The sequence below is a fragment of the Phyllobates terribilis genome, unplaced genomic scaffold (assembly GCF_046119375.1).
Source record: "Phyllobates terribilis strain yellow unplaced genomic scaffold, ASM4611937v1 Scaffold_1__5_contigs__length_1240528914, whole genome shotgun sequence".
Lineage (NCBI taxonomy): Eukaryota > Metazoa > Chordata > Amphibia > Anura > Dendrobatidae > Phyllobates > Phyllobates terribilis.
The window spans coordinates 23,064,657-23,641,372 of record NW_027362761.1 but is presented as its reverse complement, the minus strand read 5'-3'; the positions used below and the strand labels follow the sequence as shown (position 1 = coordinate 23,641,372).

The 576,716-nt window shown below is 45.4% G+C and overlaps 4 protein-coding genes across 8 annotated transcripts; 1 reads left to right on the top strand and 3 right to left on the bottom strand.

The window, feature by feature from the left end:
- The first annotated feature begins 4,516 nt into the window (after positions 1-4,516).
- NR2F6 (nuclear receptor subfamily 2 group F member 6) lies at positions 4,517-67,413 on the top strand. 2 transcript variants are annotated; one of them, XM_073659613.1, is made up of 4 exons: positions 4,517-5,422; positions 44,693-44,787; positions 59,725-60,252; positions 64,320-67,413. In XM_073659613.1, the coding sequence occupies exons 1-4, from the start codon at positions 5,151-5,153 to the stop codon at positions 64,592-64,594; spliced, it is 1,170 nt and encodes a 389-aa protein (XP_073515714.1). In that variant the 5' UTR covers positions 4,517-5,150; the 3' UTR covers positions 64,595-67,413. The 2 variants fall into 2 exon arrangements, with proteins under 2 accessions (XP_073515714.1, XP_073515713.1); XM_073659612.1 differs by having other exon boundaries at positions 44,693-44,814.
- A 26,665-nt stretch (positions 67,414-94,078) lies between these two features.
- LOC141174651 (occludin-like) lies at positions 94,079-127,309 on the bottom strand. Its single transcript, XM_073659605.1, has 8 exons — positions 127,075-127,309; positions 121,249-121,962; positions 121,004-121,165; positions 105,555-105,709; positions 97,814-97,984; positions 97,022-97,193; positions 96,888-96,929; positions 94,079-96,577 (listed from the first exon to the last, which is right to left on the bottom strand). Exons 2-8 carry the CDS (start codon positions 121,945-121,947, stop codon positions 96,476-96,478), a joined length of 1,503 nt encoding a protein of 500 aa, XP_073515706.1. The 5' UTR covers positions 121,948-121,962; positions 127,075-127,309; the 3' UTR covers positions 94,079-96,475.
- A 71,510-nt stretch (positions 127,310-198,819) lies between these two features.
- On the bottom strand, positions 198,820-246,358 carry OCEL1 (occludin/ELL domain containing 1). Of its 3 annotated transcripts, none has more exons than XM_073659394.1 (6): positions 246,183-246,334; positions 241,085-242,272; positions 229,534-229,712; positions 217,045-217,216; positions 216,018-216,068; positions 198,820-200,110 (listed from the first exon to the last, which is right to left on the bottom strand). In XM_073659394.1, exons 2-6 carry the CDS (start codon positions 242,123-242,125, stop codon positions 199,997-199,999), a joined length of 1,557 nt encoding a protein of 518 aa, XP_073515495.1. In that variant the 5' UTR covers positions 242,126-242,272; positions 246,183-246,334; the 3' UTR covers positions 198,820-199,996. The 3 variants fall into 3 exon arrangements, with proteins under 3 accessions (XP_073515495.1, XP_073515621.1, XP_073515556.1); XM_073659455.1 differs by having other exon boundaries at positions 198,825-200,110; positions 241,670-242,272; XM_073659520.1 differs by lacking the exon at positions 241,085-242,272 and having other exon boundaries at positions 198,821-200,110; positions 246,183-246,358.
- A 45,843-nt stretch (positions 246,359-292,201) lies between these two features.
- KCNN1 (potassium calcium-activated channel subfamily N member 1) lies at positions 292,202-526,853 on the bottom strand. Of its 2 annotated transcripts, XM_073659206.1 has the most exons (9): positions 526,414-526,853; positions 512,678-513,130; positions 422,990-423,085; positions 413,497-413,915; positions 343,547-343,688; positions 343,259-343,369; positions 334,379-334,506; positions 323,374-323,443; positions 292,202-293,024 (listed from the first exon to the last, which is right to left on the bottom strand). In XM_073659206.1, exons 1-9 carry the CDS (start codon positions 526,441-526,443, stop codon positions 292,740-292,742), a joined length of 1,734 nt encoding a protein of 577 aa, XP_073515307.1. In that variant the 5' UTR covers positions 526,444-526,853; the 3' UTR covers positions 292,202-292,739. The 2 variants fall into 2 exon arrangements, with proteins under 2 accessions (XP_073515307.1, XP_073515382.1); XM_073659281.1 differs by lacking the exons at positions 292,202-293,024; positions 323,374-323,443 and adding an exon at positions 333,259-333,792.
- Between the last annotated feature and the right edge of the window lie 49,863 nt (positions 526,854-576,716).

Below are 576,716 nucleotides of genomic sequence, written 5' to 3'. Positions count from 1 at the left end.
TTCCAGTTCCTCAGGACCACCTGTTGTAGATTTCTTGAATGTGCTTAAGCCCAACAAACACTTGGTATACAGGATGTCATAAGTCCTAGAATCCTCATGGCATACATCACGGATACTGCCCCTTCCTCCTGGAACAAACAAATCCTTCTCCGGATATCTTCCATCTTGTCTATAGGAAGAGAGGATCTTCTTTGCTGTCAATCTAGAAGAACTCCTAAGAACACCTTTCGCATTTTTGGATGTAGACTGGACTTTTTTCCAATTTATACCCCAACCGAGGTCTTCTAAAAGCTGAATGATCCGGGATAGATGTAGATTGAGGAGGGGTACTGAATCCGCTATCAAAAGTAGATCGTCTAGATATGATATTATATTTACGCCTTCTTTCCTTAGGGCTGCTGCTACATCCGTCATTAACTTCGTGAAGATCTGGGGTGCTGCAGATGGGCCGAAAGGCAGGCAGTGGAACTGAAAGTGGTGAATCTTCCCTTGGTATCTTAATGTGAACCTCAGGAAGGCATGGCAGGCTGGATGAATAGGTACATGGTAGTATGCATCTGTTAAATCTAACGTACACATTACAGAGTTCTGTTTTATTAATGGTAATTAACGATAGTTCTTATAGTTTCCATCTTGAATCTTTTGTAAACTATACACTGATTCAGGGGTTTCAGGTTTATGATCGTCCGGAACTTCCCTGAGGGTTTCCTTAGGGAAAAAAGAGTAGAGTGGTGACCTGTCCTATTTCCAAGGGTGGAACTGGCCAGACTACCCCTGTCTGTAAAAGATCCCTCACGTCTTTCCAGAGTCTTTCTGAAGCGGCTGGAGTCTGGGAAACGGTAAGTCGGTATTTGTGAGGTGGGAGGTGTATAAATATTATTTTGTAACCAGTTTTTATTGTTCATAATATCCATGAGTTTTTGGTTGTTTGTCAACCCGTGGAAAAGAACCAGAGTCTCCCCCTTACTGGTATGGCGTCAGGGCCTTTTTGATGACTCTGAAGCGAATCGGGTTGATCTACCTTTACCTCCCTTGGAATAACTCCACCTTTCCAGTTTTACCTTTCCCCTTGTAATCCTGGTTCTGGGATACTCGGGATTTACAAAAGGAGTGATACTTTTTGATTGTTTCCTCCAGAAATCCTTTTTTTTTCATCTGAGGATCTTTCCAAGATTTTATCTAGGACCGAACCAAACATATTGCCCCCTGAGAATGGGATTGCACAAAGTTTATTCTTAGAATGGGAGTCTCCTGACCAGGATTTTAGCCATATAACGTGTCTTGCCAAATTGGATAACACACTACTTCTAGATGAGAATCTGACAGATTCTGCAGATGCGTCCGCCATAAACAGGGTGGCTGATTTTAATATGGGAAGAGTATCTAGGATGACCTCCCGAGAAGTATTCGTTTTAATTAGTGATGACAGCTCATCTATCCAAAGGGACATAGATCTTGCTACCGAGGTTGCAGATATATTGGTCTTAATAACTGCTGCTGAGGCATGTCAATTTTAGGGACTTCATCCCAAGCTTTCACTTCCTCTTGGCTGCAGGGTAGGCGAGCCCTGAACTCTCTTGGAATGGTGTGATGTTTTTCCGCATCTTCCCACTCTTCCAAGATCATAGATTTCAAATGTTCATTGATTAGGAACACTCTTTTACTCTGGATTCTTAGACCCCCAAACACCTCATCTTGTATGGTGTGTGGGATCTGAGCATCCTCAATCCCCATAGTACTCCTTACAGCCCTAACCAATTCATCTGTGTTTTCAGATGAAAAGAGATATCTCTTCCGATCTTCAGGAGGGGCCTGTGGGGACATTTCTCCTGTCTGTAAACCTTGATCAGAGTCATAAGAAAAATCTTCTGCGTCAGAAGATTCCTCCATCTCCCATTTAGCCCTTTTGCGACGGGATGGTTCCTGTGCTGACTGAGGTGGCATAAGCGTAGAGATTGAACTCTGAACTTCCTCACGGATCATAGATCGCATGTCTTCCATAAGGGTGGATTGTTCCTCCTTTCGGACCTTCGCTATACACTCTGCACAAAGTTGTTTCTTGTGAGCTTCCGGTAAGAAGCTATTGCATGTAGGGCATCTCTTTGTTTTTTTACGGGCTGTTGTGCCTAATTCCAGTGTGCCCCTCTCCTGTGAATATTTTAAAAAGAATAGGAGAGTTTTTAGTGTAAAATCCCCGGATATGACATTAGGGAATAGGTCCATGTACTTACACTTTCCAGAGACTCTGATTGTGCCTCTGCTCATGGATTAGAATCCATTGTTTGAAGGAAAAGGTGGGACACAGCACACAGAGGAATAAGCACCCTTTATAGGGTCTTACCTTTCCCTGGATGTCGCAATAAGCTTCCCCTGTGTTCCACATTGGAACACACGCCGCGCTGTCCTGAGCCGCATGTCTCGCCGGAACCGGAAATGCGTTCCAGGCTGGAACGCATCCACGTCATCGCTGGCCGCCAACACGGAAGTGCACCCTCCAATGAAGAGCATGCCGCTGGACAGCTGCAGGGAATGTAGCGTGGCACTGAGAGCCCTCCTGAGAGGGAGGCGGCGGCGTCAGGAGCTACGTCCCGCTCTACTGACAGGCTGAGGGACCTCTTTAGTGAGGTTTCGGCCAGGAGCTTCTTGACAGCAGGAAGGGGAGAGTTGATTCCCCCCTGATCCCACTGGGCTCTCAGGTATGAATCTTTGCGCCGATGCGCTCCTCTCTGCGTCTGTCCTACTAGGGACAGGAAAAACACTGAGGGTGTGATGGAGGGGGGGCCTTTTAACCTCTCATGTGTTTCCTGTCCCTAGAGGATGAGAAGGACAACCTCCCGTCGTGCTGTCATGAGGGACGTCCTGGGAAAATATGGTAACGTGAAACTAGCCTCTCTGTGTGTTTATCTGTCCGAGGTTTCTGCATGAAACGCCGAAGAAATTTTTGCATGCCTGTGTAAAACTACCCTTTGAATAGGGTTTTTGTGATTACGTTAATTTTTATGGCAAATACTGACTGGAATTTTTTGCAATTCATCTGATCACTCTTCATAACAATCTAGAGTTAATGCAAATTGGCACTATAAAAAGTGGTAGGTATTAACTCCTGCAAACCAGGAACACTACAAAAACCCATTTTTGGAGATGTTCTAATCCCGTTGACTAGCCATGACAGGTTTCTCTGATCCTTACGATAGCCCATTTCTTCTACTTCACACACATTAAAGGGGCTATCCAGGACTTTGTGAAAAACAAAAAATGTGCCTAAGCGCTAACAGGAAAGTAGTTTCTACTTACCTGCCTGTTCTGCCCGATGTCGTTCTTCGCCAGCACAGAGCGGCCACAGACCCGCTCCTGCCGGGGATTCAGCTGCCTCTGCTGATGTCACGTCGACAGATCGGCAGCTTCTTTTCCACCCTGATCTGTTGACGGGACGTGGCTTCCAATGTCATTCTGATTGACAGTCGGCTCCCCCAGTTTGGCAGCGGAAATCCGGCTGTCAATCAGAGAAGAAGTCCCCCCCCTATCAACAAAGCGGAGCGGAAAAGAAGCTATCACTCTGTCAACGTGATGTCAGCAAAGGTAGCTGAATCCCCAGCAGGAGTGGTCACTGTGCCAGTGACGAACGGCACCGAGCACAACAGGCTGGTAAGTAGAGCCTACCTTCCTGTTAGTGCTTAGGCACATTTTGTGTTTTTCACAATGTCCTGGATAGCCCCTTTAACTTCAAGTTACGACTTTTCATTTGCTGCCCGCTATATGCTACCCTTGTATGGGCAGCATGGTGGCTCAGTGGTTAGCACTGATGCTTTGCACTGCTGGTTCCCTCCCAGACTCCAAAAATTTACTGATAGGAAATGTATATTGTGAGCCCCAATGGGGACAGTGATGATGATGATGTCTGTAATACTGAGGAATATGATGGTGCTATTCAGTGTCCACTTCACCTGTCACCGGTTTTCTGCATGTTGCAGTCTTTTTTCGCTATCACAGTCATACCCCATAGTATTTGCAGCGTTTTTTCACGTGATTGCGGTGTTGTTACGGATGATCGGCGTATATAAACTTATCGCGGAATTATCCTTTTAGATAACTTTACACTGAGATTTTTAGCATATTTTGTGTACAGGACATTTATATTAGACGTCTACAAAAACACTATTGCTTTTTCTTCAGAAAGAGTAATGTGACTGGCACTTCTTGTGGAATCCCTGGCTCCGGCATAAGGTGTGGTCCCAGCCTTCCTCCCTGTGGCAAGTTCTTCTGACTGAAAATGGAGCAAGGTTTGCCTGTGCCCCCTCCATAGCTGCACCCCTCATGTCCTGTGTGAGCCGCTCTGGGAGAAGGAGCATGCATTAGTTTGCAGTCAGCAGCTGGTTTCGGCCATTTTCGTCCATCTTGCCCTGGTCTGAGGTGACGCGCCCCGTGCACACAAGCACCTGTATAGCTGTGAGGTAATTCCTCCGCATAGCCGACAGTGCCCCCACCTCCGGACGTCCAATCCCTCCTCTGCCCAGGACCCTCCTCTCCGGTGTCACATGGTAGGAGGTGCCCCTACTGCCCGCCCTCCCTGCTCCCATCGGCCGCACTCCGGACCGGCCACCGGGCATGGGGCGAACAGAGAGGGGCTTCACCGGGTAACTGCTCCCCGCGGGGGGCCTCACATGCTCCTGGATCTGGTCAGTGCCTCCTCAGAGACCTTCCTAGCTCAGGGCGCGGTAGAATCCCTGAACTACAGTGTACCAAGCACATTGTACACGGCACATCCGGGGTACACGGCTCCTACCGAGTGCTTCCCTGCTGGGCACCCTCCGCCACACTGCCAACTTCTGCACAGTGACTGCCCCGTCACCTGGCTCCATAGCTCTGCTCTGTCACAGCCGTAACATCCCTCAGGGCAGCTGGATTTCACTCCATCCTGTTAGGTCCCACTAACCGGTCTGTCCTGTTTCTGTAGCCCAGGCAGTCCAAACAAGAAGGGCAGACACCAAAGCCTGACCTCTAGCACCCTCAGCCCACTATTCCGCCCTCTGCCCAGCTACCAGCCTGGCATTTTATGGTTGGCCATCCTATAATGCCCAGAACTGGTTAGAGATATCACTCTGGTTTGTATTCCGCTCGTTTCCTAACTTTTGTTGATTTTTGGTGCTGTTATGGCCATGGTGTCTGGGGGCTGGGGAGACCCCAATGGAGACACTAATGGGATGGGGAAAGGTTACCCCAGAAACTCCGAGGAGGACGAGGCCTCACCACCTGGAGGGATGAGTGACCCCGAGCAGGGCGATGAAGAGCGACCTGGCATCCAGGTGGATTGTGTGGTATGCGGTGACAAATCCAGCGGCAAGCATTATGGGGTCTTCACCTGCGAGGGATGCAAGAGCTTCTTTAAAAGAAGTATTCGTAGAAATCTTAGCTATACCTGCAGGTGAGTACAGAGTTGTCTCTTTCCATTTACATGGGTTACGTATTTAGAAAATCCTTTTCTATTGAAAGTGTTTGTCCAGAGTCCTTTCCAGAAGGGACAATGTAGTATGATGATTGATAATCTGGTATTCATAATTTTTGAGAGCATGGTGTCGACATATAGTGAGAATCGATATCACAAATTAACCATTGCTAGATCTACTATACCCTACAGCATACGAAGCAGTGTCCCAGGTGAATAGAATGTATCAGGTCTAGATGGTTGTTCAGAGTCGGAAACTGACAGGTGACAGTAGGTCTTAAATAAGAAGGTGCACTTGTGTGAGAACCAATATGTTGACTCGTGTCCGACTGTAGAGTAATGTGCAAGTTTCTAAAATACTATTGCTTAAAGGTATTGTCTAGTATGCCTTTATTTCCATACTGGTACGGAGCCTAGAACAATATTGGTATGAAAGTACCTGCAAAGAATGTGTCTGATGGAAAGTCAACACCTTCTTTTAGCTACAAGGTCCGAAGTGGCAGTAGCAGACACCCTTTATATAGTTCATATTTTGGAAAGGATCATGGATCATTGTTGATTTATTGACAATTATGTAATTTGAGTTGCTGGCTGCTATAAAGTTATGATGAGTATATGACTGTTGTCTATGGTATAGTATGTTATCATTTAGGCTGGCTTCTTACTTTTTTTTTTTTTTTAAACAATGTGTTTATTGAATTTTGCACAAAAATCAGAACATACAATCTATAGGGCCAGCAGATGCCCAAAACTGTGCTCCAACCTCTGGGCTTACAAAATGGGCTTCTCACTTCTAACATTCATGGTCTGAGACTTCAGGACTGGGTCGGCTGACCCGAACGTGACAATAACTCAACAGCCTCATAGACACACACATGAGTAAAACTTGAAAGCCTCATAGACTTACGTCTAGACTTATGAGGCTCTCAAGTTTTACTCATGAGACCCATGTGTGTTTATGAGGCTGTCGAGTTCTGGTTAAAGGGATCCTGCCACCAGTTTTGTCATATACCCACTACAATTATGACCTTATTCTTAGCCTGTGCTGCACTTCATAAATGCTTGTATAACCCCCAAAAACATTAAGTTCTCCTGCGCTATATGGTAATCCGGTTGGTTTTGTCCAATGGGCGTGGTTTCGGGCCTCTCGCCGTCCTCCTTCTTTAATTGTCGTGGATGACGCCACGCATCATCCACGTTGCAAAAGCGAAATCTTGCGCCTGCACACAGAAATTGTGGCTTGCACCTGTACACTGTGCTTTGCCCTACTGCAGGCACAGCCAAAAACAAGTGCGCATGCACCCGCAGTAGGGCAAAGCATAATCTGCAGGTGTGAGCCACGATTTGTGTGCGCAGGCGCAAGTCAGTTCATGGTCACATTCTTTACTCTGACCATGATACAGTCATCTGAATATGGTCTAATTCCACACACACCTTTTTTCTTTAGTTTTCATTACATATTTGCACATAAACATGAATACCATTATGGCTTGTGTGTTGTAGAATACCATGTAGACTGCTATAAAAATGCAATACCCTGCCTTAAAATTTAGTCTTTGAAGCTAAGACCTGGAACACTGGCCATGTATTTATTTAGATATTGTTCACATCATAGTCTTTAACTAAGTGTATCCTGAGCATGTTAATAGCCTTTATTGGGCTTGTTGGGCTTGACTTATGCCAGGAGAGTTTCCATTGAGCAAATGATCAATCCGTGAGTGTTGGTATTTAGCTCTTCAGTACAAAGATTCTGCAAAAAATGGTTGCATGCGTTGGTGCTGGGTCCCTGGAGTCAGTAGGCCAAACTACAGACTCCATCTATCCTGTTTTTTCATGCTCCGTCTCCAGATTTCATAAATGTTGAGGTAATAATAATCTTAATTTTTTTTATCGCGACTAGAACAGTTTAGTTATTACTGTTTTTGCTAAAAAGGGCTTTAGACATATGTTTGATTGAAGTTTCTCAACTCTTTCCTGATTTCCTCTGAAAGTAAATATGCTTTTTATAAATTATACCACGTTAACTTTTCTTTTTTTTTTAAAACCGGAGCAATACATTGTCTGTGACTATACAGCCCTGATTGTGAGGGGGGCTATGCACTTGTTATGCACCTGGGAAAATTGACCTTTTCTTTATGTTCTATGTGCGTGGTGTGGGAGTGAACAGAGCCTTACTTATTTGCATCTGCATAGAAAACTATATAGCACTGACTGACAGCCTGGATAGGTATTAACTCACAAATTGTCATAGATCTAATAGCTGGGGACCTAAGTCCCCTGTACTGACGATTGGTGTGAGTCCCTGCTATTAGGGCTGTGGAGTCGTAGTCGGAGCCCATTTTGGTGGAGTCGGAGTCAGTATAAAATGGACCGACTTCGACTCCTAAAATTGGGTACAGTAATTCAATGCAGTTTGTGGGGAATATTCTTTCATAAGAATTTGGGAAAGTTATGAAATGTCCTATAAATGTCTGTCCTATTCCTGATCTAAGGGTCTAGACTTTTAGCTGAGATGAATCTGAGCTACAGTAAATTTATCACTTACACATGAGCCATGTATGAGGGAGTCGTGGAGTCGGTGTCATGGAAATTGAGGAGTCGGAGGTTTGGCTTACCGACTCCACAGCCCTGCCTGCTATGGGATCTATACTTATCTAATAGTTACCAACTATCCGGTTGATAGGTGATATCTTGCTTACACTGGAATACTCGTTTAAGCTGGCCATAAACTCAAGATATTTATTTCCATACCCTTGGCAGATACAGAAAATTATGGCCATAGACTGGAAAAGCCAAAATAGCAAATTTAAACCATTTTCTGCAATCTGATGATGTGAACAAGCATGACAGATGCTTAAGCTGGCCATACACATTAGATGGCTTTTAGTCGAGAGATGCTTTGGCCGATCTTTCGGCCGTCTTACCCATGCACAGGAGTGCTTTTCGGCTAAGCTCTCCTGTGTCCTTCTTGAGAAAGCCATGATAGACATCTCTGCTGGTGGCTTATCCCGGGGAGAGCAATGCAGTTGTCAGTCTGAAATCGGACACGCCCAATCGACATCCCTTCCCGTCAGTTGGCTGGCGCCCCCATTAATGTTAGTGTTGGCCAAAGCCTTTGAGATCTGCAGGCTCAGGCAACATTAGTCTGATGTGTATGGGGCCTTTATTGATGGCAGATATCAGCCTAAACTTTGATCTGCTGTGTTATATATATTTATTGAACGTTATAGTTGCCAGTCATTGTTGTGGGCAACAGATCATGGCAGGGTGTGAGCTGTTGTTGTTGCAGTGTCATCAAAGACAACTTTGGTGACTTTTAAGGCCCCGTCTCACATAGCGAGATCGCTAGCGAGATCGCTGCTGAGTCACGGTTTTGGTGACGCAACAGCGACCTCACCAGCGATGTCGCTATGTGTGAAACTTTGCAGCGATCAGGCCCCTGCTGTGAGGTCGCTGATCGCTGCAAAATGTCCTGGACCATTTTTTGGTCTTTGCCCTCCTGCTGGTCAGCACACATCGCTGTGTGGGACCAGCGATCAGGCTGGTAACCATGATAAACAGCGGGTTACTAGGGGCACACGCGCACTTAGTAACCCGCTGTTTATCATGGTTACCACTCTGCTACGTGAGCGGTAACCTCCTGCTCACCGTAGCAGAGTGGTATCCATGATAAACAGCCGGTTACTAAGTGCGCGTATGCCCCTAGTAACCCGCTGTTTATCATGGTTACCAGCCTGCTACGGTGATCGGTAACCTCCTGCTCACCGTAGCAGAGTGGTATCCATGATAAACAGCCGGTTACTAAGTGCGCGTATGCCCCTAGTAACCCGCTGTTTATCATGGTTACCAGCCTGCTACGGTGATCGGTAACCTCCTGCTCACCGTAGCAGAGTGGTATCCATGATAAACAGCCGGTTACTAAGTGCGCGTATGCCCCTAGTAACCCGCTGTTTATCATGGTTACCAGCCTGCTACGGTGATCGGTAACCTCCTGCTCACCGTAGCAGAGTGGTATCCATGATAAACAGCCGGTTACTAAGTGCGCGTGTGCCCCTAGTAACCCGCTGTTTATCATGGTTACCAGTCTGCTCCTGATTCAGCAGGCTGGTAACCAGGAGCAGGACATCGTGGAAAGATTCTTTCCACGATGTCGCTGCTCCCCTGATCGTTGGAGAGCCTGCCTGTTTGACAGCTCACCAGCGATCACATAGCGACGCAGCAACGATCCCTGACAGGTCGTATCGTTGTTGGGATCGCTGTAGCGTCGCTAAGTGTGACGGGGCCTTTACAGACCAGCACATAAGATAGTTGTCAAACATCCATCCAGTTTGAATGGATTAACCCATGAAGACATACTATATGTATGTATGGTAGGCAATCAACATTTGATTAGTGGAAGTCTTGCTTCCACTAGTTTGGCTGCTAAAGGGACTGCAGTGAACTTGAATGTGACAAGTTGTAGTACAATTTTTAATGTTAATTTCCTTAAATGACATTTTATTGTATTTATGCCAGAAAACTGATGTACATCCATATTTAGCCTATTGCTTGCAGTGGGGGTGAGAAATATAAGTTACCACTATAAAGGACCGTTTACATGTACATATATACATTATGATTTATTCTAAGTAATCGTAGCAAACGCAAAACAACGAGATCAAAAGTATACCTTCAATGACACAATTTATTTGGGACTATAGGACGCAGCTCCACTTGTTAAATTTTTGCATGTGTCATTTTATGTAGCTGCAACTTTGAAATGCCTTTACTTATCAAAATTATTCTGTGATTTTGTTTTTTTTGTGGCTCTTTGTACTCTAATATTAAATTTAGGTCAACATGTTTAGAAATTTAGAATAAGTTTTGAAACATAGTAAATCACTGTTCAACAAATGTTCATGAATTCTTTGTAAATGCATTCAAATGAGATTATTTACATTTCTGTGACAATAAGGGAACAGAATATTACCATATCGCTAAATCATTAGCTTTAGTATTTAAAATAGTAGATGTGGGGCAATGAAATACACAATTCATTTTTACAAGGTGAAATTTGCAAAAACCTTCCACACTTTTTTACTGGGAATTTTTATGACCAACTATCATTACATGGGCCAAAGAACATAATAAATAACTACCGCATTTTTTGGATTATAGGACTCGCTTTGTTTTCCCCCAAATTTGGGAGGAAAATGGGGGTGCGTCTTATATTCTGAATGTAGCTGCGGTGGAGCGGTGTCACAGGAGGCCGGGTCACTGCTGCAGGAGGCCAGTGGCAGGAGTGGGGGGTGATGCTGCATGCCCTGTGCAGGGAGGAGAGGGTGTCCAGGCGGTGCGAGGCTGCTATCCTTTCATAAAATATCGACGGTGAGCGGAGTCCCCTTCCCATTGACTTCCCTGTGGTAGGCTTTGAGAAAATGGCAGCTGGAGGCCGCGCATGCACAGATTGAGATATGGAGAGCTGAGCTCTCAGGAGACGAGATCTCTGCTCCCGAGATCTCAATCTGTGCATGCGCCATTTTCCCGAAGCCCACCAGAGGGAAATAAATGGGAAGGGGATATTTTGTGAAAGCCCAGGGCCCGAAACCTTGCACCGCTGGGACACCCCCTCCTTCCAGCATGGGGCCCACATCATCGCTCCACTCCTGCCGCCGGCCTCCTGCAGCAGCGACCTTGCTCCACCGCAGCTGCCCCCCCCCTCTCCCGTAAGCTACCGAAAAATCGGACTAAAAGACACACCACCATTTTATTTAAAAACATTTTTTCCTATCTTCCTCCTCAAAATTTAGGGTCCAACTTATGGTCCGCAAAATACAGTACATTTATTGCATTTTCAAGTTGGGCGCTTTCGCTTGGCTTTCCCTTTGTAGTGTAGCTCTGGAGCTTCTCTCTTGATTGTCCAGCAGTAGTCTCCTAACATTTACGGACTCCATTTCACTTCATACCTCTTCTCAATGGTAGCCTGTCCTCATGGAATCTGTCACCGTGTTCATCACTGACTGCTGCACCTTTCTCTGGGAAGAAGTCGAGGTGGGAATGGAAAAATGAATCTTCAGAGACATGTTTACCCCTAGCTTGTGGTAGCACATGAGCATCTCATCCACAAGCTCTTTGTAATTGGACGCACATTTGTTTCCCAAAAATCCTGAACAAACACTTTTAGGTTGTTAACATGTTGCGTTTTTGATGCGTTTTTTTTCTCGCAGGCAAAACCTGCTCTCTTGGCAGTAAAGAAGCTGCTTCAAAAAAGGAGGTTTTGCTGAGTTTTTGCCTCTTCTTTTTTTTTTTTTTTTTCTGTTTTTTTTGTCAGTGTACGTTTGTCTCTTGTTCATCCTGATTAAAAATAACCTGATTAAACTTCATTAGGTTTTGGCACCAAAAATGGGTGAAAAAATGCTGAAAGTGACGTGCTGCATTTTGCAAAAACGCAGCTCTTTGGCAAAAAAAACAAGCTGTTTGCTTTGCTGGTACTGTAAAATGCAGCTGAAAATTTGCATAAGAAAAAGCTGCAAAAAAACGCAACGTGATCATAGCCTTAAAATTATTCCACGCTACCTTCTTGGCAGCCTGAAGTACTAGTGCTTCTCACTAAATTAGAATATCGTCAAAAAGTTAATTTCAGTTCTTCAATACAAAAAGTGAAACTCATATATTATATAGAGTCATTACAAACAGAGTGATCTATTTCAAGTGGTTATTTCTGTTAATGTTGATGATTATGGCTTACAGCCAATGAAAACACAAGTCATTATCTCAGTAAATTAAAATAATTAACAAAAAACACCTGCAAAGGCTTCCGATGCTTTTAAAAAGGTCCCTTGGTCTGTTTCCGTAGACTCCACAATCATGGGGAAGACTGCTGACTTGACAGATGTCCAGAAGGTAGTCATTGACACTCCACAAGGAGGGTAAGCCACAAAAGATCATTGCTAAAGAAGCTGGCTGTTCACAGAGTGCTGTATCCAAGCATATTAATGGAAAGTTCAGTGGAAAGAAAAAGTGTGGCAAGAAAAGGTGCACTAGCAACCGGGATAACCGCAGCCTTGAAAGACTGTAAAGAAAAGGCCATTCAAAAATTTGTGGGAGATTCACAAGGAGTGGCCTGCTGCTGGAGTCATTGTTTCAAGAGCCACCACACACAGATGTATCCAAGACATGGGCTAAAGTGTCGCATTCCTTGTGTCAAGCCACTCATGACCAATAGACAACACCAGAAGCGTCTTACCTGGGCCGAGGCGAAAAAGACCTGGACTGTTGCTCAGTGGTCCAAGGTGGTGTTTTCAGATGAAAGTAAATTTTGCATTTTATTTGGAAATCAAGGTCCCAGAGTCTTGAGGAAGAGTGGAGAGGCACACAATCCAAGCTGCTTGAGGTCTAGTGTGAAGTTTCCACAATCAGTGATGATTTGGGGAGCCATGTCATCTGCTGGTGTAGGTCCACTGTGTTTTATCAAGACCAAAGTCAGCGCAGCCGTCTACCAGGGAATTTTAGAGCACTTCATGCTTCCCTCTGCCGACAAGCTTTTTGGAGATGGAAATGTCCTTCTCCAGCAGGACTTGGCACCTGTCCACACTGGCAAAAGTACCAATACCTGGTTGAAAACAACAGTTTCACTGTGCTTGATTGGCCAGAAAACTCGCCTGACCTTAACCCCATAGAGAATCCATGGGGTATTGTCAAGAGGAAGATGAGAGACACCAGACCCAACAATACAGAAGAGCTGAAGGGTGCTATCAAAGCAACCTGGGCTTCCATAACACCTCAGCAGTGCCACAGGCTGATCGCCTCCATGCCACGCTGCATTGATGCAGTAATTGATGCAAAAGGAGCCCCGGCCAAGTACTGAGTGCATTTACTGAACATATATTTCGGATTTTAAAAACATTTTTCAAGCTGATGTTATGAATTATTCTAATTTACTGAGATAATGACTGGGGTGTTTTCATTGGCTGTAAGCCATAATCATCAACATTATCAGAAATAAACACATGAAATAGATCACTCTGTAATGACTCTATATAATATGAGTGTCACTTTTTGTATTGAAGAACTGAAATAAATTAATGTTTTGATAATATTCTAATTTAGTGAGAAGCACTTTTTTTATTTTATTTTACTCACTTATATAGCGCCATTAATTCCACAGCGCTTTACCGACATTATCATTACTGTCCTCATTGGGGCTCAATCTAAGTTCCCCATCAGTATGTCTTTGGAGTGTGGGAGGAAACCGCAAACACGGGGAGAACATACAAACTCCTTGCAGATGTTGTCCTTGATGGGATTTGAACCCAAGACCTCAGCGCTTCAAGGCTGCAGTGCTAACCACTGAGCCACCGTGCTGCCCACTTGTAAGTCATTGAACTGAATGTCTTTGTAAAGCTCCCTAATCTGTGGCCCAACAAAGATACTGAATTTCAATTGCTAACCTAATATGAAAAAATGTCTTTGCTTCCATACATTTATACTGCATTACAATTCTCCACGATCGACACTTGTAAAATAAAAACTAGAGCTAATTACCAATTTTATCTGTCATTTTCAGCAGCATCAAAATTATACAAATCGGCTACTTTTGTTCAATTTACAATTTTGTTGTTGAACAGTATAACATTTACCGTATGTCTACTTTATCCAAGCATTGTTTAAAGAGGACCTTTCACCAGTGTGAACATGTTAAACAAGCACTCCCATCAAAGTTATTATCCTCTTATAAGAATACTGCAATATATTCTTATATAGCACTGTGTACTTGCAACTGCCCATTTTGCCTTTCTATCTAGCTATTTCTTTGTTTCTCTGCTTTATGTAGAAACAGGAAGTCTCTCTTCCCTGCATTTATCATTCCCCTCTTCAACTCCTGTCCAAGCTGCTGCCTCTCTCCTATCCCCACCCCCCTCCCCAGGGAATTTTGCAGTGACCTATGACTCATACAGGGAAAATTGACCTCCTGTTTCTGCATAGAGCTTAGAAGGATTCCGCTAGTCTGTTTTTAATCATGTGATGTCATAGACCCAATGGAAAAGAAGAAGAATTAGCTAAGTAGAAGAGAGAAATGATAAATTGTAAGTACACAGTGCCATATAATATGATTGCAATATATTAAGAGGATAAAAATTTTGATGGAAGGAGTGCTTCTTTAAGGGTATGTGCACACGATGCAGAAATGCTCAGGATTTTTTCCTGAGCGTTTCTGCATCTCTCTGGCAGGAAAAAACGCATGCGGATTGTACATGCGGTTTCCTGCCAGGGACATGCGGAAATGAAGCGGTCTTCACTTTCATTTCCGCATGCGGGTTGACAAGCGCTTCCCAAGCGATTTTAGCATCACTTGGAAAGTGCTTGTCAACTTCACACTATATAAATCCATGCAGCCGGCATGGATTTATATAGTGTGTGATGTCAAAAAATAAAAAATAAATCTATACTTTACCCTCTGATGGCCCCCGGTGTCCTGCTTCATCGGTCCCGGCTGCCGGCAGTGAAGACTTTAGGACCTTCCGACGTCAGCGTCACGTGACCCGTCACATGACTCTGACGTCAGCGAAGGTCCTTCATTCAACCACGAAGTGCGCGGGAAGCCAGCAGGACGCAGCGCGGGCCGTCAGAAGGTGAGAATATGTCTTTTTTATTTTATTCTTTTTTTTTTTAATGGTACCTGGGTCTGGATGCGAGTCCTCTCATCCACACCCGGGTACCATCCGCACATTAGACCGCATGAAAAGCGCATCAACATATACAGTGATGCGGATTCCATGCGGTCTAATGCAAGTCAATGGCGGCAAAAGAGCAGCGTTTCCGCAAAATTAATTGACATGCTGCGGATTTTTGACCGCAGCGTTTACGCTGCGGAAAAATCCGCATCATGGGCACAGTACATGCGGATTTCAATTGGGGAACATTGCTGCCCTTCTACCATGCGTTTTTCATGGTTTTCCGCAACTGCAAAAACGCAGCGGAAACGCACGAAAAACTCATCGTGTGAACTCAGCCTAAACGTTTAAAGAGGACCTTTCACCAGTTTGAGCATGGTAAACAAGCATTCCCATCAAAGTTATTATCCTCTTAATATATTAGTCTTCTTATCATATTATATGGCACTGTGTATTTACAATTGCTCTTTTTGCCTTTCTATCTAGCTAATTCTTCGTTTCTTCTCTATGTAGAAACAGGAAGTCTCTCTTCCTTGCATTTATCATTTAACGTGCCTTGTCATATGACTTAGGATATCCTAAGGCTTGGTGATGGGCCGATATTGACTTTTAGGATTGCTACTTCCAATAGGTGACACTAGAGTTCAAGTCCTCCACCTCTCTGAAGAAGCAATTTGCATATTTAATTTCCCAGAGGAGCATACATGGCCTATACGTCTGCTCACTCTGACATACCAGGCCTGGCTTGTCACTATGCTCCACAAGGAGAAACATTAGCCACTTAGACCTGATCATATCCCAGTGATTTCGAGATTTTTTGTTTTTTGTGACACATCGTACTTTATGATAACTATAAATGTAGGGTTTTTTGTTTTGCGTTTATTTATAAAAATATCAGAAATTTGACAAATCTGAAAATTTGCAATTTTCAAAATTTGAATAATTACTGCATTAATCCAGATAATCGTACCATACACAAAAGTTAATAAATAACATTTGCCTCATATCTGCTTTACATCAGCACCATCTATAAAATTTTCTTTTATTTTGTTAAGATGTTTGAAGGTTTAAAATTATAGTGGTAATTTTTCATTTAGCAATGAATTGCCCATGGCAACCATCAGCACCATACAATCATGATTTCAAGGTGCTGATTGGGTTAAAGAGGGAGCCCCATCACTGTTAACCTTCTAGATGCTATAGTCACTATTGACAGCAGCATCTATGGGGTTAAACGGCCATGGTCGGTGCCAACACCAATTGTGACTGATGCAGCAAGGTGTCAGCTATAGTGTACAGCTGCCAACTGCTGCATTTTCATCTGTCGGGTGATGCTATTCACTTATATCTCATGTCAGATTTAGGTCGCATTGGTGGTCACTAAGGGGTTAAGCTTTGTTCTCACTGCAGTCAGTTTGGGAGGAGGTTGGCAGTACAGCTGAGCTGAGATTTATTTCATTACAAACACTTCTGGCAACTTTCCTCTCACAGTGCTATCAACTCTGCTGTATTGCTGTCACGCACAGTGTAGGAAAGACAAAGTGCGACACGAAGGGATGAGGGGAAGGGAGCCCAGAAACTAGGGAAAGGGGGAAGTGGAGACCTAGGCTGATCTGCAATCACCCTGTCTACCCCTACCGTCCCTATATTGGTTCCTCACCAATCGCCGCACAGGAACTTATCTCTGTATTTCCTTAGTGCTTGGCCCTAGATAGGGAAGTGGGGATGAGCGCTAGTCGATCCCCACTGACCACTAAAGACGGCAAGGGGAGACAGACACGGGGGAAGTAGCTTAGCTTGAGTCGACTTCAGAAAGATGGCGCACACGTCCTCTTAGCACCAGAGAGGAATTAAGAACAGCACTTGCTCCAAGCCTTCACAAAGGGTCATGTGAATATCAGGGCTGTGGAGTCGGTAAGCCAAACCTGCGACTCTGACTCCTCAATTTCCCTTACAACGACTCCGACTCAGACTCCCACATATATTGCTTATATTTAAGTGAAAAATCTATTGTAGTACAATGTGAACATCAGACATTTAATCATTTTTATGATACAATAATCAAGATATTTAGATAGAACATAATATATATTTATTGGAATACAACTTTAGAACACAAAAAACTGTAATAAATTGTAAATATGTAATACACTATGTAATATCGAATATACATATATATATACTATATACACTATGTAATAAACTATGTAAGTGGCAAAAAACAGTTTTCAACATAAACATACTAAATAACATTTGTGCAGTCTATGAATTTGTTCTAAGAAATAGAATTGCCTCCATCAGATCCTCCTTCATAGATGACCTCAAATCTGACCTAATAATTTCAAGGCTAGAGAACAACCTCTCTACACTAACTTGGGTTGGAGGCAAAGCCGTAACCACATGGGCAACATCTCTAACAATTTCCGGGTATAAAGGAATTGCCTCATGCAGTCAGTTTTGATGAACGGTTGAATTTTTCTATTTCTTTGAGAGCAAGTGAGACATTTTGCTGAAATATGGTCAATCTGCTTGCTATAGGAGACGGAGTGAAATCTTTTTCCTTGCGGCAACGCTTTGCCTGCTCCATGTCATCCAAATACTTGTCAAAGTCAAACTCCTCATCTGATGAGGATGAAGATATGGCAGCAGTAGCACTGTCAGGACCCAAGTCCTCTTGCGCCTGGCAGTCCTCCTGTAGGACACTCATCCTAACTGCTACCTCGGTCAGAGCTTCTTTTCCTTTAGTAAGCTGTTGATCATCAAGCAGTATACGATGACTTGGGTCCACATAAACGGCTGCCAGAAAAATTTTATTTTCCAATAGCTGTGTCTCTCTCCGTTTCATTGAAGCAGAAATGCCATCTGCGATTAAACCTCCTCTTTGGGACAGGCAAAATAGCAAGTTCTTCCACTCCCTTATGAAAATGCCAGGAGTTAAATTCTCAGCTTGTAATTTTTTAGTCACGGTAAATGGGTGATTAAGCAATTCCTTCAATTCAGCCACCTGTGTCCATTGACCTTCATTTAGGGTTACCTGAGGGTTCGCCGTATCTATAAGAAACGGTTTTAGTTCAAGTAATCGCTCAATCATTAAATAAGTGCTGCCCCACCGAGTGGCTTGATCGACAATTGCCCCTTTCCCAGCACGTCTCTTAAAGATGGAACAGGTGCGTGCCCCTGCATGAGCATGTCAGTTTGTGCGGCGTTTTTCTAATCTGCTTTTGCTATTGAAAACATTATCTATGAGCTCAAAAACCTTTCAGGTGATGAGGTTTTGTAAAAAGCTGATCTGCTTTTGCAGCTGAAAAACGTATCCTCAAAAAACGCAGCAAAAACGCTGTGTGTGAATGTAGCCTTAGATCAGGAATAGAACAGCCATTTATAGGACATTTCATAACTTTCCCAAATTCCTATGAAAAAATATTCAGCACATTCTGCATTGAACTACTGTACCCAATTTATTATATATTTTAGGAGTCTGAGTCGGTCCATTTTATTCAGACTCCGACTCCACCAAAATGAGCACCGACTCCACAGCCCTGGTGAATATCACCGACGCCTCCCAATTGCAAAGTGAAAGTATTTATACACCCAGGCCAGGGTGTTAATTAGCAAGAGGAAGGTAGCCGCTGGGTCCTAGAGTGAGCCAGATCTAAGAAGGTGTCTGTAATGCCAAATGAAGAGATCTTCCGCAACCAACTGCAGGGCGACAGTCTGTCACACCCGTGACAATTGCCTTGTATTTGTCTTTTGGGATATTAGACCTTTAAATTTTAGCGATTTTTCACATTTTCAAGAAAGTGTCCTTAACTATGATGCCCTACTAATCCACCTCTCTCCATGCTACTCCTCCGCTTCTCGCTTCTGCAAATTCATTTCCCCAACGTATCCAGTTCAACTACTAGAAGCATTGATTTACATAGCCGTACATAATCTGTCTCCTCCATATAGTTCCTAACTAATCTTCCAATATATTCCCACATGTTATCTCCAGTCCTCCCAAGACCGCCCACTCTCCTCCACACTCATATGTTTTTTACCCAATCGCCTCAGACTTCTGCTGAGTATCCCCTAACCTTTGGAATTCTGTGTCCCAACACGTCCGATTATCCACCACATTCTGAACTTTGAGACAGAACTTGAAAGCTTCAAGAAAGCATACAGCCTTCAATTTCTCTTTTGCCACTTCACAACCACTGGAGCAGCCGCAACCACCAACCTACTGTCTTTCCCCGTTATCCTGTCCACCAGGGGTGGGCGAATCATTTTCCCGAGTGGCCACATAAGAGACAGTGACTGTTGTGGATAGCCGAACCAATAATGGGCAGCCCATTTGATTTAAAATTACGCGTGTCATTAATAGGCTGTAAGCCAGACACTGTGCATCACACATCTGTGTGACTGGCGTCCTATGCAAGCCCCATCTGTGTGCATTTGTAATACTACTGTTGCATCAGTATTTTGCACCTGTGCGGCCCCCGCCTTTAGCATGGGGGGTCGTCTGCATCCTACTAGTGCATTGGTAATCTGACCTGATGTTGGTAAGGCTGATTTCTTTTCTGTGATATTTTTTGATTTTATGTCCTTTTATGTGAATAGCTGAACTAATAGACGGAAATTAATTCTTTTCAATATTAATATTAACATATTAATTATATCACTTAATATTTAGCAGAATTAAGTATGCTGACGTCCCCCTATTTACCGTATGAGCCCATATAGAGCCCCTATATATCGCAAGAGCCCCCACATAGCCCCTATATACATTATGATCCCCCACGTAGCCTCCTATATACATACAAATATCCCATACGCAAGAAAAAAAGACAACACCGCATACTCTCCTCTTTCCCGTTCCCCCGGCGCTCTGCTCTGGTCTCCTGTGAACTGAGTCTCAGCAGCGCGATGAAATGACGTCATCGCGACTGCTGGCTTACTCGCTGATTGGTGGATGATCATAGAATGTTAGAGTTGGAGGGGACCTCCAGGGTCATCTGGTCAACCCCCTGCTCAATGCAGGATTCACTAAACCATCTCAGACAGACAGATGTCTGTCCAGTCTCTGTTTTGAAGACTTCCATTGAAGGAGAACTCACCACCTCTTGTGGCAGCCTGTTCCACTCGTTTATCACCCTCACTGTCAAAAAGTTTTTTCTAGTATCTAATCTGTATCTTCCATTTAGTTTAATCCCATTGCTTCTAGTCTCTCTTTGTGCATTTGAGAATAAAGCTGATCCCTCTTCACTGTGACAGCCCTTGAGATATTTGTAGACGGCTATTAAGTCTCCCCTCAGTCTTCTCTTTTGCAAGCTAAACATTCCCAAATCCTCTAACCGTTCCTCATAGGACATTGTTTGCCAGCCGGTCACCATTTTGGTCGCTCTTCTCTGAACTTACTCCAGTTTCTTCATGTTTTTTTTTTTTTTTTTAAGATGTGATGCCCAGAACTGGACACAGTATTCCAGATGAGGTCTGACCAAAGAGGACTAGAGGGGGGATAATTACTTCACGTGATCTAGACTGTATGCTTCTGTTAATGCAACCCAGAATTGTTTGCCTTTTTTGCTGCTGCATCACACTGTTGACCCATGTTCAGTCTGTGATCTATTAGTATACCCAAGTCTTTTTCACATGTGCTATTGCTTAGCTCTATTCCTCCCATTCTGTATATGCTTTTTTAATTTTTCTTGCCCAGATGTAGGAATTTACATTTCTCCCTGTTAAAAAACATTCTGTTAGTTGCTGCCCACTTCTCCAGTTTATTTAGGTCTTTTTGAAGCCTCTCTCTCTCTTCTCTAGTATTAGCTATCTCTCCTAGCTTTGTGTCATCAGCAAATTTAATCATTTTACCCTCAATTCCTTCATCTAAATCGTTGATAAAGAAGTTGAATAACACAGGGCCCAGGACAGAGCCTTGTGGTACCCCTCTTGAGAAATTCTTCCAACTGCATCTGCAACCATCTATGACTAAGCCAGTTATGAATCCACCTAACAGTTGCCTTGTCCATTCCATAGTTGGTCATTGTTTCAATAAGAATGGTATGAGATACTTAATACATCTTGACTTCAGCAAAGCATTTCACAATCTACTTTGTTTCCCTGATCCACCCAGTCAGTGATTCTGTCATAGAAGGAAATTAAGTTAGTCTGACATGACTTATTAGTTACAAACCCATGCTGGCTCTGGTTAATGACTTCATTCTTATAAAGGTACTTGCATACATACATGTTGTTTAACCCCTTTACAACCCAAGGTGGTTTGCACTTTAATGACCAGGCCAATTTTTACAATTCTGACCACTGTCACTTTATGAGGTAATTACTCTGGAACGCTTCAACGGATCCCCCTGATTCTGAGATTGTTTTTTCGTGACATATTGTACTTCATGATTGTGGTAAAATTTCTTCGATATCATTTGCGTTTGTGAAAAAAACGGAAAATTTTGAAAATTTTGCAATTTTCAAAATTTTAATTTTTATGCCCTTAAATCCGAGAGATATGTCACACAAAATACCGTATATTCCGGCATATAAGACGACTTTTGAAGACTGAAAAATCTTCTGTCTAGTCTGGGGTCGTCTTATACGCCGGTAATGTTTTTGAACTTTCAGAAATTGACATGCGGGGATACTCTGGGGGTGTTAATAAGCTGCCGTGGCCGTATCCCTGCCATGTGGGAGTTAATATAAGGTGGAGGGAGTTAAAATACGGCGGGGGTAGGTCCAGACAGTCAGCGCTTCTGTGCTGAAACTGACACATCGCTGCGCTGTGTCTTCTCAGGCCTGGGACACAGCGCAGCGTATTCCCAGCAGCGGAGACAGACAGAACCTAGCGAACTTTTCTGACACATCGCAGTGTCTTCCCAGCTCCGGACACAGCGCAGGGCTTCTGTGCCGACAGCTTTCACTTGTCACAGAAGCGCTGCGCTGTGTCCGGAGCTGGGAAGTTCGCATCGCTTCTGTGACAAGTAGTGTTGAGCATTCCGATACTGTAATATCGGGTATCGGCCGATATTCGCGGTATCGGAATTCCGATACTTAATTCCGATACTTTTACAATATCGAATACCGGAATCGGAAGTTCCCATAATGCCTGCGCTCTGCAGTGTCTCTGAAGGATGATAAGCTGGATGGCAGAGCTCAGCTGAGATCCAGCCTGTCATCAGAATGCCATCCCAGCGTGGGAGAATTCTCCTGATTGTTTAAAAGCCAGCGGGCGGTAAAAAGCCGCCGCCTTTTAAACAATCACACAGCCCCATACTGCTTCCCCGCAGCCTCCCACCCCGATCCTCCGCTCCCCTCGCCACCTCCCATCCCGATCGTAAGTTAGGACCGGGCGGGGAGTGCAGCACAAAGGAGCGGGGAGCGAAGGACCCGGGCGGGGAAGCCGGCAGTGAAAAGACTTCACCGCCAGCTTTCCAGTTCTGTGCTGCGCTTTCCCGCCGGTTATTTCAAATGAACAGCTGAGGTATCAGGTGATGCCGATCAGCTGTTCATTTGAAGTCGCCGCGGTGCCCTCAGAGGGTTCATGTGAGTTCATGCTTGACTGCATTGCATGAACTCACATGAACTTTCCCACGGTCTCACAGGTCAGCCTCACCTCCCAGACCCGTCATGATTGGTCTGTGCGGGTGTCTGTGCGTGTGTCTGCGAGTGTGTGTGCGGTGTCTGTGAGGTGTGTGCGGGTGTGCGCGGTGTCTGTGCGATGTGTCTGTGCAGGCAGACATAGGCCGATGTGACACTACTACTCCCATCGGCCTATGTCTGTCCCCCGTCCACTCCTGCCAGCAGGATCAGCTCGATGGGAGCAGTAGTTCCCATCAGCCTGATCCTGCTATATAAATTGCCCTACTGTGTCCCCAATAAATGTTAAATACATGTCATTGGTGGCCAGTGGTTACCTACAATAAATTAGTTCATACATTACCTGTCCCCGCCGATCGCCACCTAAAATAAAGTAAAAAATAAAAAACTACATCTATACTCACCTAGACACCTAATTCCCCGAAGCCATCGATCTCCTGTAATAAAATATAAAATAATAAACCACAACCTTATCCTTACCCCTCCGTAGTAGTCCACGAGTGTCCCACGAAGATCTCCAGTTCAGAGCAGCCACATAGAATGTGACCGCTCTGAACCGCCGCCGCCGCTAGAATGACGGGGCCGTAAAGCAGCCCCGTCATTGCATAAGCGGGTTCGCCGGAGTTCAGGCAGCGCTGCTCCGGTTAGCTGCTTTACGGCCCTGCTGTATCGTGAGAAATTCCCACGGTACAGCAGTGCCGTAAAGGAGGTCTCCGGAGCTGCGCTGCCTGAATGCACTCCGGTGACCTCAGTCAGTGGCTCCCGCTGCCGGGAGCGGACGTGTTCCCGGCAGTGTGAGCTTACAGCAGCCATGCACAGCTGTCACCATCTCCAGATGTAACAGCTGTGCATGGGAGATCAGCGCAGGAACGTGGACAGGTAACTATTTTTTTTTTTAGTAAACTAAGAATTAAATAAAATGGTGTGGTTTATTTCAAATTATTTTTTTCTTGGTGTAGTGTGTGTTTTTTCTTTTTAACACTTTGTAGGTTAGTAATGGGGGTGTCTTATAGACGCCCATCATTACTAACCTGGGCTTCATGGCAGCTGGCGCTGACATGAACCCCAGCCCTATTACCCCCTGCCACCGCACCAGGGCAGCGTGGAAGAGCGAGGCTAAGTGCCAGAATTGGCGCATCCTATGGATGCGCCATTTCTGGGGCGGCTGACGGCTGGTGTTTCTAGCCTGGGAGGGGGCCAATATTCATGGCACCCTTCCTGAGCTATTAATATCAGCCCCCAGCTGTCTGCCTAGCCTTTGCTAGCTATTAAAATAGGGGGGACCCCACGTCATTTTTTGGGGGGGGGTCCCCCATTTTAATAGCTAGTAAAGGCTAGGTATTCAGCTGGGGGCTGATATTAGTAGTCTGGGAAGCTCCGTGGGTATTACCCCCTTCCCAGGCTTCAAACATCTGCCCCAGCTGTCTGCTTAACCTCCGCTAGAGACTAAAATTAAGGGGAACCCCACGCCAATTTTTTTTTAAATAAATCCTTTATTTTAACACTAAATGACAAGTACAGTAATCAACACTGTCACTGTACTTCATATATATGTGACTGACATGTTTCTATCTATCTAATCTATGTATGATTCTCTATTCCTTCTATTCTAAATTGTCGGGTACAGATGCTGAATTGCCGGCCGGCTTTTTTAAAGAGACGGTGCATGAAAACACTATTATTTTTTTAAATAAATCCTTTACACTAAATGACAAGTACAGTAAGCAACAATGTCACTGTACTTCATATATATGTGACTGACATATTTCTATCTATCTAATCTATGTGTGAAGCTCTATTCTTTCTGTTGTAAATTGTCGGGTACCGGTGTATGCCGCTGATGAAAATGGATGATAGTAATGTTGTTGTATGCCTTATGTTTATGCGTGACAGTTTTCCTGCTATATACCTGCATGTCATAAGAATTTAAATTAAAAAGGACCATGTTAAATTCAAATCTGTTTTTTTTTTATTTTTACCGGTGTTTGGTATGCGTTGGAAAAGGGGTAGTCTTATACGGTGAATATATCCTAAACTCTACATTTTAACAGGAAAGTAGGGGGGTCGTCTTATACACCAGGTCGTCTTATACGCCGGAATATACGGTAGTTAATAAATAACATTTCCCACATGTTTACTTTACATCAGCACAATTTTGTAACCAAAATTTTTTTTTGTTATGGAGCTATAAGGGTTAAAAGTTGACCAGCGATTTCTCATTTTTCCAACAAAATTTACAAAACCATTTTTCTAGGGACCACATCACATTTGAAGTCACTTTGAGAGGTCTTTATGACAGAAAATACCCAAAAGTGACACCATTCTAAAAACTGCACCCCTCAAGGTGCTCAAAACCACATTCAAGAACTTTAACCCTTCAGGTGCTTCACAGGAATTTTTGGAATGTGGAAGAAAAAAATGACCATTTAACTTTTTTCACAAAAATGTTACTTTAGACCCAATTTCTTTTATTTTCGCAGGGGTAACAGGAAAAAATGGACCCCAAAATTTGTTGTGCAATTTCCCCTGGGCACGCAGATACCCCATATGTGGGGAAAAAACACTGTTTTGGTGCAGGGCTCGGAAGGGATGGAGCGCCATTTGAATTTTCGATTGTAAAATTAGCTTGAATAATTAGTGGACGCCATGTTGCATTTTGGAGAGCCCCTGATGTGCCTAAACAGTGGAAACCCCCCACAAGTGACCCCATTTTGGAAACTAGACCCCCCTGGGAACTTATCTAGATGGGTGGTGAGCATTTTGAACCCCCAGGTGCTTCACAAATTAATCCGTAAAAATGAAAAAGTATTTTTTTCCCACTTTTTCATTTTTACGAATCAATTTGTGAAGCACCTGGGGGTTCCAAGTGCTCACTATGCATCTAGATAGGTGCCTTTGGGGGTCTAGTTTCCAAAATGGGGTCACTTGTGGGGGAGCTCCAATGTTTAGGCACACAGGGGCTCTCCAAACGCAACATGGTGTCCGCTAACAATTTGAGCCGATTTTCCATTCAATTTGTTAGCGGACACCATGTCGCATTTGGAGAGCCCCTGTGTGCCTAAACAGTGGAAACCCCCCACAAGTGACCCCATTTTGGAAACTAGACCCCCTCAAGGATTTTATCAAGGGGTATAATGAACATTTTGAACCCAGAGGTACGACACAGAATTTGATAACATTAGGTCATCATATTGAATAAGTTGTCATTAGTCTTGAGCGCAAGTGCTCGCTACTTGAGTTTGCATCGGGTACTCAGGTATGCACCATGTACTGCATGTGCTCGAGTGACATGCTCGAGTCCCTGCCCCGCATGTTTCACGGTTATTAGACACCCAAAAAAAAACATGCGGGGATCGCTCGTGCATGGCAGGCAATCCCCGCAAAGTTTTTTTGGCCGCGAGGCATATGGGGCGGAGACTCGAGCATGTCACTCAAATACCCACTATACTCAATGCATACCAGAGCACCCGATGCAAACTCAAGTAGCGAGCACTTGCGCTCAACACTAGTCGCCATATCGTCATCTTTTTTTCTTTTGAAAAAAATCCTAACCCCAGCCCTATCCCTATCCCTATCCCTAGCCCTATCCCTAGCCCTATCCCTATCCCTAGCCCAGCCCTATCCCTAGCCCAGCCCTATCCCTAGCCCAGCCCTATCCCTAGCCCAGCCCTATCCCTAGCCCAGCCCTATCCCTAGCCCAGCCCTAACCCTAGCACAACCCTAACCCGAGAGTTTATTTTTTACGCCGTTCCTCGTGCGGTATAAGTGATTAGACGACTTTATTCTTCAGGTCAGTGCGATTACAGCGATACAAGAATCATATGGGGTTTTTATGATTGACAGCTGTCATACACTAAAAGACACATTTTTTTTGTAAAATCTAGTTTTTGCATCGCCATATTTTGAGAGCTATAATTTTTCCATATTTTGGCAGACAGTCATGTGATGGCTTGTTTTTTGCGGGATGAGTTGACGTTTTTATTGGTGCCATTTTCAGGCACGTGACATTTTTTGATCGCTTTCTATTCCGATTTTTGGGAGGCAGAATAAACAAAAACCAACAATTCAGGAATTGTTTTTTTTTTTTTTTTTTTTAAATTCTGTTCTGCGTGTGGTAAAATTGATAAGGCAGCTTTATTCTTTGGGTCAGTACGTTTACAGCGGTACCACATTTATATCGTTTTTCTGTGTTTTGGCGCTTTTACACAATAAAAGCTATTTTATAGAAAAAAAATATTTTTTTGCATCGTTTTATTCTGAGAGCTATAACTTTTTGATTTTTCGGATGATGGAGCTGTATGGCGGCTTGTTTTTTGCGGGACAAGATGACATTTTCAGCTGTACCATTTTTATTTATATTAGTCTTTTTGATTGCGTGTTATTCCATTTTTTGTTTGGCAGTATGATGATAAAGCATTGTATTTTGCTTAGTTTTTTATTTTTATTTTTTACCGTGTTCACTGAAGGGGTTAACTAATGGGACAGTTTTATAGGTCAGGTCGTTCCGGACGTTGCGATACCAAATATGTGTACTTTTATTGTTTGTTTGCTTTTTTTCATAATAATATTTATTGATGGGTACATTATATTTTTATTTTTGGTGGATTATTTAAAAAAATATATTTTTACAATTTTTTTTTTTTTCTCTTCACTTTCTGACAGTTTTTACACTTTTTTACTTTGTCCCACTCTGGGACTTTCACTTTTTTTATTCTGATCGCCTGCATAGCATAGGGATGGAGCACCATCCCTGTGCCATGCAGGCAGTCAGCGCTGCACAGTGAGAAGATTGTTTGGTTGTGCACTGCGCATGACCAAACAATGTTCCTGCTGCCTGGTGACCCGGATGTTGTCATGACAACATCGGGTCGTCATGGCAACACCCGGGAAGCCGAGGCAGAAGAGGAGGTGAGTATTGCGATCACCTCCCCTTGCCACCGCAATGCTGCGATCGACTTAGATCGCAGCATTGCGGGGGTTAATGTGCCGGGAGCGGTGCTGGACCGCTCCCTGCACATAGTACCGGGTGTCAGCTGTGACAATCAGCTGACACCCGGCAGCGATCGCGCCCGCACAGCCTGTGTGCGCGCGCGATTGCGATGACGTACTAATACGGGTCAGGCTCTTAAGTCCCAGGGCACAGATGTGTATTAATACGTCATGGGCTGTAAAGGGGTTAATCATTTGTTCAAAGATCTTTCCTGGTATAGAAGTAAGGCTCACAGGCCTATAGTTCCCTGGGTCCACCTTCTTCTCCTTTTATGAAGATGGGAACAACATTTGCTTTTCTCCAGTCTTTTGGGACTTCTCCTGTTCTCCAAGAATTTTCAAAGATTATGGAGAGTGGTTCAATAATTTCCTCTGCTATCTCCTTCAGTACCCTAGGATGTAAGTCATCTGGACCGGAGACTTGAATTCATTTATGTTAGCTAAGTATTCCCTCACGATCTCTTTGTTTATAGATGGTGTGGATTCTTCTATTCCTTCAATAGTAAAATGAAGATCAGTTGATGTTACATTTACTTTCTTTAGAGAACATAGAAGCAAAATAGGAATTTAAAAGTTCGGTCAAACTTCTCGGCATTATTTTTTTACCACTTTACCATTTTCATCCTGTAAAAATCCTATAGCATCTTTGACTTTTCTTTTACTTTTGACATACCTCCAAAATCCTTTCTTATTGCTTTTGACATCTCTTGCCAGCCTTAATTCATTATCAGCTGTAGCTAATCTGATGTATGCCCTGCTGGTTCTGCAGACAGCATTATATTTTTTAGATATGCCTCCCTCTTTCCATTTGATAAACATTTCTTTCTTCCTTTTTATCTTGTGTTTGAGATCTGTGTTCATCCATCCTGGTTTCCTTAAATGCTTCCTATTCTTCCCTCTTTTAGGGATTGTTAACTATTGTGCTTTCAGAATCTCATTTTTCAAAATTTTCCATCCTTCCTGGACATTTCTGTCCTCAAGGATATCCAGCCATTGGATCCCTCCTATGCTCTTTCTGAGTCCCTTAAAATCTACTTTTCTGAAATCTAACCTTAAAGTCTGACTCTTCACAGGTCTTCGTCCTCTAGTTATCCAAAATTCTATGATAGCATGATCGCTGCCTCCTAGGGTCACAGCCACCCTTACCTCCTCAACCATTTCCTCCCAGTTCATGAGGATTAGATCCAAGGTAGCAGATCCCCATCCTTCACCAATGTATTCACCGCAGTCTGCATCCTGAGGATGCAGATATTAGTGACGGGGAGGGACACTGTTTCAGCTGTTCAGCTGTCTCGGTCGACTGGCCGGACTGGAACTGCCAGAGCGCTGGATGTGGCCCACGGGCCGTAGTTTGCCCAGGTTTGCTGTAGACTGTAATTCCGCAAGGCCAGTGCCCTCTCCCTTCTGTACCAGTCTGTCATTGTTAGTTAATTGTAATCTATATTTGTATTTTGTATGTAACTCCTTTTCACATGTAAAGCACCATGGAATCATTTGTGTTCTAAAAAGAAATAATAACGTTCTCTAAAAATAAATAATAATAATGTTCAAACACTTATCATCCAGTATTGACCAGCTGCCAGGCCTAGGTATAACCTTTACTTCCACTAATGAACAGTCACTTTCACAATGGAGGTAGGTGTTAAAATGTGAACTTGATTGGTCAGTGCTCAGCAGTGAAATTTCCACTGCAGAATAGTGATCAACCCAGCTTCAAGTAACTGACCACCTCTCAGCACCATATATACAGGAAACTGCTTACCACAACCTGTTTGCCAGGTTAATGGTGCTGATGTGGAGCCTGCATAGGCTTCTTTGAAACTTCAAATTTCATTGGATTGACCGAGATTAAGGAGCTTCATTACTGGTTGCACACTAGGAGTGTAGAAGTAATGCAAGTCATAATACCCACAGGCGATCTCCTATTATCTCCACTCCTATAAACCACCCCCCCATATATGATATATTATGCCCCTATATCCTCTGTTTATTTTATCATTCTCTACCTGTATGCACACACACATTTTCTCCCCTCCCCTGTATTCTCTGGTGTATTATCACCCCAACTCTATATTCTTAATCTCCAGTGTATTATAGAATCTCCCTCTATATTTTAAGTACTGCATTCTCCATTATTCGACCTCTCACGCTTACCCTAAATTTGTAGAATCAGCCTAATTTTCGCCTATACTTCCTAATGGATTAAATCATCGGAATTAAAAAGGTTGTCCACTACTCTTACATTGATGACCTATCCTTAGGATAGGTCATCAATGTCTGATCGGCCGGGGTCTGACACCCGGCACCCTGCCGATCAGCTGTTATCAGTGTAGGTGGCGAGCACCAGCCGGAAGTGCTCACTTGTCAAGCTGCTCTGTCTTCTGATAGTGGCCGCCGCAGGTTACTACACATCTGCCTCCTACTGATTTGAATATGTGCAGTACCAAGCCTCGGGAACTACCAGAAGACGGAGCAGTTCGGCAAGTGAGTACTTGAGGCCGCCACAGATTGCAGCTGATTGGCGGGGGTGTCTGACCCTGGCCGATCAGATATTGATGACCTATCCTAAGGGTAGGTCCCCAATGTATGCTATATTACAGGTCATCAATGTAAAAGTAGTGGACAACCACACTGCTTACACTGAATGCGCGCCTTCTCTCCATCTCCAAGGAAACTGTTATGGACCCCCCCCCCCTACAAGTTGCATAGATCAAGCACTGCAAGATATACACATACAAATTTAAGACCTATTAATGATTAAGCAAATGATGAAAAAATAGAAACGCCATTTTTAAAACATTTCGATTTATTCAGTATCAAGGAGCGCCAGAGATAAATGCGCTTGCTTACCTTGGCTGCTATCAGTGAGCTGTTTGATGGTTGTCTCGCGAATGTTCTGCGACGCTGAATGCACTTGGGCGCACAAATCATCAAGATTAGCATATGACATAGTTGCTGCAGAGCAAAACTTTTTTTTTTAATATTTTTTTTATTTCACCTTGCTGTTGCAGAGCCTTATAAGTACATTTTAGTTATCAGATAATTTTTCACTTGGGGCGCCTATTACTCCCCCCTATATAACGTTGACCTATCATAAGCAGGCAGCAACACTCAGGAGAAATATATACTATGCCACCACCATAGCTTACAATAGACTGCTCTTGTGTGAGATGTAATCACAGCCTGCTCTGCTTTCACTGCAGGTATTACAAGTTGCTGTGAGCAGACCTGAGTATCATTACTGACACCTTTTAAGCTTTCATCTACTGGTCTGTGTGGGGGAAGTGGCAGTATAGCTGAGTTTAGCTGCATCCCATTACAAACCTTTCTATCAACTATCCACTACCAAAAAAAAAAAACAACACTTGACTCTTCAAATTATTTTCAGTTTACAGTGTTTACCGATCAGGTTAACTTTTATATTTTTATATTTATTAACTTTATGGAAGTGGTGATATCATGTGTATTTTTTTAATATCTTTATTTTTAATGGGGGGAAAATAGGGGTGATTAAAACTTATGGGTTTTTTATTCGGTCTCCCATGACAGCACCACGTGAGAGAGAGGATCCGCCCATCAAGGACAGGAAACCTACAGGTTAAAAAGGGCGGCCCTCTCTTCCCGCCTCAGTTTAGGTTTCCTGTCCATGATGGGAGACCTTGCAGGCTTACCTGCAGAAGATGGACTCCTGTCCCAGAGAGGGCCACAGCAGGTGGTTGGAGCCGGTCCGTCCCGGTCCTCTGGAGACGCCACGGTAGGGCTCAGTGGGGCGCCTCTGTGAGCGTTGTGGCGGGCGCGACATCGCCTCACGGGGAGGTAGATGTCCACCAGGTGTGGGGCCGCTAGCGGGCTTCCTCCCCCCGCTACAATTTGCAGGAGATCCAGGTCGCGCCGGCGGGGCACGTGACAGGCGCGACCTACTGACGTGACTTCCGGTGCGCCGGGCAGGAAGTCCCTGTGACGTCACCGGAAGGGGCGGAGCTCGTTTTAATTTTGCGCGCGAGCAGCTGAACGCCGGGGGATTAAGGTCCTGGCGGCGAGGAGCCCACCTGGAACCCACCTGGCCACTTGGGGAGGAAGACCAAGGAGCAGGTAACGCCCTCCTGGGTAAAAAAAAAAAAAAAAGAGCACACACCCACACATGGTACCGGTATGGCCAGTATATAAAGGGTCTGGTAACATACAGAGGTGCTTCCCAGCCCATTCTTACACTGTAAGTTATGGAAGTTTCACAAGAGCTGTCACCTAGGCAACAACATCTGCTGCAGGAGCAGCCCTCTGGGGAGCCCTCATAACTAGTGGCGCAGCGCCATTCCCGGCTAGGGTCTGGTCGTTCAGCTAGAAGAGCTGTCACTAAGAGCAGGAAGGACGGTCCGGTGCGGCGTGATTCCTCGCCATGCATGTTGGATTCCTCTGCTTCTACAGTACCGAAGGCTCTGTGGGGTGAGTGGAATCTTCATGAAAGTTCTACTAATGTTTCCTCCTTCTCTCTATCTATAACTTTCTTTTAGAGCAAGAAATGTTCCTCAAAATCCAAGCACAGAGAATGTGCCTTATGCAGCTGTCCACTCCCTGATTCATATAGCAAGAGGTTATGCCAGCTTTGTATTAGCAAAATGATGTCGGAGGAAACCCCAGATTTTTCCCTAGGCCTAAGAACTTTAATAAGGGAAGAAATAGGCAAAGCATTGCAGGGTTCAGAGTCTGGGCATATTCCTCAAGAAACCCAGCCGGGTTCAGACTCTGAACTGTCGGTCGCCTCCTCCTCCGCCTTCTCTTCCTCTGACAGTGAGCCAGATAGACAGTGCTTTCCCCTGAAGGAGGTCGATGCCCTAGTAAAAGCCGTCCGATCTACAATGGGGATAGTGTACACGAGGGCAGAGAAATCAGCTGAGGATGTTATGTTTGGTGGTCTGGGGCTAAAGAAAAGAAGGGTCTTTCCGGTAAATTCAAAGGTGAAAGACCTCATTGATAAGGAGTGGAGGAAACCTGACAAGAAGGGTAGTGTTCCTCCATCCTTTAAAAGGAAATATCCATTTGAGGAAGCTATGTGTTCCTCCTGGTTAAAAGCACCCAAGCTGGATGTTGCTGTTACCAAAGCAGCGAAAAGAACTTCCCTCCCGTTCGATGATATGGGTGCATTGAGAGACCCCCTAGACAGACGGGCTGATACTTTCTTGAAAGGGGCATGGGAGACAGCTGCGGGAGCACTGAGACCAACAGTAGCAGCTACCTGCACGTCCAGAGCCCTGATGGCGTGGCTTGAACAGCTAGACAGTCAGTTGAAGGATGGGACTTCTAGGAAAGACATTATTTCTTCCCTTCCACTGGTTCAGGGGGCGGCAGCTTTTCTTGCGGATGCATCTGTGGACTCAGTAAGGTTGGCAGCAAAATCAGCAGCACTGTCAAATGCGGCTCGGCGAGCCTTGTGGATTAAATGCTGGCCAGGGGATTTACAGACTAAATCCAGACTGTGCACAATCCCGTGCGAAGGAGAATACCTCTTTGGTCAGACCATGGATGACTTATTGGAGAAAGCTGGGGACCCTAAGAGGAGGTTTCCATCAGTACCTCTACCCTCCTTTAAGAGGAAATTTTTAGATTCCAGGAAACAGCTATGTTGTCTTCCAGAAGAAAAAATTGATAGAATCCAGGGGTTGGTAGCACAATGTATACGTAAACCTTCTATGCCACTCCGTAAGGCCATGTCACTATTGGGAACCTTCACCTCCACTTTTCCTGCAGTTCGTTGGTCACAATTACATTCAAGAGCTTTTCAGTGGGATGTGTTGTACAATAACGCAGCTTTAGAGGGGCATCTAGACCGTGAGTTTACGCTAGGTCCTCGTGCCATAAGGTCCCTTCGTTGGTGGTTGCGACAAGACAATCTTGCTAAAGGGGTTCCCTGGGAATGTAGTCCAACTGCAGTCTTGTCCACTGATGCAAGTGCTACAGGTTGGGGAGCTCACTTTGAAGGGAGATTAGTGCAGGGAACCTGGTCAAGCAGTGAGCGACAGTTGTCATCAAATGTTAAGGAGCTTCTGGCGGTGCAGCATGCGTTCAACGAGTTCCTTATATATTTACAGGGCCAGCATGTCCGTATACTCTCGGACAATCAAGTCACGCTAGCTTACATAAACCACCAAGGGGGAACCCGCTCAAGAAACTTGATGAGGGTAGCGAACGCACTTCTGCTGAAAGCCGAAGATCATTGTCCCTCTCTTTCGGCTACTCATCTAAAAGGGAAGGAAAACATCACAGCGGATTTCCTCAGCCGTACTTCCGTAAAAGAGGGAGAGTGGTCCCTAAATACGCGAATATTCTCCAGAATCGTAGAAATGTGGGGCCTTCCGACTGTGGACTTATTCGCAACAAGAGCCAATCGGAAAGTGGAAAATTTTTGTTCCTTAGACCCCAGAGAAGAACCCCTGGCAGTGGACGCCTTCATGGTTCCCTGGAGATTTCCTCTGGCATATGCCTTCCCTCCCATGATCCTGCTCCTAGCGGTGATGAGAAAGATCAGGGCAGACCGGGCCAGAGTGATACTCATATGCCCCTTTTGGCCCAAAAGACCGTGGTTCCCTTGTCTCCGGAAGATGTCCATATCAGATCCCTGGGTTCTTCCGGAGATTCCGGACCTCCTCACTCAGGGGCCACTTTCCCATCCTCCAACCCCGAGTCTACATTTGATGGCGTGGAATTTGAGAGGGTGTTATTGACCAACAAAGGATTCCCCGCAAATGTAGTGAATACTCTCCTGGCTAGCAGAAAACCTGTTACCACCCGTATTTATGCCAGGACCTGGAGGAAGTTTCTGTCCTTTGCAGAAGTTAAGGTGGAGGAGGGGCCCCCTATTGGGAAAATTCTGGAATTTCTGCAGCGGGGCTTAGAATTGGGTCTCTCTACCAGTACCTTGAAAGTACAGGTGTCGGCGTTGGGGGCTTTATTTTCTTCCAATATTGCAGATAACTATTGGATAGCCCGTTTTATAAAAGCTTCCTTTAGGTGTAGACCCATTACCAAAGTAAAGATGTCTCCCTGGGATTTGAATTTTGTATTAGATGCCTTGACCAGTCCTCCTTTTGAGCCACTAGATTTAGTCTCCCCCAAAATTATTTTCCTAAAGACGGTCCTGTTAGTAGCCCTAACTTCAGCCAGGAGAGTCAGTGACCTACAGGCCCTTTAAATTGGCCTTCAATTTACGTTAATTCTGGACGATAGGATTATATTAAAACCTGATCCGGCCTTTCTTCCTAAAGTGGCCACTCGATTCCATAGAACCCAGGAGATAGTTCTCCCGACTTTTTGCTTCCCGCCCAAAAATCAAAAAGAGGAGAGGCTTCACACTTTAGACGTTAGGAGGTGCGTACTAAAGTACTTAGAAGTATCACGTGGATTTAGAAAGGATAAGTCCCTATTTATTTGCTATCAGGGGGCTAGAAAGGGTTGTAAGGCCTCAAAGGCTACAATTGCTAGATGGATCAAGGAGGCCATTTCCCTCGCATACTCCTCAGGGGATAAAGAGATACCGGAGGGATTGAGGGCGCATTCTACCAGAGCGGTATCAACCTCCTGGGCGGAGAAGACAGGGCTTTCCATTGAGGAAATTTGTAAGGCTGCCACTTGGTCTTCTCCCTCTACGTTCTATAGGCACTATAGATTGGATCTGGGTGGCTCTGCAGATCTCACTTTCGGGAGAAGGGTGCTTCAAGCTGTGGTCCCTCCCTAATTTCCTTCGTCTCTGTAATTCTCTCACGTGGTGCTGTCATGGGAGACCGAATAAAGCCTTAGTTACTTACCGGTAACGGGATTTTTCGGAGCCCATGACAGCACCCGTATATTCTCTCCCTTCACTGGTGGTGTGCACTCCCGTAGAGTTGATTTCTTTTTGTGCACCCTTGCGGGAAATTGATGAAAAGTAATGTACTTAATGTGATTATGTTTTGTTATAACTAACCTTGGCGGTACTCTCATGCTCTGTTAACTAAACTGAGGCGGGAAGAGAGGGCCGCCCTTTTTAACCTGTCCTTGATGGGCGGATCCTCTCTCTCACGTGGTGCTGTCATGGGCTCCGAAAAATCCCGTTACCGGTAAGTAACTAAGGCTTTTCCATATTTTTTTTAAACTTTATTTTACTTAGTTGGGGGACTTGAACTAGTGATTGCAGTATAAGTAGAAGCAATCAGGCAATCACACAGTGTTGCTGTATATAGTAAAAATCAAGGTCTCCTCCTTTTTCAGCCACACATGCTGGGATTTAATGGAGCTCCATAATGACAGGCATGGAGGTATTCAACAGACCCTTTGTTGACGCAGCAACCCATTGGTGCCCCGTGATCACGTTGTGGGTCAGCCTATGGGTGCATTGAATGATGCGCCTCCATGCCAGTGCGCTGTTATTACTGCCGTTAATTAAATGGCACCGTAAATCTTTAACAGTTGTGGGCAGAACGCCACTCCACCTGTGGCTGTTGGAGACAGATCCTGGCTCTGAGTCACAGCCTTTATCTGCGGGATATGTGAGAGCTCACCCCGTGAGCCCGCTCCATACAGTAGCTTCCAAATTTCTCCATACATGTTTAGCGGATGTCTGGAAGGGACTAAATATGGAAAAATTTGGTACCAGGTCCTCTTTAACCCCTTTCTGACGTGGGGCGTAATAGTACGCCCCATGTCAAATCCCCCTGTTTGGAGCGGGCTCCGGTGCTGAGCCCGCACCTTTCCGGTCACATGTCAGCTGTATAGATCAACTAACCTGTGCCCGCAAGAGCCGCGGGTGGAATCGCGATCCACCCGCCGCTGTTAACTAGTTAAATGCCACTGTCAATCTCTGACACCGGCATTTAACTTGCGTTTCTGGGAAGTGCGTCATTGGCCCCTCCCCATCGGCGACCCCGTCACAGGATTGCGGGTCACCGATGGATTGGCATGACAACTCGGGGTCTGCAGAATACCCCTGTGGTTGTCATTGCCAGATTGCTATGAGCATGCAAAAAGTGTAAAAAAAAAAAAAAAAAAAAAGTTTTTACAAATATAAAAAAACTATAAAAGTTTAAATCGCCCCCCTTTTCTCCATATTCAAAATGAAACCGTACAAAAAAAACCCACATACACATATTTGATATCGCCGCATTCAGAATCGCCCGATCTATCAATATAAAAAAATAATTAATCCAATCGGAAAACGCCGTAACGAGAAAAAAATTCCAAACGCCAGAATTACGTTTTTTTGATCGCCGCAACATTGCAATAACGGGCGATCAAAACATTGTATCTACCCCAAAATGGTATCAATAAAAACATCAGCTTGGTGGGCAAAAAACAAGCCCTCACCCGGCCCCAGATCCCGAGAAATGGAGACGCGATGGGTCTCGGAAAATACCTCCATTTTTTTTTAAGCACACTTTGGATTTTTTTTTCACCTCTTAAATAAAAAAAACCTATACATGTTTGGTGTCTACGAACTCCTAATGGCCTGGAGAATCATGATGGCAGGTCAGTTTTAGCATTTAGTTAATGTGGTAAAACAAAAAATAACTGTGGAATTTTCACTTTTTTTTTTTTTGCAATTTCACCGCACTTGGAATTTTTTTTCCCGTTTTCCAGCACACGATATGATAAAACCAGCGATGTTGTTCAATAGTGCAACTTGTCCCACAAAAAATAAGCCCTCACATGGACATATTGACCGAAAAATAAAATAGTTATGGCTCTGGGAAGAAGGAGCAAAAAATGAAAACGCAAAAACGAAAAGTGCTCCGGTCATGAAGGGGTCAGTAGCACAAGTAACATGCAACCTGGCGTTGTAGTGTTAAAAAAGGCTCCTGGGATATTTTGGACAAATGGCCGTACCACTAGTTTAACGCACATTAGTGTAACGCCGAGTTGCTCGTATACCTAGAATGAAGACTAGAGGGCTCGGCTACCGTAATATGCAACCCTAAACCTATCCAAAACCTAAGGTGTCAAACAGTGTCTGCACAAATAATCAGAAGGCTTTTGCACGACATTGGGCTATGAGCCAGCTGTACAGCTGCGGTCCCATTGTCCTCACGCCACTGCTCATTATCAAGGACTATCATTGTGCAGTGGAAGACAGCAATTAAGGCTGGAATGGAGATCTTTACTCTTATTTGAGGAGGCCCAGATTTTTATTGGACGCAATGATACCCGTAGATTGATCTCGCGACCATGTGGTCAACGCCTTGAAGAGGCCTTCACAAGGGAATGTGAAAGTGTCCCAGGAGCCATTTTTCAACAGGGCAAGTCGTGCTACTGTGAGCAGCCTACGGGTACTAATCATGTTACCATGGCCTGCACATTACTGGACGTGTTTCCCATCAAGCACTTTTAGGACTTCCTTGGCTATTTGTTGCAAAGGGAGCTGTCTGAGCAGATCTTGATGATTTTCATGCCCAAGTGCAGTTACCATGGCAGAACATTCCTCAGACAGCCATTAACCCTTTAAGGACGCAGCCAGTTTTCATTTTTGCATTTAAATTTTTTCCTCTCCTTTTTCAAATAGCCATATATTTTTTAAAATTTTTGCTTAGACAGTCATATGAGGACTTCATTTTGAAGGAAGAGTTATAGTTTTGAATGAAAAAAGATAATTGGCTCATATCACCTGATACTCACAGGTATCCCAGGCTCACGGATTAGTGTCCAGCATACACTTGCAAGGATATATAATGAAGGTAAAATCCGGTGCCACATGCGATAAATCCTTTTATTGTGATTTTTAATTTTGGAATAAAAGGATTTATCGCATGTGGCACCGGATTTTACCTTCTTTATATAGTTTTGAATGACACCATTTATTTTCCAAGTACGATGAAAATAAAACGCTATTCTGCCATGCGTTTTTGGGTTTTATTTTTACAGTGCTCATTGTGCAGTAAAAATTAACTGGAAGCATCAATCACTGATGGCACCATTTAACACGCTGCTGATGACCATTAGGGATCAGACTTCTGGGATCCACAGTGATCAACAGGATGGAGAACTTTTATCCCCGTTAAAATGTAGCAGCAGCGCTGCACTTGGCTTTTTCCGGAAGCCCCATAGAGAGTAAATGTAACGGTGATGGGGTGTCTGATCTGCCTCTTCATTTTGTAACTAGGATAAAAGTGCCCTGTCGGGCATAAAAATTCCCCACTTTGCACTGCAAAGTCCTCACAGCATGCAGTGTGCGTGCTGTGAAGATTCAAAACTCTGCAGTCACATAGTGACTGCCTGCAGACTTTAACCTCAAGCCTGGACAACCCCTTTAAGAAAAGACTGATGATATTACTAAATATAACTTAACAAAATTGTCCCTAATAATAGGCTAAAGGCACCAGTTTACAAGCAAAAGTCAGATCTGAACTTCCATGTTGTTATCCCGGGAAGCAGGGCAGGATCCCAACCCTCCATTGCACCATTAACTGTGAAAGTTTGCGATCTTGCTCTATCACAAGACCTCGAGCTATGAATGAAGTCGGCACTGCTGCATCATTTACTAAACCGTTACTGATCGATAACATTAGAACGGTTACCGATTGGTAACTACTTAGTAAATGATGTTACACCTTCACAGTGAGGGAGTCTTGGAGGGTCGTGGGATTTCACTCTGCATGCAGAGATCCCACAACCCAGAAGTTCAGATGCACCTTTTGCTAGAAAGTCAGACCCTTCAGCTGGGCATTTTTGGTAATAACAAATTTAGTAAGTTTATCTGTCTGTGGCTATTCATTGTTTTCTTAAATGTAAAGGCCGGCCACAGACAGATGGATTCTCTTCAAATCACTCGTCTCATTCTGGTTAAAAAAAAAAAAAAAAAGTTATTTCAATGCACACTGTATAAGGGTTTACCAGGAGTCATGAAGGTGATGTTATAGCCATAGAGAGTCATGATGTCCTGGCTCTTGGCATGCCCATTCTTCCTTGATTGACATTTGTCTGAGCATTTGACTTCAGTGTCAGTGCTAGTTGTGGAGAAATAGGAGTGCTAAGAGGCAGGGCACTGTGACCTTGCCCTTCTTTCATGCAGTTTGATTCAATGTGTCAAAGTGAGAAATCCTCAATGACCTCTCCTGTCATTGGAAGAAACCTCTCATGTCTGTTATGAGCATTAGGCCTGGACAAGTTGACCTCTGATGGAAATCCTTAGGTGACAGACCTCAAACCTTGAAAGCAATGGAGAATTATTGTTTGCAAAATTGTAATCTACTTTACCATTATATAGGTGCAGTATTCTACATTCTGTAATGCCACATAGCTGGTGCTGTAATATGGCACCCTGAGAAGTCTGTGGAGCCACACTGTAGTCTATACCTGTTTTGTTTTGATCTCATACAGAGGTATGCAGAGGTTTTTTTCCATCAGATGCTATGGGGCAAAGCGGTTTTCTTCCTGAATCAATGGTTCGAAGGTAGACTTTTGCTATAATACAGCACTTTTAGGCAGCACCATGCTACTGCAGGGAACTAGAGTGTCTGTAAAAATTAATTGCCCCGCTATGTTCTTTTTATCTGAACATACAGTGGGTACGGAAAGTATTCAGACCCCTTTAAATTTTTCACTCTTTGTTTCATTGCAGCCATTTGGTAAATTCTAAAAAGTTCATTTTTTTCTCATTAAAGTACACTCTGCACCCCATCTTGACTGAAAAAAACAGAAATGTAGAAATTTTTGCAAATTTATTAAAAAAGAAAAACTGAAATATCACATGGTCATAAGTATTCAGACCCTTTGCTCAGACACTCATATTTAAGTCACATGCTGTCCATTTCCTTGTGATCCTCCTTGAGATGGTTCTACTCCTTCATAGGAATCCAGCGGTGTTTAATTCAACTGATAGGACTTGATTTGGAAAGGCACACACCTGTCTATATAAGACCTCACAGCTCACAGTGTATGTCAGACCAAATGAGAATCATGAGCTCAAAGGAACTGCCCAAAGAGCTCAGAGACAGAATTGTGGCAAGGCACAGATCTGGCCAAGGCTACAAAGGAATTTCTGCATTACTCAAGGTTCCTAAGAGCACAGTGGCCTCCATAATCCTTATGGAAGAAGTTTGGGACCACCAGAAGCCTTCCTAGACCTGGCTGTCCAGCCAAACTGAGCAATTGTGGGAGAAGAGCCTTGGTGAGAGAGGTAAACAAGAACCCCAAGATCACTGTGGCTGAGCTCCAGAGATGCAGCAGGGAGATGGGAGAAAGTTCCACAACGTCCACTATCACTGCAGCCCTCCACCAGTCGGGCCTTTTATGGCAGAGTGGCCCGACGGAAGCCTCTCCTCAGTGCAAGACATATGAAAGCCCGCATAGAGTTTGGTCAAAAACACATGAGGGACTCCCAGACTATGAGAAATAAAATTCTCTGGTCTGATAAGATGAAGATAGAACTTTTTGGTGATAATTCTAAGCGGTCTGTGTGGAGAAAACCAGGCACTGCTCATCACCTGCCCAATACAATCCCAACAGTGAAACATGATGGTGGCGGCATCATGCTAGGTGTTTTTTAACTGCAGGGACAGGACGACTGGTTGCAATTGAAGGAAACATGAATGTGGCTAAGTACAGAGATATCCTGGATGAAAACCTCTTCCAGAGTGCTCTGGATCTCCGACTTGGCCGAAGGTTCACCTTCCAACAAGACAATGACCCTAAGCACACGGCTAAAATAATGAAGGAGTGGCTTCAGAACAACTCTGTGACCATTCTTGACTGGCCCAGCCAGAGCCCTGACCTAAACCCAATTGAGCATCTCTGGAGAGACCTGAAAATGGCTGTCCACCAACGTTCACCATCCAACCTGATGGAAATGGAGAGGATCTGCAAGGAAGAATGGCAGAGGATCCCCAAATTCAGGTGTGAAAAACTTGTTGCATCATTCCCAAGAAGACTCATGGCTGTACTAGCTAAAAAGGGTGCTTCTTCTCAATACTGAGCAAAGGGTCTGAATACTTATAACCATGTGATATTTCAGTTTTTCTTTTTTAGCAAATTTGCAAAAATTTCTACATTTCTGTTTTTTTCAGTCAAGATGGGGTGCAGAGTGTACTTTAATGAGAAAAAAATGAACTTTTTAGAATTTACCAAATGGCTGCAATGAAACAAAGCGTGAAAAATGTAAAGGGGTCTGAATACTTTCCGTACCCACTGTAGATGTTTCAGTCAATAAAAAGAGCATAACACGTCGATGCCCGCCAGTAAAAAAAAAAAAAAAAGGATTGTGTATTCTGAAATCTAACATGCCCTAGCCTTCTTCTGACGGAGTTGAATTATCTCAGGTCTCCCAACCAGTTTAACAGATGATGGTAATGATACATTATAGAGGTGTTTTGTTTACATGCGGTAATAATCAAGCTCACTGTGTAAGGATATTGATAAAATGCAATGGAGCAGTATTTTTCTCTCATAAAATACCCCTTTGTCCAGAGTTATCTGTGCAATCTCTTTGTAGGCCTGGCCTCCACTAAGAGCAGCATTATTACTCTTGACCTTTGCAGTGTTTATTTAAGATGTAACATGCACTTCTACTGTTCTATTTACCTTTACCCACATGGAAGAATGGATTAATCCCATCTTCCACATCATAGGCAATTCTGATGCTAAATATCAACATATTCAATGTGAGTAGTGAGACCGTAGAGGAGTTAGAATGTGTAATCACTATATTCTAATAAACCTTTCCTCTTCTTAAGCAGTATGTTAAATAGAAAGCGATTACTAATTGTATTTGTTTACTATACAAGAAATAAAAATGATTAAAACTGATCTATGATTAGATATTATGTTTTTATCACCAAGACCAGATAGCCGAATATGGCCAAAGAATACTGTTCATTTATTTATTTGTTTTTCTGTCTAATGGTATAGCCCAGTTCCTTTCGAAGATGCTCTGCTAGATTTAGTGTGACTGCACTAGCCTCTTAAGAAGGCTCATATTTACTATTTATTTCTTCTCCAGAGGTCATTTTTTTAATCCACTTGACAAGGGCACCACCGACCTTTATTTTATTCACTGAGTGGTTTCACAAACTTGTTAGACCACGGCCCCAGTATCAGTATTCAATCAGTATTTTTCCTCAGGAGTGGGAGCCAAAACCAGGAGTGGGTGATAAATGCAGAATTGGTGACTTGTTTCTATTAGACCTTTTCTCTGATTGTTCCTCACCTGGTTTTGGCTCCCACTCCTGAGAAACAATACTGACCAAATACTGATAGTGGGGCTTTGACCTTAGGGTGATGCTAATGGTTGCCATACGCTAGAGGTTTCAGGTGGCCACTGTCTGCATTCTGGTTGGTCTGCGAAACTTGTTATAGACAGCAGCTTCATAAACGAAAACAATAAATCTTTCACCATTTGGGAGGGTCTTCTTTGACTTGCTCTGTGGCCTAAAGTCTTCTTATAGGGGTCATATCTGTCTTTTTGCATAAATGACTTTCCAACGTTGCATGTATATGCAAACATTTGCATGTGATGTCCATTTAACTTAAATGAGCAATTAGAATTCAGATAAGGAATATGTATATTATACTTATTTTTAAAGGCCCATGTACACTGCAAGATTATTGTGAACAAGTAATCTTAGAAGTCTAAAAAGGCTGCCGATCACCCCACGGATGATCAAAACGCACGTTGATTGGGTGAAATTATCTTTTTGTTTGTACAAAAGATCATCATTCTCGGCAGCACCATTGTCCTGTGTAAACAGGACTTGTGCTGCCGAGAACATTGGCAGTCTAGGTGCACTATTACAGATCATTCAGTGCATATTTGAAATGCAGTCTGTCTCTGTAAACAGGCCATTAAATGACCGGCAATTGGTATATATTTACTGATTGGCAGTCATTTAACGTCTGTCGGCTGGTGTAAACGGAACTTTTCTCCATAGCATATTCTACTATACTACTGCATATTTATATACTACTCCACTACTGTTACTGTACATATCTAATAAATCAAGTGGCCTTGTTCTTAAGACATGATGTTATCTATCCCGATAGAGAAATGTGAAATTAGGTGGTTTTCTGTGTTAGAGTATCAGCTTGTTCAGCAAGCACTTGTGGAATTATACTTTGTAATGTATACTTTTTTGGTATCATGAAATAATATATACACTCTTACTCTTGAGGCTATGTCTATTGTTGTAGTAGACAGAACTCATGCTCTACCCCATTTTTATAAGGAACATGTTATTGTCTTGCATAGAGAACATAGCATTGTAAATCAATGTCTTTTGAAAAGTCTGGACAACTTTTTTTTCCCCCATAATAAAAATTTTGTTATCAGATTATTAGGTACAAATTTCTATTCTATGTCTCAAAATACTGTAAAGATTGACTGTAATCTGCGGTATTGCATATTACATTGAACACACTGCTAAAGTATAACTACGTAGATCTTGGGGTGATTTCACAAACTGAAAGTTGGTTTGATTCTTTTGGTGAGGACTCGGTGCACCTTTCTGCAGGCCACAATCAAACGAACAGGACAATTTTAGAAATGATTGCGGCATAGCTACTGCATGTGAATCCACCATTATTGAGACAAACGTTTGGAATCTCGTTTAAGTGTCCACATTACAACTAACATTTGGACACCTCCATGGGTCAACACCAGTACAATATGTGCATCTGAATGTGGCTTTTTAGTACAGTATGTTGTTTTAAGTGCTTCCATTAAGTACTTGGAATCGTATTACAAGAGGTTAAATAGTGACTCCTCTTGATTACGGAGTTTTGTGTGGGTGAGCTTATGTGCCAGGGATGTCTGACCCAGTGTAAAGTGGGAATATTTTTATGCAAGCATTACGGTATGAAATTTTAATAAGCCACAAAGTAATTTATTTATCACTCGACAGCTGTGAGAATTTGGCATGTTGAACATGCATGCGGGTGTTTTTCTCTCATGATTAGGCTTGTTGATTGTGCCGGAACTACATTGGTTTTGCACGTCAGTGGTCTATTATTTTAATTGCTTCCTATACTTTTTTTTTTTTTTTCTTTCAACCTGTTTTCTATTTGTCTATAGGTCAAATCGTGACTGTCAAATAGACCAACATCACCGCAACCAATGTCAGTACTGCCGGCTAAAGAAATGCTTCCGCGTGGGCATGAGGAAGGAAGGTACTGTATTTGCAGCCTTCACTCAAGGTTATTTATCCCACATTTTACTCTTACTAGATTTTTATTTTTGTACCAGTCACTTTAAATTAACTGTTCATACACTGTTCACAGTACAGCATATGTAATTTACTATCTAGTCATGACATTCCTTGTTGCATTGATTGATAATCAACAATGGTGGAGACCATATTCCTGAAATCTTTGCATTATGCAAATTTATATTACCTGGCTTCATTGAGTTTTTAAATTTTGATCTTGTATATAGACTGATCAGCTATAACATTTAACTTCACTGACAAATGAAGGGACTAACAATGGTATTCTTGCTAGAACAACACCTATCAAGAGGTTACATATATTAAAAGGATTGTCAAGATAACTTTTTTTATTTTTCCATAGACTTTCAGACAGAAAATAACAAGCCCACCAGTCGCTCTCCCCGTGTTAAGCATTGAGTCCTTGCTGCTGCTTCGCTCTTTGTTGATGGGCTACAACATTGATATATCTACAGAATGCATCACTACTGCAGCTAGTCACTCCACTCAGCAGCCCATGCTGTCTACATTGGCATCACAGCTGAGCCTAGTGATTGGCTGTGCAGTGACATGTGCGTAGTCTTGATGTTACTGCTGCAGCCTGTCAACAAAGACTGGAGCCGTGGTGGAGAGCCAGCTCTGAGGATTATTATTGATGTTTTTGTGATTTTCTATATGTCTATAAGACCAAGACCTTGAACGAATAAAAATCCCAGACAACCCCTTTAACCCATTCACGACCTTTGACGTACGTACTTGCGCTGGGCAATGTTGTGCCGAGAAACCTTGGGTCCCTGGCATTTATATTACTTTTTTGACACATACTACTTACCTAAACTTTGTTGCAGTTCAGGCACAACCCTTCATGTGAACTACACTACTTAAAAAAAATAAAGGGAACACTTAAACAACACAATGTAACTCCAAGTCAATAACACTTCTGTGAAATCTACCTATCCAGTTATGAAGCAACACTGATTGTGAATCGATTTCTCCTGCTGTTGTGCATTTTGCCATTGCTCTCACCCCTAGAGGTACAGTAGCATGAGGCGGTAACTACAGTACAAGCCACAGAAGTTGCTCAGGTAGTGCAGTTCATCCAGGATGGCACATCAGTGCGAGCTGTGGCAAGAAGGGTAGCTGTGTCTGTCAGCACAGTGTCCAGAGCATGGAGCAGATACCAGGAGATGTGGAGGGAGCCATAGGAGGGCAACAACCCAGCAGCAGGACCGTTACCTCCTCCTTTGTGCAAGGAGGAACAGGAGGAGAACTGCCAGAGCCCTGCAAAATGACCTCCAGCAGGCCACAAATGTGCATGTGTCTGCGCAAACCGTTAGAAACTGACTCCATGAGGGTGGTATAAGGGCCCGACGTCCACAGATGGGGGTTGTGCTCACAGCCCAACACCGTGCAGGATGCTTGGCATTTGCCACAGAACACCAGGATTGGAAAAGTCACCACGTGCGCCCTGTGCTCTTCACAGATGAAAGCAGGTTCACGCTGAGTACATGTGACAGACGTGACCAAGTCTGGAGACGCTGTGGAGAGCGATCTGCTGCCTGCAACATCCTTCAGCATGACCGGTTTGGCAGTGGGTCAGTAATGGTGTGGGGTGGCATTTCTTTGGAGGGCCGCACAGCCCTCCATGTGCTCGCCAGAGGTAGCCTGACTGCCATTAGGTACCGAGATGAGATCCTCAGACCTCTTGTGAGACCATATGCTGGTGCGGTTGGCCCTGGGTTCCTCCTAATGCAGGACAATGCCAGACCTCATGTGGCTGGAGTGTGTCAGCAGTTCCTGCAAGATGAAGGCATTGAAGCTATGGACTGGCCCGCCCGTTCCCCAGACCTGAATCCGATTGAGCACATCTGGGACATCATGTCTCGCTCCATCCACCAACATCACGTTGCACCACAGACTGTCCAGGAGTTGGCGGATGCTTTAGTCCAGGTCTGGGAGGAGATCCCACAGGAGACCATCCGCAACCTCATCAGGAGCATGCCCAGGCGTTGTAGGGAGGTCATACAGGCACGTGGAGGCCACACACAATACTGAGCCTCATTTTGACGTGTTTTAAGGACATTACATCAAAGTTGGATCAGCCTGTAGTGTGCTTTTCCACTTTAATTTTGGGGGTGACTCCAAATCCAGGCCTCCATTGGTTAATAAATTTGATTTCCATTGATGATTTTTGTGTGATTTTGTAGTCAGCACATTCAACTTTGTACAGAACAAAGTATTCAATGATAATATTTCATTCATTCAGCTCTAGGATGTGTTATTTGACTGTTCCCTTTATTTTTTTGAGCAGTGTATATACTGTAATGGATGTAGCTTCTTTGAGCACTACACTACAAAATTGTTCAAGAATAGTTTTAGGAATGTGACATAGTTTGAAAGTGTTGACTTTTTCATAAGGGGAGTACAGTGTTAGGCTGCGTTCACACATTGCGTATTTTCGCGCGCTTTTTAAAAATACGCAATGTGCTTTGTGTCTGCCAGCAAAGTGAATGGGAAATTCACTTTACCGTTCAGACACTGTGTAATTTTACGCAGCGGGAAAGCGCAGCTGCGTAAAGAATTGGCATGTCAATTCTTTACGCAGCTGCGTCCTGCGCTTTCTCTCTATTGTGCCCATTATAAGCGATGGAATTACGCAGCGGTGTTCACACACTGCGTAATTCCTTCGCTTTTTTACGGAGGCGCAGGATGGATACTCGCCTACCCGATGTCAGGGGAGAGGCGTCCGGTCCGGTCCGCTCCAATCCCGCGCTTCCAGCATCTGCCGGTGAGCCGATCATCTGTTAGCTAACCGGCTTGTAATCGGCCGGTCAGCTGATTACAAGCCGGTCAGCTGACAGTCAGCTGATAGCTTCACGGCAGATGCTGGAAGCGCGGGACGGAGCAGATGCGTCTCTCATCCATCGGGTAGGTGAGTATCCATAGTCTGTACATACACTGCTAGGGACACACACACGACACATAGACACAGACACAGACAGTACACACATGTCACACTGAAATGAAGTGTGACATTACACATGTCACCCTTCATTTTCACACTGCGTTTTTGCTGCGCTTCTTTACGCAGTGTGTGAATGGAGGTGCTTTTTTTACCTGCGTAAAAAAGCAGGAAAATACGTAGCGTAAAAAAACGCAGGGAAATACGCAATGTGTGAACGCAGCCTTAGGGTCATAAGCACCCAAAGCTTATTGATGCCTGTGGAAGTGAAGGCTAGCCCATCTGGTCTAATTCCATAGAAGAACTACAGAATTGCTTTATGAAATTTCCAAATAATGCTGTTTACAATACAAAGGTGTTGGCATACTGCTTTGCAGCTTGATTTGTATGGGGCTGTGTAGCTGCAGACCAGTCACAGTGGCCATACTGACCAGTGTCCATCTCTGAAAGTGAGGTAAAGTAATTTATTTACTACTCAACAAAGAAATCTGCATGTGTATTTGTGGTGTGAGTTATTTCCTAGTGCGTTCCATTTGATTTCAGAAACACAACCACTTGTACTTCAGTATGAGGGGACTAGTACACTAGCGAATACATTGGCATACACAATTCTACAGCGCTGTAACCTAGCATTGCCATTCAGCAGTGGCTTTGTGCTAGAGTGTGTAACTAGTGACAAGGACTAGACTGCTTGTAGAAAACAGGTTTGTGCTTGCAGCAGATGTTTCCGCTCCTTGCTCCACTATGCAAACTGCAGTGGCCATCAGCAAGCATGTAACACAATGCATATGTTTATGTATACTTCACTAAATAAGTTGAATATTCACTATTGCATATGTCTGGTGCATATCTTACTTTTCATTTCTCCATTGCAAAAAATGGGTTCATAGATATAGTTAGATATATAATATATGCACGCACACACACGCCAAAGGTATGTTATGTCTCTATGGGGAGCACCGATGCATTATCATGTTTCTTTACAAACATGCAATGTTTATGAGCAATAATGCCTTTCTCCTTGTTTTCCTTCTCATTCTTCCGTAATGGGTATACTTGTTTTTATGTCCACATTACTGGAGGATCTTTTGTTGGTGGTGTTAGATTTTGCTGTTACCAAGCAGTAGAGGAACTGGACAGGGCTGGGCGTGTTAAGGCAGGTGACAGCCCGGAGCAGCGCCTTATCATGTGACAGTATGACCTCCATACAGACATAGGTCATGGCAGTGAATCGCATGTGAAAGCTGTGTGTGTGACTGCAGTTATGTGGGCAGTGATGTAGGACAGTATAATTGAGTATTCTTCAGGGTTAGGGCCCCCCTGACCTGACACATGCTGAGGCTGTGTGCCCACTATGCGTTTTTTCAAGCGTTTTTGATGCAGATTTTCTGCAGCGTAAACGCTTGCAAAACGCTTGGTAATCTGTGCCCCATGTTCCCCAATGAAAATCCGCATGTTCTGTGCCCATGCTGTGGAAAAATCCGCAGCATGTCCATTATTTGTGCGTTTCTGCATGCGGATTTGAGGTCACAATGCATTTGAAAAACGCAAGTCAAATCCGCGTGTAAAATCCGCAAGCGTTTTTGACTGCCAAGATCATGCAGAAATGCTGCAGAAATTTTCTGCTTCATTTCTGCATCGTGGGCACATAGCCTAAGAGTGACCATATACTTTTTTGTATGTGGACTGTGCTATTAAATACAGAGTCATCCTGTAAATAGTGATTTTCAACACAGGGTGACATGGCGCTATATGCTTATATAGTGGCATGTAAAGCTTTCCACAGACGCATGTGTTTGTAAATGCTTTGACGTGATGTGAACGGTCTTGCCTTGTCTTTCCCTAGCCTTTGCCTCAGTCCTCATTCAGATTTTATTACCCCATTCTGACTTTCCAGTATTGCCCTGCACCAATCACTGTCTTCCAGCATTTCAGCTTTCTTTGCTTGCTACTCGTCAGCTTGTGCTCATTAACCCAAGTCTATGTCCCCTCAGTTTCTTTCATTGTGGCCTTCTTTTGATGAGCTTAAAGCCCCGGTGCCCTTTCCCTGCTTGAGTGAATCCTGAGCGCCCATTCAGGCATCAGAAAGTAAATAAAAGCTCTTTCTCCCCCCCCCCCCCCCCCCCCCCCTCACCTCCTGTTCCCTGCCACTTCCTCACTTCAGCACATTCCTTACAGGGCTCAGCAAACATGGAGTGAACCAAGTGCAGAGATGGGGGGAGACCCTGTTGACCTGAATGTGTAGAAAAGATTACAGCTGCCGAGATGAGGCTATGCTTGTATGTGTGTAGCTGGCACCATATGCATTTGCTCTTTCATAAACACAAGTAATGCAGTGTCGCAGACCGCTGTCATGTATTTTCAGGTTGTGGGCACTGAGCTGCCATATTATAGTAGCGATACTAATAGAAGGATCACTATGATCGATATGGTATATTTCTATATCCACTATTAATGCCTATGCTTGTGTAATCTATATACATTGTATGGGATGAAGAGCGTGGTACACATGCAGCAGTTTTGGGAGTTGATATGTGTATGGTCTCTGCAGGCAGCATGGTGGTTGCTACAGTGCAGGGAGAAAGATCAGGGCTGCTTTTATCAGCACAGAGAACTGTGGAAGGGGTCAGTGCTGTTTGTGTTCAGAGAGGAGGGGGAGCTCTGCCTCCGTGCAGCGGGGAGTGGTCAGCACTGCTTTGCCTTCACACTGTTTGCATGTGTTTATGGAAGAGGCCTCATTGTATCTATTCAGGGATGGCTTCCATAACGGTTTAGAAACTGTTAGCTTTTATACTGCACATAATATGGTGGGAAAGAACTACTTCTGTAACCATGGGAAGGGATGGGAGTTGTTTGCATCTGCCCAAAGACAAGGAGGTGGAAGGTCATTTCAGAGAATAGTAGATTAGAGGGGGTGAGGCCACAGCTGCTCTTATAATGGCTGTCGCCTGCCCTCTGGAAAGATATAGAAAGTACACATTGCTGTTCGAATACTTTTTCCCATTAGAAAGTGTCCAGTAAAGATGTTTCTATATTGTCCTAAATGAAGAATACCCACACAATTTGGTTCAGCTTAACAAATGTTCATTTTCTTGCTTTCAGAAATAGAAACAAACCAATAATCTTGCAGATATGATGCCTTTTAATGACTAACAAAAATAAAAGCAATGATGCAAAGCAGAGACAACTTGGGTCTCAATCAGCTGAAGAAAACAGATATATATGTTGAAGAACAGAGACATTGTGTAATAACAAATTGAAAACTTAATAAGCTTTAAGGTTTATGGTCTCAAAATTGATGCTCTAGCTATCTCTGGACCAACTGGCTAGCATGCTACCAAACCCTTCTTCCTTTTCACGACTTTAAAGGGGTTGTCCCACAAAAAAAAGTACACTTTAATCAATATATCTTGGAATAAAAATAAGTTTCGCTGTTAAATAAAATGTTCCTGTGCTGAGATAATCTTATAAATGTGCCCCTGCTATGTACTGTGTAATGGCTGTGTCTGATCATACAGGGAGATGGTCTGATCATACCACATCTCCTGGGCAGTGGAAAAAGAAAGAGTATACTTGCTTTACTCACAGAAAGAATCAGCTGTGATCCCCAGCTGTAATGTCTGTATATTCTTTTGCTTCCTCCCCTGCCCAGGAGATGTGGTATGATCAGACAGTGTTCCTACACAATCAGACACAGCCCATTATACAGGGAAACATTTATAAGATTATCTCGAGAAAAGTAGAGTTTCTTTTTAACACATCCAACCAATTATGGAACTAATTTTTATTCTAAGACCTATTAATTAAAATGTACTTTGTTCCTGGGGAAAATCCCTTTTAAGTAATTTTTATAATGGAATTGTATTGGTTTCAAATTAAGTAAAAAATGTACGCTTAATGTTTTCTGTGAAAAGATTTGTCAATAATTGTTTGTTTTCAAGGTCACTTAGATTACAGGAAACTCTTGCGGCTTGCCTACATAAAATAATCGGTAGAGCTATATTTAAGAGGGTTGTGCACTACTGTACATCCCCATATTAATCGGCCCATAGTTGCCTTTCCAGACCTCTGCTGCTCCTCCATACTAAAGCGATTGTGTCCTCTGCCAGTCTGCTGTGTGTTCAACACCTGGCAGGGGACACTGCAACCAGTCAGGGGCCATTCTTCAGCTGTAGCTTTCACATTTTGTCAGAGTGGAAGAAACACTTTTTCCTTCCTTGGCTTATTAACATGGGATCATGTAGCAGTGGACAAATCCTTTTAAAGAGAATTTGTAAGCATGATAATATACTATTTGTGCATGAAGCTCTTCGAAAGCAGTACCCTTACATGATCAGTCTGTTCCTCCGTTACTGAGAAATCAGAGTTTGAATTTATATGGAAATGAGGCTGAAGATCTATTTGTAGATCTGAAGCCTCTGTCACTCAAGCTCACGTCCTACTGCTTGACGGACAACTTTTTTGCCTGAAGTCACACAGCCTAGCGGCTGTCAGTCAAGCAGGAGGAGGTGGTGCGTAGAGCTAGAGTGATAGAGGCTTCTGATCAACAATAGCTCTTCAGCCTCATTTACATATCCGTTTAAACTCTTATTTCTCAATAACTGAGGAATGGACTGAGCATACAAAGGATTTGCTGGGTGTGAAATCCTGCTGATTAATTCCCTTTAAGCTATGTGCCCATGATGCAGAAATGCTCCGGATTTTTTCCTGAGCGTTTCTGCATCTCCCCGGCAGAAAAAAACGCATGCGGATTGTACATGCGGATTGTACATGCGTTTTTCCTGCGAGGGACAAGCGGAAATGAAGCGTTCTTCACATGCATTTCCGCAAGCGGATTGTCAAGCGCTTTCCAAGAGATTTTAGCATCACTTGGAAAGTGCTTGACAACTTGGTCACACTATATAAATCCATGCAAACAGCATGGATTTATATAGTGTGACCGTAAAGAATGGTAAAAAATAAAAAAATAAACGTATACTTACCTTCTCATGGCCCCCGCAGTCTTGCTTCACTCCATCATGGCTTGCCGGCAGCTCGCGGTACACTACACTGAAGGACCTGCCGTCACATCACTATGACGTCGGCGCAGGTCCTTCAGTCCACCGCGAGCTGCCGGCAAGCGAAGACAAGGAGACCGGGGGCCATCAGAAGGTAAGTATAATATTTTATTTTTTATTTTATTCTTTTTTTTACAGGTTCTATGGTACCCGGGTCCCGAGTCTCCTTTCCTCCACACCCGGGTACCATCTGCACATTGAAACGCATGGATTCCACATGTACAGATCCAGTGATGCAGATTGCATGCGTTCCAGTGCAAGTCAATGGTGGCGAAAACGCAGCGCTTCCGCAAAATAATTGGTAGTGCTGCGTTTTTTTCCGCAATGATAATCCGCAGCGGAAATTTCCGCAGCATGTGCACAGCACATGCGGATTATCATTGGAGAACATGGCAGGCCTTCTACCATGCGTTTTTTAAGCGTTTCTGCAGCGTTTTTGCCGCTGCGGAAACGCTTAAACGCATCGTGGGCACACAGCTTTAATCCACCTCGGAACTAGTTGAATTCACTTTAAGGCCATGTGCCCACGTACTGTTTTTGTAGCAGTTTTGCGGCGTTTTTACGGCTGCGAAAACGCTTGTAAAACCATCTGCCATGCAAAGCAATGTGAATTCGGATGTGCTGTGCACATGATTCGCTAATTAGCGCGTCCAATTCGCATTGCGTTGCAAAACGCAGCATGACCATTTCTACCGCGATTACGCTGCAAATTCGCAGCCATTGAGGAACATTGAAACGCAGCAAACCCGCAGGAATATGTGGATTTGCTGCGTTTCAATTAAATTCAATGGCCGCGAATTTGCAGCGTAATCGCGGTGCATGTGATACCCAGGATGAAGAGGAGACTACGACTCCTCTTCATCCCGGCTACCACGCGGTGAAAAAAAGAAATAAAAAAGTTAGAAAAAAACCAAAAAAACTGTATATTCACCTCTCCCGCGGCATCCTCTCTCCTTGGCGTCCCGCGGTGTACTTGCAGCTAATGGTCACGCGACCCCTGACGTCAGCGGTCAGGTGATGGTCGCGTGACCATCAGCTGACTAAATGACCTCACTGCAGGTCCTGGCAGTACACCGCAGGACGCCGAATAGAGAGGACGCTGCCGGGAGCAGACTGGGGGACGCCGGAGAGGTGAATATACAGGTTTTTTTTTTTTTTAACCTTTTTTAATTTTTTCTTTTTTTACTATAGATGCAGCATTTAAAGCATCTAAGTTGGTCACACAATATAAATCCATGCAAGTTGCATGGATTTATATTGTGTGACCAACTTGTCAAGCACTTTCCAAGTGATGCTCAAAATCGCTTGGAAAAGTGCTTGAAAAAAACGCTTCTCTCTGGCAGAAAAAATGCATGTAAATATGCATGTAAATCTGCATGTAAATCTGCATGTGTTTTTTTTCTGCCAAAGAAAGGCAAAAATGCTCTGCATCAAATCTGCTACGTTGGCACATAGCCTAATATGGTTAATGTTTACGAAACCGTTTAGGTTGCTGATTCATTGATACCCTTTAATAATACAATATTATATCGATCAGCAACCTAAACGGTTTTGTAAACATTAACCATATTAAAGTGAATTGCAACTAGTTCTGTGGTGGATTAAAGGGAATCTGTCAATATCAACCCTCCTAAGCCATCTATGTGGGGGCATGTAAGTCATAAAAAGCTGAATAAAATGATATATTGATATCTGAGATCCGATGTCAGAGAAATCAAGTTTTTTCTTGTATGTAAATGACCTCTTCCAGGCTCTGGGGAGGATGTTGCCTGGGTGATGACTCTGCCTCCAGAGCTTATTTTATACAAAAGGGGGAGTCACAAGTGTGTGACAAGTAACTAACACAAAACAGGAGAAATTAATTTGTCTTCTTGAAAACACATCTTTTGCAGCTCTCTGAGCTCTGCTGAATTACAACAGTATTACAACCCTGTCTGCCTGTGAGTTGGAGGCTGAAGCTGAGAGGAACCTGCAGATGTGTCAGGTATAATCACACACAGCTCTGCAGTGAGATCAGGAGAGCAGAGAGCGGCCATTACACATCACACTGGTAACTCACCCTTCATGTATAATAAGCTCTGGAGGCAGAGTTATCTTCCAGATGTCCACCTCAGAGCCTGGAAGAGGAAATTTATATAAAATGATGAAAGATGATTTATCAACTTGTACTGACAAGCAAGTGCGGCAATTAGAACGCAGCGAAAATACGTTGCTTCAAATGCTCTGCTATTCCTGATCATGGGGACGTAGCCTAATGGTTTAGATAGGTCAAATGTGGTGACAGATTGCCTTTAAGCAATTTTCTGTATTAAAAATAAAAATTAATAAAACAAAATATAAATATTAATAAAAAAATGTGCACATGTCCTTTCTTAACTTTGTGTGTGGCACAAGATTTTACACTGAATCCTTTTTTTTTTTTCTTTTCATATTTGATTACACACATGCACGTGTGTAATAAATATATATATATATATTTTTTTTTTTTTATTTACATTTTCCTTTACGACTGTGACAGATGCCTCTCATGGATGCAAATCACCCTTATGCTTCCATGTTTAAAATATATATTATAAAAAAGTTATTGCCGCTGCTGTTTCCCAGGAATAAGTGATCAAACATCTTAAAGTCCCCTCTGTCTCACAGCTGCTCCTGCTCTTGTGAATGTAGTACATCCAGATATTGCTTTGTTGCCCACTCATCTGATTTGGTGTATATAATGCTACACGTTCATGCATTCAGAAAATGGTGATATCCTGATTAGACAATTCCTTTATATTAAACCACTCAAATTCAAAACCATGGGGCCCGTACAAGTAGGCTAGAACTAGGTCTATTGTGGTTGTGTAAGGGTTAAATGTAATGACTTTACTGATGGCCTTGTATGAGAGGGGCTAGTGACCTCTACTTTGCCCCTCCTATTAGCTAGATCTGCTTTATTCTTTTTCCTAGTTTATTAGAATGGAAGAGCGATAAGGAAACCCAAGGAACTGGGTTATGTGCCGGTCTATATTCCAGCTCCTTATCTCCAACAAAATCTCTTTTGCCAAACGCACTATTACTATTCCATTTGCTTATTAAATTGAAGTCATTGATGCCGTATTATACTGCCTCACTTAACTATTCCAGCCTATAATTTGCTTGTACAAAAGTACTGCTCACAGATTTCATTGGGAGCCATTATAGTTGTTTGTTACCATAATCCTCTTACGTCCATCAAAATCCTTCTGCCAGTCTTATTCACTGGTAATAATCCGCTCACAATGCAAAGGTTTTTGCCTGTGGTCCACTAATAAGGGCCTGTATTTGGTGTCATTGATGTGTGGCATAACATTAATGGAAACATGAGCTTGTTCATTTAGATCAGGATCAGGTAAAAATGGACAGATGCAAACTAGGGTTTCTTTCTGCTTAGCAGAACAATTCAACAATGGATGTTTTACCCCTTTTAAATAATGATATTAACTCAAGAGAAAAACATTTTCATTCAAGTCGTCTTTCATGTGATGGCTGTCACACCTCCATGGCATGCTTTCCTTCATTATTTATCTTATAAATAGAGGTCTACTTTAAGGCTGTGTGCCCACGATGCTTTTTTTAAGCGTTTCCATAGCAGCAATTCCGCCACACAAACGCTTAAATACATGGTAGAAGGCCTGCCATGTTCCCCAATGATAATCCGCATGTGCTGTGCACATGCTGCGGAAATTTCCGCTGCGGAAAAAAACGCAGCACTACCAATTATTTTGCGGAAGCGCTGCGTTTTCGCCACCATTGACTTGCATTGGAACGCATGGAATCCGCATCACTGCATTTGTACATGCAGAATCCAAGCGTTTCAGTGTGCAGATGGTACCCGGGTCTGGAGAAGAGGAGACTCTCCTCCTGACCCGGGTACCATAGAACCTGTAAAAAAAGAATAAAATAAAAAATAAACATTATACTTTGTCTTGGCTTGCCGGCAGATCGCGGTGGACTCAAGGACCTGCCATGATGTCATTTAGTCATGTGACTGGTCACGCAACTGCTGACGTCAGCAGGTCCTTTAGTGTACCGCGGGCTGCCGGCAAGCCGAGACGCATCGAGTAAAGACACCGGGGGCCATCAGAAGGTAAGTATAATATTTATTTTTTATTTTTTGACATTCTTTACGGTCACACTATATAAATCCATGCCGGCTGCATGGATTTAGATAGTGTGACCAAGTTGTCAAGCACTTTCCAAGTGATGCTAAAATCGCTTGGAAAGAGCTCGTCAACCCGCATGTGGAAATGCATGTGAAGAACGCTTCACATCCACATGTCCCTGGCAGGAAAACGCATGTACAATCCGCATGTGCAATCCGCATGTACAATCCGCATGCGTTTTTTCTGCCAGGGAGATGCAGAAACGCTCAGGAAAAAATCCGGAGCATTTCTGTATCGTGGGCACATAGCCTGATGCCACTAAGGGGAATATTACAGCAAATAAAGTTTACTGTACTAAGAAAAGTGGTTGGATTTTATTTTACCTTTGTGCCATAACATGTCTGTTTTATTCAGTGAATTGTTTTATTTGCAGATTAGAGATTTTGAAAATTGAAATAAATACATTAGAAGCCTGCATAAATTAGCATTATACAAGCTTAATTTGTTGAAACTGGAAGCCATATATTAGGAAGAGACATCTACAGTTGAAACCAGAAGTCTACATACACTATATAAAAAGACACACATGCATGTTTTTCTCAATATTTGACATGAAATCAGAATAAACCTCTCGTTTTAGGTCAATTAGGATTACCATAATTTTTATCTTCAGTGGGTGAAATAAGTATTGAACACATCACCAGTCTTCTAAGTAAGTAAATATATTTCTAGAGGTGCTATGGACATGAAACTCTCACCAGATATTGATAATAAGTTATTATCAACCCATCCAATCCACACAGGCAAATAAATCATACCATAAATGTCTGTAAATTTAAGTTGTGTGTGATGATGAAAAATGACACACAGAAAAAGTATTGAATGTGCTTACTGAAATTAATTTAATACTTCGTACAAAATCCTTTATTGGTGATGACAGCTTAAAGACCCCTCCTGTATGGAGAAACTAGTTACATGCATTGCTCAGGTGTGATTTTTTTTCCCTATTCTTCCACACAAACACTCTTCAAACCCTGAAGGTTCCGTGGACTCCTTTCTATGAACACTGAGCTTTAGTTCATTCCATAAATTTTCTGTTGTATTCAGGTCAGGTGATTGGCTGGGCCATTCTAGTAGCTTTTTTTTTCTTTTTCTGAACCCAACTGAGTTTCCTTAACTGTGTGTTTGGGATCATGAAATATCCACCGTCATTTGATCTTCATCCTGGTAGATGGCATAAGGTTTTTGTCAAGAATGTCTCGGTACATTTGTCCATTCATCCTTCTTTCAATTATATGAAGTTTGCCCGTGCCATATGTTGAAAAACAGCCCCACACCATTATGTTCTTGCCTCCAAGCTTCATTGTTGGTATGGTGCTTTTGGGGTGATATGCAGTGCCTTTTGACCTCCAAACATGGTGTGTATTATGGCATTTAATTTTGGTCTCCTCTCACCAGACTATATTCTCCCAGTATTTCACAGACTTGTCTAAATGTTGTTGAGCAAACTTTAAATGTGCTTCAACATGCTTTTTTAGCTATGAAGTCTTGCGTGGTGAGCATGGATACTGGCCATGGAGGTTGAGTGCAATACTTATAGTTTTCTTTGAAATAATTGTACCTGCTGATTCCAGGTCTTCCTGCAGTTCTCCACAGATGGTCCTTGGCTCTTGGACAACTCTTCTGATAATTCTTTTCACTCCTCTGTCTGAAATCTTGAGGGGAGCACCTGCTCATGGCCAGTTTATGGTGAAATGATGTTCTTTCCACTTCTGGATTATGGCTCCAACAGAGCTCACTTTAACCTTCAGTAGTTTAGAAATTCTTCTGTAACCAATGGCATCAGTATGTTTTGCAACAATAAGGTTGTGAAGATCTTTAGACAGCTCACTGGTTTTATCAATTAGAAGATGTTTCTTGTGTGGCACCTTGGTAATGGGACATCTTTTATAGGCCATCAGTTGAACCAGCTGATATAATTTTTCACTAAGTGGCTGGATTGCTTTCTAATTACTGATAGATTTTACCTGCTGTCATGACCTTCCATGGCTTTTTGCACCTCTTGCTTCTTGTGTTCAGTACTTTTTCCCTGTGTCATTTCTCATTATTACACACAACTTAATTTATGGACATCTATGGTGATTTCTTAGCCTGTGTGGATTGGATGGGTTGTTACCGACATGTGGTGAGAATTTCATGTCGAGCACCTTTACAAATATAGTTACTTAGAAAATTGGTGATGTGTTCAATACTTATTTCACCCGCTGTATATACTAGACTAGAGAAAAGATGGTTTGAAAGACCCTTGCCTAGCATCCACTTAAGTAGTCAGTGGCTACCAGACATAGAGCCCGCAAAGTTGGTCCTTTCTGCCAGCATCTCTGGTGGCCCTTTTGATTAGTAGGCCACTATGATGACTTTGCAGAGGGCTTCCTAATCAGAAGAGGTGTGTCGTAAATGCAGTCTGGTAGGAGGATGTTTACAGAACTCTAGTACTGTGGCCTTGTGGACTACCTATGCGGCCCCTTGGTCCTGCAAATGTTTTTGTTGAATTCTTAATATCTGTTATCAAAGTTGAGCGTGACCTATATAGTGGTAGCTGCATGTGGCCAAAACAATTGAGGTAAGTTTGCAGTTGCAACCACAGGGAAATTTGGCTTCATATTAAGATTGCATTGCTAAGTAAGATTGATTAAGATTAATTTACCAATTTAATTGAATTTCTCAATTATATTCCTTTTTTTTTTAATATATAGCTGTTCAGCGGGGACGGATCCCTCCTGCTCACTCCAGTGCGAGCCCCACTACAGCACCTGGTGCTGCCGAATATTTTAATGGACAGCCTGTTTCTGAACTCATCTCTCAGCTTCTTCGAGCAGAGCCTTACCCAGCATCTCGTTATGGTTCACAGTATGCTCAGCAGGGCAGTGTTATGGGCATTGACAACATCTGTGAATTGGCTGCCAGGCTACTTTTTAGCACAGTGGAGTGGTCCCGGAACATTCCCTATTTTCCAGAGCTTGCCATGGCAGACCAAGTTTCCCTGTTGAGATTGAGTTGGAGTGAACTTTTTGTGCTAAATGCAGCACAGTCAGCCCTTCCACTACACATGGCACCTCTGTTGGCTGCTGCTGGATTTCATGCTTCCCCTATGTCTGCTGACAGGGTGGTCTCCTTTATGGACCAGATACGTGTTTTTCAGGACCAGGTGGAAAAGCTAAATCGTCTTCAAGTGGACTCTGCGGAGTATGCTTGTCTAAAAGCCATTGCACTCTTCACTTCTGGTAAGCCAGTTCCTATTCGAATTCACATCAGAACCTATGTTAGACCCATAATTGAGTGGGGGTACAAAAAATGCATCTAAACCCAAAACAAGGGAAGCAATTAAGCCCAAATAATAAAAATTAAGAAATCTTTATTGAGAAATACATAAAACGGTGAGAAGAAATATGGAAAAGGGCCATATGGGCAGAGAATCCTGTGCGATAGCAGTCACCACATATATGTATAAGGTATCAATAAACAGTATTAATAATTAGTTGCTTGAAGGGGACAGTCATAATCATAAAGTGCAAATGCAATGGTATGTTGGTGACCCCTAGTGGCCAGAATGAATGATGAAAGTCAAATACAGGCAAAGTACATAAAGAATCTGTCAGTAATATAGACCAATCAAGTGCAAATGCAGTCAGATGTGCTGAAGCATATTCATATAGGATAGAAAAAAAGGGGATGTCTTGTGTAAATGTAGACAGCCAAATGGGTATTGTGGGTGCTACATAAAGCATAAAAGAAGCATCATAAGGTGCAAATGCAGTGAAATGAAACCGGGTATAAATATATGCCACATGCCAGAAACTTCTAATGGATCCTGGGCTGTGACGTGCGGTGAAACGCCGCCCACAGCCCAGCCAATCAGTGGGGGTGAGTGTCACTAGGTCCCGCCTCTGGGTCTCCAGAACTTGACGTGACATCAGCAGATGTCCGAGACGGCTGCAGCTGGGATCACGTGATGCCCAGTGAGCGGTCAACGATAGCACCACTCACAGGCAAGAATGGCAACAAGCAGTACTTACAAAAATACTTCTTTCAATTGTTTAAATCGATGGGCATTTTTTATTGTAGTGGACAACCTCCTTATTTGCTTTCCTTCTTTTGGGTTTTTATGTTATGCATTGCCTTCCAACTATTTCTTGTTTCTGCTAACTTACCATATTTTTCTGATTATAAGACGCACCGGACCATAAGACGCACCTAGGTTTTAGAGGAGGAAAGTAGGGAAAAAAATGTAAGCAAAAAATGTGGCCATGATGCACTGTTAAGGGGGAGTGGGTCTGCTGCTGACACTGTTATAGGGATAATGTCCCCCAATTCTGTTAATATCCCCCCATCCTGGTATATATGGCCCCCCTCTTCCTATTATACGTGGCCCTCATCCCCAATCCTGGTGTGCATGGCACCCCTGATCCCCCAATCCTGGTGTGCATGGCACCCCTGATTCCCAATCTTGGTGTGCATGGCACCCCTGATCCCCAATCTTGGTGTGCATGGCACCCCTGATCCCCAATCTTGGTGTGCATGGCACCCCTGATCTCCAATCTTGGTGTGCATGGCACCCCCAATCTCCATCATGCTGCACACAAAAAAAAATAAACACTTCTACCCACCTTTCTTCCCTGTGTTCCAGTGCTGTGTCCTGCTCTGCTGCCAGCATTGGTCTCACCGTGTGAGCCGCGCATGACATCCCTGCCATGCGCCCTCATATGCGCCCCATGGAAGTGGAGAAGGGTGAATATTCATGCTCTTTAACCCCTTTACAGCCTGTGCCTTATTAGTATGGCTCTGGGAACAAGGGGAGCAAAAAACGAAAATGCAAAAACGGAAAATCCCAGGGTTGCGAAGGGGTTAATAGCGGGCACACGTGGTCACCCAGCTGCAGCAGGAGCTGCGCTGCGGCTACACTGTGTGCCCACTATTAGGGAGACTAAATATTCAGTGCTCCCCACGTCCATGCACTGAATATTCATTTTCTTTAGCAGCGGGCACAAGCAGGAGCTGTAACAGCCGGCTCCTGCTCCTGTGCTCCGCTCCTCCACCGCTACCACTCCCCCCCCACACTCCCCACCAGCCACAGAGTGTGTGTGTGTATAATATCTATAATATAACCGGCCAAGTGTCCCTCTGTCTGAAGCCTCTATAGACTGCGCATGCGTGACGGGCAGTCTGGCTCCAGACAGAAGAACCCTTGGAGCTGTTACAAGTAAGAGGAGTGTATGGCGCCGGAGATCGCGGTATGCGTAGATACAGAACGCATACCGCGATCTCCAACGCCATACTTGCATACTTACCTGACCGGGAGGAGCGTTGCCGCGGCGCCTCTCTTCTGGCCGGAGACCGGGGGCGGAGTGAAGGCGTCGGAATCGGCGCATGCGCATAGCGCTATCTGGCGCCATTTTACTGAAGACACATTTACAGTGTGTCTTCAGCAAAATTGAGCCGGACAGCGCGGTGCTCCGGCGCCGCACTCCTCCCCCGGCCTCCGGCAGAGCAGGACGCAGCAGCATGTTTGCATGTGTGCAGCGTGAAAGGGATGAGGGCTGCCATACGTACCAGGATTGGGGGGGATGAGGGGTACCATACATACCAGGATTGGGGGGGATGAGGGGTACCATACATACCAGGATTGGGGGGGATGAGGGGTACCATACATACCAGGATTGGGGGGGGGGTGAGGGGTACCATACATACCAGGATTGGGGGGGGGTGAGGGGTACCATACATACCAGGATTGGGGGGGGGTGAGGGGTACCATACATACCAGGATTGGGGGGGGGTGAGGGGTACCATACATACCAGGATTGGGGGGGGGTGAGGGGTACCATACATACCAGGATTGGGGGGGGTGAGGGGTACCATACATACCAGGATTGGGGGGGGGGTGAGGGGTACCATACATACCAGGATTGGGGGGGGGGTGAGGGGTACCATACATACCAGGATTGGGGGGGGGGTGAGGGGTACCATACATACCAGGATTGGGGGGGGTGAGGGGTACCATACATACCAGGATTGGGGGGGGGGTGAGGGGTACCATACATACCAGGATTGGGGGGGGGTGAGGGGTACCATACATACCAGGATTGGGGGGGGGTGAGGGGTACCATACATACCAGGATTGGGGGGGGGGGGTGAGGGGTACCATACATACCAGGATTGGGGGGGGGGGGGTGAGGGGTACCATACATACCAGGATTGGGGGGGGGGGTGAGGGGTACCATACATACCAGGATTGGGGGGGGGGGTGAGGGGTACCATACATACCAGGATTGGGGGGGGGTGAGGGGTACCATACATACCAGGATTGGGGGGGGGGTGAGGGGTACCATACATACCAGGATTGGGGGGGGGGGTGAGGGGTACCATACATACCAGGATTGGGGGGGGGGTGAGGGGTACCATACATACCAGGATTGGGGGGGGGGGTGAGGGGTACCATACATACCAGGATTGGGGGGGGGGTGAGGGGTACCATACATACCAGGATTGGGGGGGGGGTGAGGGGTACCATACATACCAGGATTGGGGGGGGGGGTGAGGGGTACCATACATACCAGGATTGGGGGGGGGGGTGAGGGGTACCATACATACCAGGATTGGGGGGGGGGGTGAGGGGTACCATACATACCAGGATTGGGGGGGGGGTGAGGGGTACCATACATACCAGGATTGGGGGGGGGGTGAGGGGTACCATACATACCAGGATTGGGGGGGGTGAGGGGTACCATACATACCAGGATTGGGGGGGGGGAATGAGGGGTACCATACATACCAGGATTGGGGGGGGGTAATGAGGGGTACCATACGTACCAGGATTGGGGGGGGGATGAGGGGTACCACACGTACCAGGATTGGGAGGGGGGAGATGAGGGGTACCATACATACCAGGATTGGTGGGGTTGAGGGGGGGGGAGGTTGAGGGGTACCACGCGTACCAGGATTGGGAGGGGGGAGATGAGGGGTACCACGCGTACCAGGATTGGGGGGGGGGGGGGATGAGGGCAGCACAAATACCAGGATGGGAGACCATATACCAATAAAAATGCTTGCCACCTGGGCGTAAAACGGGCTCAATAGCTAGTGTATGTATGTGATATATATATATATAATATTAATCACACACACCACATTCGGACTAGAAGATACACCCCCCACTTTCCTCCAAATTTTTGAAGGAAAAAAGTGTGTCTTCTAATCCAAAAAATACGGTAATTTCTTTATGATCATCTTTTTGCCTTCTGTTCAAATTTGTTTTTTTGTTTTTTTAAAAAATGTTTTTTTCATTTTACTTCAGATGCTTGTGGTCTTACTGATACAGCTCATGTGGAGAGCTTACAAGAAAAAGCCCAGGTGGCCCTCACAGAGTATGTCCGTGCACAGTACCCTTCTCAACCTCAACGTTTTGGAAGACTGCTTCTTCGCTTGCCTGCTCTCAGAGCTGTACCTGCATCCCTCATTTCCCAGCTGTTTTTCATGAGGCTGGTTGGCAAGACTCCCATAGAGACACTTATTCGGGACATGCTGCTTTCTGGAAGTAGTTTCAATTGGCCCTACACACCTGGGCAGTAGCAGCAGCTGGCCAGTGGATGGTTAAGTTGAATCCTCTACACTACATGGGGACAGCTTACTACACCTTGCTCTGTGAGCCTCTTCTGCAGATTACCAAGGCACTTCCAGAAATAATGGAGAAATGGTTTTACACTTTCCCCAGGAATATTTCTTATGAATAATATATATATATATATTATGAGCTGTTGGCTACTACCATGCCTGAGCAACCAGTTTGTAAGCCAATATGTCTAGGCTGATTGTTTTCGATAAAAGCACTAAATATGCCTCTAGAAATTGTACGTGGCACTCTAGTACATACTCACAGCTAACCAATGAAAACCTTAGGAGTTTTACTTAATGATAAGTATGTATAGATCAGTCTACATCCTCTCTACCTCCTGAATGTCTACATTTACTGTCCAAGAAGAAGGTGGCACCACGTATACAAAAAACATGCCACTTTTAAGTGTATATCAAAGGCAGCTCATTGCAATGCAACAGAGAGTACCAAGGACCCTGTCATTTTAAGGGCAGGACTCTGACAAAATGTGGCTGAAGATATGTATAATTTTCCCTTGACTGTATCACGTTGTTGCTGCATTTAAATATTTTTTATATCCTTTCATAATAATCTTTACTTCCTTATGTCATAGTATTTGATTAACAGCGCAAACAAAAACTGCAGGTAAATTAATACTTTTACAATGAGTGAATTACACCTTTATAATAGTACATTGTTTGTTGTACAAGATTGAAATTTTTTTTTTAATTTTTTTTTTTTTGCCTAATCCTTCTGTTCTTTATATGGTTTCTTTTCAGGTTCTGGACTGACTAAGAGCATAGTCTATGTAATAAGTTTTAAATGTTTTGTGTTTAGAAGAAATGGAGAGCGGTAGGGTAAAATTTTATATGTACAGTTTTGCTTCTGTTAACATCTGATACATTTTGTTAATTGCCACATTAACCCATGGGGCTTCCCACCTTACGCTATAGGATAACGATCATTGATCATGGAGGTCCCTCCTCAGGACCACTCGCTAATCACTTCAAAAAAGGGCAACAATGCTTAAACACACGGGTTTTCTGCAGGTTTCATTTAGATGAATAGGATAGTTATAGAAATTTCTACAACAAAATCTACTGCATGCAAATCCTTTTTTACATTGGATACTGCAGTTTGGTAAATTGGAGATAATTGGAGTGTATTTTGGTCTTCTGTTCATGTACTTTTTATTTTTGACTGAAGCACCTAACCTAGAGACTCACAAGAGGTGCCAAGGAAGTTGGCGCTGCCCTGGTCTGGCTGCCCACGAAGTGCAAAAGTAGACAACGGACCCGGGGTAGTGCAAATCTTTTTGTTCATCTGTAACAACCCATTTCTCTTTTGGGTTTCCTGAGCTGTCCTGTTTTAAATGTAATGTAAACACTTGAAATGCTTTCTAGACAGCTTCCAAAACACATTGAGGCAGATTTACTAAGATAAATGCACCAGTTTATGGCAAAACTGGTTTAGGTGTTAGGGCAGCACGGTGGCTCAGTGGTTAGCACTGCTGCTTTACAGTACTCGGGTCCTGATTTTAAATCCCACCAAGGACGTCTGCAAGGAGTTTGTATGTTCTCCCCGTGTTTGCCTGGATTTGCCCTGGGTATTTCGGTTTCCTCCCACACTCCATACTGATGGGGAATTTTAGATTGGAAGCCCCAATGAGGGCAGTGATGATCATATCTGTGAAGCGCTGTGGAATTAATGGCGCTTTATAAGTAAGTATAATAAATAGGTGGTGAAAAGATGTGGCTTAGCATTAAGGAATGACTTGGCATCTGGCAGAAATACCCCATAACATTGTAAAGTACACTAACCATATGGTAATTTAAAGATGCACAAAAGCGTTTAAATGTATAATCCTGCATGAGCCACCATGATAATTAAATGCATTTTCACACTGTCTACTCTGTGAAAACTATATGTTAGACAGGAATAGAAATTCTTCCATGTGCAGGACATCTGTGTACAACTTGAAAGCGCAAGGCTAGACTGAAATACAAGAAATTGGGCCCGATTCATCATTGCATTTCTGCAATTTTATTTGTGTAAATGCATCTCTATTAGTGATTCCTTAATTTGCAAGAAATTCATCAAACGATTTGTCTTTTGTTTAGTTTTCTGATTTTACGTCATTGCGGCTTGCCAGGTGTTTTAGAAATGCACCTTGCTAAATTTGACACAACTATTCCAATTCCTTCTGAAATAATTTTATGTATGCTGGTTATTATGTCACATTTTTATGACCTTTTGGGAAACTTGCTACACTTCCTACTAACAGACTACAAAAACTGTAAAAGACAGGAAAAAAAGACCATATTTGACTGTGCAAAATTTATGAATCGCATGCACCATTTTGAAGAATTTCACATCAGCGAAAACTGCAAGTCTAAAAACAAAAGCGACTTAAATTTTTTTTGCAAATGGTGAATTGAGCCCATTGAGTACATAGTACATTGCACACTGATACATGTGGCAAGTCAAGTACGTTTTGCTGCTACTAATGTGGCTCTATCTTACTAATTGCGTGCATTTAAAGCGTGCTAGATTTGCTTTCTTGATAGGACCCAATGTGTAGTTATGTATTTTATAGGAAACCTCACATTGTAAAAATGTGGTCACATCACTTTCCATGGTTATAGATGCTAAAAGAATTAAACAAGAAAAACATGCTGCTACCAAAACCAAAAATATGGTAAATGGACCCAAAAAACAACTTGTGGCTTTCTTTTTTTTTTTCATAACTTTTTGCCATATGCTTGTAGTGGTACTTTTCATCCTCTCTGTCCAAAATGACCACTATTCCTTGTTTTGATTGCTTTGAGACAGTTTCTTTTTTTTTTTTTTTATTATTCACTTACAATCATTTGCTTTGTATATTTTGAAAACTGTTCCATCTTGGGTATTCTTCTGCTGAACCATGGAGTTGGCCATTTGTCACCAAAGATCCAGATTTACAAATCAATAAATGTTTTTGTTCACTGCAGTTTTGATAAGCAAAAAGGTTATTGTGCTTGTGCAATGACTATGTTCAATGTGTGTTCCTATTCTTAGATTTGTGTGTATGAACATTCTGCTAATGCCAAAAATGGGTGGAAGAAAATTTTGCCAAAGAAGGAATGTCAGATTGAAAAGAATTAATAATAAAAAAAAGTACACAAAGTGTGAAAAGTATTTTTCCCCCTTCTTTATACATAATCACATAGCATCAATACTTTTCTTATTAAGGCTTGATTTTGCAGGGAGACTGTGCACAAAAGACATTGATAAAATTCAACCTGTCCATAAGACTATTCCTTTGAGAAGACCACCCATCTATTTTGACCAGATTTTGTATGATAGATTTTTAATTGTATCAGTACTTTGCATACAGTGAGTTGGGGTATAACCGCATTGGTGAGAGTCACTTTGACACCAGAGCGGTCATACTACCACTTACTGCGCTTTTTTTACTTATACATTCTGATCAGCTCCAGCAATCCGATGTTTGAGAAGGATCATATCTGACCGAAGATTGCACTCTATATCAAATTGCAAGGTACAGTTGTTTCTTTTTACCATGTATGCAAAGTAGTGACTCAGTCCTGTGAACGCTCCTGTGTTCTCTATGATAGAGCCGCTGCCGGACTCCTCTGGCTGCAGTTTATCTCTGTGAAACCAAAAGGATCCTTATTTTTCCTGGCAATCTTCTGTTGGGGACTCCATGCACTGTTAGACCATCTCACTGGTGGTTTGTACCAGATAGTCATTCTACTCTTGCTTAATTGGTTCAAACATGAATAGCAAATTCCTATCTGGTGGGCTTGTATTTGCATATTGTTATAGCTAGCAGCCTAAACCAAAGATGAGGCAGGTGGTGTGTCCCAGACTCCTTCTAGATAAAATGTCATCAAAGATCACCGCTCAACTCTTATGTATTGTAGGTGAGCTCCTGACTGGACAGTTGTGTACAGCATAAAAAATGAATTATGAAATTATGCAGATTTCACATACACTAGATATCAGAAGGACAAGTTACTCTAACATTTAGTGCAAAAAAAGACCATGTATAAACTGCACGGTTAGGACAGAATAAAAATGTTTTTTGTTTTAAAGGGGGCTGTCCGGTCCAAAATGATGTTTGCAGTCACTCTGTGTGACTGCAGACTTATGAAGCCCCCCAGCGCACGCACTGTGTGCTGTGAGGATTTGCCTGATTCTGAGCCAGGACCGTAGGGTATGTATGCGTTAAGCCACACTCACATGTTCAGTATTTGTAAGCCAAAACCAGGAGTGGAACAGTCAGAGGAAAAGTATAATAGAAACACGTCACCACTTCTGGATTTATCACCTGATTTTGGCTCGCATATACTGATGTAAAATACTGACCATGTGAGCATGGCCTTAGCCTCAAACATAGCTCAAACTCCAGTCCTGGCTCAGAAACAGGCAAATCCTCGCAGCATACACTGCGTGCATTGAGGGATTTATAAGTCTGTAGTCACACCAAGTTTAAGTGTTCCCTTTTATTTTTTTTGAGCAGTGTAGTTCTTCCAGGGTGAACTATTGGGCTCAGTACTTAAAGTATCTTTACCATTATTTAAAGAAGCACTCCCATGAATGTTTTATCCTCTTAATACACTGCTCAAAAAAATAAAGGGAACACTTAAAGAGCAGAATATAACTCCAAGTAAGTCAAACTTCTGTGAAATCAAACTGTCCACTTAGGAAGCAACACTGATTGACAATCAATTTCACATGCTGCTGTGCAAATGGAATGGACAATAGATGGAAATTATTGGCAATTATCAAGACCCCCTCAGTAAAGGAGTGTTTCTGCAGGTGGGGTCCACAGACCACATCTCAGTACCAATGCTTTCTGGCTGATGTTTTGGTCACTTTTGAATGTTGGTTGTGCTTTCACACTCGTGGTAGCATGAGACGGACTCTACAACCCACAGAAGTTGCTCAGGTAGTGCAGCTCATCCAGGATGGCACATCAATGCGAGCTGTGGCAAGAAGGTTTGCTGCGTCTCAGCATAGTGTACAGAGGCTGGAGGCGCTACCAGGAGACGTGGAGGAGGCCGTAAAAGGGCAACAACCCAGCAGCAGGACCGCTACCACCGCCTTTGTGCAAGGAGAAACAGGAGGAGCACTGCCAGAGCCCTGCAAAATGACCTCCAGCAAGCCACAAATGTACATGTGTCTGCACAAACGGTTAGAAACCGACTCCATGAGGGTGGTATGAGAGCCCGACGTCCACAGATGGGGGTTGTGCTCACAGCCCAACACCGTGCAGGACGCTTGGCATTTGCCACAACACCAGGATTGGCAAAGTCGCCACTGGCGCCCTGTGCTCTTCTCAGATGAATGCAAGTTCACACTGAGCAGATATGACAGACGTGACAGAGTCTGGAGACGCCGTGGAGAGTGATCTGCTTCCTGCAGCATCCTTAAGCATTGACCGGTTTGGCAGTGGGTCAGTAATGGTGTGGGGTGGCATTTCTTTGGAGGGCTGCACAGCCCTCCATGTGCTCGCCAGAGGTAGCCTGACTGCCATTAGGAACCGAGATGAGATCCTCAGACCCCTTGTGAGACCATATGGTGGTGCGGTTGGCCCTGGGTTCCTCCTAATGCAGGACAATGCCAAACCTCATGTGGCTGGAGTGTCAGCTGTTCCTGCAAGATGAAGGCATTGAAGCTATGGACTGGCCCGCCCGTTCCCCAGACCTGAATCCGATTGAGCACATCTGGGACATCATGTCTCGCTCCATCCACCAACGTCACATTGCACCACAGACTGTCCAGGAGTTGGCGGATGCCTTAGTCCAGGTCTGTGAGGAGATCCCACAGGAGACCATCCGCAACCTCATCAGGAGCATGCCCAGGCATTGTAGGGCGGTCATACAGGCACGTGGAGGCCACACACAATACTGAGCCTCATTTTGACTTGTTTTAAGGACATTACATCAAAGTTGGATCAGCCTGTAGTGTGTTTTTCCACTTTAATTTTGGGGGTGACTCCAAATCCCGGCCTCCATTGGTTAATAAATTTGATTTCCATTGATGATTTTTGTGTGATTTTGTAGTCAGCACATTCAACTTTGTACAGAACAAAGTATTCAATGAGAATATTTCATTCATTCAGATCTAGGATGTGTTATTTGAGTGTTCCCTTTATTTTTTTGAGCAGTGTATATTGCAATCATCAATCATTCCTTAAGCTACATTCAGTGGTGTTCAAAATAATAGCATTGTGTTCAAAAACATGAGTTAAGCACAAAATCTTTATACTAGTTATTATTTCCATGCATTGGGAACATTGCACACTGTTTTCTAATTCAAAACATGGCGAGAAATGTATATAATTTTAACTACTTATCAGAAAATAACAGAAAATGAACATTTGTCTGTTCTAAAAAATAGCAGTGTCTGGATTTGTCTTTACAAACTCACAATATGTACTCTTTTGAGAATTTAGCATTCCTGTGAATCATTAACCTAATATTTAGTTGTATACCCAGTTTTTTTTAGAACTGTTTCCATCTATGTTTCATAGAGTCAACCAACTTCTGTCCCACTACATCCCACAATTGTTTGGCATTTGTTGGCTTTGCTTCAGAAACGGCATTTTTGATAGAACACTTGTGGGGTGACATCAGATTAAGGTCCGGGGATTGGGCTGGCCACTCCATAACTTCAATTTTTTGGACTGGAACCTAGATTTTACTGGTGTGTTTAGGGTTGTTGTCTTGTTGAAACACCCATTTCAAGGGCATATCCTCTTCAGCGTAAGGCAACATGACCTCTTCAAGTATTTTAACCCCTTTCTAGCCATTGCCATATTGGTACACCCCAGGCCATTACCCCAGGCGATCCACCCGCAGCTGTTAACTAATTAAATGCCGCTGTCAATCTCTGGAAAAAAAAACAAACTGTTGCCATTTAACTCGCGCTTCCGGGAAGCGTGTCGTTAGCCCATCGGTGACCAAGTCACATGATCGCGGGTCACCGATAGGTTGGCATGACAACCCGGGCTCTGCAGCAGACCCCTGTGGTTGTCATGTCCTGATTGCTATGAGCGCCGCCCAGTGGTTGGCGCTCATAGCAAATGAGCATTTATACTGCATACAGGGGATCTGCTTGTCCCCTGTATGCAGCAGAGCCGATCAGGCAACTGCTGCTTCTAGTCTCACTTGGAGACTATAGAAGCATACAAAAAGTAAAAAAAATAAGTTTTTAAAAATATTAAAAAAATATATAAAAGTTTAAATCATCCACCTTTCAAAATAAAATAATAAAAAAAAAACAAATTCACATATTTGGTATCGTCGCGTTCAGAATCGCCCGATCTATCAAAATAAAAAAATAATTAATCCGATCGGTAAACAGCGTTACGAGAAAAAAATTCCAAACGGCAAAATTATGTTTTTTTTGGTTGCTGCATCATTGCAATAAAATGCGATAATGGGCGATCAAAACATCGTATCTACCCCAAAATGGTGTCAATAAAAACTTCAGCTCGGCGTGCACGGCATAGGTAACTAATGCATAATAGGTGAATACTCTTGCCTCATATTAGGGAAGAAGGACTGGACATGCTCATTTCGAACATACATGATCCTCCTCTTCTGAAGGACCCTGGCACTTGCTTAATCCTGCTAACACTTTGAAAACACAAGCTCTCTTTAGATTTATGCTGTACACTTATCCATGGTTTTCACAGAATACATCTTCAATATAGTCTATGGGGCTGCAAAAAAATCTTGGAAACTTGTCTGTTTGTTTTTTTTATCAGAATCATGGCTGAAAGTTACCCATGCAAGTCTATGGGGCCATGAAAAATACAGACCGCTCACAGATGACGTCAGCATGCGTTCTGTGTGCCTTCTGAAGATGGAAATGCCAAAATCGCCAATTATTAGTTGCCACACCTCTGACAGAAAAAAGCAATTGAAAAATTGTCAATACGTCCTTTGTACCTTTGCTTGCAAAAAACCAGACCTCGTGCAGCTCCATTCATAGAGAAATGAGGAAAAAGTTATGGGTCTGAAAAGGCAACACTAACCAATTTATTTTATTTCTGCAAAGTTCAGAATTTTTAGCCAATAAAATAGTAATATAATGAATTATATATAAGGCAAATTTTAAAAAGAATTTAAAAAAATAATTTAAGTAAACCAAAATTTAATTTTTTATTAAAAAATTGGACATTTTAATTTCATTTATGAAGGAAGCAAGAACTGCCAAAATTAGATGGAAGAGAGACTCTGATACACCCTGTATTAGATATAAATGAGGCCATTATGCACATTCTATTTAAATTGTCATGTAGTGGTAATCGAGGTTATGCACTAAGTGCAAAACCTGCCAAAAATTAAGAGCCGGATCATCCATCCATGAAGGCACCAACTGTAGTACCGCATTCAAATATTTTTTACCACAAATAAATATAGTTGTGGTACTCCTACACTCATAAAGGCTCTGCACAAAGTGCAAAGCCAGGAAAAAACTATGAGGGTCATCTAGTGATCCATAGACCCTTGAAGGCAACTGGAGGGACTCATTCAAATATTTGAAGATTAAAAACACTTTTATGTACTGCTTACATCTGGTGGTGTGGAAAAGTCAATGCTAATCCAGACTTTGTTTATTTTTATCAGGGTGAGCCTGTTAGAATTTTCTTGCCAAGCTTCACAGCCACCACCAGGTTACGGCGATTATCACACACAACCAAGCCTGGTTGTATGTTCAGCTGCGAAAGCCACAGATCTGTCTGGTCTGTTATTTCTTTCAATAACTCTGCCGCAGTGTGCGGTTTGTCTCCTAGACTAATTAGTTTCAGCAGATCCTGTTGCCACTTCACTGAGGCAGTGCTGCAGAGCTTGCGGCTGATGTGGACAACGTGCCCTGAGTTAGCAAATTGGAGATGGAGGGGGAGCAGGAGGTGGTGCAGGAACTAGTGTAGGAGGTAGAGGAAACTCTGATAGAAGTTGGGCCAGCAATCCTCAGCGTCGGTAGCACATGTGATGTGCCAGCGTGGGATTCAGCCCCAGCCTTCACAATGTTCACCCAGTGTACCGTCAGAGAAATGTAGCGTCCCTGGCCACAAGCGCTTGTCCGCATGGCGGTCATTAAGTGGACCTTCCCAGTAAGTGCATTGGTAAGGGCATGGGTGATGTTCCTGGACACGTGCTGGTACAAGGCGGGGACACCACACCGGAAGAAATAGTGGCGGCTGGGGACCGAGTACCGAGGGAAGGCTGCCGCCATGAGTCGACGGAAATCCTCTGTGTCCACAAGCCTAAATGGCAACATTTCCACAGCGAGCAGCCTGTAAATGTGCCCGTTTAGCATTTGGGCCTGTGGGTGGCTGGAAACTTTCTTTTAAGTTTCAAGGCCTGGGGTAGGGACAGCTGAATGCTGTGCTGGGACAAGAATTTAGAAGTGCCTGAAGATGGTGCCTCAGAATGTGCTAGGACAGGTGCAGGGTGGGAGGCATCTGCACCAGTGTTATGGACAGGGGATTGGCAAACACCAAGTACAGGGGAAGAGGCAGTGGCGTCATCTGCTGGCACCAATCGTGGACCCAGACGTACAGCCCTACAAGTCGGGTGCTTAGATAACGTGCCTGATCATGCTGGTGGTGGTTAGGCTCTTAGTGATCAGGCCCCAGATGATCTTGGCATGGCACAGGTTTCAAATGACCTTTTTTTTGTCTCAACTCTCTATAAAAAAGTCCCAGACTTTGATGCTTTGTTTGATGCTTTTTAGTCAGCCAATTAACATGCCATAGCCATTTTGGTAGTGGCATTACAGTGATTGGCTGGCCGCATAGCGTCATCGCGTCTAAATAAGACTCGCGAACCTATGCTCGTCACACTCTACACCGGAAACAGGCAGAGTAGGGAGAACAGTAGCTGAGCGAAGGGAGCAGGGATTCCACACCACTTTTATTTATTTCATCTAAACTAACAGCCCTCGTGAGGGCTCATTCTGATGAACATTAATACTGCTGTTAGCAGTACTTAGGAAAAGTTTATGGAGCGATAGTGTAGTTCAAGATAGGGTTCATCGCACGTTCTTTCTGCTGCTGGAGCTCATATCAATAGCCCTAGTTCTCAGGGAATATAATATTCTTTTTACTCTTAATCCTGGTAATTTTTGTGAAAAGCAATATAATACACCATTTATACTGGTCCATTTGTTTTGTTAACAGCATACAGCCAGACTTTGTTGATTTGAATAGCATTGCTATAAAGTGTAAGTAGTAAAACTTTTCCATCTGAGGTGGTCACATTTTACTATGGTAATAATCCGGTAATAATTTTTTTGAAGCTGTGAAATATTATACTCCATTTAAACTGAGCCAGTTGTGCATTGAAAACCTACATCCAGACTTGGCCGGTAACCAATAGCATCACTATACTGCTATTGCAGTGAAACTTGTCCATCTGAGATGATCAAATTTTACCACAGTAATAATCCTGAATTTTTTTTTTTTTTGAAGCTGCGAAATAGTATACTCCATTTAAAATGGGCAAGGCGCGTAGTAAGGAACAGGGAAGTGGACTTAATGCTGATGGTGCACGCATAGGCCAAGGCTGTGGACAAAATTAAACTGAGCCTGCTGCAGGAGCACAACAAACACCCACATCATGTCGACCTAGCCTCCTGTCCCACTTTGTAGGGGGGCTTGAAACACCACTCTTGAAGCCAGACCAGTGTGAAAAGGTTGTTGGTTGGATAGCAGATGCTTCGAGTCAGTTTGCCAGCACCACACTGTCTTCAACACGGTCCAGTCGCAGTAGCCATGAATCCGGACCACATAATCCTCACCCTGATCCTCCTTCCTCCCACCATGCTGAATGCCCGAAGACAAGTGATCCCACACTTGAACACTCCGCAGAGCTGTCCACGTTTCCATTTATAGATTCTAGCCTCTTGCCCTGCCCGCTTCAAGTGGGACATAAGGAGATCGCATGTAGCAATGCCCAAATATTTGAGCAGTCACGGTCACAAGAAGGCGACGGTGGGAAACTGCAATTACTGTCGCAGGAGGTGGATGATGATGAGACACAGTTGCCAGCAAGTCAGGAGGAGGACCAGGGTGCGGAAGTGGAAGACGTGGTGGACAACGATGAAGTCACTGACTCAACCTGGGAAGGTGACATGCAGAGTGAGGACAGCAGCGCAGAGAAGGAGGGATCCGTAGCACCACAACAGGCAGGAAGAGGCAGTGGGGTGACCACAGACACAAGACAGACAACTATTCCCCAGAACACCAAAACGAGGGAAGTTGTCAGTCCAAGGGTTAGGTTTTCCCGAGTTTGGCGCTTTTTTAAAGACTGTCCAGTTACCCCAAAAAAGGCCATTTGCAACATCTGCCATGTCCGCATCAGCAGGGGCAGCATAACTACCAGCCTGTCCACCACCAGCATGCTCAGGCAGATGACAGCAAAGCACCCAACTAGTTGGGCCGAACGCCAGGGTCCAGAAAGTGTCTGCGGGTGACACCACTACCTCTTCCCCTGTTGTACGTGCACTCCAATCCCTTGTCCATGATTCAGGCGAAGATGCCTCCCACCCTGCACCTGTCATTGCAGCCTTGCAACCACTGTCAGTAGCCCCATCCACGTCCCTACCCCAGTTCTTGGAACGCAAGCGGAAATACGCAGCCACCCACGCACAGGCCACAATACTAAACGGGCACATTTCCAGATTGCTTGCACTGGAAATGTTGCATTTAGGACTGTAGAGACTGAAGCTTTCTGCAACCTCATGGCAGCGGCCGGTCCACCACTATTTCTCCCAGTGTGCCGTTCCCAGCCTTACAAAAGCACATGTCCCATAACATTACCCATGCCCTCACCAATGCAGTTACTGGGAAGGTCCACTTAAACACGGACATGTGGACAAGTGCTTGTGGCCAGGGACGCTACACTGGATGAATATTGTGGAAGCCGGGACCCAGTCGGACCCTGGGATGGAACACGTTCTACTGACACCGAAGATTCTGGGCCCTAGTTCAATCAGGGTTACTCCCACCTTCTACAGCAGTTCCTGCACCTCAGCCTCCATATCTGAAATGTCAACAACTGCCTTGGCCAAGTGGCAACAGTCTCTGCTGAAGCTAATCTACCTAGGTGACAAACCTCACACCCCTGCAGAGTTGTTGAAAGCTATAACAGAGCAGACAGATCTGTAGCTCTTGCCCCTGAACCTACAACCAGGCATGGTCATGTGTGACAATGGCCATAACCTGGTGACGGCTCTGAAGCTTGGCAACTTTGCACACATACCATGCCTGGCCCACGTGCTCAACTTAGTGGTTCAGCTCTTTTCTCAAAATCTACCCTGATCTGCCTGAGCTGCTTATAAAAGTACTCCGCGTGTGTGCCCATTTCCGCAAGTCAGCTACAGCTTCCGCTGCCCTGGCAGTGCTTCAGCAGCGTTCACAACTTCCAGCTCACCGACTGGTGTGCGATGACACCACGCTTTGGAACTCAACGTTGCATATGTTGGCAAGGCTTTGTGAACAGCAGAGGGCAGTTTTTGAGCACCAGCTCCAACACGCCAGTCTGTATTCCAATCAGCCTCCACACATAAGAGCTGATGAGTGGGCATGGATGTCTGTCATCTGTGCGATTCTCCAAAACTTTGAGGACTCAACCAAGATAGTGAGCGGCGATGATGCCATAATCAGTGTCACCATCCCGCTTCTCAGTCTACTGAAACGCTCGCTGCTCACAATAAAAGAGGAGGCTTTGCAGGCGGAGCAAGTTGAGATGGAGAAAGAAACTATACAGGGTAATGCTACACAGCCCAGCCTCATCTCATCTCATCTTCTCAACATGGATTGGATGATAAAGAGGAGGAGGAACAGGAGCTGGTTGCCTGTGCTACAGACGGTACTACCTATACCGCCTTCATTCTGTCTGTTCAGCGTGGATGGACTGAAGAGGAGGAGAGGAGAGGGAGGATGAGGAGCAGATGATGGACAATTGTACTCTTTGTGGGGACAGGGAGGTCTTGGCTGTTGGCAGTCTGGCATACATGGCTGACTTTATGTTCTGCTGCCTTTCCCGTGACCCTCGCGTTGTATGCATTTTGGGCAAGAGTAATTATTGGTTGGTCATACTTCTAGACCCACGCTACATGGAGAACTTTCTATCTCTTCTTCCCGTGGTGGAGAGGTCTGATAAAATGTTACAGTACCAGAAGACCCTAGTTGAAGAATTATTAAAAAAATTCCCATCTGACAACACTGGCGGCAGAGGTCACAGTTCCTTAGACAACCAAGGAGTATAGGCGAGGGAGACACATACCAGATGCGGCAGAGGCAGGCGAACACTCTCAAAGGTCTGGGACAGTTTTCTCGGACCCTGCCAGCGCTCAGGCCCTGATGCTTGGGGTACTCTGTCAAGGAGGGAAACATTTTGGAAGATGCTGAAAGAGTACCTTGCCGACCGTACCAGCATCCTCCGTGATTCCTCTGTACCTTACAACTATTGGGTGTCCAAGCTGAACATGTGGCATAAACGGTCTCTACACCTTGGAGGTCCTGGCCTGCTCTGCCTCTAGCGTTTTGTTAGAGTGGGTTTTTAGTGCCGCTGGGGGTATTATTACTGATAGGAGCTGGATAAGGGCTGGATTGGCCCAGACTTCTTAACATCACTGGATGATAGCAGCGGAACATAAACTCAAATCCATTTTATTTTCTGGTCTATTCCCGTGCATCCCTTCACCCTCAGACATGGGTATACACTTCAGGATTTCATCTTTTTTTTAAGTTGTTCTCCTCATCCTCCACTACCATACCAACAGGTGATCATCATGCAACCCCCCACCCCTCCCATTCATTTTTTTAAGGATATTTATGATGTGAACAATTTTGAGAGGCTTACTTCTAACATTCTTTAAAATATATATGTATACCCCCCAGGAGTGAATGTTTTTCAGCCCATGCGTGGACATTACCAGTCTAGGAGACCCACTCCTTAATAATGGGAAACATTTTTTTTACTGAGGCCCTCATCTCTTCAAAGGGCTATTGGAGTGCCTCCTAATTTTTGCCATCCCTTGCACTTACTGCATACTCATTAATAATCTAGGAGACCCACTCCTTAATAATTTTTAATACATTTTTCTGAGACCCTTCTCTACGTATCTTCAAAGGGGTATTGGACAGCCTCCTAATTTTTGGCGCGTTTGGACTTAGTGCATATGCATTACCAGTCTAGGAGACCCACTCCCTAACCCCTTACCAACATGTGCCATACGTGTATGGCACATGTCGTGTCTCTCCCTTTGGCGCGGGCTCCGGCGATGAGCCCACACCTTTCCGGGGACATGACAGCTGATCTGATCAGCTGTCAAGTACCTCTAACAGCTGTGGGTGGAATCGCGATCCAGCCGCAGCTGTTAACATGTTAAATGCCGCTGTCAATCTCTGACAGCGGCATTTAACATGGGTACAGTGGAAGGACGTCACTAGTCCCGCCCATGAGCGCCCGTGTCACATGACTGCGGGTCGCTAATGGGTTGGCATGACAACATGGGGTCTGTAGGAGACCCCTGCGGTTGTCATTTCCAGAATGCTATGATAGCCGCCCAGTGGTCAGCGCTCATAGCAAGCGAGCATTGCTGCTACACACAGACGATCGTCGCCTGTGTGTAGCACAGGCGATCAGAACATCGCAGCTTCTAGTCCCCCAATTGTAGACTATTGAAGCATGTAAAAAAATAATGTTTTTAAAAATATTAGCAAAGATTTAAAAAATATAAAAGTTTAAATCATCCCCCTTTCACCCCATTCAAAATTTAAAAAAAATCAAATATACACATATTTGATATCGCTACATTCAGAATCACTCGATCTATCAATATAAAAAAAATAATTAATCCGATCGGTAAACGGCGTAATGAGAAAAAAAATCAAAACAGCCGAATTATGTTTTTTTTTCATTCTTTAAAATGCAATAACGGGTGATCAAGACATCGTATCTACCCAAAATCGTCTCGGCGCGCAAAAAATAAGCCCTCACTAGTGTTGAGCGATACCTTCCGATATCAGGAAATATCGTATCGGATTGGATCGGGCCGATACCCAAAAAGTATCGGATATCGCCGATTCCGATACCGGAAACCAATGCAAGTCAATGGGACACAAATATCGGAATGAAAATAAACCCTTTCTTTCCTTGTAGGTTAATTCTACATGAAGTAAAACAACTAAGAATAATGTAGAATGACATGAAAAGCCGGCAATTCATCAGCGCATACACCGGTACCCGACAATTTACAACAGAAAGAATAGAGCTTCACACATAGATTAGATAGATAGAAACATGTCAGTCACATATATATGAAGTACAGTGACAGTGTTGCTTACTGTACTTGTCATTTAGTGTAAAGGATTTATTTTAAAAAATATTAGTGTTTTCATGCACCGTCTCTTTAAAAAAGCCGGCCGGCAATTCAGCATCTGTACCCAACAATTTATAACAGACAGAATAGAGCTTCACACATAGATTAGATAGATAGAAACATGTCAGTCACATATCTATGAAGTACAGTGACAGTGTTGCTTACTGTATTTGTCATTTAGTGTAAAGGATTTATTTAAAAAAATATTAGTGTTTTCATGCACCGTCTCTTTAAAAAAGCCGGCCGGCAATTCAGCAGCGGTACCCGACAATTTATAACAGACAGAATAGAGCTTCACACATAGATTAGATAGATAGAAACATGTCAGTCACATATATATCAAGTACAGTGACAGTGTTGCTTACTGTACTTGTCATTTAGTGTAAAGGATTTATTTAAAAAAATATTAGTGTTTTCATGCACCGTCTCTTTAAAAAAGCCGGCCGGCAATTCAGCATCTGTACCCGACAATTTAGAATAGAAAGAATAGAGAATCATACATAGATTAGATAGATAGAAACATGTCAGTCACATATATATGAAGTACAGTGACAGTGTTGATTACTGTACTTGTCATTTAGTGTTAAAATAAAGGATTTATTTAAAAAAAAATTGGCGTGGGGTTCCCCTTAATTTTAGGCTCTAGCGGAGGTTAAGCAGACAGCTGGGGCAAATGTTTGAAGCCTGGGAAGGGGGTAATACCCACGGAGCTTCCCAGGCTACTAATATCAGCCCCCAGCTGAATACCTAGCCTTTACTAGCTATTAAAATGGGGGAACCCCCCCAAAAAAATAACGTGGGGTCGCCCCTAATTTAATAGCTAGCAAAGGCTAGGCAGACAGCTGGGGGCTGATTTTAATAGCCCAGGAAGGGTGCCATGAATATTGGCCCCCTCCCAGGCTAGAAACACCAGCCGTCAGCCGCCCCAGAAATGGCGCATCCATAGGATGCGCCAATTCTGGCACTTAGCCTCGCTCTTCCCACTGCCCTGTAGCGGTGGCAGTGGGGTAATAGGGTTGGGGTTGATGTCAGCTTATAATGCCAGCTGACATCAAGCCCAGGTTAGTAATGGAGAGGCGTCTATAAGACACCCCCATTACTAACCCCATAGTCAAAGTTAAAAAAAAAAACACAAACACCCAGAATAAAGTCCTTTAATTGAAATAAAGACACAATTCTTTATTGTTCTAAATTAAACCATACTTACCATCACGCCCATTCCAGCTGAAGCCAACGATCTCCTGCAATAAAAGAAAAATAATAAAGCAACCTCATCCTTACCTTTCCATGGTTCCCACGACAGCTTCAGCTCTGCTACATCGAGATGACAGGCTGGACCGCAGCAGAACGCTGCCATCCAGCCTGTCATCCCGCAGACACTGAGAAGCGCAGGCATGCTTGCGCTCCTCAGTGTCTCTCTGTGACGTCATCCAGATGAGCCGAGTTCATGTCCAATGAACTCAGCTCACCTCATGCACGTCACTGACAGCGTGGGAAAATTCTCACGCTGAAGTGCTGAGTGCAGGAGAATTTTCCCACGCTGTCAGTGACGTGCATGAGGTGAGCTGAGTTCATTGGACATGACCTCGGCTCATCTGGATGCCGTCACAGCGAGACACTGAGGAGCACAAGCATGCCTGCGCTTCTCAGTGTCTGCGGGATGACAGGCTGGATGGCAGCGTTCTCCTGCGGTCCAGCCTGTCATCTCGATGTAGCAGAGCTGAAGCTGTCGTGGGAGCCATGGAAAGGTAAGGATGAGGTTGCTTTATTATTTTACTTTTATTGCAGGAGATCGTTGGCTTCAGCTGGAATGGGCGTGATGGTAAGTATGGTTTAATTTAGAACAATAAAGAATTGTGTGTTTATTTCAATTAAAGGACTTTATTCTGGGTGTTTGTGTTTTTTTAAATACTTTAATAGAAATTCATGGTGGTCATGTCTAATATTGGCGTGACCCCATGAATTTCGGGCTTAGGGCCAGCTGATAATGCCAAGCTGGCCTTAACCCCTTTATTACCCAGTGAGCCACCGCACCAGGGCCCTGGATGAGTTGGGTACAGCGCCAGAAGATGGCGCTTCTATGAACGCGCCATTTTCTGGGGCGGCTGCGGACTGCAATTTGCAGCGGGGGTGGCCCAGAAAGCTTGTGTCTCCCTGCGCTGCGGATTCCAGCCCCCAGCTGCCTAGTTGTACCTGGCTGGACACAAAAATAGGGCGAAGCCCCCCGCATTTTTTTTTTTAATTATTTCATGAAATTCATGGAATAATTAAGAAAAAAAGGGCTTCCCTATATTGTTGTGTCCAACCAGGTACAAAGAGGCAGCTGGTGGTTGGGGGCAGCCCATTCCTGCCTGCTGTACCTGGCTGGACACAAATATAGTGCGAAGCCCCACGTCAATTTTTTTTTAATTATTTCATGAAATAATTTTTTTAAAAAAGGGCTTCCCTATATTGTTGTGTCCGGCCAGGTACAAATAGGCACCTGGTGGTTGGGGGCAGCCTGTTCCTGCCTGCTGTACCTGGCTGGACACAAATATAGGGCGAAGCCCCACATCAATTTTTTTTAAAATAAATCCTTTATTTTAACACTAAATGACATTTGAGGAGTTAATAAAGATGCAGTCCCTAAATTATTATTTATTTTTTAATTAATTTTTCCCAAAACTTTTGACGTGGGCTTCGCCATATTTTTGTATGCCAGCCAGGTACAGCATCCAGCTTCTATGAACGCGTCATTTTCCGGGGTGGCTGCGGACTGCAATTTTCAGCGGGGGGGGGGGGGGGGGCAGAAAGCTTGGGCCTCCCTGCGCTGCAGATTCCAGCCCCCAGCTGCCTAGTTGTACCTGGCTGGACACAAAAATAGAGAGAAGCTTCACGTATTTTTTTTTTTAAATTATTTCATGAAATTCATGAAATAATTAAGAAAAAAGGGCTTCCCTATATTGTTGTGTCCAACCAGGTACAAATAGGCAGCTGGTGGTTGGGGGCAGCCCGTTCCTGCCTGCTGTACCTGGCTGGACACAAATATAGGGCGAAGCCCCACGTCAATTTTTTTTAAATCATTTCAGGAAATTCATGAAATAATTAAAAAAAATTCATGTGGGGCTTCGCCCTATATTTGTGTCCAGTCAGGTACAGCAGGCAGGAACAGGCTGCCCCCAACCACCAGCTGCCTATTTGTACCTGGCCGGACACAACAATATAGGGAAGCCCTTTTTTAAAAAAATTATTTCATGAAATAATTAAAAAAAAATTGACGTGGGGCTTCGCTCTGTTTTTGTGTCCAGCCAGGTACAACTAGGCAGCTGGGGGCTGGAATCTGCAGCGCAGGGAGGCCCAAGCTTTCTGGGCCCCACCCGCTGCAAATTGCAGTCCACAGCCGCCCCGGAAAATGGCGCGTTCATAGAAGCGCCATCTTCTGGCGCTGTACCCAACTCATCCAGGGCCCTGGTGCGGTGGCTCACTGGGTAATAAAGGGGTTAAGGCCAGCTTGGCATTATCAGCTGGCCCTAAGCCCGAAATTCATGGGGTCACGCCAATATTAGACATGACCACCATGAATTTCTAGTAAAGTATTTAAAAAAAACACAAACACCCAGAAAAAAGTCCTTTAATTGAAATAAACACACAATTCTTTATTGTTCTAAATTAAACCATACTTACAGTCACGCCCATTCCAGCTGAAGCCAACGATCTCCTGCAATAAAAGTAAAATAATAAAGCAACCTCATCCTTACCTTTCCATGGCTCCCACGACGGCTCCAGCTCTGCTACATCGAGATGACTGGCTGGACCGCAGCAGAACGCTGCCATCCAGCCTATCATCCCGCAGACACTGATAAGCGCAGGCATGCTTGCGCTCCTCAGTGTCTGGCTGTGACGGCATCCAGATGAGCCGAGGTCATGTCCAATGAACTCGGCGCACCTCATGCACGTCACTGACAGCGTGGGAAAATTCTCACGCTGAAGCGCTGAGTGCAGGAGAATTTTCCCACGCTGTCAGTGACGTGCATGAGGTGAGGTGAGTTCATTGGACATGACCTCACCTCATGTATGTCACTGACAGCGTGGGAGAAGTCTCACGCTGAAGCGCTGAGTGCAGGAGAATTTTCCCACGCTGTCAGTGACGTGCATGAGATGAGCTGAGTTCATTGGACATGACCTCGGCTCATCTGGATACCGTCACAGCCAGACACTGAGGAGCGCAAACATGCCTGCGCTTCTCAGTGTCTGCGGGATGACAGGCTGGATGGCAGCGTTCTGCTACGGTCCAGCCTGTCATCTCGATGTAGCAGAGCTGAAGCTGTCGTGGGAACCATGGAAAGGTAAGGATGAGGTTGGTTTATTATTTTACTTTTATTGCAGGAGATCGTTGCCTTCAGCTGGAATGGGCGTGATGGTAAGTATGGTTTAATTTAGAACAATAAAGAATTGTGTGTTTATTTCAATTAAAGGACTTTTTTCTGGGTGTTTGTGTTTTTTTTAAATACTTTACTAGAAATTCATGGCGGTCATGTCTAATATTGGCGAGACCCAATGAATTTCGGGCTTAGGGCCAGCTGATAATGCCAAGCTGGCCTTAACCCCTTTATTACCCAGTGAGCCACCGCACCAGGGCCCTGGATGAGTTGGGTACAGCGCCAGAAGATGGCGCTTCTATGAACGCGCCATTTTCCGGGGCGGCTGCGGACTGCAATTTGCAGCGGGTGGGGCCCAAAAAGCTTGGGCCTCCCTGCGCTGCAGATTCCAGCCCCCAGCTGCCTAGTTGTACCTGGCTGGACACAAAAATATGGCGAAGCGCCACACATTTTTTTTTTTAATTATTTCATGAAATTCATGGAATAATTAAGAAAAAAAGGGCTTCCCTATATTGTTGTGTCCGGCTAGGTACAAATAGGCAGCTGGTGGTTGGGGGCAGCCCGTTCCTGCCTGCTGTACCTGGCTGGACACAAATATAGTGCGAAGCCCCACGTCAATTTTTTTTTAATTATTTCATGAAATAATTTAAAAAAAAAGGGCTTCCCTATATTGTTGTGTCCGGCCAGGTACAAATAGGCAGCTGGTGGTTGGGGGCAGCCCGTTCCTGCCTGCTGTACCTGACTGGACACAAATATAGGGCGAAGCCCCACATAATTTTTTTTTAATTATTTCATGAATTTCCTGAAATAATTAAAAAAAAATTGACGTGGGGCTTCACACTATATTTGTGTCCAGCCAGGTACAGCAGGCAGGAACGGGCTGCCCCCAACCACCAGCTGCCTATTTGTACCTGGCCAGACACAACAATATAGGGAAGCCCTTTTTTTTTAAATTATTTCATGAAATAATTAAAAAAAAATTGACGTGGGGCTTCGCACTATATTTGTGTCCAGCCAGGTACAACTAGGCAGCTGGGGGCTGGAATCTGCAGCGCAGGGAGGCCCAAGCTTTCTGCCCCCCCCCCCCCCCACTGAAAATTGCAGTCCGCGGCCGCCCCGGAAAATGGCGCGTTCATAGAAGCTGGATGCTGTACCTGGCTGGCATACAAAAATATGGCGAAGCCCACGTCAAAAGTTTTGGGAAAAATTAATTAAAAAATAAATAATAATTTAGGGACTGCATCTTTATTAACTCCTCAAATGTCATTTAGTGTTAAAATAAAGGATTTATTTTAAAAAAAAATGGCGTGGGATCCCCCATAATTTTAGTCTCTAGCGGAGGTTAAGCAGACGGCTGGGGCAGATGTTTGAAGCCTGGGAAGGGGGTAAAACCCACGGAGCTTCCCAGGCTACTAATATCAGCCCCCAGCTGAATACCTAGCCTTTACTAGCTATTAAAATAGGGGACCCCCCCCAAAAAAATGACGTGGGGTCCCCCCTATTTTAATAGCTAGCAAAGGCTAGGCAGACAGCTGGGGGCTGATATTAATAGCTCAGGAAGGGTGCCATGAATATTGGCCCCCTCCCAGGCTAGAAACACCAGCCGTCAGCCGCCCCAGAAATGGCGCATCCATAGGATGCGCCAATTCTGGCACTTAGCCTCGCTCTTCCACGCTGCCCTGGTGCGGTGGCAGGGGGTAATAGTGGTGGGGTTCATGTCAGCGCCAGCTGCCATGAAGCCCAGGTTAGTAATGATGGCCGTCTATATGACACCCCCATTACTAACCTACAAAGTGTTAAAAAGAAAAAACACACTACACCCAGAAAAAAATAATTTATTTGAAATAAAACACACCATTTTATTTAATTCTTAGTTTACTAAAAAAAAATAGTTACCTGTCCACGTTCCTGCGCTGATCTCCCATGCACAGCTGTCACATCTGGAGATGGTGACAGCTGTGCATGGCTGCTGTAAGCTCACGCTGCCGGGAACACGTCCGCTCCCGGCAGCAGGAGCCACTGACTGAGGTCACCGGAGTGCATTCAGGCAGCGCAGCTCCGGAGACCTCCTTTACGGCACTGCTGTACCGTGGGAATTTCTCACGATACAGCAGTGCCGTAAAGGAGCTAACCGGAGCAGCGCTGCCTGAACTCCGGTGAACCCTTACGGCCCCGTCATTCTAGCGGCGGCAGCGGTTCAGAGCGGTCACATTCTATGTGGCTGCTCTAAACTGGAGATCATCGTGGGACACTCGTGGACTACTACGGAGGGGTAAGGATAAGGTTGTGGTTTATTATTTTATATTTTATTACAGATCGATGGCTTCGGGGAATTAGGTGTCTAGGTGAGTATAGGTGTAGTTTTTTATTTTTTACTTTATTTTAGGTGGCGATCGGCGGGGACAGGTAATGTATGAACTAATTTCTTTTAGGTAACCACTGGCCACCAATGACATGTATCTAACATTTATTGGGGACACAGTAGGGCAATTTAAATAGCAGGATCAGGCTGATGGGAACTACTGCTCCCATCGAGCTGATCCTGCTGGCACGAGTGGACGGGGGACAGACATAGGCCGATGGGAGTAGTAGTGTCACATCGGCCTATGTCTGCCTGCACGCACAGACACATCGCACAGACACCCCGCACACACACACCCCGCACACACACACCCCGCACACACACACCCCGCACACACACTAATCATGACGGGTCCGGGAGGTGAGGCTGACCTGTGCGGCCGTGGGAAAGTTCATGTGAGTTCATGCAATGCAGTCAAGCATGAACTCACATGAACCCTCTGAGGGCACCGCGGCGACTTCAAATGAACAGCTGATCGGCATCACCTGATACCTCAGCTGTTCATTTGAAATAACCGGCGGGAAAGCGCAGCACAGAACGGGAAAGCCGGCGGTGAAGTCTTTTCACTGCCGGCTTCCCCGCCCGGGTCCTTCACTCCTTGGTGCTGCGCTCCCCGCCCGGTCCTAATTTACGATTGGGATTGGAGGTGGTGAGGGGAGCGGAGGATCGGGGTGGGAGGCTGCGGGGAAGCGAGTATGGGGCTGAGTGATTGTTTAAAAGCCGGCGGCTTTTTACCGCCCGCCGGCTTTTAAACAATCAGGAGAATTCTCCCACGCTGGGATGGCATTCTGATGACAGGCTGGATCTCAGCTGAGCGCTGCCACCCAGCTTGTCATCCTTCAGAGACACTGCAGAGCGCAGGCATTATGGGAACTTCCGATTCCGGTATTCGATATTATAAAAGTATCGGAATTAAGTATCGGAATTCCGATACAGTGAATATCGGCCGATACCCGATATTTCAGTATCGGAATGCTCAACACTAGCCCTCACCTGTCCCCAGATCCCGAATAACAGAGGCGCTACGGATCTCGGAAAATGGCGCTTTTTTTTTTTTTTTACGAACTTATTGTCAGTCCATAAAAGTGGCGTAATACTCTGACAATATTGTTCACAGCAGTAACCTGGGGTTCAGAGATGCTTCCAGGGGTCTTCCCCATGCTGTTCCCATGTCATTTCTGCGCTGTTTCCATTGATAACCCCTTCCAGTCCAGACCTCCGGGTGGGTGAGGGGGGGGGGGGGCAGGGGCGCTGGAAAAATGCTCCAGTTTCCCTTTGACTTCCAATATACCCGTTACTCGGGGCGAGCACCCATACATGACGATTTGCTCGATCCAAGTAATGAGTACCAGAGCATTTTAGTGCTCGCTCATCACTGCTTTTTAACCTTGGCTCCAAAATGCCACATCTAAATCCAGTAATCACAAGAACCAAAATCCCTTCTTTGTTTAATACAAACACAGAATAAGTAAAGACATACAAATTGTGCAAATTACTCGATTTATTAAAATAACTTTTAAAAAATAAAGTTACAAAGGGTCAGATTTAGGCATGTCATATGGTATCCAGGTACAGAAAGACACAAAAATTGTATACACATTTATCAGATCAGGCTTATACACAATAACCCAGCCATAGCATCTTAGAGTATCATTACTGATAATATATGGGAATACATGATCAACAAAAGTAACTAGATAGCATCTTATTAATATTTATAGTGTGATTTATAATGGAGAGGGAACTTAAAGGGGTTACCCTATATCATACTTTTATGGCATAACAAAGCTTATGTCTTAAATGTACGATAGATTCAGATCCCACCCCTGGAATCTGCACCTTGAGAACTGAACGCCATCATGCTCCACTGTCAGTGAAAACGTGGCAGGCAGCACATGTGCGGCTCTCCATTCATTCAAGGTTGCGGAGCCCTATTATGGAGATCATGTGCAACAAATTGTTAAAATTCATTTCCAAGCTCATGGAGCCTGATTCCATATTGTCTTACAGACAGTGATAGCTATATACTACAGTTACAAATTAATGGCATGGCTAAGATAATACAATTTAAATGTGCTAACAAGAACTATTGTATTGTTTTGCATATTTACAAAAAATATGTTAAAAATTAACTAGTGATTTATATATTTACAGTATAAGACGTCAACACATCAAAGCAACCCTTCTAATATGTTGTTCAAAATATAATTATTAGTTAGGGATCATATCCTCATGAATATTTTACATCCATATTTTTTCCAAAAATTGGAATTGCTCCCGGGAGAGTAAGGAAAGAAACCTAATGAATCATTTTTTTCTCCAATGCGGAGGAGGAAACCAAGCACAGAACAGTAGGTATAACAAAACTGTAGAGGTTAATAGTTAACCTGGAGTGTTTAAGTGCCACTTAAGTTTCTACAGCTAAAGGTATGTTCACACTTCCTCTTTTTCAGAGCAGAGCCGCTCCAAACAAGGCAGAAACTGTCCTCAGAGAATGCTCGATCTGACCTATTCATTTCTATGGAAAAACGACTTGCTGTTCATATGTTCAGGCTTTTGAGCGTCTTTTAAATGGTTAAGGCTTTCTGAGATGCCAATCGTTTGAAATAAGTGACATCTAGATTCTTCTGCCATTTTCCGCTAGGGAGAAACTCCATAATTTATAATACAGTTGTGCTCAAAAGTTTACATACCCCGGCAGAATTTTTGCTTTCTTGGCCTTGTTTCAGAGAATATGAATGATAACAAAAAAACCTTTTCCTCCTCTCATGGTTATTGGTTGAGTGAAGCCATTTATTGTCAAACTACTGTGTTTCTCTTTTTAATTCTTACTGACAACCAAAAACATCCAAATGACCCTGATCAAAAATTCACATACCTCCGTTCTTAATACCGTGTATTGCCCCCTCGAATATCAATGACAGCTTGAAGTCTTTTGTGATAGTTGTGGATGAGGTTCTTCAATTTCTCAGATTGTAAAGCTGCCCATTCTTCATGGCAAAACGCCTCCAGTTTCTGTTAATTCCTGGCCTGTCTAGCATGAACTGCGCGCTTGAGATCTCCCCAGAGTGGCTCAATGATATTGAGGTCAGGAGACTGAGATGGCCACTCCAGAACCTTCACTTTGTTCTGCTGTAGCCAATGACAGGTCGACTTGTCCTTGTGTTTTGGATCGTTGTCATGTTGGAACGTCCAAGTACGTCCCATGCGCAGCTTCCGAGCTGGTGAGTGCAAATTTGCCTCCAGTATTTGTTGATAACGTGCTGCATTCATCTTTCCTTCAAGTTTTTCCAAGTTTCCTGTGCTTTTGTAGCTCACACATCCCCAAAACATCAGCGATCCACCGCCGTGCTTTATTTTAGGAATGGTGTTCCTTTCATCATAGGCTTTGTTGACCTCTCTCCAAATGTAACGTTTATGGTTGTGGCCAAAAAGTTCAATTTTGGTCTCATCACTCCAAATTACCTTGTTCCAGAAGTTTTGAGGCTTGTCACTGTGCTGTTTAGCATATTGTAGGCGAGATACTTTGTGGCATTTGTGCAGTAATGGCTTTCTTCTGGCGACTTGACCAAGCAGCCCATTTTTCTTCAAGTGCCTCCTTATTGTGCATCTTGAAACAGCCACACCGCTAGTTTTCAGAGCGTCCTGAATTTCAGCTGATGTTATTTGTGGGTTTTTGTTTGCATCCCAAACAATTTTCCTGGCAGTTGTGGCTGAAATTTTTGTTCGTCTACCTGACCATGGTTTGGTTTTTACAGAGCCCCTGATTTTCCATTTGTTAATCACAGTTTGAATGCTGCTCACTGGCATTATCAATTCCTTGGATATCTTTTTGTATCCCTTTCCTGTGTTATACAGTTTAACTACCTTTTCCCGTAGATCAGTTGACAATTCTTTTGCTTTCCCCATGACTCACAATTTATAAATGTCAGTGGCTGAATGAAAGATGCAAGAGTCTGTCTGGATCCCAGAAACTCACTCAGCTTTTATGCACACACACTGATTACAAGCAAACAGTTCACAGGTGAGGATGTTACCTTTAGTAGCCATTCAAACCCATTTGTGTCAAATTCTGTGCTTGTTATCAGGCCAAAATCACCAGGGTATGTGAACTTTTGATCAGGGTCATTTGGATGTTTTTGGTTGTTTCTCAAAAAGAGAAAACACAGTAGTTTGACAATAAATGGCTTCACCCAACCAATAACCATGAGTGGAGAAAACGTTTTTATGTTATCATTCATATTCTCTGAAACAAGGCCAAGAAAGGAAAAATTCTGCCGAGGTATGTAAACTTTTTAGCACAACTGTAGACGCTAATGGGAAGTCTAAAAAGACTGGGCATCTTTTTGAGCATTCTGTAAGCCTTTTGCTTATAAAAACGCTTGCCTTGAATTAATTGCTTAAGGGATTCCATGAAGGACGCACGAAAAAAGTTACCAAAGTAGTTCTTGAAATGACAAAAAAAGCCTTCACTCTTCAGGATAACAAATGCCAAGAAAACGCTAGAGCAAAGCAGCCATGTCCTTAAAGGGATTGTTCAGTCCAAATCGATAAGTCTGCAGTCACTCTGTGTGGCTGTAGACTTATGAATCACCCCAACGCATGTACTGTGCGCTGCGGGGATTCGCCGGTTTCAGACCCGGGACAGGAGGGTAAGTATGCTTTATACATACTCCCGGCCAGTGTGTGGAGCGAGGCCACATCCTCTAGTCGGTCACGCCAACTGAACGGCCACGTGACTAGACAGGGCGTGGCCTCGCTCAATAGAAGTTTATTGAAGCAAAGCCACGCCCACTGTCCAGGAGTATGTATAATGCATACATACCCTCCATTCCCAGGTCAGAAACCGGTGAATTCCCGCAGCGTACAGTGTGTACGCTGGGGGAAATCATGAGTGTGCAGTCACACAGAGTGACTGCAGACTTGTCAATTTGGACCAGACAACCCTTTTAAGAGTCTCTCACTTTAAAAAAAAAAAAAAGGAAGTTTTTGACTGCCTGAAAAAAACGCAGTGTGAACATGCCCTAAATTTATTTTTGAAAAAATCTTTCATGGTACAAGTGCTGCTGGTTTTCCCTGTCTTCTGACAGCACAGAGCCATCCAACCTTGACCTGAAATACCATGGAACAAAGACTGGCTGCTTTGGACAAACCTTGTAGCGACAGTCTTTTTAATGAAGCTGCCAGGCAGCCAGTTCCTAGTAGCCAGTTTGTTTTAGAGCAGAAAAGAAGTAGAGGAAGCCAGGTAGGATTTAAACTGTGCTTTTTTTCTGTCTCTTACTATCATATCAACCATGTTTTGAAGAATCTTTTCAGCTAAATGTATTTTTTAAAGCAGTTGTTGCATCACTGACATTGGTGACATACATATGTGCCATTCCGCCATATGGTTCCAGAGATATGAGCCCTTTTATTTATGCTAGTTTTTATGGTCTTTCCATGGTGGCGTGTCTTTTGGTTGCTCTGCATTATTGGCCTATGAGCCACACTCCCTTTGTAAAGATCTTAAAGGGAATCTGTCAGTAGATTCAGTCCTCCTAAGCCGTCTATGTGGACGTGTACATCATAAGAAGCTGAATAAAATGATACCTTGAGGTCAGCTATCTGATTTCTTATTCAAGAGAAATCCACATTTTTTTAAGCAAACGAGCTGTTAAGATCTATTGGCCGGACATAGATCTCCCTGAGAATCTAACTCCAGAGCTTATTTTAACCCCTTTACCCACATGAATTGCACGTTAATGACTAGGCCAATTTTTACAATTCTGACCACTGTCACTTTATGAGGTAATTACTCTGGAACACTACAACGGATCCTCCTGATTCTGAGATTGTTTTTTCGTAACATATTGTACTTCATGATTGTGGTAAAATTTCTTCAATATCACTTGCGTTTATTTGTGAAAAAAACGGAAATTTGGCGAAAATTTTGAAAATTTCACAATTTTCAAACTTTGAATTTTCATGCCCTTAAATCAGAGAGATATGTCACACAAAACAGTTAATAGATAACATTTCCCACATGTCTACTTTACATCAGTACAATTTTGGAACCAATTTTTTTTTTGTTAGGGAGCTATAAGGGTTAAAACTTGACCAGCGATTTCTCATTTTTACAACAACATTTTCAAAACCATTTTTTTAGGGACCACATCACATTTGAAGTGACATTGAGGGGCCTTTATGACAGAAAATACCCAAAAGTGACACCATTCTAAAAACTGCACCCCTCAAGGAGCTCAAAACCACATTCAAGAACTTTATTAACCCTTCAGGTGCCTCAGGAATTTTTGGAACGTGGAAGAAAAAAATAAACATTTAACTTTTTTCACAAAAATGTTACTTTAGACCCCAATTTTTTTATTTTTGCAAGGGTAGCAGGAAAAAATGGACCCCAAAATTTATTGTGCAATTCCTCCTGAGCACGCTGATACCCAATATGTGGGGGAAAACCACTGTTTGGGTGCACAGCAGGGTTCGGAAAGGAAGGCGCGCCATTTGACTTTTTGAATGTAAAATTTGCTTGAATAATTAGCGGATGCCATTTTGCGTTTGGGGAGTCCCTGATGTGCCTAAACAGTGGAAAACCCCCATAAGTGACTCCATTTTAGAAACTACACCCCTCAAGGATTTTATCAAGGGGTGTAGTGAACATTTTGAACCCAGAGGTATGACAGAATTTGATAACATTAGGTCATCATATTGAATAAGTTGTCATTAGTCTTGAGTGCAAGTGCTCACTACTTGAGTTTGCATCGGGTACTCGGGTATGCACCATGTATCGCGGGTGCTTGAGTGACATGCTCGAGTCCCCCGCCCGCATGTTTCACGGTTGTTAGACACCCAAAAAAAAACATGCGGGGATCGCTCGTGCATGGCAGGCAATCTCCGCAAGGTTTTTTTGGCTGTATAACAGCTGCAAAACATATGGGGCGAAGACTCGAGCATGTCACTCGAGCACCCGCGATACTCGGTGCATACCCGAGCACCCGATGCAAACCCAAGTAGTGAACACTTGCGCTCAACACTAATCGCCATATTGTCATCATTTTTTTTCTTTACTTCTGAAATCATCCCTAATCCTAGCCCATACCGTAGCCCAACCCTAACCATAACCCTAACCCAATCCCAATCCTAGCCCTAACCTTGGCCCTAACCCTAGCCCTAGCACAACCCTAACCCTAGAGTTTATTTTTGACGCCGTTCCTCATGTGGTATAAGTGATTAGATGACTTTATTCTTCGGGTCGGTGCGATTACAGCAATACCAGATTGATATCGGGTTTTTATGATTGACAGCTGTCACACACTAACAAACCCTTTTTTTGCAAAGACTAGTTTTTGCATCCCCATATTTTGAGAGCTATAATTTTTCCATATTTCGGCAGACAGAGTCATGTGATGGCTTGTTTATTTGTGGGACAAGTTGACGGTTTTATTGGTACCATTTTCAGGCACGTGACATTTTTTGATCGCTTTCTATTCCAATTTTTGGGAGTCAGAATAAACAAAAACCAACAATTCAGGAGTTTTTTTTGGGGGGGGATGGTTATTCTTCGGGTCAGTACGTTTACAACGGTACCACATTTATATCATTTTTCTATGTTTTGGCACTTTTACACAATAAAAACTATTTTATAGAAAAAATAATTGTTTTTGCATCGCTTTATGCTGAGGGCTATAACTTTTTTATTTTTCAGCCGTTGGAGCTGTATGGCGGCTTGTTTTTTGCGGGACAAGATGTCGTTTTCAGCAGTACCATTTACTTTTCCATCGTCTTTTTGATCATGTTTTATTCCATTTTTTGTTTGGTGGTATGATGATAAAGCATAGTTTTTTATTTTTATTTTTTACCGTGTGAACGGGTTAACTAGTGGTACAGTTTTATAGGTCAGGTCGTTCCGGACACGTTGATACCAAATATGTGTACTTTTATTGGTTTATTTTCTTTTCAGAAGAATATTTATTTATGGGTATAGTATATTTTTATTTTTTGGAGATTATTTTTTTTTCATTTTTTTTTTATATTTTTACAATTTTTTTATTTTTTTCCACTTTTTGACACTTTTGGAACTTTTATACTTTGTCCCACTATGGGACTTTCACTTTTAACATTCTGATCGGCTGTATAGCATAGGAATGCAGCAGCATCCCTATGCTATATACAGCCTGTCAGCGCTGCACAGGGAGAAGTTACTTTGGTCGCGCACTGCGCATGACCAAAGTAGCTTCTTGCCTCCTGGTGACACCGGATGTTGTCATGACGACATCGGGTCACCATGACAACATCCAGGACCCGGCACAGACACCGCGGGACGCTGGAGAGGAGGTAAGTATCGGCCCTTACCTCCCCCCTTGCTCCTGCAATGCTGCGATCGAAATCGGGGGTTAATGTGCAGGGAGCGGTGCGGCATAGTACCGGGTGTCAGCCTCTGTGCGGGCGAAATCGCCAGGGCGTACGAATACGTATCTGGCCCATAAGGCCCAGGGCACAGATATGTATTAGTACGCCTTGAGCCGGAAAAGGGTTAAATTAAAGAGGGCATTGTAACGACTGACAGACTGGTCTCCTGATCTACATATTGTGTTAGCTCTTCTGGACTGTTAGTTCTGATCTCACTGCAGAGCTGTGTGTAATTATGACAGCAAAGTATCAGTCATTACACTTCATACTGATAATGACCCCTTTCATTTATAATAATCTCTGGAGGCAGATTCTCCTGCAGATCAGTTTCCGGCCCATAGATCTTAACAGCTCATTTACATATAACAAAAACATGGATTTGTCTGGATCGCAGAAATCAAGGTATCATTTTATTCAGCTTCCTATGACCTATATGTCCATATAGATTTATTAGGAGGGTTGATCCCACTGGCAGATTTCCTTTAAATATTTGAGCTTAATAAAAAGAACCATATCTCTGAAACCATATAATAGATTATAAAAACAAAAAAAATGAATATTCAGGGAAGCATCTGGAATAAAATAAGAGCAAAAACTGGCCATGTTTGACCTGGTGACAGTTCATTTTTATATCTGATAGCAAACTGATTTGGCTATTCTATATGTATAATCCTAAATGTATTCTTTATTAGCATTCAATGTACTTTTTTCAATAGAAAGTTCCAATTTTTTTTTTAAAGTAAAGTTTAGAGGTTACTAGTATATTTATACAAAATACATGTTTTGTAAGGCTCATCACAAACTTTCCAACATGCTAGAACCTAAGATGCTAGTAAAGTTTTGACGAGACATAGCTGTAAATATCACTGCATCTAAGCCACGTTTACATAAGAAAAAGAACCTGATTATTAAATCTTTACATGTTCATAATAATCCATCTATGTGTAAAACGTAGAAGTCAGGGACACTTCTGTAGGCACTTAAGGAATTTTAAGAAATAGGGCATAATATATTGGTTTATAAGGAGACAATTGATAGTTATGGTAGTACACTCCAAAACAAAGTACCATCGTCGGAGGAAGATATCTCTCGGACCTTCCAATAGGACGAAATTAAGGTAGTCTCCAACTATTCCAAATTTTTTTTCTTTAAAACTTACTAATTAAATTATCCTTACCAGCTGCAATCCTTAAAACTGCAAAAACATTTTTACATATAAGCATTTCCCAATACAATTCAGCGGCCTTTTAAATGTTGTTTTTATAATGCCAGTGTTGGACGCCGTCTAGTGGATATTTCTGACATTGCATCTTTGTTCGTGTTCATCAGCCCCTTCCTTTGTCATAATCATTCACCATCCTTTTGATATGAAACAGTTTGTTTCTCAGTTGTTTGGTTTCAATCTTCTTTGTTTGGTAATCGGGAGTCTTAAAAAAAAAAAAGCAAAAAAGAAATAAACTGCAGTCTAATTTCATGGGAAAACACACTGCATTTCCATGTCTTTTTTTTAAGTGTCCTAGTGATGCAAAGCTTTTAAAAACAAGTATGCAGTAGAGATAAGCCAATGTTTATCCATTTTCTGTATCTGTGATAGCTAAAATGTTACATGACCCTTTAATTTAAAATGTAATTTACAGGCAAAACACGTATAAGAAGATAGTGCAAGTCAAAGTAAACTTTTCAGAAAGTAAATTTAATGTAAACTGGTCAGTGTTGTAAGACGTTAAGAATACTTACTCTTTTAACGTCCTTTAGTCTGTTGTACTCCTCGGCCACTCCCTGGAATCACAAAAATGAGACGTGAAGTAAGTTGTTGTTTGGATGTTATTAGGAAGTCGAGGTTAGGGTTAATCATGAATACTGTACAGTACCTGGTACTGGGTGGTGCCCTCGGTCAGTCCATCTAGTTGCTTGTTAAGCTGCTGCAGCTGCGTGTTAATATTGTCCATTTCAGTGCACATTTTTTTGTATCGCTTCAGGTCAGAATCAAACTCTCGCTTATAATCCTGGCGTTGGTAGTCTGAAGTAATTGGTGGGTACAAGCTGAAGACGGAAGATACAATATCTGACTTATTTTGTAATTTTCACTAGAATATGTATTACTGAGAAGCTTTTCAGTGTTGTGTAAGTGCTAGAAACCTCACTGCCTGCCATTCTATTTTTACTCAAATTGCCATTGTACAGCTAATATTTATCTTTTCTGCAACTCAAAGATTAAAGGGCCAAACAAACCAGAGTGGGCACCCATACCAAAAATTACATATGGCCTCCCTTATGGAGCTGATTCTTGCCACCCAGCTGCCTTCCATTCAAAATAAGAGGGTGTGATACTTGTTTGCCCCTCTATATTCTCAACCCTCTTGTCCTAATTTCTAACTTTATAGGGTCTGTGGAGGTAATCTTGAGAAGGTACAGCAATATCATAAATTTCCTCTATAGTTAAAAGAGACCCCTGAATGGCTAGTAAGCATTTCTAGGTGCGTGCAGACATGCAGTGTTAGTCCATCCTACCATAATGCATGCTGTCGCCAATATCCCAACGTCCTCCAAAGAACTATATAGCCATATATGCCATTTCCAAGTCAAAGGCTGTAGACAGCTTCATCTGCTTTGGTTGTCTATTTTCATCAGTCAGCACATCTATGGTTTCCTCTTGTACTTACCTGTCCCATTCCTCTAGGTCTCTTTCATCTCCAGATTCAACTGCTGTTGTGTAATCTGTTTCATACTGGGATTCATCCAGTTCTGGATTTCTTCTCCATCTTCGTCCCCTACGGACTGAAGGCCTTCCCCTGATCTCCTCCTGGGTCTCTCTAACTGAAACAGGTGGGCTACTACAAAACACAATTACCGTACTTTCATACATTGGTGTATAACTAATTGTGCTACGTTTTTCAACATTGTCTATCACTAAATAATCTGCTTCCATCGGGAAAGTACTAAATCTCAATGTGCAATCAATTCCGAGGCTGTCATAATAATTATATCTATTCTAAACTAGATGAATGATTGGTTCTATTTAATTGTGCAAATGTCACATTAACTTATTTGTTTAGTCCCCATTAGACTAATGTCAGCCGAACACGCCGATATTAACGGGTTCGGACTGTCTAATGTGTATGGGGGCGCCAGTCAACTGATTGTCGAGGGTGATCAGGCATGTTCACTTTATTCTTCCAAAGATAAGCTGCTGCCAGAAATATTGACGATGGCTCAATATATAGATGGGAGAGCTGGCTAAGATGGCTGCCGGACAAATGATTAATCAAACCATCATTCTACCAACATCCATCTAATGTGTATGGGGGGCTTAACTGTCTCATAACTTTTTCAAGTTTTAAAAAGTCAGATTGACCATGCTTAACCCCTTTACTCCTGAGCCTGTTTTCACCTTCCTGACAAAGGCCCATTTTTTTCAATTCTGAACAATGTCCGTTTATGTGGTAATAACTCTGGAACGCTTTTACAAATCCCAGTGATTCTGAGAGTGTTTTTTCGTGGCATACTATACTTCATATTAGTGATACATTTAGGTCTAAATTATTTACATTGATTTGTGAAAATACCAGAATTTTGGTGAAAAGTTTGAAAATGTAGCAATTTTCAAGCTTTTAATTTTTATGCCCTTAAACCAGAGAATTATGTCGCAAAATAGTTAATAAATAACATTTACCACATGTCTACTTTACAACAGTATCATGTTTGAGATATAATCTTTTACCCCTTCTAACTTCCTAACAAAAACAATTATCAGCAATTTCTCAAATTTTCCAACAAATTTTACAAAACCAATGTTTTTAGGGACCACATCACATTTGAAGTGACTTTGAGGGGCCTAGTTGATAGAAAATACTCAAAAGTGACAACATTTTAAAACTGCACCCCTCAAAGTGCTCAAAACCACATTTAAGAAGTTTATTAACCTTTCAAGTGCTTCACAGGAATTAAAGCAATGTGGAAAGAAAAATTAAACATTTTTACTTTTTCCCCACAAAAATATTGTTTTAGCACCAAATTTTTTATTTTCACAAGGGTAACAGAAGAACACGGATGCCAAAATTTGTTGTTCAATTTCTACTGAGTATGCCGATACCCCATATGTGATGGAAAACTACTGTTTGGGCACACAACCGGTCTCTGAAGGGAAGGAGCACCATTTAACTTTTGGAACAACTAATTGGCTTGAATCAATAGCGGACACCATGTCGTGTTTGCAGAGCCCCTGATGTGCCTAAACTGTGGAAACCCCCCCCACAAGTGACCCCATTTTGTAAACTAGACCCCTCAAGCAATTTATGTTGAACCGCAATTAATGTTGAACCGTGAAAAGGAAAAAATGTGATTTTTCCCACAAAAATGTTGCTTTAGCCCCAAATGTTTTCATTTTCACAAGGATAGCAGAAGAAAATGGACCCCAAAATTTGTTATGCAATTCCTCCTTAGTACAACGATACCCCATATGTGGTGGAAATCTACTGTTTGGGCGAACGTTTTGGAAGGAGTGACGTTTTGTAGCGCAGACTTTGATGGAATTGTTTGCAGGTGCCATGACGCATTTGCTGAGCCCTTGAGGTTACAAAACAGTAGGACCCCCCCCAAAAGTGACCCTATATTGTAATTGATCTACTATTTTCCTGGCATGTGAATTTTATAATGTGGTGGCATATGTACACTTTACTAATCCATTGATGACTTGTACAGTTTGCACAGGCCAGGTTTGTCGAGACAGGTGTCACACTGAAAAATTATGTAATTTCGTATCCCCCTTCTGTAACACAGTTTGCACCTCTTTTGCGACCTTCCATTCTTTCCAGATTGGGGGACATCACCGGGGAAATGTTGCTCTGGTACTATATGGGCACCTTTAGTTCCAGAAGTACTGGGGCCTTCCCCTTCCTGACTTTCAAATATTAGGGCTTTGATCACTACCTCCTGAAACTGAAGGAATGTACTGGTCTGGCCTGCACGTAAGCTTTATACATTGCCATCTGTACGATGTGCACGGTCAGCTTGTTGTACCACACGTTAGTTTTACGCATGGCACTGTAGGGCTGGAGGACTTGATCAGAGAAATCAATCCCCCCCCATGATCTTATTGCACCACAAGACACAGTCTGGTTTGGGGACCTGTGTAGATGTACCCTGTACAGCAGTGGGGTTGCTGCCATTACCTTGTATTGTGGTCAAGAAATGGACATCCCTCTTGTCATTTTACTTGACCACCAGCATGTTGTCGCTACATTGGGCCCTGCTCTCACCCTTTCTGAGCAGCTGCCCAATTAGCGACCTAGGGAGGCCTCTGTTTTTTGCGGACAGTACCGCATGCAGTGGTAGCTCTGGCAGAGAGGGATTTGAAAAGTGGGAAGCTGGTGTAGAAGTTATCTACATAGAGGTGATAACCCTGATCCAGCAGTGGGTGCACCAATTCCCACACAATTTTCCCACTCACTCCCAAGACAGGGGAGAATTCAGGGGGTTGAATCCGAGTGTCCTTCTGACTCGCCCCCTGGGCCGTGGGGCACTCGGATCCGGGCAATAGGGAACGATGGGAGTAGTAGTGGCAACCCGGTTCCGTGGCTCAGGGTGGTCAGGCCAGTGGTAGTCTGTTATGTGCTATTGATTATATCCGACTACGCCACCCGTGGATTGCGGTTGTTAGGAACCGCCGCTGCAGGGCAGACCGCTGGGGCTGATGATGTATGCAGCTGGGATGATGTGACTCCCCACGGGAAGAGTGCGGCCCCAGGGCAGTGTAGTGGATGGTGGGAGTGATGGTGGTGAGAGTCCCAGTACCGGTAGTGCCGGAGGAGCGAAAAAGCACACAGACAACGTACTGCAGTCCAGGGTCTTTACTCACGGTTAATATCCAAGTCACTTCTGCAGGGAATGACTGCCCAAGCCGTGCTGCGTCCACCAGGTGAGGGGCTCGGTCAACTCCCAGGCAGTTCAGGAGCATGGCACAGGACCCCCTTTAATCCTTTCTCTGGCCTGCCTCACCAGTGACCCACTTTTGTCCAGCTGCCGCGGACTTGTGCGGGTAAACGTAGGCCCCGTCCTCCGCTGTCCTATATGGTGCCTTCCTAGCAGGTTTGATGAGGTGTCGCACCAATAAATGATCACGACGACCGGTCTTTGGCTGAGGGTAGTTTCTCCTCCACCAACTTGGGATCCGGTACCCTTAATCTGCCTGACCCTTCACCCTGGATTCTCGTGGGTTCTTAGGGTCCCTTCCACCTTCTTGTTCCTGAGCCCTTCTGTTTCTCTCTCTCTTCTCCTTCTTTCCTGTTCTGTCTTCTCCTCCTTCCCTTGGCCTCTTCTCCAGGCCCACTTCTCCTTCTCCTCTCAGGCTCTGGCCTCTTCTCTAGGCCTGCCTCTGGAGCAGCACTCAGCCTGAGCTGCTGCTCCCTGTCAGCTCTCCTCTCCTCACAGACTGAACACTGTTCTAAGATGGTGCCCACCTTTTATACCTCCCTCTGACCATGAGCCCAGGTGACCAGCAACCAATGAGCTCCTATCTACGCTCAGGAACCAACCCCTATCTGCCCCTACAGCACTGGGTGTTCCACCCCCCTCCCCACTCCAGGCAGGGACATAGTCGGTCGTGCCTGCACTTCTATCTAGTGGGAGCACCGTTGAGCTGTCCCTCGGAAATGGGGTGTGTGTGCTGTATGCAGCTAACTGAGCCCTGGCCCATACTCCATCCTTACCCGGGAGTGTAATATCACACCTCTGGACTGAGGTGCAATACCCCTGTAGCGGCCGAACCCTCGGGGCGCTACATTTCCATTCATAAACCCTAAATCTGTGGGTGAACCTGGAGGTACTCTTAGACAGCTTGTATATTTTAATTCCGTACCTAGCCCTCTTACTGGGCAGGTACTGCCGGGAATTCAGCCTCCCCTTGAAGTGTATTAGGAACTCATTTACGCAGATGTCCCTTTGTGGAATGCACTCCTCAGCAAATTTGTTGCTGAAGTGATCAATGACCGGCCTAACTTTGAAAAGTCGGGGTCATCTCGGGGTGGACATTGTGCATTATCGTTGTAATGCAAAAATTTGTGAATCACCTCATAGTGTGCCCGAGACATAGCCATGCGGAAAACTGGAGTGTTATATAAAACATCTAAGGGGTAACATTTCTACTTGTGGAGAGTGACAAGCCATGCCTGGCATGCCAGAGTGAGGAGACTTTTATATGTGCCATGCATGCTCCTCTGGAAAATTAAACATGCAAATTGCCTCTTCAGAGAGGAAGAGGACTAGAATTCTAGTGCTACCTATTGGAAGTAGCAATCCTAAAAGTCAATATAGACCCTCGTCAATTTTCATATAATAAAGCAGCACTCCATTATTGCCGCACTTCTGGCTTCTTCACTAACCTCATGTGAAGAACAAGGCCCCAAAACGTCATAATTTCTATGGCGTCTATGGGGATCCAGTTGGATGAAGTGGGATTTTGAAATAAAAAATTGTTGCGTGTATAAATTTGTCTGGACCACCATGATATTTATAAAATTGGCAGAGAACAAGACTTTGAAAAGTTGAACTCTGTGAGGCCGACAGTGTCAAATTCGATTCCCGATTGCACCACAAAATCAGGAATCTGTGGCTCATAATCTTCTGGTGTGAGGCCCATAGGTGGTCACTAAAAGTGGCCACTGGCTCATTGGCTGTTCTTGGGCATCTACTTGGGGGGTTCATTATCGCTGGAGAAGGAGGAAAAATAGAAAAAGGTGGCATCCTCTCCCTCAATATTAGTGTCGGAGGCAAGGAAGGTGTGTGTGTGTTTGCTAACCAAATGTTATTTTTATTTAGATGTGTGTTTGGTGTAAACTTTTTCATTAATTTATTACATTTAGAATAGAAAAAAAAGAATAGAAAGAATAGAAGAAAATAATCTTGAAATAAAAAGATAAAAATAAAAAGGAGAATATAAAAATTTGGTAAAATAAAAAAAAATTACTTAACAGCAAAAACAATTACTGAGCGCTTGCAACTATACTAACCTTAATTCTATGCAGCTGAAAAAACTGTAGTATAAAACTGTAGTATAATTGCTACAAGAATTTTCCACTAAAAGTCTGAAACTACTATTACTAAACGGATGTCAGTAAAAGAAAAATTACTGAACGCCTGAAACTGACGCAAATTTTGATACTATGTATTAGTAGGAAAAAAACTGTAGTATAAGCTGATTACTACAGCATATTTTTATTATGGTTAACATGGTCCCTAATCTAGCTCTATCAACTAATTTTACACTTTACTATCTGGTAAATTCTGATTATATTTTAGTAAAAGATACTGTAGTAGAAGCTGATTACTATAGTATATTTTAATTGTCCCTAATCTAGCCCTGTCAACTAATCTAAATTATTATTTTTATTCAATTCTTTTTTACACTTTTTGAAAGAAAAAAAACAAAAAAACAACTGAATGCCTTTCGGTATTCAACAACACTCCCCGTGCCGACGAGTCCCGCTGCCCCGTTGTCAGAAACAGCAGGCACTTTCATGCGATCATCGTGCCCTCGGACATAATGGCTGTATGAGCGCCATGACGTAACTGTATGTCCCTTCCTGACCATGACATATAGGTATGTCAAATGTCGTGTAGGGGTTAAAATAATGAGATAAGCCCATGCTTAAGATAATGGCAGATCATTTTGCATTACAGATCAGTCCATACACGTATTTAGTAAATTTCACAACCATTGGTGGAATGGTACAGTAATGAGGTATTTTCTGAAGAGCCAATAATAAAGTGGTCTTTGGCTAGCACCCCAATGCCATCTTAGTTAATAAACCTATACAAGGGTTCTCTGTTATGGGTATAGGCTGTTAAGTAAGCTACTGTTATGGTAACTGTGATTGTAAGGTAAACTCCTAAGTTTGACATATATGTTGCAATTTTTTATGAAGCCCATGGCACAATTTGTTTGGCACAGCCCACAAGGAATATAAAACAGGATTCTTTATGTAACCATTTGGTTGGAATACAACTTCTCCAATACTTTGAACTAAAAACAGCTTAATTTTTAATAACAGTTACACGTTTTACTACTCATCTTAAGGTGAAAGGGCTGAATTGGGTGTTAAAAAAAAAAAAAGAAAAGGTAAAAACATATACAGTGTTTGGTGATCGAGGTGTACTTGTTATGTTTGTTCCATTTTGTAGTACTTAAAACATAATTTTGCTCACTTCCTTACCTGTTACAGGAGATTTGGGACAGTTGATCATTGTGCAGTCGTTGTGCTAGGAGAGGTGATGCATAATAGGGAGCCAAGGACAGGAGGAAAAACACAAGACCATGTTTCAAATTCTAACTATTCTAATTTCAACTTCCTGAAGTTTGCTCAGTGAAACTTCCCTATAGCACAATAATAGTGTAGAAAATGACTGGTTTGCTATTTCTAAGTTCTGTACATCAGCAATCAACTGTTTTTGACCCAGTCTACCAGCCAACTCCTTTGCCTCATCCATGGTACTTCACATTGACTTTCTACGAGGATCTCTCAACCAAAGCTGTGCAACTATTCTATTGCGAAGGGTAACTTCTATAAAGCCATTTGTAGGAAAAAAAAAAATCTTACTTATGCCTAAGGCCAAGGGTCATGATAGATTTTTAAAGGCAAGGGAGTTTTTTTTTTTCAGGAAAAAGAACAATTCCAGTGGATTTTTCCTAATTATTGTTATGACTACACATATTGCATGCAAAATAAAAATGAAATTAGCTGCAGTTATTATTTTTGCGGCATTTCTTGCTCCTGTCTACCATTATTGTAATAACAATGATGAAAGCTATGTAGAAGAGCTTTGGAAATGTTCATCTCTGTCTACCACTGCCCCCTCCCCCCCCTTCTATTCTGCTCATTCTGCTAATGATCAGACTAACATCCTCCGTAGTCTGAACCTTTAAATCAAATCTCCAACACTTTTTTCGTGCTGCACTAGATCTTTAAAATGTACTACCCCAGACAATCGGGTTAATTCCACATTTTTTTTTAGCGTGTTCTTAAAACACGGTTTTTTTTTACAATTCACTAATGTAACTTTTCTCAGTTCTCCCTTCCCCTATTTTTCCTTAGAATCTGGTACTTTCTATCATGTATTTCCACGAGCACTTTGTATCTGGACATATACTGGCTGGTGTCCTGCTCGTGCAACTTTACATGAATACCCATATTTAGTATAATGATGGCTGGACCATACTCAACAAACACTTTTTTTAACTTTTGAGTTACCCCTATATCCTCATAGATTGTAAGCTTGTGAGCAGACCCCTCACTACTCTTCTAATTGTTTCATTATGTGTTATAATTATGTAATACTGAATATGTTGGCGCTATATAAATAAAATGATAATTATGCACAAAATCCATGCCCTATATGTTTGATACACACCTGCTGGTAAGGGGACTGTTAACTCTTTGTTCAAACTCTTCTCTGGGTGTTTTATAGATGCTGCTATTACTCAGCGCCTTCATGGGGCTCTGTGATTTCTCGGAGTAAATAATGGTAGCAGTTTCATCAGCAGGACCACCTGGAACACTTTTTACCTGTGGAGACATGGTGGAATCCGAAGAAAAAAAATTAGAAGGCATACCAACATTTACTAAAAAAAATGATTTGCTTTATGAATCCATGTATAATTGAATCCATAGTTTAAAGGAGGCCAGATTTATTAGATGAATCTTAGTGAAATTTTCAGCGGTATTCAGGATTGGCAAAAAAAAGTAAGTAAGAGTAGCCTGACTTGTCCATAACATTTTCAGAATTTGATTTTAATATCTATTTTCTATTCCCTTAACCCCTTTACGACCTTATCAGTAATAGTACGTAGCTGCACCCTGGGCCTATTGGGCCAGGTACGTACTATTACGCATGATACGATCGCGCTCGCATACAAGCAGTGCGGGGCGACTGTCACAGCTCACACCCGGTGCTATGTGCCAGGAGCTATCCTGCACCGCTGCTGGTATGTTAACCCCCGCAATGCTGCAATCGAAGTCGATCGCAACATTGTGGGGGCAAGGGGAGGTAAGCGCCGATACTTACCTCCTCTCCGGTGTCTGCGGCAGCTGCCGGATGTTGTCATGGTGACCCAATGTCGTCATGACAACATCCGGGTCACCAGACAGCAGGAATTTACTTTGGTCATGCACAATGTTGGCGGGGACTCGAGCATGTCACTTTAGCACCCACGATACATGGTGCATACCCGAGCACCCGATGCAAACTCAAGTAGCGAGCACTTGCGCTCAAGACTAATGACAACTTATTCAATATGATGACCTAATGTTATCAAATTCTGTGTCGTACCTCTGGGTTCAAAATATTCATTATACCCCTTGATAAAATCCTTGAGGGGTCTAGTTTCCAAAATGGAATCACTTGTGGGGGGTTTCCACTATTTAGGCACATCAGGAGCTCTCCAAACGCAACATGGTGTCCGCTAATTATTCAAGCAAATTTTACATTCAAAAAGTCAAATGGCGCTCCTTCCCTTCCGAACCCTGCCGTGCGCCAAAACAGTGGTTTTCCCCCACATATGGGGTATCTGCTTATTCTTTCTCCTGTTACCCTTATGAAAATGCAAAATTGGAGGCTGGAAAACATTTTTTGTTGGAAAAATTAGAAAATTTTATTTTTACAACTCAATGTTCTCTAAACTTCTGCGAAGAACCTGGGGGTTTAAGGTGCTCACCACACATCTAGATAAGTTCCCTGAGGGGTCTAGTTTCCAAAATGGTGTTACTTGTGGGGGGGGGTTGCATTATTTAGGTGCATAAGGGGCTCTCGAAACGCGACATGGCGTCCGCTCTCGATTCCAGCCAATTTTGCGTTCAAAAAGTCACACAGTGCTCCTTCTCTTCTGAACCCTGCCGTGCGCCCAAACAGTGTATTTTTCCTACATATGGGGTATCGGCGTACTCAGGAGAAATTGCACAAAAGTTTTTGGGGTCCATTTTCTCCTCTTACCTTTGTGAAAATTAAAAAATTGGGACTAAAACATCATTTTTGTGGAAAAAGTTTGATTTTTTTATTATCATGGCACCATGTTATAAACTTCTGTGAATGACCAGGGGGTTCGGGGTGCTCACAACACATCTAGATAAGTTCCCTGAGGGGTCTAGTTTTCAAAATGGTGTCACTTGTGGGGGGTTTCCACTGTTTAGGCACATGAGGGGCTCTCCAAACGCAACATGGCATCCGCTAATAGCAAACTTTACATTCAAAAAGTCAAATGGCGCTCCTTCCCTTCCGAACCCTGCTGTGCGCCCAAACAGTGGTTTTCTCCCACATATGGGGTATCGGCTTACTCAGAAGAAATTGCACAACAAATGGTATGATGCAATGTCTCCTGTTACCCTTATGAAAATGTAAAATTGGGGGCTGAAAAACATTTTTGTGTGAAAATTATTCAAGCAAATTTTACATTCAAAAAGTCAAATGGCGCTCCTTACCTTCTGAACTCTGCCATGCACCCAAACAGTGGTTTTCTCCCACATATGGGGTATCTGCATGCTCAGGAGGAATTGTACACCAAATTTTGGGGTCCATTTTTTAATGATACCCTTGCAAAAATAAAAAAAATGGGGTCTAAAGTAACATTTTTGTGAAAAAAAAATAAATGTTCATTTTTTTCTTCCACATTCCTAAAATTCCTGTGAAGCACCTGAAGGGTTAATAAACTTCTTGAATGTGGTTTTGAGCACCTTGAGGGGTGCAGTTTTTAGAATGGCGTCACTTTTGGGTATTTTCTGTCATAAACGCCCCTCAATGTCACTTCAAATGTGATGTGGTCCCTAAAAAAAATGGTTTTGTAAATTTTGTTGGAAAAATGAGAAATCGCTGGTCAACTTTTAACCCTTATAGCTCCCTAACAAAAAAAAAATTGGGGTTCCAAAATTGTGCTGATGTAAAGTAGACATGTGGGAAATGTTATTTATTAACTATTTTGTGTGACATATCTCTCTGATTTAAGGGCATGAAAATTCAAAGTTTGAAAATTGCAAAATTTTCAAAATTTTCGCCAAATTTCCATTTTTTTCACAAATAAACGCAAGTGATATTGAATAAATTTTACCACTATCATGAAGTACAATATGTCACGAAAAAACAATCTCAGAATCAGGGGGATCCGTTGAAGTGTTCCAGAGTAATTACCTCATAAATTGACAGTGGTCAGAATTGTAAAAATTGGCCCGGTCATTGACGTACAAGCCACCTTGGGGGGTAAAGGGGTTTTCCCACAAACAAAAGTTCATTTTAATCAATATATATTGGAATAATAATGAGTTCCACAATTGGATGTGGTTAAATAAAATGTTCCTGTGCTGAGATAATCTTATAAATGTGCCCCTGCTGTGTACTGTGTAATGGTTGTGTCTGACCGTACAGGGACATGGTCTGATAATACCACAGCTCCTGGGAAGGGGAGGAAGCAAAAGAGAGAATACAAATATTAGCATGGGATCACAAATAATTCTTTCTTTGAAGTAAAACATTGTTTAAAAACAGGCAGTGAAATGTTTTACCTAACAAAAAGAATCAGCTGTGATCCCCTGCTGTCCTGTCTGTATACTCTTTCTTCCTCCCCTGCCCAGGAGATGTGGTACGATCAGACCATGTTCCTTCACGGTCAGACACAACAATTACACAGTACACAGCAGGGGCACATTTATAAGATTATCTCGGCACAGGAACATTTGATTTTAACACATTCAACTGTTGAAGTTATTATTATTCCAAAATCTATTGATTAAAATTAACTTTTGTTTGTGGGAAAAACCTTTAACCCCTTAATAACATCTGACATACTAATACGCGTCTGTGCCCTGGGACTTAAGAGCCAGACCCGTATTAGTACGTCATCGCGATCGCGCGCGCACACAGGCTGTGCGGGCGCGATCGCCGCCGGGTGTCAGCTGATTGTCACAGCTGACACCTGGTACTATGTGCAGGGAGCGGTCCTGCACCGCTCCCAGCACATTAACCCCTGCGATGCTGCGATCGAAGTCGATCGCAGCCGATCGCAGCATTGCGGTGGCAAGGGGAGGTGATCGCAGATACTCACCTCCTCTTCCGGCTTCCAGCGCTGTCTGCAAAGGCTTCCCGGGTGTTGCCATGATGACCCGATGTCGTCATGACAACATCCGGGTCACCAGACAGCAGGAAGATTGTTTGGACATGCACAGTGCATCTCCAAACAATCTTCTCACTGTGCAGCGCTGATAGCCTGCATGGCACAGGGATGCTGCTGCATTCCTGTGCCATGCAGGCGATCAGAGAAAAAAAAGTGAAAGTAATAAAGTATAAAAACTGTCAGTAAGTGAAAAAAAAAAAAAAAAAAATTGCAAAAATATATAAAAAAATAAAATAAAATAATCCACCAAAAATAAAAATATAATGTACCCATCAATAAATATGATTATAAAAAAAAAATAAAAAAAAAATAAAAGTACACATATTTGGTATCGCCGCGTCCGGAACAACCTGACCTATAAAACTGTCCCACTAGTTAACCACTTCAGTGAACACGGTAAAAAAAATAAAAAAAAAAACGAAGCAAAAAACAATGCTTTATCACCATACCGCCAAATAAAAAATGGAATAACACGCGATCAAAAAGACGAATATAAATAAAAATGGTACCGCTGAAAACGTCATCTCGTCCCGCAAAAAACAAGCTGACCTACAGCTCCATCAGCTGAAAAATAAAAAAGTTATAGCTCTCAGAATAAAGCTATGCTAAAAAATATTTTTTTCTATAAAATTGCTTTTATTATGTAAAAGTGCAAAACATAGAAAAACGATATAAATGTGGTACCGCTGTAAACGTACTGACCCGAAGAATAAAGCTGCCTTATCACTTTTACCACACGCGGAACAGAATAAAAAAAAAAAAAAACAATTCCTGAATTGTTGGTTTTTGTTTATTCTGCCTCCCAAAAATCGGAATAGAAAGCGATCAAAAAATGTCACGTGCCTGAAAATGGCACCAATAACAACGTCAACTCATCCCGCAAAAAACGAGCTGTCACATGACTGTCTGCCAAAATCTGGAAAAATTATAGCTCTCAAAATATGGCGATGCAAAAACTAGATTTTACAAAAAATGCGTCTTTTTGTGTGTGACAACTGTCAGTCATAAAAACCCCATATGATTCTGGTATTGCTGTAATCACACCGACCCGAAGAATAAAGTCGTCTAATCACTTATACCGCACGAGGAACGGCGTCAAAAATAAACTCTTGGGTTAGGATTGGGTTAGGGCTGGGTTTGGGGTTAGGGTTGTGCTAGGGTTAGGGTTGTGCTAGGGTTAGGGTTGTGCTACGGTTAGGGTTGTGCTACGGTTAGGGTTGTGCTACGGTTAGGGCTGGGGTTGGGGTTAGGGTTGGGGTTAGGGTTGTGATGGGGTTGGGATTTTTTTCAATAGTAAGAAAAAAGATGACGATATGGCGACTAGTGTTAAGCGCAAGTGCTCGCTACTTGAGTTTGCATCGGGAGCTCTGGTATGCATTGAGTATCATGGGTATTTGAGTGACATGCTCGAGTCACTGCCCCATATGCTTCGCGGCCAAAAAAACATTACGGGGATTGCCTGCCATGCACGAGCGATCCCCGCATGGGTTTTTTTGGGTGTCTAATAACCGTGAAACATGCGGAGCAGGGACTCGAGCATGTCACTCGTGCACACGCTGTACATGGTGCATACCTGAGTACAAAATGCAAACTCAAGTAGCGAGCACTTGTGCTCAAGACTAATGACAACTTATTCAATATGATGACCTAATGTAAACAAATTCTGTGTCGTACCTCTGGGTTCAAAATGTTCACTATACACCTTAATAAAATCCTTGAGGGGTATAGTTTCCAACAATTTGAGCCGACAATTTGCTAGCGGATACCATGTTGCATTTGGAGAGTCCCTGTGTGCCCAAACATTGGAGCTCCCCCACAAGTGACCCCATTTTGGAAACTAGACCCCCCAAGGCACCTATCTAGATGCATAGTGAGCACTTGGAACCCCCAGGTGTTTCACAAATTGATTCATAAATATGAAAAAGTGTTTTTTTTTTCACTTTTTCATTTTTACGAATCAATTTGTGAAGCACCTGGGGGTTCCAAGTGCTCACTATGCATCTAGATAGGTGCCTTGGGGTGTCTAGTTTCCAAAATGGGGTCACTTGTGGGGGAGCTCCAATGTTTGGGCACACAGGGACTCTCCAAATGCAACATGGTATCCGCTAACAAATAGTCGGCTCAAATTGTTAGCGGACATCATGTTGCGTTTGGAGAGCCCCTGTGTGCCCAAACATTGGAGCTCCCCCACAAGTGACCACATTTTGGAAACTAGACCCCCCAAGGCACCTATCTAGATGCATAGTGAGCACTTGGAACCCCCAGGTGTTTCACAAATTGATTCATAAATATGAAAAAGTGTTTTTTTTTCACTTTTTCATTTTTACGAATCAATTTGTGAAGCACCTGGGGGTTCCAAGTGCTCACTATGCATCTAGATAGGTGCCTTTGGGGTCTAGTTTCCAAAATGGGGTCACTTGTGGGGGAGCTCCAAAGTTTGGGCACACAGGGGCTCTCCAAACGCAACTTGGTGTCCGCTAACAATTTGAGCCGATTTTCCTTTCAATTTGTTAGCGGATACCATGTTGCATTTGGAGAGTCCCTGTGTGCCCAAACATTGGAGCTCTCCCACAAGTGACCCCATTTTGGAAACTAGACACCCCAAGGCACCTATCTAGATGCATAGTGAGCACTTGGAACCCCCAGGTGCTTCACAAATTGATTCATAAAAATGAAAAAGTGTTTTTTTTTTCACTTTTTCATTTTTACGAATCAATTTGTGAAGCACCTGGGGGTTCCAAGTGCTTACTATGCATCTAGATAGGTGCCTTGGGGGGTCTAGTTTCCAAAATGGGGTCACTTGTGGGGGAGCTCCAATGTTTGGGCACACAGGGGCTCTCCAAACACAACATGGCGTCCGCTAATTATTCAAGCAAATTTTACAATCAAAAAGTCAAATGGCGCTCCTTCCCTTCCGAGCCCTGCCGTGCGCCCAAACAGTGTTTTTTCCCCACATATTGGGTATCTGCTTGCCCAGGGGAAATTGCACAACAAATTTTGGGGTCCATTTTTTCTTGTTACCTCTGTGAAAATAAAAAAAATTGGGTCTAAAGTAACATTTTTGTGAAAAAAGTTAAATGTTCATTTTTTTCTTCCACATTCAAAAAATTCCTGTGAAGCACCTGAAGGGTTAATAAACTTCTTGAATGTGGTTTTGAGCACCTTGAGGGGTGCAGTTTTTAGAATGGTGTCACTTTTGGGTATTTTCTGTCATAAAGACCTCTCAAAGTGACTTCAAATGTGATGTGGTCCCTAAAAAAATGGTTTTGTAAATTTTGTTGGAAAAATGAGAAATCGCTGGTCAACTTTTAACCCTTATAGCTCCCTAACAGAAAAAAATTTTGGTTCCAAAATTGTGCTGATGTAAAGTAGACATGTGGGAAATGTTATTTATTAACTCTTTTGTGTGACATGTCTCTCTGATTTAAGGGCATAAAAATTAAAATTTTGAAAATTGCAAAATTTTCAAAATTTTCGCCAAATTTCCATTTTTTTCACAAATAAATGCGAGGGATATTGAAGAAATTTTACCACAATCATGAAGTACAATATGTCACGAAAAAACAATCTCAGAATCAGGGGGATCCGTTGAAGCGTTCCAGAGTAATTACCTCATAAAGTGACAGTGGTCAGAAGTGTAAAAATTGGCCTGGTCATTAACGTGCAAACCACCCTCGGGGCTTAAGGGGTTAAAGGGAACCTGTCATTAAAGTCAAGCTGCTCAAACAAGTTGATTGACAGGTCTCTCCCTATCTCAGAGCGAAACATACCAAGCTGAAATCGTTCAGCCATATTCTGATTCATGCTGCCATCGTTTGTGCAGCATGAATCGTTCTTTTTAAGAATTACCCACTGGCATCTTCCAACTGAAATGGACTAGGTCAATTCAAGAGCGCTTGTTAATGGTGGGAGCCAAGAGATATAATGGTTGACTGAACAAGAATTCAGCTGACAGCTATCCCAAATGTATGGCCAACTTTAGCTCTATTTACATTTTAGATTAATTATTTTTTTAATTATTTGCCAAACTGGGGAGAAGCTGACTATAGTGTCCACCAAAGAGATTCATAGTGGAAAGTCTGGTTGTAGTGGGGTGTCATCATAGCACGTGACAGCTAGAAGATAGTACTGCAAGCATGAAGAAGACTGCTTCCTCCTTCACAAGCACTGTCTCTGGTGGGTGGGAATACATTATCAAAAGGGAAAGACGGGTATGATAGACCTTGTATTTCAAGTCGCACATTATACCTTTATTACAACAGATGTGTTGTGAACATGATTTTATGGCACCAAGTCTTCAGCCTCCATTAATTGAAAAACAACATACATGGGAAAGTTGAAAGGATGTACTATCAGGTGCAGTAGGAAAACCTGTAATATGTACTATATATATATTAATAAGTGTCACAAAATCGTGTTCCCAACAAACTTGCTAAAATAAAGATAAAGTCTCCGCCTCTTTAAATCTTTAGTTTGATTAAAGGAAAGCTGTCATATCCCCAAATGTTATTAACCTGCAGATATTGGGTTAATCTGCAGGTTAATCGAGTCTAAATCTGCCTGGCTGCTGCACTGAAGGCATGGCTACCGGGAAGAAATTATCTTTCTTCTTCCCGGCAACCTTCAGCCTTCAGTCACAGAGGCTCGGCTGTTGCAGCTACAGTCACCGCTCAGTGCACACTGACTGACAGCCATCTCTGCAGCATATCCATGCAGAACCGGCCTTCAGTCAATGTACCAGTTCTTGCAAACAGCCGCCTCTCACTGTGTACTGAGCGGTGACTAACGACACGCCTCTATGACTGAATGCCAGAAGCTGCTGGGAGGAATAAAGTGAATTTCCTCCCGGTAACTGTGCTTTCAAGTTAATAGAATTTGGGAACATGACCCGTTCCCTTTAAAACTGTGCACACTGTTTTTCCTATTGCAGAAAGTGATGGCATATTGCTAAGATATGTGTGGTCAATGGCGGTCCAACTGCATGGAGCGCTACATATCCTTATAATGGATGGGCCGTAGCGCCATGGAGCTTTGATGCCGTTCTCTTTATAGTTGATGTCTGGAAGCACTGCTATATTCATGTTAAATCAATGCTAATATTGTAGGGAAAATCCAAATGACACCATAAAATGCAGGTATACATCAAAGAAAATGCTTTGTTATTTGTTAATGACCTGGGTGCTGCTGGTGGAAAGTTCCCCATTCTACCTTCTATGGTATTACATTGTATCTGATTTCAAGGGTAAAATGTTGCATTATATCTGTTTGTTCTGTAACAAGCAGGAGGTTATTTTCTCCCACCCTGATATAAGGTGTGAGTTTTGTATGCTACCCTGGCTCTTACTAAAGCAAGTGTTAATGAGTCACTAGACAGAAACTGGTACTATCAATGAGTAAATATGCATTAAGGAAGGGACTGGCACTGGTTACGCAGAGCTCATAACGCCTGATATTGTGTTTCACACTCGATAAAGTAGCCTCATTTAGCTACAATAATAATATAATAATGAGAAAGTATTTATGATAGCAAAAAAAACAAACAAAATAATATACCTATTTCTCTATTCAAAACAGAGACAAAAATGTTGATCATTGTATTAAAGAATTGTAACAAGTTAGACTGTGCCCATACCAAATGACTGAACAAGGTTGCATCGGGTACCAGAAGTGGACAGAAAATTATCTGCGCCCCCAAGTAATAAGGTTCATAAACCGAGTGGCACCTATACAAATCTATAGAATTATTGTTGAAGACCAAGTACACATCTTCATGGCAACAGTATTTCTTAATGACAGTGTCCTCTTTCTGCAGGATAATGTGCCCTGCAAAAATTGCCAGGAATAGCTTTAGAATTATGATAACGTATTTGATTTTTTGACTTTGCCTCAAAAAATCTTCAAATCTAAGTCTGATAAAGCATCTGTAGGATGCACTGGAAAATCATGTCCAATACAGGGACGCCCTATTTTGCAACTAAAAGTAGTGTTCTTTTGCTGATCTCACACATCAAACAAACACAACAAAACATCTTCAGAGATCTTTTGGAGTCCATGTCTTGGCAAGTCGGAACTGTTTTGGTGGCATCAGGAAGACCCAGGCTTTGAAGTTATGGCTGATTGTTATACACTGCTCAAAAAAATAAAGGGAACACTCAAATAACACATCCTAGATCTGAATGAATGAAATATTCTCATTGAATACTTTGTTCTGTACAAAGTTGAATGTGCTGACAACAAAATCACACAAAAATCATCAATGGAAATCAAATTTATTAACGAATGGAGGCCTGGATTTGGAGTCACCACCAAAATTAAAGTGGAAAAACACACTACAGGCTGATCCAACTTTGATGTAATGTCCTTAAAACAAGTCAAAATGAGGCTCAGTATTGTGTGTGGCCTCCACGTGCCTGTATGACCTCCCTACAACGCCTGGGCATGCTCCTGATGAGGTTGCGGATGGTCTCCTGTGGGATCTCCCAGACCTGGACTAAAGCAACCGCCAACTCCTGGACAGTCTGTGGTGCAATGTGACATTGGTGGATGGAGCGAGACATGATGTCCCAGATGTGCTCAATCGGATTCAGGTCTGGGGAACGGGCGGGCCAGTCCATAGCTTCAATGCCTTCATCTTGCAGGAACTGCTGACACACTCCAGCCACATGAGGTCTGGCATTGTCCTGCATTAGGAGGATCCCAGGGCCAACCGCACCAGCATATGGTCTCACAAGGGGTATGAGGATCTCATCTTGGTACCTAATGGCAGTCAGGCTACCTCTGGCGAGCACATGGAGGGCTGTGTGGCCCTCCAAAGAAATGCCACCCCACACCATTACTGACCCACTGCCAAACCGGTCATGCCAAAGGATGTTGCAGGCAGCAGATCGCTCTTCACGGTGTCTCCAGACTCTGTCACGTCTGTCACATGTGCTCAGTGTGAACCTGCTTTCATCTGTGAAGAGCACAGGGCGCCAGTGGCGACTTTGCCAATCCTGGTGTTCTGTGGCAAATGCCAAGCGTCCTGCACGGTGTTGGGCTGTGAGCACAACCCCCATCTGTGGACGTCGGGCCCTCATACCACCCTCATGGAGTCGGTTTCTAACCGTTTGTGCAGACACATGCACATTTGTGGCCTGCTGGAGCTAATTTTACAGGGCTCTGGCAGTGCTCCTCCTGTTTCTCCTTGCACAAAGGCGGAGATAGTGGTCCTGCTGCTGGGTTGTTTTCCTCCTACGGCCTCCTCCACGTCTCCTGGTGTACTGGCCTGTCTCCTGGTAGCACCTCCAGCCTCTGTACACTATGCTGACAGACACAGCAAACCTTCTTGCCACAGCTCGCATTGATGTGCCATCCTGGATGAGCTGCACTACCTGAGCAACTTCTGTGGGTTGTAGAGTCTGTCTCATGCTACCACGAGTGTGAAAGCACAACCAACATTCAAAAGTGACCAAAACGTCAGCCAGAAAGCATTGGTACTGAGATGTGGTCTGTGGTCCCCACCTGCAGAAATGCTCCTTTATTGAGGGGGTCTTGATAATTGCCAATAATTTCCATCTATTGTCTATTCCATTTGCACAACATCATGTGAAATTGATTGTCAATCAGTGTTGCTTCCTAAGTGGACAGTTTGATTTCACAGAAGTTTGATTTACTTGGAGTTATATTCTGTTGTTTAAGTGTTCCCTTTATTTTTTTGAGCAGTGTATAATTGAGAATCTATAGATCTCAACTCGTTTTAGCAGAGTAAATTTGGCATAGGAGGTGTCTGATAACTGGGATCCCCACGGATCCAGAGAACTGGACACTAAAATGCCCTGTCTGAATGGAGTGGAGGTCAAAAGTGCTGGAGGTAGTCAACAAAGAGCCCTGCTATCTCCACATGAATAATTAATAGAGTTTTGGTGAACATGCTCATTCTCTGCCTCATTCAGATGGGGCTCAGCACAGTCCCGTACTCTGGATGAGTTGGGGTCCCAGAGGTCGGACCCCTAGCAATTAGGAAGTTATTACCTATTATGCTGCTGTCAATGTTTTTTAATTACAAATTTCAAAATGAAAACAGTTTCTCTGAGAAGCAAAAAAATAAATGAAGGTAACGAGTAATAAGAGGCATAGCAGTAAGGGATGCAGAGGTTGCAGTCACATCTCAGCCCTGGACCAGATGAATCCCACAAGATGCTCAATAGAAGGAGGCTGATCTTACAAATCTGTGATAGTTGGTGGTGACCCTGTTAGAGATTATGCACTGGTTTCCAGGAACATTAAAGGGATATTCTCATCATTATAAATGGGGTAAACTGCAAAGGGCTTGTAAAAACTAGCAACTTACAATTTGCTTCTTTTTAAAGATCCTCTCTGTTCTTAAGAACTAAGGATTTTTAATTTTACTGATTTGCTCATTGCCTAGATTAGTGATTACCTCTACAGTCTACAAGCGGTGTCTTTTCCAGGCAAGCAGCTGAGTGCTTACAAGTTCTCTGCTATGGAGCTTGTAAGCGCAGCTCTAAAGTGTCTGGAATTGCGGAAATTGGCTGTTTCAATGTCACTTCCCTCCTTCAATGCTGTAAAGACGAAGCTGCATCTGCTTGCAGCATTGGGGACAGCACAGTTCAGGCAGATGACAAGATAAGAATAACCATTTAAGTTCTGCCTCCTATAAAAGTACAAAACATGTATGAAACAGATAGTAATTAACATCAGTCTCAAGATATATCTTAAAAAAAAAGATCAGAGTATCTTTGCCTCAGACCTGCATTTTGCGCTGTATATGATACATGAGGTCACTACTCATACAGTATACTCTATTTCATCATTGGAGCTATTTTACACTACTGAGCAGACAGCTAAAAAACTTCAAAATGTCCACCCCTAGTTTTCTACTTATATACAACTTTTTGGCATCCTGTGGTGGCTCTATTATAATACGACCAAAATGCATTTGAGTGGAAAACCAGCAAGAAAATACAATGAATGGCTTGTCCAGGATTACAAAAAAAGTGTTTTTTTTTTTAAGTGAGTCACCCCCTTATTGTTGGTGAGGCTCATCTGTGGAGGCAGTTTTATTAGAAATGATCATATTCTGCCCAGTCCTTTTATATGGCTTCAGCAATCACTATTAGCAACTTAATTAACTCATTCTGTACTTGTTTTAATGTTTTACTGAGCGAGGCAGGTGATAAAGCATTGAATTCCACGACAGATGGTGAGACACATCATCTCGGTATGTCTGGTGAGGCCCAGGCATTAACTTAGACAGTATAGTGAGGTTCTAGTAGAAAAAGTCTGTGAAACCCTGTCGTGGACCCCCAAGGATGCTGGCATTAACCTTTTTATTACAGTAGAGTGCTAAGAATGTAGGCATTAAATGGGTTGTCCAGTTACATGAACGGTATTAGCTGTCCTTAGGATAGGTCATAAGTATCAGACCAGTAAAGGTCCAACACCTGGCGAAATCACTGATCATCTGTTATTCTCTTAGGCAGTAGCCAGACTTAAACATATAAAGAATCTGAATAGCTCATTTAATATTTAATGACCACTGACAGGTACTGCAGATCAACTCCTATTCTCTTAAACAGAAGTTGCTCTGCAGTACTCACCTGTGACTGCTACACTATTATTGAAGCTGTGTAGTGCAGCCATGTTCAATGTTTACATCCTGCCACCACTGGAGCTAATAAAAGATTATTGTGCGGATGCCAGGTGTTGGACCTCCACGCAAATTGATATTGATGACCTAACCTGAGGATAGATCATCAATATCACGTGACCAGATAATCCCTTTACTCTTTATAGCAGTCTAAACTACTAGTGCATTGATACTCTTCATTGTCCTACATCACTAAGGATGATGGTATTAACTTAATAACTTACAAAAAAGTATTAGACAGTATCTGTCATGGCATATAAAATGGATTTCTAAGCTTCTCCTTTTTGAAGTGTATATTTAGGTTATTCTATATGTGCTATCAAGATTACCAAAATCATGTCTACCACCAATGAGGAAATCAATGCAAACATCAACAATAAGGGAATAGAAGTGGTCGACAAATACATTTTTCTTGGGTCTCTCATTAATCACAGTGCCGGTATGACAGCCAAGATCAAGCATTAAATAGCACTTGGGCCATGCAGCCATGATTTGCATGGACCAACCATATAAGTGCAAGGACATCTCAGCCACCGTCAAACTAAGACTGATCACTGCAATTGTGTTCCCAATTGTGTCTTATGGTTGTGATATGTGGACACTCACAAAAGCAGACAGAAGAAAACTTGATGCCTTTAAGTTGTGGTGCTGGAAAAGACTTACGAATCCCATGAACAGCTAGGGTCACCAACAAAGATGTTTATTGATCATATAAACCAAGTTCTGTCCCTGGAAGGCAAGATCACCAGACAGAAACTGGCCTATTTTGGACATGTGATGAGGGCAATTTCATTAGAAAGGGAGATGCTACTCAAAATTGTCAGTAGTAAAATTAAATGGGAGACCAAAGGCCCGTTGGCTAGACACCATCATGAATGACAGGGGGAGGAACATCAAGCAATTGAAAGAAATCATGGACAAACTGAGAAGCATGGCAAAAAATGGCCTATATTGTATCCAAGGGTCGGACAAGACTAAACTGATATAGCCATTTTGTTCATTAAATGTTTGCTGGTTTTGGGATTAAGAGTCCAGTTAGTGGTCCTACTCAGTAAGTGACAGTGCCCTCTATACTCATATAGGGCAGGCTGTCAATCACATACTAAGACAGCCCATTGGACTCCTAATGTCACAATGACCAAGGATGTAAATGAATAAAATGCAAGTTTTACTGAACCTTTTTCACACAAAACTATTTATATGTATTAATTTTTCCACATCTACTCTATGACATGACCAAGATTGCGCCAATATTGTGCTTATAGTCATCACTTTTTACTTTATACCTTGGCTATTGATTTGTTGGAGGAAAAGACATTTCACTCCCAATCACCCAAGCTCACTGCAAAAAGTGGTCATTGAATTTCTGAAGTATCCGTATGTTAACTATAAGGTATTATGCAATATAGGACAGAATAAAACAGGAGTGTAACTAGCTTGATATATTTATTCCTGTAAATTGATTATCCATATTTTTATGATTCCATCGTGAAATATAGCTTCAAAGACTTTCATGAAAACGTATTTTCCAAATATGCTTTGGCAGCCAGGGTTGTAACAAGTTACAACAGGAGTCCATGGCAAAGTTTGGACCCAGGCCACACTCTGCAGTGATCGTTGTCAGTAGAAGGTCAGTTCAGGACATTGAAATATTTTGAGTATCACAACATTCCTTAGTCTTTTGTAAGGCTCTGTGTTCCTGAAAAATACACTAAAACTATAGTCCAGGCATATGCAGTAAAGTTGCATGCCAATACAGTAGTGTACAACGCCAATAGACCCCCCTCGTTAAAAACAAAACATATTATAGGATGCTAGTGTATTAAATGGTGTCGTTTATACTTTTCAAGTCGAATAAAAAGGTATGCTGGCACATACTAGCTGGATGTAATACATACAGAAGAGAACAAAAAAACAAGCAAAATCAACCCAAACAACTGTGATGAAAATAGAGAAAACACTTATAACTGACATCACCCATACTTATAGGAATTGTGACATCAAAAACATGGCAAAAAGACATAATGTTACAGGATAAGTAATTTGAATTCTTACCCACTCTTCAACATTTGGACCCTCTTGATATGCTTCAAATGGCTTATCCCAGTAGATGTTTGGCTCTCCATAGCGCCAGATCTTGCTTCTTGTCTTTTGGGCAAAGAAGGATATGACACATAGCAGAATGACTACGATAAAACCGCAGACTATAGCAATGGCCTGTCACAAAGAAACGCAACACTTGACATTGCACTGCAAACAAAATCAAAATATTGTTTTTTCGTCCCATTACATTTCCTTACCTCTTGTGGATCCACCATGCAGTAATGGTACAGGTACTGATTTACAAAGCCTGGTCCAGCTGACACTGGACTATATATCTGGTTACACATTGCTAACATCTGACTGTAGTACATATTGCCACCCATCTGTGCTCTCGGATTGACCCCAACAATATAGACAATAGAGGCAATAAGGTCCATTGTCGCTAAAACAGCACTCAGCACTACTACTGCCAAAAAGAATTTACGGGACCGAGATCCACTGGCTTTAGTGACACTTGCAATGAAGATCCCTAGCATTGCAATAAAAGTTAAAATACTCATAGCCATCATAAAACCACTTGCAGCTTGAGGATTTGTCATCCCATAGCCATACCCATAGCCATAGCCATAACCATTTGGGTATCCCATTCCACCCATTCCACTCATTCCACCCATGTAGCCAAGCCCGCCATAATTGTATTGCCATGCCAATGTTGAGGCCACACAGGCAAAGATTGCCAAACACAGAAAAATGACAATGGCCTGTAGAATCTGCACAATGCCAGGAGGAGACTTCCACTTGTAGAATTGTTGTGGTGGCACATCTTCCATATAAAAGGAGCCAGGATGGGCTGAGTTTATGTGGTAAGCATAAGATCCAGGACCATGGCTGTTTTGCTGAATGTAAGTTGGTGGGCTGTAGTCTGGGGGGCTGTCGTAGCGTTTCTGACTGTACATATTGAGGTTGGTATCCTGTGGGAGAAGCATAAAGATGAAAGCTAGTACCCTATTAGAATGCTTCTGTAGTTATTAGAATGATTTCTCTACATAGGTTCTTCTGTCACATTTCCCTTCTTATCTTAGTTATATCTTACTACAGTTTAATTTCTCAGTCACACCCCTTCTATTTGCACTTTTTCATATCTTTCTCTCTTTAGCTTCACTTCTTATCACTCTTTACCAATTTTCACTAGTTGTCTCACCCTTTATTCCTCTACAGTACCAGCTTAACTGATTTTCCAAAATACTAAAAAAATTTGGCTACAAGGAGGACATGGTATAAAATAACAAAAAACTATAATCCCCTATAAAATTGCCAACTGCTCTTGTGATCCCTCACAGATCTTTTTACTTGGCTACAGAAATTTATTCCCCATTTACCCACATGACCTCTGCTGCCAATCACTGGCATCAGTGGTATATGGCGGGAGACAGGACATCAACATTACAGGCAAATAAGCAAAGATTGACTGGGAGCACCAGTGCGGAAGGCGAGTAAACAGTGAGTATAGTTATTTTATATCAATACCTATTTATGGATATTTTTGGGGGATATCAAAACCCCTTTAAGCATATTTTGAGAACAGGGGTTTTGATGTTTTAGAAATGTAATATGTTTCTAAATAGCATGCTCGAGAAACTACACATGTAAATTTTGCCTGCTGACTTTAACCCCTTAATGACTGGAGCATTTTCCGTTTTTGCGTTTTCGTTTTTTCCTCCCATTGTTCCCAGAGCCTTAACTTTTTTATTTTTCTCTCAATATGGCCATGTGAGGGCTTATTTTTTGTGGGGCGAGTTGTACTTTTGAATGACATCACTGGTTTTACCATATCGTGTACTAGAAAACGGGAAAAAAATTCCAAGTGCTGTGAAATTGCGAAAAAAAGTGCAATTCCACAGTTGTTTTTTTGTATCACGTTCACTGAATGCTGAAACTGACCTGCCATTATTATTCTCCAGGTCATTATGAGTTTGTAGACACCAAACATGTACAGGTTCTTTTTTATTTAAGTGGTGTAAAAAAAATTCCAAAGTTTGCTAAAAAAAAAATAAAAAAATATGGCGCCATTTTCTGAGACCCGCAGCGTCTCCATTTTTGTGATCTGGGGCCGGGTGAGGGCTTATTTTTTGCACGTCGAGCTGATGTTTTTATTGATATCATTTGGGGGTAGATCCGATGTTTTGATCGCCCGTTATTGCACTTTATTGCAATGTTGCGGCGACCAAAAAAACGTAATTCTGGCGTTTAGAATTTTTTTCTCGTTACGTCATTTACTGATCGGATTAATTCTTTTTTTAAATTGATCGGGCTATTCTGAACGCGGCGATACCAAATATGTGTGTGGGTTTTTTTATTTTATTTTGAATGGGGTGAAAGGGGGTGATTTAAACTTTTAGATTTTTTTATTTTTTTACTTTTTGCATGCTTCAATAGTCTCCATGGGAGACTAGAAACAGCACTTGCCTGATCGGTTCTGCTACATACAGTGGGTACGAAAAGTATTCAGACCCTTTTACATTTTTCACTCTTTGTTTCATTGCAGCCATTTGGTAAATTCTAAAAAGTTCATTTTTTTTCTCATTAAAGTACACTCTGCACCCCATCTTGACTGAAAAAAACAGAAATGTAGAAATTTTTGCATATTTATTAAAAAAGAAAAACTGAAATATCACATTGTCATAAATATTCAGACCCTTTGTTCAGACACTCATATTTAAGTCACATGCTGTCCATTTCCTTATGATCCTCCTTGAGATGGTTCTACTCCTTCATTGGAGTCCAGCTGTGTTTAATTAAACTGATAGAACTTGATTTGGAAAGGCACACACCTGTCTATATAAGACCTCACAGCTCACAGTGCATGTCAGACCAAATGAGAATCATGAGCTCTAAAGGAACTGCCCAAGGAGCTCATAAACTGAATTGTGGCAAGGCACAGATCTGGCCAAGGTTACAAAAGAATTTCTGCATTACTCAAAGTTCCTAAGATCACAGTGGCCTCCATAATCCTTAAATGTAAGAAGTTTGGGACCACCAGAAGTCTTCCTAGACCTAGCCGTCCAGCCAAACTGAGCAATCGTGGGAGAAGAACCTTGGTGAGGGAGGTAAAGAAGAACCCCAAGATCACTGTGGCTGAGCTCCAGAGATGCAGTAGGGAGATGGGAGAAAGTTCCACAACGTCAACGATCACTGTAGCCCTTCACCAGTCGGGCCTTTATGGCAGAGTGGCCCGACGAAAGCCTCTCCTCAGTGCAAGACATATGAAAGCCCGCATAGAGTTTGCTCAAAAACACATGAAGGACTCCCAGACTATGAGAAATAAGATTCTCTGGTCTGATGAGATGAAGATAGAACTTTTTGGTGATAATTTTAAGTGGTATGTGTGGAGAAAATGAGGCACTGCTCATCACCTGCCCAATACAATCCCAACAGTGAAACATGGTGGTGGCAGCATCATGCTATGGGGATGTTTTTCAGATGCAGGGACAGGACGACTGGTTGCAATTGAAGGAAACATGAATGCGGCTAAGTACAGAGATATCCTGGATGAAAACCTCTTCCAGAGTGGTCTGGACCTCAGACTTAGCCGAAGGTTTACCTTCCAACAAAACAATGACCCTAAGCACACAGCTAAAATAACAAAGGAGTGGCTTCAGAACAACTCTGTGACCATTCTTGACTGGCCCAGCCACTATTATGTACCACATCATAAAGGGATTAAAGTGGTCTGGTTGTTTAACCCCTTCCCAACATATGACGTACAGTTACGTCATATGTCAGATCCCCGACTTTGATACGAGCTTGCAAGCCGAGCAATATCTTTCACTGTAGATGATGGCTGAATTATTTAGCTATCATCTGCCTCTACTCCACCTGTTTTTAACCTGTTAAATGCCTTTTTTAATCTCTGACAACGTCATTCAACATGCGCCAGCATGTGGGTGCATCATTGCATGCGGCGATCACAACATTGTATCTATTCTAAAATGGTATCAGTAAAAATGTCAGCTATGGGAGCAAAAAATAAGCCATCACACATAAATTAAAAATGTTATGGGTCTTGGAAAATGGCGACACAAGTAAAAAATATATATATTTTTTTTTTTTTACAAATTTCTGAATTTTTTTTTCACCACTTAAGCAAAAATATATATATATATATACACACACATGTTTGGTATATGTATAATGATACTGACCTGTAGAATCTTATTGCCAGGTCAGTTTTACCGTATAATGAACATGGTAGATTAAAAAAAAAATCATTGTGGAATTTTTTTTGCAATTTCAACCAACTTGGAATTTTTTTCTTGCTTTTTTTATGGCTTTTGGAAAAAAGGAAGGAAAAAAGCTAAAACGAAAAAACGGAAATTGGCTGCAGCGTGAAGGGGTTAAACTTAAATAATTAATCAGAGTATACTTGCAAATAGCATATTCAGAAATGAAAATTCCGACAAATAAAATATTATAATGAATTGGGTTGGTAAAAAATTTGAAATGTCAGCTTGGATCATGGATCATTGGACACTTGGATTTGAAGTCAACCTAAATAGTTTTTATTTCACAGTAGCCTTTGTATATTACATTTGTTTTTGTTGCCATTCTGCCAAATAAATAGCATATTTCTGAAAATGTTGTACATTGTTTGATTGTTTAAATAAAATAACCCCATTCTAATAAATGCAAAATGCAAAAACCTGGAACTTTAGGGAAGCTGATTTCAACAAATTAAGGGAAGAGGTTAATCATGTAGACTGGGACCATGTCATGGTAACTGGGGATACCGAACATAAATGGGGCATGTTTAAGGATATGCTACTAGAATCCTGTAGAAAATGTATACACTGTGGTAATAAAATGTCCAGTAATAAAAATAAACCATTATGGATAAATAAGACAGTACAAAGTTTAATAAGACATAAATAAGATCCTATCCTAATATGTAGTAGGTGTAATAACAATAATATTAGCAAATACCTAAAATTAGAAATGTAGTATAGTTCTTCTGATTCGCTATGTCGCCTAGTCCATGTGCAGGTATTGCAGTAGCACAGGAATCCATGGTTACGACCACTCATATAGTGACAGTTAGTTAGCTGTTAGTGGTTGTAACCATGGATACCTAACCTACTGCAATGCCCTGCACATACAGTAAGTGACATAGAGAATCAGAAGAACTATACTAGATTTCTAATTGGAGGTATTCGCTAATATTATTATTACACTTACTACATATTGGGATAAGATTTTGGAGATGGGAATACCCCTTTAATGCAAATTGCCACTATAAAAAGTGAAGCAGCAAACTTTGTGCAAACCAAAATTTTTGTTGATCTCAAAACTTTTGGCCACAACTGTACAAGTCAAAATTAAGCAAACAGAAATGAAGTGCTTGATAGAAGAAAAAAGTACTTTTTGATATGAAAATATTTTGCATAAAATAAGTTTTAGTTTAGCAAACTGCCATCTTTATGTCCTAATGTTCTTTATATTTAGAGAATTGTTACTTTTAGGTGTAGACCAGTAATGAATTATCTTTTTGTGACATTGCTTTGTACATACTATAGTCATTTCATCTTCCATGGCTAAGTGTACATTACGTTGCACTAAATTGCATTACCCCCGAGACTTCCCACCTTGTATATAACATATGTTTTTACATTTTTGCTACAAGGAGCTTACAATTATGTTGTAATATTTTATTAGATTTTTTTTATCATCGCTTGCCTAAAACAAGGACAAACACAACACAAGATGGAGATGCCGCAAGTTCTAGCCATGCTACGATGGACGCTGATGGGTTCTGAAATTGTGATATGCCTCCTTGTATTGTCTTTTTCACAAAATACAGTATGTGTCAAATCAGCAGAATGAAATGTATCGTACGTGGTCAAATATTATATACAATGAATCCTCTTTCTTTCAGAATGACCTTAAATACATGGTTCTCCTTTTACCTCTCCCTTCCCCCATGGACCAGTGTTCTTATTCATCAGACCGTGTATCCCTTTCTTCATTACACATCTCAGGATCTGTCACTTTGACTTACACTCCCTATGTGTAACTGTCTATTTACTTACCTGTTCCAAACTTCTGTAGTCTCCAGTTCTTGTGGCATTAATACCTGACTTCACGTTCTTTGGTCCCAAATGTGTTGCGAAACTTCTCACATCATTTCTAGGATCCCGTTTCGGATCTCACAAGGTGTGTGGTTTCTGTAGGGTTTCTCTATCCCCTCGCTCACACTAGTTTGTCGTCTCCCTGAGCTCTGATAATGGCGTTCTAGGATTAATGATTAGAATCCAGCTCTGCCCACATTCACACTGTGAAATCCTCCCCTTGGGGCTGGTCAGCACTTGGAAAACTTATCATTCCCAGAGAACAAGTGCATGGGCAGGTCTGGCACTCGCATACCTTTAACCTGTTATTTTCCTGCTGCAATGCAGGCAGTAGCATAGCTTCTGTGGGTAGCTGCCTTTTCTTACACAAACAGCATATGAAAATGAAAATATTTGCAGACATTAGGAGCGTACAGGCATGAAATATACAACGAGTAATCCTAACTTCTTCTAAAAACATGTACTTCCATTATAGCCACAAAAATATCCAGGCCTAACATGGACCTTAAGGCTAGAGCTACATGGCGACTTTGGCGGTGACAGCAGTCACACAGCCGGAGTTCACTCGGTGCCGCTGCTACACTGCGGTGCTATAGTGAATACTGTGCAGCTCCTAGGGTACTGCAAAAAATCCATCAAGGCTGGACTTCTTGTGACTTGCTTCTTGCAATCGTAGTACCCTTGGGGTGGCAATGCGACCTCATTCACTTGTATTGCATTGCAATGTAATAGTGTCCACAAGTGAACCTTGATCGCACGACACGAATCGTGTCCAAAGTCACTATGTAGTCGCTATGTATGTAGATTGCCAGACATTAAAAAATTCCTCTGCTTTTATACCTGGAATAACACCTCCTGTTCTTACACTTCAGCTATAGGGCCATGTGGCCTGTAAGTAATGAAAACTTTCCTTATGGTTTTTTTTTTTTAACTAATCTTAAAAAGAAAGCTGGAGTGACTGTTTTTGTAGTACAGAAGTAGTAACTGGTGACTCAAAGTTTAATAGTTTAAGACAATTGCTGCTTCCAATAGGTGGCGCTATAGAGTACAAGTCCTCTTTTTCTCTGAAGAGGCAATTTGCATATTAAATTTCCCAGAGGAGCATTGTATGGCGAATAAGCCTCCTTACCTTGACGTGCCAGAGCTGGTATGTCACTCTCCACAAGGAGAAACATTACCCCTTAGACCTCAGTCCAGAGCCTCTCACCTAGCCAAAGCAGTTCTCATGCTTTGCACTGATGAGGGCCAACATCCCAAAACACTGTCTGCAAACTGAGATTCTGATTTGGCTTTTATCCTAAATCATATTGCTCGACTCGTTAAAGGGTTGATTGTGACTTGTAGGATTGCTGCTTCCAATAGGTGGCGCTATAGAGTACAAGTCCTCTTTCTCCCTGAAGAGGCAATTTGCATATTAAATTTCCCAGAGGAGCATTGCATGGCGAATAAGCCTCCTTACCTTGACGTGCCAGAGCTTGTGTGTCACTCTCCATAAGGAGAAATGTTACCCCTTAGACCATAGTTTAAGACAGACATTTTAATGGTCACCATTTGAGAGTATGAGAATTGCCAACTTGATCTCATTTGATAGCTAATGTAATAAATAGTCAATAAGCAAATTATGAAAAATTGTGTTGTTTTCTGAAAGATCACTCCCAAAGTCCGCTCAATAGGTTTTGCTTCTGTCTAGCCTACTGTCCACTATGTATTGTTAAATGTAATCCATTTCTAGCAGCAGAGACAAAGAGACGAAGTACAAGTATTGGGGGAGGGTCTGTGTCTCTCTGCCTCTATTCGCCATACTACATACAGCCATAACCCAGAAATGGGCTTTCACTATGAGCAGACACACTTGTGAAGGGACAACCATTTCCTTACGAGAGCGTTATTAGTTACCTGTGAATGAATGAAAGTACTGCTGTTTACATTGAAAAGTTATAAATCCTTACTAACCAGTCCTGTTCTAAGGCTAGGTTCACACTCATGCAGAACTCTCTAGGCACTACATCGGAGTTTATGTCAGAATCCCTGAAAAGCAGGTTCCCGAAGAGCCATTCACTCAAAAATACATCATTTAGGGAATTAAAGCAAGGGTAGTGACAAGGCAAAATGCTATAACGGAGAAAAAAATAAATTGTGTAAACAATACATCAAGGCAGTAAAGATTGAGAGAGAGAGGCTAAATTGCCAAAAAGAATATACATAATCCAAAAAATATTCTTCAACTACATAAACAGTAAGAAAGTAAAAAATGGTGTTGGCCCCCTCAAAAATGGTCTGGGAGACATGGTGGTAGAGAATCAAGGAAAGACTAATTTACTAAACTCCTTTTTCACTACAATATTTACACAAGAAAATCCCATGACAGATGACATGATCAGCATAAATTCTCTATTAAATATTACCTGCTTAACTCAGCAGGAAGTATGGTGACAACTTAACATCACTAAAGTAGATAAATCGCTGGGCCTGGATGGCATACACCTCCGAGTCCTGTAGGAATTAAGCACCATGATAGATAGACCATTATTTGTAATATTCGAAGATGCCATAATAACAGGGGTAAAAATCATTGAGGGTTTTCTAAGAAATGCTATCCTGGAGTATCTCAATAAGAATAACCTCATGACCCAGCATCAACATGGGTTTATGAGGAATCGGTCCTGTAAAACTAATCTGTTCAGCTTCTATGAGGAGGTATGTTCCAGAATAGACCAGGGTAAAGCTGTGGATGTCCTCTCTCTGGACTTTTCAAAGGCAATTGATATGGTGCCACATAAAAGGTTGTTACATAAAATGAGAGCAATGGGACTTGGAGAAAATATGTGTAACTGGGTTAACAACTGGTTCAGTGATAGGAAACAGAGGGTTATTAATGGAACATCCTCTGACTAGATCATAGTTAAAAGTAGGGCACCACAGGGGTTAGTATTGGGCCCTCTTCTTTTTAACATATTTATTAATGGTAGTGCAGATTATACTCAACTTTCTGCAAGGTAATCAACACAGGGGAGGATAATTTGATATTACAGAGGAATTTATTTAAACTGGAGTTTGGGTTGAAAAATGGCAATTGAAGTTTTATGTAGATATGTTCCATGATCTCCCAAGAACTATTTAATGTTCACTTAGACACAAACTTGTGTCTTCGGATAAAGACTCTAGCGTTCCATGTTTGATGTACTCTACCATCTGTACTTTGTGTGTTTTTGGTTGCATTCTTCCCTGCTGGGTTATACTTTATCTGTCCTGATACTCCTGAGATTCCTGTGTGTCCCAAGTTCTTGCTGCTCACATGCATCAATGCCCGGGGTCCATGTGCCCACCCGGACCTAAGGCTTAAAGGATCCACCTCACATGGTGAGCCCAACAGAATCTCAATGTAGCGCCGGCGTCCCTGCCCTCTGCTAGGCAGGGACGCTGTTCCCCTCACCTCTCTGCTCCGTGCCCGGCGTCCTCCTCCCGCTCTGCTGGCAGCGCACGCTCCTTCCCGGCCACTGTGCTTAGGGCGCGCGCGCTCTCCCTCCCTCTTAAAGGGGCCGCGCGCGCCGTCCTAAGGAGTCCCCGGCCAATGGCCGGAGGACTTCACCATATATAAGGCACCTCCTCCAAAATGGAGGTGCCCGAGCAATGTTGTTGCACTGTTCACTACTCTGCTTCAGCCCTCAGGTCCCGTTGCCAGTTACCTGCCAGATACCTGCCAGATTCCTGCCAGCTTGCTGTCTTATTCCTGCCTGATTATCTGCTACCTGCCTGCTAGTCTGAGGTCCGACGGTCTGCCTTACTACTCCTGTCAGTCTGTCTAAGGACCAGCCTGTCCGCTCACCTGGGAGCGCACTTCAGCCACCTGCCTGCTTGCCTGAGGTCCGACGGTCTGCCTTCCAACTCCTGTCAGTCTGTCTATGGACCAGCTTGCCTGCTCACCTGGGAGAACACATCTGCTACCTGCCTGCTAGCCTACCTGGAGGCTCCGCCGTCACGTGCTGTGACCACCTGCCTGTCCAGTGACTCCTGCCCGCTCACCTGGGAGCGCTCATCTGCTGCCTGTCTGCTAGCCTACCTGGAGGCTCTGCCGTCACGTGCTGTGACCACCCGCCTGTCCAGAGACTTCTGCCCGCTCACCTGGGAGCGCTCATCTGCCGCCTGTCTGTTGGTCTTCCTGGAGGCTCCGCCGTCACATGCTGTGACCACCCGTTCATCCAGAGACTCTCGCCTGCTCACCTGGGAGCTCACGTCTATCATCAGCCGCCACAGGTCGTACCAACCCTTTACCCAGAGACTGCCCCGGTCACTTGCCGTGACCATCTGCCCGTTCATCCAGAGACTGCCCCGGTCACTTGCCGTGACCATCTGCCCGTTCATTCAGAGACTGCCCCGGTCACTTGCCGTGACCATCTGCCCGTTCATTCAGAGACTGCCCCGGTCACTTGCCGTGACCTCCAGCCCGTTCACTCAGCGACTGTCCCGGTCACCTGCTGTGACTTCCTGCCCGTCTTCCCTGGTCGCCACCCGCTCCCTTACAAGGACCGCCCCCTTGTATAGTAGCTCAGAGGTTCCGCCTCCCAGACCCGTTACACTCAAGACCATGAATTTTAAAGACGCAGAGACCACAACACCATTGCTATGGGATACAGACGATCTGCCTGGACTGGTAATGCAACTTGCTATTAGCCAACAGGAGCTTGTCCAGCCTGTGCAGGATCTCTCAGCCGTCTGAGTGCACTGTCTCAGACTCCTGCAGTTTTGCCACCAGACTTGCAACACCTGCCACAGGCTAATTATCACTTGGAACATTGCTTCTTGTGGAACTTCTCCGCATTTGCCCACTTCTGCCTGTTTTAATGGAGACATTAAAGGGAATCTGTAACCCTCTGGGACTTTTCAGACCACTAATATGGGCATACAGGTGATAGAAATGTGAATCTATACTTACCTGTATGTCCCATATTAGTGGTCTGGTTGCTGTGTAATAGCTTTTCTTATTAAATCATTTCTGCTAAGCTTTTCATCCCCCGGACGCCAAGAAATCCCTGCCTACTAGCCCTATTTCCATACTTGCCCACCTCCCCTGCACATCACAGGGCCCTGTGACATGCAGTTCCCGGCCGGATCCTGCACTGTTTCCTGTGTACGGATGGCGCTCTTCTCCCTGCAGTCAGTGTAGTGTTGTGCAGCAGGGAACTTGTGCGCGGGCGCTGGGAAGACAGAATGACTCACTGGTGCCTGCACACAAGTAGCATCAAAATGTCCTCCCAGAATGGCTGAACTGGAGATTGGTTGGAACAGATTATCTCCATCTGAAAGATCCGGTCGCCTTACTGGTGGACTCTGTTTGTATTGTGGTGAACGGGATCATTATCGCACAAATTGTTCTCAACTGAAGGCCAAACGGGGAGAACTTCAGACTCTAGGTGAGGAAGGAGGTATCTCCCTAGAATTAACTCTTTCATCCACTAAATTACTTGTGGCTATATCGGTTTCCATTTCTTGCAGTTCCTCTGTGTTCATGACGCGCCCCCTGGGCCAGTGCTGTTTGGGGATTACCCGGAGCCGGATCAGATGGGGGTTGTAGTCTCCGAGTGGCGGCGACCCGGTCCGTGCCCAGGGTGTCAAACTCAGTGTGTGGCAGTTTTGATAGATGTTATTGGTGTTCTTTAGTGTCGACTACGCCACCCGTTGATTTGCGGTCAAAAGGCCGCCGCTGCAGCAGGGTCCGCTGAAGCTGTTGGTATGTGTGCAGCTTTGGTAGTATAACCCCCAACGGGAGGGGTATAGCCTCAGGGGGTCAGATGTAGAGGATGGTGGTTGTGCAGGTGCAGGAGAGCTAAGCAAGAAGACTCAGAGTCGGGCTGTGCAGTTCAGGGGTTTTTACTTACGGGTGTTCTTATGGTCACTCTGGCCTGAAGCGACCACCCGAGCCGTGCTGCGTCCACCAGGTCCTGGACTCGGCCAACCCCCAAGCAATTCTGGAGCGTGGTCCTGAGCTCCTGTCTGACTTTCCCTCTCTTCTGGCCGTTCTCACTAGGGATCCACTTTTGTCCGGCTCCCTCGGGTCTCTTGGTGGGTACACCTCTTCTGGGTTTCCCTGACCCTATACTTGGTATGCTTTCCTAGTGGATTTAGTGAGGGTCGTGGCAGATCCTGCCCACGACCGCCGGTCTCTGGCTAAGGTGTGCTTTTCTCTCTGCCAGCTTGGGATCCGGTACCCTGGGTGCCAACCCTTCACCCTTCTGTTTGTATTCTGGGGTCTTGGGGTTCCTTCTTCTTCTCTCTGGGTCCTTCTGACTCCTCTCTCTCTCTCAGACTTGGCCTTGGAGCTGGGCCCAGCCGGAACCACAACTCCCTGTCAGCCCTTCTGGCTGAGCTTCTCTGCTCTGCTCCTCTGACTAAACTCTGACAGACTGACTCACTCTACAAAAGACCCTGTCCTAAGATGGTGCCCACCTTATATACTCCCTCTATGTGTGAGCTCAGGTGACCAGCACCCAATGAGCTCCTAGCATTACCCAGACTGCTCCCCCTATCTGCCCCTACACTACTGGGATGTTCCACCCCCCTCCCACTCCAGCCAGGGACAGACACTATCGTACCTGCACATATATTGGTGGGAGTACCGTCGATCTGTCCCCCGGAAATGGGATGTATGTAGTGTATGCAGCTATCTGAGCTCAGTTCCACACTCCATCCTTACCCGGGAGTGGAATACCACACCTCTGGCTTGAGGTGTAATACCCCTGTAGCAGCCGAGTCCTCAGGGTGCTACATTCCCCCCTGGTAAATCACAGCACGTCCTTGGGCTGTAAGAGAATAAACATCATAAACATACAATTTTTTTTTCATAAAACATAAACATATAAAACATCATCTATTATCAGCATAAACTTTTCATATAAAGCTTGTCATAAATAACACTCTTGTTCCTCCGGCCACGGTGCAACTTGTGACCGGGTAAAGTGCGACAGTCTCTTGTAGTAAAAACAACAGTTTCCTATAAAACCGGTAGGGGGCGCCTTAGAAAGCGCAACTATATACAAGGGAAGGTGGCCGCTCTCAGTCCTCGACCAGTGGGGAAAAGGGATGGCTGCTCACAGTCCTCAGCCTGTGGGGAGATGGGACACACTGGAACAGTTCACACTTGTCCCAACGGGGACCTTATTTTAAGTTAGCAGCATGGCATATACCCTGACGGGTAACTATTTACAGTCTCTTTACCGTACTTTAATGACGGCGTACTCCTGCTCCTCCTTCAGACCCGTCCGGATCCTCTTGCTCCTCTTCACACCGTAGCTCCTCCTCCGTCAGCCGGTGTACATGTAGGGCGTAGGGTCCTTTGGCACACTTGTGCCGGGTGAATGTGACCTCGTCCCCTACATATAGGTCACGACCTCTGTGTCCCTCCGGCAGATGGGACTCCACGTCTCTGCGGGTGACAAAGACGTCGCCGGGGGTGTGATGATCCCTGATGAAACCCCAACCGTGCTGCAGTTGGAATTTAATTACAGTCCCGGTGGCACGGGGACCGTGGGCTGCACGGGGGTTCCTCCTGGTCCGGCTCTTCTGCCCTGCGCTCTGTTCCTGCAGCCGCTGCTCACGGACCCGCCTCTCTCTTCGCTCCCGGTCGAAGACCTCTAACTGCTGCCGGCAGCACTCCGCACGCTCAGCTGCGGCTGCCCGAGTCTCTTGGGTGAATCCCATGAGGTCTCCTCCGGTGGGGTCCCACGCAAACTGCGCTTCCTCCAACGAGAGTGGGGTGATCTTAACGGGCTTCGGAACCGGAATCAGGGGCTCATCTAGGGGTCTTTCTTTCCGGAGTCGGGGATGGTGGTACTCCGGTGGCCACACAAAGGGCTGCCCATCCGGGCACGTGTGCTGGGCAAACAAATCTTCACCCAGGTGCGGCACTCTAGATGTTGAGGGCGCGGTGGTGGTGGCGGCGCCCGGGTTCGCCAGGCCTTGCGACCAGGCCTGGGGTACCCTGAACGTAAAGGGCACCGTGAAGACGGCGGCGCCCGGGGTTACTTGGCCCAGCGACCAGGCCGGTGGCTCAGTGGAGGTAGAGGGCGCTGTTGGTACTGCGGCGCCCGGGGGTGCTAGACCTTGCGACCAGGCCGGTGGTGTTTCCTGCTTTGCCGCGCTCAGGGTTGAGGCGCGTGACGTCACAGGGGTCGCGGCCGCGGCTTCTGCTTGAGGCCTTGTCTGGAGCGGTGACGATGCAGCGACGGGCACGGCAGGGGGAATTTCGGGCTCTGCGACGGGGAGCTGGGGCAGGCACGCGGTTTCTCGGCTCGGGGTAGTGACGTCCCCTTTACCTGCCTCCATCTGTTCAGCTCCCTTCTCGGCGCCGTCTCCGGCCTTCACTCCTCCTGCACCATCCTCAGAGGCGGTCTGTCTCCTCGTCTCGGGTGGCGTGCTTCGCTGGCGGGTTCTTGCCTGCTGGGCCATCTCTCTGCTCCATGCGGCCAGTACGTCCCGCTGCACTCGGGCCATCCTCTGAGCCAAGCCCTCCAGTGCGGTCTGTGCACGCTCCCGGTCTCGGGGGAGCTGTGTCAGGATCTCCACTAGGCCTTCTGGGGTTGTCGCTTGCAACAGGCTCCTGACCACTGGGTCGGTGCTGCCTGCCTCTCCCTCCATCTCCGGGTACGGCTTCTCCGGAGTCCTCTCCAGACCTCTTGTCTCCGGGTGCGCTCTCTCCAGACTCCTCCAGGCTGCACCCATCTTCTCTGTTTTGTTCTGTCTCCGCCCACATTGAAGGTGGTCCCGGGGCAACTTTGTGATTGTCAGTTCCAGGGGCAGTTCTCTCACGCTGATGGACATCTCCAGCATCACAGTCTCTGTTGGTGGGGGCGGTTTCCGCTTTTGGCGCCATTCCTTGACCTGGCCCACGATGGGAGGTGACCTCTTGCCACCCTCTGGCACGCCCATAATGGCGTCCGCTCTTCCAAGGCGGGAAATCTTCTGGAAATGGCGGGAATCGTCTCCCAGTGGCGGGAAACTCCGTGGATGGCGGGGAAAAACTGCAGATGGCGGGCAACCGGCGGGAAACGATCCGTGATGGCGTCCCATGGCGGGGACCCTCTGGAACCGGCGGGAGACTTCTTCTTGAGGTAAATTTGGAACTTTTCTTCAGGCACGCAGTACCCGGTGGTTGTGGGCACGAAATCCTGCCGACTACGCCAAAGTTGACGCGCCCCCTGGGCCAGTGCTGTTTGGGGATTACCCGGAGCCGGATCAGATGGGGATTGTAGTCTCCGAGTGGTGGCGACCCGGTCCGTGCCCAGGGTGTCAAACTCAGTGTGTGGCAGTTTTGATAGATGTTATTGGTGTTCTTTAGTGTCGACTATGCCACCCGTTGATTTGCGGTCAAAAGGCCGCCGCTGCAGCAGGGTCCGCTGAGGCTGTTGGTATGTGTGCAGCTTTGGTAGTATAACCCCCAACGGGAGGGGTATAGCCTCAGGGGGTCAGATGTAGAGGATGGTGGTTGTGCAGGTGCAGGAGAGCTAAGCAAGAAGACTCAGAGTCGGGCTGTGCAGTTCAGGGGTTTTTACTTACGGGTGTTCTTATGGTCACTCTGGCCTGAAGCGACCACCCGAGCCGTGCTGCGTCCACCAGGTCCTGGACTCGGCCAACCCCCAAGCAATTCTGGAGCGTGGTCCTGAGCTCCTGTCTGACTTTCCCTCTCTTCTGGCCGTTCTCACTAGGGATCCACTTTTGTCCGGCTCCCTCGGGTCTCTTAGTGGGTACACCTCTTCTGGGTTCCCTGACCCTATACTTGGTATGCTTTCCTAGTGGATTTAGTGAGGGTCGTGGCAGATCCTGCCCACGACCTCCGGTCTCTGGCTAAGGTGTGCTTTTCTCTCTGCCAGCTTGGGATCCGGTACCCTGGGTGCCAACTCTTCACCCTTCTGTTTGTATTCTGGGGTCTTGGGGTTCCTTCTTCTTCTCTCTGGGTCCTTCTGACTCCTCTCTCTCTCTCAGACTTGGCCTTGGAGCTGGGCCCAGCCGGAACCACAACTCCCTGTCAGCCCTTCTGGCTGAGCTTCTCTGCTCTGCTTCTCTGACTAAACTCTGACAGACTGACACACTCTACAAAAGACCCTGTCCTAAGATGGTGCCCACCTTATATACTCCCTCTATGTGTGAGCTCAGGTGACCAGCACCCAATGAGCTCCTAGCATTACCCAGACTGCTCCCCCTATCTGCCCCTACACTACTGGGATGTTCCACCCCCCTCCCACTCCAGCCAGGGACAGACACTATCGTACCTGCACATATATTGGTGGGAGTACCGTCGATCTGTCCCCCGGAAATGGGATGTATGTAGTGTATGCAGCTATCTGAGCTCAGTTCCACACTCCATCCTTACCCGGGAGTGGAATACCACACCTCTGGCTTGAGGTGTAATACCCCTGTAGCAGCCGAGTCCTCAGGGTGCTACATTCACAGCACAAGCACTTATTGATTGCGAAGCAGCAGAAAATTTTACGGACTTTTCTCTGGCCAAAAGGCTGAAAATTTCTTTTGTTTCATTACAGACTTCCCTGAGGCTAACCTCCGTGAATGGCTCAGCAATTCCTAGTGGTTGTATCCAATTCTGGACAGTGAAAGTAACTCTTCAGATTGGTGAACTACACGTTGAGGACATTTCTTTTTTAGTTTTGCCACTATCTGATGCACCGGTGCTTTTGTTAGTTGCTGAGCGTCAGCGCAGTGAGCAGGAAGACAGGCGCACATCACGTGTGCGCTCACAAACTGTCATGTGGCCACTGACGCTCAGCGGCTCCGGAGCATGCGCACATAGGATATGAAGCTGGGATGTACACGCAGATTCAGTGCGCATGCCCGGAATGCTGAACGTCATTGCGCAAGCGCGGGATCTCCTGGGCTATTGCAGTGAGGTAGGGAGCAGTGACTGGAAGGAATGCTAATGGGATGGGCAGGGAGAATTTCAAAACACCAACTGAAAAGTTATAGCTGCCCACCCCTATGACTGATTCCGGAGGTATGTGGGGCACTCAAAGTGTCAAAAGTGATTTGTGCGCTAAATACTCTGACAATTTGCTTGAGACAAACATGTTAGTGATGCAATGTGCATCACTAACAAGACACTGGGGGCAGTTTAATTGCCAGAAAGGACGTGACAGGTTCCCTTTAAGGCGCTTTTAGACACACACCTGTGTCTTGGGATTGAGACTTTAGTGTCCCATGATTGGTGTGCTCCACCTCTGTGTTTTTACTTTGATTCTTCCCTGCTGGGTTCCACTTCATCCATCCTGCTGCTCCTGAGATCCCTGTGTGTGCCAAGTCCTTGTTGCCTACGAGCCTCCTTGCTGCAACATCTCAGAGTCTGTGCTCACCCAGACCTAAGGCTTATAGAGGATCCACCTCAACTGGTGAGCCTAACATGATAAATGTAAGGTCATGCACTTGGGCAGAGGAAATAAATGTATAATTATGTACTAAATGGTAAAACACTGTGTAAAACTGACACTGAAAAAGACTTGGGTATATGGGTGGATAGCAAACTCAACTTTAGTGACTAGTGCCAGGCAGCTGCAGCCAAAGCAAATAAAATAATGAGATGCATTAAAAAAGGCATAGATGCTAATGACAAGAACATACTGTAGTTTTGCCTCTATACAAGTGCGGCCAGAATATTGTGTACAATTTGGGGCTCCAGTTTATAAGGAGGACATAGCTGAACTAGAACGAATGCAGAAAAGAGCGACCAATGTTATTAAAGGAATGGGTAAACTGCAGTGCCAGGACAAGTTATCAGACTTGGGGAAAAAAAGACTTAGGGGGTGATCTTATTATAATGTGCATATATATGACAGGACAATACAGATATCTTTGTGATGATCTTTTTACACATGCAACACTGACAAGGAGGCATCCTCTACGTCCACGTCCACTCTAGAGGAAAGAGGAGAGAATAAGCAGCAGGAATCGTGCCTTGGTAAAATGCATCTTCCTTTTTGTCAATCAATAAATCATACAAAAAAATTGCAAACATGTTTCAGAGCTACTGGTGCATCTTACTAAATTAGAATATCATCAAAAAGTTAATTTATTTCAGTTCTTCAATACAAAAAATGAAACTCATATATTATATAGCGTCATTGCAAACAGAGTGATCTATTCCAAGTGTTTATTTCTGTTAAAGTTGATGATTATGGCTTACAGCCAATGAAAACACCAAAGTCATTATCTCAGTAAATTAGAATACTTTATAACAACAGTTTGAAAAATGATTTTAAAATCCGAAATGTTGGCCTGCTGAAATGTATGTTCAGTAAATGCCCTCAATACTTGCTCGGGGCTCCGTTTGCATCAATTACTGCATCAATGCGACGTGGCATGAAGGTGATCAGCCTGTGGCACTGCTGAGGTGTTATGGAAGCCCAGGTTGCTTTGATAGCAGCCGTTAGCTCGTCTGTATTGTTGGGTCTGGTGTCTCTCATCTTCCTCTTGACAATACCCCATGGATTCTCTATGGGGTTAAGGTCAGGTGAGTTTGCTGGCCAATCAAGCTCAGTGATACTGCTGTTTTTAAACCAGGTATTGGTACTTTTGGCAGTGTGGACAGGTGCCAAGTCCTGCTGGAGAATGAAATTTCCATCTCCAAAAAGCTTATCGGCAGAGGGAAGCATGAAGTGCTCTAAAATGTCCTGGTAGACGGCTGCGCTGACTTTGGTCTTGATAAAACACAGTGGACCTACACCAGCAGATTACATGGCTCCCCAAACCATCACTGATTGTGGAAACTTCACACTAGACCTCAAGCAGCTTGGATTGTGTGCCTCTCTACTCTTCCTCCAGATTCTGGGACCTTGATTTCCAAATGAAATGCAAAATTTACTTTGCATTTACTTAGTGTGTCAATGACTGCCTTCTGGACATCTGTCAAGTCAGCAGTCTTCCCCATGATTGTGGAGCCTGATGAAACAGACTAAGAGACCTTTTTAAACGCTTAGGAAGCCTTTGCAGGTGTTTTTTGTTAATTATTCTAATTTACTGAGATAATGACTTTTGTGTTTTCATTGGCTGTAAGCCATAATCATCAACATTAACAGAAATAAACACTTGAAATAGATCACTCTGTTTGTGATGACTCTATATAATATATGAGTGTCACTTTTGTATTGAAGAACTGAAATAAATTAAACTTTTTGATGATATTCTAATTTAGTGAGATGCACCTGTATCTCCTTAGTCATAGCAAACTAAAGGCATAGCTTTAAAATATGTTTGAGATTTTAACTTTTGTTAATTTTTTTCCGAGTTGTTTTATTGATTCACAATAAAGAAGATGCATTTACAAAGGAATGATTCTACTGCTGGATCTTATTTTCTTCAAATCTCTGTGCCTAACATGAATGATTAGGAAATACAGGTGAGATTACTTTCTTTCAAGTAGGGGAATGAAGGATTAATCAAAATTGCAGATGCAGATTGTTTACTGTAAGAGCAGTGCTATTATGCAACTCTGCCACTTAATGTTTGATTCACTAAAGAAGCCCTCCTCCCATCAAAGTATTTATCCTCTTAATATACTGCAATCATCATATTATACAGCATTGTTTACTTACAATTGCTCATTTTACCTTTCTAATGAGTTAATTCTGCTCTATGTAGAAACGGAAATGTCTCTTTTCCCTGCATGAGTCGTCTCCCTACTTAACTCCTGACTCAGCTGCTCCGCTCCTTCCCCCTGCCAGGGATTTTTGCAGTGACTTATGACTCATGTAGGGAAAAGAGACTTCCTGTTTCTACATAAAGCTTAGAAGGATTCAGCTGCTTAGTTTTGAATCACGTGATGTCAGAGACCAAATGGAAAAGAGAAGAATTAACTGGATATAAGGGCAAAATGAGCAATTGCAAGAATTTCTTTAACCACTTCCCGACATGCCTCTTACATACACTGCTCTGCGTGAGCTGCTTTCCCGCAAAGAGCAGTATATGTATGGTTCAGTGATCGCGCGGGCTCATGCTGAGCGCTTCCGCAATCACATGTGGGAGTCAGCTCTGTGAAAGCTGACACCCCGCAGCACCGCCCACGTTTGGTGCTAGTGTGGCGCCCCTGAGGGTTCAGTCGCCACAGAGGTACTGCATCTCACCCAGAGGTGTGGTATCTCACTCTCAGGTAAGGAAGGAGTATGGCTCAGGACCCTAACACCTGCATTCACTACACCACATTTCTGGGGGACAGGGCGAGATTGCTCCTACAGGAGAGCACAGTCCCTGATCCCTGGCTGGAGTGGGAGGAACCACCTAGAGAGGGGGAACCATGTAGTGGATGGGGTGAAGGACGTAGATCAAGGGAGCACTTCAGAAGGAGGTATAAAATAGAGACACCATCTTAGGCAGTGAGTTCAGTCAGAGGAGGAGAAGTGACAGGAGCAGAGGCTCTGTATGAGCTCTGCTCCAGAGGTGGGCCTAGCCTGTGAGGCCCAGGACTGAAGGAGAGAAGAGAGGAGTGGGAGCAGGAAGGCTCCAGGAACCGAAGTGACCCTAGGGGTACGGGCCGTGCAGAAGGCCACCCTTACGCCCACTGCTACCAGGAGGTAGAGGGGTCAGGCCAGATAAAGGGAACCGGTCCCTCAACTAGCGGAGAAACAGCAAGGCTCAACTAGAAACCGGAGGCTGCAGCACTTTATGTACCATAAGTCAAAAGTCCACACCAGTCCCACTAAGAAGGTAGCCACATAGGACCCAGGGGACGGAACACGCGTCGCCCGCCAAGGCCCGAGGGTACCGGATAGAAGTGTCACTGGGTGTGAGGTGCAGGGAGAAGGCCAGAGAAAGGACACACAGAAGGGGGTCCTGCTAAATACTCCGGAGTTACCTGGGGGTCGGCTGAACCCCTCACTGAGTGAGCACAGAACGACGAGGGCCGTTACATGGGTCCCTGTAACAAGAACTGCAACAACTGTGAGTAAAGATCTTGGGACTGCATCACACGGACGCTGTGTTCATTACTGACTCCCTGCACTACAACCACCATCATCCACCCACACTGCCCTGAAGCTACACTCTTCCTGTGGGGAGTAATAATACCCTTGCTGCAATACCACCAGCTTCAGAGGACTGTTCCGCAGCGGCAACCCCCTTTAGCCGCACTCCACAGGTGGCGTAGTCGGACATTATAAAAACCTATACATAAATCACCCTTGGATTAACCGCCCTGGGTCACGGACCGGGTCACCGCCACTGTGACTACAACCCCCAGCGTCTACCGGCCCGGCTCTGGGTACCCCACGGCCCAGGGGGCGCGTCACTAGCACCAATTGTGGGCGTTTAACCCCTCTGATGCCGCTGTCAATAGTGACAGTGACCTCACAGGGCATCGCAGAGGGAGTGAACTCCCTCTCTGATTCCATCACCACAACATGATGCGATTGCATTGTGTTGATGGTCTCCATGGTGACCCCCGATCCTAAGATGACCGCGGGGTCCTTCAGGGGCCTTCAGGTAGGTGGCTTTATCAGCTCGAGATGCCTTCTTCCTGTCTATCAGACGCTGATCTCATGCTCTGCAGTGCAAATGCATTGCAGAGTATCAGATTGCTGATCTGACTATTTAAAGTTGATGTCCCATCCTGGAGCAGTGTGAAAAAGTAAAAACAAAGTTAATATAAATTGTACAAAAATGTAAAAAAAATAAAATAAAGAACAAAAAAAAGGAAAAAATCTTAATTCAATAAATATATTTATCTGTGTAAAAAAAAAAAAAAAAAAAAAAAAAAAGTACACACATTTGGTATCACCGCATCCATAACGACCCGACCTATAAAACTGTCCCACTACTTAACCCCTACAGTGAACACCGTAAAAAAAAATAAAAAAAGTGAAATAAAACACGATCAAAAAGACACATGTAACTAAAAATGGTATCACTGAAAACTTAATCTTGTCCCGGAAAAAAAAAAAAGCCACCATACAACTCAGTCAGCGGAAAAATAAAAAAGTTACAGCTCTCAGAATAAAGCAATGCAAAAATAATTATTTTTTCTATAAAATAGTTTGTGTAAAAGCGCCAAAACATAAAAAAAAAAAAAGATATAAATGTGGTATCGATGTAATCGTACTGTCCCAAAGAATAAAGCTACCTTATCAATTTTACCACTAGCGGAACGGCATAAAAAAAATCCCCAAAAAACAATTCCTGAATTGCTGGTATTTGTTCATTCTACCTCACAAAAAATGGAATAGAAAGCGATCAAAAAATGTAATTTGCCAGAAAATGATACCAATAAAAACTTCAACTCGTCCCAGAAAAACCAAGCCTTCACATGACTCGGTCGGCAAAAATATGTAAAAATTAAAGCTATCAAAATATGGCGATGCAAAAATTTGTTTTTACAATAAAAAGCGTCTTTTAGTGTGTGACAGCTGTCAGTCATAAAAACCCGATATAAATCTGGTGTCGCTATAATCGCACCCAAAGAATAAAGTCGTCTAATCACTTATTCTGCGCGAGGAAAGGTGTAAAAAATAAATAAAACCAATTCTTCACCTGCTGTTGATTTGCTCATTCTGCTTTCCAAAGATCGCAGTAAGGCTCTGCTCACATTTATCCTGCGCTCTGCGATGAGCGCATGCAATGTGGTTTCTGTGTAAATCTCTGAAATACTTGATTCAGACGGAACCCCCAGCGGAAGATTCCCTAAAAGAGGCAGATGGAGGCACTTATGATCCGGAGGTGTCAGTCTTATTATTAGGCGTGCATAAAAGTGCCGTTGGCCACAGTTTTGTGCACTTCTGAAAAGAAGGACGACACTGAACAGAGGCCAGACGGAGTCCAGAGTAACTCTGCTGCCTCATTATAGTGGCTTGAGGAGTTCATCTAAATCACATCATTCGGAGATTTCAATGGAAACCCCGATATAAGTGTTCAGCGCAGAACGCTGGATAAATGTGATCCAAAATGTTATGTAAAATGTTGCCTACAAAAGCTTCAACTCCATTCACAAAAAAAGCAAGTCCCCACTCAGGTCTGTCATTCGTTAACGAAAATATAGGGAACTTCCACGTTACTGGTAGCACAAAGGCTCTGGAAAAACGAAATGCCTCCTTGCCCTCCAAAAATCCAAAATTCTGTGCTCCCAAATCCAAATATCCCCCTCCTTTCTGAGCTCCAGTGTGTGTCTAAACCATTAAAAAGTTAGCGTCCACATGGTTGGCATTTCTGTAGCGATGAGAGCACTCTTATTTTACAGGTGCATGTCTCCAGAAGCACGAACTGAGCATAAAGTACTGGCCTCCCGAGTCTCGCCACATATGGGGTATTTCTACATTCAGCAGAAATTGTGGGACAAATTTTGGTGCCATTTTTACCCATTTCCCAGTGTGAAAATGTAAAATCTGGGGCTTAAACAAAATTTTGATGGTAAAAATGTAATTATTTTTTCTTCACTGCCCAATGGTATAAAATGCTGACACACCTGTGGTGTCAATATGATCACTGCACCCCTATATGAATTAATTGAGAGGTGTAATTTGTAAAATGGGGTCACTTATGGGGGGTTTGCCTGATCTGGCACCTCAGGGGCTCTGCCAATGTGACATGGCACCCTCAAACCAGTCCAGCAAAATCTGAACTCCAATATGATGCTTTTTCCCTTCTGAGCTTTGCACGATGCCACATATGGGGCATCAGTGTACTCAGGAGAAATTACACAACAAATTTTGGGGGTCCATTTTCTCCTGTTACCCTTGTGAAAATGCAAAATTTTGGGCTAAAAAACATTCTTGCAGGAAAAATGTGATTTTTTTTTAATTTTCATGGCTCAACGTAATAAACTTCTGTGAAACGCCTAGGGGTTCAAGGTGCTCACCATACATCTATACAAGTTCCCTGAGGGGTCTAGTTTTCAGAATGGTGTCACTTGGGGGGAATTTCCACTGTTTAGTCACATCCGTGGCTCTCCAAATGCGACATGGCGTCCGTTAATTATGCCAGCAAATTTTACATTCAAAAAGTCAAATGGCGGTCGTTCCCTTCCGAGCCCTGCCGTGCACTCAAACAGTGGTTTTCCCCCACATATTGGGTATTGGTGTGGTTAGGAGAAGTTGCACAACGAATTTTGGGGTCCATTTTCTCCTGTTATACTTACAAAAGTAAAAAAAAATTGGGTCTAAAGTAAAATTTTTGTGAAAAAAAGTTAAATGTTGATTGTTTCCTTCCACATTCCATTAATTCCCGAGAAGCACCTGAAGGGTTAATAAACTTCTTGAATGTGGTTTGGAGTACCTTGAAGGGTGCAGTTTTTAGAATGGTGTCACTTATGGGTATTTTCTGTCATATAGACTCCTCAAAGTCACTTCAAATGTGATGTGGTCTCTAAAGAAAATGGTTTTGTAAATTTTGTTGTAAAAATGAGAAGTCAACTTTTAACCCTTATAAATTCCAAACAAAAAAAATTAAATGTTTCCAAAATTGTACTGATGTAAAGTAGACATGTGGGAAATGTTATTTATTAACTGTTATTTATGAACTATTTTGTGTGACACGACTCTGATTAAAGGGCATAAAGATTAAAAGTTTGAAAATTGCAATTTACGATTTTTTAACAAATAAACGTAAGTCATGTCAAATAAATTTTACCACTATCATGAAGTACAATATGTCACTAAAAAAAAAAATCTCAGAATCAGCGGGAACCTTTGAAGCGTTCCAGAGTTATTATCTCATAAAGTGACAGTGGTCAGAATTCAAAAAATTGGGCTGGTCATGAAGGTGAAAACAGGCTTCGGGGTGAAGGGGTTAAAGGTATAATATTACAGGTTATAGGTACTAGACTTTGATGGGACATTGATCCAGGGAACTAGTCTGATTGCCATATGTGGAGTCGGGAAGGAATTTTTTCTCTGATATGGGTCAATTAGCATCTGCCTCATGGTGTTTTTGCCAATCTCGATCAACATGTTACGTTATACCATGAACTTGATGACCTTATGTCTACCTTCAACCTTAAAAACTATGAAACATCAATAAAACCTGACAAATACTGCCTGGACAGAGGGAGGTCCGTGTCTACAGTGACTTTGTCTGCTTCATTGAAGTGAATGGCTCCATCGGGGGTCTGTTTGGATTCCTAATAGAATGCTGTTTTTTGGGATTCTGACAGGGCTCAGCAGAGAGCATTGTATTAGTGCAGGAGTGGGGAATCTTTTTTCTGCCAAAAGTCATTTGGATAATTATACCATCATTCTCAGGCGAAAAAATATGAAGAGGTCAGCTCCCCAAACTGGGCGTTATGTGTTCAGAGCTACCAATGCCACACATGGATCAAGTCACAGCAGCTGTAGCTTGAACACTATGTAGGAGATGCGATCCAGTGAAAATTAGGCTGTTATTCTTGTATATAAAACTTAACATTTAATAAACTGTTTAAAAGAAGCTCCAAATATAACATTGGCAATAATGCAAATAAGGTACTAATAGCAGGACCTACGCGTTTTGGCTTGCACATGGCCTCGATATCTGACTAGCAGTCAGTCTTTTATATGTTGGGTATAGGACGTTTCCTAAGATGATATGATTATCTAGTCAGACACTAGCTGGTGCTATTAGTGTGAAGATAAAAACAAAAAGTTGTACCCATAATTAAAAAGAATTACAGTAAATGACAAAAAGAAATAAAAAAAAAACTAACTCAATCTTGTAAAATGAGATCTTGTCTTAAGTTGAGACCAAAAGGTGAATGGGTTTCCAATGTAAATATCCAGTAAGATCCTCTGTTGAGTAACTTACGTATATGATCCCCTCCGCGTAGCGGTCTATATATTTTTTCTATGCCTGAAAACCTGAAACCAGTCAAATCGCCTTTGTGTTCCCTACCAAAGGGTTTTGAATCAGCTGATACTGAGGTGGCTAGAGGGTTAACCACGTCTGACAGATGTCGTCTTATGCGCGCTTTAAATGGGTCAGTGGTACAGCCTATGTACTGAATTTTACATATGGTACATTCGATAAGGTAAATCACATTTGTTGTATTGCACTTTATGAAATCATGAATTGAAAAATTCTGTTGATTGTGTAAAGACTGAAATTTGGCTGTTTTCTGTGCAAAGTCTCGAAGTTTGCAGCGGTTAGCTGCACATTTAACAAAAACCATTCAGGTTTAACCACATTTTTTGCTTGTGATGTCTATTAGGATTGCTGTGAAAAAGACTGGGTGATAACAGAGAGCCTAGTGTTGGTGCTTTTTTTTGCCACAAATCGTATATTATTGGTAAGTATATTTTTCAGTTTATGTTCCTGATTGAGGATAGGCAGATATTTTTTTTTTATAATGGGATATAATTTTATTGTATTCAGTGGAAAAAGTAATCATAGAATTTAGTTCTTTGTTGTTCTTTCTTATTATTACTTGATAGTTTTTTACAGTCTATATTGGAAACCGCTGCACTCGCCCTATACAGGGACCATTTAGGGTATTCTCTCTGTTGTAACCTTTCACACGTTTTTTTGGTATTCATTAAGAAACGTTTGACTATCCGAGCAGTTGTGTTTTTTCCTAATTAGTTCCCTGAAGGGAATCGTTTTTTTAATGTGTGGGGGATGACAGGATTGGGCTGTAAGAATGGAATTACTAGTGGTAGGTTTTCTATAAGGTGCTAATGTGGCACCCCAGGGGTCTGGTTTCCACAGTAATAGCAATATTACGTCTGAGAGCAGGTGGGAGGTCTCCTGGTCAGGAATCCTATGCATGCCACACCTCCTGCCCAGTCCTGGGAGGGGAAGAACTTCCCCTATATAAAACTGGGGCTGAGGCAGGGTTAGAGAGGAGAAAGAGAAGAAGAGGAGTCCCAGACAGAGACATAGTCTGGTCTGGAGAGGAGCAGCTATAGGAAAGAAAGATCAGGAGCTCAGTGGGAGCAGTGCTAAAAGGAGTCAGGGGCTGGAAGCTGTAGAGCTCGCCCTGATTGAAGAGTTCTCACCGGACCCGGAGTCCGAGGCTGTGGGGACTAATCCTTACCCAGCAGCAGAAACCGACCGGCAGGGGATTTCAGGTCCTCTGGCCAAGAAACCCGAAGGCACGGTCACACGCAAGGGACCAGCACCGCCGTCGTGGAGCGGAAGGTACCAGAAGGCCCCGAGTCACCGGCCATATGGGTGAGCACCACACGGTACACTCAGGGACGTGGGCTACTTTTACCCGCCTCTAGCAAGGTAGCCAGAAGAGTACAATTAGTTGGGGAGGCCTACAACTCCGCCTGGCCAGGGGAGATCCCATCTGCTCACGGACTGACCAGGCCCCGATCGCTAGCCAGTACTCCGGGAGGGTCTACCTTGGTCATCAGTAAAGACCCTGAACTACACCGCACCGTCTCTGAGTGGTTCCTGCTACCTGCATGCTATTCTGCTACCCCCTTCAAACACGTCGGCTGCCCTGAGGCCATACCCCTCCCGTTGGGGGTTATACCATCTACGCTGCACAATCGTACCACCGGCCTCAGCGGTCTGCCCTGCAGCGGCGGCCTCATAGCCGCATTCAACGGGTGGCGTAGTCGAACACCGTACCATCTTCTGCTAAACTCTGCCACTCAGCTTGACTCCCTGGGCACGGACCGGGTCACCGCCACGAGACTACTACCCCTATCAGATCCGGCTCCGGGTAGGCTCCCGCGTGCGCAACGCTGCGTGACTCAGGCCCAGGGGCGCGTCAACTTTTGGCGTAGTCGGCAGGATTTCGTGCCCGCAACCACCGGGTACTGCGTGCCTGAAAAAGAGACTTTTAAACTTACCTGAGGTGAAGATTCCCGCCATCCGACGCCATCTTCTACCTTCTTCCCGCCATCCGTGGAGTTTTCCCGCCGTTGGACGCCATCTTCTGCCTTCTTCCCGCCATCCGTGGAGTTTTCCCGCCGTTGGACGGCATCTTGAAGACGCCGCGCGGGAAGAAGAGGGGCGTGGACTCCGAAAGCGCGCGAGAACTGAAGCTCCGCCTCACGTCCGGACGTTGCGTAAGGTCCTGGAAGGAGCCCAGCAGACGCCGACGTCACAGGAGCGCGACGGAAGGTCTTCGACCCTGACGATCCACTGCGGAACCGCGGCCTACGGAAGAGGATCATCGCAAGGTAGGCCATGGTCCACTAGGGGGGAGGAGGATGTCGGATACGGAGGAGAGCTTCACTGCCGCAGCCACCGCCAGCGCCACCGCTGCAGCGGTCATGCCTTTCACGATGCCCTATATCCCGGGGACAGCCTGGCTACCCCAGTACTCAGGGGAGTCGCATACCCTGAATGACTTTAGAGAAAAGCTGGATAGCCTCTTCCAGGTGTACCCCCTCACAGAAGAGCAAAAAGTGAGCATCCTGGTGGCCCAACTAACCGGGGCAGCCCAAAGGGAGGTAAAGTCCTGGCCACCTGGGAGGAGGACTGTCGCAGGGATATTAACCCGGCTGAAGGACACCTTTGATACCCGCACCTCAGCCGAGATTAAGCTTAGATTCTACGGGTGCAAACAGCGAGCACATGAGAATATAAGGGACTATGCACTAAACCTACAAGAGGCCCTGAGAGCCATTAAGCAGACCGACCCTGACGGCGTGGGAAACGAGGACAGGCTGTTGACCGAACAATTTATAGAGGGACTATATTGCAATGCCCACCGAACCCAGTTGCGGGCAATGGCCTTACAGGATCCTCATCTGGACTTTGCACAGTTCAAGGACAGAGCCATTCGGGTGCTCCGAGAACCGGCACCGGGTGGCGTTGTGACCCACAGGCGCCCTACTACCGCTTACCACCAGGAGGCGGCGCCCTTGTCGGCAGGGCCTGTGGGAGCTGATGCGCAGGCTTTGAACAATGACCCGGCTCCAGACCTGCACCATCAGGTCCAAGAGCTAGCTAAAAGCGTAGCTGCGCTAACCCGAACTGTGCAGTCTTTACAGGTTGCTGCTCCAGGGAAGATCCAGCTGGCATCCGGACCGGAGGACATCCCGTGGCGTCGACCAAGGAGGACCCCACCGGCCAGAGGAAGACCCAGCGACCGATACAACGAGGACGGACAACCCATCTGCCGCCGCTGCAATCAACCCGGACATATGGCAAGGTACTGTCCTTTAAACTGGCACAACCTGGGGTAGAGGGCCAACCCCCAGGAATAAGATCACCAGGCCCATCGAACTGGCGTGACAAATACGTGGGAGGACGTCCAGTCTTGCCTGTAGTACTGGATGGCATTCCTATGAGTGCCCTACTGGACACCGGGTCACAGGTCACCACCATCCCGTACGTGCTCTTTAAGCAGTACTGGAATGACTCGGATATAACCCGCTACCCTGACGACGACTTGAGTATCATCGCCAGCAATGGTCAACCCGTGCCACAGATCGGATTCAAAGAGGTGACCATTAAAGTCGGTAGAGTCGAACTGGCACCACAGGGACTGATCATTGTAGACATTGACAAGCGCGAGAGTCACCCAAAGATAACTCTAGGAACTAATGTGATTGAAAATTGTCTTGCAGAGGTGATTTTCATTTTACAGCAGGTTGCCAAGAATGCCAGCTCCGGCCAGCAGCGAGTGCTCCAAAAAGATATCCGGGCACTGATGCGGCGGCAACAGGTGGAACTCTCCGGTGGTGAGATTGGAAGCGTGAGAATGTGTGACCCTTTCCCTATTGCCATGCCCCCAAAAAGTGAAATGATGATTTGGTGCCGGGCAGCTATTGGTCTAAGAGGTAGAGACTACCAAGCAATGGTAGAACCCGTCTACTCAGACAGTAGGCCCACCATTTTGACAGCACGGGGGGTGGTTGATGTACGCCATGGGAGGGTGCCCGTTCGCATAATAAACATCGGGAAAAGGGAAGTGTACCTGCCCCGGTATGCTACGCTAGCCAAATTGTATACCATCAATCAAAATTCTGTACAGTCCGTGGAACCCTTGCCTCCATCTCATCCAGAGGAAGGTAACGGCTCTAAGAAAACAATAGAGGACTGGTGTCAGCAACTACATTTGGGAACTGACTCCACTCCCTCACACCAGAAACAGGGAGTCTATCGGGTGGTTCAAGAGTACGAGAGAGTGTTTAGTAAACACCCGTTAGACTTCGGGCGAGTAAAGGGGGTAGAACACCACATCCCCACGGGAGACCATCCTCCCATAAAGGAGAGATACCGACCCGTACCCCCTGCACACTACCAACACGCCAAGGGGATGCTTAGAGACATGAAGGAGGCTGGAGTAATCAGGGATAGCTGTAGCCCCTGGGCAGCTCCACTAGTCTTGGTAAAAAAGAAAGACAACACTATGAGAATGTGTGTAGATTACCGGAAAATCAACCGTATCACACACAAAGATGCGTACCCCTTACCAAGGATAGAGGAGTCTTTGGCTGCTTTAAAATCTGCTAACTTCTTCTCCACTTTGGATCTCACTAGCGGGTACTGGCAGGTTCCTGTAGCAGAGGCGGACCGGGAGAAGACCGCATTCACCACCCCGATGGGACTTAGCGAGTTTACCTGCATGCCGTTCGGACTCTGCAACGCACCAGGAACCTTCCAACGATTGATGGAATGCTGTCTGGGACACCGAAACTTCGAGACGGTCCTGTTATACCTGGGCGATGTCATCGACTACTCCAAGACCTACGAGGACCACCTGAAACACCTGGCAGAAGTGTTCGAAGCCCTGGCAAACTACGGCCTAAAGGTGAAACCCTCCAAGTGTCACCTCCTGAAACCAAAGGTGCAGTACCTGGGACACGTGGTGAGTGCTGACGGAGTGGCTCCCGACCCTGATAAGATCACCGCAATTAAGGAATGGCCAAGCCCCTCCAGCGTAAAGGAAGTGCGGCAGTTCCTCGGGTTGGTAGGCTACTACCGAAGGTTCATTCCCGGTTTCACCAAAAAGGCAGCTCCTATGCAGGACCTCCTGATAGGCCAGTCCAGGAAGGCCAAGAACCAGAAGCCGCCCTTCAGATGGGAGAAGTTGGAAGAAGAGTCCTTCCGCCAGCTGAAGATGGCCCTCACGGGGGATGAAATCCTGGCGTACCCTGATTACAGCCAGCCCTTTATCCTCTACACCGACGCAAGTAACATCGGGCTAGGAGCCGTACTGTCCCAGATCCAGCAGGGGAAAGAACGGGTAATTGCTTATGCCAGCCGAAAACTGCGACCCACCGAAAGAAACCCTGACAATTACAGCTCATTCAAGCTAGAGTTCCTGGCAGTGGTGTGGGCAGTCACCGAACGCTTTAGGCACTACCTCGCCTCTTCCCGGTTCACCGTGTACACGGATAACAACCCGTTGACACACCTGGATACGGCAAGACTCGGTGCCCTGGAGCAGAGATGGATGGCCCGCCTGTCCAACTATGAGTTCACGATCAAATACCGGGCAGGACGCTCCAATATCAACGCGGATGCCCTGTCCAGAATGCCAAACCTACCGGACGTAGGGAAAGATCCAGAGGAACTGGAAGAAGTTGAACTCCCCGCGTTTCACCGTCATGGGACTACCCAGTATTCCCACCGTGTAAGGGGTAAGCAATCCGCTACGTTCAACCCCTTACCTCATTACAACTGGGCGGAAACACAAGACAGTGACCCCGCCGTCCGACTAGTGAAGGAGATGCTGACTCGGCCAGATGCCCGCCTTGACCCAGACGCTCCGGAGGAGACCAAGCAACTGTGGGCTGAGAAGAGTCGACTGTTTCTTTACAAGGGGAAGTTGTGCCGCAGAATGGTTAACTCCCGGACGCATGAACTGATCTGGCAAGTAGTGGTGCCAAGAAGAGACGCGGCTATGGTACTGGAGGCATACCACAACGGAGCTGGGCACTTCGGATGGAAGAAGCTGGAGTTCCTGCTGCGCGGGCGGTTCCATTGGGTAGGCATGAGAGGAACCATCGAGAGGTGGTGCAGAGACTGTGGCCCATGCAACCTAAGAAGGAAGGACCGTGCTAGCCAGAAGACCCCCCTGCAGTCCATCGTCACCAAGCAGCCGTTGGAACTGGTAGCCTTGGATCATGTAAAACTGACCCCCAGCAGAAGTGGCTACGTCTATGCGTTAACCATCGTGGATCACTACTCCCGGTTCTTGGTTGTCGTCCCCGTCAAGGACTTAACGGCTCAAACAGCAGCTAGAGCCTTCCAGCAGCACTTCTGCCGTCCACACGGATACCCAGAGCAGGTGCTGACGGACCAGGGACCTGCCTTTGAAGCGGAGGTCTTCCAGGAGTTCTGCACTCTGTATGGCTGCCGGAAGATAAGAACAACACCCTATCATCCACAAACCAATGGACTCTGCGAGAAAATGAACCAGGTGGTGATAGACCTTCTAAAAACATTGCCCCTGGAAGAACGCAGTCTGTGGCCTGAGAAACTGCCTGATCTGGTGGACCTATACAACCACATCCCGGTAGGTTCTACCAACTGTACCCCGGCTTACCTAATGAGAGCAAGACCTGGTAAGCTGCCTGTTGATCTGGATATGGGAGTCCTGACACCCGAGGACACTTCACCAGAAGCAGACTGGGACACAGAGAGGCAGCAGCAGTACCGGAAAGTACAGGAGAGCGTGGAGCGAAGTCTCTGTCAAGCTAGAGAAAGACAGGAGAAGACTTACAACCAGTATGCTCCCGCTGTTCCCCTGGTACCTGGAGAGCAGGTCTTGAAGAGGAAGAGACGGCTCCACAAGTTGGACGACCAGTGGGAGAAGGACCCGTACACCGTACTGCCCTCAAGCCATGAGAACCCGAAAGTCTGCACAATCAGTAAGGATGGAGGAGAAACCACAGCCATTGTATCCCGAGATCACCTGAAGAAGTGTCCCGAACAGCTACGGAACCCTGAAGAAGAACAAGAAGACCCTCGACCCGCAGAGGAAAGGGAAGATATGGTCAGTACTGTGCTCGGAGACTTCCCTCGGTCTTGGACTCAAGTCAATGGCGCTGTTGTGGTACCCGTCCTCACCTTCCTCCAACCAGCATCTCAAGTACCTACGGAGAAACAGGTAGAGCTGGAAGAGCAGCCGGTCCAGGAGGCAGAAGACCCCACAAAAGCAGACCAGGAGAATCAACCCTCTGCTTATAGTGAGCCTGCCGTACCCCTAGTGAGCCAAAGAGCCCGTAGACAGCTGCCCAGTTTATCTTTGACAGCTCCTACACCCCGTAGCTCAGGACCAGTCAGTCAGCTCCGTAGGTCCACTAGAGCCACTAGAGGCCAGTTGCCCATACGATGGAGGATTTAAAGTGCTCAAACTGTTTTATTTGTATTTACCTGTTTATTGTTGCCTGTAAATAATTGTGTATTTCTAGTTATTTTATAGGTGTCGTTTATGGATTATCCGGAATCCTTTGTACATATGTTTGGAGCGTAACCCAGGAAAGGACTAAGACTGTTAAAGACTCGGGGTAGGACAGACCCCTACCTGGTTACGGCTCCCTGTTCTTTGGTGAAATGGACACCCTTGTTTTCTTCAAAAACTGCACCCGGTTGCGGACACGCCGTGACCATCCTAATGTGTTTTTTTTTCTTTATTGTACTGTTTCTGTTTATAACTTGTTATGTTTACAAAAGTATGTTTAGTCCCAGAGTACTAAATTTCACTAGGGGGGAATGTGGCACCCCAGGGGTCTGGTTTCTACAGTAATAGCAATATTACGTCTGAGAGCAGGTGGGAGGTCTCCTGGTCAGGAATCCTATGCATGCCACACCTCCTGCCCAGTCCTGGGAGGGGAAGAACTTCCCCTATATAAAACTGGGGCTGAGGCAGGGTTAGAGAGGAGAAAGAGAAGAAGAGGAGTCCCAGACAGAGACATAGTCTGGTCTGGAGAGGAGCAGCTATAGGAAAGAAAGATCAGGAGCTCAGTGGGAGCAGTGCTAAAAGGAGTCAGGGGCTGGAAGCTGTAGAGCTCGCCCTGATTGAAGAGTTCTCACCAGACCCGGAGTCCGAGGCTGTGGGGACTAATCCTTACCCAGCAGCAGAAACCGACCGGCAGGGGATTTCAGGTCCTCTGGCCAAGAAACCCGAAGGCACGGTCACACGCAAGGGACCAGCACCGCCGTCGTGGAGCGGAAGCTACCAGAAGGCCCCGAGTCACCGGCCATACGGGTGAGCACCACACGGTACACTCAGGGACGTGGGCTACTTTTACCCGCCTCTAGCAAGGTAGCCAGAAGAGTACAATTAGTTGGGGAGGCCTACAACTCCGCCTGGCCAGGGGAGATCCCATCTGCTCACGGACTGACCAGGCCCCGATCGCTAGCCAGTACTCCGGGAGGGTCTACCTTGGTCATCAGTAAAGACCCTGAACTACACCGCACCGTCTCTGAGTGGTTCCTGCTACCTGCATGCTATTCTGCTACCCCCTTCAAACACGTCGGCTGCCCTGAGGCCATACCCCTCCCGTTGGGGGTTATACCATCTACGCTGCACAATCGTACCACCGGCCTCAGCGGTCTGCCCTGCAGCGGCGGCCTCATAGCCGCATTCAACGGGTGGCGTAGTCGAACACCGTACCATCTTCTGCTAAACTCTGCCACTCAGCTTGACTGACTTGGCACGGACCGGGTCACCGCCACGAGACTACTACCCCTATCAGATCCGGCTCCGGGTAGGCTCCCGCGTGCGCAACGCTGCGCGACTCAGGCCCAGGGGCGCGTCACTATACTAACTGTTTTATTTGGAATATCCACTATTAACTGTAGATCCAAAAAGTTATTGCTCCTGTCATGGAAAAAGCTGGTGAATTTTAAGTTGAATTGGTTGTTATTAATATATTCTAAGAAACCCTTGGCTTCATCTGATGTACCCCCCAATACCATCAGGAGTTCTTCAATAAGGCCACCATGCCATATAATTTTTGTACTGTAGATATTATTATATAAAAATAATTCTTCCCATCTGGAGATCCCTATGTTGGCTAGAGACTGGGAAAATTTGGCTCCCATTCTCACTCCTCTCTTTTGTAAGAAAATTAACAGAAGACAATAAAAAATTGTTAATTTCAATGTTATAGGTACGGAAAGTGTCCAGGTGGTATGAAAGACAAGATAATGCTATATGGTGTGGGATGGAAGGATAAAGAGCTACCACATCGCAGCATAGCGTAGTGTTTTAACCAGGTAAAGTTGTCAAAAACCGTAACCACATATTTTGTGTCTTTGATGTAACTAGGTGTATCCTGAACTATGCCACCCATGCCACTGGTTTTTCTCTCAATGAGCCTATACCCTCTACTATTGATCTCAATGGTGATGGAAAGATGTTTTTGTGTACCTTTGGTAGCGAGTGGTATATAGGTATGATAGGGTGATCAGTGTAAAGATACTCTAACAATTTTTTGTCTATGGCCCCCATATGAAGTCCCCCTTGGATTAAATCATATAGGATTTCATTAAAGTTGTCCGTAGAGCAGTAACATGGCTACTGGGGGGGCAGAGGGGGCCGTCACATAAAGGGGCCCACTTGGACTCATGGCCGCTTCTGTCAATAGGCAGAAGGCAGTGCTCTGTGGTGTCAGAGATAGGCCGGCAAATGCCGGCTCTCCTTTCCGAGCGAGACTCTGCACACTGCTGACCTGGCAAGCTTCTTCCTACAGGCTGGCAGGGCTGCGGTTAGCTCCACCCCATGCATGCGCTCTTATTGGTATACACACTCTGGGCTTCCTTTGGGTCCTAGTGCCCACCTTACATTTGAGTGAAGACACTTCCTGGCCCTGACCACGGCCCACCAAGTTTTATATGGGACATTGCCATCCATTAAGCCTGCCTGCAAACTTCATTTGTATGGAGTAAGGACTGCTGGAATTATTATTATGCATATTAAATTCAAGCATGGTTACTGTAGGATGGGGGGAATGTGAAAGGAAAGGAAGATGGGGAGCTGAAGGGGTAGTGTTGGTGGTGCTGGGGCTCTATTACTATATTATTACTGCTTAGTGTTATGAGATTATATGCAATCTCATGTTATAATTGCTGTCTGGGAGGGTGGAGATGGGGCTGTAAGGAGCTTATTATAATCCCCGGCTTGTAATAAGCCCCCATAGAGTAACTATGGCATGGGATGCACTGTATTTAAAGGGGTTGTATATTTAAAGGGATTGTCCTGTCTGAAACTACAAGTCACTCTATGTGACCGCAGACTTATGAATCCCCACATCGCACGTACTGCGTCCTGTGAGGATTCGCCGTTGCCGGGAGTGGGCACTACAAGTATGTGCTATATATACTGCCTGTCACATGCCAATTAGATGGGCACGGCCTTGCTCAATGCAAGTGTATCGAGTGAGGCTGGAAACTGTCAAGTTGGAATGTGGCCAGGAGTATGCATATCATATACGTATAGTCACGTACCTGACCGCTCCCGGCACCGGAAAATGCTCATAGTGAGCAGTACACACGATGTGAGGATTCGCAAGTCAGCAGTCACATAGAGCGATTTGTAGTTTTAGAAAGGACAACTCCTTTAATAATTTCATAATAAGAAGCTGATTATTTGTATAACATTCTTAAAGGGAACCCGTCATCAGGTTTTCTCCATATAAAGAACAGTCAACACCTGTTAGCTCTCTGTTATAGCATTCTAGTATGTTATATGTAAGTCTGAAAGGCACAAAAAAGATCTTTTATTATACCCCCATATAGCGCGGTCCGGTCTGATGGATGTCTCTGGTCTTGATCCGACATCTCTTCTCTTATGATCGCCGTCCTCTTTCCCTGCATCATGTGGATGACGCATCCTACATCATCCACACAGTCTCCTCCATCGCACTCCCGTGCAGGCGCACTTCTCTCTGCCCTGCTGAGGGCAGAGTAAAGTACTGTAGTGCGCATACGCCAGCTTTACCTACGGGTCATTGGCGCTCTATGGCCTTTCCCAGCGCATACACACTACAGTACTCTGCTCGGCCCTCGGCAAGGCAGAGAGAATTGCATCTGCGCAGGAGCGCGATGGAGGAGACTGTGGATGACGTCATCCACACGAAGCAGGGAAGGAGCACAGCGATCGTAAAAAGAGAGGAGGCTTTGGATCAAGACCAGAGACGCCCACTGGACTGTGCCATCTGTAAGTATAAGAAAATATGTTTTTTATACCTTGCAGAGTGGATTGGGGACTTATATGAAGCATACTAGTAGAGGGTTTACAGGTGCTTGCCATACTTTATATGGGGAAAACCTGGTGACAGGTTCCCTTTAAAGTGGTTGTCTGGGCATCTGATAAAAATCTGCAGTCACTGCAGGCAGACTGCCAAATCATGACAGGATGTGGTGCGCCTTCTGTAATGAGTCCCCAAAATCACTGATGCGATTAGGCGGTCATTCCACCACATGTATATTATTTGCAAGTGTCAACTAGATAAGTTTGGCTTTTCTCAATACAAGAGAATTGAGTGAAGCCAAAAAAGTCTAGTTTACACATGACCACAAGTTGCATACCTGCGGTTACACAACCACCTGCTCACATAACCGATGTTGGGAACTCATGGCCATTATTACTCTACATTTGGAGACTCAGAGGACATTAGTAAATGTTAAGTAGGCACCTAAGAAGCATTATTGGGGCACACAGAGTAGTGTGATCATCAAAGGTGCACAGGGGGCATTATTACTTTTTCGGGACTGTTTCCTAGGGCATTTACACAGGTGCAGTAATAGGGACACGGCAGCAGCGGATCAGCATTGGCGTATCAGTAGAATGAGGAGTTTGTGCAGGTTGGGAATAGATGGAAACGGTGCCTGAAATGTGGGAAGTCAAATGTGTCTTTGTTGTAATCTCTGTAGACGAGTCCTGGATGGAGAAGTTGTCGTGTCGGTCTGGGCCAGATGGAAAAGATGGGAAAAATGAACGACTTCATAAGAAAGAACGTCATCTGTAAGTCACCATCTATAACTGTACTGTAATCTCTTACATGTTCTGCAGGACTGGTATCTACCATTATATGGTCACTATATGTCGGTAATAATATCAGTGCTGGTCTTTGCATAGAGATTTGTTTTCAGTGACAGTGCGATCATTTGCTGAGGTTCCTCGATACCCGCAATTAGGGGGCGCCACCGTAAATGTAATCAGGGTTACCGGTTAGGGGCCCACTCAGATGTTTTGCCCTGCACCCCCCCCTCCCCGAGGTGAACCCTTAGCTGCTGTAGGGTCTTTAGAAAGTTCAAAGTAGATGTCACTATTTTCCAAATCAATTAATTTTATTTTCTTATATAGTCCAGAGTTAAGAATGACAATAGTCCCACCTTTGTCTGCTGGGAGTACAAGTAAGTCTTTGTTGGCAGAGTTATATATCAATTATCCTGCTCTATTTGATCAAACATTTCATTAACTTACCCCCTAATAAGATGCCTGGAACTCTTTGTAGAGGCATGTGATGTTAGATACTATTGATGATGTTGCAACTGCTTTTCCAGGTCTGTATCAGTTTGGGGTGTGGTTTGGACTCTTTGCAATGATAGCTTTTGAAAAGAACTGACCCCAGCAGTAAGTTGTTCCTAACAAAGATGCATATTACATTGCAGGTCTCCTCAAAATTGGAAATTTATCACTACTCAGTTGAGTTAACATTTATAGAACTCAAACAGTGGGAGGTCAGCTGTATAAATCAAATAGGATACACTGAGACTGCTGTATACATCATATAAGACACTGAGACCTCTGTATATACATCACATAAAATTCAAATTGCTGTATATACAGTACAGACCAAAAGTTTGGACACACCTTCTCATTTAAAGATTTTTCTGTATTTTCATAACTATGAAAATTGTACATTCACAGTGAAGGCATCAAAACTATGAATTAACAAATGTGGAATTATATACTTAACAAAAAAGTGTGAAGCAACTGAAAATATGTGTTATATTCTAGGTTCTTCAAAGTAGCCAACTTTTGCTTTGATGACGGCTTTGCACACTCTTGGCATTCTCTTGATGAGCTTCAAGAGGTAGTCACCGGAAATGGTCTTCCAACAATCTTGAAGGAGTTCCCAGAGATGCTTAGCACTTGTTGGCCCTTTTGCCTTCACTCTGCGGTCCAGCTCACCCCAAACCATCTCGATTGGGTTCAGGTCTGGTGACTGTGGAGGCCAGGTCATCTGGCCTAGCACCCCATCACTCTCCTTGGTCAAATAGCCCTTACACAGCCTGGAGGTGTGTTTGGGGTCATTGTCCTGTTGAAAAATAAATGATGGTCCAGCTAAACGCAAACCGGATGGAATAGCATGCCACTGCAAGATGCTGTGGTAGCCATGCTGGTTCAGTATGCCTTCAATTTTGAATAAATCCCCAACAGTGTCACCAGAAAAGCACCCCCACACCATCACCTCCTCCATGCTTCACGGTGGGAACCAGGCATGTAGAGTCCATCCGTTCACCTTTTCTGCGTTGCACAAAGACACGGTGGTTGGAACCAAAGATCTCAAATTTGGACTCATCAGACCAAAGCACAGATTTCCACTGGTCTAATGTCCATTCCTTGTGTTCTTTAGCCCAAACAAGTCTCTTCTGCTTGTTGCCTGGCCTTAGCAGTGGTTTCCTAGCAGCTATTTTACCATGAAGGCCTGCTGCACAAAGTCTCCTCTTAACAGTTGTTGTAGAGTTGTGTCTGCTGCTAGAACTCTGTGTGGCATTGACCTGGTCTCTAATCTGAGCTGCTGTTAACCTGCGATTTCTGAGGCTGGTGACTTGGATAAACTTATCCTCAGAAGCAGAGGTGACTCTTGGTCTTCCTTTCCCGGGGCGGTCTTCATGTGAGCCAGTTTCTTTGTAGTGCTTGATGGTTTTTGCAACTGCACTTGGGGACACTTTCAAAGTTTGCCCAATTTTTCGCACTGACTGACCTTCATTTCTTAAAGTAATGATGGCCACTCGTTTTTCTTTACTTAGCTGCTTTTTTCTTGCCATAATACAAATTCTAACAGTCTGTTCAGTAGGACTATCAGCTGTGTATCCACCTGACTTCTGCACAACACAACTGATGGTCCCAACCCCATTTATAAGGCAAGAAATCCCACTTATTAAACCTGACAGGGCACACCTGTGAAGTGAAAAACATTTCCGGTGACTACCTCAAGAGAATGCCAAGAGTGTGCAAAGCAGTCATCAAAGCAAAAAGGTGGCTACTTTGAAGAACCTAGAATATAAGACATATTTTCAGTTGTTTCACACTTTTTTGTTAAGTATATAATTCCACATGTGTTAATTCATAGTTTTGATGCCTTCAGTGTGAATGTACAATTTTCTTAGTCATGAAAATACAGAAAAATCTTTAAATGAGAAGGTGTGTCCAAACTTTTGGTCTGTACTGTATATCACATAAGATACACTGAAACTGTTGTATATACATCACATAGGAGACACTGAGGCTGGTGTACATATGTAAGGGTGGTAGACAATTACTGTCGCGTTCCTACCCCTGAAGACACCAATCGCATCATGTGTATTGTGAATGAGTGGGAGGGGCTTAGTGTTAGGGCAGATGACTGCTTCCTGTAGTTAGTTAGATAGGGCTTGCAGAGTGAAGAGCCGTGCTGCTGTGGGGTGATCTTCAGTAAAAGGAGACCTAAGAAGCGAGGAGAAGTGACTGACTAGTTATAGTTGCCTTCGGAGAAGGGTCCATGGATAGGACGCCGAGTCATGAAACCCCAAAGCTTGCAACGCCAAAGGTAATGGGCCTAAACTGGACTGAGTTTTGTGTGACTTGTGGGGGTCCCTGAGCGGTAGATCCAGGGCACCAGATGGAAGAAATAGGACGCGGAACCGCTGAATGAGTAGAGAGGCTCGCTGATCAGGACTGAGGCGTTAGCTGGGTTGTGGTGAAGTAGAACGAAACGGTGTGCTTCACCGGCCCTGGAGTAGACTACAGAGGAAGGATAGTGTGTGAAAGAGAATGCTTCGTTCTATAAAGGAAACGTCCATAAGACTTTACACGTTATCCCATGTGCATAATCGTTATCAAGTTATCGTTCAGTAAAGACTCTATGTTTGAATGACAGTCTCCTTTATTGAACTGTGGAATACTTGGTCCTGGCCAGCCCACTACATGCCACCTAAACGGGCATGATGACCGCTCAGCACAAGTCCACATACCCAGCCAGGACCCACACTTTCATATAAGGCGCCGAGGCATAAAGGGAGACAAGTGCCTCGCCCGCTGCTACTGCCCAGCACCGTGCTACAGATACGTCACATAGGAGACACTGAGACTGCTGTATATACATTACATGTGATACACTGAGACTGGTGTACATCACACATCTTCAGCAGACTCTTGGAAGTCATAGCAACCTATTGGCGACCCGCAATCACGTCACTCACCCGCTATTGTTAGAGGAAGATCCTGGCTATAACACACAGCCATGACCTGCTGGGTATGGGATGAGCTCACCCTGTGAACCCGCTCCATACAACTGCTTCCGACTTGCGCTGTGTATGTTGTGTTGTGTATGTTGTACGGTGGATGTTGTGAAAGGGCTAACGCACAAAAAACACAGTACATTATACATACACATACAGTATGCACAGATTTACTGAAAAAAATAAATACATTTTTGGGAGTGCTTCTTAAAATACCCTAAACTGCATACTGAAAAATTGTAGCAAACTATCAGGTAACTTTGTACAGCTGCTAATGATGTAGTTTGCTCAGGGAACATTGCTTAATCTATATACAATTGTATCCACTTCTCAGCAGAGAGCAGGACTGGTAATGAATGGGTTTTAGCCTTAGCTTCTCAACAACAGTGTTCTCATTCATTCAAACTAATATCTTCGAATGCAGTATACCCTTCCATTTATACTGTAAATAAGTATTATTATCTGAAAACAGGAAAACCCCTTTGCAACATGAGACCAAATGGAATCAAAGGAGAAGAGGAGATTAAAGAGGTTATCCAATTACTAAAAAAAGTACTCTATGTTGCAAATACTTTAAAACAAGAACAACAAAAGAAACAGTGCTCGTTCCTTCTATACCCCACCTATCTGGCTCAGACATTCAGGTGGTCCTCCTGGTCTTAGTTACAAGCGACCAGCATATGACAATTACTGAAAATTATTAGTGGCCACAGTGATTAACGCTCAATTCTGAACCAGGAAGTAATAGGAATCATATGGAGGGCTGCTTGTAAACAACTGTTTGTGACCATGAAGACCACTGGAGCATGTGTGCTGCATCGTTAGGGGTTAGCAGGGCTTCTCAAAGTTTCTTCTGTGGCCTCACCAGACAGGCCAAGGTGACACCAGGACATAACTAACAGACTAAAAAGATGTGATGCCTGGGCCTCACATCTTTGGCGTAACTCAATGCCAAAATTAAAACTACTGCTCAATTTACCTTTCATTTGTCTCCTGTACACTGTATTACCAGAGATTGCTGTGGCTAAATAGAGGACTGTACAGCTTCTACTTTCTTCTATGAAAACTACCTCCACTTCTGAGCCTCAGCTAGGGGGCACTTGACTGATGAAGCCTGTCTCACGAATTGATTTTTTTTTTATTAAATCAGGTAACCCCTTTAAAGAAGAATTGCTGTAATATTTTAGTATTTATTCATTTTTGGGGCAATTTATAAGCTTAGTCTTACTATAGTGCTTGATTCCAAATTATGATAGGCAAGACAAGTGTCAGAACTCAAACCCAGTGATTACTGGACACCAGATCTTCTCTTTGAGCTATTCATTCCCTTGCTCTTTCAGCTACCAGTACCAGTTGTTCCTGATTGGTTTCACCCTGTATTTTCCTGGTTAAATACCCTAGTTAAAGAGACTCTGTCAGCACAGAATGATTGTTCAAACCAAGAACAGTCACTTGGTGCATCATGGTGGGGACAATCATTTAACTACACTTTTCCACCTGCTTAATTTCCATCTTGGTCCTCCCTTGCATACCTCTATGATGCCAGAGCGGTCAATCAAAGAAGATGGTGGGGTAGTAGATAGGGGGAAAATAAGCAGGCGGGAAGGTGCACTTAAATGTTTGGCCACGCTATGATGCCCCGAGTGACTGTACTTGGTTTCAACAGTCATTCCGTGCTTACAGAGACCCTTCAATCCTGGCCTTGCACTTCCTTGCGATATTATTGAACTAACAGTCGTTAGTCTAGCTCTCTCATCTGTTGCTTTTCGATACTGTATTGATGTTTCCATGTACCGCCCTTTGGCTTCTCACTGACTACACTACCTGCTGATCCTCCATACTGTATTGCTGCACTTGTGTACCAACCTCTGGCTTCCCACTGACTATTCTACTTGCTTATTCTCCATATTGTATTGCTGATCCTGTGTACCGTCCTCTGGCTTCCCACTGACTATTCTACCTGCTGATCCTCTCTAATCCTCCATATTGAATTGCTGCTCCTGTGCACCAACCTCTGACTTCCCGCTGATTGCACTACCTGCTGATCCTCCATATTGCATTGCTGCTCCCGTGTACCAACCTCTGGCTTCCCACTGACTATTCCACCTGCTGATTTTCCATATTGGATTGATGTTCTTGTGTACCAACCTTTGGCTTTCCACTGACTACACTACCTGCTGATCCTCCATATTATATTGCTGCTCCTGTGTACCAACCTCTGGCTTCCCACTGAGTATTCTACCTGCTGATCCTTCATATTGCATTGCTGCTCCCATGTACCAACCTCTGGCTTCCCACTGACTATTCTACTTGCTGATCCTCCACATTGTATTGCTGCTCCTGTGTACCGCACTCTGGTTTCCACTGACTACACTACCTGCTGATCCTCCATATTGTATTGATGTTCCTGTTTACGAACCTTTGGCTTCCCACTAACTATTCTACCTGCTGATCCTCCATTTTGTATTGCTGCTCCTGTGTACCAACCTTTGGCTTCCCAGTGACTATGCTACCTGCTGATCCTCCATTTTGTATTGCTGCTCCTGTGTACCAATCTGTGGCTTCCCACAGACTATTCTACCTGCTGATCCTCCATATTGTATTGATGTTCCTGTATACCAACCTTTGGCTTCCCACTGACTATTCTACCTCCTGATCCTCCATACTGTATTGCTGTTCCTGTGTACCAAACTCTGGTTTCCCACAGACTACAGCACCTGCCTGTGTTACCACAGGGGTTGAGATAAAAAGATTCCAATCCAGGCCCAGATCATTACAACAAGTGAGAGACACTCTAGAAGTCAGCATGTTCTAATAACATAAACATTTTTTTGTGACCAAAACAATGACAACTAGAATCCAATTATAATTATTAATGCGAGAGAGAAGTGTCATCTGTGGCAGCCAATCAGATCTCAGCTGTCATTTTTATAGCACAAGTTATAATAATAATAATATTTATTAATAATAATAATATTTATTAAGTTAGACAATGAAACTGATAATGGAAGCCACTTCTAGGTAGTCTTTTTGTTAAAAGGGTCTCCCAAATGACGCGCCCAGGGGATGGGGACGACTCGGCGCCCGGGCCTTGTTGTTGGTTTTGGGGGTGTCGCGGTGGCCGGCTCCCGGGGCCGTATCCTGGGGTCACTCTTGAAAGCAAAGGAAGGGGAAAAGGTGTATGGGAAAGGGGAAAGTTCGTGACGCCACCCGTGGTGTCTGGTGAGGATCACCAGCGCTGCAACAGTCCTCTGAGGCCGGTGTTCAGGCAGCTTAGTTGGTGCGGCTCCCCACAGGTGAAGCGGGGCCCCAGGGCAGCGTAGAAGGGATGCAGAATAGAGCGTTGGTGGGTGCAGAGCCGCGGAAGAAAGAACAGACAGAGGCAGTAGTTGAAGTCATCCAAGTCTTTACTCACGGTATAGTTTTCTCAGCTCAGAGCTTCTCTCTGCTGTCACACGGCGAGCTGCGGCCGCCAGAGTGGGGTTCAGCACACTCCAGGTTCCTCTCCTGTTGTACTTCTCCCGCCTTGTGTCCCCCACTGAGTCCCGTACGGGGACTGCAATGTCCCTTGTGGGTAACGTGTAGTTCCCGGACCAACTGGGTGCCCTTTTTGGTGATTTGTGGTGAGAACGTGGCGTAAGGCCGGGTCCATCTGGATAAACTCAGATTAGGGCATACAGGTGGCGACTCCGCTCCGTCCGTATCCCCCTGGGATCCACATAAGCCTCTGGACTTTTCCGACAGAGACGTGAAGTGAAAAGTCAGATAATCGGGGGCCGGTACCCCCTCTTGCGGCAGGGTCTCTCTGGCAGGGCCAGAATAAGGTATACAGGTGGCAACTCCGCTCCGTCCGCACCCCCTGAGATCCTTTCGCCTGTGGAGCCTATCTCCACTGCTCCCCTCCTGGGCCTTCTTGGTTGGACTCCGACCCGGGACAGAGCCGGTTTTAACTCTGCCCCAATCCCCCGTCTCGAGGCCTGAGACCGGGAACCGTGGATCCTGAGGCGGCTGCAGCTGACCTGCCGTCCCAAAGACCCACGACCAAAGACCCGGTCAATAAAATGGCCTCCAGTTATATATGATTCTATTAAGTGCTAAAGTAAAGTGCTTCCTCCACCCTCACTCACTACATGGTTCCCCCTAAGTTTGGTTCCCCCCAACTCCTCCATTCAGAACTGGAGTGGTGTAGTGTTGAGTGTGTGGTTGGGGTCCTGTGCAGTACTCCATCCTTACCTGAGAGAGGAGATACCACACCTCGTTCTGAGGTGCAGTACCCCTGTGGCGACTGAACCCTCAGGGGCGCCACACAAATATAAGCTAATCACATGATGCCTTGCTGCAGGAACCCCTAGCAACCAGCTGTAATCTGTAGTTAAACCTGTTAGAAGCAGTAAAAACTTATTTGACGAGATCGGAGGAGTCCTTTCTAGATTTCTATTATAAGAACATTTTTTGAGAAGCCTTTTGGAGGGGTTGACCACTAGTATGACATTGATGACCTATCCTTAGGTCCTTAGGAAAAGTAATCAATTTTAGATCAGCGGGGGTGCAGCACCAATCGCACCCAACAGCACAGCTCTGTACATTCTGCACACAGTTTAGTGGCTACTGAAGAAAAACTTCAAATCATTTGAACAGTTTCAGTTATAAGGCTGAAGGAAGACACAGGTCTACCTAACCTGATGACCCAAAGGAAAACAAAAACCCCATAATGAAGATGCAATTTGTAACATATTTGCATACTGCAGTCAGACTGGTTCCCCAAATCAACGTCCTATCACAGAATTTAGTACCATAATCTCTAATATATTTTTCAAAAAAGTCATCCAGGCCCTCCTTGTACTTTTGTAATGAATCAACCATTACAACATCATGTGGCAGAAAGTTCTATAGCCACACTGCTCTTACAGTAAAGAATCACCATCTGTGATGATGATTAAACCTTTCTTTTTTCTTTTAGATGTAGAGGATGCCTTCTTGACAACATTGCAGGCCCAGGTTTAAAAATATCATTAGAAAGATCTCATCCAATCATATATTTGTGCATTGTAATAGGATCACTCCTGAGTCATCGCTTTTCCAAAATGAATAACCCTAAATTTGATAAGCTGTCACAGCGATGCAGCCCATCCACTCACTTAAAGGGAATCCCTCGGGAAAATCAGCCACCAAACAGCATACATGGGTATGCAGATCTTTGAAATGTAAATCCATCAACACCTTTACATCTTGTATCTTTTGCTGAATTTACATAGGATTTCCTTGCCTGGCACTTTACATCACATAGACAGTGTACTATCAATCAGAGATGCTGGTGCTGGTTGGGGAAGCAACCTCGTAAGGCACTGCCTCTACAACATGGGCAAGACCAAAGAGCTTTCTAAGGATGTCAGGGAGAAGATCATAGACCTGCACAAAGCTGGAATGGGCTACAAAACCATAAGTAAGACGCTGGGTGAGAAGGAGACAACTGTAGGTGCAATAGTAAGAAAATGGAAGAAATATAAAATGACTGTCAATCGACATTGATCTGGGGCACCATGCAAAATCTCACCTCATGGGGTATCCTTGATCATGAGGAAGGTGAGAGATCAGTCTAAAACTACACAGGGGGAACTTGTTAATAATCTCAAGGCAGCTGGGACCACAATCACCAAGAAAACCATTGGTAACACATTAAAGGTTTAAAATCCTGCAGTGCCCACGCAAGGTCCCCCTGCCCAAGAAGGCACATGTGCAGGCCCGTCTGAAGTTTACCAATGAACACCTGGATGATTCTGTGAGTTATTGGGAGAAGGTGCTGTGGTCAGATGAGATAAAAATTCATCTTTGGCATTAACTCAACTCGCCATGTTTGGAGGAAGAGAAATGCTGCCTATGATCCAAAGAACACCGTAGTACTGTCAAGCATGGAGGTGGAAACATTATGCTTTGGGGGTATTTCTCTGCTAAGGGCACAGGACTACTTCACTGCATCAATGGGAGAATGGATGGAGCCATGTACCGTAAAATCCTGAGTGACAACCTCCTTCCCTCTGCCAGGACATTAAAAATGGGTCGTGGCTGGGTCTTCCAGCAAGACAATGACCCAAAACATACAGCCAAGGCAACAAAGGAGTGGCTCAAAAAGAAGCACATTAAGGTCATGGAGTGGCCTAGCCAGTCTCCAGACCTTAATCCCATAGAAAACTTATGGTGGGAGTTGAAGTTCTGAGTTGTCAAGAGACAGCCTCAAAATCTGAATGATTTAGAGATGATCTGCAAAGAGGAGTGGACCAAAATTCCTCCTGACATGTGTGCAACCCTCATAATCAACTACAAAAAATGTCTGACTGCTGTGCTTGCCAACAAGGGTTTTGCCACCAAGCATTAAGTGTTGTTTGCCAGAGGAATCAATTACTTATTTCTCACTGCAAATTGCAAATACAAATACATTTATCTAAATTATACAATGTGCTTTTCTTGATTTTTTGGGGGGATTTTTTTTTCTATCTCTCAATGTTAAAATTAACCTACCCTTAAAATTATAGACTGTTCACGTCTTTGTCAGTGGGCAAACTTACAAAAACAGCAAGGGATCAAATAATTATTTCCTTCACTGTATATATCATATATAGTGCTATACATTATAATGTGTGATGTTCTGTAGTCAAGTCCAGGTGTAATCGTTTTGGAGCATGTACGCCTACTGGAGACGGACACTCAGAGGCACGTATAAGTGTCTGCCTCCGGTAGGCGTACAAGCCCAAAAATGATGCACAGCAGAGGTGGGGGTTTGGACGTAAGCCCCAACGGAAACAACAAACTTGTGTCAGAACACAGTGTGAAAGCACCCCAAGTATAACACTGTATATATATTCACATAATTAAGGACATCAGTACATTAGCATATGACTGGTATATAAGATACTGTGATACAGACATAAGCTATTACAATATAAATTGTTATATATCATCTCATGTCTGTAGTCACAGTACAGTCATGGCCAAAAGTATTGAGAATGAGACAAATAGTAATTTTTCCAAAGTTTACTGCTTCATTTTTTGTAATGTCAATTTGCATATACTCCTGAATGTCAAAGAGTGATCAGCTTAACAGCAATTACTGTACTTGCAAAGTCAATATTTGCCCAGAAAATGAACTTTAACCCCCAAAACACATTTCAACATCATTGCACTCCTGCCTTAAAAGGAGCAGCTAACATCGTTTTAGTGATTGATCCATTAACACAGGTGTGGGTGTTGATGAGGACAGGGCTGGCGATCAATCAGTCATGATTAAGTAAGAATGACATCACTGGACACTTTAAAAGGAGGCTGGTTCTTGGTATCATTGTTTCTCTTCAGTTAACCACTTTTATCTCTAAAGAAACACGTGCAGCCATCATTGCACTGCACAAAAATGGCTTAACAGGGAAGAGTATCGCAGCTACAAAGATTGCACCTCAGTCAACAATCTATCGCATCATCAAGAACTTCAAGGAGAGAGCTTCCATTGTTGTCAAAAAGGCTCCAGGGCGCCCAAGAAAGACCAGCAAGCGCCAGGACCGTATCTTAAAACTGTTTCAGCTGCGGGATGGGACTACCAGCAGTGCCGAGCTTGCTCAGGAATGGCAGCAGGCTGGTGTGAGTGCTTCTGCACGCACTGTGAGGCGGAGACTCTTTGAGCAAGGGCTGGTTTCAAGGAGGGCAGCAAAGAAGCCACTTCTCTCCAGAAAAAACATCAGGGACCGACTGATATTCTGCAAAAGGTACAGGGAGTGGACTGCTGAGGACTGGGGCAAAGTCATTTTCTCTGATGAATCCCCTTTTCGATTGTTTGGGACATCTGGAAAACAGCTTATTCGGAGAAGAAGAGGTGAGCGCTACCACCAGTCTTGTCTCATGCCAACTGTAAAGCATCCTGAAACCATTCATGTGTGGGGTTGCTTCTCAGCCAAGGGAATCGGCTCACTCACAGTCTTGCCTAAAAACACAGCCATGAATAAAGAATGGTACCAGAATGTCCTCCAAGAGCAACTTCTCCAAACCGTCCAAGAGCAGTTTGGCGCCCAAAAATGCCTTTTCCAGCATGATGGAGCACCTTGCCATAAAGCAAAGGTGATAACTAAATGGCTCATGGAACAAAACATAGAGATTTTTGGTCCATGGCCTGGAAACTCCCCAGATCTTAATCCCATTGAGAACTTGTGGTCAATCATCAAGAGACAGGTGGACAAACAAAAACCAACAAATTCTGGCAAAATGCAAGCATTGATTATGCAAGAATGGACTGCTATCAGTCAGGATTTGGTCCAAAAGTTGATTGAGAGCATGCCAGGGAGAATTACAGAGGTCTTGAAGAAGAAGGGGCAACACTGCAAATATTGACTTGCTGCATTAACTCATTCTAACTGTCAATATAACCTATTGGTACTCATAATATGATTGCAATTATATTTCTGTATGTGATATAAACATCAGACAAACACTAATAAAAACCAGAGGCCAGCAGATCATGTGAAAATATAATTTTGGTGTCATTCTCAAAACTTTTGGCCATGACTGTATATCATACACCAGACCTAGGCAAAGTGCAGGCCACATCCGGCCCTCTGGCTTTTCCAGTCCGGTCCATAGACTGAGACAGTCAAAAGGCTGAAAATAGTGGCTCACGAACCGCACCGTGCTCTCTTCCGCCCACATCCCTCTGCCAGATATCACCGCTATCTGTATCCTTAGGATGCAGACAGCGGTAAATATATTGGTGGAAGACTGGGTCGCGAACTCCTTCCACCCATCAGCAAATCAGCGTGTTCAACTGAGACTGATGTTATGTGGGGGCTCATACTGCATATAAAGAGGATATATGGGGGCACATACTGTATGTAGGAGGATATGTTGGGGCTTATACTGTATGTATTGATCTATGTGGGGGCTCATACTGTATACAGGGGGCTATGTGAGGGCTCATACTGTATATAGAGGGGCTATGTGAGGGTTCATACTGTATATAGAAGGCTATGTATGGAATCATATTGTATATAAAAGGGCTATGTTGGGGCTCATACTATATATAGAGAGGCTGTGTGGGAGCTCATACTGCATATAGAGGAGCTATATGAGGGCTCACACTATATATAGAGGGCAAGGTGGGGGCTCATACTGTATAAAGAAAGGCTATGGGGGCTCATACTGTGTGACGACACAGCTTCTAATCTTAATTAGCCAGACATCTAGATTTGTTAAACCAAGAGAAATACACTATTATCTTTGTGTTTACTTTAGAGTTTGAGTTTTTCTTTGGCTGGTCAAGAAGGACATACTAGTATTTGTATAAACCTGAATGTTAACTTCTCTTGGTCTGGGAACAATAACGTTTATTAAGATGCTAATTACAAATTGTACTAAGCCATCTAGTTGCTGATTTAAAGAGCAGGGGGATACCACTTTCGCAAATTGATTAAATGCTCAAACAATGAGACCTGAGCCCTGCACCTTTCCCCCTGACCTGTGAATGGTCGCCTGAGCCACAGCTGTAAATATAAAAAGAGTTTTCTATCCTGCTTCAAGGAGAATCAACGATCAGAGCGACTCTTCCCGACAGTAGTTTGGTAGCATGGCTCCATCTGGAGAGACACAGATTTGGATTCTACAGGATTCCAGCCTAAGGGTACACGGCCCTGAATGGAAGGATACAGATCTGCTCCATTGACCATCAGAGAACCCATGGATACATTTGGGGAAACCAGGTTGGGACAATGAGGTCACCTGGCCCCATGGATATGTTGTTTGGGGTTGCCAGGTTGGACCCTCCGGTCGCCTGAAACCCATGGAGACGTTCGGAGAAGCCAGATTGGGATCAGCCGGTCTTCTGGCCCCATGGAAACTCTCGGAGAAGCCAGGGTGGAACACTCGGGTCTCCTGGCCTTGTACCTCGATGGACTGTCAGCTTCCTAAGCTTACCACTACCTCCTGTCTGTGGAAGCCCGCCAAAAGCAGGGGGCCACTGGTTGAGGAAGTTGGCCCTGGAAGTCCCAAAGTCACAGCTGATCAATTCCTGGCGGGCCAGCGGAAGGGTGAGACTGTGTAATTTTGCACCATCTAGGGTATTTGCTGGGACTGTTCTATGTGTTGATTGTCTGTTTGGTGGTTCAATAACATATTGCCACACTGTTTTACCCTCACCCTGTGTTGTTCGAGTAGTATTCTGCCCACGGAAGACCCCGGGTCTTCACATACTGTATATATGGGACTGTGTAAGGGCTCTTACTGTATATAGGGGGGCTGGTTATGGGCTCATACTGCATATATGGGGGGGGGGGGGTGTCAGCATACTTTGTTCTGCTTAAAAATATTAATATAAAATAAATAATAATTATAATTAATATGTTAATAGCAACATTGAGCAGAGTTCATTTGTCTATTAGTTCAGCTTCCACAACAGTCAGTCTCTCATGTGTCCCGTGAGGAAAATTAATTGTCAACCCCTTTCATATACTAATCTGTACACTATATGTGGTATCTTATGTGCACAGATATCCAATGTTATATAATATGTGATTGAATAATATCTGATATTCTGTACTTATAATATAACATTGGATGTGTGTACTCACAGTATATCATATACCATTCACATATGCTCCTGTATATGGATTGTAATATATTATGTGCACAGACATCTTATGGTATATACAGGATAATATGTGACTTCTATAATATCTGATGTTCTGTACTTATAATATATACCAGTCACATACTATCCTGTATATGACATCTGGTATCTGTAGTCACAGTATATCATATATCAGTCACATATTATGGTATGACCATAAACATCTGATCTTATATACTGGATAATATGTGACTGGTGTAATATCTGCACTCAAAGTATATTATATCCCATCACATATTATCATGTATATGACATCTAATGTCTGTTCTCAGTATATCATGTACAAATCTGTCTACTGTATGCAAGTCTTGTCCTGTATATAACATCTGATGTCTACACATACTATAGTGACGCGCCCAGGGGATTGGGACGACTCGGCGCCCGGGCCTTGTTGTTGCCTGACCTTGGAGGATGTCGCGGTGGTCGGCTCCCGGGCCCGTACCCTGGGGTCACTCTTAAAAGAAGGGGGGGGGGGAGTTGTATGGGATAGGGATTGTTCGTGACGCCACCTGTGGTGTCTGGTGAGGATCACCAGCACTGCGACAGTCCTCTGAGGCCGGTGTTCAGGCAGCTTAGTTGGTGCGGCTCCCCACAGGTGGAGCGGGGCCTCAGGGCAGCGTAAAGCCCCCGTCTCACATAGCGAGATCGCTAGCGAGATCGCTGCTGAGTCACAGTTTTGGTGACGCAACAACGACCTCACCAGCGATGTCTCTATGTGGGAAACTTTGCAGCGATCAGGCCCCTGCTGTGAGGTCGCTGATCGCTGCAAAATGTCCTGGACCTTTTTTTGGTCTTTGCCCTCCCGCTGGTCAGCACACATCGCTGTGTGTGACCAGCGGGACCAACGATCAGGCTGGTAACCATGATAAACAGCGGGTTACTAGGGGCACACGCGCACTTAGTAACCCGCTGTTTATCATGGTTACCACTCTGCTATGGTGAGCGGTAACCTCCTGCTCACCGTAGCAGAGTGGTAACCATGATAAACAGCGGGTTACTAGGTGCGCGTGTGCCCCTAGTAACCAGCTGTTTATCATGGTTACCAGCCTGCTCCTGCTTCAGCAGGCTGGTAACCAGGAGCAGGACATCGTGGAAAGATTCTTTCCACGATGTCGCTGCTCCCCTGATCGCTGGTGAGCCTGCCTGTTTGACAGCTCACCAGCAATCACATAGCGACGCAGCAACGATCCCTGACAGGTCGTATCGATGTCGGGATCGTTGTAGCGTCGCTAAGTGTGACGGGGCCTTAAGTGTAGGGGATGCAGGACAGAGGGGACCCAGCCGGGTCAGAGGAAGGATAGAAGAATAGGCACGCACACCGGAGTTCACTTCAGTAACTTTACTGGTGGTGTTTCAGGCACGATCCAGGGCACTGTTGGGTGCATATCAGGACTCTCCCCAGTGAGCGGGTGTGGGGCCTCCTGTTTCTTGCCTTTTCCTGATAAGTTTATGACCTGCCTGGAGCTAGGCCTAACTTGGTCTCTGTCTTGCACCTGCTGACCTGGTGGTAGGGCCTTCTGTTGGAGATCACACTCCCCGGTCTCTTGGGCCTCCATGACTCCTGACCCTGGTATAACAGTCAGCATTTTTGGTGTTCCTGGGACATATAGTTCACCAGGGGTTCCCGGTTATTCCTGCTGGGGATATAGGCCCCCTGTAGGCGTGGACCCGGTGTCCAGTAAATGGTTTTGGGGTGAGCTGGTTAAGCTCCTCTGCCCCCTATGTTGCTCTCTTTCCACTCGCCTTCGGCCACGCTCGGGGCCCTCACTAGGCTTCACACTGCAGCAGGCATACTGTGCTTCGCCGCTCTTTTGGTGTCGGCACGCCCTAAGCTCACTAATCTCAGCTCACTGAGTCTGAACTGGCCTGACAACCTCTCTGCAGCAGACTTCACACAGTCTTCACTCTCTGTGGACTCCAGACTGCGACTCCAGACTTCAGACTGAGCTGCCTAGCTCCACCTTCCCTTCTTATATCCCTAACGGGCTCTCTCTGCTCGTCTGAGGTGGAAGGTGGAGGTGTGTGAATGCTATGAGGGCCTCTTGTGGAGGAATCCGTCCATGCACCCCTCTGGGATCTGTGGCACCAATGCGCAGCAGGGCGCCACAATAGCACATCCAATATATAAGAGGATATGTGAGTGGTATATGATATATTGTGACTACAGATACCAGATGTCATACTGTATAAAGGATAATAATAATTTTTATAGCGCCAACATATTCCGCAGCACATTATGTGATGGTATATATACCATCACATATTATTTTAATAAGACAATTGTACTCATAGTATAATATATATCAGTTCTGTATTATTCTGCATATTGTATGTGTTTTATTATGTGCACAGACATCCCATATTATATACAGGCTAATATGTGAATGGTATAATATTTGATGTCTGTATCACGGTATGTCTTCTACCATTCACATAATATCCTGTATTCTGGATGTGCACAGGCATCTGATGAGATATATTTATTATATGGCATATATTGTATGACTATATATGACTTTCATAATCTCTGATGTCTGTATCACAGTGTATATTCTATCACATATTCTCCAGTATTTTGTATGAGCTATACTATGTGCACAGACATCTGATATTACAGTATATACAGGATAATATGTGAACATTACAACATATGTTGTCTGCAGTCATAGTGTATCATACACCAGTCAAGTATCGTATATACTGGAAGTAATATACTACGTGCACAGACATCATGCGGTACAGGATAATATGACACCGATATATCATTCACCAGTCACACTCTCCTGCCTCCTTATTTCTAAATGTAACCAGGTCTACTACAAAGAAAGGCTATAACTGTAGTCACTTATATTCTGCTTTAAAGAAGTCTCCAATTAACTCCCCCCTCCCCCGATTATGCGTAAATGTTAGTATACAGTAGTGTGTCTGTGTTAATGTACTCACCTAGCACCTTCTCCAGTATCCAGTGCTGTTCTGCTCCTCTTCTCAGTGACGTCATCACTCTTCAGAGACTCCTGCTCACTTTATGTGACGTGGAAGTCTCTTTTACAATGTAAGTCTATGGACCCTTGCATGGCCAGCGTCAGCACCCGGCGTACCCGGGCAAGTGCCGGGGCCCTGGACCATCAGGGGGGCCCACTCGTTATCGGGGCCCGGGTCGCTTCCCCGGCATCTGTGCAGGGCCGCCGGTGCTGTGCAAGCCCTGCTCTGCTACATGCAGCAGCAGTCAGTGTGCAGTCATTGTGCTGCTGCTCCACCAATCAGGCCCAGTGCTGTCACTTTCAAGACATGGCCGCGCGCTGTACGCAGTACGGCTGTGTCTGGTAGTAATGACACGCAGGGGCGACACTGAGCCTTTAATTGTGCTTGTGTGTCGCACCTGCCGCGTCATTACTACCAGACACAGCCGCACAGCACGCAGCCTTGTCTGGAAAGTGACAGCACTGGGCCTGATTGGTGGAGCAGCAGCACACTGACCGCACACTGCTGCATGTAGCAGAGCAGGGCTTGAACAGCACCGGCGGTCCTGCACAGATGCCGGGGAAGCGGCCCGGGCCCTGACGGCGAGTGGGCCCCCCTTATGGTCCAGGGCCATGTGACACGCCTGAGGCCCTGCACTGCCACATGACTGAGGAGCTGGGCGGGACACAGGCCAAGGGGCAGATGAGCGAGCTTCCCCAATCCCCATATAAAAAATATTTCTTGTGTGTGTGTGTGCATGTATGATGTGAATGTCTGTGTATGTCATTGTGTATGACTGTGTATATATATTTGTCTGTTTTATATGTGTTTTTAAAAATGTGTTCAAATATGTGTGTATGTATCTGTGCGTGTCTGCGTATTGTGTGTGTGCGTGTCTGCGTATTGTGTGTGTGCGTGTCTGCGTATTGTGTGTGTGCGTGTCTGCGTGCGTACTGTGTGTGTGTGCGCGTGCGTGTCTGCGTACTGTGTATGTGTGCGCGTGCGTGTCTGCGTACTGTGTGTACGTGCATGTCTGCGTACTGTGTGTGTGCGTGCATGTTTGCATATGTGAAGGATGAGGTGGCAGGCTGGGCCCTGTGTACTATACCTATATTTCTCTGCGGTATCTGTGCATCATGTATCGTGGTATGTGCTAAAGGGGCCACTGAGACTCTTTCGCCCGGGGCCCACAAAAACCTGGAGCCGGCCCTGGACCCTTGTTATGAGCTTCATGCTTATATTCCAAAAGTCACTTCCAGGTCACGCAGAGCGCAGAGTGACCCAGAGAGTCTGCAGAGCGGTGACATCACTGAGAAGAGGAGCAGAACGGCGCTGGTCCCGGAGATGGCAGAGGTAGTTGAGTGTATTAATAAAATGACATACACTCCACTGACATTTAGGTGGACTGTTTTGTCTCTTTCACAATAGAGGCAAGAATATATTAATCAATTCTAAAGACATCATGCAGTTTACCAGTCACATAGTTTTTGTTTCCAACACACTTTTCAGAGCTCAAATTTCTGTAGTCCCTCTGTCACTGCAGATTGCTGAATCATGAGAGAGCGCTGTGCACACACTGTCACGATTCCTCTGTATTTCCAGCATAGTGATCACAAGTATGAGTTTGCATAGTTATGGTGACATGCCAACTAGCGTGTCAGACACCTCTCTCAGTAGCTCACTGCAAGACGTGGATGAGAATCTACAACCCCTGGCAAAAATTATGGAATCACTGGGCTTGGAGGATGTTCATTCAGTTGTTTAATGTTGTTGAAAAAAAGCAGATCACAGACATGGCACAAAACTAAAGTCATTCCAAATGGCAACTTTAGAGCTTTAAGAAAAACTAAAAGAAATCAAGATTAAAAAATGTGGTACTCAGTGAGGGTAATTTTTTTCAGACCAAGCAGAGGGAAAAAAATATGGATTCACTCAATTCTGAGGAAAAAATTATGGAATCACCCGGTAAATTTTCATTTCCAAAACAAACACCTGCATCAAATTAGATCTGCTCGTTAGTCTGCATCTAAAAAGGAGTGATCACACCTTGGAGAGCTGTTTCACCAAAAGGACTGACATGAATCATGGCTCCAACACGAGAGATGTCAATTGAAACAAAGGAGAGGATTATCAAACTCTTAAAAGAAGGTAAATCATCACGCAATGTTGCAAAAGATGTTGGTTGTTCACAGTCAGCTGTGTCTAAAATCTGGACCAAATACAAACAACATGGGAAGGTTGTTAAAGGCAAACATACTGGTAGACCAAGGAAGACATCAAAGCGTCAAGACCGGAAACTTAAAGCAATATGTCTCTAAAACAGGAAATGCACAACAAAACAAATGAGGAACGAATTGTAGGAAACTGGAGTCAATGTCTGTGACCGAACTGTAAGAAACCGCCTAAAGGAAATGGGATTTACATACAGAAAAGCTAAACAAAAGCCATCATTAACACCTAAACAGAAAAAAACAAGGTTTCAATGGGCTAAGGAAAAGCAATCGTGGACTGTGGATGACTGGATGAAAGTCATATTCAGTGATGAATCGCGAATCTGCATTGGGCAAGGCGATGATGCTGGAACTTTTGTTTGGTGCAGTTCCAATGAAATTTATAAAGATGACTGCATGAAGAGAACATGAAAATTTCCACAGTCATTGATGATATGGGGCTGCATGTCAGGTAAAGGCAATGGGGAGATGGCTGTCATTACATCTTCAAAAAATGCCCAAGTTTACATTGATATTTTGGACAGTTTTCTTATCCCATCAATTGAAAGGATGTTTGGGGATGATGACATCATTTTTCAAGATGATAATGCATCCTGCCATAGAGCAAAAACTGTGAAAACATTCCTTGTAAGAAGACACATAAGATCAATGTCATGGCCTGCAAATAGTCCGGATCTCAATCCAATTGAAAATCTTTGGTGGAAGTTGAAGAAAATGGTCCATGACTAGTGTTGAGCATTCCGATACTGTAATATCGGGTATCGGACGATATTCGCGGTATCGGAATTCCGATACTTAATTCCGATACTTTTACAATATCGGATACCGGAATCGGAAGTTCCCATAATGCCTGCGCTCTGCAGTGTCTGTGAAGGATGACAAGTTGGATGGCAGCGCGATCCAGCCTGTCATCAGAATGCCATCCCAGCGGGGGAGAATTCTCCTGATTGTTTAAAAGCCGGCGCGCGGTAAAAAGCCGCCGGCTTTTAAACAATCACACAGCCCCATACTGCTTCCCCGCAGCCTCCGACCCCGATCCTCCGCTCCCCTCGCCACCTCCCATCCCGATCGTAAGTTAGGACCGGGCGGGGAGCGCAGCACCAAGGAGCGGGGAGTGAAGGACCCGGGCGGGGAAGCCGGCAGTGAAAAGACTTCACCGCCGGCTTTCCCGTTCTGTGCTGCGCTTTCCCGCCGGTTATTTCAAATGAACAGCTGAGGTATCAGGTGATGCCGATCAGCTGTTCATTTGAAGTCGCCGCGTTGCCCTCAGAGGGTTCATGTGAGTTCATGCTTGACTGCATGAACTCACATGAACTTTCCCACGGCCGCACAGGTCAGCCACACCTCCCAGACCATCAGACCCGTCATGATTAGTGTGTGCGGGGTGTGTGTGCGGGGTGTGTGTGCGGGTGTGCGCGGTGTCTGTGCGATGTGTGCGGGTGTGTGCGGTGTCTGTGCGGGTGTGTGCGTGCAGGCAGACATAGGCCGATGTGACACTACTACTCCCATCGGCCTATGTCTGTCCCCCGTCCACTCCTGCCAGCAGGATCAGCTCGATGGGAGCAGTAGTTCCCATCAGCCTGATCCTGCTATTTAAATTGCCCTACTGTGTCCCCAATAAATGTTAAATACACGTCATTGGTGGCCAGTGGTTACCTACAATAAATTAGTTCATACATTACCTGTCCCCGCCGATCGCCACCTAAAATAAAGTAAAAAATAAAAAACTACACCTATACTCACCTAGACACCTAATTCCCCGAAGCCATCGATCTCCTGTAATAAAATATAAAATAATAAACCACAACCTTATCCTTACCCCTCCGTAGCAGTCCACGAGTGTCCCACGAAGATCTCCAGTTCAGAGCAGCCACATAGAATGTGACCGCTCTGAACCGCTGCCGCCGCTAGAATGACGGGGCCGTAAGGGTTCACCGGAGTTCAGGCAGCGCTGCTCCGGTTAGCTCCTTTACGGCCCTGCTGTATCGTGAGAAATTCCCACGGTACAGCAGTGCCGTAAAGGAGGTCTCCGGAGCTGCGCTGCCTGAATGCACTCCGGTGACCTCAGTCAGTGGCTCCCGCTGCCGGGAGCGGACGTGTTCCCAGCAGCGTGAGCTTACAGCAGCCATGACAGCTGTCACCATCTCCAGATGTGACAGCTGTGCATGGGAGATCAGCGCAGGAACGTGGACAGGTAACTATTATTTTTAGTAAACTAAGAATTAAATAAAATTGTGTGTTTTATTTCAAATAAATTATTTTTTTCTGGGTGTAGTGTGTTTTTTCTTTTTAACACTTTGTAGGTTAGTAATGGGGGTGTCTTATAGACGCCCATCATTACTAACCTGGGCTTCATGGCAGCTGGCGCTGACATGAACCCCACCACTATTACCCCCTGCCACCGCACCAGGGCAGCGTGGAAGAGCGAGGCTAAGTGCCAGAGTTGGCGCATCCTATGGATGCGCCATTTCTGGGGCGGCTGACGACTGGTGTTTCTAGCCTGGGAGGGGGCCAATATTCATGGCACCCTTCCTGGGCTATTAATATCAGCCCCCAGCTGTCTGCGTAGCCTTTGCTAGCTATTAAAATAGGGGGGACCCCACGTCATTTTTTTTGGGGGGGTCCCCCATTTTAATAGCTAGTAAAGGCTAGGTATTCAGCTGGGGGCTGATATTAGTAGCCTGGGAAGCTCCGTGGGTTTTACCCCCTTCCCAGGCTTCAAACATCTGCCCCAGCCGTCTGCTTAACCTCCGCTAGAGACTAAAATTATGGGGGATCCCACGCCATTTTTTTTTTAAATAAATCCTTTATTTTAACACTAAATGACATTTGAGGAGTTAATAAAGATGCAGTCCCTAAATTATTATTTATTTTTTAATTAATTTTTCCCAAAACTTTTGACGTGGGCTTCGCCATATTTTTGTATGCCAGCCAGGTACAGCATCCAGCTTCTATGAACGCGCCATTTTCCGGGGCGGCTGCGGACTGCAATTTTCAGTGGGGGGGGGGCAGAAAGCTTGGGCCTCCCTGCGCTGCAGATTCCATCCCCCAGCTGCCTAGTTGTACCTGGCTGGACACAAAAATAGGGAGAAGCTCCACGTTTTTTTTTTTTTAATTATTTCATGAAATTCATGGAATAATTAAGAAAAAAAGGGCTTCCCTATATTGTTGTGTCCAACCAGGTACAAATAGGCAGCTGGTGGTTGGGGGCAGCCCGTTCCTGCCTGCTGTACCTGGCTGGACCCAAATATAGTGCAAAGCCCCACGTCAATTTTTTTTTAATTATTTCAGGAAATTCATGAAATAATTAAAAAAAAATTATGTGGGGCTTCGCCCTATATTTGTGTCCAGTCAGGTACAGCAGGCAGGAACGGGCTGCCCCCAACCACCAGCTGCCTATTTGTACCTAGCCGGACACAACAATATAGGGAAGCCCTTTTTTTCTTAATTATTCCATGAATTTCATGAAATAATTAAAAAAAAAAATACGTGGGGCTTCGCCCTATTTTTGTGTCCAGCCAGGTACAACAAGGCAGCTGGGGGCTGGAATCCGCAGCGCAGGGAGGCCCAAGCTTTCTGGGCCCCACCCGCTGCAAATTGCAGTCCGCAGCCGCCCCGGAAAATGGCGCGTTCATAGAAGCGCCATCTTCTGGCGCTGTACCCAACTCATCCAGGGCCCTGGTGCGGTGGCTCACTGGGTAATAAAGGGGTTAAGGCCAGCTTGGCATTATCAGCTGGCCCTAAGCCCAAAATTCATGGGGTCACGCCAATATTAGACATGACCACCATGAATTTCTAGTAAAGTATTTAAAAAAACACAACACCCAGAAAAAAGTCCTTTAATTGAAATAAACACACAATTCTTTATTGTTCTAAATTAAACCATACTTACCACCACGCCCATTCCAGCTGAAGCCAACGATCTCCTGCAATAAAAGTAAAATAATAAAGCAACATCATCCTTACCTTTCCATGGCTCCCACGACACATCAGCTCTGCTACATCGAGATGACAGGCTGGACCGCAGCAGAACGCTGCCATCCATCCTGTCATCCCGCAGACACTGAGAAGCGCAGGCATACTTCCACTCCTCAGTGTCTGGCTGTGACGGCATCCAGATGAGCCGAGGTCATGTCCAATGAACTCAGCTCACCTCATGTACGTCACTGACAGCGTGGGAAAATTCTCCTGCACTCAGCACTTCAGCGTGAGAATTTTCCCACGCTGTCAGTGACGTGCATGAGGTGAGCTGAGTTCATTGGACATGAACTCGGCTCATCTGGATGACGTCACAGAGAGACACTGAGGAGCGCAAGCATGCCTGCGCTTCTCAGTGTCTGCGGGATGACAGGCTGGATGGCAGCTTTCTGCTGTGGTCCAGCCTGTCATCTCGATGTAGCAGAGCTGAAGCTGTCCTGGGAACCATGGAAAGGTAAGGATGAGGTTGCTTTATTATTTTTCTTTTATTGCAGGAGATCGTTGGCTTCAGCTGGAATGGGCGTGATGGTAAGTATGGTTTAATTTAGAACAATAAAGAATTGTGTCTTTATTTCAATTAAAGGACTTTACTCTGGGTGTTTGTGTTTTCTTTTAACTTTGACTATGGGGTTAGTAATGGGGGTGTCTTATAGACGCCTCTCCATTACTAACCTGGGCTTGATGTCAGCTGGCATTATAAGCTGACATGAACCCCAACCCTATTACCCCCTGCCACCGCACCAGGGCAGCGTGGAAGAGCGAGGCTAAGTGCCAGAATTGGCGCATCCTATGGATGCGCCATTTCTGGGGCGGCTGACGGCTGGTGTTTCTAGCCTGGGAGGGGGCCAATATTCATGGCACCCTTCCTGGGCTATTAATATCAGCCCCCAGCTGTCTGCCTAGCCTGTGCTAGCTATTAAATTAGGGGGGACCCCACGTTATTTTTTTGGGGGGGTTCCCCCATTTTAATAGCTAGTAAAGGCTAGGTATTCAGCTGGGGGCTGATATTAGTAGCCTGGGAAGCTCCGTGGGTATTACCCCCTTCCCAGGCTTCAAACATTTGCCCCAGCTGTCTGCTTAACCTCCGCTAGAGCCTAAAATTAAGGGGAACCCCACGCCAATTTTTTTTTAAATAAATCCTTTATTTTAACACTAAATGACAAGTACAGTAATCAACACTGTCACTGTACTTCATATATATGTGACTGACATGTTTCTATCTATCTAATCTATGTGTGATTCTCTATTCTTTCTATTCTAAATTGTCGGGTACAGATGCTGAATTGCCGGCCGGCTTTCTTAAAGAGACGGTGCATGAAAACACTATTATTTTTTTAAATAAATCCTTTACACTAAATGACAAGTACAGTAAGCAACACTGTCACTGTACTTCATATATATGTGACTGACATGTTTCTATCTATCTAATCTATGTGTGAAGCTCTATTCTTTCTGTTATAAATTGTCGGGTACCGCTGCTGAATTGCCGGCCGGCTTTTTTAAAGAGACGGTGCGCGAAAACACTAATATTTTTTTTAATAAATCCTTTACACTAAATGACAAGTACAGTAAGCAACACTGTCACTGTACTTCATATATATGTGACTGACATGTTTCTATCTATCTAATCTATGTGTGAAGCTCTATTCTGTCTGTTATAAACTGTCGGGTACAGATGCTGAATTGCCGGCCGGCTTTTTTAAAGAGACGGTGCACGAAAACACTAATATTTTTTTTAATAAATCCTTTACACTAAATGACAAGTTCTGTAAGCAACACTGTCACTGTACTTCTTATATATGTGACTGACATGTTTCTATCTATCTAATCTATGTGTGAAGCTCTATTCTGTCTGTTATAAATTGTCGGGTACCGCTGCTGAATTGCCGGCCGGCTTTTTTAAAGAGACGGTGCACGAAAACACTAATATTTTTTTTAATAAATCCTTTACACTAAATGACAAGTACAGTAAGCAACACTGTCACTGTACTTCATATATATGTGACTGACATGTTTCTATCTATCTAATCTATGTGTGAAGCTCTATTCTTTCTGTTGTAAATTGTCGGGTACCGGTGTATGCCGCTGATGAATTGCCGGCTTTTCATGTCATTCTACATTATTCTTAGTTGTTTTACTTCATGTAGAATTAACCTACAAGGAAAGAAAGGGTTTATTTTCATTCCGATATTTGTGTCCCATTGACTTGCATTGGTTTCCGGTATCGGAATCGGCGATATCCGATACTTTTTGGGTATCGGCCCGATCCAATCCGATACGATATTTCCTGATATCGGAAGGTATCGCTCAACACTATCCATGACAGGGCTCCAACCTGCAAAGCTGATCTGGCAACAGCAATCAGAGAAAGTTGGAGCCAGATTGATGAAGAGTACTTTTTGTCACTCATTAAGTCCTTGCCTCAGAGACTGCAAGCTGTTATTAAAGCCAGAGGTGGTGCCACAAAATACTAGTGTTGTATTGGAGTGTTCTTTTGTGTGTTTATTTTTCATGATTCCATAATTTTTTCCCCAGAATTGAGTGATTCCATAATTTTTTCCCTCTGCTTAGTCTGAAAAAAATTACCCTTACTGAGTATCAAATTTTTTATCTTGATTTCTTTTAGTGTTTCTTAAACCCATAAAGTTGCCATTTGAAATTACTTTAGTTTTGTGCCATGTCTGTGATCTGCTTTTTTTCAACATTAAAACAACTGAATGAACATCCTCCGAGCCCGGTGATTGCATAATTTTTGCCAAGGGTTGTAGTCGGCATTTGACCACAACTGTCCCATCATTACTCCGGCTTTATCTTTTTAAAGTCTTGTAACCTCTACTCCCTTTATGAAGTAGCCATAGGTAAATACTAAAAAGATGGCCGCTGCTCATGGGCCACTGCTGTGTGCTAGCCCCCTAGACCAAAATTTACCAGGCAGCCCCTGATAGCACCATAGATTATAATGGGTACTTGTTCTATCCATGAAAAAAAAATAGAACACGTACATGCAACACGGATTTGTGAATGAGGTAGGCTTTAACCCCTTTACGACATAGGGCGTACTAGTACGCCCTGTGTGATCACCCCTGGTTCAGTGAGGGCTCCGGCGCTGAGCCCGCACTGAACCGAGCACATGTCAGCTGATTATTACAGCTGACATGTGCCCGCAAAAGCCGCGGGTGGAATCGCGGTCCACCCGCGGCTGTTAACATGTTAAATGCCGCTGTCAATCTCCGACAGCGGCATTTAACTCGCTCTTCCGGGAAGCGTGTCACTTACCCCGCCCATTGGCGACCCTGTCACATGATCGCGGGTCGCCGATGGGTGCTCATGACAACCCTGGGTCTGCAGCAGACACCAGTGGTTGTCATGATCTGGTCGCTATGAGCGCCACCTAGTGGTCGGCGCTCATAGCACAGGACCATTTCTGCTGCATACAGGGGATCTGCTCGTCCCCTGTATACAGCAGAGCCGATCAAATGAGTGCTGCTTCTAGTCTCCTATGGAGACTATAGAAGCAAGCAAAAAGTAAAAAAAAAAATGTTTTAAAAAATATTAAAAAAAATAAAAAAATATAAAAGTTTAAATCACCCCCCTTTCGCCCCATTCAAAATAAAATAATAAAAAAAAAAACCCACATACACATATTTGGTATCGCCGCATTCAGAATCGCCCGATCTATCAATATAAAAGAAGAATTAATCCAATCGGTAAACGGCGTAATGAGAAACAAATTGTAAACGCCAGAATTACGTTTTTTGGTCGCCGCAAAATTGCAATAAAATGCACTAACGGGTGATCAAAACATCGGATCTACCCCAAAATAGCATCAATAAAAACTTCAGCTCGGTGCGCAAAAAATAAGCCTTCACCTGGCCCCAGATCCCAAAAAATGGAGATGCTACGGGTCTCGGAAAATGCCACCATTTTTTTTTTTTTTTTACCCAACTTTGGAATTTTTTTTCACCACTTAAATAAAAAAGAACCTGTACATGTTTGGTGTCTACGAACTCGTAATGACCTGGAGAATAATAATGGCAGGTCAATTTTAGCATTCAGTGAACGTGGTAAAAAAAATTTAAAAAAAAACATCTGTGGTATTGCACTTTTTTTGCAATTTCACGGCTCTTGGAATTTTTTTCCCGTTTTCCCGTACACAATATGGTAAAACTAGTAATGGCTTTGAAAAGTACAACTCGTCCCGCAAAAAATAAGCCCCCACATGGCCATATTGACCAAAAAATAAAAACGCTATGGCTCTGGGAACAAGGGGAGCAAAAAACGAAAACGCAAAAACGGAAAATGCTCCGGTCCTTAAGGGGTTAAAGGCCCTTTACATTTCAGGCCGGTTATAGACTTCCATAAAATGTCTACATTTTAGTGTTTGTAATAGGGATACAATTAGGGCCGTATTTGGCATTCTTTCTGCCCTAGGCACTTTAAGTGGTCGCGCCCCCTACTGGAAAGTCAGACTAAAAGTGCCCATACCTGTTAGATAGTAGTTAAAGGGGTTATCCAAGGACTATTTTTTTTTTAGTAGGAGCCTAAAAGCAGGTAGTTGCTAACTGTCAATCACCATGATATTGGCAGGTCATGCCCTGTTAACAGAGCTGAGAGGAAAAGAAGCTACTGCTCTGTTGAAGTGATGTCAGCAGAAGCTGCAGGATCGCTGGCATGAACGGTCCCTGACTTCTCTGTGCCAGCAGAGATCGGCGCCGGGTAGAACAGGCAGGTTAGCAACTATTTGCCTGTTAGTTCTTAGTAAAAAAATGATATAGTCCTGGATAACTCTTTTAAGGTCCCCTATACACATTTGACTAACATTGGCCACACTTGCCAATATCAACATGTTAGGCTAACAGTCTAAGGCTACGTGCCCTTAAAAATAAAAGTGTAATTATAATGCCACCCGAATAAAAATAGCTGCCCCTACTGTGCCCCTGAATAATTGCCCCTCGCTGTGCTCCTTGTACAAAAAAAATGACACCCGCACTGTCCCTCTTATGATATATAGCCTCCTCTCCTATATAACATTACCTCCCCCATCCCCTCTTATATACTATAACCACCATCCCTCCCCCATAAACTTTTCTTATTAACAATAACGGTCAACCATCCCCCCCTTAAGAACTGTGGCCTTTACACTGTCCCTCCTAATATACTGGGGTTTATTGCTATTTTTATGCTATTATGCTGGGGTTTTTTGCTATTTTTATGCATATTATCATGAATTCCCCCATATGAAGATTGCACATGTTTTTGTCTGTTTTAAATGCTTTTAAAAAAATTTTCTTTTGTTGTCTAAATGTAATCATGTAATAAAGATTTTTTTCACTTTTCCAACATTGGGTGTGCATGGTTATATATCCTGAGTCTTTTTCTTCCGAATAATTTTGGGTTCTTTGGCTTACCGCAGGCATGGCAGGCTCACTGTCAGCAGAGGGTTGACTCTCCTGAACTGCTGGCAAGGGTTCTTCTGCCTCCGGGGCTGCTTGTTCTTCTTGTCCTTCTGTAGGCTCCAGCTGGGTAGGCTGAAGGAAGTGTAGGACGGGTACCACTATCGCATAGTTTATTCGAGTCCAGGTCCGGGGGAACTCTCCGAGAACGGTGCTGACCATTTCTTCCTTGTCCTATGCGGGTTCAAGGTCATCTTGATCTTCTCCTGCACTCTGTAGTTGCTCGGGGCACCGTTTTAGGTAGTCTCTGGAGACGGTGCTAGTGGTTTCTCCTCCATCCTTGGTAATCACACATACCTTCAGGTTGTTGTGGTCGGACTGCAGTACTGTGTACGGGTCTCTCTCCCACTGGTCATCCAGCTTGTGAAGCCTTCTCTTCCGCTTCAGGACCTGCTCTCCAGGTTCCAGGGGACCAGCAGGGGCATGTTGGTTGAAGAGCCTCTCTTGCTTTTCTCTCGCTTGAGCCAGACTCCTCTCCACACTCTCCTGTACCTTCTTGTACTGTAGCCTCCATTCCGTATCCCAGTCCGCGTCTGGGGAGGTGTCCTCGGGTGTCAGGACTCCCATTTCCTCGTCTATCGGCAGCTTACCTGGTCTTGCCCGCATCAGGTAAGCCGGGGTGCAATTTGTAGCATTCACAGGGATATGGTTGTACAAGTCAATCAGGTCTGGCAGCTTCTCCGGCCACAGGCTGCTTTCTTCCAGGGGCAACGTCTTGAGGAGATCAATGACGATATTATTCATTTTCTCACACAGCCCGTTGGTTTGCGGGTGGTAAGGCGTTGTCCGAATCTTCCTACAGCCGTAGAGGTTGCAGAACTCCTGGAATACTTCAGCCTCAAACGCTGGACCTTGATCTGTCAAGACCTGTTCCGGATACCCGTGTGGACGGCAGAAGTGTTGCTGGGAGGCTCTGGCCGCCGTTTGGGCTGTCAAGTCTTTAACCAGGACCACCACCAAGAACCGGGAGTAATGGTACACAATCGTGAGGGCATAGATGTAGCCGGACCGGCTTGGAGCTAACTTCACATGGTCCAGAGCTACCAACTCAAGAGGCTGCCTGGTGACTATGGGCCTCAAGGGTGTCTTCTGGCTGGTACGGTCCTTCCTTCTGAGGTGGCATGGGCCGCAGTCCCTGCTCCACTTCTCTATGGCCCCTCTCATACTGACCCAGTAGAACCGCTCTCTCAGTAGGAACTCCAGTTTCTTCCACCCGAAGTGTCCCGCTCTGTCATGGTAGGCCTCCAGGACCATTGCTGCATCTCGCCTTGGGACCACTACCTGCCAGGTCAGCTCGTGCATCCGGTGGTTGACAAGCCTTCTGCACAGCTTACCCTCGTAGAGGAATAGCCTGCTTTTCTCCTTCCATAACTGCTTGGCTTCCTCTGGAGCGTCCGGGCCAGGTCTAGCGTCTGCCTGGGTTAACAGGTGTTTCACCAGGCGAACTGCAGGGTCACTATCTTGCATTTCAGCCCAGCCGTGGTGAGGTAAGGGGTTGAACATGACGGTGGTTAGGTCTTTGTCTCTTACCCGGTGAGAATACTGAGTGGCCCCATACCGGTGGAACGCAGGGAGCTCTACTTCCTCCAGCTCTTCCAAGTCTTCTTCTCCTTCAGGTAGGTGAGGCATTCTTGATGGAGTCGGAAATTGAAGCAATCCAGATTCAACTTCATAAAGATCTGGATCCGGTCCAGCTCAAACAGCTAAATGACGAGGTGGACCTTGAGTGCCAGAGATGGGTCAAGGCGATCCATGCTAATAAAATTCAGAAATTAGATCGGGACATCAACGACAAGCAAACCGGATCGGTATATACTGTCGGTGGCGTAATATGAATGATAGATCTCGGTTGAGGTCCCGTAAGAACCATCCCTCGCGCTCTAGGTCCACCTCGGGTGCCTCATCACTATCTACTGATGAACAGGGCTCTATGGGGAATTTGGACGCCTGTCATGCATCGGAGGTTCCGTCCACTTCAAAAATTCAGACCAGACCCACACACAAGAAAAAATGCACTACTCCTTTCCAGGTGGGTGACCCACCGGGGGGGCTCCGTATTATCAATCTATCCTCTCACATTCTTACTCGGGCACAGATGGAGGTCCTTAGTTTTGGGCTCTCATTTTCACCAACTAATGGGTTTGATTATTTCACAGCCTTTAAGGACCTCCACCTGTTTGCCCGTAAACTCATTCTAAAAAATTACATTTCAGAGCATCTGGTGAGGGGACCTCTGTGACAGCGGCGGAGAGGGAGGCCTTGGCTAATTTAGAAGACCTCCTTCTGGAGCAGGAGCAACCTTTGGCAGGTGGGTCATTACAAGCTAAACACCCCAGGTCCACAAGATTCCCTCCCTTGTCCCTGAGCCCAGCAATTGAGTTGTTCGTGCGGCTTGTGGCGGGTGATCTAAGACGTCTCCCCACACGGAGAAGTCGTGACAACCTCTCATACTCACAGCGCACGGCACTTAGTGAATTACAATCTCTGTTTGACATTGTCATCAAGCCAGCTGACAAGGGAGGGAATATTGTTTTATGGCCCTGCTCCCTCTATGAGAGGGAGGCCCTGCGCCAACTGAGAGACACTCAAACCTATACACGCCTGTCTTATAATCCCACGGCCTCCTTCTCCGACGCACTCCAGGGAATTTTGGGTCGTGCTTGGGAGCGGGGTCTCATTGATAGAAGGACGGTGGAGGCGCTCACTATCCGCTTCCCAAAAACAGCTACCTTCTATCTTCTTCCGAAGGTTCATAAGGACGCCGCTAACCCTCTGGGACGTCCGATCGTGTCGGGTCTAGAAGGCCTATGCGGCCCTATATGTCAATATATTGACAACCATCTCCGACCTCTAGTAGAGACCCTTCCTTCTTATATTAAAGACACGACGGACGTCCTGACCCGGGTTGACGGCGTCCTTCTTACAAATGACACCCTTCTTGTCACGGCCGACATCGAAAGTCTGTACACTTGTATTGGCCATAACTTGGGCCTGGCCGCGGTCCGCCTCTTTCTGGGTAGTTCCGATCTGGACGGCCCTTCGAGAGAGTTTATCCTCGAGCTCCTCGAATTTGTCCTCTGCCATAACTACTTTCTGTTCAAGGACAGGGTGTACCTCCAGATACGCGGCACGGCAATGGGTGCCGCCTGCGCCCCCTCATACGCCAATCTCTTCCTTGGTGCGTGGGAGAGAGAGATTTTTGGGGATGGGGGGACGCGGGGCGCTGACCATGTTGTGTCGTGGATGAGGTACATAGATGATATTCTATTTTTCTGGCAGGGGACGGTCGAGGAGCTTATGGTACAACTAAATTTGAATCATCGTGCGGTGAGGTTATCTTATTCATATAGTCCTAGGAAGATCGATTTTTTGGACATCACATTGGAGGTGGACTCTGAGTACCGTGTCCAAACCGATGTGTTTAGGAAACCCACCGCAGTGAACTCTCTCATCCATGCTACATCCGCACACGATTTTTCTACCGTCAAAGCCGTCCCTATCGGACAGTTTCTCAGGGTGAGACGGATCTGCTCGACCAACTCTAGGTTTGAGACACGTGCCTCTGATTTGGCCGCACGTTTCAAACATAGGGGGTACAGTAATCGATGTATCGGCCGTGGCTATAGAAGGGCTCGGAACACTCCCCGTGATCAACTTATCCATCCCCTCCCCGGATGCAAACTGAAAAGTTCGGACAGGATTCGCTTTATCTCCACATTTAACTCTGAGTGGTGTGGGGTGTGGCGCATCCTCTCCCGACATTGGGATGTATTGGGTACGGAGCCCTCCCTGAGGGAATATATCGGTGAATCTCCGTGCATGACACCTCAGCGTTCCAATACCCTAGCTGACATTCTGGTCTCCAGTCATTATGTTCCCTCTGGGAGAAACCCCTTTGGCTCCCATGGCCCCACCTTGGGTACCTTCCCATATGGTTATTGTGCCGCCTGCGCCAATGTCCTACGGACCACTGTGTTCACGAACTCTGACGGCTCCCGTAACTTTAACATCCGCCATTACATCTCTTGTAGCACTACACATGAGATTTATCACGCTACATGTGGATGTGGACTTATTTATGTAGGTCTTACATCCAGGGAGCTGCGGGTCAGAGCTCTTGAGCATGTGAGGGATATTGGCGCGGCGGGGGCGGTTCTTGATCCTCGGGAGCTCAAGACCTTACCACGGCATTTTAAATCTGCTCATAACTGTGATCCCCGATCCTTGAAGGTTTGCGGCATCAATGTGGTACACTTGGGCTCCCGGGGAGGGAATGCTAAACGCCTCCTGGCGCAAAAGGAGGCTAGGTGGATCGTTAATCTTGACACTCTTACGCCACGGGGACTTAATGAACATCTTGGTTTCTCCTCGTTTTTATGATTTCCCTCTGGGTATTGACCCTTATGGATGTCTACATATTGGTTATGGAGACGACTAGCCCTGTTTTTTGGTTATGTTATTGGTAGTATTTCTACCTTTATGTTTCATTGTATTTTCCTGTTTGGGTGTCCACATGTGCCCTCCTGCGTCTGATTTCTCCCTTGTGTTCGCTTCTTTCCTTGTGCCCTTCAGGGGCCTCCCCCTGTTCTCTCTAGGGGTTAAACATCCACTTTTTATTCTCATGATTGCTTTTAATTGTGTGTGTGTCTTAATAATTAATTTTATATTTTTTTTGCTATCTTTTGTCTAGTGCTTTCACCATATTTCCCTTGTAATTCCCACACTAACATTTGGGACAGTGATCTTCTTCGTGTCTATATGATGAATATGCCGGAATTAGAAAATACCCTCCAGGAGTCGTCTTCTAACAAATTGATTCTCTGTTATTTGTTTAGGTTTATTCTTCATTTCTTTTTATTTTTATTATTTTTATTCATTATTTTTCTTTATGTCTTTTGTATTTATTTCTTTATATATCCTTTTCATTTTTTTGCTTGTACCTACATTTATAATCTTCATTGCCTTTTGTCATGGTTATTTGTACCCCTTGTTTGCTCCTTTTTCCTTTTTTTTTGTCTGTTTTCCATTTCATTTACATTATCATTGTTCTGTTTCTGCTTGCATTTTCCTTATCCACTATACTCTTCTCTATGGGACACACTGCCGACTGCTGCGATGGCCCGTGGTGCACATGCGCTGGGTTATCTGCGGTCCGGCACCCGCGCACGCCTGTCCCTATGGCTATGACGCGCCCCCGGATGTTGTCAATTGACACTTCCGAGATGCGCGCCTGCCATGACGGACGTCGCGCGGCTGCTGTAGCTGCTATGACCCCGGCGCATGCGCCCTATGGGTGGCCCTCGCGGCAGTCGTGACGCGGCGATCACATGATCGCCCACGTGATCTATCAAGGTCCTATTTATTCTAGGTCCTTGTGCATTATTAACATGTGCCTCTTGATAAAGCCGACGCGAAACGCACGTCGAGGCCCTCCGTGGATGTGAACGATCTGCCTCCCTGTGCCCCCCACATCATAGAGAGTATACTAACTGCCTGGGTGAGTCTGTCTAATGATTTACTGAACAGTACTATTTTTTTACTTGTGACAATGGCTCACTCACCTTGGCTGCACTGACATTTGGTATTCTCCCTATATCCCCATTTTTCCTGCGGATTTATGTCTTCCCTCTTCCTCTCTTTTTCTTCCCTTAACCTCTAATTCTTTATGAATTGTATTTGTATCTATCTTGGATTGGAAGATATATCTATGAGGGGTTTTAAGCTGTAGCGGGATGCTCCCATGTCCTATGATCACCCAATGTTTTTGCATGTACCCCTTCGGTATTACTATCTATATATCTAATATTTGAATAATAAAATATTGTCCCTTTTTGCCATCCTTACTCGTTTTCGCTTCTTCTATTCTTGATAGGGCGTCTGCGTTGGCGTTGGTCCTGCCTGCCCGGTATTTGATTGTGAAGTCATAATTGGATAGCCGGGCCATCCACCGCTGTTCTAGGGCACCTAGTCTTGCATTGTCCAGGTGTGTCAGCGGGTTGTTGTCCGTGTACACAGTGAACTTTGCGGAGGCAAGGTAATGCTTAAACCGTTCTGTGACGGCCCACACCACTGCCAAGAATTCTAGCTTGGAGGAGCTGTAATTCTCCGGGTTTCTTTCAGTGGGCCTCAGCTTCAGGCTGGCGTACGAGATCACCCTTTCTCTGCCCTGTTGGTTCTGTGACAGTACGGCTCCCAGCCCCACATTACTGTTGTCTGTGTGGAGGATAAAAGGCTGGCCATAATCGGGGTAGGCCAGGATCTCATCCGACGTGAGGGCCATCTTCAACTGGCGGAAGGACTCCTCTTCCGGCTTGTCCCACTTGAAGGGTGGCTTTTGGCTTCTGGTCTTGGATTGCCCTATCAGGAGGTCCTGCATAGGGGCTGCCATCTTAGTGAACCCGGGGATGAACCTTCGGTAGTAGCCTACCAACCCGAGGAATTGCCTCACTTCTTTGATGTTAGAGGGGCTTGGCCAGCTCTTGATTACTGTGACCTTGTCGGGGTCGGGGGCTACTCCTTCTGCACTCACCACGTGTCCTAGGTGTACTGTACCTTCGGCTTTAACAGGTGACACTTTGAGGGTTTCACTTTCAGGCCATAGCCTGCCAGGGCTTCGAACACCTCAGCCAGGTGCTTTAGATGGTCCTCGTAAGTCTTCGAATAGACAATCACATCGTCCAGGTAAAGTAGGACCGTCTTGAAGTTTCAGTGCCCCAGACAGCATTCCATCAGCCTCTGGAAGGTCTCGGGTGCGTTGCAGAGCCCGAATGGCATACAGTTGAATTCTCTCAATCCCATCGGGGTGGTGAAGGCGGTCTTCTCCTTGTCAGTCTCTGCCACAGGAACCTGCCAGTACCCGCTAGTAAGGTCCAAAGTAGAGAAGAAATTAGCTGATTTTAGAGCTGCTAAAGACTCCTCTATCCTAGATAACGGGTACGCGTCTTTATGGGTGACACGATTGACCTTTCTATAGTCCACGCACATTCTCATGGTACCGTCTTTCTTTTTTACCAAAACTAAGGGAGTTGCTCAGGGGCTACAGCTATCTCTAATGACCCCAGCTTCTTTCATTTCTCTCAGCATGCCCTTTGCGTTCTGATAATGTGCAGGGGGTACAGGTCTGTGTCTCTCTTTTATTGGTGGGTGGCTCCCCGTGGGGATGTGGTGTTCTACTCCCTTTACTCGGCCGAAGTATAGCGGGTGCTTACTAAAGATTCTCTCGTACTCCTGAACCACCCGGTAGACTCCCTGTTTTTGGTGCAGGGGAGTAGAGTCAGCACCCACATGGAGTTTCTGGCACCAGTCCTCATTGTGTTTCTGGGAGCCATTATCCTCCACCGGGGGAGATGGAGGCAAGGGTTCCACAACCCTGAGAGCATTGTGTTCGACGGCAAACAATTTGGCTAGTGTAGCGTACCGGGGCAAGTGTGCTTCCCTTTCCCCGATGTTTAAGATCCGGACGGGCACCCTTCCATGGCGGACATCAACCACCCCCCGGGCTGTCAAAATGGTGGGCCTGCTGTCTGAGTACACGGGTTCTACCCTAGCTTGGTATGCTCTCCCTCTTAACCCGATTGCAGTCCGACACTAGATCATCATTTCACTTTTGGGAGGCATGGCAATGGGGAACGGGTCGCTCATCCTCACGCTACCGATCTCACCACCAGACAGTTCTACCTGTTGCCGTCTCATCAGGGCTCTTATCTCCTTCTGGAGGACCCTCTTTTGGCTGGAGCTCGCATTCATCGCCACCTGCTGCAAAATTACAATCACTTCTGAAAGACAATTTTCAATCACGTTAGTACCCAAGGTTATTTTAGGGTGACTTTCACGACGGTCAATGTCCACAATGATCACTCCCTGTGCCGGCAGTTCAACCTTACCAATCTTGATGGTCATCTCTCTGAACCCCACCTGCGGCACGGGTTGGCCATTGCTGGCGATGATGCTTAAGTCATCGTCTGGATAGCGGGTTATGTCAGCGTCACTCCAGTACCGCTTGAAAAGTACGTAGGGGATGGTAGTCACTTGAGACCCGGTGTCCAGCAGTGCACTCATGGGGATACCGTCCAGCACTACGGGTAAGACCGGGCGTCCCCCCACATACTTATCGCGCCAATTAGATGGGCCTGATGACCTTATGCCTGGGGGTTGGCCCTCTGCCCCAGGTCGGACCCATTTAAAGTACAGTACCTGGCTATGTGTCCTGGCTGGCTACAACGGCGGCAAATCGGCTGTCCATCCTCGGTGTAACGGTCGGCGGGCCTCCCTCTGAACGACGGGATCCTCCTCTGTCGACGCCATGGGACATCCTCCGGACTGGAAGCCAGCTTGATTGGTCTTGACGGTTCCATCTGCAACAACTGTACGGTCCTGGTCAATGCAGCCACGCTCTTTGTTGGTTCTTGGACCTGATGATGCAGGTTTGCAGGCTGGGATGGATTTAGGGCCTGTGCATCAGCCCCCACAAGGTCTGCGGGGTAGGGCGCCGCCCCCTGGTGGTAAGTGATGGCAGGGCGCCGGGAAGCTACAGCGCCACCTGGTGCGGGTTCTTGGAGCACCCGGATGGCCCTATCTTTGAACTGCGCAAAAGTCAAATCGGGGTTCTGTAGGTCCATGAGGCGCAGCTGGGTTCTGTGGGCGCTGGACAGCAGACCTTCTATGAACTGGTCAGTCAACAGTTTATCGGTGTCCTGCACGCTGCCAGGGTCAGCTTGTTTGATTGCTCCCAGAGCTTCTTACACGTTCAAGGCATAGTCTCTGATACGATCTTGGGCTCGCTGCTTACAGCCATAGAACCGCATTTTGATTTCTGCTGAGGTACTGGTGTCAAAGGTGTCCCGCAGAAGGGTCAGAACCCCCTTTACAGTCCTTTTCTCCTCAGCTGTCCAAGACTTTACCTCCCGCTGGGCCGCACCAGTTAACTGCCCTATCAGTATGCTTACTTTCTGTTCTTCTGTCGGGGGATAAACTTTGAATAAGCTATACAGCCTTTCTTTAAAGTCGCCCAAGGTATGCGACTCGCAGGCATACTGTGGCAGCCAGGCCGCTTCGGGGATATAGGGCATTGAAAACGGCATCACAGCTGCAGCGGCTATGCTAGTGGTAGAGGGTCCCTCCGCGTCCGACATCTTCCTCCCCCCTAGTTAACCGTGGCCTACCTTCCGACGATCCTCTTCTGTAGGTCGCGGCTCAGCTCGTGATGCTCTGGGTGAGGACCTTGCGTCGCGGGGTGATGACGTCCGCGTCGCTCTCTCTTCTTCCAGGACCTTGTGCAGCATCTCAGCGTAGGGCGGAGCTTCAGGTCTCGCGCGTTTTTGACGTCCACGCCCCTCTTCTTCCCGTGCGGCATCCCAAAGATGGCGTCCGTTGGCGGGAAAACGGCTGAAGATGGCGAGAAACGGCCCCGAATGGCGGGAAATCTCTTTTTAAAGTACGTATACAGTCTTTTCAGGCGCGCAATACCCGTTTGTGGCGGGTTGGTCACAATCCTGCCGACTACGCCAAAGCTGACTCGCCCCCTGGGCCGTGGGGCACCCGGAACCGGGCTTCAGTGCGATGATGGGGGTAGTAGTGGCAACCCGATCCCGTGGCTCAGGGTGGTCAGACCAAATGCTGTGGCAGTCTATTCGTAGAGTTATGAATGTCCGACTACGCCACCCGTGGATTGCGGTCAGGGATGACAGCCGCTGCAAGGCAGACCGCTGAGGCTGATGTTGGTGTGCAGCACAGGGATAGGATAACTCCCCACGGGAAGAGTGTAGCCTCAGGGCAGCATATGTGAATGCTGGGGGTGATAGTGCAGGCTGCAATAATAAGAGTTCAGAATCCGCTTCAAACAGTCCAGGGTCTTTATTGTAGGTATTACTAATGACCCGACAGGAGTACCGGGTAGGAATGGGCCTGGATGTCGGAGAGCATTCGGGCGAGCCCCACTGGTCAGGGTGAGTGTGAAGGCCTACCGTTCTCTCTCTGCCCTTGCTGACTATCCCCCTTTTCGTGGTGTGATAGCCCACGTCCCTGAGCTGGCCGTGTACTTCGCCTGTATGGCTTGTGACTCGGGCCTTAGGTACCTTTTGCTTCTCCGTGCTGTACTGGTCCCTCTGTGTGGCGGAGCCTCCAGGCTTCTTAGGCCAAGGGACCTGAAATCCCTCGCGGGTTGGTTCTCTGCTGCTGGGCTTGCAACCCCGACAGCCTCGGACCCCAATGTCCGGTAGTGTAGTTCTATCAGCCAGGACAAGCTCTCATCGCCTCTGTCCCTGGCTCGCAGCTTCTCCTCTGCCTCACGGACTCCTTGGCTACAGCTGAACTGTCCCTCCTTCTCTGGGACTAGTCTCAGTCCTGAGCTAGGTCGTCCAGTTCTCCCTAACCCTGCCCTCAGTTCCAGCTTTTATAAGGGCAGCCAGCTCCCCCTACTGGCCTGGGACAGGAGGTGCTGTATGCTAATTGTCCCTGACCAGGGAACCTCCCTCCTGCTCTCAGACACAGCCTTTAATATTTGTGGCATCCAGGCCTGGGGTGACACATATACAGCCAGCACAACCCCATATACAGCCTGCACAACCCCATATACAGACTGCACGCCCCCTATACAGCCTGCATCCCCATATACAGACTGTATCCCATTTACCACTGTACCCTAATTACCTGTCACTTGTGCCCCCATCTTCTCAGCTACTGCTGCTTCCTGCATGGAAAAACACTTCACTTTCTGCAATCTCTAGGATGGCTCCTCCCATAAAAAATCACATGGATATGACATCATCACAGGTCCTTCACCTTTAGCATTAATCGTCTCTTCCATCAGGCAGAAAGTTTATTACTGCTGCTCTGCCCATGCAGCGCTCACCTCATCAACTTTCACCACCTTCCCCCTCCTATCCCCCCAAACGAAAACAGCAGTATTGACATTATGTCAATTAGAGAAAAAGGGGTGATTTAAAAAAAAAAAGTGGCAAATACTTCCCTGGATACAACACTTAGTTTCCATTCATTGTAGGAAGCTGAACATACATAATCATAGCGATCTCATTGATTGTAGAAGTTGCTGATATAACTATATGGTTGAGACCATAGAATTTAAAATTAATACATACATATGCCAGAAAATGGAAGAAAACTTTATTAGGTTTTGTTAATATAGTCCCTACTAGTATAAAAGTTAACTAAGAGCCTAAGTAACTAAGAATCTATAATGTACAGTGCATCAAATATTCAATGTAGGAGAATTAAAAGAGGAATTGTCATTAGAAACTCCCAATGTACGCTGCTTATATCCTAAGGATGCAAATTGCCTCTTCAGAGAAAAAGAGGACTTGAACTCTATACCGCCACCTACTGGAAGCAGCAATCCTACAAGTCACAATCAACCCTTTAACGAGTCGTGCAATATGACTTAGGATAAAAGCCAAATCAGAATCTCAGTTTGCAGACACGGTGTTTCGGGCTGTTGGCCCTCGTCAGTGCAAAGCATGAGAACTGATTTGGCACACATTCGCATATAGTGGTGGTAATCGTGTTCTGAGGTGAGAAATGTAATGTAGTTGTTCAAACAGTAAGAGCTGTCTATTGCAGGAGCGGACACAGACAGGACAGGCCCCTGTACAAGAACAGTACATGGATCCATTGCAGTCTCAGCTTCAATATTACAAGGTTTTAGTTTTAAAATTATTTTAAGTAGTTTAACAAAGGGACCGTCAAAGCATCAATGTGTAGAGATTTATGAGGCATTACAGTAATTAAATGTAAATCATTAAGCAAATAAGAGAAGGTCATTTTGTTACAAGCAGATCCAGCAGATTTTTTTTGCATAACGCAATTTAACATGCCTGTTGAAAAAATAATGGCATATATGCATCAAAATATAGAAATTTATATATACACATCATAAATTAGTAGTGACGTCCTCACTTTCTGAGTCCCACTAATACTGTTAAATTCCACCATCATAGATTAAAAGGGTTCTCTGGCTTAGAATACACATTTTTATATACTCTATTAGGTAATTCAAGGTTAATAGAGGGGGATTCCTTTTAGTGGAAAATCCTTTCTTGGTCAGAATTGAGATTGGTTAGTAAAGGGGACATGTCTTGTCCTGCACCACAAAGCCAGCCCTTTGATTTGAATGGACCCTTACTACCACGTTTCTCCACAGATAAAAGCTAGTTGCTTGAGGATCAAGGGACCCTTCTAACAAATAATAAGTGGAGAACCCCTTTAAATATTTTATAAATTAAATGCATTGCTCTGGTACATGTCAAATGTCTATATATTCATTGTAATGTTCAGAAGTACACAGATCCTTCATGTTGATCATATGCTTGAATCTGCTTCTTGATGTGGGTCAATTTCCCCTTCAAATAGATGCAGCGTTCCCTTTTTTCCGTGAATGCAGGGTCCTGAGGGAAACAAATAGATTAGTACAATTTTCTCATGGTACACCATAAAGCTTTCTGACTTTTATATACATTCAGCCATTTCCTTCCCAGCCTATAAAAAGCTGGAGCTGCTTCTGTAGTCAGATGACTACAAATTCCGAGGAATGTTTGACTGCACCAAAGTTCACAGCTCAATCCTCAGATCATTCTAGCTTCATTAATGAGACTAGCGCTGCCTGCAAATTATATTGTCCACTTTAGAATTTGTTCACTGTAAATTAAAGGGAACCTGACATGAGGAAGGGGGTTGGGTCGCTTCTGTCTTCTCAGTGCATAAATTAAATTATAATATTCACTGCTTCTTCTCCTGTGATTGGGACTCCCCATGACTTTAACTCACATCTCAATATTCCTAGGCAGAAGCTTTATTCATGAGCCACAGCTCATAATGAGAAACATAGGAGAATTTGGTTATCTCGACCTGTATTGCAGGCAGGGAACCCAGAAGCAGATTATGTATGTACATAAAAATACATTGAAATATAGAATGTATCTCTATGTTCACTGTATACTGAGGTGAAGAAAAACAGATTTTTTTTGTTCCTATAAAACTGCTAAAAATAATAAAAAGCAATTAGGAAAATGTTGTGATTCTCCCCTGTAATCAAACCCACAACCCTCAACATTACAGGCAGGATGTAAAGCAATTGAACCACAGGCTCTGGAGGTGTAATGGGGAGAATTTTGTGTACTTGATCTGTATTGTAGGCTCAGACATTGTACTGATAAATTGTACACAGCAGAGTATTTCTATGTATATCTGTATTCTAAAGGGAGAATAATTTTTATTTTTCCTATAAAATTGTTAAAAAATAATGAAAAACACTTAGAATATTGTTATTGATAATGCACTTTTTTTTAAAAATAATGAACATCACAAATCAGCAAATAACACGGACATATTTGGTGTCTGTGTAATCATAGCAACCCGCACACCACAGTGATTAAATTATTTACTGGGATCGGTAAGTGGCGTAAAAAAATGGCGTGATTAATATTTTTTCTCTTTTTTAATAGTACAGAAAAGTTTTGATTCTACGCTTAAAAATGCAACGTTGTTTTTTTTCTTCATGTGTTTTTTCAGGAGACGCCTATTGAGAAAATATGCACCAAAACCGCAGAGTTCAGCAGATTCTTTAGAAGCACCGAGGGTGGAGATTTCATGAAATAACATGTAGTGTAAATGCTGTGTTTTTTTTGCTGCTTTTTTGCACAGAAATTCTTCTGTGTTTAACTGTGCAAGGAAAGTCGATGTGATTTTATGAAAACTGCGCCCCTGTGCGTCTAAAGACGCTGCTGAACTGTGCGGTTTTGGTGCTTTTTTTTCTCTAGAGGCTTCTATGTGGAGCCTGAAAAAACCCATGTAAAAAACTGCAGTTACTTTTTTAGGTGCAGACTCAAAGCTTTTCTGTACTATAAAAAACACATTAAAAAAGCTGCTTCACATCTGCACAAAAAAACATATCAAGTAAAGGAGAAAATGCATAAAAAATGCAATAACCAGAGAAGATTGTTATTGTGTTGTTTGGTGCGGATCCTGCAAAAAACAAAAACACAGTATTTATGCTACGTGTGAACACGGCCTTACAGACACAAAAAAGCCAGATGTCATACACTGAAGCTACATAATGATGACAAAGTCCTGGCGGCTCCAACTGTGAATGAAGGAATAAAAAATAATACACAGGTCCCAACTAGAGATGAGCAGGATGCAAAGAAGAAATTGTGCAAGTCCTGGCTGATCAAAATCCGCCAGGGACACTGGAAGGTAAGAGATTCACAGATTCCTGTCCAGCCACCAGGTAGCATTGATCTGGATGCTGGACTGTGGAGTCCTGCAAATCGATCTGCTCTTCCCTAGTCCCAACTGTCCCGGATACAGTGGACAGTCCTGGATTTGGGTCTGCGCCCTGCGGTCTCAGGCGTCTGCTGAATTTTACTCACTACCTGTGCCCCTCTGACATCCCCTCCTGCCAGGGTAGAAAGAAATGGTAAACAGGAGTGAATTGGGGTATGGCCAGGGACATGGACAAAATTTGCCACTGCGTCCTACGCGCGTCGCATAATTTGTTCCTCTTTCTGTTCTTCAAAAGTTGGGAGCTATAGCTGCTCTGAAGCGACCCGGATAACAATGGAGAGAGCATTGTTTGGGCCAGAGGCTCAACCTTCCCACAAGTCCGAACTATCAATCTTCAGAATCACACCGCCCTCAGCAAGCAGGAAGTTGGGAGGCAGATGAGCTGTGCCCTCCTGATGATCAGAACATGAGACAATGCCTTTAAAATACAAAATAACACAGAATTTCCCATGCCCGCTGCTTCTATCGCACAGTGGGCTCTGAATAAAGCCGGGTTCAGGTGAGAGTTTGTAAAATTGTCCTTCTTTCATCCCATAGAAAACGGATGAGTTTTCACCAGTATTGTCATCTGTGTTTCCACCAAACCAAATACAGTTTCCGATGTTGATAAGTGCAATAGATCATGTCCGTATTACATCGTTTTGTTTTTTTTACAAACTCGTTGAGTTTAATGGGCGAATCTGAACTGAAAAACAGATCAGAACAGTGCATACTGTGATTTTTTTACATGCAGACCATCGTTCATCTCAACTAATCCATTCACTTACATTGGTCTGTGTGCGATCCTTGTACAGTCTAATTGGCACACAGACAGCGTACAAACCAAAAATATGCTTCCCCATCCTGTCCTGTGACAACATCTCCACCCATGTGTGCTGCAACCAATCACAGGCTTCACAGATCACATGGAACTAGACATCTTTGGTCCAAGTGTCATCAGCATTTTTGATCCAGTTGTCATCAGTGTATCACTTTTTACCATTAGTATTTCATCACTGATTTTCACACACACACACACACACATATATATATATATATATATATATATATATATATATATTGCAAAGCTTCTCTTATACATTATAAAGGTAATTATGGACAACATACAGATTGCACACTGATACTATCCGTGATTTTCACTGACCCACGTTAGCAATCTGTAAATACATATTTGGTATTGCCACAATTGTAACAAGTGAAGCAAAGATCTATGTATCTCTCTGTCTCTGACTCTCCCTCTCTCTCAAAAAGCCTATGAGGCCTTAAATGTATGATCAGATGATCAATGTGAAACAAAGAAGAATACTGAAGTTGAGACAAGATAGTGCAGCTGAACACAGAAATCCGGGCTATGCCCACATGCTACAGCCAATGATAGAAAAAAATATATTTTTGCAACTGGTTTTTGTTAAAATTTTTTCACTGTTTGCCTTTTATAACCTACTTACACTGCTCAAAAAAATAAAGGTAACACCTAAACAACAGAATATAACTGTAAATCAAACTCCTGTGAAATCAAACTGTCCACTTAGGAAGCAGCACTGATTGACAATCAATTTCACATGCTGTTGCGCAAATGGAATAGACAGTAGATGGAAATTATTGGCAATTATCAAGACACACTCAATAAAAGGAGTGGTTCTGCAGGTGGGGACCACAGACCACATCTCAGTACCAATGCTTTCTGGCTGATGCTTTGGTCACTTTTGAATGTTGGTTGTGCTTTTACACTCGTGGTAGCATGAGACGGATTCTACAACCCACAGAAGTTGCTCAGGTAGTGCAGCTCATCCAGGATGGCACATCAATGCGAGCTGTGGCAAGAAGGTTTGCTGTGTCTGTCAGCGTAGAGTCCAGAGGCTGGAGGCACTGCCAGGAGACAGGCCAGTACACCAGGAGACGTGGAGGGGGCCATAGGAGGGCAACAACCCAGCAGCAGGACCGCTACCTCCGCCTTTGTGCAAGGAGGAACAGAAGGAGCACTGCCTGCAAAATGACCTCCAGCAGGCCACAAATGTGCATGTGTCTGCACAAACGGTTAGAAACCGACTCCATGAGGGTGGTATGAGGGCCCGACATACACAGATGGGGGTTGTGCTCACAGCCCAACACCGTGCAGGACGCTTTGCATTTGCCACAGAACACCAGGATTGGCAAAGTCGCTACTGGCACCCTGTGCTCTTCACAGATGAAAGCTGGTTCACACTGAGCACATGTGACAGACATGACAGAGTCTGGAGACGCCGTGGAGAGCGATCTGCTGCCTGCAGCATCCTTCAGCATTGACCGGTTAGGTGCCATTAGGTACCGAGATAAGATCCTCAGACCCCTTGTGAGACCATATGCTGGTGCGGTTGGCCCTGGGTTCCTCCTAATGCAGGACAATGCCAGACCTCATGTGGCTGGAGTGTGTCAGCAGTTCCTGCAAGATGAAGGCATTTAAACTATGGATTGGCCCGCCCATTCCCCAGACCTGAATTCGATTGAGCACATCTGGGACATCATGTCTCGCTCCATCCACCATCACGTTGCACCGCAGACTGTCCAGGAGTTGGCGGATGCTTTAGTCCAGGTCTTGGAGGAGATCCCACAGGAGACCACCCGCAACCTCATCAGGAGCATGCCCAGGCGTTGTAGGGAGGTCATACAGGCACGTGGAGGCCACACACAATACTGAGCCTCATTTTGACTGCGCCCCCTGGGCCGTGGGGTACCCGGTAGTCGGGCCGGTCGGTGCTGGGGGATGTTATGGTGGCGGTGACCCGGTCCATGACCCAGGGTGGTCAATTAAAGGGAAAGTAAAATGGGAATAAAGTTTTTAGGATAATAATGTTTGTGATGTCACCTGTGGTATGCGGCTAAATGGAGACGCTGCTGCGGTGCAGATCCACTGGAGCTGATGGTAACGCAGCAGAGTTGGTTCAGCTCTCCACAGGTAGAGCTAAGCTCCAAGGCAGGATATAGTGATGCTATGAGGTAGATGTTGTTGGTGCGGTGTAGTGCAGGGCTTGTGGCGCAGTAATGAGTCAAGGACACAGTGGGGTGCAGTCTTCAGGCTTTACTCACAGTTCAAAGCAGTTCCAGGTCACCGCCCGCTGCAGCCGGTAATGACAGCCCACGTTGTCCTGTGTCCACTGGGGTAAGAATCCAGCAATCTCTCAGGTACCTCAGGAGTACTTAAATGGGACCCCGTTCTATGTACCTTTGCCGGTCGTCTCACTGCGCTGGCTCTCGCCCTCCTGCCCTGCGCCTCACAATTAGTGTCCCAAGCCAATGGCCTCGGGCCTTGTCGGCCGACGTACTCTCAGTCCCCTGGACCCTATGCGGCCACCTTTTCGGCGATATAATTGTGGATTTTGGCTGCAACACCTTGAAAATGCTGCAGCCTCCGGTTGGCTAGCTGAGCCTGGTTGTTCTCCACTAGTCTGGGGCCGGTCCCCTTCTGCGGCCTGATCCCTCCTCGTCAACGTGAATTCGGGCGCACGGGTGACCTCTGCACTCGCCGTGCCCCTGGGATCCCCTTTGTCTCTCCTGGAACCCTTCTCACTGCTCCTCTCTCCTCTCTCCAACTGGGCCTCTCTCTCTAGGCCCGACTCTTCTCTTAACTCCTCTGAGCTGAGCTCCTACTGAGCTCCTGCTCCCAACTCGACTCTGAACTCTGACCACTTCCAGAACCTTCCACCTTCTCTTTTATACTCCTACCCTCTGTTCTCCACTGAGCTTCTTCCTCCACCCACACCCACTACATGGTTCCCCCTCTCTTGGTCCCCCCCCCCTTCCAGCCAGGGGCAGGGCTCAGCAATGGACAAATGCATCTTGCCCCGTCTGATGGTCTGGAGTGGTGTAGTGTTGGATGTAGGTGGGTGGGTCCCGGGTAGTGCTCCCTCCTTACCTGAGAGTGGGGTACCACACCTCTGGGTGAGTTGCAGTTCCTCTGTGGCGACTGGACCCGCAGGGGCGCCACAATTACATCAAAGTTGGATCAGCCTGTAGTGTGTTTTTCCACTTTAATTTTGGGGGTGACTCCAAATCCAGGCCTCCATTGGTTAATAAATTTGATTTCCATTGATGATTTTTGTGTGATTTTGTTGTCAGCACATTCAACTTTGTACAGAACAAAGTATTCAATGAGAATATTTCATTCATTCAGATCTAGGATGTGTTATTTGAGTGTTCCCTTTATTTTTTTGAGCAGTGTATTTTCCTGCACATTCCTAGCTGAAGATTAAAATGAATTAAGAATCTTTCAGTGAGATTATTCTGACGAGAAGTTTGTAACTCTTTCATCTGTCTTTTTCTGAACACCTCCTCTGATTTATGCCTGTAGACCACATGGAGTTGAACTGAACTTTGATGTGGTCACCAATCAGCTGACAGAAGTTCAGAAAAGAGTAACTAACTCACAATCAGAACTAGCTTACTGAGCAATTCTAAGTCCAGTTTCAGAATACCCCTGTCCCCCAGCTGCAGTTTGTTTTTAAAAACTATTCTGTGGTCAGATAAAACAAAATTTAAAATTATTCATGGAAACGACACTATATCCTATGCAATCAAGGGTATAGAGCCCTAGATCATATCCGTGTGCATTCTGGATACTAGTCAACCACACCCACATGATTGGCAGGGGTGTGAGTGGTTGCTCTATTAGTATTTTACACATGTGCTGCCTCCACTTTTTATGATGGGGCATGTTGCATTTGTATCGTGACCTGGTATAGGGAATTGTAGCTGCTCTTCTTTCTTTTTTTTTCCTATAGCATGGGCAGCTTACACTTCTTAAAAGGCACTGCCAATGCTGAGAACTATATAAAGGTTTTAGAACATACATCATTTGATCCCATCCCGACAATGTCTATTTTAGGGAAAGCCTTGAATATTTCGGCAAGACAATGCTAAACCACATACTGCATCCATCACAACAGCATGGCTATGCAGAAGAAAAGTTCGGGTGATGTAGTCCAGACCTTTCGCCAACAGGAAACATTTGGCCCATTATAAATAAAAAAATCTAGCAATGAAAACCCAGGACTGTGGGGCAGCTAGAATTCTACATTATACAAGAATGGGGCAACATTCCTCTTCCAAAATTCCAGCAATTGGTCTTATATCCCAGACGTTTAGAGACTACTGTAAAAAGAAGAGGGGATGCCACACAATAGTAGACATGTCCCTGTCCCAACATTTTGGAGATGTGTCGCTATCAATTTCTAAATGAGTTAATTTTTTAAAGTAAAATTTAAAAATGTCTAACTTTCACCTTCTGATAAGTGTTCTATGTTCTGTTCTGAAACGAAAATAAGAGATTTCCAAATCATTGCATTATTATTTTCTTTACATTTTACACAGTATCCCAACTTTTTTGAATTGGGGTTGTTCATGCATTTGAATAGAAAAAAAATTGCCTCCAGATGTGTCCATGTCCTTTAAATCCTTAAAGGGAATATGTCAGTAGGATCAACCCTCTGCAGCATAGCTGGGAAGGACAGGATTAAATCCCACCTTTGCAGTATTTGATTACAAGCAGCTGCATGGTTGCTTTGGAAAATGGCTGTTTTGTATGACGGAGCTGGAGCTGGCTCAGTCGTGTATGAGTAGCCAGAGTCTGTTCTGTTTAGTTAGTGCCTGGACAAGGCTAGGGATTTATGTTTATGAGTTTGTTTTTGGCGCTTTGCAACCTGTGGGAAGCAATAAAAATTACTTGTGTTTGCACATAAACTGCATTGCCTGTGTGAATGCTATCCAAGGCCTAATGCTTACCAGAGAGGGTGAATTCCTACACAACCTAATCCGTCTATATGGGCATGTAGGTCATAGGAAGCAGAATAAAATGACACCTTGATATCTGTGATTCAATATACAGTGCTGGCCAAAAGTATTGGCACCCCTGCAATTCTGTCAGATAATACTATCTATTTTCCTATTATCACTTGCCTTGACTGAGTATGCATGTTTACATGAACAGGAAGAGGGAGACAAGCTAGAGACTTCTTTCATCACAACATATAACTGGTTTTGTGACCCCCCCAACCCATAAATATAAAGGGAGTAGGTTGCAAATACAGTGGTGGCCAAAAGTATTGGCACCCCTGCAATTCTGTCAGATAATACTCAGTTTCTTCCTGAAAATGATTGCAATCACAAATTCTTTGGTATTATTATCTTCATTTAATTTGCTTGCAAGGAAAAAACACAAAAGAGAATGAAGCAAAAATCAAATCATTGATCATTTCACACAAAACTCCAAAAATGGGCCAGACAAAAGTATTGGCACCCTCAGCCTAATACTTGGTTGCACAACCTTTATCCAAAATAACTGCGAACAACCGCTTCCGGTAACCATCAATGAGTTTCTTGCAATGCTCTGCTGGAATTGTAGACCATTCTTCTTTGGCAAACTGCTCCAGGTCCCTGATATTTGAAGGGTGCCTTCTCAAACTGCCATTTTGAGATCTCTCCACAGGTGTTCTATGGGATTCAGGTCTGGACTCATTGCTGGCCACCTTAGAAGTCTCCAGTGCTTTCTCTAAAACCGTTTTATAGTGCTTTTGGAAGTGTGTTTTGGGTCATTGTCCTGCTGGAAGACCCATGACATCTGAGGGAGACCCAGCTTTCTCTCACTGGGTCCTACATTATGCTGCAAAATTTGTTGGTAGTCTTCAGACTTCATAATGCCATGCACACGGTCAAGCAGTCCAGTGCCAGAGGCAGCAAAGCAACCCCAAAACATCAGGGAACCTCCGCCATGTTTGACTGTAGGGACTGTGTTCTTTTTTTTGAATGCCTCTTTTTTTTCCTGTACACTCTATGTTGATGCTTTTTCCCAAAAATCTCTACTTTTGTCTCATCTGACCAGAGAACATTCTTCCAAAACGTTTTAGGCTTTCTCAGGTAAGTTTTGGCAAACTCCAGCCTGGCTTTTTTATGTCTCGGGGTAAGAAGTGAGGTCTTCCTGGGTATCCTACCATACAGTCCCTTTTCATTCAGACGCCGACGGATAGTACGGGTTGACACTGTTGTACCCTCGGACTGCAGGGCAGCTTGAACTTGTTTGGATGTTAGTCGAGGGTCTTTATCCACCATCCGCACAATCTTGCGTTGAAATCTCTCGTCAATTTTTCTTTTCCGTCCACATCTAGGGAGGTTAGCCACAGTGCCATGGGCTTTAAACTTCTTGATGACACAGCGCACAGAAGACACAGGAACATTCAGGTCTTTGGAGATGGACTTGTAGCCTTGAGATTGCTCATGCTTCCTCACAATTTGGTTTCTCAAGTCCTCAGACAGTTCTTTGGTCTTCTTTCTTTTCTCCATGCTCAATGTGGTACACACAAGGACACAGGACAGAGGTTGACTCAACTTTAATCCCTGGTAACTGGCTGCAAGTGTGATTTAGTTATTGCCAACACTTGTTAGGTGCCACAGGTAAGTTACAGGTGCTGTTAATTACACAAATTAGAGAAGCATCACATGATTTTTCAAAGGGTGCCAATACTTTTGTCCACCCCATTTTTTAGGTTTGGTGTGGAATTATATCCAATTTGGCTTTAGGACAATTCTTTTTGTGTTTTTTTCATTGAAGACAAATTAAATGAAGAGAATAATACCAAAGAATTTGTGATTGCAATCATTTTCAGGAAGAAACTGAGTATTATCTGACAGAATTGCAGGGGTGCCAATACTTTTGGCCAGCACTGTATTATTGAAGAGAAAGCCAGATTTTTTTTAAATGTAGATGAGCTGTTGAGATCTATGGGCCGGACACTGATCTGCATGAGAATCTGACTCCAGAGCTTATTTTAAATAAAAGTGGATGACACTGAAGATGAGCGAACCTTTCAAGGTTCGGTTTGGATCGGCAAACGTCCCGATGTTTGCCGAACAGTTCGTCGAACATATCCAAACATATCTCAACCATATCCAAACCCCATTAAATTCAATGGGAGGGAAAATCAAATTCATAGACAACACCTTCAGGGGGGCCCACAAGCTGCCAAAACAGCTTTGCGCAGCATGGATGAATGAGACAAGACCTGGGACAGGGCTTCGACTAGCATTTCTAGCTTAAAAATTGATCAGTATCAGGTGGATTAGTGACATGTGATCTGAGAGGCCTGCCAAGTTTAGGCAACACACATAAAGGAGACCCAACTTGGAGTCCAAACCTTTCCAAAAATTAAAGGCAGACACCAAGAAAAGTGGCATCAATTGACCCACAGTAGAAATTTTATAATGGCACAACAGCAGTCAGGCATGGGCCATGCATAAGAAAGGGTCTACGCCAGCATTTACAGCTTTTGATTTAAGTTCAAATTAAGAGGTGGATGAGGGATTGGTGTAGGCCTGCTGTGCTGGGAGCCCTGATACCTCATGCAACAGCTAAAATTGCTTTTCTGCTCAGCCACACTCAGGTGGCACAAATATCAGCTTCGTAGACTACTATTGTTAGAAAAATTTAAGTAACACAGGTAGTTGACTGAAACTAAGTGCAGGCCTGCCTGTCTGGGAACCCTACTACTACAGGCTACACACATGAAGGAGACACAACTTTAAGTTAAAAAATTTCCAAAAATTAGGGACAGACACCACTAAAGTGGCATCAATTGCCCCAGAGTTTCCAAATTTCAAAAAATTATTGCCACACCACTATTGTGGCATGAATTCACCCACAGTAGAAATAGTATAATGGGGCTCTGACACCCCTTCCACTACAGGCAACCCACCAGATGGAGACCTAACTTGGAGTCTCCACATTTCCAAAAATTAGGGGCTGACACCACCAAATTGGCATCAATTTCCCAAGAGTAGAAATAGTATAATGGGCCTCTGACACCCCTTCCACTACAGACAACCCACCAGATGGAGACCCAACTTGGAGTCTCCACATTTAAAAAAATTGTTAGTAACATCAGCAGCAGTAGCAACAGCAGGCCCAGAGCCACAACAAAGGTGTCAAACAACTGCGGGACCGAGGGCTGTCTGCTGTGCTGAGAGAGGGTGGAGTAGGGTGAACAAGACAAACTGCTGGACTGTGAGTGAGGTGCAGGCAGAGATGTTATGATAGATTGAGAAATATAATAATAATAATTTGTATTTATATCGCGCCAACATACTCCGGAGCACTTTACAATTAAGCGGGGACATGTACAGACAATAAATTCAATACAAGGTAAGACAGTTTAAACAGTTACATTAGGAGTGAGGTCCCTGCTCGCCGGTTTACAATCTAAAAGGAGTGGTGTGCTCGGTGTCTGAGATCGGTCAAAAACAGGAAGCATGTCCACTTCCGTTACAGCTGACGGGCTCTCACTCACCCCAACTGTGGCGAGTAAACAAGTGGAGCTTTTGCGGCCGGAGACCTGTGTGAGGACACTTGCCACGGTGACGGAGTGCAGCGAGATTCCCAGACTAATGTATTTTGATCATGCATGTGCCTGTTCATGCATGTAGTAGCCAAGTTATTTGAATTTTTGCCTCTACTGAGTCATTTTTTACAAAGTTGGCAGATAACGTGAGTTGCATCATCCTTCGTGGTTTCAAAAAAGGCCCAGGCTAGGCAACCCTTGCCGCCCCTACTAACTGTAGACCCGTGACCGCTGCTGGCCACAGCCAGAGTTGTAGCTGAGGATGCAGTGCTTGTCATGATTGCATCACTCTGTGTCTGTGTGGGAAGCCGCAACGTAAGCTCGTTCTCCTCCTCCTCCACCTCCTCTGCTGAGCTACTCAGCTGCGTGCCTCTGAGTTCACACCAATTGGGATCTATAATCTCATCATCATCCTCTCTGTTCTCCCCACTCCTCGTCCTGAGAGTCACCATCCTCCTCTTCCTGCCCTCATAGTACAGTAGAGTCTGCATGCGCCTCAGGTATCTGAGTCTCATCAGTATCACCTCCACCCCTGGGGGTTAACGTCTGGTGACGAGGGTCTGAATTCAGCTAGGACCCTACTTCGCCTGGCCCTGGATCCAGCTGAAAAAAATTTTGGGCATCGGTGCAGATTCTTTCCTCCGCTTGAGTCTTTGGAGCACACCTTTGATGCCCATGGAATAGAATGTGTGAACAGATCTGCAGACTCGCCCATCTGTGGTTCCCCACAGTCAGTTGGGCGGTTCGAGAGTTCCGACGCGAGGGGAAACAAGTGTAATTGGGGTGTCACCTCTGAGGACTGTACTATGTGTGATGTTTAGGTGGAGGAAGAGGAGGAGAGGCCACTTGATGCAGTGCTCGCCATCCCCTGGAGCACATGCTCTTTCTGGTCCTCATCTACAAGGCGTAACGCTGTGCCAAAGAAAGGGAGTCAAGTAGAACATCCAGTAACAGAAGTTGTCAGTTGTCTTTGGATAGGATGAGCTTGCATTTGTTCAGTAGAGCTTTCAGTAACATTACCACCTACCCCACATACACTTTGAACACCAAGCCTATTCCCCCTTCCAACACGACCTCACTTTTTCCCACTCATGTTGGATGTACCCTTCCCCTCTTTTAACCAGCTGTTTCACAACCCTAGGCCCAGACCTGTCAGTCACCTGTTACTAAATTACCAATCAATATTTATTTGCTGAGATAATGTGGCTGGACCACAGAATTAGCACACAAGATTTATATGCTGAAATGTGGACTGGTATCTGGACCACAATATTAGCACAAAGTATTTAGATGCTAAAATGTGGACTGGTGTCTGGACCACACAATTAGTACAAATGATTTAAATGCTGAAATGTGGACTGTTGGCTGGACCACACAATTAGCACAAAGCATTTAGATGCTGAAATGTGGACTGCTAGCTGGGCCACACAATTAGCACACAGGATTTAGATGCTGAAATGTGTGGTCCAGATACCAGTCCACAATTAGCACAAAGGATTTAGATGCTGAAATGTGGACTGGTGTCTGGACCATACAATTAGCACAAAGGATTTAGATGTTGAAATGTGGATGTAGCGTCGGCGTCCCTGCCTCCTGCTAGGCAGGGACGCCGTTCCCCTCACCTCTCCGCTCCGTGCCCGGCGTCTTCCTCCCGCTCTGCTGGCAGCGCGCGCTGCTTCCCAGCCACTGTGCTTAGGGCGCGCGCTCCCCCTCTCTTAAAGGGGCCGCGCGCGCCGTCCTAAGGAGTCCCCGGCCAATGGCCGGAGGACCTCACCATATATAAGGCACCTCCTCCAAAATGGAGGTGCCCGAGCAATGTTGTTGCAAAGCCTTTCAACTCTGCTTCAGCCCTCAGGTCCCGTTACCAGTTACCTGCCAGTTACCTGCCAGTCACCTGCCAGATTCCTGCTTGATACCTGCCTGATACTTATCTATCTGCTTTCATTCCTGCGGTCCGACAGTCTGCCTACCAGCCCTGCCAGTCTGTCTATGGATCAGTCTGCCCGCTCACCTGGGAGCGCTCACCTGCTAGCCTACCTGGAGGCTCTGCCGTCACGTGCCGTGACCACCCGCCTGTCCAGAGACTCTTGCCCGCTCACCTGGGAGCGCTCACCTGCTACCTGTCTGCTAGCCCACCTGGAGGCTCCGCCGTCTCGTGCCGTGACCACCTGCCTGTCCAGAGACTCTTGCCCGCTCACCTGGGAGCGCTCACCTGCTACCTGTCTGCTAGCCCACCTGGAGGCTCCGCCGTCTCGTGCCGTGACCACCTGCCTGTCCAGAGACTCTTGCCAGCTCACCTGGGAGCGCTTATCTGCTACCTGCCTGCTAGCCTACCTGGAGGCTCCGCCGTCACGTGCCGTGACCACCTGCCTGTCCAGAGACGCTTGCCCGCTCACCTGGGAGCGCTCATCTGCTACCTGCCTGCTAGCCTACCTGGAGGCTCTGCCGTCACGTGTCGTGACCACCTGCCTGCCTAGAGACTCTTTCCCTGCTGTCACTTGCCGTGACCACCTGCCTGTCTAGAGACTCTTATCCCGCTGTTACTTGCCGTGACCACCTGCCTGTCTAGAGACTCATACCCTGCTGTCACTTGCCGTGACCACCCGCCTGTCAAGAGACTGTCCCCGTCACTTGCCGTGACCTCCTGCCCTTCTACCCAGAGACTGTCCCTGTCACTTGCCGTGACTACCTGCCCGCCTTCCCTGGGAGCCACCCGCTTCCTTACAAGGACTGCCCCTTTGTATAGTTGCTCAGAGGTTCCACCTCCCAGACCCGTTACAGTGGACTACTGGCTGGACTACACAATTAGCAGAAAGGATTTAGATGCTGAAATGTAGACTGGTGGTGGGACCACACTATTAGCACAAAAGATTGATATGCTATAAGGTCTGGCATATGCATTTCGGATGTATATCCTTATTTATTGTCAATGAATAAGGACATATATCCGAAACGGATATGCCAGATCTTTTAAATTTAAAGGTGGTGGAGGGTGAGGTTTTTTGTGGACTTTTATATACTTATATAAACTTTGGAATTTCTCAGACCTGCCTGCTGCTGGAATCCTTGTTTTTTTTTTTTTTAAAATAATTGTCTCCAGCAAAAATCCGAGCACGAATCTCACCATGCAATGTTTATGCTGACTTTGAGATTGGCAAACGTTTTCTGAACAAGTTCATTCATCTCTAGATATTACCAGTGTGAACCTAATAATGACTTATACTTTGCTCTCATGAACACACATTGTTCTGCAGTGAAATCAGAACAAACACAGTTCAACTGAGCTAACAGAGGACAGCAGAAGTGAAGTTTGAATTAATAACAAAAATATTTGCAGCTGCAGTCCTCTCATAGAGCTTCACCTTTTATCTCACAGGCAGCCAGTGTGGGAAAGGATAGTACAGCATAACTGACAGCACTATCTGAGGACAATTGCTGCTGCAGATGTGTTTGTAATGAGACAAAATTCACTTCTGCTGTCTTGTCTTTGATCTCACTTCAGAGCTGTGTGTGATTATGAGAGTAAAAATGTCAGTCAATACATGTTTCACACTAGTAACATCCCCTTTCATTTAAAATAAGTTCTGTAGGCAGTTTCTCAATGCTATCTGTTTTCGGCCCATAGATCTTAACAGCTCATTTGCATATAAAAAATGTGGATTTCTTTGGAACAAGACATCAGATATCAAGGTGTCATTTTATTAAACTTTCACATCAACAGAGCAGCTCTTCTTTTACCAGGCTGCTTTGTCTACAGGGCGTGACTGCAGGTATCATGGTGACTGACAGCTGGCTCCCCGCAGTCAGACAGTGGGGAGCCAGCTGTCCATCAGCATGACAGAGTGGTATAGAAACAGATGCTTTGTCGACTTGACATCACTGGAAGCGGCAGAATCGTCGGCAGAAGTGGTCCATGACCACTCTGAGCCCACAGAGATTGGCACTGGGCAGAACAGGCAAGTAGTTAGCAACTACCTGCCTGTAAGTTCTTAGCCCCATAGAAAAAAGTAAACTAGTCCCAGATAAACCTTTTAATGTCCAAATTGGCATGGCACCAAGGCGTTAAACCTAATCAGCCACCAAGCACCTAGTAAGTAATGATTTTTCTTTTTTTAATACAAGCGTATTTTCAGTCTGAGTGCTGTTTGTGAAAAAATAGACAGCACGCGACAAATATTAGTTGCAGTGCAAATAAGCAATTTTTTTCACTGATCGAATCTTCGTATGAAAAAAATTGCAGCATGCACTAGTTTCTTCCGTAAATTGGATGTAAAAAAAAAGTCAGATGCCATATGGAGCCAGAGTACAGCATCTGATTTTTACAGATATATTGCAATTCTTTAACATAGGAAATTGTATATGGTCTTGTAATTTATTAATAGCTGATGCTGTAAAAAAAAACGTACTGCATATGGACTGCACACGGATGACAAGTGAGAGACGAATCGTCCCAGTTTTCTGGATGAAACTCTGACGATTTTGTTATTCAGATGCTAAAACTTAGCCCAAGTGTCTTAGAAGCTTTAAAAAAAATGCACCCACTTTGCTGATGGTGAGTACACCCCTTCATAGTTTACATGTGTTTGATTTCCTTTCTTTTGCAGTACTAAAGTGATTTGTTTTTGCTTCGCTTTCTGCGCATACTTACATTTTTTTTCTTATCATATTTTTCAGTGATGGCTCTGATCCTATCTGAAGCCTGTAAGAATAAAATGTATCATTGCTTTTATGATCTCAATGTCAGTAACTCTAGACTACACTAGTGACTCTGAGTGATAGAAAGTATTTCACAGTCTTAGATTAAAGGGATTGCTACCTAAGGGCCACATATGATTTATTAGCTCATGGATATTAGAGGGGAGACGTGACCTTTTCGTCTTTTTTTTTTTTGACCCACAACTTTGACTGGCCTGTCCGTGCATTACAGAGATGGCCATGAGAGCTGGACAAGCCAGACCCATTTTGATCAGCTGATTGCTTTGTGATGGGATGTCTTATGACGCGACATCTTAATCATGACAGTACAGCCAGATGTTGTCTCGTTCACTCCTGCTCATCTGGGACTCACATAATGTATTCTTATTATCAGTATATGTTTTTTCTATAACAATTGGACACTGTAGGCAATATATCCTATTATATACCCATACAGTGGGATACATCACACACCTGTATTTATACATTGGGAGCTTTTCCCAGTGTATATCTCAAATATATTGCCATTACCGTGATGTGAACAGGGTTTAATACATTAAATACAGAAGAAAAAACTGTGTTTTAGCTATTGACTAAGAATGCTGCTTGAAACGCGTTGGTTTCTCTTTTTTGCTTGTATACTTGTCCTAATGATGGGGTTTTAACTTATATATCAGATTAATTTGGATGATTTTATCCTTAAGAGCTAGAACACAGTTATTTTCTTCTTTTGCTATTGAGTACGTATGGTCACCATGGGTTCTGTTGAACTGAGGACTACATCTCAGTTATATTCCCTACCTTTCCTAATATATAGCTGTATTAATCATAAAGCTGTCAGGGAACCTTATTACAGATCCATACCATACAGATCTGTAACATGGTTATGTGCAGATTCATTTTAGAATATATTTTAAACTGAATAAACCCTGTAAACATAATACTTTATTGTAAAGGATAGAATAATTACCGGTGCTCACCTTGTGACTCTGGGATGTGCTAGTTAGCTTTTCCATCATGTTATCTAGTTCTTTAAACTTCAGTAGGGCACCTCTAACTTCTAAATACAGGTCCTTATATTCTGTATATTGGTCATTAAATACAGCTTTATATTTCTCCCGTTCTTCAGCATTCTTGATTTCTGGATATTTGCTGCAGATCAGAGAATATCATGCAAAATCAAAGTCAAATAGTAGAAAATTATCATATTTAAAGGTTAGATTGCTGGTAATTCAAAATACATGATAAAGAGGGAACCATCTAGTTCAGTTATCACATTCATTAATTTACGGTTACTATTACCACAATCGAGTCTCATACATACCAGGTAGGCAATTGATTGCCTGGCTGGGTAGATTCACACAAGTGTATAAAAGAGTGTATCATCCATATGCAATCTATTTATTCACAGCATTATCTATTAATCTTTTACAGAACCATTTACAGTTCCCTATGTTACAGAACCGCAATGTGTCTGTAAAAATCTGATGCTATGTGGCTCCGTATGGCATCTGATTTTTTTTTTTTACGCACCCACAGACTCAAATGGCCGAGTCTCATCCATTTTACGGACAAATCTAGCTCATGCTGAGATTTTTTTCACGTAAAGATTCAGTAATCTGCACTGCCCCATTGAATAACATTGGTCCATGTACTGTCAGTTATTTCCACAGACAACACTTGAACCGAAAATACAGTTGTGTGAACGAGTTGCAAATCCAGGACTCCAGATTGTAGTTATTTGGGAACTATGTCTTGTATTTTTTCTAACTACATAAAGTCAATGATATAGCTGTTCAACTTTAAGCTTTGAAGCGCCGCCATCTTTTCTGTAAAATCTAAAAGGGAAACTATTGCATACTTATTGTAGATGTCTGTAATTTACTTAATAGATCAACTGTACAGAATGTATCAGTAGACTCGGGAACTGGATAGAATGTTTATCTGTACCATTGTTAAAGAAGCACTCCAATCAAAGCTTTTCTCCTCTTAATATATTACAATCATCATATTATATGGCACTGTGTACTTACAATTGCTCATTTTGCCTTTCTACCCAGCTAATTCTTCTCTTTTCCATTAGGTCTGACATCATGCAATTAAAAACTGACTTTTCTGAATCCTTCTAAGCTCTATGTAGAAACAGGAGGTCAGTTTTCCCTGCATGAGTCATGAGTCACTGCAAAAGTCCCTGGCAGGGGGAGGAGCGGAGCAGCTGGGTCAGGAGTTGACTGGAATGGCTCATAGAGGGAAAAAGAGACTTCCTGTTGCTACATAATGCAGAGAAAAGAGAAGAATTATCTGGGTAGAAAGGCGAAATAAACAATTGTAAGTACAAAGTGCTATATAATATCACTGCAATATATTAAGAGGATAAAAACTTTGATGGTAGGAGGAGTGCTTAAAACTGGGTAATACTTCCCATGGGTAATAGCTGACCACTTTCTGATAGCTATTTTCTATGTCCTTAAAAGAACCTTTTCTGGTTCACAATACATTTCCAAATAAATGCATAATGCATAGGTAAAAAATCCTAGTGCCCTTGTTTTTATTTTTCTTCCATTCCCCTCTTCATTTCTGTAAAATGGTGAACAGCTTCTGAAACTAATGTATGCACATTTACTAAGACTTTAAAGTACATTTTTTTACTTAACTGCATGCCTTTGGGCTAAAGATACTTGTTGCAATTGGGCTTCATTTACAATTTTGCACCACTTGACATTTACGGACTGTTCTTTTCCATGCACACCCAACCTTGATATGGTTATAAATAGTGTTGAGCATTCCGATACTGAAATATCGGGTATCGGCCGATATTCGCGGTATCGGAATTCCGATACTTAATTCCGATACTATTGCAATATCGTATACCGGAATCGGAAGTTCCCATAATGCAATGAGACATTTTCATTTTATTCAGCCAATGAGGATCCTAAGAAGTGTGGGCACATCCTGTTAGGCATGTAGGCATCTTAACTAATGGCATGGCTGTGATTGGCTGCTGAAATGATGTCATGATGCACTATAAAAGCCACCGCCGCCATTTTGAGCTCACTCTGCTGTGAATTCAGTTAGGGATAGGACGCTGTTGTTCTGAGGGACAGTTTTAGCTACCTATTTGCTCTATACTGCTTTACCCAAGCTACTTTCTAAATCACTGTGCCTTGCAGTGCTAGTGCACAGTTCCCTGTGCTGTTCACCGCTATCTGCAAGGTCTGTGTGTGTGAGTGCAGCTCACCCTGTAGTGTGTGCTTCAGCCAAGTCTGGTTGTAGTGCACTCAGTGTGTGTCACTGCCTCATACATTGTCCTTTTTTGCCAATTCATAATTTTTCCTGATATCTCCTATTAGTGTGGTGGTTCCATCTGTATTCAGCTAAATTGGTTCCAAACACACTATATAGGAGTAGATAGAGAAATTTTTTTCCGTCTTGCAGCACTAGTGCACAGTGCTCTGCATCTGTACTGTTCACCGCTGTCTGCAAGGTCTGGTGTGTGAGTGCAGCTCACCCTGTAGTGTGTGCTTCAACCCCGTCTGGTTGTAGTGCACTCAGTGTGTGTCACTGCCTCATACATTGTCCTTTATTGCCAATTCATAATTTTTCCTGATATCTCCTATTAGTGTGGTGGTTCCATCTGTATTCAGCTAAATTGGTTCCAAACACACTATATAGGAGTAGATAGAGAAATTTTTTTCCGTCTTGCAGCACTAGTGCACAGTGCTCTGCATCTGTACTGTTCACCGCTGTCTGCAAGGTCTGGTGTGTGAGTGCAGCTCACCCTGTAGTGTGTGCTTCAACCCCGTCTGGTTGTAGTGCACTCAGTGTGTGTCACTGCCTCATACATTGTCCTTTATTGCCAATTCATAATTTTTCCTGATATCTCCTATTAGTGTGGTGGTTCCATCTGTATTCAGCTAAATTGGTTCCAAACACACTATATAGGAGTAGATAGAGAATTTTTTTTCCGTCTTGCAGCACTAGTGCACAGTGCTCTGCATCTGTACTGTTCACCGCTGTCTGCAAGGTCTGGTGTGTGAGTGCAGCTCACCCTGTAGTGTGTGCTTCAACCCCGTCTGGTTGTAGTGCACTCAGTGTGTGTCACTGCCTCATACATTGTCCTTTATTGCCAATTCATAATTTTTCCTGATATCTCCTATTAGTGTGGTGGTTCCATCCATATTCAGCTAAATTGATTCCAAACACACTATATAGGAGTAGATAGAGGAGCCTTTCTGCAGCATTGGGCCCTGCAGCCCCAGCCAGATTAGTATTAGCCTATTTTTTGCAGCCTCATCTATTGCATTGTAGGTTACCTTCCTACATTGTAATAGCTACAAAAAGTTTGTGATACTATCGTTATTACATCTTTAGGCACATCCAGTGTCTTTTTGTGACAAAAAAAACCTAAATAAAGTTCACCAAACACTCCACTTTACAGTTGTGTAGGCCACATTAGCTCATATTAAAGTCTAGTCCACACTTTATAAAATTAGTGTTTCTTATACCTGTTAGCAGCTGTTCAGGAATAAGCACACTAAGCCCTTAGTACTTTTCTGCCTATCTTTATCAGTCTACCAAGATGAAGAAGGCAGGGAGTAAGGCATGTGGTCGTGGTCGTGGGCGTGGGCGTGGAGTTTCTGCAGGGAGAGGACGTGAGGATTCTGTGCCTGCAGGGAGAGGACGTGGGGATTCTGTGCCTGCTGCGGGCACCAGTGACTCAGCATCCCCCAGTTTTACCAGGGAACAGTCCTTTATGCGCAGCTTTGTAGGAGCTAGCCGTACCCCACTGCTGCGCGAGGACCAAATTGAAGCCGTTGTCGGATGGATGGCAGCTAACGCATCGACTTCAATTAGTTCCAGATCCTCTCAGGTCCTGAGCACTGAAGAGCACCCATCTGTCTCTTCACCACCTGCCAAATTGCCCAGGCAGTCAGAGAGCCCTGGACAGGAGCCATCTCTACTTCTGTTCTCTGAATCTCTTGGCTTGGAAAGAGGGGGCCAGCCAAGCAGAATTCGAGAATTTGAAGAAGAGGTAGTATGCAGTGATGCGCAACCGTTTTGTCTCTCTGAATCTGAAGAGGCGGGTGGGCCAGTGCCTATGGTCAGCAGCACACCTCAGTACGCATCTGATGATGAGACTCAGGTGCCACTTTCTGGTGCGTACTGTGCTGTCGAGACTACCCAGGAGAAGCAGTTGTTTGAAGAGGGTGGTGTAGATGATGAGGTCCTTGACCCATCATGGCGTGAGGGACAGGAAGGTGGTGGGAGCAGCTCTGAGGAAGAGATTCCCCGAACGGCCCAAAAAGGAGGGAGAGGGAGGGGGCAGACTTGGTTGCCTGTAGCCTCCACTTCGGCACCCATTAGGAGCATGGCTCTTCCAAAATCCAAAGCGGGCGCTCCCAAGACTTGCAGTGCCTGGTCCTTTTTTGACACAGTTGCAGATGACATTTGCTTTGTCAAATGCAAGCTGTGTAATCAGAAGGTGAAAAGAGGGAAAAGTGTCAGCAACCTCAATACCACAAATATGTGGAAACATGTGCGGACCAAGCACGTGGTGGAGTTACACAAACACACTGAAGACCTAGGCCAACCTACAGCGCCACCTACCACCTCTTCAGCTCGTGTTGTAGCCTCTTCCTCCAGCTCACACACAGCTGGTTCGGCTTCCTCACAGGATCGCCATGGAAGAATCTCTGGCACTGTTGTACAGAGACACAGTGTAATTCCACCCACAGCACCACTTTCCCAGTCATCCTCACACTCCCAGGCCAGTCTACAGCCATCGTTAGCACAGGCATGGGAGAAAAGGCGCCCATACTCGGCAAACCACCCCCGAGCACAGGCTCTGAATGCTGGCATTGCTAAACTACTGGCCCTTGAAATGCTATCATTCAGGCTGGTGGAGACTGACACATTCCGTAACTTTATGGCATTGGCAGTCCCACAATACAACGTGCCCAGCCGCTTTTATTTCAGCAGGCAAGCCGTCCCTGCCCTGCAACATCATGTGGAGGGAAAAATTAAACATGCGCTACAAAACGCCGTCAGTAGCAAGGTCCACCTGACCACTGATGCGTGGACCAGTAAGCATGGACAGGGACGATACCTTTCCCTCACTGCCCATTGGGTAAATGTTGTGGAGCCGGGTACAGATCTTGAGAGTGGCGCTGTACGTGTTCTGCCAACTCCAAGGATTGCAGGAATCCAGTCTGTACACATTGACTCCTCCTCATACTCCAGTTCCTCTGAATCAGCGCTGCAGGAGCCGTCACGGTCTACCTCCACATCGACCCGTGAACGGTTACCTGTTATGATGACCGATATGAGCACAGCCGTGGCCAAACGTCAACAGGCCGTATTAAAATTAATTTCTTTGGGGAATCGAAGCCACACAGCGCAGGAGCTCTGGAATGCCATCAAGCAGCAGAGTGACGTGTGGTTTGTGCCAGCGAATCTCCAGCCAGGCATGGTAGTGTGTGACAATGGCCGAAATCTGGTGGCAGCTCTGGGCCTAGGCAACCTCACTCACATCCCATGTCTGGCACATGTGCTCAACTTGGTCGTGCAGAGTTTTTTGAGGGACTATCCGGATCTTGATGCACTGCTTCACAAGGTCCGCATAGAGTGCGCTCACTTGCGGCGTTCCAGCAATGCAAGATCACGCATTGCAGCTCTGCAGCGCCGATTATGTCTTCCGGAACATCGCATCATATGTGACCTACCCACCAGGTGGAATTCAACGTTACATATGTTGGAGAGGTTGTGTGAGCAGCAGGCAGCAGTAATGGAGTACCAGCTGCAGCAGGCGCAAACAAGTCGCAGTGCGCGCCGTTCACACTTCACCACCACTGAGTGGGCCTCTATGAAGGACATTTGCCACGTTTTGCGTGCCTTCGATTATTCCACGCGGATGGCGAGTGCAGATGATGCACTAGTCAGCATGACTATCCCCCTTATCTGCCTGCTTGAAAAAACACTGCAAGCACTAAGGGACGAGGTTTTGGAAGAGGTGGAGGATGAGGAGTCACAAATGCCATCTGCTTCTCTACAGTCTGCGCAATGTGGTTCCTCACAAAGGCCTAGGCAGGGGACACTTTGTGAGGAGGATGAGGAGGAGTCAATGGATGAGGAAGACATCTGTCCAGAGGAGGGAGGTACACAATGCTCTAGTAGTCAGTATCTAGAGCGAGGGTGGGGTGATGCAGAGCAGGCAGAGATCACGCCTCAAGCAGGGGACAGCGTTTCTTGGCCAGTTGGCAGTCTGCAGCACATGGTTGATTTCATGCTGCAGTGCCTCAGAAACGACCGCCGCATCGCCCACATTCTCAACACGGCTGATTATTGGGTGTCCACCCTCCTAGATCCTCGCTACCGGGACAACTTACAAAGCCTCATAACACCATTGAACCGGGAGCGTAAAATGCGGGAGTACCAAGACGCACTGGTGCATTCCATCATGTTCTCCATTCCAACCGAGAGCAGTGCTGCTAGTGCTTTACAAAGCAGCTCAGTGCGTCGAGGCAGTGGAGGAAGCTCTGCACAAAGAGGGAGCAGAAGCAGCGCCTCAGCACAAGGCAAGACCAGTATGGCCGAAATGTGGCAAAGTTTTGTGTCCCCGCCGCCACAAATGTCTACACCATCACAGACAGCTCCAGTCAGCAGGAGGCAACGTTTCCGTCAGATGGTGACAGACTACATGTCTTGCCCTCTTAGTGTACTCCCAGACGGCTCTTCTCCCTTCAAGTTTTGGGTCTGTAAGCTGGATACATGGCCAGAGCTTAGTCAGTATGCACTGGAGGTGCTAGCTTGCCCTGCTGCTAGTGTATTATCGGAACGCGTCTTTAGTGCCGCAGGTGGTGTACTAACAGACCGTCGCATGCGACTATCCTCCGATAACGTTGACCGGCTTACTTTTCTCAAAATGAACAAGGCCTGGATCTCTCATGAATTTGCCAGTCCTCTTCCAGAATAAATAATTGGTTGGCAACAGTATCCAGGTCTCCTGTTCTGTTCATGTTTCTACCACCTGAACTGTAATCCCTGAGCTCCAACACCGCCAGTTGGCGCTCGGAAGTGCCGTCTGCACAGTCAACACTTGCTGCCGTGTTATTGGGGTTCAGTAACGTCAGCTGTTCTCCTGCTGTTCGGACGGCAATTTCTCCTGATTTGTCCACATCCACTGTACTACACATTTTAAAGTTGCTCCAATTACTCCTCTGGCTCCTCTGTTTTCATTCTTATCCCTGGGCTCCAGCACCGCCAGTTGGCGCTCGGAAGTGCTGTCTGCACAGTCAACACTTGCTACCATGTTATTGGGGTTCAGTAACGTCAGCTGTTCCCCTGCTGTGCGGACGGCAATTTCTCCTGCTCTGTCCACATTCTCACTACTACAGATTTTAAAGTTGCTCCAATTACACCTCTGGCTCCTCTGTTTTCAGTATTATCCCTGAGCTCCAACACCGCCAGTTGGCGCACGGAAGTGCCGTCTGCACAGTCAACACTTGCTGCCGTGTTATTGGGGTTCAGTAACGTCAGCTGTTCTCCTGCTGTGCGGACGGCAATTTCTCCTGCTTTGTCCACATCCACTGTACTACACATTTTAAAGTTGCTCGAATTACACCTCTGGCTCCTCTGTTTTCATTCTTATCCCTGGGCTCCAGCACCGCCAGTTGGCGCTCGGAAGTGCCGTCTGCACAGTCAACACTTGCTACCATGTTATTGGGGTTCAGTAACGTCAGCTGTTCCCCTGCTGTGTTCACGGCAATTTCTCCTGCTCTGTCCATATTCACTGTGCTACTTATTTAAAACTTGCTCCAATTACACCTCTGGCTCCTCCGTTTTTAGTATTTACCCTGGGCTCCAACACCGCCAGTTGGCGCTCGGAAGTGCTGTCTGCACAGTCAACACTTGCTGCCGTGTTATTGGGGTTCAGTAACGTCAGCTGTTCCCCTGCTGTGCGGACGGCAATTTCTCCTGCTCTGTCCACATTCTCACTACTACAGATTTTAAAGTTGCTCGAATTACACCTCTGGCTCCTCTGTTTTCATTCTTATCCCTGGGCTCCAGCACCGCCAGTTGGCGCTCGGAAGTGCTGTCTGCACAGTCAACACTTGCTACCATGTTATTGGGGTTCAGTAACGTCAGCTGTTCCCCTGCTGTGCGGACGGCAATTTCTCCTGCTCTGTCCACATTCTCACTACTACAGATTTTAAAGTTGCTCCAATTACACCTCTGGCTCCTCTGTTTTCATTCTTATCCCTGGGCTCCAGCACCGCCAGTTGGCGCTCGGAAGTGCCGTCTGCACAGTCAACACTTGCTGCGGTGTTATTGGGGTTCGGTAACGTCAGCTGTTCCCCTGCTGTGTTCACGGCAATTTCTCCTGCTCTGTCCATATTCACTGTGCTACTTATTTAAAACTTGCTCCAATTACACCTCTGGCTCCTCCGTTTTTAGTATTTACCCTGGGCTCCAATACCGCTAGTTGCTGCTCAGAAGTGCCGTCTGCACAGTCAACGCTTGCTCCAGTGTTATTGGGATTCAGTAACGTCAGCTGATCCCCAGCTGTGTGTCCGGCAAATTCTCCTGCTTTGTCCACATCCACTGTAGTACGGATTTAAAACCTCCTCCAAATACACCTCTGGCTCTTCTGTTTTTAGTATTTACCCTGGGCTCCAGCACCGCCAGCTGGTTCTCGGCAGTTCCATTGGCTCTTGTACCTTCTGCTACCCATCCGGGTTCCAGTACCGTCAGCTGGTTCTCGGCAGTGTCTTTGGCACGGGTACTCCCTCCTGCCCAGCCTGGTTCCAGCACGCCAGCTGTTTCCGGGTAGTGTCAACGTCACTTTGCCTCCAATGCGTTGTCCTGTCGTGTTGCGGTCGGGTTAGCCGACTCTATGGTGCCTGCAGTTTAGGTGACTCCTATGTGGGCTGCGGGATCTGGCAATGAAGGCTGGTTCCATAGTGCCAATAGGACAAGCACCCTCTGTAGGACTGTGGGTTTTGGTAACTGCGGCCGGCTCGCGGCCTTGAACTTTTTTTTTACATGGGTACCTTCTGCTACCCATCCGGGTTCCAGTACCGTCAGCTGGTTCTCGGCAGTGCCTTTGGATTAGGTGCCTCCTTCTCGGTATCCAAGTTCCACCAACGTCTGCTGGTCCTTGGTAGTGCTTTCTGGCACAGGTACCTCCTGCTTAGTAACCGAGTTCCAGTAACATCAGCTGGTCCTCGGTAGTTCCATTGGCTCTTGTACCTTCTGCTACCCATCCGGGTTCCAGTACCGTCAGCTGGTCCTCGGTAGTTCCATTTGCTCTTGTATCTTCTGCTACCCATCCGGGTTCCAGTACCGTCAGCTGGTTCTCGGCAGTGTCTTTGGCACGGGTACTCCCTCCTGCCCAGCCTGGTTCCAGCACGCCAGCTGTTTCCGGGTAGTGTCAACGTCACTTTGCCTCCAATGCGTTGTCCTGTCGTGTTGCGGTCGGGTTAGCCGACTCTATGGTGCCTGCAGTTTAGGTGACTCCTATGTGGGCTGCGGGATCTGGCAATGAAGGCTGGTTCCATAGTGCCAATAGGACAAGCACCCTCTGTAGGACTGTGGGTTTTGGTAACTGCGGCCGGCTCGCGGCCTTGAACTTTTTTTTTACATGGGTACCTTCTGCTACCCATCCGGGTTCCAGTACCGTCAGCTGGTTCTCGGCAGTGCCTTTGGATTAGGTGCCTCCTTCTCGGTATCCAAGTTCCACCAACGTCTGCTGGTCCTTGGTAGTGCTTTCTGGCACAGGTACCTCCTGCTTAGTAACCGAGTTCCAGTAACATCAGCTGGTCCTCGGTAGTTCCATTGGCTCTTGTACCTTCTGCTACCCATCCGGGTTCCAGTAACATCAGCTGGTCCTCGGTAGTTCCATTGGCTCTTGTACCTTCTGCTACCCATCCGGGTTCCAGTACCGTCAGCTGGTTCTCGGCAGTGCCTTTGGATTAGGTGCCTCCTTCTCGGTATCCAAGTTCCACCAACGTCTGCTGGTCCTTGGTAGTGCTTTCTGGCACAGGTACCTCCTGCTTAGTAACCGAGTTCCAGTAACATCAGCTGGTCCTCGGTAGTTCCATTGGCTCTTGTACCTTCTGCTATCCATCCGGGTTCCAGTACCGTCAGCTGGTCCTCGGTAGTTCCTCAGCTTTCTTGTACCTTCTGCTACATTTCCAAGTTCAAGCTTTTTGAAATGGTTCTTGGTAATCACTCTGGATCTCCCTGACGAGGACCCTGAAGACGAGGACCCTGAAGACCAACCCTAAGAAGACGAGGACCCCGAAGACAATGACCCTGAAGACGAGGACCCTGAAGACCACCCCGAAGAAGACGAGGACCCTGAAGACCACCCCGAAGAAGACGAGGACCCTGAAGACCACCCCGAAGAAGACGAGGACCCCGAAGACGAGGACCCAGAAGACCAACCCGAAGAAGACGAGGACCCCGAAGACGAGGACCCCCGAAGACGACGACCCTGAAGACCACCCCGAAGAAGACCAAGAAGATGACCCTGAAGAAGTTGACCAAGAAGACAAAGAAGAGAAGACAAGCACCAAGATACAGAAAAACAAGAGACAGAAAACCAAGAAGCAGAAATACAAGAAGCTGCAGAACAAAAAGCGGAAGAACATTAAGCATAAGACTAAAAATCAGAGCAAAAGATAATATCTAAATTATAAGCAGAAGATGACTAAGCAGTGTATGGGGGTGAGTCCGTTCCTCCTCGTGGTGCCCCTGGAAAAGACCTGCTGCTGCAGGCCAAACTGAACGCGGACAAATCCTGTTGTAAATCTTTTGTGACGGGCAGAACGAAAGGTGTAATGTCCAACCTTTTATAGATAACAACTACAGGAATGCCTGTCACAAATAAGAATATGATGAAGAAGAAGAATATGAAGAAGATGAAGAAGTAGAATATGAAGAATGTAAAAAAAAGAATAATACGAAGAAGGTGAAGAAGAAGAAGGTGAAGAAGAAGTGGATGAAAAAGATGCTGAGGATGATGAAGGAGAAAGTGTGGGAGAAGTAAAAAAGAAGGTGAAGAGCATGGAAGTAGTGAAACATAAATATCTGACAAAATATAAAAATACTTAACATAGTTAATATTTCCGTAACTCAGAACATAATAAAAAAATATTAATTCCTGCTATTCCATTTGACTGGGCTAAACCTCTATGCCTTTATTGTCTCCCCCACCTCCCCCAATACATTCTACATTATTCTTAGTTGTTTTCCTTCATGTAGAAATAACCTACAAGGAAAGAAAGGGTTTATTTTAATTCCGATATTTATGTCCCATTGACTTGCATTGGTTTCCGGTATCGGAATCGGCGATATCCGATACTTTTTCGGTATCGGTCCGATCCAATCCGATCCGATATTTCCCGATATCGGAAGGTATCGCTCAACACTAGTTATAAATCACCTGAAAGTAGTGCAGAAAAAGGCAGATAATAGAAATACAGACTCTGCAATCAGACCGCCAAAACAAGCTCACTGATGGATTTTCAATTAACTCATTCTGCAGCTAGCAATCGACAGCACAACACAAAGGCTGTAGAACTCAAACAGTGCAACTTTTTTTTTAATGAAACCCAATTGCAAAAATTATTTTTAGACACAATTACATGGAGAAAATGCAAAGGCAGACAACCCCTTTAAGAGCAGTGCGTCATACTCTAATTAAAAGAATGGTGCCATAAAATGCAGCAGTTTTATTAGAAGGCATTCACATATGAACCCTTTATAAATTCCTCCCAATGTGCTTTGGTAGTCTGAGGCACACCCTGTTCTCTCTACTGTCCCTACAAAGACCAGGGGAAAGCACCTTAGACTAAACTATGCACCTTGGGCTTGGTAGTCTGAGGCACACCCTGTTCTCTCTCCTGTCCCTACAAAGACCAGGGGAAAGCACCTTAGACTAAACTATGCACCTTGGGCTTGGTAGTCTGAGGCACACCCTGTTCCCTGTACTGACCCTACAAGGACCAGGGGAGAGTGCCTTAGGCTAAACTATGAACCTTGGGCTTTGGTAGTCTGAGGCACTCCCTGTTCTCTGTACTGTCCCTACAAGGACCAGGGGAGAGTGGCTTAGGCTAAACTATGAACCTTGGGCTTTGGTAGTCTGAGGCACTCCCTGTTCTCTGTACTGACCCTACAAGGACCAAGGGAGAGTGCCTGAGGCGAACTATGCTCCTTGGGTTTTGGTAGTCTGAGGCACTCTTTGTTCTCTCTACTGCCCCTACACAAATCAGGGGAGAGTGCCTTAGGCTAAACTATGTACCTTGGGCTTTGGTAATCTTTAGAAAAATTTGTTTAGGCCACAAAATTACACCAATGTAAAATGAAACACAGTGATAAATTCATCAATAACGTAATGTCTGTTCATCTGTGGTGAATACAGTGCATACAGTTTCTCACACAGTCTTCAGTGACATTTTTATGCTTACACAACATAATCTGGTACAATATATGGTTTTGGCCGGTACCCAGTAGGTATAGAGCGACTTAAAGCTGCAGCTTCACTGTCTTTCTCTGAGATATGAAGGCTCTTGATGACTTTCCCTTTTACATCTCCTAATTGTTGAACTTCATCTTGAAAAACTATCCTCTTAGGTTTGGTGGTTCTCTGTACAGAGGTAAAAAAATAAAATAAAAAATAAATATACAAATTATAAAATGCAGTCAGAAAATTGTGGATGTCCATGATGATGGTGATTTCATGGGTTGTTGTATATGAACTACATGCGTTCATGTTTGTGGGATTCTGCTTCCTGCATATATACATATGAAGTACAGTATTTTGAATGGTGTAAGATACAAATTAATGTTTTATCTGTTTACACAGAAAATGTTGAAATGAATGGACCCAATGCTCCTAGTTTACAATAATTGAATAATAAGCAATCCCTTTAGCAATGACATTGTATACCTATTGTAAACGCTAATTGCTTAATAATGCAGTATTTATTTCAGTATAAATTCCTTTAATTTAGCACCCTATAAGATAAAATTGGGTTTGTCTTGGCCACAGAATGGAATAATGATCTAGATTTTTCAGACAAGAAGACTCAGCAAAGATAAATAATCATTAAACTGAAAAGAAGGTAATTCCTATACAATAGGGGCAATCACCATTCCATACATTCTAAAAAATACTTTATTCCTATACAAATACAATGCAAATAATCACTGGTGTAACTTGAAGCTTCGGGGCCCCAATGCAAAGCGTCTAACAGAGCCCTCTACTATCTCTGAGCTTTAAAAATATTTGTTTTCTCATTTGAGTCAAAGGGACATTTTGGGCTTTGCTGGGCTCCAGTGCCCAAGTGCGATTGTAACCCCTGCAATTACTATAGTTATGCCCCTGCAGACAATAGTAGAATAGACACATACACAGATAAAAATGGAATGTGCACACACTAATATGGACAAGGTTAGCACCACAACAAGTCACCGGACAAGCCTAAAAGTAGCCCCACTGGAGAGACCGCATAAGCCATACCTGACCACATATGGTGGGTAAGCGTCATTCTATGGTCAGGTATCTCTCGCTATGCCGTGTCTTCAGTGGGGCTACTTTTAGGCTTGTCCGGTGACTTGTTACCTAATCTGGTGATGACATCTTTGTATTTTTTCTTTCTCTTCATGTTGGGAGTTATTGCAAGTCTGTGATGTGTATGTGATCGGTTCTCCAGACCTGTAGACATGCGTTGTATTGCTTATTGTGTGACGTGTATAAACTTACCTGGACCACAATAACTGTTACATCACATTTCATGGTAACCTTGCTCATATAACTGTGTGCACATTTCATTTTTATCTGTGAAGGTTTCTATTCTATTATTGTCTATATTTTATTTGTATATCAGTAAAGTGAATTATTTTTATAATGTATGGAGTGGTGTTTGCTTTCATTGTGTAGGAATTGCTGGCAGCATTGGGAGAGCCATACTCAAAAATTACCTACTAGGTTGTATTGTAGGTCTGTATTTATTTCCTGTAAGTAAAGTAATAGTAGCATATTTTGGTTGGAGTTTAATCTGGGCTATCAGTTTGGAAATGGACTACTCACAGGTCTAAGTTTGATATACTCTTCTATGGCCGACCTTTCTATAATCTATAATGTCTAGTTAAAGGACTATTACAATTTCAATCAAGAGTTGTTCTTTGTACTATAGAATATCTATTTATTGCTACATTTAAAAGTTTTACTGATACCACCCAGTACCAAGTTTTCTATGTTAGACACCAAAACATGGCTGAAAACAGTATAATTCTCTCAAAGGGGGTAAATCGCTGTACCAACCTTGGGCAGCGATTCCCCCTGTTTACCATAAGCTGTCAAATGAACATGAAAATATAGGAGACCAAGACAGACAACATGGAATTGAGTAAAGAATTCATTTTATTATTAACAGTATAGAGAACGGTTAAAAAAGACAGTACACAAAGTGGAAGCACAGCTGGAAACATGTAACTATATAAAATAATCCGTGTAAAGGGACATCAATCATTACTCAGATGGAACAGAAGGAGGTGCACTAACCAAAATAGGTAATGTCAAAAAAGTACCAATATTGCACTGTGCCCAAATGACCTATATAAAGGGTTCCCTCACTTTGAAATAATTAGTGAGGAGTACACCTGGGGGCGCAGTGGCCCATCCTATAAAAGGAGTATACCGGTGTGCTAAAAGGTTAAAGGCAACTGTCAAAAGGGGTTAGAAAGACACTGCATGGAGCAATGAGAGTACCAGTGTGCTTACCAGGGGAAAAGTAGGAGGCTGGTAAACCGTGGTAATGCGCCCAACGCGCGTTTCGCGGACCAGCCGTCTGCTTTCTCAAGGCTGGTCCGCGAAACGCGCGTTGGGCGCATTACCACGGTTTACCTGCCTCCTACTTTTTCCCTGGTAAGCACACTGGTACTCTCATTGCTCCATGCAGTGTCTTTCTAACCCCTTTTGACAGTTGCCTTTAACCTTTTAGCACACCGGTATACTCCTTTTATAGGATGGGCCACTGCGCCCCCAGGTGTACTCCTCACTAATTATTTCAAAGTGAGGGAACCCTTTATATAGGTCATTTGGGCACAGTGCAATATTGGTACTTTTTTGACATTACCTATTTTGGTTAGTGCACCTCCTTCTGTTCCATCTGAGTAATGATTGATGTCCCTTTACACGGATTACTTTATATAGTTACATGTTTCCAGCTGTGCTTCCACTTTGTGTACTGTCTTTTTTAACCGTTCTCTATACTGTTAATAATAAAATGAATTCTTTACTCAATTCCATGTTGTCTGTCTTGGTCTCCTATATTTTCAAGCTTTCTATGTGCGGTTATCACAACTTGATTGCCAGTTTCAACGATATATAATTAATAATACTAACATACCTTTTACATTTATCCAACAGTATAAAAGAGCGCTATTTCTATTATTTGTAACAGAGATGGCTCTGGATAAATGAAAATGTATTGCAATGTATCCTTTAAAATCAGATGTTAAGTGGCTCCATATGACTCTTGGAAGAAAACATTCTGCAATTTTTATTCACACGTAGATTTGGTCAGTGAAAAATAGTTGTTCATCTGCATTGAATAACATTCGTCCGTGTGCTGTCCAAATTTTTCACGGACAAAAAATATGCTCATGTGAACCTACCCTTATAATGGCAGGTAATATTTCTTTGGAATACTATTAAATATTTAAAAGTATTATACTAACACTTAAATAACTGCAGCTTCTAGTTGTTAAGTCCCTTTTTTGTTTAGTAAGATAAATAAATTGTAGTTTAATGAAATAAAAAAAAAAAAAATATGATAATGCAGCTGTAATAGAACGTAAAAAAAACTAACAATGTATAATATCATACATGGCATAAAAAATTAAGCAAAAAATAATAAATGATATGTACTTGAAAATGGTGCCAAAATATCACAACTTGTTTCACAAAAACACTAAAATATGAAACCATATCATTTTGTGTACTGACCCATAGAATTGTCTTGAGATTATTTATCCAACAAATTGCATTCACTGGATATAAAAAATCAACAACCCCTGTTAAAATGTCATTTTTTTTTACTTATAAAAAAATCATACCAAGAAGAATCATTTGAGAACTTATTCTAGTTTTAATGTCACCCATAATCTGAACAAATCCATTAAGAAACTGAAATCATTTTGAAGGGGAAATAAAAATTAGGCCACACATGTTCAGTATTTGGTCAGTAATTTACATCAGTATTTGTAAGCCAAAGCCAGGAGTGGGTGATAAATCCAGAAGTGGTGACGTGGTTCTATTATACTTTTCCTCTGATTGTTCCTCTCCTGGTTTTGGCTTACACATGCTGATGTAAAACACTGACCAAATACTGAATTTGTGAACGTGGCCTACAAGTAAAATAATGTGATTGCATAAGTGTGAACACCCTCTTATTTTTGTGGATGGTCAGAATTAGCCAATCACATTTAATTCAAGATGCATAGTAGTCAGAACACAGCAGTAATCATTTAACCTGATTCTGATTAACTCCATATAAAGATTAGCTGTTCTAGTAGGATTTTTCTGACATTTTCTTAATTGCATTTCACAGCAAAAGCCAAGATCTGTAAACAGTTTACAACACAGCAAAGGGCTTTCATTGTTGAAAGTTATCAGTCAGGAGAAGGGTACAAAAAGGTTTCCAAAGCACTAGAAATACTGTGGAACACTATAAAGACGGTCATCAAACAGTGGCTTAAATTTGGCACAACAGTCATACAGTATTACTTAGAACTGGACATCCCTCAAAAATTGATGGAAAGACCAGAAGACCAGAAGAAAATAGGTTCAGGAGGATCAATGTTTTGGAATGGCCCAGCCAGAGTCCAGATCTGAATTCAATAGAAAATCTGTGTGCAGACCTGAAGAGAGCTGTACAGAGGAGATGCCCTCGCAATCTGATAGATTTGGAGCGCTACTGCAAGGAAGAGTGGGCAAAGTTTGCCAATTCTAGACATGCCATGCTGATAGACTCCTACCCAAAAAGTCTCAATGCTGTCATAAATTCAAACAGTACTTCAACAAAGTATTAGTTTAAAGGAGTTGTCCGATCTAAAATGAACAGTCTGCAGTCACTCTGTGTGACTGCAGACTATTGAATCCTTCTGTAGCGTCGGCGTCCCTGCCTCCTGCTAGGCAGGGACGCTGTTCCCCTTACCTCTCCGCTCCGAGCCCGGCGCCCTCCTCCCGCTCTGCTGGCAGCGCGCGCTCCTTCCCGGCCACGGTGCTTAGGGCGCGCGCGCGCTCCCCCCTCTTAAAGGGGCCGCGCGCGCCGTCCTAAGGAGTCCCCGGCCAATGGGAGGAGGACTTCACCATATATAAGGCACCTCCTCCAAAATGGGGGTGTCCAAGCAATGTTGTTGCACTGTTCACTACTCTGCTTCAGCCCTCAGGTCCCGTTTCCAGTTACCTGCCAGTTACCTGCCAGTTTCTTGCCAGTTTGCTGTCTGATTCCTGCCTGTTATCCGCTTACCTGCTTGCTAGCCTGAGGTCCGACGGTCTGCCTTCCGACACCTGTCAGTCTGTCTATGGACCAGCTTGCCCGCTCACCTGGGAGCGCTCATCTGCTACCTGCCTGTTAGCCTACCTGGAGGCTCCGCCGTCACATGCTGTGACCACCTGCTTATCCAGAGACTCTCGCCTGCTCACCTGGGAGCACACATCTGCCATCTGCCTGCTAGCCTACCTGGAGGCTCAGCCGTCACAGGTTGTACCTACTCTTTACCCAGAGACTGTCCCGGTCACTTGCCGTGACCTCCTGCCCGTTCACCCAGAGACTGCCCCGGTCACTTGCTGTGACCTCCTGCCCGTTTACCCAGAGACTGTCCCGGTCACTTGCCGTGACCTCCTGCCCGTTTACCCAGAGACTGTCCCGGTCACCTGCTGTGACTACCTGCCTGTCTTCCCTGGTCGCCACCCGCTTCCTTACAAGGACCGCCCCCTTGTATAAGTTGCTCAGAGGTTCCACCTCCCAGACCCGTTACAGTTTGCTCGGGCCATGGAACCCGGTGGCACCCAAGCTCCCTCGCTCTCGGACCTTTGTCATGAACTGTCCCGTCAGAGGTCCCAACTGGAGTCCATCCTGAGTCACCTGTGGAATGTCAATTCTCACCTGGACACTTTGACTGCTCCACCAGCAACCTCCGCTAGTGTCATGACTCGCAACCCGGCAGCTCCGCTGCCCACCAATACCACGGTATCCTGCTCCGGACCCCGGCTTTTTGCACCTCCTCGCTTCGGAGGCGACTCCGCTCAGGCTCGGGGCTTCATAAACCAGTGCACCCTGCACTTTGAACTCCTGTCTCACCAGTTTAACTCCGACCGGGCCAAAGTAGCCTTCATCATGTCCCATCTCACGGGGGAGGCACTGGCTTGGCTAAATCCTCTATGGGAGAGAGGAGACCCCCTGGTGTCCGACTTGCCTGCCTTTCTCACCGCTTTCCGGAAAGTCTTCAACGAACCCGGACGGAAAACCTCATCCGCATCGTCTCTGCTACGCCTCCGTCAGGGAAGTCTCACCGTGGGCCAATATGCCATACGGTTCCGTACCCTTGCCTCGGAGCTGGCCTGGGATAACGACGCTCTGGTATCTGTCTTCTGGGAGGGTCTGTCCGGCCGTATTAAAGATGAACTCGCCGGTCGGGACATTCCTACCACTCTCGATGACTTAATAACTCTTGCCACCCGGATTGACCTACGGTTCCAGGAGCGTGCCAAAGAGGTCACCCGTGAGAGGAGGTTTCCACGTCTAGCTCCTACCTTCCAGAAACCCGTCACTCCCTCCGTTTCTCCCCAGGTACACTCTCCTGAGCCTATGCAGGTCGACCAGTCCAAGATGGTCAAAACCCGTCAGGACTTACGCCGTGCCGAGGGGAGCTGCTTCTACTGTGGCAGCAAGGAGCACCGGATCCGTACCTGCCCGGAGAGGTCGGGAAACGCCTGTGTCTAGGTTCGCTCAGAGAGGTCGACCTAGACAAGAATAAATCCTCTCCATCTCTGCTGCTGTCAGTCTCAATTATCTGCGGGGAGAACTGTTATTTCGAACTAGCCCAACTTGACTCTGGAGCAGCCGGGAATCTTATTTCACAGTCCCTGGTAGAAAAACACCGCATTCCCACCAAACCTCTGGCTGTACCCTTATCTGTCGCTGCCGTGGATGGGGGCCTCTTACCACGTCCCATCCAACTCATCACCGAATCCATTACTCTGCAGGTGGGAATGCTGCATTCTGAGAGCATCTCTTTTCATGTTCTGCCTGGACTCTCTCACGCCCTCTTACTAGGCCTACCTTGGCTCCAGAAACATGCACCCATGCTTGACTGGAAGACCGGAGAAGTCCTTCGCTGGGGACAGGACTGCCATAAGACTTGTTTGGTTCCCGTTCATCCCGTCCGTCCTTCTCCTACCCCAACTAATCTACCTGGACTTCCGATTCCTTATTGGTCATTTGCTGATGTCTTTAATAAAAAGGAGGCAGAGACATTACCCCCTCATAGACCATACGACTGTCCTATCGACCTGCTACCCGGTACTACGCCTCCCCGTGGGCGTATTTACCCATTGTCCGCTGCTGAGACCCGGTCGATGTCCGAATATATTGAGGAGAATCTGGCCCGGGGATTCATCCGGAAATCTACCTCCCCGGCGGGAGCAGGCTTCTTTTTCGTTAAAAAGAAGGACGGCTCTCTCCGTCCCTGTATAGACTATAGAGGCCTTAACCAGATCACGGTGAAGAATAAGTACCCCCTTCCACTCATTCCGGAATTGTTTGATCATCTGAGGGGGGCTAGAATCTTCACCAAACTGGACCTCCGTGGGGCGTACAACCTGGTCCGTATCCGTCAGGGGGATGAATGGAAGACTGCATTCAACACCCGGGACGGCCACTATGAATATCTGGTAATGCCCTTTGGTCTCTGTAACGCTCCTGCCGTCTTTCAAGAGTTGGTCAATGACATCTTCCGGGACCTTCTCTACTCCTGCGTAGTGGTGTACCTGGACGACATCTTGGTCTTCTCTCCGGATCTCCGGACTCACCGGAGGGATGTTCGTCAGTTCCTGCTCAGGCTCAGGCAGAATCACCACTTCGCTAAATATGAGAAGTGCCTCTTTGAGCAGACCTCGCTTCCGTTTTTGGGCTACATTATTTCTCAGACCGGCCTCCGAATGGATCCAGAGAAACTGTCTGCCATCGAGAAATGGCCTCGACCGGAGGGGTTGGAGGCTATTCAGCGGTTCCTGGGCTTCGCCAACTACTACCGCCTCTTCATACCGCACTTCTCTTCCCGGACTGCCCCAATTTCCGCGCTCACCCGTAAGGGCACTAATCCCAGAGAGTGGCCACCCGAAGCAGAGGAGGCCTTTCTTTCTTTAAAACAGGCCTTCTCTTCCGCCCCGGTGCTGCATCGCCCGGACGGCAACAAGCAGTTCTTCCTGGAAGTTGACGCCTCCTCCTTTGGAGCCGGTGCGGTACTTACCCAAAAATCGTCTTCCGGGAGAATGGTAACTTGTGGCTTCTTCTCCAAACTCTTCTCCTCTTCTGAGCGCAACTATTCCATAGGAGACCGAGAGTTATTGGCCATCAAGCTGGCATTGGAGGAGTGGCGTTACCTACTCGAGGGGGCTCTTCACCCGGTAATAATTTACACTGACCACAAGAACTTGGCTTACCTCCAGCATGCCCAGAGACTTAACCCGCGCCAAGCCCGGTGGTCCTTGTTTTTTGCTCGCTTTGATTTTGTTCTTCATTTTCGCCCGGCTGACAAAAACATCAAAGCGGACGCCTTGTCCCGATCCTTTCTGGTGTCTGACCTCGAGGAAGAACCTAAACATATCATCGATCCCGCCAGAGTAATGCAGGTGGCTCCCGTGAGTCTAAATCGTCTCCCTCCCGGTAAGACGTTCGTATCGGTACCTGATCGGGAGAAGATCCTACGCTGGGGTCATTCGTCTAAACTAGCTGGCCACGCCGGTCAGAAAAAGACCCTCCAGCTTATTACCCGGCACTACTGGTGGCCTACCCTGCACAAGGACGTAATAGACTTTGTTTCTGCCTGTGTGTCCTGCGCCCGCAACAAAGTTCCGAGACACCTGCCAGCCGGTCGCCTCCTTCCGCTTCCTGTACCTGCTGCCCCCTGGCAGCATATAGCTATGGACTTCATAACAGATCTCCCCGTCTCTACCGGTTGTACGGTCATTTGGGTGGTCGCTGACCGCTTTTCCAAGATGGCTCACTTTATTCCCCTGCCAGGCCTCCCGTCTGCACCCGAGCTGGCTAAAGACTTTATCCGCCACATCTTCCGTCTTCATGGCCTGCCCCTCCACATCGTGTCGGATCGTGGGGTACAGTTCACCTCACGTTTCTGGAGAGCCACTTGTAAATTGCTAGACGTCACCCTGGACTTCTCCTCCACTTACCATCCACAGTCTAATGGTCAAGTGGAGCGGATCAATCAGATCCTGACCAGTTACCTCCGGCACTTCGTTAATGCCCACCATTCTGACTGGGTGGATCGCCTGCTATGGGCCGAATTCTCTTACAACAATCACGAGAGCGAATCTTCCTCCAAATCCCCGTTTTTTGTAGTCTTTGGTCAGCATCCTCGGATCCCATTTCCCGTCTCCACCTCGGTGGATAATCCGGCTGCGGAATCTCTTGTTAACAAATTTTCCTCCATGTGGGAGAGTACCCGGTCCGCACTCCTTCAGTCGTCCGAGCGTATGAAAAGACATGCTGACAAAAAACGTCTGGATCCTCCTCAATTCCGTCCAGGGGATAAGGTCTGGCTCTCGTCCAAGTATGTCCAGCTCAAGATTCCTTCCTATAAGTTAGGGCCTCGGTTCATCGGTCCTCTGGAGATCATCAGTCAGATCAACCCGGTGGCCTATAAATTGAAACTCCCGGCCAACTTGCGGATCCCTAACTCCTTCCATGTATCTCTCCTCAAACCCGTGGTACTTAATTCTTTTTTCAAGTCTACAGGTACGCCTCCTGCTCCGGTTTCCGCTGAAAACGAGTTTGAGGTAGAGAACATTCTGGCCACAAAAAGGGTAAGAGGAAAGACCTTTTTTCTAGTAGATTGGAAGGGGTTTGGTCCTGAGGAGAGAACGTGGGAGCCCCGGGAGAACATCCATGCCCCTCTCATCCTTGCTAAATTTCTGTCTGGCCTAAAAAAGGGGGGGCCTAAAGGGGGGGGGTACTGTAGCGTCGGCGTCCCTGCCTCCTGCTAGGCAGGGACGCTGTTCCCCTCACCTCTCCGCTCCGAGCCCGGCGCCCTCCTCCCGCTCTGCTGGCAGCGCGCGCTCCTTCCCGGCCACGGTGCTTAGGGCGCGCGCGCGCGCTCCCCCCATCTTAAAGGGGCCGCGCGCGCCGTCCTAAGGAGTCCCCGGCCAATGGCCGGAGGACTTCACCATATATAAAGCACCTCCTCCAAAATGGAGGTGTCCGAGCAATGTTGTTGCACTGTTCACTACTCTGCTTCAGCCCTCAGGTCCCGTTTCCAGTTACCTGCCAGTTTCCTGCCAGTTTGCTGTCTGATTCCTGCCTGTTATCCGCTTACCTGCTTGCTAGCCTGCGGTCCGACGGTCTGCCTTCCGACACCTGTCAGTCTGTCTATGGACCAGCTTGCCCGCTCACCTGGGAGCGCTCATCTGCTACCTGCCTGTTAGCCTACCTGGAGGCTCCGCCGTCACATGCTGTGACCACCTGCTTATCCAGAGACTCTCGCCTGCTCACCTGGGAGCACACATCTGCCATCTGCCTGCTAGCCTACCTGGAGGCTCAGCCGTCACAGGTCGTACCTACTCTTTACCCAGAGACTGTCCCGGTCACTTGCCGTGACCTCCCGCCCGTTTACCCAGAGACTGTCCCGGTCACTTGCCGTGACCTCCTGCCCGTTCACCCAGAGACTGTCCCGGTCACTTGCCGTGACCTCCTGCCCGTTTACCCAGAGACTGTCCCGGTCACCTGCTGTGACTACCTGCCTGTCTTCCCTGGTCGCCACCCGCTTCCTTACAAGGACCGCCCCCTTGTATAAGTTGCTCAGAGGTTCCGCCTCCCAGACCCGTTACACCTTCCAGTGCACGCACTGTGTGCTGCGGGGATTTACCATTCTCTGCCTCGGGAACGGAAGTCAGGTATGCAATACGCATACTCCCGGGTAGAACCTGTCTAGTGGGCGCAGCCGTCTAGTGGGTCGCCAATACTAGTGTATTGAGTAAGTCCACGCCCCACTAGACGGGTTCTGCCCAGGAGTATGCACATTGCATACCAGACCACCGTTCCCGAGGCAGAGGATGGCAAATCTTCACAGCACACTGTGCGTGCACCGGAAGAATTCAATAGTCTGCAGTCACGCAGACTATTTTAGTACCTTATTTAGTACCTTATTTTAGTACCTTATTTTTCTTTTCCACCCAAAAATATTTCAGTTTATTTTTCAATCAAAATGTACAGATTATTGGTGACATTAAATGTGGATAAAGTTCTGAAATGATTTTTGGTATGATTTTTCTAATTGACAAAAACCTGGCATTTTAACAGGGATGTGTAGAGTTTGTATATCCAGTGTATATATGAAAAAGAGCATCCTGAAAATGTCACCACTGAAACTACCGTACATCTCATCTACAAACATTCTTCAGCTTTGTCAATGGAAAGCCTGCTTTATAGTGCAGGAAGCCATTCAGTGGAGACAACTTATTGGTACTGTACATTTTAAAGAATACTAAATACTGCAATGCAATTTGAGTGCTTTATCAAATGTATAATAATTTATACCTGAAGATACAAAAATGAGCTATGTGAAAAGACAGGAAGATGAGAAGGAAAAGAAGAGTTACAAATACAGATTCAACTACAGTAAAATAAGAGCAAGGCAATGTGAAAGACATACATACTGGAATGGGTGGGTGTTACAACATGAGTGAGATTTCATAGTTTCAATCCCCCTCACCTGAATATTTCCAGCCTGCCTGCGCATTTCTTCATGTCGCCACATTTTTAGACACACCAAAGAACTGGCCATATACAAGAGCATGTTGAAGAAGAGAAAAGCTATTGCAGCCACCTGACCTCCTTCCACTCTACAGAATGCTACAATCAGTGGGTTTACAGCAAAAAGAGAGTAGCAGAGACCACCACGGTTTATATCGTTGACATAAGCAATGCTTGCTGCCATGTATAAAAGACACATGACAATATTGATGGCAAACTCTGTGAGAGGCCACCAGTGGGAGTCAAGGAGAATGGTGCGATAGTATAGAGTCAGCCCCAATCCTAAAAGGATTAAAGTGACAAACCAAACCATGCTAGCAACAAGCATCACAAATGGAGTCATTGGGCCATAATAATTATAGCCACCTGGCATCGTTCTTTGGAGTTCAGTGCCAAAGAGATTATACCACTGGTAATCCTTTTGTAAATAGGCACAGGTACAGGCAAATATCATACCACCAAAAATTAACTGTACTCCAGCCATGATTCTTAGCAATCCCGGCCAGGACTTCATGTAGGAATATTTTAAATTGTATGCTGCTACCTTGTCTCCATAAACGGTGCACAATTGATTCTTCCTTTCAATAGAATCTGGAGTTTTCTTTTCCTTAGCCTTATGAATGGCATTGATGCTGGCTGAAGATGACTCCAAACTCTGATGAACAAGACTAGTTTCCCTGCTAACATCTCTGAGCGATGAAACTGATGACAAATTATGGATATCTTCTAAATTTGTCAAGGTTAGGCATTCTCCTTTTGCGCTGCCTTTCCTAAAAAATCTTTTCCAAGAGTCAGGGATGAAATGCTGGACAGGCTTTAATCCACTTCTTTCCTTAATCTCAAAATCATGGAGACGAGATGTTCCAGGTTCTTTGCGTGTACCATGATCATAATAATCAAATGAGAAACTTGGAGCATCCCCCCACTTTGTAGTCTCTGTCGGCCACACCACTGGTTTTCGGCTTCTATTCTTCTCAGCAGGTAAAGAGGAGGAAGACATTTCAGTTCTATCAATGTGACTTCACATAAAATGCTGCTGAAAATATATCTGTGGGCATCAGTTCTTTTCCCATGTCCCGAAGGAGAAATTGCTCCAGTTTATGAACCACGTGGTATATTTAACTTTTCTTCGCATAGAAAAAAAAAGCTAAAACAAAAAAGAATAGTAAATATTATTATTAAACGATACACATTTGTTTTTTTTTTCTTTGTATCCAGTTATATATGAACCAGGTAATGTTAATAAATTATAACAATTGGTCAGGAGTGCTGCGAAGGTCACTGTTAAAGGAAATCTGTCAGCATTTTTTTGCTTCCTCATCTGAGAGCAGCCTGATGTAGGCAAAGAGAAGCTGAATCTATCGATGTATCACGCAGATTACTGGGTGCAGCCGTTCTGTCACAATCAGAGTTTTTAGATTTAGAATGAAGCAGAGCTGAGGAAACAAACTCCGCCCACACTCGGCTCTGTATATACAATGTCCATAGGCAGCTCACTGTCTATATCACAAGAGGGGTTATGTGGACCAAGGCTCAGTGATCAGCTAGTCACAGCAATGATAAGCTACTGGGAGAAAACAATCATTGTAAGCAAACAAAACCTCAGAGCTTGATAAGAGAGTCATCGCTGAAATCTGTGTTTTAACCTCTACCTCATGCTGTCTTCAGATTACAAATCCTGCTGACAGATTCCCTTTTTAGTAAGAGGCAGGTGACCAGTAATAGCACTAGCCATCTCTTACTGACACCTCCTTTTCTTGATTCCCAGGCACATGTTATCAACTAACACAGGAATGGAGGAACCATTGAGAAAATAGTTGCCAGCCATGGGCGTACCCAGGATCAAAACTGGGGGGGGGGGGGGGGGCAAGCCATGGTCACAGATACTGAAGAGAAATATATATATAGTACAATGCAAATATTTCACTTCTTACATTACATGAGTGATATCTATTGTAAGATCCACAATAGCTCAGAAACCGGCGAATCGCTCCACACAGTATACTGGCCGCCATAAAATGCCCCATACAGGATACTGGTCCCCATATAACGCTCCATACAGGATACTGGCCCCCATATAACGCTCCATACAGAATACTGGCCCCCATATAACGCTCCATACAGAATACTGGCCCCCATATAACGCTCCATGCAGAATATTGGCTCCCATATAACGCTTCATACAGGATACTGGCCCCCATATAACGCTCCATACAGAATACTGGCCCCCATATAATGCTCCAGGCAGGATACTGGCCCCCATATAACGCTCCATGCAGGATACTGGCCCCCATATAACGCTCCATACAGAATATTGGCCCCCATATAACGCTCCATACAGAATACTGGCTCCCATATAACGCTCCATACAGAATACTGGCCCCCATATAACGCTCCATACAGAATACTGGCCCCCATATAACGCTCCATACAGAATACTGGCCCCCATATTACGCTCCATGCAGGCTGTTCCCCACACATAATGCCTCATGCAGGCTGTCCCCCCCCACATAATGCCCCACGCAGGCTGTTCCCCCCACATAATGCCCCACGCAGGCTGTTCCCCCCACATAATGCCCCATGCAGGCTGTTCCCCATGTAGGATGTCACCCCACCTTATAATGCCCCATGCAGAATGACACCCCCCCTTCCTTATAATTCCATACAGAATATTGGCTCCCATATAACGTTCCAGGCAGGATACTGGCCCCCATATAACGCTCCATGCAGGATACTGGCCCCCATATAACGCTCCATACAGACTACTGGCCCCATATAACGCTCCATACAGAATACTGGATCCCATATAACGCTCCATACAGAATACTGGCCCCCATATAACGCTCCATACAGAATACTGGCCCCCATATAACGCTCCATACAGAATACTGGCCCCCCTATAACGCTCCATGCAGGCTGTTCCCCACACATAATGCCTCATGCAGGCTGTCCCCCCCACATAATGCCCCACGCAGGCTGTCCCCCCCACATAATGCCCCACGCAGGCTGTTTCCCCCACATAATGCCCCATGCAGGCTGTTCCCCATGTAGGATGTCACCCCACCTTATAATGCCCCATGCAGGATGACACCCCCCCTTCCTTATAATGCTCCATGCAGGATGTCACCCCCCCTCCCTTATAATTCCCCATGCAGGATGTCACCCCCCCTTCCTTATAGTGCCCCATGCAGTATGTCACCCCCCCTTCCTTAAAATGCCCCATGCAGGATGTCACACCCCCCTCCCTTATAATGCCCCAAGCAGGATGTCACACCCCCCTCCTCCCTTATAATGCCCCATGCAGGATGTCACACACACCCCCGTCCTTTATAATGCCCCATGCAGGATGTCACCCCCCCCTTATAATGCCCCATGTAGGATGTCGCACCCCTTATAATGCCCCATGCAGGATGTCACCCCCCCTTATAATGCCCCATGCAGGATGTCACCCCCCCTTATAATGGCCAATGCAGGATGTCACCCTCCCCCTTATAATGCCCCATGCAGGATGTCACACACACCCACCTCACCCCCCTCCCTTATACTGCCACAGGCCTCCATATAATAAAAAAAAAAATATCAAATACTCACCTCACATCTCACCTGCTGCCGCTGCTCCGGACTCCTCAGCGTCGCCGGCCTCATCCTGCTCTGCGCTGTGACTGCTCAGGAGAGAACACGGTGTAAAGATGTCACAGTGCAGCAGCCGCGGAAAATGCAGGAGCTGCTGCGGAGGCACGGGGAGGGGTAAGTATTGTGCCGGGTGCCGGGGCCCTGAGCAAGCGGGCGGGGAGCGGGCGCTGACGGTGAGGGCCCCCCCCCGCCTGCTGCATGATAATGCCCCGTCTCATGCTGCACATAACACATCTGCATCTCTGGCTGCTGTGGGCATAAAAGGGGACAAACTTATGGTGTGGCACCCATGCTCCCCTGACCTCAACCCCATTGAGAACCTCTGGAGCATCATCAAAAGGAGTGTCTATGATGGCGGGAGGCAGTTCACATCTAAACAACAGCTCTGGGAGGGTATTCTGTCCTCATGCAAAACAATTAAAGCAGAAACCATCCAAAACCTGACAAATTCAATGGACGAGAGAGTTCAGAAGCTCCTTTCGAACAAGGGGTCCTATGTGCAAATGTAACATCACCTAGAATAAAGTTTTGAGTTGAAAACTGTTTGATTTCAGTTTGTAGTAACCTGCTAATGCTTATAATTTCAAAAATGACCATTTTTTTGTTCTTTATTAAAATGAAAAGGTTGAAAACTCTGCTGTGCATAATAATTTGGAACATGCATTTTGAGTGCAGTTTGAGTTTTTTATTTTTTTAAAAATATACTGTTATCATAGGCAGTTTGTACAAAAACCTTTCAATTGTACTCTAATAGTTATTTGACTGGAAAATTACAATGACTGCAATTCACATAGGTAATTTGGGAAAATCTGAGAAAATATTATTTGCATAATAATTTGGAACACAGTGTAGTTGGCACCTATCTCGTGTGGAGTGGTTTCAGCTCCTCAGTCCCTTCCACACTTGCGGACCCCTACCAAGTATTCATGTCCTAATGCAGGAAGTGGTTAATGTTGTTAGATAACATAGATGTGAGGCTTACAAGAATATTTTAGAACAACTGAAACATTATGTAAAATATAGTAAAATTCACCATATAATTTAATCTTGCAAATTAACAACTACAGTATTAATCAACATCTAACTGCAATACCATATCAGTCATTGGACTGAAAAACAAATCATATACAAGACAGAAATCTGCTCTTTCCTTAGTGCTCGCTAGCGTATGTACTGACGGCACGTGTCACAGAGTAGTTAAAGGTTCAAGGTGACAAAAAGGTTTGAAAATGTAAACAATATAGCAAAACCTACAGAGCTTTCCATATACATCAGAAACCAAGGTGGGATGTTCAGGCTCATCTCATAATATAAATGACAGACAACGCACAATTCAGGCACAGAACAGACAGTGCAACCTCATGACCTCATTTTCTGCGGTTGTCTCCTAAGAATAGATATAAATATCCCTCCATTAGTCTTACCTGACTCGTTATTGTTCTTAGGCCCATTTGTTGTGTCACGATTGGGGGCTAGTACCACATAGCATGGACTTCCTGGTAAAACTCTCACTCGTATTTTGTGAGACAGGAGTCCCAGTCTCCTTTACTGTTATCTACATGCACCACGTAATATCGAGTTATCCATTAACTATAACACAGGTCTCAGAAAGGAGGGTGTTCTGGAAGTCTGGTTAGCACTGTAGCCTCTCCCTGGTATGTCGCAATTGGTAATAGTGAGGATAATAATAGTAAATAATTAATTGCAGTAGAGGTTGGCCACTACTTTTTATTGATGGCTTATGCTTTGGATAGGCCATCAATGTCTGATCGGTGTGGGTGCTGGTGCAGACCGAAAGTTCTCAAATGCTGCCGAAACACAGTAGCTCCGTCAAAACTAGTGTGGTCGCGGCCGAGTACTGCAAACCTACTCCCTATTCATTTGATTGAGGGATGGATGTGCAGTAAGCGGTCACGGCCACTATAGAGATGATGGACCTGCTGTGTTCCGTCACCATCCGAGAAATTCCTAACATGGCAGCGTAGGGAACAGCTGATCGGCAGGAGTGCCAGGTGTTGCACCACCACCATCAGATAGAAATGGCCTAACCTAAGGATAGTATATCAATAAAAAATTAATGTCCAACCCTTTTAATATCAGCAATATTCTACAGTTTAACATGTTCAGTAAATAAAAACCAAAGGAAATGAATTGGAGTATAAGTTGGTATACATGCAATGTGTAGGAGCATGTTCACACTGGCCATTAAACAGACAAAACCTAAGATAGAAACAAAATAAACATATACCCTGCTGTAAGTAAAAAAAAAAAAAGAATCGTGAATAGAAATAACATAGGGTACTTAGTAAACACTGTTTTTGATTACCATATTGATGATGACCCCCTGATTATACTGCTCCCCATATAACCATATTGATGATGACCCCTTGATTATACTTCTCTCCCTATTACCATATTGATGATGACCCCCTGATTATACTGCTCTCCCTATTACCATATAGATGATGACCCCCTGATTATACTGCTCCCCCTATTACCATATTGATGTTGAACCTTTGATTATACTGCTCTCCCTATTACCATATTGGTGATGACCTCCTGATGATACTGCTCCCCCTATTACCATATTGGTGATGACCTCCTGATGATACTGCTCCCCCTATTACCATATTGGTGATGACCTCCTGATTATACTGCTCCCCATATTACCATATTGATGATGACCCCCTTATTATTCTGCTCCCCCTATTACCATATTGATGATGACCCCCTGATTATACTGCTCTCCCTATTACCATATTGATGATGACCCCCTGATTATACTGCTCCCCCTATTACTATATTGGTGATGATCTCCTGATTATACTGCTCTCCCTATTACCATATAGATGATGACCCCCTGATTATACTGCTCTCCCTATTACCATATTGATGATGACCCGCTGATTATACTGCTTCCCCTATTACTATATTGGTGATGACCTCCTGATTATACTGCTCTCCCTATTACCATATTGATGATGACCCCCTGATTATACTGCTCTCCCTATTACAATAATGGTGATGACCCCCTGATTATACTGCTCTCCCTATTACCATATTGATGATGACCCTCTGATTATACTGCTCCCCCGATTACAATATAGATGATGACACCATGATTATACTGCTCTCCCTATTACCATATTGGTGATAACCGTCTGATTATACTGCTCTCCCTATTACTATAATGATGATGACCCCCTGATTATACTGCTCTCCCTATTACCATATTGGTGATGACCATCTGATTATACTGCTCCCACTATTACCATATTGGTGATGACCCCCTGATTATACTGCTCTCCTATTAACATATTGGTGATGACCCCCTGATTATACTGCTCTCCCTATTACCATATTGATGATGACCCCTTAATTATGCTGCTCACCCTATTACAATATTGATGATGACCCCCTGATTATACTGCTCTCTGTTACGGATCCGGATGGTGGAACCTCTGTGCTGCGGTGCAAGGAGGGACCCAGAGGGGCGTAACTAGGTATCAACTCGGAGCGACCTAGGTCGTACGGTGGCTCAATCAACTCCGTGACCAGGGAGGGTCCGAGCAGAGGGACCAGGTGCTACTCTGGGAACGACCTTGTAAGGGAGCAGGTGACTCCCACGGTACAGACGGCAGGGACTGACCGGTATAGCAGATGGGCACAGCAGGCAGGCTGACGAGTGATCCGGGTGGATGGACTGGCAGACACGGCAGGCGACAGGCGGGAGCCTCTAGGTAGGCTGTCAGGTGGTCACGGCAGGTGACAGGCAGGAGCCTCCAGGTAGGCTGACAGGTGGTCACGGCAAGTGACGGGCAGGAGACTCCAGGTAGGCTGACAGGTGGTCACAGCAAGTGACAGCAGGAGCCTCCAGGTAGGCACGGCAGGTAGCAGGCAGGAGCCTCCAGGTAGGCACGGCAGGTAACAAGCAGGAGCCTCCAGGTAGGCACGGTAGGTAGCGGGCAGGTGCTTCCAGGTAAGCAGGCGGGCAAAGCCATGGAAGAACCCGTGTACTCAGACAGCAGGCCCACCATTTTGACAGCCCGGGGGGTGGTTGATGTCCGTCATGGGAGGGTGCCCGTTCGCATTCTCAACATTGGAGAGAGGGAGGTACACTTACCCAGGTACGCTACACTTGCCAAACTGTTTGCTGTCGAACACAAAGCTATCAGGGCCGTGGAGCCTTTGCCTCCATCTCCACAGGCGGAGGCTAATGGCTCCCAGAAACAAAAGGAGGACTGGTGCCAGAAACTCCATGTGGGTGCTGACTCCACTCCCCTGCACCAAAAACAAGGAGTCTACCGGGTGGTTCAGGAGTACGAGAGAATTTTTAGTAAGCACCCGCTAGACTTCGGCCGAGTAAAGGGAGTGGAACACCACATCCCCACGGGGAGCCACCCACCAATAAAGGAGAGGCACAGACCTGTACCCCCTGCACATTATCAGAACGCAAAGGGCATGCTGAGGGAAATGAAAGAAGCTGGGGTCATTAGAGATAGCTGTAGCCCCTGGGCAGCCCCCTTGGTTCTTGCAAAAAAGAAAGACGGCACCATGAGAATGTGCGTGGACTATAGACAAATCAACCGTATCACCCATAGACGCCTATCCGCTGCCTAGAATAGAGGAGTCTTTAGCCGCACTAAAATCAGCTAACTTCTTTTCTACTTTGGACCTTACTAGCGGGTACTGGCAGGTTCCTGTGGCAGAGGCTGACAAGGAGAAGACCGCCTTCACCACCCCGATGGGACTGAGCAAGTTCAACTGTATGCCCTTCGGGCTCTGCAACGCACCAGGGACCTTCCAGAGGCTGATGGAATGCTGTCTAGGGCACCGAAACTTCGAGACGGTCCTACTTTACCTGGACGACGTGATCATCTATTCAAAGACCTACGAGGACCATCTAAAACACCTGGCAGAGGTGTTCGAAGCCCTGGCAGGCTATGGCCTGAAGGTGAAACCATCAAAGTGTCACCTGTTGAAACCGAAGGTCCAGTACCTAGGGCACGTGGTAAGTGCAGAAGGAGTAGCCCCCGACCCTGACAAGGTCACGGTAATCAAGAGCTGGCCAAGCCCCTCAAACATCAAAGAAGTGAGGCAACTTCTCGGGTTGGTAGGCTACTACCGAAGGTTCATCCCCGGGTTCACTAAAATGGCAGCCCCTATGCAGGACCTCCTGATAGGACAGTCTAAGTCCAGAAGCCAAAAGCCACCCTTCAAGTGGGACAAGCCAGAAGAGGAGTCCTTCCGCCAGTTGAAGATGGCCCTCACAGGGGATGAGATCCTGGCCTACCCCGATTATCGCCAGCCTTTTATTCTCCACACAGACGCCAGTAATGTGGGCCTGGGAGCCGTACTGTCGCAAAACCAACAGGGCAAAGAAAGGGTGATCGCGTATGCCAGCTGGAAGCTGAGGCCCACTGAAAGGAACCGGAGAATTACAACTCCTTCAAGCTAGAATTCTAGGCAGTGGTGTGGGCCATCACAGAACGGTTTAAGCATTACCTGGCCTCCGCAAAGTTCACCGTGTACACGGACAACAACCCGTTGACACACCTGGACAATGCAAGACTAGGTGCCCTAGAACAGCGGTGGATGGCGCGACTCTCGAATTATGACTTTGTGATCAAGTACCGGGCAGGCAAAACCAATGCCAACGCTGACGCCCTATCAAGAATGCCTCACTTACCTGAAGGTGACGAAGACCCAGAAGAGCTGGAGGAGGTAGAACTCCCCGTGTTTCACCGGTATGGAGCCGCTCGATACTCCCACCGCGTGAAGGAGGAAGATTTAACAACCGTTATGATCAATCCCCTACCTCACCACAGCTGGGCCGAGACCCAAGATAGTGACCCTGCAATCCGCATGGTGAAAGACCTGCTGACCCAGGAAGACGCCCGCTTAGATCCGGATGCTCTAGAGGAAGCCAAGCAGCTATGGAAAGAGAAGAGCAAGCTGTTCCTCTATGAAGGCAAGCTGTGCAGAAGACTTGTCAACCACCGGACACACGACCTGACCTGGCAAGTCGTGGTCCCAAGGCGGGATGCAGCTATGGTCCTGGGGGCTTACCATGACAGAGCGGGGCACTTTGGCTGGAAGAAACTGGAGTTCCTGCTAAGAGGACGGTTCTTTTGGGTCGGCATGAGAGGGGCTGTAGAGAAGTGATAACATTTCCCACATGTCTACTTTACATCAGCACAATTTTTGAAACATTATTTTTTTGTCAGGAAGTTAGGAGGGTTAAAAATTTATCAGCAATTTCTAATTTTTCCACCAAAATTTACAAAACCATTCGAAGTGACTTTGAGGGGCCTTTATGACAGAAAATACCCAAAAGTAACACCATTGTAAAAACGCCACCCCTGAAGGTGCTCAAAACCACATTCAAGAAGTTTATTAACTCTTCAGGTGCTTCACAGGAACTAAAGCAATGTGGAAGAAAAAATGAAAATTTTACTTTTACCAGAAAAATGTTACTTTAAGGTAGCATGAGAAAATGCACTGTACAATTTGTTGTGCACTTTCTCCTGAGTACGCTGATAACCCACCCATATGTGGTGGAAAACTACTGTTTGGGCGCACGGTAGGGCTGGGAAGGTAAGGTACACCATTTGACTTTTGGAAAGTAAAACTGGCTGGAGTCATTAGCGCACTTCATGTCGCGTTTGGAGAGCCCCTGATGTGTCTAAACAGTGGAAACCCCCCAGAAGTGACCCTATTTTGGAAATTAGACCCCTCAAGGAATTTATCTAGATGTGTGGTGAGCATGTTGAACCCATAGGTACTTCACAGTTTCACCGTTTAGCCAAGAAAATAGAAAATCATGTTTTTCCCACATAAATGTTGTTTTAGCTCCAAATTTTGCATTTTCACAAGGGTAACAGGAAAAAATGTGCCATACAATTTGTTGTTTAATTTCTCCTCAGTAAGCCAATACCCTATATGTGGTGGAAAACTACTGTTTGTGCGCACGGCATGGCTCGGAAGGCAAGGGGCGCCATTTGACTTTTGGAGTGCAAAACTGTCTGGAATCATTAGTGGACACCATGTCGCGTTTGGAGAGCCCCTGATGTGCCTAAACAGTGGAAACCCCCCACAATTTACCCCATTTTGGAAACTAGACCCCTCAAGGAATTTATCTACTTTTGTGCTGAGTACCTTGAACCCCAATTCTTCACAGAATTTTCTAAAGTTTGGCTTACAAAATAAAAAAAAAAACATATTTTTCCAACAAAAATGTTGTTTTAGCTCCAAATTTTGCTGTTTCACAAGGTTAACAGGAAAAATGCACCACACAATTTGTTCTGCAATCTCTCCTGTGTATGCTGATACCCCATATGGGGTTGAAAACTACTTTTGAGGCACAGTGCAAAGCTCAGAAGGAAAGAATTCATTCTGGGCTGCAGTGAGCATGTTGACATCACATGTGCCTCACAGAATTTTATAACATTTGGCGGTGAAGGAAGAATAATTACATTTTACCCCTAAAATGTTGTATTAGCCCCAAATTTTTCATTTTTATAAGGTTAATAGGAAAAAATGGACCTCACAGTTTGTTGTGCAATTTCTCCTGAGTACGACACAATACCCTGCATGTAATCGGGAACTACTTTTCAGGCACCATGGAAAGCTCAGAAGGGAAGGCGCGCCATATTATAGTGCAGATTTTACTGGTATAGTTTGCGGGCGCCATGACCCAGTTGAAGAGTTTGCCCCCAAACCCTGCCCCCATAAGTGACCTTATTTTACAAACTACAACTCTCAATGAATTCATCTAAGGGTGCAGTGATCATATTGATACTATGGGTGTGTCACAGAATTTTATACTTTTGGGCACTAAAACAAAATAATTAAATTTTTACCACAAAAATGTTGTTTTGGACCCAGGTTTTACATTTTCATATGCAGAAATTAGTAAAATTGGCACCAAAATTTTGCACACAATTTCTGCTGAACGTGGCAATACCCCATATATGGCTGTACAGTACTGCATAGCCACTTGGAGAGACCCTGGAGTGACGGAGCGCTATTTGCCTTTTCCTAGAATAGTTTGCAGACTCCGTATATAGAGCCCCTAAATGCTGCAAGAGCACAATACCCCCTCAAGTCACCCTATTTCGGAAATTATACTCCTTTGGGAATTTATCTACAGGTGTAGTGATGATTTGACTCAATGGGTGTTTTCTAGAAACAAGCAGCAGTGGATGTTGCTGAGTGAAAATTGCAAATCTGCTATTGTAGTGCACGTACATTGTAGTGCCCAGTATGTTGTAGTGCCCAGTCATTTGTAATGCCCAATACGTTGCAGTGCCCAGTACATTATGGCCAGCTTGTGCTTCTGGAGACATGCACCCATAAATTAGGCGGGCTCTCATCATTACAGAAATTCCAACCATGTGAACACTAAATGTGGTTGAGGCACACTGTGGGGTTCAGAAGGGAGAGGGGCAATTTGATTTGAGAGTACAGAATTGACTGAATTTCTTTTGGGGTGGAGCCCTTTCGCTTTTCTAGTGCCTTTGTACTACCATTAACGACTACCATTAACGTGGAAGCCCCCTATATTTCCATTAACAGAAGACGGACCTAAGTGGGGACTTACTTCTTATTGTGGATTGAGTTGAAGCTATTATTGGGTACATTTTACATAACATTTTGGATCACATTTATCCTGTGCTCTACACTGAGCACTTACATTGGGGTTTCCATCTAAATCTCCAAATGACGTGATTCAGATGACACACCTGACATATCCAAGCACTATAATGAGGTAGCAGAGTTATTCTGGACTCCGTCTGATCTCTGTTCAGTGGTGTCTTTTTTTTCAGAAGTGCACAAAACTGTGGTCGACCACGCTTTTATGCATGCTAAAAAAAGACGGACACCGCCGGAGCATAGGCCAGACGACGTCCACAGTGCTTCCATCTGCCTCATTATAGGGAATCTTCTGCAGGGAATTCCATCGGAATCACTTATTTCAGAGATTTACACGGAAACCCTGGTGTAAGCGGTCAGCGTAGAGTGCAAGATAAATGTGCACCGAGCCTTACTGGAGCTTTGGGTGACAGAATGAACAAATCTATAGTAGGTCAAGAATTGGTCTTATGTATTTTTTATGCCATTCCTCGTGCGGCATAAGTGATTGGATGACTTTCTTCTTCGGGTCAGTGTGACTACAGCGATACCAGATATATATATATATTTTATGTTTGTCTGCTGTCACACACTAAAAGATGCTTTTTTTAACCTTATTTGAGAGCTATAATTTTTCCATATTTCTGCAGACAGAGTCATGTGAGGGCTTGTTTATCGCGGGACGAGTTGACGTTTTAATTGGTACCATTTTTGGTCACATAACATTTTTTGATCGCTTTCTATTCTGATTTTTTGGAGGCAGAATGAACAAAAACCAGCAATTCAGGAATTATTAATTTTTTTTAATACCGTTCCTTGTGTGGTAAAATTGATAAGGCAGCTTTATTCATCTAGTCAGTACGATTACAGTGATACTACATTTATAGAATTTTTTATGTTTTGCCGCTTTTACACAATAAAACTATTTTATAGAAAAAAGGATTGTTTTTGCATCGCTTTATTCTGAGAGCTATAACATTTTTATTTTTCGGCTGATGGAGCTGTATGGCGGCTTGTTTTTTGCAGGACAAGATGTCGTTTTCAGCAATACCAATTTTATTTACATTTGTTTGTTTTTTATCACATTTTTTCCACTTTTTGTTCGGCGGTATGATGAAAAAGCATCGTTTTGTGCCTAGTTTTTTATTTATTTCTTTTAAAGTGTTCATTGAAGGGGTTAACTAGTGGGACAGTTTTATAGGTCAGGTCTTTCCGGATGCAGCGATAACAAATATGTGTGCTTTTTTTTGTTTTTACATAAAAATGCAAATTTCTGGGTACAATATATATTTTTTTATTATTATTTTGTGATTTTTTAAAAAATATTTGTACAATTTTTTTAAACTTTTTTTTTTTTACTTTTTTCCTGAGTCTCTCTGTGGGACTTTAACTTTTATCACTCTGATCGTTGGTATAATGCATTGCAATGCTTTATACCTGTCAGTGCTGCACTTAAGGTAGCCTCTTAGACCATGCTGTGAGCATCGTCTAACAGGCTTTCCGTAACTGGGTAACCCGGATGTTGTTATGACGATCTCGGATTGCCATGGCAACGATCGGGCCCTTGTGATGATGTCGCGGGGGTGCTAATCAGACGGGAGAGGGAGCCTTCTCCCAGCCTCCTAAATGTTGCGATCGATATCGATCGCGGCATTTGGTGGGTAAAACAGCCGGGGGCATATGGGTACGTCCAAGGTCGTGAATGGAATCTTGAAGGGAATCTTTCAGCAGGTTTTTGCTACGTCACCTGAGAGCAGCATAATATAGGCAAAGAGACCCTGAATTTAATGATGTATCACTTATATTACTAGGTGCAGCCGTTCTGGCACAATCAGAGCTTTTAGATATAGTAATGCAATAAAGCTGAGAAAGCCGCCCCTGCCCACATCAGGCTCTGTATATGCAATGTCTATACACAGTGAGCTGCTTATCACACAAAGGGCTGAGTCTAAGGCTGCGTTCACACATTGCGTATTTTCGCGCACTTTTTTGCGCGCGCTTTTTCAAAATGCGCAATGTGCCTTGTGTCTGCCAGCAAAGTGAATGGGAAATTCACTTTGCCGTTCAGACACTGTGTGATTTTACGCAGCGCGAAAGCGCAGCTGCGTAAAGAATTCACATGTCAATTCTTTACGCAGCTGCGTCCTGCGCTTTCTCACTATTGTGCCCATTATAAGCGCTGGAATTACGCAGCGGTGTTCACACACTGCGTAATTCCAGCGCTTTTTACGGAGGCGCAGGACAAACTATGGATACTCACCTATCCGATGGATGGGAGAGGCGTCCGGTCTGGTTCCGCGGCTTCCAGCATCTGCCGGTGAAGCGATCAGCTGTTAGCTAACCGGCTTGTAACCGGCCGGTCAGCTGATTTACAAGCCGGTCAGCTGACAGTCAGCTGATCGCTTCAAGGCAGATGCTGGAAACCGGACTGGACGCCTCTCCCATCCATCAGATAGGTGAGTATCCATAGTTTTTTTCTTTTAATAACTTAAGCAGCGTATGTACTGCAGCCAGAAGCTGTCTGTACATACACTGCTAGGGGGACACTCACACACATGACACATACACACAGACAGGACACACAGGACACACAGACACATACATTACATTACATACACATACAGACACATACATTACATTACATACAGGTGTCCATGCTCGTCACACTTCATTTCTCCTGCCCCTCCGTAAAAAAACGCAGTGTGTGAATGGAGGTGTTTTTTTTACCTGCGTAAAAAAACGCAGGTAAAAAAAGCAGGAAAATACGCGTGTGTAAAAAAACGCAGGGAAATACGCAATGTGTGAACGCAGCCTTACTTGGGTTTACTCCTGCTGTGTCCAATGATAAGCTGCAGGTGCTAAAACAATCATTGCAAGCAAACAAAACCAGGAGGTTGATAAGAGAGTCATCTGAAAATCTGAATTCTGAAAACCCCTACAGCACTTGCTGACAGATTCCCTTTAAGTGTATTTTTAAAAGTTTTGTTCTGATTTCTATCATTTACTGAGGGCTCTCTGCTCGCATATGTAATTTCTAGAGTTTATATGCTTATTAATTCGTGTAGTATCCCCATGGAAAAAAAAATCTCCATAACAATTGAAAAATAATTGTACTATAAAAAGCCATATCACTTGTGACCAGCAGAGGGTGACATATGATCATTGTGAGGCTGATTCAGCAGCTTGGGGGCTAGAACCTACAGAACATTGCTAATAGCCTTACTGCTGATATTTCCTGCAATGCCCTATGCAGACAAATATATAAAGATGTGTTAGCGAAATTATATTTCATTAATCCCTCCTAATTATGTATGTAATATGGTGTAAGTGTAAGAACATACTTACCGATTGCTGTTAACGCCTAGATTTACCAGCACTGCTTTGAACCTCTTCTGGTCCATGTAATCACTCTTCAACTTTGCCCCCATAGTTACATTGAGAAAGCTTCCGTTTTTTGTAGTGCCCAGTACGTGGGCCGGTTAGTGCTCAGTCAGATAGCTGTATAACATGGACAACGATCACATCGCAGTGTACAGACTGGCCGGCGACTCTCCTGACCCCAGGGTGACAGCTTCATGTATATCTCTGGTCAGGAGAGTTGAAGGCTACTCCGAGCACTGCGATGCCATCATGGTCTGTGTTATACGGTTGTCTGACTGAGCCCTAATTCTGATTTAAGGTCACATGTACCAGAAGAGAATGGGAACAGTGCTGGAAATTGGGATGTGTATGTACATTGGAGAATGAAAAGTAGCTTTCTGCCTGGGATGCAAAGGATAAAATAATCCTGTCATTACAAAAAAAAAAAAACACAACCCACCTCCCCCCCAAAAAAAACAAAACAGCTAACCCTTTATGTATTTGTAAACTGCTGCCGAGCTGCTGTCTCGTTACACTCTGGCACTTTACAGACAAGGGGTTTCCCAGTCCCAGTGTGCTGTAGGGTGTGGGGTGCATCACACTCACTTCCAGGCCGCAGGCCTCCACTGTCTTCAGGCTTCCGTTCTCAGAAACCAAAACACACAATGCATGGGACACCAAAATCTTTGTACAGTCAAACATTTACTAAACAGTCCAAATTCATCAGGTGGACACAGGTGGGATAGGGCACAGCAATTCGCACTTCCTTCCTCCTTAGTACAACTCCTCTCCAGTCCTGCCACCCATTCGTCCTGGACTATCCCCAAGCCCACTGACTCCTTCAGCCTCAGGGATTCGTTTTCCACTCCGGTAGTGCACCCGGGACTGGCCACCTGCCCCCCACGTAATTCTACATCCATCGACCTCATGATGTCAGAAGACCAGGCCCACTCCTTGGTACCTGGCCTGAGCCCTAGGCTTCAGACGCTGTTGGAATGTCCATCAAGGAACTCTATTCCGCCTCCAACTACTTTGAACGGTTGAGCCATGCTGCCCCTAGCAACCCACGCACATGAACTTGGCCTTCACTAGGTACTTCACTAACTGATACTGAACTCCCTCTAACCAGAACGTGCCCCCCTTTTTTCAAGCCTAGTGCCCACCCACTGGGCTAGTTCTATTCTTAACCATTTCCTATCTTACCTGCTAAACCTATTATCCTTATTCTATATCTTATGCTGCCATAAGCTTATCCTATGTTATACTCACATTATGCATTAACACTTTACACATTGTACATCACCATAATACATTACATTAGACACACATTATTTTTACATATAAAACCGCACGACAGTATTCGCATGGCGCGTCTGTTGTCTTCAGGGGAAGAAACAGGTTAAGACAGTCCACATTCCTACATATTTGTCAAAGATTAGGCATCTATAAATATGTATAAGACGTAGTGCCACCAGAAAGGTTATGTATAACTGGCATATTTGTACTCATGGTCAGCTGGTTGTGCAGTGAACTGCAGCTGCCCATTCAACAGCTGAAAATAAGAAAAAAGGGCATAGTGCTAAATCTGCCTGCAATGCCCTTTGCTCTCAGGATTGGTGTGGGTCCCAGAGATCAGACTACAACTGATCATAAAGTAATGACATATCATTTTCTTTTCCTTGTCTTGAATCTTCATTCACTGTTGCTAAATATTGACTGAATTTCTGAACAATTATGTAAGGGTGTGGACTGTATTGCCCTGTTCCTGCCCCTGAAGACAACAATCTTATATAGATATAGAAAATCTAGATAATGTCATGCGTTTTATATATGTACAGTATAGTGTCATGTGAAATATGAACTATGCTACTAATATAGTCGTGTGAAGTATAAAATGCATAGTACGTGGCAGCGGTATAGCACATGTGACAATATACAGTATAAGGATAAGACACAAGGTGAGGACAATAGGCTTAGTGTATACTGTTATGGGGTAGTAATGTAGCACCCTGAGGATTCGGCTGCTACAGGGGTATTGCACCTCAACCCAGAGGTGTGATATTCCACTCCCGGGTAAGGATGGAGTGTGGACCTGAGCTCGGTAGGCTGCATGCACTACACACATCCCATTTCCGAGGAGCAGGCCGACGGTACTCCCACTTAGAAATGTGCAGGTACGACCGAGTCTGTTCCTGGCTGGAGTGGGAGGGGGGTGGTACATCCCAAGTAGTGTAGGGGCAGATAGGGGGAGCAGCCTGGGTAAAGATAGGAGCTCATTGGGTGCTGGTCACCTGAGCTCACACATAGAGGGAGTATATAAGGTGGGCACCATCAAAGATCAGGGTCAGTCTGTGAGAAGTCAGAGGAAGAGAGCAGAGGAGCAGAGCAGCCCCAGAGCAAGAGTGAGAGAGGAGAAAGGAAGAAAGACCCAGAGGGGGTGAAAGAAAAGGACTCTGAGAACCCAAAGTCCATCACCGGGTGAAGAGTTGGCAACTGGGTACCGGATCCCAAACTGGTGGGGGCAAAAGCACACCCTAGCCAGAGACCGGAGGCCGTGGGCAGCGTCTGCCACGGCCACCCACCACATCCACCCCGAAGGCAAACCACGTGGAGGGTCAGGGAACCCAAGGCCAAGGGTCTCCCAACAGAAGGCCCGAGGGAGCTGGACCTAGGTGGATCACTAGTGGGGACGGCCAGAGGAAAGGACAGAAGGAGAGCTCAGGGTCACGCTCCGGACTTGTTTGGGGGTTTGCTGAATCCAGGACCTGGTGGACGCAGCACGGCTCGGGTGGTCACTTGAAGCTGGAGTGACCGGAACATCAGCAGTGAGTAAATACCCTAAACTGCACAACCCGACTCTGTCTTCACTTAACATCTATGCTGCACCACCACAACCCCCATCCTCTGCACCTGACCCCCTGAGGCTATACCCCACCCGTTGGGGGTTATACTACCAAAAGCTGCACCAACACCATCAGCCTCAGCGGACCCTGCTGCAGCGGCGGCCATAGTGACCGCAATACAACGGGTGGCGTAGTCGACATTAAGAACTTTATAACATCTGTAGGACTGCCACATACTCTGAGCTTGACACCCTGGGCACGGACCGGGTCACAGCCACTCGGAAGACTACAACCCCCATCTGATCCGGCTCCGGATATTCCCCTAAAGAATATGGCCCAGGGGGTGCGTCAGTAACTGTAGTTAGTTAAAAGGTGTAGGATAAGATACAGTTAAATATTTGGGACGAGCCCACAGTGGGAGGGGAAGAGTGCTAGTGAAAAGCAGGGACTTGCTGGTAGTGACTCAGAATCGGAAGTTCAGGTGCAGTAGGCTGCTATTGTTGGCATGTACTAGTCATTCAAGGCAGTGGGAGGCTGTACTGATATACCTTGCGGACATTCTGGCATCGTTCAAAGCTCAGTGTGGGGGCTGATGGGCGCATCGGGGAAGATGGACACGGAACTGTGTGAAGGGCAGGAGGCTGATCCCAGGTGCACTGCGGAACTGGACAGGAGATCCCTGGGATGTGTTGTGCTAAGGAAGTAAGGAATATGAAGTGTTGTTTCTAGTGTTGAGCGAGTATGTTCTATTAACCCTTTCGGCGAGTATGCTCGGGCCGAGCTCCGAGTATTTATAGCTGCTCGGTGATAAGGTTAAATCGCTCCCCGTGTGCATGATTTGCAACTGTTTGACAGCTTTATTACATGTGAGGAATGTGTAAGAAATAGACATTCCTCACATGTAATAAAACTGTCAAACAGTTGCAAATCACTCACACGGGAGCGATTCAACCATATCACCGAGCAGCTGTAAATACTCGGAGCTCGGCCCGAGCATACTCGGACAGAACATACTCGCTCAACACTAGAAACTTGTTTCCTGTCCCACATGTTACAACGTGATGAACTTGAACTGACTAGTAAACGTTTGCTTGTTGCAATGAACTGGGTGTCCCCTGAGTTGTGTGCACTGGCTTCTGAAGATGGAAGCCTGGAGACAGCGGAGGCCTGCAGCCTACAAGTAAGTGTGATGCACCCCACACCTGACAGCACACTGGGACTGGGACACTGTTTGTCTGTAAACTGCAGAGCGTAACGAGACAGCAACTTGGTAATGACTACCGCTCTGCAGCACTTTACAATTACAGAGGAAATAAATGCAGAAACGGGGAGCTGCAGGCTGCTGAGAAACATTTCTAATTCACCTATAATAATGTACAGGATATTACAAACTTTTATATTTTCAGTTCCAATTACTGATTTATCTAAAAAATCCCTATTGACACATACGCCAGGACACTATGGGATGAAAAACAAACAAAAAAAAACACCAAAACCTATATGCATTGTTCAAAGATCAACACAAAAATCTGGATATTGTTCACAAATTTCTTTCAGGGAGTTTATCTGTCCTGTGTTTAGTTTCTCTCCTGATCTGAATCCTGTTCAGTTGACTTCTGTCAGATACAGATAATACACCACCTTTCTCTTCGGCTTCAGCCAGAATACAATAACAAGTTCCCCACAATCCCCCTGGGGCTCTGCTAAAACACTCCCTGTCTCCTGTGACTGTGTTAACCCCTCTAGTTGCTGGATACTTCTGAAGTACAAGACTTCCTGTCTCCTGTGCTTGTGTTATTTGTAACAGTTGCTGGATGCTTTTGAAGCAACAGCACTACTTCTGCATGTCACATAAGTTATTAGGGATTAATATCTGTGACTGTCTGTCTATGGGCTTCTGTTGGGTAATGTTCTTGGTGGTCTAGAAAATGGATGGAAGGGTTAACATCTCATTTAGAAGAGTAAAGGTGTTAAAATTTCTGGTGACCTAGGGTGGTGAAGAAATTAAATGGGTTGCCTGGCCTTAAATTACCAGTCTGCAGTCACTCTGTGATTGCAGACTTGTATTATCCTCACATCATGTGTACTGCGTACTGTTAGGAATCTCGGGTGCTGGGGGCGGACGGTCATGTGGCTGTATACTTTCGACCACATTCTGACTAGCCTGTGTGGCGCCCCTGAGGGTTCAGTCGCCACAGAGGTACTGCACCTCACCCAGAGGTGTGGTGTCTCCTTCTCTCAGGTAAGGAGGGAGTGCTGCCCGGAACCCCAACACCCCCATTCAACACTACACTGCCCCAGGCCAGCTGGAAGGGCAAGATGCATTATGTTTCCTGCTGAGCCCTGTCCCTGGCTGGAGTGGGGGGAACCAAAGGTAGGGGAACCAGTAGTGGGTGTGGGTGGAGGAAGTAGAGTAGGGGAGCACAATTGTAGGAGGTATATAAAGGGAAGCCATCTTAGGGTGGCAGAACAGTTCGTTGAGAGAGTGAGGACAGTCAGTCAGGGAGCAGAGTCTCTTTAGGAGCTCTGCTCCACAAGTGGGGCCTAGTTATAGAGGCCCAGGAGGGGAGCAGAGGAGAAAGGCTCCGTTCTATAGAAGGGATCCCAGGGGGTACGGCGAGTGCAGGACGGCACCCGTACGCCCCGAATCTGCCAGGTGTCAGAGGGATCAGGCCGCAAGAAGGGGACCGGCCCCTGGACCAGCCGTGTTACTCCAGTTCTCGGCTGGAAAAACCGGAGGCTTCTGACTTTTATAGTGCAGTTGCCACAGCCTCATCTTAGTCACCATGAGGGTCAAGTAGGTCCGGAACTCCAAGTTGCCCAGAGGGACTTCAGAGCACCCGATTGGGACTGTGTATGGGGAAGCGCAGGGCAGGAGGGAGAAGACCCAGTGTGAGAAGTCGGTCTAGTGAGGAACATAAGAAAGCGGGGTTCCGTCAAGTGCTCCTGACCTGTCTGAGGAAGAGCTGAACCCCTGTTCTGGTGAACGCAGCGTGACGTGGGAGGCTGGCACCCGCGCAGTGTACCTGTGGAACTTACATGAGAACTGTGAGAAAAAACTCGGATTACTGCACTGCACTGCCTCCGTCAGTTATTTCAGCTGCGCCATCTCTCCCTCTGCACTACAACGCCCAGCATCACACCATCTGCACCTACACTGCTCCGGGGGCCCGCTCCGCCTGTGGGGAGCAGAAACATCCCAGCTGCCATCCCATCACCCCCGGAGGACTGCAGCAGCGCTGGTAATCCTTACCAGGTACCACAGGTGGCGTCACGAACACTTCCTAAAACTACAAACCCCAGATAAATAACATTCCCCTTTTTGTTGACCGCCCTGGGCCACGGACCGGGCCAGCCACTGTGACATATCCCCCCAGCATCCATAGGCCCAGCTGCCGAGTACCCCACAGCCCTGGGGGCGCGTCACCTGTGTCCAGCTTCACACAATACACTTGCATTGAGCGAGTCCAAGCATTTCTAGTTGAAGACATCTTGTAGTGCGTGTGATGTGAGAATTCACAAGTCAGCAGTCACATAGAGTGACTGCTGACTTTTACCCTAAGGCCTGACAACCCCTGTAAATACTCCATGATTAGGCTCTTGGGCTATCCATTAGCCTCCAAATGCAAGAAGTTACATCCTTAGGGCACAGTCTTACAGCTGTATAAAATGGACGACAATCGCATCATAATGCTTGGAATGGCTGGCTGCAATCCTGACCTGAGCGTGACAACATGTATTTCTATGCAGCTGTAACGTTCGGGTCAGGAGAGCCAGTCATTGCGATGCGATCGTTGTCCGTGTTATAAGGCTGTTTGACTGCTCCCTTAGGCAAAAAAATAGCAACGCAGGTGCAACATATGAGTGCAGCCTTGAGGTCAACAGTGGATACAGGGACAATTAGTTTCACCATGCAGTGGTGCTATATAATTCTTTCTGACTAGGCTCTTGGCCTGTCCAATAGTTCCCAAGTGTAGGTCGCTACCACAACCACACAGGTTCCAAACCCTTAGGCTGCATTAACACATTGTGGCGATGGTGCATTTTTTAATGGCAACTATGGAAAAAATGTATACCTGTATACTAAACTAAGTACATGTTTGCGGAGTCTCAATGTTAGCCTTACAGGGAACCTGACAGCTGACACATGCAGGCGATTAACGGGCAGCAAGTATCAGAGCTGATTTCAGCTGGAGTGACAGGTCTCTCCCTGTGTGCGTGTACAGAGAGAGACCGGCGGGGAGAAGCCGCTGGGGACCGAGCTGCATGAGAGATAGTCAGACAGGCGGGTTCCCTGCGACTTCTACCCGCCCTTTGCTATGATTTTCTCTGAAATAGTGCAGCGTTTTATGGCTGAATTCAGGCAGCCAGTGTCAGATACATGTTGTCTGTTGATCGGACAGCATGTATCAGCTGTCAGGTACCCTTTAATAAGGACCCTATAATGTTGCGATATGCTTGAAGTGCATATATGTCTTCTTTCTAGGTTTGAATATTCTGCATTTAATCAAATCTAGAATATAAACTCTGTTGTCTATCGTAGAATATGGTGTCTAACGAACGACAGTATGTAAGAATATGTAAGAGAACATGTACAGTAAATAAATTAAGAGAAAGGTAAATGAACATTAAATTACTCTTGCTGCACATTAAGCCCTCATACTAGCATCTGTATTCAGCTTTTAATCTTTCTTTTTTTTTTGTTCTGCTTGTTGGGAACAAGTTAATGGGCTGTCTGAGTAAGAAGTAAAAGAATGTAATTTGGTTATTCATGCTGTGAAATGCATAAATTAAATTAGAGAAAATAGGTTTAATGAACAGGCTACTAGAATAGAATTAATATGTTGCTCATAAGGCAAAAGTAGCCTTGTAAGTACTTGCTTATTAATCCCCTGGTTACCGGCCTAGTTTATATCTTAATGACCAAGCAAGTTTTTCAGTTTTTTCATTGTCACTTTCCATAACTTTTCAATTTTCGAATTTTGTAATCTCGTTATTTTCGAGAAAAGTTGTTTTTTAAAAGCATTATTTTGGGCTACATTTATTTGCGTGGACATAGGTATTAAGCTTCCTTGGCAATCCATCCGCTAGGCTTTAGGCTGCCTTAGCAAGCTATTAGTTCTTTGCTATTGTGTCATCTGAAGAGGGGTCAGCTGATGGGGGTGACAAATGAAACCTCCTCCCTTTTCAGGGATGCTGCCTTTGCTATTTGCTGTGACATCTAAGGTGTCAAGCAGCTGGGATCAGAAGTTTCCCAGATCCTTGCAGTTAGAGAAGGAGTCTGATATTGAAGAGCCAGATACCCACTCCACCACATACATGATACCTGTGCTTGACTTCTAAAGCAGCGCCATAAAAATGAGCAATAACAGGCTTATGGATCCCTTAGTGACTGCCATATGGTGTGAAAAAGTGTTTGCCCCCTTCCTGACTTCTTATTCTTTTGCATGTTTGTCACACATAAATGTTTCAGATCACAAAACAAATTTAAATATTAGACAAAGATAACACAAGTAAACACAAAATGCAGTTTTTAAACAAAGGTCTTTATTATTAAGGGAAAAAGAAATCCAAACCTACAGCGCCCTGTGTGAAAAAATGATTGTCACCCCCCCCCCTTAAAACATAAATTAACTCTGGTTTGCAACATCTTTGGGAAGCTGAGTTTAATTTCCCTAGCCACACACAGGCCTGATTACTGCCACACCTATTGTCAATCACTTAAATAGGACCTGCCTGACAAAGTGAAGTAGACCAAAAGATCATCAAAACCTAGACATCATGTTGCAATCCAAAGAAATTCAGAAACAAATGAGAAACAATATAAAGTAATTGAGATCTATCAGTCTGGAAAAGGTTATAAAGCCATTTCTAAAGCTTTGAGACTCTAGCGAGCCACATTCATTATCCACAAATGGCAAAAGCATGGAACAGTGGTGAACCTTCCCAGGAGTGGCCGGCCGACCAAAATTACTCCAAGAACGCAGCGATGACTCATCCAAGAGGTCACAAAAGACCCCACAACAACATCCAAAGAACTGCAGGCCCACTTGCTTCAGTTAAAGTCAGTGTTCATGATTCCACCATTATAAACAGACTGGGCAAAATGGCATTCATGGCAGAGTTCCAAGACAAAAACACCTGCTGAGCAAAAAGAACATAAAGGCTTTTCTCAGTTTTGACATAAAACATCTTGATGTCTGCCAATACTCTGTGGACTGACGAGACAAAAGCTGAACTTTTTGGAAGGTGTATGTCCCATTACATCTGGCGTACAAGTACCTCAGCATTTGAGAAAAGAAACATCATACCAATAATAAAATGTGGTGGTAGTGTAATGGTCTGGGGCTGTTTTGTTGCTTCAGGACCCGGAAGACTTGCTGTGGTAAATGGAACCATGAATTCTGCTGTTTATCAAAAAATCCTGGAGGAGAATGTCCGGCCATTAGTGATGAGCGAACGTGCTCGCCACTGCTCGGTACTCGTCCGAGCATCACGGTGCTCGACAAGCTAGGCATTCGGCGAGTATTTCAGGGTTGCTCTGGCGGGAACTCGGGTCCCGCCCTGCATGTTTGGCGCTCTTTAGAGAGCCAATGAACATGCAGGGATTGCTTGCCACGCACTGTAATGCCATAGCCATGTTGGTTGTGGGCATTACAGTGATTGGCTGGCCGCACAGCGTCATCAGGTCTATATAAGACCTGGCGCCTCTATGCTCATCACAGTCTACCCCGGAATCAGGTAGAGTAGGGAAAGCAGCTGCTGAGTCATGGAGAGATTTGCTTGTTTAGAGTTAGCATAGGTATTCCACAACATCTATCTATAATATCCAACTGAACTAACAGTCCTTCTGAGGACTAATCCAGGTGCATATTTTCAGTGGTTACGGTGATAGCAGGAGTTAGGCAGACAGTGTATGTGGCAGACTGCAGTGCATGATACAGCACAAGAGGGTCCACTGAACGTTCTGTCTGCTGCTGCTGTTCTGACATATATTTGTAGACATAGCCCCATATATCAGGGGCCAGGGACAATTTTTTTTTTATCTTAATCCTGATTATTTGATTAAAAAGCAATCCAGAGTACACATTTTTTCTGCTCCATTTGCTTGTTAGCACTGCAGAATACAGCCAGATCTTTTCCATATTATAGCAATAAAAATCTAGAAACTGAAAGTGGAAAATATTGGCTTACATTTTCATTTTGTTGCAGTGTGTCGGTCAAGCTATTCCCACTAAGTCTCTGAGAAGAATAATATTACTAACTACAGGCCTGCTATTTAAAACTGTGGTACTCTGTCAGACATATCTCACATATAACTGTGTTCCAAAATCAGCCATTTCTGCCTTCCATTTCGTTGCAGTGTGTCGGTCAAGCTTTAACACTAGGTCTCTGTGAAGAATAGTATTACTAAATTACTGACCTTCTATTTAAAACCGTGGTTCTCTGTCAGACGTTTCACATATAACAGCATTCCAAAATCAGCCATTTCTGCCTTCCATTTCGTTGCAGTGTGTCGGTCAAGCTATTCACACTAGGTCTCTGTGAAGAATGGTATTAGTAAATTACAGACCTGCTATTTAAAACCGTGGTTCTCTGTCAGACATATCACATATTCCAAAATAATCCATTTCTAGTGAACCTGGAAAATTTTGTCCTCCATTTAAAATGGGCAAGGTTGCATGGCAAGGGAACGGGGAAGTGGACGTGATGGTGCATGCAGAGGCCGAGGCCAAGCTGAAATTGTGCCACAACAAACACCCACATCTTGTTGCCTGACCTTCCTGTCCCAATTGCTAGGGGACCACAGCACACCACTATTGAACTCGGAGCAATGTCAAAAGGTTGTTGGTTGGATAGCAGATAATGCTTCCAGTCACTTTGACACCACTACTACCACCCTGACTTCCACACGGTCAAGTCTTAGTAGCCGTCAGTCTGGAACGCATATTCCTCACCATGATCCTCCTTCCTCCCACGATGCCGAGTGCTCGGAGACAACTGATCCCACACTTGGACACTCAGAAGAGCTGTTCACTTTTCCATTTGTAGATTCGGGCCTCTCACCCGGCCAGCTTCAAGTGAGTCAAGAGGAGAACGCGTGTAGCGATGCCCAAATATTTGAGCAGCCATGGTCACACGAAGGCAACTGTGGTAAGTGCAATTACTGTAGCAAGAGGTGGATGATGATGAGACACAATTGCCAGAGAGTCAGGAAGAGGACCAGGGAGCGGAAGAGGAGATGAGGTGGTGGATGATATAGTAACTGACCCAACCTGGCAGGGGGACATGCAGAGCGAGAACAGCAGCACAAAGGGGGAGGGAGGCATAGCACCACAACAGGCTGGAAGAAGCAGTGTGGTGGCCACAGACACAAGGCGGGAAAGCGTTCCCCTTAACACCAACAGGACGAAAGTTGCCAGTACAACTGTTAGGTCTTCCCGAGTCTGGTTGTTTTTTAAAGACTCTGCCGATAACCCCAAAAAGGCCATTTGCACCACCTGCCAGGCCAGCATCAGCAGGGGTAGCAAAACTAGCAGCCTGACCACCGCCAGCATGATCAGGCACATGGCAGTAAAGCTACTAAGTGGGCCGAACCCCAGGGTCCAGAAACAGTGTCTGTGGGTGACACCACTGCTTCTTCCGCTGTTGTGCGTGCACGCCAATCCCCTGTCCATGGCGCATGCGAAGATGCCTCCGCCCTGCACGTGTCATTGCACACTCTCAACTAGCACCATCAGCAAGCATGTCCACGTCCTTGTCCCAGCACAGCATTCAGTTCTCCCTACCCCAGTCCTTGGAACACAAGCGCAAATACACAGCCAACGCCCCACAGGCCACACTACTAAATTCACACATTTCGCGACTGCTTGCGCTCGAAATGTTGCCTTTTAGGCTCGTGGAGACGGAAGCTTTCCGCAACCTGATGGCAGCGGGCATCCCTTGGTACTCGGTCCCCAGCCACCACTATTTCTCCCGGTGTGCCGTCCCCGCATTACACGAGCACGTGTCCCACAACATTAGCCGTGCCCTCAACAACGCAGTTACTGGGAAAGTCCACCTAACTATGGACATGTGGACAAGTTCTTGTGGGCAACAATGGTGCATCTAGCTGATGGCACACTGGGTTATTATAATGGAAGCCGGGACCCAGTCAGATCTTGGGACGGAACAGATTGCGTGCCCTGGGTCAATCAGGGTTGCCCCCACATTCTACAGCTCTTGCACCTCCTCCTCCTCCTCTTCAGCCTCCATCTCCGAAATGACCACATTAGTCAGAAGCTGGAAGCACTGCAGCACTGCCTCGGCCAAGCGGCAACAGGCTGTGCTGAAGCTAATATGCTTATGTGACAAAGCGCACACCGCTGAAAAGTTGTGGACAGCTCTGAAAGAGCAGGCAGATCTGTGTCTGACACCGCTGAACCTATAGTTAGGCATGGTCGTGTGTGACAATGGCCGGAATCCGGTGGTGGCTCTGAAGCGAGGCAAGCTCACACACGTACCATGCCTGGCCCATGTGCTTAACCTCGTGGTTCAGCGGTTTCTCAAAACCTACCCCGATCTGTCGCATATGCTTGTCAAAGTACGCCACCTGTGTGCCCATTTTAGAAAGTCAGCTACAGCTTCCGCCGCCCTTGCCATGCTTCAGCAGCATTTGCAGCTTCCAGCTCACCGACTGGTGTGTGTTGTCCTCACGCGTTGGAACTTTACATTGCAGATGTTGGGAAAGATTTGTGAGCCGAAGAGGGCAGTTGTTGACTATCCAGCATCAGCACGGCCGTCGGTATTCAGGTCAGACTCCACAAATAAAATCTCAGGAGTGGACAGGGATGTCAAACATCTGTACCATACTCTAAAACTTTGAGGACTCCACCAAGATGTTGAGCGGCGATGACGCCACAATTACTGTGTCACCATCCCACTTCTCTGTCTACTGAAACGTTCTCTGCTCACAATTAAAGAGGATGCATTGCAGGCAGAGCACGATGAGATGGTGCAAGGAACCATACAGCGTGATTCCACACAGCCCAGCCTCACCTCATCCCAACGTGGATTGGGTGACAATGGGGAAAAGGAGGAAAAACAGGAGCTAGTTTACTGCGCTATGGACAGTACTACCTGCACAACTGTCATACCGTCTGTTCAGTGTGGATAGCCTGAAGACAGGGAGGAGGAGAAAGAGGAGGAGGATGAGGAGGAGAGCATGGTCAGTCCTCCTCTTGGTGAGTACATGGAAGTCTTGCCTCTTTGCAGTCTGGCACATATGGCTGAGTTTATGTTACGCTGCCTTTCCCGTGACCCTTGCGTTGTCCAAATTTTGGGTGACAGTCATTACTGGTTGGTGACACTTCTAGACCCACGCTACAATGAGAACTTTCTGTCTCTTATTCTCTTGCCGGACAGGACTAATAAAATGGGACAGTACCAGAATGCCCTTGTTGCGGAATTAGTAAAAAAATTCCCATCTGAAAATGCTGTCAACAGAGGTCACAGTTCGTTGGACAACCAAGGAGCACAGGCGAGAGACACACAACTTCAATCCAGCAGAGGCAGGGGAACACTGTCAAAGTTCTGGGACAGTTTTCTCAGACCCTCCCATCGCACAGGCCCTGAGGCGTGGGGTACTCTCACAAGGAGGGAAAAGTTTCGGAAGATACTGAGGGAGTATCTTGCCAACCGTACCAACGTCCTCTGTGATTCTTCTGTGCCTTATAATTATTGGGTATACAAGCTGGACACGTGGCATGAACTGGCTCTCTACGCCTTGGAGGTCCTGGCCTGCCCTGCCGCTAGCGTTTTGTCAGATCGGGTTTTTAGTGCCGCTGATGGAATTATAACCGATAGGCGGATCCGCCTGTCAACTGAAAATGCTGACAGGCTGACTCTTATAAAAATGAACAAGGGCTGGATTGGGCCAGACTTCTCAACACCATCGAATGATAGCAGTGTAGCATAAGCTCAAATACAGTGTTTTTTTTGGGGGGGAAGTCTAACTCTATTCGCATACACCTCTGTCTTCACACCCAGACCTGGGTATACGCTTCCTGATTTTGTCTATTTGCTCTTGTCCTCCTCCTTCTCCTCATCCTCCACCACCATATCACCACAATATCTACCATATCACCATATCTATGTCTCTTGCAAGGGGCATTGGAGTTCCTCCAAATTTTTGTCAGCCGTTGCATTCACTGTAAAGGCAAACAATATGGGAGACCCCCTTCCTAATAATGGGAACATTGTTTTCAGGAGGCCCTCCGACCTCTACGTCTCTTGCAAGGGACATTGGAGTTCCTCCAAATTTTTGGCAGCCAAACAGTATGGGAGACCCACTTCCTAATAATGGTAACATGTCGTTACTGTGGCCTAGCTCTATGTGTCTTTAAATTGGTATTGTTGTTTTTCCTAAATTTTAGCAGCTGTTGGACTCACTGCATACCCTATAACTGTATAGCAGACCCGCTCCTTTCTAATGGGAACATGTCGTTACTGTGGCCCAGCTCTATGTGTCTTTAAATTGGTATTGGGGTTTTTCCTAAATTTTGGCAGCCGTTGGACTCACTGCATACCCTATTACTATATAGCAGACCTGCTCCTTTCTAATGGGAACATGTTGTTACTGAGGCCCACCTCTATGTGTCTTTAAATTGTTATTGGGGTTTTTCCTAAATTTTGGCAGCCCTTGCAGTCACTGCATGGGCAATACCACTATAGGAGACCCACTCCTTTATAATGGGAACATTTTTTTACTGAGGCCCTCCTCTATGTCTCTTCAAAAGGGTATTGGGGTGCATCCAAATTTTTGGCAGCCCTTGAAGTCACTGCATACCCAATAACAGTATAGGAGACCCACTCTTTAATAATGGGAACAAAAAAGCATAGCTGACTGCTGGCCCTTTAACAATAGTAAGGACCTCCTGATGGCCCTATAAAAATAGTGTTTGTGACTTTCAGAGTCCCTCCTTCGTAAATGAAACAGGATGTGTCTGATCATGTCTCACACACCACATGGCAAGATAAGGTAGTAAAATGTTAAAATTACATTTACCGGTGAATGTATTTTTCACCGTTGAAAGCAATGCAAAAGTGCAAAAACACATCAAAATGCTACGTGTGAACATAGCCTAAGGTGTGGAGGAACATTTTTGTTTTTGTAGATTTATTTAGCCTTATATGCAAGTCATTACCCTGGAAAGGATGTTCCTTAACATTTTTCCCAAGAAAATCCATTTTGGTTTCGTTTTTGCATGTTTTTTTGTGAGTCTGTAAAAGTGGCATAATACCTCTGACAACATTGTTGACAGCAGTGACCTGGGAGTCAGAGATGCTTCCAGGGGTCTTCCCCATGCTGTTCCCATGTCATTTGAGCACTGTTCCCATCGATTTGGGCAATTTTTAGGCTCTCTGCAGACCGCCGGGGGAGGGGGAGCCGCCGGAAAAATGCTTGAGTTTCCCATAGACTTACATTGGGCTCGTTACTCGGACCGAGAACTCGAGCATTCCAATTTGCTCGACCCGAGCAATAAGTACCCGGGCATTTTAGTGCTCGCTCATCACTACCGGCCATCTGTTCGTGACCTCAAGATGAAGAGCACTTGTGTTATGCAGCAGGACAATGATCCAAAACAATCCAGCAAGTCCATCTCTGAATGGCTTAAGAAAAAGAAAATGAAGACTTTGGAGTGGCATAATCAAAGTCCTGACTTTAATCTCATTGAGATGCTGTGGCATGACCTAAAAAAGGCGCTTCATGCTGGAAAAACCCTCCAATGTGGCTGAATTACAACAATTTTGCAAAAGATGAGTGGGCCAAAATTCCTCCAGAGCATTGTAAAAGACTCATTGCCAGTTATCGCAAAGGGTGGCCCAACCAGTTACTAAGTTTAGGGGCAATCACTTTTTCACACAGGGCCCTGGAGGTTTGGATTTCTTTTTCCCTTAATAATAAAGACTTCATTAAAAAACTGCATTTTGTTTTTACTTGTGTTATCTTTGTCTAATATTTAAATTTGTTTTGTGATCTGAAACATTTAAGTGTGACAAACACGCAAAAGAATAAGAAATCAGGGAGGGTGCAAACACTTTCTCACACCACTGTATGTATGTATGTATGTGTATATACACAGCTCAAAAAAATAAAGGGAAAACTTAAACAACAGAATATAACTCCAAGTAAATCAAACTTCGGTGAAATCAAACTGTCCACTTAGGAAGCAACACTGATTGACAATCAATTTCACATGCTGTTGTGCAAATGGAATAGACAATAGATGGAAATTATTGGCAATTATCAAGACACACTCAAAAAAAGAGTGTTTCTGCAGGTGGGGACCACAGACCACATCTCAGTACCAATGCTTTCTGGCTGATTTTTTGGTCACTTTTGAATGTTGGTTGTGCTTTCACACTCGTAGTAGCATGAGACGGACTCTACAACCCACAGAAGTTGCTCAGGTAGTGCAGCTCATCCAGGATAGCACATCAATGCGAGCTGTGGCAAGAAGGTTTGCTGTGTCTATCAGCGTAGTGTCCAGAGGCTGGAGGCGCTACCAGGAGACAGGCCAGGATGCCAGGAGACATGGAGGGGGCCGTAGGAGGGCAACAACCCAGCAGCAGGACCGCTACCTCCGCCTTTGTGCAAGGAGGAACAGGCGGAGCACTGCCAGAGCCCTGTAAAATGACCTCCAGCAGGCCACAAATGTGCATCTGTCTGCACAAACGGTTAGAAACCGACTCCATGAGGGTGGTATGAGGGCCCGACGTCCTCAGATGGGGGTTGTGCTCACAGCCCAACACCGTGCAGGACGCTTGGCATTTGCCACAGAACACCAGGACTGGCAAAGTTGCCACTGGCGCCCTGTGCTCTTCACAGATGAAAGCAGGTTCACACTGAGCACATGTGAGAGACGTGACAGAGTCTGGAGATGCCGTGGAGAGCGATCTGCTGCCTGCAACATCCTTCAGCATGACCGGTTTGGCAGTGGGTCAGTAATGGTGTGGGGTGGCATTTCTTTGGAGGGCAGCACAGCCCTCCACATGCTCACCAGAGGTAGCCTGACTGCCATTAGGTACCGAGATGAGATCCTCAGACCCCTTGTGAGACCATATGCTGGTGCGGTTGGCCCTGGGTTCCTCCTAATGCAGGACAATGCCAGACTTCATGTGGCTGGAGTGTGTTAGCAGCTCCTGCAAGATGAAGGCATTGAAGCTATGGACTGGCCCGCCCTTCCCCAGACCTGAATCCAACTGAGCACATCTGGGACATCATGTCTCGCTCCATCCATCAACGTCACGTTGCACCACAGACTGTCCAGGAGTTGGCGGATGCTTTAGTTCAGGTCTGGGAGGAGATGCCACAAGAAACCATCCGCAACCTCATCAGGAGCATGCCCAGGCGTTGTAGGGAGGACATACAGGCACGTGGAGGCCACACACAATACTGAGCCTCATTTTGACTTGTTTTAAGGACATTACATCAAAGCTGGATCAGTTTGTAGTCTGTTTTTCCATTTTAATTTTGGGGGTTACTCCAAATCCAGGCCCCCATTGGTTAATAAATTTGATTTCCATTGATGATTTTTGTGTCATTTTGTTGTCAGCACATTCAACTTTGTACAGAACAAAGTATTCAATGAGAATATTTCATTAATTCAGATCTAGGATGTGTTATTTGAGTGTTCCCTTTATTTTTTGAGCAGTGTACAATGCCCACATGTGCTGCATGTCGGGTGAGCTGTTCCCATGGTTTGAGGGCTAATTTTGGTTTGAGTTGGTGCGCTTCTGCGTGGCCGGCAGCATAGAGTGAAACTGGTTTGGGTAAGAACCTTGTATTTCTGGAGTTGTTCCCCATAGTTGTGGCTGTTAAAATTTGGGGAGAATTATTCGGCAGTCAACACATTTGCTTCTGGCCACACAATTTGGGAGTCGTACAATGCATCAATAATTTGTCATCAACATCCCTTCCAGTCCTGGCTTTGCTTCAACATTACGCCTTGAATACAATATCTATTTCAGGTCTCGCCATGTTTCCGGCAGGGCCACCATCAGGACATTACTGCCCTTACTACTGTATGGGGCTCAGTGAACAGAAGCAAAAAGGGGGGGCCAGCCAGCCCGGGACCCCATGTCCCTGGCCAGCCCGGGGCTCCCTCTCTTTGCTTCTATTCACCGGGCCTCAAGGAATCGGGCAACAGTTCGGAACATAATGTACCCGGCGCCCTGAAATGAGCACTAAAGCTTTAAACCGTGGCCGGGTGCATCATGGTCCTGACGCCGGTCACGTGACATGCTGCGCACTCATTTTCATTCCGGATCTGAGCAGCGTGTGTGCCACACGTGGATTGGGGACAGTCAGGCTTAGGTGGCGGCAGGCAGTAAGAGGTGTGTGTTACACAGTGAGTAGGAGGGGAGGCTGCTGAGGGGTTTCTAGTCTGATGAGGGGAGGAGAGGCTGCTGAGGGGTTTCTGGTCTGTTGAGGGGAGGAGAGGCTGCTGAGGGGTTTCTGGTCTGGTGAGGGCAGGAGAGGCTGCTGAGGGGTTTCTGGTCTGGTGAGGGAAGGAGAGGCTGCTGAGGGGTTTCTGTTCTGGTGAGGGGAGGCTGCTGAGGGGTTTCTGGTGGTGAGAGGAAGCGGCTGAAGGGTTTCTGGCGGTGAGGGGAGGCTGCTGGAGATTTTGGCGGTGAGGGGATGCTGCTGAGGAGATTGCTGGAGGAGATTTTGGCGGTGAGGGGAGGCTGCTGGAGGAGATTTTGGCGATGAGGGGATGCTGCTGAGGAGATTGCTGGAGGAGATTTTGGCGGTGAGGGTAGGCTGCTGGAGGAGATTTTGGCGGTGAGGGGAGGCTGCTGAGGAGATTTTGGTGGTGAGGGGAGGCTGCTGAGGATATTCTAGTGAGGAGTGGGTGAGGATGACCAAGACCAGTCGACAAGGATTGTGTTTCAAGAAGGTGCCAACCAGAAGGTAGGAACAAGAGTAGTTGACAAATAGGGTGTTTCCCACCCCCCACTTTCACTCTTGACTACTTGATTTTATTTTTTACATTATCACACTTTAAGTTATGTTTTGAGGTGTATTTGTATTTATATTCTAGAATTTATAGGTTTTAATGAATGCCAATAAAGAAATCTGTGCAAAACTCATTCACATTTATGGGAAGCCTATATGCTGTATATGTTTTCCAAACGAAAATAAGAGGAACAGTGAAATTGTCCTTATAAAGAGTGTCATGTTCCACCATATGAACAGTAGCTACAACATATCTTCACAAATTACATAAATTAAAAAAATTACCTCATTAATGCTATGCAACAAGAAAAGTGGAATTCATAGCAGTAACACATCCATTCATGGTGAATATCAACATTGCTGGACAGAACCCATTGGTTATCAGGGGGTCCGGGCTGGTTTTTGTTATGATGTCTGTCATCTTAGCAACAACAAAAAATATAGAGCAGAATGCTGTACTATTTCTTATGGCTTTCTTAATAGAATCTGTGACAGAGGCTCCTAATAATATACACATAATTAGTATCGATAACGGTGCTACATCAGTACTGGAAATAATTCTGAACAAAGGAATGTAGGAGAAAGACAATACATAAATGTGCACACCTTTATAGAAAATATGTTGTTTATTTATAGACCAAATCGACAACCCATGATTAAAACCTGAATAGAAACATACATATGCTACTGACACCAGAAAGATCTAGCACTTTATTAGTTTGCATTTGCACCTTATTATGTTATTTGCACATGTGATTATTATACCATTATATACAACCCCTGGCAAAAATTATGGAATCACCAGGCTCGGAGGATGTTCATTCAGTTGTTTAATGTTGTTGAAAAAAAGCAGATCACAGACATGGCACAAAACTAAAGTCATTTCAAATGGCAACTTTATGGCTTTAAGAAACACTAAAAGAAATAAAGATAAAAAATGTGGTACTCAGTAAGGGTAATTTTTTTCAGACCAACCAGAGGGAAAAAATTATGGAATCATTCAATTCTGAGGAAAAAATTATGGAATCACCCTGTAAATTTTCATTTCCAAAACTAACACCTGCATCAAATTAGATCTGCTCGTTAGTCTGCTTCTAAAAAGGAGTGATCACACCTTGGAGAGCTGTTGCACCAAGCGGACTGACATGAATCATGGCTCCAACACGAGAGATGTCAATTGAAACAAAGGAGAGGATTATCAAACTCTTAAAAGAAGGTAAATCATCACGCAATGTTGCAAAAGATGTTGGTTGTTCACAGTCACCTGTGTCTAAAATCTGGACCAAATACAAACAACATAGGAAGGTTGTTAAAGGCAAACATACTGGTAGACCAAGGAAGTCATCAAAACGTCAAGACCAGAAACTTAAAGCAATATGTCTCCAAAACAGGAAATGCACAGGAACAAATGGGAGGAAACTGGAGTCAATGTCTGTGACCGAACTGTCAGAAACCGCCTAAAGGAAATGGGATTTGCATACAGAAAAGCTAAACATAAGCCATCATTAACACCTAAACCGAAAAAAACAAGGTTACAATAGGCTAAAGAAAAGCAATCGTGGACTGTGGATGACTGGATGAAAGTCATATTCAGTGATGAATCGCGAATCTGCATTGGGCAAGATGATGATGCTGGAACTTTTGTTTGGTGCCGTTCCAATGAGATTTATAAAAATTACTGCATGAAGAGAACATGCAAATTTCCACAGTCATTGATGATATGGGGCTGAATGTCAGGTAAAGACACTGGGGAGATGGCTGTCATTACATCTTCAATAAATGGCCAAGTTTACATTAATATTTTGGACAGTTTTCTTATCCCATTAATTGAAAGGATGTTTGGGGATGATGACATCATTTTTCAAGATGATAATGCATCCTGCCATAGAGCAAAACCTGTGAAAACATTCCTTGAAAGAAGACACATAAGGTCAATGTCATGGCCTTCAAATAGTCCGGATCTCAATCCAATTGAAAATCTTTGGTGGAAGTTGAAGAAAATGGTCCATGACAAGGCTCCAACCTGCAAAGCTGATCTGGCAACAGCAATCAGAGAAAGTTGGAGCCAGATTGATGAAGAGTACTGTTTGTCACTCATTAAGTCCATGCCTCAGAGACTGCAAGCTGTTATTAAAGCCAGACATGGTGCAACAAAATACTAGTGATGTATTGGAGTGTTCTTTTATGTGTTTGTTTTTCATGATTCCATAATTTTTTCCTCAGAATTGAGTGATTACATAATTTTTTCCCTCTGCTTAGTCTGAAAAAAATTACCCTTACTGAATACAACATTTTTAATCTTGATTTCTTTTAGTGTTTCTTAATGCCCTAAAGTTGCCATTTGAAATGACTTTAGTTTTGTGCCATGTCTGTAATCTGCTTTTTTTCAACAACATTAAATTGTTAGAACTCTCCTGTTAGTTTTTTTCTATTTTGGTCACGTGACCTGCTGCCTATTTATTCCAGCTCCGCCCTTCTGGCTTTGCTGGACTTCAGTGTTTTTGACTCTCTATCTAGCCAGGTGCTTTTGTACCTATCTCTCTAGTTCGTTTGGTCCTTTGGACCTCTAAGTACTTTTTGTCTGTTTGTCTTTTTGCTCCGCTACAACATCTGCTAGGAGGTGTCCAATTTTGTCCCAGTCCTTAGTTCTTTTATGGACCCCTCCCTTTATTCTATAGGTCTGCGTTCAGACTAGCTGAGGACGAAGGCGGGTCTGTTCACAAGGAACAGGTCGCCCGCTGCATCGTAGGGAATCAGCTTAGTCTTATTGTAGGGACAGATTCCCTTTCTTTCCTTAGTTCTTGTAGCAGATCATAACAGTAAGTCCAGCCCAACTCAGTATGGTGTCCGTTCAAGAGTTGGCTCAACGCCTGCAGGGATTGTCTCTAGAGGTGGCCGAGCTCCAGCAACACGTGAGTAGCCGTCCTGGAGCGCATTCTGTGGAACCGAAGGTAGGACTGCCTGATATTTTTGATGGTAAACATCAAGATTTTTTTTCCTTTAAAAATGCTTGTTTATTATATTTTCATTTGAGACCCAGGTCCTCTGGGAATGAATCACAGCGCATTGGGTTTCTCATGTCACTTTTGCGCAAGGAACCACAGGGGTGGGCCTTTTCTCTCCAACCTAATGATCCGTGTTTTAGATCAGTGGAGGATTTTTTTTCTGCTATGGGGTTATTGTATGATGATCCTGATCGAGTCTCATCTGCTGAGACAGAACTGGACGTTTGAAGCAGGGGTCATGTGATGTTGAAAATTATTGTACACACTTCAGAAGGTGGTCTTCAGAAGTGAAATGGAATGATTCGGCGTTAAAATGTTCGTTTCTTGCCAGTCTAAGTGAAAGGGTTAAAGATCTGCTGATTGCGTTTCCTGCACCTGTGACCTTGCAAGAGGCCATGCAATTAGCTATACGTGTGGACAGGAGACTGCGTGCCAGGGTTCATGATGAGAAAATTCTTGCAATAGCAGCTCCTAGTCCTCAGAGGGTCTGCTCGGACGGCGGAGAACCAATGGAGGTTGGGGCGATGTCACTCCACTCTCGGGAAAGAGATCGCAGGTTTTCCATGGGATTGTGTTTTTACTGTGGTAAATCTGACCATTTAATTAAGAACTGTGAGCTTCGTTTAAGCAAAGAAATAAAAAGGTCAGTTACGCCCGTATTGCTTGTTTGAATTCTAAGGGAGTATTTCTTTCAGGGAGTACTTTATTGCAGGAAGATTTGATTGAATTTCAGGTATTTGTGGATTGTGGTTCAACACTTAATGTGATTGATAAGGGGTTTTTGGAAAAACTTAAATTGTAATCCAAACCTTTGTCATCACCTATTTCTGTGATTGCTATTGACAATGTAGCACCCCGAGGGTTCGGTTGCTACAGGGGTATTGCACCTCAACCAGTGTGATATTCCACTTCCAGGTAAGGATGGAGTATGGACCAGGGCTCAGTTAGCTGCATACATCACACACACCCCATTTCCGGGGGACAGCTCGATGGTGCTCCCATTTATATATATGCAGGCACAACTGACTATGTCCCTGGCTGGAGTGGGGAGGGGGGAGGAAAACCCAGTGATGTAGGAGCAGAAGGGGACGGTTTCTGGAGCATAGGAAGGAGCTCATTGGGTGCAGGTCACGTGAGCTCAGGGACAGAGAAACAGATAAAAGGTGGGGGCCATCTTAGGAGGGAGTTGAGTCCAGCAGAGTTCATGCAGAGCAGGAGAGAGAGCTGACAGGGAGCTGAGGCTCAGTCTGAGCTCAGCTCCATGAGGCAGGCCTAGGGTGAAGGCCGGAGCCAGAAGGGAGAAGAGGAGAAGGAGAAGGAAGGAAGAAAGGTGGAGAGAAAGAGGAGTAGAAAGGCTCCAGAAACAAGAAGGCAGAAGGGACCCTAAGAACCCACGAGATATCGGGTGAAGGGTCAGGCAGAATAAGGGTACTGGATTCCCAAGCTGGTGGAGGTAAATTATCCCTCAGCCAAAGACCGGAGGTCGTGATCATCTGTTGGTGCGACCCCCTGCTATACCCACTAGGAAGGCACCACATAGGGTCAGGGAAACTGGCGACAGGTTTCACCAAGAGAAGGCCCGAGGCAGCCGGACAGAAGTGTGGTCACTGGTGGGGCACGTGACGCCAGAGAAAGGACAAAAGGGGGTCCTGTGCTATACTCCTGAATTGCCTGGGGGTTGACCGAGCTCCTCATCTGGTGGACGCAGCACGGCTCGGGCAGTCATTGCCGGCAGAAGTGACTCGGATAACAACTGTGAGTAAAAGACCCTGGACTGCATCACTGACTCTGTGGGATTTATGCTGCGTCTGCACCATCACCCCCAGCATCCTACTACACTGCCCTGGGGCTACACTCTTCCCGTGGGGAGTTATGCTATCTCAGCTGCACACACCATCAGCCTCAGTGGACTGCCTTGCAGCGGCAGTTCATAATAGCCGCAATCCACGGGTGGCGTAGTCGGACATTAAATCATAAAAACCCTATAAAAGACTGCCACAGCATTTGGTCTGACCACCCTGAGCCACGGGATCGGGTTGCCACTACTACCCCCAACATTGCACTGAAGCCCGGTTCCGGGTGCCCCACGGCCCAGGGGGCGAGTCAACAACACTCCTTTGAAATGTATTACTCACAAGGTTGCTGAATTTCCCCTCACTATCAATGGTATTCACCAGGAAAATTTGGATTTGGTGGTATTAAATAATTTACCTTCCCCAGTAGTTTTAGGTTTGCCTTGGTTAAAACTGCACAATCCTTTACTGGACTGGTCTACTAATGAGATTAAGTCATGGAGTCCTAAGTGCTATGATAAGTGTTGTAACGGTCGCATTGAGGCTGTGGAAAAAGGGGAATTACCTGTACTTATTCAGGATTTTTGGAAGTTTTTTCAGAGGAGGAGTCGCAAGTTTTACCTCCTCATAGGGAGGTGCTATGATTGCACCATTGAGTTTGTTCCTGGAGCTGCTCTTCCCAAGAGTCGCTTATTTAATCTGACTATCCCTGAAAGAAAGGCCTTGGAGTAATACATACAGACGAGCTTGGCTGCTGGTCACATTAGACCTTCTAAGTCACCTGTGGATTTTTTTTTGTAAAAAAAAAAGGACGGCGGTTTACGTCCATGTCTGGACTTTCGCGAAATTAATAAAATTACCGTACGCAATTCCTACCCATTGCCGTTAATTCCTTACTTGTTTAACCAGTTAGTGGGGGCCAAGTGGTTCTCTAAAATTGATCTCCGGGGGGCATACAATTTGTTACGAATAAAGGAGGGTGATGAATGGAAAACGGCTTTTAACACTCCGGTAGGTCATTTTGAGAATCTGGTGATGCCTTTTGGTCTTACCAATGCACCCACGTTTTTTCAGAACCTTATTAATGACATCCTGAGACCTTTGATTGGTAAGAATGTGGTTGTGTATTTGGATGACATTTTGATTTATTCGCCAGATCTGGAGTCTCATTGGCAGAGCGTACGTGAAGTATTGCAGTTATTAAGTGACAATTCACTTTTTGCTAAGCTGGAGAAATGTGAGTTCGCTGTGCAGAGAATTAGTTTTTTGGGCTACATTATCTCCAGCGAGGGCTTTGAGATGGACCCGGTGAAGGTTCAGGCTGTGCAGGAATGGCCTAGGCCTATTGGTTTAAAATCGATACAGAGATTTTTGGGTTTCGCCAATTATTACAGAAAATTCATTAAGAATTTTTCTATAATTGTTAAGCCGCTGACCGATCTCACCAGGAAAGGTGCGAATACTGTCCAGTGGCCATTGAAGCTTTTGTGTATCTCAAGGAGAGGTTCAGTTCTGCCCCTATCCTTATGCAGCCTGATGAGACCAAGCCTTTTTTGGTCGAGGTTGATGCTTCTTCGGTGGGGGTCGGTGCGGTTTTGTCTCAGGAGAACAAGGATGGAGTACATCCCTGTGCTTTTTTTTCAAAAAAATTTTCAGAAACCGAACTTAATTACGATGTTGGTAATCGTGAATTGCTGGCTATTAAACTCACGTTTGAACATTGGCGGCATTTCTTGGAAGGTGCTAAATTTCCAGATCAGGTTTTCACTGATCATAAAAATTTGATTTATCTGGATGCTGCCAAGCGCTTGAATGCCCGTCAGGCTAGGTGGGCATTTTTTTTTTCTCGGTTTAATTTTTCTGTTACTTACATCCCTGGTACCAATAATGTTAAAGCCGATGCTTTTTCTCGCAGTTTTTCTCCCATGGTTGGTACCGAGGAGGAGGAGAGCATTTTACAGGAAGGAGTTGTGGTAGCAGCATTGGACTCCGTTTTGGAAGATGGGATTCTGAAAGCCCAGGAGGATGCCCCATCTAACACTCCCCGTGGGAGGTCGTTTGTGCCTAGAACCTTTAGGAAAGATTTGTTTGTGGAATATTATGAGTTTCGGTTGGCAGGTCATCCAGGAATTTCTGAGACTAAGAGTCTTATAAGTCGCAGTTTTTGGTGGCCTGGGTGGCAGAAGGAAGTCATCAAGTGGGTGCGTCAATGTACGGTGTGTGCTAGGTCAAAGGCTTCGCATACCCCTGCTGCGGGGTTGCTTTGCCCTCTGGAGGTTCCTAGTGCGCCTTGGACGCATCTGGCAATGGATTTTATTACTGACCTTCCTGTGTCTGAGGGTTTCACTGTCATCTGGGTGGTCGTGGACCGTTTTAGCAAGATGTGTCATTTGGTTTCTTTCATTAAACTACCTTGCGCTAAGACACTCGCTAAGGCATTTGTTAAGGAAATTGTCAGACTCCATGGCGTTCCCACCGACATTGTTTCTGATAGGGGACCTCAGTTTGTGGCTCGCTTTTGGCGCGCTTTTTGTGACAGGTTGGGAGTCCATTTGTCATTTTCATCTGGGTATCATCCTGAGTCTAATGGACAGATTGAAAGAAAGAACCAGGATGTTGAACAGTTTTTGCGTTGTTTTGTGGCAGACAATCAAGAGGGGTGGTCTGAGTTTCTGCCACTCGCTGAATTTGCTCTTAACAACCATACATCCTCTTCTGCTGGGTGTTCTCCTTTTTTTGTTGTACTGGGAGACATCCGTCGTTTGGTTCGTTCACCAAATTGGTGTCGGCTGTGCCGGAGGAGGAGAATTTTTCCGGTGATTTGGAGAGAGTTTGGACTGACGTACGTTGTAACCTTCAAGAGGCTAACAAAAAGACCAAGAAGTATTTTAACAGGAAACGTAAAGACGTTTTGTTTACGGTGGGTGACATGGTTTGGTTGTCCTCAAAGAATCTGCGGTTGAGGATTCCCTCTAAAAAATTGGGTCCGAAGTTTGTGGGGCCATTTAAGGTGCTTCAGGTGGTTAATCAGTCTGCTGTTAGGTTGGAGGTCCCCACCTCCTGGAAGATTAATCCTGTGTTTCATGTTTCCTTGTTGAAAAAGGCTGATGTATCGGATAGGGATGCTACTGTCACAGTTCCTCCGGTGGTGGAAGACGGCGAATATGAAATTTCTCGTATCCTGAATTCCAGAAGACATAGAGGGAGATTGCAGTATCTCGTTGCTTGGAAGGGTTTCGGTCCCAAGGATAACTCCTGGGTAAGGGCGGATGATGTCTCTGCCCGTAGACTTGTCAGAGCGTTCCACAGGAGGTTTCCTGATAGGCCTGGGCCTGGAGGATCCTCATAGAAGAGGGGGTACTGTTAGAACTCACCTGTTAGTTTTTTTCTATTTTGGTCACGTGACCTGCTGCCTATTTATTCCAGCTCCGCCCTTCTGGCTTTGCTGGACTTCAGTGTTTTTGACTCTCTATCTAGCCAGGTGCTTTTGTACCTATCTCTCTAGTTCGTTTGGTCCTTTGGACCTCTAAGTACTTTTGTCTGTTTGTCTTTTTGCTCCGCCACAACATCTGCTAGGAGGTGTCCAATTTTGTCCCAGTCCTTAGTTCTTTTAGGGACCCCTCCCTTTATTCTATAGGTCTGCGTTCAGACTAGCTGAGGACGAAGGCGGGTCTGTTCACAAGGAACAGGTCGCCCACTGCATCGTAGGGAATCAGCTTAGTCTTATTGTAGGGACAGATTCCCTTTCTTTCCTTAGTTCTTGTAGCAGATCATAACTTAAACAACTGAATGAACATCCTCCGAGCCCGGTGATTCCATAATTTTTACCAGGGGTTGTATCCATTACTTCACCTATATTGCTGATTTATTTATATTCAAGATTTCACTTTTAACACGGCAAAATATAAATAAATTATAAGTGAAATATATATATATATATATATACACTGCTCAAAAAGATAAAGGGAACACTTAAACAACAGAATATAACTCCAAGTAAATCAAACTTCTGTGAAATCAAACTGTTCACTTAGGAAGCAACACTGATTGACAATCAATTTCACATGCTGTTTTGCAAATGGAATAGACAATAGATGGAAATTATTGGCAATAATCAAGACACACTCAATAAAGGAGTGTTTCTGCTGGTGGGGACCACAGACCACATCTCAGTACCAATGCTTTCTGGCTGATGTTTTGGTCACTTTTGAATGTTGGTTGTGCTTTCACACTCGTAGTAGCATGAGACGGACTCTACAACCCACAGAAGATTCTCAGGTAGTGCAGCTCATCAAGAATTGCACATCAGTGCGAGCTGTGGCAAGAAGGTTTGCTGTGTCTGTCAGCGTAGTGTCCAGAGGCTGGAGGTGCTACCAGGAGACAGGCCAGTACACCAGGAGACGTGGAGGGGGCCGTAGGAGGGCAACAACCCAGCAGCAGGACTGCTACCTCTGCCTTTGTGCAAGGAGGAACAGGAGGAGCACTGCCAGAGCCCTGCCAAATGACCTCCAGCAGGCCACAAATGTGCATGTGTATGCATAAACGGTTAGAAACCGACTCCATGAGGTTGGTATGAGGGCCCGACATACACAGATGGGGGTTGTGCTCACAGCCCAACACTGTGCAGGACGCTTGGCATTTGCCACAGAACCCCATGATTGGCAAAGTCGCCACTGGCGCCCTGTGCTCTTCACAGATGAAAGCAGGTTCACACTGAGCACCTGTGACAGACGTGATAAGAGTCTGGAGACGCTGTGGAGAGCGATCTGCTGCCTGCAACATCCTTCAGCATGACCGGTTTGGCAGTGGGACAGTAATGGTGTGGGGTGGCATTTCTTTGGAGGGCCGCAGAGCCCTCCATGTGCTCGCCAGAGGTAGCCTGACTGCCATTAGGTACCTAGATAAGATCCTCAGACCCCTTGTGAGACCATATGCTGGTGCGGTTGGCCCTGGGTTCCTCCTAATGCTGGACAATGCCAGACCTCATGTGGCTGGAGTGTGTCAGCAGTTCCTGCAAGATGAAGGCATTGAAGCTATGGACTGGCCCGCCTGTTCGCCACACCTGAATCCGATTGAGCACATCTGGGACATCATGTCTCGCTCCATCCACCAACGTCACGTTGCACCACAGACTGTCCAGGAGTTGGCGGATGCTTTAGTCCAGGTCTGGGAGGAGATCCCACAGGAGACCTTCCACAACCCCATCAGGAGCATGCCCAGGCGTTGTAGGGAGGTCATACAGGCACGTGGAGGCCACACACAATACTGAGCCTCATTTTGACATGTTTTAAGGACATTACATCAAAGTTGGATCAGTCTGTGTTTTTCCACTTTAATTTTCGGGGTGACTCAAAATCCAGACCTCCATTGCTTAATAAATTTGATTTCCATTGATGATTTTTGTCTGATTTTGTTGTCAGCACATTCAACTTTGTACAAAGTATTCAATGGGAATATTTCATTCATTCAGATCTAGGATGTGTTATTTGAGTGTTCCCTTTATTTTTTTGAGCTGTGTATATACATACATACTATATGTACTGGCATATGTAGCCACATTATCCGTATTTCATCTACACTGGAGTGTATTATTGATATTCCATATATATATGGTGTTAGTGGTGTAGTATGTTTCTATTCAGATTTTAATTGGCTTTAAACATGGAGTATCAATTTGTTTTTTAAATAAACAATTTATTTTCTATATAGGTGTGCACATTGTTTCATATATTATATTTCCCTCTTTTCCATTGTTCAGAGGATCCTGATAATCATGCAGATATACAGTAAACAGAGCCTAATTTAATAGAAATTTTAAACAATTTGTATTAAAATAGTTCATGGATGTAACAAACATAGTAGTAGGCATAGCTGCCCATCACGTAAGGAGGTCCACTGTGACTGAGAGGCAGCTTTAATAATGGCTATGGGTGATGTGATATTCCGATGTGTATTATCTCTATACTGTGTCACTACTGTATGCAATTTTTATCCCTTTACTATACCACCTTTGGGTAAATTATTACTACTTTGTAATTTTACTGAATGGATTAACCTTTGTGAACTAGCAAAATGCTAACTGTGCTGCAGGTGGACTAGTGCCTCATTCTTAATTTTGTTAAAGAGATCCCATGATTACTTCTCATGTGCCGGCCCATGCCCTCATGTCTTACTGTGACTGTGCCGGCCCATGCCTTCATGTCTTACTGTGACTGTGCCGGCCCATGCCCTCATGTCTTACTGTGACTGTGACGGCCCATGCCCTCATGTCTTATTGTGACTGTCCTGGCCCCGACATTTATTTTTTGGAGCAAAAACCGAGCAGAATCTCTCCAAAAGCTCTTTAAATACTCAACTTTGTTCTGGTGATGTATTGATGTAAGTACCGCTTTAACTTTTTTGTGGCCCTTGGGATTGGTTCAGTATGGCATTGCAACCCTTGGACATAAAATGTTTTGCACCCCTGATCTAAGATAATAGTTTTGTATATTTTCTGAATTACATTTTGTACTTATTGCAGTAAATTATATTACGTCTTCTTTCCACATTGTATGTCCTTATAGTTATTACAATTGATTCTGAAGATTGCAACACAGAGTCCAAACCTCCAGTCGCTCTATGGTAGATCTATGGTATAAAGATGGTGTCATTTATTATGCAATGACTTATGTTGACTTCTTCATTTTGACCGTATTTACCAGATATCTCTGCAAACGGAAAAGTCACACAAATGACACAGAGCCATAAAAGTCTCCAATATAATTTATTTCTTTGTCTAGATCTGTGGCATTCTGATATTTTCTAAAAAAAAACTGGCTATAGAGTCTAAGTATCCATTTTCCTCCATTAACATAAAAAAGAAAATAGAAATTAGAGATTACTAGCAAGAGAGCTGGGTACCTAATGTTATAAACCCTCTCTAAAATGCAGGGGTATTCTTACTCTCTTCAATGCTGAATGGACAGTTGATACAATTTATTCTCAAGAAGTGGTTAATCTTGCACAGTGAAAATCTCTTTGGAGTGAAGGATATTGGATTGTAGTAGTCAGTGCCCCCTATTGAAACATTCTCCTAATATACATGCTTACCCAGTTTGCTTGCTTTTATCAATTAAAAAAGGAATAGTTACAATTGTAGCATTTCCAATCAGTATAAAGTTGCTTTTTTTACGGATGGAATATATATTTTCACACAATGCTGAGCTGAACCAGCAAAATTACTTTCATGTATACAAATTGTCATGTTTTACTGTACCTTATATATTCAATTGTATCTAGGTCTAATTAAAGGCATCATGCTGCAAATTCCATTTCCCAATCGTCAGACTACATGTTAAAATATGTCAATGAAAATCATTCTAGCTACAATATCCTTTAATATGTTATACTATTTCCATTTCTTGTATAATTAATAGTGTCTGTTTCGTTTCCAACAGATGTCTATCTCTGTCCATTTTCTTGTATATTCTATCATTTAGGAAAATGCCATTTGAATGATATTAATATAATACTCACCTTTATACCTTACATTTTAATGCACTCACCTGAACCTTTGGTTTTAATATATAGTATCTGTAAAATCTCTATATATGTGCACTGGAAAATCTACCAGTAAAATGCTTTGTACACCTGCAAATCACTTTTTGTATTGCTTCGATGCATCTAAAATAATAAAAAATGGAGCAACTTTGAATAAAGCAATGGATAAGAATATCCAACTATTTTGTGTATACAGCTCCTATGCAGATCTATGGGTCTCCATGCCTACAAATTTTGAAAGAAACCCTGTATAGTTGGAGCCTGTATTCTTGCTCCAGTCTAACATACATTTGGGAAGCTAAAGAAGGGTACAAATGGATTAGACTATACGGAGTTGTATTGCAGTCTGTAACCATGGATACACATAGGTCTGCATAGGAGCCCTAAACATAAAATGAAATAATATGGTTAATCAAGACTATTAGTTGCCACATTTTATATTTAACATGCATTGTAGTAAATAAAAAATGAAATGAGGTGAAACCTGTTTTTCTTTCTTTCCTTTCCAATGACCTAGTCTTTTTAACCCTTACATATTTCAAGAGGGATCACCCGAAATTAAGGATCATGTTTTAATCAAGTTCACAGTAATAAGAAAAAAATTACAATAAAAATATACAATATCATTTTTAAATTCTGACCTTTAGGTACTCTTAAAATGGGAACTGAGTTCAATTAGATCCACCATAACTTGTGTTTATTTACTTAGAGGATCACAGTGCTTTATTGGTTGGATCCTGGAGAAGGGAAATGGAGAAGAATTGTAAACGGTGTTGACAAAATATTAGTATATATTTGATTTTTGCTTATTAGTGAACTCAATCCAAAACACCATTTTTACTTCTGAATGTTGTCATCTTTTATATTCAAATGGCCTACGATAGGACTAAACCATTGCAACAGCCAACAGTGTCCTTGGGAAGACTAAAAATCTCCTAAGGGGGCATCATAGAGCCCTACACTGCCCTATGGGTGCAATAGGAATATGGGGAGTACATGAGCTTGGTGTTAGGTCAAGATTACATCTGGCTCTCAGTACCTTCACATATTGTATTTAGCTCAAACATTCGTATACACATAGTATACATATATACTGAATGGTAGCGTCCAATGGATTTTCGAAAATATTACATTGTTAATTTTTATATAGTCTATCCAATTTTGCAGGCTCAGAAGTGCTTGAACAATTGACTGATAAGCCATTTCATGGTCCAATATGGCCCTCATGACTGCGGAGAAGGTTTGGAGTTGAATGTGCGTTTGGTAGTTGTTTATGGGAACACTTAGTATGCTGTCAAAAGAGGTGTCCTAAAAAAAATAGAACAAATCTATTAGAGATAGTAGATGCATTATGTTAATGGTGATCTCCACAACACCAAAAGGCATGGAAGAGCAGTGAAGAAGGCAACTAAAGTGGGTTGCTCATCTGAAGCATGCCAGATCAGTGGTTTGGCATGGGTCACTGGTGTTCAATGATGACGTAACTGCGGATAGAAGTGGCAACATAAGTTATGAGATGTATAAAGTTATACAGTCTTATCAGACTCATTCAAATGCTGCAACCTTGGTAGGACGATGCTTCACAGTACAGATAGATAACGACCAAAACATACCACAAAAGCAACTCAATAAATTCTTAAGGAAATTATTGGAACATACAGTACAGACCAAAAGTTTGGACACACCTTCTCATTTAAAGATTTTTCTGTATTTTCATGACTATGAAAATTATACATTCACACTGAAGGCATCAAAACTATGAATTAACACATGTGGAATTATATACTTAACAAAAAAGTGTGAAACAACTGAAAATATGTCTTATATTCTAGGTTCTTCAAAGTAGCCACCTTTTGCTTTGATGACTGCTTTGCACACTCTTGGCATTCTCTTGATGAGCTTCAAGAGGTAGTCACCGGAAATGGTTTTCACCTCACAAGTGTGTCCTGTCAGGTTTAATAAGTGGGATTTCTTGCCTTATAAATGGGGTTGGGACCATCGGTTGTGTTGTGCAGAAGTCAGGTGGATACACAGCTGATAGTCCTACTGAATAGACTGTTAGAATTTGTATTATGGCAAGAAAAAAGCAGTGTAAAGAAAAACGAGTGGCCATCATTACTTTAAGAAATGAAGGTCAGTCAGTCCGAAAAATTGGGCAAACTTTGAAAGTGTCCCCAAGTGCAGTTGCAAAAACCATCAAGCGCTACAAAGAAACTGGCTCACATGAGGACCGCCCCAGGAAAGGAAGACCAAGAGTCACCTCTGCTTCTGAGGATAAGTTTATCCGAGTCACCAGCCTCAGAAATCGCAGGTTAACAGCAGCTCAGATTAGAGACCAGGTCAATGCCACACAGAGTTCTAGCAGCAGACACATCTCTTCAACAACTGTTAAGAGGAGACTTTGTGCAGCAGGCCTTCATGGTAAAATAGCTGCTAGGAAACCACTGCTAAGGATAGGCAACAAGCAGAAGAGACTTGTTTGGGCTAAAGAACACAAGGAATGGACATTAGACCAGTGGAAATCTGTGCTTTGGTCTGATGAGTCCAAATTTGAGATCTTTGGTTCCAACCACCGAGTCTTTGTGCGACGCAGAAAAGGTGAACGGATGGACTCTACATGCCTGGTTCCCACCGTGAAGCATGGAGGAGGAGGTGTGATGGTGTGGGGGGGCTTTGCTGGTGACACTGTTGGGGATTTATTCAAAATTGAAGGCATACTGAACCAGCATGGATACCACAGCATCTTACAGCGGCATGCTATTCCATCCGGTTTGCGTTTAGTTGGACCATCATTTATTTTTCAACAGGACAATGACCCCAAACACACCTCCAGGCTGTGTAAGGGCTATTTGACAAAGAGAGAGAGTGATGGGGTGCTACGCCAGATGACCTGGCCTCCACAGTCACCAGACCTGAACCCAATCGAGATGGTTTGGGGTGAGTTGGACCGCAGAGTGAAGGCAAAAGGACCAACAAGTGCTAATCATCTCTGGGATCTCCTTCAAGATTGTTGGAAGACCATTTCCGGTGACTACCTCTTGAAGCTCATCAAGAGAATGCCAAGAGTGTGCAAAGCAGTCATCAAAGCAAAAGGTGGCTACTTTGAAGAACCTAGAATATAAGACATATTTTCAGTTGTTTCACACTTTTTTGTTAAGTATATAATTCCACATGTGTTAATTCATAGTTTTGATGCATTCAGTGTGAATGTACAATTCTCATAGTCATGAAAATACAGAAAAATGTTTAAATGAGAAGGTGTGTCCAAACTTATGGTCTGTATTGTACTTCAATGGCTGAGTCACTACCTGACCTAAATGTGATTGAGCTTAATTTATACTAACTAAAGAGAAACCTGAAAGCAGAGAGACCCACAAGAATGCAGAAGCAGAAACCGGAAGCCATATGCAAAACTAGGAAAAACTCAGTATTTGGTGATGTCCATGGGTTTCATGGTAGTGTCAAAAATAATTCTTACAATTACTGGAATAATAGTTTGTCCAATTACTTTTGAGCCTGTGAAAATGAAGGGATTTTGTAAAAATGTCTATAATGCCTAAGCAGCAATATTTTTGTAAAATCTCTTCAATTAAAGCAGTTAAAGCCCCCAAACATATTACATGGCTGTTGGACAAACGATGCTTCAGCCAATCATTCGGCCAAGAGCCATCTCCGACTCTCCCGTATGTATGAGTGCTCGCTCAGCCAAGTGATCCTATGTTCTCCAGAAGAAAGCCACAGGTTGACATTTTGGTCGGAGGCTTATCTATAGAAGAAAAATACAATCGGCAGTCCAAAATAAAGTATACCTGATTGATCAACCCATCAATATGAGCGGGATCGGCTGACATTAGTCTAATGTGTATGGGGGGCTTAAGTCTAAACTTCAATCAATTAATATCAAATCCATTGTACAGCTGTACAGAGGTACAGTCTTGCTCGTTTTCACAGATCCAGATACTAATCTCATCCACTGTCCACCATAGCCATTGTACTAAACTGTTTGCCACCCACTGGGGTAGTAACACTGGTATATTACATATTACACCACTCCAGCAACGAAAGATTAAAAAAATACATTTTTTCTTTTCTATTCCTCTATATATATAAATATATATGGATATATTTATATATACATATTTATATATGTAAACACACACACGTATTGAAGACCGACCACTTAGAAACCTTTTCATGTCAGATGAATGAGTCAAATCCCTCTGACAATAACCAGGTAACATGCAATCCCACCCCATTCATATGTGGCTCTTTAAAATATATATTTATTTTACTACCTTCATTCCTATATATATGTACAAGTGTTTCTCCTTTGGCGGGGGTTTTTAAAAAAATATGGCTGACTGCTCATTGCTTTTTAAAAACAAGAAGCTGTTAGGCTTAGAGCGGAAATGATTATCTGAACCCATGACAGCCAGCCTTAGAAGCTCTTTTAAAGAAAATAAATAGAATTCGGGAAGGGTTTAACAGACTGATTTAGAAACTTATCTAGACTGGACTATGCCCCATCACTGTACAGGGTCAGCCTGTGACAGAGAGAGGGATAATCGCGCCACTGCGCGTACTCTCGTGTGCGTGTTTACACAAACATTTTTAGATATTTTTTTAGTTTTTGATAGAACTTTCACTCCAGCATTTTCAAAGAACCCTCAGGGGTTAACAAATATCCAAGGCTTTTAAGAAAAAAAGCTGACATAATCAAACCACATAGTGGCTATGGATAAAAGGTGAGCTTGTTAAGTCTTCACTCCACCACTCCCACCAGAACTCCATCTGTCCTTCTCCCTCCTCAGCCGCTGTCTGAAGAGGTGTGCGGGGCAGTGGAAGGTGAGGTACGTCTACGTGGGGGGGTCCATGAATTGTCCGAGCTATTAGAAGGGGGAAATGGTCTGTGGGAACGCATGAGGAAGAGTTCTCCCTGCTCTCGGAGCAGAGCCTGAGCAATCAGCCCTGGAAGCGCATGAAGTGAGCCATTTAAGGAGTCAATCTTGGTCTCCAGGGTTATAATTCTCTTCTCAAGGTCATCATTCCGTTCTTGCAGTTCAGACATAAGGTCATACATAACATTCTGGGTCTGAAGAAAAAAAAAAATACAATATATATATTTTGTATAGAAAACTTAAATGTATAAATATATTATTTTCCAATAGAAACTAGCAGCACATGCAATTATAACAGCATTTCTACACCACTTTTGCAGAATGTAATCAGGTGTTCAGTTACTGTAGTTAAAAATGAATTTCCTACAAATAAAGAATAAGTTGCAATGTATCATACGTTTATATGTCTACACATTTTTGTCTACTTTGCACAAATTTATATTTATTTAAAAAAAATTCAACCAAAAATGTGATAATTTCACAGTGTTTTTTTATTACAGTTCTTTATAGCCTTTCGTTGATTAGTGGAGGTCTGAGCCTTACAGATCTAATTTTACTGAGAAGGGATTTATACAGCTCATATTTTATTCAGAAGGCTGTATAAATCTGTATGACGTAAGCACCCACTATTGGTGGTGACCTGTTGACAAAAGTGGACTACTTATAGGGAATCTGTCACCAAATTTTAGCTACCTCATCTAAGAGCAACATAATGTAGGACAAGAGACCCTGATTCCAACTATGTATAACTTAGTTTACTGGATGCAGCAGTTATGACACAATCAGAGTTCTTAGATGTAGTAGAGCTCAAAAAGTTAACCCCGCCCACACCAAAGCTTTCAATATACAGGGTGGGCCATTTACATGGATACACCTAAATTAAATGGGAATGGTTGGTGATATCAACTTACTGTTTGTGGCACATTAGTATATGGGAGGGGAAAAACTTTTCTAGATGGGTGGTGACCATGGCGGCCATTTTGAAGGCAGCCATTTTGGATCCAACTTTATTTTTTTCAATGGGAAGAGGGTCATGTGACACATCAAACTATTGATAATTTCATAAGAAAAACAATGGTGTGCTTGGTTTTAACGTAACTTTATTCTTTCATGAGTTTTTTACAAGTTTATGACCACTTATAAAATGTGTTCAAAGTGCTGCCCATTGTGTTGGATAGTCAATGCAACCCTCTTCTCCTACTCTTGACACACTGATAGCAACACCGCAGAAGAAATGCTAGCACAGGCTTCCAGGATCCGTTGCTTCAGATGCTGCACATCTCGTATCTTCACAGCATAGACAATTGCCTTCAGATGACCCCAAAGATAAAAGTCTAAGGGGGTCTGATCGGGAGACCTTGGTGGCCATTCAACTGGCCCACGACGACCAATCCACTTTCCAGGAAACTGGTCATGTAGGAATGCTCGGACCTGACACCCATAATGTGGTGGTGCACCATCTTGTTGGAAAAACTCAGGGAACGTGCCATCTTCAGTGTATAAAGAGGGCAACACATCATCATGTAGCAATTTCAGATATCCAGTGGCATTGAGGTTTCCATTGATGAAGAATGGCCCCACTATCTTTGTACCCGATATACCACACCATACAATCAAGATACGAGATGTGCAGCATCTGAAACAACGGATACTGGAAGCCTGTGCTAGCATTTCTTCTGCGGTGTTGCTATCAGTGTGTCAAGAGTGGGAGAAGAGGACACAATGGGCAGCACTTTGAACACATTTTATAAGTGGTCATAAACTTGTAAAAAACTCATGAAAGAATAAAGTTACGTTAAAACCAAGCACACCATTGTTTTTCTTATGAAATTCTCAATAAGTTTGATGTGTCACATGACCCTCTTCCCATTGAAAAAAATAAAGTTGGATCCAAAATAGCCACCTTCAAAATGGCTTCCATGGTCACCAACCATTTGGAAAAGTTTTCCCCCTCCCATATACTAATGTGCCACAAACAGGAAGTTGATATCACCAACCTTTCCCATTTAATTTAGGTGTATCCATATAAATGGCCCACCCTGTATATGAGCACTATCACCGTTCACCTGAAGCCAGCGCAAGCGCAATTCACACTGCCCAGTATAGTTATGTGCATGTGCTAACTTATAGCTGAACCACAACTTATAGCTGAACAGCTAGAACGTAAGATTTACAACAAGTTGTGGATGAAGAATGGGACGTCATTCACATAATTTATAGGGAAAACAGCTGTAGGTTAGCAGAAGGCACAGAGTATAGTCTTTTCCCTCCCTTCGGACTGGCTGGCGGTGATATGAATATGGTGTGACTACGGTATGTTGAGCTTTGGTGATGCTATGAGGACACATTAGGAAAGCTGTTTAGAAAGGTAAACTGGGTGGTAGCAGTTTTGTATGGTTTTATGGGAATTATTTGAGACTATTAGGCTATGTTCATATTGTGTTTTGTTCACACATCAGTGGCTCCCTTAGGCCTTCTGTTTGAAGCTCTGAAAAATGGCCTGACAGGGCCATTAACTTTAATGAAGCAGATGGCATCGCTTTGTGCTTTGTCTCATCTTCGTATAGGCAAAGTTTGCGTTCTTGAGATAGGCATAGTGTGGTCAATTGCGCTTTTGTACCCATCTCTAGAAGGCAAACACTGCCGAAATGAAGGCCAGACAAAGCACAAAGTGACTCCATCTGCTTCATTAAAAGTCAAAGACCCCTCCAGGGGTTTCGATTGAATATAATTTTTTAGAGCTTCAGGCGGAAGCCTGATGCAGCCAGTGACATGTGACCCAAGTTAGGATGGACTCATAGGCTGAAAAGATAGGTATGCTTTCAGATAAACCACTTGCAAGTGTGTTTTAACAAGTAAAAAGAGCAAAGTCATGGCTAAACACAGTGAAACTTCTCCAAAAGACCAGAGATCTTGAGATAAGATTTTCCAATTTATCATAAACTATCGATCCTGATTATCTTTTTGTTTAAGTGGACCAACATCTCTAGAAAACCACTGTGCAACACAATGGTATAAAGGAATTCCAATGTAGATTTCTATTATTCACATATAGCAATAAAACATGTATGCTGTTTTAGAGGTTTATTGTTGCCATTGACAGCTGCAGTATGCCAAATTCGTCATGCTTTTTTATTTCTTAAAGTATTGTCATTGGCCTCAATGGGAAGAAAGAAATCTGCAAAGAACACAGCCAGGAAGGGTTTTCTCGTTGTTAACATGCAATGTTTTTTGGGAACACAATGGTAAAATCTTTGTTCTCCCTTCTTTTTTGTGACAGAAGTTACACAACCAATGGTACTAATACTAATTCGGTAACTAGGAACAAAATTGCTATGTGACATAATAATTGTGTCTTATGTGCCAAAGGAGCCTTTTTGGTCATCCAGACTCCAGGGCCTGGAAGCCAATGCTACTTTCTATAGCGATGCTCTTGACTGGGGACTCAAAGGCAAAGATAAGGAAAAAATGTGCTGAAAGGATTGTGCGCATTATTGCAATGCAGTAGTTGAGAGGCTCTGCCACACCATTTCACAGTCTGTAATCATGCCCTAAGGTATATAGTATCATTGGACACCGCATGTCAATAAGATGTTAAAAGGCATTTCATCCCAAACAAAGAACATTTACAGCAATATTCCAGCTAAATACACTTATGGTGCTGTATATCCACAGCATACTAATCTAAGCATATGAGGTTGAATTAAAATAAACAAAAGTTAGTTTATAGTAAACTTTAAGTGCGACATGCAGTTTTCTTTGCCTTCACTTAATCATTGACAGTCTTATTCTGGCTTAAAGGAGCTGACCAGTGAAAACAAGCTATGCTATAGACAGGTGATTCCTTGTTGATCGGTGGGGGTCCAACCACTGTGACCCACACTGATTAACAGAATGGGGAACATTTATTCCCGTTACTCTGGACCACGGCTCCATTAATTTTCTATAAGGTTGCTGAGCGCCGCAAATAGGCTCATAGAGAATGGCATCTAGGAATCCAACCTGCCACTCCATTTTGTAATGTTGATATAAGTGCCCCATTGGGGATAAAAACTCCCTGTTCTGCCGATCGGTGCAGGTCTCAGTGGTCAGACACCGATCAGCAAGTTATCACTTTTTCGCTTGTTTTCACTGTACAGCCCCTTTAATTATAGGGCATACAAGGCACATGCTTCAGTATTCAAACACTTTGGGGACCTACGGGACATCTACCAATCACTTTTCTAGCCCAGGTCAGTTTATCAAATGTGGGCATGTGTAGTTTAGGTTGAAGAAGTGGGCCAGGAGCTTCAACCATTTTTTTTTGCCCAAAGAGTTTCTATTAACCTTAATTTACTCCTGCTATAATTTACAGTACATACTTATATAGTAAAGACTGTCAATCACATAGTAATGTTGCATACAGGACTGGTTTATTCTATGAAGAATAGCTATCATTTTTGTCACTCCAATGTCTCACGCTGCTGGTAACAGTCGCCCTACTCACCACGTGCACCACTTTGCTCCCCCCCGTGTCTGAGCTGCTTTGTGCAACATCTCCAGCTCTGCTATATCTCCTTCTGCTGGAGAGCCTCCACACGGCTTTAGGGAGGAGCAGCCGGACCTTGCAGGAACTTGTAGCCACTGAGTCCTGCAGTAATTAGCTTCCCTGGCCTACCCGTGCTAGCATGTGGTATATTAGGCAGCTCCACACCTTGCCTGAGCTTAGCTTCTGTTACAAGTAATAACTTGTGCTCTGGCAAGGTGTTGCTTTGCTCAGTTTATCCTGTTACCAACCCAGCTTGTTCTGTCCTCCGCTTTTTATCCTGAACCTGTGTTGCCTGCCCTGACCTTGTGTGACATGCAGAAGTAGTGCTGTTGCTTCAAAAGCATCCAGCAACTATAAGGGTTAACACAGTCACAGATCACAGGGAGTGGCTAGCAGAGCCCCAGGGGGATTGTGGGGGAGTTGTTTACTGGTCTGGCTGAAGCAGAAAAGAAAGGTGGCATGTTATCTGAATCTGACAGAAGGCAACTAAACCAGATTCAGGTCAGGAGAGAAACTAAACACAGGTCCGATAAACTCCCTGAACTAACAATGCAGAGCATTATTGGGCAGGAAGATAAGGACTGGAAGGAATTGTGTCACAGGGATCATCTCCCTCAACAAACCCTCCCCCCCTCCATCTCCCTCATCAAACCCTCCCCCCCCTCCATCTCCATGCAGGATAAAGAATGCTGTGTACTATTGTGTCCTTGTGAAGGAAAAGCCTGTGGTTGTGTATGCATAGAAGTGTGCTGCTAAGAGATCTAATCTATGCTAAATTATGCTACTGAAGAGACTGTAATACTGTGCCTTGTGAAGGAACTACTGTATTGTTACTGGAGCCGGTTGCTCAAGAAACTCAGACTGCACTGTAATGAAGATTGTTGCTGTAAGATCCCTGAATTGCACTGGCCATGTTTCAGATTAAATTCCACTGTTAAACTGTTGAAAAAGACTCTTGTCAGATGTGTCTGGTCAGCAAATGAATCTATCATGTGCCTGATAGAAGCTGCAGCCTATAGTCGCCCTGAGTAATGGTTCCCCCAGGATTCCAAAGAATACATGAAACTCGTCTCGCCTTATCTGAACCTAGCGGCGTGCGTGTAACATTTGTCTCCCATACGGTGAATCTTGAGCGGGAATTAGCGTGTAGAGGGAGAAGAGGAAAAGTGTCTGGAAAAACACAGCAGCACAGCACCTCAATTCAACTATGCTACACCGGTTAAAGGGGACCAGCCCTAAAGAAAACTCACTAGCAGCAATGGATGTGGAAATACAAATGGACAGAATTAGTGAGCTGCTTCTTCAGTTAACCTGTGAAGAACTGAGAACAGTAGCAGAACATATAAAGATGTCAGAAGAACAGATTTCTAAAGCACACAACCGCAGGCAACTGTTAGATGCCATTAATGCAAAAATGGATGAGCTGGGGGAGAAAGAAGCTGAAGACGTCATGGGGACGTTCCTCCAGGTTGAAGTTGGAGGATGGAGGGGCGACGCCAATTACCAAAAGCGGGAATATCTGTCCGCAGACAGAACTACAGGAATTGAAAGAACAATTCAAAGCCCTAACAGCCCTACAGGAATCGACCAAAACCTCTGAACGGGTGACAGACTCAGACAGAACCTTTACCTTGCTCAGGTTAGATAAATCAGGAAGACAGTCCTGTGTAACATCATAAATCACCATAAAGAAAGAATTCAAGATCCTGGGACAGATTGGAGAGTGTGAACAGAAAGAGAAACTGTCTTATATGAACTTGTTGCACCAGATCGATGCAGGCTTACAGAAAGGCTACCAGCCAGATGAGATCATTGAGGGGGTGGTGAAAGCGATCAGCCCAGGACTGAACCTCCATCATTTGCTAGAAATGAAGAGTCAATTGATCTTGCAACAGCTGAAGATGATTTTAAAAGGGCACTATAAAGAAGAGAGTACTTCAGAATTGTTCCACCGACTCATTAACCTCTCACAGAAAAATAATGAATCACTCCAAAGTTTCTTGTTCAGAGCAATTGATCTGAAGGATAGACTGTTGTTTGCATCCAGAGATGTAGAAGCGGAGGAGAAGTTTGATGCTGGACTAGTCCAGAAGAAGTTCTTGAGATCATTGGGATTGGGGTTAATCAGCAAAGACATCAAGTTGCAGCTGAAACAGTACCTAGAAGATCCTGGCATTCTGGACGAAGTCCTAATTGAAAAAATGAATGAGGCAGCTAGTTTGGAGTCAGAGAGAAAACAGAAGTTAAAGAAAGGCTCAGCTCCTAAAATCACCAAAATGAGTCAGCTGAAGTTGGAGACCCCCAGTGGCCAGTCTGAAGATCATCATGGAGACTCTCCAGTGCCACCTCCGAGAGGGAACCTTAAATCACCAACAAAAGAGAGGACCGCCAGCGCTGACTGGGAGAAAGTAATAGGAGAACTGCGAGCTGAGTTGATTGAGGTGAAAAAGTTGATTCATTCCAGGCCGCAACCTGTATCCTTCAGACCCCGGAGTGGGTTCCAAAACAGAAGATACCCGACTTGTGAAGCGTGCCGTTCATCAAATCAGAGTGCGGTGTGTGTCCACTGTCTAAGATGTGGTGAGGAAGGACATTATGCCAATGAATACCAATGATCACGGTCATTTGGGTTAAAAGACAGGAGGTTGCCAGTGCAGGGCGACTGGTAACCATGACACGGAGGAGGCCCCTGAAGCAAATACAAATCTCACCAAACCCCAGAAAGGCGCATGAGGTAAAACGGCTGCGTCAGTACTATTCCCAAGTGTGTTCCCGTCTACAACAGCTGCAAGAGAGACAGGGGCATCAGTTACTTAATGCCCAGTGCGGAGGTCAAACGATGTACTCCTGGGAGGAGGATTCCTCGGTCAGTAAAGATAGCCTCATCAGCCTAATCAGTGAAAGGTGCTTTATACAGTGCCAGCAAGATGGACTCCTGGTAAAAGAACTGTGGGACACAGGAGCCCAAGCGAGCCTTTTAAATGAAGAATGGAGAAGGCGCTACCTACCACATACCTGCCTTCGGTCGCTAAAAGAACTCTTAGGACCAGTGGAACTCCTCGGCAAAGCTGTCAACCAGACCGAAATCCCTTTCATAGACTGGGTGGAAATGACTTTTCAACTGAGGGCCAAGAAGAACAGCAACACCATTGAGCTTTTGGTACCTTTCGGTACCAGTGATCAGAATGTGGCAGAGGATCCTATCCTGGGTTATAATGTAATCATTGAGGTCATCGCGAAACACAAGTCAAGGACGCTGGTGGTGGATGCAATTGCCACATCACTTGCCATACCCAACACCGTGGCGAAAAATGTGATTCATAGAATAAAGAAAGCACAGAATACAATGGACCTAAAAGAAGTCAAGGTAGGCTGGCACCCAACCATCATGCCTGCAAACCAAATGGTGGGGGTGAGGTGTGGAGTCCGGGCAGAACCGGGAACAAAAGTCCAGAAAAGACTGTTCATGCCCAAAGACTCCTCAGAACTTCCGGAAGGCCTAGTTCAAGGTGAGACTGTGCTTACGATTCCTACTGGTGGGTTTGCGCGGTGATGAATACTATGAAACACGAAATTAGACTGGATCCAAAGACTATGTTAGGTCACATTGAAACAGTTAAAATGGTATATCCAGCCGGTGTCAGACCCGCCCAGGGGTCTACCGTGAATTCAGTCTCCCCACTAAGGTACAGGAGTTGCCCAGGGGAGGAAATTGCACGACCCACCTCAGGGTCCTGGGATCCCCCAGGATCCCTGGAACACTTGTGTGCTAAAGATATAGCGATAGCAAAACAGATGCTGAGAGAAGAGTGTCACGCATTCTCTAAAGATGACTCTAATATAGGCTGTATCCCGTCGTTGCAATTGAAAATCAATTTGAAAGACACGACCCCAGTAACCAGAAGTTATATGTCTGTGCCGAAACCATTACACCGTGAAGTGAAAGAGTATTTACAAAATCGAATAAACAGAGGTTGCGTACGAAGTCGTCTTATTTCTCTCCTATTGTTTGTGTTAGGAAGAAGGACGGTACATTGAGACTCTGCTGTGATTACTGGGAACTTAACCGGCACCCAATACCAAGTATTCAAGATATGCTGGATAGCCTATCAGGAAGTACCCCCTGGTTCTCTGTCCTCGATCAGGGTAAAGCATACCATCAAGGGTTTGTTGAAAAGTCCGGTAGACCCTTGACATCATTCATCACACCGTGGGGGTTATATGAGTGGATCCGCATACCGTTTGGGCTCAGTTCAACTCTAGCAGAATTTCAGAGGAGTATGGAGACCTGTTTGGAAGGATTGAGGGACGATATCTGCCAGCCGTACTTGCATGACAATGTGGTACACAGCAAAATCTTCCTGGAGCATGTTGAACACGTGATGACAGTATTACAGCGGCATCAACAACACGGAGTTAAGTTGACCCCAAAGTGTGAACTGTTCAAATGGCAAGTCCGATTTCTAGGGAAAATTGTGTCGGAGAAGGATACATCATGGACCCAGCAGAAATCGCTCTGGTACTGGCCTTAAAAGACAAGCGGCCCTCTACTGTCGGGGAGTTGAGGCAGATCTTAGGATTCCTCTTCTACTATCGTACTTACGTTCGGAACTTCTCCAGGATTGCCACCCTGCTATACCTCCTCTTGGGGGGGGGGGAGACAGAGTCGACAACACCCACAGAGAAAAAGAAGAACGCGGGTAGGGTCGGGCTTAAAAGAAAAAAAGCCGTTGCGTCCCAACAGCCCATTCTCTGGAAGGCAGATCACCAGGAGGTAATGGAAGAACTAATAGACTACCTGGTAAAACCACCCATCTTGGTATATCCTGATTTCAACTTACCATTTGTTCTTCATTGTGACGCTTCTCAAGTTGGACTGGGAGCAGCCCTGTATCAGCATCAAGATGGAAAATTGAGAGTCACTGGTTACGGTCCTAGAACGTTAACAGACGCCGAGAAGAATTACTGTTAGAACTCTCCTGTTAGGTTTTTTCTATCTTGCTGGTCACATGACCTTTTTTTGCCTATTTAATCCTGCTCCGCCCTCCTGGCCTTGCTGGACTTCATTGTAATTTCTACACTTTAGCTAGCCTGGTGCTTAGTTACCTTTCTCAGTCAGTTTAGCTAGGTCTTCGGACCTTTATGTTCTATGTTGTGTGTTTGTCTTTTACTGCTACAATCTCTGCTAAGAGGTGCCAACTTTATCCCAGTCCCTAGTTCTTGTAGGGATCCCTCCCTTGCATCTATAGGTCTTCGTACAGACTAGCCGAGGACTTTAGCGGGTCTGATCGCAGGATCAGGTTCCCCGTTACATCGTAGGGATCTAGCTTAGTTCTATTGTAGGGACAGATCTCCTTTCTTTCCTTAGTGCTTGTAGCAGATCATAACAGTAAGTCCAGCCCAAAAATATCTCTAAGGAAAGACCTCCAGTTTCCATCATGGTGTCGGTTCAGGATTTGGCTCAACGCCTGCAGGGACTCTCTCTGGAGGTGGCCGAGCTCCAACAACATGTGAGTAGCTGTTCTGGAGCACATTTTGTGGAGCCAAAGGTACGTTTGCCTGATTTATTTTTTGGTGATCAACAAGAATTTTTTTCCTTTAAAAATGCTTGTTTGCTGTATTTTTGTTTGAGAACCCAGATCCTCTGGTGATGAATCACAGCGCATAGGGTTCATAATGTCACTTTTGCGCAAAGAACCTCAGGGATGGGCCTTTTCTCTCCAACCTAGTGATCCATGCTTTAGATCAGTGGATAGTTTTTTTTCTGCTTTGGGTTTGTTGTATGATAATCCTGATCGTGTCTCATCAGCTGAGACTGAATTGAGACGTTTGAGGCAGGGATCAGGTATTGTGGAAAAATATTGTCCTCTAAGAATCTGCGGTGTTTCATGTTTCTCTGTTGAAAAGAGCTTATGTGTCGGATGGAGACGCCTCTGCCACTGTTCCTCCGGTGGTGGAGGACGGGGAATACGAAATTTCCCGCATCCTAAATTCTAGACGGTATAGAGGGAGTTTGCAGTATCTCGTCGCTTGGAAGGGTTTTGGACCCGAGGATAACTCATGGGTGAGGGCGGATGATGTTTCTGCTTCCAGACTTGTCAGAGCGTTTCACAAGAGGTTTCCTGATAAGCCTGGGCTTAGGGGATCCGGAGGATCCTCATAGAAGAGGGGGTACTGTTAGAACTCTCCTGTTAGTTTTTTTCTATCTTGCTGGTCACATGATCTTTTTTTTGCCTATTTAATCCTGCTCCATTCTCCTGGCCTTGCTGGACTTCATTGTAATTTCTACACTTTAGCTAGCCTGGTGCTTAGTTACCTTTCTCAGTCAGTTTAGCTAGGTCTTCGGACTTTTATGTTCTATGTTGTGTGTTTGTCTTTTACTGCTACAATCTCTGCTAGGAGGTGTCCAACTTTATCCCAGTCCCTAGTTCTTGTAGGGATCCCTCCCTTGCATCTATAGGTCTTCGTACAGACTAGCCGAGGACTTTAGCGGGTCTGATCGCAGGATCAGGTTCCCCGTTACATCGCAGGGATCTAGCTTAGTTCTATTGTAGGGACAGATCTCCTTTCTTTCCTTAGTGCTTGTAGCAGATCATAACAATTACCATCTACATTCCGGAAAATTGGAGTTCTTGGCATTGAAATTGGCTATCTGTGAACGATTTAGAGATTATCTCTACTAAAGCAAAGAGTTTGAGGTATACACTGACAACAACCCTTTGACCTATGTCCTCACTGTAGTCAAACTGAATGCAGCGGGTCAGAGATGACTTCAATTTCAGCATCAAGTAAATGCAATGCGGATGCTGACGGATTGTCGAGAATGCCACTATAGACTGAGGAGTTCATGCAAGAATGCTAGGAGGAAGTCAGTCTGGAAGCAATTGAGAGCAGTACCCAAGCAGTGCAAGCTTATCAAGAGGAAGACACACCATTGTGGTGCCCGTTGAAGGAGGAAACCACCATAAAAGCGAGAGAACAAGATCACCCCCTGTCTATTCAACAACTACCAATAGGAAAAATCCATAGAGCACAATGGGAAGATCATATAATTGGTAGAATACTACCTAATGTTGACCAGAATCGGTTTCCAAGTAAATGGGAGAGAGATAATGAGTCACCAGCAGTATCTGTTTTAGTTAACCCATTTACCCCCGAGGGTGGTTTGCACATTAATGACCAGGCCAATTTTTACAATTCTGACCACTGTCACTTTATGAGGTAATTACTCTGGAACGCTTCAACGGATCCCCCTGATTCTGAGAATGTTTTTTCGTGACATATTGTACTTCATGATTGTGGTAAAATTTCTTCGATATCACTTGCGTTTATTTGTGAAAAAAACGGAAATTTGGCGAAAATTTAGAAAATTTTGCAATTTTCAAAATTTGAATTTTTATGCCCTTAAATCAGAGAGATATGTCACACAAAAGAGTTAATAAATAACATTTCCCACATGTCTACTTTACATCAGCACAATTTTGGAACCAAACATTTTTTTTGTTGGGGAGCTATAAGGGTTAAAAGTTGACCAGCGATTTCTCATTTTTCCAACAAAATTTACAAAACCATTTTTTTAGGGACCACATCACATTTGAAGTCACTTTGAGAGGTCTTTATGACAGAAAATACCCAAAAGTGACACCATTCTAAAAACTGCACCCCTCAAGGTGCTCAAAACCACATTCAATAAGTTTATTAACCCTTCAGGTGCTTCACAGGAATTTTTGGAATGTGGAAGAAAAAAATGAACATTTAACTTTTTTCAGAAAAATGTTAATTTAGACCCAATTTTTTTTATTTTCACAGGGGTAACAAGAAAAAATGGACCCCAAAATTTGTTGTGCAATTTCCCCTGGGCACGCAGATAGCCCATATGTGGGGAAAAAACACTGTTTGGGCGCACGGCAGGGCTCGGAAGGGAAGGAGCGCCATTTGACTTTTTGATTGTAAAATTTGCTTGAATAATTAGCGGACACCATGTTGCATTTGGAGAGCCCCTGTATGCCCAAACATTGGAGCTCCCCCACAAGTGACCCCATTTTGGAAACTAGACCCCCCAAGGCACCTATCTAGATGCATAGTGAGCACTTGGAACCCCTAGGTGCTTCACAAATTGATTCGTAAAAATGAAAAAGTGAAAAAAAAAACACTTTTTCATTTTTACAAATGACAAGGTGTATGTGGTTGTAATGCCGATGACAGCCCAGTGTATGAAATCTGATTGGAAACGGCAGACAAGAAAACCAGAATAGTCCATCGAAATTTACTACTACCCTGTGATTATCTCCCAGAACAACAAGACTTCCCAGAAGTAGACCGACATCGTCCGAGATCGTCTAAGGGACCACCACAGACTGAAGCTCCGGAGGTGGATCACCTTGAAAGTTCCGATGAGGAAGAGCACACCGTTGTATTTCTTGGACCGTCAAGGAGAGGGATGTACCATCCTCAGCAGAGTGAACTAAGTCCCGAGGCTCCAGAGTTTCTATCAAGGAGTACAGATGAAGTCCAATCCAGATCTGATGATGGAACACTGGTCCCTGAAGAGACCGATCGACACTCAGGAGGAGCGGAATTGCCAGACCGTGCGGAAATAGGCGATTCAGGAGAAGTACAGGGACTTACAGAGGCAGCTCCAAGAGCATCTGAGAAAGCATGGGAAATGAGTGCGGCGGAAGAAACTTCTGTGACCGAAGAACCCGTGGTATCTGAGGAACAACCGGTTGCATGGATTTACATAGTGTGACCAAGTTGTCAAGCACTTTTCCAAGTGATGCTAAAATCGCTTGGAAAAGCGCTTGACATCCCGCATGCGGAAATGCATGCAAAATCGCTTGACAAATGCTTCTACCTGGCAAGAAAAATGCATGTAAAATCTGCATGCGTTTTTCCTGCCAGGGAGATGCAGAAAAAATCTGGAGCATTTCTGCTTTGTGGGCACTTAGCCTAAGAGGTCTAATCTATGCTGAATTATGCTACTGAAGAGACTGTAATACTGTGCCTTGTGAAGAAACTACTCTATTGTTACTGGAGCCGGTTGATCAAGAAACTCAGACTGCACTGTAATGAAGATTGTTGCTGTAATATCCCTGAATTTCACTGGCCGTGCTCTAGATTAAATTCCATTGTTAAACTGTTGAAAAAGACTCGTCAGATCTGATGGTCACCAATTGAATCTATCGTGTGCCTGAGAAAAACTGTTGCCTATGGTTGCCCTGAATAACGGTTCCCCCAGGATTCCAAAGAATTCATGAAACTCGTCTCGCCCTATCTGAACCTAGCGGCGTGCGTGTAACACTCGGACTGTCTGACTATGTTTCCGCCTGTGCCCTTTGTACTGTGCTTGCCTTAACTCGTTGATCAGCTACTGCAGGTCCAGGCAGTGCCCTGGAGTGGCACCCGGTGACTATCTTAACGGTCCAAGCCTGTCCTAACCAAAAGAGGCTCTAATGAAAACCAGGTAGCCAGTTTTTCTCTCCCCTCCAGGTTAGGCCCGGTCAATGGCACAGTGGGTCCACATCCACCGCCGTCACAATTTTAGAAAACATCTGACATCTCACAGTAACATATTAGAACTTTTGATTAATGGGACTCCAGGTGCTGAGATCCTCACCAATCGCTAAAGAAAAAAGTCAGGAACGCTCAGATAAGCATTGTGCTAGTTAGTATTTGAATGGCTTTGTTCATCTCTACTCAGAGAGTGAAGTGAGTGGTATACTGACTCCCATACGTTCTATGAGCCCATATACCGATTGCTCTATTTCCTGAGAAGAGCCGAGTAGAACCAATCAGAAACTAACTTTCACAGAACTCAGCCAAGAGCCTCTGCTCCTTTAGTTATATAATGATCACTGCACTTTAAATGAAAATATGTTTTAAAATCTTTAAAGCACCACTACAGCTTTTTTTTTATTGCAGCGCTGGAGTGGTGCTACTAAACTAACTTCCCTGCCGCTATAATATACTTACCAGCTGCTGTTTTGTTCTGTTATCTGTGCTGTTGTGGTCCTCTTTTGCAGGTTGTGACCTGCAGGACCTCTTTAGTGTTTGCTGGAGCAATCCGGAAGTCAAAATTCAATGTAAGTCTATGAGAGCTAGAATAAGGCTCTCATAGACTTACATTGAGAGCTTGTGACTGTTACCTCTGACTTCCGGTCGGTGAGAAATTGCGGTCACAAGATGGCGAACCGAAGCTGTTCAGGATGAGCAGAAGATGGCGACTAGTAAGTCTATTACTAGGGTCAGGGAATTTACACTAGTAACACCACTCCAGCAGTGAAATAAATGCTGGAGTGGTGCTTTAAAATGAATTTCAAGGGTTTTGCATAAAAATTCAACTACAGAGACTATAAAGGCACAGTATGGGAACCATAATGGGTAACCAAGGAGGAAGAGAAGTTGCCATTAGTGTTGAGGGAGCATGCTCCACACTGCTCCGTACTCGCCCGAGCATCTCACTACTCGGGATGTTCGGCAAGCACCGAGCATTTTCGGGTTACTCGGGCGGGAGCTCGGGTCTCCGCCCTGCACGTTTGGCGCTCTTTACAGAGCCAATGAACATGCAGGGATTGCCAGCCAGTCACTGTAATGCCGCAGATAACTAGAACTGTGGTTTTGCAGTTCCACGGGTCAAATCTCTGTATTATCCTGCTTTTGTCATTTTTTCCGTAAAAAAAAAACAGTAATAGTGTCTCCCTGACTGTTCAGACACAAATATATCTGTTTAAAAGAGTCTGGTGTAGGCCAGATAACTAGAACTGTGGTTTTGCAGTTCCACAGGTCAAATCTCTGTATCATCCTGCTTTTGGCATTTTTTCCGTAAAAAAAACAGTAATAGTGTCTCCCTGACTGTTCAGACACCAATATATCTGTTTAAAAGAGTCTGGTGTAGGCCGCATAACTATAACTGTGGTTTTGCAGTTCCATGGTTCAAATATCTGTATTATCCACCTTTTTGCCTTTTTTACATAAAAAGTAAAAAAATTGAGTGTCTCGCTCAGTGTTCAGACACAAATATATCTGTTTAAAAGATTCTGGTGTAGGCCAGAGAAATAGAACTGTGGTTTTCCTCTTCCACGGTTCTAATCTCCTTTCTATTACCCTTTTTCCATTGATAGTGCGAGTGTAAGCTATTTTACTTCATTTACAATGGGCAAGGCGCTTGGCAAGGGACGTGGAACTGGACGTTCTGGTGATGATGCGTGTAGAGGACGGGGCCGTGGCCAAGGTGTAAATGTGCCACAACCAACAGCCACATCTTCTCGCTCCCACTTCTTGACCGAATTACTAGGGAAGCACACTACAACACAAGTATTGCGAACTGATCAGTGTGAACAGGTTATTAATTGGATAGCAGATAATACTACCAGTTACCTAGGCACCACCACCTCCTGTCTGTCTTCCACACGGTCAAGTTTTAGTAGCTGTGAGTCTCGACCGCATACTCCTCCTCACCCTGATGCTCCTTCCTCCCACCATGCCGAGTGTCGTCAGGGAGAAACTGATCCCACACTTGGACACTCTGAAGAGCTGTTCACTGGTCCATTTCCAGATTTGTGCCCCTCGCCTGCTCCGCTTGAAGTGGTGGAAGAGGAGATCCCATGTAGCGATGCCCAAATATTTGAATAGCCACGGCCACAGGAAGTCGACGCTGGCAATTTGTCACAAGAGATGGACGATGACGAGAAGTGAGGAGAAGGATCGTGGTGCGCAAGTGGAAGAGGAGGAGGTGGTGGATGATCTAGTAACTGACCCAACATGGCAGGAGGACACGCAGAGCGAGGCCAGCAGCACACAGGGGGAGGGAGGCAGAGTACCCCAACAGGCAGGAAGAAGCAGTGTGGTGGCCGCACAGAAGGCGGGCAACAGTTCCCCGTAACACCAACACGAGGGACGTTGCCAGTACAACTGGTAGGTCTTCCAGAGTCTGGAATTTTTTTTAAAGACTCTGCTGATAACCCCAAAAAGGCCATTTGTACCACCTGCCATGCCAACATCAGCAGGGGTGACAAAACTACCAGCCTGACAACCACCAGCATGATCAGGCACATGGAAGCAAAGCACCCGACTTTGTGGGGCGAACCCCAGGGTCCATGACCAGTGTCAGCGGGTGTCACCACTGCTTCTTCCGTGTGATAGAACCCCCTGTTGTGCGTGTGATAGAACCCCCTGTTGTGCGTGCAAGGCAATCCCCTGTCCATACTGCATGCAAAGATGCCCCCTCCTCTCAGTCTTCACTTGTTATGGCAGTTTCTCAAGAAACAGCATCAACGTCCACGTCCCACCGCAGCGTTCAATTGTCCATATCCCAGAGCTTTGAATGAAAGCTCAAATTCGCAGCCAACGCCCCACAGGCCACAGTCCTAAATTCGCACATTTCACGACTGCTTGCGTTGGAAATGCCGCCTTTTAGGCTGGTGGAGACGGAATCCTTCCACAACCTTATGGCGGAGGCCGTCCCTCAGTACTAGGTCCCCAGCCGACACTATTTTGCCCGGTGTGCCATCTGCCGTGCCCTCAACAACGCAGTTACTGGGAGAGTCCACCTGACAACGGAGACGTGGACAAGTGCTTGTGGCCAGGGACGGTACATCTCCCTGACGGAACACTGGGTAAACATAGTGGAAGCCGGGACCCAGTCGGACCTTGGGACGGAACACATCCTCCCCACACCAAGGATTGCGGGCCCTATGTCAGTCAGAGTTGCCCCCACAGTGTACAGCTCCTGCGCATCATCCTCCTCCTCCTCCTCATGTTCAGCCTCCATCTCAGATATCACCACATCAGTTACAAGCTGGAAGCACTGCAGTACTGACTCAGCCAAGCGGCAACAGGCTGTGCTGAAACTCATAAGCTTAGGTGATAAACCTCACACTGCTTGTGAGTTGTGGACAGCTGTGAAAGAGCAGGCAGATCTGTGGCTGAGACCGCTGAACCTACATCCAGGCATGGTCATGTGTGACAATGGCCGTAACCTGGTGGCGGCTCAGAGGCGAGGCGAGATCACACACGTACCATGCCTGGCTCATGTGCTTAACCTCGTGGTTCAGCGGTTTCTTAAATCGTACCCCGAGTTGCCAGATCTGCTCGTCAAAGTACGCCGCCTGTCAGCTCATTTTCGGAAGTCGGCTACAGCTTCCGCCGCCCTTGCTGTGTTGCAGCAGCATTTGCAGCTTCCGGCACACCGACTGGTATGTGATGTCCCCACACGTTGGAACTCTACCCTCCACATGTTGCAAAGGATTTGCGAGCAGAAGAGAACAGTTGTGGAGTACCAGCTGCAACAAGGCCGTCGATATTCAGGTCAGACTCAACACATAAGACCTCAGGAGTGGACCTGGATGTCTGACATATGTACTATCCTGACAAACTTTGAGGAGTCCACCAAGATGGTGAGTGGCGATGACGCCATCATTAGCGTCAGCATCCCACTTGTCTGTCTTTTGCAACGCTCTCTGCAGAGAATTAAAGAAGAGGCATTGCAGCCAGAGTATGATGAGAAGGATCAAGAAGCCGTAGCGGGCGATTACACACAGCCCAGCCTCATCTCATCCCAACGTGCATTGGGGGACAATGAGGGAGAGGAGGAGGAAGAACAGGAGCTGGTATCATGCGCTGTAGACGGTAGTACCTGTACAACTGTCATACCGTCGGTTCAGCGTGGGTGGCCTGAGGACAGGGGGGGGGAGGAGGAGGAGGAGGAGAGCATGGTCAGTCGTCATCTTGGTGATGACACGGAAGTCTTGCCCGTTACCAGTCTGGCATGCATGGCTGACTTTATGTTACGCTGCCTTAACCGTGACCCTCGCGTTGTCAAAATGTTGGGTGACAGTCATTACTGGTTGGTGACACTTTTAGACCCCCGCTACAAGGAGAACTTTCACTCTCTTATTCCTGAGGTGGAGAGGTCTACAAAAATGGGGCAGTACCAGAAGGCCCTTGCTGCAGAACTGTTAAAAAAATTCCCATCTGAACACGCTAGCGGCAGAGGTCACAGTTTGTTGACCAACCAAGGCGCACAGGCGAGAGAGACGCAACTCCAATCCAGCAGAGGCAGGGGAACACTGTCAACATTCTGGGACAGTTTTCTGAGACCCGCCCAGCTTACAGGCCCTGAGGCGCGGGGTACTCTCACAAGGAGTGGAAAGTTTCAAAAGATGGTGAGGGAGTACCTTGCCGACCGTACCAGTGTCCTCCGTGATTCCTCTGTGCCTTTTAATTATTGGGTATCCAAGCTGGACACTTGGAATGAACTTGCTCTGCACGCCTTGGAGGTCCTGGCCTGCCCTGCCGCTAGCGTGTTATCGTAGCGTGTTTTTAGTGCCGCTGGGGGAATTATAACTGATAAGCGCACTCGCCTGTCAACTGACAATGCTGACAAGCTGACCCTTATCAAAATGAACAAGGGCTGGATTGGGCCAGACTTCTCATCACCACCAAATGACAGCAGAGTAACATAAAGTCAAATCCACTGTGTTATTTCGGGAGGTGTATTCCCATGCACCGCTTCACACCCACACATGGGTATATGCTTCCTCATTTCGGCTGTTTTTTGCTCTTCTCCTTATCCTCAGCCTCCACCACCACTATACCACCAGGGTGACCGTGGTCCATGTTGCCAGCAATGCAAGTTCCTCCGTCCTAATTTTTGTCAGCTTTTGCTTGGTAGGCATAGGCAAAGACTATGGGAGACCCATTCCCCAATAATGGGAATAATGTTTTTAATATGCTGTACTGCATGGCTCTTGTAAAGGGCATTAAAACCGTCTTGTTAAGCTACTGCGACCTCCACCACTCTTCCAAGGGGCATTAAAACAGTCTTGTTAAGCTACCGCGACCTCCACCACTCTTCCAAGGGGCATTAAAACCGTCTTGTTAATCTACTCTGACCTCCACGTCTCTTCCAAGTGGCATTAAAACCATCTTGTTAAGCTACTGCGACCTCCACCACTCTTTCAAGGGACATTAAAACCGTCTTGTTAAGCTACTGCGACCTCCACCACTCTTCCAAGGGGCATTAAAACCGTCTTGTTAAACCACTCTGACCTCCACGTCTCTTCCAAGGGGCATTAAACTGTCTTGTTAAGCTCCTGTGACCTCCACCACTCTTCCAAGGGGCATTAAAACCATCTTGTTAAACCACTCTGACCTCCATGTCTCTTCTAAGGGGCATTAAAATCGTCTTGCTAAGCTACTGCGACCTCCACCACTCTTCCAAGGGGCATTAAAACCGTCTTGTTAAGCTACTGTGACCTCCACCACTCTTCCAAGGGCATTAAAACCGTCTTGTTAAGCTACTGCGACCTCCACCACTCTTCCAAGGGGCATTAAAACCGTCTTGTTAAACCACTTTGACCTCCACGTCTCTTCCAAGGGGCATTAAACTGTCTTGTTAAGCTACTGTGACCTCCACCACTCTTCCAAGGGGCATTAAAACTGTCTTGTTAAACCACTCTGACCTCCTCGTCTCTTCCAAGGGGCATTAAAACCATCTTGTTAAGCTATTCTGACCTCCACGTCTCTTCCAAGGGGCATTAAAACCGTATTGTTAAGCTACTGCGACCTCCACCACTCTTCCAAGGGGCATTAAAACCGTCTTGTTAAGCTACTGTGACCTCCACCACTCTTCCAAGGGGCATTAAAACCATCTTGTTAAGCTACTGTGACCTCCACCACTCTTCCAAGGGGCATTAAAACCGTCTTGTTAAGCTACTGCGACCTCCACCACTCTTCCAAGGGGTATTAAAACTATCTTGTTAAGCTACTGTGACCTACACCACTCTTCCAAGGGGCATTAAAACCGTCTTGTTAAGCTACTGTGACCTCCACCACTCTTCCAAGGGGCATTAAAACCGTCTTGTTAAGCTACTGCGACCTCCACCACTCTTCCAAGGGGCATTAAAACCATGTTGTTAAGCTACTGCGACCTCTACCACTCTTCCAAGGGGCATTAAAACCGTCTTCTTAAGCTAATGCGACCTCCACCACTCTTCCAAGGGGCATTAAAACCGTCTTGTTAAGCTACTGCGACCTCCACCACTCTTCCAAGGTGCATTAAAACCATCTTATTAAGCTACTGTGACCTCCACCACTCTTCAAAGGGGCATTAAAACCGTCTTGTTAAGCTACTGTGACCTCCACCACTCTTCCAAGGGGCATTAAAACCGTCTTGTTAAACCACTCTGACCTCCACGTCTCATCCAAGGGGCATTAAAACTGTCTTGTTAAGCTACTGTGACCTCCACCACTCTTCCAAGGGGTATTAAAACCGTCTTGTCATCTTGTTAAACCACTCTGACCTCCATGTCTCTTCCAAGGGGCATTAAAACCGTCTTGTTAAACCACTCTAACCTCCACATCTCTTCCAAGGGGCATTAAAAGCGTCTTGTTAAACCACTCTGAACTCCACAGGTCTTCCAAGGGGCATTAAACTGTTTTGTTAAGCTACTGTGACCTCCACCACTCTTCCAAGGGGCATTAAAACTGTCTTGTTAAACCACTCTGACCTCCTCGTCTCTTCCAAGGGGCATTAAAACCGTCTTGTTAAGCTATTCTGACCTCCACGTCTCTTCCAAGGGGCATTAAAACCGTCTTGTTAAGCTATTGCGACCTCCACCACTCTTCCAAGGGGCATTAAAACCGTTTTGTTAAGCTACTGTGACCTCCACCACTCTTCCAAGGGGCATTAAAACCGTCTTGTTAAGCTACTGCGACCTCCACCACTCTTCCAAGGGGCATTAAAACCATCTTGTTAAGCTACTGTGACCTCCACCACTCTTCCAAGGGGCATTAAAACCATCTTGTTAAGCTACTGTGACCTCCACCACTCTTCCAAGGGGCATTAAAACCGTCTTGTTAAGCTACTGCGACCTCCACCACTCTTCCAAGGGGCATTAAAACCATGTTGTTAAGCTACTGCGACCTCTACCACTCTTCCAAGGGGCATTAAAACCGTCTTCTTAAGCTAATGCGACCTCCACCACTCTTCCAAGGGGCATTAAAACCGTCTTATTAAGCTACTGTGACCTCCACCACTCTTCCAAGGGGCATTAAAACCGTCTTGTTAAGCTACTGTGACCTCCACCACTCTTCCAAGGGGCATTAAAACCGTCTTGTTAAGCCACTGCGACCTCCACCACTCTTCCAAGGGGCATTAAAACCATGTTGTTAAGCTACTGCGACCTCTACCACTCTTCCAAGGGGCATTAAAACCGTCTTCTTAAGCTAATGCGACCTCCACCACTCTTCCAAGGGGCATTAAAACCGTCTTGTTAAGCTACTGCGACCTCTACCACTCTTCCAAGGTGCATTAAAACCGTCTTATTAAGCTACTGTGACCTCCACCACTCTTCCAAGGGGCATTAAAACCGTCTTGTTAAGCTGTGACCTCCACCACTCTTCCAAGGGGCATTAAAACCGTCTTGATAAACCACTCTGACCTCCACGTCTCATCCAAGGGGCATTAAAACTGTCTTGTTAAGCTACTGTGACCTCCACCACTCTTCCAAGGGGTATTAAAACCGTCTTGTCATCTTGTTAAACCACTCTGACCTCCATGTCTCTTCCAAGGGGCATTAAAACCGTCTTGTTAAACCACTCTAACCTCCACATCTCTTCCAAGGGGCATTAAAAGCGTCTTGTTAAACCACTCTGAACTCCACAGGTCTTCCAAGGGGCATTGAAATGTTTTTAATTAACTCTAACCTCCACGACTCTTCCAACGGGCATTGCATTTCCTCCTAATTTTAGTCAGCTTTTGCTTTTCAATGCATTCGCGAACACTAAGGGAGACCCACTCCCCAATAATGGGTAGAAGGATTTTAGTACGCTGTAATCCACGTCTGTTTCAAGGGGCATTGCCGTTCCTCATAATTTTTGGTAAGCCTTCCATTCACTGCTTAGGCCAACAGTGTACAGGAGACCCAGTTGCTATAAATGGAAAAAACGGTTTAGTTAAGGTCCTCTGACCTCCATGTCACTTCCAAGGGGCATTGGAGTGCCTCAAAATTTTTGGTAGGCATTGCACTCACTGTATGCCCTATAACTGTGTAGCCGAACCGCTCCTTTTGGTACAGAAACATATCCTACAAGACATGTGTGGTTGACTGGCCTGATATTTATGTGAATGGTCCCTGTTCCTCCTGCTCTTTCTTCTTTGCCACCACCTCATCCATCATTCACCTAAAGCTTTGTTTTAACGGGAGTGATAGAACTGGGATAGTAGCAGGAAAACATCCAGCAATCCTCGGAGGAGGTAGGATATGCGCCAAAACGCTGACTACCTCAGGCCTAGCCGCTACTACATACATGCGCTTGCATTCTAAGGAACAGAAAGCTAAGGAGATGGATGGCCTCATGATCATGAATAATTCATTCGTTGTGTAGGAGGCCGACCACTGCTGCTGTCCACCTTCTGAACTTTGTGTTGAAGCCTGATTGACCCAGGACCCGCAATCCTCTATGTCTGGAGGACGTGTTGCATCCCAGTGTCCAACTGTGTCCCGGCTTCCACAATATTAACCCAGTGTGAAGGCGTCAGTGAGATGGACCATCCCTGGCCACATTCACTTGTTCACGTGTTTATGGTTAGTTTGTCCTTCCCACTAAATGCACTGGGGAGGGCACAGGTAATGTTTTGTTATGCGCGCTTGTGTATAAGGCGCACTGGGACAAATAGAGGCGTCTGGGGACCGTTTATGGACACCCGGCCGACCCCTGGCGGCTGGGGACCAAGCGTGGACACCCGGCCGCCGGGCGGCTGGGGACTGAGTATGGATACCAGGCCGCCGACGCAGCCATGACGTGGTGGCCAGATTCCGCCTCCACATGCCTAAAAGGCCCAATTTCAAGTGCAAACAAGCAAGCAGTATGGTATTGCAGCCTGGGGGTGGTTGGTTGGCAGGCTGCACACTTGCGCTTGCATTGCAAGGAATGGGGGAGGTACAATTGAACACTGCCCTGGGACAAGGACTTGCACGGGGATAGTTGCAAGTCTGCATCTTTTGATGAGGCAAGGATCACTTCTGGTGGGCACACTTTTAGGCAGTGACCTGGGTGTCAGAGATGCTTCCAGGGGTCTTCCCCATGCTGTTCCCATGTCTTTTCAGCACTGTATGCATGTGTCACACAGCACATGGCCAGATAAGGTTGTAAAATGTTAAAATGACATTTCCCGGTGAATGCATTTGTTACGGTTGAAAGCCATACAAAAGTGCAAAAACGCATAAAAATGCTACTTGTGAACATAGCCCAAGGTGTGGAGGAGTATTTTTGTTTTTGGTTATTTATTTTACCTTATACACAAGTCTTTACCCTGGAAAGGAACTTCCTTAACATATTTCACAGGAAAGCAGTTTCAGTTTAGTTTTTGAATGTTTTATTGTGAGCCCTGTGACAATGTCACTGGTTTTATATGTGAGGGGAGGTATGTGTCACTAAGGATGCTCTCCTGTGTGAACTAAGACCTACTTTATTTTTCTGCCAGCGTGTTATATGCTGGTAGGCTTACTATGTTAAAGGGTGTGCGGTTTTATGGGAATGGCAAAGAGGGTGGGACGCCATTCCCCCTACCTCCCCTCAGGGTGTGGCTGAGCAATGTGTAAAAGCTCAGTCCTTTTTTTTTCTCTGGAGTGTGGTCTGGAGAGGGAAGTCTCCAGACAGTATTGTGGAAGCTGCAGAGCTTGTTACCTGTGCAGTTTATGCTATCGAGAGCGGGCGGAACCCACTCACCATGGGCTGAGCTATACTTTGTTTTGTTTTCCCGTTTAACCCAGAGGGGTCTTGTTTATTTTTCCTGCGGAACCCTGCATGAGTTTATGCCAGATAATAAACCAGCAGAAAGGTAACCTGAGAACGTGTGTCCTGAGTCTGCCTCCGGGAGAGCCGAGTGAGTCGTCTTGCCACAGTTGGTGGAGAATGCGGGCAGGATTCCAGGAACACATGTACCTGCCACAAAGACCGGTGGATGTCCTGGGTGAAGGCTGCCAGCCAGCCAGAGAAGTCCAGCAGCATGGAGGAGCTCATTAAGCAACACCTACAGAGCCAGCAGAGTATGCAGCAGGCCCAGCAGAGCATGCAGCAGCAGCACCAGGAGACGACCAAACTGTTGCTTCAGCAAATCCAGTTGCAGCAAAAGTCGTAGCAGCAGCACCAGCAGGAAGCGCAACAGCAGATACAGCTTTTGGCGGGCGCCATCCAGAGCAGGGCGGCCGCCCCACCCCCAGGACCGATTGATGATTCTCACATCAGGAAGGCGGTAAGGCGGGCCATACAGAAGATGACCCCTGGGGATGATGTAGAAGCATTTCTGACTGTTTTTGAGAGGGTGGCTGATCGGGAGAGACTTCCACCAGCACAGTGGGCAGAGGTTCTGGCGCCATATTTATCGGGTGAACCCCAGAAGGCGTATTTTGACTTGGCGCTGCAAGATGCTAAGGAGTATCCCAAACTAAAGACAGAGATCTTAGCACGTCTGGGAGTAAATATGGCAGTGAGAGCACAACGAGTTCATCACTGGGCGTATGCTAGCGACAAACCCCCTCGCTCGCAGATGTTTGACCTCCTACTTCTTGTTCAGAAGTGGCTACAACCGGAGTCCTCCACTCCGGCCCAGATGGTTGAGCGGGTGGTGATTGACTGATTCATGCATTCCCTTCCCAAGCCAGTACATACCTGGGTTGCCCAGGGTGATCCCCAGAACGCAGATGAATTTATCGGCCTGGTAGAGAGGTACCAGGTAGTTGAGAGATCTCTTGGGAAACTGGATGCAGTCACTTCTCCCTACTGGGATACCCAAAAGGGGGTGGGTTCAGCATGGAAGGGGTCTAGAGCCACCACTGGGGGACGTCCCACTCCCACTGAAGGTGCCATTAGAACGGTTGGTAAAGATATAGTTTGTTGGCGGTGTCACCACCCTGGACATGTAGCCGCCAGGTGTCAAATATCCCCTGAGCCCATGGACTGCAGCCTAGGCAGACGGGTCTCCTATTATGCCTATCCAGCCTGTAGCGTGGACTGTCGACCCGACAAGGGGCCACAAGCGTGTGCAGTGTCCATTAATGGAGTAAAAGTGCTTGGGCTGTTGGACTCTGGCTGTTGGAGTCTGGTGACCTTGATCAGAGCAACCCTTCCCCACCAGTTGATCCCTTCCAAAACCCTGGGCGTTCGGTGCATCCATGGTGACGCCAAGGACTATCCTGTGGCCACAGTGACAGTGGGGACAGACTGTGGTGCCCAGTCCCATGAAGTCGGGGTAGTGAAGAACCTGATACACCCCGTCATATTGGGCCGTGATTTTTCCTTATTCTGGGACTTGTGGGGGAAGGGAACTGGACTAAGTAGCATGGGGAAAAGCCAGGTCCTTGAAGAAGAACCCCCGACGAAGTGTCAGATGGAGGAGTTCCCACTGTGCGTCCTTGTCGGTGACGAGGGTGAGATGGTGACCGATGAGGCCGACCTCCCTGCATTAGATATGTCCAGAGAGAACTTTGGGACTGCTCGAGACCTGACCTTAAAAGGGGCGTTCGACCAGGTTACTGTATGTAATGGGGTTGCCCAAGAGCCGGGGGTCGACACCAGATTCCCCCACTTTGCAGTGCAGGGGGAGTTGCTATATCGGGTGGCCAAACTGAGGGGCGGTGAGATAGTGGAACAGCTGTTAGTGCCGGGGCTATACAGATGGTGGGTGCTAGATATGGCCCATTCACATGTTCTCGGGGGACACCTAGGGGTCGAGAAAACTCAGGAGAGGATACTGATAAGGTTTTATTGGCCAGGGTGTTATCGAGAAGTTCAAAACTACTGTAGGTCCTGCCCCATCTGCCAAATAACCGCTCCCTCCTCCCATTTTCGTAGCCCCTTAGTCCCACTACCTGTGATAGAGGTTCCCTTTGAGAGGATTGCCATGGACCTCATGGGCCCATTAGTTAAATCAGCTCGGGGCCACCAATATATCCTGGTCGTCATGGACTATGCGACCCGATACCCTGAAGCGGTTCCCCTAAGGAACTCGTCCAGTAAAAGTATAGCCCGAGAGCTGGTCCATATTTTTGCTCGGACAGGTCTGCCAAAAGAGATTCTGACAGACCAAGGAACCCCCTTCATGAGCAAGGTGATGACGGAGCTTTGCAGAGTCCTTAAGATAACTCAGCTTCGGACCTCGGTTTATCATCCACAGACAGATGGCCTAGTGGAACGTTTCAACAAGACCTTAAAGGCGATGCTCAAGAAGGTCGTGGAAAAGGATGGGTGAGACTGGGACTACCTGCTCCCATTTCTGCTTTTCTCGGTCAGAGAAGTTCCTCAAGCCTCCACTGGCTTCTCTCCATTTGAGCTCCTATATGGGCGGCATACAAGAGGTCTCCTAGACATCGCCAAGGAAACTTGGGAGGCTGAAGTCACACCATACCGGAGTATCATCGAACATGTCGCCCAGTTACAGGAGAGAATGTCAAAGGTGATGCCCATCGTGAAGGAACATCTCCTCCAGGCGCAAGAAGCCCAGGCGAGGGTCTATAACTGTTCGGCGAGACTAAGACAGTTCCAGCCCGGGGACCGTGTTTTGGTGCTGATCCCTACCGTCGAAAGCAAGTTCCTCGCCAAATGGCAAGGTCCATACGAGGTGGTAGAGAAAGTCAGCGAGGTTAATTATAAAGTCCACCAGCCTGGCCGAAGAAAGCCGCATCAAATATATCATATAAATTTGCTCAAGCCGTGGCGGGACCGTGAACCTGTGGAAACTCCTTGCCTGGGAGCTGCACCAGAAGGCAAGGTGGAGGAGGTCACTATTGCAGAGACTCTATCACCGGCCCAGAAGCAACAGTGTCAATAATTACTACAGCGGAATCGGGAGCTGTTCTCAGAGTTGCCGGGGCATACTCAAGTGGTAGAGCATGACGTGCTGACAGAACCGCACGTACGAGTGAATTTGAAGCCGTATCGGATTCCGGAAGCACGCCGGGAGGTGATCTCGGCTGAGATGAAGAGGATGTTAGACCTCGGGGTAATAGAGGAGTCAAAGAGTGGGTGGTCGAGCCCAATCGTCCTCGTGCCGAAACCCAATGGAGAGTGGAGGTTTTGTAATGACTACCGCCGGCTGAATGAGGTATGCAAGTGTGACGCGTACCCGATGCCCCGCGTCGACGAACTCATCGAGAGGCTTGGACCGGCGAGGTACATCACCACTCTTGACCTGACGAAGGGCTACTGGCAGATCCCCATGTCCCAGATGGCTAAGGAGAAGACGGCTTTCTCAACCCCTGATGGGTGTTTTCAATACACGCGGATGCCGTTCGGACTATAGGGGGCCCCAGCCACGTTCCAGAGGGCTATGGATCGGATCCTAGCCCCACATAAGAAGTATGCCGCAGCCTACCTCGACGACATTGTGGTCTTTAGCCCAGACTGGGCTAGTCACCTACCTAAACTACAGGCCGTTCTGGAGGCGCTAAGGAAGGCAGGATTTACCATAAATCCGAGAAAGTGTGCCATCGGAAAAGAGGAGGCCAAGTACCTGGGCTATGTTGTTGGGAGAGGCGAAATAAAGCCGCAAATCAAGAAAGTGGAGGCAATTCAAACCTGGCCGCAACCGCTCTCGAAGAAGCAGGTGAGAGCATTCCTGGGAATGGTGGGATACTACCAGCAGTTTATCCCGAATTTCGCCATGATTGCCGCGTCACTAACGGATCTTCTAAAAGGCACCAAATCAACCATGGTGAAGTGGACGGAAGAAACGGAGACCATGTTTCAACAGTTGAAGCTAACACTGTGCAAGCAGCCGGTCCTGGTCGCGCCAGACTTCAAGAAAGAATTTGTGGTCCAGACAGACACTTCAGAGGTTGGTCTAGGAGCCGTACTCTCCCAAGAGATAAATGGGGAAGAACATCCCATTCTCTATCTAAGCCGAAAGCTGTCCTCCTGCGAGAATAACTACACCATAGTAGAGAAAGAGTGTTTAGCCATAAAATGGGCCGTGAATACACTGAAATATTACCTACTAGGCCGGAAGTTTAAATTAGTATCAGACCATGCCCCGTTGAGATGGTTGAGGGAGAAGAGGGGTAAAAATGCCAGGGTAACTAGATGGTTCCTAGAGCTTCAAGATTTTAACTTTCACGTGGAGCATAGGCCCGGGAGGTTACATGGGAATGCAGATGCCCTCTCTAGGATTCCCTGCCTGGTGTCAGAAGGTGCCCAAACCCCCGGCTTTGGGCAGAGGGGGGGAATATGTGACAGTGTCACTGGTTTTATATGTGAGGGGAGGTATGTGTCACTCAGGATGCTCTCCTGTGTGAACTAAGACCTACTTTATTTTTCTGCCAGCGTGTTATATGCTGGTAGGCTTACTCTGTTAAAGGGTGTGTGGTTTTATGGGAATGGCAAAGAGGGCGGGATGCCATTCCCCCTATCTCCCCTCAGGGTGTGGCTGAGCAATGTGTAAAAGCTCAGTCCTTTTTTTTTTCCTGTGGAGTGTGGTCTGGAGAGGGAAGTATTGTGGAAGCTGCAGAGCTTGTTACCTGTGCAGTTTATGCTATCGAGAGCGGGTGGAACCCGCTCACCTATGGACTGAGCTATGCTTTGTTTTGTTTTCCCGTTTAACCCAGAGGGGTCTTGTTTATTTTTCCTGCGGAACCCTGCATGAGTTTATGCCAGACAATAAACCAGCAGAAAGGTAACCTGGGAACGTGTGTCCTGAGTCTGCCTCTGGGAGAGCCGAGCGAGTCGTCTTGCCACAGCCCGTAAAAGTGGCTTAATACCTCTGAACACGTTGTGGACAGCAGTGACCTGGGGGTCAGAAATGCTTCCTGTGGCGATCCCCATGCTGTCCCCATGTCTTTTGAGCACTGTCACTTTCGTTTTGGGCACTTTTTAGGCTTTCTACAGACTGCCGGGGGTGCCGCCGCAAAAAATGCTCGGGTCTCCCATAGACTAACATTGGGCTCGTTGCTCGGGTCGAGCACCCGAGTATCACGGCGAGCTCGGCCCCAGCTTCGAGCACCCGAGCATTTTAGTGCTCGCTCAACACTAGTTACCATCTTTCATGCTCATTGAAGCCATTTCCCAGCAGTGAGACAGATGAAATTGCTATGATTGACTTCTAAGGAATTTAGAAAAAGGGAAAAAAAAAAACCTTCAGAAAGGATGACAGAAAGAAGTCTCATGAAGGCTGACATTTATGTCAGCTATTTCATGGCCCAGAAACTTAAATTGCACTTACCAATCTAGTTTTTCTTTTTCATAAATCAATAGTACATGTGAATATGAAATTTCCACACTTTCTAGTAACCTGGGGTCCAATTTTCCATGCCTGCTGGCTCTCTGGAAATGTCTTGAAACCTTCTCAGTCTCTGCAGTAATACACTGCAAGGGAAAAAGGGAGTGGGTAGGAGGAAGGGGATGCTGCTGCAGTTTTTCTCTGTCTGAGGCTGTCAGAGAGATGGGACGGCAGAAACATGTCTGGCTTGCTGAGAGTGCTGAGCACACAAAAATGTATCTGCCTGTTAAACTGGCATTGAGTAGGAGGATATGCACATTCAATAGGCATAAGAGAAGGGACAATCCTAAGCACTTAAAATAGGTCAGCCCTGGGGCAGACTCTGTCTCTGAAGAGAAACCCTTGTGGGTTTTTGGCCCTTTGCAGTAAAACAGCTCATCATAATGCACAATTCTACCTGGAACTCTTACCTCCTGGCCCCTTTGTGGTTGCACAGATTGTATCAATGATATGTTCGTCCCTGGTTTAGCCACAGAATTTCTATCTGTACTACATTTAATGCATATCTACCGCTGGCAAAAGACTGATTGTGGTTTGTTTTAGTTAAAATAGGTAGGCTTTAAGATCGTAAACTTCTGGAGAACAAATGGTTGATGTCCCATAACAGGAAGGTCTTGCAATAAAGTAGGGAAGGACTCCCTCTACTGGCCATGTTAGAGCATTGCAGGTATTGCCACAATTCTTGAGCATGATGTACTGTGATGATGTAGCAATAACTTCTGATCACATAGGTAAAGCTCACCTTTGCTAAATCCACCAAGGTGTTGGCTTGATCATTGAGCTTTCTCTGCTCCATTTTCACACTGCGTAACCTGAAAGTAGCAAAGCAGTTAGATTCCTATGGCAAACATACCTCCCAAACAGCCAGTCACATGACACATGCAAAGCAACTAATATCTTTCCTTACCCCCAAAATTGAAGCTGTATAAATAAAAGTTATCCCTTGCAGCACATAGACGTTTGTAAAAGGTAGGATGATTCAGTGCTGTTAGGGTCCTTCATGTATTAGTTCATGCAAAGTTAATTGAAAATGAGCGAGCAAAAAAGTTTAATTGTCATAGCATTACGCAGGACCTTTTCGTGTGAAATAGGCCTGTATACTGCTACCAAACTTGTAATGGGATAGAGACTGGAAGTATGTTAAGCATCTTTGCATGCGTCAGTATGAATTACCCGTTTCATCATCATCATTATCATCGCTTCTGGTAGAAAGCAAAAGTTTAAGTCAAACCGCAGCAGCCACTGCAACCGTTCCTTAAAGTGAGTATGCTGCTTCCTATCATGACAAAGATTCATTTTAAACCATGTTGCCTAATTAACATCAATATTAAAGATGAAATAAGGTTTACCACTTTGGTTTATCATGCTCGCATGAAAAAGTTGGCTCTATTTCCAAATATGATTAAAATATTACAGAAGAGGATTTCTTGCTCCTAGTATGTGCACCATGCTAATTTTATGACATACCTGGCCAATTTAATCATGCATTTTAAGGAGAATTCTGCCAATTAATATTTCTAACATATCCACTGGATTGGCAGGGTTTCACAGTTGAGAGTCCCAATAATCACCAAAATAGAGCTGTTCAAACCTTGTCAATGAGCAGAGAATGATCACGCATTTGTGTTTCCATTTAGGGGTGTAATGACCGTGGTTGCAGACAGGCAACCATGCCTGTGCAGTATGGTGGGTTGCCATCACCAGCGCGAATTTCACCTAGTTGTGCATCTTCAGACGGACCATCAGCTAAAATGTATTGCGGTGCAGAGACTCACAGGCTCTCTGCACTGCAATACAAGCTACTGGCCAATCAGAAGCAACATACATTGGCTGCTGGCTTTTGCGCTGGCTATAGAGGAGGAGCTGGAGAAGGTAACAACAAGAATAATAATTAGTTTGTTTCTTTTAAAAATGTGCTGGAAAGACTGAACGGGGCCCAGGATGAAGGGTATTATACTAGGATGGGGCCCAGGAAATGGGGGATATTGTACAAGGATAGGGGACATTATGCCAGGAAGGGGCCCAGTATGGGGGACATTGTAATAGGATAGGGCCCAGAATGGGGGGGCATTATTACTGGAAGGGCCCAACATGGGGGACATTATTACTGTAAGGAGCCAGGAGGGAACATTATTACTAGAGTTGCCCAGGATGAAGGACATTATTATAGGAAGGGGTCTAGGATGGGGAACATTATTACATGCTGGGGTACATTGTACCAGGAAGGGGCCCAGGATGGGGGGCATTATTACTGGAAGGGCCCAGGATAGAGGGCATTATTACTGGATGGGGCCAGGATGGGGACATTATTACTGTAAGGGACCCAGTATGAAGGACTTTATTTTTGGAAGGGGCCCAGGAAGTGGAACATCAATAGAGGAAGGGGCCAAGAAGGGGGACATTATTAAATGGGGGGCCAACACGCATGTCTTTATAGGATCTAGAATGCTACAAGGGCTAATACATCTGACCAACATGCAGGAGACCCAGATCCAAATTTTGCTCTGGGGCCCATCGGACTCTAGTTACACCACTGTTCACATTCTATTATGCTCACAGGAAAACAGTCAAGTGATTATGCTGATAGCTGGGGTCTGAACAATGGATTTGCCATAAAAGTTACCTATCAGAAACGTGTTCTAAGAGAGGGCAGGGCAAGAGGCTGCCCGGCAAATACCTTTAACATCGCTTCTCTCTGGAGAAGGAACATAATTAGAATGCCCTTATTATTCATAGTGGATATTCACTGTTCACAGTGGATCAATGAGATTTTAACATAAATGAGAGAATCCACCAACATTTATTTACTGAGCAACTTTGGGTGAATCCTGACAATCATTTTTTGCTAGTTGAAATGGTTATTTTTTATTTTCACTTTTATTACTATTGCAGTGTCGGACACAGCTGTATGTGTATGGGGGAAGGGGCACAAATTGTGGTTGTAACTGGGTTACTGCTTCATTTTGAGAGGGCACTTCTTAGTTTTAGCGGTCTTCTTTGGATAGGTGATAACTTTAATGTTGGGAATAACACTTTCCATGTCTTGAGTAAAAGAAACAATGTTACTTACTGAGTGCAGAGCAGGCAAAGATTTATTATATGGTAACCTTATTGGGAGATGACCTAAAAGTGCAGATTCTGTAAGTAACTCCTCGTAATCTATGCAATGTATCTCTAGGTTCTCTCAGGCGGCATGGTTATAAAACATCAAAATCATCACAGAAAGCAGCATGCTCAATGCTTAGAAAAAGAAAATAAAGAGAACAGCCAGGTTTTCTCATTCGTTGAATGAATGAAAAACCACAAGATTTTAGAGATGGAGACCACAACTTTGCAGTTATTTAAATTCCCATGCAGGCAAGCACCAATACATCTGGAGAGGTTACTCATTGGAGACGTGGAGGGATATGGAGTGAGGAACTTACTTCTGAGCTCTGGTAGGGGATGATTTAGCAAAACAAAGACAAAACACAACATAATTTTTTTGTTGTTGCTGTTAACAAATAGGACACTAAACAAACAATACAAGACTTACAACTAATTTACAGGACTAGGGAGTACACTGTTGAAAACAAACCAGATGGTATATATAGGCTTGGGACAGTCTTGACTTGACTTTTTAAATATACTTAAATTGCATATACGGGTATTTTCAAGTCTGGAAATGATCCTCTTTCCATGGGTTAAGGGATAACTTCCCGTTCGCTGGTGGTCCGACTGATAGGACCCCCAACGATCCCAAGAACCCGGACTTTGAAGAGCCCCATGTGAATGAAGCAGTGGCTGATCATGCGATCTGCCACTCATTCATTCTTAATGGGACTTCCGGAGATATCTGAGCGCTGCGCTGGGCTCTTGTATGCCCAACTTAGATAACTTTCAAACTTGAGAGTACCCTTTTATAGCACCATTCCAGCATTTTTTTATTATTACAGCGCTGGAGTGGTGCTTCTAATCTAAGTTCCCTGCACCTAGTCTTATAGTCACCAGTTGCCGTCTTCATCTTTTATAGGTCAGTCTCCAGCAGTTTGTGACCTGCTTGATCACTCCAGTGCTTTCTGGGCAATCTGGAAGTCACAACTCAATGTAAATCTATGAGAGGCAGAACTAGGCCAGGACAAGGATTTCATAAACTTACATTGAGAGCTTGTGTCTGTTACCTCTGACTTCTGTTCAGTCAGAAGTTGCAGTCACAAGATAGTGGTGCGGCACTGGGAAGAGCTGAAGACAGCAGCTGGAAAGTAAAAGACTAGTGTAAGGGAACTTACATTAGTGGCACCACTCCAGCGCTGAAATAAAAAAACAAAACGCTGGAGTGGTGCTTTAAGCCATGTTCATCTTTTGTGTGCCAAAAAAAAAAAAACACAGCAAACCCTTTTCAGTATGCAAAATGTCAGTCGAGGGCTATAAATCTCATGTAGATTAGGCAGAGCATGTACGCAGGCATACAGAGTCTCTGTGGCCTAATACTATAAAGTCGTAGATGTAAAATGTACCACTGTTTGGTGATGTATTATGGAGATAGAGCTCACTGCAATAATACCTCCATAATTCAGCATCTTCGGGAACATGAAACAATAACAGGTATGATGTCAGAGGCAAAAAGAGCTACAATAGGGCCTTGTAGACTTCCAAGGGTGGTTTATCGTGGCATTGTACAACTTTGAGGAGCTATAAAACAGACATATGCATGAGCCCTAAAGATCTGGCCACTGCAGTTTATGCAATGGCAAAAAAACATGGTGGGAAAAAAAAGGAAAGAAAACACCATGTGTGAACTTGGCCTAAGAATGCGAATCTTACGTGAAAAACTCATTTAAGTGCCAAGACCTTTATCCAATTGCATCCTAGGTATTGAGGTTTGAAACTGTAGCTTCGGCATGAATTATGTGCCTCCTTGGATTTATAAAGTGCTGCGGAACATATTGGCACTGCAGAAGTAAAATTATAATTTTATAAAAGAAATTCTTCTTCTTATTATTATTCTGTTTAACCTCTATGTTCCTAACTTTTTTTTTAGTACTATAGTGGCAACTACCGGTATATGACAACTGGAAAAGGAAAGGTGTCTTTGTTGCCCAATGCAACCAATCACAATGCAGCTTTCATTTTTCAAGAGCGGAAGGCAAAATAAAATTGAGCTGTGATTGGTTGCTGAGGGCAACATAAACCGTTTTTCTTGAAAAATAGGTTTGCTGTACAGTACAGTATTGTTATTCACAGAGGTCAAGTGAATTATCATCTCTGTGCAGCACTTTTTTTAAATCTGTAATCTGTACCGATCCTGTGGTGATAACCTTGGTTACAGATGCTCATCTTTTTCATTGCTTCCTGTTTTATCTGCCACCTATTTGTTTTTTTATTTCTTCTTGCTGATTTTTTTGTGTGTTTCCATGGAAGCCATATCAAGAATTAGCTAAGCAAATCTTTTATTCATTTTGACCATAATTTTCACAGTTTATTTATTCAGAGTATGCCTGGCTGTACATACAGTCCGAAAGTGTTGGCACCCTTGAAACTGTTCCAGAAAATGAAGTATTACTCCCAGAAAATCATTGTAATTACACAAGTTTTGTTATACATATACACATGTTTATTTCCTTTGTATGTATTGGAACAACACAAAAAACTGAGGAAAAAAAGGCAAATTGGACATAATTTCATATACAACCCCAAAAATGGGCCGAACAAAATTGTTGGCACCGTCAAAGTAATATTTGGTTGCACACCCTTTGGAATAAATAACTGCAATCAATCGCTTCCTATAACCATCAACAAGCTTCTTACACCTCTCAACTGTAATTTTGGACCACTCTTCTTTTGCAAACTGCTACAGGTCTCTCATATTTGAAGGGTGCCTTCTCCCAAGAGCAATTTTAAGATCTCTCCACAGATGTTCAAAGGGATTTAGATCCAGACTCATTGCTGGCCACTTCAGGACTCTCCAGCACTTTGTTTCCAAACATTTCTGGGTGCTTCTTGAAGTATGTTTGGGGTCATTGTCCTGCTGGAAGACCCATGACCTCGGGCGCAAACGCACCTCTCTGACACTGGGCACTGCGACCCAAAATACTTTGGTACTCTTCAGATTTCATGATGCCTTCCACACAGTCAATGCACCCAGTGCCAAAGGCAGCAAAAAAAAAAAAAAACATCTTTGAACCTTCATCATATTTGACTGTAGATACTGTGTTCTTTACTTTGTAGGCCTCATTCCGTTTTTGGTAAGCAGTATATTTTGGCAAACTGCAGTCTAGCTTTTTTATGTCACTGTGTCAGCAGTGGGGTCCTCCTGGGTGTCCTACCATAGTGTTTCATTTTATTCAAATTTTGATGGATAGCTTGCGCTGACAATGATGCACCCAGAGCCTACAGGACAGCTTGAATTTCTTTGGAAATTGATTGGGACTGCTTAGCCACCATCTGGACTGTCCTGCATTGCAACCTTTTATCAAGTTTTCTCTGCCATCCACATCTAGGAAGTTTAATTATAGTTCCATGGGTTGTAAACTTCTTAATTATGTTGTGCATTGTGGACAAAGAAACATCAAGATCTCTGGAGACGGACTTGTAACCTTGAGATTGTTGATATTGTTCAACATTTTTGGTTCTCAAGTACTGAGACAGTTCTCTTCTCCTCTTTCAGTTCTCCATGCTTAGTGTGGCACACACAGACAAACAATGCAAAGATTGAGTAAACTTCTCCCCTTTTTATCTGGTTTCAGGGGTGATTTTCATATTGCCCCCACCTGTTACTTGCCACAGGTGAGTTTGAACGAGCATCACAATATTGAAACAAAGTTGTTTACCCACAATTTTAGAAAGGTGGCAGCTAGTGATGAGCGAATGTGCTCGGTTAGAGCATGCTCGGGTGTTATCCGAGTATCTTCGACGTACTCGTATATTATGTTTGAGGCCCTGCTTCTGCATGATTTGCATCTATTAGACAGCTTCAACACATGCACGGATTCGCGGATGCACGGACATGCACAGGGCCTCGAACATAATATACGAGCACGCCGAAGATACTCGGATAACACCCGAGCATGCTCGGTTAACCCCTTATCTGAGCATGTTTGCTCATTGCTAGTAGCAACAATTTTGTCAGGCTCATTTTTGGGGGTTTGTGTGAAATTATGTCCAATTTGCCTTTTTTCTCTGTTTTTTTTTGTGGTATTCCAATGCACACAAAGGAAATAAACATGTGTATAATAAAACGTGTATTTGCATTTCATTTTCTGGGACAAATACTTCATTTTCTGAAACAATTTCAAGGGAGCCAACACTTTTGGCCATGACTGTATATGTTAGCTGCTTAAAGAGCGTGTATCATCAGAAAATGACCTATTATTTAAATCAGTTTTTTGTGTTACATACAGTATATGTAAAAAAAAATTGGGAATGATTTTTTCATATCACAATCTTTATTTAAAAAAGAAACCTAATAGTACTCTTGTAGTTTTCACATTGGCCACTGGTGCTTTTTTTAGACTTTAACTTCCAGTTCTTTGAGGAAGAGTTTTCAGCAAAGGTCCATATTACCAGAGGATTATAATGACAGGTAATCTATAAGATAACCGGGGATGCGTATCTCTGTCTGAAGCCTTTATAGACTGCGCATGCGTGACGACTGCGCATGCGTGACGAACAGTCTGGCTCCGGACAGAATCAGGCATCCAGCTGTTACAGGTAAGAGAAGTGTATGGCGCGGTATGTGTAGACACTGAACGTATACCGCGATCTCCGGCGCCATACTTACATACTAACCTGACCGGGAGGAGCAGTGCCGCAGCGCCTCTCTTCGCCGGAGACCGGGGCAGGAATGAGGCATCGGATTGGCGCATGCGTATAGCGCTATATGGCGCCATATTACTGAAGACACATTTTCAGTGTGTCTTCAGCAAAATGGAGCCGGACAGCGTGGTGCTCCAGCACCGCACTCCTCCCCCGCCCTCCGGCAGAACAGGACACAGCAGCGCTGGAGCACAGAGAAGAAAGGTGAGTATAAGTGTTTATTTTTTTGTATGTGTGTACAGCGTGAAAGGGATGAGGGGGCTACACATACCAGGATTGAGGGGTGAGGGGACCATGCATACCAGGATTGGGGGTGAGGGGACCATGCATACCAGGACTGGGGGGTGAGGGGACCATGCATACCAGGATTGGGGGGTGAGGGGACCATGCATACCAGGATTGGGGAGTGAGGGGTACCATGCATAAAAGAATAGGGATTAGGGGTACCATACATACCAGGATAGGAATGCGGGGCACCATGCATACCAGGATGAGGGGTACCATGCATACCGGGATTGGGGGTGAGGGGCGCCATGCATACAGGGATTGGGGGTGAGGGGTGCCACACATACCGGGATTGGGGGTGAGGGGTGCCACTCATACCGGGATTGGGGGTGAGGGGTGCCACGCATACCAGGATTGGGGATAAGGGGTGCCACGCATACCAGGATTGGGTATGAGGGGTGCAACGCATTCCAGGATTCGGGATGAGGGGTGCCATGCATACCAGGATTGGGGATGAGGGGTGCCATGCATACCAGGATTGGGGGTGAGGGGTGCCATGCATATCAGGATAGGATGGTGGAGACAGGATGGGGGCAGCTCAAATACCAGGAGGGGGGCAGCACATACCAGCATGGGAGACCATATACCAATAAAAATGCTCACCACCCGGGCGTAGAACGGGTTCAATAGCTAGTATCTCTATACACAGCTAACACAAGATCTTCCACTCACAATAGGTGATGTCACAGCTGACCCTGCTGATCCATACTTCACAATGCACACGCTCATTAGAAACTTCAATACAAAATGTAATGTAAGTTTCCGTTCATTGCAGTTAATGTAAATGTGTTGTTTCCTGAAACAACGAAACAACAGGAATATACAGTTTAAAAAGGCCCCATTGGCCAGTGTGAAAATTGCGAGTTTTCTATTTTTAGTTTGAATACAGATTGTGATATGCAAAAAAATACTAAAATAAAATGTCTTACCCTATTTTCCTATTATCACTTGCCTTGACTGAGTATGCATGTTTACATGAACAGGAAGAGGGAGACAAGATAGAGACTTCTTTCATCACAACATATAACTGGTTTTGTGACCCCCACAACCCATAAATATAAAGGGAGTAGGTTGCAAATAAGTGCAGCCACCTTTATATTCTGATTACAAGCGGAGGTCAGTAAGTGCCTCAACAGGCGGCGCAGGGGGGCATGGGGACCCTGTTCTGGACATAGGTGTGGGACTCACATCTATCAGACAATTATGTCATATGTGGACAAGCCAAAAATAGCTAAGATCGGAATACCCCTTTAATGAATCATGTTTGGAGTCAATTTTATTTTTCTGCACAACACATTTATAATTGTATTAGCAAAGCTGAAGCCTATTTTCTTTTCAATGAAGGAAGAAAATCATCTTTGCATTGGAAGACATGTAATGCAATGACATTACTAAAGTGAAAGGGAACTTGTCACCGGGAAAAACGCTATTAACCTTCAGATGTGTGGTTAATCTGCAGGTTAATAGCGTTATTAACCTGGTCGGCGCCCACATGTAGCCAAACGCTGCTCCTCCGGCAGCGCTCTGGTTTCAGCCACAGGGGAGGTGCCAGCGCTGGTTCAGTCCCCACTCTGAGAATATAGAGCGGCGGCTGTAACCGATCCCCCGGCCCTGACTGACACTGACTTTATTATATCTCTATCACGGCCAATCCACTGTGCCTCTGTAAATGTAGAAGGAGAGGTGGTACTCATTAGAATGTGAATCTGTGCAGAACACAGGGCTTAGACATGGCATTGTATTAGAAGGAATCTGTTAGCAGGTTTTTGCTATGTAATCTGAGAGCATCATAATGTAGGACAGAGAGCATGATTTCAGGGATGTGTCACTTGTGCAGCAACTTGCTGCAGTTTTAATACAATCAGTGTTTTATCAGCAGGAGATTATCACTAGGGAACTAGGTATCACAATACACAGTATACACAAGAAGCGGCTAATCAGGAGTGTGGGTGGGGTTATATAGGGATCAGCATTCTGACCCCTATTACATCTACAGCAGAAAAAACAAGGATTTTATCAAAACTGCATCAAGTAGCCTAGTAAGTGACACATCACTTGAATCAGGCTCTCTACATCACGCTGCTCTCAGGTTTCATAGTAAAAACCTGCTGACCGATTCCCTTTAAAATTCATTTGCAGTGAAGACTAGTGTCCCACAGTTAGGGTAACAGTTTCAGATTTACTGGTATCACAGGGTAACAAGTTCAGGATTTATCGATTCTTGTTGTAGTAATTCTGTCAGTTCCCGAACAGGACTAAAGAGAAACATCTGATTGGCTACACAGGAGCAAAGAAGGGAAAGTGGACGGTGCTTTATTAGGGATGTGTGTTTGACAGTGGAAGGTCTATGGGGCTCAGTGGGGCTATGTGGCTGTCAAAGTGCACTCACTGGCAAAATTATGAGTAGAGCATCCATGTATATTGGGAAGTCAAGAAGAATGACAGACTGACAGATATTACATGTATGGGTGGTATAAATACTGTATATGAATTCCCTATTCCTAATAGACTCCTACCTATTTTTGCTACTCAGAAATATTCTCAGTTTATCAATCTCCTCTCACAGTTCTCTATACTCAAAGTATGGCCAGGTTCACACAGTGCAGTTTTTCAAGTCTTTCCTTTATACTTGTCTTTAGCCAAAAGAGCATACATGAAAAACTGCAGCAAATTGCCATTTGTGAACCTGACCTCGTCTTCAAAGTACTTGGTGCTATTTTCAAAGTATACATGCTGTCAACGGGGCAGAATGAATTTAGTAACAGGTTCCTTTTAAAAAAATAAAATAAAATGGGATACTTACCCTGTAATCCACTCATGTGCCACCAACGTTCTCTCACTGGTCACGGTGATGGTCATCTCCATGGGTTGAGCTCCAGTGCTGTCTCCTACATGTTGTGTCATTCACTGCTGCTAGTCAGAAGCCCGAACATTATTGGCCCACTGATTGCTTGTGATAACGATATACTTAATGTATAGGTTCTTCCAGTTTTCATGATGTCTAATATGTTTAGATGTCCAATAAATTTATAGTAAAAGAAGATGCCGGGTGCCAGATCCCAACCAATCTGATACGGACGACCTATCCAAGAACAGGTAACCAATATTATTGTAGTGAAAAACTCCTTTACTAGATGCCAATATAGTAGCTAGGACTAAGTACTAAGCTAGGACTAGGTCCCACTAGACTAAGCAGGTAACGCTGGTTATGTCACCCCAGCTCCAATACTTTCATTTCATGACCTGTTTGGCTGTCGGTAATATCGGTCTGCCCTTGTTTTCATAGACAGCAGAGACGGACATTGGTGTTATCTCTGGCAACCAATCAAATGTTGGCTAATATTTTCTGATTTACTTATTCTGTCTAATTTTTTATGAAAATGGTTGTACTAATACATGCTGTATCTTTAGGGAAAAATGGGCACGGAATATGAATCTGCTTGGAATTGACAAATGGCAATTCATTGATGAAGTCATAAGTCATATTGTGCATGTAATTATACATGCAGTGTATTACCTATATGTTAAGTGAATCCAGATTGTAATACCTCAGTTTTCTCTTTTGTTCCTATTAGTATATCTTCTATTTTCCCTATCTGGTACCCTGATCACCTTTGTCTTCCCTTGACTGACCTTTACTTCTTTCTTTCCCTTCTAGTCTCACTTACAGGTGAATTGCTTGCAGGAACTTGCGTTGATGTTTGCGTACTTTAGCATGGTCGATTTTTCTCACAAGTTTTGTGTGTTTGTAAATGAGCCACGTTTCCCTGAGCACGTTGGCAGCTGCATTTTTCACCTAGAAAATAAATAGATAAAAAAAAGTCAAAAGCATAAAATGACTAGCGTGCTCCATACTGGACAGTGATGAAGGGGACTAGAGGAAAGTAATAATGTGGAGGGACACTACGGTGAGAAGGTGACTATGTCTAACCACATCCTTCAGTCTTTCCTTGTGATCAATGATAAATGATACCTTCCTATGATGCCATGTTACAATAATACCAGCTTCTAAATGTACATTATGCCCCAGGAACTACTTACTTGCATGGCACAAATTATGAGATAATCAGTTTATCTATAGTAATTTATGCAGCCCACATGACTCAATGTGTTTTGTGAAATATTAAAGAACAAAATACATTTGAGAGAAAAGCTCTCTTGCTGCAAAAAATGAAACAAACAAAAAATGCTCGAATGTTGATTTCTGATAATGGAACCCATACACATTAGATTAAATTTATACAAGTAGTAGTAGTATAGTTCTGATTCACTATGACTCTTTCCTCATGTGTAGGCATTGCAGGACCTTAGGTATCTATGATTACGACCACTAAAAACTAGCTCACTGCCACTATATCACTGGTCGTAACTATGGATACCTAAGGTCCTGCAATGCCTGCACATGAGGAAAGAGACAAATCAGAAATACTCTACTACATTTCTAATTGGAGATATTTGCTAATATTATTATTACACCTACTACATATTGGGATAGGATCTTGGAGATGGGAATACCCCTTTAATCATACAAAACAGGGATCGGACATGTTGGATTTTTTTCGGCCGATGATCAGCACTGGCTGCCTCATCAAGTGAAAGAATCTAGTATTGGCTGATGTAGTGTGGCATGTATTTTGGACCACTGACAAATGATCATTCATCGGCTCATTTTCATCTAATGTGTATGTGGGCTTTAAGGCCACGGCCCCACTATCAGTATTCGGTCAGTATTTTTCCTCAGGAGTGGGAGCCAAAACCAGGAGTGGGTGACAAATGCAGAATTGGTGACTTGTTTCTAATATACCTTTTCTCTGATTGTTCCTCACCTGGTTTTGGCTCCCACTCCTGAGAAAAAATACTGACCGAATACTGACCACATACTGATAGTGGGGACGTGTCCTTAACAAAGAAAATGGTATGTGAGCAGCCACCTATTAGATGCTCACACTAAGTGACTTAAAGGGGCATTCCCATCTCCAAGATCCTATCCCAATATGTAGTAGGTGTAATGATAATAATAATATTAGCAAACATCTTCAATTAGAAATGTGGTATAGTTTTTCTGATTCGCTATGTCACTTACCTCATGTGCAGGCATTGCAGGACCTTAGGTATCCATGGTTACGACTAGAGATGATCGGTGTTCGACTAGAACTGTTCGCCAATCTCAAATTCGAGCTGTTTTGGGCGGTGTTCGAGTTGTTCGACGAACCCGAACGATTTGCAAAAAATTCGGCTGTTCGAGGTTATGTTCGATAACTGTTCGTGCACCAAAAGCGTGTCCTGCATGTCTGGCGCTATTTTGAGCACCAATCATGCAGGGATTGCCTGCCACTCATTGTAATGCCACAGCCATGGTGGTTGTGGCATTACAGTGATTGCCCAAATCGATGGGAACAGTGCCCACAGTGAAACATGAAAAGCCGGCAATTCAGCAGCGGCATACACCGGTACCCGACAATTTAGAACAGAAAGAATAGAGAATCACATATAGATTAGATAGATAGAAACATGTCAGTCACATATATATGAAGTACAGTGACAGTGTTGCTTACTGTACTTGTCATTTAGTGTAAAGGATTTATTAAAAAAAATAATAGTGTTTTCATGCACTGTCTCTTTAAAAAAGCCGGCCGGCAATTCAGCAGCGGTACCCGACAATTTAGAATAGAAGAAATAGAGAATCACACATAGATTAGATAGATAGAAACATATCAGTCACATATATATGAAGTACAGTGACAGTGTTGCTTACTGTACTTGTCATTTAGTGTAAAGGATTTATTAAAAAAATAATAGTGTTTTCATGCACTGTCTCTTTAAAAAAGCTGGCCGGCAATTCAGCAGCGGTACCCAACAATTTAGAATAGAAGGAATAGAGAATCACACATAGATTTGATAGATAGAAACATGTCAGTCACATATATATGAAGTACAGTGATAGTGTTGATTACTGTACTTGTCATTTAGTGTTAAAATAAAGGATTTATTTAAAAAAAAATTGGCGTGGGGTTCCCCTTAATTTTAGTCTCTAGCGGAGGTTAAGCAGACGGCTGGGGCAGATGCTTGAAGCCTGGAAGGGGTAATACCCACGGAGCTTCCCAGGCTACTAATATCAGCCCCCAGCTGAATACCTAGCCTTTACTAGCTATTAAAATGGGGGACCCCCCCAAAAAAATGACGTGGGGTCCCCCCTTTTTTAATAGCTAGCAAAGGCATAGGATGCACCAATTCTGGCACTTAGCCTCGCTCTTCCCACTGCCCTGTAGCGGTGGCAGTGGGGTAATAGGGCTGGGGTTGATGTCAGCTTATAATGCCAGCTGACATCAAGCCCAGGTTAGTAATGGAGAGGCGTCTATAAGACACCCCCATTACTAACCCCATAGTCAAAGTTAAAAGAAAACACAAACACCCAGAATAAAGTCCTTTAATTGAAATAAACACACAATTCTTTATTGTTCTAAATTAAACCATACTTACCGTCACGCCCATTCCAGCTGAAGCCAATGATCTCCTGCAATAAAAGAAAAATAATAAAGCAACATCATCCTTACCTTTCCATGGGTCCCAGGACAGCTCCAGCTCTGCTACATCGAGATGACAGGCTGGACCACAGCAGAAAGCTGCCATCCAGCCTGTCATCCCGCAGACACTGAGAAGCGCAGGCTTGCTTGTGCTCCTCAGTGTCAGGCTGTGACGGCATAAAGATGAGCCGAGGTCATGTCCAATGAACTCGGCTCACCTCATGCACGTCACTGACAGCGTGGGAAAATTCTCCTGCACTGAGCGCTTCAGCGTGAGAATTTTCCCACGCTGTCAGTGACGTGCAAGAGGTGAGCTCTTCATGTCCAATGAACTCAGCTCACCTCATGCATGTCACTGACAGCGTGGGAAAATTCTCCTGCACTCAGCGCTTCAGCGTGAGAATTTTTCCACGCTGTCAGTGACGTGCATGAGGTGAGCTCATGTCCAATGAACTCAGCTCACCTCATGTACGTCACTGACAGCGTGGGAGAATTCTCACGCTGAAGCGCTGAGTGCAGGAGAATTTTCCCACGCTGTCAGTGACGTGCATGAGGTGAGCCGAGTTCATTGGACATGACCTCGGCTCATCTGGATGCCGTCACAGCGAGACACTGAGGAGCGCAAGCATGCCTGCGCTTCTCAGTCTGTTCGGCATGGCAAGCTGGATGGCAGCATTCTGCTGCGGTCCAGCCTGTCATCTCGATGTAGCAGAGCTGAAGCTGTCATGGGAACCATGGAAAGGTAAGGATGATGTTGCTTTATTATTTTTCTTTTATTGCAGGAGATCGTTGGCTTCAGCTGGAATGGGCGTGATGGTAAGTATGGTTTAATTTAGAACAATAAAAAATTGTGTGTTTTTTTCAATTAAAGGACTTTATTCTGGGTGTTGTGTTTTTTTTAAATACTTTACTAGAAATTCATGGTGGTCATGTCTAATATTGGCGTGACCCCATGAATTTCGGGCTTAGGGCCAGCTGATAATGCCATGCTGGCCCTAACCCCTTTATTACCCAGTGAGCCACCGCACCAGGGCCCTGGATGAGTTGGGTACAGCGCCAGAAGATGGCGCTTCTATGAACGCGCCATTTTCCGGGGTGGCTGCGGACTGCAATTTGCAGTGGGGGGGGGGGGCAGAAAGCTTGGGCCTCCCTGCGCTGCAGATTCCAGCCCCCAGCTGCCTAGTTGTACCTGGCTGGACCCAAAAATAGGGCGAAGCCCCACGTATTTTTTTTTTTAATTATTTCATGAAATTCATGAAATAATTAAGAAAAAATGGCTTCCCTATATTGTTGTGTCCGGCCAGGTACAAATAGGCAGCTGGTGGTTGGGGGCAGCCCGTTCCTGCCTGCTGTACCTGGCTGGACACAAATATAGTGCGAAGCCCCACGTAAATTTTTTTTAAAATTATTTCATGAAACTAGATGGTGGCCCGATTCTAACGCATCGGGTATTCTAGAATATGTATGCGGCAGACCCAGCGCAATCAGCAAAGTGGTGTTGAAATTTGGCGACTATATCGCTGATTGGTCACGGCCGGCGGTCGCGACTAATCAGCAGAGCGGGGTTTAAATTTTGCGCCAATAATGCTGATTGGTCGCGGCCAGCGAACGTGATCAATCCGCAGAACGGGGTTTAAATTTTGCGCCAATAATGCTGATTGGTTGCGGTCGCGACCAATCAGCAAAGCGGTGTTTAAATTTGGCGCCAATAATGGTGATTGGTCACGACCGCGACCATTCAGCAGAGCGGTGTTTAAATTTGGCGGCAATAATGTGATTAGTCGCGGGCGGCGGTCGCGACCAATCAGCAGAGCGGGGTTTAAATTTGGCGCCAATAATGCTGATTGGTCGCAATCGCCGGCCGCGACCAATCAGCAGAGCGGTGTTTAAATTTGGCGCCAAAATCGCTAATTGGTCGCGGCCGGCAACCGTGACCAATCAGCAGAGCGGGGTTTAAATTTGGCGCCAATACTGCTGATTGGTCGCGGCCGGCAACCGCGACCAATCAGCCGAGCAGGGTTTAAATTTGGCGCCAATACTGCTGATTGGTCGCGGACGGCAACCGCGACTAATCAGCAGAGCGGTGTTTCAATTTTGCGGCAATATTGCTGATTGATCTCGGCCAGCAACCGCGATCAATCAGCAGAGCGGTGTTTAAATTTGGCGCCAATAATGCTGATTAGTCGCGGCCGGCATCCGCGACCAATTAGCAGAGCGGGGTTTAAATTTGGCGCCAATCTCGCTGATTGGTCGCGGCTGGAGTCCGCGACCAATCAGCAGAGCGTTGTTTAAATTTGGCGCCAAGCTCGCTGATTGGTCGCGGCCGCTATTTAAATGTGGCGCCCAAATCGGTGATTGGTCGCGGGCAGCGTCCGCGACCAATCAGCAGAGCGGTGGTTAACTTTAGCGCCAAGATCACTGATTGGTCGCGTGCGGAGAGCGCGACAAATCAGCGAATCGTATTGGTGAGGACCGGGGAGCGCCGCTGCCTGGTCGGATACTTCCGCTGCGAGAAGCCGGGAGATGAGCAACGGCTCGCAGCAGAAGTATCCCGACCCGCAGCGCCGCTCCCCAGTCCTCCCTTGACACCCTAGCCGCTGATGTCCCCACAGTATCCGCATGGTGTTACAAAGATCCGGACATTTGTGTTAAAAATCGCTGATTGGTAGCTGGCGCTGCCCGCGACCAATCACCGATTTGTGCGCCAAATTTAAATATCGGCCGCGACCAATCACCGATCTTGGCTCCACATTTAAACACCGCTGTGCTGATTGGTCGCCGACGCTGGGCTCGACCAATCACCGATTTTGGCGCCACATTTAAATAGCGTCCACGACCAATCAGTACAGTGGTGTTTAAATGTGGAGCCAAGATGGGTGATTGGTCGCGGCCGATATTTAAATTTGGCGCCCAAATCGGTGATTGGTCGCGGGCAGCGCCAGCGGCCAATCAGCGATTTTTAACACAAATGTCCGGACCTTTGTAACACCATGGTGATTGACCCGCGACCAATCACTGATCTTGCCACCAAAGTTAAACACTACTGTGCTACTCATGCACGTCACTGACAGCGTGGGAAAATTCACACGCTGAAGCGCTGAGTGCAGGAGAATTTTCCCACGCTGTCAGTGACGTGCATGAGGTGAGCCGAGTTCATTGGACATGACCTCGGCTCATCTTTATGCCGTCACAGCCAGACATTGAGGAGCACAAGCATGCCTGCGCTTCTCAGTGTCTGCGGGATGACAGGCTGGATGGCAGCTTTCTGCTGCGATCCAGCCTGTCATCTCGATGTAGCAGAGCTGAAGCTGTCGTGGGAACCATGGAAAGGTAAGGATGAGGTTGCTTTATTATTTTTCTTTTATTGCAGGAGATCATTGGCTTCAGCTGGAATGGGCGTGACGGTAAGTATGGTTTAATTTAGAACAATAAAGAATTGTGTGTTTATTTCAATTAAAGGACTTTATTCTGGGTGTTTGTGTTTTCTTTTAACTTTGACTATGGGGTTAGTAATGGGGGTGTCTTATAGACGCCTCTCCATTACTAACCTGGGCTTGATGTCAGCTGACATCAACCCCAGCCCTATTACCCCACTGCCACCGCTACAGGGCAGTGGGAAGAGTGAGGCTAAGTGCCAGAATTGGCGCATCCTATGGACGCGCCATTTCTGGGGCGGCTGAGGGCTGGTGTTTCTAGCCTGGGAGGGGGCCAATATTCATGGCACCCTTCCTGGGATATTAATATCAGCCCCCAGCTGTCTGCCTAGCCTTTGCTAGCTAATAAAATAGGGGGGACCCCACGTCATTTTTTTGGGAGGGTCCCCCATTTTAATAGCTAGTAAAGGCTAGGTATTCAGCTGGGAGCTGATATTAGTAGCCTGGGAAGCTCCGTGGGTATTACCCTCTTCCCAGGCTTCAAACATCTGCCCCAGCCGTCTGCTTAACCTCCGCTAGAGACTAAAATTACGGGGAACCCCACGCCAATTTTTTTTTTTTATAAATCCTTTATTTTAACACTAAATGACAAGTACAGTAACCAACACTGTCACTGTACTTCATATATATGTGACTGACATGTTTCTATCTATCTAATCTATGTGTGATGCTCTATCTTTCTGTTCTAAATTGTCGGGTACAGATGCTGAATTGCCGGCCAGCTTTTTTAAAGAGACAGTGCATGAAAACACTATTATTTTTTTAAATAAATCCTTTACACTAAATGACAAGTACAGTAACCAACACTGTCACTGTACTTCATATATATGTGACTGACATGTTTATATCTATCTATCTATGTGTGAAGCTCTATTCTTTCTTTTCTAAATTGTCGGGTACCGCTGCTGAATTGCCGGCTGGCTTTTTTAAAGAGACGGTGCACGAAAACACTATTATTTTTTTTAATAAATCCTTTACACTAAATGACAAGTACAGTAACCAACACTGTCACTGTACTTCTTATATATGTGACTGACATGTTTCTATCTATCTAATCTATGTGTGATGCTCTATTCCTTCTTGTCTAAATTGTCGGGTACCGGTGTATGCCGCTGCTGAATTGCCGGCCGGCTTTTTTAAAGAGAGCGTCTTCTGAGCAGTTTGTCAGCTTTTGGACACATTTGAAGGTGTTTTCTATGTGTTTCTATGTGTTTTTGTTTGCCTGCCATTGGTTTTAACTATGTTCGACGGTGTTCTAAGGTGTTCGACGAACAGTTCGACGAACAGTTCCTCGAACATCCCGGTGTTCGACGAACCGAACCGAACCCGAACACTACGGGGGTGGCTCAACACTAGTTATGACCACTAGCAACTAGCTAACTAACTGTCACTATATCAGTGGTCGTAACCCTAGATACCTAAGGTTCTGCAATGCCTGCACATGAGGTAAGAGACGTAGCGAATCAGAAAAACTATACTACATTTCTTATTGGAGGTATTTGCTAATATTATTAGTAAACCTACTACATTAGGATAGGATCTTGGAGATGGAAATACCCCTTTAACAGCAGTAGAGACCAGACCAGGTGTTTGCTGTGTCACTCCAAGACATACTACTTTATTACAGGGCACTGTGGATGCTATTATGTGAGCATTAAGACTGTTATCATATGACAATTATAGTATTATCATATGGCAATTATAGTATTATCATATGGCAATTATAATATTATCATATGGCAATTATAGTATTATCATATGGGAATTATAATATTATCATATGGGAATTATAGCATTATCATATGGCAATTATAGTATTATCATATGGGAATTATAGTATTATCATATGGGAATTATAGTAGTTGTTGTGCGGACACTGACTAGGAAGATATGGGCACTATGGCCGCTAGTATATTGACCAGATGGATAACAAATTCAGCAGTGATACATCTGCATTCACCTTATACCTGATGCTTTTACATAAGCACTACAGTTTGTACGACAGTTATCATATACTATATCTCATACGGTATGTAATATTTATTCTTTTTAGAATTATTACATGTATGCACTAAGTAGAAAACACACCAATGGACGAGGCTGTACACTTCAACAGAAAAAAGAGTTATCATTTTTTTCCTATTCTTAGTATGTTGCGATTCTTATGTGGAAGACAGTTAGTGATAAATGAGGACAAGTAAGTTCAATGGGACTATTGGGGCCTTTTTGGCATATTATGAGCACTATAGGGAATTTTATGCATTAATAGTAATGTTGCTCATAGTGCCATGTAGTCTATGACTAGCCCTGACCAAGTACACATGTAGGTGATATGCAAGATATACCTAAATCTACACCTGGAAAAGAATAAATCTTGATTTAGGAGCATTTTTTTCTGTTCATATGTAACATGCATATGGGTATAATATGAGGAAAACAAGCACAGGTAATTCATGCGTGGTAAGAGAATTCTTGGTTTACTCCCTTCAACATAGCATGACGCCCCCCCCTTCCCTACTAAACTTATAAGGCACTATCAGTGCATTACTCCAAATTCCACCCTATGCCCATTTCCCTCACCACTCTTTACCCGCTTTGAAAGTTGTGTGTCCATCATAAAGTTGTGTACGTGTTTCTCAGCTTTGGTGAGCTCCAACTTTCTTGCAACAACAGCAACAACCAGAGCTGTGCATCCTGCACCCTGTGGAAGGAAAGTACAGATTTATTGCAGAGCATGGAATAAGAAGAAAGACACTGATGATTGGAGGATATATGTGACTTAGGAGGAAGACAGGTGTAAAGAAAGCAAGTAGGGTTCACAGAAAGGCAATAGGAACTGAAGGAAGAGAGATCGCTACACATGAGGTTGTTATCTTACCATAATGCCTGTCAGCAGACAGACTCCTTTGCCACAGTAAGTGTTGGGCACCATATCTCCATAGCCAATTGATAGGAACGTTATTGAAATGAGCCACATGGCACCCAGGAAGTTACTGGTCACCTCCTGTTTGTCATGGTACCTATTGGGGAGAGCATAAAAAGTGAAGGGCAATGAGAAAGTCAGGTATTGGAGGAGTCTTAGAATACAGGTATTAACATGCAACATTTTTGATAAATATAGTTTTAGATTGAGCATGAGTAAAATAAATCATTGTTAACCTTAATCAGTGCCAGGTATAAAAAAAACCTAAACACTGTAACCAGTAGGGTTTAAAGACCCTCTTTTCAACCTTTGTTCCTAAGAATATTAAGTTTAGGACCCAAGCGAACTAATTATTTTTATTTATAGCCTTGTCAATGTTTATCATTGATCAGTGATCGCCAAGAATTAGTATATAAATGACGAATGTGATGATCATGTAGCTGAACATACTGTATAAATATAACAAAATGACTTTGGTACCATAGTTTGTTTTAACAAGAAGTTCACAGACATGCAATTTCCTTGGAAAGAAACCATTAAAACAAAAAAAATAATTTTGAAACTATAGGAAATATAGGGAAAGAATGAAAGAAATCAGATCATGTGCTCCTGATCTGAATACATTAGAGGGCATCTAATGTATGTGCACACAACGTCCTTAAGATACCAGTGGACCTGCCGAGTGTTTCAAGGCAAAGACGCACCAGGAAAATGCCAGCGGTCTTTTTCCTTAAGCGTATTCTCCAGATAACTTCTTTTAGCAACTTCAGCAACGGCTTTCGAAGCCTGAAGCGGTTAAAAGAAGCTCCAAAATACTGAATATATGCACTGCAATTCGTTTTGACATTGCAGTGCATTATGTTCATTTGTAGTCTATAGAGATTTTTCAGGCATGTTCCAGGCAGAATCCGCCTGAAAAAGACGTTGTGTGCCCATACCCTTAGAGGATCCCCTCTTATTTACACCTCCATTACTTCTGGAAGATCATCTACAATTTGAAAACTTCTAATTTGCAGGACCACCATAACAAATCTCTAGGAACCCTCACCAAGGGACCTACATATAGCTCTTACTACAACTGATGTTTACCATTGTTAGTGGCTGCACAATTTAGATGCATATGGGAAGTGTGCCTGGAGAAAACCATTGCTGTCCAGAAAGTACATCAAGAGGAAAATTGAGTTTGCATCTGAATATCTAGGCTATTTTAGAGCCTTTAAAAGATATGCAGTGACGTCTGCGCCGCAGCCTATGCTAGGCACCGGAATCAGCGACTGAGACTAACCAGTGGACCTGGGGAAGTGAGTACCTTCCCTTGACATGCCAGGGCCGGTATGTCACTCTCCACAAGGAGAAACGTTACCCCTTAGACCTCAGTCCAGAGCCTCTCATCCAGCCAAATCAGTGCTCATACTTTGCACTGATGAGGGCCAACAGCCCGAAACACCGTGTCTGCAAATTGCGATTCTGATTTGGCTTTTATCCTAAGTCATATTGCACAACTCATTAAAGGGTTAATTGTGACTTGTTGGATTGCTGCTTCCAATAGGTGGCTCTATAGCGTTCGAGTCCTCTTTTGTTCTGAAGAGGCAATTTGCATATTAAATTTCCCAGAGGAGTATTGCATGGTGAATAAGCCTTACCTTGACATGCCAGAGCTGGTATGTCACTCTCCACAAGGATCTAGGGGTAATATTTCTCCTTGCGGAGAGTGACATGTTAAGCACATCAGGTGAGGAGACTTTAAAAGCCGCAATGCTACTGTGGGAAATATGCAAATTGTCTCTTCAGAGAGGAAGAGGACAAGAACTCTAGTGCCACCTACAGGAAGTAGCAATCCTAAAAGTCAATAGTGACCCTTTAACGAGCCTTGTCACATAACTTAGGATAAAAAACCAAGACCAGAAACTCAATTTGCAGACACTGTTTCGGGGTACTGTCAGTGCAAAGTGTGAGTTCTGGTTTGGCTGGATGAGAGGCGTCAGACTGGTATCTAGTTCAGGTCCTCTTCCTCTCTGAAGAGACAATTTGCATATTGCCACAAGGAGAAACGTTACCCCTTAGACTTTATGTTTTAACAAACTGCAGTCAGGCCCTTTAATAATATAGTTCTCATGTGTTCATCATTTTTTAATCCTGCTGAAGATTATAATTTAAGAGATCAATTCCTGTTAAATTCTGCATATAAATATGATCATCGGCATTTCAGCTTTTGACAGAAATGAAAAAATATTATAATTAATACACTTTGGTCCTAAAACAGGCAGATTTCCTATAAAAAAAACACTTATCGATTAACAAAATAAAGCATAAAAACTGACATGCACATCTAACAAACAAAATACAGAATAAAAAATGCATTAGATTTCAAATCCTTGTCACATTGGACTGAGCCTTTAGACTTGACCATGCTATCTGCATGCTTTTAATAATGAATTCTCCCAGTAACATCTTTGGCATGAGCCATGAGCAAAATGGGCAAAGGTACATTTACTCTACCCCTCACATGCATGCCGCAGGCATGTGGCATGTAAGGGACATGCTTAAGCACATGGATGGTAGGCTAAACTGCATGCTGTAACCATCCAGGAACTTTCTTCCTTGCAAAAAGTTCCCTCATCCCCTCCAATGGGTCCATGTAATGTGAAACCAGTTGCTGATAGCTGAGCTATTTAAGGCCTTAAACATGGTCCCGCTATCGAAAATATGGAGTCCTGTTATGTCAGAGGGTAAACAATGAATATTTCCTTACTGATATCAGAGTGGCAGGGTCTGCTGATCAAGGCAAATGAAGTAGTTTTTATTATACGCCAAAAACATATCGCTTAGGACTAATTCACACAACCATGTAGCTGCCATAATTTATCATCTGTATTATGCCCAACTGCGTGTCTTGTGACCCAAACTAAGAGCTTCACATATGCCAACAAGGCTGTCAGATCACCAGACCCGCAGCTGGGACTTGTGGGCGTATTAGTGACGGGCAAATATGGTACTATATAGTAATGTGAAATAGTCAACCATTTTCCTAAATAGATGACTTTAGATAAAATAAGTTTACGTACAAAAGTGGGAAAATGTAGTTATTTCTTTTAAAAAAAATTCTAGAATTTGACCTAAAATCCTGTTTTGATTTTATTTATTTATTTTACTCACTTATATAGCGTCATTAATTCCGCAGCGCTTTATCATCTTTTGATTCTCAGTAAAGCATTAATACCTGTTGTTTCATATTTAATAGACATATAGTATTAATATACTGGATTATTTAAATGTAACATGTATTATTAGTTCTAGCTTATATATTTGGTTTTGTTTTCCTTCCCATTATCCTCTGTTTTCCCTCCTGTGTGAACTGACCCTACAAGGCAAAGGTTTGTAAGTACACCTGTTTAGAGTCCTATGGGCAAGATAAAGACCTCCAATGTCTATTTATCCTCCAAATTTTACCAAAGCATTTAGCTGACTTCCTTTTTTCTTAAATTGGAAACCACTTCTCCTTCTTATTCTTGATCATTATTGATTGGCATTTACTATATAGTCAATAAGTGTGAAATTTACCATGTTGCTCAAGCTTAACCTTTTATCATGTTACCACCTTTTATTATTTACGCTAACCAGAGTACAGGAAAATCTGTTACCTTAAAAAGGCAACAAAGTCTCATTCTCAATGCATCTTTGAGAGAAGCAGAGGAGGAAGCGGTCAGCACATGGCTGCAGATTTGGAAATTGCATATTACCAACCAAGTGACAGCTACTGCAAATGTGAACCAGAGTGGAATCCTAGCAGTGTGTACATTGCACGCTGTTAGTATTCTCCATATTAGACTCGCTGTGTAATTTTCTACCGGGCCCAGAAAATCCATTTAAGGGTGAGTTCATAGTTGGCAGATTTTGTTGCAGATATTTCTGTGACTGTCCCATTCATCTAAATCAAGCTTCCAGAAATTAATGTGCTTGGTGCCAATTGAATCACACAAATTTCTGCAACATAATATGTCATGAGTGAACCCAACCTTAAAGTGAACCTGTAAGCTGAAACATGCTGCCAAATCCATGGACAGCATGTATCAGAAACTGGCTGTATGATCTCAGCCAGGTACAGGTGCTTCTCGCAAAATTATAATATCATCAAAAAGTTAATTTATTTCAGTTCTTCAATCCAAAAAGAGAAACTCGTATATTATATAGAGTCATTACAAACACCTTGATCTATTTCAAGTGTTTATTTCTGTTAATGTTGATGATTATGGCTTACAGCCAATGAAATCACAAAAGTCATTCTCTCAGTAAATTAGAATACTTTATAACAACAGCTTGAAAAATGTTTTTTAAAATCTGAAATGTTGGCCTACTGAAATGTATGTTCAGTAAATGCACTCAATACTTGGTCGGGGCTCCTTTTGCATCAATTATTGCATCAATGCGGCGTGGCATGGAGGCAATCAACCTGTGGTACTGCTGAGGGGTTATGGAAGCCCAGGTTGCTTTGATAGCCTTCAGCTCGTCTACATTGTTGGGTCTGGTGTCTCATCTTCCTCTTGACAATATCCCATAGATTCTCAATGGGGTTAAGGTCAGGCGAGTTTGCTGGCCAATCAAGCACAGTGATACTGTTGTTTTTACACCAGGTATTGGTACTTTTGGCAGTGTGGACAGGTGCCAAGTCCTGCCGGAGAATGAAATTTCCATCTCCAAAAAGCTTGTCGGCAGAGGGAAGCATGAAGTGCTCTAAAATTTTCCAGTAGATGACTGCGCTGACTTTGGTCTCTTGATAAAACACAGTGGACCTACACCAGCAGATGACATGGCTCCCCAAACCATCACTGATTGTGGAAACTTCACACTAGACCTCAAGCAGCTTGGATTGTGGCCTCTCCACTCTTCCTCCAGACTCTGGGACCTTGATTTCCAAATGAAATGCAAAATATACTTTCATCTGAAAACACCACCTTGGACCACTGAGCAATAGTCCAGGTCTTTTTCTCCTTGGCCCAGGTAAGACGCTTCTGGCGTAGTCTATTGGTCATGAGTGGCTTGACACAAGGAATGCGACACTTGTAGCCCATGTCCTGGATAAATCTGTGTTTGGTGGTTCTTGAAGCAATGACTCCAGCAGCAGTCCACTCCTTGTGAATCTCCCCCAAATTTTTGAATGGCCTTGTCTTAATCCTTTCAAGGCTGCGATTATCCCGGTTGCTTGTGCACCTTTTCCTACCACACTTTTTCCTTCCACTCAACTTTCCATTAATATGCTTGGATACAGCACTCTGTGTACAGCCAGCTTCTTCAGCAATGACCTTTTGCGGCTTACCTTCCTTGTGGAGTGTGTCAACGACTGCCTTCTGGACATCTGTCAAGTCAGCAGTCTTCCCCATGATTGTGTAGCCTACTGAAACAGACTAAGGGACCTTTTTAAAAGTGTAGGAAGCCTTTGAAGGTGTTTTTTGTTAATTATTCTAATTTACTGAGATAATGACTTTTGTGTTTTCATTGGATGTAAGCCATAATCATCAACATTAACATAAACACTTGAAATAGATCACTATGTTTGTAATGACTCTATATAATATATGAGTTTCACTTTTGGGATTGAAAAACTGAAATAAATTAACTTTTTGATGATATTCTAATTTTGTGAGAAGCACCTGTATATTTGACTCTGAAATTCTGCTTAGTTTAAGAAAAAAAGATAGTTTAAAAGCTACCAGGAACTGAGCGGCACAATGGACTAGTCGGACAGGCGGGTCCCTGGCGGCTTCTCCCCACCCGCTGCCCTGGGTTGACAGGTCTCTGCCTATGTGCGGATAGTACCATCAGTGCCTGATACATGCTGCCCACTGATTGGGCAGCATGTATCAGCTGACAGGTTCACTTTAAAAGTTCTCGTGTTCATGTCCACACCTACATTTACAAATTGAAAACCTCAGCGGCTCCTGGACACTTCTGTTTTCAGCCACATTCATACAGGTGTACCATTTCACCTTGTTCTGACACGTTTTGTAGTTCTACTGATTAATTTTAACTATTGAGTTATAGCTGCAGTCCAGAAAGTTAGATGCAGCTCAATGTATTCATTTGGACTATAGCTGTAACTTAGCCGATAAAACCAATCACTGGGCCGTCCAATGGCTGCATGATTTTTCTTGCACAACTAGGCGCCAGGGGTGGGCAGAATTTCGGCAACATGATAAGTTTCTGGTTGTGACCACACTCTTTGGCCGCGTGCACACATTGAGTATGTCTCTTGGTAGAAAAACTGCAGGGTAAAATATGCACGCTTTTTCTGCATTATTTACTAGCTTTTTCATGCCTCTTTTATTTGGGTTTTTCCCGTGCATTGGGATGGGTGAAAAACGCTGCAAAAACGCAGAAAAATTTGACAAGCTGCACATTAGAAATGGCTTCAAATCTGCAAAGAAAAATAAGCAACATGAGCATGAGATTTCAGAAATCTACTTCACTTTGTTGGTACTAGGAAATCCTTCAGTTTTTGTAGCAAAAGTGCATGGAAAAAAATGCAAAATAAATAGTTAAAGTGTGCATGCCCTTATAATGTACCCCTGTTCAGTAAGTTAGGTACATAATAATGTCCTGGTGTGATTAAAATGTGAATATGATTCACATGAAAAGTAAACTATGGACATGCATGAAGGCTCTTTCTGACAACTATGTTTTAGGGCGCAGACAGTTGGCCATATAACTCGCACGAGGATCGCAACGCAATTCTTGGACTGGCTGCCGGCTCTCCTGACCTGAGCGTGACAGCTGCATAGAAACACATGCTGTCATGTTCAGGTGAAGAGAGCCGAGGCCAGTCCGAGGATTGCGATGCGATCCTCGCACGAGTATTACAGCCATCTGACTGTGCCCTTACTCTGTCACTGGCATTTCAGAGAAAACAAATTTTAGAAAATGAGATGGCCAGGGGAAGAAGTGTCTGCCCAGAGGCTTGGCTTGATTGACAGGTGCCTCTATATACAGTACTTAAAATAGAGAGGTGTGTCAATCAATCCGAGACAAGAGGGAAGAAACCAGAGAGAACCGCCCAGCAGACTGTTTTCCATGTGCCCTGACTCATCTCCCTGTGTTAGGGTACAACACATATAGACATTAGTTTCTAATTTCTATTCTGCAATAAATTGCCAATTTTTCTCTTGTTTTGCATCTGTTTTTTCTCATCCATTTTTAAAAGCTGGACGAGGTAAACTTTTTGCATTGTCACTTAATCTAATAATGGATGTTAAACACATATTTTCCATTTCTCCTCCATTTTTAACAAATCTCTATAGACTTAAATTCTTGTCCACAAAATTAAATGAGAAAAGGATATCTACCGAATTTACTGAACAGACTCAGGTATCTGTTAAAAAAACTGATGTCTGAAAAATTATATTAAACACTGTGGGCATTTTGCAAACTTTGTCATTTTTAGGACCAGGAAACTGCGCCAAATTTTGTAGAGCTTGGGTGGGGTGGAAGTGACGAAGTCTGCCCCAAAAATTCATCAAAATTGATGCCTTTTTAGTGTCGTAAATTATGATACTCCAGTAAGGTGAGCAACATTTCTGGCAAAGGCATACAGCAGTTGTAAGATGTATCTAATTCATTGAGAGAAGTGTGCCTCTTATGGTGCAGACAGTAATGTTTGAGACTGTGGTCACAGTTCTCTTCAGGGCATTGACCAGGTCCTCCCATGTAGTTCTGGGCTCATTCCTGACCTTTCTCAGAATCATCGTTACCCCACGAGGCGAGAACCTGCATGGAGCCCCAGAAGAAGGAAGATTGACAGTCATCTTGTGTTTCTTCCACTTTCTAATAATTGTGCTAAAAGTTGTTGCCTTCTCGCCAAGCTGCTTGCCTATTATCCTGTAACCCAAGCCTTGTGCAGGCCTACTATTTTGTCCCTGGTGTCCTTAGACAGCTCTTTGGTCTTGGCCATGGTGGGAGGTTGGAGTGTAATTGATTGTGTGGACAGATGTCTTTTATACAGGTAATGAGTTCAAACAGGTGCAATTAATACAGGTAATGAGTGTAGAGTAAAGAGAAACTAACAGGTCTATGAGAGCCAGATTTTTTTGCTGGTTGGTAGGTGATCAAATACGTATTTCATGCAATAAAATTCAATTTAATTATTTAAAAATCATACACTATAATTTTTAGATTCTGTCTCTCACAGTTGAAGTATACCTACGATAAAAATTACAGACATCTCCATTCATTCTAGGTGGGAAAACTTGCAAAATCTGCATTGTATCAAATACTTATTTTCCCCACTGTATGTGCAGATTCATAAATCATAAAGTTTTGTGGTGAGGTGTAAAAATATTTGTATGCAGAATGGGTCATTCTGCATGTGTGTCATTCAAAATAGGTGATATAATATGAGTCACACTAACATGCCGATCATTGCTATCAGATATATTGTTGTGAGAATTTCCCCAACTTGCCTACTCCGTACACTACACTGCATATAATATACAATGAGAAACAACATGATTGTGGTCGAAGAGCCCTGAGGTCTACAAACATGATGATGCCTACGAATAGTAAAAATCGCATTAAAATTAAAACACTAGGGAATAGCTAGATGGTCATGCTGGATTCTCCTCCCATTATCACTAAAAACAAATAAACTGGAGCTACAATGTACTGCTGAATAATGGAGATGAACTGCCTGATCTGACAAGTCCAGGTTCTGATGACAGCGTCATAACTTGGTGGAAGCAGCATGAAATGAAGTCATGGCCCAGCATGTTTGATATGCGCTGTCCAAGCCAGTGGTTGTGGAATCATCAGGAGACATGTTTTGGTGTTACATACTGGGTCTACTTGTCATGTCCATGATTTGGGAATCATACAGACAGTATTGTATTATCATTGTGTTGTTACTGTGTATTGTGCTGTTTCATTGCTTTGCAATAAGGTTTGTTCTCTTTAGAAGTTTGTCCTTCCTCTCTCCCTGTCTCTCTCTGATTTAGCTCTGATATCAGTAACCTCTTGTGACAACTCAGTCAGGGCCGGTACCCTTAGACTAGAATCATGTAGAATACAAATTTGTGTCTCTTTGGGTAATGCCATGCAATCCATCTACTTTCCTGAAGGATGTCTCTCATTCTCCTTGTACAGTCTTTCTGATTCTCTTTGATTCTGTCTCTAGTCTCACTGCTACAGAAGCATCTGTCCTTTTTAAGGACACATCCACAGTTCAAGGGTCATTAGTCATGTCAGAGGTAAAGGTGCAGAGCTCAGCTATCATTGTTTGAGCTAATCTATTTACATAGTTAGTATCACAGGGGCTTTTTCTAAATAAACCTTCAGCTGACTGAGTACAATTTGTCATTAACATACTAAACATGATTGTTTCCAAATGAATAGAATTCAGTATTCAGGGTTATACAAGTACTGTTACCTTTTTGTTCAGCAAGAGAAACACATGCATTTATAAGTCAACACAACACAATAGTGTATTTCTCTTGACTTAACAAATCTAATGGTCTAGCTAATTAAGATTATAGGCTGTATGGTCATGTTTCACCCCCAATCTTAATTAGCCAGACATGACAGGATCCCAATCAACCCTCTCCACTTATTGGAGACAGTCCATCAGCAAGTCTTTAAGCACAGACATGAATGTAAGAGGTCCCCCCCCCCTCCTGAGAACAAAACTTTGCATCATCCAGTTTCCTCAGAGCATATTCCATGTCTTCCTTGCAAATAAACTCCACACGTAATTAAAGAAAACAGACTGGTATCCATTGTGTCCACACATGCCGTCCTCCGCATCCTGTGGTTCCTGAATTAAATCTGATGAGTGTCGGTGGCCTGGCATTCAATCCGTTGAAGTTGGCAAAACTCCTGCAGTTGCCGTATCTTGTTGCTGCTGTATATCCTCCCCGAGCCTCCCCCAAAGGCCAGGATGGTGGGGTTGGACATGGTAGCATCCAAAACCCGCTGTGTATGCCTCACCTATGGTCTGCTGGGTCTGTCTACATGCCTCCCTGGCTGTGGAGCCCTTTGGATGGTGTGTGCTAACACCAATCCCCTGCAGCTCCCCCAGCTCTGCTGGGCTGAATAGTATCCCATTGCTGCCACCAATATGTGAAGACCCAGGGTCTTCCGTGGGCGTAGAGCTACTCAGACAACACAGGGTGAGGTTAAAACAGTGTGGCAATACTTTATTGAACCACAAAGTGGACAATAAACACATAGAACAGTCCCAGCAAATACCCAAGATGGTACAACATTAGACAGTCTCACCATTCTTTCTCCACCCGCCTGGGATAGAACAGCTGCGACTTGAGACTTCCAGGGCCGACTACCTCAACCAGTAGCCTCCCGCTTCTGGCGGGCCCCCGCAGAGAGAAGGTAGTGGCAAGCTTAGTAAGCTAGCAATCCATCGAGGTACAAAGCCAGGTGACCCGAGGGTCCCAACCTGGCCTCTTTGAGAGTTTACATGGGGCCAAATGACAGGTGGGTCCAAATCTGGCTTCTCCGAATGACTCTGTGGGTTGCAGGCGATCAGTGGGTCCCTCCTGGCAATCCCAAACAACATATCCATGGTCTCTCTGATGGTTAATGGAGCAGATCCAAATCTTTCCAGTCAGGGCCGGTACCCTTAGACTAGAATCATGTAGAATACAAATCTGTGTCTCTTTGGGTAATGTCATGCAATCCATCTACTTTCCTGAAGAATGCCTCATTCTCCTTGTAAAGTCTTTCTGATTCTCTTTGATTCTGTCTCTAGTCTCACTGCTACAGAAGCACATGTCCTTTTTAAGAACACATCCACAGTTCAAGGGTCATTAGTCACATGTCAGAGGTAAAGGTGCAGAGCTCAGCTATCATTGTTTGAGCTAATCTATTTACCTAGTTGGTATCACAGGAGCTGTTGTAAATAAACTTTCAGCTGACTTAGTACAATTTGTCATTAGCATAGTAAACATGATTGTTTCCAAACGAATAAAATTCAGCATTCAGGGTTATACAAATACTATGACCTTTTTGTTCAGCAAGAGAACACAAATACATTTATAAGTCAACACAACACAATTGTGTATTTCTCTTGACTTAACAAATCTAATCGTCTGACTAATTAATATTATAGGTTGTATCGTCACACCCCTCCCTTCTTCCTCCTCTTTCTTTCTCATTCACTGTCTATAAGCCATCTTAGAAGCCTACATGTTTGCAGCTCTGGTTCAGAAAAGTATTTTTTACCTACTGTATGTGTGCATAACTATACAAATTCAGCTAGAAAATAAAACTTCTGGAATCTTCATACATGCTTCCTGCAGTCGAGTTCAAGCTATGTGAAGACATCACTATGTGTGATTAATGGTTGAAAGAGGCAGCCTAGGAACAGTGTCTCAAGCGCCCTACACTGGCAGTTTAGCTATGGAGTCAGAATAGTAAAAAATATTTTTGCCAGATACATCGGTAATGTCAGTCTACAGCTTCTATAAAGCTACAGAACAGTCATTAGAGCATCTGCTTTCAGCATATACGAAACCATCCAGTGTGTGTGTAAGCACCTCCTTCAGCTTCCAGAAACCAGCAGCTCATCACAACTTTATTCTGCCTGTGAATTACAAAGGCTACACGGTCTCTACCAGATCCACTGTCAGATGAAGAATATGTAGAGTTTAATCCACAGTCCACTGACAAGGCTAAACGTTTTACAAATCTTACATGGAAAGTTAGAGAGAACTTTGAATCCATTAAACTTGAACTTTCTTGTGATGTTGCAGACAAAAATTATGACAAAAATTGCTGAGTCACATCAACAGCATCTCCCAACATGCTTCTCTGAAAATACCACTAGAGGGAGCCCTAGGTTTGTGCTCAGTTTATGAAACTTATTCCATAAAGGCGAATGAATACATTTAAATTCTGCAAAGGCTTAATACGTCTGATTATCTTGAAGAGCTGCAGGGTTTCCAACAACTTAACTCTGAGAGAGATCGCATAGTGCGTGATATTAAAGCCAAGACAGAGGCAAGAATTGCACAAATACCTGAGTCGTCACCTCGCATTGCTGGGTCTGCCAGGCAGACAAAATGAACATCTAAGTCATGCTCTTCGAAATCTTTAACGCACAGCGAACAGCTTATAAGGGAACGTGCAGAAACTGAGACTACTAAGGTACAAGCCACTTTTGCGCAAAGTAGTCGGAAATGGATGCATTACAAGCAAACGCAGCAGCAGAAGTGGCTCGCAAGAAGGCAGAAATGGAAGCAAATGCAGCACGAGAAAAGGCAGAAATGGAAGCGAACACAGCATGCGAGAAGACAGAAATGGAAGCAAAGGCAGCAGCAGAAGCAGAGCACAAAAGGGCGGAAATAGAGGCTCTGGAGAAGGAATGTGAACATGCCACAGCCATGGAAAGGTTATGCAGCATCGGCGTCTCTGCCTCCTGCCGGGCAGAGACGCCGTTCCCCTCACCGCCGCAGTCCAGGTCCGACGTCCTCCTGCTCCCCTGCTGCTGTGGCGCTCACCGCGAGCAGCGTCCCGGGCTCTGTGCTTAGGGCGCGCACGCTCCCTCCCTCTTAAAGGGGCCGCGCACGCCGTCCTATAGAGTCCCCAGCCAATGGCCGAAGGACTGCCCCTATATAAGGCACCTCCTCCAAAATGGAGGTGCCTGTGCAAGGTTGTTGTTCTGTGTGCTAACACTTGCTTCAGCCCTCAGGTCCCGCTGCCTGTCAGTCATGCTCGCCAGTCTGTCTACAGTCCAGCCCGTCTATAGTTCTGCCCGCCAGTCTGCTTACCTGGAAGCACCTGCCAGTTACCTGCCGTGCCCACCAGCCTGCTTACCTGGAAGCACCTGTCTGTTACCTGTAGTGCCCGCCAGCCTGCCTACCTGGAGCACCTGCCAGTTACCTGTTGTGCCCGCCAGCCAGCCTACCTGGAGCACCTACCAGTTACCTGTCGTGCCCGCCAGCTCGCCTACCCGCAGCACCCGTCTGGCTATCTGCTGAACCAGCCTGCTTATCTACCTGGACCACCCGTCAGCCTTCCTGCTGTGCTCATTCGCTGTACCGGTCAGTTGCTGCCATCTGACCCGTGGGAGTCACATGCTCTCACACAAGGTCGGTCCCAGAGTGGCACCTGGTCCCCCTGCTTGGTCCCTCCCTGGTTCACGGAGTTGATTGAGCCGCCATGCAACCTTGGTCAGGCCAAGTAGCCACTTAGTCACACCCCTCTGGTCCCTCCTTGCACCTAAGCACAGAGGTTCCACTACCCGGACCCATAACAGTTTGCACAGGCCATGGAACCCGGTGGCCCCCAGGCTCCTTCACTCTCTGACATGTACCAGGAGGTCTCATGTCAGAGATTCCAACAGGAGACTATCCTGTCCTATCTGCGGTCTCTCAACTCTCGCCTGGACACACTGTCCACCCCGTCTGTGTCCGTCTCTAGCCGAGCCGCACCCGCTCCCGCGGCACCTCAACCTACTGGCGCTATGGCACCCTGCTCTGGACCCCGGCTCTCTGCGCCTCCACGTTTTGGTGGTGACCCCGTCTTATGTCGGGACTTCCTAAATCAGTGCACGCTGCATTTTGAACTCCTGGCACATCAGTTCCCCTCCGACCGGGCCAAGGTGGCGTTCATCATGTCTCACCTCACCGGGGAGGCATTGGCATGGTTAAACCCTCTGTGGGAAAGAGGGGATCCCCTGGTATCCGATCTTCTGGCTTTCCTCGTTGCCTTCCGGAAGGTCTTTGATGAGCCCGGACGAAAATCTTCTACTGCCTCCTCACTTCTCCATCTCCGCCAAGGGAGTCTCTCTGTGGGCCAGTATGCCATGCGTTTCCGAACTCTCGCATCTGAGCTTGCCCTGGTGTCCACCTTCTGGGAGGGTCTTTCCGGTCGGATCAAGGATGAGCTAGCCGGTCGTGACATCCCTTCCACCCTGGATGACCTGGTGTCATTAGCTACCCGGATTGACATCCGTTTTCTGGAACGTGCCAAGGAGACTACCCGGGAGAGAAGATTTCCGCGTCTTGCTCCTGTATTCCAAAAGCCTGCCTCTCAACCAGCAATTCCCCGGGCATGTTTGCCTAAGCCCATGCAAATTGTTCAAACCAAGATGGTCAAGTCTCGCCAGGAGACGTGCCAAGCTGAGGGGAGTTGCTTCTACTGTGGCAGTAAAGAGCATCAGATCTGTTCCTGCCCGGTGAAGCCGGGAAACTCCAGTGTCTAGGACCGCTCGGAGAGGTCGTCCTAGGCAAGAGTAAATCCTCTCCATCCTTGACTCTGTCCGTTTCTGTTTCCAGTGATGAGACCCACTTCTTCGAGATTGCCCATCTGGATTCCAGAGCCGCTGGGAATCTCATTCAACAGGTTGTTGTGGAGCGGAATCAAATTCCTACTGCACGTCTGGCTGAACCGTTGGCGGTTGCCTCCGTGGTGGGAGACTTCTTCCGGAGACCATCTTGCTCGTCACAGAGCCAGTAACCCTTCAGGTGGGAATGCTGCATTCAGAGAAGATCTCCTTTCATGTGCTGTCCGGTCTCTCTCACCCCCTCTTGCTTGGTCTACCCTGGTTACAAAGACATGAGCCCGTCCTGAATTGGAGATCTTGTGAAGTGCTCCATTGGGGTCAGGAATGCCATGAGTCCTGTCTGGTTCCGGTTCGTCCTGCTCGACCCCCGTCTACTCCGGCTAATCTACCTGGTCTGCCGGCACCCTACTGGTCCTATGCAGACATCTTCGACAAGAAGGAAGCTGAGACACTACCACCTCATAGGCCGTATGATTGCCCCATCAACCTGGTACCTGGTGCTTCTCCTCCCCGCGGGCGTATCTACCCCTTGTCGCTGGCTGAGACCCGGGCCATGTCTGAGTATATAGAGGAGAATCTTGCTAGGGGATTTATCCAGAAATCCACCCCTCCGGCTGGAGCAGGATTCTTCTTCGTCAAGAAGAAAGACGGCTCTCTACGTCCCTGTATCGATTACAGAGGTCTTAACCAGATTACCATTAAAAATAAGTACCCCCTGCCTCTCATCTTGGAGCTGTTCGACCGCCTCAAAGGCGCGAAGATCTTCACCAAGCTCGATCTTCGTGGGGCGTACAATTTGGTCCAAATCCGCCAGGGAGATGAGTGGAAGACGGCATTCAACACCCGGGACGGTCACTGCGAATACCGTGTAATGCCCTTTGGTCCCTGTAATGCTCCAGCCGTCTTCCAGGAGCTGGTTAACGATATATTCCATGATCTCCTGTATTCTTGAAGGGTGGTGTACCTGGACGATATCTTGGTCTTCTCTCTGGATCTACCCTCACACTAGAGGGATGTTCGTCAGGTTTTGCTAAGGCTCCAGCAGAATCGCCTATACGCTAAGTTCGAGAAATGTCTCTTTGAGCAGACCTCTCTACCGTTCCTGGGCTATATTATCTCTGAGACTGGTCTGCAGATGGATCCTGAGAAGGTCTCTGCCATCTTAAAGTGGGCCCGACAGGAGGGGTTGAAGGTGATTCAGCGATTCCTGGGCTTCGCAAATTACTACCGCCTCTTCATTCCTCATTTCTCCTCCAGGACTGCTCCCATCTCCGCACTCACCCGTAAAGGAGCAAATCCCAGGGAATGGACTTCCTAAGTGGAGGAGACCTTCGTCTCCCTAAAACAAGCCTTCTCCTCTGCTCCTGTGCTACACCGTCCGGATTGCAACAGGCAGTTCTTCCTGGAGGTTGATGCTTCCTCCTCCGGAGCCGAAGCGGTGCTCACCCAGAAGTCTTCATCCGGGAGAATGGTTACCTGCGGCTTCTTCTCCAAACTCTTCTCCTCGTCCGAGCGCAACTACTCCATAGGCGATCGTGAGCTGCTGGCCATCAAATTAGTGCTGGAGGAGTGGCGCTACTTGCTGGAGGGGGCTCTGCACCCAGTGGTCATCATTTGCAGAACGCCCAAAAATTAAATCCGCGTCAGGCTAGGTGGTCTCTATTCTTTGCCCGATTCTGCTTTACTCTGCATTACCGCCCGGCGGACAAGAACATTAAAGCTGACGCTCTTTCCTGCTCATTCCTGTCTTCCGACCAAGAGGAGGAGCCTCTACATATCATCGACCCCTCCAAAGTAATGACTGTGGCTCTGTTTGACCTGTCTCATCTTCCACCCGGTAAGACCTTTGTAGCTGTTCCGGATTGTAAGAAGGTTCTACTCAGGGGCCATTCATCCAAACTAGCCGGTCATGCTGGCCAGAGGAAGACCTTTCTGCTCATCGCCTGACATTACTGGTGGCCTTCTCTACGTAAGGATGTTGCGGACTTCGTCGCGGCTTGTTCCTCCTGTGCCCGTAACAAGGTTCCCAGGCACCTTCCATCTGGCCGTCTTCTTCCTCTTCCCGTACCTTCCGCTCTGTGGCAACACATTGCAATGGACTTCATTACGGATCTCCCTGTTTCTGCCGGTTGTACTGTCATTTGGGTGGTCGCTGACCGCTTTTCTAAAATGGCCCACTTCATCCCTCTGCCTGGTCTCCTGTCTGCATCGGTGCTGGCTAAGGACTTCATCCATCACATTTTTCGTTTCCACGGCCTACCCCTCCATATTGTGTTTGATTGCGGGGTTCAGTTCACTTTGCGCTTCTGGAGAGCTACGTGTAAGCTGCTGGATGTCTCCTTGGATTTCTCCTCTGCTTATCATCCTCAGTCCAATGGTCAAGTGGAACGTATCAACCAGGTCCTTACCAGCTTTCTTCGGCACTTTGTCAACGCTCACCATAACGATTGGGTTGAGCTCCTGCCCTGGGCCAAATTCTCCTATAATAACCATGAGAGCGAGTCTTCTTCTAAATCCCTATTCTTTGTGGTCTACGGTCAACGCCCCCGGATTCCATTTCCCGTCTCCTCTTCTGTGGACAATCCTGCCGCGAAGTGTCTGGTCAGCAAATTTTCAGCTATTTGGGAAGACACTAGATCTGCACTTCTTCAGTCCTCCGAGCGGATGAAGAAACATGCTGATAAGAGACGTCTGGATCCGCCTCCAAATATGTTCGTCTCAAGATACCTTCCTATAAGTTCACAACTCCTTTCATGTATCCCTCCTCAAACCTGTTGTCCTTAATTCTTTCTCTGATGATCCAGGTACCACTCCAGCTCCAGTCTCTGCTGAGGACGTCTTTGAGGTAGAAAACATTTTGGCCACCAAGAGGGTAAGAGGAAGGACTTTCTTTCTTGTGCATTGGAAGGGGTTTGGCCCTGAGGAGAGGTCTTGGGAACCCAAGGAGAACATTCATGCCCCTCATCTTCTTAAAAAATTTTGTGCGGGCCTTAAGAAGAGGGGGCGTAAAGAGGGGGTACTGTAGCATCGGCGTCTCTGCCTCCTGTCGTTCCCCTCACCACCGCGGTCCAGGTCCGGCGTCCTCCTGCTCCCCTGCTGCTGTGGTGCGCACCGCACGCAGCTTCCCGGGCTCTGTGCTTAGGGCGCGCGCGCGCTCCCTCCCTCTTAAAGGGCCACACGCGCCCTCCTGTAGAGTCCCCGGCCAATGGCCGGAGGACTGCCCCTATAAAAGGTACCTCCTCCAAAATGGAGGTGCCTGTGCAAGGTTGTTGTTCTGTGTGCTAATACTTGCTTCAGCCCTCAGGTCCCGCTGCCTGTCAGTCCTGCTCGCCAGTCTGTCTACAGTCCAGCCCGCCAGCCTGTCTATAGTTTTGCCCGCCAGTCTGCTTACCTGGAAGCACCTGCCAGTTACCTGCCATGCCCACCAGCCTGCTTACATGGAAGCACCTGTCTGTTACATGTAGTGCCCGCCAGCCTACCTACCTGGAGCAACTGCCAGTTACCTGTTGTGACCGCCAGCCAGCCTACCTGGAGCACCTACCTGTTACCTGTCATGCCTGCCAGCTCGCCTACCCGGAGCACCCGTCTGGCTATCTGCCGAACCAGCCTGCTTGTCTACCCAGACCACCCATCAGCCTTCCTGCCGTGCTCATCCACTGTACCGGACAGTTCCTGCCATCTGACCCGTGGGAGTCACCTGCTCTCACACAAGGTCGGTCCCAGAGTGGCACATGGTCCCCCTGCTCGGTCCCTCCCTGGTTCACGGAGTCGATTGAGCCACAGTGCAAATTTGGTCAGGCCGAGTAGGCACTTAGTCACGCTCCTCTGGTCCCTCCTTGCACTTAAGCACAGTGGTTCCACTACCCGGACTCGTAACAGGTTAAAGGTCCTGGAACAAGCTATCATTGAAAGTCAAAGAGACAGCATCAGTTTAAGTGATTTTGATACTGAAGACCCTCTTAGGCGCGCAAGAGACTATGTAGTAAGCCAAAATAGTGCACCCCTGACTCTAACAATCATTCCTGACAGCACAGACATTCCTATAAGACAACAGGACGCAGATCGTTCACCAACATCCTGTATTCAAGATCAATACAACGTGCTGGCAATCCCTCATCCTGAACTGCCTTCATGCTCCAGAATGTACCAGGCCCCTGCACCTCACCAACCCTATACACATAAGTGCATGTGCAAGCCAATAAGCCGGCAATTCATAACATTCTGGACAGCCACACAGTTCCAGTTCCATGTGTGGCAGAAATTATGCACGTTAAACCAGTTACTGGCCTAATTAGCTATGCGGCACCATACTTTCCTGCGTTTCTGGGTCAAGATACTACAGGCAATGTGAATAACACTATTCAGCCAGCAATTGTCTTTCCATAATCAGTGAAAACTGACATGTCTGACTTTGCAAAGTGCATGGTGTAATGCAGCGGCTTGCGGCATTACTGTAATGGTCCAGGGTGTGTTCTGGCTGACCATGTACCTCTCCCTCAGAAGGACTGATCACATGACTGTGACATCATTACAGGTCCTGTGTGCACTGAAGGACTGATCACATGACTATGACATCATTACAGGTCCTGTGTGCACTGAAGGATATATAATCCTGGTGCTTTTGAAACAGGGTGTGAAAGGCGTGAGGCCTGTTCCCTGTGTGTGGGACACCGTTAGCCTGGAGAGGCTATGGAGAGAGGCCTAGTGAGGCCTGGTGAAGCCTGAAAGGCAGAGGCTGGATCCTTGTGCGTAAGAGATGCCAGTAGCCTTGGAGGGCAAGAGGCTTGGAAGACAAGAGTCCTGAAAGGCAGAGGCTGGATCCCTGTGTGTGTAAGAGATGCCAGTAGCCTTGGAAGGTACCAAGGCTGGAGACCCCCATCTGGGAAGCCGTAAAGCCACAGCTGTGGCAGAACAAATCTAATGGAAACCGCTAGACCCGGCAAAAGGTAAAAGCAGTGCGTTATATGGACATTGATATAGTTACTTTGCTGAAGGCTGTAACTGGAGCCAAGTGGGCCTGTCTGCCACTTGAAAGGCTCTAGGATGTTATGTGTGTAAACATGCCGGTGAGCCACTGAGATGGACTGTGTGATAAGCAGTTAAAAAGTGTAATAAACTGCTGGATTTCATGTTACTGGAAAACGTTGCATGTGTGCTTTAATTGACCCGGTGAAGCGAGTGTCCCTCAGCGTGATGACTAGCACTGCCTTACATGCGGTTGGAGAATGCGGGCAACTGCAGCCCGGTTGCTAGGGGCAACGGCACAGGACGACGAGTGTGGATACAAGCATCTTGCTGTGGCTCGGCGGGGTCACGAAGATTAAAGCATCTTGCTGTAACTCGGCGGGGTTACGAAAATTGTCCTCTCACTCAAACCTGGTTTGCTGTGGCTCGGAGGGGTCACGAGGATTAAAGCATCTGTCTGTAACTCGGCGGGGTTACGAAAATTGTCCTCGCACTCAAACCTGGTTTGCTGTGGCTCGGCGGGGCCACGAAAATTTTCCGGGGAGAGCGGTGTGAAGTATCTAGTGTGAACAGTGTACCGCGATGGCTGTGAACGGAGCAGCAAATGAAACTGAAGCTATTGAGCAATTAAAGTGCCGGTTAAAACCGCAGCAGGTATTTGAGAAACGTCTACAGGACATGGTGCAGGAACAGCAGGAGCTGTTGGCACCGTATAGAATGGCAGCAGTGGACCATTCTGTGAACTCTCCGGGGGCGCCAGTATTGTCCCAGAGTGCCCGGGGAGGTGGTAAGAGATGTTGTGAACTGGGTCCTAAGACTATTGCTGATTTTTTTTGCAAAAATCCCCCTACAGGTGTGGGTGTCCAAAAGCGGGCGGAGTCTCAAAAGGGGGCGGAGTCTCAAAAGAGCATGGAGTATAGAAAACCAAAATTTGTTACTGGTTATGGGTTGGTACCGCCTAAAAATGACAATTTGACCGTTGATAATGGGGTAGCTCCAGTAGAAGGGGTTGACGTCAAAGTGGGAGGTGACTTGTTAGTCCACAACACCATGGGGAGTGACACAGACCCCACAACTGACGGTGACGCTATGAAAGTAGAAAGAGAGTTCAGTCAGGAGGGGCTGGACGAGAGGAGAAAATCCCCCTCTCGTCGTCGACGGCGCAAGGGCCACAAAAAGGTTGCTCCTGTAGTCTTGGCTGAAAGTGAAAATAAAGAAAATGTAATGCTGTGTGCCTTTGTTCCAAGTGTGGATCCCCCTTTAGAGGCAGAAGAGGAGGTGACATTGCCAGTAGCAACCTCCGGTACAGTACTGAGACAGAAGGATCTGACAGCCCTGAAAGAGGAGGTCGCCAGTCATGACCAAGAGCTGGAGCATATCAGGCAGCAGTGTCAGAGTGACGTGCAGCAACTATGGGAAAACCTGGAGAACGTGTCCTCAGACAAGCAGAGCCTGGAGTCTGAACGGCAGAAAATATACCAGGTTGTGAGGAACTTACAGCGAGAACTGGAGGGAAGCAGCGAGGAAGTTAACCAATGGAAGGAAATGTTCCAGGAAATTAAGGAGGACCGCCGCAAAACCAAGGAGGAGGTTTTTCAATTGGAGATTGACAAAGCGGAGTGTGAAGATGAGTTGTGCGAGGTGAAAGATCGTTTCACCCTGGTACAGTTAGAGCTGTACCAAGTGAAGAAAGAGCTGTGTGAGTCCAAGAAGGAGTATGGTGAACTCAGTGGGGAACTGCAACAAATTAAGAGAGACTACCAGGATCTCCTCAAGGTTAAGGAAAAACTAGAGGATGATAAGGCGGATGCAGACCACATGTGCCAAGTGGTTGAGACCACTCTGCAGGACACCTGTGATGAAAATGATGATCTCCGCAGAAAGACCCTAGGTCTGGAAGCTCAGGTGAAGGAGCGGCAGACGTTCTGTGATAATCTCCAGAGGGCAGAGACGTGCCTTAAAAAAAGAATCAGCAAGATGGAAGCTGAGCGGAAAAAGATGGAGGAGTCTATCGGAGAAGCCACAGACCAGGGCCAGGAGTTGGCCACTGGAGATGGGAGGTATGAAACAGATACCTCCTCGAATAATACGAGCTCGGGTGATTCGGTGGATGTAAGAGCCGAGATCAAGGAGCTCAAGGAGTTGCTACAAGCCCATTTGAAGCAAGAGAAGCTTGAGAGACTGGCTGTCGAGAGCCGAGTGGGAGCATTGGAGTCAGAGAGGTCTGAAAGAACGCTACTGTTAAAGGAGCAGTTGAAGCAGGAAGAGCTTCAGACATGGGCTGCTGAGAGGCGAGTAGCTGAGCTAGAGGAAGAAGTTTTCAAGCTCAAAGGTCGCCTAGCAAAGTATCACTCAGTGAACGAGGCCTCCTTGGAGAAGGAAAAGGGCAAACAAGTTGCACTTACTCCTTTATACCTGGAGAAGGTGGACCTGAGGAGAGCTAAGAGAGTGTTAACAGAAGATAAATATGAAATGGAAGTGGTCAAGATGAAAATTCTTGAATTTGTAGCTGTGAGTCAGCTCAGGGGAAGCATACAGGGTGAAGAAGCTGAAAGTCAGTTGTCCCTGAAACCTGAGCCGGTTGATCGTCTGGAAACCACTGGTGAGACAGAAACGTCTCGGAACAAGTGCCTCATAGATGTACCCGAGGATCTGCGAGAAGAATGTGTGTCACCCCAGGCCTGGATGCCACAAATATTAAAGGCTGTGTCTGAGAGCAGGAGGGAGGTTCCCTGGTCAGGGACAATTAGCATACAGCACCTCCTGTCCCAGGCCAGTAGGGGGAGCTGGCTGCCCCTATAAAAGCTGGAACTGAGGGCAGGGTTAGAGAGAACTGGACGACCTAGCTCAGGACTGAGACTAGTCCCAGAGAAGGAGGGACAGTTCAGCTGTAGCCAAGGAGTCCGTGAGGCAGAGGAGAAGCTGCAAGCCAGGGACAGAGGCGACGAGAGCCGGTCCTGGCTGAGAGAATTACACTACCGGACATTGGGGTCCGAGGCTGTCAGGGTTGTAAGCCCAGCAGCAGAGAACCAACCCGCAAGGGATTTCAGGTCCCTTGGCCTAAGAAGCCTGGAGGCTCCACCACACAGAGGGACCAGTACAGCACGGAGAAGCAAAAGGTACCTAAGGCCCAAGTCGCAAGCCATACAGGCGAAGTACACGGCCAGCTCAGGGACGTGGGCTATTACACCACGAAAAGGGGGATAGTCAGCAAGGGCAGAGAGAGAACGGTAGGCCTTCACACTCACCCTGACCAGTGGGGCTCGCCCGAATGCTCTCAGACACCCAGGCCCATTCCTACCCTGTACTCCTGTTGGGTCAGTAGTAATACCTACAATAAAGACCCTGGACTGTTTGAAGTGGACTCTGAGCTCTTATTACTGCAGCCTGCACTATCACCCCCAGCATTCACATACGCTGCCCTGAGGCTACACTCTTCCCGTGGGGAGTTATCCGACCCCTGTGCTGCACACCAACATCAGCCTCAGCGGTCTGCCTTGCAGCGGCGGTCATCCCTGACCGCAATCCACGGGTGGCATAGTCGGACATTCATAACTCTACAAATAGACTGCCACAGCATTTGGTCTGACCACCCTGAGCCACGGAATCGGGTTGCCACTACTACCCCCATCATCGCATAGAAGCCCGGTTCCGGGTACCCCACGGCCCAGGGGGTGAGTCAAATGCACCAGTGAGTCCGTGCATGAAGAGTTTAAGAAGGCCGTGGGAGCCTGTAAGGTGTACTCGACCTCAGAAGCTAAACAGCTGTTGGTCCTGTCTACAATCGAAGTCACAGTGAAGAGGGTGGCTATCCTAAGTGACATGCACTGGCGATGTATTCGCACAAAGCGGTTTGTCCGGTTGAAGACGGAACAAGCCATTAGACAACTGGAGCTTATGAGAAAAGCTCAAAGTCTGCGTGAAGAGGTCATCTGGGTGTGGTAAATGATGGTAAAGAAGTCTGGTGTGATGAAAGTAAGCAGTCCACGTGATCGTCAGGACTGGATACCAGATGAAGACGGCATGGTATCATTCTCCGCTGTAGGAACGGAAGAAAGTCTTGCATATATACGCATGCTGATGGAGTACCGAGTGACCTACCTGCGAGAGGTAGAACAGTTGAATCTCGTCAGACTGCGAATGGAAAGGCAACATCGCCTGAGCAGCAGAAGATGGCAGCCAACTAGAAATTGTGAGACCAGACAGAGAAAGGGCCCTTCAAATAATAGAACAGCTACAGTAGAAGTTAGAGACTTTCCAAGATGTCCTGAGGATAGTGGGCGTGGGTTTAGAGGTAGTGAGACCTCCAGTAACTCAGGTCTGAGTGGCCCATACAAATGACCCAATAGAGTACGGGACAGTACAGAGTCGAACCGGACCTTAGACACCAGGGCATGTGAGTCACACTGCTGTATTGACCGCTGGGAGCGGGGGAGGTCTGACAAGGTTACGACTGACCGCTGGGAGCGGGGGAGGTCTGACAAGGTTACGACCCGGAAATGTGACTTGACAAAGTCAGTGACAATGACAGATGGTAGGTCCCTAAGGAATGGGCTAATGTCGATGACTAATGTTCCAGGGGCTGAGCAGCACAATTGTCAAGTACATGGTCTCTGTGTGAACTGTGGGTTATGATGTAATGGTGTATATTATGTGTTCAACCCCACAAGTTTGACTAGAGTGGGGGGATATGTAATGCAGCGGCTTGCGGCATTACTGTAATGGTCCAGGGTGTGTTCTGGCTGACCATGTACCTCTCCCTCAGAAGGACTGATCACATGACTGTGACATCATTACAGGTCCTGTGTGCACTGAAGGACTGATCACATGACTGTGACATCATTACAGGTCCTGTGTGCACTGAAGGATATATAATCCTGGTGCTTTTGAAACAGGGTGTGAAAGGCGTGAGGCCTGTTCCCTGTGTGTGGGACACCGTTAGCCTGGAGAGGCTAGAGAGAGAGGCCTAGTGAGGCCTGGTGAAGCCTGAAAGGCAGAGGCTGGATCCTTGTGTGTAAGAGATGCCAGTAGCCTTGGAGGGCAAGAGGCTTGGAAGACAAGAGTCCTGAAAGGCAGAGGCTGGATCCCTGTGTGTGTAAGAGATGCCAGTAGCCTTGGAAGGTACGAGGGCTGGAGACCCCCATCTGGGAAGCCGTAAAGCCACAGCTGTGGCAGAACAAATCTGATGGAAACCGCTAGACCCGGCAAAAGGTAAAAGCGGTGCGTTATATGGACATTGATATAGTTACTTTGCTGAAGGCTGTAACTGGAGCCAAGTGGGCCTGTCAGCCACTTGAAAGGCTCTTGGATGTTATGTGTGTAAACATGCCGGTGAGCCACTGAGATGGACTGTGTGATAAGCAGTTATGAAGTGTAATAAACTGCTGGATTTCATGTTACTGGAAAACGTTGCATGTGTGCTTTAATTGACCCGGTGAAGCGAGTGTCCCTCAGCGTGATAACTAGCGCTGCCTTACAATGGCTTGCCGTGAACTTACTAAGACTGGTCTCACAAGGTTTGATGGTCAACTTGAGAACTATAGAGGTTGGAAATGTACCTTTAGATCCATATTTAGTGACCTTGGTATCATTACTGATGAATAGCTATATCTGCTGATCAGGTGGCTTGGGCCACAATCCACATAGTAGGTCAGGAGACTTAGATTTGTCCACATCAGTAATCCAGCGGCAGGTTTCATGGCTGCATGGGAGAGACTAGAATGAAGCTTTTGTAGTCCTGAAGCCATAGAAAATGCACTGTTCAAGCGACATGAATTTCCAAAAATATCCAGTAAGGACAGTTCAAAGTTCCAAGAGCTCAGTGACCTCCTGTTAGAGTTCCAACTTGCCAAGGCAGACACAAACCTACATAGCCTCAGCTACCTGGACACTGATCGTGGAGTAAACCCAATAGTCTATAAACTGCAGTACAATATTCAAGAAAAGTGAACTACACTTGGGTCAAGTTAGAAAAGAGAAAAACAAGTCTCTTTTCCGCCATTTTCCAACTTTTGCGAGTTTATTAAAAATACTGTGGAGTGTAAAACTGACCGAAGTTTTTCTTATGGGGAACCTAGCTTCCCTGGTTTATCTCCTCCTAAATATGAGAGTCCACATTCTAGTAACAGAAACCGCAGAGGTCCAGTGTCAGTCAAGAATACTGATGTCATAACCTCACCTTCATCAGCCCCAGACAAAAGCAACAAAGGTGAAAAGCTGAAAACCCTAATCGACTGTGTCCCATTCATAAGAAGCCACATCACCTACAGAAGTGCATCGGCTTCAGAAAGAAACTGCTCCAGGAATGCAAAGAGATTCTAAAGAAGTTTGGGGTGTGTTACAGATATTGAGCTTCTATTGAACACTTTGCTAAAGACTGTAAAATTCCTATTAAGTGTTTGAAGTGCGACAGTGAGGACCACGTACAAGCGCTCCATCCATCCCAATCTAATTCTGCACCGCTCACGCCTTCTCCCACCACAAGGTAAGGCAGGAAGGATGCAGATCAAGCAGTGAGTCCTATCACAATATCTTCTTCATGCACAGAAGTCGGTGGAGAAGGCCTCTGTGACAAATCGTGTACGAAGATATGCCTGGTGAACGTGCATCCCAAGGGTCAACTAGAGAAAACTGCAAAGGTGTATGTCATCCTGGATGATCAGAGTAACCGATCACTTGCAAGATCAGAACTCTTTGATCTGTTGAACTTAAAGGGAAATGCTCACCCCTACACCCTGGGCATCTGTAGTGGTGTTACAGAGGTCTCTGGGAGAAGAGCCAATGGACTCATAATATCTTCTCTCGAAAACAACATGGAGATACCCCTACCCACTCTCGTGGAGTGCAACCAGATATCATGCAACAGAGAGGAAATCCCTACCCCAGAGGCTGGTCTTCATCACCCTCATCTAAAGAATATAGCCAACAAGATACCAGCCCTTCACAACAGCGCAAAAGGAATGAAAAAGGAATTCGCTCAGAATGATTCCAACAGCTGGGTAGCACCTTTACCCTTTCGTTCTCCAAGAACAAAGTTGGAAAACAATCTGCAGCAAGCAACTGCAAGGTTTTCATCTTTAACATGCACCCTAAACACAAAACCAGAGATGGAGAAACATTTTGTCGACTTCATGCAAAATATCTTCAACAGAACTCATGGAGAGCCTGCTCCTTCACTGAAGGAAGGAGAAGAATACTGGTACCTTCTATCCTTTGGTGTCTAGCCTCACAAACCTAAGCAAATCAGAGTGGTTTGACTCCAGTGCTTAGTATGAAGGCATCTCTCTCAATAACCTACTCCTTACTGGGCCTAATCTAAACAAAAACCTTATAGGAGTAATGATTTGCTTTAGACAAGAACCTGTTGCAGTCATGGCCAACATCCAGCAAATGTTTCATTGTTTTATCATGAGGGAAGACAGAAGAAACTACCTCAGGTTCCTATGACACAAGGACAATGACATCAACAATGAGGTCATAAGACTGTCACGGGTGTGTTGCCACGAAGATCGTCACGAGTACACAGCCTGACTTCTCGCAGCTGACTTGTTGGTGCTTTGTGTTTCTCGGCAGTGAGGGAGTTAATTCTCTCTCTCTCTCTGGGCTAGATGAGGTCCAGCCTCGCCCAGCTGCAATCAATACTTCTGTAGTGAGACTCCTTCATATACCTGCTGGTCTGTTTGGGAGGTGTCGGTGAAAGCATTTCATTCAGACTGACAGAGCGGATCGTGGTGTTTGGAGTTGCTGAGATAAGTGTATTTGGAAGTGTTTTTTCCATTTCCTCGCTTTATCATTTATCTCCTTTCCTGTTGGTTTTCCCTCTGTTGTAGTTGAGAAGTTGTTTGTATGCAAGGTGGTTTTGGTTTTTCCCTTGTACTGTCTCGTTCGTCTAAATACTGTGTTTGGGCATATTATTTCTTGTTCCCTTTGGTTGTGATCGGGGTCCTTCTCAGGACTAGATTACTGAGGTGCAGGGATCTTCAGGAGGTAGGGGTTACGCTGGCGGCCTGGACCTCTGTACCTTTAACAGTACCTCCAGGTTGAGGGATTAGTCAGGGCCCCAGCTTAGGGTCAGCTTAGGCCCCCTACCTCCAGTATACAGAGACAGCGTGACATTTTCACCGACCCACTTAGTTTTTCTCCAGCTACTATGGATCCAGTAGCCGGTCTAGCTCGGCAATTGCAGAGTTTGTCCATGGAGCTGGCGGACGTTAGGTCCAAGGTTTGGCATCCTCAGGAGCAAGCCGGACCAGAACCTAAAGTAGCTCTCCCTGATAGGTTCACTGGGGGGCGGGACAAGTTTTTTGTTTTCCAGGAGGCATGTAAATTGTACTTTCGGCTGCGGCCTCGGTCATCGGGGAGTGAAGAACAAAGGGTGGGAATTGTCATCTCGCTCCTACAAGGGGACCCACAATCTTGGGCGTTCTCTCTTCCCCCGGGTTCCCCGGCTCTCCAGTCAGTGGACAGGTTTTTCGCTGCCCTGGGACTCGTATATGATGACCCAGATCGGATCTCCCTTGCTGAGTCTAAGTTACGTAGGATCCAGCAGGGAGATCGTCCGGCGGAGGAATTCTGTTCGGAGTTCCGTAGGTGGGCCACGGACACCCAGTGGAATGACCCGGCTCTTAGGAGCCAGTTTTGTCATGGTTTATCCGACAAATTACAGGATGTGTTGGCACAGTATGACTCTCCCGTGTCTCTGGAAGCCGCTATGGCCCTCGCTATTCGCGTGGACAGACGGCTTCGGGAGAGGTGCGGGATAACTCTACCCCCTGTGATGACTCCACCTCCTACAAGGTCCCCTCATATGGTGGTTCCCCTGGTCAGTCCAGAGGAGCCTATGCAATTAGGAGGGACATCATTTCGGGGGAGGGGACCGGTGGTGCGCCATAAGGCAGGAAGGTGTTTCTTCTGCGGCAGAAAGGGACATTTTATTGGGGGGTGTCCATCCCGTCCCTTGCAGAGTGAAGAGTCGTCGGAAAACTGTTGATCCCAGGTTGTGTGGTGGACGGCAATCTGGGAGTAGGTATTTCGTCCCTAGGTTCGTCTCAGTTTCTCGTACCGGCGGAGGTGGTGGTGGGTACAAGAACTGAGAGGATATCTGTTCTTCTGGATAGTGGGGCCGGGGCTAATCTGGTTGATGCTCGGTTTGCCCGGGTTCAAGGTATGCGGTTGAGTGAGTTGGCTAAACCCATCCCCATATTCTCGATCGATGCCAGGCCTCTCGGGCAGGGAAGTTTTTTGCAAGTTGTGCATGACGTAAAACTTCAAGTGGGGGCAATACATAAAGAACTGTTGTCTTGCTACGTGTTGGAGGGTCTTCCCACTCCTATTGTGTTGGGCCTTCCTTGGTTAGCTAAGCATAACCCGGTTATTAATTGGCAAACCAGGGAGATAAGCCAATGGAGTAAATTCTGTAATAAAAACTGCATGAACACGGTCATTGGTGCGGTTACTCCTTGGGTCTTACCTCCATTTCTGGCGGACTTTGAGGATGTATTCTCGGAGAAAGGGTGTCAGGAACTACCTCCTCATCGCGTGTATGACTGTTCTGTAAAACTGCTCCCTGAGGCCAAGTTACCTAAAGCTAGGTTGTATAACCTTTCTGGTCCTGAGAGGCAGGCCATGAAGGATTATATCTCAGAAAGTCTGGCTAAGGGGCATATTAGACCTTCATCTTCACCGGTGGCTGCGGGGTTCTTCTTTGTTAAGAAGAAAGATGGAGGCCTACGCCCTTGCCTGGATTTCCGTGAACTTAATCGGATTACGGTCCGAGATCCGTATCCGCTCCCACTTATTCCCGATCTCTTTAATCAGATCGTGGGCGCCAAATGGTTTTCTAAGTTGGATCTCAGGGGGGCGTACAATCTGATTAGGATGAAGGAGGGGGATGAGTGGAAGACGGCGTTTAACACTCCGGAGGGGCATTATGAGAACCTTGTCATGCCATTCGGTCTGACTAATGCCCCGGCGGTGTTCCAACACTTTGTTAATGACATTTTTTGCCGCTTGGTGGGACAGTTTGTTGTCATATATCTGGATGATATCCTAATTTACTCGCCGGATCTGGTGTCTCATCAGGAGCACGTTAGGCAGGTGTTACAGATCTTGCGGGATAATAAACTGTATGCCAAGTGGGAAAAGTGTGTGTTCGCCGTACAGGAACTCCAGTTTTTAGGCTTCCTGGTTTCAGCGTCCGGTTTTCGTATGGACCCTGGGAAAGTGCGGGCAGTTCTTGAGTGGGATCGGCCAGAGAATCTTAAGGCACTACAACGTTTCCTGGGGTTTGCTAATTATTACCGAAAGTTCATTCGTAATTTCTCGTCCATGGTTAAGCCTCTCACTGACATGACTAAAAAGGGGACGGATTTTTCTAGGTGGTCTGACAAGGCTTGTCAAGCATTCTCCTCTTTGAAAAAATGTTTTGCCTCGGCGCCCATACTCATTCAACCTGATGCGTCTCAGCCATTCATTGTAGAGGTAGACGCTTCCGAGGTAGGGGTGGGAGCAGTATTGTCACAGGGTTCGTCCCCTGGTAAGTGGCATCCGTGCGCCTTTTTCTCTAAAAAATTGTCGTCCGCTGAGAGGAATTACGATGTCGGCAATAGGGAACTCTTGGCCATTAAGTTAGCTTTTGAGGAGTGGCGCCATTTTCTGGAGGGGGCAGTTCATCCGGTCACCGTCATCACCGATCACAAGAACCTGCTATATCTGGAGTCCGCGAAACGTCTGAATCCCAGACAAGCTAGGTGGTCATTGTTTTTTACCAGGTTTAATTTTGTCGTTACATATCGTCCTGGGTCAAAAAATGTAAAGGCGGATGCCTTATCTCGTAGTTTCCCGGGGGCCGGGAATACGGACGACCCGATTCCTATCCTTCAGGAGGGGGTGGTGGTTTCGGCAGTATGCTCTGAGCTGGAGGAGGAGGTATTGGAGGCTCAGGGGGACGCCCCTGTTGGACCTCCAGGGAGATTGTTTGTTCCAGATCAGTTGCGACAAAAGGTGATCGAGGCACACCATAACTCAGTTTTTGCAGGACACCCGGGGAGTAAAGCAACTGTGGATCTCCTCTCGCGTCGGTTTTGGTGGCCTAATTTACATAAGGAGGTGGTAACTTTTGTCGCGTCTTGTGGGGTTTGTGCGCGCTCTAAGACCTCACATACCCGTCCGTCTGGGGCCCTCTTACCTTTGAAGATCCCGGAGCGTCCTTGGACTCATCTGTCTATGGACTTTATTACGGACCTCCCTCCGTCTTCGGGTAAAACGGTCATACTCGTTGTAGTGGACAGGTTCAGCAAGATGGCACATTTTATCGCTCTTCCGGCTCTCCCTAATGCTAAAACTCTTGCGCAGGTGTTCATTGGGGAGATTGTGAGGCTTCACGGGGTACCCTCCGAGGTGGTGTCTGATCGGGGGTCTCAGTTTGTGTCTAAGTTCTGGAAGGCGTTTTGTGCACGGCGGGGGATGCAGTTGTCATTCTCATCGGCTTTTCATCCTCAGACCAATGGTCAGACGGAACGTATGAACCAGAGCTTGGAGACATATCTCCGGTGTTTTGTGTCAGAGAACCAGGAGGACTGGGCTTCTTTCTTACCTCTGGCAGAGTTTGCTCTTAATAATAGGCGGAGCGAGTCCACTGGTAAGTCCCCGTTTTTTGGGGCATATGGTTTTCACCCCCAGTTTTGTACTTTCAGTGGGGGGGGCTCTTCGGTGGTTCCTGAGGAGGAACGATTTTCCTCATCACTCGCTTCAGTATGGAGAGGGGTGCTGAAGAATCTGAATACTATGGGGAACCGATACAAACGTATGGCTGATAGGAGGAGAGTGTCTGGTCCGGACCTAAGTGTGAACGATCGGGTATGGTTGTCTACCAGGAATATAAAACTTAAGGTTCCCTCCTGGAAACTGGGTCCCAGGTTCATCGGGCCGTACAGAATCAGTTCTATTATTAATCCGGTGGCATTCCGTCTTGACCTCCCCCCTACGTTTAAAATTCACAACGTGTTTCACAGATCATTGCTTAAGAGTTATGTGGCGCCGGTGGTACCGTCACCTTTACCTCCCCCTCCAGTGGTTGTCAATGGTAACTTGGAGTTCCAGGTATCGAGGGTCATTGATTCACGCTTTAATCGCCGGTCCCTTCAGTACCTGGTTCATTGGAAGGGGTATGGTCCTGAGGAGAGGATGTGGGTTCCTGCGTCGGATATTAACGCAGACCGATTAGTTCGGGCCTTCCACACGACTCACCCGGATAAACCTGGCCCTGAGGGTCCGGAGGCCCCTCGTAGAAGGGGGGGTACTGTCACGGGTGTGTTGCCACGAAGATCGTCACGAGTACACAGCCTGACTTCTCGCAGCTGACTTGTTGGTGCTTTGTGTTTCTCGGCAGTGAGGGAGTTAATTCTCTCTCTCTCTCTGGGCTAGATGAGGTCCAGCCTCTCCCAGCTGCAATCAATACTTCTGTAGTGAGACTCCTTCATATACCTGCTGGTCTGTTTGGGAGGTGTCGGTGAAAGCATTTCATTCAGACTGACAGAGCGGATCGTGGTGTTTGGAGTTGCTGAGATAAGTGTATTTGGAAGTGTTTTTTCCCTTTCCTCGCTTTATCATTTATCTCCTTTCCTGTTGGTTTTCCCTCTGTTGTAGTTGAGAAGTTGTTTGTATGCAAGGTGGTTTTGGTTTTTCCCTTGTACTGTCTCGTTCGTCTAAATACTGTGTTTGGGCATATTATTTCTTGTTCCCTTTGGTTGTGATCGGGGTCCTTCTCAGGACTAGATTACTGAGGTGCAGGGATCTTCAGGAGGTAGGGGTTACGCTGGCGGCCTGGACCTCTGTACCTTTAACAGTACCTCCAGGTTGAGGGATTAGTCAGGGCCCCAGCTTAGGGTCAGCTTAGGCCCCCTACCTCCAGTCTACAGAGACAGCGTGACAAAGACTACTGGATGAATGTACATGTCTTCAACAACAGACCCTCACCTGTTGTGGCAATCTATGGACTAAGACAGACAGCTCAGGAAGGTGAGATAGAGTATGAATCTCATGCTCGTCTATTTGTGGAGAAGAACTTCTATGTAGATGATGGACTTAAGTCTTTGCCCACAAGTGAAGAGGCAATTGATCTGCTTTCCAGAATGCAAGAAATTCTGTCTGCAGCAAACCTCAGGCTTCATAAGATCATCCCCAAAAGTCAGGAGATAATGAGGGCATTCCCATCTGAGGACCATGCAATGAGCTTAAAGCTTCAATCTGGGTTCTGATATTTCTCCTATGCAACGCAGCCTTGGTCTGCTTTGGGTAATTAAACAGGGCACGTTCACATTCCAGGTGTCAGGCTCCGATAAACCCTTCACCAAAAAAGGAGTCTTATCTGTTGTGAACAGCATCTATGATCCTCTCGGGTTTATAGCAGCCATCATCATTCAAGGCAAGATACTGTTGAAACAGTTGACAACTGAGAACACAGATTGGGACACTCCACTAAGGTCCCAGAAAACAACAAAGGTGGGAGACATGGAAGAAGTCTCTGAAGGTCTTAAAACAAATCCAAGTCCCACTTTGTTATTCCTTAAGGTCCCTTTCAGCTGCCATCAGAAGAGAAGTCCCCATTTTCTCTGACACATCTACAGTGACCATAGCTGCAGTAGCCTACCTGAAGACCTCAGAAACCAACAACACGGTACATTGTGGATTCATCCTGGGTAACGCCAAACTAAATCCAAAACCTGCTCACTCTGTGTTACTGATCCGGATGATGGAACCACTGTGCCGTGGTACAAGGAGGGACCAGAGGGGTGTAACTAAGAGCCTACCCGGACCGACCCTGGCTACACGGTGGCTTAGTCGACTCCGTGAGCCAAGGAGGGACCGGGGAGATGGACCAAGTGCCACTCTGGGACCAACCTTGAGAGAGCAGATGACCCCCACGGGATTGGCAGCTGAAGCGGACAGGCACGGCAGATGGTCTGGCAGATGAGCACGGCTGGTAGGCTGGCAGGTAGTGCAGGAAGACGGACAGGTTCGGCTCATAGACTGGCAGGCACGGCTGACAGACAGGCTGGCGGGCAAGCACTGGGACCTGAGGGCTGGAGAGAGTGTTAGAAAAACAAACTACAACATTGCACAGGCACCTCCATTTTGGAAGAGGTGCCTTATATAGAAGATGTCCTCCGGCCATTGGCCGGGACATTTTAGGATGGAGCAGCTGCCCTAAGAACAGTACCCGGGGATCTGCGCGCGGTGCATTCACCCCGGGCAGACACGGCGTGGGAGCAGGAGGGAGGAGCGGAGGATGCCGGAGCAGGGCCGCGGCGGTAAGGGGAGCGGTGTTTCTGCCGAGCAGGAGGCAGAGACGCCAACGCTACACTCTGTACCAGGACTTGGTGGTTGCCAAATTTTCCACTGAACACTAGCACCACATCTCCACTGGCCTGAAATCAGCTGATCGGGGAACAGGACTCATAGCTGCATCTAGCCTTTGCGACAACACCTGGCTGTCGCCTCCAAGTTTCCTTGCTCTCTTGATGCCAGCAATGCATTTGAGCCTGTGGAACCAGAGTCCGACAGAGAGGTCAGACCAGCCATCTCTACATGCTGCACATCTATGGCACCAAAGTCGAAGCTGAGGCCTCATCACTCTGGACACTTCTCAAGATGGTCATCGGTCGTGCAAACTGGTATTCACCTGACTTATATTGCAAAGTGCTTTATAAGATAAGGCATCACATGAAGGACATTGCTACTGGACACAGCTCACGGTGGGGAGCATACCGCAATACATCTCCAGCTGTGTAGAACTTGAACTTTCACCATTTGTATTGTTGGGTTGGTGGAAGTATTTACATTTGTGGCTTTCCCACTCCGAAGATGGGTTTCCAAGTGAACTTAGATTATCCTTCAGTTATGGACTTCAGGCCACCAACCAAGAATTTAGACTTACAAATGTTATAGCTTATTATCATATGTTTGTGTGTTTGTTTTTCTCTTTCAGGTTCCAAGAACAGCGGTGAACATCATCAGAAGACATCACGTCAAAATGGAATCATCGTTAAATCTAAAGATTTCAGACGGGGAGTTTCATGTCCCATGATTTGGGAATCATACAGACAGTATTGTATTATCATTGTGTTGTTATATTGTGCTGTTTCGTTGCTATGCAATAAGGTTTGCTCTCTATAGAAGTTTGTCCCTCCTCTCTCCCTGTCTTTCTCTGATGTAGCTATGATGTCAGTAACCAGTCCCTTCTTCCTCTTTCTTCTTCCTCATTCACTATCTACCAGCCATCTTAGAAGCTTTGTTTGCAGCTCTGGTTCAGAAAAGTCTTTTTTACCTGCTGTTTGTGTGCATAACTACAAGAATTCAGCTGGAAAAAAAACCTTCTTCTGGAATCTTCATATGTTCCTCATACAGTCGAGTTCAATCTATCTGAGGACATCACTCTGTGTGAGTAACAGTTGATAGAGGCAGCCTAGAAACGGTGTCTCAAGCGGCCTACACTTGCAGCTTAGCTACGGAGTTGGAATAATACTGGTACTATACCATTTTTATTTTATGCCATAACCTTTTTTTGAAATACTTTATGAGCACAATGCTCTCTAAATACAACTGAATTCCTAAATTCATGTATCATGGTCTAACAAAGCAGTTTGCCTTTGTAAAACTTGACATGAACATGGATTGTCTCCCAATGACTTCAGGGCCGTGTCTGTGACTGTGCGTTAGTGCAAAGATCAGCACAGCTCTGATCTCTTGAACATATATACTGTAAGATGATACTGAATGTCTGTTATAAAACCCAGAAGAGCTACAGGGCTTTACTTTACCTGGTACAGAGATTAGGTTTGTTGGTGTAGCCTTGTATCTAATTTCTAAAAAAGAGTGTTTGGCAGTTGTCCCCCTTGTGGCACCCAGTGCCTATTGCTTTTGCTCTACCCCTAAATGCTACACTTATCACAAAGGAATGGATCAATAATCTGATTAAATCATGCTACCCAGTATCTAAACTGTTTTGGGGTATCTACTCACTATATGTTTTTATTAAAGTGACAGTTGAGGTAACATTGATGTTGGATATAAGTAAAAAAATAAAAAATATTATAGGTATCAATATTAGCATGTTACTTTAGGACGAACAAAGCAGAAACTTGTGCTTTACTTGGAAGTGGTAAATGCTTTGGTAAAGTTACTCCGAGACTATCACTTTTATATTTAGTAGAAATCATAATCTCTTTATATAATTTGTACTCCTTTAAAACATTTGATTACATTTATTATGACAAACTGGTACTAGATAGGGTTAGTTTATCTATCTATCTATCTGTCTAATGCATGTTGTATCAAAATATTGAATGCTTCTTCTTTAATATTGCCTTGATTCACAGACACCAATGGGCGATAAAATATTTGTGAGTGCTCCAGAGCAGGCATTTATAGACCAAATCCCTTGGAAACATGTATTTTAAAGAGCTACAATGATAGAAACTTTTGTTTGTTGTCTGCATGTTTACCACAACCTTTATTCTCAGAGGTGTCCTGTTGGTTCCCTCTGCTAGTAAAGGATCTAACATGCTTATTTAGAGCAAGAGAGCACAGAAGATAGAAGATGAAATGCATGCTTTGAATGAAAGAACCCAATCTTTCTGTAATGTCAGTTATGGGTTAAAATGAATACCATATCGAATTGCTGCTATGAAACCCAAGCAGAGCAGAGAGGGGTAATAGGGGAGTCATAAGAAGCAGTTTAGGGATTGCTGCAGTTGTTATTTTGGTTTAAAACACCATAAAACCTTGTGTTTTCATAAACTGAAGGTAAATTGCGGGAAAATTGAAGGAAAATAAATATAAAAGTTGAGATCCCTTTTTATGCCCAAAGTAAAAGAAGCATTTATCATCCATCAAATATTACAAATGACTTGTCTGGCGGATATTATAATTCTTCCCATACGTAAGTATAAGTGAGCAAAGAAGAGGAAGCCACTTGGAGAAGAAAAGACGCTCAATGATAATCACAGCCTGTGAGCAGAAGGGAAAAAGTTTCTATATTACAGTGTCCATTTTAGGACATGATCAGATATCAAAATCAAACCTCAGAATAATGTCAGTTTGAGGCTAAATACCCTGTCTGAGAACTGATTTTGATAAGTGATTCTGACAAGTGATTCAGACAAGTGATTTAGACGAGTGATTTTGATGAGTGATTCTGGTAAATTACATAGCGAACAGTTTTTTTTTTATTATTATTACAGTTGTAAAAGTCACTTGTCAAAGTAACTTGTTAGAATCACTTGTCAGAATCACTCATCAAAATCACTCGTCAAAATCACTTGTCAGAATCACTTGTCAGAATCATTTGTCAAAATTACTTTTCAGAATCACTCATCAAAATCACTTGTCAAAATCACTTGTCAGAATCACTCATCAAAATCACTCGTCAAAATCACTCATCAAAATCACTTGTCAAAATCACTTGTCAGAATCATTTGTCAAAATCACTTGTCAGAATCACTTGGCAAAATCACTCATCAAAATCACTTGTCAGAATCACTCATGAAAATCACTCATGAAAATCACTTGTCAGAATCACTCATCAAAATCACTCGTCAAAATCACTCGCCGATATCACTTATCAAAATAACTTGTCAGAATCACTTGTCAGAATCATTTGTCAAAATCACTTGTCAAAATCACTTGTCAGAATCACTTGTCAGAATCACTTGTCAAAATCACTCATCAAAATCACTTGTTAGAATCACTTGTCAGAATCACTTATCAAAATCAGTTCTCAGACAGGGTATTTAGCCTCAAACTGACATCATTCTGATGTTTGATTTTGATATCTGATCATGTCCTAAAATGGACACTGTACTATATATTTCTATCAGTAATCAGTGAGGTGAGCGCAAGCAGCCACATAAGGGACAAGATACAGTAATCTTCAATTCCAGCCTCATCGGTAGGACCAAAGATAGGTTGTTTAACATGCCAGTAACAATAAGCCTTGTTATCTTCTTTATAGCTATAAGACTATAACAACAAGCCAGATTTTGCTATCTGTAAAATTAGCAATTTAATTTTCAGTTCATACCCACGGTGGTGAACTTTAACATAATAAACATTCACCTGGAGTGAGGGAACTTGCTTACTCATTAACAAGTAACAGCTATAGTTGCCAATTAGTGTAGGGTAGGGTGTTGCAGGAAGTCTGCAAGTTGAATGCATGCAGAAATGGAGTGGCTCTATAACTAATCAGTGTGGGTTGTCAACTAGTAATTTCGTGTAATGAACATGCATAACTGGGTCAGGGCAATCTTCAAAACATTACTGCATGCCCTTCATGTCAGTGGAACTCTTTAAAGGGGTTTTCCCACGAACAAAGTTTATTTTAATCCATAGATCTTGAAACAATAATAATTTCCACAATTGGATGTGTTTAAAAAAAATGCTCCTGTGCTGAGATAATCTTATCAATGTGCCCTGGTGTCATGGCTGTGTCTGACCATACAGGAACATGATCTGATCATACCACAGCTCCTGGGCAGGGAAGGAAGCAAAAGAGTACAGACATTACAGCACAGGATCACAAATATTTTTTTCTTTGAGGTTAAAAATTTTTTAAAAACAGGCAGGGAAATGCTATATCTCACAAAAACAATCAGCTGTGATCCCATGTTGTCCTGTTTTAATACTCTGTGGCTTCCTCCCCTACCCAGAAGCTGTGGTATGATAAGACCATGTCACTGCACGGTCAGACACAGCCATTACACAGTGCACAGCAGGGGCACATTTATAAGATTATTTCAGCACAGGAACATTTTTTTTAAACACATCCAATTGTGAAAATGATAATTATTCCAACATCTATTGATTAAAATCAACTTTTTAAGATTAACTTTGTTCGTGGGAAACCCCCTTTAAGTGCAGTGACCTTTTTCAGGAAGGATAATGTAACTTGTCACAATGTAAAAATTGATCTGGAGTAGTTAGAGAAACATGACAAATAGTTAAATGTGTTCACTTGGCCTCAAAAGTTCTGATTCTTAAAATCTGTTGGAGCATTAGAGGGATGTACTGAAAAAAAAACAATTCCTTGGAGACACCACCTCACAATTTACAAGACTTTCTTTAAAGGATGTGCTATACCATTGGATGCCTTCAGAGATCTTGTGAAGTCCATGTCTTGATAAGTCTGAGCTGTCCTGACAGAACAAGGGGGTCCTACACAATATTAAAAAAGCCCTCCTCCCATCAAAGTTTTTATCCTCTTAATATATTACAGTCATCATATTATATTGCACTGTGTACTTACAATTGCTCATTTTGCCTTTCTACCGAGCTAATTATTCTCTTTTCTCCACTCAATGTAGAAACAGGAAGTCTCTTTCCCTGCACTAATCATTCTCCTCTTCAACTCCTGAGCCAGCTGCTCCGCTCCTCCCCCTGCCAGGGACTTTTGCAGTGACTTATGACTCATGCAGGGAAAACTGACCTCCTGTTTCTACATAGAGCTTAGAAGGATTTAGCTAGACAGTTTTTAATCACGTGATGTCATAGACCTAATGGAAAACAGAAGAATTAGCTGGGTAGAAGTGAAAAATGAGCAATTGTAAGTATAAAGTGCTATATAATATGATTGCAGTATATTAAGAGGATAAAAATTGTGATGGGAGTGCTTCTTTAAGCAGATGATTTTAATAGTCACTGATGGACACAGACAGAAAAGGCCCCTGTGCAAGAACAGTATATGGCACTTTGCAGTCCAGTAGCTCATCACCTCATCACAATGTACAATTCCATCTGTTTTTGAAGTGGAAATGGGCCCATTTACCTCTTGGGCCCCTGTTCTGCACAGGTTGCACCAATGACATGTCCAGCCTTGTTAATATTATGTCTCATTGGTGTATGCCTGCTTTATATGTCTGCAATTTTTGCAATATTTCCACCAAGTCTGTAGTAAAACTAAAACACTGGGATATCAGATCTACTGAGTTGATTTGAATTAACGTCGGTGATCTATGGAAACAAATGCCCTCCGAGGTCTGCTCGTTGAAGTCTGCTGTTTTTCCTTTTTATACGACTTGATTAAAAAAGGATGAATATATCATAAGAAACCAGTGAGAAATCTTGGCATTGAATATATTTTTCCCTAAAAAGCTTTGCAGACCACATACTGCATTTTCCTTTAATGTCATTAACAATCATTCTAATACATTTTTATTATGTTTTTTCGCTATAGACTTCAATGCAGTGCATTGGGGAATGTCTTCTAAATCCATGTCCTGAGGTGAGATTGAGGGGGTGTATTCGCAACGTCACTGTATTAACTGCTAAAGTACCAATGTGATATAGTGGAAGTGACAGTTTCAAAATCCATGGTTGGGATCAACCTGAGATGTCAGTCCACTTCCAGACAACTGAGCACAGAATAAAAGACACTGGCTACAATCTATCACTGCAAATGACTCCATCCTGTCTGATCAGCAGTCATTCTGAAGAAAGTAAAACACAAAGATACACTATTTCATAAACCCTATAGTTACATGGGTTGAAAGAAGACACAGGTCCATCAAGTTCAACCTTGAAAAATGTAATGCATAAAAAGAGCTGAAAATAAAAGCCTGTTACAATACACAAGGGATAAAATTAAAGAATGGAAAGCTAAAGTAAAAAGCTTTGCAAGAATTTTCAAGAAAAGGTTGTGAACCAACTAGGGTTGCTTTGGGTAATAAATGCTGCAGACCCAGTGCAGACTCAATGCAGGCTGGCACAGCGAGCTTTTATAGATGCTGCATTAAAGGGGGATGTCTAGTCATGTCTGGTAACCTTGTGTCGTGATCTGCAGGAATGCCATTGCGGCAATATTGTAAGATCGACAACAATGTAGTGTATGCATGTGTATTTTCCCCAATTCATACCTATTCATGCTATCTGAGACTTTTAGTCTTAATCTATTTTCATGTATTCATTATATAACACCCTAATAATCTGGAATATTCTAGCTAAAAAGCACAAGTAGTCAATTAGAATTGTTTTTTATTTCAAAGAGATATACCTATATTTTATACCAATGTCATTTTGGGCCGTATATTTATAATCATCGGCTTATAGGAATATTTCTTACTTTAAAGAGGTTGTCCACTACTATTAACAATGCCCCCATCGATTTAAACTGTGGAAACAAGTGTTTTAATAAATACCTTCTGTGGTCATTCTTGCCTGTGAGTGGCGCTATCATCATGTGACCTGGCGGCAGCCTTCTCTGACATCCGCTGAGGTCACATCAAGTTCTGGCTGCAGCCGGGAGTGACCCAGTGACGCGCACCTCCCTGATTGATGGGCTGTGGACAGGGTTTCACTGCACGTCACAGCCCAGCATCCACTCCACGCTTTCCTCACTTCTGCTTTCGTTGGGAAAGCGCATGGTGGATGCTGGGCTGTGACATGCGGTGAAACCCTGTCCACAGCTCATCAATCAGGGAGGTGCGCGTCACTGGGTCACATGATGCCTAATGAGCGGTCAGTGATAGCGCCACTCACAGGCAAGAATGACCACAGAAGGCATTTACAAAAACACTTGTTTCCACAGTTTAAATCGATGGGGGGCATTGTTAATAGTAGTGGACAACCTCTTTAAATTATCTCTTTTAAAGGAATTGTGCAGTATAGGAAAATATATTTTTTTAAGGCATGGATAGGCTTAAAATAAAAAAAAGGTGATATACTCATCTTCCACTGCAGGCTGCTCCAGGAGCCTGCATCAGCTCCGGAAGCGATGCCTGTTTCGCTCTGAACTCAGAGGACCACTGCAGCCTGTGATTGGTTGCAATTGTCAGGTGACTAGAAGAGCACACCAACAGTTAAACATTTGATGATGTACTCTCTTAGTCACATGACCACTGCAGCCAATCACAAGCTGTAGTTGTCCTCTAACTTTCAAACCAAACAGACCTCGCTTCCGGAGCTGGTGCAAACCTCCAAAGCAGCCTGCACTGGGTCAGTAGAGGCACTGAAAAGTCTTTTAACCCCTTCTCAACATGTTTTTTTTTCACGTTTCCAGCTTAATTTTTTCCTCTTTTTCCAAGAACTTTTTATTTTTATGTTGACATAGCCATATGAGGGATTGTTTTTGTGTGAGTTGAACTTTTGAATGATACCATTTATTTTATCAAGTGATGTATTGGAAAGTGGCAAAAATTGTTTTTGGAGCTATTTACAGTGCATTGTGAAAGTATTTGGCCCCCTTGAATTTTTCTACCTTTTGCCACATTTCTGGCTTCAAACATAAAGATATAAAATTCTAATTTTTTGGGGAAGAATCAACAACAAGTGGGACACAATCATGAAGTGGAACGAAATTTATTGGATATTTTAAACTTTTTTAACAAATTAAAAACTGAAAAGTGGGGCGTGCAATATTATTCGGCCCCTTTACTTTCAGTGCAGCAAACACACTCCAGAAGTTCTGTGAGGATCTCTGAATGATCCAATGTTGTCCTAAATGACTGGTAATGATTAGCGATGAGCGAGCATGCTCGCCACTGCTCGGTACTCGCCCAAGCATCTCAGTACTCGAGATGCTCGGCGCTCGCAGAGTACTTGCGCGATGCTCGGGCGGGAGCTCGGGTCCCCGTCCTGCATGTCTGGTGCTATTTAGAGCACCAATCATGCAGGGATTGTCTGCCACTCACTGTAATGCCACAGCCATGGTGGTTGTGGCATCACAATGATTGCCCAAATCGATGGGAACAGTGCTCACAGTGAAACATGAAAAGCCGGCAATTCAGCAGCGGCATACACCGGTACCCGACAATTTACATTGCGCTCTGCAGTGTCTCTGAAGGATGACAAGCTGGATGGCAGCACTCAGCTGCGATCCAGCCTGTCATCAGAATGCCATCCCAGCGTGGGAGAATTCTCCTGCTCAAGCGCTGAGCGCAGGAGAATTCTCCCACGCTGTCAGTGACGTGCATGAGGTGAGCTGAGTTCATTGGACATGAAATCGGCTCATCTGGATGCCGTCACAGCCAGACACTGAGTAGCTTCACTGAGGAGCTTCTCAGTGTCTGCGGCATGGCAAGCTGGATGGCAGCATTCTGGGAACCAGGGAAAGGTAAGGATGAGGTTGGTTTATTATTTTACTTTTATTGCAGAAGACATTGGCTTCAGCTGGAATGGGCGATACGGTAAGTAGGGTTTAATTTAGAACATTAAAGGAATGTGTGTTTATTTCAATTAAAGGACTTTATTCTGGGTGTTTGTGTTTTTTTTAACTTTGACTATGGGGTTAGTAATGGGGGTGTCTTATAAACGCCTCTCCATTACTAACCAGGGCTTGATGTCAGCTGGCATTATAAGCTGACATCAACCCCAACCCTATTACCCCACTGCCACCGCTACAGGGCAGTGGGAAGAGCGAGGCTAAGTGCCAGAATTGGCACATCCTATGGATGCGCCATTTCTGGGGCGGCTGACGGCTGGTGCTTCTAGCCTGGGAGGGGGCCAATATTTATGGCACCCTTCCTGGGCTATTAATATCAGCCCCCAGCTGTCTGCTTAGCCTTTGCTAGCTATTAAAATAGGGGGGACCCCACGTCATTTTTTTGGGGTCCCCCATTTTAATAGCTAGTAAAGGCTAGTTATTCAGCTGGGGGCTGATATTAGTAGCCTAGGAAGCTCTGTGGGTATTACCCCCTTCCCAGGCTTCAAATATCTGCCCCAGCCTTCTGCTTAACCTCCGCTAGAGACTAAAATTACGGGGAACCCCACGCCGATTTTTTTTTTTATAAATCCTTTATTTTAACACTAAATGACAAGTACAGTAACCAACACTATCACAGTACTTATTATATATGTGACTGACATGTTTCTATCTATCTAATCTATGTGTGATGCTCTATTCTTTCTGTTCTAAATTGTCGGGTACCGATGATGAATTGCCGGCCGGCTTTTTTAAAGATACAGGTACATGAAAACACTATTATTTTTTTTTTATAAATCCTTTAACACTAAATGACAAGTACAGTAACCAACACAGTCACTGTACTTATTATATATGTGACTGACATGTTTCTATCTATCTAATCTATGTGTGATACTCTATTCTTTCTGTTCTAAATTGTCAGGTACCGGTGTATGCCGTTGCTGAATAGCCGGCTGGCTTTTTTAAAGAGACGGGTGCATGAAAATCGGAGGGCACTAGTGTGTTCCAAGTGCCCTGGTATGTTTTTCATGCACCCTCCTATATACCCTGCCTGCCTGTCTGCCTATATATTCTGCCTGCCTGACGTTTAATTGAGCACTGTTCCCATCGATTTGGGCAATTTTTGACCTTCTGCAGACCGCCGGGGGGGAAGGGACAGCCAGAAAAATTCTCAAGTTCCCCATAGACTTACATTGGACTCGTTGCTCGGGTCGAGCACCCGAGTATTCCAATGTGCTCGACCCGAGCTTCGAGTACCCGGGCATTTTAGTGCTCGCTCATCACTAGTAATGATAAATAGAATCCACCTGTGTGTAATCAAGTCTCCGTATAAATGCACCTGCTCTGTAATAGTCTCAGGGTTCTGTTTCAAGTGCAGAGAGCATCATGAAGACCAAGGAACACACCAGGCAGGTCCTAGATACTGTTTTGGCGAAGTTTAAAGCCGGATTTGGATACAAAAAGATTTCCCAAGTTTTAAACATCTCAAGGAGCACTGTGCAAGCGATCATATTGAAATGGAAGGAGTATCAGACCACTGCAAATCTACCAAGACCTGGCCATCCCTCTAAACTTTCACCTGGAACAAGGAGAAGACTGATCAGAAATGCAGCCAAAAGGCCCATGATCACTCTGGATGAACTGCAGAGATCTACTGCTGAGGTGGGAGAGTCTGTCCATAGGACAACAATCAGTCGTACACTGCACAAATCTGGCCTTTATGGAAGAGTGGCAAGAAGAAAGCCATTTCTCAAAGATATCCATATAAAGTCTCATTTGAAGTTTGCCACAAGCCACCTGGGAGACACACCAAACATGTGGAATAAGGTGCTCTGGTCAGATGAAACCAAAATCGAATTTTTTTGGCCACAATGCAAAACGATATGTTTGGAGTAAAAGCAACATAGCTCATCACCCTCAAAACACCATCCCCACTGTCAAACATGGTGGTGGCAGCATCATGGTTTGGGCCTGCTTTTCTTCAGCAGGGACAGGGAAGATGGTTAAAATTGATGGGAAGATGGACGGAGCCAAATACAGGACCATTCTGGAAGAAAACCTGTTGAAGTCTGCAAAAGACCTGAGACTGGGACAGAGATTTATATTCCAACAAGACAATGATCCCAAACATAAAGCAAAATCTACAATGGAATGATTCAAAAATAAACGTATCCAGGTGTTAGAATGGCCAAGTCAAAGTCCAGACCTGAATCCAATCGAGAATCTGTGGAAAGAGTTGAAAACTGCTGTTCACAAAAACCTCCATCCAACCTCACTGAGCTCGAGCTGTTTTGCAAGGAAGAATGGGCAAGAATTTCAGCCTCTCGATGTGCAAAACTGAGAGAGACATACCCCAAGCGACTTGCAGCTGTAATCGCAGCAAAAGGTGGCGCTACAAAGTATTAACTCAAGGGGGCCGAATATTATTGCACGCCCCACTTTCACTTTTCAGTTTTTAATTTGTTAAAAAAGTTTAAAATATCCAATAAATTTCGTTCCACTTCACGATTGTGTCCCACTTGTTGTTGATTCTTCCCCCAAAAATTAGAATTTTATATCTTTATGTTTGAAGCCAGAAATGTGGCAAAAGGTAGAAAAGTTTGAGGGGTCCAAATACTTTCACAATGCACTGTATTTACCATGTTCACTATGTTGTCATGACTTCAGCTTCAGGGTTTAGAGGACGATCAGTGGCTATAGGTCTGGAGGTGACTGATGACGTCAATCCAGGCCCTGAAGCCTCGCCCACATAGATAAGTAGATGTAGTCAGGACAGTAGCTACTGCTTGTGCACAGCTTAATTTTATTTTGCCTCAAAGGTTCTCCTGTCTTCAGCTACACAAGCTCCTGAAGTGATCCTGCCTCACCAAGCTGGACAGTCCAGGGCAAGCTTCTCCCATTCGTTGATGCTGACTCCCAGGATTTAACCATTTGATTCTCCAGGTCAGTAAAATTATGTAGATACTAAACATGCATAGTTTTATTTATTATTGATTAAGTGGCAAAAAACACAGCAATTTGTGAAAAGAAAATTAAAAAAATTTGCTTGGGTGTCCATTTTCTGAGACCCATAAAGTTTTTAATTTTCGGTCAATAGAGCTGTGTGAGGGCTTATTTTTTTTGCCTAAGCTCACGCTTTTCTTGATATCATTTTGGGGTAGGTACGATGTTTTGATAGCCTCTTATTGCATTTTATTGCAGTGTCATTTAACAGGTTAACAGCCGCAAGTGGCTCTCTGCTCCAACCACTGTTAAAGGCAGATGATGGCTGAATATCACAGCCACCTTCTTCCGGTAAAGATGCAGGCTCAGTTCCAGAGCATCAAAATCAGGGAGACGGTATATGATGTAACTGTACGTCATATATCGGTAAGGGGTTAAATCTTTCTAGTATTAGTTTACACCATCTATTAGTTGGCCCACCTTGTGTGGGTGCACAAAGTGTATGGTACATGTCATAAAAGATAGTTTTCAAAGACCCCAATTCATCATTTGTGATTTATTGAAGTCGCTTTTTTCACCAAATTCTTTAAAATGGTGCATATGGTTCATTAATTCGTTGCAAAATTGATACCACTAATTGGATCAAATCACTACATACAGTGGATATAAAAAGTCCACACACCCCTCTTAAAATGCTAGGTTTTTGTCATGTAAAAGAGGTCTACAGAAACCTAAGGAGCTGTAGGACTTTCTGGTAAGTACTGGCTGTATACTGCATGAGACAAAAATCTCCCATATTCCTCATATGTCTGGCATGTGGGATAGATTGGCAAGACGGAAGCCTTTTCTTAAAAAGAAAAACATTTATCCCGGCTATGTTTTGCCAAAACCTACATTAGGTCTGCCAAAAGCATGTGGGAAAAGATTGTTGAAATCTGATGAGATTAAGGTTAAACGTTTTGGCTGTAATTCCAAAAGGTATGTGACGCGCCCCTGGGCCTGCTGTGTCGCGCAGCGTCTCGCGCACGGGGGCTTACCCGGAACCGGATCAGATGAGGGTTGTAGTCTCCGAGTGGCGGGGACCCGGTCCGTGCCCAGGGAGTCAACTCAGTGTGTGGCAGTCTTGATAGATGTTATTTGAGTGTCGACTACGCCACCCGTTGATTTGCAGCTATGGAGCTGCCGCTGCAGGGCAGACCGCTGAGGCCGGTGTAGAATTGTGCAGCGTGATAGTATAACCCCCAACGGGAGGGGTATGGCCTCAGGGCAGCCGACGTGGAAGATGAGGGTAGCAGGAACCACTCAGAGACGGTGCGGTGTAATTCAGGGTCTTTACTGGTAACAACGATAGACCCTCCTGGAGTACTTGCTAGCGAACGGGGCCTGGTCAGTCCTTGAGCAGATGGGATCTCCCCTGGCCAGGCGGAGTTGTAGGCCTCCCAAACTGACTGTACTCTTCTGGCTACCTTGCTAGAAGCGGATATAAGTAGCCCACGTCCCTGAGTGTACCGTGTGGTGCTCACCCGTATGGCCGGTGACTCGGGGCCTTCTAATGGCTTCCGCTCCACGATGGCGGCGCTGGTCCCACGCGTGTGACCGTGCCTTCGGGTTTCTGGGCCTGAGGACCTGAAATCCCCTGCCGGTCGGCTTCTGCTGCTGGGTAAGAGTTAGTCCCCACAGCCTCGGACGCCGGGTCCGGTAAGAAAGCTTCTCAGTCAGGGCGAGCTCTGCAGCTGCCAGCCCCTGACTTGTAGTAGTATTGCTCCCACTGAGCTTCTGCTGTTTCTTCCTGTGACTGTTTCTTGTCTCTACTCTCCTTGACTGACTAACCCTGCTTCAGCCCCGGGTTTATATAGGGGAAGGTCTTCCCCTCCCAAGACTGGGCAGGAGGTGTGGCATGCACAGGATCCCTGGCCAAGAGACCTCCCACCTGCTCTCAGACATAACATTGCTTGTTACTGTGGAAACCAGACCCCTGGGGTGCCACATTCCCCCCTAGTGAAATTTAGTACTCCGGGACTAAACATATTTTAGAAAAACATAACAAGATATAACAATAACAATACAATAAAGAAACACATAAAGGTGGTCACGGCATGTCCGTAACCGGGTGCAGTCTTTGAAGAAACAAAGGTGTCCATTTCACCAAAACAGGGAGACGTAACCAGGTAGGGGTCTGTCCTACCCCGAGTCCTTAACAGTCTCTAGTCCATCCTGGGTTACGCTCCAACTAATTGTACAAGGATTCCCGGTAGATCCACCAAGGATTCCTAAAAATAACTAGAAACACAAAATTATACACAAGCAACAATACACAGGTAAACATAAATAAAACAATTTATACACTTTAAATCCTCCAGCGTGCGGGTAACTGGCCTCTAGTGGCCCTAGTGGACCTACGGAGCTGACTGTCTAGCCCTGAACTACAGGGTGTAGGAGCTGTCAAGGGTAAACTGGGCAGCTGTCTACCGGCTCTTTGGCTCACTAGGGATATGGCAGGCTCACTGCAAGCAGAGGGTTGATCCTCCTGGTCTGCGGGTGTGGGGTCTTCTGCCTCCTGGACCGGCTGTTCTTCCAGCTCTACCTGTTGCTCCGTAGGTGCTTGGGATGCTGGTTGGAGGAAGGTGAGTACGGGTACCACAACTGCACCATCGACTTGAGTCCAAGACCGAGGGAAGTCCCCGAGCACAGTACTAACCATATCTTCCCTTTCCTCTACGGGTCGATGGTCTTCTTGATCCTCTTCAGGGTTCCTCAGTTGTTCGGGACACTTCTTCAGGTGGTCCCGGGATACAATGGCTGTAGTTTCCCCTCCGTCTTTACTGATGGTACAAACCTTCGGGTTCTCATGGCTTGAGGGCAGTACGGTGTACGGGTCCTTCTCCCACTGGTCGTCCAACTTGTGGAGCCGTCTCTTCCTCTTCAAGACCTGCTCTCCGGGTACCAGGGGAACAGCGGGAGCATACTGGTTGTAAGTTTTCTCTTGTCTTTCCCTAGCCTGACAGAGACTTCGCTCCACGCTCTCCTGTACTCTCCGGTACTGCTGCTGCCTCTCTGTGTCCCAGTCTGCTTCTGGTGAAGTGTCCTCGGGTGTCAGGACTCCCATTTCCAGGTCAACAGGTAACTTACCAGGTCTTGCCCTCATTAGGTAAGCCGGGGTACAGTTGGTGGAACCTACCGGGATGTGGTTGTATAGGTCCACCAGATCGGGCAGCTTCTCAGGCCACAGACTGCGTTCTTCCAGGGGCAACGTTTTCAGAAGATCCATTACCACCTGGTTCATTTTCTCACAAAGTCCATTAGTTTGCGGATGATAGGGTGTCGTCCTTATCTTCCGGCAGCCATACAGAGTGCAGAATTTTTGGAAGACCTCCGCTTCAAAGGCAGGTCCCTGGTCTGTCAACACTTGGTCCGGGTACCCGTGTGGACGGCAGAAATGCTGTTGGAAGGCTCTCGCTGCTGTTCGAGCTGTTAAGTCCTTGACGGGGACGACAACCAAGAACCGGGAGTAGTGATCCACGATGGTTAGTGCGTAGACGTAGCCACTTCTGCTTGGGGTCAGTTTTACATGATCCAAGGCTACCAGTTCCAACGGCTGCCGGGTGACGATAGACTGCAGGGGAGTCTTCTGGCTGGCACGGTCCTTCCTTCTTAGGTTGCACGGGCCACAGTCTCTGCACCACTTCTCAATGGTTCCCCTCATGCCTACCCAGTGGAATCGCTCGCGCAGCAGGAACTCCAGCTTCTTCCACCCGAAGTGTCCAGCTCCGTCGTGGTATGCCTCCATCACCATGGCTGCGTCTCTTCGTGGCACCACTACTTGCCAGAGTAGTTCATGCGTCCGGGAGTTAACCATTCTGCGGCACAACTTCCCCTTGTAAAGGAACAGTCGACTCCTCTCTGCCCATAGTTGTTTGGCTTCCTCCGGAGCGTCTGGTTCAAGGCAAGCCTCCGGGCGAGTCAGCATCTCCTTCACCAGTCGGACGGCAGGGTCGCTGTCTTGCGTTTCCGCCCAGTTGTAGTGAGGTAAGGGGTTCAACGTAGCAGCCTGCTTACTCCTTACCCGGTGGGAGTACTGGATAGTCCCATGACGGTGGAACGCAGGGAGTTCAACTTCTTCCAGTCCCTCCGGATCTTCTCCTTCGTCCGGCAGGTTGGGCATCCTGGACAGGGCGTCCGCGTTGGTATTGGAGCGTCCGGCCCGGTATTTGATTGTGAACTCGTAGTTGGACAGACGGGCCATCCACCTCTGCTCCAGGGCACCGAGTCTTGCCGTGTCCAGGTGTGTCAACGGGTTGTTATCCGTGTACACGGTGAACCGGGAAGAAGCGAGGTAATGCTTAAAGCGCTCGGTGACTGCCCATACTACGGCCAGGAACTCTAGCTTAAATGAGCTGTAATTCTCGGGGTTCCTTTCGGTGGGTCGCAGCTTTCGGCTGGCGTAGGCGATTACTCGTTCCTTCCCCTGCTGGATCTGGGACAGTACGGCTCCTAGCCCGATGTTACTGGCGTCGGTGTAGAGGATAAAGGGCTGGCTATAATCCGGGTACGCCAGGATTTCGTCCCCCGTGAGGGCCATCTTCAGCTGGCGGAAGGACTCTTCTTCCAGCTCCTCCCATTTGAAGGGCGGCTTCTGGTTCTTGGCCTTCCGGGACTGGCCTATCAGGAGGTCCTGCATAGGTGCTGCCTTTTTGGTGAAACCGGGAATAAACCTTCGGTAGTAGCCTACCAACCCGAGGAACTGCCGCACTTCTTTTACGCTGGAGGGGCTTGGCCATTCCTTAATTGCGGTGATCTTATCAGGGTCGGGAGCCACTCCGTCAGCGCTCACCACGTGTCCCAGGTACTGCACCTTTGGTTTCAGGAGGTGACACTTGGAGGGTTTCACCTTTAGGCCGTAACTCGCCAGAGCTTCGAACACTTCCGCCAGGTGTTTCAGGTGGTCCTCATACGTCTTGGAATATACGATGACATCGTCCAGGTACAACAGGACCGTCTCGAAGTTTCTGTGGCCCAGACAACACTCCATTAGTCGTTGGAAGGTTCCTGGTGCGTTGCAGAGTCCGAACGGCATGCAGGTGAACTCGCTAAGTCCCATCGGGGTGGTGAATGCGGTCTTCTCCCGGTCCGCCTCTGCTACAGGAACCTGCCAGTACCCGCTAGTGAGATCCAAGGTAGAGAAGAAGTTAGCAGATCTTAAAGCAGCCAATGACTCCTCTATCCTTGGTAAGGGGTACGCATCCTTGTGTGTGATACGGTTGATTTTCCGGTAATCTACACACATCCTCATGGTGTTGTCTTTTTTTCTGACTAAGACTAGTGGAGCTGCCCAGGGGCTACAGCTATCCCTGATCACCCCAGCCTCCTTCATGTCTCTAAGCATCCCCTTGGCGTGTTGGTAGTGTGCAGGGGGTACGGGTCGATACCTCTCTTTTATGGGAGGATGGTCTCCCGTGGGGATGTGGTGTTCTACCCCCTTGACTCGCCCGAAGTCTAACGGGTGTTTACTAAACACTCTCTCATACTCTTGAACCACCCGATAGACTCCCTGTTTCTGATGTGAGGGAGTGGAGTCAGTACCCAAATGTAGTTGCTGACACCAGTCCTCCATTGTTTTCTTAGAGCCGTTACCTTCCTCCGGGTGAGATGGAGGCAAGGGTTCCACAGATTGTATAGCATTTTGGTTAATGGTATATAATTTGGCTAGCGTGGCACACCGGGGCAGGTACACTTCCCTCTTCCCGATATTGATTATGCGAACGGGCACCCTCCCATGGCGTACATTAACCACCCCCCGTGCTGTCAAGATGGTGGGCCTACTGTCTGAGTAAACTGGTTCTACCATTGCCTGGTAATCTCTACCTCTCAGACCAATAGCTGCCCGGCACCAAATCATCATTTCACTTTTCGGGGGCATGGCAATAGGGAAAGGGTCACACATTCGCACGCTACCAATCTCACCACCGGAGAGTTCTAGCTGTTGCCGTCGCATCAGTGCCCGGATCTCTTTCTGGAGCACTCGCTGCTGGCCGGAGCTGGCGTTCTTGGCAACCTGCTGTAAAAGGAAAATCACCTCTGCAAGACAATTTTCAATTACATTAGTTCCTAGAGTTATTTTTGGGTGACTCTCATGTTTGTCAATATCTACAATGATCAGTCCCTGTGCTGCCAGTTCGACTCTACCGATTTTGATGGTCACCTCTTTAAATCCGATCTGTGGCACGGGCTGGCCATTGCTGGCGATGATACTCAAGTCGTCGTCAGGGTAGCGGGTAATATCCGAGTCATTCCAGTACTGCTTAAAGAGCACGTACGGGATGGTGGTGACCTGTGACCCGGTGTCCAGTAGGGCACTCATGGGAATGCCATCCAGTACCACAGGCAAGACTGGACGTCCTCCCACATATCTGTCGCGCCAGTTCGATGGGCCTGGTGATCTTTTTCCTGGGGGTTGGCCCTCTACCCCAGGTTGTGCCCGTTTAAAGAACAGTACCTTGCCATATGTCCGGGTTGATTGCAGCGGCGGCAGATGGGTCGTCCGTCTTCGCTGTATCGGTCACTGGGTCTTCCTCTGGCCGGTGGGGTCCTCCTTGGTCGACGCCACGGGATGTCCTCCGGTCCGGATGCCAGCTGGATCTTCCCTGGGGTGGAAACCTGTAAAGACTGCACAGTTCGGGTTAGCGCAGCAACGCTCTTAGCTAGCTCTTGGACCTGATGGTGTAGGTCTGGAGCCGGGTCATTGTCCAAAGCCTGCGCATCAGCTCCCACAGGCCCTGCCGACAAGGGCGCCGCCTCCTGGTGGTAAGTGATAGCTGGGCGCCTGTGGGTCACAACGCCACCCGGTGCCGGTTCTCGGAGCACCCGGATGGCTCTGTCCTTGAACTGTGCAAAGCCCAGATGGGGATCCTGTAAGGCCATCGCCCGCAACTGGGTTCGGTGGGCATTACAATATAGTCCCTCTATAAATTGTTCGGTCAACAGCCTGTCCTCGTTTCCCACTCCATCAGGGTCGGTCTGCTTAATGGCCCTCAGGGCCTCTTGTAGGTTTAGTGCATAGTCCCTTATACTCTCATGCGCTCGCTGCTTGCACCCGTAGAATCTAAGCTTAATCTCGGCTGAGGTGCGGGTATCAAAGGTATCCTTCAGCCGGGTTAGTATCCCTGCGACAGTCTTCCTCCCAGGTGGCCAGGATTTTACTTCCCTTTTGGCTGCCCCGGTTAGTTGGGCCACCAGGATGCTCACTTTTTGCTCTTCTGTGAGGGGGTACACCTGGAAGAGGCTATCCAGCTTTTCTCTAAAGTCATGCAGGGTATGTGACTCCCCTGAGTACTGGGGTAGCCAAGCTGCTCCCGGGATATAGGGCATGGTGAAGGGCATAACTGCAGCAGCGGTGGCGCTGGCGGGGGTTGAGGCAATGAAGCTCTCCTCCGCATCCGACATCTTCCTCCCCCCTAGTGGACCGTGGCCTACCTTGCGATGATCCTGTTCCGTAGGCCGCGGCTCCGCAGTAGATCGTCAGGGTTGAGGACCTTCCGTCGCGCTCCGGTGACGTCGGCGTCTGCTGGGCTCCTTCCAGGACCTTACGCAACGTCCGGACGTGAGGCGGGGCTTCAGTTCTCGCGCGCTTTCGGAGTCCACGCCCCTCTTCTTCCCGCGCGGCGTCCTCAAGATGGCGTCCAACGGCGGGAAAACTCCACGGATGGCGGGAAGAAGGCTGAAGATGGCGCCGGATGGCGGGAATCTTCACAGATGGCGGGAAGAAGGCTGAAAATGGCGCCGGATGGCGGGAATCTTCACCGATGGCGGGAAAACTTCACGGATGGTAAGTTTTAAAAGTCTCTTTTTCAGGCACGCAGTACCCGGTGGTTGCGGGCACGAAATCCTGCCGACTACGCCAAAGTTGACGCGCCCCTGGGCCTGCTGTGTCGCGCAGCGTCTAGCGCACGGGGGCTTACCCGGAACCGGATCAGATGAGGGTTGTAGTCTCCGAGTGGCGGGGACCCGGTCCGTGCCCAGGGAGTCAACTCAGTGTGTGGCAGTCTTGATAGATGTTATTTGAGTGTCGACTACGCCACCCGTTGATTTGCAGCTATGGAGCTGCCGCTGCAGGGCAGACCGCTGAGGCCGGTGTAGAATTGTGCAGCGTGATAGTATAACCCCCAACGGGAGGGGTATGGCCTCAGGGCAGCCGACGTGGAAGATGAGGGTAGCAGGAACCACTCAGAGACGGTGCGGTGTAATTCAGGGTCTTTACTGGTAACAACGATAGACCCTCCCGGAGTACTTGCTAGCGAACGGGGCCTGGTCAGTCCTTGAGCAGATGGGATCTCCCCTGGCCAGGCGGAGTTGTAGGCCTCCCAAACTGACTGTACTCTTCTGGCTACCTTGCTAGAAGCGGATATAAGTAGCCCACGTCCCTGAGTGTACCGTGTGGTGCTCACCCGTATGGCCGGTGACTCGGGGCCTTCTAATGGCTTCCGCTCCACGATGGCGGCGCTGGTCCCACGCGTGTGACCGTGCCTTTGGGTTTCTGGGCCTGAGGACCTGAAATCCCCTGCCGGTCGGCTTCTGCTGCTGGGTAAGAGTTAGTCCCCACAGCCTCGGACGCCGGGTCCGGTAAGAAAGCTTCTCAGTCAGGGCGAGCTCTGCAGCTGCCAGCCCCTGACTTGTAGTAGTATTGCTCCCACTGAGCTTCTGCTGTTTCTTCCTGTGACTGTTTCTTGTCTCTACTCTCATTGACTGACTAACCCTGCTTCAGCCCCGGGTTTATATAGGGGAAGGTCTTCCCCTCCCAAGACTGGGCAGGAGGTGTGGCATGCACAGGATCCCTGGCCAAGAGACCTCCCACCTGCTCTCAGACATAACATTGCTTGTTACTGTGGAAACCAGACCCCTGGGGTGCCACATATGTTTGTCGCAAAGCCAACACTGCATATCACCAAAACAACACCATACCCACAGTGAGGCATGGAGGAGGCGGCATTATGCTTTGGGGAGGGAAATCTGAACAATTCCAAATATCAGAATTCTGCATCAAAACCTTCAGGCCTCTGCTAAATAGCTGGAGATGAAAATGAATTTCATCTTTCAGTACAACAATGAACCTAAGTATACCTCCAAATCAAAGAAAAAATTACTTCACCAGTAGAAGAGTAGAATGTGAAAGTTTTCTAGAGCCCAGACCTGAATCCAATGGTGGGGGGGGGGGGGGCTGATTTAAACGTCTACATATTTTTAATTATTTCAACTTTTGTTAATTTTTTAAGTTTAATTTATATAAATTTAGAGCAGCAAAAAAGGAATTAATGATGTTGTCCACCTTTCGAGACCATTTGTTTTTTCCAAAATGTATGTATTTTGGGCTAAAAATAATTTTGACAATTACTATAGGTTTCATTTAAAATTTTGCATCATTTGCCTTCTACAGCCTTTGTCAGCACTGTTGATTGTTGGCTGCAGAATGAGTTACCTGAGCTCAACTGTGCTGATTGATAGCCATAGACCAAAGTTGACTGTGCAGGGAAAGGAAAAGTCTGTAAAAGTGAAATTACTTTTTTTATGAAACCCAATTGCAAATATGATTTTTAGCCATAAATACATCATTTAAATAACACAAAATGTCCGGTGAAAGCCCCTTTAAACAGACAGCAGGAATCAAAGCTATCTTTGATCACTGCTGGTGGAGGCAGGTGCCACCTGCATAACACAACTGGCACCCACAGTTTATTGGTGACATGTGACGCATACAGTATGTACATCATATGACTTGAGTTGAAGGAGTTTACCCTCTATATGCCTCAAATTTCTCAAAGTTGTGGCTGACAAGTCTAAGCGTCCGTTTACACCAGTGTTTCCTAAAATTCAGTCCTCATGGCCATAGGCGTATTATAATGAGGGCAATCTGGGCTACCGCCCGGGGCCTCGGACCTCCAGGGGGCCCGGGGCTCCAGGGTGTCTATGGCCAGATTGCCCTCATTATATGTGAGGCGCCGCGGCACATACTGGCAGACAGTGGCGGGGAAGCCCCCGGACCGCTCCCCCAGCAGCGGCGCACAGACGCTGCTTCTTCTCCGGCCGGGCCAGCACTGCAGCTGTTAACTTCCCTGTGCTGGCCCGGCCGCGTCACTGCTAGGAGACACGGCCCTGTGCGCGGCCGTGTATCCTAACTGTGACATAACGCAGTGCGCGCCCGGCCTGCAGTGCTGCACCGGAGAGGAGCAGCAGGAGGACTGGAGCCGAGCCGGGGGATGGTGAGTCTGTGTGTCTGAGTGTGTGTGTGTCTGTGTGTGTCTGTGTCTGTCTGTGTCTGTGTGAGAGAGTGTGTGTGAGAGAGTGTGTATGTGAGAGAGTGTGTATGTGAGATAGTGTGTATGTGTGAGAGTGAGTGTGTGTATGTGTGATTGAGTGTGTGTGTGTGTGTGTGTGTGTGCAGGCTGATATCATTGTGTGATGTCTGTTTATATGTATTTTTGTATTTCAAATGTGTTTATGCATGTATGTATATGTCTGTATATGTTTGTGTGTGCGTGACTGCGTGCGGCCTCCCGCTGTGTATAGATGGCGCCGTGCGGCCTCTCGCTGTGTATAGATGGCTACGTGCGGCCTCCCTCTGTGTATAGATGGCTACATGTGGCCTCCTGCTGTGTGTAGACGGCTACGTGCGGCCTCCTGCTGTGTATAGATGGCGCCGTGCGACCTCCCGCTGTGTATAGATGGCTATGTGCGGCCTCCCGCTGTATATAGATGGCTACGTGCGGCCTCCCGCTGTGTATAGATGGCACTGTGCGACCTCCTGCTTTGTATAGATGGCACCGTGTGGCCTCCTGCTGTGTATAGCTGGCTATGTGCGGCCTCCTGCTGTGTATAGATGGCTATGTGCGGCCTTCCGCTGTGTATAGATGGCTATGTGCGGCCTCCCGCTGTGTATAGATGGCACCGTGCTGCCTCCTGCTGTGTATAGCTGGCTATGTGCGGCCCCCTGCTGTGTATAGATGACTACGTGCGGCGTCCCGCTGTGTGTAGATGGCTACATGCGGCCTCCTGCTGTGTATAGATGGCTACGTGCGGCCTCCTGCTGTGCATAGATGGCTAAGTGCGGCCTCCCGCTGTGTATAGATGGCTACATGCGGCCTCCTGCTGTGTATAGATGGCTACGTGCGGCCTCCCGCTGTGTATAGATGGCTACGTGCGGCCTCCTGCTGTGTATAGAAGACTACGTGCGGCCTCCTGCTGTGTATAGATGGCGCCGTGCGGCCTCCTGCTGTGTATAGATGGCTATGTGTGCTCCATATTGAGTCATACAATTAATGTAAGGCTATGTGCCCACGATGCAGAAATGCTCCGGATTTTTTTTGAGCGTTTCTGCATCTCCCTGGCAGAAAAAACGCATGCGGATTGTACATGCGTTTTTCCTGCCAGGGACAAGCGGAAGTGAAGCGTTCTTCACATGCATTTCTGCATGCGGGTTGACAAGCGCTTTCCAAACGATTTTAGCATCACTTGGAAAGTGCTTGACAACTTGGTCACACTATATAAATCCATGCAACCAGCATGGATTTATATAGTGTGACCGTAAAAGAATGGTAAAAAATAAAAAATATATACTTACCTTCTGATGGCCTGCCAACGTCAGCTGTCGCGTGACCCGTCACATGACTAAATGACGCCACGGCAGGTCCTTATCAGCCCATCGTGAGCTGCCGGCAAGCCAGGACGCATCGGATAAAGACACCGGGGGCCATCAGAAGGTAAGTATAATATTTTTATTCTTTTTTTTATTCTTTTTTTACAGGTTCTATGGTACCCGGGTCCAGAGGAGAGTCTCCTGTCCTCCACACTCGGGTACCATCCGTACATTGAAACGCATGGATTCTGCATGTACAGATGCAGTGATGCGGATTCCATGCGTTCCAATGCAAGTCAATGGCGGCGAAAACGCCGCGCTTCCGCAAAATAATTGGTAGTGCTGCGGATTTTTCCACAAATATAATCCGCAGTGGAAATTTCCGCAGCATGTGCACAGCACATGCGGATTATCATTGGGGAACATGGCAGGCCTTCTACCAAGCGTTTTTTAAGTGTTTCTGCAGCGGAATTGCCGCTGCGGAAACGCTTAAAAAATGCATAGTGGGCACACAGCCTAAAAAAAAAATATTATAATTAATATTGTGCCAAATTAATTTCACGTGAACTATCACATAATCTATCACAGGGGATCAGGTGACATGTGATACATCAGGTGTGTGTGTGTGTGTGGGTGGGGGTGGGGGGCCCGTGCCTTCTAAACTGCCCGGGGCCCTTGCTACTCTTAATCCACTCCTGCTCATGGCCCTCAGCAGATCATGTATTCAGGATTTCCTTAGTATTGCACAGATGAGAGAACCTGCAACAATTTCTGATGACTTGATGATGCTTCCATCACCTGTGCAATACTAAGGAAATCCTGAAAACATGACGTGTGGGGGGCCATGCGGACTGGAGTTTTGGAAACACTGATTTACACAAACCAATCGGCGGAATGATCTGACCATCAATCGTTAATCTTTTACCTATTGGCGGGCGTTTGAAAGGCAGATCAAAGTAAATGATGCACACTGAGAGATCTGTACTTGATCGCTCAATGAACATACACTGCCAAAGTTCTCAAAAAGTGCGATTCCTGATTACACACAATGATGCACGTTTGGAAACAATGCTGCATAAAAGATGGTTTCACATGAAGATTGAACATTTTGCTCGCTCGTCAGGTGATCGGTAGCCTGTTTACTGGGCAAGATAATCAAGAAATGAGAGCGTTTTTAACAATGCTCGTTCACGATTATCTGCAGTGTAAATGCCCCTTAAGCCCCATCACGGCTCTCTTGATCTGCTCTCTATACCTTGCTAACTTACTGAGTGTTGACTTGCAGAATCCGACTACACAGAGTTTATTTGTTGTCTGTTACCATGGAGACACGAGTCTGCAGAGGAACTGTAGGAATGCAACGGTAGAAATGTTTAAAAAACGATGGCAAGGTGGTTTATATTTTAATTTAGATGCAATGGGACAACAAACATAATTTGATTACAAATGTGACCAAAGCTTATAACTGTTTTGTATGTACATACATTTAAGATGCTCAGGCTCAGTTCTCTAAATCTCTTTATTTAAATTTGGATAGAAATTAAAGGAACAGCTGATCCTAGGGTTGACATTAAGATCATTGGTGCTCCTATTGCTAAAGTATCCAACACTAACATTGCATATATCTGTCTAGTTATACTAAATGAAAGAATGGTTAATGCTATGTTTCTTTAGATGGGGTCAAAAGGCCCATATCCTGACAGTAGAAGGATTGGCCCCACCTATGGGTCTATTGTACTTTTTTTAAGAACAAGCTCTTATACTGTAAATATGAAGTATGTCACTTACAATAGGTTTTGAGAACTCTCCAGTTTCACAACTGTAGCTGATTTTATGAAACCTACTATGTTGTAATTTTCTATTTAATGAGAATTTTTTTTGTACTGTTCAAGCCATAGAACACAATGCTGACTATTAATTCCCCATTATGTCCAGAATAATTGGAAAAAACAGTGAATCACAGCATTCTAAACTCATTACCAGGTTAAATAAAAATCTTTCTACCAAATATTCACATTGTGGTGTACCTATCCATTAATAAAGCCACATTTCTAATGCCTCTCAGTTCAGTAGTCTAAGCAAGAAAGAATATCAGAATCTACAAAAAAAAACAAAGCCAAGAATTCTGAAATTTTAAAGAACTGTGATCATTTATTGAATGCAGCTCTTTATAATTTGCGTTTCATTGTAAATGATTCTAGATCACTTATCTTTACTTTAAAAATTAGAACGAGCTTCCGATAACTCTTTAGTAGGGGTGAGCGAGTATGTTCTGTCCGAGTACGCTCGGGCCGAGCTCCGAGTATTTACAGCTGCTCGGTGATAAGGTTAAATCGCTCCCGTGTGCATGATTTGCGACTGTTTGACAGCTTTATTACATGTGAGGAATGTGTAAGAAATAGACATTCCTCACATGTAATAAAGCTGTCAAACAGTTGCAAATCATGCACACGGGAGCGATTTTACCTTATCACCGAGCAGCTGTAAATACTCGGAGCTCGGCCCGAGCATACTTGGCGAAAGGGTTAATAGAACATACTCGCTCAACACTACTCTTTAGTGATTCATGAAGTCTTACTCCATGAATTTTCAAGAACTGTTTTCTGCTACTTAATTTCTTAAATAACATGAAAGTATTTAGTTTTCATAATGAAGAAGAAATTAAAGTTGATGGACTGCTCAGTAAGAAGGTCTACCTATGGAAAGAAGAGGAGCTACTCAAAATAGTAACATTGATTTTGAACGATTTGTATTGTTCATCATGATTATCTCCCACTTAACCCAAACAGCTGCAGCAAGCCCTATTTCTTTAGTAGAATTTGGAGCAGTCGTGCATTTAGAAAAAGTGCCTTGTGTTCATTTATAGTTTAACTCACAGTTTCTCCCTAGGAGCAGCATTTGTCATTAGAAAGAGGGGAGACAACGGCAGGTTAAGGAGCAAGTAACAGACTGGGATAGAGGGTAAGTAGAAGAAGACAGTAGGAGAAGTATTGGATGGAAAGAACACACGAAAAGGGTTATGGAAGGGTTTGCTGTAGACAAGCTGTAGACAAGCTAAGCATTGACAGGCTTGAAGATAAGCAGTAGAAGGTCAACAAGGGTGTTAGAAAGGGACAAGCACTTAAACATTTACACTGGCGAGGCAACATTTTAACAGCCACCAGAGACTTATATTCTATCTGTTTTGGGTATATTTTACAGATTTCCCTTTAGGATCACACTTGGTTATCACTTTTCAAATGACTTTTTCATGCTGAACATAAGACAGTTAAAATAAGTCACAGACAAATCCATATTGGCCTGCACTGTGAATGTCTGGTAGAATGCAGCCCTGAAAATGTGTTTTTTCAAGTGCTTTGATTTTAAAAATGCATGGCTTAGAGAAAACACAAACGGATAGAAATACAAGGACTTTCTATTGAAAAGTGGAACAATCTTGTTTCCACTTAATAAAAGATTGAAATGATTAGTCATATAATCAATAAACAAACTAAAGGTTTGTTTCAAACTAACAGGGTTTAACAGGTATAGTTTAGTGTACATTTCTAGAATATTGTGGAAAATATATATATATTATCATATTTTCCTAAGAAATGGAAAAACATAATAGACCAATCAGCCTTAATAATAAAACACTTAAAGGTGAAATGAATAACACTGAATATCCTGTTAAAATGGCCCTTGTTGGTTGGGTTATGTTATAAGTAGAATGTGAATAGCCAGTTCTTGAAGCAACAAACATGGGCAAGTGTAAGAATGTAAGTGACTTTGACACAAACCCAAATTGAGACATCTATGTCATCTTGTCTCCAAAATACAGGTAAGATGTTCTCAGCAGGCAGTAGTTTATACCTGCCAAACATGGTCCTGGGACGGGCAACTGATGATCTGGTTACAGTCATGGATGTCCAGTGCTCATTGATATGTGTGGAAGATCAAGGGCTAGCCTATCTGATCTGGTTCCCTAGAAATAATGCTGTAGCAAAAATCTATGTCAAAATAATGCTGGCTTTGATGACAAGGCTTCAGAACACACAGTGGGATAACAACCAACTGCATATTGGGCTTCTGTAGGTGCATTTAGTCATCACACTGACAGGGGAAAGAGCCAACAAGTGGCAGGTATGTATCTGAACTGTAATCATGGAACAATAGAAGAAAATCATATTTTCTTTTACATCATGGGGATATCCATTTAAACAAATTACCTAGAGAAGAATGCATTCCTTGAAAAAGACAAGCTGGTGGAGGCAGTGATGCTCACCTGGGAAACCTTGGGTCTTAACATTAATGTATCACATACCTAAAGATTGCGGTTGACCAAACACACCCATTCCTGGTAACGGTATTTCTTACTGGCAGTGATTTCTATCAACAGGATAACACACTCCGCTGTGGTGTTACGGGCTCACCTGGCGAGCTGGATTCTCAGTAGATGAATAGATTCTGCAGGTCTGATCCAGGAAGTAAATGCAGGTAGATAATAAACTGCTGACGAGATGACCAGCTGAGAAAAATGGAAGGTGAAACAAACTCCTGGAATACATTTGGAACTGAATGGAAAGCTTACTAAATATTCAATCAGCACATAGCTGTCTGAATTAGCTAGAAAAGGCCTTAAGTGATTATGTCAAACAAATTCAGGGCACCACAGTGGCTCAGTGGTTAGCACTGTTGCTTTGCAGCCCTGGAGTCCTGGGTTCAAATCCCACTAAGGACATAATCAGCAAGAAGGTTGTATGTTCTCCCAGTGTTTGTATGGGTTTCCTCCCACACTCCAAAGACATACTGATAGGGAATGTAGATTGTGAGCCCCAATGGGTACAGTGCCTATAATTTCTGTAAATTGTCTGAATTGTAAAGTGCTGTGGAATATGTTGGCGCTATATAAATAAAAAGATTGTTATTATTACAAATTCGCCAGGGTAATTAAAAGGAATCAGTCAGCAGTTTTTTGCTATGTAAACTGACAGCAGCATGATGTAGGGAAAGAAATTCTGATTCCAATGATGTATCACTTTGTTTCACAGCTGCTGCATCAAGTAAACTATCAGAGTTTTTTCTGTTGCATCATGGTGCTCTCACATTACATAGTGAAAGCCTGGTGACAGATTCCTTTTAAAAAACCTAACAAGGACTTCAGTACTGTACCCCTTCCAGTCTTTCAAGTAGAAAAGGTTCCCATGAACCTTCTAACAGTCCAGAATTTGGTTGATCTCATGGAGAAAAGTTATTGAGGACCAGAGGACGTAGTAAGAAGATTTGGAATTTTTAATGTGGGATTTAACCTCAGAAGAAAAGTGACCGGATTAATTTGTGAATAATTTAGAATAGACCGATGAACGTCAGCCAGCTTCTTGCAACGAGTCTTTAAATGTATGTTTTTGGTGGAAAGCTAAATCTTATTTCCAAGAGAGATTAAGGGAACAGGTTGACGGTGTTTATCAGTACTCTTATTTGTTTTAGCTGCGGCAGTAGTCAAATTTGGAATGTCCTAAGAGATGATATTCATGATATTTTTGATGCAATTCGTAGCAGAAGACCTATCTCGTGATTATATACTGTAACAAATGGAGATTTCCCAGAAGACTCTGAAACCGAATTGTGGGTGTTTTTGGGCAATAAAAGCAAATCCAGCCAGTTATCTTGATGGGAATTGGAGACAATTTGTAGGCATTGTTCCATGAACTCATTGATTCTCTTAGTTTGCCCATTATTTTGGGGGTGATAGGCAGAGGTGAAATCTAAGGCGCTTTTTAGATTCTTCCAGAGCACCCTCTAGAACCTGGAAACAAATTGCACAACACAGTCAGATATGAAACCAGCTGGAAGACCGAAGAATTGGAAAGTTTCTCTGAAAAACCTTTGGGCCTGGTAAAAACCTTGAAGTCCTGGTAATGGAACAAAACAAGACATCTTGGAGAATTGATCCACTTTGACTCAGATGGTAATGAACTCTTGAGCCACAGGAAGATCTGTAACAAAGTGCATAGAAATCTCAGCCTCAGGCTCTTGTGCTATGAGAAGACACTAAAGAGGACCAAGTGGTGCCTAGCAGGAGGGTTTAAACTGCGCACACTGAGGACAAGATGTTAAAAATTCTTTGACGTCTTGTTTCTATTTCAGCCACCAATAGAAACAAGAAATAAGTTCAGCAGTTTGTTTAACACTTGATTCACTTGAGATAAGAGAAGAATGGGCCAAAGATTAGACTTTCCAGCTAAATACTTTTAAGATTACAGAATGTCCTTTAAGGTGGAAAATTGGGAGAAGAGATGGAAGTAAATACATGGATTAAAGGAGCTGGATACAGTGTCACAACCCTGCATTATTCTTGACAGGCAGTAGATGAGGATGAAGTCAAACTGAGATAATAAGCATGACCATCAAACTTGAAGGGGATTCAGCTTATGGTCTAACTGAAGATATTTCAGATTTTATGGTCTATATAGATGTCATCGGGAACTTAGCTCCTTCAACTAAATGTTGCTATTCCTCTACAGGTAAAGATCACCAATAGAATATTTCTATTCTGTTGGAGAGAATTTCTTGGAGAAGAATCCATATGGAAGATTTCTTAATTTAGAGGAAATTTTTACAGACCTGCTTCTACACCAATCGCAGAAGCACCCACTTCAAAGCAGAATGGTATGTCAACGTCAGGATAATTTAAGAATGAACAAGTGGAAAACACAATTTAAGGTCCTGGAAGTCCTTAGCAGTGGAATCCAACCAGTACTGAGAATCAGTGCTCTTCAGAGTGAGAACCATAAAAGCTTCCACTTGAGATTAATTTTTAATTACCGTAACTTTCTCTGTATCTACAGGGAGGCCTCCAGGTGAGATGATATATCCGAGAAACAGCAGTTCATGATGCTTAAGAGACATTTTTGCAGTTTGGCATGAAGATGGTTTTGTTGCAGTCACTTCAAAATAGAGCTGACATGAAGATGGTGTGAGTTTAGGTCTCTGGAGGTTATTAAGATGTCATCCAAACTGTCATGAATGTGCTGCATCCTGCTGAGACTTTTGGGGTATCTGGGATCAGAAGGTTGCAGCGATTGACAGATCACAGGTTCTCTTTGGAATCCGCTTGGCAATTAACTTGAGTGGATTGATTTTCACTTAGTGTGGAAGGGGTTAACAGTTCCTTTTTGATCCTGCTTTGATTCCATATGGCTCTAATCTCAGCTGCTGCATCTTGCTGCCACTCCCTTCCATTATTTAAACTCACTCCTTGCTCTCTCCTGTGCCAGTTATAGGTTTTCTATGCTGACCTCCTTGGAGAAGTGGTTCCAGGGTAAACTGTGTAGTTCCAGTTGTTGTTTGATTTCTCCCTGTTTGTCTCCCTCCCTGTGTTTTCTTTCTTTAGTAGTGAAACTAGTGTCTTGCTGCCCTACTCACTAGTTAGGGCTAGGTTGGAGCCAGCCAGGACTTAGCCACGTGATCGCACATGGGGGGAAGGACCCGTCTAGGGATGACAGGGTTCAGTTTCAGGTGAGTGTTTAGGGGTCTCCCTCCTCCCCTTTCTCTGTCATCAGGGACCCTTTTTACCCTCTTTCACACTGCACTCAGGGTATTTCCTTGCTCTAAAGTAACACAAACAGACAAGGAAATACTGGTATAGGATATCATGAAATATTTAATGAAGTGCTGCAACACAGCCGATGCAATGCATAATCCAAAAGGCATAGCAAGATATTCATAGTAACCATCAAGAGTGTTTAATGTGGTCTTCTATTCGTTGGCCTCTTTAATGCAGATTAGGTTCTAAGCTTAACACAGGTTTAATTTAGTAAATATGATAGCACCCTAGTTTATAGATGAGGGACAATGGATAATGGTCTTTCAGCGTGATTTTAATCAGTTCCAAACGGCCAAAGATGTACAGTAGATTTTCCGATAAACCCCTTTCCAAGTTTTCTTTAATCTTCAATGTAAGCAGACATCGCAAAAGTTTATGAGAGAGACAGAAAGAGGGTAAACTCTCCCTTTGGGTGGTTCAGTATCTGGATGAAGAAGTCAATGTGGAGGTAGTGTTTCAGTCTTCTGCATAGAATAGACATCTGTTATCCAGTCCTTGTAAGGAGCAAGCAAATTGAAGGCAACAGAGGCAGAGCAGAGTTTTAGGAAGGGTGGTTGAGGTAGAGCTTGGCGGAAACTTGGAAAGCAAGATGATCCCCACTAGGCAATGTGGTCAAATGTATTGATGCATGAGAAAGTGTCATTACTAAAGAACAAATGTCCTCAACAAGATGAGTATGTAGTGCTCCAATGTAGAGACTCTCAGTCTGGAATTGGGTACGACCACCAAGAATTGTGGAGCTACTTGTAGAGATTTGTTTCAGATGGATCCGCAAAGAAACAGAAGGAATTTTATGAGAGGTCAATAAAATTCTCTGTAGCTCCAGAATCAATAAAAGCTTGTCAATAAAAGCTTGTCCATTGAACACAGAGGAACTGAAGGAAATAGACATAAGTACAACCAGTTTGTCTTTAATGTAGGAATAGATAACCTTCAGGCAATACCTCCTCCTTCACTTAAATTTTCCCTGATACCACTCACCACAGTATAGATATAATACATCAGTAAGGGATCTTTCGGCCAACGAAAATTGCTTTTGGCCAGTTTGCATGGGTTCCTAAACTCTGGGAGAAGATTTTGAAGAAACTCTAGAATGAAGAACATTGGAATCTTGAGCTTTCTCTCGTGACCTCTCTTTAAAATGTAAGTCCACTCGGCTGCTGAGTGAAATCAGAACATCAAGGGAAGCAAGCAATTCTCTACCAGCAGGTTCATCATTAATCTGACTGAATAGGCCAGCATAGGAGATAGATAGGAGAGCATTATTGTTCCAGGCCATTTCAGCAGGCAGGGTACTGAAATGGATGGCAGAACGTCACGCAGAGTTAGTCCCTTTTCTAATCCGGAATATAAAATCAGTGTCTGGTTCATCAAACACTCTACGAAAGGCAGAAAGAAAGGATGGTAAACAATGCATCATATTATTGTTGTTTTTCCATAGCAGTGCAGCCCAAGCCAAAGCACTTCTAGATAACAAAGAAAAAAATATATAGTTATATATAAATTCTCATCAGGTAAATGGTGAGATATCCCCCAAGAAGAATGTCCCAGGTAAGAGTTAGAATGTGGCAGGTGTAACCACTGGAGTTTGAGGCAGTAAGTCCATGCAGACTGAGAGGTCACAGATAGAGTGGGGATCCTTGTCTTGGCTCACAGCAAGTTGCATGGCCAGTCCAGATAAATCTGTCCTCCATATCCACTAGCAATAATGCTGATTCCAATGGGCTCATCTAGTGAGGTAGGTTCTCTAAGCCGTATGTCAGGGTGAGCAACACAGACTGAAGGTGATGACACAGTGGGCAGGACTTGCCGGATGGATCAAGGATCAGTGAGGGCCAGGACAGCAGTGTATGCAGGATGGCAGACAAGCAGAGCAGGAAACACAAGAATACACCGAACCAGGAGTATGGATATAAAAAGAAACCGTAGATGTATAGTAAGATGGATGGATATATAAAGGAACTGTAGATGTATAGTAAGTCCAGGACTTGCAGAAAACAAATAGCTGAGTTGTGTGCTTCCAGAAAACAGAGGGGCAATGCATTTTTGGAATCTGCTGGAAAATCAAGCCCGATTGATAAAGGGTCCACTTCCCAACTTTACTGAATTGGTAATTTTTTGGTGTCACATACTGCAGTCCATGGTTATATGAATCAGACCTGTTTTGCCAGCACGAAGAGGACCTATATAATATAAGGCAGATGGTTTAATGTTAAGGCTGACCGGTGTATATTCTATTAAAACAATGTGCTCGCTTTCTATATCCCTCAGTCACTGCAGAAAAAGAACAGAAGCATGCTTTCCTTTTATGATAGATGTGGAAGTATGCAATGAGCCGTAGCATCCAAACAGATGATGAAGCTAATTCCCATTACATCAATCAAAACTAAATTGTTGTCTGGTTGCTATGAGCGACTTCACTCTTATTTTATCATATCTTTGATATTGTCAGTGATAGGAATCTGCATATTGTTTCTTTATTTGTGCATATTAATCTTTACATTGTTCTCTACGTCCTTCCTGCCAATGAGTTTGCAATAATAGTAATTCTGCTATGACAGCATGCATAGTGGTATGGCAGTCCATGTCCCTAACACCACTGTCCTGTGCAATGAAAATTGTGTGTCGCTTAGATGATCATTATGAATTCCCAATTATGGCATTATATTATTGTGATATAAACCTTCACAATCCAGACCACTGTTGTTTAATTGACATGTTTGCTAATGAGAATAGTGGTTACCTGTAGGTTATTGAAGCTCGTAACATCACCTTCTCATGAAAGCAGTTCCAAATGTAGTCGAAGCTTTAAAATGAGGATCTTCAATGGGTTTTGGTGAAATAAATGTTGTTTAGATGTGTGAATTCAGAAATTCACAAAACATATTAATGTTCTTTCAGTTTGAACACCGCACAGTTGGCCAATTTCGGACCTGCTCTCACAGTCCACTTCTGTTGTTGCTTCTACATAGGTAGAGAGCTACTTTCCTTCTCTGTGTGGGTAATTGTAAAAACGAGACTTGTTGTCAAGCTCAGTTCATTATCTATGCCTGGGCACGCCTCTGTCTGTGAATAAGGGGCTTAAAGGGGTATCCAGGACTTTTATTATTTTTGTGTATGGGGATTAGAAATAACAGGCAGGTAATTGCGAACTACCTGCCTGTAATGCACGGGGAGGATCTCTGCTTTCTCAGCCAGGAATTCCCTTGCTTCACTTCTCTTCTTCTGGTCTGCTCTGTCGATGGGTGTCACTGCGGACGTCATGTTGATTGACAGATGGCTCCCTGCAGTTAGGCAACAGGGAGGCGGCTTTCAATCAGCATGAGATCAGAGGAGATGCCTTGTCAACAGAGCAGAGTGGAAGACAAGACTATATTCTGTTGACATGACACCAGCGTAAGAGTCACCGACAGGAGCGGCCGTGATCACTCTGAGCTGGCAAAGATCGGCACCAAGCAGAACATGCAGGTAGTTCTTATCCCCATGCCCAAAAATAAAAAAAATCCCTGGATAACCCCTTTAACTGATAGACTGATTCAGACAATTAGCCCCCTTTAGCACATGATTGACACAGAGAGGGGAGAAAGCTCTTTGCCTATGTTGGAACTGCAGCAGAAGTGGAGACTCCTGAGCAGTGGGAGGGTTCTGAAATTGGGGCATTGATAAAATATTGAAATATGAAATTAATTTCCATTTTTAGAACATCTAAACAATTTTCTGTTAACTCTATTAAGTAACTGGGTTGGTGCAATCATTCTAACCAGCCCGGTCTACTAAAGGTCTCTCTTTGTTTGAAATATCAGGTTCAAGTGTCCACTTATGGTAGACTGAATTACCTAGGGAAAATGCTCTTGATTTACCACAATATACTATTTAGTGGGTGATGGGACAAGTGGAAGTAATTGGGATTTTCATTTGTAAAGGTATTTTATATATGTTACATTTTTGTGTGTACAAAATGTACAAAAAACACAAACAGCTTGGGAATATGATGGGCATCACATTGATTTTTGATCTTAGCTTGATTCTGAGTTTGTTTTTTGCTATATATCTTTTGGAAATGTGTTGATTGCATATGGCAGGCAAGCCTATGTAGTGGTCCTCGACGGTAGTACATGCCCCACCTCAAGCCTGCATGAGGTTGCTATGTTACTTGCATGATTAATACATATATCATGCTTCTTGGATGCTACCATGTGGCTAGTATTACCAAATTGCTTACAAGGATAAGCAATATGGGTGAATGCTACCAGCATGCTCCAGAGGTATGCTCATTTTACATACATATACATACATGGTTTCATATTAGAAGTTGATTGATGACATGGATTGAGTTTTACAAATGGTGTATTTTATAGTATTGAAACCTTAGAGTTACCCAAAGAGGATATTTACAAAGTTTCTTTCATCTCTATGCACATGAATACATTCTGCATTTAAGATTTGTACACTGTAAATACTATTAATAATAATGTGCATATTTTATTATTATTAAAGTCGTTCAATTGCCATGTATGAAAATGTATGCTTCAATGTAAAATGATGCTTTTACCCATTTTTGCTTAGATTCTATGTCAAATTCATTACAAATCTCGACTCACTTTTTTGGAAATAGACAAATATGGTTTTCAATATCAATTGATTGAAAATGCTACATAGTTTCTGGAGTAATTTATGCTATAGCTATTAGCTATCTTTGAACAACAAAGCTTAGCATTTCCAGACAGTCTATGTACAGAAGACTTAGCAGAAGGAAATGTAAAAATGTATTTTAAAGGGCCCTGCTGTACACCTCTCCCAAGATCTTATCTTCTATTTCAGACATTTTTAAGTGATTATTCCCATCTCATCTTTTAATGCCTAAGACGGGAATAACTTCATCCAGGCTCCAACCACTGGAGATACAGCTGCTGAAAAAAGCCTAGCATGTCTAATCTACACTGTTTCCGTGATTCCCAAAGAAATAAATGGGAATTATAGAAATAGTATAGCACAGCAATCTATGCTGTTTCCATAACTTTGCATTGATAGGTTTGTGATTTTTTTTCCAGTAAAACGTGCTGTCTTCTAACCAAACACAAATTAAAAGCAAACATAAGCAATACGATGGACAATGGACATAGGGTCATACACGCAAGGATCAGCAAATGAGTTTACTTTGTTAAAATGATCTTCTAGTTAACCTAAAGATTAAACTTAAAGGAGAGAGGCAAATTTAAAGGGTAAAAGCATGCCAAACCCATGCTGGACATAAGATGGATATTTCTGTCCACCAATCAATTCAGTTGAAAGCTATATCCAGCTAGTCACTTACCTCTCACATACTCGAACTGTCCATGCTGCAATGATCCAGGATGAGATGCTGAAAACCAGAAGAACAGTGCCTGGACAGATGGTCATTAGAGTCTTCATTACAAAGCGAGTATTGAAATTGATCTTATTGAGTGCACCAATGCTCCTCGATGAGGCATCAGTGAAAAGCTTGCTATGAAGGAGCATAACTCGTCCAATTAAGTATAGCCTCAAGAACATGGGGATAGATAAGATGATGTCTATGTCAGCATTGGCTACTGAAGTTGTATAGTAGAAGGCCAGGCGGGCTGTCCACGTAAAGGAGTATTGTCCAGGGATGGGATGAATGGCACACACAGTCAACTCTAGGGTGATGAAAAAAATCCGTTCATAGGTCATGGCTATTCTCCAATCATCTGCTCCATTGTCCACCATGAAAAGCTAAAAAACAGAATAGTTTAGGCCAGAGAAAATTAGGATAAATTTGAAATGTATTAAATATAATTAGATTCTAGTAATAAAGAGTATGCAATATCATTCTGTCACTGTCTGGATTCAAAGGATACATTTTTGCTGACAGGCTAAGGCTAGGTTAGGTGTACACCTGCATCAGAGCCTCCAGTAGAATGCTCCATTGCAAGTTCCATCAACGCTACTGGAAAAATAAAAGTATATCTTGCTACGCTATTTTTTCAGTTAAAATAACTGAAATCAAATCAAATGAAAGTCAGATCTATCACATAGTAGTCAGTAGGGTACATTTGGTACCTTTTATGTGCATCATGGGACGGATTAGTACTGTTTTTCTATACCTATAACAAAACGGACTCCAAGTGCAAATGTGAAATTTTCTTTTACCCTCAAGCTAGATTTAATTGATTGTGTTTCTCATGATCAACTGCTGTAATATCTCCTTATTCAATGCTGAAAATGGCATCAAAAAGACATTATAAGGGCTACTAAAAGGACATTTTGGTTACTTGCCTAAAGTCTTAATTGATCATACTTGAGTTATTTAGGTAAGCAAACTGGGGGGGTCAAGTTGTTTATATATTTTAGTTTAGATATTTTTCTACTAGTTATTGATACTTGATAATATGTTGGTTGAATATAGTTTCTTTATTGAGACCTTAGGTATCATTTATCTGCCACTGATGGAATGAAAAAATGACAAAACCCTCTGCAGTAGCTGATGACAAACTTATCTCCATTGCTGCACTCTAAATAGGCAGCGCCATGTGGGCACTGTGCTCCTCTCCTAGAAGATGTGGCCTTCTCTGCACGTGCTGTTCAATTCACAGTGGGGGAGGGGGAATTTTGCACCTTTAGCCCATGTGGCCCCCCTCACGCACATTTTACTAGGTTGATAAGTATTCTAGCATTTATCTATTTATTGTACATTGATTGTTTCGCTAATTCATATAACAAAGATGCCAATTTAGTCCTTATGTGGCATCAGCACATGGCGTAGTGTAGGAATAAAAATGGATAGGGGTAGTTCTAAATATACAAAATTGGGAGCTATGAAGTTTATATTATTTTTTACTGATTAGCAGTAGCATAGACTGTCACATATGACATATAATATAATTATGATATTTGTGCATATAAAAACTGAAATGACAAAAAACGCAATAAAATCACAAAGGAGAGGGTGAAAACAGGATTTGCTCACTTGGGGGGGGGGGGGGGGGTTGTGACAGTTACAATCCCTTTATTAACTTGTAAGAAAAATGGCTTCTGCAGATACACCAAATATGTAGTATGCAAACTTGGAGATAAAAGTGGATATCATTGTGGTTTGTCCTGATGAAAGGTATGATTACCCTGAAATGCATTGACAAGTATAACCATATCCATACCGCATCTGGTCTCCTATTGTATATTGGCTCCTCGGCAGCGTGGGTATTAACGTATTTTTCGAACTATAAGACGCACCGGACCATAAGACGCACCCCAAATTTTGGGGTGGAAAATAGGAAAAAAAATATTTTTTATAACATGGGGTCCGTCTTATAGTCTGATTAGGTATCTTACCTGGGGGGTGGTGGAGCAGGAGGCAGGGTCCTTCAGGAAACCAGCCTGGCGGAATTGGAGGAATGCATGCGCCGACTCCGGCGACCATTTTCCCGTGGATCACGGCCTCTGCAAGATGGCCGCGGCCACCGGAAGCTGCACACGCTGCTCTGCCTCACCGCCGGACACCGCTCACAGCCCGGCAGAGGGCCCTGCTCCTCTGCCTCACTGCTGGACGCCACTCACAGCCCGGCACAGGCCCGGGCTCCTCTGCTTCACCACCCGACACCAGCAGAGGTACAGGCTCCAGCCGCATCTCACCTCTGCCGCCGGAGGACCCTGCGATCCCCGCTCCACCACCACCGGTAAAGTAACGTTCGGACGATAAGACGCACCCCCCATTTTCCTTCCAAATTTTGGGGAAAAAAAAGTGCGTCTTATGGTCTGAAAAATTATATCCACTTTCATCTCCAAGTTTGTAGAAGTAAAAGACATCAGCATTGTGAGTGACACAACATATGGCATTGGGGTACAGGATGTTCATTTACGCCTCGATAGAGCCTGTATGAGGCAGATGCATTATCTAATGCACTTTTGATTCCCAAGTAAAATATATTCATATCCTGCAGGGTCATTAATAGTATGAGTTTTTGTCATGACTCTGTGGGTCCCAGCACTGACATGAAGTATGTCGCCAATGCATTCTTCTGTATGCCAATCACTTAATAACGATCTAATGTTTATTTCGGGTGATCCGTATACAGAGGAAGAACGCACAGTGTCCTCCCAGCATTTCCCCCCACCCCAAGTGGTTTCCATAGCAACAACACAAATGCAGAAGCAAGTGCTTTTTCATTCAGAGACAAGCCACTACTGTATGTGTGCGATATGTTTAGTAATCTTAGCAACGGATTTGTACCATTACTATCAGACGGCCATATAACATGGACGACCATTGCATCGGATTGGCCAGCAGCTCTCTTAACCTGAACATGACTGCATGTACTTCTATGCAACTGTCACACTCGGATCAGGAGAGCCGCCGGCCGGTCCAAGCATTGTGATGTGATCGTCATCCTTGTTATATGGCCGTGTGCCTGCGCCTTTAAACTACTTTCTTTCACACTAGTAAAACTTTTCCCAATTCGCAAAAAAATCCTTGCTAACATCTTCGGAAAAAACATGGCAAAAATGCCAGTAACAAAAACCCGCAGTAAAAATGCAACATTTTCCATAAAAACGCTGTATGTGAAATCATACTTATGCAGAAAGCTGTTAAGTGAGGTTTGATATTAAAGGGGTTTTTCTTGGATATTTTTATTAATACTGACCAAAATAATAAATGTTTCAATATATATATATATATATATACTTTTAGAATACCATATTGCTCCCTTTAGGCTACGTTCACACTAGGGTTTGAAATTCAGTTTTTCTTTTCCATAATAGGAGCAGACCAACTGAAGTGTGAACCTAGCCTGACATGACTGCATGCTGAACATCATTTAGTGGGCCAGCCAAACATGGCGGCTGCAGTGCTATGTTGTCCAGAGTCTACAGGATGTGCCTCTTATGTGATATGTTGTTTCTCATTGGAACCTGGCAGGTCTGGACTTGAACACTTGATATTTGACTATAGTTTCAAAGTTTCTGAAATATTCTGAGTTTCCTGAACATGCACCAAGTCACCAATGATAGGAGTGCATAGGCACAAAGCCACTTGTTCTGTAAGTGAGACTTGACTTATCCATCACTATCTATTTCAAAAGTTTGAGCCTTATACCTGGGAATCTGTCACCAGGTTTTTCCACTGAATCTGAGAGCAGCATAATGTAGAGACAGAGACTCTGAGTCCAGTGATGTGTCACTAACTTGGCTTCTTGCCGCAATTTTGATAAAATTATATTTTTATCAGCAGGAGGAGTTATCACTACTGGACTAGTAAACCTGCTGCCATGTAGTCTTCCATATTCCTGAACTCTGTATAACCCCACTTCCACCACTAATTGGCAGCTTTCTTCCTGAAATCTCATGCACATGTTGCTTATTTTTTCCTTGCAGATTCGAAGCAGTTTCATATCTGCAGCACATTAATTCTTTTGGTGTTTTTGCAGGGTTTTTCACCCATTTTAATGACGCATAAAAAAGAAAAAAGGGCATATTTTGCACAGCATTTTTCCTGAAAACACATTAGTGTTTGCAGCAGATTTTTCTTAGGTGCTCCAAAAGGCAGGCTTCAGTTTTCCACACTTTTTGGCATGAGGAGTGCATTGTTAGGTCTAAACCCGGCAGTGTGCATGATCGACCACCTCTCCATTCACATGGGGAACGGTGGGGGGTCCCAGTGATTGCATCCCCAGTGATCAGGAAATTGTCCCCTATCCAATGGATAGTGGATAACTTCCAAACTTGAGAATACCCCTTTAAGAGAATAGAATCTTAAGTATTATCGGAAGATTGAAAATGCCAAGAAGGTGCGCAGGATGTGGCAACCAACATTGGACAAGTTATCATATCAAACATAAATCTGATAAAAAGGGTTCAGTGGCTAATGTACCAAAATCTGGACTTTCTTGCATTTATCAATACTGGTCCTAAGCAGAACTAGTGTGCTACTGTGTGTCACAATGTCGGGGACAGGTTCCAAGAATGTTGCACTGCTGATGGAGGACATTTTGAAGACCTAAAAGACTAAACGTGAACTGATCATTTTTGGGTGAACCAACTTTTAGCCCTCCCTGTATGTACAGTCATGGCCAAAAGTTTTGAGAATGACACCAAAATTATATTTTCACATGATCTGCTGGCCTCTGGTTTTTATTAGTGTTTGTCTGATGTTTATATCACATACAGAAATATAATTGCAATCATATTATGAGTACCAATAGGTTATATTGACAGTTAGAATGAGTTAATGCAGCAAGTCAATATTTGCAGTGTTGCCCCTTCTTCTTCAAGACCTCTGTATTTCTCCATGGCATGCTCTCAATCAACTTTTGGACCAAATCCTGACTGATAGCAGTCCATTCTTGCATAATCAATGCTTGCATTTTGCCAGAATTTGTTGGTTTTTGTTTGTCCACCCGTCTCTTGATGATTGACCACAAGTTCTCAATGGGATTAAGATCTGGGGAATTTCCAGGCCATGGACCCAAAATCTCTATGTTTTGTTCCATGAGCCATTTTGTTATCACCTTTGCTTTATGGCAAGGTGCTCCATCATGCTGGAAAAGGCATTGTTGGGAGCCAAACTGCTCTTGGACGGTTGGGAGAAGTTGCTCTTGGAGGACATTCTGGTACCATTCTTTATTCATGGCTGTGTTTTTAGGCAAGACTGTGAGTGAGCTGATTCCCTTGGCTGAGAAGCAACCCCACACATGAATGGTTTCAGGATGCTTTACAGTTGGCATGAGACAAGACTGGTGGTAGCGCTCACCTCTTCTTCTCTGAATAAGCTGTTTTCCAGATGTCCCAAACAATCGAAAAGGGGATTCATCAGAGAAAATGACTTTGCCCCAGTCCTCAGCAGTGCACTCCCTGTACCTTTTGCAGAATATCAGTCGGTCCCTGATGTTTTTTCTGGAGAGAAGTGGCTTCTTTGCTGCCCTCCTTGAAACCAGCCCTTGCTCATAGAGTCTCCGCCTCACAGTGCGTGCAGAAGCACTCACACCAGCCTGCTGCCATTCCTGAGCAAGCTCGGCACTGCTGGTAGTCCGATCCCGCAGCTGAAACAGTTTTAAGATACGGTACTGGCGCTTGCTGGTCTTTCTTGGGCGCCCTGGAGCCTTTTTGACAACAATGGAAGCTCTCTCCTTGAAGTTCTTGATGATGTGATAGATTGTTGACTGAGGTGCAATCTTTGTAGCTGCGATACTCTCCCCTGTTAGGCCATTTTTGTGCAGTGCAATGATGGCTGCACGTGTTTCTTTAGAGATAACCATGGTTAACTGAAGAGAAACAATGATACCAAGAACCAGCCTCCTTTTAAAGTGTCCAGTGATGTCATTCTTACTTAATCATGACTGATTGATCGCCAGCGCTGTCCTCATCAACACCCACACCTGTGTTAATGGATCAATCACTAAAACGATGTTAGCTGCTCCTTTTAAGGCAGGACTGCAATGATGTTGAAATGTGTTTTGGGGGTTAAAGTTCATTTTCTGGGCAAATATTGACTTTGCAAGTACAGTAATTGCTGTTAAGCTGATCACTCTTTGACATTCAGGAGTATATGCAAATTGCCATTACAAAAAATGAAGCAGTAAACTTTGGAAAAATTACTATTTGTCTCATTCTCAATACTTTTGGCCACGACTGTATTGTAAAATGCTCCTGATACCTGATTCCTCGGGCATACCTCAACAATTGTTCTTCTCACTCCCAAATTTATCAGTTGAATATTTTCTTACAGTTTAAGACTTCACATAAGTAACAGCTATCCACTGGCTTCGTATTTCCATTTGCCACGTTTGAATTAGTTTACATTGAAAATGAGGTGTTTCTTGTAACCACATTACATTGACTTGTGTATACAGTGAACTAAGGAGAATGGAAAGTCACAAGAGTCCCTGTAACACACAGCTTTGCATCCTCCTGCTAGGACATGTAAGTAGATAAATAAGGTGCAAAATTGCTACAGTACATAATTAAAACATGGCTTTTTACAGCTCTTGCCACTTTATCATAAATGGAAACTATCAGCTCTATCATATGACTACATATGCATGTTTCATTCTATTAACCTGCAGGCAGAAAAATCTAATCAAGAGGCATTTAATAATAATAATTCAATAATTTAATGTTTTGAGCAGTGTTTTCTGTCTGGAGGAAAGCATGACAGGTGGGGATGCGACCTGTATAGCTTAGATGAGGTATCAATTGACAAGGTCACGTAGGGCTATGGATAAGTTTCTTCTGTCTCTTGTTTAAATGTGTCACCTTTCAGTGTGTAAGACTCATGTCACCTTACTTATCTCCCGACACTAAATCCTTCTGTAAGAGTCAGCATTTAACCTGACCTGCATGAAATATTTCTGTTGTTGTACTTCTCACTATCACTACTGCTGAGTGACTAGTTAGTTAATACTTTTGGAGTGTTCCCTTTCCTTATGTCTCATTAAATAATTTTAGAAGATATTTTCCAGTTAGAAAATTCCACTTTCTTCGCTCACTGATTTCCTAATCTAGATTTTGTGTAGAATCTCCTATTCACGTCTTTCTGGCTCGTCAGTGTATTATTTTGTTTGCCAAGACCTCAACTCTCCTTTATTGGGTGGACTTTTTTACATGTCAGTATAATCCCAGGTTTAGTACTTTCTCACCAACCCTCAGCTGCAATGTGAGATCATTGATAGAGTGTCTTGTTCAAATTTGTTTAGCCAGTGAAATTGGTGTTAGATCAATCAGATAGGTCTGATACATATTTGTGATGATTTCATTTAGCTGTGATATGTTTACACATTTTTTGCTGTTTATATTGTTGATGTTCTTTCACGTTTTGGCCATTCTATTTCAATTTTGCATTGATTTTGAATGAATATCTGAAATACTTTTATTTTATATGCATATGAACTGTTATTAAAGGGAATCCGCCAGCAAGTTTTTGCCATGTAATCTTAGAGCGGCATGACGTAGGGGCTGATACCCTGATTCCAGTGATAGTCCCCCTCAAGCCAGTAAGTGATATGTTTAAATAAATCAGTGATTTATCAGCAGCAGATTATCACTATTGGACCAGCTGACTCATGGCATGTAGTCCTCCTGCTCTGTGTCACCCCACCCCCACCATTGATTGGCAGCTTTCTGTCAATGTACAGTGTACACAAAAAGCTGCAGATCAGTGGTGGGGGTGGGGTTACAGAGGGCTCGGGATTCTGAGCACTGCTAGATGTGCAGCAGAGTAAATAGAAATTGTATGAAAATGACAGCATGCAGACCAATAAGTGACACAACGCTAGAATCAAGGTCTCAGCCCCATGTTGATCTCAGATTAAATAGCAAAAACCTGGTGACAGATTCCCTTTTACTGCACCTTATCATTCAGAATTTAAAAGGGTTATGAACGTTTGATAATCTCTAGTTTTGGCAGCTGATCACGGCTGTATGTTTTCTGTAACCAATGGAGATCATCTATAATTTGGAAAAAAAACTGACTGAAAATGTTACATATCCCTTTGCCTGTAAGGCTGTGTGCCCATTATGCGTTTTTTAAGCGTTTCTGCAGCGGCAATTCCGCTGCAGATACGCTTAAAAAACGCTTGGTAGAAGGTCTGCAATGTTCCCCAATGATAATCCGCATCATTTCGGAAAAATCCGCAGAACTACCAATTATTTTGCGTAATCGCGGCGTTTTCGCCGCCATTGACTTGCATTAGAACGCTTGGATTCCGCATCACTGGATCTGTACATGCGGAATCCACACGTTTCAATGTGCGGATGGTACCCGGGTTTGGAGAAGAGGAGACTCTCCTCCGGACCCGGGTACCATAGTACCTGTAAAAAAAAGAATAAAATAAAAAATATACATTATACTTACCTTCTGATGGCCCCCGGTCTCCATAGCGATGCGTCCTGGCTCGCCGGCAGCTCGCGATGGTCTAAAAAAACCTGCCATGACGTCATTTAGTCATGTGAAGGGTTATGTGATGGGTTATGCGACTGCTGACGTCGGCGGTCGCGTGACCTGTCACATGACTAAATGACGTCATGGAAGGTCCTTTTACACAACCGCGAGACACCGGGGAGACCGGATGCATCGGATAAGGAGACTGGGGGCCATCGGAAGGGGAGTATATGGTTTTTTTGTTTTTTTTTTAACATTTTTATTCATTTTTATTAAACTAACTTGGTCACACTATATCAAATCCATGCCGGTTGCATGGATTTATATAGTGTGACCAAGTTGTCAAGCACTTTCCAAGTGATGCTAAAATCGCTTGGAAAGCGCTTGACAACCCGCATGCGAAATCGCATGATCAAAACGCTTCAATTATGCTTGTCCCAGGAAAGAAAAACGCATGTACAATCCGCATGTACAATCCGCATGCGTTTTTTCTGCCAGGGAGATGCAGAAACGCTCAGGAAAAATCTGGAGCATTTCTGCATCATGGGCACATAGTCTAAACAATTGCAGGGTTACACAGAAATCATTAAATTGTCTGTGTAATGAATAGAAAATATGTTAGAGGGTAGAGTTATTTTATACTATATATTTCCACTGTAAAAAAGGTATGGCATTGGGAGATGCAGAACTAGCACTAGTATAGAAAATTCATTTCATTCATTGGTAAACTGCTCCTAAACATACTGGATTAATTGATGGTTATTGTACATGTAAGATATCTGGAGAACTATAACTTAAGGTACTCTGGTATGTGGTTAGCTTCCCATAGGCTAGATCCTTTTTTCATACAAACGTCTGCTAAGGTCATATATTACTGGGGTAACTTTTTGCTAGTTGGAAACCAAAGAGTGAGAGTCGGCATAGTGGAATCAAATACCTGGATCTCTCTCGCGTGATACATGACGATGAGTCCAAGTAGGATAGCAGTTGAGAGGCTGATAAGGCATTTCAGTGCAAATGAGTATGAGGATTCCTAAAAAAAATAAAATATTAATAATGAATGCTATTCATGCTGAGCTGAAAAAAACACAATAATATAATCAAAATGCCCCAATATCTTTCATAGACCTCCAGTGCTCCCTCCACCACAAAGTCTACAATACTCATGTTATTGTTTTTGACCGAATTTCCCTTTTTTGATCACAATATAAAACAGTAACAAAAAACAAAATACTAATGTCAGTAAGTTTTTATGGATAAAGGACAAGCTGCCAATCAGCAGTATATGGAGAAACCTTGACTTTAAATCAAATCATAGAAAATCTATATATCCCCAAGCTCAGCATCTCATTCTCAGACAGGGTAGCAAAGTAGACATGACAGAGCAACTTAAAGCATTGGAGAAATGTTTAGCTAGAACTATACATTTGTTATTACTTAGCATGGAAAAATACAATCCTATCATAAAATTATTAGATTGCTATACTAAATCAAAGGGAAGTCTGAAGAATGGGAGTTTTCTCAATGATTGTAAGTTAACCACTTTTACCATACAAATACTATGTCTATTACTTTAGGCGGGTCTCAGATGCCCATCATTCGGCTGCAGTTTAGCTGTTGTATTATTAGAGATGAGCTCCAGCCAGTTCTACCTTGTTATCCCAAATAGTATTTTTTTTCACAATCTGAATTAGCAGGATGATGACCCAGATCCCTTCATCACAGATGTGGATAAAAGCTGCAACAGTCACTGAAAGAACCGACGGGGCTCCAAGATCCCTCACCCACTGTTCTCTACCTTCTCCCGTAATGCAGGCGCAAAGAGGCTGGGCTTGGGATGCATTGATAGATAGCAGTGGACAAAAAGGTTCAAGGGCGGATTTTTTAAAAAACTTAGCATATATGATGCTATGATTGTTTTATGAGAATTATGTGTGATACTATCATACTAATCTATTCGGCACCATATGTGGCACTGATATACCGGCACCATATGTGTCTCCGATTTATGGGGGCACTATGTATGGCACAGTTATATTATAGTGCCATTGTGTGGCACTGTTATATTCACAGTGCACAGTGTGTAGTGCTATTATATTTAGTGGTTATGGTATGCGATGCTATTACTATACATTAAGGGAGTACAGTGTGCGGCACTATTATATTGAGGGAAAGCAGTTGATACTTTGCTTTTTCAACCTTTTCTATCCTGTTCCTGACACAGGAAATTCCAACTCAGCTGAGTCTGCAACAAGCACTATTACCCTTTTTGGGCTGATTACCTTTTGCCTGCGTGCCGACTATGCGTTTTTCAAGCGTTTCTGCTGCGGAATTTCCGCAGCGAAAACGCTTAAAAAACGCTCGGTAATACGTGCCCCATGGTCCCCAATGATAATCCGCATGTGCTGTGCACATGCTGTGGAAATTTCCGCTGCGGATTATCATTGCGGAACAATATGCATGTCCATTAATTTTGCGGACACGCAGCATAATCGCCGCCATTGACTTGCATTGAACCGCGTGACATCCGCATCACTGCATCTGCACAAGCGGATATCACATGGTTCAATGTGCGGATGGTACCCGGGTCTGGTGAAGAGGAGACTCTCATCCAGACCTGGGTACCATAGTAGCTGTAAAAAAAAGAATTTAAAATAAAAAATAAAGATTATACTTACCTTCTGATGTCCCCCAGCCTCCTCAGCGAAGCGTGCAATATGTTGGGCGGCTCGCGGTGGTGTGAGGACCTGACATGACGTCATTGAGTCATGTGACAGGTCACGCGACCGCTGAAGTCGGCGGTCGCGTGACTTGTCACATGACTCGATGACGTCATCGCAGGTCCTTCACACCACCGCGAGACACCGGGGAGACCGGGGGCCATCGGAAGGTGAGTATAATTTATTTTTTATTTTTCACCATTCTTATTCTTTTTTTAAACTATTACTTGGTCACACTATATAGATCCATGCCGGTTGCATGGATTTATATTGTGTGACCAAGTTGTCAAGCACTTTTCCAAGTGATGCTAAAATCGCTTGGAAAAGCGCTTGATAACCCCCATGCGGAAATGCATGCAAAAACGCTAGACAAACGCTTCTACCTGGCGGGAAAAACGCATGTAAAATCCGCATGCGTTTTTCCTGCCAGGGAGAAGAGGAAAAAATATGCAGCATTTCTGCATTGTGGGCACTTAGCCTTTTTATCTGGAATGCCAGTCTTCAACTGCGTGGTTTGAGCTACTATTGTATTCAGAGAGACAGAGTTTGTGGCACTGTTCTATGCAAGGGGCACATTATGTGCACTATTATATTTAACCCTGCGTCAGGCGCAATAGGCCTGACAACTCACACGTTTTTGTTTCCCCCTTCTCGCCAAGGCGGCAGGGGTTCCTGCCCCTCCTAGTACCTTCCTATCTTTAGGTGCTGCTTGAAACCCCCCACTCAGTTATACCGCCATCCTTGTGGAAAGCAGATGTGACCTCCGTGGACTCTCAGGCTCATTGCACCTGAAGGTTCTCACTTTTGAAGACTCAATAAGTAGGGTTTTCTTAGAAATGGCCACTCACATTGTGCCCAAACACGTAATAATAATCTCTGATATGATATAATATGATAATATGATTTGCCAACCTTGCTTTTCTCTCTGCCAATGTGTATCTTCTGCTAAACTTTTACCGTCTGAATATGACTCTAGTAGCATCTAAGTGCCTTACAATCAAGTTGTTGTCCTGTTTTTAATGTTTAGTAATGGTTATACCCTGAGAACTGAAGGCTATTTGGTGGTAGTTGTGAAATTTGGGTACTTTTTGTTTTATTACGATTATGGTTATTAATTGCTTCTTTTTTTTTTGCATCTTATTTTGTGTACTCTTTTTTAATACATCCCTATGAAGATCACTGATTACGTTCAGAGCCCAGAAATTTGAATAATTAGATATTATAGGTGATTTTCTAACCTGTGACTGTCAGACGCACTGCGCCTGAACTCGGGAGTGCCAGAGATGCACCTGACCCAGGGTTAAATACAGAGTATATAGAAAACCAGAGAAACTAGGAGTTTTTTTGTGCAAAAGTATAACAAAATCTTTATTAAATACAGGTAAGTACATAGAAAAAACAGACAAAATGGATAAAACCAATTTGCATAGGGGCCAGTGTCAAAAGACCCCCCCCTAAAAAAGACCAGTCAGAGGTAATGAGTAGACCTATATGAAGATGTAGGCTGGGGAAGCAAGGCTCATTGAACTAATAGTAAAACGCTGACCCAAGTAGTCTGTGTTAAATCAGGTACTAGTAATAGAATCACACAGTGTGCTGTAATGTTGTGGAGAACCAGGGCCACCGACAATGAGTTTGTCAATAACAAGATGATGAATTAAACATCTAGAGCAGCTTACCCTTAGCTAGTAATATCCCACAAGCCCCCAGACCGGTAGATAGGGTGTTTTAGCTTCTTCCCAACGCGCGTTTCGCATTGCCTGTGCGCTGCTTTCTCAAGGGAACAGACTACTTGGGTCAGCGTTTTACCATTAGTTCCATGAGCCTAATTCCCCAGCCCAAATCTTCATATAGGTCTACTCATTACCTCTGACTGGTCTTTTTTAGGGAGGGGGTCTTTTGACACTGGCCCTTATGCACATTGGTTATATACATTTTGTCTGTTTTTTCTATGTATTACCTGTATTTAATAAAGATTTTGCTATACTTTTGCACAAAAAACTCCTAGTTTCTCTGGTTTTCTATATGTTCTCTGGAGTTTCATGGACACACTCTCGCATATGCATGCTGCTGTGCCCTAGCTTAGGATGATCTTGGTAAATTTTTATTTAAATACAGAGTATGTGACACTAATGAGAATTTTATAATTGTGCAGACTGTGGGGCAGAGCTGCAAAAGCAAGGAGCTCAAGAAATGGAAAGTAAAAACTACAGAGATGAGATTACTTTGGAGGAAAAGTTTTTGCCGTGTGGATCGAATGGAGAAGAAAAAGAAGGAGAATGACTCCAATCAGAGAAGATGTCACCTGTTATTCATGCTATGTAGATGTGTATTCAGTCTCTGAATGTGTCTAATCAGTACTGAATTCACTGCATGATCTGCAACAATCATGTGTGGTGCTAGTTTGGGAATTGACTCTCATCATACTGTACCTTACAGGTCTTAAATGAAGTTCAAGTTTCACATGGAAAAAACTTATATAGAAAGACTTAACCAAACTTTGCACCTGTTCTTTGTACTAAGCTGACTTTTAGTACTGTATTTATTTACTAACCTTAGCAATGGTACAATATGTTTGCACTCTGCATTGCTTTCGGTCTGTATATATGCAAAATTAGTCCTGGTATTTTATTTATGTAGTGTGCTTGGTTTTTGTACTGCATTTATGTGCTGACCTTGATTCTATTACTAAGCTAGACTCTGGTACCACAATATTCATGTAATACATTTAGTTTATTATTTATACAGTCATGGCCAAAAGTGTTGGCACCCTTGAAATTGCTCCAGAAACTGAATTATTTCTCCCAGAAAATTATTGCACATTATACATTTTGTTATACACATTTCCTTTGTGTATATTGGAACAGCACAAAAAAACTGAGACAAAAAAGCAAATTGGACATAATTTCACACAAAACCCACAAAATGGGCACGACAAAATTGTTGACACCTTTCCAAAATTGTGTGTCAACAACTTTGTTTCAAGCATGTGATGCTCGTTCAAACTCACCTGTGGCATGAAAATCACACCTGAAACCAGATAAAAAAAGGGAGAAGTTGACTCAATTTTTGCATTGTGTGTCTGTGTGTACTACACTAAGCATGGAGAACAGAAAAAGGAGAAGAGAACTGTCAGACGACTTGAGAACCAATATTTTTAATAAATATCAACAATCTCAAGGTTACAAGTCCATCTCCAGAGATCCTGATGTTCCTTTGTCCGTGGTGCACAACATAATCAAGAAGTTTAAAAACCCATGGCACTGTAGTTAATCTCCCTGGTTATGGACGGTAGTGAAAAATTGTTTAAAGATTGCAACACTGGATAATTCCGGATGGTGGAAAGCAGCCCCAATAAAGTTTCAAAGAAAGTCAAGCTGCCCTGCAGGCTCAGTGCAAACTATCCATCGATATTTGAATAAAATGAAAAGCTATGGCAGGAGACCCAGGAGGACCCCAATGCTGACAGAACCAAAATCCTTCTGAGAAAGTGTCTTGTGGATAAAGGAGACCAAGATAAAATGTTTTGTTAAAGCACATAATTTTACTGTTTACCGAAAATGGAATGAGGCCTACAAAGAAAAAAAACACAGTACCTACAGTCAAATATGGAGGAAGTTCAAAGATGTTTTGGGGTTGGTTTGCTGCCTCTGGCACTGGGTGCCTTGAATGTGTGCAAGGCATCATGAAATCGGAAGATTATCATAGGATTTTGCGTCACAATGTAGTGCCTAGTGTCAGACAGCTGGGTTTGCGTCCTAGGTCATGGGTCTTTCAGCAGGATAAAGACTCCAAACATGCTTCAAGAAACCCCCAGAAATGGATGGAAACAAAGCTCTGGACACAGTTCTGAAGTGGCCAGCAATGAGTCCGGATCTAAGCCCCATTGAACACCTGTAGAGAGATCTTAAAATTGCTGTTGGGAGAAGGCAGCCTTCAAATATGATAGACCTGGAGCAGTTTGCAAAAGAAGAGTTGTCCAAAATTCAAATTGAGAGGTGTAAGAATCTTGTTGATGGTTACAGAAAGCGATTGATTGCAGTTACTTATTCAAAAGGGTGTGCCATCAGATATTAAGTCAAAGGTGCCAACAATTTTTTCCGGCCCATTTTTGAGGTTTTTTGTGAATTTATGTCCAATTTGCCTTTCTTTCTCTGTTTTCTTGTGTTGCTCCAATACACACAAAGGAAATAAACATGTGTATAGCAAAATAGGTGTAAATGCAATAATTTTCTTAGACAATTTCAAGGGTGCCAACACTTTCGTTCATGACCGTATATATATATATATATATATATATATATATATATATATATATATATATTGTAAGGCAGCTACCGAACATATAGTTGATGGGAGGTACAGTACAGACCAAAAGTTTGGACACACCTTCTCATTTAAAGATTTTTCTGTATTTTCATGACTATGAAAATTGTACATTCACACTGAAGGCATCAAAACTATGCATTAACACATGTGGAATTATATACTTAACAAAAAAGTGTGAAACAACTGAAAATATGTCTTATATTCTAGGTTCTTCAAAGTAGCCACCTTTTGCTTTGATGACTGCTTTGCACAATCTTGGCATTCTCTTGATGAGCTTCAAGAGGTAGTCACCTTAAATGGTCTTCCAACAATCTTGAAGGAGTTCCCAAAGATGCTTAGCACTTGTTGGCCCTTTTGCCTTTACTCTGCGGTCCAGCTCACCCCAAACCATCTCGATTGGGTTCAGGTCTGTTGACTATGGAGGCCAGGTCACCTGCTGTAGCACCCCATCACTCTCCTGCTTGGTCAAATAGCCCTTACACAGCCTGGAGGTGTGTTTGGGGTCATTGTCCTGTTGAAAAATAAATGATGGTCCAACTAAACGCAAACCGGATGGAATAGCATGCCGCTGCAAGATGCTGTGGTAGCCATGCTGGTTCAGTATGCCTTCAATTTTGAGTAAATCCCCAACAGTGTCACAAGCAAAGCACCCTCACACCATCACACCTCCTCCTCCATGCTTCACGGTGGGAACCAGGCATGTAGAGTCCATTCGTTCACCTTTTCTGCGTCGCACAAAGACACGGTGGTTGGAACAAAAGATCTCAAATTTGGACGCATCAGACCAAAGCACAGATTTCCACTGGTCTAATGTCCATTCCTTGTGTTCTTTAGCCCAGTCTCTTCTGCTTGTTGCCTGTCCTTAGCAGTGGTTTCCTAGCAGCTATTTTACCATGAAGGCCTGCTGCACAAATTCTCCTCTTAACAGTTGTTGTAGAGATGTGTCTGCTGCTAGAACTCTGTGTGGCATTGACCAGGTCTCTAATCTGAGCTGCTGTTAACCTGCGATTTCTGAGGCTGGTGACTCGGATAAACTTATCTTCAGAAGCAGAGGTGAGTCTTGGTCTTCCTATCCTGGGGCAGTCCTCATGTGAGCCAGTTTCTTTGTAGCACTTGATGGTTTTTGCAACTGCACTTGGGGACACTTTCAAAGTTTGCCCAATTTTTCGGACTGACTGACCTTCATTTCTTAAAGTGATGATGACCACTCGTTTTTCTTTACTTAGCTGCTTTTTTCTTGCCATAATACAAATTCTAACAGTCTATTCAGTAGTACTATCAGCTGTGTATCCACCTGACTTCTGCACAACACAACTGATGGTCCCAACCCCATTTATAAGGCAAGAAATCCCACTTATTAAACCTGACAGGGCACACCTGTGAAGTGAAGACCATTTCCGGTGACTACCTCTTGAAGGTCATCAAGAGAATGCCAAGAGTGTGCAAAGCAGTCATCAAAGCAAAAGGTGGCTACTTTGAAGAACCTTGAATATAAGACATATTTTCAGTTGTTTCACACTTTTTTGTTAAGTATATAATTCCACATGTGTTAATTCATAGTTTTGATGCCTTCAGTGTGAATGTACAATTTTCATAGTCATGAAAATACAGAAAAATATTTAAATGAGAAGGTGTGTCCAAACTTTTGGTCTGTACTGTATGTGTCACAGAGATGGTTGTCATCTGTGATGTAATCCTGGAGTGTTTCTCTAGTGCACATAGGCCTAAGAGGACTGTTTGGTGCATCAGGGCCCAGGTTTTTTACGGGCAGCCTGAGAGATGGGCGGATCTGGCTGTCCACATAACTCACATCTGGGTGTGGTTAAGAGGTTAAAATGGAATCCTTTGTTTGACACATGGGATGTGGGTGTGGAGGGAAAAGGCCTCCTGTGTGATATCCAGACTGAGCCAGTGTACTGGATGCTATACAGCCTGTGTGACCACAGGACTGACTGACATGAGACTCTTTCTAAAGAACTGTTTACTTTGTTTTGCCTGCAGTGAAGGCCGTTTATTTTCCCTTTTGCTTGTGGACGGTTTATGGAGCAATAAACCGACTTGGACATTTAAATGGAAATACTTCCTGTTTTGCCTCCCGACGCACCCAAGTGAGAAGCACCCCTACAATTGGTGTTAGAAGAGCTGGCAGTGCTCCCAGAAAATACTGGTGACTGCTACAAGACGTACTGCATGTCCTGGGTGAAGTCTGCCATAAGCCAGCAAGCGACGCCAGGAAAAATGGAAGACCTGCTTAAACGTCTGGTGCAAGCACAGCAGGCACAGCACCAGCAATTGTTACAGCAGCACAGGGAGCAGCAGCAGCAACAAATGGTGCAACAGGAGACAAGTAAGCTGCTTGTGCAGCAGATCCAGCTACAGCAGCAGCAGGAACAGGATCAGCACCGTCAACAGCAGCAGCAAATTGATTTGCTCGCAGAGACGAATCGTGGCACGGCGACAGGTCGTGGATGATTTTTCCATCCGGAAGGCGGAAAGGAGAGCCCTGCAGAAAATGCCCCAGGGCGATGACATAGAGGCCTTTTTGTCTGTATTTGAAAGGGTCGCTGAGAGGGAGAAACTTCCGCCAGAGCAGTGGGCAGAGGTGCTGGTGCCATACTTGACGGGGGAGCACCAGAAGGCTTACTATGACTTGGCCTTGCAAGACCCCAAGGAGGATGGCAAGCTAAAAACTGAAATTCTGGCGTGCTTGGGGGTGACGATGACTGTCAGGGCGCAGCGGGTCTACCGCTGAGTGTATTACCGTGACAACCCCCCTCGCTCCCAAATGTTTGACCTACTGCACCTGGTCCAAAAACGGCTGCAGCCGGAGGCCTCTACCCCTGCGCTTATCGTAGACTGGTTTGTGCATTCCCTGCCGAGGCCAATACAGACTTGGGTTGATCCCCAGAATGCTGATGAACTGATCGGACTGGTCAAAAGTTATAAGGGGGTTGAGGGTTCCTTGGGAAGGCAGTCCACTCCAAACTGGGCAGCCCAACAGGGAGCGGAGGCCCAGTGGGGCATCCAAGGTCCAAAGGGGCGGGGGAGGTAATGCCAAAGGTCCCTGCTGACGATATTATATGCTGGAAATGCCATGGCCCAGGCCATATAGCCGCCCGTTGTCCCCTGACCTCCGAGCAAATGGACTGTAGCCTGGGACGCTGCTGTTCATATTATGCGTATCCGGCCTACAGTGTGAACTGTCCACTCAGCAAGGGGCCACAAGCTTGTCCCGTAAAGGTAAATGGTTGGCAAGTAACTGGATTGCTAGACTCATGGAGTCTGATGACCCTTGTGAGTGCCACTCTTTCACTCCAGCTGATCCCAGGGAAGAAGGATGGCATCCGCTGCATCCATGGTGATGCTAAAGACTATCCGATGGCCAGAGTGGACATTGAAACAGTCCAAGATACTGAGTCCCACGAGGTCGACGTCATCCAGGACTTGTTGCACCCCATTATTATAGGCCGGGATTTTTGTTTGTTTTGGGATCTGTGGGGAAAGGGTTCAGGGCTCGGTGGCTCGGATACGAAACAGGTTAGCCCTAAGGAGGTATCACCACACCCAGAGTCTGACGGCTTTCCCTTCTGTGTCCTTGTGGGGGAGGAAGAGGTAGTGTCTCCTGAGACTGACATTCCTGAGTTAAGGGTGACCAGCGAAAATTTTGGGTCCGCCAAAAATAGGGACCTAACTCTGAAGGAAGCATTGAACAATGTCACAGTCATAAATGGTATTGCGCAGGAGCCAGGGGCTGACACGAGATTTCCCTATTTTATGTTGAGTGTGGAGTTATTGTACCGGGTTACTAAAGTGAGGGAGGAGCTTGTGGAATAGTTATTGGTACCAGGGCCCTATAGATGGAGGGTGTTGGATATGGCCCATTCACATGTCTTGGGTGGCTATCACGCAAAGTGTGGGAAAGACTAAGTGCAACACAAAGGGAAGAGGAGAAGGGAGCCCAGACTCTAGGGACAGAGGGGAGTGGAGACTTCCTAGGCTGATCTGATATCTCCCTGTCTCCCCTACTGTCCCTATATTGGTTCTTCACCAATCGTCGCACAGGAACCTATCCCTGTATTTCCCTAGTGCTTGGCCCTAGATAAGGAAGGGGGGATGAGCACTAGTCGATCCCCACTAACAACTAAAGACAACAAGATAGACAGACACGAGGGAAAGATAACTTAGCTTGAGCCGACTTCAGAGAGATAACACACACGTCCTCTTAGCACCAGAGAGGAAGTAAACAGATTGCACTTGCTCCAAGCTTTCACAAGGAAACATGTGAATATCACTGACACCACCCTGTAGCAAAGTGAAACTATTTAAACACCCAGGCAAGGGTGTCAATTAGAGCAGGAGGGAGGTAGCCGTTGGGTCCTAGAGTGAAACAGCTAAGAAGGTGTCTGTAATGCCAAATGAAGAGATCTTCTGCAACCAACTGCAGGGCGCCTGTCTGTCACATCTGACCCACCCGTAACAGTGGCCATCTGGGAGTGGAAAAAACTCAGGAACGGATCATGCAAAGGTTCTATTGGCCCAGATGTCACCGCGAAATCTTAACGTATTACAGGTCCTGTCCTACGTGCCAGTTAACTTCCCCCACCTCTCACTTTCAAAGTCCCCTCGTGTCATTGCCCATCATTGAAGTGCCGTTTGAGAGAAATGCAATGGACTTGGTCGGACCCCTGGTTAAATCTGCTCATGGGCATCAATATATATTGGTCATTCTGGACTATTCCACATGCTATCCTGAAGCGATTCCCCTGAGAAACTCCTCGGCAAAGAGTATAGCTCGCGAATTGGTCCACGTTTTTTCCCGGACAGGATTACCAAAGGAGATACTGACCAACCAAGAAACAACCTTTATGAGAAAGGTGATGACGGAATTGTGTAGGGCCCTGCAAATCACCCAACTGAAGACATCAGTATACCATCCTCAGACAAATGGCCTTGTGGAAAGTTTCAATAAAACTCTGAAGAGTATGCTGAGGAAGGCCATAGAAAAGGACGATAGAGACTGGGACTGTCCCCAACCGTATCTGTTATTCTCTATCTGAGAGGTTCCACAGGCCTCTTCCAAAACCCGATGGCGAATTTAGATTCTGCAACGAATATAGGAAGTTGAATGAAGTCTCCAAATTTGACGCATATCCGATGCCGCGTGTCGATGAGCTAATCGAGAGACTTGACCGGCAAGGTACATAACCACCTTGGTTTAACAAAGGGATATTGGTAAATCCCCATGTCACAGCGAGCTAAGGAGAAGACTGCTTTTTCTACGCCCGACGGATGCTTCCAATATGTCCGGATGCCGTTTGGACTGCAGGGAGCCCCAGCCACCTTCCAGAGGGCCATGGACCGGATCCTTGCACCCCATAAGAAGTACGCCACGGCATACCTGGACGATATTTTAATCTTCATCTCGGACTGGGGAAGTCATCTGGAAAAGGTCCAGGCAGTCTTTGATGCTCTTAGGAAGGCAGGGTTTTCAATAAAGCCAAAGAAATGTGCCATGAGGAAAGAAGAAGCCAAATGCTTGGGTTATGTAGTAGGTAGAGGCGAGATCAAACCCCAAATCAGTAAAGTGGAGGCAATCCAAAACTGGCTGAGACCGCTGTAAAAGAGGCAAGTTAGAGCCTTTCTAGGAATTGTGGGATACTATAGGAGGTTCATCCCAAACTTTGCCATGATGGCCGTACGCCTGACTGACCTCCTTAAGGGGACGAAATCAGCAATGGCCAAATGGACTGCAGAGGCGGACTTTCAAGAAACTAAAGTGGCTCTGTGTAAGCAACAGGTTCTGTTTGCCCCCTACTTCAAGAGGGAATTTATACTCCAGACAGATACCTCAGATGTCGGTTTAGGAGCAGTCCTTTCTCAGGAGTTACACGGGGAGAAGCACCCTGTTCTCTACCTGAGTAGGAAGCTATCCACATGTGAAAAGAATTATTCTGTCATAGAAAAGGAATGCATGACTATAAAGTGGGCAGTGGACACGTTATGGTACTATCTGTTGGGACGAAAGTTTAAATTGGTATCAGACCATGCCCCACTCAGGTGGATCAGGGAGGAAAAAGGGAAAAATGCTAGGGTTACCTGCTGGTTTTTAGCCCTACAGGATTTCAGCTTCCATGTGGAACATAGCGCTTGGAAGCTACATGGTAATGCCGATGCCCTCTCGAGAATGCCGTCTAGTAGTAGAAGGTGCCAAGCCCCTCGGCTTTAGGCAGAGGGGGGAGGTATGTAGGGCAGCTACCGGACATATAGTTGATGGGAGGTATGTGTCACAGAGATGGTTGTCATCTGTGATGTAATCCTGGAGTGTTTCTCTAGTGCAAGTGGACATAGCACTAAGAGGAGTGCTTGGTGCATCCGGACCCAGGTTTTATGGGCAGCCTGAGAGACGGCGGGTCTGGCTGTCCACATACCTCACATCTGGGTGTGGTTAAGAGGTTAAAAAGGAGTCCTTTGTTTGACACATGGGCTGTGTGTGTGGAGGGAGAAGGCCTCCTGTGTGATATCAAGACTGAGCCAGTGTACTGGATGCTATCCAGCTTGTGTGACCACAGGACTGACTAACCTGATACTTTGTCTAAAAAAATGTTTACTTTGTTTTGCCTGCACTGAAGGCCATTTATTTTCCCTTTTGCTTGTGGGCGGTTTAAGGAGCAATAAACCAACTTGGACATTTAAATGGAAACGCTTCCTGTTTTGCCTCCCAACGCACCCAAGTGAGTAGCACCCCTACAATATATATTACTTCGCTCACCTTATTCACATGACCGTGAGGCACTGATGCTGCACTATCATGCGCAGCTCAGTGTCTCTGCTGGATGTCAGGCTGAACGGTCGCATCATGACACCATTCAGCAAGGCATCTAGATGCAGCAGATCTAGACTGATCTTCTCGTCGTCAGACAGGTGAGGAATAGGGCGGTTTATTATTTTTCTTTTTCCATAATAAATGGGTAAAAGGGGGGAGTGTTTATTTCAAATAAAGGTATCAGTGTCTTTATTTCTTTTAAATTACTTTATTTTGGCTGCGTATTATTTACAATTTGTCTATGGGGTTAGTAATGTGGAGCGTCTTATAGACATCTCTCCATTACTAACCCGTGACCTTGATATCACCTGCCAATACAAAGCTGACATCAACCCCAATACTATTACCCCACTTGCCATCGCACCAGGGCAAGTGGGAAGAGTGGAGGCTAAGTGCCAGAATTGGTGCATCTTATGGATGCGCGATTTCTGGGGCAGCTGAGAGCTGATGTCTTTAGTCTGGAAGGGGACCAATATCTATGGACCCTTCCTAGCCTATTAATATCAGCCAGCAGCTGTCTGCCTAGCCTTTGCTGGTCATTAATTATAGGTGGGACACCACGTCATTTTTTTTTTGGGGTCCTCCATTTTAATAACCAGTAAAGGCTAAGTATATAGCTATGAGCTGATATTAATAGCCTGGGATGCTCCATGTGTATTACTTCCTTCCCAGGCTATAATCATCAGCCCTAGCTGTTGGCTTTCCCTCAGCATTTTTCCCACGCACTGCACTAATTTTATATGTCACTGACATCTTTCTATCTATCTATTCTATGTATACAGTATATCTATTCTATTCTGACGGGTCACACTGTGAATGAATTTACTGTACTCGGCTGATGAAATGTCAGGTTTTCTAGGAGATGGGTGCGTATAAATCGGACAGCACACACATGGTCCGTGTGCCGTGCGATTTTTTTTCTCACACCCATTGACTTGCAAGTCTCGTCCGATATACGTGGCCACTCGCAGCATGCTGCAATTTTTTTCTCAGTCCGATCTCAGCTGAAAAAAAAATCACAGATGAGCAGGGGCTCATAGAATAACATTAGTCAGAGTGCAATCCAATTTTTTATAGGATTGCACTTGTCTGTTTTTCTCGCAAATGAGTATGAGCCTTATTGCAATGCTTATACAGTTAGCTTATATTGTCTAACACAGAGGTCCCCAACCGCCGGTCCGCGGACCAGGACCGGGCCGTTGGGGTTTTTCAGCTGGTCCGCGGCGCCGCTGACAGCTAGCTCCGCGGCCCTGCGCCTGGTCAGAGCTCGCTCTGTGTGGATTTATAATGTTTTCTGCCATAGCCGTGACAGCTCGCAGCTCCTGGCAGAGAACATTATGCAGGACGGGGTGGGGCGTCGGGCGGGTCTTAGTGACGCGGCCCTCCACAGCACAGCATGGTGTGTTCCTGACGGGGTGGGGCGGCAGGCTCTCCTCACTGACACGCCCCCGGCAGAACATGTTATGTGGGGTGTGCTGGGGCAGCAGACTGGCTTCAGTGACGCGGCTCCCGGTACCGGTGTTCAGTGTGTAGCGCTGCTAAGCAGCAGCGCTGTATACACTGACGCTCAATGTACAATGCTGCTACTTAGCAGCGCTGTACACCGAGGTCCCGCCAGCATCCTCCCCATACAGCTCCACCCCTCCATAACCCCACCCCCATATGACCAAATCCCCGCCCCCACCCCCACCGGGCCATGGAAAACTGGTCTTCCTTATAGCCGGTCCCTGGTGCAAAAAAGGTTGGGGACCTCTGGTCTAACACACAGAAAAGTAGAATAAAACTTCTTTCATACTATGCCTAGTTGGAAGGGTATAAAATAATACAATATAACATAACATAATATAACATAATTGCAAAGCAGCTGGTAACATAGTAACAAGAAACATGTGAGTTTGAAATAAAGTTAATAGAGCTATATAGAGAGTTGTACTTAAATCTAAATTTTTCATTGAAATATGCCTATGCCATAGTGACAGGAATTGGAAGGGTTAACTTACCTGCAGGAGGAACAGACTGAACAAAATTAGTTTTAGCTTGTGAGGCATACTGGATGCTAAAAAATCCTGCAGGGTTGAAAACTAGTAGACCATGTGTTTCAACTGATACTACTTTTTGCTATATTTGTTTTTCTTTTTTAATGAAGCTTAAATAAACACGAAGTTTTAACTTTTTTTTTTACTGTTGCTGGATAACATTTCATTTTCGGCATTTGAACTGCGAACCGGCTTGGAGGTTGTCCGTGAATTACTTCCTCTGCTACAGATTGTTACTAATCCTTGAGTATGATGAGCTGATCATTGCACTAAATGTTTGTATTTAAGGTGGTGTAAGAAAAGGCTAATGGTCAGGGCCGGCGCCACCAACCGGCGCACCAGGGCAGGTATCGGGGCCCTGAGGAAGCGGGGGGGGACACTTGCCGTCGGGGACACCGGCACGCTATGGGGCCCAAGAGTCCCCCCCCCATTTCAAATTGTTTGAAATACTTACTTCTCCCCATTCCCCGCTGCTCCGGTCTGTTCCGTGTCTTCTGACTCTCTGTGACGTCTCAGGGCAGTGGGCGCGATGACCACCACTACAGTGCGCCCTCTGCTGAGCAGTGCAGAAAGTCAGAAGACGTTGATGAGACTGGAACAGCGGCCAGCCGGGAACGAGGAGAGGTATTTGATTTTTTTTTATGTATTGAGCATTATATGGGGGCCATTATTCTGTTTAGAGCATTATATGAGGCCCATTATTCTGTACAGAACATTATATGGGGTCCATTATTCTGTATGGAGTACTATATAAGGCCCATTATTCTGTATGTAGCAATGTATGGGGTTCATTGTTTTATATGAAGCATTATATGGGGTCCATTATTCAGTATGGAGCGCTATATGGAGCCCATTATTCTGTAAGGAGCGCTATATGGGGCCCATTATTCTGCATGGAGCAATATATGGGGCTAATTATACTTTATGGAGCAATATATCGGGCTCATTATACTGTACGGAGCACTATATGGGGCTCATTATACTGTATGGAGCACTATATGGGACTCATTATACTGTATGGAGCACTATGTGGTGCCCATAATACTGTATGGAAGACTATGTGTTGCTCATAAAAGTGTATGGAGGACTATGTGGTGCCCATAATACTGTATGGAGGACTATACTGTCCGGTCTAAAATTAAAACTTTTGAATCCCCCCCAGGCCACGCACTGTGCGCTGCGAGGATATCACTCATGTAATGTAACTGAAATCTTTGGCATTGTACTATACCTATATTTCTCTGCCATATCTGTGCATCATGAATCGTGGTATGCGTTAAAGAGGCCCACTGAGACTCTTTTGCCCGGGGCCTATGAAAACCTGGGTCCGGCCCTGCTAATGGGTTTCTTTTTACATGCTATGCATTCTGCACCCTTTCTTCCTTTTTGCAGAGCACAACCTAACTCCATGGCTCCTTCCTAGCCTATTAATATCAGCCCACAGCTGTCTGCCTAGCCTTTGCTGGTTATTAATTATAGGGGGACCACACATCATTTTTTTTTGGGGTCCCCCATTTTAATAACCAGTAAAGGCTAAGTATACAGTTGTGAGCTGATATTAGTAGCCTGGGAAGCTCCATGTGTATTACCGCCTTCCCAGGCTATAAATATCAGCTCCCAGCTGTTGGCTTTCCATCAGCTGGTTATTAACATTTTGAGGGACCTTACATAGTTTTTTTTCATTAATTAATTTATTAATTAAATACATGTACAGTAAGCTACACATGCAAAGCAATGATTATATATCTAACTCACATATTTCTATCTATCTATTTTTATCTATCTATGTATTGAAGAATATTTACTTTGAAAACTATCTTTAAATGACAGAATTACTCTATGCAAAAGCTAATGTTAAAATCGTAATGCATACGAATTGCATACGCATGTCATTCGGATGTTATATGGATGCTAGGTGAGAAAAATCGCATTGTACTCGCTCGACACTCACATGACGGATTGCATACGCATGACACTTGCATGACACTTGTCCGACTTATTTAGAAACAACATTGGACCGATTGTTATTAACGCTGATGGGTATGAGCCCTAAGAGCCTTGCTGGGTTTGAAATGCGTAAGCTTTTTGTTTCAACTGATTTATTTTTTGTTACTGTGTATGTTTTTAATGAAGTATGAATAAACATGAAATTTTAACGATTTTTATGTTGGTGGTGGAGTACATCCCCTTTTCCTTATTTCATAACAGTTTAGTGTTTAGTCTCAGATATAGTATCAGAAATAGCTTGAACACACATATAAAGCTAGAACCACTGATCATAACATTAATACAGTACCAGAACCAAACCTAAAGCATTAATACAACACCAAAACCAATCTGATTACATAAACACAGCATAAGAACCAAGCTCACAAAATTAATACCAGAACCAAGTTTATAATATAAACAAAGGCATTCATAGGCAAGCACAGCCCATTCAGTTAGATTGTGGTCTGCAAAAAGGAAGAAAGGGTGCAAAATGCATAGCATGTAAAAAGAAACCCATTAGCCCTTTCTTACACCCCCTTAACTACAAACATTTAGTGCAATGATCAACTCAATGCAATGATCATACTCAAGGAGTAGTAACAATCTGTAGCAGAAAATGGAATGTTATCCAGCAACAATAAAAAAAAAAGTTAAAACTTCATGTTTATTTAAGCTTTATTAAAAAAGAAAAACAATTATAGCAAAAAGTAGTATCAGTTGAAACACATGGTCTACTTGTTTTCAACCCTGCAGGATTTTTTAGCATCCAGTATGCCTCGCCAGCTAAAACAAATTTTATTCAGTCTCTTCCTCCTGCAGGTAAGTCAACCCTTCCAATTCCTGTCACTAGGGCTGCCACCAGGAATTTCAGGGCCCCATACTGGCAAAATTTTCGGGCCCCCTTGAGACTCCGCCCAGGCTCCATCCCAGCACTGCTTCCACCACTCGAACCTTTCACAGTACCACCACCCACTCTTGGCCAAAAGATTCTTTAAGAAGCCACCACGACAAGGTAGACTCTTTCGGCTGGGTTCTACTCTACTCTAACCTATTGAACATTTCTTAAAATATCCAATACTCTTTTTAGGTATATATATATATATATATATTTAAGGGAATGTGTCACATATATATATATTCACATATATGACCAATAATACCACATACAAGGGACAAATATTGTCACACCATGGCCAGACCACAAATTACCACCACATTGTGACTGAATAATACCACATACAAGGGACAAATACCGTCACACCGTGACCAGACCACATATTAACACCACATAGTGACCGAATAATACAACATACAAGGGACAAATACCACCACACCGTGACCACATCACATATTACCACCACATAGGAACAGAATAATACCACATACAAGGAACAAATACCGCCACACCATGAGCAAATTACATATTACCACCACATAGTGACTGAATAATACCACATACAGGTGTAAAATACTGCCATATCATGACCAGATCACATATTACTACCACATAGTGACTGAATAATACCACATACAAGGAACAAATTGCACCACACCATTACCAGACCACATATTACCACCACATAATGACCGAATATTACAATACTGATCATTAATAAAAAACACAATACTAAGTGCCATTAAAAACAGGAGATCTGTATATAGTGTCAGTGTACAGGTAATACAGGGATTACCAGTGACATTATACACAGGAGCTCTGTATATAGTGCACAGGTAATACAGTGATCACCAGTGACATTATAGACGGGAGCTCTGTATATAGTGTATAGTGTACAGGTAATACAGTGATCACTGATGACATTATACACAGGAGCTCTGTATATAGTGTCAGTGTTCAGGTAATACAGTCAACACCAGTGACATTATACACAGGGGCTCTGTATATAGTGCACAGGTAATATAGTGATCATCAGTGACATTATAGACAGGGGCTCTGTATATAGTTAGTGTTGAGCATACTGATACTGAAATATCGGGTATCGACCGATATTCACTGTATCGGAGTTCCGATACTTTTAGAATATCGAATACCGGAATCGGAAGTTCCCATAATGCAATGAGCCAGTTTGATTTTATTCAGCCAATGAGGATCCTAAGAAGTGTGGGCACATCCTGTTAGGCATGTTAGGCATGTTAACTAATGGCATGGCTGTGATTGGCTGCTGAAATGATGTCATGATGCACTATAAAAGCCGCCGCCGCCATTTTGGGTTCACTCTGCTGTGAATTCAGTTAGGGACAGGACGCTGCTGTTCTCAGGGACGGTTTGAGATAGCGATTTGCTTTATTGTGCTTTACCCAGGCTACTTTATAAACCGCTGTGTGAGAAGCTTTCTTTTGCCTTGCAGCGCTAGTGCACAGTTCTCTGCACTGTTCATGGCTGTCTGCGAGGTCTCTGTGTGTGAGTGCAGCTCACGCTGTAGTGTGTTCTGCAGCCACATCCGGTTGTAGTCCGCTCAGCGTGCGTCACTGCCTCATACATTGTCCTTTTTTGATTGCTCATTTTTCTTGATTTCTCCTATTAGTGTGGTTCCATCCGTATCCAGCTAGATTGCTTGCAAACAAACTATATAGGAGTAGATAGAGGAGCCTTTCTGCAGCCTTGTGCCCTGCAGCCCCAGCCAGATTAGTATTAGCCTATTTTTTGTAGCCTCATCTATTGCATTGTAGTTTACCTTCCTGCATTGTAATAGCTACAAAAAGTTTGTGATACTATCGGTTTTACACCTTTGGGCACATCCAGTATCTTTTTGTGAAAAAAAAAACGTAAATAAAGTTCACCAAACACTCCACTTTACAGTTGTGTAGGCCACATTAGCTCATATTAAAGTCTAGTCCACACTTTATAAAATTAGTGTTTCTTATACCTGTTAGCAGCTGTTCAGGAATAAGCACACTAAGCCCTTAGTACTTTTCTGCCTATCTTTATCAGTCTACCAAGATGAAGAAGGCAGGGAGTAAGGCATGTGGTCGTGGGCGTGGAGTTTCTGCAGGGAGAGGACGTGGGGATTCTGTTTCTGCTGCGGGCACCAGTGACTCAGCATCCCCCAGTTTTACCAGGGAACAGTCCTTTATGAGCAGCTTTGTAGGAGCTCGCCGTACCCCACTGCTGCGGGAGGAACAAATTGAAGCCGTTGTCGGATGGAAGGCAGCTAACGCATCGACTTCAATTAGTTTCAGATCCTCTCAGGTCCTGAGCACTGAAGAGCACCCATCTGTCTCTTCACCACCTGCCAAATTGCCCAGGCAGTCAGAGAGCCCTGGACAGGAGCCATCTCTACTTCTGTTCTCTGAATCTCTTGGCTTGGAAAGAGGGGGCCAGCCAAGCAGAATTCTAGAATTTGAAGTAGAGGTAGTATGCAGTGATGCGCAACCGCTTTGTCTCTCTGAATCTGAAGAGGCAGGTGGGCCAGTGCCTATGGTCAGCACACCTCAGTACGCATCTGATGATGAGACTCAGGTGCCACTTTCTGGTGCGTACTGTGCTCTCGAGACTACCCAGGAGAAGCAGTTGTTTAAAGAGGGTAGTGTAGATGATGAGGTTCTTGACCCATCATGGCGTGAGGTACAGGAGGGTGGTGGGAGCAGCTCTGAGGAAGAGATTCCCCGAACGGCCCAAAAAGGAGGGAGAGGGAGGGGGCAGACTTGGTTGCCTGTAGCCTCCACTTCGGCACCCATTAGGAGCATGCATCTTCCAAAACCCAAAACAGGCGCTCCCAAGACTTGCAGTGCCTGGTCCTTTTTTGACACAGTTGCAGATGACATTTGCTTTGTCAAATGCAAGCTGTGTAATCAGAAAGTGAAAAGAGGGAAAAGTGTCAGCAACCTCAATACAACAAATATGTGGAAACATGTGCAGACCAAGCACGTGGTGGAGTTACAAAGACACACTGAAGACCTAGGCCAACCTACAGCACCACCTACCACCTCTTCAGCTCGTGTTGTAGCCTCTTCCTCCAGCTCACACACAGCTGGTTCGGCTTCCTCACAGGATCGCCATGGAAGAACCTCTGGCACTGTTGTACAGAGACACAGTGTCATTCCACCCGCAGCACCACATTCCCTGTCATCCTCACACTCCCAGGCCAGTCTACAGCCATCGTTAGCACAGGCATGGGAGAAAAGGCGCCCATACTCGGCAAACCACCCCCGAGCACAGGCTCTGAATGCTGGCATTGCAAAACTACTGTCCCTTGAAATGCTATCATTTAGGCTGGTGGAGACTGACACCTTCCGTAACTTGATGGCATTGGCAGTCCCACAATACAACGTGCCCAGACGCTTTTATTTCAGCAGGCAAGCCGTCCCAGCCCTGCAACAGCATGTGGAGGGAAAAATTAAACATGCGCTACAAAACGCCGTCAGTAGCAAGGTCCACCTGACCACCGATGCGTGGACCAGTAAGCATGGACAGGGACGATACCTTTCCCTCACTGCCCATTGGGTAAATGTTGTGGAGCCGGGTACAGATCTTGAGAGTGGCGCTGTACGTGTTCTGCCAACTCCAAGGATTGCAGGAATCCAGTCTGTACACATTGACTACTCCTCATACTCCAGTTCCTCTGAATCAGCACTGCAGGAGCTGTCACGGTCTACCTCCACATCGACCCGTGAACAGTTACCTGTTACGACCGATATGAGCACAGCCGTGGCCAAACGTCAACAGGCCGTATTGAAATAAATTTCTTTGGGGAATCGAAGCCACACAGCGCAGGAGCTCTGGAATGCCATCAAGCAGCAGAGCGACGTGTGGTTTGTGCCAGCGAATCTCCAGCCAGGCATGGTAGTGTGTGACAATGGCCGAAATCTGGTGGCAGCTCTGGGCCTAGGCAACCTCACTCACATCCCATGTCTGGCACATGTGCTCAACTTAGTCGTGCAGAGTTTTTTGAGGGACTCTCCGGATCTTGATGCACTGCTGCAATTGTGGCGTTCCAGCATCGCAAGATCGCGCATTGCAGCTCTGCAGCACCGATTATGCCTTCCGGAACATCGCATCATATGTGACCTACCCACCAGGTGGAATTCAACGTTACATATGTTGGAGAGGTTGTGTGAGCAGCAGGCAGCAGTAATGGAGTACTAGCTGCAGCAGGCGCAAACAAGTCACACTGCGCGCCGTTCACACTTCACCACCACTGAGTGGGCCTCTATGAAGGACATCTGCCACGTTTTGCGTGCCTTCGATTATTCCACGCGGATGGTGAGTGCAGATGATGCACTAGTCAGCATGACTATCCCCCTTATCTGCCTGCTTGAAAAAACACTGCAAGCACCAAGGGAGGAGGTTTTGGAAGAGGTGGAGGATGAGGAGTAACAAATGCCATCTGCTTCTCTACAGTCTGCGCAACGTGGTTCCTCACAAAGGCCTAGGAAGGGGACACTTTGTGAGGAGGATGAGGAGGAGTCAATGGAGGAGGAAGACATCTGTCCAGAGGAGGGAGTTACACAATGCTCTAGTAGTCAGTATCTAGAGCGAGGGTGGGGTGATGCAGAGCAGGCAGAGATCACGCCTCAAGCAGGGGACAGCGTTTCTTGGCCAGTTGGCAGTCTGCAGTACATGGTTGATTTCATGCTGCAGTGCCTGAGAAACGACCGCCGCATCGCCCACATTCTCAACATGGCTGATTATTGGGTGTCCACCCTCCTAGATCCTCGCTACTGGGACAACTTACAAAGCCTCATAACACTGTTGAACCGGGAGCGTAAAATGCGGGAGTACCAAGACACACTAGTGCATTCCATCATGTTCTCCATTCCACCCGAGAGCAGTGCTGCTAGTGCTTTACAAAGCAGCTCAGTGCGTCGAGGCAGTGGAGGAAGCTCTGCACAAAGAGGGAGCAGAAGCAGCGCCTCAGCACAAGGCAAGACCAGTATGGCCCAAATGTGGCAAAGTTTTGTGTCCCCGCCACAAATGTCTACACCATCACAGACGGCTCCAGTCAGCAGGAGGCAACGTTTCCGTCAGATGGTGACAGACTACATGTCTTGCCCTCTCAGTGTACTCTCAGATGGCTCTTCCCCCTTCAAGTTTTGGGTCTCTAAGCTGGATACATGGACAGAGCTTAGCCAGTATGCATTGGAGGTGCTGGCTTGCCCTGCTGCTAGTGTATTATCGGAACGCGTCTTTAGTGCCGCAGGTGGTGTACTAACAGACCGTCGCATCCGACTATCCTCCAATATCGTTGACCGGCTTACTTTTCTGAAAATGAACAAGGCCTGGATCTCGCATGAATTTGCCAGTCCTCTTCCAGATTAAATAATTGGTTGTCAACAGTATCCAGGTGTCCTGTTGTGTTCATGTTTCTACCACCTGAACTGTAATCCCTGGGCTTCAACACCGCCAGTTGCTGCTCAGAAGTGCCGTCTGCACAGTCAACACTTGCTCCAGTGTTATTAGGGTTCAGTAACGTCAGCTGATCCCCCGCTGTGTGTCTGACAATTTCTCCTACTCTGTCCACATTCACACTACTACTGATTTTAAACTTGCTCCAATTAGGCCTCTGGCTCTTCTCTGTTTTCAGTATTTACACCTGGGCTCCAACACCGCCAGTTGCTGCTCAGAAGTGCCGTCTGCACAGTCAACACTTGGTCCAGTGTTATTGGGGTTCAGTAACGTCAGCTGATCCCCTGCTGTGTGTCCGGCAATTTCTCCTGCTCTGTTCACATTCACACTACTACTGATTTTACACTTGCTCCAATTAGGCCTCTGGCTCCTCTCTGTTTTCAGTATTTACCCTGGGCTCCAACACCGCCAGTTGCTGCTCAGAAGTGCCGTCTGCACAGTCAACACGTGCTCCAGTGTTATTGGGGTTCAGTAACGTCAGCTGATCCCCTGCTGTGTGTCCGGCAATTTCTCCCGCTCTGTTCACATTCACACTACTACTGATTTTAAACTTGCTCCAATTAGGCCTCTCGCTCCTCTCTGTTTTCAGTATTTACCCTGGGCTCCAACACCGCAAGTTGCTGCTCAGAAGTGCCGTCGGCACAGTCAACACTTGCTCCAGTGTTATTGGGGTTCAGTAACGTCAGCTGATCCCCTGCTGTGTGTCTGGCAATTTCTCCTGCTCTGTCCACATTCACACTACTACTGATTTTAAATTTGCTCCAATTAGGCCTCTGGCTCCACTCTGTTTCTAGTATTTACCCTGGGTTCCAGCACCGCCAGCTGTTTCCCAGCAGTGTCTTTGGCACGGGTACTCCATCCTGCTCAGCCTGGTTCCAGCATGCCAGCTATTTCCGGGTAGTGTCAACGTCACTTTGGAAGCCAATCCTGAATATGTCCCCCTCGGTTCCAGTAACATCAGCTGGTTCCAGGCAGTGCCTTTGGCTTAAGTGCCTCCTTCTCGGTATCCGAGTTCCACCAACGTCTGCTGGTCCTTGGTAGTGCTTTCTGGCACAGGTACCTCCTGCTTAGTAACCGGGTTCCAGTACCATCAGCTGGTCCTCGGTAGTTCCATTGGCTCTTGTACCTTCTGCTACCCATCCGGGTTCCAGTACCGTCAGCTGGTTCCCAGCAGTGTCTTTGGCACGGGTACTCCCTCCTGTCCAGCCTGGTTCCAGCACACCAGCTGTTTCCGGGTAGTGTCAACGTCACTTTGCCTCCAATACGTTGTCCTGTCGTGTTGCGGTCGGGTTAGCCGACTCTATGGTGCCTGCAGTTTAGGTGACTCCTATGTGGGCTGCGGGATCTGGCAATGAAGGCCGGTTCCATAGTGCCAATAGGACAAGCACCCCCTGTAGGACTGTGGGTTTCGGTAACTCCGGCCGGCTCGCGGCCTTGCAACTTTTTTTTTCATGTGTACCTTCTGCTGCCTTTCTGAGTTCCAGTACCATTAGCTGGTTCTTTGGAAGTCAATCTTGAATATGTCCCCCTGGGTTCCAGTAACATCAGCCGGTTCCAGGCAGTGCCTTTGGCTTAGGTGCCTCCTTCTCGGTATCCGAGTTCCACCAACGTCTGCTGGTCCCTGGTCCTCGGTAGTTCCATTGGCTCTTGTACCTTCTGCTACCCATCCGGGTTCCAGTACCATCAGCTGGTTCTCGGCAGTTCCTCAGCCTTCTTGTACCTTCTGCTACATTTCCAAGTTCAAGCTTTTTGAAATGGTTTTTGGTAATCACTCTGGGTCTCCCTGACGACAACCCTGAAGACGACGACCCTGAAAACCACCCCGAAGAAGATGATGACCCCGAAGACGACGACCCTGAAGACGACGACCCTGAAGACCACCCCGAAGAAGACGAGGACCCCGAAGACGACGACCCTGAAGACCACCCCGAAGAAGACGATGACCCCGAAGACGACGACCCTGAAGACGACGACCCTGAAGACCACCCCGAAGAAGACGAGGACCCCGAAGACGACAACCCTAAAGACGATGACCCTGAAGACCACCCCGAAGAAGACAAGGACCCCGAAGACGATGACCTTGAAGACGACGACCCTGAAGACCACCCCGAAGAAGACGATGACACCGAAGACGACGACCCTGAAGACCACCCCGAAGACGACGAACCCGAAGACGACGACCCTGAAGACGACGACCCTGAAGACCACCCCGAAGAATACGAGGACCCCGAAGACGACGACCCTGAAGACGACGACCCTGAAGACCACCCCGAAGAAGACGACGACCCCGAAGACGACGACCCTGAAGGCGACGACCCTGAAGACCACCCCAAAGAAGACCAAGAAGATGACCCTGAAGAAGATGACCAAGAGGACAAAGAACAAGAAGACAACCACCAAGATACAGAAGAACAAGAGACAGAAGACCAAGAAGCAGAAGAACAAAAAGCTGCCGAACAAAAAGCAGAAGAACATTAAGCATAAGACTAAAAATCAAAGCAAAAGATATTATCTAAATTATAAGCAGAAGAAGACTAAGCAGTGTATGGGGGTGAGTCCGTTCCTCCTCGTGGTGCCCCTGGAAAATACCTGCTGCTGCAGGCCAAACTGAACGCGGACAAATCCTGTTGTAAATCTTTTGTGACAGGCAGAACGGAAGGTGTAATCTTCAAACTTTTATAGATAACAACTACAGGAATGCCTGTCACAACTAAGAATATGATGAAGAAGAACGATATGAAGAAGATGAAGAAGTAGAATATGAAGAAGAATAATAGTTGAATAAGAAGAATATGAAGAATGTAAAAAAAAAGAATAATAGGAAGAAGGTGAAGAAGAAGAAGATGAATAAGGTGAAGAAGAAGTTGATGAAAAAGATGCTGCTGCTGAGGATGATGAAGGAGAAAGTGTGGGAGAAGTAAAAAAGAAGGTGAAGAGCATGGAACTAGTGAAACATAAATATCTGACAAAATATAAAAAAGCTTAACATAGTCAATATCTTTGTAACTCCGACCATCTTAAAAAAATATTAATTCCTGCTATTCCATTTGATTGGGCTAAACCTCTATGCCTTTAATGTCTCCTCCACCTCCCCCAATACATTCTACATTATTCTTAGTTGTTTTCCTTCATGTAGAATTAACCTACAAGGAAAGAAAGGGTTTATTTTCATTCCGATATTTGTGTCCCATTGACTTGCATTGGTTTCCGGTATCGGAATCGGCGATATCCGATATTTTTGGGGTATCGGTCCGATCCAATCCGATCCGATATTTCCTGATATCGGAAGGTATCGCTCAACACTATATATAGTGTATAGTGTACAGGTAATACAGGGATCACCAGTGGCATTACACACAGGAGCTCTGTATATAGTGTATAATGTACAGGTAATACAGGGATCACCCGTGACATTACACTCAGGAGCTCTGTATATAGTGTATAGTGTACAGGTAATATAATGATCACCAGTGACATTATACACAGGAGCTCTGTATATAATGTCAGTGTGAAGGTAATTCACTGGTGATATTATACACAGGAGCTCTGTATATAGTGTCAGTGTACAGGTAATACAGGGATCACTGGTGAAATTATACACAGGAGCTTTGTATATAGTATATAGTCTACAGGTAATACAGGGATCACCGGTGACATTATACACAGGAGTTCTGTATATAGTGTCGGTGTACAGGTAATACAGGGATCACCAGTGATATTATACACAGGAGCTCTGTATATACTATATAGTGTAAGTATACAGGCAATACACTGACTCACCAGTGATGTCTCTATTTCAAAATATCCATTTTCACTTTTCTTCATCCAGTGCAGATCGCCATCACTTCTTCCAGCAAGAACTCGTCTCTGCATAAAATAACACAGTTATCTACAAGACCGCTTCTGGAGCAATTTCCCCAACTTCTACACTACGCAGATGAATACAGATGTACACCCACCAATAATATATAATTAGTTATTATGCAACCCACCATTCCAAATTTAAATTGTAATCCACCACTGCGCCCCCACTAACTATAAATAGCCACTTTCACCACCTAATAAATATATAAATTAACTAGCACCTGTACTCTTTCCCCCAAGTCAATTCCAGTCACACTCCTGCACCCTCAATGCCCCCACTCTGTACCACCTGCTCCCCCGATTCATTAGATTTACATGCCCCCCTCTGCCAAAATTCATTATGTCATGTCCTCTCTCTCTCCCACCCCCACCCCCTATTCATTATCAACTGCTCTCCCCTACACTCAATACATCATTTACTCTCCCCCACTCTAAATTTATCATTATTTGCTGCCTCACCCCCAATTCATCATTTGTTGCCTGACCCTCAATTCATCATCATTTACTGTCCCCCATCCCCCAGTCTCAATACATCATCATTTCCCTCCCCACCCTCAAAATGCATAATTATTTGCTCTTTCCCAGCCCCCCAAGTCATCACTTGCTCTCCCCACCCCCACCTTCAATTCATTTACTCTCCCAACCCCTCACCTTCAATTCATTTGCTCTACCCACCCCCCACTTTCAATTAAATTGCTCTCCCCACCCTCACCTTCAATTCAATTGCTGTCCCCCATCCCCAACCCTCATTTCATCATCTGCAGTCCCCCTCCCCTTCATCATTTGCAGTCCCGTGTCCCCCCCTGCTCACTTCATCATTTGCAGTCCCCCATCTCCCCCTCACTCCATCATTTGTAGTCCCCCTCCCACTTCATTATTTGCAGTCCCCCGTCCCCACTCACTTCATCATTTGCAGTCCCCCTCCCCCTCACTTCATCATTTGCAGCCCCCCCTCACTTCATCATTTGCAGTCCCCCGCCACCCCTCACTTCATCATTTGCAGTCCCCCTTCCCCTTCATCATTTGCAGTCCTGCTTCCCCTCTCACTTCATCATTTTCAGTCCCCTCTCCCCCTTCATCATTTGCAGTCCCCCTCCCCCTTCATCATTTGCAGTCCCCCCTCACTTCATCATTTGCAGTCCCCCGCCACCCCTCACTTCATCATTTGCAGTCCCCCTTCCCCTTCATCATTTGCAGTCCCGCTCCCCCTCTCACTTCATCATCTTCAGTCCCCTCTCCCCATTCATCATTTTCAGTTCCCCTACCCCTTCATCATTTGCAGTCCCCTTTCCCCCTCTCGCTTCATCATTTGCAGTCCCCCTCTCACTTTATAATTTGCAGTCCCCTGTCCCCCTCTCACTCCATCAGTTGCTGTCCCTCTCCCCCTCTCACTTCATCAGTTGCAGTCCCCCTCCCCCTCTCACTTCATCTTTTGCAATCCCCCTCTCACTTCATCATTTGAAGTCACCCTCCTCCTCACTTCATCATTTGCAGTCCCCCCTCTCACTTCATCATTTGCATTCCCGCTCACCCTCCCCTTCATCATTTGCAGTCCCCCTCCCCCTCTCACTTCATCACTTGCAGTCCCCTATCCCACTCACCCTCTCACTTCATCATTCGCAGTCTCCCTCCCTCTCTTACTTCATCATTTGCAGTCCCCCATCCCCCTCTCACTTCATCATTTGCAGTCCCCCACTCCCTTCACCCATTTAATTCATTTTATAAAGAAAAAAAAAAGTTTTTCATACTTACCTCACTTGCGATCCCCCAACAGGTGCAACTCTACTTCTGGTGTCCTGGCAACGGCCAGCGGGACGCGTACATGAAGGTGCGTATGCGATGACGTCATCTGGAGCTGCGGAACCGGTCGGGTTTGACGGCCGTGGAGCTCCGGAAAGCCCCCAGCGTCGAAGGGCCCGGTGAGCAGAAGCACAAGAAGTGGGGCCCGGAGTGGCGCCCCCCCCCCCTCTGTACTTCAGCTTACCGGGCCCCATACAGCAGAAAGGGCAGTAATACCCTGATGGCAGCTCTGCCTGTCACTATGGCATAGGCATATTTCAATGAAGAATTTGGATTTAAGTACATCTCTCTATATAGGTCTATTAACTTTATTTCAAACTCACATATGTTTTCTTGTTACTATGTTTCCAGCTGCTTTGAAATTATGTTATATTGTATTGCTTTATATCCTTCCTACTAGGCATGGTATGAAAGGAGTTTTATTCTACTTTCCTGTGTGTTAGACAATATAAGCTAACTGCGTTAGCTTTGCAATACTTTGACTAAGGGCTCATACTCATCTGCGAGAAAAACGGACAAGTGCAAAAAAAAACAACTATTTTCTTTATTGTTGCTGGATAACATTCCATTTTCCTCATTTGACCTACGAACCATCTTGGAGACTGTCCATGAATTACCGTGCTTCCTCTGCTACGGATTGTTACTACTCCTTGAGTATGATGAGCTGATCATTGCACTAAATGTTTGTACACTGCTCAAAAAAAAGGGAACACTCAAATAACACATCCTAGATCGGAATGAATGAAATATTCTCATTGAATACTTTGTTCTGTACAAAGTTGAATGTGCTGACAACAAAATCACACAATAATCATCAATGGAAATCAAATTTATTAACCAATGGAGGCCTGGATTTGGAGTCACCCCCAAAATTAAAGTGGAAAAACATACTACAGGCTGATCCAACTTTGATGTAATGTCCTTAAAACAAGTCGAAATGAGGCTCAGCATTGTGTGTGGCCTCCACGTGCCTGTATGACCGCCCTACAACGCCTGGGCATGCTCCTGATGAGGTTGCGGATGGTCTCCTCTGGGATCTCCTCCCAGACCTGGACTAAAGCATCCACCAACTCCTGGACAGTCTGTGGTGCAACGTGATGTTGGTGGATGGAGCAAGACATGATGTCCCAAATGTGCTCAATCGGATTCAGGTCTGGGGAACGGGCAGGCCAGTCCATACCTTCAATGTCTTCATCTTGCAGGAAATGCTGACACACTCCAGCCACATGAGGCCTGGCATTGTCCTGCTTTAGGAGGAACCCAGGGCCAACGCACCAGCATATGGTCTCACAAGGGGTCTGAGGATCTCATCTCGGTACCTAATGGCAGTCAGGCTGTACGGCCCTCCAAAGAAATGCCACCCCACACCATTACTGACCCACTGCCAAACCGATCATGCTGAAGGATGTTGCAGGCAGCAGATCGCTCTCCACGGCGTCTCCAGACTCTGTCACGTCTGTCACATGTGCTCAGTGTGAACCTGCTTTCATCTGTGAAGAGCACAGGGCGCCAGTGGCGACTTTGCCAATCCTAGTGTTCTGTGGCAAATGTTAAGCATCCGGCATGGTGTTGGGCTGTGAGTACAACCCCCATCTGTGGACGTCAGGCCCTCATACCACCCTCATGAAGTCAGTTTCTAACCATTTGTGTAGACACATGCACATTTGTGGCCTGCTGGAGGTCATTTTGTGGGGCTCTGGCAGTGCTCCTCCTGTTTCTCCTTGCACAAAGGCGGAGGTAGCGGTCCTGTTTCTGGGTTGTTGCCCTCCTACGGCCCCCTCCACATCTCCTGGTGTACTGGCCTGTCTCCTGGTAGCGCCTCTAGCCTCTGGACACTACGCTGACAGACACAGCAAACCTTCTTGCCACAGCTCGCATTGATGTGCCATCCTGGATGAGCTGCACTACCTGAGCAACTTTTGTGGGTTGAAGAGTCTGTGTCATGCTACCACGAGTGTGAAAGCACAACCAACATTCAAAAGTGACATGAGCCAGAAAACATGAGCCAGAAAGCATTGGTACTGAGATGTGGTCTGTGGTCCCCACCTGCAGAACCACTCCTTTATTGAGTGGGTCTTGATAATTGCCAATAATTTCCATCTATTGTCTATTCCATTTGCACAACAGCATGTGAAATTGATTGTCAATCAGTGTTGCTTCCTAAGTGGACAGTTTGATTTCACAGAAGTTTGATTTACTTGGAGTTATATTCTGTTGTTTAAGTGTTCCCTTTATTTTTTTGAGCACTGTATTTAAGGGGGTGTAAGAAAAGGCTAATGGGTTTCTTTTTACATGCTATGTATTCCGCAGCCTTTCTTCCTTTTTGCAGAGCACAATCTTACAGAATGGGCTGTGTTTGCCTATGAATGTACTAAATAAGTACAATAGTAGATGTTATTAATGTACTAAGTGTGGGTAAGAATATGTACATGTAGCTACATTCATGTGTGTGACATACCAGTTTTTAAATCCTAAACTGAAAGTGTCACACAAGTTTTAAAAACATATAGGATTTTACTGTAACGTACATGAATATTTATTTTGAGTCCACATTAATATAGAGTATTTGTAATGTGATTTTTAGGATATGAATTAATTTTCCATGTCACTGTCTATGTCATCCCCTCTGTATCATACCCCTGTGTATTGTGGGCCTCCCCCAATTCTACTACACCAAATGTAAATTGCCAGAGGGTATTATGGTAATCTACATGTCATTCAGTATATTTTAACTTTTCATACATTTTGACACATGCCTTGTAAACTGAGAAATAGATGAATAAAGGAAAAATGTTCTCTAGTTATGGAATCCTTTTGAATTACTAATTGCATTATTAATAAATACACTCCTCAACTTAGAAATTGCAACACCAAGAAGAAAATGTCAAGGAATCAAGGAATTATGGAAATCACATGAAGACAATAGGATAATAGAGGAGTGCTGAACTACTATTATCCTATTGTCTTCCATGCAAACTAGGCCTGCATCTCTGTCCATGTACCGAAGACATTTAATCCAGGAACTTCAACATATACGTGGAACTGGTGAGCTGATTAATCTGTGCTTTGAATTACAGGATCAATAGACATGTTAATGATATGCAAATGATAAAAAAATGGAAAGAAATTTTTCAAAACATCTCAATTTATGCAGTATCGTGTATGAACATAAAGCACAGAAAAACACGCATTTACACATCTTCACATGCTATCTATGAGGTTATGAATGGTTGAGTAATGTTCTGCCACGCTAAATGCACTTGGGCACACAAATTATCAATATCTCCCTTTGTATTTGCCAAACAATGATATCTGAGATATGCTCAATGAAAGACAAGTCTGGGCGGCACGGTGGCGCAGTGGTTAGCACTGCAGCATTGCAGCATTGGGGTACTGGGTTCAAATCCCACCAAGGACAACATCTGCAAGGAGTTTGTATGTTCTCCCTGTGTTTACGTGGGTTTCCTCCCACACGCCAAAGACATACTGATAGGGAATCTAGATTGTGAGCCCCAATGGGGACAGTGACAATAATGTATGTAAAGCTCTGTGGAATATGTTAGTGCTATATAAAGATTATTATAAGTCCAGAGACGCTGCAGACCATGGTAGCATGTTTAAGCCACACAAGCTGTCCACAGAAGCAGGAGCAACATGCGGCCTGGCCTTATGTTGAAAAATAGCTTCTAAGACATTTTGGAGAAATGGGCGTACCACTGATTCCATGACTAAATCAATGTAACGCAGAGCTGTTAGTGTGCCTGTAATGAAGACTGGAGGGGTCTGGCTACCATACATTATGCCACTCCACAACAAAATTCCAAGAATAGGGCTCCTATGATGTTCCCTTGTGAAGGCCTCTTCATAGTGTTGTAAGAAGGTGGAAGTGTTGCCCACGTTTCCCGTTGAAGACATGTGTATTGCTGTAATGCGTTATGATGTTTGCGTGTTTAACAATTTGCATTGTTTTGTGATGAGGTTGCTTTCTGCCCAGCAGCAGGGAGTTAATAGGGAGAGATAAGACTAAATAGTCGGGACTAGCCCAGAGTGGGAGGGGATAAAGTGAAGGGACAGCAGAGAGGTTCCTCTCAGGAGTCAAATAGGGCCTAGCCTGCAGCAGAAGCACACCTATGGTCTGGCTAAGAAGCAGAACAACATGAAGTGGGTGACCGCGAAGTGAAAGGAGACTGAGGCAACGGATAATGTGATCTAGTGTAGAAACCAAGGAAAAGTGTTAGAAGGAGTGAGTGGTTCTCCGGAGATGGGGACTGGGGTAGGAAGCTTAGCAGGATGGTAAGGAGTTATCTGACAGTCAAGTGACGGAGCAGTGATGAGGAGGAAAGCAGGATGAAGATAGAGTGCCCGATGTGGTAGTTTTAAGGTGTCAGCAAGCAGGGAAGCTAAGTAACGGTCATAGTGGTATAAGTCGCTCCCCTAAGGGGAAAAGGACGTGGAGTCGTGGGTTGAAGAATATGACTCCTGCTTACTGGTTAGTGGTGCTATTGTTGGTGACTAAGGAAGCTCCCAAAGTGCTGTTCTGGGTGGTGGTAAAGCTAGAGAGAGAGGCTAATAGTGGTGGAATGAGCTCAGGAAGGAACAGGAATGTGTATGAAGGTGTTCTATGTTATAAGAGAAATGTCCATAGATTTATACACCTGATATCTGCTGTACATTCTTCCCACTTTATTGTTCAGTAAAATACAGTTTATTTTTCAGTGGTGGTCTTCCTCATTGAACTCTACAACATCTGGTGCTGGCCAGCCGAAGTCAACGGCATCATGTGGTATGCAAGGGTGTAGCGCCCCCACAGTTAACTCCACACACCCAGCCAGGACCCCTATTTTCATGTAGTGTGACGGGGTGTGATGCACGAGTACCTTGCCCACCCAGCCCCACGTTACAGTGGTGGACATGTGGTCTCCAGGCCAATCTCCGGCTAACATTGTGGCTAAGACAAAAGACAGAATCATCCCTTAAGATGATACACCTCCATTCCAGCCTCAATTGCCATCTTGCTCTGCACCATGATAGTCTTTGAGAGAGGTGTGAAGTCAAAATGGGAAAACCTGTAGCTAGATATTTAACTTGCAAGCCAATGTTATGCAAACGCCATCTGATGGTTCGTGTAGACACTGTGCCTTAGGCATGGCATGTAATGTCCAAATTAATTTGCTGTACAGAATGGATCGAAAGTGTAATCAGAGGTATGGCCACTTCTCCAAAGTGTCCCTTGAAAATTCTACTGTTAGCAGTCTGCATGGCCTAAACATGCTAACATTGCCTATAATGACTTCTCTCCCATACTTCACATCTGGGACGTAATTGGTCAGCCATTGCAAAGGGAACTCCCAGCAGCAGTTATTGATGATTTGCGTGCCCAAGTGCATTCAAAGTGGCAGAACATTTTTCAGACAAGCAATTATAACCTCATTGATAGCATTCCAAGGTATGCAAGTATGTGTACAGTGGATATGACAAGTCTGCAGAACCCTGTTAAATCCCAGGTTTTGGTCATGTAAAAAAGTCATACCAAAAAGAATCATTTGAAAACTTTTTACAGCTTTAATGCCACACAATATCTGTACATAGTGAAACAAACTGAAATCATTTTCAGGGGGGAAATATAATTGGGTATGTAGATGTGTTCAGAATTAGACATTCACATTTAAACACATGTTAAAAGGAATCTTTCAGTAGGATCAGCCCTCCTAAGCCATCTATATGGACATGTAGGTCATAGGAAGCTGAATAAAATGATATCTTGATATCTGTGATCCGATGTCTTATTCCAGAGAAATCCAGATGTCTTTTATATGTAAGGCTATGTGCCTACGATGCAGAAATGAAGCAGAAAATTTCTGCATCATTTCTGCATCTCCCTGGCAGAAAAAACGCATGCAGATTGTACATGCGTTTTTCCTGCAGAATACATGCGGATTCACATGCGTTTCCACATGCGGATTGACAAGCGCTTTCCAGGCGATTAGCATCACTTGGAAAGTGCTTGACAACTAGGTCACACTATATAAATCCATGCAACCGGCATGGATTTATATAGTGTGACCGTAAAACAATGCTTAAAATAAAGCTATACTCACCCCCGATGCCCCGGCGTGTGCTGCAGCGCTCGTTCCTGTCTGGTTCCTGGCTGCCGGCATATCGCGAGACACAGCGGTGAAGGGCCTGCGGTCACATGACTGTGACGTCACCGAAGGTCCTTCAGCGCTGCCGGCATGCAGAGAGAAGACGCCGGACAGGTGAGTATAAACTTTATTTGTTATTTTATTCTTTTTTTCACAGGTACAATGGTACCCAGGTCTGGATGAGAGTCTCCTCTCCTCTACACCCGGGTACCATCCGCACATTGAATCGCATATTATCCGCGTGTACAAATGTACAGACACGGATTCTATGCGTCTCAATGCAAGTCAATGGCGGCAATTCCGCTGCGCTTCCGCAAAATTAATGAACATGCTGCGGATTTATGAGCGCTGCAGACACGCTGCGGAAAAATCCGCAGCATGTGCATTGACATTGCGGAATGCCATTGGGGACCACGGGGTGCGGATTACCAAGCGTTTTGAAAAACGCATCGTGGGCACGCAGCCTTAGGCTATGTGCCCCCGATGCAGAAATGCTCAGGATTTTTTTTGAGCGTTTCCGCATCTCCCTGGCAGAAAAAACGAATGCGGATTGTACATGCGGATTGTACATGCGGATTGTACATGCGGATTGTACATGCGTTTTCCTGCCAGGGACAAGCGGAAGTGAAGCGTTCTTCACATGCATTTCCGCATGCGGATTGTACATGCGTTTTTCCTGCCAGGGACAAGCGGAAGCGAAGAGTTCTTCACATGCATTTCCGCATGCGGATTGTACATGCGTTTTTCCTGCCAGGGACAAGCGGAAGCGAAGCGTTCTTCACATGCATTAACGCATGTGGATTGTACATGCGGACTGTACATGCGGATTGTACATGCGTTTTTCCTGCCAGGGACAAGCGGAAGTGAAGCATTCTTCACATGCATTTCCGCATGCGGGTTGACAAGCGCTTTCCAAGCGATTTTAGCATCACTTAGGAAGTGCTTGTCAACTTGGTCACACTATATAAATCCATGCAACCGGCATGGATTTATATAGTGTGACCGAAAGAATGGTAAAAAATAAAAAATAAATATTATACTTACCTTCCGATGGCCCCCGCAGTCTTTATTCGCTCCGTTCTGGCTTGCCGGCAGCTCGCGGTACACTGAAGGACCTGCCACCACATGACTAAATGACGTCAGCACAGGTCCTTCAGTCCACCGCGAGTTGCCGGCAAGTGAAGACAAGGAGAGCGGCGGCCATCAGAAGGTAAATATAATATTTATTTTTTATTTTATTCTTTTTTTTTACAGGTTCTATGGTACCCGGGTCTGGAGGAGAGTCTCCTGTCCTCTAGACTCGGGTACCATCCACACACTGAAAAGCTTGGATTCCGCATGTACAAATCCAAGCGATTCAATGCAAGTCAATGGCGGCGAAAACGCAGCGCTTCCGCAAAATAATTGGTACTGCTGCGTATTTTTCCGCAATGATAATCCACAGTGGAAATTTCCGCAGCATGTGCACAGCACATGCGGATTATCATTGGGGAACATGGCAGGCCTTCTACCAAGCGTTTCTGCAGCGTTTTTGCCGCTGGGGAAACGCTTAAAAAACACATCGTGGGCACACAGCCTTAATGGGCTGTTCACTACTGGGACGGGCACTGATCTGCGTGAGGCTCCACCTCCAGAGATTATTATAAATGAAAGGGTAAGTTACCAGTGTGAGACATGTAACTAACATAGAACAGTAAAACTGAACTTTGTCTCCTTGCAACCACATTTGCTGCAGCTCTCACAGCTCTGCTGTATTGCAACAATATTGCAGCCCTGTCTGCCTGTGAGATAGAAGCTGAGAGGAACCTGCAGATGTGTCAGGTATAATCACACACAGCTCTGCAGTGAGAGGAACCTGCAGATGTGTCAGGTATAATCACACACAGCTCTGCAGTGAGAGGAACCTGCAGATGTGTCAGGTATAATCACACACAGCTCTGCAGTGAGAAGAACCTGCAGATGTGTCAGGTATAATCACACACAGCTCTGCAGTGAGATCAGGAGAGCAGAGAGCGGCCATCACACATCACACTGGTAACTCACCCTTCATATATAATAATCTCTGGAGGCAGAGTCTCATGCAGATCAGTGTCCGGCCCATAGTCCTGAACAGCTCATTTACATATAAGAAAAGAGGGATTTCTCTGGATTAAGATATCAGATCGCAGATATCAAGGTATCATTTTATTCCACTTCTTATGACCTGCATGCCTATATAGACGGCTTAAGAGGGTTGATTCTACTGACATATTCATTTTAAGTAATAGTCAGTACACAGCTGCCATCATTTAAGGTGATTCTGATTAACCCTATGTAATTTTTAACTATTCTAGTAGGATTATCCTGCATTTTCTTAGTTGCATTTTACAGCAAAAGCCATGGTTTGTAAACAGCTTAAAACACAGTAAAAAAAAATCTCTCTGTTGAACGTTATCAGTAAGGAGAAGGGTACAAACACATTTTCAAGGTATTAGATATAAACATCAAAAAGTGGCTTCAATATGGCATAACAGTGACACCTTCGAAAATTGATGAAAAGATAAGAAAATTGGTCCGGTAGGCTAACAGCAACATTGAAGGAGCTGCACGAATTTTGGGCAAGTACTGGTTGTCTGCTGCATGTAACAACAATCTGAATGAGGCCTTAAAGATATCTGAAAACTTATGAAATAAGCATAAAAAGAATTGCAAAACACTAAAGTCATTATAGTATCCATATTTGGACTTTATGACCTAACATTCAAATACCAAAATAAGAGCTAAAATTATTTTCTGATTTCAGTAGTCATGGTAATTGTGATAGTAATAAGAGATATGTATTGATAGACAGGATATGCTGCATTAATGATGAATGATGGATCAGTGAGGTGTGACATTATAATTGACAATATTATAAGCAAATTAACTGGGATGAATCAAGATGGATTACAATAATTATCAAGCAAGAAGTCCAACTTAACGGGTTTCCGCAGGAATTAAAAAAAAAAAATAACTAAAAGAAAATACAATTATAAATAAATTCCTAAATACCTTTAATTATCAAATCACAATAGTTTTGTCTAGGGAAGTAATCAGTATACAATTAAAACTGCTGTCGTTTTGTTTCACTGACAGAACCCTGTCCTAGTATGTTAGTGCCTTTGAGCATGTGCAGTAGCATGTGCTATGACCTGGAGATAACCTATACCATGCACTGTCATTCAGAAAAATGGTGGACAACAGTACGAGCGACCTCTTCGTTCCTCAGCACTCCTGGTATCTCCAGTATTAGATCACATAGACATGGTGGACAGCAGTGTGAGCAGTCTCTTCTTACCTCAACACCCCTGGTATCTTCAGCATTAGATCAGAAACACATGGTGGACTGCAGTGTGAGCAGCTTCTTCTTACTTCAACACCCCTGGTATCACCAGTATTAGGTTAGAAAGACATGATAGATAGCAGTGTGAACAACAGCCTCTGCTTACTTCAGAACCCCTGGTATCTCCAGTATTAGATCAGAATATCCACTGGGAGTACATCTTCTTACATATGAAGGGAGGGGTCAGAGTTTTCTACTGCACATGCCTACTGGTGCCTCTTCTATTAACATTTTAGGACAGGCTTCTGTCAGTGTATCAAGGCAGCAGCAATTTTAATTATATAGTGATTACCTCTTTTAACAAATTGAATGTTATTTGCTAATGAAAGATATTTAGGAATTTATTTACTAATATATTTACTTTAGTTTTTTAAGGCCCCCTTCACATGTATGTGTCTCCGGCACATGTAGCATCCGTGTTTACATGTACCGGAGACACGTACCTATTAAATCTTATGGAGAAATGTTTGTTTTTTTCTCAGACACACGGATGACAAGGGCGAATACAAGTCAATGGGTCTGTGTAAATACGAACTGCACACGGATGACATCTGTGTGCATAGGCGGATTATAATAAGGGCAATCTGGGCTACCGCCCGGGGCCCGGAGCTCCGAGGGGGCCCATGGCCAGACTGCCCTCATTATAATGTTATGTGCGCCACCTGCAGGACAATGAAGCAGACGCGAACACGCAGCGCACTCTGCTGTCCACATCTGCTGTACTCACGCACAGAGCCCCTGGGATTCCCAGCTGTGGGCTCCTGCACTGCAGCTCCTGTGGTGCTCGGTGCTGGCTCCGCCCCCTGCTCGTCTTGTGCTCAGTGCTGTCTTTCTTCCTGTTTCCTCCTGCTGGCAGCTCCTGGTGACGGTAAGAAGCAAATAACTGCTTCCTGTTCTGTGAGAGTGACTTGGGCTTGCCACCCTGTGGGCTGCAGTGTATGTGACAATGGGGGAGGCCACAAGGCATATGACATGGGGGGGCTACAGGGTATGTGACCATGGTGGGAGGGCTGCAGGGTATGTGACCTTGGTGGGAGGGCTGTAGGGTATGTGACCATGGTGGGAGGGCTGTAGGGTATGTGACCATGGGGGGGGGCAGCAGGGTATGTGACTATGGGGGGGAGGCAGCAGGGTATGTGACCATGGGGAAAAGGCAGCAGGGTATTGTTATGATCTGCAACATAAACTAAGGAAAGAATGGGAAAAGCTGTCCCTACAGTAAGACTAAGCTGAATCCTTACGATGTAGCAGGCAGCCTGTTCCTTGTGAACAGACCCGCCTTCGTCCTCGGCTAGTCTGAATGGAGACCTATAGAATAAAGGGAGGGGTCCCTAAAAGAACTAAGGACTGGGACAAAAAATGGGACACCTCCTAACAGAAGTTGTTGCAGAGCAAAAAGACAAACTGACAAAAAGTACTAGAGGTCCCAGAGGACCAAGCAAACTAGACAGAGATAGGCACTGAAGCACCTGGCTAGAGAGACAGGCAAAAAACACTGAAGTCCAGCAAAGCCAGAAAGGGCGGAGCTGGAATATATAGGCAGCTGGTCACGTGACCGCAAAACACAAGATAGCAAAAACTAACAGGAGGGTTCTAACAGTACCCCCTCTTCTATGAGGATCTTCCGGATCCTCCAGGCCCAGGCCTATCAGGAAACCTCCTGTGGAAAGCTTTAACAAGCCTAGGAGCAGAGACATCATCCGTCCTTACCCAGGAGTTGTCTTCGGGACCGAAACCCTTCCAGGAGACAAGATACTGTAATATCCCTCTATGCCATCTTGAATTCAAAATACGAGAAATTTCATATTCACCGTCTTCCACCACAGGAGGAACTGTGACAGTGGAGTCCCTATTAGAAACGTCAGCCTTTTTCAACAAGAAAACATGAAACACAGAATTAATCTTCCAGGAAGTAGGGACATCCAACCTGACAGCAGATGGGTTAACAACCTGAAGCACTTTAAATGGACCCACAAACTTAGGACCCAGTTTTTTAGAGGGAATTCTCAACCGCAGGTTCTTCGAGGACAACCAAACCATGTCACCCACAGTAAACAAAACCTCTTTACGTTTCCTGTCAAAATACTTCTTGGACTTCTTGTTAGCCTCTTGCAGGTTACAACGTACATTAGTCCAAACTCTCTCCAAATCACCGGAAAAATTCTCCTCCTCCGGCATCGCCGACCCCAATTTGGAGAACGAACCAAAAGACGGATGTCTCCCAGTGCAACAAAAAAAAGGAGAACACCCAGCAGAGCAGGATGTATGATTGTTAAGAGCAAATTCTGCGAGAGGCAGAAACTCAGACCACACCTCTTGATTGTCCGCCACAAAACAACGCAAAAACTGTTCTACATCCTTGTTCTTTCTTTCAGTCTGTCCATTAGACTCAGGATGATAACCAGACGAAAATGACAAATAAACTCCCAACCTGTCACAAAAAGCACGCCAAAAGCGAGCCACAACTGAGGTCCTCTATCAGAAACAATATCCGTGGGAACGCCATGGAGCTTGACAATCTCCTTAACAAACACCTTAGCGAGTGTCTTGGCGCAGGGCAACTTAATGAATGGAACCAAATGACACATCTTACTAAAACGGTCTACGACCACCCAGATGACAGTAAAACCCTCAGACACAGGAAGATCAGTAATAAAATCCATAGACAGATGCGTCCAAGGTGCACTAGGAATCTCCAGAGGGCAAAGCAACCCCGCAGCAGGAGTATGTGAAGCCTTTGACCTAGCACACACAGTACACTGACGCACCCACTTGATGACTTCCTTCTGCCATCCAGGCCACCAAAAACTGCGACTGATAAGTCTCTTAGTCTCCGAAACTCCTGGATGACCTGCAAACCGAGACTCATGACACTCCACAAACAAATCTCTCCTAAAGGCTCTAGGCATGAACAACGTCCCATGAGGAGTGTTAGATGGAGCATCATCTTGAGCATTCAGAATCCCATTCTCCAAATCGGAGTCCAATGCCGCCACCACAACTCCTTTCTGCAAAATGCTCTCCTCCTCCTCGGCACCGACCGTAGGAGAGAAGCTGCGAGATAAAGCATCGGCTTTAACATTCTTAGTACCAGGGATATAGGTAACAGAAAAATGAAACCGAGAAAAAAAAAGTGCCCACCTAGTTTGACGGGCATTCAAGCGCTTGGCAGCATCCAGATAGATCAAATTCTTATGATCTGTGAAAACCTGAATAGGAAATCTAGCACCTTCCAAAAAATGACGCCAGTGTTCAAACGCAAGTTTAATAGCCAGCAACTCCCGATTTCCAACATCATAATTCAGTTCGGTTTCCAAAATTTTTTTCGAAAAGAAGGCACAAGGATGTACTCCACCCTTGTTCTCCTGAGACAAAACTGCTCCAACCCCCACCGATGAAGCATCAACCTTGACCAAAAAAGGTTTGGTCTCATCAGGCTGTATAAGGATAGGGGCAGAACTGAACCTCTCTTTGAGATACTCAAACGCTTCAATGGCTTCAGTAGTCCACTGGGTCGTATTCGCACCTTTCCTGGTGAGATCGGTTAGAGGTTTAACAATTACAGAAAAATTCTTAATGAATTTCCTGTAATAATTGGCAAAACCCAAAAACCTCTGTATAGATTTCAAACCAATAGGCCTAGGCCATTCCTGCACAGCCTGAACCTTCACAGGGTCCATCACAAAGCCCTCGCTGGAGACAATGTAGCCCAAAAAACTAATTTTCTGCACAGCGAACTCACATTTCTCCAGCTTAGCAAAGAGTGAATTATCACTCAATAACTGCAAAACTTCACATACACTCTGCCAATGGGACTCTAAATCTGGTGAATAAATCAAAATGTCATCCAAATACACAACCACATTCTTACCAATCAAAGGTCTCAGGATGTCATTAATAAGGTTCTAAAAAAATGCAGGTGCATTAGTAAGACCGAAGGGCATCACCAGATTCTCAAAATGACCTACCGGAGTGTTAAAAGCAGTTTTCCATTTATCACCCTCCTTCACACGTAACAAATTGTATGCCCCTCGGAGATCAATTTTTGAGAACCGCTTGGCTCCCACTAACTGGTTAAACAAGTCAGGAATTAACGACAATGAATAGGAATTGCGTACGGTAATCTTATTAATTTCACGAAAATCCAGACATGGACGTAAACCGCCGTCCTTTTTTTTAACAAAGAAGAATCCGACTGCCACAGGCGACTTAGAAGGTCTAATGTGACCAGCAGCCAGGCTAGTCTCTATGTACTTCTCCAAGGCCTTTCTTTCAGGGATAGTAAGATTAAACAAGCGACTTTTGGGAAGAGTAGCACCTGGAACAAACTCAATGGCGCAATTATAATACCTATGAGGAGGTAAAACTTGCGACTCCTCCTCCGAAAAAACCCTCCAAAAATCTTGAATAGGTACTGGTAATTCCCCTTTTTCCACAGCCGCAATGCGTCCATTACAACATTTATCATACCACTTTGGACTCCAAGACTTAATCACATTAGTAGACCAGTCCAACCAAGAATTGTGCAGTTTTAACCAAGGCAATCCTAGAACAACTGGAGAGGGCAAATTATCCAAAACAATCAAGTCCAAAATTTCTTGGTGAACACTATTGATAGTGAGAGGAAATGCAGCAGTCTTGTGAGTAATACATTTCAAAGGAGTGTTATCAATTGCAACCACAGAAATAGGAGATGACAAAGGTTTGGATTTCAATTTAAGTTTTTCTAAAAACCCTTTATCAATCACATTAAGTGTTGAACCACAATCCACAAATACCTGAAATTCAATCAAATCTCCCTGCAGAGTAGTACACCCAGAAATGAACACTCCTGCAGAGCGTAAACAAGCTATACGGGCGTAACTGTCCTTTTTTTTTTCTTTACTTAAACGAAGCTCACAATACTTAATCAAATGATCAGCTTTACAATAATAAAGACACAAACCTTCGGCGAATCTCCGATCTCTTTCTTGAGAGCGGAGTGACATCGCCCCAACCTCCATTTGTTCTCCGCTGTCAGAGCAGATTTTCTGGAAACTAGGATCTGAAGTTACAGGAGTTTTTACATCATTGACCCTGGACCTTATTCTCCTGTCCACACGAACAGCTAACTGCATAGCTTCCTGCAGAGTCTCAGGTGCAGAGAATGCAATTAGCAAATCCTTAACCCTTTCACTCAGACCATCAAGAAATAAACTTTTCAGCGCCGAATCATTCCACTTAACTTCTGAAGCCCATCTCCTGAAGTGTGTGCAATAAATTTCAACATCATCTGACCCCTGATTCAAACGTCTAAGTTCTGATTCAGCAGATGAGATTCGATCAGGATCGTCATATAATAGCCCCATAGCAGAAAAAAATTCCTCAACAGAACTTAAACACGGATCATTAGGTTGGAGAGAAAAGGCCCACCCCTGTGGTTCTTTGCGCAAAAGTGACATAATAAAACCAATGCGCTGTGATTCATTCCCAGAGGACCTCGGTCTCAAACGAAAATATAACAAACAAGCATTTTTAAAGGAAAAAAAATCTTGCTGTTTACCATAAAAAATATCAGGCAGTCCTACCTTCGGTTCCACAAAATGCGCTCCAGGACAGCTACTCACGTGTTGCTGAAGCTCGGCCACCTCCAGAGACAATCCCTGCAGGCGTTGAGCCAACTCCTGGACGGAAACCATATTGATCCCCGAATTTCTTTCCTTTTAGTTTTTTTTTTTTTTGGGCTGGACTTACTGTTATGATTTGCAACATAAACTAAGGAAAGAATGGGAAAAGCTGTCCCTACAGTAAGACTAAGCTGAATCCCTACGATGTAGCGGGCAGCCTGTTCCTTGTGAACAGACCCGCCTTTGTCCTCGGCTAGTCTGAACGGAGACCTATAGAATAAAGGGAGGGGTCCCTAAAAGAACTAAGGACTGGGACAAAAAATGGGACACCTCCTAACAAAAGTTGTTGCAGAGCAAAAAGACAAACTGACAAAAAGTACTAGAGGTCCCAGGGGACCAAGCAAACTAGACAGAGATAGGCACCGAAGCACCTGGCTAGAGAGACAGGCAAAAAACACTGAAGTCCAGCAAAGCCAGAAGGGCGGAACTGGAATATATAGGCAGCTGGTCACGTGACCGCAAAACACAAGATAGCAAATACTAACAGGAGGGTTCTAACAGGTATGTGACCATGGGAGAGGGGGCAGCAGGGTATGTGACCGTGGGGGCTGCTAGTGGCTGCATAGTATATTATCTTGGGGGCTACAGATTAATGTTATCCTGTGCGTTTGGGGGCTGCAATGAGCTATGTGGGGGCTCATACTATATATTGGGAGCTATGTGAGGACTCATACTGTATGTATATGGCTGTGTGGGGGTTCATGTTATATGTAGGGGGTTCATACTGTATGTTGGGGGCTCATACTGTATATTGGGGGACTTTGTGGTGTCATTGTATGTAGGGGACTTTGTGTGGATTCATACTGTATAAAGGGAGTTATGTTGTCGCTCATATTGTATCTATGGGGCTGTGTGAGGGTTCTTACTTTAGCTATGTAGGGGCTCATACTGCATATTGGGGGCTATGTGAGGGCTCATATTGTATATTGGGTGCTGTGTGTTGACTCATACTGTATGTGGAAGCTCATACTGTATATAGAAGGCTATGTGGAGGCTCATCTATAATATAACCAGCCAAGCATCCCTCTGTCTGGAGCCTCGATAGACTGCGCATGCGTGACGCGCAGTCTGGCTCCAGTCAGAAGCAGGCATCCAGCCGTTACAGGTAAGAGGAGGTGTATGGCGCCGGAGATCGCGGTATGCGTAGACACTGAACGCATACCGCGATCTCCGGTGCCATACTTGCATACTTACCTGACCAAGAGGAGCGTTGCCGCGGCACCTCTCTTCTGGTCAAAGACCGGGGGCGGAGTGAGGCGTCGGATCAGCGCGTACGCATAGCGCTATCCTTCGCCATTTTACTGAAGACACATTTACAGTGTGTCTTCAGCAAAATGGCGCCGGACAGCGCGGTGCTCCGGCGCCGCTCTCCTCCCCCGGCCTCCGGCAGAACAGGACGCTGCAGCGCTGGAGCACAGGGAAGAAAGGTGAGTATAACTGTTTATTTTTTTTTGTATGTGTGTACAGTGTGAAAGGGATGAGGGGGCTACACATACCAGGATTGTGGGGTGAGGGGACCATGCATATACCAGGATTGTGGGGTGAGGGGTACCACGCATACCAGGATTGGGGGGTGAGGGGTACTACTCATACCAGGATTGGGGATGAGGAGAGCCACGCATACCGGGATTGGGGATGAGGGGAGCCACGCATACCGGGATTGTGGATGAGGGGAGCCACGCATACCAGGATTGGGGATGAGGGGAGCCACGCATACCGGGAATGGGGATGAGGGGAGCCACGCATACCAGGATTGGGGATGAGGGGAGCCACGCATACCGGGATTGGGGATGAGGGGAGCCACGCATACCAGGATTGGGGATGAGGGGAGCCACGCATACCAGGATTGGGGATGAAGGGAGCCACGCATACCAGGATTGGGGATGAGGGGAGCCACGCATACCGGGACTGGGGATGAGGGGAGCCATGCATACCAGGATTGGGGATGAGGGGAGCCACGCATACCGGGATTGGGGATGAGGGGAGCCACGCATACAGGGATTGGAGATGAGGGGTGCGACGCATACAGTGATTGGGGATGAGGGGTGCCACGCATACAGGGATTAGGGATAAGGGGTGCCATGCATACTAGGGTTGGGGGGTGAGGGGACCACGCATACCAGGATTGGGGTGTGAGGGGTACCAAACATACCAGGATTGGTGGGTGAGGGAGCCATGCATACCAGGATTGGTGATGAGGGGTGCCATGCATACCAGGATTGGGGATGAGGGATGCCATGCATACCGGGATTGGGGATGAGGGGTGCCATGCATACCGGGATTGGGGATGAGGGGTGCCATGCCTACCGGGATTGGGGATGAGGGGTGCCAAGCCTACCGGGATTGGGGATGAGGGGTGCCATGCCTACCGGGACTGGGAATGAGGGGTGCCATGCTTACCGGGATTGGGGATGAGGGGTGCCATGCATACCGGGATTCGGATGAGGGGCAATGCATACCAGGATAGGGATGAGGAGTGCCATGCATACCAGGATTCGGATGAGGGGCCATGCATACCAGTATGGGGATGAGGGATGGGGTACCATACATACCAGGATAGGGATGAGAGATGGGGTACCATGCATACCAGGATAGGGATGAGGGGTGCCATGCATACCAGGATTGGGGATGAGGAGTGCCACGCATACCTGGATAGGGGATGAGGGGTGCCACGCATACCGGGATAGGGGATGAGGGGTGCCATGCATATCGGGATTGGGGATGAGGGGTGCCATGCATACTGGGATTGGGGGTGAGGGGTGCCATGCATACCAGGATAGGATGGTGGGGACAGGATGGGGCAGCACAAATACCAGGAGGGGGCAGCACATACCACACATACCAGCATGGGAGACCATATACCAATAAAAATGCTCGCCACCCGGGCGTAGAACGGGTTCAATAGCTAGTACTGTATATTGGGGGACTGTGTGGTGTCATATTGTATGTAGGGAGCTCATACTGTATGTAGGGGGCTATGTTGGGGGACTGTGCTGTCATTGTATGTAGGGGACTTTATGTGGATTTATACAGTATAAAGGGAATTATGTGGGAGCTCATACTGTATCTATGGAGCTGTGTGAGAGCTCTTACCGTATCTAGGTACAGTGCCTACAAGTAGTATTCAACCCCCTGCAGATTTAGCTGGTTGACACATGCGGAATTAACTTGGCATTGTGACATTTGTACTGTAGATCAGCCTGGAAGTGGGAAATGCAATGCAGCAAATTTTTTTTTTTTTTTTTTTTTTTTTTTTTTTTAAAACGTTAAAAGTTAATTCAGAGTGTCATTTATTATTCAACCCCTCAAACCACAAGAATTCTGTTTGGTCCCCCTAAAGTATTAAGAAGTAGTTCAGGCACCAAGAATAATGAGCTTCACATGTGTGGATTAAAGATCTCTTTTGCCAGCCTTTTCTGACTATTTAAGACCCTCCCCAAACTTGTGAACAGCACTCAGACATGGTCAACATGGGAAAGACATAGGAGCATTCCAAGGCCATCAGAGACAAGATCGTGGAGGGTCACAAGGCTGGCAAGTGGTACAAAACCCTTTCCAAGGAGTTGGGCCTACCTGTCTCCACTGTTGGGAGCATCATCCGTAAGTGGAAGGCTTATGGAACTACTGTTAGCCTTCCACGGCCTGGACAGCCTTTGAAAGTGTCCTCCCATGCCGAGGCCAGGCTTGTCCGAAGAGTCAAGGCTAACCCAAGGACAACAAGGAAGGAGCTCCGGGAAGATCTCATGGCAGTGGGGACATTGGTTTCAGTCAATACCATAAGTAACGTACTCCACCGCAATGGTCTCCGTTCCAGACGAGCCCGTAAGGTACCTTTACTTTCAAAGCGTCATGTCAAGGCTTGTCTACAGTTTGCTCATGATCACTTGGAGGACTCTGAGACAGACTGGTTCAAGGTTCTATGGTCTGATGAGACCAAGATCGAGATCTTTGGTGCCAACCACACACGTGACGTTTGGAGACTGGATGGCACTGCATACGACCCCAAAAATACCATCCCTACAGTCAAGCATGGTGGTGGCAGCATCATGCTGTGGGGCTGTTTCTCAGCCAAGGGGCCTGGCCATCTGGTCCGCATCCATGGGAAGATGGATAGCACGGCCTACCTGGAGATTTTGGCCAAGAACCTCCGCTCCTCCATCAAGGATCTTAAGATGGGTCGTAATTTCATCTTCCAACAAGACAACGACCCAAAGCACACAGCCAAGAAAACCAAGGCCTGGTTCAAGAGGGAAAAAGTCAAGGTGTTGGAGTGGCCTAGTCAGTCTCCTGACCTTAACCCAATTGAAAACTTGTGGAAGGAGCTCAAGAATAAAGTCCACATGAGACACCCAAAGAACCTAGATAACTTGGAGAAGATCTGCATGGAGGAGTGGGCCAAGATAACTCCACAGATCTGTGCCGGCCTGATCAGGTCTTATAAAAGACGATTATTAGCTGTAATTGCAAACAAGGGTTATTCCACAAAATATTAAACATAGGGGTTGAATAATAATTGACCCACACTTTTATGTTTAAAATTTAATAAAATTCAACTGAGCAACATAACTTTTTGGTTTGTAAGATTTATGCTTCTGTTCATAAAACCTACTCTCGTTTGCAGTTTGAAGGCTCTAACTTATTTGCATCTTATCAAACCAGCTAAATCTGCAGGGGGTTGAATACTACTTGTAGGCACTGTAGCTATGTAGGGGACTGTGTGTGGATTCATAATGTATGTGGGGGGCTGTGTGTGGGTTCATACTGTATATGGGGGGCTGTGTGGGGAATCATATTGTATGTAGGGGGCAGTGTAGGCTCCTACTGTATGTACAGGGCTATGGGGGGCTCATACTGTATGTAGGGGGCTGTGTGTGGGTTCATACTGTATATGGGGGGGCTGTGTGGGGGCTCATATTGTATGTAGGGGGCTGTGTGGGGGCTCATATTGTATGTAGGGGGCTATGTGGGGGCATATTGCCCTGAATGTAGCACCCTGAGGATTCGGCTGCTACAGGGGTATTGCACCTCAACCCAGAGGTGTGATATTCCACTCCCGGGTAAGGATGGAGTGTGGAACTGAGCTCGGTAGGCTGCATGCACTACACACATCCCATTTCCGAGGAGCAGACCGACGGTACTCCCACTTAGAAATGTGCAGGTACGACCGAGTCTGTTCCTGGCTGGAGTGGGAGGGGGGTGGTACATCCCAAGTAGTGTAGGGGCAGATAGGGGGAGCAGCCTGGGTAAAGATAGGAGCTCATTGGGTGCTGGTCACCTGAGCTCACACATAGAGGGTGTATATAAGGTGGGCACCATCAGAGAACAGGGTCAGTCAGTCAGTCTTTGCAGAGAAGTCAGAGGAAGAGGAGCAGAGCAGACCCAGAGAGAGAGAGAGGAGAAAGCAAGAAAGACCCAGAAACAGAAAAGGAACTCTGAGAACCCAAAGTCCATCAGCGGGTGAAGAGTTGGCAAAAGGGTACCGGATCCCAAGCTGGTGGGGGCAAAAGCACACCCTAGCCAGAGACCGGAGGCCGTGGGCAGTGTCTGCCACGGCCACCCACCACATCCACCCCGAAGGCATACCACGTGGAGGGTCAGGGAACCCAAGGCCAAGGGTCTCCCAACAGAAGGCCCGAGGGAGCTGGACCTGGGTGGATCACTAGTGGGGACGGCCAGAGAAAGGACAGAAGGAGAGCTCAGGGTCACGCTCCGGACTCGCTTGGGGATTGGCTGGATCCAGGACCTGGTGGATGCAGCACGGCTCGGGTGGTCACTTGAAGCTGGAGTGACCGGAACATCAGCAGTGAGTAAATACCCTAAACTGCACAACCCGACTCTGTCTTCATTTAACACCTATGCTGCACCACCACAACCCCCATCCTCTGCACCTGACCCCCTGAGGCTATACCCCACCCGTTGGGGGTTATACCACCAAAAGCTGCACCAACACCATCAGCCTCAGCGGACCCTGCTGCAGCGGCGGCCATAGTGACCGCAATACAACGGGTGGCGTAGTCGACAATAAAGAACTTAATAACATCTGTAGGACTGCCACATACAACTGAGTTTGACACCCTGGGCACGGACCGGGTCACAGCCACTCGGAAGACTACAACCCCCATCTGATCCGGCTCCGGATATTCCCCCTAAAAGAATATGGCCCAGGGGGTGCGTCAACTTTGGCGTAGTCGGCAGGATTACGTGCCCACAACAACCGGGTACTGCGTGCCTGAAGAAAAGTGCAAGTTTACCTCAAAAAGAAGTCTCCTGCCGGTTCCGGAGGGTCCCCGCCATCGGACCCCATCACAGGTCGATTCCAGCCGGTTGTCCGCCATTAACAGCGTTTTCCCGCCATCTGCAGAGTTTCCCGCCACTGGGAAGCGATTCCCGCCATTTCCAAAGGTTTCCCGCCTTGGAAGAGCGGACGCCATTATGGGCGTGCCAGAGGGTGGCGAGAGGCCACCTCCCATCGTGGGCCAGGACCGAAAATGGCGCCAAAAGTGGAAACCGCCCCCACCAACAGAGACTGTGATGCTAGAGGTGTCTGTCAGCGTGAAAGAACTGCCCCTGGAGCTGACAATCACCAAGTGGCCCCGGGACCGCCCTCGAGGTGGGAGGAGACGAAAAGAGAGAACAAAGATGGGTGCCGCTTGGAGCAGTCTAGAGCGAGCGCACCCGGAGGCAAGAAGCCTGGAGAAGAATATCGGAGGAGCTTACCCGGAGATGGCGAGAAAGCAGAGCAGCACCGGCCCGTTGGCCAGGAGCCTGCTAGAAACAGAGGAGGGAGAGCAGAGCAGCACCGGCCCGCTGGCCAGGAGCCTGCTGGAGACAACTGTAGGAGAGCAGAGCAGCACCGACCCGTTGGTCAGGAGCCTGCTGGAAACAACGACCCCACTAGGCCTAGTGGAGGTCCTAGCACAGCTCCCCCGAGACCGGGAGTGTGCGCAGACCGCTCTGGAGGGCCTCGCAAGGAGGATGGCCCGGGTGCAGCGAGAGACGTTGGCGGAGTGGAGCCGAGAGATGGCCCGGGTGCAGCGAGAGACGTTGGCAGAGTGGAGCCGTGAGATGGCCCAGCAGACCGAGACCTGTCAGCGGAGCACGCCACCCGAGACGAGGAAACAGACCGCCTCTGAGGATGGCGCGGGAGGATTGAAGGCCGGAGACGGCGCCGAGAAGGGAGCCGAACGAGTGGAGGCAGGTAAAGGGGACGTCTATACCCCAAACCGGGAAACCGCGTACCTGCCCCAGCTCCCCGTCGCAGAGCCCGAAGTCTATACTGCCGTGCCCGTCGCTGCAACGTCACCGCCGCAGACTAGGCCTCAAACGGGAGCCGCGACCCCTGTGACGTCACACGCATCGACCCCGAGCGTGACCAAGCAGGAAGTACCACCAGCCTGGTCGCAAGGCCTAGTACCCCCGGGCGCCGCAATACCAACAGCGCCCCCTACCTCCGCGGAGCCCCCGGCCTGGTCGCAGGGCCAAGTAGCCCAGGGCGCCGCCGTCCTTACGGTGCCCTTTACCTTCCAGATACCCCAGGCCTGGCCGCAAGGCCCGGGCAACCCGGGCGCTAACACCACCGCGCCCATAAGACCAAGAGTGCCGCATCTGGGAGAGGACCTGTACGCCCAGCATACGTGCCCGGATGGGCAGCCATTTATATGGCCACCGGAGTTCCACCATCCCCGACTCCGGAGAGAGAGACCCCTGGATGAACCCCTGATCCCGGCTCCAAAGCCCGTGAAGAGGATCTCGCCCCCGCTAGCGGAAGCGCAGTTTGAGTGGGACCCCACCGGAGAAGATCTTATGGGGTTCACTCAAGAAACTCGGGCAGCTGCAGCGGAGCGTGCTGAGTGTTGCCGCCAACAGCTCGAGGACTTTGAGAGGGAGCGGAGAGAGAGGCGGGTCCGGGAACAGCAAGCTCAAATAAGGAGCGCGGAGCAGAAGAGCCGGGCCAGGAGAGACCCCCGTGCAGCGCATAGTCCCCGCACCACCGGGACTGTGATAAAGTTTAACCTGCAGCATGGGTGGGGCTTCATCCGAGACCACCACACCCTAGGCGACGTCTTCGTAACCAGGAGAGACGTTGAGTCCCACCTACCGGAGGGACACAGAGGTCGTGACCTTTACATCGGGGACGAGGTCACCTTCACCCGGCACAAGTGTGCCAAAGGTCCCTACGCCCTCCATGTGCATCGCCTGACGGAGGAAGAGCTGCGGTGTGAGGAGGAAGAGCAAGAGGACCCGGACGGGTCTGAAGCCAAAGGTAACCATAAAGCAAGAGCAGGAGGACGCCGTCGTTAAGTACAGCGAAGTAGAAGCTGTATATAGTTGCCCGTCGGGGCACTGTGAACTGAAATTGTTACTGTTGCTAATATAGTCCCCGTTGGGACCAGCGAATTGAACTGTTACCCGTATTTCCCTTAATCCCACTGACCGAGGACTGAGAGCGGTCATCCCTATTCCCATTAGCTGGCCGAGGACTGAGAGCGGCCCTACTACCCCTTGTAAATAGTTGCGCGTCCTAAAGCGCCCCCTACCGGTTTTATAGGAAAGCCACGAGTTCCAAAGACTGTCGCACTTTACCCATGTCACACGTTGCATAGTGACCGGAGGAGGAGCCAGAGGCGACGAGAATGTTTTATATGAAAAGTTTTATGCTAATATATGTTGTTTTATATGTTTTATATGTTTATGCAAAAATTTGTATGTTTTTGGTGTTATGTCTTACAGCCCGAGGACGTGCTGTGATTTACCAGGGGGGAATGTAGCACCCTGAGGATTCGGCTGCTACAGGGGTATTGCACCTCAACCCAGAGGTGTGATATTCCACTCCTGGGTAAGGATGGAGTGTGGAACTGAGCTCGGTAGGCTGCATGCACTACACACATCCCATTTCCGAGGAGCAGACCGACGGTACTCCCACTTAGAAATGTGCAGGTACGACCGAGTCTGTTCCTGGCTGGAGTGGGAGGGGGGTGGTACATCCCAAGTAGTGTAGGGGCAGATAGGGGGAGCAGCCTGGGTAAAGATAGGAGCTCATTGGGTGCTGGTCACCTGAGCTCACACATAGAGGGTGTATATAAGGTGGGCACCATCAGAGAACAGGGTCAGTCAGTCAGTCTTTGCAGAGAAGTCAGAGGAAGAGGAGCAGAGCAGACCCAGAGAGAGAGAGAGAGGAGAAAGCAAGAAAGACCCAGAGGGGGAAACAGAAAAGGAACTCTGAGAACCCAAAGTCCATCAGCGGGTGAAGAGTTGGCAAAAGGGTACCGGATCCCAAGCTGGTGGGGGCAAAAGCACACCCTAGCCAGAGACCGGAGGCCGTGGGCAGTGTCTGCCACGGCCACCCACCACATCCACCCCGAAGGCATACCACGTGGAGGGTCAGGGAACCCAAGGCCAAGGGTCTCCCAACAGAAGGCCCGAGGGAGCTGGACCTGGGTGGATCACTAGTGGGGACGGCCAGAGAAAGGACAGAAGGAGAGCTCAGGGTCACGCTCCGGACTCGCTTGGGGGTTGGCTGGATCCAGGACCTGGTGGATGCAGCACGGCTCGGGTGGTCACTTGAAGCTGGAGTGACCGGAACATCAGCAGTGAGTAAATACCCTAAACTGCACAACCCGACTCTGTCTTCATTTAACACCTATGCTGCACCACCACAACCCCCATCCTCTGCACCTGACCCCCTGAGGCTATACCCCACCCGTTGGGGGTTATACCACCAAAAGCTGCACCAACACCATCAGCCTCAGCGGACCCTGCTGCAGCGGCGGCCATAGTGACCGCAATACAACGGGTGGCGTAGTCGACAATAAAGAACTTAATAACATCTGTAGGACTGCCACATACAACTGAGTTTGACACCCTGGGCACGGACCGGGTCACAGCCACTCGGAAGACTACAACCCCCATCTGATCCGGCTCCGGATATTCCCCCTAAAAGAATATGGCCCAGGGGGTGCGTCATAGGGGACTGTGTGTGGATTCATAATGTATGTGGGGGGCTGTGTGTGGGTTCATACTGTATATGGGGGGCTGTGTGGGGAATCATATTGTATGTAGGGGGCAGTGTAGGCTCCTACTGTATGTACAGGGCTATGGGGGGCTCATACTGTATGTAGGGGGCTGTGTGTGGGTTCATACTGTATATGGGGGGGCTGTGTGGGGGCTCATATTGTATGTAGGGGGCTGTGTGGGGGCTCATATTGTATGTAGGGGGCTATGTGGGGGCATATTGCCCTGGCCTGTGAGCTGTTATTCTCATTGCAGTTCGGCTTATAGTCTCCCTTTTCTTGTCCTTATTGAAGAAATTCCCTGACGAATCCCTGAATGACCAAAAAAGGAGAAAAAGCGTCGGAAGAAGATGCTATTAAGCTAAGTACACAACTGTTCAGGCCCTAAAGGGTTGTATCTGCTATTAGACAGATACAACACATGCAGGGATTGCCTGTTTGTTAAGTGTTGTGGTTGTCTAACAGACAAAAACAAAACATGCAGCCGCAGGGACTCGAATATATTATCTGAGCACTACAAGATACTCGGATAACACCCGAGCGTGCAGGGATAACAAGTTATCTGAGCATGTTCGCCCATCACTAATGTCTTTATGAATTGAGTCTTTAAAATAAAAATAATTTTTTGGGGCTTTTTTTTATGGTTTACATGTATGAAGGCCCCATAGATTTATTGCTTTGGTGGTTGATTGAGGGGGCTATGTGGGGGCTCGTACTGTATATAGGGTATGTCAGCATATTAATTCTGCTCAATATTAAGTGATATAAATAAAATTAGAAATAATTATAATTAATATTGAGCAGAATAAATTTCAACCTATTGTTCGGCCTCCACAACAGTCACGGTCTCTCATGTGGCCCCTTCTGAAAATTAATCTCCCACCTCTGCCCTATTATGTATGGCGCTATGTTATATATTGTTTTGTACATAAGGGAAAAATGTGTGCGCCGCGATACTCTCACCGCTATTTCTGTCAGCAGGGGGGGACCCGCGCCTTCTAAACTGCCTGGGGCCCTGGCTACTCTTAATCCACCCCTGTCTGTATGACATTCGTGTGCCGTCTGTGTGACACGTACCGGAATAAAATGCATTCAAGAAATTACTGTTTTTTATGTGTTAAAGGGAATCTGTCACCACTTTGGAGTTATCAGACCACTACTATGGGCATACAGGGTATAGAAAAGTAAATCTATACATACCTGTATGGCCCATGGTAGAGGTCTGAATGCAGAGAAATGTAGTTTTATCTCCTTGGCTTTTCACAGGCTTGGCATCCCCCAAGCTATCCCCGCCCATCTGCTTATTATTCCACCAATTCCCCGCCTATATACACATTTACCATATTTCCCCCCTCCCCGCACATCACAGGTCCCTGTGACGTGCGCTTTTTTCCCTCACCTCCTGTCGCATGCGCAAAGCGCGGTTCACAAGGAGTGCGCTATGTTTCCTCCCGGGCCCGTTTAGCCTGGCACAGTGCAACAGTGCTCTATTGCGCAGGCGTCGGGAAGTCACAGTGACACTGTGCTCAGCCAAATGGGGCTGGGAAAAAACATAGCGCGCCCCCTGTGAGTCGCGCTTTGCGCATGCGTCGGGAGGTGAGGGAAAAAAGCGCACGTCACAGGACCCTGTGACGTGCGGGGAGGGGGGAAATATGGTAAATGTGTATATAGGCGGGGAATTGGTGGAATAATAAGCAGATGGACGGGGATAGCTTGGCGTTCGGGGCACACCAAGCCTGTGGAAAACCAAGGAAATAAAACTACATTTCTCTGCAATCAGACCTCTACCATGGGCCATACAGGTTTGTATAGATTAACTTTTCTATAACCTGTATGCCCATAGTAGAGGGGTGAGAACTCCAAAGAGATGACAGATTCCCTTTAAAGATGAGCAAGGATAATAGATAGATAGAAATAAATAGATAATAGATAGATAGATATCCATCAGATATATAATTAATGCCTTGCGTGTGTAGCTTACTGTAGATCTACTAATAAATAAATAGAAAAAATGATCTATCATCTTTGCACATCTTTAACACATAAAAATCAGTCCTTTCTTGAAAGCATTTTATTCCGTTACGTTTCACAACGACGGCATACGGAGGGCACAGAAATTGCACACAGATGGTTCACAGGTAGACACGGATGGCACATGGATGGTACACACATACACACGGACAACCAACAGAAAACCACACGGATAGCAAAAACAGACCGTCTCACAAGTACGTTTTTTTTTAAGCAGACATGTGAAGGAGGCCTAAGTTCTATACTACATGTCTGTTAAACTTGGTGATCCTGCATTTTCTGCTGCTCTCACATATTCTCAATGAGCACAAGATTTGAGACAAGTGACGGTACAAGTGCTTTCAAACCTAGAAGAACACTCAACAAAAAAGGCCTGGTTGTTTATATATCCATGCCCTTTCCCTGGCCCAATCTAGATCGCTTACCCTAGTCCAAATCTTGGCTGGTTGGTTGCAAACAATACAGGCAATCTTTTAAGAGAAATTTTGACCAGGTTTTTTACCCCTCTATGTCAAACGCAATTAAAGGGGTTTTTCCACGAACAAAAGTTGATCTTAATCTATAGATGTTGGAATAATACTAATTTTCACAATTGGATTTAATTAAATAAAATGTTCCTGTGCTGATATAATCTTATAAATGTGCCCCTGTGTAATGGCTGTGTCTGACCGTGTACAGGAAAGATTTTAGACACTCACCTGATACTCAAAAATCTAATATTAGCTCAGGAAAGTATATAAAGTAGGTGCAGACAGTATGACTGGTACTATGTGGCCCTTGGAGAGAGGTGGTCGATTCACAGCTGCTTAAAGGGGTTTTCCCACGAACAAAATTTCATTTTAAACAATGGCTGTGTCTGACCGTGCAGGAACATGGTCAGATCATACCACATCTCCTGGGCAGGTGAGGAAGCAAAAGAGTATACAGATATTACAGCATGGGATTGCAGAGGAGTCATTTTGTGAGGTAAAATATTTCACTGCCTGTTTGTAAACAATATTTTACCTCACAAAATGAATGCTGTCATTTTGTTTGCATTAGTTTTCTCTGCTGCAGATGAAGCACTACTCTAAATGCTGAGTCCTGTTTAACCTCCTGGTAGTTTTCTGTATAAAATTTACATTGACAGAAAGCTGCTAATCAATAATGAGGGGAGAGGGAGAAGAAGGGTTACGCAGAGCAGTTGACGAGGAGCCATGAGGCAGCTAGTACTCCAGTGATAATCTCATGCTGATAAAACACTAATTTTATTGATACAACACAAAGCTCAGTAATTGACACATCACTGGAATCATGGTCTCAGTCCCTACATCATGTTGTTCACAGACTCCATAGTAAAAAAACAAGCTGACAGACTCTTTAAAGCCTAATATTGTGTTGGTCACCCTCATTCCACAGCACTAACTAGAGATAATCAAACCCTTTGAAATACAAATTTGCCAGCTTCCCCAAATTTTCCCCCCAAATTTTAATCTCAATACTGCAGAGCCTCTAAATGTCAAGAAAATGGGTGTGTAACACTCAGAGGTTGCCTAGGCCGGTTTTGAACCCTTTTAAGCTCTTTAAAGCAAACTCAGCCTTATTAACGTCCAAGTCATCTTAACCTATCTGGCTAGTCAAAAATGGATAGTAACCAGTGGTAAATAACTGGCTACTTAATAACACACACTGCATTATCAGATTTGTTTGGCTACTTATATTGTAGAAATGGTCCAAAACTTATCCCTTCTGGGGGGCAGGTGTCTACCTTCTTGTGTTTATACAAAGGGGGTGCAAACAGAAGAAGCTTTGGCTTTTTCAGACGTTGTGGTGCTCAAATTATTCCTGTTTGGGGAATTTCAAGAGCTTTTTTCTTTGCTTTCTTTTTCCATCATGTCAAAGACACTGTCTGCTGCCTCTTCTACTTGTTATAGGCCTAAAGCTGGCAAGTTGGGGACCATGAGCATTTGGTCTGCTAAGATCACAAAGGATGCAATATGGAGTAAAAAAAATGTTTTTTACTGCGCTGCTGGCTGGCCACGTGGAAAAGACATATCAAATCCAAAAGAATTCCAATAAAGGATTTTTTACTTTTTATTTCTTGTCTGTTAAAGATTAAAATCAATGCGTTACGAAGTTTTATCCAAACTTCTTCATCAGGATAGGATAAGACACATTTTTGTGATATACTGCAGTTGGTTGACCTTATATACTTTTACACTCAGTCAGTACCCCCTTACGACTGAGAAAACTGCAATTTATGGTCGCCCTGAGTAACAATTCCCCCAGGATTCCAAGAATTCATGAAACCTGTCTCGCCCCTATCTGAACCTAGTGGCGTGTGTGTAACATTGGTGGCCCGTACGGGGAATCCTGAGTGGGAATTAGCGTGTAGAGGGAGAAGAGGCAAAGTGACTGGAAAACACAGCAGCACAGCACCTCAACTCAACTCTGCTACACCAGTGAAAAGGGCAAAGCAAGAACTAGAAAGAAAAGTACACAACCAGGCACCTGCAAGATGCAAGATTGGGCCCATGTGGTAACGTTAAAATGGCAACAGTATTTGTTAAAATGGCTCCCTACATCACAGTGGGGAAGAAGGACATCCCATCTTCTAGGTGTATATACTAAAAGCGCACGAAGCAGAGCCAATCCCCCTGTAGAGAAGCAGTCTGGAAGAGGCTATCCTCTAGGAAGAGTAATCCCACCCACCCAAGTGCAGGACCAATGGCCAGTGAGGTGCTGTCCCAGAGGGGTAAGAGTAAAGAGGAACATGAGGTCTCCTTGTAGAAAAAACGCCAGTCCTGTCAGGAGAATGGAAACAGGAGGATCGCGCTTGTCAGTAACTCTATCAATGAAGGACTTAGTGGCTTCCATCGTGGAGCCTGAGCATAAGCTGATAGCTGCTGTACCGGAGGACGCAGGCGTGCATTCCCCCTGCGGAGAAGAAGGGGCTTCTACAGCACCGGGGCCAGCCACAGCTTGCCAGTACCACTGGGAGCCTTCAGGCCTCAGGAAGCCGGACCTGCAGGTACCGTACCCACAGCTACCCACCTCCCACCACCGTCCCATGAACCGGAGGAGTCATCTCTGAGTACTGGTGCGCCAGCCATCCCAACACCGCCCACTGCAGCCATGCCCCTTCCACCGCCGTACGTACCGGAGGAGCCGCCGATGTCTGCAGGCACCTTGACCGTGGTGCCATGTCAGCTCCAGCCTGGACCGCGCACCAGAGCAGGGGCCTGTCCAGGCTCAAAACTAACCACCGCTGTTGTAGCGTCCGTCCCGGCCTCCGCTATCGAGGGAGGGGTGGGGCTTCCGGCTGCACCCAGTGAGCACTGCGGGCTCAAAATAGCGGTGCCCAGCACAGATCAGAAATTGCAGGTACCAGCTCCTTCACGCCCAACCGCTGTCACTGCCTGGCCAGGGGACACTAAGGGTTCGCGATGAGAACCGAGGGTACTGCCCGCTCAACCACTACTGCCGAGTTATCCGGCACCTGTTGCGGAGTCCTCAGACCAGGCCGCCCCGTTGCCAGTACCGGAAGTACCGTTCCCTGAGATGTGGGGAACGATAGTGCCACCATCCGGAGGACCCCTCCCACCACCTAGTACGTACTTTACTAATCCTAAGTATGCGGCTTCTAGGGGGTGGATTCGGGAAGTCCACAAAGCCAACTGGATAGCTCGGTCCAGCAAGCGTATGTTCCTTTGGAGAGAGACAGAAGTTTTCGGGCTCCCTCTAGTGGGGAAAAGTCATGAGTGGCCCCAGCGTCCTGATGTGGCGACAAGCAACACACTCCCCCTGGTGGATGAGATTGGACCCACAACGGTGGGTCCCATTGTGTCTGAATCAAGTCAGTCTGGCTAGGCTGCTAATGTCCCATGCACCTTACCAGAGCAGCAGGAGGAGTATTAGTTTGAGCAATGGTTAGCACACTGGCAATCTCAAACTATCAGAGAGAAACGGTGTGTGGAGGAGTATGCTAGGAACTGGATGGCAACTAATCAAGGGAGTCGCAATAAACTTTGATCAGCAAAAGGGTTACAGTTTGATTCAGGAACCAGGAAATCATCCATGTTAAAGGCTGGTAAATCCACCAGTGACTGTGCTGCAGTGAAAGGACTGTTGTTGCCAACCTGTTCTGTATTAAGGCTGGATAGACCTTTGTTTGAAAAAAAATTGACTTGATTGGATGGACAAGCTACTTTTTCTTGTATCCCTTATTTTTATTTGCACCTGTTGTGCCCTTTTCTGCTGGATATGCGGGCACCTCAAGCAATGTTGAGGAGTGTTCACTCTCAACTTATGGACTGTGCTGCATCCTGTCCAGGAACTGTCTCCCAATTTGCACTTTAAAGGACTGTGCCTTTTTGTTTACAAGAAACGGACATTGTTTCTGCCCCTGTTTAAGGACTGTCCCTTTGCCTGTTCCAGGGTCCTTACCTAGAAGGACCGAGGACCCTGTGCCTTAGGAAACAAATGACTGTGTTCTTAAGCTTGCACGAACTTTCTCTCAAAAATATGGACTGTGTTGATTGTATGTGTTATTTGACTGCCAAATATTTTGTAAAAACTGTTGCAGTTTTTAAATATTTTTATATTTGAATTTGATAAAAATGTTTATAGGTAGTTAGGGACAGCCAGTTGAAGACGAACTAAAATCTCCGGCTGAAGACTGGCTGTTGGTTTAAATTGTTGTTTATTTCTTACAGTAGACCGACCAACAAAAGTGAGATAGAATAATTATGATATTATGGAACATGGGTAACAAAGTGTCCACAGTGTACGGCCACCACCTCACCTTTATTTAAAGGGAAACATTGGGGGAACACTGTCTTTGATAATTAGGAGAGAACAACTCCAAGGGGCTGGTTAAGGTTAATCAGGGAAAAGGCCAATGTCAAGGACGACATTATTTTAGGAGGGAAGAGTGTGAACTTCTCTAACTGCGACTGCCTGCTAGTTGCTAGGAGCAACTACACCGTACTACTGTGAACTATTTCTAAGGACTCTGTCAAGTGTGTCTGTGCCAGGGAGTCAATACCCCATTATAACTGAGAAAACTGCAATTTATGGTCGCCCTGAGTGACGATTCCCCCAGGATTCCAAGAATTCATGAAACCTGTCTCGCCCCTATCTAAACTTAGCGGCGTACATGTAACACTTTGTTTGATGGTAACAATATGCCTTTCATTCCAAAAGCATTTCAGCATACAGCTTGCCATGCTGGCCAGCACAACTGAGTGCCTCGTTTTTTTTTTTATCACCCTGCATTGTCATTGTCGTCAGCGTTTTCATTCCATCAGCCTCGTCCTTAGCCTATGTCCCCCTCCACATCTAGCCGCTGCTGTTTCTCCTCCAAAACCTGCAGCATGCAACATGGCCCTTCAGGGTTGAAAACAGAAAGGGCAGTGAAGCACATGTGCAATTTATTTTTCCATACCCTCTTGCATTCTAGCAATTTTTCTATGATTAATATGATGGGAATGACATAGTTGATTTCACACTTGTCTCTACTGATAATTTTCATCTCCTTTTTGAAGAGTTCAGTACACAACAAACATCCCTCATCAGCTTCCAATGGCGGATTGCAAAGTATACCACGCATGCTGCTTATGCAGATGCTCCAACTTGTGCAGCGTCAAATTCCAGCTGGTTGCGACATCGCAAATCAGGCAGCGCTGTGGCAGACTGTTCTGTTTTTGTAAAGCCAGGTGGGCATGCTTGTATGCATGGTTTACTTGAGCTGATACTTTACAGGCCATAGCCACTCTCCTCATGCAGGTATATTTGCTCCACTAGTAGGGATCACTTACACAAGCATATACCACGACCAAGTACTATCCGATGTTTTATCGGATAGCACTCGGCCCAATGTCTGAGATGGCTTTATGAATCCTGCATTGAGCAGGGGGTTGGACACGATGACGCTGGAGGTCCCTTCCAACTCTAACATTCTATGATTCTACTTTTCTACAGGTGCGTCTCACTAAATTAGAATATCATCAAAAAGTTAATTTATTTCAGTTAATCAATCCAAAAAGTGAAACTCATATATTATATAGAGTCATTGCAAACAGAGTGATCTATTTCATGTGTTTATTTCTGTTAATGTTGATGATTATGGCTTACAGCCAATGAAAACACCACAGTCATTATCTCAGTAAATTAGAATACTTTATAACAACAGCTTGAAAAATGTTTTTAAAATCCGAGTTGGAAGGGACCTCCAGCGTCATCGTGTCCAACCCCCTGCTCAATGTACAAGAGTGAGTCCATTCGCCCGACCATAAGTCAGCCAGAATGTTTCAGGCATTGTTGCTCATGACAATTCCCAGCTGCAGCTCAAGGGGAGGAAGCCAGTTTGAGAATTGCAGCTTCATGTACAGCAGCAATTGTCTGAAGTATAGCATTTGTCCTCCAGTCTTTCAAGCTGTAAAACCACTTGGCAGCACATTACCTCACAAAAAGAATGATGTCGATGTGTTGAATCAGTGCTGTGCCCTGTCTCTGTTGAGGATAAGATCATGTCTGTTTAAGTAGGATCTAGAGGAGGTGATGGTGGAAACAGACATAACTTCCAGTTGCTGAGGTTTCACATTCATCCAGTGGGCCATTAAACTCATGTATTGTCCCTGGCCATAGCAGCTGCTCCACATGTCTATAATGCAGTGCACTTTGGAGCTCATAGACAAGTCTAGAGAGTGTCCTATGTTCTCCTGCATGTGAGAGCATAGAGAAGGTGCCCATTTCTGCGGGAAATAATGGTGGCTTTTTTTTTCTAGTTGGATAGCATCTTTCTGATTATATTGTTTTTTACTTGGTTTAGCAGCTGCAGGACCATTTTGCTTCTGTGTGGACATTGACCTCTTTGTCATAGGGGTTTTAATTGTAATTGTATGCAACAGCAGCACCTATATTATATATGAGCGAATCGATTCTCAGAATCCTGTCCTAGCGGCCATGACAATAGTCCATGGCAATCAGTCAGGTGCCATGCAAACTGCTTCCTACCTGCCGGAATCTCTGGCGCTTTTTCTGATTTTTAGGTCTTTCGTGACATCATTCTTGTGCAAGTATGATGTCATGCTGGGCCTAGTAATAGGAGGAGGTGCCAGGGATGCCAGCAGGTAGATGATGGAAGGCAGGGGTCCTGTCCAGTAGCCACAGACTACTGACGTGGCCGCTAGAACAAGGTCTTGCGAATCACTTTGCTCATTAGTAATACTCAACCGTCATCAACAGTGGCGTACCGCCAATGGCGGCAGACCACGCGACTGCTATGGGGCCCGTGAGCTGGGGGGGCCCATAGCAGTCCAGGGGCGGACATACCGCTGCAGGTGCAGCTGCGCCGTGGGGCCCGCTGGTGCAGAGTCTCCCTGCTCCGCTGCTGACAGGACAGAATGGCAGCGGAGCTGCAGAGATCCGTTCTCTGCTTCCTGCCCGCCGCTTCCTCCCTTACACAGGCACGCACTGCTTGATGACGTCATCATGCAGCGCGGGCCTGTGTGAGGGAAGAAATTGCAGACAACAAGGATGCTGCGGCCTGCGGGGTAACGGGCAGAGAGGTAAGTGGGTTTTTTTTATTTTTACTGAAACGCCGGGGAGAGCAATAATGGGGCTGATTGGGCTGGAGAGAGCAATAGTGGGGCTGATGGGGCTGGGGAGAGCAATGGTAGGGCTGATGGGGCTGGGGAGAGCAATTGTGGGGCTGAAGGGGCTGGGGAGAGCAATGGTGGGGCTGATGGGGCGGGGGAGAGCAATCGTGGGTCTGGGGAGAGCGCTGATGGGTCTGGGGAGAGCAATGGTGGGGCTGGGAAGAGCAGTGATGGGGTTGATGGGGCGGGGAGAGCAATGATGGGGATTAGTAGACCAGTGACGGGGATGGGGAGAGCAATGACGGCTTGCTGGGAGAGAGCAATGATGGAGGTGCTGGGAGAGTAATGATGGGGGTTGCTGGGAGAAAACAATGATGGGGGTGCTCGGAGAGAGCAATGATGGGGGTGCAGGGAGAGAGCAATGACGGGGGTGCTGGGAGAGAGCAATGACGGGGGTGCTGGGAGAGAGCAATGATGGGGGTGCTGGGAGAAAGCAATGATGGGGGTGCTGGGAGAGAGCAATTATAGCGTTGCTGGGACAGAGCAATGATGGGGGTGCTCGGAGAGCACAATGACGGGGGTGCCGGGAGACAACAATGACGGGGTGCAGGAAGAGAGCAATGACGGGGGTGCAGGGAGAGAGCAATGATGGGGGTGCTGGGAGAGAGGAATGACAGGGGTGCTGGGAGAGAGCAATTACGATGGTGCTGGGAGAGCAATGACAGGGGTGCTGGTGACGCGCCCCTGGGCCTGTGTCGCGCTGCGTTGCGCACGCGGGAGCTTACCCGGAGCCGGATCTCTTGAGGGTTGTAGTCTCGTGGCGGGGATCCGGTCCGTGCCCAGGGAGTCAGACTAAGTGGCGCTGTATTAGCGGTAGATGTTGGACGACTACGCCACCCGTTGAGTACAGCTGAGGAGCTGCTGCTGCAGGGCAGACCGCTGAGGCCGGTGGTAGGATTGTGCAGCGTGATAGTATAACCCCCAACGGGAGGGGTATGGCCTCAGGGCAGCCGACGTGGATGATGGGGGTAGCAGGAACCACTCGGAGACGGTACGGTGTAGTTCAGGGTCTTTACTGGTGACAAAGATAGACCCTCCCGGAGTACTGGCTAGCGATTGGGGCCTGGTCAGTCCTTGAGCAGATGGGATCTCCCCTGGCCAGGCGGAGTTGTAGGCCTCCCAAACTAACGATACTCTTCCGGCTACCTTGCTAGAGGCGGGTATAAGTAGCCCACGTCCCTGAGTGTACCGTGTGGTGCTCACCCGTATGGCCGGTGACTCGGGGCCTTCTAGTAGCTTCCGCTCCACGACGGCGGTGCTGGTCCCACGCGTGTGACCGTGCCTTCGGGTTTCTGGGCCAGAGGACCTGCAATCCCCTGCCGGTCGGTTTCTGCTGCTGGATAGGAGTTAGTCCCCACAGCCTCGGACTCCGGGTCCGGTGATAACTTCTCAGTCAGGGCGAGCTCTGCAGCTGCCTGCCCCTGACTCCTTGTAGCACTGCTCCCACAGAGCTCCTGATGTTCTTTTCCTATATCTGCTTCTCTGTCTCTACTTCTTCTCTACTCACTAACCCTGCCTCAGCCCTAGGTTTATATAGGGGAAGTTCTTCCCCTCCCAGGACTGGGCAGGAGGTGTGGCATGCATAGGATCCCTGACCAAGAGACCTCCCACCTGCTCTCAGACGTAATATCTCTATCACTGTGGCAACCAGACCCCTGGGGTGTCACACTGGGATAGAGCAATGTTGGGGGTGCTGGTAGAGAGCAATGACGGGAGGTGCTGGGACATAGCAATGACGGGGGTGTTGTATATTTTCCGTGTGCACATAGCCTTACAGTTAATTGGGGAGAGTCACAGAGACTGAATAATTTATATTATTGGCAGGTGGAGATTATAGTTAATGGGGGGCACAGTGCTGCTTATCACTTTATATTTTGATTACTAAGTGGCTAATAGTATATTAATGGGGGGTTACAGATCTGTATTCAGGGGCGCAGTGCGGGGGAGACACATGTATATATACAACTAGCTTTTACCCGCGGCTTCGCTCGCGTGGAATTTGGTCTGCCACATTAAGTTTCGTGACAGATCATTTTAATAGTAAAAAAAAATAATCTTAATAGTAAAAAAAAATAATCTTAATAGTAAAAAAAAATAATCTTATTTAGTTACTCGTACATCCAAAATTTCAGATGTCTAACTTCAAAACTGACGGATTCCATACAATCTTTGAACCCCTATAATATTAAGAGGGAAACTCTTGAGGGTGGAATTATCAAAATTCCTTTCTTAGTGCTCATTTAAGCTATAATAGAACCTATCTGCAAATTTCAAGACGCTAAGTTCAGTGGTTTCGGCTGTGCGTTGACCGCTAGGTGTGTCAGTCAATCAGGTTTACAGTTTTATATAATCTTCTCCTGTATGGTGTGTTTATAAAAAGTAGCCCTATGTCCTTCCCCAGGCTTGAAATTATCCATATCAAATTTCATCACAAACGGATTACTAAACACTGATTAATAAACAGGACGGACTGAAGTTACTTGCGTTTAATATTGTTCGTGTTAGTAAAGAATTAGTATGTAATTGGAATAATGGACATCTGCAGGTAATTTATCTATGTGTTTTTACTGCAATATACTCCTGTAAACTATGTTATTTGATTTCTTTCGTTCAGCGAAAATATGTAGATTTTGCGATTTAGAAACACGTGAGCAAGCTACGTATAGCTGACCGTGGGAAAAACAGGGCGTGCCTAAATGTATCCCCGCTACCTTCAAAGTTTGCTCTTGCGATTTATTGATGGTCATTGAAAATGCAACTTTAAGTGGGAACTGCAAACGTTTGAAATTAAAGGGTAAGTTATTGGGTATTATTGGGATCCGTGGTATAAGAATATTTTCACCCTTAGCTTCTCCAGTTAAAATTGTGGCCTTTACAATGTGCCTGCCTAGTTCAGTGACTCGCAATCTAGTGCCATTACATAATCTCGGGGCGTCCAAGTTGCGCATTAACAAAACGGGTATACCGACCTTTAATTCGAGCTTATGAGATGGGACCCCGGATAGCTCCAAAGAGTTAAGAAACTCCACGGGGTAGCTCGTACAGTCTTCAGATGACATGACTGTGTCGATGGAGTTGTAGGTTGTTGCATCGCTGGTTACTTGGTCCAAGATAATTTTATTGATTTTCGCAACTGTTTCATTTCTTGGTGCTAGTATAGTTCTTTCACATAGCCAATTTTCATCGTGGATGTTTTGTTGCAAATTTGGAAAAACTTGAGCAATAAGTGCGTCTTCCGAATCCACAACATGACAAAATTAGTTAGTGAATAGAACCATACCTTCTTCGTCAGTTTCGATTCGACCTTCACCGATCTCGAGCAGTTTCTCAGCGTACGCGCCCGACTCTAGATCACTGAATAACTGGACACGCATGTTGGTGGTGAGGTGCAGCTTTTCAACTTTGGTCCATAAATATGAGGATTTCAGACATGCGTTAATTTCGTCTGCTGCAGTGCCTCGCTCGATGACAGGCAAAGTTTGCCTAAAGTCCCCAGCCAATAAAACAACCACACCACCCATTATTGTTTGTTTACTGTGTAAGTCTTGTAGACAATGATCAAGAGCTTCGATGGCGCGCTTGTGTGACATTGTGCACTCGTCCCACACTTGCAACAGGAGGCCACAGGCGCTGCTCTTGCTGATATTACACGATGGGGTTTCTTCGTTCACCAGATTAAGAGGTAATTTAAAGACTGAATGTGCCATCCGTCCACCGCTTAGCAATGTTGCAGCAATTCCAGAGGAAGCCACAGCTAATGCAACGTTATGACCGCTACGAATTTTTGCTAAAAGTAAATTAAGCAAGAAAGTTTTTCCTGTACCACCCGGGGCATCAAGCAAAAAAAGTCCGCCTTCACCATTCTCAACTCGTCCTACTATTTTGTGATAAATCTCTCTTTGATCAGGTAGCAAACGTGGCTCAGTTTCGCAAACGTGAGCGTCTAACTGTTTGGTATCATAGCTTAGCTCTTTTATCAACTCGTTCGACAGCTCTCCTCTACGCCGCGGTGAAGGTAGACCAAAATCGGACAATTTCTTTCCAGAAATTATTAATATTTTGTCCTCGATAAGCCCCAACGCCTCATTGAAACAGAGATCATCGTTAACGTGATCCATTCTTTCAAATCTGTGCATGATATCCTCTGATAACGCAGTTTTATACTTGTGCCAGAGTTGTAGAGGATTGGATAAACCGCAAGTGCATATCAATATGGCAAACAGCTCTCTTATTTGCGCCGGGGAGCGACATAGCACGGCCTCTTCTAAGGTGGTATCCAAGTGGTTATCATCTTCCAACAACCCCATCTTCTCACACACCTGCCGAAAAGTTGCAAGTTCTTGACCTTCAAATGTTTTTAAATCCGAGAAGTTGGTTGGACCCCTTATTACATTCAGCAGCATACGCAAGCAATAACATTCAAAATTGCTAACGTGCACCGAGTAAATGCGACCTAGAGCGTCTCCTGCCTTCACACCTGGCCAGCCATCGACAGGTGTTCCTTGTAAACGACGTTTCCATTGCTTCCGTGCCACATTCCAAGTATAGTAGCGAGGCACGTCAATGTAAAGTAATGTTTTTGCAAACGTATCACTTTGGCACAACAGGAAAAATGCAGTTAGTGTTGTTTTAGGTGGTGCTTCTAATCTCTCTCTAAAATTATTTTCCGTAAAGTAAACCCTCTCGCCATTGGGTAAATGAATCGCGAGATGAGTGACGGTTGGGTGTCTCTCGTGCAGAAGCAGACGTAAGATCCGCCACGCTGCTTCGTTACTACTAACATATCGGCCGGTTCTAAAGGTCTGCACCTCATCTCTTGGGTCAATGTTAACATTCCCTTGCTGGCGGATGTTAAAAATAGCCTGGTCGCTACCCTTATTAATATATTTACAAATATATTTTATCGCCTGTACCGTATTACAGAACTCTACATTTAAATGAGAATTAAAAATTTTTGATAAGAGTGGAGAATATGGGACCACCCAGCTATTGTCCACCGATATTTCCTGTGTTCCTCTACGGGTTTTTATAATTGTCGCGCGTCCACCATTCTCTGGTGCTCTGCGCCTGTACAAAGGATAACCTTTGTCATTGGTTTGAGTATCTTTTAAAAGCTTCCTCGGATATTTTTTGGTACATTTTCCTTCCTTCATGCATGGCGATGAAGAATTGAATGTACCACATGGCCCGTGAATCATATTCTTTGTCACTGTATCATAGAGCTTTTGATCGGTTTCTGGGTTTGGTATCTCAGCACATATGATTTCGTCAATTTGGTTCGGATGCAATTTTTCCTTTAACCACAGCAGTAAGTGCACATGAGGCAAACCTCGCTTTTGCCACTCGATCGAGTACATGAAGCATTGCATATCACCAAATATGTTACCTTTTGTAAGTAGAGCTACCAACTTCTGTGCTTTTATTCTAAATACTCGAGCTGTTAAGTCATGTCTGTCTGTTGAATTTTGACCAGCCATAAGCTCTTTGGTGATTTCTGGCCAAGTGGGGTGGCAAGTCATTGTAATAAATAAATCAGGCCTCCCATAATTACGTACGTATGTGAACGCATCTTGTGTGTATTCGTGTAGGTATCTCGGGCTATTTACAAATGATGACGGGAGAATCACCATCTGACCTAAGTTATTTGGATCCAAATCCGCATCATTTCTTATTGCATCTTGCAAGTGAATATAATTTTCTGCGCGCAGTTTTTTTTTATTTAAAGAAATGAACCTTAAGCGCTCACTTTCCATCTTTACATACATGTCGACCAGAAACTGATGAAGTAGGAGCCTACACTTAAGCATCAAATTAAAATCGCTGCAACGGACCATCAAATGAAAGGCATAAAAATCTTTGGAGGACACCTTTTTGCTTGGCATTGCTTGTTTGGTAATTGGATTTATCTGAGGAATATCAATGCTGTACCCCTCTTGTTCTTTCCAAAAAATTATTGGGTACTCGAGAGCGTCATAGAATCTATGTGTATCGGGAACCCTAGTGAGCATGCCATCGCGCGGCTGCACAACGATGTCCCGAGACATAGTTTGTTCGCTACTAACTATTACAGCAGCTATTTCATTTGTAGTAGGGGCATTGAATCGTCTCTCATGTTGACCACGTGGTACACGGTCTGGGTGAATCACTACTTTGAAATGATCGTCATTGATCATTCTGTCTCTAGCCGTTTTAAATTCATGCACCAAAAGTACTCGTTGTAATTTTTTAACTATGTTTCTATCTACGCTTTGCACGCACTCAGTACGCCTGTTGATTTGTTCTTCTTCGTCACCTATGAAATAAACTTGTAAAAATTGTGGTTGCGAAATGGACGTAGGAATTAAAGAACCGATACGGTGGTAAACTTGTCCTTGTATTGTAAAGATCGGGCAAAACCCTGGCATTGAGACAATTTGATCTGCTCCAAAAGACGTCATATGAAAGCACATGTTGTATTTTCTTATATTATTTAGAAAAAGGCGAGATTCATCAGTTTCATTAGAGAAAAGCTCTTTTAAAGGTTGAACTGGCTCGTCTATATAAGGAAGAGCTACTTTCCCGCTCAAACAACACTTACCTGCTGCTTCCTCTTTCCATTTAAGAGCTCCGCAATATTTGCAATCTATGGTCATTGCTTCTATTTTTATAAGCTTGTGAGTTTCATAATCAAGAGTCTCGTCATACTCAAATGCAGCTTTATGAAACAATATCCATGTATTTCTTGTAAATGTTTGACGTCGCTGTGCTGCCCTTTCAGCAACAGTGCATCTGCGAGATTCGGCCATTTCATAAGTTTCAGTGGCTCTTTGGGACGCTATGTAAGTCGCTTGCTGCTGACGTCGAGCTTGGGACTGTTCTGCAGTTTCAGCAGCCCGTTGAGACGCCAGATACTCCGCATGCTGTTCACGTCGAGCTTGGGACTGTTCTTGAGTTTCAGCAGCCCGTTGAGACGCCAGATACTCCGCATGCTGTTCACGTCGGGCTTGGGACTGTTCTGGAGTTTCAGCAGCCCGTTGAGACGCCAGATACTCCGCATGCTGTTCACGTCGGGCTTGGGACTGTTCTTGAGTTTCAGCAGCCCGTTGAGATGGCAAAAACTCCGCATTCCGTTCACGTCGGGCTTGGGATTGTTCTGGAGTCTCTGCAGCTCTATGTGCCGCACAACGCACCGCCTGCTCAAGCCTTCGTTGCTCGGCTTGTTGAGACGTCTCATCACGTCTAATTATTTTCATAGCTCGGGCTTTATTAGAGCTTTGCGAAATGTTAGACTTACGCTTTCGCGGCATTTTTATAAGTACTAATTACAAAATAGGTACTTAGTAAAGTTCAAACAAAATACTAAAACAATCTAATTAGTTATATTACGATCGCTGTACAGACGATATCAGTTGTATATGACTGGTCTATGAGGAGCAGCTGTGGCGCGGTTACCCATAGCAACCATTTCCAGTGCTCTGTGGGAGCTGAGAGCAGCCTGCTGGTGCTGTGGGTGACATGCTGCGCTGCACACACACAGGGCTGTGCTGCACACAGGAGGGGAGGACGCCATTTGTGTAGCGCTGCTGCCGGTGCTGTCAGGCTGCAGTGTGTGTGACGCGCCCCTGGGCCTGCTGCGTCGCGCGGCATCGCGCGCACGGGGAAGCTTACCCGGATCCGGATCAGATGGGGGTAGTAGTCTCGTGGCGGTGACCCGATCCGTGCCCAGGGAGTCAAACTGAGTGGCAGCGTTTTGCAGTAGATGTTAAAATGTTCGACTACGCCACCCGTTGATTGCGGCTATGAGGCCGCCGCTGCAGGGCAGACCGCTGAGGCCGGTGAAAGGATTGTGCAGCGTAGATGGTATAACCCCCAACGGGAGGGGTATGGCCTCAGGGCAGCAGATGTAGATGACGGTGGTAGTGATGGTGCGGCAAGGAAGCTCAGAGACGTGTGATGCAGTTTCAGGGTTTTTACTCACAGGTGTTGCTCCGGTCACTTCGGCCAAGGGTGACCACCCGGGCCGTGCTGCGTCCACCAGGTGCGGGACTCGGTCAACTCCCGGGCAGTTCCAGAGCGTGGTCCTGAGCTCCCCTCTCTCTTTCTTCCTACTGGCCGTCCCCACCAGGGACCCACCTTTGTCCGGCTCCCTCGGGCCTCTTGGTGGCAAAACCTTTCCTGGCTTTCCTGACCCTATTCGTGGTATGCCTTCCTGGTGGATGTGGTGAGGGTCGTGCCAAAGCTTGACCACGACCTCCGGTTCCTGGCTAAGGATATTTTGCCTCTGCCAGTTTGGGCTCCGGTACCGTTTTCTGCCAACCCTTCACCCTTCTGGTTTACTTCTGGGATCTCAGGGTTCCCTCTTGTCTTGTGTCTCTGGGCCTCTCTTCCTCCTTCTCTCCACTACAGGCCTGGCCCTGGAGCTGGGCCCAGACGGAGCCACAGCTCCCTGTCAGCCCTCCTGGCTGAACTCTCCCTCAGAACTCACTGACCCTGTCTCTAGATGGTGCCCACCATATATACTCCCTCTATGTGTGAGCCCAGGTGACTAGCACCCAATGGGCTCCTACCTCTATGCCCAGAGCCCCTCCCCTATCTGCCCCTACACTACTGGGATGTTCCTCCCCCCCCCCACTCCAGCCAGGGACAGACGCTGTCGTACCTGCACAACTATTTGGTGGGAGTACCGTTGTTCTGTCCCCCGGAAATGGGGTGAGTGTAGTGCATGCAGCTATCTGAGCTCAGTCCCACACTCCATCCTTACCCGGGAGTGGAATACCACACCTCTGGTTTGAGGTGCAATACCCCTGTAGCAGCCGAGTCCTCGGGGTGCTACATTCCCCCCTGGTAAACCACAGCACGTCCTCGGGCTGGAAAAGAGTAAAACAAAACATACAAAATTTTAAAGTGTACACTCACATATAAAACATTAACTAAGAACTCATCCCTTTATGGGAGGTACTTTTCTCCTTCATCTTTACAGGTATAAAACATTACAGGTAACTTTTCATATTATAATTTTAGCAGCATAAACTTTTGATATAAAACTTTTTCATATATAGCGCCCTTGATCTTCTGGCCACGGTGCAACTTGTGACCAGGTAAAGTGCAACAGTCACTAGTAGAAACACAGTTCTCCTATAAAACCGGTAGGGGGCGCCTTAGGAAGCGCAACTATTTACAGGATATGGCCGCTCTCAGTCCTCGGCCAGTGGGGATTAGGAATGGCTGCTCACAGTCCTCAGCCTGGTTAGGGATAGGGACACACGGGAAACAGTTCACACCAGTCCCAACGGGGACCACTTAAATTGGCAACAGTTCTTGTACCCCGACGGGTAACTTTATACAGTTCTCTTTACCGTTCAGTGATAACTATGCCCTCCTTTTCCTTCCGGAGGGTAATCTTCAAACCCGTCCGGGTCCTCTTGTTCCTCCTCATACCGCAGCTCTTCCTCCGTCAATCGGTGCACGTGAAGGGCGTATGGTCCTTTGGCACACTGATGCCGGGTGAAGGTGACCTCATCACCCAGGTAAAGGTCACGTCCGCAGTGTCCCTCTGGCAGGTGGGACTCAACATCCCTACGGGTGACGAAGACGTCGCCGGGGGTTCTGTGATCCCGGATAAAGCCCCAACCGTGCTCCAGTTGGAACTTGATTACGGTCCCGGTGGCGCGGGGACCGTGGGCTGCACGGGGGTTTCGCCGGGTCCGGCGTTTCTGCTCCGCGCTCTGTACCTGCAGCCGCTCCTCGCGGACCCGCCTCTCTTGCCGTTCTTTGTTGAAGACCTCTAGTTGTTGTCGGCAGCACTCCACACGCTGGGCTGCGGCCGCCCGGGTCTCTTGGGTGAACCCCATGAGGTTTTCACCGGTGGGGTCCCATGCGAACTGAGCCTCCTCCAACGGGAGTGGGGTGATCTTGGCGGGCGCCGGAGCCGGGATCAGGGGCTCACACAGGGGCCATTCCTTCCGGAGTCGGGGATTGACGTACTCCGGTGGCCACACAAAGGACTGCCCATCCGGGCAAGTATGTTGTGCGAACAGGTCTTCACCCAAGGGCAGCACTGTGGAGGTTGAGGGCGCGGTGGTGGTAGCGGCGCCCGGATTCACCAGGCCTTGCGACCAGGCCGGTGGCACTCTGAAGGTGAAGCGCACTGTGGAAACGGCGGCGCCCGCAGGTACTCGGCCTTGCGACCAGGCCGGTGGCGTTTCCTGCTTGGCCGCGCTCAGGGTTGAGGCGCGTGACGTCACAGGGGGCGTGGCCACGGCTCCTGCCGCTTGAGGCCTAGTTTGGAGCGGTGGCGGTGCAGCATCGGGCACAGTACGGGGGATTTTGGGCTCTGCGACGGGGAGCTGGGGCAGGCTCACGGCTACTAGGCCTGGGGTGGTGACGTCCCCTTTACCTGCTTCCATCTCTTCAGCTCCTTCCACGGCGTCGTCTCCGGCCTTCGTCCCTCCTGCACCATCCTCAGAGGCAGTCAGACTCCTCGTCCCGGGTGGCGTCCTTTGCTGGCGGGTTCCAGCCTGCAGGGCTATTTCTCTGCTCCACTCGGCCAGCACTTCTTGCTGCACTCGGGCCATCTTCCGAGCCAAGCCCTCCAGCGCGGTCTGTGCATGCTCCCGATCTTTGGGGAGCTGTGCCAGGATCTCCACCAGGCCTTCTGGGGTGGCGGCCTGCAACAGGCTCCTGACCAGAGGGTCGGTGCTGCCTGACTCTCCCTCCATCTCCGGGTACGATCTTTCCAGACTCCTCCAGGCTGCACCCATCCTCTCTCTTTTGTTCTTGATCCGCCCATACTGAGGGTGGTCCCGGGGCCACTTGGTGATTGTCAGTTCCAGGGGCAGACCCCTCGCTCTGATGGACATCTCTATCATTGCAGTCTCTGCTGGTGGGGGCGGTCTCCGCTTTTGGCGCTCTTCTGGGACCAGGCCCACGATGGGAGGTGGTCTCTTGCCACCCTCTGGCACGCCCATAATGGCGTCCGCTTTGCCAGGGAAATCGTCTCAGATGGCGGGAATCGTCTCCTAATGGCGGGAAACTCCGTGGATGGCGGGAAAAGGCTGCAGATGGCGGGCAAACGGCGGGAAACGACCCGAGATGGTGTCCGATGGCGGGGACCCTCTGGAATTGGCGGAAGACTTCTTCTGACGGTACATATAAACTTTTCTTCAGGCACGCAGTACCCGGTGGTTGCGGGCACGAAATCCTGCCGACTACGCCAAAGTTGACGCGCCCCTGGGCCTGCTGCGTCGCGCGGCATCGCGCGCACGGGGAAGCTTACCCGGATCCGGATCAGATGGGGGTAGTAGTCTCGTGGCGGTGACCCGATCCGTGCCCAGGGAGTCAAACTGAGTGGCAGCGTTTTGCAGTAGATGTTAAAATGTTCGACTACGCCACCCGTTGATTGCGGCTATGAGGCCGCCGCTGCAGGGCAGACCGCTGAGGCCGGTGATAGGATTGTGCAGCGTAGATGGCATAACCCCCAACGGGAGGGGTATGGCCTCAGGGCAGCAGATGCAGATGACGGTGGTAGTGATGGTGCGGCAAGGAAGCTCAGAGACGTGTGATGCAGTTTCAGGGTTTTTACTCACAGGTGTTGCTCCGGTCACTTCGGCCAAGGGTGACCACCCGGGCCGTGCTGCGTCCACCAGGTGCGGGACTCGGTCAACTCCCGGGCAGTTCCAGAGCGTGGTCCTGAGCTCCCCTCTCTCTTTCTTCCTACTGGCCGTCCCCACCAGGGACCCACCTTTGTCCGGCTCCCTCGGGCCTCTTGGTGGCAAAACCTTTCCTGGCTTTCCTGACCCTATTCATGATATGCCTTCCTGGTGGATGTGGTGAGGGTCGTGCCAAAGCTTGACCACGACCTCCGGTTCCTGGCTAAGGATATTTTGCCTCTGCCAGTTTGGGCTCCGGTACCCTTTTCTGCCAACCCTTCACCCTTCTGGTTTACTTCTGGGATCTCAGGGTTTCCTCTTGTCTTGTGTCTCTGGGCCTCTCTTCCTCCTTCTCTCCACTACAGGCCTGGCCCTGGAGCTGGGCCCAGACGGAGCCACAGCTCCCTGTCAGCCCTCCTGGCTGAACTCTCCCTCAGAACTCACTGACCCTGTCTCTAGATGGTGCCCACCATATATACTCCCTCTATGTGTGAGCCCAGGTGACTAGCACCCAATGGGCTCCTACCTCTATGCCCAGAGCCCCTCCCCTATCTGCCCCTACACTACTGGGATGTCCCCCCCCCCCCCCCGACTCCAGCCAGGGACAGACGCTGTCGTACCTGCACAACTATTTGGTGGGAGTACCGTTGTTCTGTCCCCCGGAAATGGGGTGAGTGTAGTGCATGCAGCTATCTGAGCTCAGTCCCACACTCCATCCTTACCCGGGAGTGGAATACCACACCTCTGGTTTGAGGTGCAATACCCCTGTAGCAGCCGAGTCCTCGGGGTGCTACATGTGCATCCTCCATGGAGCCGCGCTCAGGTTACTGCCCCTCCCCGTGTGTGAGTCACTTCCCCTCCGCCCAGGTGAGGCGCTCGGAACTTTCCCGGCTGCAGCAGCTGGCGCAGGTGAGCCATGTTTTATTATACGGTGTTATGTGGAGGGACAATGGCGGCGGGGACCCCCTGTGTGAGGACAATGACGGCCCGGTGCCCCCGGGCAACCTGCAGGAGGAAGCCTCACACTCCCCCCGGGCTGTGGGCGCGGGCAGGCCGTGCTGGGACGTGTAGTTCCCTAGTAACCTGTTCCTGACATATGGGCTGTTTTCTGGGCTATTTTTTTTTTTTTTTTTTAAGTCTGAGAAAATGTCCTAAATTATCCTTCTCCCTTCAGCTGTTTCCAGAGTGTAATGTATCAGGGTGAGCTCATGACTGACAGCTGCCAAAGTTTCTAGGAAATGTCAGTCCCTGGGGGTCGTGTGTGAACCCCCTGTGCCACACTTGTACCTGGCCACGGTATATGATCACCCCTGTATTCTGACTGTGGACAGGCGGCAACTGTGACCTCACTATACAATGATCCACTATGGGCAAATTATTGTATTATCAATCTCTTCTGACTGCTGTAAATCAGCCATTTAAATATCACCTGTGTATGTGTGTATATAAGAGTTTGATAAATATACTAAAAAGTTTGATAAATATACTAAAATGTGCATTGTAAAATAGTATCTAATTGAATTAAATTTATGGTTCACAATTTTGGTCATAGTGGCTTCCACATAAAAGGTAGATACATGCTGTCGCGGACTTTTATTTAGAACTATTCAAGACAAACAATTCTACGGTACATCATCTTTGTGTAACTCCAACGATTTAGGCAGCGTATGCCAAGATAGCTCTCAGAGGCCAGATTTTTTTCCGACTTAATTGACATGTATCGTTATATTACGACCAAAATTACATAAAATCATTACAAATTGTAGCCTATATGTTATTCCGATGTATAATCTATATTACTGTAAAGTTTCATGAAAATCCGTTCAGTAGTTTTTTCGTGAAAGAGTAACAAACATACATACTCACAAACTTTCGCATTTATAATATTAGTAGGATATATGTGACCTTGTTATTTACTAGGCTGGAGATCATCATGACAAGACGAATCGTGACTGGGAGATGTCGACATGAAGGTCTGACCAGATGGAGAAGAAGCAGCAGAAACCGACTCTGATCAGACGAGACGTCAGCGGTAAGTGCCTGGATGTAAATATTATTCTGTATCTGCGCCGTATGACTTGGAGTGGTAATGTTATCTGTAAAATCCCTTAGGCTGCATTCTCACATTTGTGTGAAATGTCAGATTTTTTTATCAGATGGTCCACGGACTTGTAGAGTTTTATAGATCCATTCACACATCCATGAAAATCACGGATCTGAGAATGAGATCTGTGAGGGTCAGAGAATGTTCTGTTCTGATCCGATTTTGAGGATTAGAATAGGACATGCTCAATGCATCTGTAAAACAGGGCAGCGCACCGATACTGCACACAGATGCAGGAATATAGCCGTATTATGTATAGCACAGACCCTTAGTATATAGTATACTCACTTATTATGTATAGCATACGCCCTTAGTATATAGTGTACTCACTTATTATGTATAGCGCCATCCTTAGTTATATAGTTTCATCTTTTATTATGTATAATACCCTCCCTTATTACCTACCATCCTCTCTAGCTCTAGGGCTCACAATTGGGGGATCATACTGTGTTGCGGTCAGCAAAATTTGCCCTGGGAGTTGAGGTGAGGTACAGTAGGGTCATTATACTGCGCATGTGGAGGAATTCACCATGGGGGTATCATACTGTGTTTGGGGGACACTTTCGTTGGTATCACACTTTATGGGACAATGAAAGAGGGGCCTAGGACGTCAGCAGGAGGAAAATTACTATGTAAAGGCTGGAAGGTTGTGTGACCTGCTCTTCTGTGACCCTGACAATTATTTACATTTTTTTTGGGGGGGGGGCCCAATTTGAACTACTGCTATGGGGCCCCATGAATCCTATGTACGCCCCTGGTAACCAAATGGAGCTCCTTCTCACTTTGGCCATCCTGGTGAGGAGTGATTGGTGCTGTTCTGGTGAATTTTGGGGGTCCCAATGGTAAGACCAAAACCAATCAAATATCTTGTACAAATGCCTAGAGAACTTGTGAAAACAATAAAAGGACATCCAGTAATAGTGGATATAAAAAAAATCATGAGCATGTCATAAAGAAGCCTCAAGGCCTCAACAGAAGCAGGGATATTTTGGAAAAAAAAGAAGTTGAATGAATGGCATGAGTCAAGATTGATTTAGTCAAAATACAAGGATTTGCTTCTATGTTAGACAGTTGAAAAAATGTTTTATGCCTTCAATAAGAGAAACAAAGTAAGTCTTGCAGATCCAATATACCCTTTAATGTCTAACAAAAAAAAATTGTTAAAAAGAAAGTTTGAGCCAACTTAAATCCTTTGGCATATTATAGCAAAGGATGATTTAACGGCATCTAATAATATACTGTAAACATGATATGATTTTTTTCTTACCAATTTCATTCCAATATACTTTGATTACTTCTTACAAATGTTTTATATGCTATTTATGTAATTTATTTTCTCTTCTGTTAACATAAACACATTATATCTTATATTGTAGTTTTGCAATGTAATAACTATCCCCTTAGCTACGCGAATTATTCTAAAAGTTTTTTGTTCATTTTTTTAAAAAGATGAACAGAGTTTAAATCTTTTCATTTATTTTTTCCTATTGCTCTAAGTCTTTACCCCTGGCACCGCCAGTAGGCAGAATCGTATTATACACTGTCACATTATACAATGTCATATTATACAATTGTACATTAGGTGTAAGATGTCTAATAATCCAAAATCTGGTAGGTGTTGACTGCATTGGTTTTCTGTGGTGTGGGGATTGCTTTGGGGATATGTTTTCTGTATATTATATGCTTATTCTACACTGGATAAGCTTATAAATAATTTATGTATCTTTTGCTCACATTGAAAATATAGCGACATTTCCTTCAGGAATTCTAAAATCAATGAAAATTCTTTCCAACTGAACTGATATGGTGATTTAGACTTTTACAAGTATATGAGTCATAGACACCGCACTGCCTAGAATGTGGGCCCCTGACTGCGGGCGATGAGATGCTACACTTCTAAAGGGCAGGGGAGCAGTAGTTGTATCTGACTTCTTCCCCCTTTTTGTAGCGCTATGTTTTCTACTACACTTTCCCATATACAGGGTGGGCCATTTATATGGATACACCTAAATTAAATGGGAATGGTTGGTGATATCAACTTCCTGTTTGTGGCACATTAGTATATGGGAGGGGGTAAACTTTTCCAGATGGGTGGTGACCATGGCAACCATTTTGATCCCCTTCTCCCACACTGATAGCAACACCGCAGAAGAAATGCTAGCACAGGCTTCCAGTATCCGTTGTTTCAGATGCTGCACATCTCGTATCTTGATGGTATGGTGTGGTATATGGGGTACAAAGATAGTGGGGCCATTCTTCATCAATGGAAACCTCAATGCCACTGGATATCTGAAATTGCTACATGATGATGTGTTGCCCTCTTTATACACTGAAGATGGCACGTTCCCTGAGTTTTTCCAACAAGATGGTGCACCACCACATTATGAGTGTCAGGTCCGAGCATTCCTACATGAACAGTTTCCTGGAAAGTGGATTGGTCATCGTGGGCCAGTTGAATGGCCACCAAGGTCTCCCGATCTGACCCCCTTAGACTTTTATCTTTGGGGTCATCTGAAGGCAATTGTCTATGCTGTGAAGATACGAGATGTGCAGCATCTGAAACAACGGATACTGGAAGCCTGTGCTAGCATTTCTTCTGCGGTGTTGCTATCAGTGTATCAAGAGTGGGAGAAGAGGGTTGCATTGACAATCCAACACAATGGGCAGCACTTTGAACGCATTTTATAAGTGATCATAAACTTGTAAAAAAAACTCATGAAATAATAAAGTTACGTTAAAACCAAGCACACCATTGTTTTTCTTATGTAATTCTCAATAAGTTTGATGTGTCACATGACCCTCTTCCCATTGAAAAAAACTATTCGCGTTTTTTAAAAGTCACTTTTTTGTTGTATGTGTTGCATTCTTCAATATGTCGCACGTGAGTCATGAATACAAAGTAAAAACTAATGATCATTTTTTTTCTTTAAAGGGGTATTCCCATCTCCAAGTTCCTCTCCCAATATGTAGTAGGTGTAATAATAATAATAATATTAATATTCACAAATACCTCCAATTAGAAATATAGTATAGTTCTTTTGATTAGCTATGTCTCTTACCCAATGTGTAGGGCATTCCACTAGTTTAGAAATCCATGGTTACGACCACTAACAACTAACTTTCACTATGTGATTGGCCGTAAACATGGATGCCTAAGCTACTGCAATGCCCTGCACATGGGGTAAGCATCATAGCGTCAGAAGAACTATGCTACATTTCTAATTGGAGATATTTGCTAATATTATTATTATTACATCTACTACATATTGGGATAGGATCTTAGAGATGGGAATACCCCTATAGCCTTTTTTTTCAACTTTTTAGAGCAAAAGTTTTAGCAAAATGGCACACAAATGCTCCAAAATATCTAAATGTACATAAAATCCTTCCAAGAAGGGACAGGAGCACATTTGCGCCAAATTTTGCAACTTTTTTAAACAAATTGCAATTGGTGAATTAGACAAAAACATCTGGAAACGTAGTAAAAACATTCAAACACGTATAAAATAGACTTTAAAAAGGCTCAAATTCAAAGAAGAATTAGGTGTAAATGAAAAAAAAGCCAAAAATACCAAAAACTAGAAAAAAAGGCACAAATTCAATAATGAATCGGGTCCTGTATATCCTTATAATATACAGTTAAAACTGGTTGTTGTTGGTCGACAAAAATCTGTGGAGTGGCAGAGATGAAAACAGACTCGCTTGGCAAACCACGTCATTATTATTTTTCCTTTTCAGCTATAATAACACAAATGGATGGCGTGTTCATTTTTGGGTCATTCTGAGGACAAGGGGAGTAGTAAGGTCCGTAAAAGTTGGCAGGAAAGGGCATGAAAAGGTGAGAGAGGAAAGGTGATGAAACTGTGACCTTGAGTGCTTCAATGAGTCAAAGCAAAATGAAAAAAATAATAAAAATAATGGTTGACAGCAAGAGAAACAGGATTATCAGGGGATTCAGAATGATCCCCATTGACAGTTGTCCCTGAAGTTCAGTATTATAGCTGTTGGATGGAAAATCAGTTTGCACTTACTCACCAATGCATATTACTTTAGAATATATATACTCCATTACTCTCCATCCCTTCCACTCATTTGTAGTTTTCTCAGCTCTATGGCTACACTCTTCAGCATAGCTGACCTTAGCACAGGGCACCGGCTGGCATACCGCAGTGGTGATGACCTCCCCTTCCCTTTGTGCTCTTGCACACTCTCCTGCCAGCTAGGTAAGGGAGATGGGGCACTGCACTGCCGGGCTGAAGAAGATGACTGGTGCCAAGTACTCAGCCTTCGTACATGCTGATCAGTGCCACTTGCAAGAAAAGGCTTTTACATAGGTAATTGTTAAACTAGGTTTACACATATACAGTGCTCACCACTGATCACTGTGTCAGGGTTTCGGTCGGAATCCCCGAAAAACAGGATTCCAACAGATAACCCGACAGGACCACAATGCAGTTTGTGTCTGCCATCATTGTGTGATGCACCGCGTTCTGATGAGGAACTTTTATTAGGATAATAGGATACATTTACGCCATATTCTGTTGATATGCCATAGATTCTATTCCGCATATTCACAGAAGTTTATAGTACAACATATCTGGGAGGGGTCATTTCATGGCAGAAAAAAGCTGTGTGTGGAGAAAAACTAAGTAAATGTTCCTTGTATAAAAAAGATAGCCTGCTACCCATGCATGTGTCCCGGGAAAGCTGAGTCATCAATGATGTGGGGACACGGAAGGTCAATTTTTAACAGGACACGATTCAGCCTAAGGCTGGCCCTGCACTTCAGGATGACTACAGTGTGTGAATATGATACAGGCAAAGTTTATTCCCATGTAATAAGAATCATGAGGGTCCGTGACCACGATGCGTTTTCAAGCATTTTTGCTGCGGAATTTTTGCAGCGTAAAAGCTTGGGAAACGCTTGGTAATCCGCACCCCATGGTCCCCAATGTAAATCCGCAACTTCAATGCCCACGCTGCGGAATTTTCCGCAGCGTTTTTGATTTGCGGAAAATTCCGCAGCATGTCCATTATTTGTGCGTTTACGCTTGCGCAATTGCCATCAACAATGCATTAGAAAACGCAAGGCAATTCCGCATGTGCAAAACGCGTGTCAAATTCCGCACGCGTTTTTCCGGGCAAGGACATGCAGAAATGAAGTGGAAATTTTCTGCTTCATTTCTGCATCGTGGGCACATAGCCTTACAGTGAAAAAAAAAGCCTTATCAAACATAGCCAAGACCTTCCACTTTTAATGTACAAATAAAAGAGCTGTTGGCTCAACGTTCCCAACACTTGCCATACACATGCAATCTTAGCCAGGCAAAGCATGTCGTTTTAATTGGAAGATCTAAAGAAGCCACCATACCCTTCTAGAAGCAACTTATCTCCTGATGGAACAGAGAACTAGGTATGTTGAAATTCAATTTGACTGATCTTTCTTTCCACTGGCATCTACCGTTGCAGATGTTGATGGATTTGGCATGGGCACCTTAACACATTAGAGTGGTATTCGGGAGTTGAAAGTTTAGCAGGGTATACCATTCCAAGAGATGATCTGTGTGAGGCCTTAGTACAAGTGAGTTGTATACCTTTTCTATTTTAACAAAGTTCCCTTACCAATGAATTAAAGGTACATCAGGATAAAATAGTAATTTTATTAAGTATACCTTCATAAAAAATGTATTAAGCAAACATATATAAAGGTGGAAAAACTCAGACACTGTTACGATACTGGCGTAGTACTGCTGGAAACCAGTGGCCGAAGGAGCACGAGCAGGAACAGCAATTGGTAGTAGAAGTTCTTGGAGTTAGCAAAAGGAGATATAGGAAACAATCCGTAGATAGGTGAGAACAGTCTGGTTAAGAACGTTCAGGAGCTGGAGACTGAACTAGGCTAACAGCTAGTCACAAGCTCAAGCAATGAGTGAGACATCCATGCGGCTTTAAGTATCCCCAAACAGGAAACAAGATGGATCCCACAGGTTGAGAATCTGCCATCTTAGTAAAGGGGAATTGCAGAACACAACTGCAGCCTCCAGTGGTAAGGAGTGGGATTGCAGCACAAATATTAAGGTGAACAACAGCAGCCACTAGTGGTCAAACTGTAGAAGGACAACAGAAATTCTGACAGACACAGAAAACAGAGGGTCAGGGGTCGGTTTGTATGGAACACAGCTGCTCAGTGGTTCTATATAATGAACTGAACGTTGGCTAAATACATAAAGCATAGAGTATAGAATCAACAATGTGCTAAACAACAAAGTTTAGCGAGCAATCTAAATAATATGGTAACACCCGCGCTCACTCAAACCACAGGAGACGATATTTAAAGCAGCAAGTGGAAGTATACACCCCTGTTGGTATAAATCTGAAAGAGGTTAATACACAAAGAAAATTACCATTGCGCTAAAAAACTTTTGAATACACACTCATTATTAACTGTTTGAGAATGGACACGGAAAGAACAAGCTATTGATAATTGAAACCATTTTATAGAAAAGTGCTGAAATACTATTCAATTGCGAGTGTTATTCCAGTTTGACATTGCAAGCAGTGTAATAAAATACACAATTAGACAGAAAACCCAACAGGGGCTTGATGCAGAAAAATGCAAGAAGACCAACCAGGTTATTTAAATGAATATAGTGGTGCTATGCAAATAAAACGAGGAGCAACCTGTTTGGTGTACACAATACTACACAATACCATTATGTGGATGCCAGTATAAATAATGTTGTTATTTGATCACACCTCGCAGGGTTTAGATATCAACAATACTAAATCTGATTGTGCACATGGATTAAACACATGTACTGATAAGTGGCACACACAAGTAATAGTCAGAAATAGATTGTCAGACGTTGGTCGCGGTGAAAGCATTCATGGAGTCCCGGCCGGTGACTCACCTGAAGCTGTGCAGGGCCGCGTGTGAGAGCAGACGTCACACTGCTGCAGTGGTATACATAATTACAGCGATATACGAATATATAATGCAAAATATCTCAAATATATTTTATTACACATCAATTAAACTAATAACCTGCCAAATAGCTTACATTGGACCCGTCTATCAGATATACAAAAAAGAAAAAAACATAGAATAAATAAAAATAAACAGAAAAAGAACTGATACCCAATTTTTGCATGTTCATTGGAAAGCAAACAGCTCCATATCATAATTTAGTCCATTGGATTCAGTACAGGACATTGCCATTAGATAATTCTTCCCTCCAATTCCTAGTAACATGTTCCAACCCCCCAAAAACAGCATTCTTATAGGATTAGTTGTGTTTAATATATACAATTGGTCATTTTTTTATTGGTTTTTATTTTTATTCTTCCTTCTATCGTTGTTTTGAACAGTTGGGACTATGAGGTTTCCCAAATTGTGGGCTTTGCAAAAGACAAATTTGGGTTTATTTGGGGTAAGTTCCCCTATTATGGGGTCTTGCTTTAATAAGGGCCAAAATCTTTTTATGATATTTTTAAAAAGACCTATCTGTGCATTATATTGTGTAATAATAGGAATGTTGATTAATTCTTCCTATGTTGTTATAAACATTTTGATGGATGTTTTTTTTGAATCAGTCAAAAAATGTGGCCCTTTGTAATTTTGAGAAGTTATAATTTTTTATCTACTTTGAAATTGTTGCTTCAGGAAGTCAGCTTCTTTGAAAAAGTCTTTTTTATATGTACAATTACGTCGCACCCTAGTGAATTGGCTTTTTGGTATGGTGGCCAACCAAACCAGTAGAAGTAGATGACAACTAGTACTGATATAACTGTTTGAATCTACTGGCTTCCGATAACATTTTGTGCAAAAGGAAATTGTTATGAATAAAAATGTGTAGATCCAGAAAGTTCACATTTGAAACACTATATGTAGGTATAAATTTTAAATGAAATTCATTGGTATTAATTTCATGAAAAAAAAATGGTTAAGGGACTCCTGAGCCCTTCCAAATAAAAATAATGACATCAATAAAACGCAGCCATGAGGCGAGGTCGCCTCGCAGTGTGCTCCCAGGGTAGATGGTATGTAATTCCCATCTATATATAGGTTGGCATAACTTGGGGCGAACCTGGTCCCCATGGCGGTCCCACAAAGCTGGCAGTAGACATCATTGTTATACACAAAGTAGTTGTGTGATAGTATGAACTGTATACTCTCAATAATAAACTCTATTTGTCCGGGTTGGTATCTACCACATGTTGAGAGGAAGTATTGTGCCATTTCACACCCTTTGTCATGTGCAATAACAGTATAAAGTGAGGAGACATCTAGGGTGCCTAACATGTAGCCCTCTTTTGATTCAACAGTCTGTAGGATCTGAATGATGTTTTGTATCCTTTATGCTGGGAGTTCTATTACACATGGTTGTAAATCATAATCAACATACCTGGATAAATTAGATGTTAAGCCCCCAATCCCTGAAATAATAGGGTATTCAGGAGGGTAGGAGCTATCCTTATGTATTTTAGGAATACAGCAGAGCACAGCAATTCTCGGTGTACCATTGTAAATATATTCAAATTCCATTTTGTTAAGGATACCTTTCCGGCATCCTGTGGATGCTAATTTACCCAATTCCAAAATATATGTATTGGTTGGGTCCTTTTTTAATTTCTCGTATGTTTGTCCATCATTCAAAAGACGCATGCATTCAGCGTGATAGGCCAAATTGTCCAGTATGACAATACTCACCCCCCTTATCCACTGGGCGGATGACAATTCTCTGATTTTCTTGCAATGAAATAATTGCTTCCCGTTCTTTTGAGCTGTGATTAGGTCCTTTAGCAGCAACTTTTGTATTATCAGTATTCGTATTAATTTGTCGTAGTTCACTTATCACCATTGTTTCAAATGTTTTAATGGCCACAGAGTACTCATTAGTGGGGTTAAACTTGGCTTTCTGAGAAAGAGTGGTATGAACATTGTCAGAATTAGTTGTATCAGAATTTATGTTAGGATTTTTTAAAAAATGTTATTTTAGGGCCAACTTTCTTGTGAATTGTTTAACACCTACAAAGGCGTCAAAGGGGTTAAAATAAGAGGTTGGTTCAAATTTGAGACCCTTACGTAACAGCGGTTCTTCTTCTTTACTAAGGGCATATTGGCTACATTTTTTGATCATCATTGATTTTCTCTCCTTTCTTAGTGCAACCACTACTTCTTCCACCCCTCCTCCTTTTTTTGTAACCATTATTTATTTTTTTAATTCATTTTTTAGAGTTGCATGAGGTACCTTGAAAAACTCCTTAGTATTGTTTTTTTTTTTTTATTATTATTAAACCCCTTTAATTTAACATTCCTATTATTGTTCTTCCCCCCATTGTTAATTTTCTTCCCTTTTGTTGGGAGGTTCTTGTATTGATCCTTATTCTTATTTATAACATTCTCAGAGCTAATATCCTCCAAATGAATTTCCATATTATCCTGTCATTTAGTGGCCTGTTTGCCACTGATGTTAAAAAAAATGGAAAAAAAATGATGTATATTTGGAAGGGAAGTATTTATTGGGGTATACGGTTCCATACCCTTGTTAGTAGATGTCACATCCCCATCTAAAGTTAAACTGATATGGGTATTGGACGTTTCCCATATGTTGTCCTCAGTTATCTCCCCTGAGGAAATGGAATCACAACCTTCAAAAATGATGAATTTATTAAATCCATTAGATTTATTAGATTTTTTTTGTGTTATTATTATTATTATTGACTTCCAATTTGTTTGACACTGTAATAATAGGGGACAAGTGTAATGGATTTAAAGAAGATCCCTGTGTGATAGGGCCTAATGGCTCATGAGAGATTAAGGATGCTTAAAAAAAAAGTTTGGTCCTTATTAAAACAAGACCCCATAATAGGGGAACTTATCCCAAATAAACCCAAATTTGTCTTTCGCAACACCCAGAATTTGGGAAACCTCATAGCCCCAACTGTTCAAAACAACAATAGAAGGAAAAATAAAAATAAAAATAATACAAAAATGACCAATTGTATAGGTGAAAAAACTTTTATACACACCTAGAGGTTCTTTAGGTGTGGCAATTGTTATGACTGCAAGAATCTTTTAATGAAATTATGAATACAGGAAATACTAAAACCTTCCTTATTAATGAGTATACAGTATTTATGTCAAACTAGGGGGTTATCTATGCAATTATCTGCCCATGTGGGAAGATGTATGTGGGCCGAACCAAACGAACCCTTTCAGAAAGCATTAGGGAGCAAATTTATAACATTAAATGGGGGTTTAAAGAACACCCCTTGTTTCATCACTTTTTAATTAAACACAACTAATCCTGCAAGAATGCTGTTTTTTGGGGGTTGGAACATGTTCCTAAGAATTGGAGGGGGGAATTATCTAATGTCCCATACTGAATCCAAGTGGATTTTTAATTTGATCACTTTGGTTCCTAGCGGACTAAATTATGATATGGAGCTGTTTGCTTTCCAATAAACATGCAAACATTGGGTATCAGATCTTTTTCTGTTTATTTATTATATATTTTTTCCTTTTTTTGTATATCTGCTAGATGGGTCCAATGTAAGCTATTTGGCAGGTTATTACTTTAATTGATGTGTAATAAAATATATTTGAGATATTTTGCATTATATATTATCGCTGTAATTATGTATACCACTGCAGCTACATATTGTAATGAAGTGGAGCTACAAGATATATAAACATTAGAGAGCAACGACTTCATACCACCCTCTGATGAAGGAGACTGCTTTATCTCTGAAACGCGTAAAGGAAGTACGGCCCCTGGAGGTATCCGTACACTAGAAGCAGTGTGACGTCACAGGCCGTCGGATTTAGTATTGTTGATATCCAAACCCTGCGAGGTGTGATCAAATAACATTATTTATACTGACATCCACATAATGGTATTGTGTATTTTATTATACTGCTTGCGGTGGCAAACTGGAATAACACTCGCAATTATGATCAATAGCTTGTTCTTTCAGTGTCCATTCTCAAACAGTTTTTGTTAATAATGAGTGTGTATTCAAAAGTTTTTTTGCGCAGTGGTAATTTTCTTTGTGTATTAACCTCTTTCAGAATTACGAGTGCATACAGTAATATATAGGAAGTACCAACCCAGCAGGCTCTCTGATCCCGATGTACGTGTCACTTGTGCATCTTCCAAGGGGACAGACCAATGTCAGCCGCCATTCTAAGCTGAACATGCCTGCCCTTGTCAGATTGCAGTCGTTACACAGCTTCAGGCCTGGCAACTACAAACATGGGAATTCTGTCTGGAAATTCCTGCTTCCTACTGATTCGAATAGAGGGTGAATGTGTAATACCCAGCCGTGGCCATTAAAGAGTTGATGGCGCTGTGTAGTGCAGCTCCATAACTGAGCTATTCTGACACTGGGAATAGCTGATTGGCAAGGGTGCTGGGTGTCGAACCCCGATCGATCAGATATGATGGAGTATCAATGTAAAAGTCCCCGGACAACCCCTTTAAGTCTTATAGAATTATCTCTGCATTGCTGGACTTTTTCTAAGGTTGGTATAATTTGAGAGTAGTCCACTTTTATTTTTTATAGATTTTCTATGAATTAAAGGGAAGTGATCTCTGTACTCTGAAACCTACCTAACATTATCAACAATATGGACACAGCAATTGGTTGTAGTAAGAAATTTAGAGGAGTTCTCCAATTTAAATAAAAATGTCTTAAAAGGCAGCTAATATAAAATTATAAATAAAGCCGTATTCACTGGGTTAAGCTCCCCTTGCTGCAGCACAGGCTGATAATGTGGATCAACATGCAACACTGTGCAGTACAAAAACTGCTGTAAAGTATCAAAGTATTCCAATTAATACTTGGTATCAACTTAGATTAGACAGTCTAAAGATGAGCTAAATTTATCATACAACATTAAGCACTATGATATATTTGGCATTTTTTAAGAATGTCTAGACTAAGTTTGCATTGTCTGAAAGTTATAAAGTACTGATAAATATTCCCTAATGTCTTCAAAAAGTTATTCAATATTTCATAAATGAAAATTCAATTAACCAGTAATAATGAATCCTATGCATTCATTTAGTTTTAGTTTTAACAGTTGTATAAAGATGTTTAAAGCATGTATTACCTTTGTGTAGACCCCCCAAGACAGCTCTGTTTCGGTGACCATGACCACTATGCCAAACATCCCAAATATGAGAGCGTAGTCACTGAGCCTTTTCCTCTTTTCAAACAGGGCTCTTCGATGACCCAGCTTGTAGCCTACGTTTTGGTTCTTCTTTTGGCCTTTGTGACCTCCTTGGCTACTGTCGTCCCCTCCTTGTAAACTGCGGTGAGATGCTTTAATGGGGTCGTTTTTGCTTACTACAACTTCGATTCCTGGGCTGTGTAGTGTCTGAAGGGGCTGTGTTTCTGGATCCGTCTCGTGAAGGTTCCTCCTAGAGGAGCTCAGGCTGCTGAGGGGTCTTGGGATCCCCCCGTTGTATCTGCAGCTGTTCATGGCTATGTCCGAAAAACGGTTGGACTGTCTGAAGGATGCACTTGGACCATCATGACTGATGGGCTGTAGGTCAGCGTTCCCCTATAGAAGAGATACACAGATAAATGTGTCACAGATGGATGGTCATCTATATACAGTTACATATCAGAGTTGGTGATGGTCAGATTTTATATTATTTATACTAAATTTGAACTGCTCCATTGCATCTTACATTAATGAGATGTTCACAAAGGCACTATTTGGCTGCACACATGCAAAGTGACTTGCCCCATTTTTTGGATGAAAAAAGTCACAAATTTTTTGCACAGAAAAGTGGGAAAAGTTTACTGTGGATTTAAGAAGCACACACATCTTAACTAATTTGGCGCATCTTAGGGCTGTCCATGTGCCAAAAAATATAACCTACACCAGCTATGGGCTGGAGTATATTTCTGTAAGAATTTATGTCACATTATGGCATAACTGTGGTGAATCCGTAAAGTCCACGCTATGTAGAAAAAATGTTTAGTTAAAACACAAAAAGTCATAAGTCCACATCTATCAATGTATTTTATTTCTTACTCAAAAATAATGTCTAATCTTTTGTGGGACATATTTTCTAACCATCTGTGCAAGAATTTAGAGCCATTATGCTATGCATGTCAGTTTATTAAACTGAAGTGGGCATTGCTGCTTGGTCTGGACTTACACATATTTATTAATGTGACTTTTATTTAAAAATGTTGGTGAATTTTCTCTGTCAATCAGGGCACATTTCAAGATGCTAAAATATATCAACTGCCAACGTGACATTTTCATAAATTTTGAGCAAGAAAAATTGGAACTTTTCCTAAACCAAAACTGTTAAAAAATACTGCAAGAGATTAACTAAACCCCACAAAGGTTTTTTTATATATAGCTACATGTACTTTTTATTAGGGAATTATGATATGATATGTCGTGAGTCTATGGAAAGCATATTTTCATGCATTTATACTTCCTTGTACTTGGTACTGGCATTGTCACTTGAATGCAATAAATGCAATGAAAATCATACCTTCCTAAATGCATAAAAACATAAGACAGGCAGGTCTAAACATAAATATTTAGGGTAGACAAGTAACTTCATATATGTGTATATAAAGATGGGCAATAGGGAGAATTTTGAACTGTTAAGGATCTCAGTGGTCTTGATTGCCAAAATAATCACATTTTAGTGAAAAAAGATGTAAAATCCTAAAGGTTGTGTAAAAAGAAAATATCAAATAAATAGGGTACATATGATCAAAATTCCATAGAGAAAAAAAAGCCTTTTAAACATAAAATGCTAACTTTATTCCAAAATCTAAAAAAGGCATAAAGCCCACAGGAAAAGTGATTGTCAAAATGAAGGTATAAGTGTACTACAAAATACCATAAAGCCAATATTCACAAAAAGAACCCAGTCTCTATGATAGAAGGAGAAGATAGCTTGTCGCATAGACAGAACAGTGTTAAGATATTTGATTCAATAGACACACAAAAAAAATAGTATATGTACAAAATGCGTCATATAGACCCTGTTAAAGCCCTATTGAAGCCCTAAACAACTGTTCCCTGCCTAACCTTGGAGGTTTGCACTCTAAAATACAATGTGGCACCCCCACTCACTGGTGGCTACCTATAATTAGCCCTTTATATGGCTCCTGGAATACTAATAATGATAAATACAACAATGACAAATATATAAATATTCGGGAGTACTTAGCTTGTAAGTTAGTGGATCTTCTGAAGACATCACAAATAGGAGCAAATCCCAAAGGTGGGGTCTTAGTCAAGAGACCGAGATCCCAGTCTCGATGCGTTCCCCCCTGCCGATATGGGGGTTCATCAGCAGACAGAGTCCTTGAGGGGCCGAATCAAACCCCTGTGTCAACGAAGGGACATATAGTGAAGCCTTGTTTTTTTATATTTTTGAATAAAGTTAGCATTTTATATTTGAAAGTTTTCTTTCTCTATGGAATTTTGAATCCTAAAGGTTGCCTTAGGCACTAACACTGTTTTAAATGTGTCATACAAAAATATGTAATTACTGTGTATAATGTACAATAGACGCAACAGAACTCATTCATAAAAAGAAGGGTAGTGGAAATTTTTTTACCAGGAAATCAGATCACTTTTTACAATTTTGAACCAACCTAGCGCACATTCCGAAGGTTAATTAACAGTGCAATAAAGCTAGTTACCCACCTGCTATTTTTATGGAAAATACAATATTTTTGTTCATACTATATGACTGATTTATTAAAGCTTTTTACCACGCTTCATTTCACAAAACGAGCAGTATAAATTTTGGTAAAATTGCATGTTACACTGAACTTCCTACTTCTTTCTCCAAGGCTCTTCTCATGCTGCACCAGTTCTCTGGAATGCAACACCCTGGATAATGAAATTATTTTCCAACATCAAGAGGTGCACTGAAAACATTTCTTTTTTGCAAGGTCTATCACATTCCCTAATCTCGCTAATTTTCCTGTATTTTATTATATTTCTTAGAACCTGATCCTTTTATTCAGTAGCATCACCCATACTCCTGACACCCCAAAGAGATGGTTCACTTCTTGGTTTTTGATAACCAAAACTTAAGATAGGTATTCAATATCAGACCGGTGGTGGTCTAACACCTGCTACCGCAGCAATCAGCTGTTACAAGCTTCAGCATTGTTTGAATAGGATCTAAATTGCATTACCAGGCAGTGGTCACCAAACAGTGTGATGGATCTCTACATTGATAAATCTGGCTGCCTCTTGAGGTGACAATATCTAATAGGTTGGGGTGCTGGTTGTTGGACCCTCTAATATTAATGAACTATCCCAAGGATAAATCATCAATACCACATTAGTGGAAAACTATAGTTGAGCAAAAAGATTCATAAGACCATGGTCCAGTGGTAACATGAGCAGTCCGTGGCCCTGCTATTGTTGTACTATAAAATAAAATAATAATAATATTAATTAATTAATTAAAAAAGGGTCCACACAACTTTAGTATTAAATTAATGTACAGTTGCATAAATATACAAACATATACATAAATGTTGCGTCAGCACACTGAGATTAATGAATATGTGAACTCCAATAATGCCTTGAACATTAAACACGTAAGATACTTAGTTAGCATTTTTTGATCAAAAAGCGTAAAAGCCATCCAACCACGTCAAGATGTACCTAAAATGAATGGTCCCTATCACTAATGCCTTACCTCTCCATGTGCCAAACCAGGCCTCATCTGAATGGGGAGGTGAAAGAAAACCAGGCATAGCTCGCAATTAAAGCTTTGTCTTGGAAGGATGTGTAGAGTGTAGATAAGGGTTTTGTTCTGGCAATTTTTATGCTAGAAAGTAACTTAATTACATTTCACAGTAATCTGAAGAACAAACTGTTCCAGTATATAATAAGAGCATAGTTTGGCTGATACGGCTGTGTCCAAGGACAAGTTTGTCGACTGCTGTTGATGTCAACCAGCAAAATGTGACTACACCTCCTAGATTATAGACTGTATGTCTTGATCTGTGGAAAAAGGGTCTGTCAGGTCTCCTGACATGTCCATTTTAGTTAATACATGTGCTTTCCGTAAAATATTATATGAATTTCATGTGTTTCTTTTTAAATGCATTTTTGTTAATGAGTTTTGTCAGTTGTATAGAAAAGCCTGTGGGTAAGTGTATGAAAAAAATGCCACAGCAAGAATATGCTGCATTTTGAAGAACAATGCCATTGACCAAAAAAGAACAAACAAAAAAAAACACAATAAACATGAAGAAAAATGACACTATGATCGCATTTATTGTAAGCTGTAACATTTAGAAAATTAAAACTAAAAAATGGCAGGAAAACCACCCAAAAACATTACATTATCTGAAAAATATGGTCTCCTTTTTTCCCAGAAACATCGCCACTCTTGTCTATCTTCAAGTATTCCAGCACACTCAGATGCAATAATTTGATAGAATGAAAGTAATGCTGCATGCACACATCCGTGTGTCACGGTCCAAGTACGGACAGTAATGCACAGCCTGGTCATGGGTTTCCTAATCCGAACTCGACAGCCTCATACTATGCCTCATGACTCATGAGGCTATAAAGTTAGGGTCAGTAGATCCATGGGTGGTCCATACATCACGTTCCATACTTGCATCATGACACATGGAAGTGTGAATGCAGCGTAAGATGCAATAAAACATTGACACAGACAAAGAGCAACTGTTTTTGGAACTGAGCAGAGAACATTTTTCATGTATCATAAGCCCTTTAAATGATGTTGAATAGCTTCATGTACAAATATACAAATATTGTCACATTTAGGAATCAACTTCCTCTACTGAATGTCTGCACATGACCTGCTATGTTCCGAATTTCAGCACCTCAGTTCTCACAATTTCAGTAAGTTCCTTACCTTAGCTCTTATCATAGTATTGACTTGGATTGGTCATCTCACATTGAAATACCTGAGATTTAGGCCTCATTCATACGTGTTATTTCGCATCAGTAATTGTATGCCAAAACCAGGAGTGTCTCCAAAACACAGAACAGTTGTCAATCTTTCCATTATAGTTTTTCACTGTAAGTTTCACTCCTGGTTTTGACATACAAATACTGATGAAAAATCACTGGCATGTGAATGAGTCCTTAGTGTCACCAACTACTCTAGGTTAAATGTGAAGTTGTTGGATTCGTTGGGTGTGGTGGGTGGACCATGACTTATATTGTGTTGCCTTTGCTTTAGGGCTTGCTCACAAGAGCGTATACATCGTGCGAGTGCTATCTGATGTTTTATCGGATAGCACTTGGAACAATGTTATACTATGGGGCAGTGCAGATCAGCATTTTTTTCTCTTGCCGATTCGGCATGAGAATTAAAATCACAGCATGCGGAGGGTGGCTCCGCAAATTGGAAGGCACTCACCTATTCAAGTCTATGGGTGCGTGTAAAACATCGGACTGCACTTGGATGTTATCTGTGTGCAGTCCGATTACCGTGGACTCACAGAATGGAGAAGATGGAGACATTTTGTTCTCCAACTTGTCCGCTGTCAAGGATTAAAATCCTGCAGGGCACGCAAGGTCTCCCTGCTCATGCCAGCACATGTCCAGACCCGTTTGAAGTTCACCCATGACCATCTGGATGATCCAGAGAAGACATGGGAGAAGGTCATGTGGTCAGAAGAGACCAAAATAGAACTTTTTGGTACCAACTCCACTCGCCGTGTTTTGAGGAAGAAGGATGAGTACAACCCCAAGAACACTGTTCCAACTGTGAAGCATGGTGGGGGAAACATCATACTTTGGGGATGCATCGGCAGTGTATCAAATACTTATTTTCTCTACTGCATACTCATGTGACCCTGGCCTTGATGTGGTGTTACAGTTTATGTGGTGGGGCAGGCTCATCCCTTTTCCATGTGGCTACAGGATTACCCACAACAAGGGATGTTTTCTAATATTACTGAATGTACGATAGGTCTCACAATGTTAATGTCTTCTTTACAACTATACCCTGGACCCCAACAAATTGCTGAGAGTCTGACCATTTCTTGGAAAATAAGAATATCCACTGTTTTTGTCAGTAAAATGTTTTGATAACGTACATGGCATACTGCATTCTACAGATTAAACCAGACAGACCACACAGGCTGTGTTGCAGTTAATAAATTACATTCAAATGTTTATATTTTAAAATCCCAAAGATCTAGTGTTAAAATCTCAATATGATAATAGTGTTTGATTTGCTTTTTAGCTCTCCTAAAGCATGCTTTCAGATACCGTATATACCCATAGCTAATCTTCTTCCACAACTGATACCATGCTTTAAAATGTCAACATCATACAGTAACTTATCCTAACAAAAACAGGTAGATATTTGTCTGTAATGGCCCTGATGTGAGTGACCTCTTTTCTATAGGTAGGTACAAAAGCCCAGATTGATGTTAGGCTATGTGCCCACGATGCAGAAATGCTCAGGACTTTTTCCTGAGCGTTTCTGCATCTCCCTGGCAGAAAAAACACATGCGGATTGTAGATGCGGATTGTACATGTGGATTGTACATGCGGATTGTACATGCGTTTTCCTGCCAGGGACTTGCTGATATGAAGCGTTCTTCACATCCATTTCCGCATGCGGGTTGTCAAGCGCTTTCCAAGCGATTTTAGCATCACTTAGAAAGTGCTTGACAACTTGGTCACAACCGGCATGGATTTATATAGTGTGACCAAGAGAATGTCAAAAAATAAAAAATAAATCTATACTTACCTTCCGATGGCCCCCGCAGTCTTGCTTCACCGTCCCGGCTGCCGGCAGATCATGCTACACTGAAGGACCTGCCGACGTCAGCGGTCTCGTGACCCGCCACATGACTATGACGTCAGTGCAGGTCCTTCAGTCCATCGCGAACTGCCGGCATGAGAGGAGGAGCGCATCGGTGGCCGTCAGAAGGTAAGTATATATTTATTTTTTATTTTATTCTTTTTTTTTTTTTTTTTTACAGTTTTCTATGGTACCCAGGTCCGGAGGAGAGTCTCCTCTCCTCTAGACCTGGGTACCATCCGCACATTGGAACGCATGGAATGCGCATCTACATATACAGTAATGTGTAATCCATGCGTTTTAATGCAAGTCAATGGCGGCGAAAACGCAGCACTTCCGCAAAATAATTGGTAGTGCTGCGTTTTTTTCCGCAATGATAATCCGCAGCGGAAATTACCGCAGCATGTGCACAGCACATGCGGATTATCATTGGGGAACATGGCAGGCCTTCTACCATGCGTTTTTTAAGCGTTTCTGCAGCGTTTTTGCCGCTGCGGAAGCGCTTAAAAAACACATCGTGGGCACACAGAAATGCAGAAAATGCGGAAATGCATGTGAAAAACGCTTCACATCCGCATGTCCCTGGCAGGAAAAACGCATGTACAATCCGCATGCGTTTTTTCTGCCAGGGGAGATGCAGAAACGCTCAGGAAAAATCCGAAGCATTTCTGCACCGTGGGCACATAGCCTTACTCTGTCCAAGTTTTAGTAGCGCAGAAAGACTCTCTAAAACATAACTTTTAATAATTGTCATAAAACCCAGGAACCAGACAACAACAACAATAACCAACGAATGATGTCTATATCAATACATTAGTAGATGATAGACCTATGTTGGTAGGTAGCATGTGGATTAATGAGAATTACTCACAGAAAAAAGCAGTATAAAAGGTACAGAAGTATATACAGGTGCATCTCACTATATTAGAATATCATCAAAAAGTTAATTTATTTCAGTTCTTCAATACAAAAAGTGAAACTCATATATTATATACAGTCATTACAAACAGAGTGATCTATTTCAAGTGTTTATTTCTGTTAATGTTGATGATTATGGCTTACAGCCAATGAAAGCACAAAAGTCATTATCTCAGTAAATTAGAATACTTTATAACAGCTTGAAAAATGTTTTTAAAATCCGAAATGTTGGCCTACTGAAATGTATGTTCAGTAAATGCACTCAATACTTGGTGGGGGCTCCTTTTGCATCAATGCGGCGTGGCTTGAAGGCGATCAGCCTGTGGCACTGCTGAGGTGTTATGGAAGCCCAGGTTGCTTTGATAGCAGCCTTCAGCTCATCTGCATTGTTGGGTCTGGTGTCTCATGTTCCTCTTGACAATACCCCATAGATTCTCTATGGGGTTAAGGTCAGGTGAGTTTGCTGGCCAATCAAGCACAGTGATACTGTTGTTTTTACACCAGGTATTGGTACTTTTGGCAGTGTGGGCAGGTGCCAAGTCCTACTGGAGAATGAAATTTCCATCTCCTAAAAGCTTGTCGGCAGAGGGAAGCATGAAGTGCTCTAAATTTTCCTGGTAGACGGCTGTGCTGACTTTGGTCTTGATAAAACACAGTGGACCTACACCAGCAGATGACATGGCTCCTCAAACCATCACTGATTGTGGAAACTTCACACTAGATCTCAAGCAGCTTGGATTGTGGCCTCTCCACTCTTCCTCCAGACTCGGAGACCTTGATTTCCAAATGAAATGCAAAATTTACTTTGCATTTACTTAGTATCAATGACTGCCTTCTGGACATCTGTCAAGTCAGTAGTCTTCCCCATGATTCTGGAGCCTACTGAAACAGACTAAGGGACATTTCTAAATGCTTAGGAAGCCTTTGCAGGTGTTTTTTGTTAATTATTCTAATTTACTGAGTTAATGACATTTGTCTTTTCATTAGCTGTAATCCATAATCATCAGCATTAACAGAAATAAAACACTTGAAATAGATCACTCTGCAATGACTCTATATAATATATGAGTTTCACTTTTTGGATTGAATAAATTAACTTTTTGATGATATTCTAATTTAGTGAGATGCACCTGTATATTAATATTATCCATATTACTGATTACTGCTTACAATAGGACTAAAATAGGGACAGATCATCATATACATGATGCAGGAGAGAGAGGCAAAGAAGCCTAAACAGACGATCCAAAAATGTCCACTGAGGTATTTAGAAATCTAGAAAACTTTATTAATAAAAATTGTACAAACAGGTGGGGGAATACAAGAACGCATGCAATGTGACCAAGTGTGCAAAGGACGCACAGGGTAGGAGCAAAAATAGGGGCCCCTTGACAAAGGCTTGTGCTGAAATGCACATCGAGGTGGACGCACAACAAGTTGGAGTCCCTGCAGTGGCCGGCATATGCCCCAGGTAATCACTTGTGGTCTCACTATTGGATTTTGTTATATGGTATATTACCTTTACTTAGATGCACATGGATATTTGAGACTCACACTCCTGGCGTTCACTGCAGGTTTACCTATTTACATATGGCATTGATGTCTATAAAGGTTGTTTGATGCTCTCATATTATATATCTTTGCTCCTACCCTGTGCTTCCTTTGCACACTTGGTCAGATTGCACGTGTGTTCTTGTATTCTCCCACCTGTTTATACAAATTTTATTAATAAAGTTTTCTATCTTTCTAGATACCTCAATGGACTTTTTTGGATCGTCTGTTTAGGTTTCTTTGCGTTTCCCTCCTGTAGCATGTGAATTAAGGACAAATTAAATGGAAGGTGCCATAGCGCATAAAAAGAGTAGATCTCATCCATTTGAGCCGTAGCGATGTCAGGTTCCATATGGTTCGACAGGTAGCCGAGATCAATTATCACATCTATCTACCCTGTTGTGCCCCATGTTTATGCTACCGCCCTACCAAGGGTAGTACCCAAATATAGCTCTTATAATATTAACCCCAGAAAAAAATCCCCCCGAATGCGTTTCTCTCTCAATAATCAGATGTCATCAGGGAAAAGAAGGATAAACGAGGCCTGTGTTGCTCCAAAACCCACAGAGCAAAAATGCCTCGGTGCCTATTAAGTGCAAAGTGACATTTAAAAATATATGTCCAGAAATGAGTATCCTACAATGGTAGGTATCTCTTATTGGAGCTGCCGAGTGCAGCAACCTCTCCCCATTTTCTGTAGTGATGGGAAAATGTGAAAATAGGGCTGCACTGCTGAATCTGGGATGCATGCGGCCCACAATAACTGGATCCCACCATCAATGAGGCTAGTCTTACATTATTGAAAAGCAATGAGTAATGTTAGAAACTTAAACACAGATTTTGTAATGACTTCAGGAACAAATACCCAATAGCACTATCAATCACGCTAAAAAGTAACCACCCCCTTAAACGTGAAAACTAGTTGTACCATTATTAGTAGCAGTAGTCCAAGCCAAAGATGTCAAATAACTTAATTTCAACCTTTCATATTAGCCCATTCTTCTTTGCAGCATTACATTTCACATTAGTCATTTTTTGTAAATTAAATATTGATTTTATTTTTTTCATCTTCATTGAAGTTTTTGAAATGTTTGGTGAAAAATGTAAATTTATTTTTGTTCAGATATAGAATTGTTCCTTATCTGGGACCTAGGGCACTAAAGCACCCTCGCACCATTTTACTACCACAAATATCTTCACCAACTGTTGATATGATGTAGTAACTATGTGCAAAGAGTTCCATGATTGAACTTCCATAGGAAATTATCCCAAATGACTTAGGAATATAAGTACTGTTTTTTTTCCTTGTTACTGTTTAATTCTGTTTTTCACAGTCTTTTTCTTACTCCAGATACATAGACATTTAGTAATTTAGATGTTCTGTGATTTTCTGGGTGTAACATACCATTGAGAATACTGGCAAACTGCACCCAAATTTTGGTGGAAATTGTTCTACAAAAGAGGACTACAAGTGACTATTAGAAGTTTTCAAATTCAGTAAATTAATTAATACATTATTTTGGAATAGAAAAGGTGTGAAGTATGACGTGGACAAATTATTAGTGCTATATTTATAATTTTGTATTTGTAGACTTTTGATTAACTTGATTTGTACAGTTCCACTATCTCATAAAATTATGCACTTTCCGTTAAAACTTTCTAAAATCTCTCACTGTGGTTCAAAGGATTTCTGGAACAGTAGAAATATGTTAGTAACCACTTATAAAATGATACGTTTCATTAACTATATATATATATATATATATATATATATATATATATATATATATATGTATATATGTGCATTTATATAGATATGTAAATATAAGCTTTTATCACTCTCAAAATGAGTGTGATTAGTTCATAAGGTTGCTATGGAAGTTATATTTTCGCAGTGTTCATAAGGATGTCTATGTATTCTTTGCTTTTTTTGGTTCTGTATTTGTCTAATATTTCAATTAATTTTAACATTAGAAATATTCAGTGTGATAATCATGAAATAATAAGAGGCATAATGCAAAATCTGCTGTAATTACGAAGTTGAATCTTCTAGAAAAAAATGTCAGAAAACGATAGTCCACACAAGCTCCCATAGCATGTGACAATTTTCTGTCCTTGGTATTGCCTCTATATCACAATCAGCATTAGAACTGTTTGTTGGGCTCTTCATTGGGCTCTTCATTGATTGAGCTGATATGGCCGGGCAGCAGGGTTGTCATGGCTGAGAAGACATGCTAGAAGAACATGCTCTGCAATAATGAATCACCATCTGGCAGTCAAGATGCCACAATAGTATTTGTGGGCTGAATGAGTAGTTTTGGCTATAAAGCTTGGAGATTTCATTTGAGTCCCTTGAGTATAGTGAATTGAAGCTGAAATTCTATATACAATGGCAATGTAGTAAGTTGTGTTCTTCAACCATTGTGAAAACAAAAGATTGTTATTTTGCAATGACTGTACCTCTAGGCCGTAAAAAGAAAATCATTTTCTGAGGGGAAAGAACTTGGCCAGCTACCTTTGGGGTAGCCAATATTAAGGACAACCTTATTAGCCAACTTCATCTATGATCATGAGATTGAATGCAAGTCGTTGTTAGCCTAAACTAAGGACCTTGCTTTTGGATTGAGATATGTATCAAGCAATTGTTGTGTTGTATTTGCAGCCACTTACTTTTAGCCACATAATGTATGTTCCTAATTATGACATATTTCAGCTAGGTAATTAAAATGTATACATTTGAAATCCAAGTGGTACATATTTTCCAAGTTATTATATTGAATAGATCTGGATATAACCGCACATGTATGAAAGTAGAAAGGTAGGAAAAATATTCTTGATGAATAAAAAAAACATGCCGTCATTTATGGCTTTGTTGATGGTGTTTTCACATTTCCATTTTAAGTTTGGACCTTATTGGATTATTGGTTGTATATCTGGCATATAGCCATTTTTTTTTATTAGTAATTATTATAACATATTGGAAAAATATTTTGACAAAAGTATCTTTTGGCAGAACTGAGATTTCAAAATCTGTGTCTGAATTGTCAGACTTCATTGTGTTTCCTACCTATATCAGTTGCCCAGAATTACTATTGGTTTGATTTTTACACGAAAGTATTTATTCTTTACTATATTTCTAAGGTAACAAAGCGAGCGTGTAGTGCTCCATCATAATCCTAGCAGGCTGTCATATTGTGGACTGTTTACATGAAACGCTCCATGATGATTGCTCCTCTTCCTCATAGTGGTTGTTGGTGCAGTTGCTTTTGGTATGATCTCACCAAACATTCATTCTGAGGTTAGGCATGCCTTATTTCCATATAATACAATGTTGCCTTCACCAGATGATTATTATCAAAGCCTCTCTCGGGTCTCCTTATGTAGCATACTAAGAGGCACAGCAGATTAAAGAAAAAACGCCAATGGATCTTGACATCATTTCTATACAATACGATGCTGTACACACAAACGTATCTGCCAAATAGGATCCTATGAAACGTCTCATAGACTTAGCATGAGGACAGGCAAAAGATTGGCTCAAAATAGGACAAAACAGACTGCAACACTCAAGGGAGAAGGAAAAAAGTGTCAGGACAGGATTGAAGAAAGTAACACTGGTCAATCCATTAGTATAAAAACTCAGTAAATGAATATTCAATGTTAAATGAATGATTTCAAAGCAGAGAGGACCTGCATCTGAGTATACCATTGTCAGGATAATCAAGCAGACAGAATACCTGAGATTCCACAATGAACTAGAAGTTGTGAAGACCCTGATGGCACAAATAGCATTGAAATCCTGCTATGATTACTGACTGCATGTCCTCTAGGTAATGTGGGAAGGGTGGTCTACTCATACTGCCCTAGGGAGTGCAGAAACACATAGAAACCCTGCAGTTGGGGCACCTGTAAACCCACTATTGGCCACACACTTGCATTTACATTCACAAAAGTCATGATGGGAGTCTAAGGCCATGGATAACACTACATGTACCAGCATATCATACAGCCATAGAGATAAACATGAGCATAGTAAGTTCAGACATAGGCAACCGCATCAAAGAGAATGACAAGGTTCAGATCAAACAGCAAACGCATCATTCCTGCGCTGCATTAGCTGCATTGGCACACAGTAATGTCTCTGAGCTCTACAACTCTGATGCAGGCTCAGAAATGGCATCATCTTATAGCTTACTGTATTCTCCCTGCCGCCCACCCTCCACTCCACTAGACCATCTGCCACTCAGGACCCTTTTCTTACTCTACATTGCTGCACTTCATTCTTTTGTCAGATTCTTTTCCCAATTAAAGTCTTCATCATGCACACAGCAACATGCAGCCCAGGGACACACAGCCAGTAGCTGGCTGCAGAGAATGGAGTGACTGCTGGATCCCAGGCACACAATCATTCCTAGTCCATAAATAGGAAGTTCATACACCCCTATGGGACAATCAGTGCCCCCCTATGCTACATAGGCCCTGCACTAATGGCTGTGGCACATCAATCATACACAAGTTAACCCCTTCTTCCAAGAAAGCTTGCATTCCAATGCCCTGTTATCCACCCACTTACCCATGCTGCGAACTGGAAACCAAGCCACATAGGGTTAATTCTCTGGCATAGCAGTGCCCAGACGGTATTTTCCAGGACATGGGATGGTAATTGTATCACATTCACTTCTTCTGTTGCCTCATTTTGCTGGGAATGTGGCAAGGAAATCAGAGCAGAAGTTGTTTCCGTGGCATTCGCCGCACTGCCGCAGCCGAGGAGCCCACCCTGGTCTTGTAGATTGGTCAATGCTGCAATGTCTCTTCTCTCCAGCCCTCCCTCCCCCCGCTAGTCAAACGGGTAACACAGCTCACAGAGGCGTCAGAGGGCCAGCACAGGCTGCCTAGAGCCTGCGGGCAAGGCTGCAAAGGGCGACCTGGCTGCAGACATGCCGTGCCTGCCTGGCATGGGTGGGGAGGTCTAAGCTTTGGCTGGCTACGGTCTGCTACTTGGGTATCATGTGAGGTTTTGGTAGACACCCCCCAGTCCTGCAGAGTAGATACTGCAGGTAATACAGCACGCTGCTGCTGCTATGTGAAATCTTCCAGTATGCAGAGACTTGCAGCTCTCGGGGCTGATAGACGGCTCATACTAGTCACATGCAGGCTGTAGCCTGGCGTTATACTGGTGTAAATGGCTACTGAGAAAGGCTACAGAGCACAGAGCTAGGCAGAGATGTGGTGCGGTGCACAGACATCATCTGGCACCTACAGGAAAACTGGGATGGATTGGTATGTGTTGTTGACAGCGAGGTTCAATGCCAGCACATATACTGTACTTAAGACTGGATGCTGTATGGTGCCCGCACAGAGGATGAGGTGCTGTGTGCAGCTGAAGGACAGCTCCCAGTACACAAAAAGGGATAGAGTGCTGTGTGCAGCTGAAGGAGAGCTCCCAGTACACAAAGAGGGATAGAGTGCTGTGTGCAGCTGAAGGACAGCTCCCAGGACACAAAGAGGGATAGAGTGCTGTGTACTGATGAAGGACAGCTCCCAGTACACAAAAAGGGATAGAGTGCTGTGTGCTGCTGAAGGAGAGCTCCCAGTACACAAAGAGGGATAGAGTGCTGTGTGCACCTGAAGGAGAGCTCCCAGTACACAAAGAGGGATAGAGTGCTGTGTACTGATGAAGGACAGCTCTCAGTACACAAAGAGGGATAGAGTGCTGTGTGCAGCTGAAGGACAGCTCCCAGTACACAAAGAGGGATAGAGTGCTGTGTGCTGCTGAAGGACAGCTCCCAGTACACAAAGAGGGATAGAGTGCTGTGTGCAGCTGAAGGAGAGCTCCCAGTACACAAAGAGGGATAGAGTGCTGTGTGCAGCTGAAGGACAGCTCCCAGTATACAAAGAGGGATAGAGTGCTGTGTGCTGCTGAAGGACAGCTCCCAGTACACAAAGAGGGATAGAGTGCTGTGTGCAGCTGAAGGAGAGCTCCCAGTACACAAAGAGGGATAGAGTGCTGTGTGCTGCTGAAGGACAGCTCCCAGTACACAAAGAGGGATAGAGTGCTGTGTGCAGCTGAAGGAGAGCTCCCAGTACACAAAGAGGGATAGAGTGCTGTGTGCAGCTGAAGGAAAGCTCCCAGTACACAAAGAGGGATAGAGTGCTGTGTGCAGCTGAAGGACAGCTCCCAGTACACAAAGAGGGATAGAGTGCTGTGTGCTGATGAAGGACAGCTCTCAGTACACAAAGAGGGATAGAGTGCTGTGTGCAGCTGAAGGACAGCTCCCAGTACACAAAGAGGGATAGAGTGCTGTGTGCTGCTGAAGGACAGCTCCCAGTACACAAAGAGGGATAGAGTGCTGTGTGCAGCTGAAGGAGAGCTCCCAGTGCACAAAGAGGGATAGAGTGCTGTGTGCAGCTGAAGGACAGCTCCCAGTATACAAAGAGGGATAGAGTGCTGTGTGCTGCTGAAGGACAGCTCCCAGTACACAAAGAGGGATAGAGTGCTGTGTGCAGCTGAAGGAGAGCTTCCAGTACACAAAGAGGGATAGAGTGCTGTGTGCAGCTGAAGGACAGCTCCCAGTACACAAAGAGGGATAGAGTGCTGTGTGCAGCTGAAGGAGAGCTCCCAGTACACAAAGAGGGATAGAGTGCTGTGTGCAGCTGAAGGACAGCTACCAGTACACAAAAAGGGATAGAGTGCTGTGTGCTGATGAAGGACAGCTCTCAGTACAAAAAGAGGGATAGAGTGCTGTGTGCAGCTGAAGGACAGCTCCCAGTAAACAAAGAGGGATAGAGTGCTGTGTGCTGCTGAAGGACAGCTCCCAGTACACAGAGAGGGATAGAGTGCTGTGTGCAGCTGAAGGAGAGCTCCCAGTACACAAAGAGGGATAGAGTGCTGTGTGCAGCTGAAGGACAGCTCCCAGTACACAAAGAGGGATAGAGTGCTGTGTGCAGCTGAAGGACAGCTCCCAGTACACAAAGAGGGATAGAGTGCTGTGTGCAGCTGAAGGACAGCTCCCAGTACACAAAAAGGGATAGAGTGCTGTGTGCAGCTGAAGGAGACCTCCCAGTACACAAAAAGGGATAGAGTGCTGTGTGCAGCTGAAGGACAGCTCCCAGTACACAAAGAGGGATAGAGTGCTGTGTGCAGCTGAAGGACAGCTCCCAGTACACAAAGAGGGATAGAGTGCTGTGTGCAGCTGAAGGACAGCTCCCAGTACACAAAGAGGGATAGAGTGCTGTGTGCAGCTGAAGGACAGCTCCCAGTACACAAAGAGGGATAGAGTGCTGTGTGCAGCTGAAGGACAGCTCCCAGTACACAAAGAGGGATAGAGTGCTGTGTGCAGCTGAAGGACAGCTCCCAGTACACAAAAAGGGATAGAGTGCTGTGTGCAGCTGAAGGAGAGCTCCCAGTACACAAAAAGGAATAGAGTGCTGTGTGCTGTTGAAGGACAGCTCCCAGTACACAAAAAGGGATAGAGTGCTGTGTGGAACTGAAGGAGAGCTCCCAGTACACAAAAAGGGATAGAGTGCTGTGTGCAGATGAAGGAGAGCTCCCAGTACACAAAAAGGGATAGAGTGCTGTGCGCAGCTGAAGGAGAGCTCCCAGTACACAAAGAGGGATAGAGTGCTGTGTGCAGCTGAAGGACAGCTCCCAGTACACAAAGAGGGATACAGTGCTGTGTGCAGCTGAAGGACAGCTCCCAGTACACAAAGAGGGATAGAGTGCTGTGTGCAGCTGAAGGAGAGCTCCCAGTACACAAAGAGGGATAGAGTGCTGTGTGCAGCTGAAGGACAGCTCCCAGTACACAAAGAGGGATAGAGTGCTGTGTGCAGCTGAAGGAGAGCTCCCAGTACACAAAGAGGGATAGAGTGCTGTGTGCAGCTGAAGGACAGCTACCAGTACACAAAAAGGGATAGAGTGCTGTGTGCTGATGAAGGACAGCTCTCAGTACAAAAAGAGGGATAGAGTGCTGTGTGCAGCTGAAGGACAGCTCCCAGTAAACAAAGAGGGATAGAGTGCTGTGTGCTGCTGAAGGACAGCTCCCAGTACACAGAGAGGGATAGAGTGCTGTGTGCAGCTGAAGGAGAGCTCCCAGTACACAAAGAGGGATAGAGTGCTGTGTGCAGCTGAAGGACAGCTCCCAGTACACAAAGAGGGATAGAGTGCTGTGTGCAGCTGAAGGACAGCTCCCAGTACACAAAGAGGGATAGAGTGCTGTGTGCAGCTGAAGGACAGCTCCCAGTACACAAAGAGGGATAGAGTGCTGTGTGCAGCTGAAGGACAGCTCCCAGTACACAAAGAGGGATAGAGTGCTGTGTGCAGCTGAAGGACAGCTCCCAGTACACAAAGAGGGATAGAGTGCTGTGTGCAGCTGAAGGACAGCTCCCAGTACACAAAAAGGGATAGAGTGCTGTGTGCTGCTGAAGGACAGCTCCCAGTACACAAAGAGGGATAGAGTGCTGTGTGCTGCTGAAGGACAGCTCCCAGTACACAAAAAGGGATAGAGTGCTGTGTGCTGCTGAAGGAAAGCTCCCAGTACACAAAAAGGGATAGAGTGCTGTGTGCAGCTGAAGGAGACCTCCCAGTACACAAAAAGGGATAGAGTGCTGTGTGCAGCTGAAGGACAGCTCCCAGTACACAAAGAGGGATAGAGTGCTGTGTGCAGCTGAAGGACAGCTCCCAGTACACAAAGAGGGATAGAGTGCTGTGTGCAGCTGAAGGACAGCTCCCAGTACACAAAGAGGGATAGAGTGCTGTGTGCAGCTGAAGGACAGCTCCCAGTACACAAAGAGGGATAGAGTGCTGTGTGCAGCTGAAGGACAGCTCCCAGTACACAAAGAGGGATAGAGTGCTGTGTGCAGCTGAAGGACCGCTCCCAGTACACAAAAAGGGATAGAGTGCTGTGTGCAGCTGAAGGAGAGCTCCCAGTACACAAAAAGGAATAGAGTGCTGTGTGCTGTTGAAGGACAGCTCCCAGTACACAAAAAGGGATAGAGTGCTGTGTGGAACTGAAGGAGAGCTCCCAGTACACAAAAAGGGATAGAGTGCTGTGTGCAGATGAAGGAGAGCTCCCAGTACACAAAAAGGGATAGAGTGCTGTGCGCAGCTGAAGGAGAGCTCCCAGTACACAAAGAGGGATAGAGTGCTGTGTGCAGCTGAAGGACAGCTCCCAGTACACAAAGAGGGATACAGTGCTGTGTGCAGCTGAAGGACAGCTCCCAGTACACAAAGAGGGATAGAGTGCTGTGTGCTGATGAAGGACAGCTCCCGGTACACAAAGAGGGATAGAGTGCTGTGTGCTGCTGAAGGACAGCTCCCAGTACACAAAGAGTGATAGAGTGCTGTGTGCAGCTGGAGGACAGCTCCCAGTACACAAAGAGGGATAGAGTGCTGTGTGCAGCTGAAGGACAGCTCCCAGTACACAAAGAGGGATAGAGTGCTGTGTGCAGCTGAAGGAGAGCTACCAGTACACAAAGAGGGATAGAGTGCTGTGTGCAGCTGAAGGACAGCTCCCAGTACACAAAGAGGAATAGAGTGCTGTGTACTGATGAAGGACAGCTCTCAGTACACAAAGAGGGATAGAGTGCTGTGTGCAGCTGAAGGACAGCTCCCAGTACACAAAGAGGGATAGAGTGCTGTGTGCTGCTGAAGGACAGCTCCCAGTACACAAAGAGGGATAGAGTGCTGTGTGCAGCTGAAGGAGAGCTCCCAGTACACAAAGAGGGATAGAGTGCTGTGTGCAGCTGAAGGACAGCTCCCAGTACACAAAAAGGGATAGAGTGCTGTGTGCTGATGAAGGACAGCTCTCAGTACACAAAGAGGGATAGAGTGCTGTGTGCAGCTGAAGGACAGCTCCCAGTACACAAAGAGGGATAGAGTGCTGTGTGCTGCTGAAGGACAGCTCCAAGTACACAAAAAGGGATAGAGTGCTGTGTGCAGCTGAAGGAGAGCTCCCAGTACACAAAGAGGGATAGAGTGCTGTGTGCAGCTGAAGGACAGCTCCCAGTACACAAAAAGGGATAGAGTGCTGTGTGCTGATGAAGGACAGCTCTCAGTACACAAAGAGGGATAGAGTGCTGTGTGCAGCTGAAGGACAGCTCCCAGTACACAAAGAGGGATAGAGTGCTGTGTGCTGCTGAAGGACAGCTCCCAGTACACAAAGAGGGATAGAGTGCTGTGTGCAGCTGAAGGAGAGCTCCCAGTACACAAAGAGGGATAGAGTGCTGTGTGCAGCTGAAGGACAGCTCCCAGTACACAAAGAGGGATAGAGTGCTGTGTGCAGCTGAAGGACAGCTCCCAGTACACAAAGAGGGATAGAGTGCTGTGTGCAGCTGAAGGACAGCTCCCAGTACACAAAGAGGGATAGATTGCTGTGTGCAGCTGAAGGACAGCTCCTAGTACACAAAGATGGATATAGTGCTGTGTGCAGCTGAAGGACAGCTCCCAGTACACAAAGAGGGATAGAGTGCTGTGTGCAGCTGAAGGACAGCTCCCAGTACACAAAGAGGGATAGAGTGCTGTGTGCAGCTGAAGGACAGCTCCCAGTACACAAAAAGGGATAGAGTGCTGTGTGCAGATGAAGGAGAGCTCCCAGTACACAAAAAGGGATAGAGTGCTGTGTACTGCTGAAGGACAGCTCCCAGTACACAAAAAGGGATAGAGTGCTGTTTGCAGCTGAAAGAGAGCTCCCAGTACACAAAAAGGGATAGAGTGCTGTGTACTGCTGAAAGACAGCTCCCAGTACACAAAAAGGGATAGAGTGCTGTGTGCAGCTGAAGGACAGCTCCCAGTACACAAAAAGGGATAGAGTGCTGTGTGCGGCTGAAGGACAGCTCAAAGTACACAAAAAGGGATAGAGTGCTGTGTGCAGCTGAAGGACAGCTCCCAGTACACAAAAAGGGATAGAGTGCTGTGTGCAGCTGAAGGACAGCTCCCAGTACACAAAAAGGGATAGAGTGCTGTGTGCAGCTGAAGGAGAGCTCCCAATACACAAAAAGGGATAGAGTGCTGTGTGCAGCTGAAGGAGAGCTCCCAGTACACAAAAAGGGATAGAGTGCTGTGTGCAGCTGAAGGAGAGCTCCCAGTACACAAAAAGGGATAGCGTGCTGTGTGCAGCTGAAGGAGAGCTGCCAGTACACAAAAAGGGATAGATTGCTGTGTGCAGCTGAAGGACAGCTCCCAGTACACAAAAAGGGATAGAGTGCTGTGTGCAGCTGAAGGACAGCTCCCAGTACACAAAGAGTGATAGAGTGCTATGTGCAGCTGGAGGACAGCTCCCAGTACACAAAGAGGGATAGAGTGCTGTGTGCAGCTGAAGGACAGCTCCCAGTACACAAAGAGGGATAGAGTGCTGTGTGCAGCTGAAGGAGAGCTCCCAGTACACAAAGAGGGATAGAGTGCTGTGTGCAGCTGAAGGACAGCTCCAAGTACACAAAGAGGGATAGAGTGCTATGTGCTGATGAAGGACAGCTCTCAATACACAAAGAGGGATAGAGTGCTGTGTGCAGCTGAAGGACAGCTCCCAGTACAAAAAGAGGGATAGAGTGCTGTGTGCAGCTGAAGGACAGCTCCCAGTACACAAAGAGGGATAGAGTGCTGTGTGCAGCTGAAGGACAGCTCCCAGTACACAAAGAGGGATAGAGTGCTGTGTGCAGCTGAAGGACAGCTCCCAGTACACAAAGAGGGATAGAGTGCTGTGTGCAGCTGAAGGACAGCTCCCAGTACACAAAGAGGGATAGAGTGCTGTGTGCAGCTGAAGGACAGCTCCCAGTACACAAAAAGGGATAGAGCGCTGTGTGCTGATGAAGGACAGCTCTCAGTACACAAAGAGGGATAGAGTGTTGTTTGCAGCTGAAGGACAGCTCCCAGTACACAAAGAGGGATAGAGTGCTGTGTGCTGCTGAAGGACAGCTCCCAGTACACAAAGAGGGATAGAGTGCTGTGTGCAGCTGAAGGAGAGCTCCCAGTACACAAAGAGGGATAGAGTGCTGTGTGCAGCTGAAGGACAGCTCCCAGTACACAAAGAGGGATAGAGTGCTGTGTGCAGCTGAAGGACAGCTCCCAGTACACAAAGAGGGATAGAGTGCTGTGTGCAGCTGAAGGACAGCTCCCAGTACACAAAGAGGGATAGAGTGCTGTGTGCAGCTGAAGGACAGCTCCCAGTACACAAAGAGGGATAGAGTGCTGTGTGCAGCTGAAGGACAGCTCCCAGTACACAAAAAGGGATAGAGTGCTGTGTGCTGATGAAGGACAGCTCTCAGTACACAAAGAGGGATAGAGTGTTGTTTGCAGCTGAAGGACAGCTCCCAGTACACAAAGAGGGATAGAGTGCTGTGTGCTGCTGAAGGACAGCTCCCAGTACACAAAGAGGGATAGAGTGCTGTGTGCAGCTGAAGGAGAGCTCCCAGTACACAAAGAGGGATAGAGTGCTGTGTGCAGCTGAAGGACAGCTCCCAGTACACAAAGAGGGATAGAGTGCTGTGTGCAGCTGAAGGACAGCTCCCAGTACACAAAGAGGGATAGAGTGCTGTGTGCAGCTGAAGGACAGCTCCCAGTACACAAAGAGGGATAGAGTGCTGTGTGCAGCTGAAGGACAGCTCCCAGTAGACAAAGAGGGATAGAGTGCTGTGTGCAGCTGAAGGACAGCTCCCAGTACACAAAGAGGGATAGAGTGCTGTGTGCAGCTGAAGGACAGCTCCCAGTACACAAAAAGGGATAGAGTGCTGAGTGCAGCTGAAGGACAGCTCCCAGTACACAAAGAGGGATAGAGTGCTGTGTGCAGCTGAAGGAGAGCTCCCAGTACACAAAAAGACATAGAGTGCTGTGTGCAGCTGAAGGACAGCTCCCAGTACACAAAGAGGGATAGAGTGCTGTGTGCAGCTGAAGGACAGCTCCCAGTACACAAAGAGGGATAGAGTGCTGTGTGCAGCTGAAGGACAGCTCCCAGTACACAAAGAGGGATAGAGTGCTGTGTGCAGCTGAAGGACAGCGCCCAGTACACAAAAAGGGATAGAGTGCTGTGTGCAGCTGAAGGACAGCTCCCAGTACACAAAAAGGGATAGAGTGCTGTCTGCAGCTGAAGCAGAGCTCCCAGTACACAAAAAGGGATAGAGTGCTGTGTGCAGCTGAAGGAGAGCTCCCAATACACAAAAAGGGATAGAGTGCTGTGTGCAGCTGAAGGAGAGCTCCCAGTGCACAAAAAGGGATAGAGTGCTGTGTGCAGCTGAAGGACAGCTCCCAGTACACAAAAAGGGATAGAGTGCTGTGTGCAGCTGAAGGAGAGCTCCCAGTACACAAAAAGGGATAGAGTGCTGTGTGCTGCTGAAGGAGAGCTGCCAGTACACAAAAAGGGATAGATTGCTGTGTGCAGCTGAAGGACAGCTCCCAGTACACAAAAAGGGATAGAGTGCTGTGTGCAGCTGAAGGACAGCTCCCAGTACACAAAGAGTGATAGAGTGCTGTGTGCATCTGGAGGACAGCTCCCAGTACACAAAGGGGGATAGAGTGCTGTGTGCAGCTGAAGGACAGCTCCCAGTACACAAAGAGGGATAGAGTGCTGTGTGCAGCTGAAGGAGAGCTCCCAGTACACAAAGAGTGATAGAGTGCGGTGTGCAGCTGGAGGACAGCTCCCAGTACACAAAGAGGGATAGAGTGCTGTGTGCAGCTGAAGGACAGCTCCCAGTACACAAAGAGGGATAGAGTGCTGTGTGCTGCTGAAGGAGAGCTCCCAGTACACAAAGAGGGATAGAGTGCTGTGTGCAGCTGAAGGACAGCTCCAAGTACACAAAGAGAGATAGAGTGCTATGTGCTGATGAAGGACAGCTCTCAATACACAAAGAGGGATAGAGTGCTGAGTGCAGCTGAAGGAAAGCTCCCAGTACACAAAGAGGGATAGAGTGCTGTGTGCTGCGGAAGGACAGCTCCCAGTACACAAAGAGGGATAGAGTGCTGTGTGCAGCTGAAGGAGAGCTCCCAGTACACAAAGAGGGATAGAGTGCTGTGTGCAGCTGAAGGACAGCTCCCAGTACACAAAGAGGGATAGAGTGCTGTGTGCAGCTGAAGGACAGCTCCCAGTACACAAAGAGGGATAGAGTGCTGTGTGCAGCTGAAGGACAGCTCCCAGTACACAAAAAGGGATAGAGTGCTGTGTGCTGATGAAGGACAGCTCTCAGTACACAAAGACGGATAGAGTGTTGTGTGCAGCTGAAGGACAGCTCCCAGTACACAAAGAGGGATAGAGTGCTGTGTGCTGCTGAAGGACAGCTCCCAGTACACAAAGAGGGATAGAGTGCTGTGTGCAGCTGAAGGAGAGCTCCCAGTACACAAAGAGGGATAGAGTGCTGTGTGCAGCTGAAGGACAGCTCCCAGTACACAAAGAGGGATAGAGTGCTGTGTGCAGCTGAAGGACAGCTCCCAGTACACAAAGAGGGATAGAGTGCTGTGTGCAGCTGAAGGACAGCTCCCAGTACACAAAGAGGGATAGAGTGCTGTGTGCAGCTGAAGGACAGCTCCCAAGAGACAAAGAGGGATAGATTGCTGTGTGCAGCTGAAGGACAGCTCCCAGTACACAAAGAGGGATAGAGTGCTGTGTGCAGCTGAAGGACAGCTCCCAGTACACAAAAAGGGATAGAGTGCTGAGTGCAGCTGAACGACAGCTCCCAGTACACAAAGAGGGATAGAGCGCTGTGTGCTGCTGAAGGACAGCTCCCAGTACACAAAAAGGGATAGAGTGCTGTGTGCTGCTGAAGGAAAGCTCCCAGTACACAAAAAGGGATAGAGTGCTGTGTGCAGCTGAAGGAGAGCTCCCAGTACACAAAAAGACATAGAGTGCTGTGTGCAGCTGAAATACAGCTCCCAGTACACAAAGAGGGATAGAGTGCTGTGTGCAGCTGAAGGACAGCTCCCAGTACACAAAGAGGGATAGAGTGCTGTGTGCAGCTGAAGGACAGCTCCCAGTACACAAAAAGGGATAGAGTGCTGTGTGCAGCTGAAGGACAGCTCCCAGTACACAAAAAGGGATAGAGTGCTGTCTGCAGCTGAAGGAGAGCTCCCAGTACACAAAAAGGGATAGAGTGCTGTGTGCAGCTGAAGGACAGCTCCCAGTACACAAAAAGGGATAGAGTGCTGTGTGCTGCTGAAGGACGGCTCCCAGTACACAAAAAGGGATAGAGTGCTGTGTGCAGCTGAAGGACAGCTCCCAGTACACAAAGAGGGATAGAGTGCTGTGTGCAGCTGAAGGAGAGCTCCCAGTACACAAAAAGGGATAGAGTGCTGTGTGCAGATGAAGGAGAGCTCCCAGTACACAAAAACGGATAGAGTGCTGTGTATTGCTGAAGGACAGCTCCCAGTGCACAAAAAGGGATAGAGTGCTGTTTGCAGCTGAAAGAGAGCTCCCAGTACACAAAAAGGGATAGAGTGCTGTGTACTGCTGAAAGACAGCTCCCAGTACACAAAAAGGGATAGAGTGCTGTGTGCAGCTGAAGGACAGCTCTCAGTACACAAAAAGGGATAGAGTGCTGTGTGCGGCTGAAGGACAGCTCAAAGTACACAAAAAGGGATAGAGTGCTGTGTGCAGCTGAAGGACAGCTCCCAGTACACAAAAAGGGATAGAGTGCTGTGAGCAGCAGAAGGACAGCTCCCAGTACACAAAAAGGGATAGAGTGCTGTGTGCATCTGAAGGAGAGCTCCCAGTACACAAAAAGGGATAGCGTGCTGTGTGCAGCTGAAGGACAGCTCCCAGTACACAAAGAGTGATAGAGTGCTGTGTGCAGCTGGAGGACAGCTCCCAGTACACAAAGAGGGATAGAGTGCTGTGCAGCTGAAGGACAGCTCCCAGTACACAAAGAGGGATAGAGTGCTGTGTGCAGCTGAAGGAGAGCTCCCAGTACACAAAGAGTGATAGAGTGCGGTGTGCAGCTGGAGGACAGCTCCCAGTACACAAAGAGGGATAGAGTGCTGTGTGCAGCTGAAGGACAGCTCCCAGTACACAAAGAGGGATAGAGTGCTGTGTGCAGCTGAAGGAGAGCTCCCAGTACACAAAGAGGGATAGAGTGCTGTGTGCAGCTGAAGGACAGCTCCAAGTACACAAAGAGGGATAGAGTGCTGTGTGCTGATGAAGGACAGCTCTCAGTACACAAAGAGGGATAGAGTGCTGTGTGCAGCTGAAGGACAGCTCCCAGTACACAAAGAGGGATAGAGTGCTGTGTGCTGCGGAAGGACAGCTCCCAGTACACAAAGAGGGATAGAGTGCTGTGTGCAGCTGAAGGAGAGCTCCCAGTACACAAAGAGGGATAGAGTGCTGTGTGCAGCTGAAGGACAGCTCCCAGTACACAAAGAGGGATAGAGTGCTGTGTGCAGCTGAAGGACAGCTCCCAGTACACAAAGAGGGATAGAGTGCTGTGTGCAGCTGAAGGACAGCTCCCAGTACACAAAAAGGGATAGAGTGCTGTGTGCTGATGAAGGACAGCTCTCAGTACACAAAGAGGGATAGAGTGTTGTGTGCAGCTGAAGGACAGCTCCCAGTACACAAAGAGGGATAGAGTGCTGTGTGCTGCTGAAGGACAGCTCCCAGTACACAAAGAGGGATAGAGTGCTGTGTGCAGCTGAAGGAGAGCTCCCAGTACACAAAGAGGGATAGAGTGCTGTGTGCAGCTGAAGGACAGCTCCCAGTACACAAAGAGGGATAGAGTGCTGTGTGCAGCGGAAGGACAGCTCCCAGTACACAAAGAGGGATAGAGTGCTGTGTGCAGCTGAAGGACAGCTCCCAGTACACAAAGAGGGATAGAGTGCTGTGTGCAGCTGAAGGACAGCTCCCAGTAGACAAAGAGGGATAGAGTGCTGTGTGCAGCTGAAGGACAGCTCCCAGTACACAAAGAGGGATAGAGTGCTGTGTGCAGCTGAAGGACAGCTCCCAGTACACAAAAATGGATAGAGTGCTGAGTGCAGCTGAAGGACAGCTCCCAGTACACAAAGAGGGATAGAGCGCTGTGTGCTGCTGAAGGACAGCTGCCAGTACACAAAAAGGGATAGAGTGCTGTGTGCTGCTGAAGGAAAGCTCCCAGTACACAAAAAGGGATAGAGTGCTGTGTCCAGCTGAAGGAGAGCTCCCAGTACACAAAAAGACATAGAGTGCTGTGTGCAGCTGAAGGACAGCTCCCAGTACACAAAGAGGGATAGAGTGCTGTGTGCAGCTGAAGGACAGCTCCCAGTACACAAAGAGGGATAGAGTGCTGTGTGCAGCTGAAGGACAGCTCCCAGTACACAAAGAGGGATAGAGTGCTGTGTGCAGCGGAAGGACAGCTCCCAGTACACAAAAAGGGATAGAGTGCTGTCTGCAGCTGAAGGAGAGCTCCCAGTACACAAAAAGGGATAGAGTGCTGTGTGCAGCTGAAGGAGAGCTCCCAATACACAAAAAGGGATAGAGTGCTGTGTGCAGCTGAAGGAGAGCTCCCAGTACACAAAAAGGGATAGAGTGCTGTGTGCAGCTGAAGGACAGCTCCCAGTACACAAAAAGGGATAGAGTGCTGTGTGCAGCTGAAGGAGAGCTCCCAGTACACAAAAAGGGATAGAGTGCTGTGTGCTGCTGAAGGAGAGCTGCCAGTACACAAAAAGGGATAGATTGCTGTGTGCAGCTGAAGGACAGCTCCCAGTACACAAAAAGGGATAGAGTGCTGTGTGCAGCTGAAGGACAGCTCCCAGTAAACAAAGAGTGATAGAGTGCTGTGTGCAGCTGGAGGACAGCTCCCAGTACACAAAGACGGATAGAGTGCTGTGTGCAGCTGAAGGACAGCTCCCAGTACACAAAGAGGGATAGAGTGCTGTGTGCAGCTGAAGGAGAGCTCCCAGTACACAAAGAGTGATAGAGTGCGGTGTGCAGCTGGAGGACAGCTCCCAGTACACAAAGAGGTATAGAGTGCTGTGTGCAGCTGAAGGACAGCTCCCAGTACACAAAGAGGGATAGAGTGCTGTGTGCAGCTGAAGGAGAGCTCCCAGTACACAAAGAGGGATAGAGTGCTGTGTGCAGCTGAAGGACAGCTCCAAGTACACAAAGAGGGATAGAGTGCTGTGTGCTGATGAAGGACAGCTCTCAATACACAAAGAGGGATAGAGTGCTGTGTGCAGCTGAAGGACAGCTCCCAGTACACAAAGAGGGATAGAGTGCTGTTTGCTGAGGAAGAACAGCTCCCAGTACACAAAGAGGGATAGAGTGCTGTGTGCAGCTGAAGGAGAGCTCCCAGTACACAAAGAGGGATAGAGTGCTGTGTGCAGCTGAAGGACAGCTCCCAGTACACAAAGAGGGATAGAGTGCTGTGTGCAGCTGAAGGACAGCTCCCAGTACACAAAGAGGGATAGAGCGCTGTGTGCAGCTGAAGGACAGCTCCCAGTACACAAAAAGGGATAGAGTGCTGTGTGCTGATGAAGGACAGCTCTCAGTACACAAAGAGGCATAGAGTGTTGTGTGCAGCTGAAGGACAGCTCCCAGTACACAAAGAGGGATAGAGTGCTGTGTGCTGCTGAAAGACAGCTCCCAGTACACAAAGAGGGATAGAGTGCTGTGTGCAGCTGAAGGAGAGCTCCCAGTACACAAAGAGGGATAGAGTGCTGTGTGCAGCTGAAGGACAGCTCCCAGTACACAAAGAGGGATAGAGTGCTGTGTGCAGCGGAAGGACAGCTCCCAGTACACAAAGAGGGATAGAGTGCTGTGTGCAGCTGAAGGACAGCTCCCAGTACACAAAGAGGCATAGAGTGCTGTGTGCAGCTGAAGGACAGCTCCCAGTAGACAAAGAGGGATAGAGTGCTGTGTGCAGCTGAAGGACAGCTCCCAGTACACAAAGAGGGATAGAGTGCTGTGTGCAGCTGAAGGACAGCTCCCAGTACACAAAAATGGATAGAGTGCTGAGTGCAGCTGAAGGACAGCTCCCAGTACACAAAGAGGGATAGAGCGCTGTGTGCTGCTGAAGGACAGCTGCCAGTACACAAAAAGGGATAGAGTGCTGTGTGCTGCTGAAGGAAAGCTCCCAGTACACAAAAAGGGATAGAGTGCTGTGTGCAGCTGAAGGAGAGCTCCCAGTACACAAAAAGACATAGAGTGCTGTGTGCAGCTGAAGGACAGCTCCCAGTACACAAAGATGGATAGAGTGCTGTGTGCAGCTGAAGGACAGCTCCCAGTACACAAAGAGGGATAGAGTGCTGTGTGCAGCTGAAGGACAGCTCCCAGTACACAAAGAGGGATAGAGTGCTGTGTGCAGCGGAAGGACAGCTCCCAGTACACAAAAAGGGATAGAGTGCTGTGTGCAGCTGAAGGACAGCTCCCAGTACACAAAAAGGGATAGAGTGCTGTCTGCAGCTGAAGGAGAGCTCCCAGTACACAAAAAGGGATAGAGTGCAGTGTGCAGCTGAAGGAGAGCTCCCAATACACAAAAAGGGATAGAGTGCTGTGTGCAGCTGAAGGAGAGCTCCCAGTACACAAAAAGGGATAGAGTGCTGTGTGCAGCTGAAGGACAGCTCCCAGTACACAAAAAGGGATAGAGTGCTGTGTGCAGCTGAAGGAGAGCTCCCAGTACACAAAAAGGGATAGAGTGCTGTGTGCTGCTGAAGGAGAGCTGCCAGTACACAAAAGGGATAGATTGCTGTGTGCAGCTGAAGGACAGCTCCCAGTACACAAAAAGGGATAGAGTGCTGTGTGCAGCTGAAGGACAGCTCCTAGTACACAAAGAGTGATAGAGTGCTGTGTGCAGCTGGTGGACAGCTCCCAGTACACAAAGACGGATAGAGTGCTGTGTGCAGCTGAAGGACAGCTCCCAGTACACAAAGAGGGATAGAGTGCTGTGTGCAGCTGAAGGAGAGCTCCCAGTACACAAAGAGTGATAGAGTGCGGTGTGCAGCTGGAGGACAGCTCCCAGTACACAAAGAGGGATAGAGTGCTGTGTGCAGCTGAAGGACAGATCCCAGTACACAAAGAGGGATAGAGTGCTGTGTGCAGCTGAAGGACAGCTCCAAGTACACAAAGAGGGATAGAGTGCTGTGTGCTGATGAAGGACAGCTCTCAATACACAAAGAGGGATAGAGTGCTGTGTGCAGCTGAAGGACAGCTCCCAGTACACAAAGAGGGATAGAGTGCTGTGTGCAGCTGAAGGAGAGCTCCCAGTACACAAAGAGGGATAGAGTGCTGTGTGCAGCTGAAGGACAGCTCCCAGTACACAAAGAGGGATAGAGTGCTGTGTGCAGCTGAAGGACAGCTCCCAGTACACAAAGAGGGATAGAGTGCTGTGTGCAGCTGAAGGACAGCTCCCAGTACACAAAGAGGGATAGAGTGCTGTGTGCAGCTGAAGGACAGCTCCCAGTACACAAAAAGGGATAGAGTGCTGTGTGCTGATGAAGGACAGCTCTCAGTACACAAAGAGGCATAGAGTGTTGTGTGCAGCTGAAGGACAGCTCCCAGTACACAAAAGGGATAGAGTGCTGTGTGCTGCTGAAGGACAGCTCCCAGTACACAAAGAGGGATAGAGTGCTGTGTGCAGCTGAAGGAGAGCTCCCAGTACACAAAGAGGGATAGAGTGCTGTGTGCAGCTGAAGGAGAGCTCCCAGTACACAAAGAGGGATAGAGTGCTGTGTGCAGCTGAAGGACAGCTCCCAGTACACAAAGAGGGATAGAGTGCTGTGTGCAGCTGAAGGACAGCTCCCAGTACACAAAGAGGGATAGAGTGCTGTGTGCAGCTGAAGGACAGCTCCCAGTACACAAAGAGGGATAGAGTGCTGTGTGCAGCTGAAGGAGAGCTCCCAGTACACAAAAAGGGATAGAGTGCTGTGTGCAGATAAAGGAGAGCTCCCAGTACACAAAAACGGATAGAGTGCTGTGTACTGCTGAAGGACAGCTCCCAGTACACAAAAAGGGATAGAGTGCTGTTTGCAGCTGAAAGAGAGCTCCCAGTACACAAAAAGGGATAGAGTGCTGTGTACTGCTGAAAGACAGCTCCCAGTACACTAAAAGGGATAGAGTGCTGTGTACTGCTGAAGGACAGCTCCCAGTACACAAAAAGGGATAGAGTGCTGTTTGCATCTGAAAGAGAGCTCCCAGTACACAAAAAGGGATAGAGTGCTGTGTACTGCTGAAAGACAGCTCCCAGTACACTAAAAGGGATAGAGTGCTGTGTGCAGCTGAAGGACAGCTCCCAGTACACAAAAAGGGATAGAGTGCTGTGTGCAGCAGAAGGACAGCTCCCAGTACACAAAAAGGGATAGAGTGCTGTGTGCTGCTGAAGGAGAGCTCCCAGTACACAAAAAGGGATAGATTGCTGTGTGCAGCTGAAGTACAGCTCCCAGTACACAAAAAGGGATAGAGTGCTGTGTGCAGCTGAAGGACAGCTCCCAGTACACAAAAAGGGATAGAGTGCTGTGTGCTGCTGAAGGACAGCTCCCAGTACACAAAAAGGGATAGAGTGCTGTGTGCTGATGAAGGACAGCTCCCAGTACACAAAAAGGGATATAGTGCTGTGTGCTGATGAAGGACAGATCCCAGTACGCAAAAAGGGAAAGAGTGCTGTGTGCTGCAGAAGGACAGCTCCCAGTACACAAAAAGGGATAGAGTGCTGTGTGCAGCTGAAGGACAGCTCCCAGTACACAAAAAGGGATAGAGTGCTGTGTGCAGCTGAAGGACAGCTCCCAGTACACAAAAAGGGATAGAGTGCTGTGTGCAGCTGAAGGACAGCTCCCAGTACACAAAAAGGGATAGAGTGCTGTGTGCTGCTGAAGGACAGCTCCCAGTACACAAAAAGGGATAGAGTGCTGTGTACTGCTGAAGGACATCTCACAGTACACAAAAAGGGATACAGTGCTGTGTGCAGCTGAAGGAGAGCTCCCAGTACACAAAAAGGGATACAGTGCTGTGTACTGCTGAAGGACAGCTCCCAGTACACAAAAAGGGATAGAGTGCTGTGTGCAGCTGTTTGACAGCTCCCAGTACACAAAAAGGGATAGAGTGTTGTGTGCAGCTGAAGGACAGCTCCCTGTACACAAAAAGGGATAGAGTGCTATGTGCAGCAGAAGGACAGCTCCCAGAACACAAAAAGGGAGAGAGTGCTGTGTGCTGCTGAAGGACAGGTCCCAGTACACAAAAAGGGATAGAGTGCTGTGTGCAGCTGAAGGACAGCTCCCAGTACACAAAAAGGGATAGAGTGCTCTGTGCTGATGAAGGACAGCTCCCAGTACACAAAAAGGGATAGAGTGCTGTGTGCAGCTGAAGGAGAGCTCCCTGTACACAAAAAGGGATTAAGTGCTGTGTGCAGCAGAAGCAGAGCTCCCAGTACACAAAAAGGGATAGAGTGCTGTGTGCAGCTGAAGGAGAGCTCCCAGTACACAAAGAGGGATAGAGTGCTGTGTGCAGCTGAAGGACAGCTCCAAGTACACAAAGAGGGATAGAGTGCTGTGTGCTGCTAAAGGACAGCTCCCAGTACACAAAGAGGGATAGAGTGCTGTGTGCAGCTGAAGGACAGCTCCCAGTACACAAAGAGGGATAGAGTGCTGTGTGCAGCTGAAGGACAGCTCCCAGTACACAAAAAGGGATAGAGTGCTGAGTGCAGCTGAAGGACAGCTCCCAGTACACAAAGAGGGATAGAGCGCTGTGTGCTGCTGAAGGACAGCTCCCAGTACACAAAAAGGGATAGAGTGCTGTGTGCTGCTGAAGGAAAGCTCCCAATACACAAAAAGGGATAGAGTGCTGTGTGCAGCTGAAAGAGAGCTCCCAGTACACAAAGAGGGATAGAGTGCTGTGTGCAGCTGAAGGAGAGCTCCCAGTACACAAAAAGGGATAGAGTGCTGTGTGCAGATGAAGGAGAGCTCCCAGTACACAAAAACGGATAGAGTGCTGTGTACTGTTGAAGGACAGCTCCCAGTACAGAAAAAGGGATAGAGTGCTGTTTGCAGCTGAAAGAGAGCTCCCAGTACACAAAAAGGGATAGAGTGCTGTGTACTGCTGAAAGACAGCTCCCAGTACACAAAAAGGGATAGAGTGCTGTGTGCAGCTGAAGGACAGCTCCCAGTACACAAAAAGGGATAGAGTGCTGTGTGCGGCTGAAGGACAGCTCAAAGTACACAAAAAGGGATAGAGTGCTGTGTGCAGCTGAGAGGACAGCTCCCAGTACACAAAAAGGGATAGAGTGCTGTGTGCAGCTGAAGGACAGCTCCCAGTACACAAAAAGGGATAGAGTGCTGTGTGCAGCTGAAGGAGAGCTCCCAATACACAAAAAGGGATAGAGTGCTGTGTGCAGCTGAAGGAGAGCTCCCAGTACACAAAAAGGGATAGAGTGCTGTGTGCAGCTGAAGGACAGCTCCCAGTACACAAAAAGGGATAGCGTGCTGTGTGCAGCTGAAGGAGAGCTCCCAGTACACAAAAAGGGATAGAGTGCTGTGTGCTGCTGAAGGAGAGCTGCCAGTACACAAAAAGGGATAGATTGCTGTATGCAGCTGAAGGACAGCTCCCAGTACACAAAAAGGGATAGAGTGCTGTGTGCAGCTGAAGGACAGCTCCCAGTACACAAAAAGGGATAGAGTGCTGTGTGCAGCTGAAGGACAGCTCCTAGTACACAAAGAGTGATAGAGTGCTGTGTGCAGCTGGTGGACAGCTCCCAGTACACAAAGACGGATAGAGTGCTGTGTGCAGCTGAAGGACAGCTCCCAGTACACAAAGAGGGATAGAGTGCTGTGTGCAGCTGAAGGAGAGCTCCCAGTACACAAAGAGTGATAGAGTGCGGTGTGCAGCTGGAGGACAGCTCCCAGTACACAAAGAGGGATAGAGTGCTGTGTGCAGCTGAAGGACAGATCCCAGTACACAAAGAGGGATAGAGTGCTGTGTGCAGCTGAAGGACAGCTCCAAGTACACAAAGAGGGATAGAGTGCTGTGTGCTGATGAAGGACAGCTCTCAATACACAAAGAGGGATAGAGTGCTGTGTGCAGCTGAAGGACAGCTCCCAGTACACAAAGAGGGATAGAGTGCTGTGTGCAGCTGAAGGAGAGCTCCCAGTACACAAAGAGGGATAGAGTGCTGTGTGCAGCTGAAGGACAGCTCCCAGTACACAAAGAGGGATAGAGTGCTGTGTGCAGCTGAAGGACAGCTCCCAGTACACAAAGAGGGATAGAGTGCTGTGTGCAGCTGAAGGACAGCTCCCAGTACACAAAGAGGGATAGAGTGCTGTGTGCAGCTGAAGGACAGCTCCCAGTACACAAAAAGGGATAGAGTGCTGTGTGCTGATGAAGGACAGCTCTCAGTACACAAAGAGGCATAGAGTGTTGTGTGCAGCTGAAGGACAGCTCCCAGTACACAAAAGGGATAGAGTGCTGTGTGCTGCTGAAGGACAGCTCCCAGTACACAAAGAGGGATAGAGTGCTGTGTGCAGCTGAAGGAGAGCTCCCAGTACACAAAGAGGGATAGAGTGCTGTGTGCAGCTGAAGGAGAGCTCCCAGTACACAAAGAGGGATAGAGTGCTGTGTGCAGCTGAAGGACAGCTCCCAGTACACAAAGAGGGATAGAGTGCTGTGTGCAGCTGAAGGACAGCTCCCAGTACACAAAGAGGGATAGAGTGCTGTGTGCAGCTGAAGGACAGCTCCCAGTACACAAAGAGGGATAGAGTGCTGTGTGCAGCTGAAGGAGAGCTCCCAGTACACAAAAAGGGATAGAGTGCTGTGTGCAGATAAAGGAGAGCTCCCAGTACACAAAAACGGATAGAGTGCTGTGTACTGCTGAAGGACAGCTCCCAGTACACAAAAAGGGATAGAGTGCTGTTTGCAGCTGAAAGAGAGCTCCCAGTACACAAAAAGGGATAGAGTGCTGTGTACTGCTGAAAGACAGCTCCCAGTACACTAAAAGGGATAGAGTGCTGTGTACTGCTGAAGGACAGCTCCCAGTACACAAAAAGGGATAGAGTGCTGTTTGCATCTGAAAGAGAGCTCCCAGTACACAAAAAGGGATAGAGTGCTGTGTACTGCTGAAAGACAGCTCCCAGTACACTAAAAGGGATAGAGTGCTGTGTGCAGCTGAAGGACAGCTCCCAGTACACAAAAAGGGATAGAGTGCTGTGTGCAGCAGAAGGACAGCTCCCAGTACACAAAAAGGGATAGAGTGCTGTGTGCTGCTGAAGGAGAGCTCCCAGTACACAAAAAGGGATAGATTGCTGTGTGCAGCTGAAGTACAGCTCCCAGTACACAAAAAGGGATAGAGTGCTGTGTGCAGCTGAAGGACAGCTCCCAGTACACAAAAAGGGATAGAGTGCTGTGTGCTGCTGAAGGACAGCTCCCAGTACACAAAAAGGGATAGAGTGCTGTGTGCTGATGAAGGACAGTTCCCAGTACACAAAAAGGGATATAGTGCTGTGTGCTGATGAAGGACAGATCCCAGTACGCAAAAAGGGAAAGAGTGCTGTGTGCTGCAGAAGGACAGCTCCCAGTACACAAAAAGGGATAGAGTGCTGTGTGCAGCTGAAGGACAGCTCCCAGTACACAAAAAGGGATAGAGTGCTGTGTGCAGCTGAAGGACAGCTCCCAGTACACAAAAAGGGATAGAGTGCTGTGTGCAGCTGAAGGACAGCTCCCAGTACACAAAAAGGGATAGAGTGCTGTGTGCTGCTGAAGGACAGCTCCCAGTACACAAAAAGGGATAGAGTGCTGTGTACTGCTGAAGGACATCTCACAGTACACAAAAAGGGATACAGTGCTGTGTGCAGCTGAAGGAGAGCTCCCAGTACACAAAAAGGGATAGAGTGCTGTGTACTGCTGAAGGACAGCTCCCAGTACACAAAAAGGGATAGAGTGCTGTGTGCAGCTGTTTGACAGCTCCCAGTACACAAAAAGGGATAGAGTGTTGTGTGCAGCTGAAGGACAGCTCCCTGTACACAAAAAGGGATAGAGTGCTATGTGCAGCAGAAGGACAGCTCCCAGAACACAAAAAGGGAGAGAGTGCTGTGTGCTGCTGAAGGACAGGTCCCAGTACACAAAAAGGGATAGAGTGCTGTGTGCAGCTGAAGGACAGCTCCCAGTACACAAAAAGGGATAGAGTGCTCTGTGCTGATGAAGGACAGCTCCCAGTACACAAAAAGGGATAGAGTGCTGTGTGCAGCTGAAGGAGAGCTCCCTGTACACAAAAAGGGATTAAGTGCTGTGTGCAGCAGAAGCAGAGCTCCCAGTACACAAAAAGGGATAGAGTGCTGTGTGCAGCTGAAGGAGAGCTCCCAGTACACAAAGAGGGATAGAGTGCTGTGTGCAGCTGAAGGACAGCTCCAAGTACACAAAGAGGGATAGAGTGCTGTGTGCTGCTAAAGGACAGCTCCCAGTACACAAAGAGGGATAGAGTGCTGTGTGCAGCTGAAGGACAGCTCCCAGTACACAAAGAGGGATAGAGTGCTGTGTGCAGCTGAAGGACAGCTCCCAGTACACAAAAAGGGATAGAGTGCTGAGTGCAGCTGAAGGACAGCTCCCAGTACACAAAGAGGGATAGAGCGCTGTGTGCTGCTGAAGGACAGCTCCCAGTACACAAAAAGGGATAGAGTGCTGTGTGCTGCTGAAGGAAAGCTCCCAATACACAAAAAGGGATAGAGTGCTGTGTGCAGCTGAAGGAGAGCTCCCAGTACACAAAGAGGGATAGAGTGCTGTGTGCAGCTGAAGGAGAGCTCCCAGTACACAAAAAGGGATAGAGTGCTGTGTGCAGATGAAGGAGAGCTCCCAGTACACAAAAACGGATAGAGTGCTGTGTACTGTTGAAGGACAGCTCCCAGTACAGAAAAAGGGATAGAGTGCTGTTTGCAGCTGAAAGAGAGCTCCCAGTACACAAAAAGGGATAGAGTGCTGTGTACTGCTGAAAGACAGCTCCCAGTACACAAAAAGGGATAGAGTGCTGTGTGCAGCTGAAGGACAGCTCCCAGTACACAAAAAGGGATAGAGTGCTGTGTGCGGCTGAAGGACAGCTCAAAGTACACAAAAAGGGATAGAGTGCTGTGTGCAGCTGAGAGGACAGCTCCCAGTACACAAAAAGGGATAGAGTGCTGTGTGCAGCTGAAGGACAGCTCCCAGTACACAAAAAGGGATAGAGTGCTGTGTGCAGCTGAAGGAGAGCTCCCAATACACAAAAAGGGATAGAGTGCTGTGTGCAGCTGAAGGAGAGCTCCCAGTACACAAAAAGGGATAGAGTGCTGTGTGCAGCTGAAGGACAGCTCCCAGTACACAAAAAGGGATAGCGTGCTGTGTGCAGCTGAAGGAGAGCTCCCAGTACACAAAAAGGGATAGAGTGCTGTGTGCTGCTGAAGGAGAGCTGCCAGTACACAAAAAGGGATAGATTGCTGTATGCAGCTGAAGGACAGCTCCCAGTACACAAAAAGGGATAGAGTGCTGTGTGCAGCTGAAGGACAGCTCCCAGTACACAAAGAGTGATAGAGTGCTGTGTGCAGCTGGAGGACAGCTCCCAGTACACAAAGAGGGATAGAGTGCTGTGTGCAGCTGAAGGACAGCTCCCAGTACACAAAGAGGGATAGAGTGCTGTGTGCAGCTGAAGGAGAGCTCCCAGTACACAAAGAGTGATAGAGTGCGGTGTGCAGCTGGAGGACAGCTCCCAGTACACAAAGAGGGATAGAGTGCTGTGTGCAGCTGAAGGACAGCTCACAGTACACAAAGAGGGATAGAGTGCTGTGTGCAGCTGAAGGAGAGCTCCCAGTACACAAAGAGGGATAGAGTGCTGTGTGCAGCTGAAGGACAGCTCCAAGTACACAAAGAGGGATAGAGTGCTGTGTGCTGATGAAGGACAGCTCTCAATACACAAAGAGGGATAGAGTGCTGTGTGCAGCTGAAGGACAGCTCCCAGTACACAAAGAGGGATAGAGTGCTGTGTGCTGCGGAAGGACAGCTCCCAGTACACAAAGAGGGATAGAGTGCTGCGTGCAGCTGAAGGAGAGCTCCCAGTACACAAAGAGGGATAGAGTGCTGTGTGCAGCTGAAGGACAGCTCCCAGTACACAAAGAGGGATAGAGTGCTGTGTGCAGCTGAAGTACAGCTCCCAGTACACAAAAATGGATAGAGTGCTGTGTGGTGATGAAGGACAGCTCTCAGTACACAAAGAGGGATAGAGTGTTGTGTGCAGCTGAAGGACAGCTCCCAGTACACAAAGAGGGATAGAGTGCTGTGTGCTGCTGAAGGACAGCTCCCAGTACACAAAGAGGGATAGAGTGCTGTGTGCAGCTGAAGGAGATCTCCCAGTACACAAAGAGGGATAGAGTGCTGTGTGCAGCTGAAGGACAGCTCCCAGTACACAAAGAGGGATAGAGTGCTGTGTGCAGCTGAAGGACAGCTCCCAGTACACAAAGAGGGATAGAGTGCTGTGTGCAGCTGAAGGACAGCTCCCAGTAGACAAAGAGGGATAGAGTGCTGTGTGCAGCTGAAGGACAGCTCCCAGTACACAAAGAGGGATAGAGTGCTGTGTGCAGCTGAAGGACAGCTCCCAGTACACAAAAAGGGATAGAGTGCTGAGTGCAGCTGAAGGACAGCTCCCAGTACACAAAGAGGGATAGAGCGCTGTGTGCTGCTAAAGGACAGCTGCCAGTACACAAAAAGGGATAGAGTGCTGTGTGCTGCTGAAGGAAAGCTCCCAGTACACAAAAAGGGATAGAGTGCTGTGTGCAGCTGAAGGAGAGCTCCCAGTACACAAAAAGACATAGAGTGCTGTGTGCAGCTGAAGGACAGCTCCCAGTACACAAAGAGGGATAGAGTGCTGTGTGCAGCTGAAGGACAGCTCCCAGTACACAAAGAGGGATAGAGTGCTGTGTGCAGCTGAAGGACAGCTCACAGTACACAAAGAGGGATAGAGTGCTGTGTGCAGCTGAAGGAGAGCTCCCAGTACACAAAGAGGGATAGAGTGCTGTGTGCAGCTGAAGGACAGCTCCAAGTACACAAAGAGGGATAGAGTGCTGTGTGCTGATGAAGGACAGCTCTCAATACACAAAGAGGGATAGAGTGCTGTGTGCAGCAGAAGGACAGCTCCCAGTACACAAAGAGGGATAGAGTGCTGTGTGCTGCGGAAGGACAGCTCCCAGTACACAAAGAGGGATAGAGTGCTGTGTGCAGCTGAAGGAGAGCTCCCAGTACACAAAGAGGGATAGAGTGCTGTGTGCAGCTGAAGGACAGCTGCCAGTACACAAAGAGGGATAGAGTGCTGTGTGCAGCTGAAGTACAGCTCCCAGTACACAAAAATGGATAGAGTGCTGTGTGGTGATGAAGGACAGCTCTCAGTACACAAAGAGGGATAGAGTGTTGTGTGCAGCTGAAGGACAGCTCCCAGTACAAAAAGAGGGATAGAGTGCTGTGTGCTGCTGAAGGACAGCTCCCAGTACACAAAGAGGGATAGAGTGCTGTGTGCAGCTGAAGGAGAGCTCCCAGTACACAAAGAGGGATAGAGTGCTGTGTGCAGCTGAAGGACAGCTCCCAGTACACAAAGAGGGATAGAGTGCTGTGTGCAGCTGAAGGACAGCTCCCAGTACACAAAGAGGGATAGAGTGCTGTGTGCAGCTGAAGGACAGCTCCCAGTAGACAAAGAGGGATAGAGTGCTGTGTGCAGCTGAAGGACAGCTCCCAGTTCACAAAGAGGGATAGAGTGCTGTGTGCAGCTGAAGGACAGCTCCCAGTACACAAAAAGGGATAGAGTGCTGAGTGCAGCTGAAGGACAGCTCCCAGTACACAAAGAGGGATAGAGCGCTGTGTGCTGCTAAAGGACAGCTGCCAGTACACAAAAAGGGATAGAGTGCTGTGTGCTGCTGAACGAAAGCTCCCAGTACACAAAAAGGGATAGAGTGCTGTGTGCAGCTGAAGGAGAGCTCCCAGTACACAAAAAGACATAGAGTGCTGTGTGCAGCTGAAGGACAGCTCCCAGTACACAAAGAGGGATAGAGTGCTGTGTGCAGCTGAAGGACAGCTCCCAGTACACAAAGAGGGATAGAGTGCTGTGTGCAGCTGAAGGACAGCTCCCAGTACACAAAGAGGGATAGAGTGCTGTGTGCAGCTGAAGGACAGCTCCCAGTACGCAAAAAGGGATAGAGTGCTGTGTGCAGCTGAAGGACAGCTCCCAGTACACAAAAAGGGATAGAGTGCTGTCTGCAGCTGAAGGAGAGCTCCCAGTACACAAAAAGGGATAGAGTGCTGTGTGCAGCTGAAGGAGCGCTCCCAATACACAAAAAGGGATAGAGTGCTGTGTGCAGCTGAAGGAGAGCTCCCAGTACACAAAAAGGGATAGAGTGCTGTGTGCAGCTGAAGGACAGCTCCCAGTACACAAAAAGGGATAGAGTGCTGTGTGCAGCTGAAGTAGAGCTTCCAGTACACAAAAAGGGATAGAGTGCTGTCTGCTGCTGAAGGAGAGCTGCCAGTACACAAAAAGGGATAGATTGCTGTGTGCAGCTGAAGGACAGCTCCCAGTACACAAAAAGGGATAGAGTGCTGTGTGCAGCTGAAGGACAGCTCCCAGTACACAAAGAGTGATAGAGTGCTGTGTGCAGCTGGAGGACAGCTCCCAGTACACAAAGAGGGATAGAGTGCTGTGTGCAGCTGAAGGACAGCTCCCAGTACACAAAGAGGGATAGAGTGCTGTGTGCAGCTGAAGGAGAGCTCCCAGTACACAAAGAGTGATAGAGTGCAGTGTGCAGCTGGAGGACAGCTTCCAGTACACAAAGAGGGATAGAGTGCTGTGTGCAGCTGAAGGAGAGCTCCCAGTACACAAAGAGGGACAGAGTGCTGTGTGCAGCTGAAGGACAGCTCCAAGTACACAACGAGGGATAGAGTGCTGTGTGCTGATGAAGGACAGCTCTCAATACACAAAGAGGGATAGAGTGCTGTTTGCAGCTGAAGGACAGCTCCCAGTACACAAAGAGGGATAGAGTGCTGTGTGCTGCGGAAGGACAGCTCCCAGTACACAAAGAGGGATAGAGTGCTGTGTGCAGCTGAAGGACAGCTCCCAGTACACAAAAAGGGATAGAGTGCTGAGTGCAGCTGAAGGACAGCTCCCAGTACACAAAGAGGGATAGAGCGCTGTGTGCTGCTGAAGGACAGCTCCCAGTACACAAAAAGGGATAGAGTGCTGTGTGCTGCTGAAGGAGAGCTCCCAGTACACAAAAAGGGATAGAGTGCTGTGTGCAGCTGAAGGAGAGCTCCCAGTACACAAAAAGACATAGAGTGCTGTGTGCAGCTGAAAGACAGCTCCCAGTACACAAAGAGGGATAGAGTGCTGTGTGAAGCTGAAGGACAGCTCCCAGTACACAAAAAGGGAAAGAGTGCTGTGTGCAGCTGAAGGACAGCTCCCAGTACACAAAAAGGGATAGAGTGCTGTCTGCAGCTGAAGGAGAGCTCCCAGTACACAAAAAGGGATAGAGTGCTGTGTGCAGCTGAAGGACAGCTCCCAGTGCACAAAAAGGGATAGAGTGCTGTGTGTTGCTGAAGGACGGCTCCCAGTACACAAAAAGGGATAGAGTGCTGTCTGCAGCTGAAGGAGAGCTCCCAGTACACAAAAAGGGATAGAGTGCTGTGTGCAGCTGAAGGACAGCTCCCAGTGCACAAAAAGGGATAGAGTGCTGTGTGTTGCTGAAGGACGGCTCCCAGTACACAAAAAGGGATAGAGTGCTGTGTGCAGCTGAAGGACAGCTCCCAGTACACAAAGAGGGATAGAGTGCTGTGTGCAGCTGAAGGAGAGCTCCCAGTACACAAAAAGGGATAGAGTGCTGTGTGCAGATGAAGGACAGCTCCCAGTACACAAAAACGTATAGAGTGCTGTGTACTGCTGAAGGACAGCTCCCAGTACACAAAAAGGGATAGAGTGCTGTTTGCAGCTGAAAGAGAGCTCCCAGTACACAAAAAGGGATAGAGTGCTGTGTACTGCTGAAAGACAGCTCCCAGTACACAAAAAGGGATAGAGTGCTGTGTTCAGCTGAAGGACAGCTCCCAGTACACAAAAAGGGATAGAGTGCTGTGTGCGGCTGAAGGACACCTCAAAGTACACAAAAAGGGATAGAGTGCTGTGTGCAGCTGAAGGACAGCTCCCAGTACACAAAAAGGGATAGAGTGCTGTGTGCAGCTGAAGGACAGCTCCCAGTACACAAAAAGGGATAGAGTGCTGTGTGCAGCTGAAGGAGAGCTCCCAATACACAAAAAGGGATAGAGTGCTGTGTGCAGCTGAAGGAGAGCTCCCAGTACACAAAAAGGGATAGAGTGCTGTGTGCAGCTGAAGGACAGCTCCCAGTACACAAAAAGGGATAGCGTGCTGTGTGCAGCTGAAGGAGAGCTCCCAGTACACAAAAAGGGATAGAGTGCTGTGTGCTGCTGAAGGAGAGCTGCCAGTACACAAAAAGGCATAGATTGCTGTGTGCAGCTGAAGGACAGCTCCCAGTACACAAAAAGGGATAGAGTGCTGTGTGCAGCTGAAGGACAGCTCCCAGTACACAAAGAGTGATAGAGTGCTGTGTGCAGCTGGAGGACAGCTCCCAGTACACAAAGAGGGATAGAGTGCTGTGTGCAGCTGAAGGACAGCTCCCAGTACACAAAGAGGGATAGAGTGCTGTGTGCAGCTGAAGGAGAGCTCCCAGTACACAAAGAGTGATAGAGTGCGGTGTGCAGCTGGAGGACAGCTCCCAGTACACAAAGAGGGATAGAGTGCTGTGTGCAGCTGAAGGACAGCTCACAGTACACAAAGAGGGATAGAGTGCTGTGTGCAGCTGAAGGAGAGCTCCCAGTACACAAAGAGGGATAGAGTGCTGTGTGCAGCTGAAGGACAGCTCCAAGTACACAAAGAGGGATAGAGTGCTGTGTGCTGATGAAGGACAGCTCTCAATACACAAAGAGGGATAGAGTGCTGTGTGCAGCTGAAGGACAGCTCCCAGTACACAAAGAGGGATAGAGTGCTGTGTGCTGCGGAAGGACAGCTCCCAGTACACAAAGAGGGATAGAGTGCTGTGTGCAGCTGAAGGAGAGCTCCCAGAACACAAAGAGAGATAGAGTGCTGTGTGCAGCTGAAGGACAGCTCCCAGTACACAAAGAGGGATAGAGTGCTGTGTGCAGCTGAAGGACAGCTCCCAGTACACAAAGAGGAATAGAGTGCTGTGTGCAGCTGAAGTACAGCTCCCAGTACACAAAAATGGATAGAGTGCTGTGTGGTGATGAAGGACAGCTCTCAGTACACAAAGAGGGATAGAGTGTTGTGTGCAGCTGAAGGACAGCTCCCAGTACACAAAGAGGGATAGAGTGCTGTGTGCTGCTGAAGGACAGCTCCCAGTACATAAAGAGGGATAGAGTGCTGTGTGCAGCTGAAGGAGAGCTCCCAGTACACAAAGAGGGATAGAGTGCTGTGTGCAGCTGAAGGACAGCTCCAAGTACACAAAGAGGGATAGAGTGCTGTGTGCAGCTGAAGGACAGCTCCCAGTACACAAAGAGGGATAGAGTGCTGTGTGCAGCTGAAGGACAGCTCCCAGTGCACAAAGAGGGATAGAGTGCTGTGTGCAGCTGAAGGACAGCTCCCAGTAGACAAAGAGGGATAGAGTGCTGTGTGCAGCTGAAGGACAGCGCCCAGTACACAAAGAGGGATAGAGTGCTGTGTGCAGCTGAAGGACAGCTCCCAGTACACAAAAAGGGATAGAGTGCTGAGTGCAGCTGAAGGACAGCTCCCAGTACACAAAGAGGGATAGAGCGCTGTGTGCTGCTGAACGACAGCTGCCAGTACACAAAAAGGGATAGAGTGCTGTGTGCTGCTGAAGGAAAGCTCCCAGTACACAAAAAGGGATAGAGTGCTGTGTGCAGCTGAAGGAGAGCTCCCAGTACACAAAAAGACATAGAGTGCTGTGTGCAGCTGAAGGACAGCTCCCAGTACACAAAGAGGGATAGAGTGCTGTGTGCAGCTCAAGGACAGCTCCCAGTACACAAAGAGAGATAGAGTGCTGTGTGCAGCTGAAGGACAGCTCCCAGTACACAAAGAGGGATAGAGTGCTGTGTGCAGCTGAAGGACAGCTCCCAGTACACAAAAAGGGATAGAGTGCTGTGTGCAGCTGAAGGACAGCTCCCAGTACACAAAAAGGGATAGAGTGCTGTCTGCAGCTGAAGGAGAGCTCCCAGTACACAAAAAGGGATAGAGTGCTGTGTGCAGCTGAAGGAGAGCTCCCAATACACAAAAAGGGATAGAGTGCTGTGTGCAGCTGAAGGAGAGCTCCCAGTACACAAAAAGGGATAGCGTGCTGTGTGCAGCTGAAGGACAGCTCCCAGTACACAAAAAGGGATAGAGTGCTGTGTGCAGCTGAAGGAGAGCTCCCAGTACACAAAAAGGGATAGAGTGCTGTGTGCTGCTGAAGGAGAGCTGCCAGTACACAAAAAGGGATAGATTGCTGTGTGCAGCTGAAGGACAGCTCCCAGTACACAAAAAGGGATAGAGTGCTGTGTGCAGCTGAAGGACAGCTCCCAGTACACAAAGAGTGATAGAGTGCTGTGTGCAGCTGGAGGACAGATCCCAGTACACAAAGAGGGATAGAGTGCTGTGTGCAGCTGAAGGACAGCTCCCAGTACACAAAGAGGGATAGAGTGCTGTGTGCAGCTGAAGGAGAGCTCCCAGTACACAAAGAGTGCTAGAGTGCAGTGTGCAGCTGGAGGACAGCTCCCAGTGCACAAAGAGGGATAGAGTGCTGTGTGCAGCTGAAGGATAGCTCCCAGTACACAAAGAGGGATAGAGTGCTGTGTGCAGCTGAAGGAGAGCTCCCAGTACACAAAGAGGGATAGAGTGCTGTGTGCAGCTGAAGGACAGCTCCAAGTACACAAAGAGGGATAGAGTGCTGTGTGCTTATGAAGGACAGCTCTCAATACACAAAGAGGGATAGAGTGCTGTGTGCAGCTGAAGGACAGCTCCCAGTACACAAAGAGGGATAGAGTGCTGTGTGCTGCGGAAGGACAGCTCCCAGTACACAAAGAGGGATAGAGTGCTGTGTGCAGCGGAAGGAGAGCTCCCAGTACACAAAGAGGGATAGAGTGCTGTGTGCAGCTGAAGGACAGCTCCCAGTACACAAAGAGGGATAGAGTGCTGTGTGCAGCTGAAGGACAGCTCCCAGTACACAAAGAGGGATAGAGTGCTGTGTGCAGCTGAAGGACAGCTCCCAATTCACAAAAAGGGATAGAGTGCTGAGTGCAGCTGAAGGACAGCTCCCAGTACACAAAGAGGGATAGAGCGCTGTGTGCTGCTGAAGGACAGCTCCTAGTACACAAAAAGGGATAGAGTGCTGTGTGCTGCTGAAGGAAAGCTCCCAGTACACAAAAAGGGATAGAGTGCTGTGTGCAGCTGAAGGAGAGCTCCCAGTACAGAAAAAGACATAGAGTGCTGTGTGCAGCTGAAGGACAGCTCCCAGTACACAAAGAGGGATAGAGTGCTGTGTGCAGCTGAAGGACAGCTCCCAGTACACAAAGAGGGATAGAGTGCTGTGTGCAGCTGAAGGACAGCTCCCCGTACACAAAAGGATAGAGTGCTGTGTGCAGCTGAAGGACAGCTCCCAGTACACAAAAAGGGATAGAGTGCTGTCTGCAGCTGAAGGAGAGCTCCCAGTACACAAAAAGGGATAGAGTGCTGTGTGCAGCTGAAGGACAGCTCCCAGTACACAAAAAGGGATAGAGTGCTGTGTGCTGCTGAAGGACGGCTCCCAGTACACAAAAAGGGATAGAGTGCTGTGTGCAGCTGAAGGACAGCTCCCAGTACACAAAGAGGGATAGAGTGCTGTGTGCAGCTGAAGGAGAGCTCCCAGTACACAAAAAGGGATAGAGTGCTGTGTACTGCTGAAAGACAGCTCCCAGTACACTAAAAGGGATAGAGTGCTGTGTACTGCTGAAGGACAGCTCCCAGTACACAAAAAGGGATAGAGTGCTGTTTGCAGCTGAAAGAGAGCTCCCAGTACACAAAAAGGGATAGAGTGCTGTGTACTGCTGAAAGACAGCTCCCAGTACACTAAAAGGGATAGAGTGCTGTGTGCAGCTGAAGGACAGCTCCCAGTACACAAAAAGGGATAGAGTGCTGTGTGCAGCTGAAGGACAGCTCCCAGTACACAAAAAGGGATAGAGTGCTGTGTGCTGCTGAAGGAGAGCTCCCAGTACACAAAAAGGGAAAGATTGCTGTGTGCAGCTGAAGGACAGCTCCCAGTACGCAAAAAGGGATAGAGTGCTGTGTGCAGCTGAAGGACAGCTCCCAGTACACAAAAAGGGATAGAGTGCTGTGTGCTGCTGAAGGACAGCTCCCAGTACACAAAAAGGGATAGAGTGCTGTTTGCTGATGAAGGACAGCTCCCAGTACACAAAAAGGGATATAGTGCTGTGTGCTGATGAAGGACAGCTCCCAGTAAACAAAAAGGGATAGAGTGCTGTGTGCTGCAGAAGGACAGCTCCCAGTACACAAAAAGGGATAGAGTGCTGTGTGCAGCTGAAGGACAGCTCCCAGTACACAAAAAGGGATAGAGTGCTGTGTGCAGCTGAAGGACAGCTCCCAGTACACAAAAAGGGATAGAGTGCTGTGTGCAGCTGAAGGACAGCTCCCAGTACACAAAAAGGGATAGATTGCTGTGTGCTGCTGAAGGACAGCTCCCAGTACACAAAAAGGGATAGAGTGCTGTGTACTGCTGATGGACATCTCACAGTACACAAAAAGGGATACAGTGCTGTGTGCAGCTGAAGGACAGCTCCCCGTACACAAAAGGATAGAGTGCTGTGTGCAGCTGAAGGACAGCTCCCAGTACACAAAAAGGGATAGAGTGCTGTCTGCAGCTGAAGGAGAGCTCCCAGTACACAAAAAGGGATAGAGTGCTGTGTGCAGCTGAAGGACAGCTCCCAGTACACAAAAAGGGATAGAGTGCTGTGTGCTGCTGAAGGACGGCTCCCAGTACACAAAAAGGGATAGAGTGCTGTGTGCAGCTGAAGGACAGCTCCCAGTACACAAAGAGGGATAGAGTGCTGTGTGCAGCTGAAGGAGAGCTCCCAGTACACAAAAAGGGATAGAGTGCTGTGTACTGCTGAAAGACAGCTCCCAGTACACTAAAAGGGATAGAGTGCTGTGTACTGCTGAAGGACAGCTCCCAGTACACAAAAAGGGATAGAGTGCTGTTTGCAGCTGAAAGAGAGCTCCCAGTACACAAAAAGGGATAGAGTGCTGTGTACTGCTGAAAGACAGCTCCCAGTACACTAAAAGGGATAGAGTGCTGTGTGCAGCTGAAGGACAGCTCCCAGTACACAAAAAGGGATAGAGTGCTGTGTGCAGCTGAAGGACAGCTCCCAGTACACAAAAAGGGATAGAGTGCTGTGTGCTGCTGAAGGAGAGCTCCCAGTACACAAAAAAGGATAGATTGCTGTGTGCAGCTGAAGGACAGCTCCCAGTACACAAAAAGGGATAGAGTGCTGTGTGCAGCTGAAGGACAGCTCCCAGTACACAAAAAGGGATAGAGTGCTGTTTGCTGATGAAGGACAACTCCCAGTACACAAAAAGGGATATAGTGCTGTGTGCTGATGAAGGACAGCTCCCAGTACACAAAAAGGGATAGAGTGCTGTGTGCTGCAGAAGGACAGCTCCCAGTACACAAAAATGGATAGAGTGCTGTGTGCAGCTGAAGGACAGCTCCCAGTACACAAAAAGGGATAGAGTGCTGTGTGCAGCTGAAGGACAGCTCCCAGTACACAAAAAGGGATAGAGTGCTGTGTGCAGCTGAAGGACAGCTCCCAGTACACAAAAAGGGATAGAGTGCTGTGTGCTGCTGAAGGACAGCTCCCAGTACACAAAAAGGGATAGAGTGCTGTGTACTGCTGAAGGACATCTCACAGTACACAAAAAGGGATACAGTGCTGTGTGCAGCTGAAGGAGAGCTCCCAGTACACAAAAAGGGATAGAGTGCTGTGTACTGCTGAAGGACAGCTCCCAGTACACAAAAAGGGATAGAGTGCTGTGTGCAGCTGTATGACAGCTCCCAGTACACAAAAAGGGATAGAGTGTTGTGTGCAGCTGAATGACAGCTCCCTGTACACAAAAAGGGATAGAGTGCTATGTGCAGCAGAAGGACAGCTCCCAGTACACAAAAAGGGATAGAGTGCTGTGTGCAGCTGAAGGACAGCTCCCAGTACACAAAAAGGGATAGAGTGCTGTGTGCAGCTGAAGGACAGCTCCCAGTACACAAAAAGGGATAGAGTGCTGTGTGCAGCTGAAGGACTGCTCCCAGTACACAAAAAGGGATAGAGTGCTGTGTGCTGCTGAAGGACAGCTCCCAGTACACAAAAAGGGATAGAGTGCTGTGTACTGCTGAAGGACATCTCACAGTACACAAAAAGGGATACAGTACTGTGTGCAGCTGAAGGAGAGCTCCCAGTACACAAAAAGGGATAGAGTGCTGTGTACTGCTGAAGGACAGCTCCCAGTACACAAAAAGGGATAGAGTGCTGTGTGCAGCTGTATGACAGCTCCCAGTACACAAAAAGGGATAGAGTGTTGTGTGCAGCTGAAGGACAGCTCCCTGTACACAAAAAGGGATAGAGTGCTATGTGCAGCAGAAGGACAGCTCCCAGAACACAAAAAGGGAGAGAGTGCTGTGTGCTGCTGAAGGACAGGTCCCAGTACACAAAAAGGGATAGAGTGCTGTGCGCAGCTGAAGGACAGCTCCCAGTACACAAAAAGGGATAGAGTGCTGTGTGCTGATGAAGGACAGCTCCCAGTACACAAAAAGGGATAGAGTGCTGTGTGCAGCTGAAGGAGAGCTCCCTGTACACAAAAAGGGATAGAGTGCTGTGTGCAGCTGAAGGAGAGCTCCCAGTACACAAAAAGGGATAGAGTGCTGTGTTCAGCTGAAGGAGAGCTCCCAGTACACAAAGATGGATAGAGTGCTGTGTGCAGCTGAAGGACAGCTCCAAGTACACAAAGAGGGATAGAGTGCTGTGTGCTGATGAGGGACAGCTCTCAATACACAACGAGGGATAGAGTGCTGTGTGCAGCTGAAGGACAGCTCCCAGTACACAAAAAGGGATAGAGTGCTGTGTGCTGCTGAAGGAGAGCTCCCAGTACACAAAAAGGGATAGATTGCTGTGTGCAGCTGAAGGACAGCTACTAGAACACAAAAAGGGATAGAGTGCTGTGTGCAGCTGAAGGACAGCTCCCAGTACACAAAAAGGGATAGAGTGCTGTGTGCTGCTGAAGGACAGCTCCCAGTACACAAAAAGGGATAGAGTGCTGTGTGCTGATGAAGGACAGCTCCCAGTACACAAAAAGGGATATAGTGCTGTGTGCTGATGAAGGACAGCTCCCAGTACACAAAAAGGGATAGAGTGCTGTGTGCTGCAGAAGGACAGCTCCCAGTACACAAAAAGGGATAGAGTGCTGTGTGCAGCTGAAGGACAGCTCCCAGTACACAAAAAGGGATAGAGTGCTGTGTGCAGCTGAAGGACAGCTCCCAGTACACAAAAAGGGATAGAGTGCTGTGTGCAGCTGAAGGACAGCTCCCAGTGCACAAAAAGGGATAGAGTGCTGTGTGCTGCTGAAGGAAAGCTCCCAGTACACAAAAAGGGATAGAGTGCTGTGTGCAGCTGAAGGAGAGCTCCCAGTACAGAAAAAGACATAGAGTGCTGTGTGCAGCTGAAGGACAGCTCCCAGTACACAAAGAGGGATAGAGTGCTGTGTGCAGCTGAAGGACAGCTCCCAGTACACAAAGAGGGATAGAGTGCTGTGTGCAGCTGAAGGACAGCTCCCCATACACAAAAAGGGATAGAGTGCTGTGTGCAGCTGAAGGACAGCTCCCAGTACACAAAAAGGGATAGAGTGCTGTCTGCAGCTGAAGGAGAGCTCCCAGTACACAAAAAGGGATAGAGTGCTGTGTGCAGCTGAAGGACAGCTCCCAGGACACAAAAAGGGATAGAGTGCTGTGTGCTGCTGAAGGATGGCTCCCAGTACACAAAAAGGGATAGAGTGCTGTGTGCAGCTGAAGGACAGCTCCCAGTACACAAAGAGGGATAGAGTGCTGTGTGCAGCTGAAGGAGAGCTCCCAGTACACAAAAAGGGATAGAGTGCTGTGTACTGCTGAAAGACAGCTCCCAGTACACTAAAAGGGATAGAGTGCTGTGTACTGCTGAAGGACAGCTGCCAGTACACAAAAAGGGATAGAGTGCTGTTTGCAGCTGAAAGAGAGCTCCCAGTACACAAAAAGGGATAGAGTGCTGTGTACTGCTGAAAGACAGCTCCCAGTACACTAAAAGGGATAGAGTGCTGTGTGCAGCTGAAGGACAGCTCCCAGTACACAAAAAGGGATAGAGTGCTGTGTGCAGCTGAAGGACAGCTCCCAGTACACAAAAAGGGATAGAGTGCTGTGTGCTGCTGAAGGACAGCTCCCAGTACACAAAAAGGGATAGAGTGCTGTGTGCAGCTGAAGGACAGCTCCCAGTACACAAAAAGGGATAGAGTGCTGTGTGCAGCTGAAGGACAGCTCCCAGTACACAAAAAGGGATAGAGTGCTGTGTGCTGCTGAAGGACAGCTCCCAGTACACAAAAAGGGATAGAGTGCTGTGTACTGCTGAAGGACATCTCACAGTACACAAAAAGGGATACAGTGCTGTGTGCAGCTGAAGGAGAGCTCCCAGTACACAAAAAGGGATAGAGTGCTGTGTACTGCTGAAGGACAACTCCCAGTACACAAAAAGGGATAGAGTGCTGTGTGCAGCTGTATGACAGCTCCCAGTACACAAAAAGGGATAGAGTGTTGTGTGCAGCTGAAGGACAGCTCCCTGTACACAAAAAGGGATAGAGTGCTATGTGCAGCAGAAGGACAGCTCCCAGTACACAAAAAGGGATAGAGTGCTGTGTGTAGCTGAAGGACAGCTCCCAGTACACAAAAACGGATAGAGTGCTGTGTGCAGCTGAAGGACAGCTCCCAGTACACAAAAAGGGATAGAGTGCTGTGTGCAGCTGAAGGACAGCTCCCAGTACACAAAAAGGGATAGAGTGCTGTGTGCTGCTGTAGGACAGCTCCCAGTACACAAAAAGGGATAGAGTGCTGTGTACTGCTGAAGGACATCTCACAGTACACAAAAAGGGATACAGTGCTGTGTGCAGCTGAAGGAGAGCTCCCAGTACACAAAAAGGGATAGAGTGCTGTGTACTGCTGAAGGACAGCTCCTAGTACACAAAAAGGGATAGAGTGCTGTGTGCAGCTGTATGACAGCTCCCAGTACACAAAAAGGGATAGAGTGTTGTGTGCAGCTGAAGGACAGCTCCCTTTACACAAAAAGGGATAGAGTGCTATGTGCAGCAGAAGGACAGCTCCCAGAACACAAAAAGGGAGAGAGTGCTGTGTGCTGCTGAAGGACAGGTCCCAGTACACAAAAAGGGATAGAGTGCTGTGTGCAGCTGAAGGACAGCTCCCAGTACACAAAAAGGGATAGAGTGCTGTGTGCTGATGAAGGACAGCTCCCAGTACACAAAAAGGGATAGAGTGCTGTGTGCAGCTGAAGGAGAGCTCCCTGTACACAAAAAGGGATAGAGTGCTGTGTGCAGCTGAAGGAGAGCTCCCAGTACACAAAAAGGGATAGAGTGCTGTGTGCAGCTGAAGGAGAGCTCCCAGTACACAAAGATGGATAGAGTGCTGTGTGCAGCTGAAGGACAGCTCCAAGCACACAAAGAGGGATAGAGTGCTGTGTGCTGATGAGGGACAGCTCTCAATACACAACGAGGGATAGAGTGCTGTGTGCAGCTGAAGGACAGCTCCCAGTCCACAAAAAGGGATAGAGTGCTGTGTGCTGCTGAAGGAGAGCTCCCAGTACACAAAAAGGGATAGATTGCTGTGTGCAGCTGAAGGACACCTACTAGAACACAAAAAGGGATAGAGTGCTGTGTGCAGCTGAAGGACAGCTCCCAGTACACAAAAAGGGATAGAGTGCTGTGTGCTGCTGAAGGACAGCTCCCAGTACACAAAAAGGGATAGAGTGCTGTGTGCTGATGAAGGACAGCTCCCAGTACACAAAAAGGGATATAGTGCTGTGTGCTGATGAAGGACAGCTCCCAGTACACAAAAAGGGATAGAGTGCTGTGTGCTGCAGAAGGACAGCTCCCAGTACACAAAAAGGGATAGAGTGCTGTGTGCAGCTGAAGGACAGCTCCCAATACACAAAAAGGGATAGAGTGCTGTGTGCAGCTGAAGGACAGCTCCCAGTACACAAAAAGGGATAGAGTGCTGTGTGCAGCTGAAGGACAGCTCCCAGTACACAAAAAGGGATAGAGTGCTGTGTGCTGCTGAAGGAAAGCTCCCAGTACACAAAAAGGGATAGAGTGCTGTGTGCAGCTGAAGGAGAGCTCCCAGTACAGAAAAAGACATAGAGTGCTGTGTGCAGCTGAAGCACAGCTCCCAGTACACAAAGAGGGATAGAGTGCTGTGTGCAGCTGAAGGACAGCTCCCAGTACACAAAGAGGGATAGAGTGCTGTGTGCAGCTGAAGGACAGCTCCCCATACACAAAAAGGGATAGAGTGCTGTGTGCAGCTGAAGGACAGCTCCCAGTACACAAAAAGGGATAGAGTGCTGTCTGCAGCTGAAGGAGAGCTCCCAGTACACAAAAAGGGATAGAGTGCTGTGTGCAGCTGAAGGACAGCTCCCAGTACACAAAAAGGGATAGAGTGCTGTGTGCTGCTGAAGGACGGCTCCCAGTACACAAAAAGGGATAGAGTGCTGTGTGCAACTGAAGGACAGCTCCCAGTACACAAAGAGGGATAGAGTGCTGTGTGCAGCTGAAGGAGAGCTCCCAGTACACAAAAAGGGATAGAGTGCTGTGTACTGCTGAAAGACAGCTCCCAGTACACTAAAAGGGATAGAGTGCTGTGTACTGCTGAAGGACAGCTCCCAGTACACAAAAAGGGATAGAGTGCTGTTTGCAGCTGAAAGAGAGCTCCCAGTACACAAAAAGGGATAGAGTGCTGTGTACTGCTGAAAGACAGCTCCCAGTACACTAAAAGGGATAGAGTGCTGTGTGCAGCTGAAGGACAGCTCCCAGTACACAAAAAGGGATAGAGTGCTGTGTGCAGCTGAAGGACAGCTCCCAGTACACAAAAAGGGATAGAGTGCTGTGTGCTGCTGAAGGAGAGCTCCCAGTACACAAAAAGGGATAGATTGCTGTGTGCAGCTGAAGGACAGCTCCCAGTACACAAAAAGGGATAGAGTGCTGTGTGCAGCTGAAGGACAGCTCCCAGTACACAAAAAGGGATAGAGTGCTGTGTGCTGCTGAAGGACAGCTCCCAGTACACAAAAAGGGATAGAGTGCTGTGCGCTGATGAAGGACAGCTCCCAGTACACAAAAAGGGATATAGTGCTGTGTGCTGATGAAGGACAGCTCCCAGTACACAAAAAGGGATAGAGTGCTGTGTGCTGCAGAAGGACAGCTCCCAGTACACAAAAAGGGATAGAGTGCTGTGTGCAGCTGAAGGACAGCTCCCAGTACACAAAAAGGGATAGAGTGCTGTGTGCAGCTGAAGGACAGCTCCCAGTACACAAAAAGGGATAGAGTGCTGTGTGCAGCTGAAGGACAGCTCCCAGTACACAAAAAGGGATAGAGTGCTGTGTGCTGCTGAAGGACAGCTCCCAGTACATAAAAAGGGATAGAGTGCTGTGTACTGCTGAAGGACATCTCACAGTACACAAAAAGGGATACAGTGCTGTGTGCAGCTGAAGGAGAGCTCCCAGTACACAAAAAGGGATAGAGTGCTGTGTACTGCTGAAGGACAGCTCCCAGTACACAAAAAGGGATAGAGTGCTGTGTGCAGCTGTATGACAGCTCCCAGTACACAAAAAGGGATAGAGTGTTGTGTGCAGCTGAAGGACAGCTCCCTGTACACAAAAAGGGATAGAGTGCTATGTGCAGCAGAAGGACAGCTCCCAGTACACAAAAAGGGATAGAGTGCTGTGTGTAGCTGAAGGACAGCTCCCAGTACACAAAAAGGGATAGAGTGCTGTGTGCAGCTGAAGGACAGCTCCCAGTACACAAAAAGGGATAGAGTGCTGTGTGCAGCTGAAGGACAGCTCCCAGTACACAAAAAGGGATAGAGTGCTGTGTGCTGCTGAAGGACAGCTCCCAGTACACAAAAAGGGATAGAGTGCTGTGTACTGCTGAAGGACATCTCACAGTACACAAAAAGGGATACAGTGCTGTGTGCAGCTGAAGGAGAGCTCCCAGTACACAAAAAGGGATAGAGTGCTGTGTACTGCTGAAGGACAGCTCCTAGTACACAAAAAGGGATAGAGAGCTGTGTGCAGCTGTATGACAGCTCCCAGTACACAAAAAGGGATAGTGTTGTGTGCAGCTGAAGGACAGCTCCCTGTACACAAAAAGGGATAGAGTGCTATGTGCAGCAGAAGGACAGCTCCCAGAACACAAAAAGGGAGAGAGTGCTGTGTGCTGCTGAAGCACAGGTCCCAGTACACAAAAAGGGATAGAGTGCTGTGTGCAGCTGAAGGACAGCTCCCAGTACACAAAAAGGGATAGAGTGCTGTGTGCTGATGAAGGACAGCTCCCAGTACACAAAAAGGGATAGAGTGCTGTGTGCAGCTGAAGGAGAGCTCCCTGTACACAAAAAGGGATAGAGTGCTGTGTGCAGCTGAAGGAGAGCTCCCAGTACACAAAAAGGGATAGAGTGCTGTGTGCAGCTGAAGGAGAGCTCCCAGTACACAAAGATGGATAGAGTGCTGTGTGCAGCTTAAGGACAGCTCCAAGTACACAAAGAGGGATAGAGTGCTGTGTGCTGATGAGGGACAGCTCTCAATACACAACGAGGGATAGAGTGCTGTGTGCAGCTGAAGGACAGCTCCCAGTACACAAAAAGGGATAGAGTGCTGTGTGCTGCTGAAGGAGAGCTCCCAGTACACAAAAAGGGATAGATTGCTGTGTGCAGCTGAAGGACAGCTACTAGAACACAAAAAGGGATAGAGTGCTGTGTGCAGCTGAAGGACAGCTCCCAGTACACAAAAAGGGATAGAGTGCTGTGTGCTGCTGAAGGACAGCTCCCAGTACACAAAAAGGGATAGAGTGCTGTGTGCTGATGAAGGACAGCTCCCAGTACACAAAAAGGGATATAGTGCTGTGTGCTGATGAAGGACAGCTCCCAGTACACAAAAAGGGATAGAGTGCTGTGTGCTGCAGAAGGACAGCTCCCAGTACGCAAAAAGGGATAGAGTGCTGTGTGCAGCTGAAGGACAGCTCCCAGTACACAAAAAGGGATAGAGTGCTGTGTGCAGCTGAAGGACAGCTCCCAGTACACAAAAAGGGATAGAGTGCTGTGTGCAGCTGAAGGACAGCTCCCAGTACACAAAAAGGGATAGAGTGCTGTGTGCTGCTGAAGGACAGCTCCCAGTACACAAAAAGGGATAGAGTGCTGTGTACTGCTGAAGGACATCTCACAGTACACAAAAAGGGATACAGTGCTGTGTGCAGCTGAAGGAGAGCTCCCAGTACACAAAAAGGGATAGAGTGCTGTGTACTGCTGAAGGACAGCTCCCAGTACACAAAAAGGGATAGAGTGCTGTGTGCAGCTGTATGACAGCTCCCAGTACACAAAAGGGGATAGAGTGTTGTGTGCAGCTGAAGGACAGCTCCCTGTACATAAAAAGGGATAGAGTGCTATGTGCAGCAGAAGGACAGCTCCCAGAACACAAAAAGGGAGATAGTGCTGTGTGCTGCTGAAGGACAGGTCCCAGTACACAAAAAGGGATAGAGTGCTGTGTGCAGCTGAAGGACAGCTCTTAGTACACAAAAAGGGATAGAGTGCTGTGTGCTGATGAAGGACAGCTCCCAGTACACAAAAAGGGATAGAGTGCTGTGTGCAGCTGAAGGAGAGCTCCCTGTACACAAAAAGGGATAGAGTGCTGTGTGCAGCTGAAGGAGAGCTCCCAGTACACAAAAAGGGATAGAGTGCTGTGTGCAGCTGAAGGAGAGCTCCCAGTACACAAAGAGGGATAGAGTGCTGTGTGCAGCTGAAGGACAGCTCCAAGTACACAAAGAGGGATAGAGTGCTGTGTGCTGATGAAGGACAGCTCTCAAGACACAACGAGGGATAGAGTGATGTGTGCAGCTGAAGGACAGCTCCCAGTACACAAAGAGGGATAGAGTGCTGTGTGCTGCGGAAGGACAGCTCCCAGTGCACAAAGAGGGATAGAGTGCTGTGTGCAGCTGAAGGAGAGCTCCCAGTACACAAAGAGGGATAGAGTGCTGTGTGCAGCTGAAGGACAGCTCCCAGTACACAAAGAGGGATAGAGTGCTGTGTGCAGCTGAAGGACAGCTCCCAGTACACAAAGAGGGATAGAGTGCTGTGTGCAGCTGAAGGACAGCTCGCAGTACACAAAAAGGGATAGAGTGCTGTGTGCTGATGAAGGACAGCTCTCAGTACACAAAGAGGGATAGAGTGTTGTGTGCAGCTGAAGGACAGCTCCCAGTACACAAAGAGGGATAGAGTGCTGTGTGCTGCTGAAGGACAGCTCCCAGTACACAAAGAGGCATAGAGTGCTGTGTGCAGCTGAAGGAGAGCTCCCAGTACACAAAGAGGGATAGAGTGCTGTGTGCAGCTGAAGGACAGCTCCCAGTACACAAAGAGGGATAGAGTGCTGTGTGCAGCTGAAGGACAGCTCCCAGTACACAAAGAGGGATAGAGTGCTGTGTGCAGCTGAAGGACAGCTCCCAGTACACAAAGAGGGATAGAGTGCTGTGTGCAGCTGAAGGACAGCTCCCAGTAGACAAAGAGGAATAGAGTGCTGTGTGCAGCTGAAGGACAGCTCCCAGTACACAAAGAGGGATACAGTGCTGTGTGCAGCTGAAGGACAGCTCCCAGTACACAAAAATGGATAGATTGCTGAGTACAGCTGAAGGACAGCTCCCAGTACACAAAGAGGGATAGAGTGCTGTGTGCAGCTGAAGGACAGCTCCCAGTACACAAAAAGGGATAGAGTGCTGTGTGCAGCTGAAGGACAGCTCCCAGTACACAAAAAGGGATAGAGTGCTGTGTGCTGCTGAAGGACAGCTCCCAGTACACAAAAAGGGATAGAGTGCTGTGTACTGCTGAAGGACATCTCACAGTACACAAAAAGGGATACAGTGCTGTGTGCAGCTGAAGGAGAGCTCCCAGTACACAAAAAGGGATAGAGTGCTGTGTACTGCTGAAGGACAGCTCCCAGTACACAAAAAGGGATAGAGTGCTGTGTGCAGCTGTATGACAGCTCCCAGTACACAAAAGGGGATAGAGTGTTGTGTTCAGCTGAAGGACAGCTCCCTGTACATAAAAAGGGATAGAGTGCTATGTGCAGCAGAAGGACAGCTCCCAGAACACAAAAAGGGAGAGAGTGCTGTGTGCTGCTGAAGGACAGGTCCCAGTACACAAAAAGGGATAGAGTGCTGTGTGCAGCTGAAGGACAGCTCTTAGTACACAAAAAGGGATAGAGTGCTGTGTGCTGATGAAGGACAGCTCCCAGTACACAAAAAGGGATAGAGTGCTGTGTGCAGCTGAAGGAGAGCTCCCTGTACACAAAAAGGGATAGAGTGCTGTGTGCAGCTGAAGGAGAGCTCCCAGTACACAAAAAGGGATAGAGTGTTGTGTGCAGCTGAAGGAGAGCTCCCAGTACACAAAGAGGGATAGAGTGCTGTGTGCAGCTGAAGGACAGCTCCAAGTACACAAAGAGGGATAGAGTGCTGTGTGCTGATGAAGGACAGCTCTCAAGACACAACGAGGGATAGAGTGATGTGTGCAGCTGAAGGACAGCTCCCAGTACACAAAGAGGGATAGAGTGCTGTGTGCTGCGGAAGGACAGCTCCCAGTACACAAAGAGGGATAGAGTGCTGTGTGCAGCTGAAGGAGAGCTCCCAGTACACAAAGAGGGATAGAGTGCTGTGTGCAGCTGAAGGACAGCTCCCAGTACACAAAGAGGGATAGAGTGCTGTGTGCAGCTGAAGGACAGCTCCCAGTACACAAAGAGGGATAGAGTGCTGTGTGCAGCTGAAGGACAGCTCGCAGTACACAAAAAGGGATAGAGTGCTGTGTGCTGATGAAGGACAGCTCTCAGTACACAAAGAGGGATAGAGTGTTGTGTGCAGCTGAAGGACAGCTCCCAGTACACAAAGAGGGATAGAGTGCTGTGTGCTGCTGAAGGACAGCTCCCAGTACACAAAGAGGCATAGAGTGCTGTGTGCAGCTGAAGGAGAGCTCCCAGTACACAAAGAGGGATAGAGTGCTGTGTGCAGCTGAAGGACAGCTCCCAGTACACAAAGAGGGATAGAGTGCTGTGTGCAGCTGAAGGACAGCTCCCAGTACACAAAGAGGGATAGAGTGCTGTGTGCAGCTGAAGGACAGCTCCCAGTACACAAAGAGGGATAGAGTGCTGTGTGCAGCTGAAGGACAGCTCCCAGTAGACAAAGAGGAATAGAGTGCTGTGTGCAGCTGAAGGACAGCTCCCAGTACACAAAGAGGGATAGAGTGCTGTGTGCAGCTGAAGGACAGCTCCCAGTACACAAAAATGGATAGATTGCTGAGTACAGCTGAAGGACAGCTCCCAGTACACAAAGAGGGATAGAGTGCTGTGTGCAGCTGAAGGACAGCTCCCAGTACACAAAAATGGATAGAGTGCTGTGTGCTGCTGAAGGATAGCTCCCAGTACACAAAAAGGGATAGAGTACTGTGTACTGCTGAAGGACATCTCACAGTACACAAAAAGGGATACAGTGCTGTGTGCAGCTGAAGGAGAGCTCCCAGTACACAAAAAGGGATAGAGTGTTGTGTACTGCTGAAGGACAGCTCCCACTACACAAAAAGGGATAGAGTGCTGTGTGCAGCTGTATGACAGCTCCCAGTACACAAAAAGGGATAGAGTGTTGTGTGCAGCTGAAGGACAGCTCTCTGTACACAAAAAGGGATAGAGTGCTATGTGCAGCAGAAGGACAGCTCCCAGAACACAAAAAGGGAGAGAGTGCTGTGTGCTGCTGAAGGACAGGTCCCAGTACACAAAAAGGGATAGAGTGCTTTGTGCAGCTGAAGGACAGCTCCCAGTGCACAAAAAGGGATAGAGTGCTGTGTGCTGATGAAGGCCAGCTCCCAGTACACAAAAAGAGATAGAGTGCTGTGTGCAGCTGAAGGAGAGCTCCCTGTACACAAAAAGGGATAGAGTGCTGTGTGCAGCTGAAGGAGAGCTCCCAGTACACAAAAAGGGATAGAGTGCTGTGTGCAGCTGAAGGAGAGCTCCCAGTACACAAAGAGGGATAGAGTGCTGTGTGCAGCTGAAGGACAGCTCCAAGTACACAAAAAGGGATAGAGTGCTGTGTGCTGCTGAAGGAGAGCTCCCAGTACACAAAAAGGGATAGATTGCTGTGTGCAGCTGAAGGACAGCTCCCAGTACACAAAAAGGGATAGAGTGTTGTGTACTGCTGAAGGACAGCTCCCAGTACACAAAAAGGGATAGAGTGCTGTGTGCAGCTGTATGACAGCTCCCAGTACACAAAAAGGGATAGAGTGTTGTGTGCAGCTGAAGGACAGCTCCCTGTACACAAAAAGGGATAGAGTGCTATGTGCAGCAGAAGGACAGCTCCCAGAACACAAAAAGGGAGAGAGTGCTGTGTGCTGCTGAAGGACAGGTCCCAGTACACAAAAAGGGATAGAGTGCTTTGTGCAGCTGAAGGACAGCTCCCAGTGCACAAAAAGGGATAGAGTGCTGTGTGCTGATGAAGGCCAGCTCCCAGTACACAAAAAGGGATAGAGTGCTGTGTGCAGCTGAAGGAGAGCTCCCTGTACACAAAAAGGGATAGAGTGCTGTGTGCAGCTGAAGGAGAGCTCCCAGTACACAAAAAGGGATAGAGTGCTGTGTGCAGCTGAAGGAGAGCTCCCAGTACACAAAGAGGGATAGAGTGCTGTGTGCAGCTGAAGGACAGCTCCAAGTACACAAAAAGGGATAGAGTGCTGTGTGCTGCTGAAGGAGAGCTCCCAGTACACAAAAAGGGATAGATTGCTGTGTGCAGCTGAAGGACAGCTCCCAGTACACAAAAAGGGATAGAGTGCTGTGTGCAGCTGAAGGACAGCTCCCAGTACACAAAAAGGGATAGAGTGCTGTGTGCTGCTGAAGGACAGCTCCCAGTACACAAAAAGGGATAGAGTGCTGTTTGCTGATGAAGGACAGCTCCCAGTACACAAAAAGGGATATAGTGCTGTGTGCTGATGAAGGACAGCTCCCAGTACACAAAAAGGGATAGAGTGCTGTGTGCTGCAGAAGGACAGCTCCCAGTACACAAAAAGGGATAGAGTGCTGTGTGCAGCTGAAGGACAGCTCCCAGTACACAAAATGGGATAGAGTGCTGTGTGCAGCTGAAGGACAGCTCCCAGTACACAAAAAGGGATAGAGTGCTGTGTGCAGCTGAAGGACAGCTCCCAGTACACAAAAAGGGATAGAGTGCTGTGTGCTGCTGAAGGACAGCTCCCAGTACACAAAAAGGGATAGAGTGCTGTGTACTGCTGAAGGACATCTCACAGTACACAAAAAGGGATACAGTGCTGTGTGCAGCTGAAGGAGAGCTCCCAGTACACAAAAAGGGATAGAGTGCTGTGTACTGCTGAAGGACAGCTCCCAGTACACAAAAAGAGATAGAGTGCTGTGTGCAGCTGTATGACAGCTCCCAGTACACAAAAAGGGATAGAGTGTTGTGTGCAGCTGAAGGACAGCTCCCTGTACACAAAAAGGGATAGAGTGCTATGTGCAGCAGAAGGACAGCTCCCAGTACACAAAAAGGGATAGAGTGCTGTGTGCAGCTGAAGGACAGCTCCCAGTACACAAAAAGGGATAGAGTGCTGTGTGCAACTGAAGGACAGCTCCCAGTACACAAAAAGGGATAGCGTGCTGTGTGCAGCTGAAGGACAGCTCCCAGTACACAAAAAGGGATAGAGCGCTGTGTGCTGCTGAAGGACAGCTCCCAGTACACAAAAAGGGATAGAGTGCTGTGTACTGCTGAAGGACATCTCACAGTACACAGAAAGGGATACAGTGCTGTGTGCAGCTGAAGGAGAGCTCCCAGTACACAAAAAGGGATAGAGTGCTGTGTACTGCTGAAGGACAGCTCCCAGTACACAAAAAGGGATAGAGTGCTGTGTGCAGCTGTATGACAGCTCCCAGTACACAAAAAGGGATAGAGTGTTGTGTGCAGCTGAAGGACAGCTCACTGTACACAAAAAGGGATAGAGTGCTATGTGCAGCAGAAGGACAGCTCCCAGAACACAAAAAGGGAGAGAGTGCTGTGTGCTGCTGAAGGACAGGTCCCAGTACACAAAAAGGGATAGAGTGCTGTGTGCAGCTGAAGGACAGCTCCCAGTACACAAAAAGGGAAAGAGTGCTGTGTGCTGATGAAGGACAGCTCCCAGTACACAAAAAGGGATAGAGTGCTGTGTGCAGCTGAAGGAGAGCTCCCTGTACACAAAAAGGGATAGAGTGCTGTGTGCAGCTGAAGGAGAGCTCCCAGTACACAAAAAGGGATAGAGTGCTGTGTGCAGCTGAAGGAGAGCTCCCAGTACACAAAGATGGATAGAGTGCTGTGTGCAGCTGAAGGACAGCTCCAAGTACACAAAGAGGGATAGAGTGCTGTGTGCTGATGAGGGACAGCTCTCAATACACAACGAGGGATAGAGTGCTGTGTGCAGCTGAAGGACAGCTCCCAGTACACAAAAAGGGATAGAGTGCTGTGTGCTGCTGAAGGAGAGCTCCCAGTACACAAAAAGGGATAGATTGCTGTGTGCAGCTGAAGGACAGCTACTAGAACACAAAAAGGGATAGAGTGCTGTGTGCAGCTGAAGGACAGCTCCCAGTACACAAAAAGGGATAGAGTGCTGTGTGCTGCTGAAGGACAGCTCCCAGTACACAAAAAGGGATAGAGTGCTGTGTGCTGATGAAGGACAGCTCCCAGTACACAAAAAGGGATATAGTGCTGTGTGCTGATGAAGGACAGCTCCCAGTACACAAAAAGGGATAGAGTGCTGTGTGCTGCAGAAGGACAGCTCCCAGTACACAAAAAGGGATAGAGTGCTGTGTGCAGCTGAAGGACAGCTCCCAGTACACAAAAAGGGATAGAGTGCTGTGTGCAGCTGAAGGACAGCTCCCAGTACACAAAAAGGGATAGAGTGCTGTGTGCAGCTGAAGGACAGCTCCCAGTACACAAAAAGGGATAGAGTGCTGTGTGCTGCTGAAGGAAAGCTCCCAGTACACAAAAAGGGATAGAGTGCTGTGTGCAGCTGAAGGAGAGCTCCCAGTACAGAAAAAGACATAGAGTGCTGTGTGCAGCTGAAGGACAGCTCCCAGTACACAAAGAGGGATAGAGTGCTGTGTGCAGCTGAAGGACAGCTCCCAGTACACAAAGAGGGATAGAGTGCTGTGTGCAGCTGAAGGACAGCTCCCCATACACAAAAAGGGATAGAGTGCTGTGTGCAGCTGAAGGACAGCTCCCAGTACACAAAAAGGGATAGAGTGCTGTCTGCAGCTGAAGGAGAGCTCCCAGTACACAAAAAGGGATAGAGTGCTGTGTGCAGCTGAAGGACAGCTCCCAGTACACAAAAAGGGATAGAGTGCTGTGTGCTGCTGAAGGACAGCTCCCAGTACACAAAAAGGGATAGAGTGCTGTGTACTGCTGAAGGACATCTCACAGCACACAAAAAGGGATACAGTGCTGTGTGCAGCTGAAGGAGAGCTCCCAGTACACAAAAAGGGATAGAGTGCTGTGTACTGCTGAAGGACAGCTCCCAGTACACAAAAAGGGATAGAGTGCTGTGTGCAGCTGTATGACAGCTCCCAGTACACAAAAAGGGATAGAGTGTTGTGTGCAGCTGAAGGACAGCTCCCTGTACACAAAAAGGGATAGAGTGCTGTGTGCAGCTGAAGGACAGCTCCCAGTACACAAAAAGGGATAGAGTGCTGTGTGCAGCTGAAGGACAGCTCCCAGTACACAAAAAGGGATAGAGTGCTGTGTGCAGCTGAAGGACAGCTCCCAGTACACAAAAAGGGATAGAGTGCTGTGTGCTGCTGAAGGACAGCTCCCAGTACACAAAAAGGGATAGAGTGCTGTGTACTGCTGAAGGACATCTCACAGTACACAAAAAGGGATACAGTGCTGTGTGCAGCTGAAGGAGAGCTCCCAGTACACAAAAAGGGATAGAGTGCTGTGTACTGCTGAAGGACAGCTCCCAGTACACAAAAAGGGATAGAGTGCTGTGTGCAGCTGTATGACAGCTCCCAGTACACAAAAAGGGATAGAGTGTTGTGTGCAGCTGAAGGACAGCTCACTGTACACAAAAAGGGATAGAGTGCTATGTGCAGCAGAAGGACAGCTCCCAGAACACAAAAAGGGAGAGAGTGCTGTGTGCTGCTGAAGGACAGGTCCCAGTACACAAAAAGGGATAGAGTGCTGTGTGCAGCTGAAGGACAGCTCCCAGTACACAAAAAGGGACAGAGTGCTGTGTGCTGATGAAGGACAGCTCCCAGTACACAAAAAGGGATAGAGTGCTGTGTGCAGCTGAAGGAGAGCTCCCTGTACACAAAAAGGGATAGAGTGCTGTGTGCAGCTGAAGGAGAGCTCCCAGTACACAAAAAGGGATAGAGTGCTGTGTGCAGCTGAAGGAGAGCTCCCAGTACACAAAGATGGATAGAGTGCTATGTGCAGCTGAAGGACAGCTCCAAGTACACAAAGAGGGATAGAGTGCTGTGTGCTGATGAGGGACAGCTCTCAATACACAACGAGGGATAGAGTGCTGTGTGCAGCTGAAGGACAGCTCCCAGTACACAAAAAGGGATAGAGTGCTGTGTGCTGCTGAAGGAGAGCTCCCAGTACACAAAAAGGGATAGATTGCTGTGTGCAGCTGAAGGACAGCTACTAGAACACAAAAAGGGATAGAGTGCTGTGTGCAGCTGAAGGACAGCTCCCAGTACACAAAAAGGGATAGAGTGCTGTGTGCTGCTGAAGGACAGCTCCCAGTACACAAAAAGGGATAGAGTGCTGTGTGCTGATGAAGGACAGCTCCCAGTACACAAAAAGGGATAGAGTGCTGTGTGCTGCTGAAGGAAAGCTCCCAGTACACAAAAAGGGATAGAGTGCTGTGTGCAGCTGAAGGAGAGCTCCCAGTACAGAAAAAGACATAGAGTGCTGTGTGCAGCTGAAGGACAGCTCCCAGTACACAAAGAGGGATAGAGTGCTGTGTGCAGCTGAAGGACAGCTCCCAGTACACAAAGAGGGATAGAGTGCTGTGTGCAGCTGAAGGACAGCTCCCCATACACAAAAAGGGATAGAGTGCTGTGTGCAGCTGAAGGACAGCTCCCAAGACACAAAAAGGGATAGAGTGCTGTCTGCAGCTGAAGGAGAGCTCCCAGTACACAAAAAGGGATAGAGTGCTGTGTGCAGCTGAAGGACAGCTCCCAGTACACAAAAAGGGATAGAGTGCTGTGTGCTGCTGAAGGACAGCTCCCAGTACACAAAAAGGGATAGAGTGCTGTGTACTGCTGAAGGACATCTCACAGTACACAAAAAGGGATACAGTGCTGTGTGCAGCTGAAGGAGAGCTCCCAGTACACAAAAAGGGATAGAGTGCTGTGTACTGCTGAAGGACAGCTCCCAGTACACAAAAAGGGATAGAGTGCTGTGTGCAGCTGTATGACAGCTCCCAGTACACAAAAAGGGATAGAGTGTTGTGTGCAGCTGAAGGACAGCTCCCTGTACACAAAAAGGGATAGAGTGCTATGTGCAGCAGAAGGACAGCTCCCAGTACACAAAAAGGGATAGAGTGCTGTGTGCAGCTGAAGGAGAGCTCCCAGTACACAAAAAGGGATAGAGTGCTGTGTGCAGCTGAAGGACAGCTCC

Excerpts from the sequence above, each read along its gene's own strand:
- NR2F6 (XM_073659612.1), top strand. The coding sequence starts at position 5,151 with ATGGCCATGGTGTCTGGGGGCTGGGGAGACCCCAATGGAGACACTAAT. Across the intron at positions 5,423-44,692 it reads AATCTTAGCTATACCTGCAG|GTCAAATCGTGACTGTCAAA; the intron begins GTGAGTACAGAG and ends ATTTGTCTATAG. Across the intron at positions 44,815-59,724 it reads ATTTGCAGCCTTCACTCAAG|CTGTTCAGCGGGGACGGATC; the intron begins GTTATTTATCCC and ends TTTAATATATAG.
- LOC141174651 (XM_073659605.1), bottom strand. The coding sequence starts at position 121,947 with ATGTACAGTCAGAAACGCTACGACAGCCCCCCAGACTACAGCCCACCA. Across the intron at positions 97,985-105,554 it reads AACAGTCCCCTTACCAGCAG|TAGCCCACCTGTTTCAGTTA; the intron begins GTGTGTATCAAA and ends TGTGTTTTGTAG. Across the intron at positions 97,194-97,813 it reads GACCTAGAGGAATGGGACAG|CTTGTACCCACCAATTACTT; the intron begins GTAAGTACAAGA and ends TTCCGTCTTCAG.
- OCEL1 (XM_073659394.1), bottom strand. The coding sequence starts at position 242,125 with ATGTCTTCCTCCTCTTTACCTGCTGAGAAGAATAGAAGCCGAAAACCA. Across the intron at positions 229,713-241,084 it reads GGCAGGCTGGAAATATTCAG|AGAACCACCAAACCTAAGAG; the intron begins GTGAGGGGGATT and ends ACCTCTGTACAG. Across the intron at positions 216,069-217,044 it reads GCACATCCCAGAGTCACAAG|GCTTCAGATAGGATCAGAGC; the intron begins GTGAGCACCGGT and ends TTATTCTTACAG.
- KCNN1 (XM_073659206.1), bottom strand. The coding sequence starts at position 526,443 with ATGTGGCTTGGTTTCCAGTTCGCAGCATGG. Across the intron at positions 343,370-343,546 it reads GTCTGCTGACAGGCATTATG|GGTGCAGGATGCACAGCTCT; the intron begins GTAAGATAACAA and ends TTCCTTCCACAG. Across the intron at positions 334,507-343,258 it reads ACACACAACTTTCAAAGCGG|GTGAAAAATGCAGCTGCCAA; the intron begins GTAAAGAGTGGT and ends TTTATTTTCTAG.